Here is a 544133-nt window from a genome sequence, read left to right as displayed (position 1 = left end):
ATAAATTTCATGAGGCAGCTTCGAGGATTACAAATAATTCTTAAGTTCAAATAGGCTCTTAGAGATTTGAGTTTCTGACTGGCTGGCACTTTGTAAAATGTGTTAAGAACGTTAATGTTGCATGTGGAAGAGATATCTCAGGAATCTGATCTTGAGAACTTGAACATAGAGTTATGTTGATGCTATAGGCTTATAAGCTCCATGCAGCAACCTCCTATTAGATCAAAGCAAAAGAGGTCTCCCATTTCCTACTCCATGTCCATTTCTGTAAAAGTTTTGTTTGCCACTTTGAAATCCGCAACAGTTCTAGTGAATCTAGAACAGTAGCATCAATACTTTCCTACCATAGGATAGATACTATTCCCAGCATTCCTCACCCCATCATCACCGGCATCACTGTCCTCATTACCACCATCCCCATCACTAGCATCTGTAGCACACTTAGTCTACAAAGAGCTTTCATTTGCCTGACCTTCTTAGAACAAGATAATTATCAACCTTTGGAGCTGGAGTGTGTGTGTGTGTGTGTGTGTGTGTGTGTACACAGATACACATATATTCTCAAACATGACTAATACTATAAATGAATAGGATTCAAAAGACTAAGGATATTAGAAGTAACTTTTTTTTTTTAAGACCGAGTTTCACTCTTGTTGCCCAGGCTGGAATGTAGTGGCGTGATCTCGGCTCACCACAATTCTCCTGCCTCAGTCTCCTGAGTAGTTGGGATTACATACATGTGCCACCACACCCGGCTACTTTTGTGTCTTTAGTAAAGATGGGGTTTCTCCATGTTGGTCAGGCTGGTCTTGAACTCCTGACCTCAGGTGATCCGCCCACCTCAGCATCCCAAAGTGTTGGGATTATAGGCATGAGCCACTGCGCTTGGCACAAGTAACTTTATAAATGTGAATTTTGATAAAATTGACAAATTCATAGAAAAATTCAACTTGCAATAATCAAAAACCCCTGAAGTGCCTTGAACTACTAAAGAAATTGAACCTCCAAATTAAAATGTTTTCATTATGTCATCTCCAGGCCCAGATAGCTTCACTGCTGAATTCTGCCAGTCACTTAATAAAGAGAAAGTGTCAAGATTTCAGAGAATATAAGAGAAAGCCTACTCAGCTTATTTTGTGACACCAGCAGTAGTTTTGATATTAAAATTTAACAGGGACATTAGAAAAATGAAAATTGCTGGGCGTGGTGGTTCACACCTATAATCCCAGCACTTTGGGAGGCCAAGGTGGGTGGATCACGAGGTCGAGAGATCGAGACCATCCTGGTCAACAAGGTGAAACCCCGTCTCTACTAAAAATACAAAAATTTGCTGGGCACAGTGATGCGCGCCTGTAGTCCCAGCTACTCGGGAGGCTGAGGCAGGAGAATCGCTTGAACCCAGGAGGCGGAGGTTACGGTGAGCCGAGATCTTGCCATTGCACTCCAGTCTGGGTAACAACAGCGAAACTTCGTCTCAAAAAAAAAAAAAGAAAATTACATGATTATTCTTGTATTATCTTTCAAAAATAAAGGAAAACTCAGCTAGACTTGATGGCTCACACCTGTAATCTCAACAGTTTGGGAGGCTGAGGTGGGAGGACTACTTTAGTCCAGGAGTTTGAGACCAGCCTGGGCAACATGGCAAAAAATTAAAAATTAGCCAGGAATGGTAGCATGTGCCTGTAGTGTCAGCTACATGGGAGGCTGAGGTGGGAGAATTGCTCAAGGCTAGGAAACCAAGGCAAAAGTGACCCATGATCACGCCACTGCGCTCAGCCTGGATGACAGAGTGAGAACATGCCTCCCCATAAGGATAGTCCCCCTAAAACAGGAGTGTGGTCCTCCCTGACCCATGGCTGGCCAGGTTCTTCCCAAGGCTGAGATCTCCAGTGGCATGAGGGTCTCCAAAGAGCCTAGGGCCACAGGCCTTTCTCTGAGGGTTCCAGGAGCTCAGGTTCTGGCCAGCCTGTCCCCATTCCAAGACAGACCACCAGTTTGGTGGTTATTCACTTCCAAACCTTCCCTTGGACTCTGATCTGAGGGCCCATGGTTCCCATAGTACTGCTTCAGGCAGGAATGCTGGGCCCCCATCCCTTCAACATCCACCCTGGCTACCCCCAGGACCTCGGACAGAACAGGCCCTGCAACCTCACTGGGGCCCATCATCGACCCCTGCCCAGCCCTCTGAAGACCCACAGGCAGAACCCAAGTCACCTCCCGTTCATGGTGGGCCATGTCCTATACCTGTCAGGTTCACTGACCTGCATGATCTGGAAGGAGCCAGGGCAGCCGCCTACCCCGCAAGCTGCCTAGAAGCCCCAGATGGTCCCTCAGCCAGCTGAGACCAACATCCACAAGGAAGCTGGATACTTGAAAGCTTCTGGAGGGGAGGGTGTGTGGGGCATTCTCATAGCTCTGGCCAGCCAGCACAATGTCCTCATGCTGACCTGCTGTGGGACAGAGTCCCCTCACATGGCACAAGCCCCAGGCCCAGAGGGGTCTGATCTGGCCTTAACCCAAGCCTGGGGCCTCCAGCAGCCAAGGTGATCACCAAAGGGACTGAGCCAACTGTGGGTCTGACCAGTACTGGAATCTAGCCCAAAGCAGGGTGAGTACCCTCAGAGCAGTACATGGCTACTTGGGACCTGTGCAAACCCCAGAAGGCCAAGTCAGTGATCTTAGAGGGCACAAATAGCAACTAGTCATCTTGGCGATGAGTAGGCAGGTTGGCCACCACCCTCGTTCATACAAGGAGGCAGGGATGGTCAGGCTCCAGGACCTGAGTGGTCACCTGGTCACCCATGAGACAGATCCCTGAGGCCAAGAGTGATGCTGGTCCCTCCTGCTTCAGGTGGTAGGACTGGAGGAAGCTGGGCAGGCCTGGGCCCAGGAGGCTGGGTCCCTCTATCTGCCATCCTTGGCAGGATCCCCAAAACTCAGGAAATGTGGCCTTACACAGAGGAAGGAGGCTTTAAGGAGGGGACCAGAGTCCCCAGTCTGAGTTCACCATTTAAAGCTTCCCTCCCAGGGACAAGGGATGCTCCCCCGGCCTCATGCACAATTAATTGTTTATATGACTCACCTGTTCTTCAGGCACCCAGAGTTGTCCCCAAGAAGCACCAGACACCCTGGAGCAGGTGGGAGAAGAGGGTGGCACAGTCCAGCCTGCCTGACCCACCTCTGCCTTGGAAAGGCTGCAGTAGGGCCTAGGGCCAGACAGAGCCAAGGTTCTCATATACTCCAAGTAAGGCCATCCGGGAGGCCTCAAGGAAATCTGGAGCGGGGAGGTCAAAATTCTCTGATTGCCCCCTCAATTTGTGGGGGTCAGGGTGGACATGAGGCCAAGGGAGCATCCCTTGTCCCTGGGAGGGAGGCTTTGAATGGTGAACCCCTATAAGGCCATCAGGGAGGCCTCAAGGAAATTTGGAGCAGAAAGGTCAAAATTATCTGATTGCCCACTCAAATGGCCTAATCCTACATCTCAGGGTCTTATTCTTTCCCTCTCTGGGCCTGACTTCAAAATTACCATCGACCGTGATGGGGCTTCCCTCACACAAGCCAAACAAACCACCTGCAATCACGTTCCTGCCAAGATGAACAAGAGAGGATATACTAGAACCTAAGGGACAAGGGGATCCCAAATTGGATGACCTCTCAGAAACCCATGGGGCAGTTACAGTTCTTACTAGGGTCAGATTATGGTGTCTCCTTCAAGCCCTCTCCACCTTCTGTGCCTGCCCCTGATCTTCACCAGTGGCAGGTACCCACCCCACACAGGGATCTGGTGATTGTGGAATCAGGTTCCCCTGGAAGACAATTGCCCTCTTCCATTAACTGTGGTTTGGGCTCCAAAAAATAAACACCACAAGCTGGCTCTGTTGGATGTGGATGGTCAAATCTCCCTAATCCCAGGAAGCACTCATGGTTTCAAAAAACCCCTCAAGGAAATGACAGGCTTGGAAAGAAGATTAGTAAGCCACCTAACTATTAAAGAAAGAAAGTCCCTGTGGCCGGGTGTGGTAGCTCGTGCCTGTAATGGCTTAGCACTTTGGGAGGCCGAGGTGGGTGAATCACCTGACATCGGGAGTTCAAGACCAACCTGCTCAACATGGCAAAACCCCATCTCTACTAAAAATACAAAAATGAGCCAGGCGTGGTGCTGTGCGCCTGTAATCCCAACTACTTGGGAGGCTCAGGCAGGAGAACTGCTTGAACCCGGGAGGCAGAAGTTGCAGTGAGCTGAGATTGTGCTGCTGCACTTCAGCCTGGGCGACAGTGAGACTGCATCTCTAAATAAATAAGTCCCATTTTGCTAAGAAGTACTTCTGTTCTTGTTCCCATTATTGAATAGACCTTCTCAGTCAGCAGGGAACAAGCCTAAGGCTTTTACACTGTTAGAAGGTGGGGTTCCCACAGTTAGCCTTACACTATCCAGTTGAGGTGGGAGATACTCCACTGTTCTGGCTGAGACAAGGCACTGAAGGGTGCCAGCCTGTCCGGACTGACTTAGTTAAGAAGGGGTGCTGATTCCTACCATCTCACCTTTTAGTTGCTTAAAGGTGAGTTGTTACTGATGACTGGACTTATTATTGTAGACTATAGAAAGTTAAACAATGCTATTCTCCTTTTTTTTCTTTTGACAGAGTCTTTCTCTGTTGCCAGGCGCCAGGCTGGAGTGCAGTGGTGCAATCTTGGCTCACCGCAACCTCCACCTCCTGGGTTCAAGCAATTCTCCTGCCTCAGCCTCCCAAGCAGCTGGGACTACAGGCGCGTGCCACCATGCCCAGCTAATTTTTGTATTTTTTTTTTTTTTTTACAAATCTTGTTTATTGAAAGGATCTGAAAATTGTAGTAAGGCTTTCAATGACATTTAATAAATTTTCAAGAAATTAATATGAAACATTAAAATTTACTTTAAAAACCAAAGTTTTCTAGATCATTCCCATCTCAGGCTCCTTTGGAGCTCCGTTCATGCCCTTTTTGTTCAGATGAGTGACTGGAATTCCAAACACCACTGTCTTCCCGCCCTAATGCTGGGCACTGGTCCCTCTCTCCTAAGCCTGTGGCTGGGCGGATGGGGGCTTCACCTTTGCTCAGGGTCATGGCTGACTTACAGCCAGGCCCACTGCCCAGAATCACACTCGGGGGTTTTGGACGCTCAAATTCGTAGATGTTGAGGTGCCCGGAAGGGGGTGAGCAGGGCAGACACGTACGTCGAGAACGTGCCTGGGCTGGGTCCGGCTGCTGCGGGAACCACCTCTCCAAAGTTCCTGTTCTTACAATCCAGCAGACGAGCAGGCACTCAAAAAACAGACGCCTGGGCAGCAGCGACCAGGACCCCAGGCCCTGACCACGGCCTCCGAACACACGTGCCCGCTGTGCCCGTGGAAGACGGGCACCAGGGCACGCAGCACCCACATGCAGGCCGGAGGGTCATGGGAGAGGCATGAGGAAAATCAGTGTGATGAGTCCTTGGCTTGAGTTAGTCTCAAATTTCTCATTAAAGTTGCAAAACCAAAGGGGTCACCATCACTAGCCCGGAAACCCCCATCTCCGGGACCGTCAGGATCGCGCTGAACAGAATGGTCCCTGAATGGTCCCTGAGGACCGTGTCTTGCAGAAGAGGAACGTAAACATTTATGGCTGGGCGCGGTGGCTCACGCCTATAATCCCAGCACTTTGGGAGGCCGAAGCGGGTGGATCACGACGTCAAGAGATCGAGACCATCCTGGTCAACAAGGTGAAACCCCCGTCTCTATTAAAAATACAAAAATTAGCTGGGCATGGTGGTGTGTGCCTGTAGTCCCAGTTACTCGGGAGGCTGAGGCAGGAGAATTGCTTTTACCCAGAAAGCGCAGGTTGTGGTGAGCCGAGATCGTGCCATTGCACTCCAGTCTGGGTAACAACAGCGAAACTCCGTCTCAAAAAAAAAAAAAAAAAAAAAGACATTTAGCGGCAGGACGACTCGCTTTCCCTCGAAATCTTCACAAAAGTGTGTACAAGAAAATATGTACATAAGCACTTCAGAACGTTTCAAACAGCCTCTAAAAAGTACGTACAGCATTTAAACCACCTCCCTGGGTGCGGAAGCTCCGTTGAGGAAGGCGTGGGTCACCGGAGATGCCAGCCCCTCCCGCTGTAGGTCCCAGATTCAGGACTCGCCTCCAGCGGGACGGGTGAGGTAACCATGCAGCCCTCTCCAGAATCAGAGCAGAACAAAACCACCTTGCCAGCCACCAGCAAGCCCATGCTTTCTTTTTCTTTCTTCTTTTTTTTTTTTTGAGTCAGAGTTTCGCTCTTGTTACCCAGGCTGGAGTGCAATGGTGCGATCTCGACTCACTGCAACCCCAGCCTCCTGGGTTCAGGCAATTCTCCTGCCTCAGCCTCCTGAGTAGCTGGGATTACAGGCACGCACCACCATGCCCAGCTAATTTTTGTATTTTTAATAGAGACAGGGTTTCACCTTGTTGACCAGGATGGTCTCGATCTCGACCTGGTGATCCACCCGCCTTGGCCTCCCAAAGTGCTGGGATTACAGGCTTGATCCACCGTGCCAGGCCCGATCCCGTTTCTTGACTGTATAGTTACACATGTGATTTTGCATTCTACCACCAGAGGGCGACTCTGCCATACGTCATTCAACATTTACAAGTCCGTATGGAGGACGTTTACTAAACAATTTTTATATCTAGAACATTCTTATTCATTTAGCATAGGCATTTTGGTTGGTAGCTATAAAATGAATAAATAAATAAATAAACAACAACTCTGAGCCACCTGGCTCTTCCGTAGCATGTCAGTCCACTCTCCCTCTGTGCAGCACGCCCTGACCCTGTCCTCTTCCTTTGCTGTGCCAGATACTGCAAACTGAGAAAATGCCTCACAACTTCTATGCACCCTCAGCCTCAATAGAATGCATTTAGTGGCATGGTTGCGCCAGCCGTCTTTGTCCAGATGGCTTCCAGACAGGAATCACTGAGTCTAGGAATACTTTCAGAAGCCTGAAGAGCCTCTGCTCTTTGAAAGCTTATATCATCACTGCAAACTCCGCGAGTCCAGATCCTGCTCAATACATGATGTCTGCTTTCAGTTTACCCTTCTAGTCTTTTTTTCTTTTCTTTTCTTTTTTTTTTTTTTTGAGTCAGTGTTTCGCTCTTGTTGCCCAGGCTGGAGTGCAATGGCGCGATCTCGGCTCACCGCAACCTCCACCTCCCGGCTTCAAGCAATTCTCTGCCTCAGCCTCCCGAGTAGCTGGGATTACAGGCATGCGACACCACGCCTGGCTAATTTTGTATTTTTAGTAGAGACAGGTTTCTCCATGTTGGTCAGGCTGGTCTCGAACTCCTGACCTCAGTTGACCCGCCCACCTGGATCTCCCAAAGCGCTGGGATTACAGGCCTGAGCCACTGCGCCTAGCCAACCCTTTTAGTCTTTACTAACCGACACTTAAAAAAAAATACAGCCAGGCACAGTGGCACGAATCTATTATCCCAGCACTCTGGGACGCCAAGACAGGCAGATCACTTGAGCCCAGGAGTTTGAGACCAGCCTGGGCAACATGGTGTGAAACCTTATCTCTACGAAAAAATACAAAAATTAGCCAGGTGTGGGGGCATGTGCCTGTAGTTCCAGGTACTCAGGAGGCTGAGGTAGGAGGATGGCTTGAGCCCAGAAGGTTGAGGCTGCAGTGAGCTGTGATCATGCCAGTGCGCTCCAGCCTGGGTGGTAGAGTGAGACCCTGTCTCAAAACAACAATGACAACAACAAGAAAAAAATCTTATTGAGGCATGGTTTAATAAAATATAACTGTTGAGGTGTATAGTTCAATGAGTCTGACCAACCTAGGCACTCAGACAATTATTACCACAATCAAGATAAAGAACATTTCTATTACGCCAAAAATTAAGTGCCCTCCTCTCCCCACACTCAGCTCCAGCAACAACTGCTCTCCTTTCTGTCATTGTGGATTAGATTTACCTGTTCCAGAATTTCAAATATATAAATATGAATCAAACTGTCTGTGCTCTTTCGTGTTTGGCATCTTTACCTCCACAAAAGGTCTGGAGATTCACCCATGTGGAAGTGTAAATCAGTTTTATTTTCCTAAATGTTATTCTGTTGTATGAAAATGATATGCTGCAATTTGTTGATCAGTTCAGGCAGGTACTTCTTTTAACTTGTTTTTATGGGTAAGTATCCTGATGACCATCTGCTCACTGTACGTATTACTTTCTTTTGGACAGAAATGCTCAATTTACTGTTATTTGTTCACTTATTTTATAATTTTCCAAAATGGAAATATCTTTCTGAAGCAATGGGAAGGGATCAGAATATGCCACCCCAGGCATGCCACCCTGGGCATGGAGGCAGGGCCTGTAATCCCAGCACTTTGGGAGGCTGAAGTGGGAAGATCCCTTGAGGCCAGGACTTTGAGACCAGCCTGGGCAATGAAGCAAGACCCTGTCTCTACCAAACCCAAAATAAAATAAATTAGCCAGATGGGGCGGTGCCTACCTATAGTCCTAGCTCCCTGGTTCAAGATTACAGTGAGGTATGATCACACTACTACACTCCAGCCTGGGCAACAACAGGCAAGACGCTGTCCCTATAAAAAACAACAAAAAACAAACAAATAAAATGATCAAAATAAAACTAAAAAAGAATATGTTACCTCAAAACATGCCATATTGGCATAAGGATTATTTTGAGCTAAAGGCAAATGAGAAACAGCAGACACAAACAAAACTCTTTGCCCCTTCTCTTTCTACCTACAAACAGAGCCTAATTTTCCTTTGCAAAGGTAATGCCCTCTCCCATACCAGAACAAAGTGAACAATTCGTCTGCATAACACACCTCACTAAACAAGCCTTTTTTTTTTTTTTTCTTTTTTTTGAGATGGAGTTTCGCTATTGTTACCCAGACTGGAGTGCAATGGCACGTTCTCGGCTAATGGCAACCTCCGCCTTCTGGGTTCAAGCAATTCTCCCGCCTCAGCCTCCCGAGTAACTGGGACTACAGGCACACAACACCATGCCCAGCTAATTTTTGTATTTTTAATAGAGACGGGGTTTCACCTTGTTGACCAGGATGGTCTCGATCTCTTGACGTCGTGATCCACCCGCCTCGGCCTCCCAAAGTGCTGGGATTATAGGCGTGAGCCACCACGCCCGGCCTTAAACAAGCCTTAATTACCATATCTCTCCCAGTTCTTCCCACAAGTTACCTGACCCCTCCCCCACCCCACAGAAGCCAGCCTCTCCCCCATTTTCCTTGTCTAATAGCTTCCCACACTTTATCACCCTGTGTTAAAATGGTGTATAAGCTCCTGGGTCTAAACACCTCTTTGGGGTTTTCACTTTTTTTCTGTGAAGCTTACATATGCAAAGAAAATAAACCTTTTATTTTTTGTTGTTTTGTTGTATTTTGTTTCTTTTGAGACAGAGTCTCACTCTGTTGCGCAGGCTGGAGGGCAGTGGCGTGATCTCAGCTCACTGCAAACTCCGCCTCCCAGGCTCAAGCAAGAAGTTTTGTCCTAACCCTGTCGGATTGTCTTTGAGATATTTGCCACTTTTTATACATTATATGTACCTGATAGTGTGTACATTTTGTCCTGTCTGGCAATAATTTAATTGGTTCCTGCCATCCCCACCCTATGAAAATACCAGTTTTGTTTCCTTTCACAATTCACCTTAACATTCCTTTACTCTAGATAAATCTGTGCTTTTTTTTTGAGACACAGTTTCACTCTGTCACCAGGTACCAGGCTGGAATGCAGTGGCGCAATCTTGACTCACTGCAACCTCCGCCTCCCGGGTTCAAGCAATTCTCCTGCCTCAGCCTCCCGAGTAGCTGGGACTACTGGCGCGTGCCACCACGCCCCGCTAATGTTTGTATTTTTAGTAGAGACGGGGTTTCACCATGTTGGCCAGGATGGTCTTGATCTCTTGACCTCGTGATCCACCCGTATCGGCCTCCCAAAGTACTGGGATTCCAGGTGTGAGCCACTGTACCCGGTCAAATCTGTGCTTTTGGACCTTTCCTTTGAAATAGTTATAACATATGCCTGATTCCCTTATATCATATTCATAAATTCCTTAACAGATGTGCATTTTTATATTTGTATGAGTCATGATTTTACCTTTTTCTGAAATTTATTTTTAACAACCCTTACATTGTTTCCAATGTTTTGATTCAGAAATCCTTATGTACCTGTGAAATTGCTTACATAGGATAAATTCCTAGGTGAATAATTGTTAACAAGTATTCACATTGTCCAAGTGCCTTCTAGAAAGTCTGTAAAAGTCTCTACAACAGAGAGCAGCATAGGAGTCTGTATTCCTACACTTTCATCTATACTGTGTTTATCAATCTTTTTCAACTTTGCCAATCTGATAGGTAAAAAGGGATTTGTAGTTTTAATTTGATTTCTTCAGTTTCTATGGAAATTGAGCGTCTTTTCATGTGGATTTCTGCTTTAATGAAGTATCTGATCATGTCCTTTGCTCATTTTTCACCTGGTGCATATTTTTATGTAAAAAACCCTTTATTTGAAAAATTAATTTTGCTTACATACTATTGCATATATTTTCTAGTTTGACCATTTTTTTTTTGAGACACAGTCTTACTCTGTCACCCAGGCGACAGTGCAGTGGTACGATCTCGGCTCACTGCAACCTCTGCCTCCCAGGTTCAAGCCATCCTCCTGCCTCAACCTTCCAATTAGCTGGGACTACAGGTGCCCACCACCATGCCCGGCTAATTTTTGTCTTTTCAGCAGAGACAGGGTTTCACCATATTGGCCAGGCTGGTCTGGAACTCCTGACTTTGTGATCCACCTGCTTCAGCCTCCCAAAGTGTGGGGATTACAGGCATGAGCCACCACACCTGGCCACTTTGTTTGACTTTTAACTTGGTTTATGATATATTTCGTTATGCACACATCTAACACTTTAATGTATTACATTAACTCTATCAAACTTTTTTGTGTGTGATTTTAGCTTTGTTGCTATTCTGAGAAATACTGCCTGCTCTTAAAATAAACCAACCTGTTTCTTTTTAAAACCATTAAAGAACTTACATGTATGGGTTTTAGAAACATAGCTCAGGCTTTACTCTACAATCCAATTTGCTTTCTCCATCTTCGTGCTTTGCAAGTGGTACCTTACTCTTTCATGACTTCCTCGTGTTCCTTTCAATGTGATTTTATTAAATTTCTAAAACAAGTCAAAACTAATTTTGTAGCATTTGTCAAAATAAACAAATCTGGATTTAGGGAAGAGGAGACTTTATTCAAAAGGATTATTGCAAGAAGAGGATGGAGGCTATCATAAAAGGATAAGGAGAGCTCTTTAGCCAGCGCAATTTTTCAGGAAAACAAGGCTCTGGCAAAGGTCAACACTGTTGACCTCCCCTTTTGTGGATGATAAGTGAGTATTATTCACTGCTGAGCGATTCAGACACAATCCTAAGCCTCCTGCACGGGTTGAGTCAGGGACTAAGAAACAGTCTCCTGGGGACTCTGTTTGGTGTTGTTTCTATAAAACCAGCTGAAGCATCTGTTGAGAGGTGGTGGCAAAAATCAGTTGTTTGAGGCTTAGGTATCTTAAATGAGAAACGCCTATCAATAAAAAGAGAAATATTAATAAAATGTTTAATATTAAAGGTCAAAGAAATATTAATCTTGGTATCTACAAGCCAAGGAGCGAGGCCTCAGAAAAAAACCCAACTCTGCTGACACTTGATTTTGGACTTCCAGCCTCCAGAATTGTGAGAAAACAAAACTCCGTTGTTTAAGCCCACCCAGTCTATGGTACTCTGATATGGCAGACCTAGCAAAGTAATAGATCTATAGCGAAAACTATGACCATTAGCTGTCTGTCATATACCAGCATTGTAGCAGACTAGTCAAGCTTAAAGTTATATATCTCATGACTTTTTTATAGCCATAAACTTCCTTATAGTACAACTTTTCTTTTTTCTTTTGTTGTGAGATGGATTCTCACTCTGTCATCCAGGCTAGAGTGCAATGGTGCGATCTTGGCTCACTGCAACTTCTGCCTCCCGGGTTCAAGCAATTCTCCTGCCTCAGCCTTCAGAGTAGCCAGGACTACAGACCATACCCGGCTAATTTTTGTGGTTTTAGTAGAGACGGGGTTCAACATGTTAGTTAGGCTGGTCTTGAACTCCTGACTTCAGGTGATCCAAGCACCTTTGCCTCCCAAACTGCTGGGATTACAGGTGTGAGCCACCGCACCTGGCCAGTACAGCTTTTCCATGTGGCAAGAAGGAATACATTGTTAGAATACCGAAATAGATTTAGCCTCACTGTACATAAAAAGCTTACATGAGCTTTAAATTATGCTCCACTATTTTTACTTAGAAATCATCTAGGTACTTGTATGAGACCATTCTTGCCTTGCTATAAAGAACTACCTGAGACTGGGTGATTATAAAGAAAACAGGTTTAATTGGCTCACAGTTCTGTACACTGCACAGGAAGCATGGCTTGAGGAGGCCTCAGGAAACACAATCATGGCGGAAGTTGAAGGGGAAGCAGGTATGTCTTACATGGCTGGAGCAGGGGGAGGAGAGGCAGGGAGGAGGTGTCACACACTTTTAAACAACCAGATCTCATGAGAACTCTATCACAAGACAGAACCGGGGGGATGGTGCTAAACCATTAGAAACTGCCTCCATGATTGAATCACGCCTCATCAGGCCCCACCTCCAACACTGGGGACTACAATATGGTATGAGATTTGGGCAGAGACACCATCAAAACCACATCACCCCCCAAGTGGGAAAGACTCCCTACCCAGCTAGTTTTCCCTTCAGCCAGACCAGCTCTGCCCTACTTAATCCTCAATCTAAGGAGCTTTACCTCCCTGCCAGCACACAGAATCATTTGAACAAGCCAATCACATATTCCATGGAAAAAAGGGTCACCCCACGCTTGTGCCATGACTACAAAGCCTGCCTCCTGCAGCCCCTGCTGGTTCAGTCTACTCTCAAATGCAATTCCCATGTGGCTCTGCATGACATGCAATATCCTCCTCACCCCTCGCCTGTGAGTATGTAACTGAAAAACTGTAGCCAATCTCATATGTCCAGTATTGGGTGTCTGTCATCTCTTCAGCCATCTCATAGTATTTAGCACAGGAGATCCCTCCTTCATGAATGGTGTGAAGAGAATGTGGTCAGAACAGAAGGGAGGCCTAAATCCTGAGTGACCTTGAGTTGAGGAGCTGGAGTGGGTAGGAAAAGATTGGTAGAAATGGGTAGAGGGGTGAAGGAGGTAGACTAAAGAATTCAAGGTGGCCAGGTGCAGTGGCTCACGCCTGTAATCCCAGCACTTTGGGAGGTCAAGAGATCGGGACTATCCTGGTCAACATGGTGAAAACCCGTCTCTACTAAAAATACAAAAAATTAGCTGGGCATGGTGGTGCGTGCCTGTAATCCCAGCTACTCAGGAGGCTGAGGCAGGAGAATTGCTTGAACCCAGGAGGCGGAGGTTGCGGTGAGCCGAGATTGCACCTTTGCACTCCAGCCTGGGTAACTAGCGAAACTCTGTCTCAAATTGAAAAAAAAAAAAAAAAAAAAGAAATTGCCTTCACTTTGTTTCCCCTATAGCCAATCAAGACTCACTTACCCAAGGTCCCGCTCACCTACCAGTGACAGCTAGCTCCAGGCACTTCCTGCCTCTCAACAGCCAATGAAATTGCCTTCCCTTTGTTTCCCCAATAGCCAATCAATTGCCATCCCTCCCCATAAAACCACATGCCCTAAACAGCTGGGAGGGACTTCTTTGGCCCCTTCCTGGACCGCAGAACCTCGTCCAGGAGCTGAATAAATTAACTTCTCATTTTCTTATACTTGCCTCAGTTTTCTCATTTTACCTCGGCAATAAACCTTACAGATATAATATGGTTTGGCTGTGTTCCCACTCAAACCCCACCCAAATCTCGTCTTGAATTGTAATCCCCATAATTCCCATGTAGCAAGGGAGAGGCTCAGTGGAGGTGACTGGATCATGGGGATGGTTTCCTCCATGTTGTTTTCATGACAGTGAATGAGTTCTCAGGAGATCTGAAAGTTTTATAAAGCTGTTTTCCCTGCTCTTGCTTGCTCTCTTACCTGCTGCCATGTACCATGTGCCTCTTCCCCTTCTGCCATGATTGTAAGTTTCCTGAGCCCACGTAGCCATGCAAAACTATGAGTCAATTAAACCTTTCTTTATAAGTTACCCAGTTTCGTGTATGTCTTTATAGCAATGTGAAAGCAGACTAATACAGGATGTTAAGGTGCTTATTCCAAATTCCAGTGCTGGTTTAGGCTGAGAGTAGATGAATGGGCAAAGACCTGGGGGAAGGAGAAAAGCCTGAGTGAAATCTGATCAAGTAAGGGATTTGCCCAGACTGATCAGTAGGGGCAGGTGGTTCAGCCAACCATTTATGGGATGAGAATGGAAATATGGAGGGCATGTCTATGGCCTTGTCACAGGGGTGAAAGGATGTTATTTATGATGCTTTCCTAAGTCATTTAGGGAAAGGTGTAGTTAGTGGTTTCTTAGAAAATAAAGGGGGGAAGGGGATCTTCACTGTTCGCCAATAACACAAAGTATAGGTCAATTGATACCATCCTCTTATTTTTTAAAATAATTCTTATTTATTTATTTATTTTCAAGATGGAGGCTCACTCTGTTGCCCAGGCTGGAGTGCAGTGGTGTGATCTTGATTCAGTGCAACTTCCACTTCCCAGATTCAAGCGATTCTGGTGCTTCAGCCTCTCCAGTAGCTAGGATTACAGGTGTTTGCCACCGTGCCTGGCTAATTTTTGTATTTTTAGTAGAGATGGAGTTTCACCATGTTGGCCAGGCTGGTCTCAAACTAGTGATCCACCTGCCTTGGCCTCCCAAAGTGTTGGGATTACAGGCATGAGCCATCACGCCCAGCCTCTGTTCCGTTATTTGATTGTACTTGTAACTACAGTTTCATTATGACATTTTAAGAAAGTATTGCTATTGCATTGATCATTACTATGACAGCTGTGTTCATCAGACACTTTCCCACCTCTTATAATACTAGGAGAGTTGGATGTTTGTGATCATGTGTTTGTTCTTTGTGCTGGTTATTAAAGTATGTCTTGGAGTTCAAACTCATGCTTCCATCCTATGCTCTGCGAGCCAGGGCTGGGGCTTAGCAAATCACATTTCCTGTAAGGTTTTGCCTATAAGGGGTGCTTGAGAATAGGGACTTGCTACTTCATGGCCGCTTACTGTTCCTGTCCATGCTACCAAGCAGTGGCTCTTCTTTCTGGCTGTTGCAGTAGCTGGTTCCAGTTTCTTAGTGTTTTTTGTTTTGTTTTAAATCTATCTCTCTCATCCAGTCTTAATGTTTACCTTCAGAGATAAGAGCACCAGTTGGGTACTACCCAATCCTTTAAGGCCTGACTCCCAGCCAACCAGGGGCCCTATCTGGGCTCTTAAGTTTCTGATAACCCCAACACTTCCCCTCTCCCGGCTCTGTGTGTGGCACCTGCTTCCTGCAGTTACTCTCTGTTACTGCAATGTTTTGCCTTGCCAGTCTTCATGACCTGTTTCAATAATCCCTTAAATTATCTGTAAAAATAATTGCTGTGATTTCTGTTTTCTGACTGGGTCCTGACTGACACACCTCTAAGCCTTCCAGAAATACCTTCTAAACTACTTGTATAGATTTATGGGTATATGTTATTGCAGGAATTAAAAATAAGTGGCTGGGCAAGGTGGCTCACACCAGTAATCCCAGCACTTTGGGGGACTGAGGTGGGTGGATCGCTTGAGCCTGGGAGTTCAAAACCAGCCTGGGCAACATGGTGAAACCCGTCTACACAACATACAAAAATATCAGCTGGGTATGGTGGCACACATCTGTAGTCCCAGCTACTTGGGATGCTGAGGTGGGAGAATCACCAAAGCAGGGGGAAGTTGAGGCTGCAGTGAGTTGTGATTATGCCACTGCCACTGTGCTCCAGCCTGAGTAACAGAGTGAGACCCTGTCACTCACACACACACACACACACACACACACACAAAATGGATTACACTTACGGTATACAGGCAGTATCCAACTGACAAACAAGATGTATTCTAAAAGTTAATTCATCAATCTATTGCTTGGCCACCACCCCTGGCTAATTTATCTATTTTTATTTTGTAGAGGTGAAGTCTGGCCAAGTTGCCCAGGCTAATCTCAAACTCCCAGGCTCAAGTGATCCTCACACCTTGGCTTCCTGAAAGTGTTGGAATTACAGGTGTGAGCCACTGCAGTCGGCCAACTATACTTTATTTTTATTTATTTAATTAATCAATTTTAAAAAGCCTCGCTTTGTTGCCCAGGCCAGAATGCAGTGGCATAATCTCAGCTCACTTTCCACCTCCCAGGTTCAAGTGATTCTCATGCCTCAGCCTCCCAAGTAGCTGGGATTACAGGCACACACCACCGTGGCTGGCTAATTTTTGTATTTTTAATAGAGATAGAGTTTCCTTATGTTGGCCAGACTGGTCTCGGACTCCTGACCTCAGGTGATCCGCCCACCTTGGCCTCCCAAAGTGCTGGAATTACAGGCATGAGCCACTGTGCCCGGCCCCAGCTATACTTTAAACTTATGTTTAGCAATTAATATGTCAGTATTTTAACTTATAAAGGACTCAGACATTTAATGAATATCTATTACTTAATTTATTATGTTTGAGATTTCAAGTTACCAAAAAAGATTTTTAAAACTATTTTTAAATAGATAAATTTTATAAAACATAATTATTTTTAAAAAGTTCATTTATAAACTTTTATTCCGTTTACATTACCTAATTCACTCACTTTTAACAATTATGCTTGAATTGTTCATGAAAAATTTCATGAGACATTAAACAGAGCTAAGCCGTTGACGGCGTTCAGGAGTTTTCCCGAAATCATTTCCTCTCCCCTAAATTGTTCCTCCCCAATGAAGAGGGTAAACAAGCTCCTAAAATCTCAGTTTTTACTGGGGGAGGCAGAGGTGATATTATTTTTTTTTCCTGCAATACCCCCTGCACGAAATTTGTGTACTTTTTCTCTTCTTAATCCACCTGCTGCCAATTTATTTCATAGACTTAGTTATCCAACCCTCAGAGAGTAGCGGGGAAGTCTTTCTTCACCTACATCCTCATCTTACGTTAATTTTTGTTTTAACATCAGGAAAGTATCAAAAATATCGCAGTCCAATGGCCTCCGAGTTAGAATTTTTTTTTTTTTTTTGAGACGGAGTTTCGCTCTTGTTACCCAGGCTGGAGTACAATGGCGCGATCTCGGCTCACCGCAACCTCCGCCTCCTGGGTTCAGGCAATTCTCCTGCCTCAGCCTCCCGAGTAGCTGGGATTACAGGCACGCGCCACCGTGCCCAGCTAATTTTTTGTAATTTTTAGTAGAGACGGGGTTTCACCATGTTGACCAGGATGGTAAACAACATAGAAACAAGACCTTCTGCTTTCTCGGAGATAAAAATCCAGTGGAAGAAGACACAGACACAATATTCCTCTTGTTACAAAGAGAACTCTTGGCAAACACAAGTTCTGTGCTATAAAGGTGAAAAAGGTTTTTTCCTACTTTCCACAGCACTGTGGATTGTTCCAGTCTAATTTGATCTTAATTTTTATGTGGAAATGCACATTAATGTAATGAGTTCTTGTTTTTTTCTTTTGTAATGAGTTCTTAAATGCTAAATTTAGGAAGCAAGGCTCCTTGGCGGGGAAAGAAACACCTACATGGTCATGTCTAAACCTTACATATCAAGACCTTGGAATTTAATTATACTGTTGTTCTAGAACATATTTTCATGTTTAAAATCAGAAAAGGCAGCATTTCTCGAGTTTCCTGCTTTCGAGGAAGGGGGGCATAAAATGTTTAACAAGACCCTGCTCACACTCGTAGGGCTGAGAATCAGAGCACAGTGAGGAAGAGGAGCAAGGAAGCACTGGGACCGCAGAGCTCCTTCCAGCCTACAGTAGGGCCCAGAGGGCGCCCTCGCCTCGAGGCGGGAGCAGCGAGTCCCCGGCGAGTCTCCAGCCCTGCGCCAGCGCAGGTGGGCGAGGCGGGGCTGGTGGGCGGGGCCTAGAAAGGCGGGGCCTCTGGGGGCGGCCCCAGGGCGGGCCCCGCGGGGGCCAGGGCTGCAGGCGCAGCTCCCCAGCGCCTAGAGCGCCGCACGGGGCGGGAGCTTGGCGGACGAGGAGCGGCAGGGCATCTTCCTGCGCCTCCGGGCCAGACGCCCACTCCAGGTAAGCGACTCCCCTTGGAGCTCCCCTGCCCGGCCGCCCCGCGGTGGGGGAGAGCTGGGAAGGATGGGTGGGAGGGAGCAGGCTCTCAGCCAGGGCTCCGTGGCCCCGGGCGGGCTGGGCTCCCCCGCGGAGGAGGAAGCAGAGTGGAGTACGCCCGGTACCGGGATGGAGCGGCGCGTCCTCCTTCCACCCTCATTTTCCATCCGCTCAGTGGGGCTGGCACGCCGGTGCCCCGTGTCCCCTGAAAGTCACTTTCTGGCCTCTTGCCCCTTGTCCCTGTAGCTTGGACGTCGAAGGGGTTGGCTGCAGGCGTGGAGAAGCAGGGAACGAACAGACTCGCTGCCATCCCTTGGGTGCCAGGGGCTTCACTTCATTGAATCCTAACCCCAGTCCAGCTAAGATGCATTATCACCCCTACGTTACTGATAAAGAGTCCAATGCTAGGATTGCAAATGACACGCCCTGGAGCAAACTATTACTAATAGAAAGAAAGAGACATTAGTTTAGGCGCCCCGAAGCCTCTCCCTTCCTGCTCCCCAGCTTTCCTTGTCGCCGCAGTCTAGGAAACTCGCGCGCAGGGTCTGTTACGAAAACAAGTGATTCGTCTTAAACGCATTTTACTCCCTCCTAGGTTTCTTTTCTCTTCCCCCCTCCCCTCCTCATCTTTTTTTTTTTTTTTTTAAATATCTCAGGCAGATTCCTCCAAGTTTTGGTTATTAGGTTTTGAAATGGAAGAAGCCCTTGCTTACCGCTCCTTTTCTCCTGGCAGCGCTTTCTGCGCAGCGCAGGCACCCTCGCCTGTCACGCCTCCCTCTCCTCTTCCAGTCTCCCAGCGTGGATCAGGGCGACTGCAGATCCCGGCTGGGGCACGGGTTGCCCGGGCCGAGGTAGGTTCTGTAGGCATCTGGCATTCTGTAGATGCATTTAAACGTTGCCCTGAACACCCTTTACCTTGTTGTTTCTTTCTGCAGAAAAGAGAGTAGTTTTTTTACACATAATGGGGCAAGAGGCCAATTGGCAGGATATATGGTGTTCAAAGAAAGCGATGGTGCCTTGAGATGAGAATGCAGACACAGCTTTTTGTGGGCTGAATTTGATGAGTGGGAGGTGAGAGACGTGGTCTGGAACTCGTCTCTTAGTCTGGCATTGGCCCCCTTTCCAGAGCTGTTGTTTTCAAAGGCCGGTTTGTTTTATAGAGGGGAGGAGGAGGGGTTAAGTGAATAGCTTTTAAAGATCAGTGTAAATTACCTGCTAGGAGCTTAGGTAATTCCAGGCAGGCCCCCCTGCTGGAGGCTTTAGTAGCAGATTTCGGTTCTGGCTGGGAGGAAAACTCAGACTGTGTAGGTATCTTCTTTTTCTTAAAGGAATTTTTTCAGGCCTTTAAAATGGTAGTTTTGGGAAACTGATTTCTTAGAAATGGCAAACTCCTTTGTTTAAAATACAATATACCAAACTGTGAAGTTACTTTTATAAGTGTTTTATTGGTCGAGAGGTTGATGCTGTTTCCATTTCATGATGAGGGTTTGAGGGTCACTGTCACCTCCTCTGCACATCCTTCAACTTGGCCCTGTAAAGGGCGTCCTTAGCCTTGGCCCCAAGTTTGTACTAAATTCTATCCTTCGTTAATTATAGTTCATTCTGGATTAATGATAGCAGTCTTTCCACTCACTTTTTAAGGAGTTAGGACTTTACCATTTGTAATTGAATTGCTTCCCGATAAGAAAAATGTTTTTCCCTAAAACTGGGATCACAAAATCAACTTTATCCACAACGACAAAACAGGTAATAAGCAAGAGTGCTTGGTTGGGCCCGGGTGACTGCAGAGGAAACCTACTAAGTCTGAGTGGATATTGACCATCTCCACCCAGTATCTATGCAGGAATTCCCAAGCAGCCATGCAGTGTACACAGCTCTTCTTTGTCTTCTTTTTTTTTTTTTAAAGAGTAGCTGAGATCTTTTACTTAAAAAATAAATAAATAAAAAGATAAAGCATGATTTTAAATATTGGCTCATATTTGTTCCTTTTTAAAACACAAAGAGGGCCAGGTGTGATGGTTCATGCCTGAAATCCCAGTACTTTGGGAGATCGAGGAGGGTGAATCACAAGGTCAGGAGTTCAAGACCAGCCTGGCCAAGATGGTGAAACCCTGTCTCTACTAAAAGTACAAAAATTAGCCCGGCGTGGTGGCGGGTGCCTGTAATCCCAGCTACTCAGGAGGCTGAGGCAGAGAATTGTTTGAACCGGGAGGTGGAGGTTGCAGTGAGCCGAGATTGCGCCACTCCACTCTAGCCTGGACAACAGAATGAGACTCCGTCTCAAACACACACACACAAAGAGGCTGGGCATGGTGGCTTACACCTGTAATCCCAACATTTGGGTGGCCTAGGTAGGTGGATCTCTTGAGGTCCCAAGTTCAAGACCAGCCTGACCAACATGACAAAATCGCATCTCTACCAAAAAAAAAAAAAGATACAAAAATTAACCAGGTGTGGTGGTGCGTGCCTGTAATCCCAGCTACTCAGGAGGCTGAGGTAGGAGAATCGCTTGAACCCAGTAGGCGGAGGTTGGGATGAGTGAGAATCATACCGCTGCACTCCAGCCTGGACTACAGAAACTCCATCTCAAAAAAAACCCAAATAATAAATTTGTTTCATTCATCATCTGTTTGTAAATCTCTACCTTAAAAACTGCTAATATGCATGGTGATTATATTCTCTAAGGAATAGAAAATTCTGAACTGTGATGTTGCTATTGTACATTTTTCATGAAGTGGTAGGGAAGAGAAATTACTACTGGAAATGATCTCTTCTATCAGATTCTGTTTTCTATGAAGTGTGTTGTATTTCAGCTATACTTTTTTTTATGGAGCCAATCAAGGAGGACTCTTGTTATTATTTTTGTTATTTATTCTAATGAGAAATATATTCATGGTTTCAGGTCAGTATGTCAAATGTCTAACTCCCTGTCTTAAAAAGGGAGTTCCCCGATGACTCTTCATACAACCAGATATGTTTCTTGTGGAGACTGTCTGTTTTCTTGGCTTGGTCACTGGACTTGTGGCTTAATATTGTCATGCTTTCTATCTGAGGCAATTGCCATGTATGTTTCAACCAGCCTTTCTCAACAATTTTGGCAGTTTTGACATTTTTGGCCAGATAACTTGTGTTGAGAGGGCTGTCCTGTGCATTGCAGGATGTTTAGCAGCGTCTCTGGCCTCTACCTACTAAATGCCAGCACACCCTCCTGCTGTTCAATGACCCAAATGTCTCCAGACCTCCAGACCTAGGCAGATGTTCCCTGGGGAATAAAGTCATCTTTGGTTGAGGAACAAAATGAGCCTATATTTAAGATGGTCTAAACATTTCTGAGATATATGACAAGCTAAACAATTAACTTCATGATTAGAGAAGCTATTTGTAAATTTAAACATCTGACATTTCGAAACATCTATTAAGATAACTAAACCAGTGTTCTTTGTGAATGGCCAATGTGTCCTGCCAGTTTCATTTCTTTTTTTTTTTTTTTTTTTTTTTTTCCTATTTTGAGCAGGATGCCCTGCCAGTTTCTGTTTTGAAAGAAATTTCAAATATTCAGTCCATTTGTTAAATTTCATAAAGTTTAAAAATGTTAGAAATGGAAAAGGAATTCTATAGTAGTTTTGAGTAGAACTTAGTTTTAAGAAAAATTAACCTCTTTTTTTTAGCTAACAGCAATAAAATGAAGACTTCTGTGTATTTCTGTAGTCTGAAAAATCTCGACTTTCTCAAAGGGAGTGCTACATGATATATGATGTAACTGACATCAGAGGAAAACATGTTCTGGAAATGTAACCCTCCTTATTAGGACTTACATATGCTCAAGGAGGTTGAAAACAGCCTTGATTATGAGGATGCCTCCTTAGCTGGGGATTAGCTATCCACTGGTCCCTTCCAGAAATCAAACTACTTTGTAAAACTCAGGACTGGCTACATAATTTGTGGGGCCCCTTGTTAAAAAAATTAAGAATGTGCTTCACATGTACCCCAAAACCTAAAATGCAATACAAATTAAAAAAAAGAATGTGAACATGGCAACCACAGACCATTAAGCCAAGCACGGGGCCCAGTGTGACTGCACTGTTTGCCCACCCATGAGCTGGCCCTGGGAAAACTCTTTATTCATAGCTAAGAGTAGGGTTGTGACCCCAAATGCAAATCTAAAACATGAAATGTTACTTCTGCCACTAGGCACCTGGAGTTTCTGCTTCCTTGATTGTACTTCTGTTTCCAATGAGGAGTCTGCATGTATTTGGTCATCAATGCAATAAAGTTACTAAGAAATCCTCCCATAATTGATTTTTCTTTTGCTAAAGTAGTAGCCCAATTTTTGTTCATTAGGGTCGTGGGTACTGGAGCAACCTGTTTATTCAGGCATTCATTGAACAGCTATTTACTGAGCATCTGTTACATGTCTGGCATCTTTCGCTCCAGGGCCACAGCTGTGAACAAGATGGAGGGTCCCTGCCTTTATGATCCGTCTAATCTGGTGGTTAGATGGAGACGAACACCTAGTCACACAGGCTCAGACTATCACAATCCTGAGTGGTACTTAGGAAAGCACAGCGTATTAGGGGGCATGTCACCTTGAGACCTAACCTGGTTTAGGGGAGAGAGACTGTTCAGGGAAGGTCTGCTTAAAAAACAATATTTAAAATAAGGTCTGGAAGCAGGTGTGGTGGCTCACACCTATAATCCTAGCACTTTGGGAGGCTGAGATGGGAGGATTCCTAGAAGCCAGGAGTTCGAGACCAGCCAGGTCAACGTAGTGAGACCCGCCCGCCCACCCCCGGTCAACGTAGCAAGACCTCGACTCTTTTTGTGTGTGTGTGTGTAAAAAAATTTTTTAAAAATAGGCTGGGTGTGGTGTGTCATGCCTGTAATCCCAGCACTTTGGGAGGCAGAAATGGGCATATCACAAGGGGAGGTCAGCCTGCCCAATATAGTGAAACTCTGTCTCTACTAAAAATACAAAATATTAGCTGGGCATGGTGGTGCGTGCCTGTAATCCCAGCTACTCAGGAGGCTGAGGCAGGAGAATGCCTGAACCCAGGAGGCGGAGGTTGCGGTGAGCCGAGATCGTGCCATTGCACTCCAGCCTGGGTAACAAGAGCAAAACTCCGTCTCAAAAAAAAAAAAAAAAAGAAACAAAAAAATTAGCTGGGCAAGGTGGCACATACCTGTAATCCCAGCTACTCAGAAGGCTCAGGCAAGAGAAATGCTTGAACCTGGGAAGCAGAGGTTGCAGTGAGCCGAGATCATGCCACTGCTCTACAGCCTGGGTGACAGAGCAAGACTCTGTCTCAATAAATAAATAAATAAAGGCTGAAAGATTAGTAGGAGTTAGTGAAGTGCATTAGGGGATAAACTTACAGGCTGAAAGAGTTGAGATCAAGAGGAAAATATGTCTGGGGATGAGGCCTCTTGGGTCATTTTTAGGATTTTGGACTTTAAGCATAGTAGAAACCCACTTTTTGCTTATTTGTTTGTTTGTGTTTTTCAGACAGGGTCCCATTCTGTTGCCCAGGTTGGAATGCAGTGGCAGGATCTTGGCTAACTGCAGCTTCCACTTCCTAGGCTCAGGTGATCCTCCCACCTCAGTCTCTCAAGTAGCTGGGACTAGGCACACGCCACCATGCCCAGCTAATTTTTGTATTTTTAGTGGAGATTGGGCTTTGCCATGTTACCCAGGCTGGTCTCAAACTCCTGGGCTCAAGTGATCTGCCTACCTTGTCCTCCCAGAGTGCTGGGATTACAGGTGTGAGCCACACCCCTGCCCACTAAAGGGTTTTTGATTTGAGGTTAGTTGGTTTGTTGGAGACGGTGTCTCGCTTTGTTGTCCAGGTTAGAGTGCAGTGGCTATTCACAGGTATGATCTTAGCACACTTCAGTTGAACTCCTGGGCTCAAGTGATCCTCCCTCTTGAGCCTCTCAAGTAGTTGAGACTATAGGCAGCCGGGCGCGGTGGCTCACGCCCATAATCCAAGCACTTTGGAGGCCAAGGAGGGTTGATCACCTGAGGTCGGGAGTTCAAGACCAGCCTGACCAACATGGTGAAACCCCGTCTTTAAATAAAAAAATTAAAAAAAAAAAAAGAGAGAGACTACAGGCAAGGGCTACCATATTCGACTAGGAGTAGTTTTATTTTAAACCCGGCAAGTCCTGACTCTTTTCTGTTTTGTCAAAATTCTACTTAAAAATTGAATATACTTCTTTAGTTCATTGCTCTCTTCTCACATTTTCTCAAAGGCAGAGATTTGGCCAGGTAGCACTTCCCGCATTCTTCCCAGAAATGTCCTGAGGCAGATTCCTGATATGGTGAAATATCATCTCAATTTTCTGTTAGGGCATGCAGTAGTGTTGCCCACGGTCCTCCAGTTGATAACCCACATGCCTTTTTCTCCAGTTTCCAGTGAGATTTTTCTGTTTTTAAGACAGTCTTGTTATGTTGCTTGGGCTGGAGTTCAGTGGCTATTCACAGGAGCAATTATAGCACACTGCCGTCAAACTCCTGGGCTCAAGTGATCCCCCTGACTCTGATTTGAGGGTGTTTTTGTTTTGAGATGGAGTCTTGCTCTATCACCCAGACTGGAAGTGCAATGGCTTGATCTCGGCTCACTGCAACCTCCACTTCCCAGGTTCAAGTGATTCTCCTGCCTCAGCCTCCCGAGTAACTGAAATTAAAGACACACATCACCTCATCCAGCTAATTTTTGTATTTTTAGTAGAAATGGGGTTTCACCATACTAGCCAGGCTGGTCTTGAACTAACTTCAAGTGATACTCTTGCCTCAGCCTCCCAAAGTCCTTGGATTACAGCATGAGCCACCTCACCTGCCTGATTTGAGTTTGTGAAATGATCGCTGTTGCTGTGTAGAGAACACTTTAGAGAGCTAGGTCCTGCTGGCACGTATGGTGTCTTTGTGCAAGGCCAAAAAAGGCTTCTCTATTCTGTGTGGACTAATTAGAAAAAAATGCACCATGGTGTTGCAGCTAGACCGGGTCGAAAGGCTTCAGGCCCCTCAGCCAGACTTGTGCAGGCAGAGCCTGCACAGACATGTGACCACACTGAGGAGGAAGAGGGTGGATGTGAACAGGCAGTGCTTTTGCAGGCACCCAGGGATGCTGTAGCAGCACTGGGTGAAGCTTAATGACAGAGAGGGATTGAGATTGAGTGAGACTGGATTTGTAGTTAAAATCAGTAAGAAGGTGGTCATTATTTGAATATGGTTGGTTGATGGAGAGGGAGGTGATAAGGATGATTTGAAAGTTTCTGGCATAAACAACTGAGTAGGCTGGGATGGTGGAACCATTATGGTGACTGAGAACACTGGAGGAGGATCGGTTTGGCACAAGGTGTGGGAGGGAAGATAATGCCTATTTGGTTGGATGTGTTTTGCTTGTGAGACATCCAAGTAAAGACAAGGAGTAGACAGTTGCTACTCATGAAAGAGCTCAGGGGGAGAAATAACATGTTTAGGAGTGTTGCATATAAGTAATTCCTGCATAAAAAGCAGTCATCCAAAGAGGGTATAGAATGAGAAGAGGAAGGGGCTGGACCCACAGAGTTTCATCACTGTATTTGGTAGAGGAAGAGCAGCCTGTTAAGGGTATTAAGAAGTGTGATATTCGTGCAGGGCAGGGAGTAATGGGGGGTCTGTAATGTTATGTTTTGTTTTGTTATGTTTCAGATTGAGATGAGAGAAATTTAAACACGCTCTAATGATACTAGGATTTTTTCTTTTCCAGGATCTCTACTGCCCAGGCTGGAGTGCAGTGGCACAATCTTAGCTTACTGCAACCTCCACCCGCTGGGGCTCAAGTGATCCGCCCACCTCAGCCTTTCAGTAGCACCAAGAGTGCACACTACGCCTGGCTAATTTTTGTATTTTTTTTTTTTTTTTGTCTAGAGATGGGTCTCACCATCTGTATTGTCCAGGCTGGTCTCGAACTCCTGACCTCTGGTGAACTGCCCTCTGGGCCTCCCATAGTGCTGGAATTACAGGGGTGAACAACCGCACCGGGACCCTCCTTCAGTCCTGTGTCCTGTATTGTGAGTGTGGTTTCTAAGGTGAATGAGGAGACGGGGATTCCTTGCCTAGCTGGAGCCTGCTCACCTAGCTGTCAAGCATACTCTGAGATGTTTCAAGTTAGGAGCTACAGGGTGTCATCGAGTTGTTCAACTTTAGAAACACAAAGCCTTTAAATTAGAGCATCTCTCAACCTAGACTTGTCTCTGAGTGGGTGATTGATGTACTGAGATATTTCTCTCAGCCCTCTCCCTTCAGCCAAGAGAGCTGAAGCTGAAGTTCAGTGGTTACATTTTGGAATATATGTCATGGCATGAGAAAGAATCGCTGCTTTAGACTGAAAAAGTTTTGTCATCCTTTGCCATGCCCTGGGGAGGGAGCAGGACAATCTCTTGCACCCATCAGAGCTTTCCTGGTTCTCTTGCTGCCAGATACATAAGAGTGGTTGAGTTTACATCTTTCTTTAGCAAAAAGACGGAGTTTCAAATGTGTTGCCCCTGTCCAATTTTGCTATGCCTATCAGTAGTCAGATATTTTGGGGAGAAGGGAAAAATTCAAGATAAATGTGAGGGTCTTACAGTGAATTATTTTTCAAAAGAAATTTCTGCTACTGAGGGGCTTTTGGGAAGTGGCTGTGTGGAGATGTTTTCATTGTAATGTGAATAAATTGCCAAAAAATAGTGCACATTTGTGACTTTGTCAAATCTCTCAAAGAAAAAAAAAACTGGGAAACAAATTGTCTAACTACTTTAAGCAAAAAGTATCAATGAGTTTTTAATCTATTTGTTAACTTTATGGGGCACCTGCAGACTCTTTTGATAAGTCTTTGCAATAGATTGAAACCCACCAGCTGAATTTCACCAAAAAACTATGATTGGTGGATAGAGGAAACTAAGTATTAAGATGTAGGTAGCAGAGCCAAGCGTGCATTACTGTAATTGAAGTCATAGGTGTGATTGTATCTTCCATGTTTTTTTAATGATATGTGTAATTTATTAGTACATATAATTTTTAAATAAACATATGAAGGGCACTCTTAGGGTCTATACTAAGAAATTTTGCATGCTTGTCATTAGAAACATTGAATCAAAGTCCTGTGTGTGTATATGACTTTGCCTCTAAGTCAAATGTAAATGTAACTGTATAGATATGCCATTAGATAATGTAAATGAAATATATACATGTATTTCTTTATAAATAAGGCAATCTGAGAACTTGCTTGCTGGTAAACTTTAAAATAGCCTCTGTCTCAAACCCCTCCAGTATACCCAGTAGAAAAGCAAGTTACTGCCGGATTAAAAATAAGTGCTCAGGCTGGGTGTGGTAGCTCACACCTGTAATTTCAGCGCTTTGGGAGGCTGGGGCAGGCAGATCACTTGAGCCCAGGAGTTCGAGACAAGCCTGGGCAGCATGGTAAAACCCCATCTCTACAAAAAAATACAAATATTAGCTGGGTGTGGTGGTATGCGTTTGTAGTCCCACCTACTCAGGTGGCTGAGGTGGGAGGATTGCTTGAGCCCAGGAGTTGAGGCTGTAGTGAACCATGATTGGGCCACTGCACTCAAGCCTGAGTGACACAGCAAGACCCTGTCTCAAAAAAAATGAAGTGCTCAAACTAAAGAGTGATAAATACATTGTGTCAATGTCTTGTTTCTCTTGAAATGTGTACATTTTGTCATTCTATGATGTATACATATATCAAAACATCACATTATACCCTGTAAGTATATACAATTTGTCACTTAAACATTAAAAAAATTTTTTTTTAAAGAACCCACTTAAATGTAGACCTTGCAGAAGGCTTCTGGTTAGTGCCCTGCTCTTGGGCAGGTAAATACTTTGAGTTATTTAAACATTGGTGATGTGGTTTTTTTTAATTCTTTCTTTCACTAGCCACCTCAGTATTATCATCTTCAAAGCTTTTCTTGTGAACTAGGCTAAGCCAGTTTGGTTCTTTTTGGTAAACAGAGATTGGTGAGGGCTGCACTTCTCCTCTGGACAGCTGTACTAGCAGGTGAAGGTTAAAAAGCAAGTTTCAAATCAACTCTGACCCATTTGGGCACCTCCCATGAAAGTTCACTCAGGACACACAGGTCAGCATTCTAGCAGCAGGATTCAGCTGTCTGTTGGAGTCAGGTAATCAAGAATTTCCTGAAATCAGCAGCTGGACCCAGGAATGCGCTTAGGACACCATCCCAGGCTTTGGGGCCGGCCAGGCTTGTTTGTCCTCTTCGTGTAAATGCAGGACTTGCTTCTGAAATATCCTCAATCCATGCATAGAGGTGGAGCCCCCTTACCCCATCTCATCTGTTATCTACACATTTCTCACATCTGTTAATGCTAACCAGCACAGTCCCTGCATTCACATAGGAGGATCTGCTACTTACATTAATTAACAAAACCTCTGGTTTGCAATTAAAAACCTAAAGCACATGTTGTGTCTGCTGCTGGAGTAGGGCCATCCTGGGACCGTGCTCCTGCCTGGGGCATTTAACTTCCACCAACCCCAGGGTATAGATAAAAACCAATGCGTGTATGTCTCACTGCTATGCAGAAGTGTTTTTCAAGCCAATAATAGACAACCCACCAATTTTGTTGATTACTTGTGTCAGAAAACGTATGATGGCTATAAAAATACAGGATTTAAAAAAACACGTATAAGTGGAAATTAGTACCTTTAACATAAATGTTTTCCAAAGACATTTCTGACCATTTTGAGGCATATCTTCTGGGCTATATTCTCCCATTAGGAAAGAGACCAGTTTTTGATGGTAGACGTGATTTTGCAGCATGTCAGAAGTCAGCGTTATGAGAAAGATTGGTCATGCTCAGTAATATTATTTTGGGTCAAAATGAGATGTAAATTTATTTATTTATTTATTTAAGACTAGGTCTCTTTGTTGCCCAGGCTGGAGTGTAGTGATATAATCACGGCTCACTGCAGCCTTTACCCAAGGCTTAACTGATCCTTCCTTATCAGCCTCCCATAAATATATATATTTTAAATAGACTAGGGGCTAGACATAGTGGCTAATGCCTGTAATGAAATCATTGCCACTACACTTTGGTAGGCTGAGGCTGGTGGATCACTTGAGGTCAGGAGTTCGAAACCACCCTGGCCAACATGATGAAACCCCATCTCTGCTAAAAATAAAAAAATAAAAATAGATTAACCAGGCATGGTGGTGTTTGCCTGTAATCCCAGCTACTCAGGAGGCTGAGATGGGAGAATCGCTTGAACCATGGAGGTGGAGGATGCAATGAGTCAAGATTGAGCCTCTGTACTCCAGCCTGGGTGACAGAGCAAGACTTTGTCTCAAAGAAAAAAAGGAAATGAGAAAAGAGAATGTGTGACTGGCACTGACACTGACCACACACACACACAAAAATGTCAGCTGTCTCTTTTGGGGTTCTGTGGGTGGCCTTTCCTCCCAAAAAAGTAGAATTGAGTGAAGGGAATGTAGTAGAGTGTGAAAGGACACATACCACAGAGGGTGAAGCTGTAGGTTCTGGTTAAAGTCAGCTTTTTACTAGCTCTTGACCTTAGAAAAGCCACTTATTCCCCAGGCCTCAGCTTTTTTGTGAGTTACGGAGGAGGGTGGAAGTTGGGGCTAGATTGACTTCTTTGTTATGGACTTTAACATGCTCTTCTTAGAAGTTTTCTTTGTCATGTAAATTTGAGAAATGCTAAATACCAGTGTCTCTGTCTTTAAATATCTATAGTAGACATGACTGTCTTAAGGGGTAAGAGATAAGGAGCCAGACCAGCAGTAGAGAATTTTTTCTTCTTTCTTTTTTTTTTTTTTTTTTTTTTGAGAGTCTCACTCTTGCCCAGGGCTGGAATGCAGTGGCGTGATGTCAGCTCACTGCAACCTCTGCCTCCTGGAGTAATTCTGCCTAATCCTCTGGAGTAGCTGGGATTACAGGCATGCCACCATGCCTGGCTAATTTTCATATTTTTAGTAGAGATGGGGTTTCACCGGGTTGGCCAGGGTGGTCTCAAACTCCTGACCTCAGGTGATTTGCCCACCTCAGCCTTCTAAAGTGCTGGGATTAAAAGTGTGAGCCTCAGGCGCCTGGCCACGCTTGTCTTTCTTTGTGTCTTTGTTTCTGGTAATTTATTGGGCCACAGACTCCACCCCATCCTGAAGACCTAGTAATTGCTCTCAGAGCTGCTATTTCCAGCAACTCTAGATGCTTCCTAAAGTTTCTTTCAGCTCTACAATAGATGCATTGTTCTAAAAATAGTTTTAACTATATTGACCAAGCCTGTAATTTCCCCTAGAAACCTCAGCAAATAACCATTATGTGAATTCCTGGAGAGCAGTGAGTATGCATTATTTATGTTTGTATTTTTCTCCCCAGAGCCTAGCAATCTATTTTGTATAATAGATTCTCAGTATGGAATGGAGTCGAGTATATTAAATTATTTGTTAGCAAGCTTGAAATATGGATTCTCATGTTTGAAGTCTGAAAAAGCTACCTTTAGACATGAGCTAAAGATTTGAATAAAGGTCAGAAAGGGGAAAGTAATAATAACACATTGCCAATATTAAGGGCTTGTTATTTGTCAAATACAGTATAAACATGTTACAAGTTAGCTCACTCTTTATAAAAACTCTAAGGTATATATGATCATTTCCCCAATGAAATTGTTTAAAGTTAATTATTTTTTTAAAAAAACCAATGAAGACGCTGAAGCTAGGAGAAGTTAAGAATTTGCTGAAGTTTGAGATGGGGAATGATGATTCCCAGGTCTCTTGCTGGGGCAGTCTGTCTGGAGAGCTGAAATCATTGCCATTATACTCTTCTGTGTCTCAGACATGAACAAACCTAAGAGAAAATATTCAGGACTGGGCACAGTGGCTCACACCTATCATCCTAGCACTTTAGGAGGCCAACGTAGATCATTTGAACCCAGGAGTTCAAGAGCAGCCTGGGCAACAACAGTGCAAGACCCCGCCTCTACAAAAAAAATACAAAAATTAGCCAGGCATAGTGGCATGTGCCTGTAGTCCCAGCTACTCAGGAGGCCGAGGTAGGAAGATTGCTTTGAACCTGGGAAATCGAGGCTGTGGTAAGCTTTGGTTACACCACTACACTCTAGCCTAGATAACAGAATGATACCCTGTCTCAAAAAAAAAAAAAAAAAAAAAAAACCACACAAAGAAAAGGAAAGATTCAGCCACTAGTAATCAAAGAAATAACAAAATGAAACTTTGATGATGTACCATTTTACTTGCAATATCGGCAAAAATAATTATGTAGTATATTCATATGCAGTCATTTAACATTATATATAATTAAAATGTATAGTAAATGTAAAGCAAATAGTATCCAGATGTTACTGGGGACAGTAAAAGTATGGTTTATTTGGAGGCAGACAAGATGCAACGAAATAAGTAGTGACCTAAAATCCCCACTCCTGGGGATTCCAAGGAAATCCTTTAAAAGCAAAGAGAAAACGAAGCTATGAATACACAAAGCTATTCACAGCTCATATTTATGACAGTATAATTTGGAAATACCCTTAATATCCAACTGTAAGACTCAAACTAATTGTGACAAAAGCAAATGAAAATAGTATGATAGCCAATACATCAAAAAAGAATAGGAAATGAAATCCCTGCTGCTATGACATCAGAGCAAAAATGCAAGTGTTGTGGAAAGATAACTACCAGAAGAGAACATGGAGTGTGAACGCAGAGGGTGTGTAAGTGAACTGAGACTGTCAATGGATTTTTGGTTTTGGGAAATTATCTTAACTATATGCTTTGCAAGTATATTTAATTGGAGTTTATGTTGGAGAATTGTTACCATTTTATCCCAGTTGACAATTTTTAAAGAAAATTACTGGCTGGGAGTGGTGGTTCACACCTGTAATCCTAGCACTTTGGGAGGCCAAGGCGGTCACCTGAGGTCAAGAGTTTGGGACCAGCCTGGCTAACATGGTGAAACCCCATCTCTACTAAAAATACAAAAATTAGCCAGGTGTGGTGGTACGTGTCTATAATCCCAGCTACTAGGGAGGCTGAGGCAGGAGAATCGCTTGAACACAGGGGGTAGAGGTTGCAGTGAGCTGAGATCATACCACTACATTCCAGCCTGGGTGAAAAGAGCAAAACTGTCTCAAAAAAAAAAAAAAAAGACTGAAGGGAATATCAAAAATACAAACATTTCAGACGTCTTTCACTAAACATCCCCCTCTCCAAAAAAGAAGATGCTCACTGAATAGTTTTGGGTGTGTGCTTCTCACAGTTTTTCCAGTGTGTGTTTATAATATATTGATTTGGAGGCTTGTTTTGTTGTTGTTGTTTTGTTTTTGAGACGGAGTCTCTGTCTGTCACCCAGGCCGGAGTGCAGTGGCGTGATCTCAATTCAAGTGATTCTCCTGCCGAGTAGCTGGGATTACAGGTGCGTGCCACCATGCCCGGCTTTCTCTGAACATGCTGAGGTGCAGCTCATCTCTGAATACCACATCATCTCACATACCTCTTTTCATGTCATTACAATGAGAAGTACTTCGTTCTTGGCTTTAGCGCTAATTTCAAATTCAATAACTGTACAAAAATATAATTTAGATCATGTGAAAATGGAGAATAAAGATTGCTACTCAGGTTTATGAAGCTGTTCAAAGGGCACATTCACAGCTTAGAACACAAATAAGTCCACAAAGGTTGAAGAGGTTGCTCTGATGTGTCTTAGCACTGAAGTCTTCAAAAAGAGTTTGTAAAATTCATATCTGCAGGAAGATTTGGGAGATTCTGGAGCTCCTTGAAAGGTTAGAGGCAGGGAAAGGTATAATTAGAAGTTGTTAAATAACTGGATCCAGTGTTCTTGGCCAGAGAGAGAGACTACGCTCTGTTCTCTTTGTTCCCCCAGCAGTCAGCCCTGGGCTGAGCCCTTGCCTCACCTCTTACTGCTGGTAAACTGGAGTAAATGACCATATTCAGAGCAGTGAAAGCCTTGGTTTCTTTACCTGTCAAGTGAGAATAAAAATAGCTACTTACAGGGTGATTCTGAGAATTAAATAAGAAAAGGTATATAAAATGCTTGGCAAAGTATTTGCTAATTGTTAATATTAACAGTTTCCTAAATTCTGAGATAACTTTGTAAAAAGCACCATCCATTTGATATCATCTCTAAAGGAAGTTAAAAAAAAAAAAAACCACAGTAATGAGCACACTTCGTGTCAGTGGGTATCAATTTCGAAAAATGTCAATGTAAGAGAAAAAACGTTCGGAGACTTGGAATACAGTACATATTAGTATTCTGCCCTACAGTGGGACTCCTTCTATCATGAATCTGCTAAAGAACAGCAAAGTGCTTTATTACTTAGGAACTGGGAACCCATTAAATAAATCCAGCTGCTCCTTTGTGCAGGTAAGGAGACCAAAGTCCAGAAAGGTGAAGGTCAATCCCAAAGACAGGATGTAAGTACCATCCAGTACAGTTTGAGGCTGGTTGTTTTCTGGGTTTCTTTTTAGGATTTTGTTTGTTTATTTGTTTTGAGACAGAGTCTCTCTTTGTCACCCAGGCTGGAGTGCAATGGCGTGATCTCTGCCAACTGCAACCTCTGCCCAGGTTCAAGTGATTCTCCTGCTTCAGCCTCCCATGCAGCTGGGACTACAGGTGGGAGCCACCATTCCTGTCTAATTTTTGTCTAAAGCAGAGATGAAGTTTTGCCACGTTGACCAGGCTGGTCTCACACTCCTGACCTCAGGTGATCCTCCCACCTCGGCCTCACAGAGTGCTGAGATTACAGGCCTGAGCCACTGTGCTGGGCCTGGGTTTCTTTTTAGATATTCATTCTAGAGTATCTAAAATCATGTTAGACTCCCAGACAATAATTTAGAACCTGTAAGTACTGCACTTTCATTTCCTTATTTGGAAAAGAGTAAGAGTTAGAAGGCACACTTAACACAAAGCATCCAAGACGCTGCCCTACGTTTTTTTGGGAGAAAGGAAGTGGATTTTGTAATATTTGGACATTTGTTGTTCTTTATTTTTTGAGTTCATGCTAATTGAATAGACCCAGGGAGTAATGTGGCTAAAGGGGTGGGAGACAAGCCTAAGACTCCCCTGGAGCCAGTAAGAGCTCACCAAAGCACCCACATGGATAGATTCACAGAGACAAAGCGATGTGGGATTCAGTGCTGAAGTGAGAGACCATGCTGATCATTCCTGTTTATTGAGCCTCAGCTGTGTGTACCAGTCACTGTGCTTGGTGCTTTTCAGGTTACTTAATCATCACTGACCAAATGAGATGGGTCATTACGATATATCCATTTTTCAGTTGAGGAAAGTAAGGCTCAGAGAGGTTAAGCAACTTGCAGAAACCGTGCATTTAGGAAGTAACATAGGATATGTCTTCACTACTGTTTGACTTCATACTTCTGTTTTGCTCTGTGGCCTCCAACAGTGAATGATGTTGGATTTCAAAGAGGGCCAATCGTTGTGGTTTGGGAAAGGACCACGTGGAAGGGGTTGGGCTGGATTTTGAACATGTGGAGGAAATCAGGAAGAGAGTGCTTTTTATTTTTGCTAATGGTTATTTTGTTGTTTGGAATAAGAATACTTCTGACAGTCACATTTAGCAATCTGAAAATTCAGAATTTGAGGGCTACCTCTGAAAACAAGGAATCTGGAATTTGAGAATTAGCATTTCTGAGACCAAAGAACCATTTAGGAGGCTAAAGTACTTCAAACTGGGACTGTTCAGAAAACCCAAGATGTGTGTGTCCCGTGTGACACACAGGATGAGTGACCTCAGGGCCAAAACCCAGGCCCACCTCATCTTTAAGAGGAGACAAAATGAACTTCAATTTTCCATAAAACTGTGGTGTTCTACTTGGTGTTATAACTACCTAATTTTAGATTTGAAAAAGAAAAATCTGTAGTACTCTTCAGTGTGGAATTTCGAAGTAGACAATGAGATCTTTTATTCTCATTTTTGGCCTGCAGTGATAATGAGGTTGAAGATTGCTAAAAACAAAAACAAAAACAAATAAAAACCCAAAACCAAACAAACAAAAAACCCACCAGGGCCAGGCGCAGTGGCTCACATTTGTAATCCCAGCACCTTGGGAGGCTGAGGCAGGTGGATCACTTGAGGTCAGGAGTTCAAGATCAGTCTGGCCAACATGGTGAAACCCCATCTCTACTAAACATGCAAAAATTAGCTGGGCATGGCAGCGCATGCCTGTAATCCAGCTACCCGGGAGGCTGAGACAGGAGAATCACTTGAACCTGAGAGATGAAGGTTGCAGTGAGCCGAGGTCATGCCACTGCACTCCAGCCTGGGCAACAGAAGAGATTCCATCTCAAAAAAACCAAACGAAAACAAAACAGAAAACCACTATTTGTTTTCAGTATGATACTTCTGCCTAAGCCCATCAAAGGCGGCCTTTGCAAATGAAGTCACCTGCCTGAGAGGATGGGTTTTTTTCCATGTAAAAGTTAGTTTCGCTATTACTTATACTTTAAGCAAATTGAGGTAACAGGAAAAATGCACAGGCCTTCAGAAACCCACTGGCCTTTTGGAGGGCGTTGGGCAATCTTAGTTCTTTTATCTCTAAACTTTCTTGACACTGAACTCAAAAAGGGTTTTTCTTTTCTTCAGACAACCTGAAGTCATACCTAATTATATTTTCTTAATATATTATTATTATTACTATTTTGAGATGGAGTTTTGCTCTTGTTGCCCAGGCTGGAGTGCAATGGCGTGATCTTGGTTCACCACAACCTCTGCCTCCCGGGTTCAAGTGAGTCTCCTGCCTCAGCCTCTCCCGAGTAGCTAGGATTACAGGCATGTGCCACCACACCTGGCTAATTTTGTATTTTTAGTAGAGACGGGATTTCTCCATGTTGGTCAGGCTGGTCTCGAACTCCTGACCTCAGGTGATCCTCCCACCTCAGCCTCACAAACTGCTGAGATTACAGGCATGAGCCACCGCGTCCTGCTAAATTATTATACTTTTTTGAGACAGAGTCTCACTCAGTTACCAGGCTGGAGTGTAGTGGTGCAATCTTGACTCACTGTAACCTCTGCCTCCCAGGTTCAAGTGAGTCTCGTGCCTCAGCATCCTGAGTAGCTCGGATTACAGGTGTGTACCACCATGCCTGGCTAATTTTTGTATTTTTAGTAGAGATGGGGTTTCACCATGTTGGCCAGGCTGGTCTCAGACTCCTGACCTTATGTGATCTGCCTGCCTCAGCCTCCCAAAGGGCTGGGATTACAGGTATGAGCCACCACATCCAGCCTCTTTATTTTAAAAAGCCTCTTCCAAGTAACATTCTTAATCGTATTCATTTACCTGCTCTGAAGGTACATCTAGTCACATAGTAACCCAGCTGCATCTTTTAAAATGATAAGAGGTTAAAAACTCCCAAGGTTAAATCTGAGGAAATTCAGTCATTAAGCGTACTCACACTGTTGTGCAGCCATCTCACACTGTCCATTCCCAGAACTTTTCATTATCCCAAACGGAAACTCTGTACTCAGGAAAACAGTAGCTCCCCATTCTTCCCTCCCCTGGCCCCTGGAAAGCACCATGCTACTTTCTGCCTCTGCGCATTTGACTAGGTACCTCCGTAAGTGGAACCATAGGGTATCTGTTCTATTGTGTCTGGCTTATTTCAGTTAGCATAATGCCTCCAGGATTCATTCATGTTGTACCATAAGCCAGAATTTCATTCCTTTTTTTAAGGCCAAATACGAATGTGTTGTATGGATATACCACATGTTGCTTATCACTTGCTTTTTGAAACCGTTAGTATAGTCTTCATTCAGATACAGTACAATCATGGACCTTCCTTTGGCTTTCAAGGAAATGAATGAAATTTGGATAGGAAAAGCCATATATATATTTCTAGCAATACATTTCAAATTTGAAGAGAAGTTGGATGAAGGATATTGGTATTGAGAAAGCACTGCAACTAACAGTAGAGGTATTAGTATGACTTCCGTTTTCTGTTGAAAACACAAGTATTACCTCTTGAGACCACATGATTGTAGAATCCTTTTGGAACCCTTACATTTTCTCATTTTCGTTCTTGCTTTGATATGGATGCAGCCAACATCTGCAAGCCCTGCTGCTTTTTCATTGGCCCTGCTGTGGTGGCCAAACATGATGGAGAAAAGAGATGGGTCTGGGAAGGGGGAGCCCTCAACAGGTTCATTCTTGTGTGTTGGATCTGCCCTGCTGGTGCCCTCATTTCATCCTTCCTCTCTCTCTCTCTCTCTTTTTTTTTTTTATTTTTTTGTTCCATTAATGTATCATCTCCAGGTTCTTGGGGAAAGGACTAGCCCAGGCCAGTTATTGGGTGTCCTTTCATCCATTCAAGCTATCATTTTGTGTTTATTTTTATTTTTTTGAGTCAGCGTCTCACTTTGTCACCCATCCTGGAGTACAGTGCTGCCATCACACGTCACTGAAGCCTCAGCTTCCCAGACTCCAGAGATCCTCTTACCTCAGCCTTCCAAGTAGCTGGGACCACCGGTGCGCAGCACACCTGGCTGATTTTTGTATTTTTTGTAGAGACGGGGTCTCAAATTCCTGAGCTGAAGTGATCTGCCCATCTCGGCTTCCCAAAATGCTAGGATTCCAAGAGTGAGCCATTGTGCCTGGTGCATTTCCTGTTTAAAGAGAGATCAGATGAGAACAGCGTTGGCCTTTAGTCTCGTGTGTGTGTGTGTGTGTGTGTGTGTGTGTGTGTGTGTGTATGTTTGTGTGTGTGTGTGTGTACTTACTGTTTACAAAATAGTTTCTAGAACAATGTGTTGGTTCTTCACCATTTCCTTCTTTTTGTGGAACAGTTTTAGCCTGTGCACAGTTACCAGGCAAACCTCATTATGCATGTGAGGGATCATCCCAGGGGAGGGTAGAGCTGGCCCTGGAGCACCGCTGTCGCTGCTCCTTTGCAGAACTTTTCTGCGTTCTGCTTCTCAGGTGGGCTCATTTCTGTGAGATCATTTTAATGATGCTATGTGCGTGTATGAATGAAAGTGACTCCGTTTATCATTACTCTTTTCATTTCTTTACTGAAACGTGCACTTGTTTGCAGGGACATGCTTACCAGTTACTCACTGTGGCTCATGATACTGAGAAACAGACTTTGTGTCATAACAGAGCAGGGAAGGACATCCTTAGGGTTTTGGAACCCAAGTGGCAAACAGCTGTTATCTCTCTTCCTCTTCTTTTAAAAACTGCTTTTCATTGCATATCACAATCTCCTCTTCCTCTCAGGCTTCCTTTGCCTCAGGATTCCCCTGTCTGAGCAAGCCAAAGAAGTCGGAAATGCATTTCTTTTCTATTTTCTAATATCTAAAACTTACCCATTTTCAAGATTCAGCTCAATTGTAATTGAGGAAGCCTTCTTGGATTCTTTCTTTTTTTTCTCGATGAATGTACAGTTTTCTGCTTTGTGGCATAGACTGAGGTGTATTTCATCTTTCCTGCAGAGTCAACAGGCAGAAGGGGCAACTGTCAGTTCTTCCCCCAGGCTGTCAGCTGGTGTGTCCCTGGTTGTGCCTTTGGGAGAGAGAGCATGGGGAAAGAGAAGATGCTTTTTCTTCTGCTAATGTGCTAATAAATACTATCTCCATTACTGAATAAAATGGAAGCCTTATTTAAATGACATTTTGTCTCAAAGTAGTATAATGAGTAAATGAAAAGAATTCTATAGAACTTTTCATGTCATTAATTCAGGCATGGAGAACCAATTTTTTTTCTTCTGTGTGTAAACTACACAGATGAAATCTAATTTTATTTCTTTTCATCTAACTTAGAAAGAATGTATCAAATTTCATTATGTATTTTTAAATGTTTAATTATAAGATATGCTTTAATACAGGATTACTAAAAAAAAAAAACAACAAAAAAAGCTGTTTTGGTGTCTCACGCCTGTTATTCCAGCACTTTGGGAGGCCAAGGTGGGAGAATTGCTTGAGGCCAGGAGTTTGAGACCAGCCTGGCCAACATGGTGAAACCCTGTCTCTACTAAAAATACAAAAATTAGCCAGGTGTGGTGGCACATGCCTGTAGTCCCAGCTACTCAGGAGGCTGAGGTTGCAGTAAGCTGAGATTATGCCACTCACTCCAGCCTGGGTGACAGAGCAAGACTCTGTCTCAAAAGAAAAAAAAAAGTAAACATATATGTGTGTGTGTATATATATATATATATATATATATATGAGAAGATTAAACAGTGAATGGAATTTTAAAAAGAAAGTAGGAATGGAGAAAAGGAAATTCCTATACCCATTCTGCTTATGAAGACTTTAGGACAAGCTTCTCCAACCCACAGCCCAGGATGGCTTTGAATTCTGCCCAACATAAATTTATAAACTTTCATAAAACATTATGAGATTTTGTGTGTATATATATATATATATTTTTTTAAGTTCATCAGCTGTTGTTAGTATTAGTGAATTTTATGTGTGGTCAAAAAATATATATATATATATATATTCTTTTTCCAGGGAATGAGGCCCAGGGAATCAAAAAAAATGGACACCCCTGCTTAAGAATATTGATTTGTATCAGTTATATATAAAAACTGATTAACCATCTTTATAGGTCTTAGTTTTATTGCTACCTGTAAGGCTTTTTAAACATGTGTAGTTTTAATTTTAATCAGAGTTTAAAACACAGATATTTCCAAAAGCATGTCGAGAACTATGAAGTGTTTGAGATTTTACCCTACTTGAAAGCCAACAAGCCTGTTAGACAATTTTCATGGATCCTGGCAAAAGACACAGAATTCTGGGCCAGAGATGAAGTGCCATTTATGACCTATATGAAGCAGTAGCAGAGGATCAGCATTTTTCCTATAGGTTGCTGGAGACTTAATGTCACAGGGCAATGTGAAGAGGGCCAAGTGATAACAACAAACTGGGTTGCATCATGGAAAGAAACCCTGAGTTTAGAGAAGCCAAATCTTTTATAATGGGCAGTAAGCATGCTGTGCTTTGCCCCAGGTGACATTGTCTTCATTATGTTGTCACTAAGGAGGTTTGCCCTTTGCTGGAGAAGGAAGCACTATCTCTTGTCTTTCTAGGCTGTTTGCTATAAAAATAGCCTTGAGGCTGGGCGCGGTGGCTCAAGCCTGTAATCCTAGCACTTTGGGGGGCCGAGGCGGGTGGATCACGAGGTCAGGAGATCGAGACCATCCTGGTTAACATGGTGAAACCCCGTCTCTACTAAAAATACAAAAAATTAGCTGGGCATGGTGGCGCGTGCCTGTAATCCCAGCTACTCGGGAGGCTGAGGCAGGAGAACTGCCTGAACCCAGGAGGCGGAGGTTGCAGTGAGCCGAGATTGTGCCATTGCACTCCAGCCTGGGTAACAAGAGCGAAACTCCATCTCAAAAAAAAAAAAAATAGCCTTGAAAAAAATTATCCGGAACAAAAGGACAGTTAGCACCCACTTGCGGGATGTACTCATGGAGAATTGCCTCCCAACAAAGAGTTGTACTTGTGAAAAACAGCATGCTTCTCCCAATGGCTCCAGAATTTCCTGTTCCCTGGAACTCTGTTGTCCAATAGAAATATAATGTGAGATATAAATTTTTCTAGTAGCAGCATAAAAAAAGAAACAGGTAAAATTATATTTTTTTCCTTTTGAGACAGGATCTTACTCTGTTAGCCAGGATGGAGTGCCAGTGGTATGATCATGGCTCACTGCAGCCTTGATTTCCTGGGTTCAGGTGATCCTCCCACCTCAGCTTCCTGGGTAGCTGAGATTACAGGCATGCGCCACCACACCCAGCCAATTTTTAAATTCTTCTTATTTTTATAGAGATGGGATCTCACCATTTTGCTTAGGCTGGCCTCAAACTCTTGGGCTCAAGTGATCCCCCAACCTCAGCCTCCCAAAGTGCTGGGATAACAGGCACGAGTCACCACACCTGACTAGTAAGGAGGATTTAATTCTTTTTTACTTACAACCTTCCACCACACTTGGAATCATTTTCTGGCTGTCTCTCATCCCCCTAATCAATGATTCTGAAAAACTTTTTGTTGTGTGTGTGTGTGTTTTTAAATATGAGATTGGGTCTGGCTATGTTGATTCAGGTTGTTCCAGGCTGATCTGGACCTCCTGGGCTCAAGTGATCCTCCCACTTTGACCTTCCTTCCAAGTAGCTGGGATCACAAGTATGTGCCACCATGCCTGGCCTGAAAACTTTTTCATTTCAGCATTCTTTGTACTCTAAAAAAATTACTGAGGATCACAAAGAGCTTTTGTTTATGTGGGTTATATCTATTGATATTTATCCTATTAGAAAATAAAACTGAGGATGGACATGGTAGCTCACACCTACAATCCCAGGACTTTGGGAGGCCAAGGCGGGAGGATTGCCTGAGCACAGGAAGTCGAGACCAAGTTTGAGATCAGCCTGGGTATCATAGAGAGACCCCATCTCTACAAAAAAAATAGCCAGATGCACCTGTGGTCTCAGCTACTTGAGAGGCTAAGGCAGAAGGATCACCTGAGCCCAGGAGTTTGAGGCTGCAGTTAGCCAAGATCATGCCATTGAACTACAGACTAGGAGACAGAGTGAGACCCCTCTTAACCAAAAAAAAAAAAAAAAAGAGAGAGAGAGAGAGAAAGAAATTAAAACAAAGAAAAACTTAAATATTACTTCTCTGAAAATAACAATGATAAGCCCTTTATTTTAACATAAGTAATTTCTTGTGAAAATCTTTTTAGAAAAATTAAAAGAGTAACAATGTTTTTGTATTTTTGCAAATCTCTATTATGTTTGGCTTAATAGAAAATATCTAAATTCTGATTCTTCTGCACTTATTCTGTGAGAGCAAACATATCATGTAGCCCCTGGAAAACTGCACTGTATGTAACACAGCAGAGGGAGTGAAAGGGTGCATAATGGCCTAGTATTATTATGAAAATAGTTTGGAGACCCTCTGTATATTGTCATGTTTTTTGTTTGATCACAACTCAATGTTTATATTATTATAACCATGTAAAACTGAGCATAGCATACCATAATTTCTTTCTTTTATTCTTTCTTTCCTTCTTTTTCTTTCTTTCTTTTTTTTTTTTTTTAAGACTACGCCTTGCTGTGTGGCCCAGGCTGGAATGCAGTGGCATTATCTCAGCTCACTGCAACCTCCGCTTCCCAGGTTCAAGCAATTCTCCTGCCTCAGTCTCCCAAGCACCTGGGCTTATAGGTGCGTGCCACCACACCTGGCTAATTTTTTGTATTTTTAGTAGAGTCAGGTTTTGCCATGTTGGCCCGCCTGGTCTTGAGCTCCTGACCTCAAGTGATCAGCTTGCCTTGGCCTCTCAAAGTGCTGGGATTACAGGTGTAAGTCACTGCACCTGGCCTGCATTTCACTAATTTAATTCCGAACTCTATCTTAGTTATAACAATCTCTTCTAAATCCATTTATTTACAGCACGGGTTCTCTCTGTTTCATCTCAAATATTTTTTGGAGTTGTTCACTTGCTGTAATTAAGGACTGGTTTCTTCCTAGGACTCCCTAGGACTCCCACACAACCATCATCTTGGGATCTCTCTTTGTAATCCTAGAATTTTTGTTGCCTCTCAGTATTGGGTCCCTTCATTCCTGGATCCTGTCTCTTCCTCTTTTTTTTTTCTTTTTTCTTGAGACAGAGTCTCACTCTGCTGTTACCTAGGCTGAAATGAAGTGACTCAATCTCATTTAGAGGGAGCGAAAGGGGGCATAATGGCCTATTACTATTATGAAAACCTCTGTATATTGTCATGGTTTTTGTTTGCTCACAACTCAATGTTTATATTATTATGGCCATGTATAAACTGAGCATAACATAACATAATTTTTTTTCTTTAAGAAGGTTTCTCTGTCACCCAGGCTGGAGTGCCATGGTGCCATCTCAGCTCACTACAACCTCCAGTTGTATTAGGCAGACTACAGGCACCTGCCAGCACACCCAGTTAATTTTTGTATTTTTAGTAGAGACAGGGTTTCACCATGTTGGCCAGGCTGGTCTTGAACTGCTGACCTCATGATCTGCCCACCTCAGCCTCCCAAAGTTCTGGGATTACAGGCATGAGCCATCGCGCTCACTGCAACTTCCACCTCCCGAGTTCAAGCAATTCTCCTGCCTCAGCCTCCCAAGTAGTTGGGATTATAGGCACATGCCACTGTGTCCGGTTAATTTTTGTATTTTCAGTAGAGATGAGATTTTGCCATGTTGGCCAGGCTGGCCTCTAACTTGACCTCAAGTCATCTGCCTGCCTCGCCTCCCAAAGTGCTGGGATTACAGGCATGGGCCACTGTGCCCAGCCAGATCCTATCTTTTTCTTGATAGGCAGTAGAGCACAAATTTCAGGACCAGATTATGTGGGTTTGAAGCCTAGCTCTTCTGCTTACTAGCCATGTGATCTTGGAAGAGCTATTATGCCTCAGTTTCCTCATTTGGAAATTAACACTTCCTGTGTAGCATTCTCCTGAACATTCTATGTGTTAATACAGGTAAGTCAATTAGAAGAGTTCTAGAGCATATTAAGTACTCCAGGATAGTGATGATGTTAATGCTCTTACAGTTGCTGGTGAATTTCATCTTTTAGTAGCATACTTCTCACAGTAACCTGCTGAGAAAAGGTGTCTGTGACTTTGCTGGTGTAAAAATGCCTTTCTGTTACATCACATTTGACCAATAGCCTGGTTGGTTATTTAGAATTCCAAGTTGAAAATTTCACAGAGAAGCTAGGCAGCTCACTGCAGTGAGTCATAGACAGCAGTCAGGTATCAGAGATTACACTCCAAACAGGGAAACGGTGCGCCTGGGGGCAGAGATATCTTGAGATGAGATGAGGCTATGAAAGTGCAAATAGCCAGAAAGAACTCCACCCTGAATGCAAGGCCTTTGCCTCACATCTTATCTGATCTTATCTGCTTCCCCATCTTATCTGATCTTATCTGCTTCCCGCTCCTTCCCTTGACCTGCCTTGGGTGGATTTGGTCTCCCTCACTTGGGTCACAGTCCTCCGAGATACTGGCATGGCTTTGATATCAAACACAGTAGTTGGTATTTTGGTGCAGTCACAGCAGCCTCTGGGGACACAGAACAATAGTCCTTGGAGAGTCAGTGAAATTGAGAACTATTCACTGGGACTAGAAGCCAGCTGAACTTAGACCATGCTTCCTTCTCTGCCAAGAAGGGCAACAGGTTGGTGACCCAGGTCTATCCATTAGCAGTTTGTTTATACATATGCTTATATGCATATGTAGACATGAGCCACCCACCTGGTCAGTTTTGTCTTCTTTTTTTTTTTTTTTTTTTAAATAGAGACGGTGTTTCACCATGTTGGCCAGGCTGATCTTGAACTCCTGACCTCAGGTGATCCACCCACCTCCCAAAGTGCTAGGATTACAAGCGTGAGACACCGCACCCAGCCAGTCTTCTTGAAGATGTCTCTCCCAGGTCCTTGAAGATGTTTCTCCTAGGGCCTTCTGATCTGCTCCAGTCTGCTGTAGTTGTCTGTTGGCTTGTTATATGGCCTAGATGTTCCTTGACCTGGGGATTTTTTTTTCTTTCTTCTTCGGTTAGATCCCCTTTCTGATTTTTACTTATGTCCTCCCCTTTCTTAGGTAATAATACATATATATATATATTTGAGATAGGGTCTCATACCTATTGCCCAGGCTGGAGTGCAGTGGCACGATCATGGCTTACTGTAGCCTTGACTTCCTGGGCTCAGGTGATCCTCCCACCTCAGCACCCTGACTAGCTGGGACTACAGGCATGTACCACCACACCCAGATAATTTTGTATTTTTTGTAGAGACAGGCTCTCTCCATGTTGCTCAAGCTGGTCTTGAACTCCTAGGCTCAGGTGATCTGCCACTTCCACCTCCCAAAGTGCTAGCATCAGAGGCATGAGCCATGGCACCTGGACAATAATTATTGAATATAACTCATTCCCCAATAGCTTTCTGAAGAAAGATGCATAAAAGTAAATATTTTGAGATCTTGCTTGTCTTAATATGTGTTTATTTACCCTTACTTTTTTTTTTTTAAGATGAAGTTTCACTCTGTCCCTTAGGCTGGAGTGCAGTAGCACAATCTTGGCTCACTCAACCTCTGCCTCCTCGATTCAAGTGATTCTCCTGCCTCACCTTCCCAAGTATCTGGGATTACATGTGTGCTGGAGTGTCTAGGGGCTGTAGTCCTCTGATGGCTTCTTCACTCACATGTCTGACACCTGGGCTGGGGTGACTTGAAGACAGGGATCAGCCGGAGCAGTTGACTGGGGTACCTATATCTGGTCTCTCCATGTGTTTTCTTAGCATGGAAGGTGGTTCTGAAAGGGAGCTTCTATGTAGGAAGTACATTTTCAAGACAGCCAGGTGGAAGCTGCGTGACCTTGCCTTGAATGGTCACATAGCATTTCTTCTGCCAAACTCTAGTGGTTGAACCGTAATCATAAGGCCACTCAAATTCAAGAGGGAGGGAATTTGACTACTTCTTGGTTGGGGTGTGGCAAGGTCACATAGTAGAAGAGTATGTTGGGTGAAAATGTTGACCTGGCTGTCTTCAGAAAATATATTGTGCCTTGTTAATATATATATATATATATTTTAACATATTTTTAACCTTTATTTGTAGATCTTTTCTATATCCTGAGGATGTTAGTGGCAGTTTTCTTCTCCCTGCATGGTCTGTTTCCTTTGACCATTTTGGGAACTCCTAGGCAGGCAAGATATTTAAGCCTTCTTTCTCTCGGCATGATTGGATTCCCCAGTAAATAAACTCCTGCCCTGGTTTGACAATCGAAGTTCTGGGAGCTAATAGGGATAAGCAAGCTGGAAATGGAGAAGGAGATCCCAATATTCACTGTGCCTGAGTCCCACTGTTTTCTGGATGGGAACTGCCTTCCATGAGGCCTGGTGTGCCCAGGATGGGAGAGCCTCTGCAGAGACTAAATCTTGGGTCTTTGCCAAGTTTGAGGTAGAAACCCAGCTGTTTTGTAAACAGCTACTCGTGGATACTTGAATAAAAAAAGCTAAACCACTCCTCCATCATCCTCCACAGTCCCCCTTCAGAGGGATCTGTGCAACCAGCACGGGTTCCTAAACCCTTTGAAGATCCTGTAGTGTAAATAGAGCTGGTTCATTCTGCCCCTCCTGTCAGCCTGGGAATTATGTGTCTGCTTTGTCAGTTTCCTCTCATCCATCTGCTTTTCCGGTTTGATTGCTGCCTCCTGTCTCCCTCTCCCTGAGGTCATTTTGTCTGTCTTCCCACTCCATTAAGTACCGTGCGGCACCCTCTCTATCTGACAGTGCTTTCTCTCTTTATGTTGGAACACTTCTAGTGACTGTATTGTCCCCTTAGGGGCACTCGATGCTTTTCCTGTTGTTCCCTTCCTTGACTAGCTTTCCTTCTTATTGACTGTGTGAAAGATCCATGTTTATTTTCAGTATCCTCAGAATTAAGTATTCTTGCACTTCTTGGTCTTAAAAGTCACATGCTAAGAACCATTGCTCTCAGATATGGGCTTTCCTCTGTTCCTACTCACAGTGGAATGATTTCATTTTGCATTTCTTCTTAGGTTACGTTTTCTACTTAAATTATATAGGATGGTGTCCACAAGGAAGTGTCCTCTTCCAGGAAAAAACCAGTGTCCACCGAGGGACCTTCTTCAGGACAAACCCCAGGACAGTTGTTGGGTTGCGGAGGCCTTGGGCAAGTGAGGCTTAGTGTGGTTTGGGACTCGTGTTTTTCTTGCTTTCTCAGAATTCATGAGCTTTTGTCATTTTGAATGTTTCTTACTCTTTGTAGTTGTCCTCCCTGGCAAGTCCCACCCCATATTCTTCAGCGAGTATACCTCCCGTGTGAAATAGAAAGGTGACGGTACATTGGGCTGAGCAGTATTAACTACCCACAGACACATCTTTGTTATTTAATTATTTTGTTATTTATTCCATGTGTGGGTGTGCTTGAACTAAGTAATTTTTGGTAATTAAAGTTGCATTAAAAAAGTATAGCATGTGCACATTTTCACTTCTCTTTAAACTTCTTTTTCTTTGTGGAAATCTCTTTGGCTATGAAATCTCATTTTCCTTTCAGCCTTCTGATTCTTAGCCGAGTTTTGCTTAAGAAAATGTTCTGTCTTGAAATTAGGTTGGTTAATTGCAATTCCTTTTAATCATTTGGCGTCTGTTTACTCTGATGATAAACAGACAAAATCAAAAGCATTATTAATAAAATAGATTTGTTTCCTTGTATATTTACCTCTTTTATTGACACTTACCCATCTTGTTAAAACCCAAAGCTAGCGATTTTATATTGTAAGAAGCGTTTTTCAAAGCATGTTGGTTGTTTAGGGTATAGATGACGGTGGTAAGGATCTATGCCGTTTTTGAGGTGAGGTCCAAGTGTTTGGTTTTGAACTTTGTATTTTCTATATGGATTTTGGGGTGACTTATGTACCTACATTCTGTAAAATTCTGTTTATGATAATTCTACTTCTTCTTTTAGGAAAAATAACCCAAAACTCAGTGGTGTCATAATTTATAGCTTACAATCTGTTTATATTTACAAACTTGTACATCAATCTCCGCTGTCTACTTAGCGAACATTCAAAGGAAACCTTCGTACCTGCCAGTGGTCATTCCCATTCCCTCATGTCCCCGGTCCCTGGCAGACACTCATCTGCTTTCTGTCTATATGGATTTGCTTTTTTGGATAATTAATATAAATGAAATTACATAGTAAATGACTGTTACTTAAATTAGCATAATGTTTTCTAGGTTCTTCATCTACATTGTATGGAACATTTGTGAGACCTTCATTTCTTATTATAGCCATATAATATCCCATTTTATGGATAAACTACATTTTGTTTATCCATTCTTCAGTTTATGGTCATTTGGCTTGCTTTCACTTTTTTTAGCTATTAGTAATGCTATTGTGAACATTTGTATACAAGTTTTTGCATGGATATATGTTTTCATTTCTCTTGGGTATATACCTAATAGTGGAACAACTAGGTCATGTGGTAACCCTAGTTTTAACTTTCTGTGGATCTACCAAACATTCTAAAGCAGCTTGACGAAGCATTTACATTTCTACCAGCAATTTATTATGATTTTGCAATGAGATAAAAAAAATACATTCGGGCCGGGTACAGTGGCTTGCATCTATAATCCCAGCACTTAGGAGACCAAGGCAGGCAGACCACCTGAAGTCAGAGTTCCAGACCAGCCTAGTCAACATGATGAAACCCCATCTCTACTGAAAATACAAAAATTAGCCAGGCGTGGTGGAGGGCGCCTGTAATCCCAGCTACTCAGAAGGCTGAGGCAAGAGAATCGCTCGAACCTGGGAGGCAGAGGTTGCAGTGAATCAAGATCACACCACTGCCTCCAGTGTGGGCAACAAGAGTAAAACTCTGTCTCAAAAAAAAAAGAAAAATACATTATAAGCCTGTCAACAGTTTTAACATCATTAATTTATGTAGCTCTCTTTTAAATCAAATAGGAAGAGAGTTACAAAGAAAATTACATTTATACTATAAATTTGCCTATATATATACATATATGTATGTATGTATGTATATATGTATATATATACCTTTACTACTGCTTTTATGTTTTTATGTGGATTTGAGTTGATGTCTACAATCTTTTCATTTCTGCCTGAAGACCTTCATTTAGTATTTCGTGTAGGGTGAGTCTGCTAGTAATACATTTTGTTTGTTTTTATTTATCTAGGAATATCCTAATTTCTCATTGTTTTTGAATGATTTTGCTCATTATAGAATTTTTGATTAACAATCCTTTTTTTTTTTTTTTAAATTTAAGACAGAGTCTTGCTCTGTTGCCCAGGCTGAAGTGCAGTGGCATAATCTTGGCTCACTACAACCTCCACTGCCCAGGTTCAAGCAATTCTCCAGCCTCTGCCTCCCGAGTAGCTGGGATTACAGGCATGCGCCACCATGCCCAGCTAATTTCTGTATTTTTAGTAGAGATAGGGTTTCACCATGTTGGCCAGGCTGGTCTCGAACTCCTGGCCTCAAGTAATCTGCCCACCTTGGCCTCCCAGTACTGGAATTACAGGCATGAACCACCGCGCCCAGCCAACAGTCTTTCTTCCTGCACGTTCAATATATCATCCACTACCTCCTGGTCTCCACTGTTTTTTATTTGAAGTTACTAATCATTTTCCGGATTTATTGTATAATCACTTTTATTTACCATTTTCAAAATCCTTTGTCCTTGTCTTTCAACAGTTTGATTATGAAGTGTTTAAGTGAGGATAGCTGAGTTTATCCTCTTTGGAGATCATTAAACTTCTTGGATGTGCAAATTAATTTTCGTTTCACTATTAATAGGCTATTTTTAGAGCAGTTTTATGTTTACAGAAAAATTACACAGGAAGTACGGAGAGTTTCCATTTATGACCTTAGTGTTTCTGTTGTTATTAATGTCTTGCATTAGTGTGGCACATTTTTTTTTTTTACAATTAAACCAACATTTAGACATTATTATTATTCATACTTTTTTTCAACTATTTTCTAACTCCCCATACTTGTTATACACATTATTATTATTAAAGGTTCACATTTTTTTTGTTGTACATTCTGTTATTTTATTGAAATTCTCAATTTGGTTGGATACCATTCTCATACTTTCTTTTAGTTATTTAGTTCTTTGAACATATTTATAAGAGCTGATTTCAAGCATTTGTTAAATCCAATGCCTGGGCTTCCTTGGGGACATTTTTATTGACAACTTTTTTTTTTGTTCCTGTATGTGGACCAGACTTTTGTGTTCCTGTATGTGGACCAGACTTTTGTGTTTCTTTGCATGCCTTGTAATTTTTTTGTTGAAACTGGATAGCTTCTAGTGTGTCAACCGTGGAAATCAGACCTCTACCCCTCCCCTGACCAGGACTTGTTGTTTTGTTATTGGTTTGTTTAGTGGCTTTCCCGGACCAGTTGTCCAAACTTTATATCCTTTTTTATGTGAGACCCACTCAAGTTTCTCTCAGTTAGCTTAGTGGTCTGCTCATAATTCCACAGAGATTTCCCTAAATGCCTTGAACCAGTAAGGGGCAGGAATTACTTACAGTCCTATTTTTTGTAGTGTTTTGATGTTTTAGTGGTTGAAATTCTTTTTTGAGTGTTACAGGGGAACTTTATTGAAAGGAAACATGATCACACCCAGCCGGCATGCTTTCCCTCAATCTCTATCTTGCACTGGCGCGCGCGCACGCGCGCACACACACACACACACACGCACACACAATCTCTAGCCCCTGCCATTGTGCAGTTCTCAGGCACAAGGCGGGACACTCACTCCTCAATTCCTAAGATCAAAGGCAGCAGGGGTCGAAGGGAGGCAAGATCGGGGAGAAGTAGCCTGGTCGTGCGTGGGGTCGGCAGGAAGTGGGTGCAGAGAGCAGGGGTGGGGCATGACCAGTGATTAGGTGCGCTCAACAGCTGCAAGAAGAGTGGGATCCCCAGCCCCAGGTGGCCTCGGCTCCGCCAGTCCCTCTCCATGGAGTCTTTTGGAGCAAGAACAGCGCCTGGGGGAGAAGGGTGGGGCCTCTCATCCCATACTAGCCCTCTTGGCAGGGTGGGGTACTGGAGGGGGCAGGGCAGGGCCCGCTGGTGGCGGGCGGCACTCAGCTCTGGGGCTCCTGGGGCGCCTCGCCCCCCTCTTCCCCGGCGTTGTCGGCCGTCCACAGCGTCAAGTTGTCTCGTAGCAGCTTCATGATGAGGGTGCTGTCTGTAGGAGTCCTCGCTGAGGGTGTGCAGATCAGCCATGGCCTCCTCGAAGGTGGTCTTGGCCAGCGAGATGGCCTCCTCGGGGCTGTTGATGATCTCGTGGTGGAAGACGAAAAAGTTCAGGGCCAGGCCCAGGCGGATGGGGTTGGTGGGCAGCATCTCCTTCTTGCTGATGTCCATGGCCTCCTGTTAGGCTGACCGGGCCGAATCAATGACGCACTTCTTGTCGTCACCGGTGGCCACCTCAGCCAGGTAGTGGTAGTAGTCACCCTTCATCTTCAGGTAGAAGACCCGGCTCTTGGCCTCCCCAGACTCCTGGATGAGGTGTCTGTCCAGCAGGCCCAGCATAGTGTCGCACATTCCCCTAAGCTCAGTCTCCACCTTCTCCCGGTACTCACGCACTTCAGGGCCCTTCTCCTCCGAGCCCTCCTCATTGCTTTTCTGCTCATTGTTGGACAGGACCCTCCAGGCACGCTTCTGGCCGCCCACCACGTTCTTGTAGGCCACAGAGAGCAGGTTTCGCTCTTCGCAGGAGAGCTCCTCGCACTTCTCGCGCTTCTCCACAGCGCCCTTCATGAAGGCTGCCGTGTCCTCATAGTGTTCGGCCTGCTCTGCCAGCTTGGCCTTCTGGATCAGACTGGCTCTCTCCATGGCTCTGGGGACAGATAGGTGGGCGGCGGGTAACTGCTGCCTGGGACCAATGCCGGACTCTGTGCCTCTCCTGCTCTCGGCCTGCCTTTTTTCGGTTGAAATTCTTATGTAATGTTTCAGAATCTCTGTGGTTGCTTTCTGATACAGGTGCAGAGTAGGGTGGTAATCAAGATTGTTAGAAGGAAATGAAATGAGCAACAAATTAAGCTGCAGAATTGTTTTGAATTTGCCAGTGAGCATTGGGAATCTTCACAGTGGAGGAAAGGATACACTGGATTTTTCAATCATACTGGACCGTTAAACTGTTTCTTGGTATACATTAAGGGAAATGCTGCTAGAGTTTTCTTTCAAAGAGCTTAACCTAAATTTCAAGATGTTTTCAAATATTTAGCAATCCACAAACATAGAATTAGAAAAATAAGTAAGACTAGAGAGAAGGAAATTTTAAAAGAGAAAAGTTAACCAGCCATAATTTTGAGAAAAGAAGTAAATAGGATTAGTTCAACAACATATTTTCTGGGTGTGTGAATACTATATTGGTAAAAAGACTAAATACTTTTCTTAACATTATTTTATATTAATGCTGGTCAGTTACTCGTTTTTATTTGTATGATTACTATTCACAACTCATTTCCTAATAAAATAGTTAAGTTTCTGGTGTTAAAAACTAGTGTCAAATCTCTAGAAATCTTGTTATGAACAGATTTGTAACAGTCGAATTGATAGTATTTGACTTTTTAAATTTTATTTTATTTATTTATTTTTTTTGAGACGGAGTTTCGCTCTTGTTACCCAGGCTGGAGTGCTATGGCGCGATCTGCTCACGGCAAGCTCCGCCTCCTGGGTTCAGGCAATTCTCCTGCCTCAGCCTCCTGAGTAGCTGGGATTACAGGCACGCGCCACCATGCCCAGCTAATTTTTGTATTTTTAGTGGAGATGGGGTTTTACCATGTTGACCTGGATGGTCTTGATCTCTTGACCTCGTGATCCACCCGCCTCGGCCTCCCAAAGTGCTGGGATTACAGGCGTGAGCCCCCGCACCCGGCCATTGACTTGTTTTTTAGAACAGCTGCGCTTATCAGCTGTAGAACCAATTGCCAAGTTATAAAATTGATTTTTGAAAACAAAACTATTTACATGTTTGTAAATATTTTATATAGTAAAAGTGGGTTGTAGTCCTGGAATCTGAATATAGACAAAAGGTCTGTCATAAATTACAATTTGTATACACTATCGTTTTCTACAAGACTTAGTTATTACAGCCTGTTATAACTATTGCAGAAAACTCAAGCTGTATCTCTCTTCTGGATTATGAATATTTTGGTTTCTTATAGTGTCTGGCATAGAACCTAACTCATTGTGGGGCCAACCCAACACAGTCCCAGATTGGGCCTGTTTTCAGCCGAGCCTTTTTAATCCAGTTTGAAAATTCCATGACTTGCCCTTCCTTCAGAGATACTTAAAAGTCACAACCATCTCTGAACTTCTCCCTAAGTGTGCCCCAAATCCTAAATCAGCAAAAAGCAGAATGGATCTGATCTCTTCAAATCTTTAGGGCTGCTGACATCAGCTAATGGACATTAAAAGATGTCAAGAGGAACTTAAATTACTAACGATTTCAAGAAAAGGGGCGCTAATTCTTAGAACTGGCACAGTGTTAGAAACTCACCAGCTATGGACTGTTTAATCATTATTGCCTAGGTCTCCAAATACGGTTTTGCGCCTCAGCACACCAGAGAGTAAAATGCTTGTTGTAAGGTATTCTAGTGCGTCCATGTACTGGGCTTTGGAATCTGTTTTTTCTTTTGTTTTCTTTTTCAATCTGTGGCATAAATACTAGAGACTGGGTCTCCCATACTACTACCACTTTTCCTGTGATTAAGTCACTTTGTTTTTGTTTTAAACCTAACCCCATAGCAAAGAGGACAGTTTTTGAGCCTGAGAAGATTTATTGTGAAAGACTCTCTCTCTCTCTCTCTCTCTCTCTCTCTCTCTCTCTCTCTCTCTCTGTATATATATATATATATATATATATATATATATATATGATTACTGTCTCTCTATATATTTGTCTATATATATAATTGCTTTTTTTCAGTGATGTTCTTCATTTCAAGATGCCATTGCAGTTCCGACAAATGCAAACTGACAACGTTCAAGGCCACAACGGAGGAAAAATCATTGGTGCTTGGAGTGTAGAAGACTGCCCTTCACAAAGGAAATCCCTAATTATTGTTTGAAATGCTGAGGAAGTTGCTGCGAAGGAGACTTTTTTCTTATCCCACTAAATACTACTTTGTGGTTCTTGTTTTTTCCCTAATCACCTTCTCCGTTTTAAGGATTCATCAGAAGCCCGAATTTGTAAGTGTCAGACACTTGGAACTTGCTGGGGAGAATCCTAGTAGTGATATTAATTGCACCAAAGTTTTACAGGGTGATGTAAATGAAATCCAAAAGGTAAAGCTTGAGATCCTCACAGTGAAATTTAAAAAGCGCCCTCGGTGGACACCTGATGACTATATAAACATGACCAGTGACTGTAATTCTTTCATCAAGAGGCGCAAATATATTGTAGAGCCCCTTAGTAAAGAAGAGGCAGAGTTTCCAATAGCATATTCTATAGTGGTTCATCACAAGATTGAAATGCTTGACAGGCTATTGAGGGCCATCTATATGCCTCAGAATTTCTATTGCATTCATGTGGACAAAAAATCCGAGGATTCCTATTTAGCTGCAGTGATGGGCATTGCTTCCTGTTTCAGTAATGTCTTTGTGGCCAGCCGATTGGAGAGTGTGGTTTATGCATCGTGGAGCCGGGTTCAGGCTGACCTCAACTGCATGAAGGACCTCTACGCAATGAGGGCAAACTGGAAGTACTTGATAAATCTTTGTGGTATGGATTTCCCTATTAAAACCAACCTAGAAATTGTCAGGAAGCTCAAGTTGTTGATGGGAGAAAACAACCTGGAAACGGAGAGGATGCCATCCAATAAAGAAGAAAGGTGGAAAAAACGGTATGAGGTCATTAATGGAAAGTTGACAAACACAGGGACTGTCAAAATGCTTCCTCCACTGGAAACACCCCTTTTTTCTGGCAGTGCCTACTTTGTGGTCAGTAGGGAGTATGTGGGGTATGTACTACAGAATGAAAAAATCCAAAAGTTTATGGAGTGGGCGCAAGACACATACAGCCCTGATGAGTATCTCTGGGCTACCATCCAGAGGATTCCCGAAGTCCCGGGCTCACTCTCTGCCAGCCATAAGTACGATTTGTCTGACATGCACGCGGTTGCCAGGTTTGTCAAGTGGCAGTACTTTGAGGGTGACGTTTCCAAGGGAGCTCCCTACCCACCCTGCGATGGGGTGCACGTGCGCTCGGTGTGCATTTTCGGAGCTGGTGACTTGAACTGGATGCTGCGCAAGCACCACTTGTTTGCCAATAAGTTTGACGTGGATGTTGACCTCTTTGCCATCCAGTGTTTGGATGAGCATCTGAGACATAAAGCTTTGGAGACATTAAAACACTGACCATTACAGGCAATTTTATGAATAATACAAAGGATACACAAAACGTACCCTTCTCTGGTTCCCCTTCCGTCAGTAAGCGTCGGGAAGATGGTATGAGGTCCTTTTTGGGGCAAGGACTCTAGGTCTTCTTGTTAGAGATGCTGCATGGTTTCTCCAGAGCACCATTGGCTAGAAAGGTGATAGCATTAAATGTTCATCTAGAGTTAATGGTGGGAAGAGTAAAAGTAGCCTTGAGGCCAGAGCAGGTAGCAAGGCATTCTGGGGAGAGGACCAGGGTGTCTGGGGAAGCACCCGATGCATAAGGTCAACCTGTTCAAAGCGCTCAGGGACTTAGCAAAATGAGAAGATGTGACCTGTGCCAAAACTATTTTGAGAATTTTAAATGTGACAGTTTTTCTGGTATGAATAAACGTATAGCAACAGATAATCAAAGATACAATTAATCTGATGATATATTTGTTGAAATAGAAATTTGATTTTACTCTAAATGGTTTTTGTAAATTATTTTCTGCTCTAATACTGTAATGTGTAGTATGTCTCTGTATGTCATCTCAGGGAGCTTAAAATGGGCTTGATTTAACATTGTTTTGTGTTATTTTTGCTTGTAACAATGCACACTTCCAAAAACCAAAAAATAACAATTTCTAGTTTAGTGAATTTCCACAAATCATCTTAGGTTATTAGCAAAGTTAAGGCACCTTTTAAAAAAAATTATTATTATAGCTTCTACAAAGAGAAACACTCAATTTTTCTAGAGATTTGCCTCTATCTTCCTTTCCTCAGTCTCCCAAGACTCTGCTATCAAGCTGTGTTACTTTCAGTGGATCCTAAATTATTGTCTGTGCGATCTGACTGCCAGTAATTAGTGCAGAGAACTAAGAGAGGATGATACAGGTTTGAGGGGCCGGGGAGTGGGAGGGGGAGGAAAAGAGTTTATTTACACAATTTCTGATGCCCATAATGAGTTTAAAAACCAGCAATCAGCCAGGTGCGGTGGCTCACGCCTATAATCCCAGCACTTTGGGATCCACCCAAGGTGGGTGGATCATGAGGTCAAGAGATCGAGACCATCCTGGTCAACAAGGTGAAACCCTGTCTCTACTAAAAATACAAAAATTAGCTGGGCATGGTGGTGCACGCCTGTAGTCCCAGCTACTTGGGAGGCTGAGGCAGGAGAATTGCTTGAACCCAGAAGGTGGAGGTTGTGGTAAGCCTAGATTGTGCCATTGCACTCCAGTCCGGGTAACAACAGCAAAACTCTGTCTCAAAAAAAAAAAAAAGAATACAGCAATTGACACTATTCTCAAAATTAAGGCTGTTGTTCATTAAATTTACTTGTGTCCCACCTCCCAGGATTGTTTCATCCTAATGTCACCTGTGTCTTCATTTAAACGGATCTGGTTCTGTCCTTGGGTCTTCCTGATATCTGCCCCTGAATTGTAAATTTTCTCCTTTCTCAATCTTCCATGAGGAGGAAAGAAGTGTGCAGTCATTCCACATGACCTGTTGGAAGACCTGGGAAGGGAACTTTAGGTTTGGGGCATATTTTTGTTGGTGGTGGTGTCATTCACAGCATACGATTTTTACTCTCTCCATTTTCACCATAATTTGGGGATGCTGTAGTGCTGTCTCACATCTCAAAAAGTAAATTCAAATCTTAAAAAGCAGTCTTGTAATTTAGCTGTGTTGATACGGTTCAACCAACAAGCTACCAGGGAACTGTGAGGCCTTGTCCTTTAGCGTTAGACTTTAAACAAGAATTAAAACCACAGGCTGTATTTTTAAAACATAGCCAAATTAAATGGTACATGAGAAATTCAGAGTATTAGACAGTTTTAAGGCATTCAACTGAGAAACCCTTTTTTATTCCTCAAAGTCAGAAAGCATTTTCATTTATTGAGAGATGCATTTTTAAACTTTATCATTTGTAAATGTGGAAATTGGTGGATTGCTGTTTTTTGCACAATTAGCATGGGAGTTTGTGTTGGAGCAGGAGGAACATGTTCGTTTTGAAAACTCAAGAGATGATATTGATGAGGGCGGTACATGCAATGTGTTCTCTGTTTATTGGCTTCTAAACCAGTTTTTTCCTTTAATATATGTCAAATATTTCTCCTTGCTTCTTTTAGCAGAAAAGTTTTTTACCTATAAGATAGGGCACTTTTTAACTCTCAAACTATTGATACTCAGTGACATACACTTTGTCTTATAAGCATTTTTTCATTTTTTATTTTGAAAAATTGCTAATCTACATCAAAAGTAAAACAGTAGTAGAGCAAACACCATTAAACCCTCACCTGGTATTAACATTGTGCCCTGTTTGCTTTAAGTTATATGTATTTTTGAATTTGGCAAAATTGGAAATTAGATTTTTTTAAAATTACAAATATACAAAGTTATTTATCTCAGCATATTTATTACAGTGTGACTGCATCTGATTTATATTTAAATTGGCAGGTTTTGAGGGTTTCTTTCTTCATCATAAATGTAAAAATAGGATTTTAGAGTCTATTTCCCCAAGCCTCACATTAAAACTGTAGACCTACTATCCTCTCTGTAGCTGTGATATCTCATCTTTCTAGAATGACACTTGTTAAAAAGTGTTTGAACACTATACCTAATGCCTGTGGCAGAGATTATGTGCGATCCATTCATTGGGGGTCAAAGTATTTCACTTTTAAACTTTTTAGAATAATTTACAGCAAATGAAACTTATGAGGCTGTGACAAGAAATTTAAAGAATCAAAACGATGGTTTGAAAAGGAAGCCTGTGATACACACAGAAGCAAAACCCAAGTGATTTGTGAGAAATATAGAAATTATCTAAATTACTTTATAGTAATTATTAAACACTAATTTATTTGTACTGTCATTGAAGGTGTTTTATAGAGAAATCTGAGAAATCACATTCACAAATTAGAAGTCAAACAAGGGCGGGCATGGTGGCTCATACCTGTAATCTTAGCACTTTGGGAGGCTGAGGTGGGGGATTGCCTGGGTTCAGGATTTCAAGACCAGCCTGGCCAACATGACAAAACCCCATCTCTATTGAAATTACAAAAAAAAAAAAAAATTAGCCAGTCATGTGCCTATAATCCCAGTTACCCAAGAAGCTGAGACAGGAGAATTGCTTGAACCCAGGAGGTGGAAGTTGCTGTGAGTTGAGACTGTACCACTGCACTCCAGCCTGGGTGACAGCGAAACTCTGTCTCCAAAAAAACATAAATAAGAAGTCCTTAAAGATATGTGAACAAAAATTTTGTGATGGAAGAATTCTAGCTAATGAGTATTGCATCAAGATTTACATATTTCTTACTAATGACAAGAGTTAATAAAAATTGTTCCTTATTTTACAGGCAGTTACTGAAGCTCTTCCCAGATCTTGGTAAACAGTCACTCACCCTTGAAAATGTGGAGCGTTGTTTCTAAACATATATTTGTGTCATTTATTAAGTACAGTTCACTTAAATATAAGTAGATTTTTTCTTCCAGTGATTTGGGTAGGAAGAGGCCATGTTTCGGTTTGTTTCCTCTGTAGTGTCGATTGAATTGGACTTTTTCAGTTGTTTAGAAAAATAAAAATAATTTCTCATTATGTTAACTATGGACGTTCCTCAGCTTATGATGTGGCTAGGTCCCGGTAAACTCATTATAATTTGAAAATATCATATTGAAAATGCATTTAATATCTCTAACCTGAAATCATAACTTAGCCTAGCCTGCCTTACATGTTCTCAGAACATTTAGCCTGCAGTTGGGCAAAACCGTTTAACACAAAGCCTATTTTATACTAAAGTGTTGAATAGCTCATGTTATTTATTGAATACTGTTCTGAAAGTGAGAAACAATGGTTGTATGGATACTCGAAAGCATATCACTTGTGCACTGTGGTAAAGCTGAAAGATTGTAAGTCAAACCTCTTATGATTTTTAAGTAAGTTGGAGACCATCAGTTTAAAATAAATGCAATACTATTTCATGATTAACATGGTTTGCTGTAAGTTTTACTCCTTTGAATGTGGGCAAGATGGAATGCAGTTAGAATCAGTCATATCACCATTAAAATCAGCCATTCAGAAACCAATGCCTTGTCTACACACATTTTTTATTCCTTTTTCTGTTAGCAACCAGCACTCAAATGTTAAATTTGGTAGTTGATGTACTTGGTAACAAATTAGTGTGTGCAAGTAGTGATTTGAAATAAGATTCATTCTCAAGGCACAAATGTCAGAGGGGAAGAGAGGATGTCAAAAACAAACTAACACAGAGCACAGAGATTATTGGGGGGCTTTAGAAGCATGTAATTGAATGGCCAGTATTGCATTTTAGGACATTAGACACTTCTGCTGTGTCTGCTGAGGAAAAAACAGTTTTCCAGTCAGTAGCAAAGATTAATAGGAACTGTCACCTGCTGTGGTTTGAATGTGATGGGCACAGCTGAGTGAAAAGGGACCCATGACCCCAACATTGAGTACCTGCTCCAAATAATGTCACACCAGATCTATTAAACACTTTGGGGTGCTCTTTAGCCCTAAATTAGGTGAAACAGATTCTAGAAAGTGGCAAAATTGATGAATTTCAGGTTTTTTCTAAAGCTTGAGAGCTTTACGTATTCTTTACAATTTTGTTTTTAATACGTGCTTTAATGTTTTCAGGGCTTGTCATCAGAATATTGATTTAATTTTTTTAGTGCAGTAAGACCCAAACTAGAAATGAATTACAACTATTGGGAAAGAAAAAACTATTGCTATTATTGCAGATAATATAATGGTCCAAGTAGAAAGCCCAGGAATCTTGCCTTAAAATTGATATAAAATTAGCAAAAACCTCCAGATATCCAACAGGCTTTGTCAAATTTATAGACACACTGAGTATTTGTGCAAGAACGACGATAACAGAAGACCTGTATGGTGTTCTGTTATTTACTGCTCCTAGCTGATAAAATGAAATATTTTAAATGTTTCTTCTATTTGTGAATTAATTGAATGCAAGTCTAATAACGCTCTCAATGGCTTGATAGTGTTATTCTAAATTTCATCTGAAAAATGTGCAAGAATAGGAATATTTTGAAAGCAAAGTAATGAAATCTTGAAATACTAGATAAAAAGCCATATTTCATCACTAAAAAATATTGAAAATGTACCAATAGCTTACATTTGAACTGTCATACCAATGCAGTAGTAGCCTAGATATATAAATTAAATATCCCCCAAATCCTAGGAACATAAGGAAGGTACGCTTTTGGAGAATACTAGATTGTAGCTTTATAATGTGCACCAAAATCCAGATGAAAATGAAAATAAACTAGAAGACCATATTAGTGACTATCTTTGGATATGACAGAATTTCCAAATAAAAGTAATGGGAGGATTCATTAAGGAGCAGATTATAGATGTAACTAAAAATATGTATCTTCTGAATATGAGAAAGTAAATGGCAAATGAGATTAGAAAATTTGCCTGCAGATTCTGAAAGAGGGAGGCTTAATGCCTTAATATAGAAATGACTTATGCTAATATTTAAAAACAGCTTTATTGAGATGATTCATATACCATACAGTTAACCCATTTAAAGTGTGTACTTGTGGTTTTTTATTATAACCATTACCATAATCCATTTCATTTTTATTTTTATTGATTTATTTTTTTTAAGATAGAATTTCATTCTTGTTGCCTAGGCTGGAGTGCAAGAGCGCGATCTCAACTCACCACAACCTCTGCCTCCCAGGTTCAAGCAATTCTCCTGCATCAGCCTCCCAAGTAGCTGTGATTACAGACATGCACCACCACACCCGGCTAATTTTGTATTTTTAGTAGAGACAGGGTTTCTCCATGTTGGTTAGGCTGGTCTTGAACTCCCGATCTCAGATGATCTGCCCACCTCAGCCTCCCAAAGTGCTGGGATTACAGGCATGAGTTACCGCGCCTGGCCTATTTTTATTTTTATTTTAAATATGGCAACAAATTCTCACTATGTAGCCCAGGTCTCAAACTCCTGAGCTCAAGCAATTCTCCCACCTCAGCCTCCCAAAGTGTTGGGATTACAAGTGTGAGCCACCATGCCTGGCCCATAATCAATTTTAGAACCTCTTCATCACCCCAAAAAGAAACCCTGTACTCTTGATAGTCACTCCCCATAATTCCCTCATACTAATACACATATTTTTAAACATGAAGACTCCAAGAGAAAAATGAACAAAGGATGTAACAACTCAGAAGTGGAGTAAGAGAAATAGAAATGGCGAATATGAAAAATTGTAATTCAATAAAGATTCAAATTAAAAGAAAATTTTTCTATATCAAATTAGCAGTTTTGGTGTTTTCTTTTCTAAAATATCCTTGATACTTGAGAGACTTTATTGAGAAATAAGACTACATATAATGTGATCTCAATTATGAAAAGTATTGAACAGAAAGGAGCATTCAGAATTTCCTGAAGTCACATCCTCATATTTTGAGGATGACTCTTTCCAGCTCCATAAAATTGTTGCCAAATATGTACTTGGAGCTTTTTCCACATATGGTTTGCCTTAGGGAGTCTTATGCTTCCCAGCCCCAGTCTTTATTTAGGGGAGGAAGGAGCCATGCTTTCTCTCCACTCATCCACTGACAGGAGTGTTTTAGATGTAACTGTTAGTGCTTAGCAGTGTCAAGGCCCTGTATTCTGCTTAACCTTGTAAGGTAGCCCATTGTATACCACATCGAAGAGAACCCTTTGCAGCAGTAGCCAGAATAACCAATCCTATGGGCCACTGTCACTGTCCATCTGACTTCAGGAGCCCAGGATGCTTAGACTGATGGCAGTTTTGCCTCTCATGCCTTGGAATGTATCTATGGAATTTCATTTTCTGATACCAGATACATGTTGATTTAATTGCTTGTTAGGTGAGGATGGCCTGGTTCCTTGAGCTGCATGCCAGTGGGAAACATATGTTCCTCCTTAGCAGGAGGACTTGAGAAGATTCATACCCTCCAGCAGCATCCATCCGCACATCTGACTGTGGGACTAACTTGGATGAGCATTATTGGTGCCGGAGGAGGATCTTGTTTAACTAGATAATTTTGTGGGTTTCATATGAAGGCTCATTGACCCTTAAGATTAGTTAGGACACAGAAACTGGTGGGTTTTTTTTTTTTTTTCTGCAAAACACAGATACCACTATCACTGGCTTAATTTACTTATAATTTACTTTCTTTGCCATTAGACTCATTAGCAAATGCTTCCTGGCCCAGTTAGAATTCCCTTATTTGACTTGATGCAAGGAGAAGTGTTTTCTCTTCAGGAAAACTTTTCCTGCCCCTCCACTCAAGACTGCTCCTTTAAATATGTTCCTCAAAGCCCACTGAGCTAATCTGGACAACAGCTAGCATTTGTTGAGCATTTACTTACTGCCTATTCTAAGCACTTTGGATATATTATTTCCTTTCACTCCATAACAACCTTGGGAGTGGGCACTACTTACAAAAAATTGGCCCAATTTACAAAAGAAGTAAAGAAAAGCATGAATCTATAATAAAAAGCTTGGGAAAAAAAAGTTTTTCTCTGATTCCTTTACCCCTATTTCACCATTTTAACCACCCATCGTCTTCCCCAGACCCTGGCCTGCTGTGAGTGAAGCACAGCTCTTTATTTTTGAGACAGGGTCTCATTGCATCACGCAGGCTGGAATGTAGTGGCACCATCATGGCTCACTGCAGCCTTGACTTTCTGGGCTCCAGTGATCCTCCCACCTCAGCCTCCAGAGTAGCTCAGACAACAGGCATGCACTACCATGCCCGGCTAATTTTTGTCTTTTTTATAGAAATGGGATTTCACCATGCTGCCTAGGCTGGTCTTGAACTCATGAGCTCAAGCAATCCACTTGCCTCAGCCTCCCGAAGTGCTGGGATTATAGGCATGACCCACTGTACCCAGCTAGCCCATCTTGTTTTAAATAAGAAATGCATTGAGAAATAAAGGGACAGAAACAGAATTAATCCATAAGTCTTACTGAAACCACCTCAAAGGATGTAAGGAGAGAGAAAGGAGAGAAAGTAAGCACCAAGTAGATGACGGGAGGCGGAAGGCAGAGGCAGGCTCAGAGGAAGGGGAGAAGCAGAGGAGGAGCAGGGCATAGAAGCTGTCAGAGGAATTTTCACAAAGCCGTGTCTGCTCGGGTGCAGTGGCTCTTTGGAAGAGCCAGCACTTTGGAAGGTAGAGGCAAGTAGATCACCTGAAGTCAGGAGTGGGAGACCAGCCTGGTCAACATGGTGAAACCCTGTCTCTACTAAAAATGCAAAAATTAGCTGGGTGTGGTGGTGCAGGCCTGTAATCCCAGCTACGTGGGAGGCTGAGGCAGGAGGATTGCTTGAACCCTCCATGGGGAGGTTGCAGTGAGCTGAGATCATGCCACTGCACTCCAGCCTGGAGGACAGAGTGAGATCTGTCTCAAAAAAAAAAAAAAAAAAAAAAAAAGAAACTCCTACCTGTCTTCACACTGGTTCAAAGCATAGGAGATTTGAGAAGGGAACATTCTGACTTAAAGTATATGGCAATGTCAACCCCCAGTTTCCAGGGACAGTCTCTGTACTAGTTGGTTCTCACACTGCTAATAAAGACTCCAGACTGGGTAATTAAGAGGTTCTATGGATTCACAGTTCCACATGGCTGGGGAGTCCTGACAATCATGGCAGAAGGCGGATGAAGAACAAATTCACATCTTACGTGGTGGGAGGCAAGAAAAAGTGTGTAGGGGAACTCCCATTTATAAAACCATCAGATCTTGTGAGACTTATTCACTATCATAAGAACAGTGCTGAAAAGACCCACCCCCATGATTCAATTACCTCTCACTGTGTCCCTCCCACGACACATGGAGATTATGGGAGCTACAATTCAAGATGAGATTTGGGTCGGGACACAGCCAAACCAAATTAGTCTCTGTTTATGTCTATTTTCCAGTAGACTGCTGTTTCTCTAATGTAGTATGTGCTCATTGCATGTGTGCATGCACACACACATACATACAAAGTGAGGGGATTTTGCAAAGGAATCTAAGAGGAGCAGGTGCTACTGGAAAGACAGAAAGGATTCTGTTGAAGTCAGGGAAGAGAGTGGGCCTGTAGTCTATGGAGAGAAACTTGAGGAGAAGAGGGGAGATTTGCTTCTCATATTTATCGTGGTACAATTTACAAATAAAAGTGGTATATATTAAGGTGTACATGATGTTTTGTTATATATTATGATGTGATTATCACAATCAACATCACCATCTCTTCATATAGGTAACTTTTTTGGTGAGAATACTTAAGATCCTTAGCAAATATGAGTATCCAATGAAGTATTATTATTACTATTATTATTGTTGTCACCATGCTGTACATTAAATCCGCAGAACTTATTCCCTTATAACTGAAAGTTTGTACTGTTTGACCCAAATCTCCCCATTTTCCCCACCCCCCAGCCCCTGGCAACCAACTTTCTACCTTTGTTTCTATGAGTTTGACTTCTTTAGATTCCACGTATAAGTGGGGTCATGCAATCTTTGTGTCTGGCTTATTTCACTTGACATAAAGTCTTTTAGGTTCATCCGTGTTGTCACAAACAGTGGGATTTTCTTATTTTTCACAGCCAAATAATATTGCATTGTATACATGCATGTGTGTGTTTGTGTGTCGCATTTTCTCTATCCATTTAGCCATCAACACACACTTAGGTTGTTTCCCTATCTTGGTTATTGTGAGTAATGCATCAGTGAACATGGGAGCAAAGGGCAGATATCCTTTTGACATACTGATTCATTTTCTTTGGATATATGCCTAGAAGTGGGATGGCTGGATTATATGGTAGTTCTATTTTTAGTTATTTGAGGAAGCTCCATACTGTTTTCCATAATGGCTGTACTACCAATTTACAATCCCACCAACGGTGTTCCAGTCTCACCACATTTCTGCCAATGCTTCTTATCATTTGACTAATACTAATACTAGCTATCTTACCAAGTGTGAGGGGATTTCTCATTGTTGTTTTAATTTGCATTTTCTTGATGTTGAGCTTTTTTTTTTTTTTTGGTAGAAAATTGTTCTCACTCTGTCACCCAGGCTGGAGTGCAGTGGTGGCATGATCATAGCTCACTGCAGTCTCCAACTCCAGGACTCAAGTGATCCCTCCCTTCCCCCTTGGCCTACCAAAGTCCTGGAATTAGAGGCATGAGTCACTGTGCCTGACAAGCAGTTTTTAAATACATATTTTGGCCATTTGTATGTCTTCTTGGAAGAATGCTTATTCAGGTCCTTGTCTATTTTTAATTGGATTATTTGGGGGTTTCTGCTATTGAGTTGTATGAATTTCTTGTATATTTTGGATATTAGCCCTCTGTTGGATATATGGTTTGCAAATATTTTCTCCCATTCCTCAGGTTACATGTTACTTTTGTTGACTCCCTCGCCATGTGGAAAGTTTTTAGTTTGACGTAGTCCCACATGTTTATTTTTGCTTTTGTTGCCTGGGCTTTTGGGGTCATAATTATAAAATCTTTGCCAAGACCACAATCAAGAAAAATTTTCCCCTATGTTTTCTTCTAGGATTTATTGAATTTCAGGTTTGATGTTTAAGTCTTCCACCTTTTTTTTATTTTTGAGATGGAATCTCACTCTGTTGCCCAGGCTGAGGGCAGTGGCACCCTCTTGGCTCATTGCAACCTCCCGCCTCCCAGGGTCAAGCAATTCTCCTGCCTCAGCCTCCCAACTAGCTGCAATTAGAGGTGCCTGCCACCACACCTAGCTACTTTTTGTCCTTTTAGTAGAGACAAGGTTTCACCATTGTTGGCCAGGCTGGTCTTGAACTCCTGACCTCAAGTGATGTGTCTGCCTTGGCCTTCCAAAGTGCTGGGATTACAGGTGTGAGCGACTGCACCTGGCCCTTTCACCCATTTTGAGTTGACCTTCGTGTATGGCATAAGAAGAGGTCCAATTTTACCTTCTGCATTTGTATTCCCAGTTTTCTCAGTATCACTTATTGAAGATATTGACCTTTCCCCATTGTATGTTCTTCACACCTTGGTTGAAAGTGAGTTGGTCTTAAATGCAGGGATTTGTTTTGGGGTTCTCTACTCTGTTCCATTGGTCTAGGTATCTCTTTTTATGCCAGTACTGGGCTGTTTTGATTACTATAGCTTTATAGTAAACCTTGGAATCAGGTAGTGGGATGGCTACAGCTTTGTTTGTCCTGAAGATCGATTTAGGTATTCAGGTTTTTTTGTGGTTGCATATGAGTTTTAGGATTGCTTTTTCTATTTCTATGGAAAATATCATTTGAATTTTGATAGGAATTGCATTGAATCTATAAATTGCTTTAGGTAGTATGGACATTTTAGTAGTATCCTGCAAATTTACTAAATTTGTTTACTAGTTCTAACAGCTTTTTGGTAGAGTCATTAGGGTTTTCTATATATAGGATCATGTCATCTGCAAACAGAAACAATTTTGCTTCTTTCTTTTTGATTTGGATGCATTTTATTTCTTTTTCTTGCCTAATTTCTCTGGTTGGGACTTCTGGGAGTATGCTGAATAGAAGTGGTGAGAGTGGGAATTCTTGTCTTGTTCTTGATCTTAGAAGGAAAACTTTCAGCTTTGCACCATTGAGTGTGACGTTAGCTGTCATATACGGCCTTTATTATTTTGGGGTACATTCCCTCTATACCTAATTCATTGAGAGTGTTTTTAAAAATCATAAAACAATATTTAATTTTTAAAATATTCTTGCATCATCTATTGAGATTATCATTTTCATCCTTCATTCTGTTAATTTGGTATGTCACATTTATTGATTTGCGTAAATTGAACCATCCTTACATCCTGTGATAAATCCCTGTTGATCATGATGTATGATCCTTTCAATGTGCTTTCGAATTTGGTTTACTAGTATTTTGTTGAGAATTTTTATAGTTATGTTAATCGGCAATGTTGCCCTATATTTTCTTGTTTCGTAGTGTCCTTGTCTGGCTTCTGCTGTTCTTATAAAATGAGTGTTAGAAGTGTTGCCTTTTCAATTTTTTGAAAGTGTTTGGGACAAATCGATATTAATTCTTCTTTAAATATTTGTGAATCTCTCTGGTTTTTGGGTTTTCTTTCTTGGGAGATTTTTGATTACTGATTCAGTCTTCTTATTCACTATTGGTCTGTTGAGATTTTCTATTCTTCGTAATTTAATCTTGGTAGGTTGTATGTTTCTAATAATTTGTTCATTTCTTATAAGTTATCTGATTTATTCGCATATAATTCATTGTTGTCTCTGATGATCTTTTGAACTTCTGTGGTATGAGTTATAATGTCTCTTCTTGCATTTAAAATTTTATGTGAATTCTTTTTTCCTAGATTAGTCTAGCCAAGGGTTTTTCAACTTTGTTTCACTTTTCAGAAAACCCACACTTAGTCTCATTGATTTTTTTTTATTGTTTTCTATAATAGTCTCTATTTTCTCTATTTTATTTTTTCTCTTGCTCTAATCTTTGTTAATTTTTTTCTTTGCTAACTTGAGGCTTATCCTGTTCTTCTTCTAGCTCCTTCAGGTATAAAGTTAGGTTGTTTACTTGAGATATTTTATTTTTCTTAATGTAAGTTTGATTTTTTGTTTGTGTATGTGTTTGTTTTTAAGACAGGGTCTTGCTCTGTTACCCAAGCAGAAGTGCAGTGGTGGGATCATGGCTCACTGCAGCCTAGACCTCCTGAGCTCAAGCGATCCTTCCACCTCAGCCTCCCAAGTAACTGGGACCACAGGCACATGCCATCATGCCCGGCTAATTTCTCCATTTTTGTAGAGACAAGGTCTCCTTATGTTGCCCAGGTTTGTCTCCAGCTCCTGGGCTCAAGCAATCCTCCCACCTTGACCTCTCAAAGTGCTGGGATTACACACATGAGCCACCATGCTTGGCCTCAATCTTTTTTGCTTGGTCAGGTCAGTATTTATTACTTACTATAAACTTCCCAGTGAAAGGAGATTTGAAGATTGGTTTTAACCTTCTCCTTTATCTTGGGTGACCAAACATCTCAATTTGCTCTGGAGTGTGGAGGTTTCTGGGAGGCTGGATTTGGAGTGCTAAAACCAGAATAAGTTGGTCACCCCCCTTTTATCTTCTCCCCAAATATGCAGTATAATCTACATCAGTGCTTTGAAATGGAATTTATGGGCATTCACAATTCAGAAATTTGCCTGTACACAGGCAAAGGGAAAGAACAGGGGAAATAGGCCTTGACACATACAGGTGGTACACTTCACACTTAGAGTGTTGGGCACCAATAGGCGAAGCTTCTGATTAAGAAGAGAATTATAACTGAGCAGGGCACTGGAGGACATCCTCTTATAGAACCTGAGAAGCCTAACCCTAACTATTTGCAACCGGGTCACCTACCTCTGAAGGGGTCTTGATGGATGGTTAGAAATCAGAAGACGTTTCATAAAGCTGGTTCCCTGATCACATGTCAATACATATCCTGAATTTTACCTAATAAATCTTGCAGCTTCTACTTTGGAAAATCCTTCCACAGCCTATCCAGGTACTGAAGCTGCCACACTGAGCGGTGTCCTTGAATGTTCCTCTCTCCTTACACCCAGTTACGAAGGCCTCTCTCCTTCACAGTGCTTCCATTCACATGCTTCCGTCTTGTCATCAAGCCCTGTTCATCTCTCACCATCTTTCACCTGGACCACTGCCAGTTTCTGAGCTGCCTACTCTTGAATGCCGGCTTCCTGAAAATATCACCAAAACAATCTGGTCCTAAGACAAAGCAGAGTCTATTGCTCACCGCAGTAACAGAGAGCTCCGTCTTCAGAGTCTTGGTAACATTTCGGTGAGAAGATGACCCAGTCACACTGTTTAGGAGATTTTGGATTCTGATTAAGGTGAATCTGACAAGGTGGGGTCTTGGCAAATAATCATGATTAAATAGGTTAGGATTAGAAAACACAGCAAAGTGAGGATTTTGAGGCAAAGGGTTCAAACAGCCTTGGAGTATAAATTGCTTTTCATTGATGTGACTGTGAAGATGTTCCTGGAGTAAAAAAATGAAGTTATTTGTAAGTTTTACCTTCCAGGGTGAGAGCTTCTGGAATGAGGAAGTTACGCTGATGAAGATAGTAAACTGTGTGGGTGTGCATGGTTTTGTCTCTCACCTCCATGTCTCCTGTCTCAAACTCTTCCACTTCAGTAGCAACAGCAACAATAATAACAATAGTTGCAGTATTAGTAGCAGCAAATATTTAGCTCTCACTAAATGCCAGTAACTGTCCTAAGGATTTTACAAATACTATCTCTTTAAACTTCGCCATCATCCTATGGTATTGGCACTATTATTGTCCACATTAGACACTGAAGCAGCTTAGAGAGGTCAAGTTATTTGGCCAAGGCACACAGCACCTTCCCGTTGTCAGAGTTCTATCAGAAATGAGAATTTGATAATTGCAGACTCTTGCATAAACTTTTTCAAAGGTTCCCTGTTGCCTAAAATCTAAAAATCTCCATTTCTTCAAATGGTACACAAAACCCTCCATGATCTGGCCTCAGTCCCACCTCTCCAGTCTGCTTTATTGTATAGGATGCTCTACCCATTCCCAGACCACACATGACGCTGCTTCACATCTTCATGAATAGTGTTCATTTTGGGGTTTTTACTCCTGGTAGCTACTCATCATCCATCTGATAAAACAGTAGCCTGGGGAAACAGTCTCTTCCCTCACTTTCAGCCTGTTTGCATTGTCCCCACTTCTTGTGAACTGAGAGTGAGAAGGTGCTGAGATTATTGTACTCATCTTATGGAAAGCAGGATATTTACCAACACTGAGGAGAAATGGAGAGATACAAACTGTGTCATGGAGCTGTGTTGTAAGCCCTAGAGCACTCTGAGCCCAAGCCTGTTCATTTCTATAATTCAATAAATTTGATTGTTTAAGAAAGAGCTACTGGGTTTTTAGTTTTTTGGTTGTTTTTTTTTATGAGATGAAGTCTTGCACTGTCTCCCAGGCTAGAGTGCAGTGGCTCAATCTCGGCTCACTGCAGCCTCCACCTCCCAGATTCAAGCAATTCTGCCTCAGCCTCATGAATAGTTGGGATTACAGGTGCCTGCCACCATGCCCAGCTAATCTTTGTATTTTTAGTAGAGATGGGGTTTCACCATGTTGGTCAGGCTGGTCTCAAACTCTTGACCTCAGGATCTCATCATCCACCAGCCTCAGCCTTCCAAAGTGCTGGGATTACAGGCATGAGCCACCATGCCTGACCTATTTTTTTTAAGCGCTTCCATCAAAAAAGGTCTTAATTCACACTGCAGTCTGCTAGAATGTATTTCTTCAGACTTTCAGATTAGAACACCTCACCTTTCAACATTCAGCTCAGATATCACCACCTCTATGAGGTTTTTGTTTTGTTTTGTTTTGTTTTTGAGACAGTCTCACTCTGTCACCCACGGTGGAATGCAGTGGTGCAGTCTTGGCTCACTGCAACCTCTGCCTCCCGAGTTCAAGCGATTTTCCTGCCTCAGCCTCCTGAGTAGCTGGGATTACAGGTGCCCACCACCATGCCTGGCTAATTTTTGTGTTTTCAGTAGAAACAGGGTTTCGCTATGTTGGCCAGGCTGGTCTTGAACTCCTAACCTAAAGTGATCCACCCACCTTGCCCTCTCAGAGTGCTGGGATTACAGGCATAAGCCACTGCGCCTGTCCTATGGGATCTTTTCTGACCATCTAAGTCCCCCACGGCTTTGCATAAATGACCACTCTCTTATCTGGCTTCCACAGTATCACAGGCAGAACTTATCACCATCATCTAAAATAGGCCATTGAACTTGTGCACATAGGCATGAATTTTTTTTAAAATCAACTTTATTTTTTAGAGCAGTTTTAAGTTCATAGCAAAACTAAGTGAAAAGTACAGAGAATTTCCATATTCCCTTATACCCTCTACCCTTCCTGTCCCCAATATTACCTCTCCATTTTTATTTATTTATTCATTTATTTATTTATTGAGATGGAGTCTTGCTCTGTTGCCCAGGCTGGAGTGCAGTGGCATCATCTAAGCTTGCTGCAACCCCTGCCTTCCTGTTTCAAGTGGTTTTCCTGCCTCAGCTTCCCTAGTAGCTGGGACTACAGGCATGCGCCACCATGCCTGGCTAATTTTGGTGTCTTTAGTAGAGACAAGGTTTCACCATGTTGGCCAGGCTGGTCTTGAACTTCTTACCTCAGGTGATCTGCCTGCTTCAGCCTCTCAAAGTGCTGAGATTACACGCATGAGCCACCAGGCCTGGCTGATGCTGCTACTTTATTATTATTATTATTATTATTTTCTTTCTTTTCTTCTCCTGGTCAACAGAAAGAACTTGGACCAGGCTGAGCCCCCAGCTCTGTAACCACACATGAGAAATCAGTCCTTTGATTTCAGTCATGTGCTTAGGCAGTGAGGAAAGGATATTAGATTCCTAAAGATCAAATTTCCTGAACAGAAATATTTGTGGGCAGGAAACAAAAACCCAACAAGACGCTTTAATTCAGTTGCCAAAGACTGGAGTGCAGTGACCTGATCTTGGCTGAGTGCAATCTCTGCCTCCTAGGTTCAAGCCATTCCCCTGCTTCAGCCTCCTGAGTAGCTGGGACTACAGGCGTGCATCGCCACTCCCGGCTAATTTTTTGCATTTTTAGTAGAAACGGGTTTCACCATGTTGGCAAGGATGTTTTCGAACTCCTGACCTCGTGATCCACCCACCTCAGCATCCCAAAGTGCTAAGATTACAGGCATGAGCCACCACACCAGGCTGTTGCTACTACTTTTTTTTTTTTTTTTTTTTTTTGAGACAGAGTTTCAATCTTGTTTCCCAGGCTGGAGTGCAATGGTGCGATCTTGGCTCACCACAACCTCTGCCTCCTGGGTTCAGGCAATTCTCCTGCCTCAGCCTTCTAAGTAGCTGGGATTACAGGCACACGCCACCATGCCCAGCTAATTTTTTGTATTTTTAGTAGAGATGGGGTTTCACCATATTGACCAGGATGGTCTTGATCTCTTGACCTCGTGATCCACCCGCCTCGGCCTCCCAAAGTGCTGGGATTACAGGGGTGAGCCACCACCTTGCTACTACTTTTAATGGCAAAACCTGCTATTGCTTTTGCACCAACCTAATAAATTGATAAAGTCAATTAATTTGCTTAATTTTGATTAGCCACTCTTAAGGGGAAAAAATATCTAATTTTAGATATTTTTTCCTCAAGTAGAAATCATAACAATAGTGAGGGAAAATATAGACTTACTGATAACCTTTTATTATTTGGCTGAATTCAGCTTGTCTTTATTCTCTCTGTGAAATAAAACCTTACTGAAAACTAAATGCTGTACCTGAATTAAAGTGTCTTGTTGGGTTTTTGTTTCCTGCCCACAAATATTTCTGTTCAGGAAATTTGATCTTTAGGAATCTAATATCCTTTCCTCACTGCCTAAGCACATGACTGAAATCACAGGACTGATTTCTCATGTGTGGTTACAGAGCTGGGGGCTCAGGCTGGTCCAAGTTCCTTCTGTTGACCAGGAGAAGAGAAGAAAGAACAAGGAGCAGGAGACAGTGCACATCCGTGGGTCGCTGGCTGCATTCTTTCCCAAGCCATTTCTAGAAACGGCATGAGGGAGGTCAGGGGACACCTGTTTCCTAGGAAGCTGGACTCTACTTTGCATGGAGCACAAACAAGGAAATAGGGATGGAGAGTGAAAATAGGGAAGAGTATGAGTACCAAAACTTGGGGAAAAAATGTGTGCATTTTTGACTTAGGAGAGCAATAACAAACCACTAGGACAGGAGAGAAGAAAGCCTCCCCAAGGAATCTTCCCGTATAACTTTGCATGGTACTGGGGAGAGACAGGACTTAGTACTTCTGTGCCACTTAACAGTTGAGTCTGCCTGGAGTGCAAAGTCAGAGGACGAGAAATTGCCTGCTATAGTTGTGACAGCCATTTAAGAATGTTTCCCTCCACCTGGGCACTATTGATATTTTGGGCTATATAATTCTTTGCTATGAGGGTGGAGGCTGTCCTGTGCATTACACAATGGTTGGCAGCATCCCTGGCCTCTACCCGTTAGATGCCAGTGGCAACCCCCACCGCCGCCCCAAGACACCTTGTGATAAAGATGCCTCCAGACATTATAAAATGTCCCTTGGAGGGTAAAGTCATCCCTGCTTGAGAACCGCTGATTTATAGGAAGAATTTCGTTTCCATCACAGTGCCCGTCTTATATTGGGCAGAGTGCTTAGTATATGAAAATTACTGACTAGGCGCAGGTTTACCCTGGTGAACCAAATATTCATGATTGCTACTCATATGGGACTTAAATCTGATGAGTAAAAAGATGGGTGAATGAATGTAACATGTCTTAACAAGCAAATGTGATTTCTCTTTGGAATCAACCAGGGTTAAGAAAAAGAGTCGCCCAGTCTAATTGTTTTCTAGCCAATCACAGGAGGTAAAAACAATCCTTGTGTGAGGCATGCCAAGCCGGCCCCATCAGATCCCATTCATCCAGAAAAAAAGCAATAATACCTATGGACAATATGACAGGCTTTTGGAAATATAAGGAAACTAGATACAGTATATTAAAAATAATTCTTGTTGGCCAAGCATGGTGGCTCACTCCTGTAATCCCAGCACTTTGGGAGGCTGAGGTGGGTGGATCACCTGAGGTCAGAAGTTCAAGACCAGCCTGGCCAACATGGTGAAATCCCATCTCTTCTAAAAATACAAAAATTAGCCAGGTGTGGTGGTACATGCCTGTAATCCCACCTACTCAGGAGACTGAGGCCGGAGGATTGCTTGAACCCGGGAGCCAAGATCATGCCACTATATTCCAGCCTGGATGACAGAGAGAGACTCTGTCTCAAATAATAACAGGAATTCTCAAATACTAGACTGCTTCAAAATCAAATAAAAGGGTTGATAAAAATATAGATGTCTGGACTCTACCTTACTTGTTTTAAAATCTATGAGGATGAACCAGGTATAATAAATTCTTTAAAAAAGAAGAATACACACACACACACACACACACACACGTATATTTAATTGAGACAGGTTCTCACTATGTTGTCCAGGTGATCCTCTCACCTCGGCCTCCCAAAGTGCTGAGATTACAGGCATAAGCCACCACACAGCCAGCCAGGTATGATGACTTCTTATAATTCATGGTAGTTATGTTCTACAGTCTCATAGCAAACACTAAATTAGTGAATGTCGGACTACTGCTGCAAGGGGAAATGTAAGGTGAGGCTCCTGAGAACCTCTGGTCACAATATTTTTGTCAATAGCAATGCCATTTGCATACTATAGGTTCATTTGCCAACTTCCTTGTTAAGCCAGTCTCCTCAGTGTTGACAATTGTCTCTTCCACGTAACCCTTCTCCCACAGAACACTTAAGCAAACATTTAAAAAATTGTTTTGCAGCATTCTGATCTGCAGAGCCTGCCCCTCCTACAGGTTTAACATTTTTTCCTGCCTCATCACTTTCAAAATGTGTGGGCCAACCAGAACCAGCCGCAAAAGGTTGAACACTTACCATAAATTTATTTGGCTTTCAGCCTCACAGCACTGTCCACTATGCTTTTTTCTTTTTTAATCTGTCTTCATCCCATGAATATACCCATTTAGCCACTTTTCCATCTTATTCATTGATCTATCATGCACTGTAGATGTTACTTTAGTGCTCTCTGGAGCAGCATTACACCTGATTGGGAAATATCCTCTTCCTTTCTTAGGTGTACGAGACTGTTGATTCATTCACATTACACTGTAAGTCATGCCTGAGCAAAGCTTTTCTAGCACACATCTTCTTCGGTAAGGCACGTCACAGCCTTCTTGCACTTAGGAACACTGGGCAGCACTTTCAGTGCTATGCCTGGGGCCTATTTACTATTCATTGAACATCAAAATTTAGTCTCAAAACCTTTTCCTTTTATTCAGTCCTCAAATTGTTACCATGGGCAGCCGAGGTGGCTCATGCCTATAATCTCAGCACTTTGAGAGGCTAAGGTGGATGGATCACCTGAGGTCAGGAGTTCGAGACCAGCCTGACCAACATGGAGAAACTCCATCTCAAATACAAAATTAGCTGGTCATGGTGGCGTGTGCCTGTAATGCCAGCTACTCAGGAGGCTGGGCAGGAGAATCGCTTGAACCCAGGAAGCGGAGTTTGAGGTGAGCCCAGTTTGGGCCATTGCACTTCAGCCTGGGCAACAAGAGCAAAACTCCATCTCAAAAAAAAAAAATTGTTACCATGAAAGAAATGATAAATTGCAATTTTATTGTTACCACGTCACTGTGTATCAAGCCCTTGTTATAAAATCTCCATTTACTGTCTCCAAAAAACCAATAGACAACCCACAAATTAGATTACCTAGTGACCTATTAACAGGTGACCCAAGCTTCTCCAAGTGTGCCCCCCAGAGACTAGCAGCAACATTACCTTGTTTGGCTAGGGGTGATGGCTCACTCCCACCTGTAATCCTAGCACTTTGGGAGGCCAAGGCGGGAAGATGCCTTCAGTCCAAGAGTTCGAGACAAGCCTAAGCAACATAATGAGACTTTGTCTATACAAAAAATAAACAAAATTAGCCAGGCATGGTAGCACACACCTGCAGTCTCAGCTACTCAGAAGGCTGAAGTGAGAGGGTCACTTGAGCCCAGGAGGTCAACTCTGCAGTGAGCCATGATCACACCACTGCAGTCCAGTCTGGGTTACACAATAAGACCCTGTCTCAAGAAACAACAACAAAAAAGAAAAAAATCACCTTGTCTGAAATGCAGATTTTCAGACGCTAACTTAGAACTACTAAAGTAGAGACTTGGTGGGTGGAGCCCTGTGCTTTATCAAGCATGCTTTTTGTTCTTGCTTTTTTTTGAGACAGAGTCTCAAACTGTGGTCCAGGCTGGAGTGCAGTGGTATGATCTCAGCTTACTGCAACCTCCACATCTAGGGTTCAAAGAATTCTCATGCCTCAGCCTCCTGAGTAGTTGGGATTACAGGTGCATAGCACCACACCCAGCGAATTTTTATATTTTTAGTAAAGATGGGTTTTTTTTTATGTTGACCTGGCTGATGTCCAACTCCTAGCCTCAAGCGATCTATCCGTCTCAGTCTCCCAAACTGCTGGGATTACAGGTGTGAGCCACAGCGCTGGCCCTTTATCAAGCTTTTTAGGCGATTCTGATGCATGCTCAAGTTTGATATCCACTGGAATAGACAAATGTTTATTGACATGAAAAGTCCACAATGCAATGAGTTAAATAAGAAGACATTGCAAGAGAATATATACAGTGTGATCTAGTTTTGAAATATTTACACATTTGCAAATGTATAAAAACAGATCTATAAAGGTGTACTTTAAAATGGTAATAATTGTTATCCCTGGGTAAGGAGGTTACAAAGGATTCTTTCCTTTTTTTAAATGTTTCATTTGAGTTTCATATATTTCTACCATAAATAACAATTACTTTTGCAATTTTAAAAGAGAACAAAATTAACTCCATGGGGAAGAATCTGACAGATAAGGACCCATCTATGACCCTGAGTTCTATTCCCAGTTTAGGGAATCGCTGTCCTCATGCTCATAGCCATCAACAAACTGGTACCTACAGAGCAAGATTTCTCTCTGAGTCTCTCAAGCAGGCAGAAACACAATTGCTTTTTGATGTCCCTTAGCACAGCTGGAATTTTCACAAACACTGTGCCAAACATCTCAAGAGACAACAGAAAATAAATAAGTAAAGAAAGTATGAGAACCAGGAGGTTTCTGATTCAAGCACTGCCTACCTGTTCCTCTTTTCATGTCATTTTTGCTTGAGAAGTTCCTACATTCATGTTCTCAGGGCCAGGTCTCTCCATAAATAGCTCCTTATCCAGATTTCTCTCTGAAGCTACAGTCTCAGCTTCATGTTCAAAGGCAGTGTCTCCTCCTAAGTTGCTGGTGGGACTCTGATGTCAGAGCTGAGATGAACTCATTCCTCATGCACGACTCTGACTGTCAGGGAGTTTGAGCCTGCATAGATTGTATAAGCTTAAATATTGAATCACTTCGTAGCAGAAATAATTTCATATTCACATCAGTCCACAAAATTCAGGGGTACAAAAATATAAGTTTATTTTGAAATAACTCGGACTTAATGTAGAAACCATATCCTCCCTTTTGTACTAGGGCTCTCTAGATGTGTATATGAAGGGGAGTTTATTAAGGAGTATTGACTCACATGAGCACAAGGTGAAGTCCCATAATAGGCTGTCTGCAAGCTGAGAAGCAAGGAAGCCGGTCTGAGTCCCGAAACCTCAAACTTAAGAAAGCCAACAGTTCAGCCTTTAATCTGTGGTCAAAAGCCTGGGATGCCCTGGCAAACTAATGGTGTAAGTCCCAGAGTCCAAAAGCTGAAGAACTTAGAGTCTGATGTTCATGGGCAGGAAGCATCCAACACAGGAGAAAGATGGAGGCCAGAAGACTCAGCAAGTCTGCTCTTCCATCTTCTTCTGCCTGCTTTATTCTAGCCATGCTGGCAGCTGATTAGATGGTGCCCACCCAGATTGAGGGTGGGTCTGCCTCTCCCAGTCCACTGACTCAAATGTTAATCTCTTTTGGCAGCACCCACACAGACACACCCAGGGTCAATACTTTGCATCCTTCAATCCAGTCAAGTTGACACTCAGGATTAACCATCACACCTTTCTGTCTGAAAGATACGTTTCATTTTGTTAATTCTGTAAATAAAGTTTAAAATTCTCTTAATAGTTCAAGTCCAAAAAAATTGATTAAAAATTCTTCAGGGTTAAATGGCTACTCCATTTGCAGTAGCCCTTCTTCCAAGATTTTTCATTCTATTCTCCTTCTCCCTCACTTGGCTGTAAATTTCTGCTAATAATTGAGAGTGAAGAGGGAGTCACCTTACCTCCAGGTCTTGCTCTCTCAGTCCTCTGCTGGCCTTTGGCTCCAGATGTTTCCTTAGCACTTGCATAGTATCCAAGGTATTTTAAGTGGTGGTTGATCCACAGATGTGGATCTCACTTGGTCCCCATAGCATTGGGACCCATGCAGATCCCACTGTGTTACAGTGACTGTAAGTTATTTAAAAAGATCTCAGCATATACATTGTGACATTTTGTATCTATTATTTATTTATTTAGCAATGGGGTTTCACCATGTTAGCCAGGCTGGTCTCGAACTCCTGACCTCAGGTGATCCACCTGCCGCAGCCTCCCAAAGTGCTGGGATTACAGGCATAAGCCACCATACCTGGCCGATATCTGTTATTTAGATGAAGCCAAAACCTCAGGTAATTTATAGTTAAGGAATGATCAACTAGCATTAAATCAGAAAAGGCTACATTCCAGACATGGCTTCATCAAACTAACACTTTGCCATTAAACAAACTGAATGTCAGAAAAGGGATTTCATTGGAGAAACTAGTAACTTTTCTTAGGAAGCAGTTATTTCGCATGATTCTTAGAAATGAGCTTTCATTTATGATGCTAAAGGTATTCAAAATATGAGGACTGGCTAAAAATACCTTAAAGAGACTCCTGATTCTTGTATGGGCCAGGGTTTAAGAATTAAGGGAGACCTGCTGGGCGTGGTGGCTCACGTCTGTAATACCAGCACTTTGGGAGGCCGAGGCAGGTGGATCACGAAGTCAGGAGTTCGAGACCAGCCTGACCAAAATGGTGAAACCCCATCTTTACTAAAAATACAAAAATTAGCCATGGTGCCATGTGCCTGTAATCCCAGCTACTTGGTTGGCTGAGGCAGGAGAATTGCTTGAACCTGGGAGGTGGAGGTTGCGGTGAGCCTAGAGTGCCTCCAGCCGGGGCAACAGAGACTCCGTCTCAAAAAAAAAAAAAAAAAAAGAATTAAGGGAAACCTAAAATCTGGCTTGATCCCCAAGTTGTCCTATAAGCAGCTGTTGGTATAGGAGGATTTCTGAATGATGCCAGTTGGAAGGAGAGACTCCTGCTTCTGAAGTGCTGTTGTGTGCAGCTTGTAGGCATTTCATGCAGTGTGTGACTGGATCACCTAAAAGTCTCTCCTGTCCTTCAGCCTCCCCACAGTTCTGACACAGGTCATAGGAATGGACACCCATCTATAGTCCTGTTGGCTTAGAAGGTGAATATAGCACATTGCCGAAAAGCACACTCCAGCCTGCTTTAAGTATAATAGGAAGGGGAGTCGTGGCCATTTGAGCTTTGGGGTAGAGAATCAGGCTCCCAGCATAGATGTTAAATGCTCTCAACTACTTGATCTCTAGATACCAGTAAGCTTTCAGTGTGCTGGTCCAGGATCTAAAGAATACCAGTAACCCAAACTGAAAACTGGAAGACAGTGAATGTGAGCTACTTATGAGAGCTACTTGTGTTCTTCCCATTTCCCGTGCTCAGAACAAACAAGTTACTAAAATGAGCTTTGGAATGGGTGCTTTAGATATAGATTGTATAGAAGATGCCAGGACAAGCTTACCAACAATAATCAGTAATTGCTAGGGGTATGGAAAATGGTCATATTGCTGACCTAGAATGGTGTTTAACAGAAAGGCAGTCATTCTGACAAAGTCACAGTAATACAAGAGGTTCCAGGGCACTAATTCCCAGAAATTTCCAAGGATTTGCATTCACAGTAGTACTGATGCTACATTCTGGTCATTTTAGACCAGTATTTCCCTAAGGCAGGTAACAAATGAATTAAGATGAAACTTAATGTTTTATCTATAGCTGTACTCTCCAGTATGATAGCCACTAGTTATTGAGCACTTGATGGGGCTCATCTCAACTGATACACTAAGTTTAAAATGTGTACCAGACTTCAAAGGCTCAGTACCAAGAAAAAGCAGGGTTACATGTCAAAGTTGGTATCTCTCTTGGGTTAAAGATACTCAGTTTGTCTTTAATCGGGCTGACTATATATGGCTTGTAATTTTGGCTCATGCATCTTAGCACTGTTCTAGAGGGTACAGAGCTAGAATTTCATTAGACCAACAGGAGAGTATCAGCTCCTTGGTAGTGACCAATGTTTGTATAGTAAACACCTATGCAAGTGACAGAATTTGACCTAAGATGTCTTTCCCTGTAACGTGATAGTGAGATTATGAAAACACAGCTAAATCTCATTCCCTCAAATTTCTTTAGTGTCTACGATCTTCTAACAGAAACAATCTAAGGGTTAAACATGACCAAACTGACTTGACTCAGTTACCAATTCCCTGTAAGGACAGACACCCTTCATTCTTTTGACGCACATCCCTTTATCCTGGTCTAGGATCCCTGGCGAGGTCTTCTGACTCTTTCATGCACCATTCAAGACCAATATAATCTTCTCTCATGCTACTTTTGAACCATGAGGAACCTGGAGGGAGGGCATGTCCTTTTTGTAGGACAAAAAAGTTAATGTGGGAAATCCTATCAGCTAATATCACATCATCCTTCCATATGTTTAACACCTATGCAGGAATTAAACACAATAGCAAGAAAGAAATTCCTTCAATCAGGTCAGGTGCAGTGGGTTACACCTATAATCCCAGCACTTCGGGAGTCTGAGGCAGGCGGATCACCTGAGGTCAGGAGTTCGAGACCAGCCTGTCCAATATAGTGAAACTCTGTCTCTACTAAAAATACAAAAATTAGCCATATGTGGTGGCAGGTGCCTGTAATCCCAGCTACTTGGGAGGCTGAGACATGAGAATCGCTTGAACCCAGGAAGCAGAAAAGCTGAGATCATGCCACTGGGCGACAGAGCAAGATCTGTTTACAAATAAAAAAATTCTTCAATCAAATTCTCCAATTCTTATATAAATACATCTCAGTAGGAGTGTTATTGATATTTTTGGGTAAGAGAAAAATCCTTCTTTTGCCCAACTATTCCTACCTTGCAAGACTTTTAGCATTCTTTGTCCTTGCCCACATAAAGACAACAGTTAAATAAAATTTTTTAAAAGATCATTAAACATTTTTAAATGCCTCCAACGGGAAAGAAATGGCCTGGTTAAGAACTGCTGAATGGTCTCCAAGTGTTTCACAGTTCTCTGGGGAGGCTACCAAAGGCTTCAGTGGCTGAATAGCAAAGCAGGTGGTTGAGGGGTCAACCTCCTATCCCTGTCTCAGAACACAGAACATGCCTCAGGGCAAAGTGACTGACTCTTCCCAGGCTGTGATGACAGCTGTTTTCTTTTCTTTCTTTCTCTCTCTCTCTTCCTTCCTTCCTTTCCCTCTCTCTCTCTCTTTCTTTCTTTCTTCTTTTCTTTTCTTTCTGAGATGGGATCTCGCTCTGTCATCCAGGCTGAAGTGTAGTGGTGGGAATTATAGCTCACTACAACCTTGACCTTCCAGGCTCAAGTGATCCTCCTACCTCAGCCTCCCAAATAGCTGGGACCACAACACATGGCTAATTTTTTTATTCTTATATTTTGTAGAGGGGGGGTCTTGCTGTGTTGCCCAGGCTAACCTCAAACTCCTGGGCTCAAGTGATTCTCCCACCTTGACCTCCCAAAGTGCTGGGATTACAAGTATGAGCCATTGTGCTGGGCCCTCTTTATATTCTCCATAAGTAAAAGCATATCCAGAAATCTCAATTTCCAGTTGATCTGTTTTTCTTGACCATTTCTCTGAAGGTGCCTGAAGCAAAACCACTTGAACTTTACCATCCAGCATGATATCCTTTATCTCCTCACCATAGTTCTAGAACTATCATTTGCACATTTTTTATTAGATACGATGGATCAAAATTGTTTACCAGAACTTAAAATAAATGGTAGAAAGAGGCCATTATTAATTACATACTGCAGTAACAATGTTAATAATGCTTTGTTTCAGATAAACTATATATCTATGTTCTTACTGCTTTTAAAATATTTGAAAATTGGCCAGATGCGATGGCTCATGCCTGTAATTTCAATCCTTTGGGAAGCCAAGACAGGAGGATTGCTTGAGCCCAAGAGTTCGAGACCTGGGCAACAAAGCGAGTCCCTGTCTCTATATTAAATACACACACACACACACACACACACACACACACATTTAAAAATTGATATTTGTTTTTGAAATACTTGCCTTTATACATGTGTCTACAAAAAAAAGCAAATATCTGCTTTGTGTGGGGCAGCACCAAAGTGGTATGTGTATATTTTCCTGGAAGAATGGAACATTGGAGGAAAAAGTCTTTGGACACCTTGGGACAAGAAACAGGAATGAATGGGAGAGCGAAGCTAGGTGGTTGTCTGTTCCTTCGGCCAGGCTCAGAGACCAGTAACTCACTGGAGTTACTATTGACATGAAGGACTTTGGGAGGCCCCAGGTATAAGCACAGATGTTTCGGGACTTCAGTGAAATATACCACCCTGATTTATAGACTGAGAAGCCTCCGCCTTCCTGGGTACCTGCAGAACAGCTTTTAACACTGGGTTGGGATGGAAGGTTCTACAGTGCTGTTGGGCACTAGGAGGGACTGTAAGTTTGGAAACAGCACCTACGTAAAAAGGCTGAAGGAGATACCAGCTAAAAGTAATACCAATGAGACATCTCCTAACGGGGCTTCTTGGCACTGCGGGAAAATCTGATTGGGCCCAGGCACCGGGGCTCACACCTCTAATCCCAGCACTTGGGAAGGCCAAGGCGGGCAGATCACCTGAGATCAGGAGTTCCAGACCAGTCTGGCCAACATGGTGAAACCCCGTCTCTAATAAAAATACAAGAATTACCTGAGCGTGGTGGCGTGTGCCTGTGGTCCCAGCTACTATGGGGGCTGACTCAGGAGGATCGCTTGAACCCAAGAGGTGGAGGTTGCAGTGAGCTGAGATGGCTCCAGTGCACTACACCCTGGGTGACAGAGTGAGACTCCCGTCTCAAAAAAAAAAGAAGAAAGAAAGAAAAATCTGATTGGCCTTGGTACTGAGCACTTGGAAGGGGTCTCTAGTTAGGGCTGGAGAAGCTTTAAAAGGTGGGCTGAGACCCTGTAGTCTGTAGAGGGAGCCCACTCAGCTAGGGAAGTGTGGACTCCATCAATGTTAACGTCACTGAAGACATTTCATTAACCACAGGGTTATTTTTTTTAGACTTTTGAGCCAACCTATTTAGTAACTGCCAGGGCCACGTGAAGACTTTCTTAGGCCCAACCACGCTGCCTTTGTGGGCTCCGTCCTCCATAAGAAAAAAAACAATAAAAATTGCATTTCACAACTGCATTAGTATAAACATAAATATAACCCATACTGGGTTCATTATAATATATTCATTTTTTTCTTCTGATTTTAACAGCAATAAAAACGAAATCACTGTTTGTCTTGTTGGTCTCAGGCACTCTGCCTACTGTGACTAACGGAGATGTTGTCCCTGGTAACTGCTTTCCTCTTGTTTTTTTTTCCAGCAGCTTCTTCCTTATTCCCTCACTTATGGCCCCTCCCGACGATTTTGTTGATTTCTATCCAAATCAGCCTTTTCACTAAGATTGAAAAATTGCCTGTAAGTTGGCCATGTTTCATCATTTGCCAGATATTTCCATTTTTTTAAAAAAACATTGTTATTAAATTGTTGTTTTCTGAAATGGATTTGCTATTTTGAGAAAAATATACTAACTATATTCTCAAAATTGATTTTTTAAAAAATAAAAGCAGGAAGCTACAGTTTTCTGTGGGTACATGGACCCTTAAAACCTTCCGTTGTTTTTCCTAAACTCCAAACCCAGGTTGTCTGTGTGGGTTCTAGAAGCAGGGAGTGCAGTTCTGTGGGCTCTAATATTCAGAAACGGCACGGCCAACTGAGTCAACAGAATCAGGCTTTCTGCCAACCACCCTTGAGCAACCCCTCAACCATTCACACGTTGATGGAAGGTCACTGCCAGCAAGTTTGCTCTCAGATTAAAAGCAAAACAAAGTAAAAACAACGATGTATTCGGAAAAGAACCATTCCATTAGATTGCTATATGTGCCCTCTCCTCTGTCCACATTGCTCACGCACTGGAAAGAGGTTACAGGGCTGGTCTGGTTTCTTAGGAGAGAGGAATGTTTACTGGCCCCCAATTCTCAACCAGGCTATTTGCTTTCCTGGCTTTAAAAGAAAATCAAGGGTGGGTGCAGTGGCTCACCCTGTAATGCCAGCACTTTGAGAGACTGAGCCCAGGAGTTTGAGACCAGCCTGGGCAACATGGTAAAACCTTGTCTCCAACTCCTGATTTCAGGCAATTCCCCCGCCTCAGCTTCCCGAAAGTGCTAGCCTTCTATAGAAACTTCAAAATTAGGTGGGCATGGTGGCCAGCTCCTTGGGAGGCTGAGGTGGGAGGACTGCTCCATTCCAGGAGTATGAGACTAGTGAGTCGTGATTGTGCCACTGCACGCCAGCCTGGGTGACAGAGTGAGACCCTGTCTCAAAAACAAAAGAAAAGAAAGTTGATCAGGTGCAGTGGCTCACTCCTGTAACCCCAGCACTTTGGGACACCAAGGCAGGAGGATCATTTGAGCCCAGGAGTTTGACAACAGTCTGGGCAACATGGTAAAAACCCATCTCTATAAAAAAATTACATGGGCATGGTGGCCTGTAGTCCCAGCTATTGGGAGGCTGAGGTGGATGGATCACTTGAGCCCAGGAATTCAAGGCTGTGATGAACCATAATCTCACCACTGCATTCCAGCCTGGTCTCACAGAGTGAGACCCCATCCCCCCCAAAATCCCAGGACTTTGGGAGGCTGAGGGAAAAGGCTCACTTGAGCTCAGTATTTTGAGACCAGCCCGGGCAAAACAGCAAGACAAGACAAAACAAGACAACACAAGACAAGACAAGACAGGACAGGACAGACAAGACAGACAAGACAGGACAGGACAGGAAAGGACAAGACAAGACAGACAGGACAGGACAGGAAAGGACAAGACAAGACAGGACAGACAAGACAGGACAGGACAGGACAAGACAGACAAGACAAGACAGACAGGACAGGACAGGACAGGACGGGACAAGACAAGACAGACAAGACAGGATAGGACAGGACAGACAAGACAAGACAGACAGGACAGGACAGGACGGGACAAGACAGGACAAGACAGACAAGACAGGACAGGACAGGACCGGACAAGACAGAACAAGACAAGACAGACAAGACAGGATAGGACAGGACAGACAAGACAAGACAGACAGGACAGGACAGGACAGGACGGGACAAGACAGGACAAGACAAGACAGACAAGACAGGACAAGACAAGACAGACAAGACAGGACAAGACAAGACAGGACAGGACAAGACAAGGCTGGTCTCAAACTCCTGACCTCAGGTGATCCACCTGCTTCAGCCTCCTAAAGTGCTGGGATTACAGACATGAGCCACTGCGCCCGGCCTAGTGGCATCTGTTATATACTGTTTCGTCCTTATGCTCCAGCCACTTCAATTTTCCATTATTCCTTGAACATAAGAATGTTCGGCCGGGCCTGGTGGCTCACGCCTGTAATCCCAGCACTTTGGGAGGCTGAGGCAGGCAGATCACAAGGCCAGGAGATCGAGACCATCCTGGCTAACACAGTAAAACCCCATCTCTACTAAAAATACAAAAAAAAAAAAAAAAAAATTAGCCCGGCATGGTGGTGCATGCTTGTAGTCCCAACTACTAAGGAGTCTGAGGCAGGATAATCACTTGATGGGAGGTGGAGGTTGCAGTGAGTCAACATCACACCACTGCACTTCAATCTGGATAGCAGAGCAAGATTCCATCTAAAAAAAATAAAAAAAGAATGTGTTCTCTTTCAACTCAGCAGTAAATGTGTCCCTACTTCTGCCTGGAATGTGCCCTCTTCCCCAACACAAATCCCTATATCTCCCTTCATCTGAGCAGCCCCTTCTAGACACCATCCCCACGTCTCTCCAGCCCCTGTAACGTTCCCTGTGTTCTCAGAGAAGAGGCTGCTTTATAGGTGAAAGAGGAATGTGGAGGCTACAGCTACAAAGACCACCATGCGCAGTTTGCCTGGAACTGGGGCTGCTCAGAGTACAGGACTTTCTTTCGGTGTGAAACCTGACAGCTCCAGGAAAACAAGCATGGTTAGTTACCATATATACCACACTCTTAAACCTTTCATGAAAGAAAAAATGATTTTGGGGAAAAAAATAAAGATTTGTTGACAAAATCTAGCTACACAAGAGAAGAATCAAAACTAAGGGATCAGAAGTATAGAAGGCTTAGCAAAAGAAATGGTAATAAGCACTGACTATATTTACATAGAAAATTAAAAGGAAACATGGCAGAAATTATAATCAGCACATAAGCTTTATAAACCCTGACAGTGTAAAACTTATAACAATACAAATAATAATTTTTGGAAAGTGGAGAGAGGGAGGAAGTCAGAAGGTCATATGCTCTACTAAGTTTTTATATTTCATAGTAGGAAGTAAATTGATTCTGTCCAGAATTAAAATCAAGTAGTAAGGAAAAAAAAAAAAAAAAGAAAGCTCCAAAATAATCAATTTCTTAATGACCTTACATAATGTTTTCCCCAAGCCCTAGAAGGATCTCTTAGAAATGTGTACTTTGTTGGAAAGAAACATTTATTTGAAGTTATACTTTATTTTTTTCCCTTTTAAAAATATTAAATTATAATCTTTTATCTTAAAATAGCATTTATATTATGGCCTTTTCTTTTCTCTTTGTTTATCTGGCTGGCTAGGAACAGAAATTCTGAGAAAAGTGGTTATTAAATGTTGAGATTGATTACTTCTAGCTATTTGGATTTGGGGTAGAGGAAGATAAAACTTTGTGTGTGTCTTTTTGGTAGTTTTAAATTTAAACAGCCCTATGATGATGAATTTTATGTGTCAACTTGGCTAGGCCATAGTACTCAGATATTTAGTCAAGCATAATTCTAGATGTTTCTGTGAAAGGATTTTTTTCTTGATGAGGTTAATATTTGTTATCAGTAGCCTTTCAGTAAAGCAAACTATACTCCATCATGTGGGTGAACCTCACCCAGTCAGTTGAAAGCCTTGATAATGAAAAAGACTGGCTTCTCCAGAAAAAGAAGGAATTCTGCCAGCAGATGGTCTTTGGACTCAAACTGCAGCTCTTCCCTGGGTCTGCAGCCTGCTGTTCTCACCTGTGGATGCTGGACTTGTGAGCTTCCACAGTCTCGTGAGCCATCTTCTTAAAATCACTCTCTCTCTGTCTCCCTTTACATATATATACATATACATATACAGATACGTATACATATACAGATACGTATACATATACATATTCATACAGTCATCTTTAGTAACTGTGAAGGATTGGTTCCAGGACCCCTTGAAAATACCAAAATTCGAGGATGCTTAAGTCCCTTGTATAAGACATTGTAGTATTTGCAAGTAACCTATGCACACCTTCCTGTATATTCTAAATCATCTCTAGATTACTTATAATACCACTGTGAAAGGAAAATCTTGGAGACCGCAAATTACTAAACTAAGGGAAAAGTCAAGCTGGCAACTGTTCAGGACAAACCTGCCTCTCATTCTATTCAAGTTATCTCTCTGCTCACTGAGATGGATGCGTATTCTGGTCACCTCCTTTAGAAAGGCATATCAGAAGCTCGAAGACTGCAACCATTTGTCTCTCACCTACCTATGACCTGGAAGCCCCGTCCTCACTTCCAGTTGTCCCTGCCTTTCTGGACAGAACCAGTGTGCTTCTTACATAGATTGATTGGTGTCTCGTGTCTCCCTAAAATTTACAACACCAAGCTGTGCCCTGACCACCTTGGACACATGTCACCAGGACCTCCTGAGGCTGTGTCATGGGCACACTTCCTTAACTCTGGCAAATAAACCTTGTAAAATAATTGAGACTTGTCTTGTCTTTTTTCTCAATTAACACCAAAGACAATGTAAATGCTATGCAAATAGTTGTATACTATATTGTTTAGGGAATAATGGCCAGAAAAGAAGTCTATATATGTTCAATAAAGATGCAATTATCCACTCTTTCCCCCCAAAAATATTTTCAATCTGCAGTTGGATGTGGAACCCACAGAGGGCTGACTGTATATGCACCTTCCCTCCACACACACACAGTATACAGTATACAGTATACAGTACACACACACACACACACACACACACAGTTGGTTCTGTTTTTCTGGAGAAACCTAACACAAACACTTAACACACAGGTATAATGTGTATAAAAACAACATCATTATTCAAGATAATTATTCCTTTTTATTCAAAAAGTTTTCTTTGAGAAAATAGGTCCAGAGGAATTTAGAAAAATGTCCAAGGGGACCCCCATAAGCCCTTTGCACAGCTAGTTAGACGTGGAGCTGAGAATGAGATCCCTGAATGACTGACTCAAGAGTTCACCTTCCTTTCCACTGAGGTATGATGGTTCCTGTAGCATTATGTAGTAAATTGGCATATAAAAGTACTAAATTCTTGGAGAATACAGAATATGAGATAGATCTTCGTGGCCTTGTAAAATCACCTGGGAGGAGAGAGATGTTGAAGTATTTGCAGGCAGGAAACAGTGTTGGACTAGAGCCTTAAAGGAGGGATGAGGGTAATGTGTCTGTAGGTCTGGATGGTTATGGGGTGGATTACTATAAGTGAAATAAAATCAAGGTATGGAACAGTATGAATGTCACTTTTATTATATGAATATATCTATGTATATATAAATATATAAGCAGTTATGAAAACACACACATGTGTGTGTGTGTGCTTGTAGGCACACATGTGCATGGGTATGTAAGGAAACTGGGCCTGCACCTCCAAGTAGGAAAAGTAATCACTGCACTGAGGACTGAGTCCCCTAACCCTTAAGGAGAGAGTGAATAGATTTGTGAATACATTTGTGTTACCAGTGGATGGTCCATTAAAATGTTCCATGTAAGTTTCATAAGGGTATTTTGTAGGAGGATAGGTGACTCTGAGAATCTTTTTTTTTTCATTTGGATCCTTCTGTAGTGTTTACATTATTTTTTATCATGTTCATGAAATTCTTTTGTAATAATAGTTTTAAAAACTAGTTTAGCTGGGCATTGTGGCTCTCGCCTGTAATCCCAGCACTTTGGGAAGCTGAGATGGACAGATCACCTGAGGTCAGGAGTTTGAGACCAGCCTGACCAACATGGTGAAACCCCATCTCTACTAAAAATACAAAATTAGCCAGGTGTGGCGGCACATGCCTGTAATTCCAGCTACTTTGGAGGCTGAGGCAGGAGACTGCCTAAACCTGGTAGGCGGAGATTGCAATGAGCCAAAATTGCGCCATTGCACTCCAGCCTGGGCAACGAGAGCGAAACTCTGTCTCAAAAACAAAAACAAAACAAAACAAAACTAGTTTAAATTAGGCTGGGTGCAGTGGCTCACACCTGTCTGTAATCCCAGCACTTCGGTAGGCCAAGGCGGGCAGATCACAAATTTAGGAGTTCGAGATCAGCCTGGCTAACATGGTGAAACCCCGTCTCTACTAAAAACACAAAAATTAGCTGGGCATGGTGGCAGGTGCCTCTAATCCCAGCTACTCAAGAGACTGAGACAGGAGAATTGCTTGAACCTGGGAGGTGGAGGTTGCAGTGAGCCGAGATCACACCACTGCACTCCAGCCTGGGCGACAGATCAAGACTCTTTCTCAGAAAAAAATAAAGAAAAAGAAACTAGTTTAATTTAAAAAGAAAGGTATACTTATTACCCCTGAATTTTATGCTTAAAAGTAGTTAAAGCGGTAAATTATGTTATGTATATTTTACTACAATAGAAAGAAGAGAAAGAGACCGGCGGGAATGGGGGGGGAGAAATGGGGGAAAGAGAGAGAAGAGAGGAGAGCAAAGCAGAGGATAGAGAAGGTGACACAAGCTTTAGATTGATAAGTATGGGACTAAAAACAGATGTGTAAAAATTCTTATGCTTTTTCTGAAAAGGGTCCTTTACTGATGTGGTACATGCTAAAAAGAAAACATGCAACTCCGACAATTATAAAGAACCCCAGTAAGCAAGGCAAAAACAGCAAACTTTGGTGACGGTATTTCTTGCCACCTCCCACTTTCAAGTTGGCTAAGAGAAGCCCCTGCCCGGCCTGGCCCCTGCAGACATCATCACTGGACTGGAGCCTCAGTAGTCTCCTCCGGGAGCTGCCAGGCCGGCGGCATGATCTATCTGGACTTGTGCCCACATTGTTCTTTCAGTCGCTTTTCCATTCCAAACCGAGACAAAATAAAAATGTCCCAGACACCTGGGTCCCCTGTGTTAGAACTGGCACCAGCAAACTTTTCCTGGCCAGGTGCCCACCAGAGTGGAGAGGAAGGTCCACACACTAGGCCATTGAGGAGATGGACGCTAGGCCAAAGCAGCTTGCACTGCGGCCGGCTAGAATGATCCGACTGATCCAGCCAGTCGGCTGCCTTAAACCTTTGTGGCTTCACAGCTGTGCCTGATCTGGCTCGTGTCCGTTTCAGGCCTCGGTTTTGGCCTTCTCTGTGCCTGTCCAACAGTACTTCACTGTTTGTCCCTCACGTCACTGCTCCTCCTGAGTGGAGGGGACAAGATTGAATGCAGACATTTTGACACAGCCTTAAAAAAAAAACTGTGATTAAATAAACATAGCATTTGGCAAGGCATGGTGACTCATGCCTGTAAACCCAGCACTTTGGGAGGCCAAGGCAGGAGGATATCTGGAGCCCAGTTTGAGACCAGCCTGGGCCACATAGCGACGCCCTGTTTCTGCAAAAAAAATAGAAAAAAATTAGTTGGCTAGAGTGGTGTGCACATGTAATCCCAATTACTAGGGAGGCTAAAGTGGGATTGCTTGAGCCAGGGAGGTGGAGGCTGCAGTGAGCTGTGATTAGGCCACTGTACTCCAGCCTGGCCAACAGAGTGAAGGTCTATCTCAAAAAATAATAATAATAACAGCATGGTAAAATGGCAGCTCCATCCTCCCTTTTCCTTCCCAACCACGTGTGCAGTAGGGAGCAAACAACGTGGCTTGATCAGGTGGAAAGCTCATTTGCATAATAAGACTAAGGTGGGGTGTCCAGCTTCCCAGTGTGCTTTGTAAAGGAGGAACCTGGTCCCGCCAATCTTTGGGCCCTGTGTAAATCAGACTTTGCCTCCTCAAAGCTGTCTATAAAATCAAGTGCACTCTGCTCTGAGCTAGAATTTCCACTTGGGAGCTCCTCTTTCTCACAGGAGAGAGCTATTCTCCTTTCTCTTTCTTTTGCCTATTAAACCTCTGCTCTTGACCTCACTCCACATGTGTCTGTGTCCCTGATTTCCTTGGCATGAGACAATGAGCCTCTGGTATTACCACAGACAAACGACACCACATCAGAGGTGCTGACATTGAGTATATGCCAAAGTTAAATTTGAAATTAATTGTCTCCTTGGTTTCAAAATTATTCAAATTGAAGGTCATATATGCCATTTTTTATTATGATGAATGCACTTTGACTCTTGTGAAAAAAGGTGAGAAGACACATAAAGTACTTGTGAAGAAAACAGATGAACTGTGGGGCATGTTTGGCGACCTTCTTCCAGTTTGTGGCACGTGCCAGCCCCAACATGTATTTCACTAAATTCCATTTCAACAGTCACAGGACAATCCTTTATATGAAGCAAAATAAACACACTGTTTGAAAATTCTTTATGTAAATTGAGGGGACAGATTTATGAAAAATTATGGGTTTCTTTTTGTAGAAATGGTACTGTAGCCAGGCACAGTGGTACGTGCCTGTAGTCTCAGTTACACAGGAGGCTGAGGTGGAAGGATCGCTTAAGCCCAGAAATTTTACTCCAGCCTGGGCAACATAGCGAGATCCTGTCAAGAAAAAAAAAAAGAGAGAAGAAGAAAGAAAGAAATGGTACTGTATAAGCTGGATCTAAACAAAAGTTGTAAATTATTCAAAATTTTCAATAGACCCCCTAAGCCCTGTTTTTTAATGATGGGGATAAAGCAATTTTTGAAACAAGGTCATTGAGAACTTCTGGAACAGGATACTTTGGACTGCAAATAACAGAAAGCCCAATTCAAGATGATTTAAACAGAAAGAAAATGATCATTATTTCACCTAATAAGTTCAAAGATGAGTGGGCCTCAGGACTGGATAACAAGTGGCTCAATAACATCTTTGAATACCTGGGTTCTTTCATCTTTTCTGCCTGGCCACCTGCCTGTATTAGCTTTGCTCTCAATCTGGCTGCCTCACAGTGACAAAACGGCTGCCCTTATTCCAGACATTTCATCCAGCACATCATCAAGCAGAAAAAAGGAACCATCTCTTCCTTTGTGTTTCATTTTAAATTTTAAAATATTTACTCTAAAATTTACATTTAGTAAAATTCATTTTATATTGTGCAGGCCTTTGAGTTTTGACAAATATGTAGTAATTGCCACTGTTCAAGATAAAGAGCAGTTATATTAATGTCAAAAATTTGGGGACTGTCCCGTTGTAGTTAACCATCCCTCCAGTACTCAGCCTGGCAACTACTGTTTACATCTTTGTCCCTATAGCTTTGCCTTTTCCACAATGAATTCATATAGCATATAGTCTTTGGGGTCTGGCTTATTTCATCAGCACAATGCACTTGAATTTAAACCACCTTTTTGCTTATGTGTATTCATAGTTTTTTTTCTTTTTATTGGTGTGCAATATCCCATTATATGTAAATGGGGAAGGTATTAGTCTGTTTTCACACTGCTGCTAAAGACATACCTGAAACTGGGTAATTTATAAAGAAAAAGAGGTTTAATGGACTCACAGTTCCACATGGTTAGGGAGGCCTCACAATCATGGCAGAAGGTGAAAGGCACATCTTACACGGCAGCAGACAAGAAAGAATGAGAACCAAGCAAAAGGGGTTTCCCCGTATAAAACCATCAGATCTTATTCACTGTGGGGAAACCACCCCATGATTCAGTTATTTCCCACTGGGTCCCTCCTACAACATGTGGGAGTTATGGAAGCTACAATTTAAGATGGGATTTGGGTGGGGACACAGCCAAACCATATCAGGGAGGAAACCTAATTTTCTCCCCACCCTTCATTGCTCTTAGTTGAAATGTACCCCTGTAACAAAAAGTAGACCAACAAGAGAAAAAAAGAAACAGAAGTTTATCAACATACATATCTTGCATATATACATGGTTTTCCCATCCACCCAGAGAAAAATTCGTAAATCTCAAAGAGGTGGCTTTGAGTTCAGACTAACATACCATCATCCCCTAAAGCAAAGAAAGACGAGTGTGGGAGGAAGGCCAGTTATGGGGAGGTGATCAGCAAAAGTGTAAACAAGAGCAAGGTGTTTTGCAGATTTAAGTCTAAGTCAGTGCCTTCTCCATTGATTAGAGCATCCAGTAATTTTTAGTCATCTTTCTCTTTCTGTTGCAGAGAGTGAGACTCCCTTGCAAATGAAAATTTCCTTTATAGATGTAAATTTCCCTTACCAGTAGGTAACCTCTGCTTCAGAGCTTCTCTTGTGACTGCAGTCTCTCAAAATAATCATTGTAAAATAATCGTTATGCCTGTGCAATCAAGTTTAGCCTAAAACTGCCTCCTGATGTATTTTATGTTTGGCCTAAAGGTTTCTCTGTAGACAGTGAACTTTAACATAACTGGATGCGTAAATAGACTGTCACCTACTCTTGTGCCAATCATCAAAAGTGGCCAACTGTTCAAATAAGGCAAATGCTAAGCTGTAACTAATCCAGCTGCTTCTGTACCTCACTTCCATTTTCTGTGCATCATTTTCCTTTTCTGTCCATAAATCTTCTTTGACCGCAAGGCAGCCCCAAGTCTCCCTGCACTATTCTGGCTTGGGGGCTGCGCAATTTGTGAATTGTTGCTTGATCAATTAAACTCTGTTAAATTTAATTCATCTAAGGTTTTCTTTTAACATGCCAAAAAGACATATTTTGGGTTGGCATATGTTTGGTCTCACACATATGGACAGATCAATTTCATTTTCTGTCCCCTAGTTGAATTATATCTGGATCATTTCCAATTTGAGGCAGTTATGAATAAAACTGCTGTAAGTATTTGCTTATAGTATTTTTTTTTTTTTTTGAGATAGAGTTTTGCTCTTGTTGCCCAGGCTGCAGTTCAATGGTGTGATCTCAGCTCACTGGAACCTCCACCTCCCGAGTTCAAGCAATTCTCCTGCCTCAGCCTCCCGAGTAGCTGGGATTACAGGCATGCACCACCACACCTGGCTAATTTTGTATTTTTAGTAGAGACAGGGTTTCACCATGTTGGCCAGGCTGGTCTTGAACTCCTGATTTCAAATGATCCACCTGCCTCGGCCTCCCAAAGTGCTGGGATTACAGGTGTGAGCCACTGCGCCCAGCCTGCTTATAATATTTTTGTGTGAACATAAGTTTATGGTTTTTTGTTTGTTTGTTTGTTTTGGTAAACACATAAAATATGTTTAGCTTTATCAGAAACTGCAAAAAGTGGCTGCACCATTTTGCATTCTACTGTTACTGGTGGTGAATTTTAGGGATCTGCAGCAACCTCAGTTCTTGCCTCTTCAGAAGAAAGAATTCAACCCAAAAGGCATAAGGAAGGAGAGACCAAAGTAAGTTTTAGAGCAGGAGTGAAAGTTTGTTATAAAGCTTTACGTCAGAGGCCGAGCGTGGTAGCTTGCTCCTGTAAGGTGAGGCTCAACTTACCCCACTGGCCCCCACACCCAGGGTAGACTGCCCAGATATGCCATGATGGTCACCTCTCTGTCACAGTTTGACTTCATGGACCTCGCACCTGCTTGCTGTAAACCCACCAATTAGAACTCACCATGGGAGCCCTGCTTGGGTAACACGCTGGACCAGAATAGAGGCTTTGGCCCAGAGGTCTCTTTCTCTCTTTCTCCCTCACTGCTGGTTGAGTGTGCATGTTCCAGTGAGCTTTCCCCTTTCTGTTGGCCTTGAAAGGCGTGCTGCCTTTTCCCTCTGGGATCTGTTAGTAATACAATGCTCCTCTGTGTCTCGTCTGACCAACACAGCCGAACTTAACTTCTGTCCTGGTCAGAGCCTCCTAGAGTCTGGCCGTCTTGGTAGAAAGAAATTGGACACAGTTTATACAAAAGCACAAGGGCATCTGCCAGGATAAGCAAGTTTCCTATGGGAGGGGCACCTGGACATGGGTCAGACACTTAAGCATCAGGATTAGAAAGGTCCTGTGAAAGGCACAGTGTAAACATCCATGACCACCTCCCCTGGAACTCCACCTGGCACCCTCCTCTAGCCTTGTCCTGCCCTGTCAAAGCAGGGATAGAGTTTGTAGCCACTCTCCTCGGAGAGACCTCAAGACCAAATTAAAGGGAAACATAACACCCTCTCTGGTGGGTAGAGACCTAAACAAAATATGGATCTGTCAGAAAGAGAGGCGAAGTAGGTGTTGCATACTCAAGCAACACAACTTGCTACACCTCCTTTCTGTTTTCTTTCCTTCATGGTGCATTCTTTCTTTCTGTACTTTCAAACTCCAATTGGCAGAAACATGCCATTGTGCCCAAGCTGAAGGATCACAGACATTCATGCAAACATAAATTTTCTATGGCTGTCAAATTAGGAGGAACTGAAATAAAAAATAATTATTGATTCTCTTTTGGAAATATACAAAGAAAATAAGGACAGCCATCCACGACGATAACTGCTAGTCCCCCAAAAGAATCAGTTCTATATTTCAGATGGATGTTAACAGGCAATTAATTGACAAAACGGAAGCTGTTTCTAATCATCAGTGGAATGTCACCATGCTGACACTATTTAAAAATTAAAGCATATTATACTAGATTTCTACTAATTCACTATGTAAGCCATAAGCCAAAGGTAATCAAGTAATAAATGGAGTTTTGTGGATTATCAGAATCAAAACGTTTGAAGATAAGAGTGGAATTCTGTTGTCAAATAACGCTTCTTGGCACTTGCCCTGTTAAACCAAGTCCTTAAAATCTCCCAAGCAATTTACAGACTGAGTTTCTATCAACTTATAATACACAATTTTTGGTGCAAGTTTCACTTCTAAATATCAGGACACAATGACATTTCACAGACTTGAGAAACAAAAGTTGCATTGTAAAAAGCTTACAACTAAACCTAGAGGTAAATGTTTTCATACGCTCAGTTCAAAGTTCTTGGCGAGTGGCGCTGTGCGACGCCCTGCTGCATGTTCCCTTTAGTGCAAGGATATCCTGAGGGACCTACCTCGAAGCTTCCCCTGGGATAGGAGTAGATCAGATTTGACTAGACAATTCCCCCATGAACACAATATTAAATCTGTTTCTCATTTGGCCCAAGGTTTCTGCAACAAAAGTCTCTTTTTTCCTTGGTTGTTTTCTTTCCTGGAAAATTCAGGGTACTTAAACAACCACCCTCTTGGTGTATTATGCCTGGTTATTAGGAGCCAATTACTTTTTTTTGGCTGAAGATCAGATTACTTATTTGGTAAATAAGTAATCTGGTAAAGGCATGTTTGGTAAAGGCATGTTTGTGTCACATCCATACTAAAAAGTGTTTAAAGAGTTAGTGGGGCAGGCATAAAAACCCAAAACAAAAGAAAACAACTCTAGGATCTATTTTTTTAATTCAGAATCAAAATTCCCCATTTTTTCTTCCAGATTAATTTCTGTGCCAGCTAACTTTTGGAAACTTACACATAAACATTTACTTAAGTTTAAGGCCATGCCATAATTTAGTGGACACAGATACTAAGCATTTGCTGGATTTCATAGTAAATCTGCAATGCTTATAATTTCAAACGTTTTAAAACACTAAACAAAAACATAATAAAAGCATAACATGCCTCTCTTCTAGATTGTCCTATATGCTGAGACATCTGAGTAACTGCAATGCCTCAGTTAAATTTTGTAACGTCTTCTCCCCAAATAATTTAAACAGTCTCCAAATTCCCTCTATTCCACTGTTGCTTTTCTACCTTGGTAGGAGGTTTGAAGTATGACCTCAGTGTACTTTGAGCTCAAACCTTAGAGAGACTCTTTCCAACCTAGTTTCAGGAAGTATCCATGCCTTTAAAATCGCAGGATCACAAACAGCAATCTGGAATACCATTATCGGGATTAATGACATATTTAGAGGTGTTTGGATAACTGAAGGAGGAACTCAGAAACCAGATGAATGGGGGAATTACTTGTTATAGGAGTAATAATGCCTGCTTATCATATCCATGGCACCAAATAACATTTTACACACATTATTCCATTTTAATTGTCACCTATGAGGTCGGTATTATTTATTCTGTATTTGGAGGTTAGGTATATTGACCAATATTACCTCAGATAAACTCTTAACTTTCTTGAAAGTAGAGATGTTTTGTTGTTCCTCCATGTATCTTTGAAATTTAGAACCTTGGCACATAGTAGTTTCTCAATATATATTTATTGAATAAGTAAATAAACACGAAAAATAATCCAACGATCAAAGTGAAAGAGCTAGGATTAAAACCTGGGTTTTTCAGGCCTTGCAATCTATTCTCTTATTCTCTTTCTACTGCATTCCATACCATCCTCACAGAGTAGGAATGGCTGTCTTTCCTGCATGTTAATTTCAGTGCTGAGGATTCCTGTTGGCTCTTCTTCCTGTGGGCATGGCTGGAGAGGCCAATGGGCAGCAGCTTGCATCTACGGACTCTCACTTTTCATTTTGTTTAGGGTGTCTTCCAGGTGTTTCTTCAGGACGTCTTGAATATTTGCCATGTTTGAGTTTTCTATTGTAGGCAGAATAGTAAATTGGGCACTACAGCAGAGGGAAACTGCTGGGGCGGGAGCGATTAGAAGAAAATGAAGACAGCTCCAAACCTAGGGAGCATCAAGAAGATGACACAAACTTTTGTTTTTCTGTTTTTTTTTTTTGTTGTTGTTGTTGTTTTGTTTTGTTTTGAGACGGAGTTTCGCGCTTGTTACCCAGGCTGGAGTGCAATGGCGCCATCTCGGCTCACCGCAATCTCCGCCTCCTGGGCTCAGGCAATTCTCCTGCCTCAGCCTCCTGAGTAGCTGGGATTACAGGCACGCGCCACCATGCCCAGCTAATTTTTTGTATATTTTTTAGTAGACAGGATAGTCTCGATCTCTTGACCTTGTGATCCACCCGCCTCGGCCTCCCAAAGTGCTGGGATTACAGGCTTGAGCCACCGTGCCCGGCCGACACAAACTTTTGAAATAAGACAAATACGTGGGTTTCCTTTTTCTTGTGCAACTGCTATTTGTTAGCAATCCTCTCAATTTGCAATGAATTGGGGATGAGCAATTGGGAAGGAGCAAATCACACAGTGCAAATGACTACATTAACATGCAGATGAGGTGAATCATTCTTTTCTCAAAACGGAAGATCAGGTCCCACGTGAGCAGAAATAATAATCTTTGTAATCGAAGGACGCAAGCAATATTATTTGTGTTATTGGTGACAGGGTTGGGGGAAGGGAAAGATACACGATGTCTTTACTTCTGTCCAAGTCACAAACAGGTAACTTTCTAGTCCTGTGTTTGAAATTCCATGGAGCAGAATGTGGACATTTCTAGCAATTGGCTGAGATTTCTTTCTAAGGCAAAGCATGAAAGTGAAGTAGAAGTGAAAGTGTGGCAGAGAAGACAAAGCACCAGCGTTACAGAGTCCAAGAGGGCTTGAGAGTCTGGCTGGAAAACGCCATCCCTATCATGGAGGGAGAAAGAAATCCCTGAGTGTGGCTTGTGTACAGGAAGCAAGAGGCTGGCTGCTGTGGAGGAAAGCCAATAAGCCTCAGAGCCAGTGAGTGCTGTGTTTAAATCTCTACTAAACACAGTCACGGGTTTTAATGTTGGGGGTACGTTCTGAAAAATGCTTCATTTGGGGAATTCTTTGTGGTGCGAACATCATAGAGTGTAACTTACACAAACCAAGATGGCATAGCCTACCACACACCTAGGCTATACGGTATCCTATGCTGAAAAGCTGTATAGCATGTTACTAAACTTCCTATTATAGGCAGTTGTAACACAGTGGTGTTTGTGTATCTAAAGATATAAAAGTACAGAAAAATATATAAAAGATAAAATATGGTAGACCTGGCCGGGCACGATGGCTAATGCCTGTAATCCCAACACTTTGGGAAGCCGAGGTAGGAGGATCATTTGAGACCAGAAATTCAAACTCAGCTTGGTCAACATAGTGAGAGCCTGTCTCTACAAAAGAAAAATTTAAAAATTAGCTGAGTGTGGAGACCGGGCTACTGGGGATACTGAGGTGGGTGGATTGCTTGAGTCTAGGAGTTTGAGACTGCAGTGAGCCATGATCGTGCTACTGCACCACAGCCTGGGTGACAGAATGAGACCCTGTCTTAAAAAAAAAAAATACACCTTTATAGGATGCTTGCCATGAATGGAGCTCGCAGGACTGGAAGTTGCTCTGGGTGAGTCAGTGGGTAAGTGGTGAGTAAATATGAAGCCTACATTGTACTGCAGACTTTATAAACACCATACACTTAGGCTACATCAGATTTATTAAAATTGTTTTCTTCAATAATAAATTAATCTTAGCTTACTGTAACGTTTTCATTTTATTAACTTTTTAGTTATTTTTAACTTTGTGACTCTCTTGTAATAGCACTTACTTTAAAATACATTTTACATCTTTATTCTATATACTTTTTTCTATTTAAGAAGTTTTTTTTTTTTTAGAGACAGGGTTTCACTATGTTGGCCAGTAGTATGGTCTTGATCTCTTGACCTCATGATCCGCCCGTCTTGGCCTCCCAAAGTGCTGGGATTACAGGCGTGAGCCACTATGACTGGCAAAAAGTTTTTAAAAATTTTTAAACTTATTTGTTAAAAACAAACACACACACACACACACACACACACACACTAGCCTAGGCCTACACAAGGTCAGAGTCGTCCATAATATTGTCTTCCACCTCCACATCTTATCCTGCTGGAAGGAATTCAGGGGCAATAACACTGAGGAAGCTGTCATCTCCTATGAAAAGAACACCTTCTTCTGGATACCTCCTGAAGGACCTGCCCGAGGTTATTTTACAGTTAACTTTTTAAAAAAATATGTAAGTAAAAGCAGTATATTCTAAAATAATGATTGAAAGTATAGTATACTAAATACATAAACCAGTAACGTAGTAATTCACTATCACTATCAAGTAGCATGCACTGTATAACAGCGTATGTGCTATACTTGTTTTTTTTTCTTTGAGATGGAATCTCACTCTGTTGCCAGGTCTGGAGTGCAGTGGTACGATGTACTATACTTTTATGAAACTAACAGCACAGTAGGTTTGTTTATACCAGTGTCATCACGAACATGTGAATAATGCATTGCACTACAATATTACAAAAGCTACAATATCACTAGGTGATCACTAGGTGACAGGAACTGTTCAGCTCCATTATAATCCTATGGGACTATGTTGTACATGTTGTCTGTCATTGACTGAAACATTGTGTACTTGTTTTGTGGTTAGAGTAAGTCCCTTAGCATCTCTGACCCATCATGGCTAATTTTGTTCTTGCTGTAATTTGAATGTTCCCTCCAAAACTCACGTTGAAATTTGTCATTGTGATGGTACTTCTCAGCAAACGGTAGAACCTTTAAGAGGTGATTAGGTCGCATTACATAGCCCTCATGAATGAATTAATGCCATTATTGCAGGATTAGTTATCGGAGTGGAATTTTGATAAAAGGATAAATTCGGCCCAATGTCCTCTCTGTGATTTCTTTTTTTTTTAAGACAGTTGTTGCCTAGGTCTGTTGCCTAGGCTGGAGTACAGTGGTGCCATCTTGGCTCACTGCAACCTCTACCTCCTGGGTTCAATCAATTCTTGTGCCTCAGCCTCCCAAGTACCTGGGACTACAGGTGCACGCCACCACGCCCAGCAAATTTTTTGTATTCTTAGTAGAGATGGGGTTTTGCCATGTTGATTGTACTGTTCCAGGCTGGTCTGAAACTCCTGAGCTCAGGCAATATGCCCGCCTTGGCCTCCCAAAGTGCTAGGATTACAGGCATGGGCCATTGCCCCTGGCTGCTGTCTGTCTTGAGTACTCACTTTTACCTTAGCCATGAGATAACACAGAACAAAGGCTTTCACCAGAAGCCAGTGCCAAGTTCTTGGACTTCCCAGCCTTCAGAACCACAAGCCAAATAAATTTCTGTTGTTAATAAACTGGGTATTCCGTTATATCAGTAGAAAACAAACTAAGACTGTGCTTCAGAAAAACAGTGTAAGATGTGCTCTCAACTGACATTGTCATTCATGTGGCTTCTATAGATGATGCCTGCTCATTGTTTCTTTCTATTTTATAGTTATTCTTACTAAATATGTGTTCTGCTCTGGTGTTTCCCTGCTGCTGAAGCAGTGTGTGTGTGTGTGTGTGTGTGTGTGTGTGTGTGTGTAGTCAACAAGCACATGAATATGTTTTATAATAACAATTAAAGAAATTATTATTTAAAATATTTCTCCTTTTAATTTTAGTTGCTCAGAAGACACTGCTTTAGTCTCCCCTCTTGAATTACTTCTTTTCCTGTGAAACTAAATTTCTTCCTCTATGTGATGGGGAATAAATAATTGTTAGCTTGCTTGATACATATTGCCCTCAAAATAATCAATAGCTGTAATAATGTCAATGACAATTTAGTTTTTTTAAGCCTTTCAAAAGCAGAACATACAGAATTGACAGGTGCTGTTGCTTTCTGCAGAACACAGAAATTTTTCCTCTTGGACAGAAGAATTGAAAGCTAACTTGTCTTCCATGAAAACTGTGCTGTTCAGCAAAAGAAACAGTCATTAGAGTGAATTGGCAACCAACAGAATGGGAAAAATTTTTGCCGTTTATCCATCTGACAAAGGGCTGATATCCAGAGTTTACAAAGAACTAAAACAGATTTACAAGAAAAAACAAGCCCATTCAAAAATGGGCAAAGGATATGAACAGACACTTTACAAAATAAGACATACATGAGGTCAACAAAAATATGAAAAAATGCTCATCATCACTGGTCATTAGAGAGATGCAAATCAAAACCACATTGAGATACCATCTCACGCCAGTTAGAGTGGCAATCATTAAAAAATCTGGAGACAACAGATGCTGGAGAGGATGTGGAGAAATAGGAACGCTTTCACTCTGTTGGTGGGAGTGTAAATTAGTTCAACCATTGTGGAAGACAGTGTGGCAATTCCTCAAGGACCTAGAAATAGAAATTCCATTTGACCCAGCAATCCCATTACTGGGTATATATCCAAAGGACTATAAATCGTTCTACTATAAGGACACATGCACACGAATGTTCATTGCAGCTCTGTGTACAATAGCAAAGACCTGGAACCAACCCAAATGCCCATCGATGATAGACTGGACAGGGAAAATGTGGCACATATACACCATGGAATATCATGCAGCCATCAAAAATGATGAGTTTGTGTCGTTTGTAGGGACATGGTTGAATCTGGAGACCATCATTCTCAGCAAACTGACACAAGAACAGAAAATGAAACGCTGCATGTTTTCACTCATAGGCAGGGGTTGAACAATGAGAACACATGGACACAGGGAGGGGAGCACTACACACTGGGGTCTGTTGGGGGGAGTAGGGGAGGGACAGTTGGGGGTGGGGAGTTGGGGAGGGATAACATGGGTAGAAATGCCATATATAGGTGAAGGGGAGGAAGGCAGCAAATCACACTGCCACGTGTGTACCTATGCAACTATCTTGTATGTTCTTCACATGTACCCCAAAACCTAAAATGCAATAAAAAAAAAGAAAACTGTGCCGTTAATGACTTCTCAGCACAATGGTTTTACCAGTTTATGAACTATTTCTTTTTCTAAATATAATAAGTTTTCACCCCAAACACAATAACTACATACTTAGTGAGAACTTTTAGTTTGACATTATGGTTTTAGACATACACGCTAATTAATTCACTTGACACAACTATTTCTAGTCAGATAACATCACTGTGCACCATATTTGAACAAACATACACATTTTGCTTTACATAAGTGAGCCAGGCAAGAGGAATGAATGGGTAGTATTTTCTTTTTTTGTTGTTGCATTTTAGGTTTTGGGTCACATGTGAAGAACATGCAAGATAGTTGCATAGGTACATATGTGGCAGTGTGATTTGCTCCCTTCCTCCCCATCACCTATATCTGGCATTTCTACCCAGGCTATCTCTCCCCAACTCCCCGCCCCTTGCTGTCCCACCCCTATTTCCCCCCCAACGGACTCCAGTGTGTAGTGCTCCCCTCCCTGTGTCCTTGTGTTCTCATTGTTCAACACCCACCTGTGAGTGAGAACATGCAGTGTTTGATTTTCTGTTCTTGTGTCAGTTTGCTGAGAATGATGGTTTCCAGGTTCATCCATGTCCCTACAAAGGACACCAACTCATCATTTTAGATGGCTGCATGATATTCCATGGTGTATATGTGCCACATTTTCCCTGTCCAGTCTATCATCGATGGGCATTTGGGTTGGTTCCAGGTCTTTGCTATTGTACACAGGGCTGCAATGAACATTCGTGTGCATGTGTCCTTATAGTAGAACGATTTATAGTCCTTTGGATATATACCCAGTAATGGGATTGCTGGGTCAAATGGAATTTCTATTTCTAGGTCCTTGAGGAATTGCCACACTGTCTTCCACATGGTTGAACTAATCTACACTCCCACTAACAGTGTAAAAGTGTTCCTATTTCTCCACATCCTCTCCAGCATCTGTTGTCTCCAGATTTTTTAATGATCGCCATTCTAACTGGCATGAGATGGTATCTCAATGTAGTTTTCATTTGCATTTCTCTAATGACCAGTGATAATGAGCATTTTTTCTTATGTTTATTGGCCTCATGTATGTCTTCTTTGGTAAAGTGTCTGTTCATATCCTTTGCCCACTTTTGAATGGGCTTGTTTTTTTTCTTGTAAACCTGTTTTAGTTCTTTGTAAATTCTGGATATCAGCCCTTTGTCAGATGGATAAACGGCAAAAATTTTTTCCCATTCTGTTGGTTGCCGATTCACTCTAATGACTTTCTTTTTCTGTGCAGAAGCTGTGGAGTTTGATTAGGTCCCATTTGTCTATTTTGGCTTTTGTTGCCAGTGCTTTTGGTGTTTTGGGCATGAAGTTCTTGCCTATACCTATGTCCTGAATGGTTTTGCCTAGATTTTCTTCTAGGGTTTTTATGGTGTTAGGTCTTATATTTAAGTCTTTAATCCATCTGGAGTTAATTTTAGTGTAAGGTGTCAGGAAGGGTGTCAGGAAGGGTTCCAGTTTCTGCTTTCTGCACACAGCTAGCCAGTTTTCCCAATACCATTTATTAAACAGGCAATCCTTTCCCCATTGCTTGTTTTTGTCAGGTTTGTCAAAGATCAGATGGTTGTAGATATGTTGTGTCACCTCCGAGGCCTCTGTTCTGTTCCACTGGTCTATATCTCTGTTTTGGTACCAGTACCATGCTGTTTTGATTACTGTAGCCTTGTAGTATAGTTTGAAGTCCGGTAGTGTGATGCCTCCCACTTTGTTCTTTTTGCTTACAATTGACTTGGCTATGTGGGCTCTCTTTTGGTTCCATATGAAGTTTAAGTTGTTTTTTTTCAGTTCTGTGAAGAAGGTCGTTGGTAGCTTGATGGGGATAGCCTCGAATCTGTAAATTATTTTGGGCAGTATGGCCATTTTCATGATATTGATTCTTCCAAACCATGAGCACGGAATGTTTCTCCATCTGTTTGTGTCCTGTCTTATTTCGTTGAGCAGTGGTTTGTAGTTCTCCTTGAAGAGGTCCTTTACGTTCCTTGTTAGTTGTATTCCTAGGTATTTTATTCTCTTTGTAGTAGTTGTGAATGGCAGTTCATTCTTGATGTGGCTCTCTTTAAATCTGTTAATGGTATATAAGAATGCTTGTGATTTTTGCACATTGCACGAATGGGTAGTATTTTCAAGGATTCTTCAGACTTGTTATTCATGTATATTATTACTTCATGTTTCAGAGTAATCTTGTGTTTAACCTTCCTTTAGTTCTAAATGTGTTATTCTGTGCTCTACTCTTTTTAAAAGATTTTATGTACATTTAGAGTGTAAGATAACGAGCCACAAAAGGTTAAAAGTATCTTTAAAAAATTGTTTTAAAAAATGCACATACCAGTGAATTTTACCCACCCTCCTGTACCACTCACCACCTGTTCTCAACATTTTTGTTTATTAATTTACAATTTATGTATAGTCTATATTTACTTACTTTCAATTTGTGCTCTATTACTTATTTAAACTTGCTATTAATGGTCAATTGATGTATTTTCTATCTTTGGAAATTGCTTAGGTATCTTGCTTGAGTTGAGATAGAACACATCATAATTTTGCAATTAAAATTCATGGAAATACTTTTCATACAATGGCTCTCCAGAGCATCAGGTTTTATAGGAATGAATTAAAGTCATTAGGTGAAGGACAGGCTAGAAAGTTAAACACTCTCTATATGTGATATGTTCCATCAACTCCAAGAGCTGAAAAGTCTTTGAGAAGGAAGGAAAAAGAAACAACACATAGTTGTCTCTTGACCTTGGGTCAAGACACTACACTCTGGTATTCCTCTTACCTCTTCACATTCCATTTCTTCTCAGTCTCTCATACTGTCTCTTCCTGCTTTGCATGACTTCAAAATACGAGAGCCCCAGGCAGTGGTGTGCTGGTAAATATTTGATAACTGTTTCTATTGAGAACGGGGGACCGTGGTGTATTTCTACTATGGCTGATTTCAAGCTATTAGCATGATGTCACTGAATGCGGAGTTGAGAAGCGATGTGCTCAATTAGAGGGGCTGCTTCCTAAACCCTAGGGTGAGTGGTGAGCCAGCTCCAACTCACCACTGGTCTTAGGGTTTAGAAATCAACCCCCATCTCTTAAAAAAATTTTATAGTCATTTCCTGGGTGATCTCAGCAAATTCCATAGTTTTGAATACCATGCATATGCTGATGAGTCCCAAATTAGATCTTATGCCCAATCTATTTCACTTGCACATATTCATATCCAACTGTCAACTTGATATCTTCATTTGAATGTCTAACAGGCATATGAAATGTAACAAGAACAAAACAGAATTCTTAATTTCATCTTTCCTTGTCTTTAAGTCGTCACCATGTCTCAGTATGGCATGATCATTCACCCAATCATTCAATTCTAAACCCTCAGAATTACCTTTGACTCTTTTCTCTCATACTCCATGTCCCACTCATTAGCAGATTTTATTTGCCGTTCCTTTAAAATTTGTTTCAACTCACACTGATGCTCAACTACCACCTCCAATCTCTGCCGTGTAATCTAAGCACAATTTCTCTCCTGTGATTGCACCCGTCTCCATTCTGTTCCTCTGTAGTTAATTATTTAAAGCAACCTCAGTGAGCCTTTAGATGTAAAGAATGTCCCATCCCTCTCTTGTTTAATACCCCCCAATTAGCTTTTGATCATATTCAGAATAAAATTCAAACCCTGTCACCTCCCCTAAGGCTTTACTAGTTCATTTGGTTTTGCTAGCTCTCCAGGGTCAGTTCTTTCCTCTCTGCTTTTTGCTTACCCTGCTTTAGCCACACGGACCTGCTTGCCATTACCAGGACACCAAGTTTGTTCTGGGCTCCAGATATTTGCATTTCTTTACCCTCTGCCTGGAAACCTCTCCCCAAAGCCTCTGCTGTGGTTTGAATGTCCTTGCCAAAACTCATGTTGAAATTTAATGGCCACTGTAATGAAATTGAGAGGTGGGGACTTTAAGAGTTGATTAGGTCAGGAGGGCTCAGGATTCATGTTGTTATCACGGGAGAGGGTACCTGATAGAAAGACTGACTTCAGACCATTTTCCTCTCTTGTCTAATGCACTTGTTTCTGCCTTTTGCCCTGCCACCTTGAAATGCCCCTCACCAGGTAGCCTGGCACGTGCTGGGGCCATGCCCTTCCTTGGGCTTCCCAGCTTCAAGAACCACAAGCCAAACAAACTTATCTTGTGTATAAATTACCCAGTCTGTAATATTATTCTGTTATGGTAGCAGAAAATAGACTGAGACATTTTCCATCCCATTTCTTCATATCATTCACTCTATTCAGGTTTTTACTCAACTATTACCTCTTAAAAGAGACTTTGCTTGACTGCCACGTTGCCAAAAGTCCCTCTTTCCCCCGTCTACCATCCCTATACCTCTCTGTCTTTTTTCCATGCTTAATTTTTCTTTATAGCACTTATTTCTATCTGGTTTACATCATTTGTTGATTTTTTTCCATGGTGGCAGACATTCATCATGTTGAGTGCTAGATTCCCAACACCTATAAAGGTGCCTTGTACACAGTAGATGCTTAATACATACTTGATGAATGATTAAATAAACAAATACAATGAGAAGTGAAACAATTTACTCCCACACACTTACCATCTGTAACAGGGGTTGGCAAACTTTTTCCATAAAGGGCCTGATAAGTAACTTTTGGGCTCTGTGGCCATATGGTCTCTGCCATAACCATTTAACTGTGTTTGTAGCATGACAGCAGTCACAGACAACATTTGAAGGAATGAACATAGCTGTGCTCCAATAAAACTATAAAATCAGGACGTGGACCAGAGTAGGCCTTGGAGCTGTGCTTTGCAAACCTTGGTGTCGATGAAATGGGTGGTACTATTTGGCTCTATGAACATCACCTTATTGCTCTTCCATCTTCATCACCATGACTTTTGCACTGCAGGAACCTCTTGCTCAGAATAACAAAAGTTGCAGGTACCTTTAGAAAAATGTATTTGAACGCATATCATACAGTGGAACCTTTCACTGTATTATATCAAATGAATTTTCTCTCCAAGACCCTTCAAAATTCCTGCCTCAAAATTCTTTCTTGCCTTGCTCTGCCTACCAAAACTACTATATCTCAAGCTCCTGCATTGAAAAAACTTACTTTCAACCACACCCTCAAATCTCATCAATATTCCAACTTACCTTTGCCTACTCAGCTGCTAAGATGGTCAAGGTTGTGATCTCCCTGAGTGCGGTAAGCAATTAACTTCAGTGCTGTGTGCTGGAATTTTCAAGGAGTCTACCATAGCGAAGGGCTATCCCAGAGGAAGTTATGTTGTTTCTGTTGCTTTTGCTATCGTGATTGCTTGGCCTCCAAATTAAAGGACATACTAACCCATTTATTCATTCACTAACAAGTATATATGTTGAGAGCTTATTATACACATTCCCTCATACCAGTTCCTCTTGATAGACATGCATAAGTAAAAACCAGGCAACTTTGCTCTGTGGAAATATGGTAGAAAAAGAGAGCCTTTCCTCCAGTGATTAATGATGTTTATGTTTACCTTCTTGAACTTGAAAATATTGTGTCACCAGAAATTTTGACAGGGAAAGAAACATTTACTCATTAAAAATTGAGAGCTTCTTGGTTTCTCCAATCTCCTCAGTTCAATAATCCACAAGTCTGCAACTCACAGTGAATATATCCAAGAGTTTTCTGGAGGAGTGCCAGGCATGACTGAAACAGCAATCTTTTGACCATAACTACTAGGAGAAAATAGCAGCCTGTGCTGTAATCATCGTTCATAAAAACTCTGGAATTTACTTGCACAAAGAGCTCATTGAGAGCTGACAGTTCTGTTACAGTCATTCCTTTCTTTCCAAGGAGGAAGCATCAGAAAAATGAGCGGTCCAACTTGTGCCATTTCTGCAAAGGGAGTGTTCAAAAGTTGGCACCCTGGGTATCAGCAGGCTTGGCCTCCCAAATGGGTGGAGGTAGCAGCCTGGTCCTGGGGAGAGAGCCCAAGACTTGAGTCAGAGCCTAACTCTGCCAACTGAGGCAAGTCGCTGAGCCACATAGGGCCTCCGTGCCCTTGTCTTGGAAATGCAGGTGGGAAAACCGTAGCTTCTCAGCTACAGGAGGCTCGTGTTAATCAGCCAAAAAGATGGAGATGAAATTGTTGTTTAAGTCAGAATCTCTTTACCAATGCTGGTCACTGTTATTATTTCATTAAGGCAGTGGTTAGAGTTGCCATTTTAACTGTTTTACAAAAGACCTCCCTCTCGCCCCACCCTCAAAAGTTTTCCCTGTCAACAGAAAAGCAATCTTTCTTTATCCTCTTTATCCTCTTCTTGTTTGGACTCCCCAAAGGCATAATACATCAAAGTAATTCACAGTAACACAGATGTGGCTTCTCAAATGCTTTGTTTCTCTCAGGAGGGATCAGGTGGTTAAGGATGGATAATGAAAAAAAAAAAGATTACTAAAAAGTTAGGAAAAGTCATTTTAAAAGGAAGAATGCCCACAGAATAACAGAATTTCCATAGCTTTGCAGATTTAAAGGATTAATGATTTTTGAAGTGAAATGTAGGCAGGTTCCTTTTATATAAAATACAAAAAAATCAGAGCTACAGTGGGAATCTCAGAGTCTCACCCACCATCTCAGCCTCACACTGATCCCTCTACAGCCCACAGGCCTCTCTGTGGAATCCCAGGGCTCTGAGAAACAGTTTGAAAACCACTGCTGGCTTAGCCTCCACATCGCATAGTCATCCAGGAAGAGAGGTGGAAACAGCCCCTCTTCTAATCAAGTGCTGATGACCCTAAGTGCTAAGAACAGAATAATCATCATAAACATTTCTTGAGAGCTTACTCATCCAAGGCTCTTTGGCTAAATTACAGGCATTATCTGATTTAATCTCCAAAACAACCGTGTGGGGTAGGTAATAGTTTCCTTCTCATTTTACAGATAAGAAAACTGAGACTTAGAGACGGTTAGAAACTCAGATTAAAGCCAGTTACTCTCTTTTGTCATAATTTTTAAAAGAAAACTTGTATTTGTCTCTCTCTGCCCCTCGGTACCACAGACGTGATCTAGAATTTCTGTAGAATATATATTTAGATTTCAGTAGAAACACACATTGTTTTTAGCTTGGATTGATATTTTAGAAGAGGAAGGAAGAGTTTGAATTAAAATAGAAAGTTCTTTTATGGGGGTAACAAGTGAGTGAGCAAACAGGCTTAGACACATGATGAGGTTCTATTTTCCCCTTATGTTGCCAACTCTGGGTCATTATTTTTTTTCTTTCCAAACCTAGCATGAACTTACTGAATAAATGAAGAAGGGGAAAGGTGACATACGGCAACTAACAAAATACCCCGCTTTAACAACTGAAATTCGTATCTGGGCGTGGTGATACATGCCTGTAATTCCAGTTACTCAGGAGGCTGAGGCAGGAGAATTGCTTGAACTAGGAAGGTGGAGGTTGCAGTGAGCTGAGATGGTGCTACTGCACTCCAGCCTAAGGGACAGGGAAAGAGTCTGTCTCAAATAAAATAAAATAAAATCTGAAATTCAGATGTAAGAATTACTCTGCAAAGCAAAATAACATTACGTGCTGTTACCAGAAAAAAGAAAACAAACCTGAAACTAAGCTCATCATGGAAACTTTTAAGTGATCTCTAAAAGAGAGAAAGAGAAGGAAAGAAACCCAATGAATAAGGGCATTCTTCTTCTTTCAGTTTAAATGGCGCAAGAGAGAAGTGAAAAATATTTGATTCTCTCACTGGCAGGAACAGATAACCATTTTTGTATTAGTCACCAGCAAAGTCATCATTCACTGGGTTTTGACAGCTTCAGAATTATGAAATAGTAGTATTTCAAGACTCTGAACATTCTGAGTCAAAGATGAACCAGTGTCTCTTAGAGACAGAAAGATGAAAAAATGGGGCACCTGACAGGCAGGCAGCTCCTGCTGCTTTTTGAGTTATTTGTCTCATTCTTGCCTATTTGCAGGAGCTCGTTGTATGTTGCAGACGCTGACCTTGGCTTTGGCATTACACATTTTTTTGAACTTTTTTTGTCAGTTGACTTTGTATCTGGCACATTTTCCAGATAAGGGATTTTTATCTGTTTACGTTCAAATATTTCTGTCTTTTTTTCTTTCTTCTTAAGTTTCTGAGAGTCCAGTCTCTGTTAAGAAGGTATGCTTTATCTCTAGATTGTACATACTCTAAGTTTTCTTACATGATTTTTTGTTTTAGTTTGCATTTGAGCCTTTATTCTTTTCTTTGTTGAAATAGTGACAGGGTCTAGCTCAGTTGCCCAGGCCAGAGTGCAGTGGCCCAAACATAGTTCACTGCAGCCTCCAACTCCTGGGCTTAAGCAATCCTACCTCAGAAAGTACCTAGGACTACAGGTACATATCACCATGCTTGGCTAATTTTACATTTTTTTGTAGTGATTAGTATCTCACTATGCAGCCTGGACTGGTCTTGAACTCCTGGCCTCAAAGAATCCTCCCACCTCAGCCTCCCAGAGTACTAAGATTGCAGGCAAGAGCCACTGTGCCCAGCTCTGAGCCTTCATTCTTTATGCAGTTTTTACCACATTGTATTGTGTGAGATGGAGGTCTACGTCTACTTTTATTTTCTTTTTGTGACTTGGTAGTTGTGTTAGCATCATTTATTAAATAACCCATTCTTTTTTCCTTGAGTTGAAATAGCACTTTATGTGTTAAATTCACACATATATTAGGATATATTTCTAGATTCTCTATTCTGTTCTACTAACCTATTTATGCCTCCACAGTATTATATAGATTTTATCATAGTGCTCTTTTTTCTTTTTCTTTTTCTTTTTTTTTTTTTGAGATGGGGTTTCTCTCTTGTTGCCCAGGCTGGAATGCAATGGCGTGATCTCGGCTCACCACAACCTCTGCCTCCCAGGTTTAAGCTATTCTCCTGCCTCCGCCTCCTGAATAGCTGAGATTGCAGGCATGCATCACCACGCCCAGCTAATTTTTGTGTTTTTAGTAGAGAGGGTGTTTCTCCATGTTGGTCAGGCTGGTCTTGAACTCCTGACCTGAGGTTATCTGCCTACCTCAGCCTCCCAAAGTGCTGGGATTACACGTGTGAACCACTGTGCTCGGCCATAATGCCTTTTAAGGTACCCTCACTGCTTACTGTTCTTTTCCCTATCTTCTTGGCTATTCTTGGGCATTTATTGTTCCATAACAACATTAAAAATGTTATTGGTGCTTGTGTTAGACTGATAATGTGCCCCTCAATCCCCACAATAGGACCACTTCCTAATCCATTGAACCTGTGAATGTTACGTTATAAGGCAAAAAGGACTTTGTAGATGTGATTAAAGCTAATTATTTTGAGATGGGGATATGATCCCAAATTATTACATGGATTTTATGTAATAGAATATCCTTATAACAGGGACAAGGGGAGTCAGAGGCAGAAGAGAAGGTGCCGTGATGACAGAAGCAGAGATCTGAGTGATTTACGTTGAAGATGGAGGAAGAGGCCACATGCCAAGGTATGCAGATGCCATAAGAAGCTGTAAACAGAAGGAAATGGATTCTTCCCTCTGGTCTTCTATAAAAGACCAAGTCTTGCTGATACCTGGACTTCAGCCCAGTGAAACTGATTTTGAACTTTTGACTTCCAGAATTGTAAGAGAGTAATACTGTGTTATTTCTAAGTTAGTAAGTTAGTGGCAATTTGTTATAGCAGTAATAAAAAATTAATACAGTGTTGAAATAGAAGTTATGTTGCATTTATATATTAGTTTTTGAAACTAATATATAAGAGGTCAGGAGTTAGAGACCAGTCTGGCCAACATGGTGAAACCCTGATCTACCAAAAAATACAAAAATTAGCGAGGCATGGTGACATGCATCTGCAGTCTCAGCTACTTGGGAGGCTGATGTGGGAGAAATGCCTGAACCCAGGAGGCAGAGGTTGTAGTGAGCAGAGATCGTGTCACTGCACTCCAGCCTAGACAACAGAGTGAGACCTTGTCTCATAAAAAATAAAATAAAAGATATGGAAAAAGCTATTAATTCAAAAATACTTATTACTTATCCAACTGTGTTAACTAATTCTCTTAGTATTTTATTTCCTGTAGTAGCTTCTTACCAGAGTCACTTGAGTCGTTTTTCTTTTCTTTTCTTTTTTTTAACAATTGCGCCATTGTACCATGAGCAAAAATAAAGTGTTTTATTCTTGTTTTCAAATGTTAGGTCAATTATTTAATATTGTTGTGTTAATGTGATTGAGATCTCTTCCAAGCCAATGTTGAATCATGACGTCGGTGAGCGTTTCTGTGTAGTTTCTGTTCAATTAAAATGGCTTTAGCGTTTTGTGCTTTGGGATACTATTGGCTATTGGTTAGGTAGATAGCCTTTATTATATTAAACAATTTCTTTAATTCTTATTTTATTCATTAGGTATGGCTGCCACTTTACCAAATATTTTTTATTTTTTTTCAGACAGGGTCTCCTTGTTGCCCAGGCTCAGCTCAGACTCCTGGCTCAAATGATCATCCTATCTCAGCCTCCCATATAGCTGGGATTACAGGTGCGTGCCACCATGCCCAGCTCTACTAAATAAGTATCAAGCACCTAAAGATATAATCATACATCCTCTTTCAAAATATGGTGTAATAGATTATACTGATAGACTTCCTGGTACTGAACCACCCATAATTTCATGGAAGAAGTCATAGTGTTTTCTTTTTTTTTGATATGTTACTGGATTCTAATTATAAATGTTTTATTTAGACTTCTTGAATCTATATTCATCAGTCTCTCTATAATTTTCAATTTTGTCTTATTTTTATCAGCCTCGATTCAGTATTCAGTTTATTTTGCCTTTATAAAGTGGATTAGGGGCTTTTCTTCCTGCTTTATGGCTTATAGTAATTTAAGTAAAAGTATTTTCAGTCCCCTAAAGGTTAGATAAAATTCAGCTAGAAATTCATGGTCCTGGTGAATTTTCAAAATTTATATTTTCCTCCTCTTTCCTGACCCAGTATTCAACACCTGGGTATTTGTGATATCATGTGAGTATTTTCATTCTAGAGTGTCATTTGAATTATTCGTATAACTCTTCCATTTCAAAAGCCCTTGTTTACACTTACCTTATCTTCAGTCAGAATCTCTCCATCTCTGCAATATGTGTATATACATACATGTATAAAGGTTCATTGCTTACCACTCTTTATCTTTTCTTATATTGAGATTTGTAATACTTTCTAATTAATTTGGTGTTTCATTAGTCTCTTCCTATTTTCCTCAGAGTACATTGCCAATATAATGATTTACTCTCTCTTGCAACTCCTTGTATTTATTTTCTTCCACTCTCATCAATTAAGGAAATAATGGCTGGCTATGGATCTCTGGGTAGCAGTCCTTTTCTTTCAGTATTGTACAAGGATATGTCACTGTTTTCTAGTTTTCAGTGTTTTAGGTGTGAGGTTTGATTCTATGCCGAATTTTTTTTCCCATAGTAAGTAATTTGTTCATCTTTTTCTGGAAGCCTGTAAGATTTTCCTTAACCTTAGAATTCAAGGTTTTTATTGAGATATGGGCAAACATGCATGTTTTCTCAGCAACACTGAGTTCTCCTAATGACTAATGATGTTGAGCATCTTGTCATGTGTGTATTAGCCATTTATGTCTTCTTTAGAGTCATGTCTACTCAAATGTAATACCTCATTTTAATTAGTTTATTTGCCTTTTTACTGTTGATTATGCTTTTGTTGCTCATTTGAATCCACCATGGCTTCCCAACATTTTCTGGATTTTTTTTTTTTTTTTTGAGACAGGGTCACACTCTGTAGCCCAGGTTGGACTGCAGAAGTGCACTCTCAGCTCACTGTAACCTCTGCCTCCCTGGCTGAAGCAGTCCTCCCACTCCAGGTCCTGAGGAGCTGGAATTACAGAGGTGCACCACTACATCTGGCTAATTCTTGTATTTTTAGTAGAAGTGGGATTTGGCCATGTTGGCAAGGCTCATCTTGAAATCCCACCAATTATTACCCCATTTCTCTGCTGTTCTTCAGAATAGAACTATTCACTTTTCTATACAAATATTTCAAGGCAAGCTCCAGAAGATCACAATCTGTCTTACATGCAGTTCAGTGAAGTATGTTTGTGGTTTCTTCAAATAACAGATTTATGTAAGTGTTTTGAATACTCAGCATTCAGTTTACTTCGTAACATACGAGAATATAATTGTATTTTGGTATTAAGATAATGATTTTTAAATTATTTGAAATGCACATATTAATAATAATAAGAAATATTCTTAAAAGAAGAAAAAAAGTCCTTACTTCTCTCTTAAACCCAGTCCAATCAGATTTTCATTTTCACCACGGCAGCCAAACAGTTCTTAACTCCACCTACAACTTCCAGCTCAACTTACTGTACCTGTTGGCTACCTTCGACCTGATGAAACTTTCTTTCTTTGCCTTCCTTACTCCCTCCCTCCCTTCTTTTCCTTCCTTCCTTCTTCCTCCCTCCCTCGCTTCCTTCCTCTTTCCCTCCCTCGCTCCCTTCCTTCCTTCCTTCCTTCCTTCCTTCCTTCCTTCCTTCCTTCCTTCCTTCCTTCCTTCCTTCCTTCCTTCCTTCCTTCTTTTCTTTCCATCTGCCTTGGCCTTCCAAAGTGCTGGAATTACAGGCGTGAGCCACTGCACCTGGCCAGGATCTCTTTTTTACTTGGTTTTTACTGGGTGCTCTTGTATGGTGGTACCGACAGTTGCCCAACCCATGGGACCCTATAAGTTGCCAGGGCTTTGCCTGCATCCAGTTCCTGATAGGGTCCAGTAGCCATGTTACTAAGGAGGGTCAGTAGGCAGAGAGCAGGTGCTCCTCCACCTCCTTGACTTAGGACAATAAACCTATTGTAAATCGAAAATGCATTTAATACATCTAACCTATGAAACACCATAGCTTAGCCTAGCCTACCTGAGTATGTTTTCATACTCAGAACTCTTGTTAGCCTATAGTTGGACAAAACCATCTAACCCAAAGCCTGCTCTATAATACAGTGTTGAACTCTCATGTCATGTATTGAACACAACACACTAAAGTACAGTATCAGTTGTTTACCCTCGTGATTGAGTGGCTGAGTGGGAACTATGGTTCCAAGATCAAGGTGCCAGCAGATTTGGTATCCAATGAGGGCTCACTCCCCAGTTCTTAGAACAGCAACTTCTAGCTGTGTCCTCCCATGGTAGGAGGGGCAAATGATCTCCCTTGGACCTATTTTATAAGGGCACTAATCCCATTTGTGAGGGCCCTGCTCTCATGACCTAATTACCTCCCTAAATTCCCCACCTCCTATTGCCATCAGCAGAGGGGTTAGTATTTCAACTTAGGAATTTTAGGGGGACACAACATTCAGATCACAGAAGATGATGATTTAAAAACATTTTCAGGCTGGTCCAAGTGCAGTGGTGTTTACAACTAATTGATCACAACCAGTTACAGATTTCTTTGTTCCTTCTCCACTCCCACTGCTTCACTTGACTAGCCTTAAAAAAAAATAAAAAAAATAAAAAAAAAAAACATTTTCAATGTAAATACGTATTATTTTGAAAATGTTTGAAACATTTTCAAAGTAAATACTTATTATTTTCTAATAAGCACTTTTCAGTACTTATGAGAAAATAATAAGTATTTACTGGATACGTAAAACATGGCACATACTGTGCTAAGTACTTTACATCCATAATCTTATTTAATCCTCTCATAAACCCCAAGATAAGGGAGTAGATTGCCCCTACTTGATAGAGAAGGAAACAGGCTTATAGCAGTTTGGGAAGTAACTCAAAGTCACACACGGTAGCAGAAGCCAGATGAGGCACTTCGTCAGTCAGTTTCAAAACCTATGCTACTTTCACACAGCACACAGAGGGAATCCAATGGCATGCTATGATTACAGCCATTTCATAAGAAGACAAATAAAGACATAATAGTTCATAATAGTCACTGTGTCAGGGTGTTGCAATTTTGTTTTATTTTCCTCTGTCTTCCAAAACTATGCTTGAGGAAACTTTTTTCCTAGTGCAAAGCTTTTCATTGGGATGGCAAATTTCTTCCAGTGGAAGGAGACTAATTTTACTGTTTAAAAAGTGCTATTTATTTAGAAAAAATAAAAGAAATTCCTTTTCAATAATAATGAGATGGGAAGTGTGGTCATGTGTTTTTCCTGTGCTTTTCACATTCTCTCTAGGCTTTGTCTGTGGTCATGAAGTGAGAAAAGCCTTTTAGTTTCCTTATTTGGAATGGGTGCAGTTTTACTTCATTCTCCACCTGAGAGGGTAGTTTACTGCAAGGGGCATTTTGTTTGCTGGGAAAAGAATCCATGTATGCGTCATTCCACTTAACATTTCCCTGCCGGCATTGCGTTGCATCTTTTGATGTGACATATTCTTTTTTTGTTCTTTTCTATTTTCATTGTTCTTCTTAAAAATGACAATTTAAAAAAAAAAATTATTTTGAACAGCATCAAACTTACAGACACTTTGCAAGAACAGTACAAAGAATATTTATCCCTTGAACCATTTGATAGTAAGTTGACTATGTGATGCGTTATCTCCTCTGAAAACATTAGCATGTATTTCCTAAAAACAGGACATTCTTTTACAACAACACTACCTTTTAAATATGCAAATTAACACTGTGGTATTACAGCAATTTAATCCTCAGACCTCATTCAAGTTTCATCAGTTGTCCAATGAAGCCATTACAGTTAAAGGATCCACTTGAGAATCTTTTGTTGTATTTAGTTGTCAATCATTGTAGTCTTCTGTCTGCAATGGTTAGTTTCTCTGTCTTATCCTTGACTTTCTGTCTTATATGCTGTTGAACATTACAGGCCAGTTATTTTGTAGAAGTCACCGAATTTGGCCTTGTCTGATATAGGATTCAATTCATGCATCTTTGGCAGAAATTTCTCCACTGACCTTTAATACCATTTTTATTTTGTTTGAGGTGGAGTCTTGCCCTGTCACCCAGGCTGGAGTGCAATGATGGCACAATCTTCGCTCACTTCAACCTCTGCCTCCTGAGTTCAAACGATTCTCCTGCCTCAGCCTCCTGAGTAGCTGGGATTATAGGCTCCCACCACCCTGACCAGCTAATTTTTGTATTTTTAGTAGAGACAGGGTTTCACCATGTTGGCTAGGCTGACATCTTGAACTCCTGACATCATGATCCACCCACCTCCGCCTCTCAGAGTGCTGGGATTACAGGCGTTAGCCACCGAGCCCAGCAACCTTCAATACTTTTTATTGAATCCTATTGGGAGTGCACAACTTCAATTTTCCCATGACTGCTGATGTCCACTTTGATCATTGGTTAAGGTGCTATCTGCCTCTCTTCTCCACTAAGTGGAAGTTACACTCTTCCCTGCTACAATTAACACATATTTATGGGGGAGGTTCTATGTAAATATTCCATTCTTCCTCAAACTTTCCACTTATCTATATACTAACATTATTAGGACTCACAGTTTTCTGCTTTATTTAAGGAGTTATAATACATTACAACAGTTACTTATTTTGATGATGAAGCTGGTTTGTGTGTCTTTTTTATATATCTCTATCATTTCCTTGCTTTTTGACACAAGGCTTAAACTCAAGTTTCCTTCCTACCTCAGTCCTGGAATCCTTGGAATCTCTCTAAGAAGTCCTGGTTTCTTTCAGTGGAGAATGGTATCTAGAATAGGAAATCTGGGCTGTGTTTATTGCTATGAGACATTCTCTCAGTAGACAAAGTTGAGGGATATATGTAAATATATAGCTACATAAAAATATATGAAGGGATATACATATTTATACACACACACATTGTCATCTATATTTTTTAATCTATCTATATTGAAAACCATGAGTTCACCCCAATAGTTTTCTTTTGTCCACGTCTATGACTCCAAACTCCAACAGTTAAGAAATCTGGTTCCCATTGAGCTTTAAGTCTCCTTATTTGCTCAATTCCCCTGTAGGAAGGCAGCCTCCCATCAGAGCCACTGTCCCCCTTACCCCTTAGACACCCTACTTACCCTGCCCTTGCTCTGACCTGCCACCACCACGCCTTAGAAACTGTCCTTACTCCACTTTGACTCAGACAGTTCATGACATGCTGCCAATTCCCGCGTGGACATCGTCCTCACCCCATTGGGGTTCTGGTTCCCTACCCAGGGCTAGGTCCTATGCAGTTCCCCTCCTTGGCCCCTTGGGCAGTGATTCCCTATGCAAGGCACTTGCTGCTGTGGCAGTATTATTCTTACCCAGTGGGGTCTCCAGGTCTCCATACCAGTTTTGGGGCATCTTCCTTGGACTCTACACCTATGCTAGGCTGTGTCTCCATGAGGAGGGGCTTCCCTTCTTCCCCCTGTCCCCACTACAGGCACCCCTCTTACCTGGAAACCCTTCTTATTTATTAGGCTCTCTGATGCCCCAGGCTGTCCTCAGTCATGAATACCTCCTCACCCTGTTGAGGGGAGACCCCTTTGCTGGGCCACCACCCCTATTGCAGAGCGACAAACTTTCTCTGCCTTACTGAATGACTTTAGCACTAAATTGTTCCGGTAGAAAAGGAAAGAAGATGAGGAGAAAGAGGAAAAGAAACATTATGTTTCTTCTGAGCCCTAAATCATCACCATGACCAACTTGAGTCCGCTCTTAGTTGACAGGAGAGTTCACTTCTGATGAAGTATGTTTTGGTGGCCACCTGGGGGCAAGGAGCTAAAGGCCTAGGTAATAAAGATCCTCAGAGGGCCTGGCCTCCAGCTAGAAGCCAGGAAGCCCAGAGTCCAGTCCTGACCCTGCTCTTGTCCAGCAGTATTGTTGTTCTACCTCTAGATCTTTGTATTATGGGGTGATAAGGAAATACACCGATCAACAAGAAGCCTGGTAAGAGTTCCTTTCTCCACATATATAGCATAGTTGTGAAGAGGAAGTGAGGTAAGATGTTTTGAAATGTCTTGAAAACCATAAATATCTAGGCAAATGTGGCATTTTAATAGAAAAATATTTTGTCAGGAAATATTAGTGTAACGAGAATTTTTTTTATGGCAATCCTATTTTCTTTATGACTGAAAAAAAAAAGTGATGTGAATAGGTTGGGTGCAGTGGCTCATGCCTGTAATCCCAGCACTTTGGGAGGCTGAGGCAGGCAGATGACTTGAACTCGAGTTCGAGACCAGCCTGGCCAACATGGCAAAACCCCATCTCTACTAAAAATACAAAAATTAGCCAGGCGTGGTGGCAGGTATTTGTAATCCCAGCTACTCAGGAGAATTGTTTGAACACAGGAGGTAGAGGTTTCAGTGAACTGAGACAACGCCACTGCACCCCAGCCTGGGCAACAGTGTGAGACTCTGTCTCAAAAAAAAAAAAAAAATGATGTGAATAAAACATATTCCAATGCATAGAGCTGAAAATGTGTGCTGGGGAAATAATATATGGGATACCTGGGTGGAGGCCGGGGCCGTAACATGCTGCATCCTGTGAAACCAGCACCCAGTAAGCTCCAACGTACTTTCAATTTAACTCAATCTGCCTGTTTAGCCGATTGCACTACTGCAAACTTTGGAACAGCAAGATTCCTCCTTTGATCCAAATTGACTTCTCTTTATCTCGTCTGCAGAAATTTCCTCCGTGTTCTGATACCACTTAGCAGCTTCTAGGGCTTGCCTTATCTTTACTGTCTGCTGTCCAGATATGTATGGAATCCAGCTGAACTATCCCTTGTGTCAGTAAAAGAAGCCAACTAAACGGGATCTCAAGGTCTGAAGTTTTCTTGATTCCTATGGCTTTCATTTATGCAAAAGGAATGAACTTGATTTTTTTCTGTATATTATGAATAAAATCTCATTTTTGGCATTTTGTTATGAGATAATCCAATACATATTTAAATTATGTTTCATTTGTTCTTGGATTCTAGAATAATATAGTAGTAAGCACAAAACCAAAGCAACAAAGAACCCCAGAGCCACCAGCCCCACACTGATTACACATGAAGACTGGGCTCTAACGTTGCTCTGGGTTCTAAGGGGCCTAGGATTTATTTTTAAAATTTGAGGAAAAAGCACAAAAAGGAAACCAGCACCTTTCAAAAAAAGAAATGAGGCCAAAGGCAAGGGAAGGCAGAGTTCAGCTAAATCTTCATGCTAGAAAAAGAGCAGCGTGCTTTACAAGGAAGTGGTCAGTTCTAGCAGACAGTTGGGCAATGAGGCTGAGGGAGGTGGAACAGTTGACTCATGGCTCCCTCTTGCATTTGGTTTGCTATTTCTGGGGGCTTTCTTCTCACAGTGGTCACTGAGATAGCTGAGCTGAGCTAGGGAGTGGGAGGGGAAACAGGCTCCCTGAAGGGCGACCCAGAGGGTGTTGCTTTCTGGCACTGGTTTCAACTGGATTGGATGACATTTGAGGATTAAGTCAGTCTCCTGGATATCTCATTATTCATGCATTTGTTCCTTTTGGAAACAGTTATTTCATACACAGGGTTTTCAGATGATTTAAACCAAAACACCAGACACAATAAAAATTTATAGGCAAAAATAATCATATTCCAGTGATATGGAAAACTTGTTGGTGATCAGTTAAAGATGGTGGTTTCAGCATGTATGTTTACCTCTGTTCTCTCCAAACATTCCAATAAAATGAAAATGGATGCATTCTTTTTAAAGCCACAAACCCATGAGGACTGAGAGACTTGGAGTGGAGGAAACACCAAGGAAAAATGGAAAGATGGAAAGCTGAGGGATGAGTATGAGCTGACCCAGCAGATTCGGTGAGATGAACACCTAAGCTGGCAGTGGGGGCAAGTGAGTCATCCATCCAATTTGCACCACAGAACCACAAAAATGCTCAGAAAGTGGTGCCACCAGGAATTTCTAAAATGTGGGCAAATGGGAAAACAGAGTCAGTCAAAAGTCTTTTTAAGAAGCATTTGGGGCCTGGCACGGTGGCTCATGCCTGTAATCCCAGCATTTTGGGAGGCCAAGGCGTGTGGATCATCTGAGATTGGGAGTTCAAAACCAGCCTGACCAACATGGAGAAACTGTGTCTCTACTAAAAATGCAAAAAATTAGGCAAGCCTGGTGGCACATGCCTGTAATCTCAGCTACTCGGGAGGCTGAGGCAGGAGAACTGCTTGAACCTGAGAGGCGGAGGTTGCAGTGAGCTGAGATTGTGCCACTGCACTCCAGCCTGGCACCTGGCGATGGAATGAGACTGTCTCAAAAAAAAAAAAAGAAGAAGAAGAAGAACAAGAAGAAGAAGAAGAAGAAGAAGAAGAAGAAGAAGAAGAAAAGGCCAGGCGCAGTGGCTCAGGTCTACAATCCCAGCACTTTAGGAGGTCGAGGCGGGCAGATCATGAGATCAAGAGATCGAGATCATCCTGGCCAACACAGTGAAACCCCGTCTCTACTAAAAATACAAAAATTAGCTGGGCATGGTGGCGCACACCTGTAGTCCCAGCTACTCAAGAGGCTGAGGCAGGAGAATCACTTGAACCCAGGAGGTGGAGGTTGCAGTGAACCAAGATCGCACCACTGCATGCCAGTCTAGGCAACAGAGACAGACTCTGTCTCAGAAAAAAAAAAAAGAAGAAGCAATTGGACTCCCAGCTTCCTTCTCAATGCCTTGCAACAGAAGACCTGCCCCTTCCCTCACATTTGCATAGGACTGGAAATTTAGTTTCTAGAGCTGTGCTGCTCAATACGGCAGCCACTAAGTACATGTGGTTTCTGAGCTCTTGAAGTCTGGCTATTCTAAATAGAAATGTGGGTTAAGTGTGAAATACACACCCGATTCTGAAAACTCCGTACAATAAAAAAGAATGTAGGCTGGGCACGATGGCTCACGTCTGTAATTCTAGCACTTTGGGAGGCTGAGGCAGGTGGATCACGAGATCAGGAGGTCAAGACCAGCCTGGCCAAGATGGTGAAACCCCGTCTCTACTAAAAATTAGCTGGATGTGGTGGCAGACACCTGTAATTCCAGCTAATGGGGAGACTGAGGCACAGAATGGCTTGAACCCAGGAGGCCTCCAGTGGATAAGCCTTATCTATACACTTAGAGCTTTTCCCTTTTATTTTTATTAGTTTATTTAATTTTTGAGACAGAGTCTCACTCTGTCACCCAGGTGGGAGTTCAGTGGCACAGTGCCAGCTCACTGCAATCTCCACCTCCTGGTTTCAATTAATTCTTGTGCCTCAGCCTCCCTAGTAGCTACGATTACAGACATGCACCACAATGCCCAGCTAATTTTTGTATTTTTGTAGAGATGAGGTTTCACCATGTTGGCTAGGCTGGTCTTGAACTTCTGACCTCAGGTGATCCACCTGCCTCGGCCTCTCAAAGTGCTGAGCCAGTGTGCCCAGCCAGAGTTTTCTATTTTTTAATCTCTATTTTTTGATACTTGATCTTAGCCAAAAGGCCAAGAAGCAATTAATCTTTATTTTTTTCAACTGTATTATATAATTGGTATCCAAAAAACTGCACATATTAATGTATACAACTTAGTGACTTTGCACATAAGTACTGCTAAAAGAAAAACGGTAGACAAATTAAATTTAACAGAGTTTAACTGAGCAAAGAACGATCTGAGACTTGGGTACCCCAACCCCACCCAAGAAACAGAATACCTTCAGAGCAGCTCCAGGGCTGCTGCAGCGTTAGAGAGAATTTATGGACAGAAAAAGGACAATGACAGACAGAAAACAAAAGTGAGGTACAGAAACAGCTGGATTGGTTACAGCTCAGAGTTGGCCTTGTTTGAGCAGTTTGCCCGGTAGATCACCTGTGAGTGGCTGAAGTATAGCTATTGTTACAGGAATAGGGTGCAGTCTGTTTACACATCTGGTTAGGTTGCAGTCGACTAAGTATGGAGAAGCCTTTAGGCTGACTTAAAAGACGTACGGAGGCAGCTTTAGCCTAAACTTCATTTAGCAGTACTTGCTGTTAATTACAGGCACTGCGTTGTAGATCAGATCTCTGGAACTTACTCACTTTTGTATCACTCTAAGTTTATACCCGTTGAACAATAACTCCGCATATTGCCCTTCCCTACGCCCTAGTAACCACCATTCTATTGTCTGCTTCAATACCTCTGACTGTTTTAGGTGTCTCCAGATAAAAGGGGTTGTGCAATATTTGTCCTGCTACAACTTACTTAATTTCATTTAAAAGAATGTCTTCCTGGTCCATCCCTGTTGTTACAATAGTAGGATTTTCTTCTCTGTGAAAGCTAAATAATGTTCCATTGTATGTATGCACTACATTTTCTTTTGCCGTTTGTTCGTTGATAGATATTTGGGTTGCTTTCATATTTAGGCTATTGTGAATAACGCTGCAGTGAACATGGAATAGCAGATATCTCTTCCAGATCTTGAGTTCAGTTTTTTCAGATGTACCCCAGAAGTAAGATTGCGGGGTCACCTGGTAGTCTTATTTCTAATATTTGAGGAAACTCCGTACTGTTTCCCATAGCAACTGTACCATGTTACATTTCCAGCAACAGTGCATACTCTGTATCCTCTCTCAAACAGTTATTTTTTTGTTTTCTGTTTTTTTCATTTTGTTTTGTTTTTTTGAGAAGGAATCTCGCTCTGTCACCCAGGCTGGAGTGCAGTGGCGCAATCTCAGCTCACTGCAAACTCCACCTCCCGAGTTTAAGCGATTCTCCTGCCTCAGCCTCCCAAGTAGCTGGGACTACAGGCGCCTGCCACCATGCCTGGCTAATCTTTTGCATTTTAGTAGAGATGGGGTTTCACCATGTTGGCCAGGATGGTCTCGATCTCCTGACCTCATGATCCACTCACCTCGGCCTCCCAAAGTGCTGGGATTACAGGCGTGGGCCACCAGGCCTAGCCCGTTTTTATATTTATATATAAAACATATTTCTACATATAAATATATATTATATAATATATATTAAAATATTTTAAATATATATACAATATATTATATATATAAAGTATCTGAGATGACGTAGAGAAAACTATATAATGGCCATGACAACCGATGTGAGGTGATAGTGCCTTGTGGTCTGGATTCACATTTCCCAGATGATTAACAATGTTGAGCATCTTTTCATATATCTGTTGGCCATTTGTCTGTCTTCTTGTAGAAATGTCTATTTAGATCTTTTGCTCATTTTTAAATCAGGTTATTTATTATTTATTTTCTTGCTCTTCACTCAGAGCCTTTTACAATCTACTTTTAAATATGAGCAAGAAGCCCAAACAACCATTGAGGAAATTCTCTAATAATTCAGTAGAACAAAATTGTGGGTTCTTTTAAAGTAATCATCTATTTATTTGTGGCTGATTTTTTATGACCTGCTTGTGCATGGAAGTAATATTGTGCCATCACAGTACTAAATGTTCAAAAGGGTGCATGCATGTCTGTGTTTGTTTCACTAAACAGAAAGTTAAAATAGTGGACTATCTGCCTCAAAGTTAACACCCAGCCACCCTCCAAGTACCCAGAAGGTACTCCTCACCTTGTCAGGTGCTAAAATACAGAGAGTAAAGTCAGTCCCTGGTGTCCAGGAGGTATCGTCTCAAGGAGAAGTCAGATAAGAAGACAAATGCTTATTGTGCAGTGCAATAGTTTGCATAGCAGGAAGGGAGCCCAGAGTGACCCTGAAACAAGCAGCTGTGAGAGAGGCAAGGGGAAACATTTCCATAAGGCCAGCTGGGTACAGCAGAAGGAAGGACACTCACTGCAGAGGGAGAAGAGAGAGGGACACATTTAGCAAATTGAAAATATCCTGCCAGGCGCGGTGGCTCACGCCTATAATCTCAGCACTTTGGGAGGTCAAGGTGAGTGGATCACCTGAGGTCAGGAGTTCGAGACCAGCCTGGCCAACATGATAAAACCCTGTCTCTACTAAAAATACAAAAATTAGCCGGGCATGGTGGCACACGCCTGTAATCCCAGCTACTCAGGAGGCTTAGGCAGGAGAATCGCTTGAACCTGGGAGGCGTAGGTTGCAGTGAGCCGAGATCTTGTGGCATTGGACTCTAGCCTGGGCAACAAGAGTGAAACCCTCACTCCAAAAAAAAAAAAAAAAAGAGGAAAAGAAAAGAAAATATACTGAGATGGCTGCTGTGAAGGGTGTGATGGGAAAAGTGTCCAGGAATGCGGCTAGAGGGAAGCCTGGGACACCTTACCAAGGAGGTAGAATGATTGTGTAAATTAACAAGGGCGTCGCTGAAAGACTCAGGCTGACACCACCTGAAGAGAGAGCCCCTTCAATGGCCTCCATGGTCTTTTGTTAATGGCAAGATGTCTCCATTTTCGCAGTTTGCAGAGGGAATGGAAATAACCATTACTTCTGTATCTTTTCAAAGAGAAAATGCCTGGGAATGGGGAACCAGGTATGGGAAGGGGATGGAGCAGGTGTCTAGCAAAACTGAACTGTGCTCTTTAAGTCAGCCCTTTTCCCACACAAACTAGGACAAACTAGGATCTTTTTTTTCTCCTTTTTGTGCTTCTTACTTTGGTCCTCTTTTGGACCCCTCAACAATGAGCTGAGCTACATGGATTTTGATACTGGCTAGTGCTGGACTTTTCCCAAGAAGCATAATATTTTAAACCTGTTACATGGGGAAGATTCCTAAAAAGCAGCATGAATTCTTAGGGGAGAATGGCAGGTTCCCCACAAACTGACAGGGAACAGATCTGGCACCCATAAAACATCGCACTGACACAGGAGATCTGGAAGGGCACCCAACGGCAAAGGAAATGAGCTGTTTTAGGTAGGTGGGAGGAGTCTGCAAGGCAGCCCTTAAAACAATCTGCAAAGAGCAGATTTGGGCTTCCTGGCTTCTCCTCTGCCAAGAGGATTGTTGTTTAGGGGTTGTGCTGCCTGAAGAGGAGATCAGTGTGCCAGAGCACCCAGACCTAAGAATACACTAATGGGAAGGTGCAGAGGGCTGCCATGCTCTCTGGTCTTGATTTTGCACTCCAAACTGAGTCACCTGAATAGAGTCCCGGGGCAGAATCACTGCCTAAGGCTTTGCTTGGAAACAGAGAGCTAACAGGAGGGAACCATCAGAAGGAATAATGAAATCACTGGCTTAAAGCAAGTCCACAACCGAAGAGCAACAACTTCATTAGATTTCAAGGCCTGAAAAGAATCTTCTGTGGCTCGAGGCTCTGTTCTCTTGGCCCATTGGCTGGGTGACCTCACCTTCTTGACCCACCAGGGGTCCCAGCCACCCTGCATCTGTGGCTCTAGCCTCAGACTCATTCTTCCTTTATTTCATCTTGTCTCTGTCCCTTTCAGTATGGGCTGGGTGCATTTCCACTAGTATAAAATAGTCAAAAATGTTGTCAGTCTCCCAGGTAAGCCAGGGGTCTAAGCCATCAGACAAGAGAGTCCCTCATAGATATTTGTTGCATAATTGCATCTCTGTTCCTGGAGTCTGCTGAGATCATTGATTGGGTTCATAAATCATATATCTAATCCCTTTAGTGAAGGATTGTCCAGACACACCCTTGGCTCTAATTCCAGAGCAAGTCATCTGAACAGGGTGAGAATCTTCCAGATCAAATGCTGATTCTTTTATGCTTAGCAGTTCATTCCTTGATTTGTCTTTTTTCTCTTGCATTTTACCCTGAACAGCATAGAGAAACCAGACTGTACCTTTCACACTTGGCTTGGAAATCACCTCAGTTCAATATCCAAATTAATCACTTACAAATTCTGCTTTCCACAAAGCAGTAGAAGATAATTCAGCCGATTTTTCTGGTACTTTATAACCAGGTTTACCTTTCCTCTAGTGTCCAATACTGATGTTCTTCACTTCCATCTGAGGCTTTACCAGGAGCACCTTTAACATTTATATTTCTAGCCACGTTCTGTTTGTAATGATATATGTATTTTCTAACATGATAAAAGCTTTCTCTCCAGCTTTCCTCACTTCTTTCTAAACCTTCACCAAAATGGCCTTTACCATCCATATTTCTTTCTTTCTTTCTTCAAATTGTTTATAGAGGGGAGCTCTTGCCATCTTGCCCAAGCTGGTCTCAAAATTCTGGGCTTAAGTGATCTTCCTGGCTCAGCCTCCCAGAATGTTGGGATTACAGGCATAAGCCACTACACCCAGCTGACATCCATATTTTTACCACCAATCTCGTCAATCTAGTCTTTTACTATCAAGCTCCTGAAAATTCCTCTACCTCCACCCATTGTAATTGCCCATCAGGTCCTTCCTGCTGCTGCAGGGCCAAGGTCAATTCCCCGAGACTGTGGTATTGCAATAAAGAGGTGAATTGATGCGAGGCTAGCCATATGAAAGATGGAGTGATCACTGAAGTCCGTCTCTCCAAAGTCTCAGAGGTTTCAGTTTTTCCAGGATAGTTTTGTGGGCAGGGGACTAGGGAATGGGTGCTGCTATTTGGTTGGGGGCGCAATCATAGGGGTGTGGAAATCTACCCTCATGCTGTAAGTGTGCCTCTGCGCTGGGGGCCACGGGAAACATTGAGTCATGAGTCATGAGTCATGAGTCTGGAAGTGGACAGTATAAAAACATCTCAAGAAACGAACTTTAGTTTCTATAATAGTGATGTTATCCATAAGAACAATTGGGGAAGTTACAAATCTTGTGACCTCTGGCTACATGACTTCTGAGCATTGAGGGATTATAGAAACTATCCCTCTATTTTAGCAGACTTCAGGCCCCTCCCATAATCCTAATCTCACCGCCTTTCATTAGTTTTCAGTCTCTGAGCAAGGATGAAGCTTGTTTTAGTAAAGGACTATTATCATCCTTGCTTCCAAGTTAAATTTTAAAACTATATTCCTCCCACAGTTAGCTTGGGCTCTGGAGAGTGAAGCCAGCCAGCCTGTGAGGCTCAAAGCAAGATGGAGTCAGCCATGCCACTTTCATCATCTTTGCTAAGGAGGTTTCACCATTACACAATTCTAACGCCACTTCCACATTTTCGGTATTTGTTCCATTCCACTTTCCAGTACCAAAATCTGTATTGCAAGGGCTGCCTTACAAAGTACTTCAAACTGGATGGCTTAAAACAAAAGAAATTTATTCTGTCACAGTTGTGGAGGCCAGAAGCTGAAAATCAAGGTGTAAGCAGAGACATGACTATGAAATTCTAGATCTGATTCTTCCTTGCCTCTTCCTGAATTCTGGGGATGACCCCAATCTTTGGCATTCCTCCAATACTGGCTTCTGTTGTCGTGTGTTCTTCTCCTGTGTGTTGCCATGGCATTCTCTTGTTTGTGTGTCTGTGTCCAAATTTCCCTCTTTTTATTAGGACACAAATCATATAGGATTAAATGGCCAGCCCAATGACCTCGTTATAAAGTGATTATATTGCAAAGATCCTATTTCCAAATAAGGTCACATTTGTGGGTACCGGAAATTAGGACTTCAGTGTATCTTCCCGGGGGATGCAATTTCACCCATAACCCTGGATAAATACACCTGTGTAAACACCAACAAGATAAGGAAACGGAGCATTTCCAGTGTTTAACAGGCTCCCTCATGCTCCCTCTCAGCCAACACTTCCTGAAGGTAGCCTTTATTCTGAACACCATGGCCGACTTTGCTATCTACAGAGCACATTTATGCTGAAGCAATAGAAAATAAGATAAGAAGTAATTAGACCAGCCATATAGTCAAAGATAACCTACACTTTAACTGCTGGACTTTGAGCCATTTCTGATATAGTTTCATTAAAACATTACACTGTTTGAGTTTCAACTAAATGTCAGGCCCTGTGCTATTTATTCATGTACCTTTAATTAATTAACTACTGTATTTATTTATTTATTTTGAGATGGAGTCTCGTTCTGTTGCCCAGGCTGGAGTGCAGTGGCACAATCTCAGCTCACTGGAACTTTCACCTACTGGGTTCAAGCAATTCTCCTGCCTCAGCCTCCCGAGTAGCTGGAACTACATGCATGTGCCACCACACCCAGCTAATTTTTTTATTTTTAGTAGAGACAGGGTTTCACCATATTGGCCAGGCTGGTCTCGAACTCCTGACATTGTGATCTGCCTGCCTCGGCCTCCCAAAGTGCTAGGATTACAGGGGTGAGCCACCACACCCCACCTATTTCATTTTATTTAATTCCATAGACTCCGTTTGAGGAAAGTATGCTCTTTCCATCTAGAAAGAATAACTGAGACATAGCGTGTTTTCCCAACACCAGCAAATCCCTAGCTAACAAATGACTCCTGGAATCAGGCAGAACCCTCTTGGGCTCTCAGATCAGTGTTTGGTTCAGCAAATATTTATTTGATGAGTGGTTATTATGGACACAGGCATGGAGAATCATGCACAAATGCCATACTTCCCTGCTCTCGAGGAACTTAATATTCTTTGAAGGAACACAGGAAGGATATGATTTAAAAATAACACAGTAAAAAAAAAATACAGTCATTGTAATGATAGAGGCCAGCAAGAAGTTCTAGAAAGGAACAAAAGATCAATATTGGCTCACCTGGGGGCGAGGGATGATCCAGGAAAGGATCTTGAGCTTTAAAGAAAGAGTAAGCAGGAGGTAGAAAGAAAGAAAGAAAGGAAGATGACAGGGGCAGGGAGGCGTGAAACACAGGGGAAATCAAGCAGATGGGGATGGCAGGAGCCTGAAGTAAGACTCAGATTGTAGCTGGGGATGAGGATCAACAGTGGAAGGCAGGTTAGAGAAGACTTTCATGGTGAAAAGGGGAACATGCGTATCTCCTGAGGTAGCAAATGCATTGCTTGTGGACTGTTTTCAGTCTGCAGATGGTGCTTTTACTGCCACACAGTGTTTGAATGAAATCTACATGCCTTTAAGCCTCCAGCTCACCCCAGGCCACACTGCTCCCTATTGTTTAATGCCTACCAGATATGTTCAGGTATATGACCTGTATATGTGGTGTCTAGGAGGGAGGCCGGCTGCCACTGCAAGGAGACTGGGTGCCACTGCAAGGGACATTGACCACACTTTGTTGTTGTTGTTGTTGTTGTTTTTAGTGTGTTTTAGAGACAGAGTCTCATTATGTTGCCCAGGCAAGGGATCCCCTGCCTCAGTCCTGAGTTGTGATGACAAGCACATGCTACTGTGCCCAGCTGAATTTTAGATAAAGTTCTCTAGAAGCAGTATCAGAGACGGACTTGAGAGAGTGAGGCTGGCTCAGGATGCTCAGTTAAGAGGTCATAAAAATGGCAAGATGTGGTCACTGTCTGAGTATAGTAATAGAAGAGAGGAACGATCATACTTAAAAACCAGTTAGGAGCTAAAATCACTAGCAGAGAATGAGTCTCTGGAGGCGAGGAGGTGGGAAGTGATTTTCTTCCTGTCTGTCACACTGGGGCATGCTTTGCAATTTCTGCATTGGTTCTAATTCAAGGATACAGTCAGGCTGGTGCACACAAGTGTGGGCCACAGAGATATTGGAGAATGACATGGCACCAAGTAGGAAAAGAAGAGACCCTTGGCTCCATCTAGAAAAGAGCCTCAGCTTCTCTTGACAAAGCTTACACTAGTGAGGAGAGTTTGATAGTCAACACCAAACCCAGCTGTAGATCACTGCAACTGACCATCTTCAGGAATTGCTGTACAGGGCTAGCTATGGTGATGTTACTAGTTGGTAAAATAGTGTATTGACTCTTTTAATTTTTTTTTCCTTCATCTTTACAAATTGAGAGTTAGAAAGTAGATGAAGACAGGACATCTGAAATCAGTAGCCAGTGTCCCGGTCCTGAGCAGAGTAGCAATCACTTCAGTGACCTTAAGATTAGGACCTACCCAAGGCCTTTCTTCATGGGCCATGCCTGCAAAGAGCAGATTAAAGGACTACAGTCTTTACACAGTCCTTTAATCATATGTAGTATAATTTTGGGAGACCCAGGGAAGGGGCCCATCTAAAATCTAAGTGATTCAATGGCAAACCTGTGAAATAAAGCCACTGCTTCAGAATTCCCACCAAAAATTCCCACCAGACTTGCCTTTTTGGCCTAAGGTTTTGGTTGGCTCTTAAAATGCAAATATCCCTGGGAGGGATAAACATTAAGCTTTATTGGTCACTCACCCTTTTGTATGAATGAGATGGTGCTTTTCCGACTAGGTTTGATAAAAGAAGAATGCAGAATCAGATGCCTGAGTTCATCTAAGAAATGCCCAAAAAAAGAGTGAACCAGAAATGGGGAATCTGCATGTGAGGAACAGAGTAGGATGTATAGCAGGGATTAGCAACCTTTTTCTTTTTTCTTTCCTTTTTTTTGTTTGTTTGTTTGAGACAGTCTCCCTCTGTCACCGAGGCTGGAGTGCAATGGCATGATATTGGCTCACTGCAACTTCCGCCTCCTGGGTCTGAGCGATTCTCCTGCCTCAGCTTTCTAAGTAGCTAAGATTACAGGCCCCCGCCACCATGTCCGGCTAATTTTTTTGTGTTGTTGGTAGAGACAGGGTTTCACCATGTTGGCCAGGCCGGTCTCCAACTCCTGACCTCAGGTGATCCACCTGCTTTGGCCTCCTAAAATGCTGGGATTATAGTCGAGAGCCACTGTGCCCAGCCCAAACTTTTTCTATAAATGGAATGTAGACAATATTGTATGCTTTGCAATGCTTATTGTTTCCATTGCATAATAGTAAACTATGCCATTGTAGAGCAAAAGAATGAGCATGACTGTTAGAATAAAACTTAATTTACAAAAGTGAGTGGTGGCAGGCAAAGTATGGCCAAAGAGCCACAGTTTGCCATCTCTTATATAGAGGTGAAAAAACAAGGGCCTTGGAGACAAATAGACTTGAATCCAAATCCTATCTCTAATACCTACTAGATATACAGTCTTATGAAAATTAGTTTATCTCTCTAATCCTCATTTATCTCAAATGTAAAGTGGGATAGCAACCCCAACTTCCAGTATAGTGATAAAGTTGAGAAAAGGTTCTAATATAAAGTGCGTGGCACATGTAGACACCCAGCAAATATTCGTTCCTCTTCTCCACTTTGACTTTTCCTTGAGCTGACATTGTTCAACATATGTGAGTGTGAATAAATTCTTGTTGGTCATTTGATTAACTGGTAATCAAATGGTAATCTAGAGAAGTAGAGAACGAACCAGGGTATTTCTGGGATCCCAAGTTTCTTGGAGTGATAGGATGGGACGTACTTGGGATGTTGCATAACGTTTGAAAGTTACTAAAGGGATTTGAAGATTCTCTGTATCAGGAATGTTGGTTGCAAGCAAAATAAATTGACTAATTGAAGGAAAAAGAAACTTTATTGGAAGAATTTGGTGCAGCTCATAAGATCTAAGAGAAGCCAGAGAATTATATTTACAGCTGATGAGGCAGATAAAAGGGATCTCAGAAGAGGAATTTCATATCAGTCTTGACCTGGCTTCTAGAAAACTAAACCTTCCATTCTGAAACATTTAGCCCAACATGCAAGACCCATGGAGAATTCAGATTGGATAAACTTGGTTACAAGTCTGCCCCTTCACTGTCAGAGGGGAAAGAAGAAGGATCTTGGGCAAGGATTCTCCAGGGGACTTCCTTAGTGGAAGAACTGGTACCTGGATTTAAAGACTGGTTGGGTGAAACTAGATTATGGTCCCCATAGTCAGCACTTACAATAATAAGGTTCTCAGACTCAACAAAACATATCAGGATGAATGGGATGAAAGGCCCCTTGTCCATCTGCTAAGGATTTCTGAACCTCGGCACTGTTGATGTTTTAGGTAGGATAATTCTTGGTTGTTGGGGGCTGTCCTATGCACTGTAGAATGTTTAGCAGCATCCTGGTCAGTAGCAGTCCCCCTTCCTCCCAGTTTTGACAACCACAAATGGCTCCAGACTTTGCTAAATATCCCTAGGGAGAGTGAAATCCACTCCAGACTGAGAACTGTAGGGCTAATTCGCATCCTGGGGGTTCCTCTGGATGTCCGGTATGCCTGGTCTGGTCTTATGTAACCATTCCCTTAAAGACTTGGTTGACCCAGAGGATAGATTCAGTTTAGTTTTTGTGATCCACTCTGCTTCCTGAGAGGATTCATTATTGTTGAACTTCCCACCAAATATTTCAGCAAACATTTTAAGATGACAATTTCTAAGCATTCTCAAGTTCAGGTAAGGCTTGAATCTTCAGTGGCCTGGACACTCAAAGGCAAATGCATAAATAGATAAATGAATAAATATGTGAGTGGAAAGGAGAGAAAGCACACATCCAATTTTATCTGCACAGTGGCTGTTGCGGTTCTTTCTTTTGCTCTACCCTAAATCTAATTCCTATTCTTCCTTTCTGATTTCTTCTGGGGAATTACCACTCCCTCTTCTACAAATCATGCAGTCACCGAGGATTATAAAATCAGGTCCTCCTCTTCTCCCGAAGAAGCCCAAGGTTTCTGGAGGATTCCTGCTCCAGAGCCTTTCTCCAACATTGCCATACCTGCAGTGGCAGGCATGTGACCCACACTCAACCAAGTGGAATTTTCTCCCAGGAGTTTGAGTGTGAAAGAGGCATGGAAAGAGAAGGGAGAAAGGAGAGGACTGGATGATTGTGGAATGCCAGCTTCCAAAAGGACTTACAGAGCATCTGCTCCATCGTCTTCATTGCCTTGAGAGGCAAGTGGGGCTCAGCACCATGAGATGACTTTCATAAGGTTGCTCTGTAGGGAAAAAGTATAGCTGATGGGGCCTTTGGGGAAGGAAAGAGAGAGAAAAAAGAGATGGAGATGGGCAGGAGAAGGAGAGAGAAAACAGGCAAGAAGGAAGAAGTATTTCTCATGAAGGGCAATGGTGTGGATTCCCTCACTCATGACGCAGGGCTGTGGCTTGCCTGCCAGATCTTTGGGCTCTGAGGGAAATGAGATGGTCTAGGCTTTGTCAGCTCATGGACAACCCTTCCATGTGTGCTTCAGAAATATGTGAGGCTGGACTCCTTGGCAAGAGCTTCCTCTTTAAAACAACAACTACTCCCATGACTGCTACTTCTTATTAAACTCTATGTGCCCTGGGCTATCAGGCCATTGCACGGATTTCTGCATTGATTCTTCCCAGAAAGCCATTGAGACAGATGATAGTATTGTTCCCATTTTATAGATGAAGATAGTGAGCATCAGAGAAGTTAAGTAACTTGCCCAAGGGCAGAAACAAAGTTTGAGCCAAGGTCAGACTAACTGCGAGACTTCTGACCACAGACAGTGGGGGCTTTACAGCTTAGACTCTGCCAGACCCAGGCCCTGGAGAGATGGAAGTGAGCGCAGGAGTTCCTCACCTCCTGTTCCAGCTCAGACCTAGGCCTATCTCTATGCCTTCAGCTCTTTAAGCAGGACTTAGCTTTTTGAACTTGATTTTGATCTGGCTTTGGAAATGCAGCTGCCTCCTGCTGAAATGATCCCACTCTCCATCTGGTGAATTAACTTGCTTTTCATCTCCTCCTCTCTCCCTTGGCCTGTGGGTCACCGGGCTACTCGATAGCACCTTGGCCAGAGAATCAATGGATAAGGAAGGGAAAAGAAGGAAAACTTAGCTCAACTCTTGTTACCTGAGGCCGTGGCTGAAACCAGTGCCCACAGAGGGGGTTTTGTATTTCCCATGAATTTAAAATGTCCCTGTAACTCATGCTACCAAACGTCCTGAGTTGGCGATCCAAAAAAGAATGCCATCATTGTGCAAACAGGACAATTTATAACAAAATTCTTCACAGCACACGGCTATGCAGTAAAACCTTAACCCCAAGGAGCGCATTGCTAGGCTGTGTCTTCGTTGCTCCTGCCTTTGTTGGGGGTGGAGGAGAAATGAGGGGAAAGTGGCACTGCTGAAAAGCCCAAGACCCTCAGGAGGTCCAAGTCCTGCCCCCACTCTCCTTGTGGGTTCAGTTCATGCCCCCCATGACCTCCGTGCTAGTCCCTAACTCTATCCCTCAGTGTCTTCTCTGTATACCATTTCCAGTGCTGATCAGGGAACAAGCTTTTATGAAAGCCTGATCTTAAAATTGAGATATCACTATGCCTGAAAAGTACTCACAAATTATAAGCAGCTATAGTCAACATTGGCTTCCGACAATCTTGACCATCTGGGAGAATGTTTTCTGGTGGGGTTAGCAGAGAAGAGGAAAAGGAGGTCATGCCCATCCAAAGGGCAGCACACAGCTCTTGAAAACGTTCTCTTTTATTTGCTTCTCTTTCCTTGTCTTTTTCCTTTCTCGTTTCTCTTGCCTTTTAAAATGCTCTCCCTCACAGAAGGAGCGGAACCACTATTGTGCAAGGAAGTTCCCTATTGACCTGCAGCAACATAGTGGGGCAGTAAAGCTTTGCTCACATGGTGAGGGGCGACTTTACGTTAGCTGAGGGGTGATTCTAGTTCAGGACTCAGGCTGACAGAGAGACAAGAAGGTGAAAGTTCCTAATGTCATAAAACAAAATTACAACAAGTTTAGTTTAAAGATCTTAATTGGCTTTTATTTGTGATTCTAGAATCAGACAATTCAGAATCTGCTTCATTCTATAAAGTAAAAAGAGTGTTGTGATGAGCTGGGCAGAGGAGGGTGGTTTTACAGACAGAAAGAAGCTGAGCAAAGCAGAAACACAACAGGTGGATTCGTTGTTTCAAAGTTACCTTTGTTGTAAGATCAAGGCAGAGGGGATTTCATCATCACGCTGATTGAGACTGGCCTGTTCCAGGCTGTGGCTATTAGCTCGCTCGCTCTCCTGATTTCTTGGAAGTTCAGGTAAGCAACTTAGCTGTGGCTTGGTGGTAGGGAACATTAGCAGGAGTGACTGCTGGTTTGGTCTGTTGGGCCTCGTGCAGGGACTCGGTTCAAACCAATGTCCTCCTGTACATTTTATTTACATAAATTAGGCTTTTTGACCTAATTTATTTACCAAGTTATTCTTCTTAAAAACTTCTTTTTTTTTTTTTTTTTTCCGAGAGAGGGTCTCACTCTGCCACACGGGCTGGGGCTCCATGATTCATGATTTTTAGAAGAGGGAATGATAATTCCCTAGAAGACATCAGAAAGGAAGAATAGGAATTAGGTTTAGCATAGAGCAAAAGAAAGAACTACAACAGTTGTTATAGGAAAGGGGTCCTGATCCAGGCCCCGAAAGAGGATTCTTGGATCTCACACGAGAAAGAATTCAAGGTGCGTCCATAGAGTAAAGTGAAAGCAAGTTTATCAGGAGAGTGAAGGAATAAAAAACGGCTACTCCATAGACAGAGCAGCCCTGAGGGCTGCTGGTTAGCACATTTCCATGGTTATTTCTTGATGATATGCTAAACAAGGGATGGACTATTCATACATCCCCTTTTTAGACCATATAGAGTAACTTCCTGATGTTGCCATGGCATTCGTAAACTGTCATGGCGCTGGTAGGAGGGTAGCAGTGAGGATGACCAAAGGTCACTCTAGTGACTCTCTTGGTTTTGGTGGAATTTAGCCAGCTTCTTTACTGCAAACTGTTTTATCAGCAAGGTCTTTATGACCTGTATCTTATGCTGACCTGGTATCTCATCTTGTGACTTAGAACACCTTAACTGTCTGGAAATGTAGTCCAGAAGGTCTCAGTCTCATTTTATCCAGTTCCTATTCAAGATGGAGTTACTCTTGTTCACACACCTCTGACACAGTGACACCATCATGGCTCACTGCAGCATCAACCTCCCAGGCTCAAGTGATCCTCCCACCTCAGCCTCCTGAGTAGCTGAGACTGTAGGTGTGTGCCACCACACCCAGCTAACTTTGTATTTTTTGTAAAGATGATGTCTCACTATGTTGACCAAGCTGGTCTGCTGGTCTCAAACTCCTGGCTTCAAGCTATCTGCCTCCTGAAGGCCAGGCGTGACCCACCGAGCCCGGACTATTCTTAAACACCTCTTGAATGCCAAAGTGAATTAAATTTTCAACTCCCTTTTCTCCTCCTTTTATCTTTTTAAAAAATTTTGGGGGACATGTTATTATGTTTTCAACATTTCATCATAAAAATTCTCAAACAGAAGTAGAAAAAAGGGTATACTGCATCCTCATTCACTCTGGGTAATTTTAAAGCTAGAGAAATAAATGGAATGAAATAGCAAACAGTGAGGAAACAAGATGCTCACTTTTGAATTCTCAATAATAAAGACATCCCAGTTACACATTGACATGTAAATTAACAAGACTTTCATCTTTTGGGGAGCTCCGCCTCTGGCCCCTATCCTTAAAATGGGTCTTTAAAGGAAGGCTCCTATTAGAAGCTCTTTGTGGTTTCTTCCTTGCCACAGGGATTCATAAATATACAAAGGACTTGGATGGTTGGGAGGCAGATGAAACCTGAGATTTGAACAAAGTCTCATAAACCTGCTTTTAGAAAAGCCAACCAGCAATCCAGTTGCTAACATCCTGGGAGCTGCAAACAGGGCCTAGAGGTGGGAGGAGAGAGGGTGGGGCAGATCAGAGAAAGTTGTCATTTGCCCCCCAGGGGGTAAGGTCAGAGTCTAGCCTGGGAAATAGAATTTCAGGCGTCTAGACCAGACCAGAGCCTCCAAAAGTGCCCAAAAATGACTGACTTGGGAATCTTAAGATGCAGATGCTGATTCAACAGGTCTGGGGGTGGGGGTGGGGTGGAAGGTGGGCAGCATTGAGAACCTGCATTTTTATCAACCTCCTAAGCAAAGCCAACTCCTAAGCTGCAGCCTATGCAGTCACCTAGGCTCTGGACTTGGTTTAACACTCACCTTCTTAAAATTGTAACTGAATTTAAAATTTGAACTTGTGTTTTGTAAGTCTGATGGGGCGATCTAGCCAGCCAGAGGCTAGAGGAGATCTATGCAGTGCAGTATGAATATGCGTGGCACTGTCTTTTGCGCCCCATTTGCATATAGTGCTTGAGATGCCCATGAGTATAAAGTTTTGGTGGGAGTTCAGCAAGTCCCAAGGGGTGTCTTATGGCTGTGATTTGGTAAAGTTTGGGGGTGCTGACAGCCTGGGGAGGCCATGCTTGCCATTGGTACCAGAACTTGCTATGAACACAGAAAGAAGGCAGTGATGTTCTAAAAACATGGATGACCAAGAAGCCCTATCATATCTCTCCTGGGTTATTTATTTCCATCTCCTGGGTTCAAGTGATTCCCTGTATTACCCAATCACAGATGCTGAAAATGATGACATAGAAGAGAAGGTGAAGTTCTTTTTCCTTTCACTCCTTCTCTATCCTTCAGGAAGAGGAAGGTATTGTGAGTCGAATATGTGCTTATTAAGAAGTAAAACGAAAGCAGTTGAGTAACTTTATTTAGTGTTCCCACTGTTCTGGTAAGAACAAAATACACCTGTGTGTACAAGTTACAAAATACAAGTTGTGTTATTTCAATGATTCCACCTTTGGAATTAAATGCTCACATATTTGCATTTAAAACTGGCATTGCTTGATAAAAAAGATGAATGGTAAATCTATGTTAGTCATTAAAACTTTTTTTACTTAGAATGACATTCAATGGGCTGGACACAGCAGCTCACATCTGTAATCTCAGCACTTTGGGAGGTCGAGGCAGGTAGATCGCCGGAGATCAGGAGTTAGGGACCAGCTTGGCCAATGTGATGAAACCCCGTCTCTACTAAAAATGCAAAAATATGCTGGGTGTGGTGGTGCACCCCTGTAATCCCAACTAATTGGGAGGCTGAGGTGGGAGAATGGTTTGAATCTGGGAGGCGGAGGCTGCAGTGAACCGAGATTGTGCAACTGCATTCCAGCCTGGGCCACAAGAGGGAAACCCATTCCCCCCCCCCCCAAAAGAAAGAATGACGTTAAATGGCAAATAGAAAACACCATGACAACTTGAGAGACTGTGGAAGAAGAAAGCACTTTTTCCCTGCTTTTTGAACAGGGCCCGTTATTTTTATTTTGCACTGGGCCACACAGATTATATCGCCAGCCATGCTTCTGGTTGATTCTATCACTGCCAACTGACAGACCACACTCCCCACATAAGATGGAGTTGCACTCTTGTTGCCCAGGCTGGAGTACAATGGTGTGATCTCAGCTTATCACAACCTCTGCCTTCCGGGTTCAAGCGATTCTCCTGCGTCAGCCTCCTGTGTAGCCGGGATTACAGGCATGCACCACCACTCGGGGCTAATTTTGTATTTTTAGTAGAGACAGACTTTCTCCATGTTGGTCAGGCTGGTCTTGAACTCCCAACCTCAGGTGATCCACCCTCCCCCCCCCACTCAACCTCCCACAGTGCTGGGATTACAGGCACGAGCCACTGCACCTGGCCTAAACAATTATTTTTGAGTGGTTATTACTGTGATGTGTCTAGAGAGATAATGTTTTGCCTTTCTTTTAAGGAAAAATAATACAGGAATTTAACAGACTTATGGATAGTTTCTCTATATCAGAAAATCTTTATACCAATTATAACCTTAATTAAATGTATATGTATACCTATATACCTACATCTCTATATCTCTATATTTCTATATCTATCCATCTCTATTATTCTTTTTTTATTTTTTAATTAATTTTTTTCATAGAAAGTGATTTTGAGAGAAAGAGAAACAGGAGAAGGAGAGAGAAAGAAACAGCTAACTCTCACACTGAGGGAGAGAATCCAGAAAGATGGAATGCAGGAGAGGAAAGCAGGTTCCACACTGAGTGGAAGAGAATAGAGACGGAGTTTAGGAGGAGAAGAGAGGCTTCCACAAAGGGAGTGTTCCTGGAAGGGGATCCAAACATGGAGTCCCCCATCTCTAGTATTCTTAAGAAATCACCTGTATGTAATGAATGTGTAATGAACGAGCCACTGGAACCACGTGATTTATCAACACTGTTTTATATTCAGAGGCATGGAAGAGTTAGAGCAAAGTAGTTCCTCCTGGCTCCGCTGAAGCAGTCCACCTGCCCTACTTCCTGGTTGATGGTCCTAGAAAAGCATCCGTTAGCTCCTATCAAGTGGGGCAGGCTTAGAGAGCAAAGAAAGACTAATGTCTGGTAAGAGTAACTGATGCTTTTCATAGTCCATTCAATAATACCACATATCCATCACTTTATTTGTCTTTTCATATGCCTTGTGATTTTTTTGTTGAAAGCTGGACATGATGTCCTTGGTAAAAGAGACTGCTGTAAACAGGCATTTGGTATGAGGTTTTATGCTTTTCTGGCAAGGAACTTCAGCTGTGTTTGCTGTAGCTGTGGGTGTTGAAAGCTAAACTTTCACCTGATGTGCTTGTTTTGGTCTCCCTGTTGTCTTTGAGTTTCCCTAAAGGGCTCTTAAACTGTCACTTTTTTTTTTCTTGATACAGAGTTTTGCTCTGTCTCCCAGGCTAAAGTGCAGTGGTGCAATCTTGGCTTACTGCAACCTCCATATCCTGGGTTCAAGTGATTCTCCTGCCCCAGCCTCCTGAATAGCTGGGACTACAGGTGTGTGCCACCATGCCCAGGTAATTTTATTTTTATTTATTTTTAGTAGAGATGGGTTTCACCATATTGGCCAGGCTGGTCTCGAGTTCCTGACCTCAGATGATCTGTGCACCTCAGCCTCCCAAAGTGCCGGCATTACAGGCACGAGCCACCATGCCTGGCCTTAAATCTTCTCTAGAGGCTTAGTACATAGTTCTTCCAATTGTTTTCCCCTGTTATTAAACACCAGCCCTCTTAATGTGGTGGAAAGTATGTGGGGAAAGGAAGTGTTTTACAGTCCTGTAAATAGGTCTCAGTCTTGGTAGTGAGCTGCCCCTCGGCTGGCACCTTCACCAGTGCCTCTCAGTTTTGTTTTATTTTTCCCTCAAGTGAGACAGGAAGGCTAGAACCCACTGGAGTTGGGTATTTTCCTTCACCCAGGTCAACCTAGGCTCCAGTTTCTCTTGAGGACAGGCATTGTTATAAACAAACAGAATGTTCTGGGCATACTTTTAAAATGGCTACTTTCCCCCACCCCCTGGGGGAATCACTAGGGAATTCTTCTCTGACCTTAGAACCTAGCCGCCGGCACTCCTGGAGTTAAAACTCAGGAAGTGTGGGGTTTGCCACTACCTGAATTTCTTTCTTTTTTTATTTTTGAGACAGAGTTTCGCTCTTATTGCCCAGACTGAAGTGCAATGGCGTGAGCTGGGCTCACTGCAGCGTCCGCCTCCCAGGTTCAAGCAATTTTCCTGCCTCAGCCTCTGGAGTAGCTGGGATTACAGGCACGCACCACCACGCCCAGCTAAATTTTGCATTTTTAGTAGAGATGGGGTTTCACCATGTTGGCCAGGATGGTCTCAATCTCTTGGCCTTGTGGGCCACCCACCTCGGCCTCCCAAAGTACTGTGATTACAGGCGTGAGCCACTGCGCTTGGCCCTCTCCCTGAATTTTTAACTCTCAGCCTTGTCCACACTGAGCCTCCAGAAATTTGTTAGTGACAGTTCAGGTTTTCCTGACTTGACACTAGTTCCTTGGAAGTTTCTGCTCCTGGGCTTCTGCTCTGGTAAATTGTGATTCTATCTGCATGTCTGTTTCCTCGGTTTTGGGGGCAGCTGTTTGCTGAACTGATGGATATAAGAATTGTATGGCTGGGCCGGGCGCGGTGGCTCACGCCTGTAATCCCAGCACTTTGGGAGGCCGAGGCCGGTGGATCATGAGGTCAAGAGATCGAGACCATCCTGGTCAACAAGGTGAAACCCCGTCTCTACTAAAAATACAAAAAATTAGAGCTGGGCATGGTGGCGCGTGCCTGCAATCCCAGCTACTCAGGAGACTGAAGCAGGAGAATTGCCTGAACCCAGGAGGCGGAGTTTGCGGTGAGCCGAGATGGCGCCATTGCACTCCAGCCTGGGTAACAAGAGCGAAACTCCGTCTCAAAAAAAAAAAAAAAAAGAATTGTATGGCTGGGCGTGGTGGCTCATGCCTGTAATCGTAGCACTTTGGGAGGCCTAATTGGGCGGCTCATGAGGTCAGGAGATTGAGACCATCCTGGCTCACACGGTAAAACCCTGCCTCTACTAAAAATACAAAAAATCAGCCGGGCCTAGTAGTGGCACTGCCTGTAGTCCCAGCTGCACAGGAGGCTGAGGCAGGAGAATCGTTTGAACCTGGGAGGTGGAGGTTGTGGTGAGCCAAGATAATGCCACTGCACTCCAGCCTGGGCAACAGAGCAAGACTCCATCTCAAAAAAAAAAAAAAAAAAAAGAATTGTTCGTTTTCAGCTTGCTGGATGGGCAGAAGAGATGACTTCTAACTTCCTATATGTCTGACTGGAAACCAGAAGTCCCCCACATCATTTAATTTGACTTTTCCAAATTAAGTTTAGAGATACTCAGTCACATCTGGGTTTTGTGGCTTGCATTTGTGACCCCAGCACTTTGGGAAACCGAGGCAGAAGGATCACTTGAGGCCAAGAGTTCGAGATCAGCCTGGGCAACTTAGCGAGACCCCATCTCAAAAATGTAAGAAAAAGATTCAGTCACTCACACATGAGGCAAGCCAGGACTGGAGACTTTGTGTGAGGTGATGCCTGTGCTGTTCTGCTTCATGAAGGTGAGGCAAACACCTCAGACTGGCCTGGAGCCCTTTAGGAAGTTATTGTTGGGTACCATACCTTTGCTTATCTCCATGCTCATAATGGGACCAGATTTCCATACTCACCAGAGCAAATACAAGGCCTGTCCCAAATGGAGATGGGGAAGTGTCCCAGAGAGGTGCTTTAGCGCTGTGCTTCCCTCCCCTTCCCCAGTGCTTGTCCATATGGCCAAACAGGAGGACTCCATAAAAGTTGAAAACCTCATTGGCTGAATAATGGTGGAAAGATGAGGATATTTTCGTCTAGAAAACATTTTCAAAAGTATGGAGGCTTAAAGTGTGGTATGACCCCAGACCCTGCCATTCATCTTGTACAAAGTTGTGTCTCAGCAGGTGTCATTGACATTGAATCCAACGGCAACAGCGTTCCCTGGGATTATATAGTACAAAGCCTGACACCCTATACTTAATGTCAGGGAAACACTCTGCATGAATGAACTGCCAATCTGGGGATAGGGACTGGCCCAGGGTCTCTCCAGAGCCCAGCTTTGCTGACCACAGATTATTTTCTGGCATCAGGTGCTGTGTTAGGGGCCCATAGTCCTGGGGGAGCCTTCACGACAGGCTTAATTCTCAGAACTGCATCGGAATCTCCAAGTTTAGGGCAGGGTCCCATAATAGGAAAGAGCGCTAGCCTTTTTTTACTGTATAATAATAATTATTATTTTTTTGAGACAGTGTCTCTGTCGCCCAGACTATAGTACAGTGGTACAATATTGGCTCAATGCAGCTTCCGCCTTCAGGGTTCAGGTGATCCTTCCACCTCAGGCTCCTGAGTAGCTGAGACTATAGACACACACCACCACAACTGGCTAATTTTTGTATTTTATGTAGAGATGTGGTTTTGCCATGTTGCCCAGGCTGGTCTTGAACTCCTGAGCTCAAGCGATCCATCTGTCTTAGCCTCCCAAAGTGCCGGGATTACAGGCTTGAGCCACTGCGCCGGGCCAGGAGAGACTTTTAGCCTTTTAAAGACTTTCATATAGAAATTCCAGTATCCCTGGAAGCCTAAGATGAAATTAGCTTGTTATTGTCTTGGGGCCACAGTTACAGGTTTGAGTTTCTTTCGGGAGGTGAAGGGGTGCTTTAAGGACTGTGGCAGCTGCATCCCCACCTCTCCTATGAGCCCCGGGCTCTGCTCCTTTCTTCTGTAAGAGGGTTTGGAATGCTGCTGATTATCAAGCAACCCAGGGGCATGGCCAGGCTTCACTATGGCAGAGTTTGAACTGACTGTGACAGGAGATGGTAATGTCCATCTGCCTTTGCAGGGATTTCTGTTCTATCCACTTACATGGCTTCAGGTAATGTGCATTTGTCACAGGATAATTTACAAAGCTATTTAGTGCTGTTTTCTACTCCCTGCCAAAAAAGATTTTCAAAAGGAGGGAAAAGTAATTTTATCCTCGTTTTCAGGAAATTCTGGGCTGCCAGTCTCAGAGGCCATGTATTAGTTATCTGCTGCGGCATAACAAATTATTCCAAATCTTAGTGGTTAAGATTTACTAAGAAATACTTAGTATCTCACAGTTTCTGTGAGTCAGGCATCTCCCACTTAGTTGCTTAGGGTCTCTTGCAAGCCTGGACTCAGGTTTGGCTAGGTTTCCAGTCATCACAAGGAATATCTCCAGGAGGATCCATCTGCTTCCAAACTCACTCACGTGGCTTTTGGCAAGCCTCATGTACCCTCTGGCTGTTGTCCTAAATATCAGTTCCTTGCCACATGGGATTCCTTGCTGGGCAGCTCACAATTATGACAGCTGGCTTCCCTCAGAGCAGTGAGGGAGGAAAAGAGAGAGGGGAAACAGGATTGAAATCACTGTGGTTTTATAAGCTAATTTTGGGAGTGACATTTTATCACTTTTGCTGCATTCTGTTGGTTAGAAGTGAGTCACTAGGTCCAACCCACACTCAAAGTAGGGGATTACACAAAGGCATGAACACCAGGAGGTAGAGCTCACTGAGGGTCCTCTTCAGGGTTGCTATTCTGAGTTACTAATTTTTTTAATGTGTTGTTCCCAGCCCCAAACAAAGTTACAAGCCATCTGCTATAAATCTCTATCTAGGCCCCTGTGTGGAAAGTGAATTCAGCAGGGTGTTCCTTGGGAGGTATGGTGTCTGGGGATTGAGTTGAAAGACAAGGAGTTGCCTAAGGTTAGCAATGCTGCATGGATTTAAGGAGATGTGAAAGGAAAGTCCACTAGCATCAATTTCCTATCAGGAAGTATCCTAGGTGGCAGCAGGAACTTTTGATGATAAACACATTTGCTGGGGGGCAATGAACATCAAACACCATAGTCTCAGGAGCTACAGTACATAAGAGTTGCCAGATACCCTAAAGGTCAAAGAGCCTGCGGAGCCATTGAATGGACCCCAGGATCTTGAATAGTAAACATCCACATAGTAAACATGATATGCCAAAGATCAAACCACATTTGCTAGGCAATTTTTGACAGATTTCACCACTGAAGAGTAAAAGAGCCCCCATAGTGACTGACGTTGGGAGTCTTCTAATCCTAGTAAATGGGGATATCTTAGTCTGTTTGTGCTGCTGAAACAAAATTACTAGAGTGGATAATTTACAAACAATAGAAATTTATGTCTCATGGTTCAGGAGGCTGGAAAGTCCAAGATTAAGGTACTGACATTCAGCATCTGGTGAGGGACTTCTTGCTGTGTCTTCACATAGCACAAGGCAGAAGAGCAAAAGAGCCCAGCTAGCTTTCTCCAGCACTCTATTGATTTGTTTGTTTATTTATTATTTTGTGACAGGGTCTCACTCTGCTGCCTTGGCTGGACTGCAGTGGTGCAATCACAACTCACTGCAGCCTCAACTTCCAGGCTCAAGCAATCCTCCCACCTTAGCCTCCTGAGTAGCTGGGACTGCAGGCATGAGCAACTACATCTGGCTGATTCATAAAGTTTCTTATAGAGACAGTGTCTCCCTAATTTATCCAGACTGGTCTCAAACCCCTGGCCTTATACTCTTCCAGTCTCAGCCTTCCACAGTGCTGGGATTGCAGGCATGAGCCACCCATCCTTGGCCCCCTCTAGCACTTTTTTGTTTTCTTAAATTAAAAAGAGACAGAGTCCCTCTATATTGCCCAGGCTGGTCTTAGACTCCTGGGCTCAAGTTATCCTCCTGCCTTGGCCTCCCAAAATGCTGTGCTGGGATTACAGGCATGAACAATCACGCTCGGCTCCCTTGAGCACTTTCATGAGAGTCTAACCCTGGCATTCATCCCCTAAAAGACCCACTTCATACCATTACACTAGATCTTAGGTTCTAACACATGAATTCTGGGGGAACATTCAGACCACAGAAGGAGGTTAGAATCCGATACAATCTAATTTAGAAAAATTAAGCATCAGATAGATATCTCTTATTATGGTAGTATGAAGGTAGACTATACTTATATTACTTGCTTAATCTTTATAACTCTTTGTAGTAGGTATTGCTTGTTCTTTTTACAGAAGGAGCAACTGCAACCCAGAGAAGTGAATTTATGTTTAATGAGCTAACACAGAAGAAGAAACCAGGGCTAGAGAACCCCTTGTATTATATCCCAGATCATTTGGAATCACTTTACCTGGCTTAAACAAGAAAACAAGATGGAAAGAAATATATTGACTAATAGAACATAAAAGTCTTGGGTTAAGATTGCAATCAGGCAGCACAGTTGATTCAGGGGCTCAGTTAAAGTCATCAAGGTGCTGTTTCTTTCTATTGTTTGTCTCCATTTTTCTATGCTTCCTCATTGTCAGGCTTCTTATGATAGCAGGATGCCTGCCAGCTAGTTCAGACCTAAAAACCTTCCAGATTCAAGTGCCCCTAAAAACATGGTGGCTCTTACAGAAGTCCCTGCCAAATCGCATTGTGTCTTCCAGGTTCCTGTTGGGCCACAAACCCATCTCTGAGTCTGTCACTGGAAGAATGGGACATTCCTTTGGACTAGGCCAGAGTTACATACCCATCTGGGACAACAGGACTTGCTATGGGGACAACTTCATCTGTACACGGACGGAAACTGAAGAATGGAGGTAATCTCTCCAGAAATGGGTATTGTTCAGTAGAGGTATAGTTGATTTCCACTGGTAGAAATGATAACTCCAAAGATGATGTTTTATTACTCAATTGGATAGTACCTAAATTTTCATCTATTAAGTAATTCATTTGAACGTTCCCGATGTTACATCTCCTGTTTTTTTGCCCTTTTGACCAGTCTTGATATTTTACTTAAAATAATTAATGAATTCAATACATCTTTGACATGTGTTTACTTTATATGAAAGTCATGTTTTTAACTTTCTATTTTGAGGCAAGGTCTCACTTTGTTGCCCAGGCTACAGTGAAGTGACATGATGACAGCTCACTGCAATCCTGGGCCTCAAGTGATCCTCCTGCCTCAGCCTCCCAAGTAGCTAGAATTACAGGGGGGCTCCACCATGCCTGGCTAAGTTTTTAACTTTTTGAAAATTGTACTTCAACAATTGGGAGGAAGCTATACTTCTTTGACTTACAACTCATTTTCCTTTAAAATCACCTAGGCAATATATATCTTCAGGGATATCATAGCTTTAAATTTAGTAACATTTTAAATAACTTGTCATCCAGATTAAACAACTTGTTAACCAGATTTCTTGGAAGTGGTTCCTCCAGTCCCCGGCCAAGTTGCCCTGGCAGATGCTATGTGGAATTGACATGAGCGATTTCCTTCTGAGTCCTGCCCAAATTGTAGATTAGTGAGCAAAATGAATGAATGGTATTGTTTTAAGCCACTCAGTTTTGGGGTTATTTGTAACACAACAATAAATGAATGATACAAGGAGAGTTTCCTTTACATACATCTTTGTCTGAAATTTTTATAACAAGCCCCTGTTGCATTTAAAGTTTTGTTGTTGTTAATTTTTCTGGGACAGAGTCTTGCTCTAGTGTTGCCTAGGCTGGAGTGCAGTGGTTCAGTCATGGCTCACTGCAACCCCAACCTCCTGGGCTTAAGCCATCCTCCTGCCTCAGCCTCTCAACTAGCTGTGACTACAGGTGTCTGCCACCATGCCAAGCTAAGTTTTTAGTTTAGTTTAGTTTAGTTTTTTTTTTTTTTTTTGTAGAGACAAGGTCTCACCATCTTGCCTAGGCTGGTCTTGAACTCCTGAATTCAAGTGATCTTCCTGAATCAGCCACCCAAAATGTTGGCGTTACAGGTATGAACCACTGTGCCTGGCCTATAATTTTTTTTTTTTTTGAGACGGAGTTTCGCTGTTGTTACCCAGACTGGAGTGCAATGGCATGATCTCAGCTCACCGCAACCTCCGCCTCCTGGGTTCAAGCAATTCTCCTGCCTCAGCCTCCCGAGTAGCTGGGACTACAGGTGTGCACCACCATGTCCAGCTAATTTTTGTATTTTTAGTAGAGATAGGGTTTCACCTTGTTGACCAGGATGGTCTCGATCTATTGACCTCGTGATCCACCTGCCTCAGCCTCCCAAAGTGCTGGGATTATAGGCGTGAGCCACTGCACCCGGCCCAATTTTTAAATATTTTGAGGAAAAATTAAAATTAGAGGCATAGCAAGAGTTTCTATATGCACTTCCTTTACTTATATCCTAAGTGATATTCAATTTCAAAGTCATTCTAGTTGTCAGAAGATATTTCTTCAGCAAATACCGCTATGACAGTTACTCTTGACTTCTTAGATCATTTTTTACTGGTGAGAACAGGACACGTAAGGGAAGATGAAAGCTGTACCTGGACTATAAGAAAAGTCAGTATTATCGAGTACTGAATTTATCAGTCATTTTCTTTCCTGTTGATTCAATGATCCTTTCCTGGTATCATGTTCTCCAAACTTCAGGTGAAGTTTCTCAGTTTGGAGAAAGTGTTTTCCTGTGTTATATTTTTCATTTATGAGATATTCCCAATTATTGAAGGTGGGGGGTTGGGGTGAGGCTATTTTTGCTTCAGAACTCATTGGCCTTTCCATTGTTCCTCAAGAGTGACTTCAGTGTATGATGCTCCCCTTCCTGTGTCCATGTGTTCTCATTGTTCAACACCTGCCTATGAGTGAGAACATGAGGTATCTGATTTTCTGTTCTTGCGTCAGTTTACTGAGAATGATGGTTTCCAGGTTCATCCATGTCCCTACAAAGGATGTATGTACCTATGCAACAATCTTGCATGTTCTTCACATGTATCCCAAAACCAAAAACACAATAAAATTTATATATATATTAAAAAAAAAGAGTGACTTCAGAAGACCAACATTCCTTGTGACCTTCAAGAAAGCTGTGCTTTTACAGGGCTGGCCCTTGGTGTCTCCCACCTCCCCTAAGGAGCTCAAAAGTCCCCACTAACTTCTATGATATGAGACAGAGTTGGACCAAATGAGTCCTCCAACTATATCCTCTCTTTATTTTTCTACAAGGCTGTGAATCTGTTAACTAACCTCTCTGTAAACCAGACTATAAGGCTTTCTATCAGTGAAAGCTCTTTGAGATAGACTTGCATTCTATCACAGTATCATCAATTGTTCCTTGCTCTCTCCCACCTTGAGGGAGGGAGTGGGACAGGGAGAGGAAGAGGCGTGGCCAGATCTCAATAAAGCCCAGCTGGTTCAGCTTATGTGTCTGTTCCACTGTCCAGAGTTGTGTACATACATTTAAGGGCCAGGGTCCCACAGTGGCCTCCTATTCTCACAAAGCCTCAAGAACAGGGTTGGGGTAGAGAGTAGTTGAACTGACTGAATTTGCTGCTGAAAACTTTCCTTGAGTTGACACTTAGAGGAACAGGAATAGTATTTGAGAATCTATAGGGAAATGTGGCCCAAGGCCACAATATTAATGCCAAATATATTAAAAGTTTTCAAAATTTTAAATGAAAACATTAACTCTTACAAATCAGTAAATAAATAATAGCTATTTGCAACTGACAAATAGCTATTTGTAATATATGCTTTCTAGTATATGTACCCATATATTACAAATATTACTATATAAGTTAATATACAAATATATTAATATTTGTAATATATGGGTAAAAGACATAGTCAACTCACAAATACAGATGACAAGAAATATGTAAAAGGTGTTCAGTTTTACTAGTTTTGAGGAAGTGCAAATAAAATCACTGCTCTTTTTTTCCTTGCTATTGGCATAGTCAAGATTTAAAAAGATGTCAGTGTCCAATGTTAGTGAGCACTGGCAAAGATTCTCTCCTGGTTCAAACTCCAGCCAGGCCCCTCTGAGCCTTCTTGGCTAGGCCTCAACCTTGACTTGTAACAGCTACAGATTACTTTGCAAAAACCTAGAAGGTGGGTTAGTGTCTGTTTAAGTCTTTTAATGTAGGGAGAGGTGTGGAAAAAATCAAGACCTTGAGTAGGTTAGCTCTAGCTAGTTTAGCTAAGTTAGCTCAAGATGGCCTGCCTACGATGACGTAGGCCAGGAGACTCAGCCTCCTTGAAGAGACCTGCCTGAGAAAGCTCCGGACTGCCAAAATAATTCAGTGTTTCTTCAAACTGCCATCTGTGAAAAGCCCCGACCACACTTTCTTAGAGCATTTACTAAAAAGGGCTCACAATTGTGAATCCTCCCTTTGTCCCTTTAAGAAGTATGTGTATCCCTTGTAGCTCAAAATTGTTTTTTTCCACTTCTGTAACTAACAGATTTTTGGAAATGGAAAGATGTTCGTAACACTAAGTATGCAAACGTTCATTCATCTCTCTCTTTCTATATGTAAATAGATATATGATGTATTTCAGAATTATGTAAAATTCTAGAACAGTAAAAAGATCTAAAACGTCAAGAGCAACTGTGATAGCAGTATTTTCTGAGGAAAGTATATAATACTATAATGCATTATTATATAGAACTATACATTATATACATAATATATAATTATGCAATATAGAATAATAGATGATGAATTATATATGCATGTATAATTCATAGAACTACACCTGAAAAGATTTTCCCTTAATATTTATAATAATATGATTTAGTGGTGATATTGGGTGATTGTTACCTTCTTTTCCATACCTTTTTTTTCTAATAAGCATGTACCTAGGGGTTAGTACTCAGAAAAGAATATGAACCTATTTTTTTTTTTATTGTATTTGGGCTCTGGGGTACATGTGCACGTCCTGCATCTGCAAGATTGTTGCATAGGTACATACATGCCATGGTGGTTTGCTGTCTCCATCCCCCCTCCCCCGCTGTCACCTACATCAGGCGTTTTTCCCAGTATTATCACACCCCATCCTCCCCGCAGCCCCTCCCCTCCCCTCCCCTCCACCCCTCAACCTAGTCCTGTGACTGTTGTTCCTGTTCCTGTGCCCAGGTATGCTTATTATTCATCAACTGCCTATGAGTAAAAACTGCAGTATTTGGTTTTCTGTTCTTGTGTCAGTTTGCTGAGAATGATGGTTTCTAGGTTCATCCATGTTCTATGAAGGACACGAACTCATCTTTTTTTATGACTGCATAGTATTCCATGGTGTAGATGTGCCACATTTTTTTTGGCCAGTCTATCATCGATCGGCATTTGGGTGGGTTCCAGGTCTTTGCTATTGTAAACAGTGCTGCAATGAACATACATGTGCATGTGTCTTTATGATAGAACGATTTATAATCCTTTGGGTATATACCTAGTAATGGGATTGCTGGGTCATATGGAATTCTATTTCTAGATCCTTGAGGAATTACCACACTGTCTTCCATAATAGTTGAGCTAATTTACACTCCCATCAACAGTGTAAAAGTGTTCCTTTTTCTTCATGTCCTCTCCAGCATCAGTCTCCAGATTTTTTAATGATTGCCATTCTAACTGGCTTGAGATGGTATCTCAATGTGGTTTTGATTTGTATTTCTGTAACGACAAATGATGATGGGCATTTTTTCATGTGTTTGTTGGCCGCATATTTGTCATCTCTTGAAAAGTGTCTGTTCATATCCTTTGCCCACTTTTGAATGGGTTTGTTTGGTTTTTTCTTGTCAATCTGCTTTAGTTCTTTGTAGATTCTGGATATTAGCCCTTTGTCTGATGGGTAGATTGCAAAATTTTTTTCCCATTCTGTTGGTTGCTGGTTCACTCTAATGATTGTTTCTTTTGCTGTGCAGAAACTCTTAAGTTTAACTAGGGTTCCATTTGTCTATTTTGGCTTTTGTTGCCATTGCTTTTGGTGTTTTAATCATGAAGTCCTTGTCTGTGTCTATGTCCTGAATGGTGTTGCCTAGGTTTTCTTCTAAGGTTTTTATGGTATTGGTTCTTATGTTTAAATCTTTAATCCATCTGGAGATAATTTTTGTATAAGGTATAAGGAAGGGATCCAGTTTCAGCTTCCTGCATATGGCTAGCCAGTTTTCCCAACACCATTTATTACATAGGGAATCCTTTCCCCATTGCTTGTTTTTGTCCAGTTTGTCAAAGATCAGATGGTTGTAGATGTGTGGCATTGCTTCCGAGGCTTCTGTTCTGTTCCATTGGTCTATATCTCTGTTTTGGTATCAGTACCATGCTGTTTTGATTACTGTGTCCTTGTAGTATACTTTGAAGTCAGGTAGTGTGATGCCTCCAGTTTTGTTCTTTTTGCTTAGGATTGTCTTGCCTATGTGGGCTCTCTTTTGGTTCCACAGGAAGTTTAAAGTGGTTTTTTCCAGTTCTGTGAAGAAGGTCAATGGTAGCTTCATGGGGATAGCATTGAATCTATAAATTACTTTGGGCAGTATGGCCATTTTCACAATATTGATTCTTCCTAACCATGAACATGGAATGCTTTTCCAACTGTTTGTGTCCGCTCTTATTTCCTTGATCAGTGGTTTGTAGTTCTCCTTGAATAGGTCCTTCACATCCCTTATAAGTCATATTCCTAGGCATTTTATTCTCTTTGTAGCAATTATGAATGGGAGTTCGCTTATGATTTGGCTCTCTGTTTGTCTGCTATTGGTGTTTAAGAATGCTTGTGATTTTTGAACATTGATTTTGTATCCTGAGACTTTGCCGAAGTTGCTTATCAGCTTGAGGAGGTTTTGGGCTGAGACAGTGGGGTGTTCTAAATATATGATCATGTTGTCTGCAAATAGGGACAATTTGACGACTTCTTTTCCTAATTGAATGCCCTTTATTTCGTTTTCTTGCCTAATTGCTCTGGCTAGAACTTCCAGTACTATATTGAATATGAGTGGTGAGAGAGGGCATCCTTGTCTAGTGCCAGTTTTAAAGAGAATGCTTCTAGTTTTTGCCCATTCCGTATGATATTGGCTGTGGGTTTGTCGTAAATAGCTTTTATTGTTTTGAGATGCATCCCACCGATACCTAGTTTATTGAGAGTTTTTAGCATAAAGTGCTGTGGAATTTTGTTGAAGGCCTCTCTGCATCTATTGAGATAATCATGTGGTTTTTGTCTTTGGTTCTGTTTATGTGGTGGATTACGTTTATAGACTTGCACATGTTGAACCAGCCTTGCATCCCTGGGATGAAGCCTACTTGACCGTGGTGGATAAGCTTTTTGATGTGCTGTTGGATTCGGTTTGCCAGTATTTTATTGAAGATTTTTGCATCAATGTTCATCATGAATATTGGCCTGTACTTGTCTTTTTTAGTTGTTTCTCTGACAGATTTTGGTATCAGGATGATGTTGGTCTCAGAGAAAGAGTTAGGGAGGATTCCCTCTTTTTGTATTGTTTGGAATAGTTTCAACAGGAATGGTACCAGCTCTTCTTTGTATTCTGGTAGAATTTCGCCATGAACTCATCTGGACCTGGGCTTTTTTTGGTTGGTAGGCTCTTAATTGCTGCCTCAACTTCAGATCTTGTTATTGGTCTATTCAGGGTTTCAACTTCTTCTTGACTTAGTCTTGGGAGTGTGCAAGTGTCCGGGAATTTATCCATTTCTTCCAGATTTACTGATTTATGTCCATAGAGCTGTTTGTCGTAATCTCTGATGGTATTTTGTATTTCTGAGGAATCAGTGGTGATCTCCCATTTATTGTTTGTTATTGCATCTATTCGATTCTTCTCTCTTTTCTATTAGTCTAGCTAGTGGTCTGTCTATTTTGTTGATCTTTTCAAAAACCGGCTCCTGGATTCATTGATTTTTTTTGGAAGGGTTTTTTGTGTCTCTGTCTCCTTCAGTTCTGCTCTAATCTTAGTTATTTCTTGTCTTCTGCTTGTTTTTGTGTTTTTTTGTATCTTGCTCCTCTAGCTCTTTCAATTTTGATGATAGGGTGTCAATTTTAGATCTTTCCTTGTTTCTCATGTGGGCATTTATTGCTAAAATTTCCCTCTAGACACTGCTTTAACTGTGTCCCATAGGATATGGTGTGTTTTGTCTTCATTCTCGTTGGTCTCAAAGAACATTTTTATTTCTGCCCTCATTTCAGTGTTTATCCATGCACCATTCAGGAGCAAGTTGTTCAGTTTCCATGTGATTGTGCGGTTTTGAGTACTTTCTTAATCCTGAGTTCTAATTGGATTGCACTGTGCTCTGAGAGACTGTTATGATTTCTGTTCTCTTGCATTTGCTGAGGAGTGATTTACTTCCAATTATGTGGTCAACTTTGGAGTAAGTACAATGTGGTGCTGAGAAGAATGTGTATTCTGTGGTTTGTCCTGTAAACGTCTGTTAGGTCTGCTTGGTCCGTATCTGTGTTCAAGTCCTGGATATCCTTGTTTACTTTCTGTCTCATTGATCTGTCCAATATTATCGGTGGAGTGTTAAAGTCTCCCATTATTATTGTGTGGGAGTCTAAGTCTCTTTGTAAGTCATTAAGAACTTGCCTTATGTATCTGGGTGCTCCTGCATGGGGTGCATATATATTTAGAATCATTAGCTCTTCTTGTTGCATCGATCCTTTTACCATTATGTAATGCCCTTCTTTGTCTCTTTTGATCTTTGTTGGTGTAAAGTCTGTTTTATCAGAGACTAGGATTGCTACCCCTCCTTTTTTTGCTCTCCATTTGCTTGGTAAATCTTCTTCCATCCCTTTATTGTGAGTCTATGTGTGTCATTGCACGTGAGATGGGTCTCCTGAATACAGCACACCGATGTGTCTTGACTTTTTATCCAGTTTGCCAATCTGTGTCTTTTGATTGGGGCATTTAGGCCATTTACATTCAACATTAATATTGTTATGTTTGAATTCAATCCTGCCATTTTGTTACTGGCTGGTGTTTTTCATTAATTGACATGGTTTCTTCATTGAGTCGTTGTTCTTTACCATTTGGTACGTTTTTGCAGTGGCCGGTACTGGTTGTTCCTTTCCCTGTTTAGTACTTCCTTCAGTAGCTCTTGGAAGGCAGGTCTTGTAGCAATAAAATCTCTCAGCAATTGCTTGTCCCTAAAGGATTTTATTTCTCCTTCACTTATGAAGCTTAGTTTGGCTGGATATGAAATTCTGGGTTGAAAGTTCTTTTCTTTAAGGTTGTTGAATATTGGCCCCACTCCCTTTTAGCTTGCAGGGTTTCTGCCGAGAGATCCACTGTGAGTCTGATTGTCTTTTCTTTGTGGGTGACTTGACCTTTCTCTCTGGCTGCCCTTAGGATTTTTTCCTCATTTCAACCCTGGTGAATCTGACAATTATGTGACTTGGGGTTCCTCTTCTTGAGGAATATCTTTGTGGTATTCTCTGTATTTCCTGGATTTGAATGTTGGACTGCCTTGTTAGGTTGGAAAAGTTCTCTTTGATAACATCTTGAAGAGTTTTCCAATTTGGAATCATTCTTCCCGTTGCATTCAGGTATGCCAATCAAGTGTAGCTAAGGTCTTTTCAGATAATCCCCTAGTTCTTGGAGGCTTTGTTCATTTTTTTCACTTTTTTCCTCTAATCTTGCTTTCTCGTTTTATTTCATTGATTTGATCTTCTATATCTGATATCCTTTCTTCTGCTTGATTGATTCAGCTGTTGAAACTTGTGTATGCCTAGCGAAGTTCTCATGCTGTGTTTTTCAGCTCCATCAAGTCGTTTATGCTCTTCTCTAAGCTGGTTATTCTAGTTAGCATTTCATCTTATCTTTTTTCAAGGTTCGTGTTTTCTTTTCATTGGGTTAGAACATGGTCTTTTAACTCAGAGAAGTTTGTTATTGTCCACCTTCTGAAGCCTACTTCTGTCAATTCATTGAACTCATTTCCTGTCTTGTTTTGTTCCCTTGATGGTGAGGAGTTGTGATCCCTGGGAGGAGAAGAGGTATTCTGTTCTTTGATGGTTTCATTCTTTTGCGCTGTTTTTTTTCCCATCTTCGCAGATTTATCTCTTTGATCTTTGAAGTTGGTGATTTCAGGAGGAGTCTCTGAGTGGACTTTCTTCTGTTGAGGTTGGGACTATATCTTTTTTGGCCTGAAGAGGGCGTTGCTGGGCTCTCTCGGGTTCAGTCAGGCTGTTGGCTGGGTGGTCCTTCCCTGGAGTTTGTTTGCAGGTAAGATTGGCCCCGCCTTCCCAGTGGAGTCTCTCCTTCCCCAGCTGGATCTTCCTGGTTGGTGTCAAGCTGGTGTATTTGCTGCCAGGCTCTCTAGCGAGGGTTTCAATTTGAGTTCTGCGGAGGTGGGGCCTTCCAGGCCTTATGGTCTGTTTCCCAGCTTTCAACTCTGCCTCCCTCTGTGACTCGGTCCATCCCTCTGGCATTCGTCCAAAGCCCCGCCCAGGTTCCTGCTACAACTTGCCGCACCTGCTGGGAGCCTCCGCTCAGGTTTGCATTGACTACCCACGGTGCCCCACCGTCTGGCAGGGCTCTTGTGGATGGTGGGTTGCAGGAGGGATGAGGTAAGCACAGGATCTGAATCAGAGGACTGAGGGAGTGAAGTCCCCCCTCAACCCTCCAAGCCGGCAGCACGTTTTGGGTGGGGTGCGTCCCTCCCCCCAACCCGCCCCCCCACCTGCCTCGCCCCCTTCTTGATTTGCCCCCCTGGGCGGCTCTTGCCCTGTGGCTCCTTCCCTGGGCCTATTTTCAGTGCCCTATGAGTCCCACTGAAATGAACCCAGCACCTCATTTGGAATCGTGAAGTCCTCTAGCCCTCTGCGTCTCCTTCCCTGGGAGTTGCATTCTGGTGTTGTCTTCTCTCGGCCATCTTGATGCGAAACTATTTTTTATACTGAGAAAATTAATGACAAGAGATATCAGTAACCACCGTCAGAAAGATTCCAGTGAGCAGCAACACTGGTGCTGTGTTGACCTCAATTCTCTCATTCTCCAGCGGTGTGATCCTGTGTGTGTCACATAAATGTTAAGTCCCAGCAAATGTTCCTGTGCTTATGCTTAGTTGGTGATGCTAGGGTAGATTGTTTTCTTTTCCTCTTCTCTCTACTTATGTAATTTTTTAAATGATCATGAACTACTTCCTTTTTTTAAAAGTTTGAGACAGAGTCTTGCTCTGTCACTCAGGCTGGAGTGCACTGGCAGGATCACGGCTCACTTTGGCCTTGACCTCCCGGGCTCAGGTGATCCTCCCATCTCAGTCTCCTTGGTAGCTGGCTCTGCAGCTGTGTGCCACTGTGCCCAGTTAATTTTAGTATTATCCAGGTGTGAGATGGGGTTTTGCCATGTTGCCCAGGCTGGTCTTGAACTCCTGGGCTCAATCTATTTGCCTGCCTCAGCCTTTCAAAATACTGGGATTACAGGAGTGAGGCACTGTGGCTGGCTGTGAACTACTTCTAAAGATGACAAAAACAACAACAAAAAATACTTTGCAAAGTTTTTTTATTCATACTAGTTATCCAACCAGTATGGACTTTTGGAAATTGTTTTTCTGGCGAGAAAATAATTTTAAACATAAAATGTGCAATTATTTTTATATTTGAAATCACTGGAAATCTCTTCTCCATTGAGGTTTTTTTTTTTTTATGACAGAGTTTTGTTCTTGTTGCCCAGGCTGGAGTGCAATGGTGCCATCTCATCTCACCACAACCTCTGCCTCCCAGGTTCAAACAATTCTCCTACATCAGCCTCCTACGTAGCTGGGATTATAGGCATGCACCACCATGCCTGGCTATTTTTGTATTTTTAGTAGAAACAGGGTTTCTTCATGTTGGTCAGGCTGGTCTCGAAATCCTGACCTCAGGTGAACCGCCCACCTTGGCTTCCCAAAGTGAGATTACAGGCTTGAGCCACCACACCCAGCCCTCTCCACTGACTTTTACAAGCAGGAGAGCTTTTTATGAGGCTCAGTGGCTTTCGTTAGTATTATCCAGTACATATGGCAGAGACTAGGGTTCCCTCCACAGTCCTTCCTATCTGGCCTGTGACGTAATTTGAAGTAAACTTGAAAGGTAAACTCAGCCAGCAGGGGCCAGAATGGCCCATCCTGCTGGCTCCACTATGTGCAGTGACAGCTGGCTCTGGGGCTGGTCTTTCTTGGGGCCTACCATATCCTCTACACCTCACCTATGTGCCCTGCTGATAGCCTGCTTAGGCTTAAAGGCCAGCTCAGATGTCCTAACTGGAAATCTGTTGATCTTGCTTAGTATTTAATTCCACTTCTTCTGAAAACCAATTTTCCCTTGCTTCAGTCACTATGGCTTGAGTGGGGCTGATTCCCTTCTCTCTCTCCAAGGGTAAACGTGCAACCCAGGCCCAGCTAAGCCTGCATGGTCCACCCCTCCAGTTACAGTGGTTGGCTCATAGACAGTCAGGCAACTAAGCCAGTCCAGTGAAATGTAGCCTTGGGTCTTCTGCTGGGATTAATGGGAAGGAGGTGATCCTTTCGAATAGGTTCAATCACAGTATGTGTAATTTCAAAGATAATGAGGTAGTACAGAAATGGTCTCATCAGCTTGGGGAAGTGAGAATATATTACCCCCCTCCTCAGAGATTGGAGGGGGCACAGAGAAATGATAGTGGGAGTTTGTAGTCTGAGATTGAAACCAGAATTTGAATAATCTGAAGAGTTGCTCTGGTTGAAGTCATGGAGAAACAGCAGAAAACACTCCGTCTGAATATTGAGTAACACCTTCACTGATGGGTAAGAGAAAATAGAGGAGCTCAGAGGAACTTTCAGAAGGCATTGGGGGTATGGTAGGCACACTTTGCAGGCAGCCTCCGAGCATCCCTGCCTCTTGATAATTACACCCTGTGTCCTCCTCTCCTTTTGAGTATGGCTAGATCTAGTGACTGACTTCTTTAAAAAAATTTTTTTTAAATTCTTTTTTGGAGATAGGATCTTGCTCTGTCACCTGGGCTGGAGTGCAGAGGGGCAATCATGGCTCACTGCAGCCTTGACCTCCCACACTCAAGAGATCCTCCCAGGCTCAGGAGATCCTTCCACATCAGCCTTCCAAGTAGCTGGGGCCACAAGCAAGTGCCATCTCGCCTGGCTAATTTTTATATTTTTTCTGGAGATGGGGTCTTGCCATGTGACTCAGGCAGGTTTCAAACTCCTGGGCTCAAGCTATCTGCCTACCTCAGCCTCCCAAAGGGCTGAGATTACAAGCATAATCCCATAACGTCACCAAGAACACTAAGTTAGTAAATACTGATCCATCGCTCCTGGAGCAGCTGGTAAGTCACTGTGCCCCTGACTGACTTCTAACCAACAGAACAGAGCAACAGTGAAACAATGTCAATTCTGTGACAGGTTACAAAAAACTGTAAGTTCCTAGCAATATTTCTCATTGGTTTCAACAAAATGAGCTTCTGTGCTGGAGGGACCCGTGAGGCAAAGAACTGAGAGCAGACGTTAGCTAATAGCCAGCAAGAGATGAGGTGCTCAGTCCAGCAACCATAGAGAAACTGAACCCTGCTGATGATCATGAGGGTGAGCTTGGAAGCAGATTCTGTCCCAGCTGAACTTTGACTGTGTCTTGTTAGAGACCCTGGACTAACTAACTCCTTGATTGCACCTGTGAGAGACCTTGAAGTGGAGGACCCAGCTAAGGTGTGTCTGGATTCCTGACCCACAGAAACTGAGATGATAAATGTGTGTTGTTTTAAGCCACTAAATTTTGGAATACAGTCGATCTTCATTAGTCACAGGTTTTGCACTTGCAAATTTGCCTACTCGCTAAAATTTGTATCCCTAAAATCAATACTCATATGCACTTTCACAGTCATTTACAGATATGTGCAGAGCAGTGAAAAATTTGAATTGTCTGAGATACACACTCCCTGCTGAGGTCGCACAAGGTGAGGCTCTGTCCTCTAGCTTCAGCTCTCAGCAACAAGTATCCTTTTCACAGTCTATGTAGTTTCATGTATTTTTGCTTTTCTGTTTTGCATTGTTGTGTTTCTTGTTGATTTCACTGTTTAGAATGGCCCCCACGCTAGTGATGAGGTTCTATCTGTGATTCCTAAATGTAAGAAGGCTGTGATGTATCTTAGGAGAAAATATGTTGCGGAAGCTTCATTCAACTGTGAGTTATATTCAGGCTGTTGGCTGTGAATTCAACATTATCAAGGGAACAATATATATTAAATAAGAAATCCTTAAACCAAAGCACACATAAAACAAGCTTATGGATTGACCAGCTGCCCCAGGAGTAATGGATCAGTATTCACTAACTCAGTGTTCTTGGTGATGTTATAGGATATAACTACTGTGGAAAATGAGAATCAACTGTAATTTGTTAATACAGCAATAGACAGTGAATACAGTGGGAAAGCAGGGTAATCCAGCTTACTGGTCTAAGGCAGAAGTTTCACAAGGCAAGCATAATCCAGTGTCAAGGGCGATAGGTCCCTCACTAGAAGTAAGGCTAGAGAGATTATGGGTAGCAGTTATCAGTGTCTAACGTCTGAGTATCATTAGAATGGTATCATTAGAATGAGAAGAAATAATTTTGCCTGGCTAAAGGTTATTTTGAATGGAAATGAATGAAACTATCTAGGAAAATCAGCCTCATTTTAAAGCAGTCTGCTTGCTCCGTGAAGCCCATAGCTGTGTGATGATTGATGTGTCAAAAGTCACCAGCTGAATTAAAAAAAGCTCCATGACTGCACAGGATGATGCAACCTGGGGCGGGCTTCTGACACACAGCTGCACAGGGACACAGCCAGCCAGGGACATGGCACACACAAGAGAAGCTGTGAAGGAAATAGCTCCTCAGGGACCCACAGTGCCCCAACTCAGCCTTTCTGTAATCTATGACCGAAAGTCATGGCTTCAACAACTGAAAGTTTCAGTTGTCTTCATTTATTTTAACTTCAGCTTATAAACGGCCCCTTATGATTTTGATTTTTAATCAGGCTCCCAACTTTATCCCTGATCTCCACGCCCTACCCTCACTCAAGTACATGGGTTAAGTCCTTAAGTACATATGGAATTTGGATAATATGTAGTTTTGTGTGCGTGTGTTTAAGAGTTATGTAAGTGGCACTATGCTCTAAACATCGAGTTTGTTCTTTTCCCACTCTACCATATGATTTAAGTGTTGCTTTATGAACATATAGTTTGTTGTTTCTTACAGCTGTGGTATACCACAGGGTGTATTCACACTTTACCCAGCCCTTTCCCCAGTGCTGGACACGTAGCCTGCCTCCAGTTTCCACCACCATAGTTAGGTCTGGGAGCAGAATGAATGCAGCACCACATCTTGTAGCTGAATGCCTTTCTTTTGCCTGCAATTACTTGTCAGCCTTTTCTTCTGCTTCTCCCTTTCTTGAGTAGAGGACAGTATCTACCAGAACTCATGTTTAGATCACAAGAACACGCAATGCCTCACTTTTTGTAGAGCAGTTTCTCATTTGACTAGTCCAACAACTTTCTCAGAGGTACACATGTGTTTATTAAGTTAAAAAAATAGCACAGTGGTGACTCTCAACTCTGGTTTTGCCTAAAGGTTGTGAAAGTGTGGGGGGCAAACCCCACTAAAAATAAAATGATATTTAATACATTTTAATTTAAAAATAAATATATGCCATAAAAAGGCAAAGGGCAGAGAAAGGAGAAGACAAAAATCAAGTAACCGTGGAACGTGGAGATGTTTCCAAAGTAAGAATCACTTATCCAAAGAGTAAATAACACAGTTTAAAAGCTTGGTGTGTTGAACTCTGCAATATGAAAGGCAAAAATGAAGAGAATAAAGTGTGAGTGTCCAGAAAGGCCAAAATGTATACAGTCGTCCGGTGCCAAGGGCCAGGCTAGACTCACATCCTGATAAAACTGCTGCAAACTGAAGCCAGAGGAAGATTCCTGCTGACTCAGAGAAAGAAAACCATAACATGCAGAATCAGCTTTTATTTCTGAATTATACCACGAGGCTGTATAGACATATTGTATCATTACAGATTTTTATATTAATCATCTACATTAGGGAGAATTTATTTACCAAAACAAAGTCTAATAGATACTTTATTCTGAGCAATCCAATATATGATAGAAAAACCTTTAGATATATAAAAGATTAATTTGTGCACATCTAAATGTTTCTAAGGGAACAAACTACTGAGGCATGGTAATAAGATGAGAGTTGCAAACATAGTACCATAACTGAATATTTAAAATTACATCTTGACAAATGCTAGAAGTAGTGATTTCCTCACCTCAGAGAATGTCTTAGAGGATAACCCCATAAAACATTATATGGCTTCAACAGAAACTTCTGGATTTTCTTCCACACTGAGCTACTGCCCTCAAGCGAACTTTCCCACTCCTTGACAGTATCTTTTATGCAGATTTCGGTTCTTTCTCTTAACCAAGGAGTTTCAAGAAACAATGCTTTTTCCCCAATGACCCCTTGATTCCCTTAACTATAGATCTATAGGGGACATGCAAAGCAGTTCTCAGAAGTCAGAACCAAAGCAAGAATGCTCAGAATGCAAGAGTGAGAGAGCTGAATCATGTGAATGTTTACCTCTGTCTACCTATCTGCTTAGGGATTATTTTTCTAGGATTCATGTAAGATTCTATTTACTTGGAGTGAATTTACATGGTAGCTTTTCTCTAGCACATGCAATTAAATTAATGTGTCTTTTTAAGATAATAAAATAGCAAATACCTAGATATCGGAGCGCTTTTGCAGTCCACAGAACAGCTGAAACAAAATCACTTATTGGGACAAATGCCTATAATTTTCATGTAGGAAGATGAGGCTTCAAACAGCATACCCCCTGAGTAGTTTTCCGTAGATGAGCTGGACAAGTTAAAAATACATATAAATACATGGTGAGATTGTTGCTATGTCTGTTTGGCTACAGCAGGAGCCCTCTATGAACAGCTCTACGCCCTCAGGCTGCACTTTGCTCCACTGCACTGAACATTGGATTTTCTATTACTTCCTGTGACAGGGTGACCATGGAATTCATTTTACAAAATGGGATGCTACTGAGTGCAAGTAGCAAATAGGTGAACAAACAGGAATATTGGGTAACTGTATTTATGTCAACACTATGTTCTGGGAGAGGCATAATTTGGGCTTTCAAAGTGGAGGTGGGCTGTGGGGGGGGTGGGCTGTAGGGTTTTTTTCTGTCCAACAAACCAGATGTTATGAGTAAGGAGATCCAATAGAACATACGATTCAATAAGACACTAGATTGAAAGGATCAAGCGGAGAAAAGAGAAAATTATAGAGGCTTATGGAGGAAAGAGGGATGATCTATGTGTGTGTGGAAGGACAGGAGGAGGCAGACATGAAGAAGTGAGGTCGGAGAAAATCAATCACCTGTCTACTTCAACGCAGTTCCAGGCTCCTTATACCCAGGGCTCCAAGTGTTCTGGACAACTCTCCCCAGTGAATCTTCCACCATGAGGCTACAGTGAAACCCTTCTCTCCCCTTCATTTTTATTTTTGCCAGCTTCTTTGGAATAGGTGACACTGGGGACTAAGAATGGTTCCCAGAGGGAGGCACAGACCTCAGCAACGCCTGCTAAAAGGGTGCTTCTAAGAAGACTTCCTTTTGGCAGCTGCAACCTAAGCTGTGATCTTGTGGCTAGGGCTCTTCCTCTTTCGTAGCAGGCCATTTCTTTTATCTTACTGTCTGTGGATGTCAAAACATTGATTTTTGACAAAAACAAATTAGTTTGCAGCCTCATTTGTCTGTTCTATTAGAGAAACTATCTATATACAATTTGGGGGAATAGGAAAGGATGCATTTGCTGGAGCAGGGGTCAGCAAAGTTTTTCTCTAAACATGGTCAATGTTTTAGGCGTTGTGGGACATATGGTCTGTTGCAACTGCTCAGCTCTGTGGTTACAGTGTGAAAGTAGCTGCAGACGGTACAACAAAACCAAGTTTGCGTGGCTGTGTTTCAGTAATGCTTTCTTTATGGGTACTAACATTTGAATAATTTTCATGTGTCATGAAATCTTCAAAAACTTTTTTCCAAACCCAAAATGTGAAAACCATTCTTAGCTTGCAGTGGTGAGCTAGAGTTAGCTGTGGTTTGCCAGCCCGTCTGCTAGAGGCCTACAGACTTGAAATCTCATTGGCATTTTAAAGGGTGTATGAAGACTGTAAAGGAAATATTTGGTACATGAAAGCACATACTCATATTTAACTTTAAGCCTGTGATCAGATTACAGTGTTTTAAAGCAGATCACTTTTTATAATGCATGCAAGAGAAGGAGTCATGGATAACTGAATGCTACCAAATGATTTTTGAGTAGGCTGCCTTACACTTGAGTTCTTGGCATTTAAAAGGTAACAACTTGAACTGAGTTTCTGGCCTGAAGCTCAGAGAGCTACCAAACGTGTAACACTGATTCTTAAATTTCGCAATGTCATCAACATTCATCAGAAAAATGATCTGTTACAAGACCAATTTACATAAAATATGATGCCCAATATGACAACTAAAATGAAGTTGACATGCATTAGAAAGCCTGGCTTCCCTTTGAGAAGTTAAAGAAGATTCTGGTAAACAAGAACGAAGTGGGCACTTAGCTGATGGTTTTATACCTTGTGTGGTTCATGGTTGCCCTCATCAGGCTTAGGATTTTGAAGGTGGAGTTATAGAGGGGTAACTTTCCTGGGGAGAGTTGAGCCCTGTGTACCTTAAACCTAATGCAATCACCAAAGGGAAATCCAGCTAATCTATGGAAACAAATCCACTCACAGTTAACAGTGGATTAAAGGTATCTTACTGGTAAACACCAGCCTAAGGGACAAAATATCACTGCACCGTGTTAAGGAAATATTGAAATGGAAGGTCCTACTTTCTTCCTAAGGCTCAACTAGAATCTCTGAGGCACATAATTGGCAAAACAGGACAGTACACACAATTTCATAAAACATGTTAAGAGTAAACAAACTCCCTTCCTATTACTCCCCTTAGAAATTTAGAATGGCACCAGGTAGTGCAAAGTGGAAAAGGTAACATCAGCCCTGTCTCCTCCAGGTAGATATGTTTCAACAGAACCATGAACCAGAAAAAGCATCCTCTTCTTCCAGCGTGGCCAGCTAGGGCTTTTCTTTCAGCTTCAAGTCAATACTGTGAAGAAAAGAAAAAGAGTGAGAAACCAAATGAGAAACATTTAGTAATGATGTGGGTGGCACTGTGTTTGCTTTTTTCCTCAAAGGACATACTGAAAATATTTAAGTCATGCAAGTTTCTTATAATAGAAAAATCTGGTCAAACACAGTCTTCTGCTCATCAGGCTTTTCTCCAAAATATGAAATCTGTTTATTTTTACAAAATTGTTTCTGGAAGCATTTTATACCTTTTCAAAATGATCCAGGGAAGTAAAAAACTCATGAGAAGGCTCATTCCCAAAGTCAATTAAGATAAAGGAGCATTAGTGCATTCTGGAAATCATGCCATTTGACTTATTTTTAATAAATGACCTTTCCTTGTGAAGCAAACACATGTTCTGCCTGGAGTAAGTAATGTCTGACAAGTGCTGAATAGTAAAGCAGAAACCACACCAAACATTTTCTAGGAGCCAAAGGATTCAACTCAAAAGGGATGAGCCTACCTTACCGAGATGGATGTTTCTAACTAAAGAAAAGCTTGTTTTTCAGAAGGTCAATGGGTTCGCAAGTATCTGGGGAGTAAGCCTAAAACTTACTGGAATCCTCTTGGGTGGATTCCTACCATATCCACCCAAGAAGAAAACCAAAAGCCAGTAAATAGAGGAGGAATTTCAGTTGTGATAAAAGAGAAACTATTAGTTTGCAAAGGGTGATTTGGGACCTATCTGTGGATTTTGCTTATCTCTGCCCCCGAGCCGTAAGCTTGCATGTGGAAAAGGTTACTACTGTGCTTTACTTGTGGAATTTGCAGCAGTTGAGCAGCGTTCATTCTAGAAGCTTTGCAGATAAAGCCACTGGTAACTCACGCTGTCTGCCCATCAAGTTTATGGTAGTAAAGTAGCTTTCATTTGAAATACAGTCAGCAATTCCATCACTTATGAGCGGCGGGGACTTGGCCAGGTCACCTATCTTAATCTAAGTTTCCATTTTTGTATCTGTAAAATGGAATGATCCTAACTCTCTCACAACTTGCTAATGCATTTTTCAATTAAATATAGTGAACATAGCATATCATAATGTCTGTTATTAGCAGCAATAGCATTTGTTGTTTTTTTTTTTTTTTTGAAATGAGAAAATAGCTCTTTGCTTTATTACCCTACTTGCACCAATCTTATCTCCTTTGGGAAGCCAAGTCGTCATGAATATTTCTAGTTCTGACTTGTTTTCCTGCCTGCAGAGTTTGATTTAGAGGTATCCTCTTTCTATCCACTGTGACCCTGAGATCTTTTTCTTAAATACTTTTATAAACCAGGTCATTTTTTAAAAAAAAAATCTTGTTTCTGTTTTTAAAATGTCCTTCCTGGCTGCAGTTGTTCCCAGAAATCTGTAGTAAGTTTGATTTGGTGATTGGAATTTTATTCTTTCTCTCACGGTGTTGGTTGACTTTCTCCCACATCAAGAGAATATTTACTAAACCAAAATTTGAGGCACATTGTCTAAAAATTGTGAGTGGGTCAGAATATCTGAAATAGTCTTGTGAAGCTTAAAGAACATGGTCACCTTATTTCACCATCCCGGACCCTGAGCCAACACTTACACCAGGATGCCCATCTCATTTCTTTCTTTTTTTTTGAGACAGAGTTTCGCTCTTGTTACTCAGGCTGGAGTGGAATGGTGCGCTCTTGGCTCACTGCAACCTCCGTCTCCCGGGTTCAAGCGATTCTCCTGCCTCAGCCTCCCGATTAGCTGAGATTACAGGCATGTGTCACCCTGCCCAGCTAATTTTGCATTTTTAATAGAGATGGTGTTTCTCCATGTTGGTCAGGCTGGTCTCGAACTCCCAACTTCCAGTGATCCACCCACCTCTGCCTTCCAAAGTGCTGGGATTACAGGGGTGAGCTACTTCGCCCAGCCTCAATTATTTCTCATGCTGACTTTTTTGTAAACCTTCTAGGCTTTAATTCTTCCCTTTAGCTTTTGCTAACCCAAAAGCTAAAAGATGAGCCTGTTTACCCAGTTTATGAGATAGTCAAAAGTGAATAATTTTCTTGTAAGTAAATAGAGGAAACCACTTGGAAGGTGAATATTTGAGAGAATAGCAATGTTGTGGAGTTAATGAAGCTGTTAACAATGCTTCTAACTTAAACTTCCTCAGACAGAGCCACCTTTGATCACTGTACTTTAAACAAATAGGTAAAAATATAAAGAGGCATCTTGCAAGTTGTAGTGCATGAAGGAATTCATAAATACCAAACCTAAGAGCGAAAAAGACAAGCACCCAGGGCTATTTTTTTTTTTAAAGTATCCTTTTTGGAAAAAAAATTACTTTTAATCAGAATTCAATATTCTTAATCTTTGGGCAAATGGGCTTAGTTTTCTATAAGCAACTTTTTCCTGCGACAGAGCAACCTTCTGATAATTTTACAACAGGCCATTTTTTGTGTCTAACATGTATGGAATGAGGTCCTTACAAACTGTCTGACAGTATCATTTAATAATGAATAAAAACATCTGCATTTTATGTAGAAGAAGGAAATGGGCATAACCTTCCCTTCTCTCTCTGAGGAAAATAAGAGGCCACTACAGCATCAGCACACACTCCATCTTATTCTTGGCCTGATTGAGCCCATTGGAAGAACCCTTGGCCATTTTGCCCGTTCAGTACCAGCTCTGGAAGGTGTAAAATGCTTCCGCAGAATGCTCCTCTGTCCCTGATGGCCTGCAGTGTAACGGAGCCAGAAGAAGATAAATGAAGCCCTCATTCCAATACTAAAGAAAGCCAGAAACCCAGGGCTGAAGTCAGAAAAAAAATTCTTGGCTACTCGTGCCCCTTAGCCTGATCTCATCATCCACACTGTGATCATGTACGTCTCAAAGGCTCAGGAAAGAGAAGGTTGAAGAAAAGGAAGCCTTGAGAAAAATGTGTTCTTCTAAAAAGTGGGAAGTAACAATAACAATTTGTAGTATCCCTCCCTCCTCCATGCCCACCCCCGGAACGAACTCAAACAAGAAGCAATGCTTTCCTGTTTCCCAACCAAAACAGCCCTACATAGGAATAAGGAGCAAGACAGACAAAGCAAGCAAAGAAGTGGGTAAGCCCCAAGATGTAGCAGCGATGGGCCGGCCATTGGCTGGGCTTCCAGAAGTGCCCTCCATGCCGTTTGTTAACTGTGGTCTCTGTTAACTGTTAAAGGTACTGTTTTGCTGAGGGAAGAAATCGTTGCAAAAAGAATTATCATGGACTGGGTCATTGAGGTATTATTGCTTTGCAGAATTTCATGTGCCAATTTGCTTGAAGCAGTTGTCTTCATCTAAAAGACGTGGGACAAGAGTGACCTTTGGAAAAATAGCTGTGTGATTTCAAAAGTCTCTTTATAGTCTTTGTTCTTTTTAAAAAATTTTGTTTAAAAAAAAATTTCCTTGCAGAGCAGGCCTAACTCATAGGCATGCATCCAGAACTGGCCCAGTCTTTGTTCTTCATGCACTTTTTCAGTTGGGACTGTCTCCGGAGTTTTTGTGCCTAAACTTCCTTTAAGCTGCAAGGTCAACATGGCAAATGCAGAGATATTTCACTATAATTTTCCAACTTCCTTTTAGACCTCAATGGAAAAGAGGTCCAAAGACAGCAAAAGGTGACAATAGAGACACTTTAAAATTGGCCTTTCCCTCTGCTTCCTGATTCCCAGCAACAAGGACAATACTAGATTCTCCACAACTTAAACCAAATTAGAAGCCTCTTGTTGGATGACCAAGTTCTCTCTGAAAGCTTATTGGTGACCACAGTTTATTCCCTGAAACTGACTTGGCCACTAATTCACTCTGTTCTCTTAGGTGAGTAGTTCTGTCCTTCATTAAATTGCAGGTGGTACACCCATGTAGCACTAAGACCACTTCTTTCCAATTTAAAAACCATTGGCCCTGGAACTATACTGCCCAGGTCCAAATTCCAGCTCTGGGCCTTTTTTATAGCTATAAAACAGTCAACTGGTCAGATCGTCTCTCTATGCCTCTCTTTCCTCATCTGTGAAATGTACCATAAACTTATTCTGAGGATTAAAATCAGACACTGCGTGTAAAGCTTTTTACAGTCTGGAATGTGGTAAGAATTCACTACGTGTCCGATTTCTGCTTCTCACAGGATGGTAATCATCCAAATAGATTATTCCTACAGTCTCATCCAGGCTCGAATTCCTCTTGGATGTTGCAAAACAAGCACATTTTCTCTCCATTCCACCGAAGGATTAAATGGAAGTTCCAACTTCCATTAATTAAAATAGAGATGATGTCATTCAGAAAGCAGAATTGCATTCCTCTTTCCCAGATGTTCTTACATCTGGCCCTAATATTCATTTTTTTCTCATTTTTGGATTGGCAAAATAGAATGCCATGTCAATAGGTTGTCCTTAGGAAATGTAAGGGGTGATCATGAGTGAAATGGTGTGAACCTGGCAAATTTAGCTTCAAGTTTCTAATTTCGGGAATAGAGCGTAGGAAAGCTGAACATCTACAAAGGGTTTACCCAGTCCTCAGTCTTTCAGACCCCAGCCATATAACACTGTAAGTAACCACATAGCTATTAATGATGGTGAATTCTTACTCCTTCTCCATGGAAGACATTTCTGGATCATTGTAAAGGCAGCTAGTTCTGAGAGCAAGGAAAAAATAGAAAGCAGTCAACTTTTCCCCACTGTCACCACTGTGAAAGCACAACAGATTTGGGGCATTTGAAACTGATTAATGTAGTCCCATTTAATACTGTACCAATCCATACCTGAACAGATAATGACATTAAGCCGTAACCCTTGCCATCAGTTTTGAAATACAGAGATTGCCCACGATATAAAAACACAAAGCAAAGATTAAAAACTCCAAACACCTCCTCTGTCCTCAGTTTTTTCTGCCTTTTCAATTTGTCTTATTCAGGTGACATACTACAAAATTGTATTGGTACCCCAAATAATGAAATACTTTACACACAGAGGAAAACCCCTCTCAAGAAGCCTAATTATATTCACCGTGAACACAGTTAACTCTCAGTTTTAATGAGAAAGAGGATTCCCCAGTACACTGAAAGAAACAAATGTCAGTGTCAGCTCTCCTCGTTGTTGCTTTTACAGAAATAACAGGACACTTACCACTCCACACAGCTGAGCTGTGTCCAGGTGTGATACGAACGAATCCTACCATTCACCTCAACTGAGTATGCCCAGAAAACAAATGTAACCATACAGAATAATGAAATAAATGTGTTTTTATGAAATTTATGCTTTTGTGTAATATTAGCTGTTTTTGATATTCCATACTGATGTGATTTCTCTGTTAGCAAATTTGAATTTTTTTTTTCTATTCTTGATGAATTCTTATTACACCTCAACTTTTATACCCTTCCCATTTTTTTTTTTTGAGACAGAGTCTTGCTCTGTCACTCAGGCTGACATGCAGTGGCACTATCTCAGCTCACTGCAACCTCTGCCTCCTAGGTTCAAGCCATTCTCCTTCCTCGGCTACCCAAGTAGCTGGGACTACAGGGGCATGCCACCATGCCTGGCTAATTTTTGTATTTTTGGTAGAGGTAGGGTTTTGCCATGTGGCCCCAGGCTGGTCTTGAACTACTGGACTCAAGCAATCCTCCCACCTCGGCCTCCCAAAGTGCTGTGATTACAGGTGTGAGCCACCGTGCCTGTCTCCCATAAATATTTTATTATTGACAAATAAACACTATTTAAAGAGCTTCCACGATCCTTTTTAAGTGCAGTTGTCCTCTTTGTAACATAATTTCACAAGCTAATTTATCTGTTTGCACATCAGAGGATCCATGATGAAGGTCGGGCTTTTTATGGAAAATGGCAGAAGGCTATCTCCCCAGGCAAGATAACAGCCTACCTTCCTCACTCCCTACCCTTCGTGCTGGTGGTCTGATATTTTTAGAGGAATTTGACAATTCCAGTGAGCAAGGACAGTCAAGTAAGTGTTGACAGTGTGCTAGAAAAACAGCAAAGCTGGAATGGAATCAAGAAAGGGCAATCTTCCAAACTCAGCTTTGCTGCTTTTTAATTTTGAGTAATCCTCCCAAGGAAAATAGCAATTTGCAAACCCTTTAATACTGTCACTCCAAAGGCAACACATGGAGGCTTCCCAGTGTTCCAAGTAGGAATGGATCTGTGTATGCTATTTATCCCTCGGAGGTATGAAACTTCCTTTCCTGTATAGGACTAAGGTTTTAAAGAAAAGATAGGCAGGCTGAGCAAATCACCTTCTGAAGTCTATTAGAGTTGGGGTGCAGTCTGAGTGGTGGTATGTGTGTATGTGAGGGGAGAGGGAGGATGCTGGGAGACACGAGGGGGAATAAAGCAAGACAGTGGCCAGATAGGTTTTGTTCCCTGACCAAGTGTATGTTTGCCTTTGGTTAGACCCGGCCTGAAGCTTTCTGAAATAGTCATATGGAAAATCAGGCGCATCTGTCAACAGGAAGAACCTGGGTATATCTGGCTTCTAACCGTATATCCGCAGTGATCATATTTTATTATAGAGTCTCTCCTAGAATTCAGGGGCTACTTCAGAGGCTAACAGGTAGTTGAAAAGATGTTGCTGGTAGCCGAGATGGTGGGATTCTAAGGCATTCCCATCACCTGTGGGGTCAACAGAGTAGAATTCTTTCTCCTTATACATTTTCAAATGTGCACATATATTTCAATTCCTCATACATGTGATGTTACTATAAAAAAGTCAGGATCAAAAAACCCTAGAGGGAAGATTCCTCAGGCAGATGGCTTCCCCACTGAATCCAAAGCAAGAACATAGACTTCTAAAACAAACCTGATTATTTTTATTTGGCCCTTGACTTTTAGGCAGTGGTTCTTAAAGCTGGGTTCTGAGACCAGCCACATCAGCATCACTGGGAACTTGTTAGAAATGCAGGTTTTTTTTTTTTCTTGAGATAGGATTGTACTCTGTTGCCCAGGCTGGAGTGCAGTGGTAAGATCGATTAGCTCACAGCCTCCCATGTGATGGGACTGCAGGCACATACCACCATACCTGGCTAATTAAAAACTTTTTTTTTGGTAGGAAAAAAAAAAAGAAAAAAAGTCCTGCTATGTTGCCCAGGCTGGCGTCTAACTCCTGGCCTCAAGCAATCCTTCCCCCTCAGCCTGCCAAAACGCTGGGATTTACAGGGGTGAGCAACCTCTCCTGGCCAGAAATGCAAATTTTTAGGCTTCACCCTACAGCTGCTGAATCAGAAACTTTAGGGGTGAGACACAGGATTTTGTGTTTTACCATGTGCTCCAGGTCATTGTAATGCACAATAAAGTTTGAGAACCACTGCTCAACAGCAGTGAACTGACTCTTAAGCAAATTCATTAATTTATGCAGCATAAATTTACTGAGCATCTACTGTGTACTAGGCATAAGCATAGTGCTACCTTTAGGAGGGATATCAAAACATCTCGGGACCATGTGAACCATTTAGACATGTTGGGGGAGGTTAGGTAGCAGGTAGGGAAGAGAGTAAAATCGTGGATGTAAGAGGAAAAAGAGAAAGCTACACACCTAACCCTAAAACAATAATCATTTTACTGCGGCAGCTAAGCAGAAAGAGTGTAAATATAGAGGAAACAATTCTATTGAAGGAAGCAAGATTTCATGGTAATAATGAAAGAAACAAGATGATATGACTTTATAAATAGGTTTGTCGGGAAAATTATTGATGTTCTTTCCCCCTATCTTTTGTCTTGAAAATGGCTCTTTAATTTCATAAATATGTTATCCTGAAAAAATAAATCTGAGTGAGAAACTCACTGAGAGTTCTCCCTCTGCAAAATCTCATGACGCAAAGCAATTTGAGTGCAGATAAATGCTAAAGGGTGTGTTACACCAACACTCAGTTCCTTGATTCCTAGTATTTTCCTCACTTTCACAACTTCTTATCTGTAACAGTTGGGATCGAGACTAAGAAAATTTTTTTAGAATAAAAAAGTACAGTTTTGAGTTTTGTTAGTCAAATTAGGTGTCAGTTATCTTGAAAGAAAATGAGAAGACAGGAATATTATAACAGTAAATTCCACTAATGCTAAACTTTTTCATTTGTTTATAGCTTCTGAATTTCTTGTCTTGCTTAAAGATATTGCTCATCTGTCTTTTTTTTTTTTTTAAATTGTATTTGGGCTCTGGGGTACATGTGCACATCCTGCAGGATTGCGGCATAGGTATATACATGCCATGGTGGTTTGTTGTCTCCATCCCCCTCGCCCACCCCATTGCCTACATCAGGCATTTCTCCTGGTGTTATCCCTCCCCATCCTCCCCATACCCCTTGCTATCCCTCCCCCGCCTCCACCCCCTGACCTAGCCCTGTGAATGTTGTTTCCTTTCCTGTGCCCAAGTGTTCTCATTGTTCAACACCTGCCTATGATTGAAAATATTAGGTGTTTGGTTTTCTGTTCTTGTGTCAGTTTGCTGAGAATGATGGTTTCTAGATTCACCCATGTCTCTACAAAGGACCTGAACTTGACATTTTTTATGGCTGCATAGTATTCCATGGTGTATATATGCCACATTTTCTCTGTCCAGTCTATCGTCGATGGGCATTTGGGTTGCTTCCAGGTCTTCGCTATCATAAACAGCACTGCAATGAACATACATGTGCATGTGTCTTTATAATAGAATGATTTATAATCCTTTGGGTATATACCCAGTAATGGGATTGCTGGGTCAAATGGAATTTCTATTTCTAGATCCTTGAGGAATTGCCACACTGTCTTCCATAATGGTTGAACTAATTTACATTCCCACCAACAGTGTAAAAGTGTTCCTTTTTCTCCACATCCTCTCCAGCATCTGCTGTCTCCAGATTTTTTAATGATCACCATTCTAACTGGCGTGAAATGGTATCTCAATGTGGTTTTGATTTGCATCTCTCTGATAACCAGTGACGATGAGCATTTTTTCATATGTTTGTTGGCCGCATATTTGTCATCTCTTGAAAAGTGTCTGTTCATATCCTTTGCCCACTTTTGAATAGGTTTGTTTGCTTTTTTCTTGTAAATCTGCTTTAGTTCTTTGTAGATTCTGGATATTAGCCTTTTGTCTGATGGGTAGATTGCAAAAATTTTTTCCCATTCTGTTGGTTGCTGGTTCACTCTAATGATTGTTTCTTTTGCTGTGCAGAAGCTCCAAGTTTAATTAGATCCAATTTGTCCATTTTGGTTTTTGTTGCCATTGCTTTTGGTGTTTTAGTCATAAAGTCTTTGCCTGTGCCTATGTCCTAAATGGTGTTGCCTAGGTTTTCTTCTAGGGTTTTTATGGTGTTAGTTTTTATGTTTAAATCTTTAATCCATCTGGAGTTAATTTTTGTATAAGGTGTAAGGAAGAGGTCCAGTTTCAGCTTACTGCATATGGCTAGCCAGTTTTCCCAACACCATTTATTAAACAGGGAATTCTTTCCCCATTGCTTGTTTTTGTCCAGTTTGTCAAAGATCAGATGTTTGTAGATGTGTGGCATTGCTTGTGAGGCCTCTGTTCTGTTCCATTGGTCTATATCTCTGTTTTGGTATCAGTACCATGCTGTTTTGATTACTGCAGCCTTGTAATATAGTTTGAAGTCAGGTAGCATGATGACCCCAGCTTTGTTCTTTTTGCTTAGGATTGCCTTGGCTATGCAGGCTCTCTTTTGGTTCCATATGAAGTTTAAAGTGTTTTTTTCCAGTTCTGTGAAGAAGGTCAATGGTGGCTTGATTGGGATAGCAATGAATCTATAAATAACTTTGGGCAGTATGGCCAAATAACTTTGGCCATTTTCACAATACTGATTCTTCCTAACCAGGAGCATGGAATGTTTTTCCATCTGTTTGTATCCTCTCTTACTTCCTTGATCAGTGGTTTGTAGTTCTCCTTGAAGAGATCTTTTACATCCCTTGTAAGTTGCATTCCTAGGTATTTTATTCTCTTTGTAGCAATTATAAATGGGGGTTTGCTCATGATTTGGCTGTTTGTTTGTTATAGGTGTATAGGAATGCTTGTGATTTCTGCACAATGATTTTGTATCCCGAGACTTTGCCAAAGTTGCTTATCAGATTAAGGAGGTTTTGGGCTGAGATGATGGGGTCTTCCAAATATACAATCATGTTGTCTGCAAATAGGGACAATGTGACTTCTTCTTTTCCTAATTGAATGAAATTTATTTCTTTTTCTTGCCTAATTGCTCTGGCTAGAACTTCTAATACTATATTGAATAGGAGGGTGAGAGAGGGCATCCTTGTCTAGTGCCAGTTTTTAAAGGGAATGCTTCTAGTTTTTGCCCATTCAGTATGATATTGGCTGTGGGTTTGTGGTAAATAGCTTTTATTATTTTGAGATACGTTCCATTGATACCTAGTTTATCGAGAGTTTTTAGCATAAAGGGCTGTTGAATTTTGTCAAAGGCATTTTTCTGCATCTATTGAGATAATTATGTGGTTTTTGTCTTTGGTTCTGTTTATGTGGTGGATTACATTTAAAGACTTGCACATGTTGAACCAGCCTTGCATCCTGGGACGAAGCCTACTTGATCGTGGTGGATAAGCTTTTTGATGTGCTGTTGGATCCGGTTTGCCAGTATTTTATTGAAGATTTTTGCATCAGTGTTCATCATGGATGAACACTGTAGTTTTTTTAGTTGAGTCTCTGCCAGATTTTGGTATCAGGATGATGTTGGTCTCAAAGAAAGAGTTAGGGAGGATTCCCTCTTTTTTAATATTGCTTGAAATAGTTTCAACAGGAATGGTACCAGCTCCTCTTTGTACGTCTGGTAGAATTTGTCTGTGAAACCATCTGGACCTGGACTTTTTTTGGTTGGAGACTATTTATTCCGGCCTCAACTGCAGACCTTCTTCTTGGTCTATTCAGGGTTTCCACTTCTTCTTGACTTAGTCTTGGGAGTATTGCAGATGTCCAGGAATTTATCCATTTCTTCCAGATTTACTGGTTTATGTGCATAGAGCTGTTTGTAGTAATCTCTGATGGTAGTTTGTATTTCTGTGGAATTGGTGGTGATCTCCCCTTTACCATTTTTTATTGCATCTATTCAATTCTTCTCTTCTGTTAGTCTAGCTAGCAGTCTATTTTTTTGTTCTTTTCAAAAAATCAGCTCCTGCATTTATTGACTTTTTGAAGGATTTTTTTGTGTCTCTGTCTCCTTCAGTTCTGCTCTGATCATAGTTATTTCTTGTCTTCTGCTTGCTTTTGAGTTTTTTTTTTTTTATCTTGCTCCTCTAGCTCTTTCAATTTTGATGACAGGGTATTGATTTTAGATCTTTCCTTGTTTCTCATGTGGGCATTTATTGCTATAAATTTCCTTCTAGACACTGCTTTAAATGTGTCCCATGGGATCTGGTACATTGTGCCTTCATTCTCATTGGTTTCAAAGAACATCTTTATTTCTGCCTTCATTTCACTGTTTATCCATTTGTCATTCAGGAATAAGTTGTTCAGTTTCCATGTGATTATGCGATTTTGAGTACTTTCTTAATCCTGAGTTCTAATTGGATTACACTGTGCTCTGAGAGACTGTTTGTTATGATTTCTGTTCTCTTGCATTTGCTGAGGAGTGATTTACTTCCAATTATGTGGTCAATTTTGGAGTAAGTGCAAGATGGTGCTGAGAAGAATGTGTGTTCTGTGGATTGTCCTATAAATGTCTATTAGGTCTGCTTGGTTCAGATCTGTGTTCAAGTCCTGGATATCCTTGTTGAATTTGTCTTGTTGGTCGATCCAATATTGTCAGTGGAGTGTTAAAGTCTCCCACTATTATTGTGTGGGAGTCTAAATGTCTTTGTAGGTCATTAAGAACTTGCCTTATGTATCTGGGTGCTCCTGCGTGGGGTGCATATATGTTTGGGATCATTAGCTCTTCTTGTTGCATTGATCCTTTTACCATTATGTAATGCCCTTCTTTCTCTATTTTAATCTTTGTTGGTTTAAAGTCTGTTTTATCAGAGACTAGGATTGTTACCCCTGCTTTTGCTCTCCATTTGCTTGGTAAATCTTCTTCCATCCTTTTATTTTGACTCTATGTGAGTCTTTGCACGTGAGATGGGTCTCCTGAATATGGCACACCAATGGGTCTTGACTTTTTATCCAGTTTGCCAATCTGTGTCTTTTGATTGGGGAATTTAGGCCATTTACCTTCAACGTTAATATTGTTATGTTTGAATTCAATCCTAGCATTTTGTTACTGGCTGATTGTTTTGCCTGTTGGTTGACATGGTTTTTTCATTGAGTAGTTGTTCTTTACCATTTGGTATGTTTTTGCAGTGGCTGGGACTGGTTGTTCCCTGTTTAGTACTTCCTTCAGTAGCTCTTGGAAGGCAGGTCTTCCGAGAAGTGAAAGTGACGAAATCTCTCAGCAGTTGCTTGTCTGTAAAGGACTTTATTTCTCCTTCACTTAAAAAGCTTAGTTTGACCAGATATGAAATTCTGGATTGAAAATTCTTTTCTTTAAGGATGTTGAATATTGGCCCCCACGCCCTTCTAGCTTGCCGGGTTTCTGCCGAGAGATCTCCTGTGAGTCTGATGGGCTTCCCGTTCTGGGTGACTTGACCTTTCTTTCTGGCTGCCCTTAGGATTTTTTCCTCATTTCAACCCTGGTGAATCTGACAATTATGTGCCTTGGAGTTGCTCTTCTTGAGGAATATCTTTGTGGAATTCTCTATTTCCTGGATTTGAATGTTGGCCTGCCTTGTTAGGTTGGGAAAGTTCTCTTGGATAATATCTTGAAGAGTTTTCCAACTTGGAATCATTCTTCCCATCACATTCAGTATGCTGATCAAGCACAGATTAGGTCTTTTCACATAATCCCATATTTCTTGGAGGCTTTGTTCATTTTTTTTCCACTCTTTTTTTTCTCTAATCTTGCCTTGTTGTTTTATTTCATTTATTTGATCTTCTATCTATGATATCCTTTCTTCTGCTGGATCAATTCGGCTGCTGAAACTTGTGTATGCCTTGCAAAGTTCTCATGCTGTGTTTTTCAGCTCCATCAAGTTTTTTATGTTCTTCTCTAAGCTGATTATTCTAGTTAGCATTTCATCTAACCTTTTTTCAAGGTTCTTAGTTTCTTTTCATTGGGTTAGAACATGGTCTGTTAACTAAGAGAAGTTTGTTATTACCCACCTTCTGAAGCCTACTTCTGTCAATTGGTCAAACTCATTCTGTCTTTATTTGTTCCCTTGATGGTGAGGCGTTGTGATCCCTGGGAGGAGAAGAGGTGTTCTGTTCTTTGATGGTTTCATCCTTTTAGTGCTGTTTTTTTCCCATCTTTGTGGATTTATCTCCCTTTGATCTTTGAAGTTGGCGATTTTAGCTGGAGTCTCTGAGTGGACTTTTTTCTGTTGAGGTTGGGGCTATATCTTTTTTGGCCTGTAGAGGGCGTTGCTGGGCTCTCTGGCATTCAGTCAGGTTGTTGGTGGGTAGTCCTTCCCTGGAGTTTGCTTGCAGGTGAGATTGGCCCCGCCTTCCCCATGGTGTCTCTCCTTCCCCAGCTGGATCTTCCTGGTTGGGGTCAATCTGGTGTATTTGCTGCCAAGCTCTCTAGCGAGGGCTTCAGTTTGAGTTCTGTGGATGTGGGGCCTGCCAGGCCTTATTCTCTGTTTCCCAGCTTTCAACTCTGCCTCCCTCAGTAGGACGGTTTGTCCCACTGGCGTTAGTCCAAACTTTCTGCCCAGGTCCATGTGACAACTTGCCTCGCCCAGTGGGAGCCTCCGCTCAGATTTGCATTGACCACCCACGGTGCCCCACAGTCTGGCAGGGCTGTTGTGGACCATGAGTTGCAAGAGGGATGAGGTAAGCACAGGATCCGAATCAGAGCACCGAGGGGGTGAAGTCCCCCTGACCCTCCAAGCCGGCAGCATGTTTCAGGTGGGGATGCGCCCCCTGCCCCGTCTTCATTTGCCCCCCCGGGCAGCTCTCACCCTGCGGCTTCTTCCCTGGGCTATTTTCAAATACCCTATTAGTCCCACCAAAATGAACCCAGCACCTCATTTGGAATCGTGAAGTCTTCTAGCCCTCTGCGTCTCATTCGCTGGGAGCTGCTTTCCGGTGTTGCCTTCTCATGGCCATCTTGGCGCACTCTCCCACTAAACTTTCTAAAGCAAAAACCTATCCTTTAATTTTGAACACAAAAGATTGGCACACTACAAGCAAATAATCCTATAGGTTACTTATAGAAAAATGTACCATGGGGGAAAAAATGTCTAAATGGATTGTTTTAATGAGGAATTGGCATTTACAACTATGCAGAAATGTCTATTAGTTAGATTTTATTTATTCAGAATTTATAGCTGTTGAGACACTGTCCAGGCTTTCTGCTTTTGCAATGTTTAATAAAATGGGAACTAGTTATAAAAATTAACAGCATAAGCAAAATTTAAAATGGGGAAGAAACTTAATGTGCTTAATACAGCAAACTTTTCAAATAGTACTTGATTATATCTAATGTGTATTAAGAGAAAATTTCTTTGTAACTTGGAAACGAGAAAAGGGAATGACTGGAAATTCTTGCAAAGCAGTGCTGGGCTGACTTTCTATTGGTTAGGCTATTTTACAACTCAACAGAGGCAGAGGTTAACTTGCAGTTCTTGTCCACCAGAGATGCAAATAATTTCAGTCCAGTGGAAAAGGCAACCTCAATATTACAGTTTATTGCCCTGTTTGTTATTAACCAGTTTTGTATCTAACCCAACAATCTTATCCAAATATTCTTTTATAAATTAACTATAGATATCTAGCTGCTCAAATGTTCTTTGAACTGGCTTTAACACCTTAGTGGTTCATGTATTACAGAATTAGTTGAATATAATAATAGCATGTGTTCATTTTATATTTGCATGAGAGTTAATAATTTTGAGAATTATACTTTAAGGATAGTGGGCAATGGTGGCTTTTTTAAATTCATCAAAATAGCTCAGACGCTGTTGTTGTTTTAACTCTTAGCCATGAAATTGATTCTACAAAAGTATTCCAAATTTCTTTTTTTGTTTTTGAGATGGAGTTTCACTCTTGTTGCCCAGGCTGGAGTGTAATGGTGCCATCTTGGCTCACTGCAACCTCCGCCTCCAGGGTTCAAGCAATTCTCCTGCCTCAGCCTCCTAAATAGCTTGGATTATAGGCATGTGCCACCATGCCCAGCTAATTTTGTATTTTTAGTGGAGATGGGGTTTCTCCATGTTCGTCAGGCTGGTCTTGAACTCCTGACCTCAGGTGATACACGTGCCTCAGCCTCCCAAAGTGCTGGGATTACAGGTGTGAGCCACTGCACCCAGAGCCAATATTCCAAATTTCTATGTGCTACTATTCCTCCCCATTGGTATGAATTAATGAGGTTCTCTTGCCTCAATACCTAATGATCATCTGGATGTCACACTACGTGGCAGTGCCTGTGACGTGTTCTTTTGTTGTGGTGCCTAGAGTTTCATATACATTAAAAAACAACAGTGACAAATACATTCCTCAGTATAACCAAAATCACGAGAAAAACAGATTGTAGTAACAATAATAGAGATTACAACTATCATAGGAGAAAGAGAATTTCTAAAGTGCAATATTGTCAGGAAGCAGGAATAAAACCAGGCATGCACATTTTCCCAGTTCAGTTCTGAAATGCAAGCCAACATGCCAGCTGCTAAATGAAAACCAAGTCTTACTTAGCTGCTTCTGATGCTTCCCTCAGTTCTTCATCCAGTCTGCAGGAGCAAAAATTATTGGTGTGGAAAAGAAACAAAAAAGAAGCAAGCAGAGCATGAGACAGTCACTTAGCAAAGCAGAGCCAAACGAAAGTGGTGCATATGTGCTTTTCAAAACTGTCTTCAGGAGCACTGAGATGCACTCCTTCCATTAAATATGCTGTCATTTCCTCCCATTCAGTGTTTCTGTACATTGACTTTACAAATTCCTTCATAAAAAGTAAATATAAAAGTTGCAAAGGGATCAGAAACATGCTGGCTGAATCAAGCTGAAATCATCCATGTCAGTCTGGTGGGTACAGTTCAAGTTAGCTTGCAGGCTGGGCCAAGTCAGGGATGTATCTGGTTTAGTAGGTTTCAGTTGCAAATTAGGTTGACCTCAACAGCTTTACATACAAGACAAAGACGGGAAATGGCATACAAAAGACCGATACAGTGACCTTTGCTCTGGTAGCATGTTGAGGTCACCCACAAGTAAGACACTGGTGTACACACACAGGGTCCAGCATGAATAGGAAATCAGGATATTTTACCTCACACTTCTCTTATAAGATCTCTCTTCATCGTACCTTACGAGATAAAAAATGAGTGCCATAAGGAGAATGAGCAAACAGATGGAAAAAATGACAAGTAAATGATTTAAACGACAGTCAAATCATGAGAGAAAATGCCTATCCGAATATAGTCATGCACCATGTAATGCCATTTGGGTCAGTGATGGGCCACATACATGGTAGTGATCCCATAAATTAGAACACCATAATTGGTTGCTATCTTTTCCATGTTTAGATAAACAAATACTTACCATTGTGTTACAGCTTCCTGCGGTATTCATTACAGTAACATGCTGTACAGGTGTGTAGCCTAGGAGCAAAAGGTTATAGCAGATAGCCTAGGTGGTGTAGTGGGCTCTACCATCTAGGTTTAAGTCCACTCTATGATGTCTGCACAGTGATGAAATCACCTAAAGATGCACTTCTCAGAACATGTCCCTGTCATTAGGTGATGCATGACTGTAATAATAAAATTGGCATTTGGGAGAAATCTTATTTTCATTTGATAACTATTAATGTTTATGATTTATTAATATATGCAGTCAATCCTCATTATTTGCAGATTCTATATTTGTAAATTTGCCTTTTCACTAACATGTATTTGTAACCACAAAATCAATAAAAGGTACCTTTTGGGTCCCATGTCCATGGGCAGAGTGGCAAAAAATTGCAGTTGCCCAACGTGCACATTGCCACCTGGCCATGTGTGAGGCTCTGTCTTTTTGTTTCACACTGTGAACAAGTGACCTTCTCACAACCTATTTAGGGCTGTACTTTTCTCATTTTTGTATTTTTCGCTAGTGATCTTGCTGTTCAAATTAGCTTCCAAGCATAGTGCTGAAATACTGTCTAGTATTCCCAAGAGCAGGAAGGCTGTAACGTGCCTTATAAAAAAAAATAGATAAGCTTTGTTTAGGCACACGTTACAGTACTGCTGGCCATGAGTTCAATGTTCACAAATCAACAATATATACTAAGTCAGGTTCATTTAAACAGAAACACACATAAAACAAGGTTATATATTGACTGATTGATGAAAACATTGTGACCAGAGGTGTGCAGGAGCCTGTATTTTCCCTTGGAACATTAGTTCATTATTCACTGATGAAGTGTTTGCCGTGACTTTATAGAACATAATTGCCACAAATAATGAGAATCAACTGTAACAAATGATTATAAATTTCGTTCTAGGTTGGGCAAGTTTTTCTGTCATTTAAGCCCTTTGATGACAGGCTCCATCTCAGCTGAGGACTGGTCTTGTGAGTGGCTGAGATCAGATCCTTTGAATGTTGTTTAGTGACAAAAAGGAGCCATGGTTTGTATCTATTTGATATTTGCATAACATGAAATTGAGGCAATGAAGGTCAGTAACAGAAATGGCAGAAAGGACATCCCAAGTAGATGAATTACAGAAAACAGGAAAACACACAGACATGTGGGCAGCACATGCATGGTGGTAAATTTCTTCCTCCAAAAGAAAATTTTTCCAAATAGAACCCTTCCTGCTGAAGTAACTTTTCCCAAATGGAACCCTTGAACATTGATGTGTGCAGATGAATGAAAACTGTCCTGAGTATACTTAACGTCTCACTTGAACCTTCCCATATGATAGCCTCTAAAAGCAACATGTATAACAATAAATAAGACTCTGGATTGCAAACTGTGCTGGGAGGCTTTGCAAGTGCTTTGTGTACCCTTTGCATTCAATCCTCAGGACCACTCCATGAAATGCAACTTACTTCCCCACTGTACAGATGCTGAAGCTGAGACTCAGCAAATTTTAATAATTAATCATTTTAATAGGTGACTTGAAGTCTCAGAGACATCAAGAGGTAGCAGGGAAGGTTCAAATCTAAGTCTCTAAAGCTGATTCACTTTTCATTCTGTTGCCTCTGTCACACCATGGAAGTGTTACCGTGTTTACCTGGAAAGTGGTCAATGCTTAATTCCACAAGAAGAGAGACTGTCCTTGTCATCTTATAGAATGTGAATGCTCCCAGTTTTTCCTTTTTGTTTTTTTTACTCCATCACCCAGGCTGGAGTGCAGTGGTGTGATCTTGGCTCACTACAATCTCTGCATCCCAGGCTCAAGCAATCCTCCCCTTCAACCTCCTGGGTAGCTGGGACTAGAGGTGCATGCTACCACACCTGGCTAATTTAGTGTTTTTTCATAGAGAGGGTCTCACCATGCTGCCCAGGCTGGTCTTGAACTCCTGGACTCAAGCTATCCACCCTCCTCAGCCTCCCAAAGTGCTAAGATTATAGGCATGAACCATCACCCCCTACCTCCATACTTTTTAAATTTAAAGAGTAGAAGTGGGTTTTGAAGATGGAGTACACCTTTTTGAGGCAGCAGTCCAGAGCTATGAGTTGTGCTGGTTGTGGAAATGCTATTAAGCTAATGAGGGTAGAAGCCATTGTTAGAATCTTATGAACACTCCACTTAATTCAGCTGAGCCAACTGACCAGTGTAAGCCCAATCAGTATCCTGTGCTCATGCCTGTTATTGGTTATGTAGAAAAACCAAATGCATCTACTTCTGAGCTTTGAATTTCGAAGGATACTCTAAAAGGGGTAAATTAATCTACTAGAAAAGGACATGGGAATTTTGATTTCAGGCTGACCTGAATTTAAATTCCAGTTCCATCTCTTCCTGGTTCCTACTTACACTGTGCATAAGTAACTTCTTATTAAGTTTAACTTCTTATTAAGTTATCTCCCCTGCCTCTGTAAAACAGGGGTTTACTATAGGAGTCAAATAAATGATATAAATAGAACACTGCTATGCTTGGTATATCATAGATACACACTGCATGAAAATTCCTTGAGTTTCTAGACTGGGCCTTTTTAATTTCTTTTTTTTATTTTTTAAAGTGAGAGGACTCTTTTTTTGGAATCCCAAATAAGAGATACATTTTGCTATTCATTTTATGGAGGAAGATGAATGATACTTGCCTGTTTTCTTTGAGCTAATGGTTAAGTCCCTTTCCACTCAAATGAAATGAACAAAACTAGTGATTCAGATACAGTGGCAAAAAAAATAAAAAAAGGACACATAGAAAACAATCTTCTTTGCAACAACGTACCAGATACAAGTATTCATTCTCCAATATCCCTGCTTTAAAATCCCAGCTCCAAGTACTTATTTTGTTAAATTTCATCATAATTTTTGTAGCATCATCCTGAGACCTTCAGTACCCAAGCAGGATGCTGATGCTGATACTGCTTTCCCCTCTATTAAGCAAGGCAACCATTCCTCACTGCCCCACCCACCACTGGGCAAATGCCCTCTACCTAATCATGAAAAAAAAAAAAGGGGGGGTTTAGAAGAAACAGAGAAAGAATTATTTCTTTCTATTTTCGTAGGGTCATGGAGATAAATTACTTTGTGTAAAGAAATCCAAGCTATGCTAAGACCGTCTTGTCTGTGCAGAGCAGAGAGGCGGGGGCGGGGAGTGGGAATGACACAAGAAACTGATACACTGTTAACCAGTAGAGACAGTATACCAGTTAGCCAGTGTAACTGTTATTTTTTCCAAAGTGGTAGTAAAATTCAAGGTAAAAATGAACTATAATCAATAACCCCAGGAAAAGAGTATGTGAAAGAGGATCTGAAAGAACATAACAATTATCAATAGGTTATAGGAAAAAATTTTATTTATTGGAGGATATTTAATATCATTTTAAAAATAAGATAATGCAGAACTGACTTCTTTTCCAACCCACTTCTCCAAACATATACATATATATTTATATATATACAGGGCCTCACTCCCATTGCCCAGGCTGGAATACAGTGGCACGATCACAGCTCACTGTAGCCTTGACTCCACGGGCTCAGGTGATCCTCTCATCTCAGCCTCCTGAATAGCTAGACTACAGGCAAATGCCACCATGCCTGGCTAATTTTTGTATTTTTAGTAGAAACAGGGTTTTGCTATGTTGTCCAGGTTGACTGTAAATTCCTGGGCTCAACTAATTCCTCCACTTGGCCTCCCGAAGTGCTGGGATTACTGACATGAACTACCACACCCAGCCTCAACTTGTACTATTTCTTAACAAATCTCTGAAGCCGTCAGGACTTACTTGATGATGCTCTCTGGAATGTGAATGCAATCCATTGGGATCAGCCCACTGAGTTCTGATAAACTGTTGACATATTTAATTTTACTGCTGAATTTTGAACTAAAAAAAAAAAAGAAAAAATATATACCATTAGTCGCTACCTTATCCATTCTAAGACTATTGCCTTTTCTTGAAAATCCTGATAAACTTAACACCTTGGCCCAGCACTGTTACTAAGAGGGGTAACATTATTTGATGAGTTACAATGCGCCAGACACTGTTTTGTCCCTGGTGGTGGTAGTGTTTTGTTTTTTACATTTACTTTTAAATTGCCATGTAAAAATATGTAACATGATGTTTTGAAATATGTGTATGTTGTGGAATGGCTAGACTGAGCTAATTAACATATGTATTACTTTGCATGCTTTTTTTGATACTTAAATCTACTCTCTTAGCAGTTTTCTATGATGCTATACATTATGATTAGCTATGGTCACCGTGTTGTTCAATAGAGCTCTTGAATTTATGCCTCCTAACTGAAATTTCGTGCTCTTTGACCAACATCTCACTCCCAACCCCCAGCTTCTGATGACCACCATTCCACTCTCTATTTCTGTAAATTCAACGAGTCTTACTCTGTCACTCAGGCTGGAGTGCAATGGCACGATATTGGCTCACTGCAACCTCCTCCTGCTGGGTTCAAGCAATTCTCCTGCCTCAGGCTCCCGAGTAGCTGGGACTACAGGGCGTGACACCATGCCTGGCTAATTTTTTGTATTTTTAGTAGAGACGGGGTTTCACCATGTTGGTCAGGCTGGTCTTGAACTCCTGACCTCATGATCTGCCCGCCTTGGCCTCCCAAAGTGCTGGGATTATAGGCATGAGCCAGTGAGCACGGCCCAAGTTCAACTTTTTTAGATTCTACATGTAAGTGAGATCATGCAGTATTTGACTAAATGCTGTTTTAAGTGGTTTACGTACACGAATGCATGTATTTCTTATTACAGCCTAGTGAGGTAGATACTGTTATTATCCTCTTTCCAAATGGATACAGGGCAGTTAAGTGTTTGCCCAACGTCTCACCAGTAGTAAATGGCAGAGCCCTAACTTGGGCAGTCTGACTTTGGGGTTCAAGAGACCACACATTGTACAGCCTCCCAGTGGTTCCTGCTACTCTGAAGAGTCACTGCTTTATGGCTCATATGTCTCTGTTTACTTGTTTAAAAGAAACAGAAACCTTATTCATTCTTTCAGAATCTACCAAGTTTGACGATACTTTAAAAACATGTAAACTCATTTATCTTTATTTTTTAAAAATTGTGTTTTTTTAAAGTTTTAGGTTGAACGTTTATTCTAGATGAACCAACATTCAAAAATATGTTCCAATAATTGGATTTAAATTACTAGCAACTTTCATCTAAATGTGTTTGTTTTTGATATGTGTAAATGCACAGAAAGCAACTTGAAAGGATACCAATGAAACTGATAAAATAATTTGCCTCTGGGGATAGGGATTAGGAATAGGAACAAGTAATTGTTAAAGGAAGAACTTGGTCTTGCCTGTAATGATAGGATGCATTTCTGAAGAATGCATTTTATTATTACTTGTGTCATTCCAAACTAATTTTAAAAATCTATCATTCCACTTGAAAGAGAACTTGATCAAGGGTCTAACAGTTTTGAATGTTTCAAATGAAACGGGCTTTTCAGTCTGCTGGGATCTTGCTTAGCTGTCTGCCATCTGTACTGCCTTGTGTTTAACTACTATGCATTCTAGTAAGAAGCTTATTTGAGGTGTTTCTTCTATCCGTCTATCGTTAATACTTTACTTGCAATTTTGAGTGGTGACTTGTGAACAACCTTCCTCTCCATACAGGCCTTCCTGTAGTTTCTGGCCTTCCTGATAAGTCTTGGGTCAACACACATTACCGGTGATATGCTACATTAAACCTTTTTCTTCCTGTGGAGCTGTTGAGCTAAATTCAGGTTTTGATAAAAGACTGAGTGGGTAACTGAGAGGGAGAAGAAGTCATGCAAAGGAAAAACCTCTGGCTCCAGTGTTAACATTCACAGGAATTTTGCAGTTCCTGAACATGCCATGCTCTGTCCTTATTGATGTATTTGTACCTGCCGTTTTGTCTTCCTGTTTCTTCAACCTGGATTGTTCTTCTCCTTAATTTCAGCTGGCCAATCCTATTAGTCCTTCAAAACTCACCTTGAGGGAAGGCTGCTTTCTGTAAAGCCTCTCTTGATGCTAATTATCAGCTTTCGCTCTCTACAAGGTATACCCCCAAACTCACCCCCACCTTGAGTCATCACTTCCCCAAAGTACAATTGTATCCTGTATTGTAATTGTTTACTTGTCTGCCCATGTCTGCTACAGGCTTTGAGCTCCTTAAGTACAGCAATCTAGCTATGTGATTTCCCAATCCAGACAAATTACTCATTTTTTCCCACAACTTTTATTTTACTTTCAGGGGTACATGTGCAGGTTTTTATGTGGGCAAAGTGCATGTCACAGTGGTTTGATGTACAGATTATTTTGTTTCCTAGTTAATGAGCATAGTACCTGACACGCAGTTTTTGATCCTCACTCTCCTCCACTCTCCACCCTCTAGTAGGCCTTGGTGTCTGCAGTATAGTCAGTGTTGTGCGAACATGCAGTATTTGGCTTTCTTAGGATAACTCACTTAGAATAATGACCTTCAGCTATATCCATGTTGTTGCAAAGGACATGATTTAGTTCTTCTTTATGGCTGTGTAGTATTCCATAGTGTATATGTACTGCATTTGCTTTATCCAGTTCACTGTTAATGGACATCTACGTTGATTCCATGTCATTGCTATTGTGAATAGTGCTGCGATAAACATACGGGTGAATATGTATTTATGGTGGAATGATTTATATTCCTCTGGGTATTTACCCAGTAATGGGATTGCTGGGTCAAATGGTAGTTCTGCTTTAAGTTCTTTGAGAAATCCCCAAACTGCCAATAACTCATTGTTTAAAATGAACTTGCCATATACCTCTACCATAGATAGAGGTCTTTTTCAGCAGTGAAAAGACCTATAATACATTTTAGTGGTCTCTTCTTTCAATCTACAAGTTTCTAACACTGATGTAAATTGATTCAAAGGAGGTTCTTTAAAGAGGCTCCTACTTGATGAAATTGTAGAATACAATTATTAAGTACTTGATATAGGTTTTCCTTAGAATTGGGCAGACAATTGGGTTCAAAGCCTGCGTCTATCATTTATAGGCAGTGTCACCCTAGACCTGAGGTTGGTAAATGATAGCCCATGGCTGAAGCCTGCTTGCTATCAGTTTTTTATTTTTTCTTTAGAAACTAGGACTCACTCTGTCACCCAAGCTGGAGTGCAGTGGTGTGATCATAGCCCCCTACAGCCTTGAACTCCTGGGCTTGGGTGGTCCTCCTGCTTCAGGCTCTGGAGTAGCTAGGACTACAGGCACATGCTACAGTGCCGAGCTAAATTTTAAAACAAATTTTCCAGAAACAGGGTCTCCCTATTGTTGCTCAGGCTGATCTTGAACTTCTTGTGTCAAGCAATCCTCCTGCTTCAGCTTCCTGAGTAGCTGAAATTACAGGCACAAGCCTGTCTGATTTTTACAGTCCTTGAGTGAAGAATGATTTTGGGTTTTTAAGTGGTTAAAAAAAATAAAAATAAAAATACTTTATGATGTTGGCTAGGTTTATGGCTCACACCTGTAGTCCCAGCACTTTGGGAAGCCAAGGCAAGAAGATCACTTGAGGTCAAGAGTCCAAGACCAGCCTGGCCAACATGGCAAAACCCCATCTCTACTAAAAATACAAAAATTATCTGGGTGTGGTGGCACATGCCTGTCAAGAGGCTGAGGCAGGAGAATTGTTTGAACATAGGAGGCAAAGACTGCAGTGAGCCAAGATCATGCCACTGCTCTCCAGCCTGGGTGACAGAGCGAGATTCCATCTCAAAAATATATATATTTTTTATAATGTAAAAATCATAGGAAATTCAATTCCGATGTTCATAAATAAAGTTTCATCAAGGCTGGGCGTGGTAGCTCATGCCTTTAACCCCAGCTCTTTGGGAGGCCGAGGTGAGAGGATCACCTGAGCTCAAGAGTTCAAGACCAGCCTGGGAAACATGGCAAACCCTGTCTCTGCCAAAACTACAAAAACTTAGCCAGGCATGGTGGTACACATCTGTGGTCCCAGCTACTTGGGAGGCTTAGATGGGAGAATTGTTTGAGCCTGGGAGGCAGAGGTTGCAGTAAGCCAAGACTGTACCATAGCACTCCAGCCTGGGCAACAGAGTGAGACTGTGTCTCAGGAAAAAAAAAAAAAAAAAAAAGTTTTATCAGTACATAGCCACTTACTTGTTTGCATGTTACCTATGGCTGCTTTTGCTGTATAATGGCAGAGTTGAGTAGTTGTGACTGGATCATAGAGCCAGTGAAGCCTAAACTATTTACTATTTGGACCTTTGTAAATGATGTTTGCTGGCTCCTGCTTTAGACAATTTATGTGACCTCCCTGAACCTCAGAAGTTTTTCCCATACAATGGAAATAGTCAACAGTATCTGTTTCAGGCTGAGTATGGTTGCTCATGCCTGTAATCTCAGCACTTTGGGCCAAGGCAGGCAGATTGCTTGAGCCTAGGAGTTTGACACCAGTTTGAGCAACATAATGAGACCCTGTCTCTACAAAAAAAAAAAAAAAAAAATTTAGCTGGGTGTGTTGGCACACTCCCAGCTACTAGGGAGGCTAAGATGGGAGGATTGCTTGATTCCAGGAGTTTGAGGCTGCAGTGAGCCATGATTGTGCCACTCCACTCTAGCCTGGGTGACTCAGGGAGACCTTGTCTCAAAACAAAAACAAAACAAACAAAAAAGTATCTACTTCAGAGGACTGTCATTAGGTTAAATGAGATCATGCAAATAAGCACTCAATAAATATAAGCCATTATTAGTCATAATTTACCACAACACTATTGCTATAATTTTATTGCTACTGTTGTCATTGTTATCTTGAAGCTCCCTTCAATAGGTAGTGTTGAATTATAATAATTTTCAATATCCTTACCGTAACAAATGTTTTCTTGTTAAACTAAATTTGGCTTGAGGCTTTCTCTGTACTTAGAGTTCCTAGGTAGCAAACTGCAACCTAACATACTATGTAAATAAAATTCCAACCTAACTTATGAGTATATTTTTGCAAAAACTAGCTGTCTCAGCCGATCAAGGCAGCTGGGCTTCAGCAATCACAGGTTGCCAAATGATCAGACCATGACCATATAAGGCAAAAGCTTCATCACACTGTACCCAAATAAGGTAACTGCTGAGCTGTAACCAATCAAGCTATTTCTATATATTGTCTTGTTTTTCTCTGGACAAATGCTGTCTGCTCACTTTGCTGGGTGGAGCTCTCTGAACCTCTCCTGGTTCTAAGTGATGCTGGATTCATAAATCATTTTTTGCTCAAATAAACTGATTAATTTGTCTAAAGTTTATCTTTTAACATTACTTAATCAAGAAAATTTTTTTTATAATTATAAGAGCTGAATTATTAAACAATGTTTAATAATTATTAAACATTGATGAATCAGTAACAATGCTAATGTTTACTTTTCTAGCCATTAAACTTTTTAAAAGCTTATCAGCATACATTGATTCCTACTCTCTAGTTAAAGCATGTTCTGAAATTATTAAAAGAAGTAGCTCTTTGTATACCTTAAATAGGTCTTTATATATATATATATATATTTTTTTTTTTAGATAGAGTCTTACTCTGTTACCCAGGCTGGAGTCCATTGGCATGATCTTGCCTCACTGTAACTGCCACCTCCCTGGTTCAAGCGATTCTCCTGCCTTAGCCTCCCTAGTAGCTGGGACTACAGGCATGCCACCACTATGCCTGGCTAATTTTTTGTGTTTTTAGTAGATATGGGGTTTCATCATGTTGCCCAGGCTGGTCTCAAACTTCTGACCTCAAGTGATCTGCCTGCCTCCTCAAGTGCTGGGATTATAGGCGTGAGCCACCCCGCCTGATTGGTCATGATATGTTTAAAAGCAATTTAACATAGTATGGTAAACAGCTACCACTGCCACAGGGAAATGAGGGTGAATCCTGCTACTCGGTCATTGGAAGTGGGGAATAAGAATAATAAATAAACATAAGTAAATACTGAACAAGAAAGGTAGAATTTGGAAGCTACAGTAAAATATATGTACAAAAAAAAAGGATTTTAAAGTTGTTTTCTCTAGAAGCGAAGTTATTAGAATTTTTAAAAGAAATTCATTAATAATTTTAAGATGGGAAAATTTCCATTAATCTAATCTGTACCCTGATGGTGGGCAAGATTTTATTCTGTTTTTAAAGCTATCTAGAAAATAAATATTATTCCTTTCATTTAACTATTAGAAGTCTTGCTATATTATGAACCATATCTTATTTTACTTTGCATCCCCAAGATGTAAGGTTATATAGAACCTAATATAAAATAAGTGACAAATAAATATTCACTGAATCGAAACCAAGACTCCTCATGGGTGATCAAAACACAGCTCTCAAAATGGCTCCCAGACTCTATGTAACTTTGATAGTTATACAAACATTGTGTAGGTCTGTTCAGAAGAAATGGAACAACTAAGACTTGATATGGCCTCTGTTTCTGCCTTTGATTCATCTTTATTTTTCATTGTCATGTTACCATACCTTTTTTATTCTCTACATAACAACACATCACTTTAAATGTATTACCTATTCCCCTTTCTAATATGGCATGAAAATCTCACTTCATCTTTGTGTTTACAGCAAGCAATTTAGAGGTCATGCCTTATAATGATCTGGGGGAAACAGTCATCATGAAAACATTCTCTCTCTTAATTAGGGACTCTCAATGAGTTACTAGTCCAAAGTAACTTTCCAGGAAAGGCAGAGACAAATATATTTCCCTGGGTACTGTTACTTTCTGAATTATTTTTAGGACAATGAGTACATATTTTTAAAATCTACTAGCAGTACTTGTACTTTATGACAATAATAACTATACCTTATAAAAGGTCGTGTCACAGCAAGGATGGTTCTGATGAACCAAGATGGATGAACAATGATGAATGATTTCAAATTCTTCCGCAACCTATTTTGAAAAAAGAAGAAATACATTACTCTTATCCCATTTTCAGTGGGAATTAAACATAAAACATATTCCTAAATATAAATATATATAATTTAGGCCAGGCATGGTGGCTTATGCCTATAATCCCAGCACTTTGGGAGGCCAAGGTGGGCGAATCACCTGAGGTCAGGAGTTTCAGACCAGCCTGGCCAACATGTTGAAATCCTGTCTCTACTAAAAATAATTTTAAAACAATTAGCTGGCACCTATAGTCCTGGCTACTCAAGGGGCTGAGCGAGGAGAATCGCTTGAAACTTGAACCCAGGAGGTGGAGGTTGCAGTGAGCTGAGATCACACCACTGCACTCTAGCCTGGGCGACAATGAGACTCCAACTAAAAAAAAAAAAAAAAAGTATATATATATATATAAATTTTATGGAGTTTTATGCAAGTTACCTGGTGGGAATATATAGAATGGCCATAATTAAGGACAAGAATGATTTTTGAGACATAATTTGAAACTTGTATGATTTGAACCTCATTTTCTTGTAGAAATAAATGTAAAATAGAATGGTTGTGTTCTTAGAGTGCATACATCTAGTGGCTAACTTGAACTGACAGCGAATGTCGAAATAAGAGCACAATGGTTCTCCAAATCACAATAGTCCCAGTTCACATAAATGGCAGCAAGGTCACATGATACCACTAAAGAATCAGGGTTATTTTGGTTTATCAGCTCAAGTTGCACCTTCCTGTGGCAACAGCACATGCATAGTTTAAAACAGACTTGGTCTGCCAGGTTTGAATTACATTTAATAAAATCTAGGGGGGAATTGCTTTATTTCAACTTTCGGGCATCAAATCACACTTTTATTAATATTACTGTAATTATTGTTTTAAATACACATAACTCAATGTTCCTAAAATGTGATTGCATTTTTAGTAGACTAAAAGAGAATACAATATGGTCACTATTGAGGAAGTCAAAATAGTGATTAAATAATAGAGCCCACATACCGTCTGTCAATCATCTGGTAGCATTTTTTCATCCAGCCGAGCCCTGGCATCTTCCGTCTTGGGGTTGCACCATTCAAGTACACAATCATATAGTCTTCAGCAACCATCAACTCTAAAGTACTTATTACATATCTGATCACAGGAAGGAAGAGGAATGTTTTCAGTTCCCACATAAAATATTTCATCTGACTGACACCATAATTACATAACATTAAGAGTACAGGGTGTATGAAATTTAAGAATGGTTGTGCCCATTACCTCTTTACCTTGGGAAGAATACACTGCCTAAGAGCATTCCTCTGAGAGTATTACTCATTTATTGGTATGGTTACCTAGTTTTTAAATGTAAGTACACTAGAAAAATGTATGGGTTAGAAAGAATCCTGACTTTCAAAAATGTCAACAATGTTATCAAATATTAAGGGTAACTCAGGTTAGATAAGGGCAGATATAAATGAAGTCAGGTTATAGTCAGTCTTAGCTGAAGAAGAACATGTATCAAGGAACAAAAATAATACTTTGCCCAAAGGAAATGTTACACAATTTTAAAATACAAGCAAAATTCTGTTCATTTTGTTTTTAGTCTATTCTACCGACAAGAGCCCCTTTAAATGTTTTAGCCCCTTGAGCAACATTCTTTGACAGAGACCTTACTGACTTTTGATTGAAGACTTAGAATATTCTACATCATCTATCTTCTTTAATTAAAGATGCTCTATCTGCCATTACATGCCACAGACATTAACTCAAAGCACTTTGTTGTAAGTATCACTCACAGGAAAAGATTTTCCATGACATAGTGGTAATCCGCCCGACTGCTGTCTGGCAGAAAACAGGCGGCAAACACAATGATGGCATTTAGACCGTCCCCATAGTATCCTGGGGGACAAACAAAAAGACATTTGTAACCAATTGAAAGCTCTTAACAAGGTAATATCTGACCTAATGGATAAATCTGAAGCCTTGGCAAGTATGTCTTTGTGGATATATTAGCTACATGAAATGGGGATTCACCGTAGGCCTGTAGGTATATACACATATAGTTATCTTTCAGTGGTTAACATCTATGTTTTACAGAGTGTTAAATATACAGTGCAATTATATTTGCATATGTAGGCTATTCATATATTATGGATGATTATATGTATTGTACATAGTTGTAAAGAGGGTGTGTAAATATTCAACATAACAAAATGAGAGGGCAAGACTGATTTATGAATGTCTGATTTCTATAATACTAATATATAGGTACTTATACAGACTGCTTTCTTCTGATGGCTAAGAAAGATATTCTGTTTGATCCTCCTTAGTTCTTTTTAGTTTTAGACACTGATTAATTTTAAGGGAGAATTTAGCCACTAAACAGCAATGTAATCTCTGACTCACACACTCCAGTGATCAAATACTAGTGAGCAGACAAGGAAAACATTTTTATTTTGATTTTGAGGCCTGTAGTGCCCCTGGAATCAACAGACAGTGTAAGAACCCATGAAAAGTTCTAGCCTGGCCTTGTTCTGTCCAATATGTTACTGCCAGGTAATTGCCAGTGGGTATTTAGAGTTCTGAAAAAAACTAACACATTGGGTTCTGGGAGGACTAGATCAGGCTTAAGCATATGTATTTTAGGCCAGGCGTGGTGGCTTATGCCTATAATTCCAGCACTTTGGGAGGCCAAGGTGGGCGAACCACCTGAGGTCAGGAGAAGCATATGTCCCATCCACTAAAAATTAGCTAGGCGTGGTGGCACCTGCCTGTAATCCCAGCTATTTGGGAGGCTGAGGCAGGAGAATGGCTTAAGCCTGGGAGGTAGAGGTTGCAGTGAGCCAAGATCACGCCACTGGCCTCCAGCCTGGGTGACAGAGCAAGATTCTGGCTCAATCAAACAAAACAACGCAAAAACAACAAATCTATATACAGCCCACATTTTACTGCCATGTAATCATCCAGTGAGTATTTAGAGTTCTGAAAAAACTAACACATTGGGTTCTGTTAAGGGGCTAGATTCTGAATTCTGTGAAGAGGAAGAAAACTTCCTCTTGTAAGAGGAGGAAAACTAAAAATGGGTCTGGCTAAATTACATTTCAGTCGTATCAAATTCTGTACTTGCTGGAAAATCTGATAATTGCCTCCTAGTAACATGGGACAGAGGAGTAGAGGTGCTACCTCCAGGTGGTGCTGAGAAAATAGCAGGTGGGAAAAGCAGGAAGTGTGGCCATTGAAACTCCAGGGGTCAAAGAACATGTAGATGCATTTCAGGACACCATTCCCCATCTTTTGAAAGCTCCGGCATCATTTTGGAACTGCCCTGTCTTTTAAGCAAGCTTACCATTTCCCACAATTTCTTTTAAACTCACAGCAGGTGTCAGTCAGACCCCCACAGGTAGTTATACGGAATGTCATGTGTCTTTCCCACTTAAAAAGGGAAGCAATGCCTGAATTTTTATTTTTTAGTATCCCTGTCTAAACAACTGCAATTTATATCATATAGTTTTGGACTGTAGAATCATTAAATAGAGATTTCCTCCAAGCTTTGTGTAGGAAGACAGGACGTACACTTAAGCCTGGTTCAGTCCTCCCAGAAATCAATGTGTTAGTTTTTTCAGAACTCTAAATACCTACTAGTGATTACATGGCAGTAAAGTATTGGCTGTGAATAGATCTGGGTGGAGTTAATTAACTCTTGAAAGCAGTTTAATAAGATGTTTTCTGTAAGAGAATGTGACTCTACTGCAAAAAAAGATGGGGGAGGAGAGTAATACTGACCAAAAATATACCCAATTATGGGCGTGTGTGTATTACTAACTTGAGGTAGTTGTATACAATATTTATACTACATGTGGTGATACCATATTGTTGTATACAGTATTTATACTACATATCTTAGAAGATGCTACCTATGTATGTCTTCAACTCATGTAACACGTTTGTGAAAGAGCAACGTAGGAGCTTCTCTGTGAATGTTTTTGCTTTAGTTCCGTCTTTTCCAATATGCAAAAAATGCAAGATGAAGGAAAATGGCAGAAGGAGATATGTTTTAATACAAGAATTGCTTGTTAAAACAAACAATTTCACTTCTGAAGAATGGATAACTAAATGGAAATCCACAAAGGATATGGTGGCTTAGCTATCCTAATCCTCACATCACAAAGATAAACAGTTCATCCTCAGCACGATGAAAAAACAAAAGTTCATTAAAAGAGACAATAGACATAATGAATCCAACTTAAACGCAAGTAAGAAAGCATCCTTTCAAAAGTGTCTTTCTAAATGTAGCCATCTGGCTCCAGAGTGTTACTGTAATTTCACGGTCATGACTGCTCAGTCACTTTGATTTCTTTAATGCCAGAGAACTTCTAAGAAATTTTTTTGAAAGGAAAGACTGAGGTTTGTAAACAGTACTTGAGACGTCATTTTAAATGGCAGTTCAGCTCACTGTGTAAATGTGGTCTGCCCTTTGAATGTTGTAGCAGCATGTTCATCTGAGTTCATTCAGCTAAAGGAACACTGTGGGATCCGCTTACTGCTTCATGATCGCTGTCTAAGAAATGTCTCAATATGAAAAGTACTGAAATTTAGAAATGAAAATGGCTATTTGTACTTTTTGGTAGAGGATTTTTAAGAAGGGAAGAAGAGCCAAAAAGAGAAGGAAGAAAATAGGAGGAGAGGAGATAATTGAAGGAGGGAAATAAAAAGATTTCCACAGAAAAATTTTCCTCCTAAATCAAGAGCCAGTGCTTGGGAGATATTTCAGATAATACCTTAACTTTTCTATAGCTGCTTCCTGCTAAAAAAAAATTAAAGTTAAAAAATCAGATAATGCTATAATAGCAGGCAAAGTGCAATAACTAGAATTCGTAGGATCGTTTACTTTTTGCCCCTCCCAAATACCTTGGAGGGGGTCCAATTTCTATTTCCTCTCAATTTCTATTCTCAAGTATGCAGCTTATGCAAGTCAAGTATCCTGTTGGCAACAGCGTAATTCATTTGAAGTCTGGTTTTAAAACATTTATTTCATTAGACTCTTTTCCCAATAAAGGTGAGGTGAATTCAGGGTTTATATGCTGGGTAGGGTGCCTGAGCAACCCCACCGGGTGTCTCCTGAGACCCTCTGAAGCCAGGACGCAAACCTTACCTGAGTGACACAGGCATGAAAGGGATGTAACACAAGTTTGCTGGCCGGCAAATGGAATGGAGACAGAGGAAAGATGTCACAGTCGCAATCAAAACACACACACACACACACACACACACACACACACACACACACCAGCCAGTGACTCTTCTCCTCATTATTTCCAGGGTCATTTGTCCAGCAAGAATGCAGAGAAGGTTACCTGAATCTCCTATAATGAAATAAGAGAAGTAAAAAAAAAAAAAAAGGAAAGAAAGAAAGGAAACTCCTTGTTAACATTATTTGGGGTGACTGTTCTCCATTATTTAAATGGGTTTCACTGCTCCAAGTTAAAAAAAAAAGCCTCAGAGGGACCCCATATTGTTGGCTGAGCAAAACCATCCAAATCCGTCTTTATTTTATTTATGCAGATGGCAGAGATATTGTTCATGGGCTCAGTGAAGTCATTGAGGTCCAGAGAAGGTAAGTAATGTACTAAGGTCAGAGACTAGTAAGTGGCAGAGATGAGTTTTGAGCCTCATTCTTCTACATTGTATGCAGGGCCTCTGGCAATAGCTCTTATCAAGGTCGCCAATGCTGAAGACTGAATTATTTATTCAAATATTGCCATCATGCCACCGGGATTCTCAACAGGTGGGACACTTGGCAGGGCCTGGCTTTGGGGCTAACTTCTGCAGCTCTTTTGATTGCCCTACCTTACGGTTTTCATCATAGAATGCTGTGCAGCTGGCACTTCTTTTTGGCCTGAAGGAGAAAACTTCCTCACAGCAAAATGCCAAGCAGCAAACAAGATTCATGTTCACTGTGAAGTGACTGCTGCTTTTTAAATGCTCGTCAGAAGCCAGAAGGACAAAGTCAGTAGGTTGGTAAGTAAGGAGTTTTCTCATCATTGTGGTCTAAGAGAGTGGTGTAAACTCCCAGTGTGGAAGACAAAGCTTTGGTAAATGCAGAAGTAACATCCGAAGTATCTTTACCTACAGAGCACAGAAGCCGGTCAGGGTGTAGGAAAAGGTGGTATCTCGCTAAAGTTCTGGATGGGTGCAGCCAGGGGCACGTTTCATGCAGGCCAGTGCCTGGAGAGGGCCGAGGCAGGGCTGGGGAGAGGGGAGGTGGCCTTCTCTTCAAAACAAATCGGACAGTCACACAGACAAAAACTGAGCTTGCAACACAGAATGGAGAAGAGCAAATGCCAAAGGGAGGAGGTGGCAGGGACAGAGAGCACAGCAAACCAGGTTAGCCCTGAGGCCTCAGGTGAATTGTTACAAAGACTGTGACAGGCAGAAGCAGTGTCATTTTCTGACCATCAGTACTCTGATGATATTCACTCTCTCCTGATTTGGACAACAGACTGATGGGCTTGACCACCCACCCAAGCCCACCTAAAGAACAAGCAGACAAGTCTACTGGATGTTAGCAGATAACTAGCCCTAGGAGAGCAGCAGGACCATGAGCTGCCTTTCAGCACAGGGACTCTCCATGTAAGAGCTGATGATAAAAATATTTATAGGGTTTATCACTGGGTGACTTTGATTTGACAGACATTTTAATTTTTTAATACTTTAAAAAATGAACAGAGTACTCTTACAGGCAGCCTTTGTTTTATTTTTATTTTCAAAAAGAAAACAAACCAAAAATACCTGATAGGTGGTACAAAGGAGATAGGGAAGACTGAGTGTTCCTCTTATGGTTTTCATATAAAAAACAAAAGTGTTGACTCTACAGCCAGCTGTCTGTCACTTTCAGCAAGATTGGGCCAACTCTCATTCCAAAGGGCTATGGGCATGATTTCCCTTAGAGGAAACTGCCCCCGACTCCACAGCAGCGATTGGGGGTCCTATTTCCATTTCAGGTCAAACAGTAAGGCAAGAAAAAAAAAAGTCATGGCCAAGGGCAGGGACTGGCATTCCCCTTTGCCACAGTGGTCAGGGTCCCTGGGTGGTCTTGATTCTTACGTGGGGGGTAGCAATGTATGCGATAGAAGGTGAAAAATCTGCTGGCAGAGGAAGGTTTGATTGAAATAACAAAACATCCTTCTGCTTGTTATAATAGAAAACAAAAGCAGTGTTCTACCGAGGTGCCAAGACGGTTATTTCCCTCTCCTCATTAAGGAAGAGTGAATTGAGAGAGCAACGACTGCCTTGTCAGCTCACACTCTTTCTAGAACAGCTGGGTGGTTACAGCGGTGCCTCAGGGCTTCAGGAAAGGACGGCATGAAGCAGAAAAATCAAAACGCTGTTGATGTTTCCCGAATTCGACAATGTTAAATGTGTTGCTTGCGCTCATCTGACTTTTTGTGAATCCCAAATTAACCAAGGCCACATATGCTCCAGGAGCCCTTGAGAAAGTGCTGGAAACACAAAACACACTTTTCTCTCTCCCCTGGCTCTTGCCAAACAGGTAGAGGCTTTGACTGGGGTTGGCTGTTGTCAGGCCTAGATTTACTGCAGCTTACAGAAAGGCAAATTTCAGGTAGGGGGAACAATCACCAAGCTGAGTCTAAAAAAAAATCCCCAAAGCTTCTGAAGAGGATTGAAAAGATCATTTTGTAATGAGAAGCAGCTCAGGCATAGTGTTATGATACAGGCCATGGTGTCACATACTCTATTTGGTTCAACCCTACGATGGACTGGTAACAATGCCAAATAGACATCTAAATTAGACAACTATGGCTTTCAGTAAATTTGCACAGAAGATGATAGCTATCACGTAAGTAGCATGAAAAGCCTGTTTTATATTAGAAAGTTGTCTTTGCCTAGTAGGATTTCAGATGTTTACTGAATTGAATATGAGGAAATATACTTGGCTCTATAGTTCCCTGATTATTGACTATAGAATAGGGCCTTTGAGATGTGGTGTACCACGGAACTCTAGACTCACTTTCTGTTTTTAAATAAAATGGCTGCCCCTTCCCCCATCTCCCATATTCACACAGAGCTCGACTACCCCTTGCCCCATTTCCCAGATTCACACAGAGCTTGACTACCTCCATGAGAAATGACTCTCCGGTAGGGCTCGATAACCTTCATGTCAATGCGCTGCTCTTGTTCTCCAATCACCACTGTCCTCCACAGCCGGTTGTCCTCCCTTTCCTCTTCAGCTGTATATTCTGGAATAGACTCTGACTCTTGGCCAGAATCTTTGTTGGCTGTGGGATCTTCTGGAAACAAAGCACAGAGCAGGGCTGAAGGAGCAAGTCCTCCACAGTGCAGGCAGCTAAACAGCACATTGTAAGCTACATCCTGCAGAATCAACCTGATGGAAGACCTTGTTTTTTACAGCTTTTACAGAACTTAGCACTATCCTGACCACATAAAGTATACTCAGTGAAGTCTTTTTTATTAACTAAACAACCAGATCGATCGCTAAGGCCATGCTGAGACTGAGACTAGGTGCAAAGCTTGAGCTGTCTTGCATGGGTGGTGGTCCAGGGTGTGTGTGAGCCAGGACCAACTCATCCTTGATCGGGGTAAAGATTCCAGGTCTTTCTAATGGTGTGAAAGGTTGTGTATTAGGCTCAGAAAATCTTGGGGTTTGGAGGCCACATCTCTTCAGTGTTCAGAATCTTTTGGGGTCCTCAACTTGGAATTGTGATAATACTACCAGCCAAAACTCCTACTCTAAGACTCTTACAACTGGGCTGAGCCTCCTGTTGGGAGCACACCTGGACAAAAATTTAATATTTCTTTCTATTTCCTGTTTCAAAATATGCCACACAAAGAATTTACAGTAAGCAAGAAACAACTCTGTAAACCAGAAATGCTTCAAGACCCCAAATGCACAAGACTCCTAAACTGATGGGTGCACAAGACAATAAAAAAGCCTACTGAACATTCTCTGGGAAGAAATTTACTCTTGTGCCTTCAAAAAAAGGTAACCTTTTTTTTAAAAGAGAACAAGCAGCAATTGTTTCCATGTTTACTAGAAGTATTAGTAGAGTGTAATGGTTATTTTTTGTATGTTTAAGTAACTTGCAAGAAAAGATTATTTATAACCTTCACAATAATCCCAATATTATCATCCTTATTTTTCCATTCCTGGAAAAGCACCATTGAATTTACACTGCATTTCACTTCCTTCTATGGCACTTTGATGATAATAGCAATATTGCATTAAGAATTGACCTTTGCATACCAATGCAAAAACTGATTCTGAAGTAGTTTGCCTCAGATCACAGTTACTAAGCAAATACAGTCAAAACCTTTAACTTTTTCAGCCCTTCTAACCTATCACATTGTACCTTAAGTGTGTGGCTCTTCTTATTTATTTTACAAAGTGGCTATGAGTCCCTTGGGCTAAGAAATTGTGCCTTGAATCCCTTTAATATTCACTTCCCCCAACCCGCTCCTTAATTAGCTTGCAAACTTACTCAGAACACTCAAAAACAGTTGGGAAGGTGTGTGAGGAAATCAAGGAAAACTTGGATAATTTCCTGGAAACAGAGGTAATCTATAAGGGAGCCACAACACCACCATTATCTTCTGGAAGAATCTGCAATTATACATTCAGAAGTGTCTAATTACCAGTGACTGAGAACAAAATGAAGTTTGGTTGGGAAGCAATCCCAGCCTTTTTTGCCAACACCAACAGCTACCACCACCTACAGAGCCTTGGCTCACTCAGGCTTCCACTGTGTTCCCACCAGCATGCGGCAGCTTTCAAGGACAGACCATAAACCACTGGCTTCAGAACAAGCACTGTGTCCTTTGTGCAAATCCACCGATCTGTCTGGAAGCCCTTTCTGCTTCTTCTTTCCTACATGAGTTAGGACCCTAGGATGCCAATCTTATCTCGCTTCCTGGGACTCAGTTTCCCATCTGGTCTCTACTCCCTCAGAACTCTGGATTCTGAAGCAGGTTTGTCTTCTGATGCTCTTTTACACACCCTCCTTTCCCTCCAGGGAACTTTCCATCCACCAGACCCTCTTCATCCTGTTTGGTACCCTCTGGCCTGTGCTAGCTCTACCCTGGTCATTTCTGTGGGATGAAGATAGGGTTGTTTTGTTTTCTGCAAATTTTATTAAAATTCCCTCATGTAAAAAATTTTTGGTTGGGCATAGTGGCTCAAGCCTGTAATCCCTGCACTTTGAGAGGCCAAGGCAGGTAGATTGCTTGAGCTCAAGAGTTCGAGACCAGCCTGGGCAACATGGCAAAACCCAGTCTCTACAAAAAATACAAAAATTAGCTGGGTATGTTGGCATGTGCCTGTAGTCCTAGCTACTTGGGAGGCTGAGGTGGGAGAATCATGTGAGTCCAGGAGGTTGAGGCTGCAGAGAGCTATGATGGCGCCACTGCACTCCAGTCTGGGTGGCAGAGTGAGACCTTGTCTCAAAAAAAATTGTATACTACATTCTTTATTATGGTTATAATAAAACACATATCACATAAATATAGTCAACTGATCTTTGACAAGAAGCAAAGGCAATACAGTGAAGCAAAGATAGTCTTTTCAACAAATAGTGCTGGAATAACTGGGTATCCACCCGCAAAATAATGAATCTGGACTCAGGCCTTTGATCCTTCACAAAAGTTAAAATGGATCATAGACCTAAATGTAAAATGCAAAACTATAAAACTTTTAGAAGAGGAAATGTAATTGGCCCTAGGTGCAAAGATGACTTTTTAGATACAACACCAAAGGCATGATCCATGAAAGAAATAATTGATAAGGCGGACTTCATTAAAATTAAAACTTCTACATGAAAGAAAAAGAGAATGAGAAGGTGACAAACCATAGACTTGGAGAAAATATTTACAGAATACATATCTGAGGAGGACCGTTACCCAAAATATACAAAGAATGCTCAATACTCAACAAGAAGAAAATGGGCAAAAGACCTGGACAGGTACCTGACAAAGAAGATATACAGGTGACAGGTAAGCATGTGAAAAGATGTTCCATATCATGTGTCATTACAGAATTTTGAATTAAAACAACAGCAAGATACCACTACCTACGTAAATGGCCCAAATCCAGAACACTGACACCTAATGCTGGTGAGAACGCAAGCAAAGCAACAGGAACTCGCTTTCATTGCTGGTGGGAATGCAAAATGGTCCAGCCACTTTGGAAGAGTGTGGCAGTTTCTTACAAAATTAAGCATACTCTTACTTTACAATCTAGCAGTCATACTCCTTGGTAATTACCCAAATGCACTGAAAACGTATGCCCATACAAAAGGCTGCACGTGTATGTTTATAGCAGCTTTACTCATAACTGCCAAAACTTGGAAGCAACCAAGATGTCCTTCAGTAGGTGAATAAACTGATTTGTCTAGACAGTGGAATGTTATTCAGCATTAAAAAGGAATGATCTGGCGAGCCATGAAAGGATATGGAAGAACTTTAATTGCGTAAGTGAAGAAAGCCAGCCTGAAAATGCTACCTATTGTATGAGTCCAACTACATGGATTCTGGAATAGGCAAAACTATGGAGACAGTAAAAGCATCAGTGATTGCCAAGGGTTGGGGGAAAGGAAGAAATAGGCAGAGCACGAGAATTAAGGTAGAAAAACTATTATGTATGATACTACAATGGTGGATACATGCTGCCACTGTACAGTTGCTCAAAGCCATAGACTGTGCAACACAAACTGAACCCTTCATGTAAATTATGGAACTTGGGTGATAATGATGTATCAATGCAGGCTCATCAATTGTAACCAACCAACCACTTTGGGAATATAGATAGTGAAGGAGGGTGAATGTGTGTAGAGAAACAGGGTACAGGAAAACTGTACTTTCCACCCAAATATGCTGTAAACCTGAAGTAGTGCTAAAGAATAAGTTCATTTTTTAAAAGTAAACCACATTAATGAAAGTGCCAGCAATACAGAAATTCTTCATGAAAACAATAAAAATCACCAATGTCACTAATCTATTACTACGTGATGTGTATCACTCTTCCTCTGCACATACAGACGTTTATTTTTCAAAAAGCATGATTATTCTGTATAGTCTGCATGTTCTATACAGATTGTTCTATTGAAATAGTATAGGTTTCAGACCAGCCTGGGAAACATGACAAAACCTCCTCTCTACAAAAAAAATACACCAATTAGCTGGGTGTGGTGGCACACGCCTGTAGTCCCAGCTACTCAGGAGGCTAAGGAAGGAGGGTCACCTGAGCCTGGGAGATCAAGGTTGCAGTGGGCTGAGATGCCACTGCACTCCAGCCTAGCTGACAGAGTGAGGGCCTGTCTTTATACATATATATCTATTTATATATACACACACACTACACACACACATTTTTATATATATACACATACATATATTTTAATATATATTTATATATATATGCATGTAACATTACATTATATATACATATGTATATATGCATGAATATATAATATAGTATACTATGTATATTCTCTATATAGAGTATAGACTTCTTGTCTCAATAAATATAAATCCTGCTCATTTTTAAAAGTAGCCCTCAAGTATTCCATTTTGCTGATGTCTTTTAGTTTACCAATCCCATGGTGATGAAATATAGTTTTATTTCTTTTTGTTATTGTTCTTTATAAAGAATTTGCTTCAGTAAGCATCTGCATGAAGGTATCTTACCTTATTTGTACACATATTGCTATAGGGGAACTTTCTAGCAACAGAGTGCTGGGTCAGCAGTTATAACCACTTAAAGTTTTTGGGACGTTTTTGCCCTTCAATATGCTACACCAAAATATAGGAGAGGGCCGGATTTCCCCTATTGTCCAGAACGTGATAGGCTATCAAAATTTTCAACCCTTGACAATTTCAGAGGAAATGATCTCATTGTTTTAATTTGAATTTCTTTAATTATTAAAGAAGGTAAGCACTTTTCACTGTTTATTGGCTACTTACATCTCTCTTACTGACAAGAGGCTACCTTTAAAGCCCTTTTCCTAATGTGGTCCTTATTAATTAGTTGCAGTTTTTGTATAGAACTTTGTTATGTGTCGTAATATTTTTTTTGGTCTTGTGCTCACCCCATGATCAGCTTTTAAATGTATACCTATCTTTGCCTGCCAAACAGAAATTCAATATTTTTATGTCGTTGAATCTGTTAACTTTTTCTTTATGTTTTTAGATTATGGTATCATAGTAAGAAAGGACATCTCTACATTAAAAGTATGTATGTGTATACACACACACTCCTATCAACATTTTCCTATAAAGACAGCATTATTACTTGTTTTGGTGTAAAAGTCCAGGGCTGGACCTTTTTATGGGGTGTAATTCCTAATGTTTCAGAGAGTGGGAGCTTGCAAGTTACTAGGGTTCCTCCTTCCTTTCCTCTTCTGGCTGATGTAAATGGAAGAAAGCGTTATCTAAGAGCTAGGGGTACATTAAGTTTTCTTAAGTTGTTCATTTCTAGAAGTCAGCAATACAAGCTAGTAAGAAGTAAAGACAGCTTTACTGACTTTCTGGTATTAGCAAAACCCTCCTGATCTTCATAATTCTTTTGCTCTAACTATAAATTACCGTCTTCCCCACAACCTTCATTTTCCCACTATTTGCACAAATTTTCAGGTCTCATTTAACTTTCTATCCTGACACTCTCTAAATTTAATTTTCAGTCTCATGCCTCTTCACTTAGAAATACTTGGTTCTTTGTGTCCTTTACTCAATGATGAGCTTCTCTTCCCAGTGACTGTTGGAGTCAATTAAAATTTTGTACACAGGGGAGAAGTCAACTTGAACATTTGCTCATGTCTTTTTGAGATGATGTAGCACACAAGCTACATTTTTGAGATGATGTAGCACAGACCTGAATGCTACACAGACCGCAGTGGGGAGTGCGTCGTTGGTGCTCACAATGGAATAACTAATGGAATAACAGACGTCAGCTGGGGCCTTCCAGTAGGCAGCTGCATTTGTGAAAGCTTTCTATATAACAATCTTGTACTTGTTAATGTGAGTACTCCTAGAAGACATGTTTGAAGCTTTTCTGGTTATAAGAAAGATATCCTATATACTGTTAGAAAGTCTTTAGTTTTTTTTTTTGGTGACAAACAGCAAGCAGGCAGTTAATTTGCAGGTAAAATATTAGCACACGAAATACAAAGAAAAGTCCTCCTTTCAGACAACACCATTATGGCACAAGGCTGCTTGTGGACAAGACAAAATAAGCTTAGCACTTGATTTAGCACTTAAAATGGAAAACTGATTTTATAAGCTGGAAGTTCAATGAAGTGACACCCTGATTATCTGGAAATAATGTTGGGGTGTCTTATTAACAAAGAAAACTGTCATTAGGGGTTAATTTTAAAAAAGATCATTTAGAAGAGGTCACTAAAATTTCACATGGGGGCATCTAAAATACAAGAGCACATGAGAATTTCTTATAATATTCTTATCAGAAATAGGCTAAAAATAATTTTTCCACTTCACTTAGGAAATGCCTTGTTAAGATCTGAATGGTGGTAAAAATAACTTTGTTGGTTTGGAAAACAGAAATGGGTTATTATTTTTTCTGACCTCTGGATAATTTTTAAGTTTCTAGGATTAGTAAATTAAAGTATTAAAAAAGAGAAAACTCAGATCTTTCTTAATATGAAGGACTGCGCCCCCAAGTCTGTCATTATCTATATATTTTGATATTTTTGGTACCTGACATGAAAGGACATCAAACCCTAATTATATTACAGTACCTTAACTTATATTTCCCAACTGTTTGGATACAACTATTAAAGAAAACTGCTTGAAAGGAAAGACCAATTGAATATTTTTGGATAGTGAGTTTCACAAATTTTCCATAAGCAAAATTGCATTGTGAGCAAAAACGCTGGCAGAGGTGTTTAGTCAACAGCTACTGAGTAAAATGGGCAAATGGCCTGAAAATCCTTCAGGAATCTCATAGAGTAATTCTTACTTTTTTTTTTTTTTTTAAGAGTCCCCAAGTCAAGAAAACTGGATAAAAAGCGGTCTACAGGTGAGCAAGAGCTGTCACGTTTGGCTTCAAGTATGTAAGCCCAGTCTAGTAACAGACCCTTTCCCATTCATTGTTAGCATATTCACTGGGAAGCAGCATGGGCCAGGAACTAAGAGCAACAACTAGCTGTGTGACTTAGGCAAATTACTTAACTTCTCTGTGCTCCAGTGTTCTCATCTATAAAATGAAATAAAGGAAATGAAAAATATATAATTAAATATATAATGAAGTGTATAATATATAATTTAAAATATATAAATGAAAAATATATATGAAAATATGTAATATATAATGAAATATATATAATGAAACATAAATGAAAAATATATAAAAATATACAAATGAAAATGTAATATAAATGAAAAATATAAAAGTGTTCATTAAAAGAAAATAAATTATGGACCAAATGTTTTTGAAAAACTATACCTTAAAAACCCCTATTTTGTTTAGAATGTATATGCCTGGTTCAAAATGCTCACATGAGAAACCCAAGAAACAGGTTGCTTTCAAGCATTAATTTCATACTTCAGGACTAAAACATATTTATAATTTAACCCTCTTATATAGTCACTTATTCACATCCTCGTGTTTACAAAATACAGCTATTCAGAGGTACTTTGTGTTTTCAAAGTTTCATGTTTTTGTTTAAAACGTCTGACCACATACCCTTCATTTGAAAATTAAGGTAGATTTTAAAATTCAACTTACTTTCCAATGCTGTCCTTTGCATTTAAGACCTAAAAGCAGGGTTGTGGCCATTAAACTGGATCTTTCAACATAGCTATGTCAACTAAATGAAAAGAGCCATGTCAGCAAGCGGCAGCGTTAATTACCAGCTTGCTCAGCCACCACTGCTTTGCTTGACAGTTTTACTGTGTATAAAAATAAAAGGTTCAGATGTAGTGTGACACAGCTCTTCTGGCAACAGGGAAGCAAATGAGGAGGCGAGGGAGGGGCCAGTAGGGTCATGCCATAGTCTTCTGTGGGATTTTAATATATTAACAGGAAAAGAGCAGGAGCTGGTAGGGTCAACTGGGATGGACAGAGGAGCTGCTGAAGACTCTCTGGGATGACAGGAAACAATACAAATTCCAGACCTTCTTTCACCTCCTATTTGTGTATTTCCACCTACAGAATCAACTACCCAGATAACTATAGAAATTCACACATGATAAAAATGCAATATAAAATCTCTACGAACACGGAAGAACTTACTCATGTAACCAAATACTACCTGTACCTCAATAACTTATGGGAAAAAAAAATCTCTAGTTGGCCAGGAGTGGTGGCTTACATCTGTAATCCTAGCACTTTGGGAGGCCCAGGCCAGTGGATCACAAGGTCAGAAGTTTGAGACCAGCCTAGCCAGCAGGGTGAAAGGTGAAACCCCCATCTCTACTAAAAATACAAAAATTAGCCAGGCCTGGTAGCACGTGCCTGTAGTCCCAGCTACTCAGGAGTCTGAGGCAGGAGAATCATTTGAACCCAGGAAGCAGAGGTTGCAGTGAGCCGAGATCACACCACTGCACTCCAGCCTGGACGACAGAGTAAGACTCTGTCTCAAAAAAACAAGAAAAAGAAAAAGAAAAAAATTTTTCTACTTAAGCATAATAGACTATAAAACAAGTAGTTTAGCCATTTCCTTTTTTTTTTCTTTTTTTAATTTGAGGAAATAAAGCCTTAAGTTCTGTCAAGGTAGTCTGACCTACGCTGGTCATGGTAGTAGCCCTGTTGGCTCAGTGACCATTGGTTGAAATAATTAGCTAATTCGGCGAATTTTCTTATTATGCTCTTCTAGAAGTGGAACTGCTGGAACTAGCAGGTCTCTAAAAGGCAGGCCATCACTTAACTGTGGGACTGCATTGCTTTTAAGATTGTGTGAATTTTTAAAATGAATAAAAGCAACGGATGTGTCCCAGACTCTCTCACTTTTACTTTCAAATATTGTAACTTCAGAGAATTCCACCGTGGCTAGTACTGAAACAGAAACTACATAATGCCAGGCATTAAAAAAAAAACAAAAAACAAATGCTTTATATTTGTACATATTTCTTAAACCAAATTTCATAGAGCAAGAGAAAAAACTAAAGACTGATGTTCATATCAGGAGTGTCGGCCTTGGATGATCTGATGACTTTTAATTATCTCCTTTTCATCATTTCTCGCACTCCCTCGAAACCATTCCTTCTTCCTTCCTACTTTATTGCAGATGCAGAATCAAACATAAAGTCTTTGCTCTCATGGAGCACACATCTGAGTGGCAGGAGAAAGACAACAAAGATGCAAACAAATAGTTAAATAACACAATTTGAATTAATGGTACATGAAAAGTAAAATGAATACCCGGACAGAGAGTGACCAGGTGGTGGGAATAGGGAAATGGGAAGCACCTTTGATTATAGAAGGCAAGGAAGACTTCTCTGAGGAGGTGACATCTGATTAACATCTGAATAAAGAGGAGTCAGTCATGTAAGGATCTGGGGAAAAGAACATTGCAGACAGATTGGGCGTGGTGGCTCATGCCTGTAATTTCAGCAGTTTGGGAGGCCGAGGTGGGTGGATCACCTGAGGTCAGGAGTTCGAGACCAGCCTGACTGACATGGTGAAACCCCATCACTACTAAAAATACAAAAATTAGCCAGTTGTAGTGGCAGGTGCCTGTAATCCCAGCTACTTGGGAGGCTGATGCAGGAGACTCGCTTGAACCCGGGAGGCGGAGGTTGCAGTGAGCCGAGATCATGCCACTGCACTCAGCTACAGAGTGAGACTCCATCTCAAAAACAAACAAAACAAAAAGAACATTGCAGATAGTGGAAACTTATACAACAAATTGTCAAGGTCTGATTTCTTTTCTTCCAACTGTATCATCCAGATGAAATTCTCTTCCTCAGCAGACCCAGCCCCAGGTCTCTGACAACACAGCATGTAACAGTCTTCCTTTAGCCCCAGTGCCTAGCATAAATGCTAGCACAGAGTAGGGGTTAGTAAAGAGCAATGGTTATATACGACCTCTGTGAACTATACTTTGTCAAGCTCCAAACTGTCAATCGTGGCCACCTATGACCTGACATACAAACAGAAGCTTCTAGAAGTCACAGAAATGATCTACTGGCACAAAGATGAGAGGTTTGTTAGAAAATATTTTGCTTAGCAATTAACTTTGGCCTTGCCAACTTAGTGACTTACCATGGCCAGTGTACTCAAAAGAATCTGCTTCATCGGGAGTATCGAGTTCATCCACATTGATGTCAATTTCATCTGGACTGTCCAAGTTATCATCAGAAAGAATAGATCCTTCACTTTGGTCCAGAGAAAGATTGATGTTTGGAGCTGTAAGCTTGACTCTCCGAGGATGAGTGCCATTAAGATCCAGAGAATTAGGAGGTTCTAAAGAAGAAAGAGAACATCAAGTATTAAACCAGGGGAACAATCTAAATCCAAAAATTCAAAATCCCAAATGCTCCAAAATCTGAAACTTTTTGAGTGCCAATGTGATGCACCAAGGAAATACCCACCAGAGTATTTTAGATTTCAGAATTTTGTATTTGGGATGTTCAACCAGTAAGTATAATCCAAATATTCCAAAATCTGAAAAAATCCCAAGTCTGAATTACTCTGATCCAAGCATTTAAGTAAGGGATACTTAACCTATATGTGGCTGCCAAGAGTGGGTTTGGCCCCCATGGAAAACATTTTTAAAGTCCTTTCAGCAAAAGCAGACCTGATAGAAATGCTTGTATGAGATTTAGACATCCTTCTTGAAAGCAGCCCTCAGTAACTGGATCCTCCCAATCCCCTCAGCCTTGGCCACATAGAAACAGGAAGTAGGAGCTATTGCTAAATGGGGAGATAACTAGTTTTTAAAAATTTCCCTGTTCAAGTCTAAAAACTTGAAATTGCTATAATATTGAACTGAATTTTCATGCAATATATTGCATTAAAAAATCAGTTAAACTTACATATACAGTTGTTCCTTGATATCCATAAGGGATTGAGTCCAGGATGCCTGGTAGATACCAAAATCTACAGATGCTCAAGTCCCTGATATAAAATGGTGTAGTACTGACATATAACCAATGCACATCTTCCTGTATACTTTAAATTACCTCTGGAATAATTATAATACTTAATACAATGTAAATAGTTGTTGCACTGTATTGTTTAGAAAACAATGACCACGAAAAAAGTCTGTACATGTTCAGTACAGATGCAATGGTTTTTCTTCGCATATTTTTCTTCTGTGGTTGGTTGAATCCATAGATTTAGAACGATGGATACAGAGGGCCAACTATATTTTCTAATTGTTGACTTTGCTCCTATGGAATGCAGATTAAGAAATTTGTCATGTTCACAGACACTCCCAAAATACTTCCCTTAGGTCCTGACACCTCTGTATATGATCTTCAGTGCCCTTTACCTGGCTGAATTATCCTCCCAGGTAACATTCTTTGAACTTACCCAAGTAGTCACCAGCTCTTATGCCAATCTCACTTGACATTGGTTCCCAGAACATAAGTGATAATCTTACACGTAGGCTCCCTCCTTTCATTATAGTATGCATCTGTGCTGCTTTTCATTTAATAGAAGCAGAGCTGGAGAAGTCATTTTAACCAAGCATAAACCAACACAACAAAGGTAGAGAGATAACCTACTGTAGTATAATAAGAAATGTATTTGGCCTTTGGCCCTGGTTCCAGACACAGAGGTTTTAAAATGTTTGTCATTTCCTAAGGCAAATAGTATCAGAACTGAATTACAGGACACCCAATTGGTGTCAAGAGAAAATTGCTTGGTGTGTTATACAAAAACAAAACAGAAAAACCCCTACACATCTGGTCACAGATGTGCTCAGTGTGAGAGTAGAGTAGGAGAAAACAGTTTGTTGCCTTCATCTAAAACCAGAAATGACAGGTGTCCCAAGCATGACGTATTTTGAGGAGAGTCTGGTATACCCCTAAACTCTGGAATTCTAGCTCTGGCCCTGTCCTAGGGAAATTGGCACTGTTCCCTTGTGATTAAGCTTTTTCTTTTCTGAATGGAACATCACCCAAACTCGGTTCCAGGTAATGGTTTTTTGTATTACTTAAAAAAAGTTTCTATTGACCAGTAAGTTTCAACACTGAGTTTCTATAATTCAAGAATTTGCAGAGCAATGATGCCCCAAATAATTCTGTGTGATGATTAAAATGTTCTGTATGTGGTGACTGAGCACTTGAAATGTGGCTAGTGCAACTGAAGAAGGGCATTTTAAAAATTATTTTTCATTTTAATTAAAGAGCCACATGTGACTAGCTGCTTACCGTATCAGATAACCACAGCCTTAGTGTTCTTATCACTGAAAAGTGCACTGTGAACTTGGAAGATTCAAATAAACATACTGTGGTTACCAAGCATATCTGGCCACAGAACATTTAGAAATAATTCTGTTACATGACTAGTATTTTAAAAAATGCATTTCAAATACTATGACAGAAAACAAACGCAATTGCCTTTCTTCTTCCTAGCACACTGTAGGCTTGGCTGAGAATACGTGATTCAGGATCTTGGTATGATCCTGGAGTTGGTGTCATGCAAGACAGTGACCCTGTAACAGAGCGAGAGTCATGCAAATTGCAACTGAAAAATTAAATTCCTTTCTGTGTATGCCTTGGGTTGTAAACCCCTAAAATGTAGGGTGGTTGTTTTTTTGTTGTTGTCTTGGTTTTGATTTATGACAGTCAGGATACTGAGCATTCTTATCAGATTTTCAATTTTAAACATTTGTACAATTATGTGTAATGTGGGAAACTTAGACATTAGTCAGATTTTGGTACCATGTAGAGTAGCCAATTATCACAGGAACTGAAAATATTGGCAGATAAGGCTGTGGCCTAGGAGATAAAATGCAGCCCACACCAGCCAGAATCAATATTCAAGCCAACTCTTAAATTAACCAAATGTAGCCTGACACCTTCATCTCACACATTTCTTTTTTCCTCTCACTTTTATCACTGAAATCACGAGTTAGATGCACAGGAAATAGGTCTTTCACTAGACAATGAAAACGTTGGAATATAGAATACCACTGAAGGAAATGAACAAGGGCTGCTCTCACCAGGCCTCATGTCTGCAGCACTGGGACTTAGCACTCCCTCTTCAAAGGGGATGTCCATTCCTACATCCTCTGACAGTAGTCTGCAAAAAAAAAACAAAGCAAACAGAGTCAACAATTGTGAAGGACTTCATTTCTTTTGAAAAGGAAACCCAGAGAGTCTAAGATGACATTTTCAACTCACTTAAAATATACCACGTATGGGGACTGAATCCACTGTAAGTGGTCCCAAATTAAAGACTTTCTGCAGTTACGGTGAATAAGAATGAGGGACACCATACATCAAGTCACTGCTACGAGCTCCCTTAAGTAAACAGACACCAAGCAGGAAACTCAGAAACAGGAAATGCAAACAACTAATAAAATACACTTCAAGGACATTATATATTTATATATATTTTTAACAACAGGGCCAATTATATATGCTTTGTATACATTTCTTGCTCTGTAAATTTGAGCATTAAATTGCACTGGACAGAGGGAGAGCATACCTCTGTTGATCTCAGTTTTAACTTGTAAACTAGGGATTTACTACCTACTTTACCAGGTTGTTTAAAGATTAAGCTACAAAAGGAAAGTGCCTAACACTCCCGAACAGGAATAGACTAACGTTATTTGTCTTCCTTTTTTGAATATTTAAAGAGTCATTGTGATTATATGTTGGTGAAGATGGCTCTGGCATGACTTCCCACCTCTTGTTTCTAATCAGTGCTGAGGCCACGACCATTTGTATTAGCTCATTTGGTAAGAAAAGTGTAGGAAGATAGGAAATACTGAAGAAAATTGTGACGAATCTATATGCTCTTCTAGGAAGCTGACCACTGTTTATGATAAATTTCTCTTGACTTATTTTTATCCCTGGGCCTTTGGTCAGTAAGTCCCCATTTATCATGGTAATGTTTTTCCTTCTTGGTGAATTTCATGTAATTTCATTCACCTAGGGTGAATCCTTACATGGGCCATAACCTAATTTTAAACGTGATAAAACTAGTTAAAGTTCTTTATTTAGTCTCCTTCTCCCTCTCTTACTATACTTTGCTCTATGTAACGCTGGATCTACCAAACCTTTGGAGTTTAATCTACTTCTCCAGGATGCAAGTCAAATCCCCTGTCAATAAAGCACTGCAGTGAAAGAAAAGAATCTACACCCTTAGTAATTACTGCATTTCCTTCATTTATTCAACAATTATCTATTGAGTGTCTACTATGTGCTGAGGATATAGAGGAACAAAACAAATTCTCTTGGTGGAGTTGGGATGATGAAGTTGATTCAATGCCCTCTACCTCCAAGAACTCAGTTCTGCTCCCCTAGACAGAGCCAAGTGCCTGTGTACTTATGCACCAACTCCTGAGACCCCTTTCAAAAGCTCAGCATCAGGGAGTTTCTTTGTCCACATTCTTTCTGTGGCTTTGACCCTGTGTATTTTCTAAAACTAGACCTGTGCCCTGGTAGCAAAAGAGCATGCAAGAAGTTGGCATGTAAGACAGACAATAATGTATCAGCAGGAACAAGATAACCTGTGCCAAACAGGTTACATTATGTAATACTATGATACGTGGAAGCAAACCACGTTATTCAGCAACAAATGTAGGGGAGGCGTGCAAACAGAAGGTCTGCACTAGGCCCCAGTTTTGAAAGTCCTGGGACCTAGAAAGACAAATATCTGGGTTTCCCAAGATCCTGCAGTGTTTTGGAATTCCTTACAATGATCTTTCTCATTTTGTGCGCTCTCCTTGACATCAAACCTCTCATACCTGTCAAGTAGCAAAATGCTGCTATTAAGAACAGCTGGCTTGAAATCTTAGTTCTACCACTTACTGTGTTGGATTGAATTATTAAGCCTGAAATACTCTAAATGCACATATACATTGTTTTTCTAGTTCTTTGCCTAAGAGTCAACCTTGAATAAAAAATAACGACATCAGATTTTTATCTGCCTGACAGAGCACATGAGATGTGGGCCTTAGCCTCAAAATAAATATGATGGTTTTAAAATAGGATCAACGTAAGTTTTATGGATTAAAAACAATTTTGTGAATTATGGGCAACATCATGGAATCATTGCAGGAGTCCTGCCTGGGTATGAGGTTTTAGTTCTGAGTTACAGTGCTACTGCCAGTATTGATAAGCTGATTAACTCTGAGAAGATTAGTTGACCATTTCTGTGATTTTAAAAGGGGATAATACCCAATATCACAGTGACTGTGGAGAATAAATATAATGCAAATAAAAGTACTCCGTAAGTCATAAAGCACAGTCTGAGTTTAAGGTATCATATACCCTCCACTTAAAATATAGTACCAGGAACAGTGGTTGAATTGAAGTATGTGTCATGATTGGCCAAATTATAATTAAGGTCAGTATAATTTGGGCATTAGCCCAGATAAAAGAGAACCTTATTACTGCACAAATCTCCATAGAACCTAGTAATGCTCCTCAACTCATTGATGTCAGAAAATAGAGCCTTTGCCCATCAGTGCTCCTTATCAACATAAAGCAGAGACCTTGTGAAGAAGGTGCAGGAAAGCCCATGTTAGCATGCACTGGGGGAAGAAAATGTGGAACCTGTGATCAACGGATGACCCAAGGAGAGGGATTCACACAAACCCCATGGATATTAAAGAAGGCTACAGGGACATGTTAGAAAACCCCTGGGACAGAGGGAAACCTGAGCCAGAACAGCCTAGAAGCAAATCTAAGAGAAACCCAGGTCACACTCTTTGTAAATACTTCAACCACATTCATACATTAAGCCCACAAACGTTTGCAGAAATGAAGTGGTCAAACCGAGCAGTTGGTGATGAAGCAGGACAGCAGTTTTATGATCAATCACTGAAGCCTCTCAGGATCTGGTAGGTAACAAATCAGTCCAGTGTAAAGGTCTATAGTTTACTTAACCGTCTGTAGACTCTACTTAATTTTGAATTTCTTTATACAGAATGGAGCTAACCAAGAGGCTGAGGGAGTTGTAAACACAAGTCTGGCTGTACTATGGCTGAACCAGCTACATGTCTCCATCTAGAGGATGTATTAAAACTGCTTTACCGTTTCTTTGCTGAATGGTACTATGACATCAACACCATGTGTGTTAGAAGATCGACATGTTATGACACATTGATCCTTCACTAAATATTTCTGGCTCTCCGCCTTTTGAATGCATGGTAGTATTGCACTTTCCTGTCCCCTTTGAAATTAGGTTGCCCACATGACTTGCTCTGGCTAGTGAAGAAAAGGAGAGATGTTGCTTCTGAGCAGAAGACTTAGGAGCTAGTGTGCGAGGAACCACATCCTCTTCATCTTCCCACCTTGGTGGCTGTGGTGGGGCTCTACCAGGCTGTGTTCCGAGTGCCTCTGATGAGCAGAGGCCTCACCCAAAGCTTGTTGGAAACGTAAACAAGAAATGAACTTTTGTTGCATTGTGTTGTATTTTGCTCTGAGATACTGTAGTTATCTGTTACCACTATCTGTTACAGTCTAGCCCATTCTTACTATCTTAAAATCTTCATGATTTAGGTAACCCATTTTCCACATTCATAGCCCAGATTCATATTGACAGTAAACAGCTTCATGTCTGGATTGCTAAAGCATCAAACTTTGTTTTCATAAATAGGGGAAAAAAAAGCATGAAAAGACACTGAATGCTTTTAAGTATTCTATATTATTAATATTATAATTATAATTTTATATTATATATAATTTTATTATAAATATAATTATAATTAATTATATATAATATATTATAATTATATATATAATTATTATTAATATATCACCTTTATGGTTTTTGTGATAGCCTTTTATCACTTGCCAATTCACTTAACATTTTTCTTTAGATTGACTTATTTTATGAAGGTTATTTTGAGAGGAATGTTTGTATCACTGCTGCACAGGCTGAGTATTCCTTATCTAAAATGCTTGGGATCAGAAGTGTTTAAACTTTCTGACTCTTTTGGATTTTGGAATATTTGGATTGTGTACTACCACTTGAGCATCCCTACTCTGAAGATCTGAAGTCTGAAATGCTCCAATGAGCATTTTCTCTGAGTGTCAGCTCAGCACGAAAGAACTTGAATTTTGGAGCAAAAAGATTTTGGATTAGGGATGTGCAACTTTAATATGAAAACATAGGGGGAAGGGGGGAAAAAAGAAAACGTAATTCCCTCACATAAAATAAATGGGAGTAGATTTAAGTTTTATAAAATAACATATATATAATAAATATAATAAAAATAAAATAATATTAAATTTAAGTTAGGGACCCCTGGAATCTCACTCCAAGATTTTTTCCTCTTTGCTAAAAAAGAGATGTTAGGAAGTGTTGGCTACGTCTGACAAGGCGTAACGCCATGTATTATTGAAAATGCAAGAGATGCTCTATGGAATAGAATACCCCAAAAGTAACTAATACATTTCCAAGCTTAAGAAAACAAAGTAAGTCCCCAGGTGACAGAAATAGTTATTATAGAAGGTTGATAAAAACCTAGCACACAGTGTTTTTGGACTGGACACAGGACTTAGGGTCTCATGGCATAAGGGACCCCCAGTTGATAGAAGAAAGGTCTAGACCTGAACTTCTAAATAGGGCTCTGGACCTTCAGGAAATTTCTCCTTAATGAAAAGGGGATGGAAAAAACTCTCTTCTCTGCCCTTGGAAAGCACAGTCTACTTGGAATCGTGGGTAGAAAATAAAAAGCAGCCAGTAGGAACTGGAGACACTACTTGTGGGCTGCTCATGTCTCAGTTTACATTATCTGAATGATATAGAAATGAATCAAGAAATTAAGATGAAAATTCATCTAGGATCACTGAACAGTAGGCTTCCAAAGGAATCAGATGTGAAACCACTTGGTAGTGCTTACTTCTACAATCTAGGGTTCACTGGAAATCCAATTAGAAGCAAGAAAACTCTCTGAAAGATGAGCCTACATTAAAAAACCTATAAATTACACTTGGGAAAAATACTTTGAGGAATTTCTAGGAGATGTAATAAATAGAAAAATCAGCAATAAAAGTACTTAAAAGAATAACATGAAAGAGGCCATAATGATTAAAGAGTAATTTTTAAACCTTTGTTGTGTTAAACCCCTGAGATTTGGGGTTGTCATAGCAGATACCGTCACCAAGCCCTGAGTAGCCATTCTGCTTAAAAAAGAAACATCTAAAACATGATAATGCAGAAGGGTTAACAAGAAAGTGATTTTTAAAAATCAGAAAAATGCCAAACACAAGAAAGCATTAAAATATTATTTATTACTATTATTATTTTTGGGGACCATCATCCAGGCTGGAATGCAGTGGTGCAAACTCTGCTCACTGCAACCTCCACCTCCCAAGTTCACGCTATTCTCCTGCCTCAGCCTCCTGAGTAGCTGGGATTACAGGCACCCGCCATCATGCCCAGCTAATTTTTGTATTTTTAGTAGAGATGGGGTTTCACCATGTTGGCCAGGCTGGTCTCAAACTCCTGACCTCGGGTGATCCACCTGCCTTGGTCTCCCAAAGTGCTGGGATTACAGGCATAAGCCACTGCTCCTGGCCAGCATTACAATATTAATGCCCAAACAAAATAGACTCCAGAAAAGGCATTATTAATGCTAAAGAAAGTTATTATTTAGTGACACAAGGAATAATTCTGCAGAAGCTGTAATAATTGAGAGCCAATGTGTTCTTAACAACATAGCCTCAAATATAGAAAACAAAAATTAAAAATAAATTATAAGGTAAAATAAACTTCATAGGGCAAAATCTGAATACACCTCTCAAGAATTTATAAATTAATTTGAAAAGAAATATATAAGAATATGGCAGATCTGAACAATGCAGTAATATATAGCTTGATCTAATGGAGAGATCTTCAATCAATAAAAACACACTTTTTTTTTTTTGAACTCACCAAAACGTACCATACATGATGTCTCATCAAATACTGAAAGTCAACATCACATATACTATATTCTTTGACTTCAGGGCCATACCTCTACTTATCACAAAAAGTCTCTAATCAGAGTTTGGAGAAGGAGAAACACACATTTAAGTAATCAAACAATAAAGCCCTGCACATCAAAACTTGTGAAAGCAGCTAAAGTAGTTCCAAGGGGAAAATAAATAGCCTTAAGTTCAGATTTTAGAAAATCAGATGAACGGAATTAGCTAAGAATTCAGCTCACCCCAGGGAGTTATAAAAAGAATCATGCTCTTAGGTGATTAGATGTCATTTATGCTAAATCTGTGCACCTTCTCTAATCATCCTGAATACCACCAAGTAAGTGGAGAAAGAAAAATGGTGATAGAAATGGAATTCTCCAATTTGAGAATAGAGCCCATAGAGTGCATGTTTCTGATACTTATACTTCTTCACATGGAAGGCGAATTGCAGTATGTGACAGAGAATGAAGGACAACAAATACAAACTTGTGGACATAAATGCACCTTCTTGCCTTTAGAACAGGTACAAAGTGAAGCCCATTCTGCATTTTGTATTTTTTTCAACATATCTGATTCTGAAGGGATTTGGCTGTTGTAGGATTAGCCTACCTGAGATTAGGTTCTTTTTAACAGGAAATGAGCTGTGAGCCACGAGCTGGCGCACACATACCAAGAGCATTTCGAGATGGTAATGTTTCCTGACAGACACGGATATCCAGCAGCAGGCGGCACCCCTTTTCAGGAATAAACATTTTTTCAAGATTGGCCACTAAAATATATACCTCTATAAAAAGTTAAGTACCTGGTCATGACGTGGGTTCATTGTTCTTTAGAAAAATACTGGCTTGTTATGCTGATATATTTTGGGAAAATGATTACATAAAGAGAAATACCCTTTGTGTCAGAGTTTCTTAAGTCTCCCAGCTTCCTTCTAGTCTAGTAAAATCTGCTGGATTGATAAGGTTGCTTTCTCTAGAAATGGAGATAAAAAGAAAACGCAAACAAAACCTTTCATGAGACACTTGCCTTCCCTCCTTAAGAATATCAATTAGCCCATGGGCTGAAGGCCTGGCATTTGAGGGTTCTTGTTTGATAAAGTAGGCTGCTCCATTTAAGCCAGCAGTAGATGGCACCCTGTAAACCACAGAGTACTTATCAAATTACTCAAAGTAGGAGGTGAGACTGAAGCTGCACTGAGTTTCATACTTCGCCTAATCAAGCCGATCCCAAGGCAGGAGATGCCACAATAGGAAGCTGGGGTCAAGCCCATGAAATAAGGCTCTTAGCAACAATTTGCTAACCCACCCGGGCCTCTCTTATCCTAGAGCAGATAAGCACTGTGGCCAGGCAGGGAGAACTGTCTTATAAGCCAGCCAGTTGAAGAGAGATTAAAGAAGGGAGGTAAGAAACGAAAAAGAAAACTGCCAGCACACAGTAGAAAGATAAGCGCTGAGCTTCACTTTTTTTTTTTTTTTTTTGAGATAGAGTTTTGTTCTTGTTGCCTAGGCTGGAGTACAATGGTGCGATCTCAGCTTACTGCACCTCCACCTCCCAGGTTCAAGGTTCAAGCAATGCTCCTGCATCAGCCTCCCCAGTAGCTGGGATTCCAGGCATGCGCCACCATGCCCAGTCAATTTTATTTTTAGTAGAGACGGTTTCTCCATGTTAGGCTGGTCTCAAACTTCCAACCTCAGGTGATCCGCCTGCCTCAGTCTCCCAAAGTGCTGGGATTATAGGCATCAGCTACGTGAGCCACCATGCCCGACCCCGGCTTCTTTAAGGAATGTGCAAAACCCCACAAACCACAGCTAAACAGTCTCATGTTCTCAGAGGGGAGGGACACAACGCAGTCTCCTTACCCAGGGTCAGATTCTAAAATTCTTCAGGGAGCAAAATTCACTTGTAGCTCAATGATCCTCAAGTTTTCTTGAATTGCCCCCTGAATAGAGTATACATGGTTTTGTATGTCATTTTTTTTTTCTAGTGAGGCTTAGATACATAAAAATTTGAGGAATGGTGAGCAGGAATAGAAGGAAAGCCTACATTTTTATCATTTAAACCTCTTTGCTTTTCGGAGAATAATCAACTCCTTGGCTGTGAATGATGAATGCATGGAGAATTCTACCTCTTGCCTGCAGGCTACTTGCCAACATTGTTTTAATATTTTTTCTATAACCTTAAGATCTAGCAATATATTTGTTCGTTTTGGAGAAGATTAAATTAGATGGCAAATCTCACATTGAGAGAGGGCCATATACTTGTTTAATGAAGTGAGTCGTCAGTGGGGATGATGCAAAGGGATCTTAAACTGAACGCGTTCAAAACCAAATCCAACGCCTTCCTCTATGCACATCTGCTACCTCCTACATTCTCTGTGACAACTTCGAAAAATATCCCTAAATTCTTTGACACTCGCTTCAAAAGGTGGAGCCTAATTTCCCTTCCATTAAGTGTGGACTGAACTTAGGGATTTGTTTCTAAAGAATAGAATAACGTGGAAGGGATGGTGGGTGACTGCTAGGGCTAAGTCCTAAACAGCACTGTGGCTTCCTCTTTGTTCTCCGTCGGGTCTCTCAGACTGGGAGAAATCAGCTACCCTGTGATAAGGACAGTCAAGCAGCCCTGTGGAGAGTCCATGTGGCAAGGAACTGAGGCTTCCTGTGAAAATCCAGGAAGTAACTGAAGCCTTTTGCCAACAGCCGTGTGAACAAGCCATCTTGGAAGCAGATCCTGCAGCACAAGTCAAGCCTTCAGACCACCGCAGCCCTGGCTGATGTCTTGATGGCAACCTAACAAGAGACCTTAAGCCAGAAACACGTAGCTAATCCACTCTTGAATTTCTAATACAAACACTGGGAAATGATAAATATTTGTTGTTTTAAGTTGCTAAACTTTGAGATTTTTTATTAGTTAGTTTTTGAGACAGGGTCTCATTCTATTGCTCAGGCTGGAGAGCAATGGAACAATCTTGGCTCACTCCAGCCTCCACCTCCTGTTCAAATGATTCTCCTGCCTCAGCCTCCTGAGTAGCTGGGATTACAGATGCGCATGACCACACCTGGCTAATTTTTAGTAGAGATGAGGTTTCACGGGTTGGTCAGGCTGGTCTCCAACTCCTGGCCTCAAGTGATCCTCCTGCTTTGGCCTCCCAAAGTGCTGGGATTACAGGCGTGAGCTACCGCATCTGGTCAAGATTATTTATTATACAGCAATAGCTAGCTAACACATTTCTCATCCTAGTGAATGTCTCTACATATCACCTGGGCACTCAAGCTCCCAAATTGGCATTCACTCTTACTTTTTTCCTACCATTTCTTACCCATCCAGTTGGCCATCAAATTCTATAAATTTGCCTCATTCTCTCCACTCCGTTCCCACTACAAAAGCTTTAGTTCATTTTTTTCATGCAGAAACATTGCAGCTTTTCTGTTTACAATCTTCATCACTACCTCCTCCAAATTATAACTAATATCCTTCTCAATCTCCACCTTGACGCCACCTTCTTGTTTAAATCCTTTCCATGCTCCTATCACTTCAGGAAAAGAACCTGGATTCAGAGAAGGGATCACAAGGACCTCTTCACTTGGCTCCCAAACCCAGACTCCAGCCTCCTTTCTCGTTCCCCACTCCCCACTTAGCCTTGCTAAACTTGCTGTCCTCTACGATTCAGTGTGGGTATCTCCGTCCTAGGACCTTGCCTCCCCACAGAGTCGGGTCATGTCCCACAGCACCCTGTGCTCACCTCATGTGGATTCTGCCATGTTCCTATGATTTCCTGTTTGAAATGTGTCTGCCCCCACTGCTCTCCAGTGCCACCCTCTCCACACACACAAATCTCCTGGGGGACAGGCACAGCCAGTGTTTAGCACAGGGCCCAGCACATAGTGGAGATGAATGAGTCACTATTGAACAACACACTGATTTAGACGCATGAGGGTGCCTGGTCCTTCGGGTAAAGCACTCCTCAGAAAGTGTCACCACATAGTGGAACCTGACCATCAAAATTCTCTCGACAAATTCCTTTTGATAAGAAGTTAAGCTTTTGTCAAAACATAATTTAGAATTATAGGTGATGCTATGGCAGTGTTTTACAAAGAAGTCATTGCTGTGACCCCAATTAGGCAAGAGTCACCCCTGGTGTGGCACATGTGTGCCCTCTCCTTCAACAGTAAAGCTCTCTGACAATATTAGGAGCAGCAGGGAGTGAGTTTGAAAGAATGAGGTTCTTCTGAAGGGAGCAGGGAGAGTAGACCATTGTTTGTCTTCAAAATTGGAGACAATCGTCAACACGAGCACCTGCAGGAAACGCACATCAGCCATAGAACTGGCTGGGCTCGCAGCACAGGCTCCTGCCACCTGCAGCCCCCACTTCACCTGCTCAGCATCGCCTGGGATTTACACCTGGGGAAGACGCCTCCCTGCCCCACTTATCTCCTATCCAAGGAGATAAGCTCACAAAGGGTCCCGACCCCCACCGAGCAATGCAATGGCTACACTCTCCCAGTCTGACTTCCTTCCCCAAGTAGTTCAAGAGTATGAAGTCACCCAAATGCCTTGGACAATCGGGCACAGGGAAACATGAACCACAGGAACACACGCAGATACTCCTTCAACTGCTGTTCAGCAATTGTATTTGCAGATCCGCAGGGTATAGGAGGCTTGCCTTTTGAGTTTTCTGGAGCTGGGGTCAGCACAGTATTTCTGGAAGAGCCAGATACTGAATGTGTTGGGCTTTGCATGCTCTACAGTTTCTGTGGCAACGACTCAGCTCTGTTGTCCTAGCAAAAACATAGCTATAGTCAATATGTAAATGCATGGGTATGGCTGTGTTTCAATAAAACTTTATGTACCAGAATAGGTCGCCGACTGGATTGGGCTTGGGGGGTGGTGTAGGGAAAATTTGACCACTGCTGCCCTGGAGTCTAACGACTTGAGTAACTTTCATTTTCTTAAAGTTGAATATATTTTTTAACTTGTGCAGCTCTCATATTGGTACAAGTGGCACACCCAAGTGTGTTTCTATAAGGAATATAAATTGAGGTACAGTTTTTTGGTTGTATTCATCAAAATTTTAAATATACATAGCTTTGGACCAGCTGTTCTAAGAATATATAGTGCAGAATACTCCCAGGTATATAGCAAGATACATGTAAAAAGATGTTTACTGTAAAAACACAAAACTGGAGGGTTTTTTAAATAGTCTGAATTTGATGATCGTGCAAACATGAAATCATTTAAAATTTCTCAGATGTCTTTAATATTTCTTTTAATTTTTTTTAATAAAAACTTTTAAAAATAAAAAATATATTTATTTATCTTTAAAAACGGGGTTTCACCATGTTGGTCAGGCTGGTCTTGAACTCTCGACCTCAGGTGATCAGCCCGCCTTGGCTTCCAAAGTGCTTGGATTACAGGCATGAGCCATCATGCCCGGCCGGATCTCTGAGTTTAACTGTGCTTTGCTGAATCTTCCTTCCCTGCATCCTGCTATCTTGTTACTTTCAGTTACTAAACTAAAAGCTAATCTAGTTTAAAACAGCCAGTTTATCATCTAAAAATTGCATCTCCTTCACTCTCCTATTGTGCTAACCAAAGATATGCTTCAGGGCATTTGGGATAGGGAGGGTTCCCCCATTCCTCCTCCTACCCCAGCATTCAGATCTGTGAAAAGGGCCTGTGTGGGAGATTGAGGTGGAAGCTGGGAGAGGCCTGGACCGTTCTCTCTCTCCTCTTCCCAGACAGAACTTTGGGAGCCTCTCCCTCTGTTGGAAACTTGGAGGAGTTCCTTGAGGGCCCATGGGGCCTCCCCACTGTCCACTTCACTGATACAGGAGAAGTGGCTTCACTCCACATCTTCCTATTGTTCTCAGCTCCTAGCACTGCCTCTGGCTGGGACCTTCTCACCTTGGGTGAAATCTTACTTTGGAGGGCTTCCATAGCAAAGTTTCACACACTGGGTGACTTCAGCAACAGAAATTTACTTATTGACAATTCTGGAGTTTGGAAGTCTGAGGTTGGAAGGTGTCACCAGGGTTGGTTTCTTCTGAGGCCTCTCTCCTGGACTTGAAGATGGCCCTCATCCCTCTCTTTTTCACAGTCATCATTCCTGTGTGTGTGCATGTCCTAATCTCTCTTCTTCATAAAGACACCAATCTTACTGGATTAGGGCCTCCCTAATGAATTCATTTTAAAGACACCGTCTCCAAATACGAGACAGGACTTCAAAATGTATGGATTTGGAGAGACACAATTCAGTGCATAACAGGTGGGATATTACAAAATGACTCAAATCCACTACTGTCCATGGGGTCACTGCACCTAGGTGGTATAGGTCACCTATACCACCATGTCTCTCCATGATAGTCCAAGGTCACTCCACCACCACCCTCTCTTGAAAGTTCTCTCCTTTTTTTTTTTTTTTTGAGATGGAGTTTCGCTCCTGTTACCCTGGCTGGAGTGCAATGGTGCGATCTCGGCTCACCGCAACCTCTGCCTCCTGGGTTCAGACAATTCTCCTGCCTCAGCCTCCCGAGTAGCTGGGATTACAGGCACGCGCCACCATGCCCAGCTAATTTTTTGTATTTTTAGTAGAGACGGGGTTTCACCATGTTGACCAGGATGGTCTCGATCTCTTGACTTTGTGATGCACCCACCTCGGCCTCCCAAAGTGCTGGGATTTTTTTTTTTTTTAATAGATGAAGTTTTGTTCTTGTCACCCAGGCTGGAGTGCGGTGGCACAATCTTGGCTCACTGCAACCTCCATCTCTTGGGTTCAAGCGATTCTTCTGCCTCAGCCTCCCGAGTAGCTGGGATCATAGCCACCTGCCGCCATGCCCAGCTAATTTTTGTATTTTTAGTAGAGACAGGGTTCACCATGTTGGTCAGGCTGCTCTCAAACTCCTGACCTCAGGTGATGCACCCACCTCTGCCTCCCAAAGTGCTGGGATTACAGGCGTGAGCCACCACGCTTGGCCTCAGATGTTATTTTCATTGGCTCAGGCAGGATCCGGGCAGACCAGTAGTCCACTGTCTAAGCAGACCTCCCTGGGCATGAGATGCCAGTCCTCTTCATGGAAGGGATTCCAACTTTTACTCAGGACTCTTCTGGGGCAACCTTCAGTTGGCTTTGGAGGAGCAGGAAGGGATGCACCCCAGTACTCCTAACAAGGCAATGACTTCTTAATTCCCTTACTCTCTTCCTCCCCAGTCTTCTGCTCACATGGGATGGGCTGATGGTTGAGTTTGGTAAATCTGAGTCACCTTTTAAGAGGCCTTCAGGGAAGCATCTACCCCAACTGCCAAGAGCTTCTTGCCCTCTCTCTCTTTGGGAGAAAGAGTACTTTGCACCATCTTGCCCTCAGCCTTGGACCCTAGTTGTTCATTCAGTGACTAAACAAAATTTTCTACTCAAAAAAAAATTTTTTTTACAAAAATGTAAGTGCTAATCTAAATGCCTATCAGTAAGGGAGTGATTTAAAACAGCATGAAACTCATGACCGTATATCAATGTAAAAAATGTCTAAATGTATTGATATAGATGGTATTTAAGATGTAGCTAATCAAAACTCAAGTTACAAAATGGTACATTTAGAATAATACTATTTCCATAAAATTATACACATTAATGTCATGTTTTTAGATATGCATAATATCTAGGAAGAATATGTTTTTAATAGTAGTTACCTGTGTGGAGTAGGTACAGGGAGAAGAATTTCTACATTTGATTCATCTACTTTTCTGTGTTTCAAATTTAAAGATATGAATATGTGGCAACATTTTCAAATTAAAAGGTAATTTGAAAATAGTAAGATTCTATGCACTTCTAGGAATCTTGGGCAAATTCAAGTTAATGTCAGAAAAAAAAGAAGTGCTTAGCAAGTAGTAATTTCAGTTGTTTATCAGTAGCAGGATTATGTTGTCACGTCCCACTGCCACATTATCGGGGCTCCTGATGTTTTCCAAAATAAAGTGTAGGAAGCAGCAGAAATAGCAAAGCACATGAGCTGAAATGTTAGCATGACAAAGAAAGCCAGAAAAGCCCAGGCTGAGATTAACCCATCATCATGGAGGTCCCGCTGTCCCCACGGTCCACATGTCTATTACATTTGTTCATCTTCACAAATATTTTCTGAAGGTCCAATCTGTGCAAACAGTGGGGATACTGAAATAAATAAGACACATGGGCTACTCATGGCAGTTGCTGTATATAGCCTGGCTGATTCATCTTTTGCAATAGGTAGTTTTAAATTGATTTAATTCTATCCTTGCGCTGCAGCCTGTTTTCCAGAATCTGCAGTCTGTTTCTTCAATTCAGTAGTTTCTTTTGCAATGGTCTTTTCACTTTGGTTGCTTTTACTGTTGCTTTATCTATTTTGTTAGATTTACTGGTTTTTTTTTTCAGTTTTGGATTTTTAAAATTATTTGCTTAAAAAAATTCATTACTTTAATTGTTCTTGTCCTTAAAGAAAAAAGAAATGCTTTGATTTTCATAGTATTTATCTGACTTTGAAAAGCCTTTATACTTTTAAAATTAGCATTGTTTTTGATAGAATTCCTTTAAGGCATTCTTTTCTGTTCCTGTTTCACAGGTGAGAAAAATGAGGCAGAGAATGAAATATTTCCATCTGGATGATCAAACTGTCTGCTTCTAAAGGGCCACAGGGGCTGAGAGCACTGCCTGCAGTGAGCCCACTGTGGACATTTGCTGAATAAACAGAAGATATGTGCATCAGTGTTCTGTCCTTTGTGTGACACCATCCCATTTTTATTTTCTGGATTTCCTTCCTGATGGGTCCATTGTTCCTCCTTTTCCTCTAGCATTAAATTCCTTTATCTTTTCATTCCCACACAATTGCTGCCTGTGGTTGAAAACTGAGTCACCTCTCAGACCCTGGTGAGTTTCCTGGGGAAGTCCAGGAAGCAGGCCTGCTGCAAGATCCAGGCAGATTCCTGGAATCCACTCCTGGAGGTCAGCTCATGAGCTCAAGCCTGGGACTGACCAGGGCAGACATAAGAATGAACACCCCCCTCACACCCCATGAGAATTTGCATTCGCGTGTTGCAAACCATCCTGGGGTGAATGGGATGCAGAGGGGAACAACTGGTCATATCTTTATGCCAGCGTCTGCCAGAGCCTGTGCCCAGAGAACGAGCTCCACAGATCTATGCCAAAAGGCTCTGTGCTAATTAAGTTTGTGAAGCATCATATATTATATTCTCCTCTGGGGACTTTAAAATGCACAGGAACTTGTTATAGACTCTGAGATGTCCTCCAGAAAAGAAATTTGTTTGATTTTGTATGTTTCATTTTGACCAAAAATCTTTTCATCTTTTCTTCTTTCTTTCTTCTTGAGTCACATGTTAGTACAGAACAAAATTTGGGAAACATAGGTCTAAGATATAATCCCAAGAGATGTGTGGGCCTCTCTGAATAGCTTGGACTGCATCTAACAAGAATCTAAGGCTGGGTGTGGTGGCTCACACCTGTAATCTCAGCACTTTGGGAGGCCGAGGCAGGCTGATTGCCTGAGCTCAGGAGTTTGGGAGCAGTCTGGGCAACATGGTGAAACCCTGTCTCCACTAAAATACAAAAAATCAACCAGGTGTGGTGGCAGGCACCTGTAATCCCAGCTACCTAGGAGGCTGAAACAGCAGAATTGCTTGAACCCAGGAGGCAGAGGTACAACTCTGAGCTGAGATCGCACCACTGCGTTCAGAGACAGAGCAAGACTCTGTCTCAAAAACAAAAGAATCTAGTAAATGTGACCTGAACTGCTATGTGGCATTTTTATTCCAGAAAGCCTCAACACTCTGGAGTCAGGCTGCCTGCACTTGACTCTTGGCTCTGTCCTTTTAAAATGTGTAACCTTCCATGAGTTATAGAATTTCTATGTGTGTCTGTCTCCTCATCTGTAAAATGGGAAAAGTAACACTACTTACTTAGTAAGTTGTTATAAGGATTAAATGAGTTGATTTAGGTAGGGATAGGGAACACTGCCTTGCCAACCATGACTGATGACATATAAGGATTAGATACTGCTGTTGTCATCATTTCGGTAATTTTGTTAAAAATTAAATATAATAGTGATTTTCAAAAGCAAGTGCCCTGGATTCCAATGGAACTTTTTGAAAAAATAGAAATATCTATTCCAAAATGTATTTGAAATTTCAAGGGACCACAAATAGCCAAAACAATCTTGAAAAAGAACAAATTTGGAGTTTTGCACCTCCTAATTTTAAAACTTATTACAAAGCTACAGTAATGAAAACAGTATGGTACTGGCATAAACACTGATACAGCTGAGCACAGTGGCTCACTCCTGTAATCCCAATTACTAGGAAGGCTGAGATAGAAGGACTGCTTGAGCCCAGGAGTTTGAAGCTGCAGTGAGCTATGATTGTATGGGTGTCACTGCACCCCAGCCTGAGTGAGTCTCCAAGAATGAATAAATAAAAAGACAGATATATAGACTAGTGGAATATAATAGAGAGCTCAGAAATAAACCCATGCATATATTGTCAAATGTTCTTTGATAGAGTTGCTGAGACCATTTAATGGGAAAACAGTTTATTCAACAAATGGTGCTGGGAAAACGAGATATCCACATGTAAAAGAATCAAGTTGGGCCCTCTCCTTATATAATATACCAAAATTGCTCAAAATAGATTAAAGATAAAAACATAAGACCCAAAATGGAAGCTTCTAGCATAAAACGTAGGAGAAAAACTTCATGACATTGGATTTGACAATAATTCCTTGGATATGACACCAAAAGCAGAGGCAACAAAAGAAAAAAATAGATAGATGGGACAACATCAAACTTAAAACCTGTGCATCAAAGGATGCAATCAAGAGTGAAAGGCAACCTATGGAATGAGAGAAAATATTTGCAAATTATATATCTGATAAGGGGTTAATATGTAGAATATATCAAGAACTCCTAAAACCCAACAACAAAAGTACAAATAACCTAATTAAAAAATGGGTAAAGGACTTGAAATAGGCAAAGATATTTCTCCAAAGATGATATGCAAATGGCTAACAAGCATATGAAAAGATGTCCCACATCACTAATCATTAGAAAAATGCAAATCAAAACTACAAGGATATATTACTTCATACTCATTAGGATGGCTACTATAAAGAAGAAAAAACAGGGCTGGGCGTGGGGGCTCAAGCCTGTAATCCCAGCATTTTGGGAGGCCGGGGCAGGCAGATCACGAGGTCAGGAGATGGAGACTATCTTGGCTAACATAGTGAAACCCTGTTTCTACTAAAAATACAAAATATTAGCCAGGCATGGTGGCATGTACCTGTAGTCCCAGCTACTCGGGAGGCTGAGGCAGGAGAATCACTTGAACCTGGGAGTACTCCTATTCCCAGGTTGCAGTGAGCCAAGATCACGCCACTGCACTCCAGCCTGGGTGACAGAGCAAGACTCCATCTCAAAACAAAAACAAAAAACAGAAAATAACAAGTGTTGGTGAGGATACAGAGAAATGGGAACTCTTGTGTACTGTTGGCTGGAATATAAAATGATGCTGCCTCTTTTAAAAATAGTATGGTGGATCCTCAAATCAATTAACAATAGAATTATCATATAATTTTTTTTGGTTTGTGACAAGCATATTTTATTGTATTCTAATTTTTTCAAAACAAGCAATATTTTTGTCATGTGTAGTAAGTGATGATTTATATGCCATCTAATAACTTTCTATTCATTGTAATATTAGAATAATACATTGCCCGATTGTGGTTTAATAAACATTCTTTTTCAGTAAACACGCCATTTGCTTAGTTCCATTTTCCCTCCCACTGTCCTTTATTTCATTTTAGGTCCAAACTTGACCCCAATGGTCTTCCACTGTTTTTAATTCTTCCGTAAGGAGGGTGTAACTGGCCTTAGGAAGCACTTAATAATTTAGCAACCCCACTTCTGTTATAAGTCCAAAAGAATTGAAAGTAGAATCTCAAAGAGGTATTTGCACAACCACATTCATAGCAGTTATAGGCATAATAACCAATAGGTAGAAGGAACCCAAGCACCTACTGATGGATGAATGGATATATTAGTCTGTTTTCACACTGCTATAAAGAATTACCCGAGACTGGGTAATGCATAAAGAAGAGAGGTTTAATTGACTCACAGTTCCACATGGCTAGGGAGGCCTTAGGAAACTTACAATCATGACTAAAAGCAAAAGGAAAGCAAGGCACGTCTTACGTGGCAATACAAGAGAGCGAGCAAAGGGGGAAGTGCCACACTTTCAAACAACCAGATCTCGTGATAACTCACTCACTATCATACGAACAGCAAGGGGGAAGTCTGTCCTCATGATCCAATCACCTCCCACCAGGCCCCTCCCCCAACCCATGGGAATTACAATTTGAGATGAGATTTGGGTAGGGACATAGAATCAAACCATTATCAATGGATAAAGAAAATGCAGTATATGCATATAATGAAATATTATTCAGCCTTAAAAAGGAAGATAATCCAGTTACAGGCTATAGTAGGAATGGACTTTGAGGACATCATGCTAAATGAAATAAGCCAGTCACACAAAAAAAACAAACAAAAAAACCCCATTACTCTATGATTCCACCTAACTGAATTATCTAAAGCAGTCACATTCATAGAAACAGAAAGTAGAATGGTGGTTGCCTGGGGCCAGGGAGATGGGGAAACATTTAATGGGTATCAAGTTTTATTTTTAAGAAATAAAAACATCTGGAGATCTTTGCACAGCAATGTAAATGTACCTACCATAACTGAATTGTACACTTAACAATGGTTAAGATGGTAAATTTTATGTAATGTGTTTCTGACCACAATTAAAAAAAAAAAAAAGCAGGGGCCCTGGGAAAGACAGGTTTTTCTAAGCTCATGAAACCACCTTTGGATGATAAATCTGAAGGGGGACAGCCTGACAGGGAGACTGAGAGCTGTGGGGTGTGTCTGTGAAGATCTCTACTGTGTGGGTGCCCTAGAGCTTGATGTCTTGGGACAGCTAATGCTTCTGCCACTGCTACAATTTAGGCACCATTTTTACACCTGCACCACCAGAAAGGTGCTCTTCAACTGCTCCCACAAGGAGGTATATCCCATCAGCCTGTGGAAATAAATTATCTCAGATGTCACATAAAACACATGTAAAAGGATCTCAGATTTATGTTAAAAACTCCTTTCAGGGAATTCTTATCAGCTAGAGGTTATGCAAAACTGGCAATTAAATCTAATCTAGTCAGGGTATATCTTTTTTAAAGACATATTGTCACCTTGAAATTTTAAATAAAGTCCAAATAGTTTATTTTAAAGATATGCTGATAGTTTAAATATGTTAAAAACACTGAGGAACTCTCAGAGTCATGGGAAGTGGCAAAGGCAGAGGAGGTGACAAAACGAGACCTCCCTGAAGATACCAGAATTAGGAGACAGTGATGGCGATAAAAATGTTAGGAGAGAGAACCGATTTGCTTCTTGATCTTAACCAGAAGCCCCTCAGTAGATGGAGTGATTTAGACTTAAAACAGGCTTTATTTTTCTCAGCGATCTTAATATTAAAAAAATCAGACTTTTAAAAAGTCTTATTCATTATAAAAATACAGGTTACTTATAGAAAACTGACAAAATATATATTTTATATATAAAAATAGAATTATATTTCAGCAGAGTCCCTGCCCCTACCATATGATTGGTTCCACAAATAAGCATGTGACACCAGTTTGTCCACGATTCAACCCAAATTTTGTTGAAACCTCTGGGAAAAAGAAAGCCTTTCTCTGGGGATTGCAGCTGACTATAATGTAAACCTGAGGGCCACTGAATTAAGAAACAGAGACAATGAGTAAAGAAAAAGATTAGGTAAACATTGACTGCGAGGTTGGCGCTTGCTTATTCATCTCTGCCTAGAGCCAGATTAGTTCTGGGGTTTTCATAATATGAGCCAATTAATATTCTTTTTAACCTAAGCATGGTAAGTTGAGTTTTTGTCACCCATCAGCCAAAACGATGTGACTGATAAAACAGATTGGGAAAAATCTGTAGCTCTCAGGAAGCTTACATGTGATATATTCTTGTTTACAGAGACAGGGTTAACTATCATATAAAGGAAGTGCCAGGTTCATGCTCCCTGAAATTAGGCTCACCTTCATACATTTGTTGGATTAATGCATTTGTGCATATCACTCCTCTAATCCTGAATGCAAATGAAAGACTACCATAGAATATCATGTAGGGAGAGCACAGGCCCTGAAACCTGATGCTAATATATATATATATATACACACACACACACAACACACACACATACACATACACCCCATAAATTGTAATATATTTGTGTATGCATATACATATACACATATATAGATATTTGTGTAGCCCATGAATATATTTTTTGTGTGAAACATAAAATATATATAGCATACATTTTATGTATATGTAATGTTATCTATCAACATATACACACATAAATATATATTGATGGGGTACCATGTAATGTTTTAACATATATTTACACTGTAGAATGATTGGATTAAGCAAACTGACAAATCCATCACCTCATTTTTTTTGGTGAAAATATTTAAAATCTAATTTTTTAGTAACTTTGAAATACACAGTGCACTTTATTTATGATAGCACCACTCTCCAACAGATCACTGAAGTTTACTCTTCAGATCTAACAGAAATTTTGTACCCTTTAGTCAACACTCCCCTTTCCCTCTTCCCCTCCCTATCCTCTGGCAACCACCATTCTCCTCTAGTTCCATGAGTCTCAGGCCGTGTTTTGAAAAAGCGGCTTGAGTTTGTCTGCCCTGCTAGTTTGTCTCTCAGCATGGTTTCTCAGAGACAAATCAAAGGGAGCCGAGAGAGGAGGAAGAGTCGACAGCAGACTCAGCCCCAGCCAGCTCCAGAGTCCCTGTGCTCCCTTCCTGTCTTTGAGTCTCATTTGCTCTACCTTCCCAATGGTTGGGGTCTAACAGATCTAAGTTAGCTACCTCTTGGTAGCGGGAAACTTCCTGATCACACTTAAGGTTTCAATGCTCTTTGGGGATTCTGGACTTTCTTAGATGTCCAACGTTAAGCTGATGGACTTCTTCAGGCCCCTTCACACGCATTCTCCTGCAAGAAATTTCTCCTTAGCCTTTCACAACAGTTTAAGAAAAACAATGCTCACAAACAGGGAGGCATTACCCTGGTGGGATCAATGTGACTCACTCTACTTCTGCCTCTTATTTGATTTTTTTTGAGATGGAGTCTCACTCTGTCACCCAGGCTGGAGTGCAATGGCACGATCTCAGCCTACTGCAACCTCCACCTCCCAGGTTCAAGCAATTTTTCTGCCTCAGTCTCCCGAGTAGCTGGGATTACAGGCATACACCACCATACCTGGCTAATTTTTGTATTTTTAGTAGAGATGGGGTTTCACCATGTTGGTCAGACTCATCTTGAACTCCTGGCCTCAAGTGATCCACCCTCCTCAGCTTCCCAAAGTTCTGGGATAACAGGCATGAGCCACTGTGCCTGTCCACATCTGCTTCTTATTAACCATGTAACTCTGCTAACATTACTAATTTTTCTAACTTAGTTTCCTCATCTGCAAAATGGGAATGACAGGAGAGATTTCAAAGAGATAAAAAGTAAAGTGCTTGGCAAAAGTTCTATTATATTATTCCTTCTAATATTACTATTATTATTATTATAAGCCTCTGGGCTATGCTTAGCCTTCTATATTCACTGAGTCTCTGAGGAGATCATGAAACCCCTGAAGGGATGCATAGACTCATCACTGAAGTATGATTAATGGTTTTTGGGGTTGGGAACCTGTCGCCAATCACAGAACCATCAGGAATTCCAGGCACACACACTGTCACATTCCTCAGGTATCTGTTATAGGCAGAACTGCATACCCCAAGATTCTTATGTTGAAGTCTTAACCCTTAGTATCTCAAGATGTGTATGTAGAGATGGGGTTTTTGCAGAGGTAATAAAGTGAAAATGAGGTCATTAGAGTGGGTCACTGTTCAATATGACTGGCATCCTTAGAGCAAGAGGAAATTTGGACACAAACACACACAGATGGAAGACATGGAGAGAAGACAGCCATATGTAAGCCAAGGAGAGACAGGCCTTAGAAGAAACCAATTTTAGCAATACCTTGATCTCAGACTTCCACAACTGTGAGAAAATAAATGTCTACTTTTTAAGCCACCCAGTCTTTGGTACTTTGTTATGGCAGCCCTACCTAGCAAACCAATAAAGTATCAGATCTTCACAGTATATCCAGCATCAGGGAGGAAAATCTTGACTGTGGAAGGACTATGTCAGTCTTTTTCCTCATCTTCTCTACTATAAAGCCCTTCTGTGGCTGCCTGACAGATCTACAGGGAGAAAGAAAAACCTAAGTTAGGCCTCTTGACACTGGAAGAGGCCATCCCGCTTACTTACATGTACTCTGCTGCACAATATAATCACATTCTATGAAGCTAATTACAAGACCTGATTAATTTCATACCCTCTTGAGGGATACATTCAGTAATCATACAGCTCTGCAAACCTCATGGGGAGAACTGATTCATTTAGTCATCTCTTTTTCATTTCTGTGTCTTCACTGTATAAATGTAGATAGCTATTCAGGGAAGAACAGGTGCTTATGCTTTTAAATAATTTCACAGAATTATACCTTAAATGTGATTCCATGACTCTCTTGTATATATCACTCACATTTTTGGGTTACCACGTCCCTGCTGATGGATGAAAGTACTAGGAAATAAACGTAACAGCTTAATACCAGGTATATACTCATCCAGCTAGGGATAAACTTGAGCTTATAAACTGACAAGTACATAAAAAACTTGGTGAGACACTCATCATAAGAAATCTAATCTCTGCCTTTACTGCAGAGATAGGAGTTTTTTAATTTTTTTTTTTTTTTTGAGACAGATTCTTGCTCTGTTACCCAGGCAGGAGTGCAGTGGCATGAACACGGCTCACCGTAGCCCTGACTTCCCAGGCTCAAGTGGTCCTCCCATCAGTCTCCAAGTAGTGGGGATCACAGGCACCCACCACCATGCCTGGCTGTTTTAAAAGTTTTTTGGTAGAATCAGGGTTTCACTGTAGTGCCCAGGCTGGTCTTGAACTTCTGGCCTCAAGAGATCCTGAGATCCTCCCATTTTGACTCCAGAGAAGATGGAACCACAGGTGTGTGCCACCATCCCCAGCTAAGTTTTAAAATAAAATTTGGTAGAGACAGTGTCTCACTATGTTGCCTAGGCTCCTGGCAACACTTTGAGACTCCTGGCCTCAAGAGATCCTCCCATCTTGGCCTCCTGAGTAAGTGGGACCACAGATGCATCCCCCCACAGCTGGCTAAGATATTTTTTGAATTTTTTTTGTAGAGATGGGGTCTCGCTGTGTTGCCCAGCCTGGCCTCAAACTCCTGGCCTCAAGTGATCCTCCTATCTTGGCCTTCCAAAGTGTCAGGATTACAGGCATAAACCACTGCACCCAGCCCAGCCATAAGCTTTGATTACATCTGAACTTAGTTTAATGCACAAGGAAAACTTCCCCATGGCCAGCTCAGAAATGGGGCTGAACTTCATCCCACACTTGCTTTCTTTCAATTATCACTACTGACCTTTTGAGATGAAGTCTCTAGCTCTCCTTTCTGCTCCATGTTCCCTGCCCTCCTTACCTACCTCATGCTCAGCTGCTTTCTTGGGATCACACTATGTTGGTTTCACTCCTATTTTATTTTAGGAAGAACTATTTTTAGAACGTCCAACTTCATCAACCTTTCCTGGATATTTCTGGGAACTGGATGTGGAAACATGTAATTGTTAGGTGGTAACTTTGGGGGCAATGGTGGCTTTTTGAATGGGACTTTCACATTGGGTTTGGGCAGCACTAAATCCTGCTTTTCAGGGCAACATTGAAAACCTGTGTTTGGTTTTCAATTTTTGGATTGGAAGGGAGATTGAATGCTCTCTCTCTCTCTCTCTCCAGGTAAAACTGTACCAAGAAGTTTCCAAAGCAGATTGCTACAAGCTTTGGCAGCTGTGGCTTCTTTCTGATACTCACTGTTTGTTTCTCAGGCTATTCATTTGGGTAGGAGTTCAACAAACATTTGAGTCCTAGAGCCATATGGAAAGTGTTAGCATTGGGGGAGGCTGTATTACAAAAAGAATGGATCAGAGACACATTCTGCTCTCAAGAGAATTAAAAATCTCGGAGGATAAAGAGGAAAAGACACATACAGGTTCACACAAAACAGCACAGGAGGGGCTACAAGCCATGAGTCCTACAGATTTCAGAGACACCAGCAGTTCCTCCAGATGCAGGGGTAGAGGACAGCGATCTGAAAGCCTCCAACAAGAGGTGGTACCTGGACTCATTGGTAAGCCAGGGAGGCAGTGGGGATGGATTCCATCTGAGCTTTCTGGTTCTCTTTCTTTCCCCTTTCTCCTCAGTTCCTAAGCCCACAATCAAGACTCATTCTTGCAACCTATGAGTCACAATCTCCTTGGAGCTTGTCACAGACAGTATTTGGCCTCACCCCTGCCCTGAAGCTGGGTGTTCTCCTTCTGTAGCCAATGCCCAGAAGGTAAGAGCCTAACCAGAGGAAAACATCACCATCCTCTTCACACCCCATCCCAATAGGTACACCTCAATATATATAAAGGTCTGCAGACCTGCACTCTTGGTAACAAAGAAAGTGTAGTCATACCATTGTCCAGCACCGGGACCATGGCCTAAGGCTGATGAATCAGATGTGGTTTTTCACTTGCAGCAAGTGTTGCTGCCCAAGTAGGCTGTGTTATGTTCTGATGAGGAGGAGAGAGCTTTGTGCTTTCTTTGCCTTGCTTATATGAACTTATATCAAGCAATTCACTAAGACTGCAGAGTCTCAGACACTAAGAATAAAATGATGACTGTTCATGGGGCTTGCTAATTCTTCTGCAGGCATCTTTCCAGTAGGTTCTCGTCTTCCTCAATTTTCATGCCCTCTAGCTTTCTTCTGTGTCTGCAGTTCTGAAACTGCCTCCCTTCTTTCCATCTCAAGAACAGTTCCAGCCTTGACTATGTCTCAGGTGGATTACCACTTCCCATCTGCCCTCCCATTTCTCTTGCATCACTGCCAGTCCATTGCAATCACAATACCCAGCTCAAGGATCATCAGCTTTGCACTGTGGACTGAAAACAGGATTCCCTGAATACAGGCTTCCTTGTTTCAGCCTCCGGCTCTTAACCATTTAGAACAATCCATCTTTAGCTTCTCCAGATGTTCTATCCTTCAGGCCAATTGAGATTCTTCTTAAGTCTCCCAACTCCAACTGATAGCTCTCCTGACTCCAGAGCTGGGTTTAATATATTCCCTCCAGCTGAAATGTCCCTTCTCCCAACCTATTGAATCTATCTCATCCATTAATCTTGTACTAGCCACTCTCTCACCTTTAAGCACCCAGAGCCCCACCTTGTATACTCTCCTATGGAATTGATTTCACTCTGCCCTTCACAAGCCATTTGTTTTACTCTCTCCTCCCCACACTAGAGGAGAGACTGCACCTTAGTTACATTGTATTATATGCAGTTCTTAGGGATACCATTCTGTTAACAATAAACACTCAAGTTCTGGCAATAGAGTTGTTTCATTGTAAATGAATGAGGGAATGCCACCTTTTCCTAAAAACAGAGGAGTGATAGTTTTTTTTTTTTTTTAAGCCATGAAAAATGTTAATGCATGGACTAGATTTCTCTTCTCTTTTTTTTGAGACAGATTCTTGCTCTGTCACCCAGGCTGGAGTGCAATGGCATGATCATAGCTCACTGCAGCCTCAACCTCCTTGGCTCAAGCCATCTTCCTGCCTCAGCCTCCAAAGCAGCTGGAACTACAGGTGCATGCTACCACATTCAGCTAATTTTTAAATTTCTGTAGAGACAGGGTCTCATTATGTTGCTCAGCCTGGTCTCAAACTTCTGGCCTCAAGTGATCCTCCTGCCTCAGCCTCCCGAAGTGCTGGGATTACAGGCATGAGCTACTGCACCAAGATTTTTTTTCTCAAGGCCCTGGGCTGAGAGGAAGTAGCACAAGGTCCAGAGCTAAGACCCCTGAGTTCTGATGCCAGCCTAGCCACTGACTGGGTGATCTTAAAGACAGTCACACACTCTAACTGGGACTCATTTTCTGCCTGTAAATTCAAGAAGTGAATCCAAATGAATTCTAAAATTTAGTTTGGCTTCTATTACCTTAGCAGTTGAACTTCAGGATTCAAGAACAATATAAGGAATCAAACAACTATCAAAATAGCAGGCAAATAGGCAGCTATCAGGACAAGATAAAGCCAACGCTGGCAACAGCCCTCGAAGGAAAAGAACGCTCAGATGAAGGGCACCTACTCCTGCTTCTTCTCCAATGCCCTTCTTATGGGGCAGAAGTTTGAGACTAGCTTGAGCCACATCGTGACGTACCTATCCACAAGCACCTCACGATTCCTGCCATTATTAATGCAGAAGGAGCCATGTTCTTTGTCAAGCGGGCAGACAAGATACCAGGGGACAAAAATCTGTCCTTCCCTACTTTTCCTTCTGCCCCTTCTCTCCCCTTCTTCTTTCCCCCAGCTACTAATTACCCTTCACTTGGATTGGTAAGGAATTGAGAAACCATCCCCAATACAAATACTACTCTAGCAGGAACTTGGTTCATGCAGTCTCTGTCTGCAAAATCTTGACATAGCAAACAGAGGGCAAGGAATTCCAGGCTAGTTAAGTAGGAAAAAAAAATCAGCTTTTATTTGCTGTAGATAAACCTAAGATTTTGCCCCATAACCTATATGAAGTACCTGAACCTACATGCAAACCCTACACTTTATCTTCTAGCTAGAAAGTGTGATGTTAAATCAAGAAAGTACTGTGATCCTTTATATATAAGTATCTCTTATTAAAGAGATAAATCTTCCCAGGAGTACAAAGCCACTCAAGACTGAGAAGCCAAATGGAATGTAAATAGAAGTTCACTGGGATATACCAAAGAGAGCACTAACCATTGGGGAAAAAATGTTAATTTGACTTGTTAATAGGAAGGAAAACCTGGTTCATTATCCATAAGTATCTGTGAAGCATTAAATCTTATTTAGGACATAAGGGGTAACTTTGCATTACGAAGCTCAATCACAGGGATGTTTAGGTGCTGCTGACTTCCAAAGACAACAGCCCCATCTTGTTCTTCAGAGCTGGGGAACAATGTCCAAACCATTTTAAGAGTACTGAGTTTTCAGTTCCCTAAAAATATCTAATTTGCCCTAGTGACATTTCCATGAAAGCTGTTTTGTTTTACCTCCCAGATAAGACATTTCTCTTATCAATCAAGAGAAATTTCATGAGTCATTTTTTTGATTTAGCAGGCATCGTAATCTAATTATTCCAGATTTTACATTCTGTGTATATTATGATTTTAAGAAAACTTTCATCAGATGAAGATTTTGGAATAGACTCACGCAGGAGTGGCTCCCATTTCCTCTCAGGAGGGGCATAGGGCAGCCATCTGGCTGGAAGTGGTCCGGGAAGCTGGACTCACACAGCAAGCTTACATAAGATCAAACCATGTCAAGAGTTTGCATTACAGAGGGGGCAGTGGATGGAGATCATGCCCCCTTCCCCTTTCATCCACATGGCCAGTACCCTGATCTCAGGCAGAGTCACACTTCAAATCACTTCTGTTAGGTAGGAGTCTAGTTTTGTTTTCTAGTTACCACACAGAAATTTAATAACTTGTGTATTTCTGGTTGAAATTGACCAGGTGGTAATTTTTTTACTACTTCACGTAACGTACTCAGTGAAATATTGATAACCTTTCAGTATTCTTTCTTGATTTTGAAAAGATGAAAAGACAGAGGGAACAACATAAACCCATTTTTGAGGATGACCTATTTCTGCAGCTTAAAACTCAGGTAAGGTTTAAAGGTTACAGGATTCTTTAGAAAAATAGATGTGTTAGCTTCAATAGCAATTAGAAATAACATAAAAAAAATAACGCCTCTCTCCAGGGCTGTCCTGCTTATCAAATAATCCAAACAGACATTATATTTCTCATTAGCCAACAGTCCCAAACAGTTTCAAATCTGTCACTTCCTTTGATTTTTCTCTCTCCATTTTTATCATAAAGGAAAACAAAATGATTATAGCTGTGCAAAGCCTGTTTCCTGATTACCTGAATGTCTAGAAAGCGGCAGAGATAGCATAAAGACCACAAGGCTTTCCACTATGAGTGGATACAGATGAAAATGCAGCTGCCAGCTGTCAGTTGCAAGGGGCTGGGCAGAATTCGGCATCCTCTCATCCCCCTCCCCTTTCCCCCTCCAACTTCCCAGCAGCAATAATTAGTCTTCGAGAACAATATTCTCCATTGCATTCTGTCCTTTCTGTACCCGATCTCCTAAAAGCTGCACCAGGACCCACCTACCTTCTGAGGAGAGGAGGCTTTCTAACAGGAGGGTGAAAAGGATGCACGGTTACAGCTCTTCAGCATCTCTCTTCCGAGCAGTTAACTGGAAATACAGATTCGCCTCCATTTTCTGGTCACATGATCTCTGGCACATCTAAATAAGGATGATCACCTGCCTCCCAGATCTCCCCGTGCAGCCGCTCTGGCTAGGGGACAGAGCTGGGGCTGTGCTGAGTTTCATTTGGGAATATAAGATACCCTTTCACCCCTGTTGCGCAGTAAAAAATGCCCTTTAATTTCTATGTCAGTTGAGGAAAACTGCTACTACTGCTCCTGAGACTGTATGTGAATGGGCTCAAAGCCCAAGTTATAAGAAATTTAGTTTTCCCAAAACTTCTTAAAAAAACAACACCCCGTAGTTTCACAGCACATCCCTATATAATGATAATGTAATTATTTTCATTGAATGAATGATGATTAAGATAATAAAATGGACTGTGGAAGCATTGCAGGATTCACAAGGAAGTCCAGCTGAAGGTCCTAGAGAAAGTTAGGATGTTTATCTAAAATCAGTACAATTTCAGCGACTGGGAGACAAAGGGGTGTGGAGGTTAACCTGTGGACCCTGCAGTCAGAAGGACAAGTTGAACCTGATTTCTACCACTTATTAGCAAGTGTGGAAATTACTAAACCTCACAGCGCCTTAAGACTGTTCTGTTCATTCACAGAACGGACAGTAGTTACGATGTTCCTTAAAAATTGTAAGAGAGCTGGGCATGGTGCTGCCTGTCTGTAGTCCCAGCTACTCAGGAGGCTGAGGCAGAAGAATCTTGAACCCAGGAGACAGGTTGCAGTGAGCCGATTGTGCCACTGCACTCCACACTCCAGCCTGGGCGAAAGAATAAGCCTCCGTCTCAGAAAAAAAAAAAAAAAAGAGGTAAGATAACCTTTCTGGGGAGAGTCATCTGGGTTAAAGTAAACTCACAATATATGTTAGCTACTACTATTATTAATTCTAAAAATACCAGCAGAAATGCTGACACAGTTAATGCAAATAAAATATTAATGAAATGTTTATAAAATTTTATTGGCATGGTTTTCAAAATATATATATTATCAGATAAACCAAAGACTTTTTCTAGCAAAATATCAATTTGGGAAATAACTAGAAATCCAATGTTACATAATATTTTTCTTCTTTTGACAGGAGGTGGGGTGGGGAGGGGACCATGGGAGAATAGGGATGGGCAATTTTAGGTAATCTCCAATTGACCTAACCACTCTACTGGAGTGGGAAAATTAATTACTCAGCAGAGGACCATCAGGGTAGGTGCTTAAGAAATGTTGTTAGTGCCTATTCTTTTTTTTTTTTTGAGACAAAGTCTCACTCTGTCACCCAGGCTGGAGTGCAATGGCGTGATCTCAGCTTACTGCAACCTCCACCTCTCAGGTTCAATTGATTCTCCTGCCTCAGCCTCCTGAGTAGCTGGGATTACAGACACGTGTCACCACACAGATAATTTTTGTATTTTTAGTAGAGACGGGGTTTCACCATGTTGGCCAGGCTGGTCTCAAACTCCTACCTCAGGTGATCCACCTACCTTAGCCTCCCAAAGTGCTGGGATTACAGGTGTGAGCCACCATGACTGGCCTTAGCTCCTATGCTTACAGTAAGGAAAGGAGCAGAGGAGGAAGTTGCAAATTTTATATCTTTATTTAAACTAAAAGCCTACAAAATTCTTCATAATTATGAATAGCTATGACATAATTTCTCACGTGCCATGTATCTTTCAGCTATGGAGGAGACTGGATGGAGCCCACAGGAAGGTGTCACTTTGCAGGGTCACTGGCTGACAGAAATTCAGCAAGAGCATGGGTGAATTTCCCAAATCATTAGGGGAGAAAAGATAACTCTGGAGCTGGTTGTATCTTGGGAATGTCTGCCCAGGGCAAAGGCTAAAAATGGGGATCTTGTCTTTATGAAGCGCTGGCTCATCAGAAGGCTTCCTTCCCTATTTGGGAAAGGCAGCAACTGAAGGCTACTGAACAGACACTGTAACTAATTCTGTTTTATTTGTTTCGTTTTGAGACAGTCTAACTCTGTTGCCCAGGCTCGCCCAGGCTGGGAGTGCAGTGGTGTCATCTCGGCTCACTGCAACCTACGCCTTCCACGTTCAAATGATTCTCCAGCCCTGGCTCCCTGAGTAGCTGGGATTACAGGTGTGTGTCACCATTCTCAGCTAATGTTTATATTTTTAGTAGAGAAATACTAAATATTGGTCAGGCTGGTCTTGAACTCCTGGCCTCAGGTGATCCTCCCACCTTGGTCTCCCAAAGTGCTGAGATTACAAGTATGAGCCACCATGCCAAGACCAATTCTGTTTTAAATAGTAATATCTGTTTGGCAAGTTAGCAGTTGGCCAGACATGGTGATTAAGTTACTGTCATCAGGCCAATGTAGATACCTTAAAAGCATTTTAAGTAATACTTCATTAAATGGAAATGTGGGACATTGGTTATTATCAATAACACTCCCTTTGTCTTGCAAGACGTTTTCCCAGATTGTGCCAGGGCAAAATTGTCCTAACTCAGAGTATACTGGGCATTTGAGGGAATGCATTATTTTATTCATTATGCAAAAGCAGTTAAGATTTTTTTTTTAAAAAAATAAGAAGCACTGCTTAACTGCAGTAAAAGCATTCCATTATGTTGAAAAGACGGGCATGTAGATGTCAAATTCTCCAGTGGAGTTTTAGTTATTCTCTGAGAGCTAAATTAACACTTTAAAATTATTTAATAAATGGAAGTTTAAAAAATAAAAATAAAAAGTCTTCACACATTATATTGTCAATAGCTGCTTGAGTTGATGGTATAACAGATGACTAAATGAAACAATGTTCGCTCTAGAAAGTCATTATTATATTTTTTTGTCATGGTCTCACTCATCCAGGCTGGAGTGCAGTGGTAGAATCTCGGCTCACTTCGACCTCCACCTCCTGGGTTCAAGTGCACAAGACCTCACCTGCCTGAGCCTCACGAGTACCTGGGATTACAGGCATGCATCACCATGCTTGGCTAATTTTTGTATTTTTTGTAGAGACGGGGTTTCACCATGTTGGCCAGGCTGGTCTCAAACTCCTGACCTCAAGTGATCTGTCTGCCTCGGCCTCCCAAAATGCTGGGATTACAGATGTGAGGCACCATGCCCAGCCTCCACTAGGTTTTGACCAATGAGGACCCCCGTGGGAGATGAGGGGCAAGAAGAAGTGGGAGTGCCTCTGGCTGGCCATGTCCCTCACACTAGGTCACTATGCCTTCCAGGGTGGCCCTTTCTACCTGAAATGGTCTTTCTGGGTTCTGGTAATCACTGTCACCCCACTCCTGAGGTCTAGGAAGAACAACAGCCAAGTTGCCCCTGTTCCTGGGCTACTGCGCTATCCTTGTGAGTGCCTCACACTTTGCCTCCATCTTTGTAAATACTCTCTTTATTAAATCTCTCAAATTTTCCTAATTTGAATGTGTCATCTCTTTCCCGCTGTGCCCCGATAGACTAAGACACCCTGCTTTCACAAGTCATGACTTCTTGTCTTCCTCAAATACCAGCAACTTGCAGAGATATCTGTTTTGTTTTTCCTGAAGTAAGCAATGCCACTAGTTGTGATGTTTCAAGTTTCCAGCTGGAGAAGTACCATGAGTTTTTCCCCAAACTGGAAGCCAGTGCAACACAAATGAGTTCCTTTGTGGGTGTTCCTCCCACAGGAAAACGGAGTTGCACCACCTCATCTTGGCACTCGGGACTCTGGCAGTAAAATCCCTCACCACCAAACACCACACCTATAAATATTTGGAAAACGTAAATGAACACTGAGGGACTTTGATGCTCTCCCTTCCCTCTGGCCTCCAACCACTCGAGTTGATCCCACACACCACAGATGGGGCGCAGCCCACTGACATGGCAGTAGCGCTTGCAGATCCACTGTGCTAGCAAATATTTACTCAGGCATCAAAAAAGCCCAATAGGTCACAAGACAGTCTGAGGAGTCAGGCGTGGTTTCTGGCTCAGTCAATCTCAAAATAATCCCATTGAGAACTTTGCTATTGCACTTTATGTGCCTTTCAGTGGGACAATGGGAGAACACGAATGAAAACATCAACCTATAGAAGTAGCTCAAGAGAAATGCTGGTTTGCGCAGCTGTGTTTCATTGACGAGCACTGGGCTAGACAGAGAAGACCTAAATTTAGGTCCCAACCTCGCCACTTTCTCATTTCTGGATGACATTAAGCAGTTTATGTGTTAAGTCAGTTTGCTCGTCTGGCTAGGAAATGGGGATAGGAACATTCGCCCTGTCTATCTCAAGTGTCATGTGGGTGGACCAAGGAAAAGAATCTATTTGTAAGTCTGGAAGCACTTACCACTACTGAAGGTCTGCTCTGGGTAGGGCGGGCCAGAAATGTAAAAGTGGGTGGAGGACACGAAACAGAGAGAAGTCAAGAGAGAAAAGAAGGAAATGAAGGAAGGAGACTAAGTCCTGAATTAAATTGCAAATTTAAAGGACTGTTTTTTTTTGAGACAAAATCTATTTTGCTCTTTCACCCAGGGTGGAATGCAGTGGCAAGATCTCGGCTCACTGCAACCTCCGCCTCCCGGGTTCAAGTAGTTCTCCTGCCTCAGCCTCTCAAGTAGCTAGGATTACAGGCGTGGGCCACCATGCCTGGCTAATTTTTACCTTTTTAGTAGAGACAGGGTTTTGCCATTCTGGCCAGGCTGCTCTTGAATTCCTGACCTCAGGTGATCCACCCGCCTCAGCCTCCCAAAGTGCTGAGATTACAGGCGTGAGCCACCACAATCAGTGGGACTTTTAATGATACTTAGCGCCACCAACTTGCCAACATATGGCACCAACGGATCAAATATAATTACCAAAATCTGTGAACACAGACTCAGCACTAAGTTTGTTCTTCCAGATTTGGTACAGGGCAATGCCCCAAAACGGTGAATAAACAAGCACACACTGGAGTTTAGAGAGCATCAGCTCGCCTCTGAGAAAGGGCAGATGTTCAGAATTGGGATACAGCTTGGTCTACCTGATGCTTCTCAGAGTTGCCGCTACCCAACATTGAGAAAGAGTCAACTAATTTTTCAAATCTATTTCTCATTTTCAACATTCACGTGGATAAAAGGTCCAATGTACTCACTCCCCAAACATAAGTCACAGACAGAAAAAGCCTGATTTCATGAAAAACAAAAAGATCTCACAGTGTCACTCACAAGCAGAAAAATTCTTTTCTACAGTGTTATCAGATGGAAAAAAGATGAAAAATTACTAATTTAAAAAGAAAGGATGCAGACCGATCACCACAGAACCGAATACACTGTCTGTTGAAGGTCATCTTTATTTCAGGGAAGACTGAATACCTCACCTCACAGAGCTAGGAAACAAGATACAGTTCCACAAATATGAGGGTCAGGTTACGTCTAAATACTGTTTCAAAAGTACATGGGACAATGATTTCCTCTCTTCTCCTCCCCTCCTCCCCATCCCCCTCCCCCTCCCTCCATTCCCTACGGCTGCCTGTATCTCCAAAAGATCCATCAGCTGAGATCAGTTTTCTCAGTCCTCTTGAAAATGATTTTCTTTGATTCCCTTGCACATTATTTCTTTGCTCATATCTATGGAAAGCCAATATATTTGTATACTGTCATATTTTCATATAATTCAGATAGTGAGTTTTAAAATTTTAATGACTAAATCCGTGTTCAACACACAGAGCAGGTTTTTTACTATCATCTGTGATAGTTAATGTTTACATTTCGACTTGGCTAGACTATGGTGCCCAGTTATTTGGTCAGACACCAGTTTAGATGTTGTTGTAAAGGTATCATTTAGATGCGATTAACACTGAAATTGGCAGACTTTGAGTAAAGCAAATTACCCTCCATAATGTGGAGGGGCCTTCATCAATAAGATGAAGGTCTTCATAGCACAGTCTGAAGTTTCCTGAAGAAGGAGGAAATTCTCCTGAAGACTGCAACCCAGAAACCTGCCTGAGTTTCCAGCCTGCAGCCCTGCAGAACTCACACTCACGACTACAATACTGAGTCTTGCTTAAGTTTCCCCGATGCCAGCTTGCCCTACAGACTTCAGACTTGCCAGCCCCCATAATTGCATGAGCCAATTCCTTAAAATTCTCTCAGTAGCTAGCTAGATAGCAAGATGGAGATACAAATACAGATATCTCCTATTTGTTGTTTTTCTGGAAACACTGACTAACGTGTAACCAAATTACCCTTTCTTCACACATCATTCTCCCAAGCATGCTTTCTTGAAAATAAACAGCTAAGTGTTTCTTCCTTTTAAGAAAGGTCTGTGTGCTACAGATTACCCTGCAAATGTTCTTTGTCACCATGTAGGAAAGATGGGGCACATCCATCACAGTCTTTGGGAACTGGTATTTGATCCCCTGCTGGACAGTTCTATAGCTGGAGGGTGACCAAGGGATTGGCAAAGGATTCTGGAAAGACTGATCCTATGGAACGTGAATGCAGTGCTGCACATCTCAAGGGAGAGAGGTTATCTTTCAGCCCTTGTAACAAGTTTTGATAACAAGAGTCAGTAGGTGGCATATGAGGAGAAAAGACATTTTTCTCATGCTTTCTCAGATTTTGAAAATGTGGCTTGCAGCTCTCAAAATAGTTTGGGAGCTGAGAGAGGGTGAGGCTGAAGGAGGGGTGGGAAGAAGCTAATTTGCAGCTGGTGAAGTCATATCACACATATTATGAACCTCTTTCTATTTAACAAGAGCCTTTCTTCATTTTCTTTTTGCAGAAAAGTCTTGATTTTGGATATTCTGTTCTATGATCAGATTATGTGTCAGAAGCTGTTTCCAGGTTTTTGTTTGGGAAACCAAGGCTGTCCCATTGTTTGATTACCTTCCTGTCTCCATGGCTTCCTTCATTGTATTCATCCCAGTTCACTCAGCTAGCTTCTTACCCCTTCGCCTTTCCAAATTATGACCTTCCCTTAATGAATGTTTTAAATGTACCTCTCAGAGCTGCACTATGAGTTGGGTGGGTCCTAGGCACTCTGCCTTCATAAGTCCCTTCTGTCATTAAAACTTTTAAAAAAATTTATTTTACAACTGTTTTGGTATAAAGACAAATGCAATCCATGTGAAAGTATAATCATTTTTTCTTCAGACTATTTCAGACTATAAAAGAAAATATTCTCATGGGCTCCTTAAAGTATCGTGGGCCCTGGGCACTCCGTCTCCCTGTGTCTGACAGATAATAAGCTTTTCCTGCTGCCCGCTCCATAAAGGTGCCCAAAATTGATGTCTCTCCTCTTATTTCTTCACTCGTATAATTCTTATCTCACAAGGTTGCCATTGTAAAGTGAAATAGTGCACAGAGTGCTTAGTATCTGGTCTGCAACAAATGCCTGTAATTGCTGCCTATTTATATTTACACTGACATTGGTCATCGACTATCTTGACTTAAATATTACACTGCTATCTACCTTTTTACTTATGTCTAACTCTTTAATTAAATTGTAAACTCCTCAAGGGCTGACAGTATGTTTTAAACCAGTGGTTCTCAAGCTTTGGAGTGCATTAGGAGCTGCTGAAGCTCAGCTGGCTGGGCCTCACCCCCAGAGTTCCCAATTCTGGAGGTCTGGGTTGGGGCAGATAATTTGCATTTCTAACAAGTACTCAGGTGATACTGATGTGGTTGTTTTAGGACCCCACTTAGAGAACCATGGTTTTAGACAACTCTTTATGCTCACAAAATCTAGCACAGAGGGAGACATTCAAATACATTCAGAGTCAATTATTTATGCAAAAGATAATACACATGCCAGAGGGAAAATCTGCCCCATCCCCATTGTGAGAAAAGTTTCAGTAGGATGAAAGCTGAGCAGAAAGATGAGCAAAGAAATCTTGTTGAAAGAAAAGGTGCTGGTGGCACAATTGAACACTGACTATCATCTGTTGGATTTTAGGGGCATGTGCAAAACACAGACAAGAAGCCAAATAATAGCTCAGCCAACTCCTGACTGCCTGAGTTCTGAGCTCAATCTATAACAATGCCAGCAGGGCTGCTGGGATCCATCTGCTACTCTCTTTCTGATAACGGACCTGGGGTCTCTCTGGAAGAAAAGAGCTTGATGGGAAGAAAGAAGGATTAGGCCAGCTGACAATGTCTGGATTTATGAAGCTGCCCTGGAATATGGTAGAGCCTTTTAACCCTTTCTAGCACTTTGCTAACCCTCAACACACCCCAGCTATTCTTTCCATTGCCCTTGTTCCTTTCATCAAGAAATGTAATTTGTGAATGCCAAAGCTCTCCTGGACACATTCTGTTGCCACACAAATTAAGTTCCCAGAATTTAATACCGCAGGAAGGCTTGAGATCTTTCAGCCCAACTCACTAATTTTATGGATGAGAAAAGCTAAGCCTGAGGTTAACCCTAAAATGTTTCATCAGTCATGGTAGAGCCAGGCTGGAATCCAGATTCCCTGACTCACCGTGGTATGTGGTGTGCATAGTTCTTTATGTTCCCAAGCTAAATAGGGGAAAATATATATGTCCTTTTTAACTTTTTAAAAACTTTTTTGAGACGGAGTCTGGCTCTGTTGCCCAGGCTGGAGTGCAGTGGCACGATCTTGGCTCACTCACTGCAACCTCCACCTCTTAGGTTCAAACGATTCTCCTGTCTCAGCCTCCTAAGTAGCTGGGATTACAGGCACATGCCACCACCTTTGGCTAATTTTGGTCTTTTTAGTAGAGACAGGTTTTTTAGTATTTTTAGTAGAGACCATGTTGGTCAGGTTGGTCTCAAACTCCTGACCTCAAGTGATCCATTCACCTTGGCCTCCCAAGGTGCTAGGATTATAGGCGTGAGCTACTGCACCTAGCTGTTATCTTTTCTCTGTTGCATTTTAAGGAGGAAACATGACTTTCCCCTTTACTTAAGTGACTTTTCACAATTTGTTCTTTTGTCCCTGGAAGTAGGAGGACTTCATAAAGGCTAATGAAGAGAAATAAAGAATGCTAAACAGTTTCAGCAGAGACCGGAAGCTTGAGGGCAGCAATGACATCCTGTTCCCTGCTATATGCCCACTGGCTACCCGGAACCATGGCACAGAGCAAGCTCTCAAAAACCATATGGTGAATGAATGAATGGATCTGTGAATGAACGAACAAATCACTGATTTGATTACAGTTTGCCAACATTTCTGTCAATTAGGGAAGGAATGTTTTACACTAAGATATGGAGACTGCTGTGGAGTCTCTCTGTCTTCATCAGTAAGTTAGGTGCTTACATAAAACCAGAAAATGCCTTTTCTGTATGCTAAGCAGTGTGTCAACTGATAAAGTACAGGCTTTGAAGGAGGCAAGCTTTGAATCTCATAGTGTTCACTCTGGTTACTTAATTCTAGGCAAGTTATAGAACCTTTCTGAGCCTTGAATCCCCTGCTCCACCCCACCCCTCCATTCCCCCCACCAGCCTGGTAGTATTAAATGAGATAAGGTATGCAAACTGCCTCGCACATAGTAGGTGCCAGTTAAATGTTAGTGTTACTCTTTTGTATTTCCAACTGCCTAAGAGTCATGCAGGTATTCAAGTAGGTGGAGTGGCAGTTGGGGGGCTGGGTATCTGACTCTGAATGAAAACTGAAGGGGCTTTTTGGCTGCAAATGTACACAAATCATCATTATGGTTATAGTCATCTAGTAGCCGCTTTTACTGATGGTGTGACTTGCATTAAATATAAGCAAGGCTGCTATCATCCAGGCATTCTTCATATTCCAAAACCTCTAACCATTTCCTGGGTTTCTAAATAAAATCCTTTTCAGGAAAAAAATAATAATCAATCTAGCTTTTTGCTTACCCTTTTGGTCTTGGTTTCCTGGTTCTGTGCTCAAGGAACTCTGTCTCCTCCTCCATTTCCGTGTCAGGGATCATGTTTTTCTGAGCAGGCTGTGGTGAAAGCATTTCCCATTCATTGTCATGGGTGACAGGCTGCAACGTAACTGAATCCGGGCCAGCCTTGCCTTGGCTCTTCTTCTGTGATTGGCTGACTGGACCAGAGGCTTCCTCTAGTGCTAAAGATTCTAGAGGCTTCATTTCTTCCAGAGCCTGCAGCTGGGGACCCTCGCCCAAGCTGAGATCAGAGAATGGCTCCACAGTCTTGCCAAACCACCCAGGCCCTGAGTCCCTGGCATCCAGGTTTGGATCACCAACCTCACCATGGCCCAAGAGCATCCAACTCTGGTCTTGCGCAGGGCTTTCAAGAGACGATCTCTTGTCACCTTTAAAAGACATTCTCTCTGCAGAGAGACCTTTTCTTTCATTTAAGGAGACAGGCTGACACGTGTCTGGGAAGCTTGCTAACTGAGTTCCTGGCAGCCCTGTTTCTTTGGAACCTACGTGCAATTCCTCTAATTCAGCCATGACTTCTCTTTCTTCACGCATCTCTGGCTTTGAGTGTGAATTTTCTCCATGGTTTATAAGTATGTACTCCGTGTGTAATGCATGATGAGCTTCATTCCTCTCTGTGCATCTTTCTTCCTTGTATTCTGATTGTATCTGCTCAGGCTCCTTGGTAGGAATCATTTTTTCTTCTTCCAATTCTGATATTTCCTTGCTGGCACCTAGAAGTGGAAGTTGAAAGTGAGAAGAAGAGAACAAGATTTAATTAACACATTATGTGATTTGTGATCCTTGCAAATGATCATCTAAAAGAGGTTAACTTAATATTTTTGTTTTATTTATTTTTTGAGGCAGAGTCCTGCTCCGTCACCCAGGCTGGAGTGTAATGGCATGATCTTGGGCTCATTGCAACCTCGGGCTCATTGCAACCTCCGCCTCCTGGGTTCAAGTGATTCTCCTGCCTCAGCCTCCTGAGTAGCTGGGATTACAGGCACCTGCCGTCATGCCCAGCTAATTTTTATATTTTTAGTAGAGACGGTATTTCACCAGGCTGGCCAGACTGGTCTTGAACACCTGACCTCAGGTGATCCGCCCACCTCAGCATCCCAAAGTGCTGGGATTACAGGTATGAGCTACTAGCATGTGCCCAGCTAGAAAACATTTATATTTTGTAGTCATTCGATTTTCTTGTGCACTATCAGGGATAGGTATTACATATGTGTTAGATTTTACCGCTGTTATACAGGACTTGATGAGGCATGCCTTGCAAATGTAGTTAGTTCCTCTCTACCCTCATTGGTAGAAAGAGTGTGTATTACAAATATGCACTAGTTTAATCGACGCAGCAGTTTCTTGGAGGTAGATAAAAAACAGGCTCTTTCTTACCATTTGGTGGTCCTATGTCTCCACCTGCTGGTGAATCAGAATTATCTGTTTCTACTTCCCAGTCAATGTTTGATGGAGACAACATCTTGGAGCCTGTTCCTATAGGCAAAGAAACGGACTCAGAGTCTTCGTGAATATGCAGCACAACCAGGTGGGATCCAGGCAGTCTAGTTTTGGTCTCAGCCTGCTTTCCCTCACTTCTTTGATCAGGGAGTGCAGAAAGCACTATCTCTGTTGCTCTGCATCCCAGAGATTCATCCTCTGAAGACCCAGCTTCCTCTATTGTTTCAACACCCCGGACAGGTTCTGTGAGATGGGACAAATCAAAGGGAGGTGTGTATGGCACCAGCGACTGCTTCAGAGAATCTTCCTCCAAAGGAGGGTCACCACCATACAGGAAGTGTTCAGGCTCTCTCAGTAAATCTTCATCAGTATTCTGGCCCATCATATCGTATTCAAAATCACCCCACGAGGCTTCGGATGAGCAGATATCTTGCTTCCCTAGGTCCCCATCAACTGGTGTTTCAGGATGGCCTTCGGATAATGTCAGTTTGCTCATGTCATCTATTGTTCCTGTGGATGTGTTGAGACCCGAGGCATCGCTGAAACTGTGGTCAAAGGCAGTTTCGCTTACATCCAGACAAGTGTCTGAGGCTAGCAAAGCATCAGGGACCATGACATGATTCTCTGTGGCTAACCGTGGCTCATCATCAAACAAAGCTCTCGCACCAGGCTGACTTTCAGGAGAAAAGCTGTCTGATATCCAAGAACTGTCACCTTCTGGAGTTGGCTCTTGGTGAGTTACAAAAATGCTGGTGGCCACATTTTCAATCCTTGAGATTGTTCTGTCAACCGGTTCCAAAACTGGTGCCATATCTTGGCTGCCTCCTTTTTCTGATGCTTGTAAACCTGTATTGTCATCACCATTTATTTCAGAAGGTTCAGGTGAACCTTTATGAGAGGCAGGCTGAGAGTAGCCCTTAATGTCTGCTTGACTGCCGATTGGAGGCAGCGGGATTGCATTTTCAGAATTGAGTTCTGCATTGGATGGGAAAAACTCCCGTCCAGCCTCATGACTGGGTTCTTCATCTGTCTCCGGCTCAGTGAGACAAAGCTCAATGGATTCCACTTCAGGCCCTATGCAAGCACTGAGATGCTTCTCAGTCTCTTGCTTCACTTCAGAATCATGACATATATCAGGGCTGTTGGGAGCTTGAGAATTGCTGTTAGGGTGGCAGTGCGTCAGGATGTCAGGATTCTCACCATCTGCTTTCAAACTGAAGGGCTTCTTAGCATCCATCCATAAGTCAGGTGCTGCAGAGGCCAGCTGCCCACCCTCTTGAAAGTTGCCATGTAAAATATCTGGCACAAAGGTCCCTTGGGAGTCCTCACTTGGGGTAGAGCCATCCCATTCGGAGCCCGAATTCATTGTCAGCTGGGTGAGAGAACTGGCAGCAGGGAAATTTTCTGTGGCAATGCTTGAATTTGTCATCACACCTAGGTGTGATTTTTCTTGTTCCCACTGATTTGTTTCTTGACATTCATTCATTGAAACGTTAGATGTAACACAACCATTTTCCTCTGTGTGAGTAAAGGCTGCGTCTGGCTGATCGCAGACCGACAACATGGTGTCCTGACACTGCTCTTGGGTAGGTGTTTCAGAAGTCAGTTCATCATCAGCAGCAGATACAAAGGTTTGCTCTCTTGAGTCCTTTTCTTTGATTTGGTCCAGTGTTACAAGCTGGCTAAACTTGTCAGCATCTGGGTCTGGCTGCCTTGGTTGAATGTTCCAGAGTTGCTCATGGGAGTTCTTCCCATTAACTTCCAGAAAGGATGACTCATGGTTGTCACTGAAAGGATTAGTATAGCGTGTTTCCACAGGCTCAATATCACCCTGAACCAGTACTCCCCAGGGACCAGCATTTTGGTATACTGAAGAATTTATCTCCAACACGCCACTGGAGTCAGACAGCTCCCCTTCAAATGTACTCTCAATTAGCCTCCCTTCCTGGGGTGAAGCATTCCACCACTCAGTGCCGTCAGCTGAGAAGCCCAGCATTTCCAGTTGAGAATTATCTTCGTTCTTTGGTTCAGCTTTGGGAGCTACTTGACACAGAACATCTCCTGTCTTCCCCGTTTCTGGAGAAGACCTCGTCTCTTCCTCCACTGCTATAATCTGTACTTCAGTCTCCATTAAAGGTGAGAAATTCCAGTGATCAGGGTGGCTTTGTTGGTTGTCACAGAATAGGTTTGACTTGTTCTCATTCTCTGCTGGCTCTGAGCCGCCTAGGTGGTCAGAAATATTTTCAGACTCAGGATCAGCTGTGACCAAGAACTTATTAGATTCATTCAACGAATCCCAAGCTCTGGATTCATCCTGAGCAATGTGGCAGCTAGTCAAACGAATCTCTTCCTCTACTGACTCTTCACCACCGACACTCTCATCGTCAGACCCTGAGCTTGCTGAAATGACCCCGGCATCCTCTGGCTGCACAGTTTCAGGAATCTCATGTTCATTTTTCTCCTGGTAGTTAACAATTAGATTGCTTTCCTGGTGTGTCCCTGAATGTTCAAAATATTTGCCTGTTTCAGGACTGGATAAAGAAGAAAAGGAATCACCATCAACCGAGTCATTCCAGATCTCTAAAAATGTAGGAGCTTTGTGATCAAAGCTCTTTTCAAACTCATTTATTCTGTTTTTCTCTAAATCCTTCATTTTGGTAACTTTTTCTACTTGGCCATCAGTGGTAATTGGTTCAGATTCTTGGTGGTGCTGTTCACGCCAATTGTCTTGGTTCTCTTCCTGATACCCAGAACTGGGTTGTTGGCCCCAGGAAGACAGTGCAACTGAAGAACCATTTAGCTCAGGACTCGATGCACTTGAATGAGTATACTCACTAGAAATAGTATCTGTGTCAACATTTCCAGATGAACTAGCTCCTGGAAGGCTATTTTCAGTCCCCTTAACATCAAGAGTTTCAGTCCCCTTAACATCAGAACTTGGGCAGCTGACAGGCATGTCACTGTCTACAGGGCCATCCCCAAAGTCAAGGCGTCGGGGAACTTTGTGAGGTGGCCCTCCACCCAGGTTCTCTGGCTCTAGAACGTGACACTCTTCCGTTTTCTCAAGATCCTTTTCAGGAACAGATACATATTTTGTGAAATTCATCCCATCTGAAGTCATTTCAGGAGTTTCACCTGAATTTCTATGACTCATGAGGTGCTTTTCATAGGTATCTTTTGGCTGCAGGTTATCTGCAGACTCCGCTGTTTGTGCATCACAGGAGTCTAGACTGTAAGGCCCCTTCTCATACTCCAAAACTTCCTCTGGTTCCTTGGTTTGAGGACTGGAAGTGACTGCAAGGGAGCTGATTTTGCCTGATTTAACGCAGATTTCTTGATGTTCAGATGCAGTCAGAGAAGACAGTTCCTGGTCACTCTGCCCTTTTTCAGAAATCCCTGGGGCAGTCTCCACACCAGAGGCAATCACCTCCTTTTCATCAAGGTGTCCCCTGTCGGTGGCTCCCAGGGCATCCTTCCTAGTTTCACTTTGTCCATCGCTATGACTTTTCCATAGATTTGGGTGTGCAAAATGGCCTGGATTCTCAAGCCTAGTTGCCAAGGATGCTGCATCACTTTGCAGGGTTTCCCTCTCTGTGTCCTGATCGTCAAGATGAGATATAAGAGCCTCTGACTCACTGGTTCCAGAGGCTACTGGTGCATCTGGGGAATGAGTGTCCTTAATATTTGCTGAATGGCTGCGGATTTCAGGAGGCAATTTGCTTTGCTGCGAATCCGTGATATCTGATGAGCCTGGTAACATGAACGATGATGTGTCTTTATCTCTCATGACAGAATCCCAAATACTGTTTGCAATTAACTGCCCACTTTTCTTATTCAGTGTGTGGTGTTCACTGGGAGCACTTTCCTTGGTATGCTCATCAGAGGCAGGGAGCTCCCAGTCTACCTGATTTGCTTCCTGATACTCCAAGCCCCAGGGTTCCAGCTGTCTCACTGTAAATCGGGTTTCTGGCTCAGTACTTTCAGCCATGTATCCCTCTGTTTGATTGTCACTGGGGATTGCCACACCCCCGCTGCAGTCATCCCAGTCCAAATCATTATCCATATCTGAGATCGTTGCAGTGGACTGAGTATCCTCCAAAATCACTCTGTTCCATAAATCGAGGTTGTCAGGGGCTGTCTGCTGGGAGTTGGTGTGCAAAAGCGTGAGTTGTCGGTTTGTTTCATTGTACATTTGCATCATGCTGGGGTCATCGTAACTGGACTGGCTGCTTTCCCCCACGTCATCCTCCATGGAGATATTCTTACCATCTGTGTGCTCTGTCTTGAGTTCATTTTTATCCAGGTCGTGAGTGGCATTTGTTTCAGAACTGTTATCTGTATGAGGTGAAGTCCACATGTCTAGGTTCCCAGGACCTGAACTGATTCGATTTCCAGGTGACTGCTGCAGTGACTGAGGGGGAATTTCAGGCTCCTCTGCAGTACAGTTACCAACTTTTAACTCAAAACCTTCCTCTTTAGCAAACGGCTTGTGTTCAGTTTCTTTCTCATCTCCAGCAAATGTTGGTGATGTGTAAGAGTCTGAGGTGGAGTAATTGGTGTCTAAGGGGGAAGGCACAGAATCTTCTCCTATATTGGATGCACTGTAATCGGAACATTTGTAAGATAAGAAGGAATCTTCCCAAGGAGCTAGGACATCTGACCCTCCTTTCTTAATATTCTCCTCAAAAAGGTTCCAGGAATCTACCTTTTCATGTACCTTGCCTCTAGTTTTAGGATCCACTAAACCATTCTGATCCTCTTTTGGTGGCTTAGAATTAATCCATGGATGATCCAGATCAGAACTGGGATTGCCAGGTGCAAAGATACGATCCCTGGAGTCATTGTTCCTCTTGCCCCAGATTTCTGGAGCTGCTTCACTGTTCATCTCACTGGGTGAATTGTCCAGTAGTTCTGAAGAAAAGGCAAAGCCACTTTTTGCCATGGTCCACTCATTCGGGTCCCTAAGAGAAGGTGTCTCGCCACTTGTTGGGTGCAAATTCCAGGTATTTTTTACAGCTTCGGCATGATCTTCTTTACCAAATGCACTCCACGGTGGGAATGGCGCTGCAGCCACTGCTTCACCATCATCTGTGGGATTTCCCCAGGGCTCTGGCATCGCTGTGGGAGAGTGACCAGAGTGCCACAAGGAAGCAAAGTCTTCTATCAGGTGGTTTGTTCCTTGGGGAGATGTATTTGGCAAAGGTGATTTCTCCACGGGCAGGTTTGGCAACGGCAAGCTTTCCTCATTTTGGTCTTGAATATCATTGCTGTCCAGTTCAGCCTGACCAAATTCAGACTCCAAGGGACCTGGCTTTGTGAATTCAAGACTCTTTGGTTGAAATACAGAATCCAAGGCTCTTCTATCAATGGAGCTTGTCTTATGCTCTTTCCACGATTCAGGGCTCTGGAAAACAGATTCCTGTTCACTGGAACTCCATGCATCTGCAATATTTTTGGAGTCAATTTCCAAACCACCCCACCAGCTGCTGCACCGTGCATGGGTCTGACCAGTGTCAGTTGCTTCTTGGGTCATATCTTCTGCATAGAGTGAGGTTGCTCCATCAGTGGATGGTGAGCTTTCTACTAAACTATTCATGGGTGTTGGTGGGATTCTCTTTCCAGTGTTTTTTAGCCTTTCTGGGGAAGGGGATTCATCTCCCACAAAATCTGTCAGGCTTAAATTTCTTTCAGAGTTATCTCTGGAACTTCCTTGTCTCTTGACAAACTCCTCATCATATTCCACAAAGCTATCTTTGCCAGCCCCTGACAAAAGTGAATTGGATGAATAATTAGACATGGTGGTTCCCATCCCATCAAGTCCTTCCGGCCCAGCGGGGAGCTGTCCTTCTGATAGGTCGCTGTTGGGGAAGAAGTCATCTGCTGGGGAGTAGTCTGCAGAATGAGAAGATTGCTGGGACTGTCCAGAAGCCATGGGTGCTGGGTCGAAGTGGAAGAGGTCAAAGTGTTCACCGTGTTCTCCAGACCATGCGTGTTCCTCCGCGACTGCCCCTTCAGGGATGGGACTGTAGGAGTCAAGCCCTGGGAGGAGGCTGTGGTGAGGCCCAGCACCTTCTCCCACGGGGCTGTCGTCACTGAGGAAAACGGAGCTCTCCTTGGATGAGCGGCTGCTCCTAATGGTGGCCAGTCCGCTGTCTGGACTAACAAGGTCTATGCTGGCATCCACCTGAGCCTGGTTAGAATCATTGAGATCCGGAGGGTTCTCTATGAAATTCACAGAGCTGGGTTGTGGCTCTATGTCAGAACCATACAATTCCATAATCCCAGAAGACCCCTGGGAGAGAGGGGCACTGCCTGCCACAGCTTCGGTTGAGGACGTCCGGCTGTTGGAGACCATCTCTGGACACCTCCTATTGATGACTTCCTTCACAATGAGAACCACCTGATCACAAGTCACCGAAGGGTCCTCTTGTTGGTACACCAGGATCTCATCACAGCCACAGTCAAAGGGCTCCAGTTCTAGGCAGGGGTTCTGACACTCTTCCAGTTCACAGCAAATCTGTCAGAAGGCACAGGAATTTGGGTCATCACTCACGTACTGTTGCACTTTGTAATTTTTCTCTCTTAACTTTTAAAATGTAAAATTAATCTGTGTTCATCTGTCGTAAAAGAAGATCTCAAACTTGAAAAGTTCTCATTACTGTACTACCAACCCTTTCTCCAATACTATCAAACTGTCTCTCTGTTTAATTCAAAATCAGCTGCTCGATTTTGATGGCTCCTGAATGTTTTGGGTAAAGAGGTTTAACTTCTTTCCTAACTGTACCATCATGCCATCTTCCAACGAGAATATGACTCGAGTTGCAAAAAAGCAGAAATAATGCTTGTTGCTGACAGATATAGGAAAAATGTTAGAATAAGGGGAATTCTCAGGAGGCAGCCTCTCATTTGGGAGTGGGCAGCCAGGGCTGCTTGAACCTCTGATACCCTCAGAATGCAAAAGAAAGGGTTGGAAAGACAAAGATGCTCCCAGGGGCTGGCCTTTCCGAACAGCACTCAGGACCCCTCTGTCCTTTCACCCCAGGAAACAGAGGCATGAAGCCCAAAACAGACAAAGCCAACCTGGGAGGCAAGGGGGCACCGACGGAAGGTCAGTGGGAGGCCAGAACTGGGCTGCAGCTTTCTGATTTTTAGGGAATGTCAGGAGTATTTTGTTATGCTGGGCCTTTGAAGTGACCCCACAGGATTAGTAGAGGTAAAATTAACAATGATAATAACAACCACCACCACTACCACCATGGAGCTCACATAGTAGTAATAATAATTAACATTTATTGAGTGCTTTCATATGCCAGGCATGGTTCTCAGGGTTTTATGGTCATTAGCTCTTTTAATCATCACAGTAATTCCACAAGGTAGCAACTCTTTTTATTCCCCTTTTACTCATAAGGAAATGAAGACACAGGAAGATTAAATAACCTGTCCAGCAACACACAGCTAACCCGTGCTGGAGCCTGAGTTCTGCTCCAGGCAGTCTAGCTGCAAAGGCTGACTCAGCCAGCGGTGTGACCACTCATACACACAGAGGGACTCCCTAGGCCAGAGCCGGGACTCTGTGGCTTAATATTCCAGGGAGCCACCTCTGGCAACTGCTAGGTTGCGGAGGGTGGATGGGAAGAAGAGAAGAGGACTGGGGTCAGCTCAAGGGCTTTTAACTCCTTCTTCTGCTCTTGTGCTTTGTTTCCAATGAACCCATTTTCAAACTGATTTGAAAAAGAGTCTACTGCTAAAAGTGATTTGAAAACTGCCATATTGGAGGCTTCGGAGGCCTAAATCCCATCCCTGGGAAGCCAGTGACCAAGGATGAAATTTAGCTCTGAAACCGAATGCAGAGGAAAGTGCTGAAAAAGCCACAGGCTGGTGATGCCGGTCAGAGGAGATGCTCTTTCACATTCGGATTTGAGAGAGCCCGAGGCATGTGTTAGGAGAGCTACAATGGGGCTCTTGGAGGACAGAAAGGAAGATGTAGAAAAGAAAGGGGCAGACACTGTGCCTCCAGCTGCCCATGGATACATGAGGCACTGAATCCATTAGTGAGGAAAAATGAGTCATGAAGCATCCTGTGCCCGTGTGGCTCCGATTATAATGAATCATGTATGTTCTTATATTAGTTATTAAGTACACCTGACTTGGTATATCCAATGGCCTATTTTGATTAATTTTATCTAATTCTTTTTAATTTCCTAGGCCTTGGGTTAAAAGACTCCACTATCGACCTGGAAGGTAACTGATTACCTAGTCAGAGTTCTGGTACCTAGAGACAAACTAACTTTGATTAAAGCATCAGATCACCAGGTTTTAAACACTGGGCACCAAATGGGGACTTTTGGTTAAAGGCTAAAGGCCAAACCTGGTTAGTTATGATCAGGGAGCAATCCAAGAAGAAAATAGCACCCCAGGGAGGACTTGCTCTTTTTGGGGTGAGAAAGATCTAATGTTTTACGCTATGAATTCAGTCAAGAATAGAGATGCCTTTGGGGCTTTCTTAAAAGGCCAAATATACAAAATACCCCCAACATTTCCTAAAACCCAAACCTCTAGGACTCTATCTCTTAGGCTACTTGCTGGCAAGCCACCAATCTCTTCTGTCTTGCACTGTGTATTCTGAGAGCCAGCAGGTTAGGGAGCAGGAAACATGCCCGGGGTCAGGGGAGGGGCTCACCTGACTGCACAGCTCTAGGTTTTCTGAGTACACAGCAATCTGTCGTCTCGGCTGCTGCTCCTCTGACAGATAGCTGGCGAACAGGATGAGGACGTCAAAACCAAACTTGTCTGTAAATGCTTTCAAGTCGCTGGTAATATTGCTGTGAAACAGACAATTCTGAAACAACAACAAGAAATTTGATATTAATGTCAAACTGCCCAGTTGTGTGGAGTTGTGCCACAAATTTGTCCAGTTTTATGATGTGTTTAGGACACATATTTATTATTTAAGGAAGGTGAAATAGTCTGCTTTGAGAAAGAGTAGAAACTTTCATGCTATGGCTTAAAATATACTTTGCTCATTTATTTTCCCAAACTATGTAAGAAAGGAGTTTTTGCCATTGTTAAGAATAGTTTAGACGAAGAACAAATATCCTAAACATTTTTTTCTAAAATATTTATTCAGATACTTAATTTGCAAATCCTATTTTTCCTCTTATTGCTTTTAGGATCTATAGGAATATCTGCTATTGTTACAATTTATCACAAGAAAAATAGGAGGAAGCCTCTGGGTACAGTGGCTCACGCCTTTAATCCCAGCACTTTGGGAGGCCAAGGTGGGCGTATCACCTGAGGTCGGGAGTTCAAGACCTGCCTGAGCAATATGGAGAAACCCCGTCTCTACTAAAAATACAAAATTAGCCAGGTGTGGTGGTGCATGCCTATAATCCCAGCTCCTCAGGAGGCTGAGGGAGGAGAATTGCTTGAACCTGGGAGGCGGAGGTTGTGGTAAGCTGAGATCACGCCATTGTACTCCAGCAACAAGAGCAAAACTCCATCTCAAAAACAAAAAAGAAAAAAAAGAAAGATAGGAGGAAGTTACTATTCCTTCCTGTAATTTTTTTTTCTAATGATTATTAGCTCCAAGCAGAAATTCCTAAGAATGAACATAGCTGTGTTTACTGGGTGATTTTTATTCCAGTATAGAATTCTGAGAGATATTTTAAAGAGCTGTGATGTCAGATTTGCTTGTTGGATGTGACAGCTGTGGAGAAATGAATAACTACAGAAAGGGATCTCAATATCTCAGAATCCCCAGGTGTGGGTCACATCATTTGCAAAAAATGTTCTGGCCACTTCAAGTTTTGTTTACTTGATGTATGTATGTATGTACGCATGTATTTTTGAGACAAGGTCTCATCTGTCACCCAGGCTGGAGTGCTATGGCATGATCTTGGCTCACTGCAACCTATGCCTCCTGGGCTCAAGCAATCCTCCCACCTCAGCCTCCCAAGTACCTGGGACTACAGGTATGTATCACCATGCCCAGCTAATTTTTTGTATTTTTTTTGAAGGCACGAGGTTTTGCCATTTGGCCCAGGCTGGTCTCGAACTCCTGGGGTCAAATGATTTGCTAGCTTCATCCTCCCAAGTACTGGGCTTACAGAGCTAAGCCACCACACCTGGTTCATCTTTAAGTTTTCTTAATTACAATGAGAGCCACTTTGTCTGCTTGGGTATCTCTCTTGCTTAAAGAAGTAGAGTGAAGAACATATGCTAGCCCCTAACATAATGCCTGGCATAAACTAGTTGTTCAAGAAAGGTTTGTTGGACGACTGGAGAGACAGGTACACAAAATCAACCTGTGCTACATAGTCCATAATCTTCTGTCATAGTCTACATACATATCTATCCTAGCACATATACAATCATACTACATCATTCATCAGCTGACCATCTATTGTGTCACTCAATAAAAAACACCATGATGTGTACTCAAGGGATTTAAAGAATTCTGTTGATTTTTTCTGATTATAATCGCAATCAGAATTATGCCTGCCACTGGTAAGATACTAAAACAATACAGAAACGTGTACTACAGAAAGTGGAAGTGCCACACACATCTCCTAAGCCAGCCACTGTGAAGATATGGACAGTGCAGTGCAGAGAGTTGCAGATTTCCCCATGCCCACATTCATGTCTATGTGGTAGTTCCTTGAAACTTGTGGACTGGGTATCTGTAGCTTAGACTATTTACCATTCACTTCAAATATCCATCATACCCATACTCTGTAATTCTGCTGAGTTGAATCTCAAGATCTGTGAGGCCCTAAAGAGGGCACAAAAGACCCTAGGTAGGCAAGCAGGCAGGCTCCGCCAATCACTGGCTTCCATGTTTCGAGGAGACTTTGCTGTCTACCGTGAGGCAGCCACTCTCATCTGGCATCTTAACAGGCTACTTTCCCTTTTTAGGTTGCAAGGAATTGCACATGCAAATCTGCAAAGGTCTCAGGACCTATTCTCGTGCCAATGAACATCAAGGATCTATTGTAATGAAGTTTATGACCGAATGCATCATACACCTTTAGAACATGTGCTTTTGGAAGTGTGCATTCCGAAGTGTGTACTGTCAGCTTTCATGCTTTTTTAAAAATTTATTTTCCAACAGGCATAGTAACAATCTTTAAGCAGATTTTTAAAAAACTTATTTGGCCAGGTGCAATGGCTCACATCTGTAATTGAAGTACTTTGGGAGGCTGAGGCAGGTGGATCACCTGAGGTCAGGAGTTCGAGACCAGTCTGGCCAACCTGGTGAAACCCTGTCTCTACTAAAACACAAAAACTAGCTGGGCTTGGTGGTGAGTGCCTGTAATCCCAGCTACTCGGGAGGCTAAGGCAGAACTACTTGAATCTGGGAGGCGAAGGCTGCAGTGAGCTGAGATGCGTAATTGTACCCCAGCCTGGGAGACAGAGGGAGACTTCGTCTCAAAAAAAGAAAAGAAAAAGAAAGAAAAAAGAAAACACAGAAAAACAATTAATTTACCCACATAGAAGTAGACATCAAATATTTAGAATGAGTTTTTTTTATAATCAAAACTCATACAGTTTTCAAGTGTGTTCAAGAGATAAAATTATTTCAAATCATCATTGAGAATGAATCAAGAAGCTCAGTGCTAAACTTGTTGCCATTACAAATTGTAAAAGAAGATATAGCCCTGAAAAAAAAAAAAACAAAAACAGGCTACAACTAACTGCATCTTATTTCCAGTAACTGAAGGCTTCAGCACAATAAGGCTTACAGTTGTCCTTTCCAAATATTTTTTCATTATGTATATAAAGGCCTCCAAATATATTTATAAACCCTCAAAAGAAGTCACATATTTCTCAGGGATTTTTACATATAACAAATTCTCACCACATCTGGCTGGGTCACTAAAACAAGAGGAGTAGGTTTTATTTGTATCCGAGCACAAGATTAGGAAATCAGTAGGATCACCACTGTTCAAGTCGCATTTGTGGAAAGTTTCCTATTCAAAAATGCTGGCTGATCTCCAAACTGTTTGAATTCTTCTGTGTTAAACTGATGGCTCCAGAACGTTGCTGGACTCAAGTCCAGCAGCACTGGCAGCACCAGGCATCTTGTTGGACATGCAGAGTCTCAGGCAACACCCCAGACCTACTGAAGCAGGATCTGCATTTTCCAACGATCCTAGGAATTGGAAAGCATGTTGAAATCTGAAAAGCACTACTCCAGAGAAGCATTTGTTAGTCTAGCTATTTTCCTATGAACCAGTCCTTTGGACCTTCTGAGCACTGTCACTGGACTTGTACTAACTCATGCTGCCAGCTCTTTGTTCCTAAGGCAACCTCATCATAAAAGTCCCCTTAGGGTGTGCATTTCTGGGCTGATTTGCTATATGTTCTCATTTAGCAGGTTGGGCACTGGATAGACTATATGTTCTTTTTCTTTTATTTCAGATGGTATAGATATGTTTGTTTTTAATTTATTTTAATTTTTAAATTTTATTTTACTTTAAGATCTGGGATACACGTGCAGAACGTGCAGGTTTGTTACATAGGTTTATGTGTGCCGTGGTAGTTTGCTGCACCTATTGACCCATCATCTAGGTTCCCTCCCCTCGCCCTCGTACCCTCCAGCAGGCCCTGGTGTGTGATGTTCCCCTCCCTGTGTCCATGTGTTCTCATTGTTCAACTCCCACTTACGAGTGAGAACACACGGTGTTTGGTTTTCTGTTCCTGTGTTAGTTTGCTGAGGATGATGGCTTCCAGCTTCGTCCATGTCCCTGCAAAGGACATGATCTCATTTCTTTTTATGGCTGGCTGCAGAAACTGTATTTTCATCTTGTCCCTCAAGTTTTCTAGCTCAGTTTTCCTCTGGGTGACCCCGAATTCCACAGAACCAAATGAAATGCTGATAAATCAAAAAACTATTTGAATCACCTAGGTAAGTTAGAGAAACAAAATACATTTTACATTAACCCTAAAACAGATTCTCATCAGCTACCTACCCTAACAGAATTGTCCAGGCCAGACTCAATCTTACTGGTCTTAGGATAACATCAAGAGTTTCATGTTTAAAACAGAATTAAATGAGGGAATGAGTGAGAATCCTCGGGATTCCAGAAGGCAGAGTGTGTTTGCTCTGCTTTTATGCCGGTGCTGTTTGCATAGGAGATAATTTATTATTGTCTTCTGGCTATGCAGGGAGTCATGTGCTGCGGTGGCTCTTATGTTGCTGACAAGCTAGGCTGGCCCTGAATAAACAGCACTTCATCATCAACACAACCCAACTGTACATACAGGTTGGCATTTTATTCCCCCCATCTGCCTTCTACCTGATAAATTACTGTTTTAGTTACACGTATACAAATACTATTTGTTAATCTGCCCGAATGTCTCCAAAATGTTCCCCCCACTTAAATTACAATTATATACATGCATACACATATATGTCTCCTACTCAATTTGTTAAGAATTTAGACAATAGGCCGGGCGCGGTGGCTCAAGCCTGTAATCCCAGCACTTGGGAGGCCGAGGCGGGTGGATCACAAGGTCGAGAGATCGAGACCAACCTGGTCAACATGGTGAAACACCGTCTCTACTAAAAATACAAAAAATTAGCTGGGCATGGTGGAGCTAATTTTTTGTGTCTGTAATCCCAGCTACTCAGGAGGCTGAGGCAGGAGAATTGCCTGAACCCAGGAGGTGGAGGTTGCGGTGAGCCAAGATTGCGCCATTGCACTCCAGCCTGGGTAACAAGAGCGAAACTCCGTCTCAAAAAAAAAAAAAGAATTTAGACAATAAAAGCACTTCTCCCTGAATTTACCATCCCCACCCCAACCACACACACCTTCTGCATTTGTGACCCTGGCCTATAATTGCTGCATGGAATTTTGGAAGTCACTTTATAAATCATTGCAACTGGGAATTGGCAAAATCTCAGACTAATGCCAACAGTTAGGAAGAATGGCAAGTGCTCCCTGTCACAGCCCTTTGACATTCATGGTTCCAAAGAGTTAATGACTAAACATTTTTTTTTTTTTGAGATGAAGTCTTGCTCTGTCACCCTGGCTGGAGTGCAGTGGTACGATCTCGGCTCACTGCAACCTCCACCTCCCGGGTTCAAGCGATTCTCCTGCCTCAGTCTACTGAGTAGCTGGGACTAATGGTGCACGCCACCACGCCCTACTAATTTTTTTTTTTTTTGTATTTTTAGTAGAGACAGGGTCTCACCATGTTAGCCAGGATGGTCTTGATCTCCTGACTTCGTGATCCACCCGCCTCAGCCTTCCAAAGTACTGGGATTACAGGAGTGAGCCACCATGCCTAGCCATGACCAAACATTTTTAGAGGTCAGGAGTCTTCTTGCCTGAGTAATTCCTAGTTTGGGAATGAGTGGGAAAGTCTGGAAATGTGGAGAGAAAAAGCCTTTATTTCCTGGCCAAAAAGCTAAGGTGTAGGTCCCAGAAACCCTAAAAGAAGTTGATGATCATGATGACTCAGGGGCACGGAAACAGAAATAACACAGCTCTACTTGAACTAATATCAAAACCAAGATAGTGATGATGATGGTATCCCACAGAATACTCCGTTCACAGCTCAAAGTACAAACGCAGTGAAAAATTTCATTCTTGCAATATCCTATTTTACGTTTTCCATTACTCAGAAAAAGGCAGTCTTTATGGTGTCTGCTGGTAGCTTCAGTGCACTGTATGAAATAAAAGTGATGTAAATAATGTCTTGTAAACATTTGAGTAGATACTCCTTGAGAGACAGAGTATCTGTCTTACATCACTCTTCTTACATCACTCACACATGCTCACCTTCCACTGTCTTCTCAACCCCCCTGCGGGGTATATGGCTCCATCATTCCACTGAAATTCTTTTCTCAAAAGTACCAATTACTCCGAGGTTGCCAAATCCAAAAATCACATTCCATTTCTTACCCTACTCGATTCTCTGCAGTATTCCAGGAGGTTGACCCTCCCTCTATTTTGAAACACTTAATTCCTTTACCTTCCTGACCCCACACCTTGTTTTTCTCCTGATTCATCGACTGCCCTTGAGTCGCCTTTGCTAGTTGCTCTTCCTTATTAAGCCTCCAAATCTTCATGCCCAACCTTGTTTCCTGTCCCCTTTCTCTTCTTTCTTTACACGTTCTCCTTGATGATCTTATCCAGCCACATGGCTTTAAAACCATTTGTCTGCCACATGACAGAACCTACATGCCCATGAGATCTGCACGTATCTGCTTAATAAGCATCTCAAGTAAAATATGCCCATCAACATCTCAGTTGCGTCTGTCTTATTAAATGGCACTACCATCTACCCAGTTACTCAAATCCAACATCTAGAATTATTCTTGATTGCTTGTTTCCTCATCTGTCACGTAATTCGCCAGCAAATCCTATTAACACTCCTTTAAAATATATCTGTAATGTAAGCATATCTCTCTCCATTGCTGTCCTAGCCACAGCCACCATCACCTCTTGCCCGAACATTAGTGGCAGCATCACAGCTAGTCTCCCAGTAATGAGGTCTTCACATAGCATCAAGCACTGTTTTTTCCACTCCTTCCCCAAGAGGCAGCTTTTAAAAATATAAATTGGATAATGACACTCTCCTTCTTAAAGCCCATTAAAAGTTGTCCAATGGTATTATTATTATTTACTTTTTTTTTTTTTTTTAGCTAGGAGGGGAAAGGTTTAATGTTCTCAAGAACAAGCATTAATACAAATCAATGAAAAAAGGAGACATACCAATGGAAAGACTGTTACAGAACATAAAAGACAATCACAGCTGGACTACAAATGGATAATAAATAAATCTGAACTCATTAATGAAAGAAATCCTTTAATAACAAAAATTGTCTTATTATTGGTAAATATATCCAAATGGGCACTATTAAACATTTTTTAGAAATATATTCCTTTTTTTTATTAAGCCAAGTATGGTGGCTCATGTCTGTAATCTCAGCACTTTGGGAGGCCAAGCCAGAAGAATTGCTTGAACTTAGAATTTTGAGACCAGCCTGGGCAACATAGTGAGACCTCATCTCTAAAAGGAAAAAAAAGATATTAAAAAAATATGTTCTCTTGAGCCTATATATAGGCTCAAGCAGTCCTCCCACCTCAACCTCCCAAGTGGTTGGGAATACAGGTATGCACCACCATGCCCAGCTAATTTTTTTATCTTTTGTAGAGACAGGGTCTCACTATGTTGCCCAGGCTGGTCTTGAACTCCTGGCTTCAAATGATCCTCCTACCTTGGCCTCCCAAAGTGCTGGGATTACAGGCATAAGCCATCATACCCAGCCTAGAAATATACCCTAATGAAATAATCATATGTGTACACCAAGATTTGTGGACAAAGCTGTTCACTGGATTATTACTTTAATAACTACAACTTATAAACAATCTAAATGTTCAACAATAGAGCAATGGCTAAGTAAATCATAGAAGGGTCACGCAAAGGGCTATTAAACTGCTATTAAGTTATGCTATCAAAGAACATTTAACGACACAAGAAAACATGATACAGTATTAAGTGGAAGATAATTTTTATAATCATATAAAAAGAGAATGTCATTTCTAGATGCATTCAAATAATACGTATTGAATTCTAATTACAATGGACATTAAGATTCACTGATATTAAAGTTGTCATAATTTAACCAGATTGCTCTTCTGAAACCTTATTGTTTCTCTCCATTATTTTAGGGAGCTCATGCCAAGGTAGTTAAGACTTACAAGTCAACCAAACATGAGGTTAACCCTTGCTCTGCCACTCACTAGCTGGGTGACTCGAGTCAGTTCTTTCATTTCCATGAGCCTTAGTTTCCTCATCTGTAAACCCTCACCCCATAGGGACTGTTGTGAGAATTAAGAACATATATAAAAGACTGGTCAAGCGCCTGACATATAGTACATGTTAAACATATAGTACATTAAGTTTCTATCCTTTCCTGATTTTTTTTTAGGTCATTCTCAGGATTTATGGGATGAATCTGACTCACAAAGTACTTCTGCAAGATTCTGTCTGTGGGGACTGGTTATTACAATTTTTGCTGTATGTTCTCTATAATATATGTGAACTTTCAAATACTAATCACACATCTTAAAGTAATTTAAGTGATTTACATGTAAAATTCTTAGGTGTGAGATGATGGAGGAAGTTGCACAAAGTTAAATATGAAGCAAAGTCATTTAAAAATGATGTATGGTATAATATCTACTGATAAGTACGTGTTTATCTCATTATCAAATTTTCTATCCTTAGTTCCAAGTTAAGACTCAAACAGAATGAGCTTCTGTTTGCAACTGTACAAACAATAGCTTTTAAAGCATTAAGAAAATGTATAGTGATTTTGCCATCAGCTAAATCACAATGAATAGTCTTTTTCATCATCGGAACTGTTTCACCTCCAAAGGCCATATGACCTTCAGTGAATTTTACTTCTGGTGCTAATACTTCCCACATAGGTCAAGCATTCTGGACTATACATATTATAATATCATATTCCTAACAAATTACAGATAAAATATATTGAGTAAGACTTTTATTAAGAATAAATTATTTTCTAATACCAGGGACAAGCAATTCCCAGATTTGTTATACCTGATTTTTTTTTTTGCAGGAAATGGAAAAATCAAGTGAATAGGTGTCACTTGTAGGTAAAATGCTTGTAGATAAAAATAATTCCCAAGAGTAAAACATTAGGGTGTACAGCTGCATTTTTGAGAACAGTGAGTCTTACAAACACAGTGTGATGATTCCTAACCACTCTGCAAGCACAGTGGCCAGCCTGGACTGCTGAGTTACTGAAATTTAAGAGTACAGTTTGACATTTATACTCTGCATGGATTTATTTCTAGAATGAGGGCTATTTTTTAAAATCAAGATATAAGAAAATGCTGAGGTATGTGCATAAATGTTCTAACTTGAAAGCATTATGATTTATGCTACCGAAATTCCATTATGATATTTAAAACATTCAGCAATAATAAAGTCTGATAATTTTGACAGGAAAATGATTTATGAGAACACAAAATGCATACATTAAGAGATTTTATTTATTCTGTTTTTCGTACACTCTTTAATTGGTAAGCAAAGACATTTTCCATGTTTTCTCAGATGTCATTTATTTACATTCTATTGTTCTTTTTAATTTTTGAGACAGAATCTCTCTTCATTGCCCAGGCTGGAGTGCAGCAGTGTGATCTCAGCTCACTGCAACCACTACCTCCCAGGTTCAAATGATTCTTGTGCCTCGGTCTCCTGAGTAGCTGGGATTACAGGCATGTGCCACCACACCCTGCTATTTTTTTTTTTTATATTTTTAGTAGAGACAGTGTTTCACCATGTTGGCCAGGATGTCTTGAACTCCTGACCTCAAGTGATCCTCCCGCCTCGGGCTCCCAGAATGCTAGAATTACAGGCTTGAGCCACCATGCTTGGCCTACACTCTACTGTTCTTGTTTTTATGAGGCAGACAAGTTATCATAGTAGTAAAAATTCACTGGGTCTATTAAAACTATATTAGACATTATATTTTGAAAAGCAAGTCAGACAGTACATATCATCATTCTTTATAGCTAAATAGGGAGCCGTTTTGTGAAAATATTTTGTGAAAATTAAAACTACTATGATATGTACATGAATATGCAGCACATAAAAATGCCAAAATAATTTTCATTAAAGTCAGTAGTATATTGCCTGACATCATTAAGTATTGCCTCTGCATTAAGTGCTCTGTCAAGTAGTTTGTATCATCTCATCTACACTTTAAGATGCCCCTGTAAGAGGGAACATTGTCTCTGCTTTGCATTGAGAAAATGGAGGCTCTGGAAGGTTAAGTAACTGATGCCACACAGCGCGCATGTGTGACAAACGGGACTCAAACCCAGGTGAGTTTCACTTCAGAGCCCGTGTTTTCACCTGTGTTATCCTTAAATGAGAAGATCCCTCCTCATTGAATATATTATTGATTCAGTTTTTAATAAAAAACTCCATTTACTTCAATTTCGTGTTGGTTCTCTCTTGTCACTATACGTAAGCAGGCAACATCCTTGATTTTGACAAGTGCTAAAAATAACGTGCTTCTTACATCTTTTGAAGATCCAACCTGACCATGCTTTGTGAGAAATTTCCAGCTTTCCATCTGTTTTATAAAATGGAATTGTAGGGTGACTGTTAACTATAGAGCCTAAAATTGAAAACCCTCAAAACTTCTCTAAAGAAGACTGTTGTGATATTCTTGCAGTAATATGTACTTTTGAAAAGTTGGGCATGCAAGTGTACACAGGAAATGCATGGGAAAACAGGAGATGTGGCATAATCACTGGTTATCCAGAAGTATCCTCATGTAGACTGTCTTGCTCTGGTAGCTTAAACACACAAGCAATGAAGGAAGCCTGCTTTACCATTCAGCACATACAAATCGTATTATCCAAAATGCTCTCAATATAAGCTATGTTCAGAAGCTCAGAGAAACTATAAATCAGAATTGCCAGAGGGGAGTAGAGAGGCTAAATGGGCTTTGTTTTTTTTCCCCCCTAACTTAGCAGGTTTCTGAACAGGAGAAGACTGCAAAAGCGAAGTCCTCTTGTTAAGGTACAACTATCGAAGGCAATCATAATAATCTCACCCATCTGCAAATGCAAATGCTTTGATTTCGGTTAAGCATATCATAAGCATGAAAAAACAAAGCAAAACCAAGAATCCTTCAAGCAAAAGCTCTTGTAAGGCCCTCATTTGAGTTGAAGAATTCAAGAATAGAGGGGGAGATAACATGTTTATTGAAAATTGAAAATCACTGCTTTCTTGTCGTGAAACAAATATTACATCCTATAAGCATATCTTTAATGAAGGGAGAGAAAAAATGTTTGGGAGATGATTGCTTGGGCAACATGGTGAGAACGATCTCTACTAAAAATACAAAAAATAGCTAGGCATGGTGGTGCATGCCTGTGGTTCCAGCTATCTGGGAAACTGGGGTGGGAGAATCCCTTGAGCCTGGGGGTGGAGGCTGCAGTGATCTGAGACACCACCACTGCACTCCAACCTGTGTGACAGAGCAAGACTGTCACGCAGACACATACAAAAAGAACTTCTTGAAATGAAGTGGGCTGATTCCAGGCAAATCTCAAATAAGGGAGTTAAAATTCTTTCCCATTTTTTCCCATCTCATCCTTTCTTCCATAAAGAAGCACTATTGTTGGCTGGGCACAGTGGCTCACGCCTGTAATCCCAGCATTTTGGAAGGCTAAGCTGGGCAGATCATCTGAGGTCAGGAGTTCGAGACTAGTCTGGCTAACATAGTGAAACCCCAACTCTACTAAAAATACAAAAATTAGGCAGGCATGGTGGCTCACACTTGTAATCCCACCTACTCAGGAGGCTAAGGCAGGAGAATCGCTTGAACCTGGGAGGCAGAGGTTGCAGTTAGCTGATATCATGCCACTGTACTCCAGCCTGGGTGACAGAGTAAGACTCTGTATCACAAAACAAAACACTGTTAGATGAACAGAGAGGTGGGCCTGGATTAAGAGTGGTCCCAGGCACTCTTAGAAGTAGTTAATAATAGAAGACTTGGATGGGGAGTTACACAACCAATTAAAGACAAGTAAGTCATCACCTCATTAACTAACAGTCTAATTTACATTTCTTTAAGGACAGACCCATAATCAGGAAAACTTTTCTCCACTGTATGGACTTAAGTGCTTGGTGAGGAAAGGGCTAGACTGCTGTTTCCTCTAAGGGCCCCTTTTGTTTCTGAAAGTTTATAAGGTTTTCTATATGGGAACGAATAATTCAAGACACACATGTAATGAAAACCCTGCTCATTAGGCATGCTCTATTTTTGAAATAGTAGAACCTGGGCTACACTCTAGCTCCCAAATAAAAATAATAATAATAATGAATTATTTCTGTAATTATGTACAGATGTAAAAAAAAAAAGTCCCTGTTGGCTTGTTTTGAGCCATGAGCCTGAACACTGATGACTTTATTATTCTCCTTTGTAAAAATAAATCATCTAGTTTGAGCCCTGTTTCGAGAAAGCAGGAAACCTTCCTTCCTCTCTGGGTTCCCCTTTCTGATTTATGGAAACCACCAGGCGAGTCTCCAGAGCACTTGCTGCACATGTGCATTGCACACACTTCTGCTTTTTCTAAGTTGTGTCAATATTAACCTGACCAAGTGAAGATCAAACTGTCTCTTTTGTTCCTCACGCTCCTTGCATGGGGAGCACAATATGGCTCTTGTCAGAGGTGCTTCATCATTTTGGCTCAAGGAAACTGTCAGTACAGTTTGGGATTCGTTCTTCATGGGCAGATATCCTGATGGGTCTAATGAAGCCTTTCTGCTGACAATTCATTTGCTAAAAATACCCAACCATCGCCAAGCTTAAGTGGGGAATATGGTTGTGCCCCCTTTGCTATCAACCCAATGAAAGTAATTATTTTTGAAGTCTAAGAAAAACCTATCCATCAAGGCACACACCTTTCACCACCCATCTATGTGTCCTTGCTCGTTTCCATTGGCTCACTGATAAACTTTATGACATTCTTAAATTGGAATTTAATAGGGTAAACACCAATCTTGGAGCACACATGCAGAGCCAGCAGTCTGTGTGTACCACTTGTTGCAATCTAAGCTAATTACCAGAAACTCCCTCCTGAAAACAGATACACTCTGGGGTTTGAAGTTTTACTTTAGTTTGGAGATGGCTGTGTTTGAGAAGCTAGAGGAATTCCTCTTCAGGTAAGGACACTGTGCTGTCGTGACTGTCTCAGTCACAAGTTGCAGAAACTTAACTATCACTGATTTAAGTAGAGAAAGCAAGTCAGCAGGATCTAGGGACTGTTCCCATAGAAGCCAAGAAGAGCTGAGGACACACTGGGGGAAGGGCAGGGGTTGCCAGGGACGTGCAGGACCTCCTGCCTCTCCATCCTCTTCTGGCTGCATTCTGCTGTCTTGCAGCCAACTGGCATCCTCTACATGGTGGGAACTACGTGGCTGCAGCATCTCTGTGTAGACCTTGCAGAGGGAGTCACGACTCCCTTCTAATCAGGAGTGTGAAAACCTTGAAGAAAGAACTCTGGTTGTTCCTACTTGGGTTGGGTGCCTATCCCTGGGCAAAATAATTGAGGTGAATTGGAAAGACCACAAATCACAAACACAACAACAGTTATAACAAAGTTGGTGGGTGACAGTTATTTCCTAGAAGAGGGATGCTGAGCAGATAAACCTGTAAGTGGGTACTTCAGACAACAAGCACGGAGGTGTAACATGCATACACAGGCACACGCACATACATTCTAACATACACACATGCACACTCATCAGATAATTTCCCAAAACCTCATTTTAGTTCCAACCAACCAAGCCTAGTTGTAGGGAGAGCCATGATGCTTGGAAAAATAAGTATAGTGAGATAATTTAGTTAACTTTTATTTTCAGTTAATTTTTACTGCAATTAAGAAGGATATTAAAAAGAGGAGTGATAAAACAAATCCATGAAAGTGTTAAGCTTAGGGAATGAAAATTATGCTGAATCAATCGAAAATACATTGTACCATCTAAACAATCCAGGAAAAAGCAGCCAAGCCTCCTTAATCTTTATGCTTTCAGGTCAACACGAGAGTTTTTCTCTTTTTGGCCCCTGAAGTCTTCAGAAGCTCAAATCTCCACTATAACTGTCAAACTTCCATTGCTATTAGTACCATCTCTGAGGCATTAAAATGCTTTAAATACAAATTTGAAATGTTCTACAGACCCAGCCCTCCAGGCAGAGAATACCTGGGCTCACTCTGGTGGAACAAGAGTAGTAATTTAATTGTTATCATTTTATACAAGGGTGATATATAGAAGGGCTCTAAGCTAGCCAAATACAGAAAAAAATCTAAATTCATAACAATAAAAAGTAATAACTTTAGACCAGGGTTTCTCAACCTGGGGCTGAATAATTCTTTGCTGTAGGCGTGTCTTGTGCATTATAGGATGTTGACAGCGTATCTGGCTACTCACTAGATGCCAGTAGCAAGTTCCCTCCCCTAGTTTTAACAACTAAACATGTCCCCTGTGGGACAAAATCACCCCAGTTAAGAACCACGGCTTTAGAGAGAAATAGCAGGAGAGTCTTATGAACTTAAAAAATAATTCAAGTCACACTCAACTTTTTCAGAAATTTTACTACATAAAGCAAGACACATGGTTAATTCTGCCTGGTTGAACAGGTAGGAGAACTATAAATATAAATCAGGGATGGTGAGCATCTACATAAATAGTGTCTATTAACTGGGCAAATATTTCATTTTTTGAAGCCAGTAAAAAATAAAATATTTCCATCAATTGTCTTTTAGTTTAGATTGGTGTGCTTATAAATCAAACCACATTTTGATTCTCTTAAACAAAGAAAACAGCAGGATGGTTTAAAAGAAAGAGCCAAGACTTTACAAAACATCTACTTCCTATTCCAGGAAAATGATGTTTACCTAGGTATTTTCCAGAGTCGGTCCGTCTGTCCGTCCTTCCTTCCTTCCTTCCTTTCCTCCCTTCCTTCCTTCCTTTTTTTGTCAAGCAAAGCTGTACCATTATTCCAACTCAGTTATGGGTAAACAGGGCATTTTTTTTTTTTTTTGGAAACAGGTTCTCATTCTGTCACCTAGGCTGGAGTGCAATGGTGCGATCCAGCTCACTGCAACCTCCACCCCTAGGTTCAAGTGATCCTCTCACCTCAGCCTCCCCAAGTAGCTGGGACTACAGGCACATGCCACTATGTCCACCTAATTTTTGTATTTTTTGGTAGAGAAGGGATTTCACCATGTTGTCCAGACTGGTCTTGAACTCTTGACATCAGATGATCCCCTCGGCCTCCCAAAGTGCTGAGATTACAGGTGTGAGCCCCTGTGCCTGGACTTAAACAGGACATTTTATCTTATATTTAGGATTCCTGAAAAATGTATCTTTTAACTCCAAATGGTAATCTAAAATATGGCAGATATTTGAGGGTATAGCCATGTCATGCCACAGTCCTGGGTCATTGCAACTGTTCAGTGAATGGCTAGTATTCTTGCCTGATAACAGGCTACCAGCATCCTTGCCCAATAACTTAGGCTATGTGGAAAAACTCATCAAAATCCATTAAAACCCATTTCTGGGCCTGAATTATCAAAACCGAGATGTCCACATCTCAACCCATTCTCAATCCTGGCTATACCTTAGAATAACCAGGGAGCTGTTTAAAAAAAAAAAAGTATTCACAGCTCACCCCATGAGATTTAAATTTAATTGGCTTAAGGGTGAGGACCGGGTATCAGTCTATTTTTCAAGGAGGTCCACTGATTAATGTGCAAGTAGGGTGGAGAACAGTAGTCTACATTGATATAAAACAATTTTCAATTTGTATTGTCTAGACATAGTTTTGACATCAGTGATTCCAGTTTCTATGCTCTAGTCAATGACCGAACTTTGATAGTCACTGGGAAAAAATATAAGTTCCAAAAACTTGGTTCATATATGCATATGTGTGTTTTTTAAAATAAGTAGCCCTAATGTCTCCAAATGAGCAGATAATAAAATGTAGTGCTTAAAAGAATAGGCTTTGGAATACAGCAGCCCAGGATTCACATCCCAGCTCCACACTCCATTATTGCTGTACTTTTAGGCAAGTTACTTAATTATGCTAAGCTTCAGTTCTTTCCTTCAGAAAATGAGTATAATAACCTACTTATAAAATGAGACTGTATGAAACATTTAGCTTAGGCTCTCTCTCATGATCAGCCCTCAATACTTGGTAGCCAGCAGCAGCAAGACTCAACATCTAAAATTCCATTAACAGTAAGTTTGTCAATTCGTGTATTAGAATAATCAATTTTCAGGGACACTTTAGAGATTATCTTTCTATCTTATGTCCGTTAGAAACAGTCTTTTTCCCCCTAAGATTCTTTTGTTGCAGCCATTGTTTAAAGAACTTTCAAACCTCTTTGTGGCAGCTATAGAATTTCTGATTAAAATAACTCTCAGGTTTGGCGAAAGTATCGGATAAATGAATCAGATAGTACAGTGGAGAAACGGGTTCTCTAGGTGCTCTCTTTAGGATGTGATCTAAGTCAATGATCCTCAAACTTTAACTGAACTCAAGAATCACCTGCAAGGCTTCTGAAAATATGGACACCTGGGCCCCACTTCCACGTTTCTGATTCAGTAGGTCTGGGGCTGTGATTGATTGATTGATTGATTGATTGATTGATGGAGTCTCGCTTTCTCCAGGCTGGAGTGCAGTGGCATGATCTTGGCACACTGCAACCTCTGCCTCCCAGGCTCAATTCTCCTGCCTCAGCCTCCCGAGTAGCTGGGCTTGATTACAGGTGCCCACCACCATGCCCAGCTAATTTTTGTATTGTTGGCCAGGATGGTCTTATCTCTTGACTCTGTGATCCACCCACCTTGGCCTCCCAAAGTGCTGGGATTACAGACGTGAGCCACCATGCCTGGCCCTGGGGCTGCTATTTCTACAAGCTCTCAGGTGACGTTCATGTGGCTGGTCAGGGGACCCTAATTTGAGAACCATAGTCTGATGGAAAGAAAAAACATTTCATTTTTCTGAGCCTCAGATTCCTATCTAACAAATAAACAAACAAAAAAAACCCCCAAAAAACAAAAGCCAGAGGCCATTAAGGTACAAAATTCTTGCTTCTACTTTGGCTCATTAGAAATAAAGCTATACAGAGAATCCTTCTACTGTATATTTTCATATTAGCTGATACGATTAGGACATTGGTTAATTAAAAATTTGGCTAAAGAGGTAAACTGTTAAAAAGAAATGCTTTATTATAAAATAACAATCTTATTTGAATTCAAACAAAATAATGCATCCATTTATAATCTTTTCATGTAGGACCAAGGGCTTTTAAAATATTTTTTTCTTTTAAAATATTTATAAGCATGGGTTTATAGGAGCTTTCCAATGTCTTTGTGGCAGTCATATGTAAAATATAATTTTCAATTTCTAATTTCAGTTTCCTTAATGTGGAATAAAAACTTAGACATATGTAAAAAAAATCTGAACACAGACTCCTTCTGCCAGTTTTTATAGCTGTATTATACTAATTTGAGAGCGTATTTTTCTTGAGAGCATGTTTCATTTCATTTTCTTGTCTTTCCAAAGCATTAATCTTAGAAATAACTATCTTATTCATATTTCATCAGTTTATTCAAGATTGTGTAATTATATTAGCATGTACAATTGATTTAAACAGGTTTGGAGCAAACACAGCTGATACTTGGCAAACATTAAATGCAGCTAATCCATATGTACACACCTGTTCATTCTAGAGAGCTTTTAGCTGGCTGTCAGCATTCAGCTAAGGTTATTGGTGAGTATTTGTTACAGCATATAATGGAGGCTGTCATTTAGTTCAGTACATTAGTTAAGGGAAGATCAATTAAGAGAGCTTCTACTATCAGAGGTAAGTGTACAGCTTTACCTCCTCACCCATAAAACAAAGATATATATAATCTTGTGATTTTGAGTCACAAGATATATTAACCCACACATCTGCAACTTAAACACAAATCACCCTGGATTCTTGCTAAAATGCAGATTCTGATTGTGCAGGCCTGAGATTCTGCATTTCTACAAGCTCCCAGGTGATGGCTGTGGTGCTGGTCTGTGTACCACATGTTGGCTAGTAAGTGCTGCTAGAAGCCATAAAAAAAGGAGAGGTTCTATCCCTGAAACAAAAGATGATAGAGGGTTGGGCGTGGTGGTTCATGCCTGTAATCCCAACACTTTGGGAAGCCGAGGCTGGTGGATCATGAGGTCAGGAGTTCAAGACCAGCCTGACCAATATGGTGAAACTCCATCTCTACTAAAAATACAAAAATTAGCTGGGCATGGTGGCAGGTGCATATAATCCCAGCTCCTCCGGATGCTGAGGCAGGAGAATTGCTTGAGCTCGGGAGGCCGAGGTTGCAGTGAGCCGAGACTGTGTCACTGCACTTCAGGCTGGGTGACAGAGCGAGACTCCATTTCGAAAAAAAAAAAGAGACAAAAGAGATGAGTCAATCTGGATCTGGAAGGAAACACTGGATACTCTTATCATCTCTCTTTTGCAAAATGAGGAACCCAGAGTGTGTGGAACTTACCTAAGTAGAACGCAGGATCTCAATATGATAGAGAAAATGATTTCACACTGAGAATATGGCAACAGAAGAGTGGCTTGCCGTTCAACCTCTCTTAGAAAATAGTTTAATGAGCAATGGGGCTTTCATCTTTCCTATTTCTTTATGCTATGAAAAACTAAAATGAGATACATATTTGCTGCTACATTATGATGTGGGGAAAAAGCAAGAAATGCACACACACAATATAAACATATACTCCTTTCCTCTCTCTCTCTCTCTATATATATATATATTTTTTTTTTTCTTTTTTTCTTTTTTGAGACAGGGTATTACTCTGTCACCCAAGCTGGAGTACAGTGGTAAGGTCTCAGCTCACTGTGGTCTTGATCTCCCAGGCTCCAGTGATCCTTTCGCTTCAGCCTCCTGAGTAGCTGGGACTGCAGGCACACACCACTAATTTTTTTTTTCTAATTTTTTGTATAGACAGGGTCTCATGTTGCCCAGGCTGGTCTTGGAACTCCTGGACTCAAGTGATCCTCCCACCTTGGCCTTCCAAAATGCTGGGATTGCAGGCCACCATGCCCAGCAAGAACAATAAATATATATATTTTTAATTTACAAAACAAAATTATAACTTTCTATTACATACCAAAAAGAGCAGGGAGAAAATTCTAGCAAAATTTATACCTCTTGATAACACTTATTATTTAGAAAAGGAACCGGTATTTGAATGAGGGAATAAAGACCAGCCTGGCCAACATGGCAAAACCCCATCTCTACTAAAAAATACAAGAAAAGGAACTGTTATTTAGAAAAATTGATTAACACTTACTATTTAGAAAAGGAGCTGATATTTGAATGAGGGAATAAAAAGGCCTTGAGCTTTGTCTGCATTATTTAGATTCCTTTACAGGAACAAATTCCTTTATGTGAACAAATTCATGTATTATTTATGTAATAAACTGTAAACAACAAAAAAAAGAAGAGTGGCTTGCAATTACATTTTGTTAGTGATCAAAGCAAACGTCCTTTGCTTATAGTAAAGGAGTCAAACCTTTTTACTCAGACACCCCGCTGCTCCTACCACTAGCAAACATCAAGTCCTCTCAGGGACCCTGATACATGCATTTATGTCATAGAAAATTACACTTAAGACATGTTCAGCCAGGTGTGTTGGCTCGTGCCTGTAATCCCTGCACTTAGGGAAGCTCAGGCAGGTGGCTCACCTGAGGTCAGGAGTTAAAAGACCAGCCTGGCCAACATGGCAAAACCTCATCTCTACTAAAAAATACAAAATATTAGCTGGGTGTTGTGGCTGTCACCTGTAATCCCAGCTACTTGGGAGGCTGAGGCAGGAGAATGGCTTGAATCTAGGAGGCAGAGGTTGCAGTGAGCCGAGATCGCACCACTGCACTCCAGCCTGGGCAACAGAGCAAGACTCCATCTCGAGAAAACAAACAAACAAACACATATTCTCTGGGGAAAGGCAATCTTCTCTTTGTCTATCATGATCTAGAACGCTAAGAAATCTGCCCTCACCACCCACCCACATTTGACTTGGTTTTTGACATGTGTTTTGAATCATGCTTTTGTTGCCTTTCATTTACTCTAATGTAGAATCAGGCAACTGCTAAAGATTCCTTATTTCTTATACAGCTGTAAAGATGAGCCATGCGTTGTCCACAGTCTCTGGTCAGCAGGCCTAATTAATTTAAGAATGTGTAGTGTCTAGGTTGTATAGTTTGTCTGTGTCTGGTTTTCCCTGGGGCTTGAGATGTCACATTAGTAAGACCCGAAGTGGGTTTACTATTCCCAGCTTCAAGCACGTCTCTTGCTGACAGCTCCTTCTGAGCTAGACTGAGTGAGAGACAGAAATAGATGTCCAGCAGCCACTGGACCCTAAACCTGGCTCATGAGTAGAAGATTTCATGTCTATCTTGTCTGGATCTGTCTCCCTGATTTTCCTCCATTATTCTCAACTCTGTTCTCATTCTCACTCTAAAAGTCCACCCATAAGACGAACAATTTCTCTTAGCAAGAGGGAAAGAGTTTTTTACAAAAATACGTCACAAGACAGAACTGGACATCTGCTTCTTGCCTCCATTGCTGCCATTTATATCAATATTATAAAATTTCTGAAAGTAGTTAGGCACCTGGTTACTTGGGGAAATAACAGTAGAGTCATTTTTCTACCCACTGAGAGAGATCAGTCTTCTGCCTGAGTAGCCACAGGTATGGGTTCTTGCTTCTGCATCACAGTACTCAGCCTCCCCCAGTACCATCCAACACATATAAGACAGCACCACCCCAACATCCAGAAAACTGACAGCAACATCTTCACGGACCAAAGTGCTATTACACATCAACACAGCTTACTCCAGACCACAGATAGCTGACTTCACTCCTTGGCTATATAGTGTCTGCAATCATCATAAAATCACAGACTCATTCATCCATCCATCCGTCCATCCATCCATCCATCCATCCATCCATCCATCCATCCATCCATCCATCCATCCATCTATTTGAGACAGAGTGTCACTCTGTTACCCAGAATGGAGTGCAGTGGCGCAATCACAGGTCACTGCAGCCTTGACCCCCAGGGGCCAAGTGATCCTCCCACCTTTGCCTTCCAAGAAGCTGGGACTACAGGCAAGCCTGGCTAATTTTTTGTAGAGACAGGGTTTCACAATGTTGCCCAGGCTGGACTTGAACTCCTGAGCTCAAGTGATCTGCCTGCTTTGGCCTCCCAGAGTGCTGGGACTATAGGCATGAGCTATAGCACTTGGCCCTATGAACTTTGTACATTATCAGAGGTAAGGTAAGCCATTAATTTGCCCTAATCTTCACACAATTCACAGAACAGTAAAATATAGTAAGTGTCATTTTACTCTTAGAGTTTTCCCTGTTACTGACTTTGTGATCCATAAAGATTTTTTTTAAAGCAGTCTGTTCCTTAAAAGTTTTCGGTTTTCTTTTTCTGAAAGATGGATAATGTTAATAATTTCAATAATCCTGTAGCCAAAAGCTAGTTTGATTATAAAAGAATAGTGTTTACTGAAGGCCTTCTATGTAGGGGATTCAGGTTATTCAATGGAATGGCTACTCAAGTCTGGGCATTAGGAAAACGAGTTGATTTGTGTTTCCAGATCTGGCGCATTCAATCACTCAAAAGTCCACAAAAAGGACATCCTTGGATGTTCCACAGAAGGTCTCCCCTTCTGTGGAAACGAGGGGCTAAGTAGATGTTTGTAAGGTGCCTTCCAGTTCTGATATTCAATGACTTAATAATCCTAAAATGGAAAGGTGTTCAGAAAGTAGGGGTCAAATCAGAGACAGAGAAGGTGATACAAGCACAAAAAAAAAATTTACATTTTAAAATTATTGAAACTATAGGAAAAAAGATGGTGAGACAGTGATGCCATGAAGACCCTCTAGCTCAAATGAGACAGACTTCTGTTTGAATCTCAGCTATACCACTTCTCATTACACAATTTTGGGTGAGTTACTTAGCCTCGAAGCTGTGGTTTCTGCATCTGAAAATGGGAATAATCATACCTACTACGTAATTATCAAAAAGATTAAATGAGATAGTTCACATAAAATGCTAGCAAAGTCACTGGAATACTGGAAATAGCAGTTTAAAAATGAGTTCGGATTGTCACAGACAGATGCATTTTTGTCTGTCATCCCTTCTTTTGGGGAGGAATCCTTCTAACTTCAAATGGTTGACACGGGGCTCTCCTTATCCCTTACCTGAGCTCTAGGTGTGGTGAATGACCCAGGCCTAGCCAAACTGCTCCATCTTTTGGCCACAGTGATGGTTTCAAAAATAACATGTGACCCGAGAAAGGCTACTCAAAGACTCCATAGGGGTTTTGTGAAGCTCCCTGTTCCTCTGAGACACTGAGATCTAAGGATCACATGAACCTAGAGCTGCCCAGAGCCATCTTGGGGAGTCATGGAGAGAGAAGCGTCCCTGAAAATGAGGCCAACACTGAGAAACAGAGGCAAGGGGATGGAGCAAAAAGGCAAACCCTGATGGCACACTCGGAGTTTGAGTCCAAGAGTATCAGAAGCTAGATCTTCTGGATTATCAACAGAGGAGTTAGTTTGTTGTTTTCCTTAAGCAAAATTGAGTTGAATTTCTGTCACTTACAACCCAAGAATAGAGAGATAAAGTCGTAACTTAGTGAAACCTACTGATTATAATCAGAGAAGTGAACATTTGCAGGAGCAGAGGCTGCATCAAGAGAAAAGCTTTTCTTCCAAATTATTACTTCTTTATATTTTAGAAGCAGAGTCTCCCACATTTTATTGAGGAAGATAGGTTTGGGTTTTTTTTCCTTAGTCATGACTAGCAGCTAGCCCCATGGCAGCTGACAATTAAGTTACTGAGATACCAAAAGAACTGGGGCACCCACCAGCTGGATCCCTACAGGCCCAGGACAAGAGAAGCAGCAGGAGTAACTGGAAGGCTGACATGGAAGACTTTAGGGTCACTTATTAGGCTGCACCAGCCTAGGAAGCTTCCATCAAACGAAGGTTGATATTACAATATGCAAAGAATCAAAACTTAAAAGTGTTACTATAAAGTAAAATTTTATGTCTATAGAACAATATTGGCTTTTCTACATGTGATCAAAATAACCTTGATTGATGTTCACCAATTCTCTAGCTGGTAGTAGGATAAAAATTGGTGACACCCATTTAACAGATGAGAAAGCTAAAGCTCAAAAGCTTCAAAATTATTCCCAATATCATACATAGTTATTTGATGCTGGAGCAGGAACTGGAACCCAAATTTTCTAAGCTTTATTTTTATTTTTTATTTGTTTTGTGATGGAGTTTCGCTCTTGTTACCCAGGCTGGAGTGCAATGGCGCAATCTCGGCTCACCACAACCTCCGCCTCCTGGGTTGAGGCAATTCTCCTGCCTCAGCCTCCTGAGTAGCTGGGATTACAGGCACACGCCACCATGTCCAGCTAATTTTTTGTATTTTTAGTAGAGACGGGGTTTCACCGTGTTGACCAGGATGGTCTCGATCTCTTGACCTCGTGATCCACCCGCCTCGGCCTCCCAAAGTGCTGGGATTACAGGCTTGAGCCACCGCGCCTTTATTCTAGTCTATTTACATGTGCCATTTGTTCTCATTTGAAGTTAAACATCATATCTGATAAGAACATACAGGGAAATTTCTTATTTCACTTAACATTGTCTTTTAATCATTTTTCATTCTCTTACTGTAATCTGAGGAGAAAATACGAAATGCCAAATTTGGACAGCTGCTGAAAATACTTTTCAACCTCAGAGCTTAGGAGAGGGTGTGTGTGTTGTGTGTGTGTGTGTGTATGCAAAATTTTTAAAGGGATACTTTTTCTATACATTTATTTGCAGTAACAGTGTAAGTATTCTTATGCTTTCAAGAGACTCAGTGTGGGTGTGTGAAAAAAATACATAAAGTAAAATTAGGCAAAATGTCATGACATGCTTTATGCTATAGATAATTTCTGGTCTTGTATCTAAAAGAAAGGACATTCCAGTGTTAACCTCTAGAGGGAAAACAAAATGAACAGAAGGTAAATAATTTATGAATGGTGTGTTAGTCCATTCAGGTTGCAATAAGCAAATACCACAAATTGAATAGCTTATAAACAACAGAAATTTATTTCTCATAGTTCTGGAGGATGGAAGTCCAAAATCAAGATCCTGATAGATTCGGAGTCTAAGGAACACCTGCCTCCTGATTCATAGGCTGCCATCTCTTTGCTGTGTCCTTATGTGAGAGAAAGGGAGAGGGTCTCTCTGAGGTCTCTTTTATAAGGGCACTAATCCCACTCATGGGGGCTCTGGCCCCATGACATGATCACCTCCCAAAGGCTCTATCTCCTAATAGGGGATTTGGATTTTAACATTCTAAGTTTAGGGCAACACAAACTTTCAGACCACAGCAAGTGGGGAGAAAATAAAGCACTTCTCTGTATACGACTTCAGTTTTGGGCTTCCTAGAATTCCAGCAATTGAACATGTCAGAAGAGGTCTAAATGGAAGCAATTATTGTGTTATCTATTGCCCCATACAGGTTTTGAGAACTACAAGCCTTTCTACCCTCCACACCGACCCAGAAAAGGCCACCTATGTGACAGAGCATCCTTCTTTATAGGAAAGGTATAAGATGGTAAATGGAGATGCTATCTTATTTTTGTTCACACAGGGTTCAGCTGTCATTAGCAGCAGCCAAGGTCTTTTCGTGTGTAGCTATATTCCTTCTTGATGAGATAAAACTAAGAAATGTGCTCATTTGTAGGTTTGCTGTATAGAAAGAACAAGAGGCTCCCTTGTACCTTCTCTTCCTTATTTACAGGTAAGAGTCTATTTATTAGGAAGCTGCCAGGTTGATGAGTCAAGGAATTATCAAGCTCTGGCAGTTGGTTGCCTCCAGCCACATCCTTTCTTGAGACAAGCACAGATGAGCATTCAAACCAAGCTCAATATTGAATCACCGGCAGTGCTTGACTATTCTGCTGACATCAGGGAGAGCAGACATTTATATACACTGCTGCAGGGCAACGCATACGTGTGTGGAGTGTAAGACCATACAAAAATATTACAGGTTCTGTATTCAGAAACTGTACCAGGAGCTATCTAGCAACATAGCCTCAGGTACAAATTTACATGCAATAATTCACATTCTAACGAATAAATCCCAGGCAAACAGACTAATGCAAAAACATATTTCCTGCTGTCAAGAAAATTTCTGGCAAAATTAATCAACCATTCATCCATTCAGGCTCTTTGCATACCCTTTTGTCAAAGAGGGAATACTAAGAGATTTCTTTTCTCTTCCACGCACTCATTTCAATGAATTGAAGAATCCATCAAGCTTGAGTTGATTTATTGAACTGTCTCTTAGCTCAGCAGTACAACTACAGCAAATGAACTGGTAACTTCTCCTAAAACCAGCAGTGATTCGATTCAACAATATCTGATTTATTTAACTCTTCATAATTCCAGATTTAACTTATTTTTACATTTCTAAGCAGAACAAATTTTTTGATAAAACCCTGCATATCTGCATGCATCACTTAGTATTCTGCAAGCAGTGATTAAAACATACAGATCCTAAGACTTCTTAATTTAAGAGACTTTAACAGCACATTTAAATTAGGTAGTTTTCTAAACAAAGATTTAAGACCTACAGCTTTGTTTTAAATGTTTCAAAGTGTTTCTCCTAGTGGTTAACATTTAACATTAACATTAGATAACCAACCACTTTGGTTTAGAGCACTAAAAACACACAGACTACTTATTTTTGTATTTCGTTTAATCATTCTACCAGGTAAGGAGAATGACTGAGGGGATATTTAAGGCATAAACATTAGTGAGCAACTGAGCTGACTGTTTAAACATGGTTTTTTTTTTTTCACTAAATCACGTCCATTAAGCCCCACGGAGCCCATTTATCACATACCAACTTTGCATTTTTCTTTGTAAAGATGTACGACCTTTGCCTATTAGATTTCATTAACAGGGCACCATACAAGGCTCCTTTGCACATGGTGGGATAGAAATCTCAACATTCTCGCCTGAAGGATTTGTGGGAACAAGCTCGTCTTCAATCTTTGTCCCTGGGAGGCACTTTTAACACCTGCCAACCACAGCACTAGCATCAGAAAAACATTTAGAGATTTATCTTCGGGCTGGTAATTATAAGAGATAATTTGTTTGGAGTATGGATAAAGTTGGTCTAGCATAAACAAACTAGAGGCTCAAATTACATGACGAACATCATTAACTACTGATTTAACCACTGCAGGTCTGCAGGCCTGTGACACTCTCTCAAGATGGCAGTTCCTAAAAAGTCATGAGAGTTGAGGGTTGCATTTCAGGGCACCCTCAGCATCATCCTGGCTTTCATCCTTTTCCTTCATTTTCTGAGTATCCACCTCTGGGTAACCTCTGTTTAGAAGCCTGAACATTAAGCACTGTAGAATTGTTTGATACTTTCCATGTTTTAGAATTGAAGTTACTTTGCTTTAGGAAGATTTTTAGAGGGATGAAGTCAAAGGTAGCATGTGTCATGGAGCATATTAACCTTGCAAAGCCCTTTGATAGGCTTTGAAATACATTATTATCTCATCACAGCCTCACACTCATGCTGTGAAGTGGGCAGAGCTGGTGTTAGAATCCCATTTTACAAGAAAACTGACACAGGGAGGAGCTAAGAGATTAAGGACCTCAACCAAACTACATTATGCATGGATTCCTCCATAGATTCCACTATTCTTACCCCATTTTCCACAAAGAACACCAAACTGCAGAAATAAAATAGGGTACTAAGGAGAAAGAAAAAAAAATCTCATGAACAAATATATAGTAGATGTAAAAATAAGTGCTAGAGTACAGGGGTAGAACTCCTGGTTTGGATACCAGCTGTAGCCGATGCAGCACTGTCTTTAAGTAGTGATGTGGCTGGATATGAAGAGTGACAGCCTCAAGCTCTCAGTTTAGAGTCATGCCTATAAACACAGGAAGTACTCAATAAATGACACTATTAATAGTCTTTAAGCTGGGCGGTGGCTCATGCCTGTAATCCCAGCACTTTGGGAGGCCAAGACGGGTGGATCACGAGGTCAGTAGATTGAGACCATCCTGGCTAACATGGTGAAACCCTGTCTCTACTAAAAATACAAAAAATTATCTGGGTATGGGGACACATGCCTGTAATCCCAACTACTTGGGAGGCTGAGGCATGAGAATAGCCTGAACCCAGGAGACAGGTTGCAGTGAGCCAAGATTGCACCACTGCACTCCAGCCTGGGCAACAGAGTGAGACTCTGTCTCAAAAAAAAAAAAAAAAATAGTGTTTAATGGTATCATTAATGATGATAACAAAAAGAATGGGGTTGGCAAGCACCACTGAGCCTTTCCCAAATATAACTCTATATCATTTCTTACCAGAAATCCCTGGAACCAGGGATATATATTGTTACTGAGTTTTTTTTTTTTTTTAATTTGAGAAAGGGAAAATGGTGCTTATAATGTATATTAGGTGTCAACCCAAGTGGAGCCTAGGGCAGCTACCCTAAAGCACACAAATACATTATATGCATCAAAATGTATAAAGAGGGATAACGGCCATAAATATCATGTCAGAGTTTGCTGTCAAAGAGTTTCAAAAGCCCTAAAGTTTTCAGAACTCTTTAGATTTCAAAATTGTAGATAGGGGACTGTAGACCTGGACTAATTCTCAATAAAATGTTAACTATCAAATATCCAGTGCTTAATGAAAAAGAGCATGGATCATTTCTAATTATATGTGGAGGTTAATTTAAAATTAGGCATTGAAGGGTCATCTGGCTGAGCCCCAACATGAGTCAATTCAAAGAGAGCCAAAAAAATTCCATTAATATGAACTCTACTAATTCAAATGGTGGATTGTTCAAAATTTGCATTTGCTTTCTCAATGAAAAAACATCTAGTGATTCTCAAATACTGCAAGAGAAATGTTTTACTTAAGAATAAGAACCCTTTATATTTCAACATTTTTATAATTAAAACATAATTTTTAATATTTAATTAGAATTCCCTCTTAGCTAGTGATCAAGGTAGATAACCAAAATGCCTCTAGCTATCAGGCATCTGGTTGGCTGATTGGAGTTATATGTTTCTAAAAGTTAGAAAACTGATTTTTATTTTTAAAATAATCATGAATTCACAACTCACTACTGAGACAGTTTCTCCTACATGGTAATTTCTCCTACACTTACTTAAATTAGTAATGCTGGAACTCCATACCAAATGAACTCTTTCCTAGAGATAGGGCCACATTAAGATTTCAAAGCTGATTTCTTGTCAAGATTTAAGGGTGAACAAAACACTCACAAAAATTAAAAAATAATCTATGTGTAGAAACCTGAAAATTCCATTAGCATAATACATTTGCTAATCATATACAAATAAGCCTATAAATGCACTGTGGTGTAAGTAGTACTCATTTCCCCATCAGCTGAGTTTTCAATTTAAATATACTGACAGAATTAGTTCTCAAATATCTCGACAATCTGTTTTTCTTTATGTGATCCTTCTCCAATCAAATTACTGTAGTTGTGATCCCTCCTGAAGTTATCAAGGTATATTTGCCATAACCCAAAGACAAGTGTCATGGAATAGGCGGCAACCAACAGTATCAACAGACAGATTCATGAATTGGAATGCAGAGTCCAGAGAGCATATACAGGAATTTAATATGTTGTGGAGTCCTAATTGGGGAAAAGGAGTCAGGCTGATGGGACCAGGGGAAAGCAAAGAGATACAGCAAATAAGCTAGAAATCTGCCTTTTTTCACAGTCTGGAACAAATAACAAGCAGCAGCAGATATGTTTTAGGTCTGCTTTTCCTTATGGCCCAGGGCATATGGCCCTCCTGTGCAGGTAACTCACATAACTCACAAACTACTGCTTATCATCAAACGCCTCCGTTTATCAAACACCTTGGCTGACAGAAGAATGCAAGTTAGCTCCCTGCTACCTCGGCTTTATCAATCAGGCTGAGAACCATCCTATAAAATCTTCAGCAGGCCTTTGTTTCCTTACAGTCAGCTTCTTCCCAAATGCTGAATTGCTCATTGCCCCCTTGCAACACATTTTACTACATTCTCTAATAAATCTGCCTTTCTTTACCTACGACTGTCTTGGTAAATTTTTTTACTCCCATGCCACTGGCCCAGGTAGTTGTGGCTTACCTACAACATATATGGCAGGTTGACATTTCAAATTCAGTGGGAAATGGCTATTCTGACTAATAAATGTTAACGACGTAAGTGATACACATCTGAAGAATGCTAGAATTAAATTTCAGATGAATTGGAGATCTAAATGTAAAAATGTTAAATAATAACTATTTTATATTTTAGTCTTTTTTTTTTTTTTTTGAGAAGAAGTCTTGCTCTGTTGCCAAGCTGGAGTGCAGTGGCGCAATCTCTGCTCACTGCAACCTCTGCCTCCTGGGTTCAAGCTATTCTTCTGCCTCAGCCTCCCAAGTAGCTGGGACCACAGGCGCGTGCCACCACACCTAGCTAATTTTTGTATTTTTGGTAGAGACGGGGTTTCACCATGGCCAGGATGGTCTCGATCTCTTGACCTTGTGATCCACCTGCTTCAGCCTCCCAAGGTGCTGGGATTATAGGCGTGAGCCACTGTGCCTAGCAAATAATCACTATTTTAAGGGAATCAAGAGGATAACATAATCCTATACCTAGAAGAGCTTATTAAAAACACCAAAAGCTCAGAAACTGGAAAGAAGAGAGACACATATTTGACTGTATAAAATTAAAAAAATTTTAACCTGTATATTAACAAATCATAAACTCAAAAAATAAATGGACTAGGAAAATTAACTGCAGTACTTATGATAAACAAATAGTAATCATTAACATACATAACTTTAAAAAAATCAATTAGAAGGAAGGCAAGCTGGGCTTGGTGGCTTGGGTCTGCAATCTCAACACTTTGAGATGCTGAGAAGGGAGGATTGCTTGAACCCAGGACTTCAAGACCCAGCCTGGGCAACATAGTGAGACTTTGTCTCAACAAAAAAAATCAAGAAAATTAGCTACATATGGTGGCATGTGCCTGTGGTCCCAGCTACTTGGGAGGCTGAGGCAGGAGCATTACTGAGCCCAGGAGGTCAAGGCTATAGTGAGCCAAGATTGTGCCACAGCACTCCAGCCTGGGTGACAAAGTAAAACCTATCTCAAAAAAAAAAAAAAAAAAAAAAGAAAGAAAAGAAAAAGAACAAAACGTAAACAATTTAATCGAAAAATATGCAAAAGATGTAAACATGCAACTGAGAGAAGAAAAAAGCAAACAGTCAATGAATATATAAAAAAGGTTCAATCTCATGAGTAAATCAAGGAAAAGCCAATTAAACACAAACAAGATACCATTTTTACTATTATATGTCTAAGATTTTAAAGGGAGAAAAGAAGTCTAGAGCTGCTAAGGATACAGGAAAACCTCTCAAGTCGATAAGAGTGAGAGTCATATGGTTTGGCTGTGTCCCCACCCAAATCTCATCTTGAATTGTAGTTCCCATAATCCCTACGTGTCGTGGGAGGGATCTGGTGGGAGGTAATTGAATCATGAAGCTGGTTCTTGTGATAGTGAGTTCTTGTGATCCATGCTGTTCCTGTGATAGTGAGTTCTCATGAGATCTGATGGTTTTATAAGCGGCATCCACTTTGCTTGGCTCTTATTCTTCTCCTTCCTGCTGCCATGTGAAGAAGGATGTGTTTGCTTTCTTCTTCTGCCATGACTGTAAGTTCCTTGAGGCCCTCCCAACCGCATCAACTGTAAGTCAATTAAACCTTTTTCCTTTATAAATTACCTAGTCTTGGGCAGTTCTTTATAGCAGCATGAGAATGGACTAATACAGAGAGCTACAATGAAATTATGTAAAATAATGACACTATTAATATTAAAAATAAGCATAGCATAAGAATCAATAATTCTATAGTTTTGAGAAGTTAGCTTATGAATAAAATATTATGTAGAGATATACATGAGTATAATTAATGTAGCACTGTTCATGGTGGCAAAAACTGGAAATAGTCTGACTGTTCTTCTATGAGGAACAGTCTCATAGAGGGACAGTCCTGTCCCATCCAATCATAGCAAAGAATATCATGTTAACATTAAAAGACTGAGTTAAATACTGATCTTCATCAGATATACTGTTAATAGGGAAAAAATCCAGAAAAATGTGTATAGTATGATTCCATTGCTAACATTGATATAATTACATATTCCATAATTCTATATATTTATTTCCCTAAGTATGTATATATGTCTGTATGCAGTTGTGTAAACACAGAATTTGTTAACTTTAGTTACCATGGGGGAAGGTAGTTGAGGATGTAAGAGTACAGGACAGTTTACTAAATATTTCTTTATATATTTTGTATGATTTTTCTTAATAAAACAAGCATGCATTCTTTTTGCAATTTAAAAACAAAATAAAGGAAATGAAAGAATAATAAAACAAACCATGAATTTGTCTTTGTTTTATACTGTAAGGAATCTGGATAATATGCTCAAGTTTGTCTAAGTGCACTAATAAACACTAGTGGTTATGAGAGTTAACTGAGGCGCCTTCAGCAACTCATTTGTTAAACAGTCAGTTCCTTCTGAATGAAATGCAAGTCATTATCTACCCACACAAGGAAAAACTCTGCAGATGCATCTCCTATGTCAAGTTCAGAGGCTGTGTTATTATAATCGTTTATTCTGTTGGCAAATACTCTTGTAAGATTTAAACTAGGCAAACCAAACATTCCAAGGTCAAAGTGATATAGGGAGTTAAAGCACTAGATGAGTGATTAGAGAGAATTCCTTCCAGAAAAGTGAGTTCACACAGAAGCCTTCCACAGTGGGGCCAGGCATAGTGGCTTACGCCTGTAATCTCAGCACTTTGGGAGGCTGAGGCAGGTGGATCATGAGGTTGGGAGACCGAGACCATCCTGGTCAACACGCTAAAACCCCACCTCTACTAAAAATACAAAAATTAGCTGGGCGTGGTGGTGTGTGTCTGTAGTCTCAGCTACTCAGGAAGCTGAGGCAGGAGAATTGCTTGAACCCGGGAGCGGGAGATTGCAGTGAGCCGAGATCATGCCATTGCATTCTAGCCTGGGTGACAGAAATTCTGTCTCAAAAAAAAAAAGCCTTCCACAGTGGAGAGAGGCCTCACCGGTGATGGGCTGGACACAAGGGTCCCAAGAACTTGAGGGATTAAATAAGATACAGGATTTTTTTTTTACTCCAAGGGTGGGGCTATCTGCTTCTGACTCATATCTATGCCTCTCCACAGCTGCCTCCTATCATCCCCCTAATATACTCAGCCTTAAATCAAAGCAATCCACATACCCTTCCTACTCTAAACCTTGGGGGTGGGGTAGAATATGAACTTACTGAGACTGTTAATTTACAAAGGCTACCCTGCTATCACTTGCTGAGTTCCCACATGTTCCCCACACAATGGGTAATCTCTCTTTTCCCTTCCCTGTTCCACTCCTACCTCTGTTCTGAGCCCCTGTTTGTTTAATCGTCCTTGAGAAAGAAGCCTCGGCCCTCAAGCTGCCAGTAGCTGGCAGCTCTCACCAGGGCTGTGCCTCACCCAGCTGCGAGACGTCACACCGCACTGTATGGTGCCTTCGTTGCAGATACCAGACCAAAGAATGCTGAACACCATCCTGTGCCTCAACGAACATCTTTATTTGGCTTATTACAATTGGGACAGCTTCTCTGAGACAAGGTTCTCTAGGAGAAGGTTCAAGGTCAAGCCCTAGGCTTTCCTCACTCAGCCTTACTATTACCATACATTTATTGCTTTAACAAGCCCTGTAAAGTTACACTTTCCAGCAAGGAGGGGAGAAAACAGCAGTAGGTACCCATTGAAACCAGCTTTGCAAAAATTATAACAGAAAATTATGGCAGTGAAAGAGGTCTGATTTAACCAACCTCCGTCTTGCCTTTGGCCTTCAAACTGCCTTTAATATTAATAATAATTAATATTATTCCTGGGTTTGGGCCAAGCGAACTTTGGGGGACTTTCAGTTTATAGTTTAAACTGCCTTTGTAAAGCTAATGAAAGCTACCAGGCTAGGATGAGAGGAGTTTGAATTCTGCTGAGGTGTAGACATAAACAATTGCTAACCTTCATTCCAGAGGTCAAAGGATGTACAACCTCCCCAATCAATCCTGCAGATCACATCACTATTGCAGAATCTGAGATTGGTCTTTTGAGATCTTTTCAGGTTTTCTGCATGTCTGATGACTCCACCTAGACCTGCCAACCACTCCTGTGGCCCCACTCAGAAGTGACTCAGCATATTTGAGGCCCATGTCCCACATCCCTATGACTGCACCCCCAACCAATCAGTAGCAAGCACCTGTTGCCTAGTAACTCCCCCTTCCCACAAACTATCCTTGAAAAACCCTAGCTTCTGAATTTTGGGGAAGGCTAATTTGAGTAATAGTAAAACTCTGACCTCCCATTTAGCCAGCTCTACATGTGTAAGTAAAACTTTTTCTCTACTGCAGTTCCCCTGCTTTGATAAATTGGCTCTATCTGAGCAGAGGACAAGAAGAACCCACTGGGAAGTTACACCGTTGCTTCTGTCTGCCCAAGACCTTTTCTCTCTTGTTAACTAACCCTTCTCTCTGATGACAAGGATGGGCATGTGGTCCAAGCTGCACTAACCATAGTATTTCAGTCTCACTTCTGACAGGTAAAGGGAAGAAGCCTGTGTCCCTACAGGCACCAGTGTCCTGAGCTTGAAGAGAGAAGCCCTTTTCTCTGATAATGAGACTTTCCTACGTGCATCTAGAGCTGGTGACAGTCCCTGTGCCCAGAAGGAGAAAACAAAGCCAACCCAGAGGGCAGCAGGATGTGATATTGTGAAGTATGTGTGGTCTTTTTCCATTTTCTGGCAAAAGCTTCTAAAACTCATGTGCTCTCCAGAGAAATAAGACTGTTTTATCTCTCTGGAGATAAGATGACTGATGACTCTTGGCTGGGGGGCCCTAAATAGCTGCAGGATGGGGACCGGTCACTGGAAAGATCAGAGCATCATTAGAGGGCTGGGACTTTCAGCCTCACCCCCCAACCTCAGGAGAAGGCAGGCAGGCTGAAGCTTGAATTAATCACCAATGGCCAATGACGTAATCAGTCTATGTAATGAAGCCTCCATAAAAACCCCAAAAAGCAGGATTTGGGGAGCTTCTGGATAGCTGAACACATAGAGGCCCCTGGTGATGTTGCATGGGTGGAGGGTCATAGGAGCTCACACCGCTTCTCACATGCCTTGCCCTGTGCATCTCTTCCATGTGTCTGTTCCTCTATATCCTTTGTAGCATCCTTTATCATAAATGGGTGAATGTAAGTGTTTCAGTTCTATGAGCCATTATAGCAAATTAATTGAACCCAAGGAAGCGGTCATGGGAACCCCAATGTATGGGCAATGGGACAGAAGTTCCAGAAGCCCAGTCTCTTGACTGGCATCTGAAGTAGGAGGTGGTCTTGTGCTACTGAGCCCTTAATCTGAGAGATCTGCTGCTAATTCAGGCTAGATGAATAAGGTTGTGTGACTCCCAGCTGGTGTCTGCTGGAGAAGGGTTTGATTGGTATGCAGAGAAATACCTCCATGCATCTGGTGTGTCAGAGGTGCTGTGGTATTTAAGAGGTGGAAGAGAGTTCATGGTTTTGTAATATTAGCTAGTGAAATCTTCCTCATTAAAAGAAAATTCTTTTAACTAGAATCAGTGGGTTTTATGTCTTTAAAACCAGAGTTTTAACTTTAACTTTCACGTTTAACTACTGCAACAGTTACTGTTTATTGAGTCTTCAATGTGCCAGAAATTGTACTATATTCTTTAAACATATGGTCTCATTTTGAATTTATCTTCCACGAAAATCCTATTCTTTCCTTAATTTTTATAAGTGAGGAGACCAAGGCTCAATTTGCCTAAGGTCACACGAGGTCAGAGTAAGAGCCTCAGTTCAAACTTGGTTCTGGTGGACCCCAAAGCCTCCGCCCACTACTTATATAACTGAGTAATTTCCTATATGTGCTAAAACAACTTTCAGGGAAGAAAATCAACTAGTCTCCTTAAGAAATGAATACTTGAAGAAGTTACTTGTGGGCCAGGCATGGTGGTTTATGCCTGTAATCTCAGCACTTTGGGAGGCTGAGGCGGGCAGATCACCTGAGGTCAGGAGTTCGAGATAAGCCTGGTCAACATGACGAAACCCCCATCTCTACTAAAAATACAAAAAATTAGCCTGGTATGGTGGTGGGCACCTGTAATCCCAGCTACTTGGGAGACTGAGGCAGGAGAATCACGTGAACCCAGGAGGTGGAGGTTGCAGTGAGCTGAGATTGTGCCATTGCACTCCAGCCTGGGTGATAGAGCAAGACTTGGTCTCAAAAAAAAAAAAAAAGTTCTTTAAGCAGTACTGCTTAAGAATGATGACAAATCCCCCTGGGGCAGTTCTTCTGAGTACAACTCTGTCTTTCTTAGCACTCACTCTTCCTCCAAGTTCTCCACTTCTCTTAGACGAGAAATTCTGGTCAAAGGCCCAACATTTTCTGTCACCAAGAAGGCTTTCTTTCCCTAACAGTAAGAATTAATCCGATATTTGAGGCAGTACATAAACAAGCTTTGGGGAGAAAAGACAGTTCAAATGCAAAATTCTTTTTCTCTCTTTTCAACCAAATTTTGAGGTCCTATCATGTTTGCAAGTCAAGCCAGGTTCTTAAAATACAAAGCTGAAGACAAGATTCCCTGCCTGCTAAGACCTTCAGGTTGCCCGGAAGAGACGGGCTGGGAAGACAACCAGGCCAGCTAATGGGATGCAGTTATGGCCAGACGAGGGGCACCAAATTCTGCCTGTACATCTTTAGAGACAATGTGGATTAGCAACTGTTATAGCTGAGGGTGGAGGAAAGATTGGGGAGTGACTTAGTGGGTTTTGGGGGTAATTTTTTTTTTTGAGACATTTTCCCTCTTGTTGCCCAGGCTGGAGTGCAATGGCATGATCTCAGCTTACTTCAAACTTTGCCTCCCGGTTTCAAGCAATTCTCCTGCCTCAGATTCCCAAGTAGCTGGGATTACAGGCATGTGCCACCATGCCAGGCTAATTTTATACTTTTAGTAGAGATGGGGTACCTCCATGTTGGCCGGGCTGGTCTCAAACTCCTGACCTCAGGTGATCCACCTGCCTCAGCCTCACAATGTGCTGGGATTACAGGCATGAGCCACCATACCTGGCCATAATGATTTAAAATTAGATTTTGGAGATGGTGGCACGAGTTTGTAAATACGCTAAAAACCACTGGACTGTATAATTTTCAAAGGTGAACTTTATGGCACATAAATGGTATCTCCATAAAACTTTCAGAAGCAATCTGACTTGGAGCATCAGTGGAGGCTTCTTAAATCTGGATGACTGAACTGCATTAGCGGAGGTGAGTGGGTCTAGCTTGTTGAAGAAGTGGGGAAAGGCATTTCAGGCAGATGGAACAGCATGCAACAAGGCACAGACATGGGAAAGAACTACAGAATGAAACGCCATACATTGTAGGAGCTGCCCAGGGTTCAGTACGATGGATGCAAGGGGTGTGTGCTGAGTGGAGGGAGGTAAACCTAGAATTAGTGCAAATGAGAGGGAGCAGGGACCCCTCTTAAGGGCTTTCCACTCACTCCCCACCTCCATAAGCAAGGAAATAAAGGAAAATCTCGAGTTCCTTCAAGGGACATTCTAGGCACCCAGGTAGCCCTGAGAAGTAAATGAGCAACCTAATAAGTAAAGATAATAATGGCTCAAAACAATAGCCAAAGAAGTTATGATCACAAGATGTTTGGTTCCATACAAAAACTAAAGATAACACTGTAACATATGCCACTGAGTTGTTTTTCAGAAATCTGGACTCCCACCAACTGGGAAAATGCCGTCAGCTGGCACAGAGTCCTCAGATAAGGGGGAAACTAAGGACTGAACTCTGACTGCAGTTCTTCATTCTAAATTTCTTCTTGGGGGTTCTGGAGACAGTCAGTCCCAAAGCCCAGACATTAACATTCCTTTTTTCTGACCACAAGATTTTACACAAAGCCCTGCTTCCTTCATCAACTGTAAATCAGAGAATCTCTATGACCTGTATACCCCTCACTTTAAGGTATTCTATTTTTTTCAGCCAAACCAATGTATAACCTCCATGTATTGATTTGTACTTTTGCCTGTAACTTCTGATTTTCTAAAATTTACTCCTTCCTTTAAAAACTCTTGTGTGTGACAATCCTAAGCAAAAAGAACAAAGCTGTAGGCCTTGCACTAACTGACTTCCAACTATACTACAAGGCTACAGTAATCAAAACAGCATGATACTCATACCATAACAGAGATATTGACCAATGGAACAGAACAGAGGCCTCAGAGGAAACACCACACATCTACAACTATCTGATCTTTGACAAACCAGACAAAAACAAGCAACGGGGAAAGGATTCCCTGTTTAATAAATGGTGTTGGGAAAACTGGCTAGCCATGTGCAGAAAGCAGAAACTGGACCCCCTCCTGACAGCTTACACTAAAATTAACTCCAGATGGATTAAAGACTTAAACATAAGACCTAACACCATAAAAACCCTAGAAGAAAATCTAGGCAAAACCATTCAGGACATAGCCATAGGCAAGGACTTCATGACTAAGACACCAAAAGCATTGGCAACAGAAGCCAAAATAGACAAATGGGATCTAATTAAACTCCAGAGCTTCTGTACAGCAAAAGAAACAATCATTTGAGTGAACTGGCAACCAACAGAATGGGAAAAAATTTTTGCAATCTACCCATCTGACAAAGGGCTAATATCCAGAATCTACAAAGAACTAAAACAGATTTACAAGGAAAAAAAATAAAAAAATGAACATAAAACCCTTGTGTGTAAGTTGTCAGAGAGGTGAGGCCTTAAGTGTGAGCTTCCCATTTCTCCTTGCTTGGCATCCTGCAAATAAATGCCCTCCTTTCCCTCGCTAACAAACCTCAATGCGGATATTTGGCTTTACTGCACCAGGTGAAAGGACCCCAGTTTCATTTGTAATAGAAGGATCAGAAGTCAATACAGGGACTTTTTTTTTTGTTTTGCCATGCAGGGAAATACAACTTAACTGCAAAACTATGGACAGTCACTGAAGAATTTTTAAGAAAATAACAGGACATGACAGATTTGCATTTCAGTGTGAAAGGGCAGACTGGAAATGATTTGGATTCAAGGTCAGAATAGCTTTCTTATCTTGAACTAGTAAGAAATAATACATATTATTTCCGTAAAATAATAAGAAAAATATACATTGGGTTCTGCTCCCAGTTCCTGACAGAACTCCTAAAACGCATTGCCATTTCCTAAGTGATAGGGGTGTCGGAAGCATCTTTTGCCTTAGTATTTGTTCTGATGCTGGTTCCTGACACAGCATTCCTAAATCCCTTAGAATTTTCTGGGCAATAGGAGTGTCTTTTTGTTCTAATGAGATGACTCTTGGTGGGATTGTGGGTGGGCTTCCATGTTGATGAACGCATTCAGGTGTCACAAAGGTGGTGCATTCCGACACTGAAGAGACAGAACCCGCTGTGCTCAGAACCCTTCCCTACCCTGTCCAATGTACCTCTTCATCTGTATTCTTTGTCATATCTTCTATTATATATTAATAATAAGCCAATAAGTGTAAATGTTTCCCTGAGTTCTGTGAGCTGTTATAGCAAATTATTGAACCAGAGAAGAGGGTCATGGGAATCTTGATGTACAGTCAGTTTATCAGAAGCACAGGTGACAAGCTAGACTTGTGATTGGCATGGAAGTTGAGGCAATCTTGTGAGACCAAGCCAATGAGGTTTGCACTCATTCCAGATAAACAGTGTCTGAATTTAATTGAACTATAGAATACCCAATTGTTGCAAAGAATTGCTTGGTGTGGGGGAAAATACCCCACACATTTGGTGGCCAGAAGTACAGAGAAGAGGAGAAAATTAGTTTTCTTATGCACAGTCAGTATCTCCCTATCAGGGCCCCAGCTTGCAGGGCTTGAAATCCAGGTCATGATCTCAGCCACGATGCATTCACAAAGTCAGTTTCTGTGGTGGGTGCTATGGACTGAAGGAAGGAGTCCCTAATTTGCATGAAAGAGTCTGTAGGCTAGTCTTGATTGCGATGCTCTGGTAAGACAAAAGGAGGTAATGAATTGAGGCAGTCGCAGTGGGAGCAGAGAGAAGGTGACATGCTCACATTTGCCTTTTTGAGTTTGAGGTGCTTGTAAGAAAATCAAGAGAGCTGTATGCTTCTCCTTGAAAGGTGTCCTTATGTGTCTAGAAATCAATTAAAGGCCAGGTTTAAAAATATAATTTGGAAGTTGCTAATGCAAACCCAAAGGTTCATTTGTGGGAATGTGGACTGGGATCGAGCTTTGCAGCAAAAGGCATGGGGGTTCACTGTTACTTATTGAACCAGACTAGGAGACAGTATAAAGATTAAGGAAAGAAATGATTAATGTTCAACAGAAGGTTCCTGCTGTATCAATTTGCCAAGCTTTTTGACTCCACATATTAGCCCACCTAAATCTAGATCCGTAACATACGCATAATGCACAAAAAGTTGAACTTCCTTTTTGCCTCACAAATAGCCTCATCTCATGCACTCTGCTAAGCAGTCTGGATATAAACAGCTGTTCTTTGCAAGAATGCTAGACGTTCTTCACTGACAGATGGCAGCAGTTCCCTAGGGGACACACACACATATATACACACACACACACATACACACGGGGGGGCGGGGGAGAGAAACCTTAGTAGGGTCAATAACACTGATATTCATCAATAAAGTTACTGAAATTTAGAGTCAGTGAAAGGCCTGGAATTAAAAGTGTACTTAAGTTAGTGCATCCTCTGGGTTTAATGCCAGCACAGATATGATTAGTTTGCATACTTGCTATGAACAAAAACACTTTGCACTTCATATTTCACTTTTAAAGAGTCAAAGATAATTTACAGCAATTAAATCATTAAATGGTTGCTCTACACACCTCAGATTCCCTTCTGCCCTTGTCATAGGAAATAGAACACCTTTCAATTTGTATCTTCTTGGGAAATGTATCAAGCAAATCCATACTGAAATATGGCAAATAGCTTAGTTTGGTTTGTTGAAATCAATATATTTGGAAAAAAAAATCTTTCACCAAAAATACTACCAGAAATTCTTACTGATCTCTCCAACCTCCAGCCAAAATGAATAACTAAATAAATTTGGTTAGACAGTTATTGTGATAGGAAAAAAATGATAGAGATATTTAGATTATATTCTTTGCCAAACTCTAAGTCTGAAAACCAGTGGTGGTTTTGAAAGCAGAAGATTTTGTTCCTACTAAACTTCAGTGTGGAGAACTATCAAATTTGGATCTCAGGAAAAGCCATGACAGCATTTAGGAGCATCCACTGAAGTTTCTTCTCCCAAAGAGAGATAAATGAGTTAGGCTCTTCATAACATCATATAATTTTAAAATTAAAATGAAAGAAAAACCAAATGTTAGAATTTAGAAGCTATCTAGTTCAATGACTCACTCAATTCTTACATGACTTACACCTCACTCCTCCAGGTGGTTATAAAGCCTAGGATTGAACACTTCTATAGATGGGAAACTCATGACCACATGAGTTCATTTCATCTTTGGATAGGAATTAGAAAGTCGTTTTCCTTACATGGAGGTAAAATTTTCTCCTTGTAGTTTTTTCTATAAGCTTTGAGTCTCCTGAATAGAAGGTTGATAATAACAATAAACATTTCAGCACTTATAATGTGGCAGGCAACACTCTGGGCATATCACATGGATTAATTTATTTATTCTTCAAAATAATCATTTTGGATGGGTTAATAATGGTTTTAATATCATTCCCCAACCAACGGGTATGGAAGACTGGGGTGCAGAGAAGTTAAGCAAGACCACATGCTTTAAAAAGATTTGATCTGGCAGTTGATTAGGCACACTGACTCTAGAGCCCAAGTTCTACAATTGAATAACCCAAAGATAGGGTAGCCCAACCTTTGAGAGTGTTTGAAAACAGACTCACTGGGTTCCCTTTTGATAATCCTAATAGAAAAAGACAACTATTGCTTTTAACGTTATCCATTAATGAGACATTCAAACTATGTATTAACTCTAAAGAAAGTATTACTTTCTGTTTTTGTTTTGAGACAGGGTCTTGCTCTGTCATAGGCTGGAATGCAGTGGTGCAATCACAAGTCACTAGAACCTCGACCTCCTGGGCTCAATGGATTCTCCTGCCTAGGCCTCTTGAGTAGCTAGGACCACAGGCAAGAGCCACCATGCCCGGCTAATTTTTGTGTTTTTTGTAGAGATGGAGTCTCATTATGTTGCCCAGGCGGGTCTCAAACTTCTAGATTCAAGTAAGCCCTGCCTCAACTTCCCAAAATACCAGGATTACAAGTGTGAGCCACTGTGCCCAGCCAAATATATGTTTTTAAGCACATTTATTACTAAAGGATACAATTTATATGAAACTTACAATATGACATTAGAACTGAGAGCCATTTGCTTATGTAAGCCTGCATTTTCTACTGCAACAAAATTTTTAAAAAGCTCTTGTTCACTGTCATGAGTAACAAGGCATCTTGTGAAACAGAAGACCTGATGGGTCTCCATTCTGGATGAACATTACAACATCTGAGGGCACATTTTGAAAAATGACCCCCAGGCCTGCCAGTGCTCACCTCTCCCCCGAGACTCTGGTCGAGATAATCAGGAATAGGGCCACGCTTCAGCAGTTTTTAAAAGCTGCCTCAGTGATTTCACTGTACAGCTAGGTTTGAGAACCATGGATCTAATGATCAGACATGGTTCAGACTGCTTTTTACAGCAGTTCAGACTGCCACATGGCTAGTAGGAGGCAAAAGGTGAGACTAAGACTGGAACCTGGGTTTTATGACTCAATAATCTGGAATTTTTTCCAACACATTTTATTGTCAGCATCTCTTCTTTACACCTAGTTCCTTAAAAATACAAATATAGCCCTTTGTAGTGAGAAGGATGCACATGCGAGAAAAGCTACTTTTAAGGCTGCTTCAGGTTTGAACTACTCAGAACCTGTTAATTTGCGGGGAGTGTAGTGGGGGTGGGGAAACAGAGTAATAGGCCTATCTGATATGTTAGTACTGCCCCTCCTCGGTTTTACCATCTGACACATAAATTAATAAGTCTTAGGGAACCCCAACTTCACTAATTCAGAAACATTCTATCATGTCTTATGTGCTAATGAATCGTCTATCCATGAACTTTCTTTTTTATATGGGCACACATGAATATCATTTTCTAAGGAGTACCTTCGGGTGGTTCTTACCTTAATTCAACTTCTTGCCGAATTTTACAGGCCAAACACTTCCTGTCTTTCTTTTGAATGCTCACAGAGCTATGGTGGCAGTTTGCACAGTTGCTTTTCAGTTAAGTAGGACTTTTCCTAAGTCCATCACCTTAGTTCTTAAAATTCCATTAAAAATTTACATAGCTCCTTATCATTCTTTTCCATCTCATTACTAATTTATCATTTTAATTCATTTGATGATTAAACAGGTATGTATTAGAGGCCTTCGGTATTCCCCAACCCTGGTTTATTTTTCTTCAAGGCACTTTTTCAAAACATGAAATCATATTGTGTATTTGTTTATGTGTTTGCTATTCATCTTCTCTGCCCCCAACACGACAACAGGGACTTTATTATGTTCACAGCATATCCTTGATACCTAAAGCATTGGCTCATTCACAGTAAATGGATATGTACTGAATGAAGAAATTTAAAAAATGAGTAAACAAATGAAAAAAGATAAACGAATGGAGAGAGAGAATAAGGGAGGGAGGAATGGATGGCTGGATGGGTGGTTAAGTAAACACATGTGCCATTCTGGGGATATGAAAAAATTACTCAGCTTCCTGCCTTGAATGCTTTATGGCTAAGCATTCAAGAAGCTACACAGTCTAGTGGGGGTGTGGACAAAGAATACTGGGAGGAGAGGGCAGGAATCTAGAAGCCTGCCTTGAGGAGTGAGGGAAGCCATTCAAGGGCCAAGAAGGGGTTGTATTAAAGTGCAGATTCTGATTCAGGCACCTTGGGGAGAATCTGGATTTCTCACAAGCTTCTAGGTAATGCTCAATCTGCTGCTGATAGTACTTTGTTTCTGTTTTAGTTTTGAGAGAGGGTCTCACTTTGTCACCCCAGGCTGGAGTACAGTGATACAATCTTGGCTCACCGCAGCCTCGACTTCCAAGGTTTAAGCGAACCTCTTGCTTCAGCCCCCCAGGTAGCTGAGACCACAGGCACATGCCATCACGTCCGGCTAATTTTTGTGTTTTTAGTAGAGGCAAGGTTTTGCCATGTTGTCCATTCTGGTCTCGTACTTGTGAGCTTAAGTGATCCACCTGCCTCGGCCTCCCAAAGTGCTGGACCTACAGGCGTGAGCCACTGCACCTGGCCAGGGGATCGCACTTTGAAGAGCAAAACTTTCAAATAATTTCCTGGTGGTCCTTCCCTTTCACCCCCTACCAACCACCAGCTTTGGCTATTAAGAAAGTGAAAATAGATGAAAAGTATTTAAAATGAACAAACCTCAGCTCCACAGAGCCTTTTTGATGAATATCTGAAAATCCCCTAAGTAATGAGAGGTCATGTAAGTGCATATGTCAAAAGGAACTGCTTTTTTAAGATATGAAATTATTCTTGATTTAATATATTCTACATATATCGGTGACTTACTCGAACGTCTCTTCTAATCTGCGTGAAAACCTCTATGTGTATCCTGGATCACTCACGGCACGAAGGAACTGTGAGGCTGGCCTAAACCAGGCCCTGTCAGCTCTCCTCTTTGAATTGCTAAGCCCCTGGGAGCTGCCTGTATGGCTCACCAGCCAGACGGCGCTGCTTCCTCATTCTTCCCAGGCTTGTGGGGTTGTTGCAACTAGAAGCCCATACTGGCTTTCCATCCTAACATTTCAATGTTTCCTTCATCGGAACAGCTGCATTCTTTTTGCCAACACATGCCTTTTTCAAAATCTCATTAACCATCTAACATTTTCAGCCAGACTGTGTCCTGAAGGCACTGTGGCCTCCCAGGAGGATTCCCTGAGCCTGGAAAAGGTACTAGGATGACGAAAAGGCTGGCTATTAAAAAGTGGGAAACAGAGGACCTGCTTCCAATCTGTAAACATTTGTCATGGAAGCAAAATGGATGCTTCACCCCAAGTATGAGAAAGCCTCCACCACCACGGGCAGGGGGGGGTGCCTTGATGCTTGATCATGTTCCCCCCCAACCCTGCCCATGCCCTGGACCCCATGATACTTAAACTGCAGTATTTGCAGCATTCTGGGGGGCTGGAATAGCCAGTGCAAGCAAAGTGTTTAATCAGTATTAATCTCCCAGAATGTCACTGTTACTGCCTATCAATCTGCATAAATTCTACCGCACAACTTTAGGAAGAAATGCTATTCAGAGCAAATGATGCATCAAATTCAAACAGGCCATCAAGACTGCTAATGGATTTTAATAGCAGCTATTACAGCATAATAGTATTTTCCCAACAGCTGTTTGTTGATACAATTCTGCGTTTACAGGACCTTTATGTCCAATCCCAGGAGATGGCTCACCATTCATTTATAATCATTTGGTTCCACCTATAAACAAATGCTACTTTATTTGCATTTGGAGATTGTGAATGGTCTGTAGATTTGACCCACTCCCACCTCATTCAATGAAACCAGCAATGAATATTACAAGCTAGATTAATTAGTTAATATTTAGATGTACTAACTACTGCCAGAATAAATACTGTCAACTGGCAAACTCAAAGAGAAGCTTTTATTGATTGCTTGGCTACATTCTGAGTCATGCTAGTTTTGAAAACCGCTTTTTATTCATATGTAAATGAGTGAAGGGCCTAAACTAGGATTTGGACTGAAATTTCAGAAGCTAAAGCATCTATAAACCATTCTAAGTTTTTCTGCTTGAGATGACTAATATTAGAGAATGCCAATAAATGACTGCCAGAGTGAAGGGGCTCCACTGGTAATACTTGTGATAATAACTGAAGTGAGGAAGAATTTATTGATGAAGCCCAAAGCTTTGTTTCTTATTGAATGGTCAAGAGATTACAAGGCCAGGCATGGTGGCTCATACCTGTAATCCCAGCGCTTTGGGAAACTGAGGCAGGGAATCACTTGAGCCCAGGAGTTTGAGACTACCCTGAGCAACATGGAGAAACCCCATTTCTACAAAAATTAGCTGCACATGGTGGTGCACATCTAGTTCCAGCAACTCAGAAAGCTGAGGCAGGAGGATCACCTGAGCCCTCACCCAAAACACGGAGATTACCATAGATCCCAAAAGTCTTAGTGTAGTTTTAAGCTTTAATGACTTCAGAAGTATGCATATTAAAAACTTACATAAAATATCACTTGAAAGTTTGTTTTCATTCCTTTTATACTGATTTAACTCTGAATTTAAAAAATTATTTTATTATTATTATTTTTCCTTTTCGTTAATCTTTGCTATCTTTAATCAGGAGACTACAACAAAATCGAAAGTTTAAAATATATTATTAAAAACTTATAAAGCTAATAGGGTAAAAGAGATAAAAATAACTAAACTTCCAATTGCAGTGCCTTGTAAGTTTACAGTATTTCTATTTCTGACACTATTAACGTGTAAAACTGCACTGAGGCTTTTGGGACAAAGTGTGTAGAACTTAAATAAGTGCAAACTTGGTGAAACTAAGAAGTGGTGCTGAAATCATGCTCCTGGACTGTATGGTTCTTAAAGGAATCTGTATGCATAACTCCTAGTATTTTCAGACCAGGAGGTGCTGAGGGATTTCCTTGCTTAGTGCTGCAGAGTTGCAGAAGAATCAAGTGGGAATAAAAATGACAGAAAATAATTGCTCTGTTGAATCAGGGTGTGTCTGTTATATCTTTTTAAAATCTTTTTTTAATTTTTTTTTTTTTTGAGACAGAGTCTCACTCTGTCACTCAGAATGGAGCACAGCAGCGAGATCCTAGCTCACTGCAGTCTCAAGCCTCAGGGCTGCTCCCGCCTCAGCCTCCTGAGTAGCTGGGACTACAGGCAAGCACACAAGGCCCAGCTGAATCACCGTGTTTGGAAAGGATACAGGCATTTTATAGGTCACAGAATGTTACAATCCATACAAGCACTTCCATCTACATTATCTCATTTAACCCTCAACACAATCTGGATGGGTGGATGAGAAGGCTGCAGCCACCGGGAATTTTTTGATGGGTACAGAAAAATAAAAACCACATTACAGGTAGCGAATGGCTGTGAATCTAAAGTTGAAGCTCTGATCCTTCTCTATTCCATGGTCACTCTTAACCAGGGGGACTGGTCCAGGCAATGCAGTCTAGGAAGGGCTCAGGGGTTCAGACAGGAGCAGATCAGAAAGTGGCGAATAGGGACAAAAACCTAATGCCTGCTCTGCTCCAGTGCAAAGTAGGTGTTTGCTGGAGAAGTAGACTTCATACTGGAAGAAATGAGCCTGTTTTAGCTGGAGGCCACTGAGCTGACTGGGCTACAGTCCCCTTGAGGTAGAGTTTTCAGCCACAGAGGCCTTGCCTACTCACCTCCCTGAGTCTTCCTCCATGGAGACCACTATTTAAGGTGTAATGGAAATAGTGCAATTGATGCCTGCCTCTGTCACAGAGTTCTTGTGTGACTGTGAACTCACAGTTGCTTCTGATACAGACAGGAGGCAGGGAGATACCGGGTAGAAGAAGGCAGTTCCCTGGCAAAGGCCCCACCCTCAATCTTGGAAACCTGCAGTCCTAAATGGGAACAAGCATTCCTGTTTTCACACCCACATGTTGCCTTTTGGCCCACCATGCCCCCCATCCTATACCCATATAGACCCCAAGCTCCAAGCTCCATGAGCAGATGAGCAGAAGAGCAGTGTGGAGAAGGAGAGAAGAAAAGGAGTGTCTGAACATCGAGAGGACTTTGGCTGGGGTAGTTGGAGAGGAGACTAGCTGAACTCCAGGGGAAGATCATCTTCCTACTTCATCCCCTTTCCAGCTCCCCATCCATCCTGCTGAGAGCCACCTTTATCCGGCAATAAAATCCCCCACATTTACCATACTTCAATTTGTCCATGTGGCCTGATTTTTCCTGGATGCTAGACAAGAACCTGAGTACCAAGAGGGCACTGAGCTGGTTAACACTTAAGCCATCTGTGGACCACAGAGTTACAAGAGCACTGCAGCATGCCCATTGGAGCTTTGGGAGTAACAGGCATCCAACTGTAGATGCTACCGTGGGGCTGGAATCCAAAAGTACTTGCCCTGGCTCCTGCACCTGCCCATCTATGTGCTCTCCCTTCCATAAAGGGTTTGAGCCCACAGAAGCCAAACAGATGAGCCACACCCTGTCACACATCCTGTGAGGGAGGTCAGGAAATTCTCCAGTCTCACTTCATTATTCACAAATTATTACTATGTTAGTTTGTACACTAATATAATAATAATTTTCCCCTACAGTTTAAACAAATTAGTTTTAAAAGCTGGTGCACTTGGTGAAGAGCTTGTCCCTTGGATCTAATCTAAATCCTTGGTGTAGAAACAGGGCTGCCTTCCTCTTTCCCTGGGTATCTGGCAGTTGGGATCTGTTGATGTTACTGCAACCTGAGCACCCAGCACACAGCAGGCACCCCGTACATGTTTCTGAATGAATGGATGGATGTCAAAACCATACTCACACTTTCTCCATCACACACCAGCTACTTCCCTGGCATCCTTATTTCTATTACTGATACTATATTATTTCTATCATTTTCCTTCCCTCATCACCTAAGGCAGATATTTTGGAGTCACTCTGGATTATTACTGCTCTCCCATATCATTACCAAAGATTCTCCTCTTTTTCTCTAACATACTGTTTCTCTTCTTACTTTAACAATTCAAGGTCACATGCTTATGACTTGTATCCAAAACAATTAGAATAACCTCATCGCTCTTCCTGACATCTGTTTACCCTGTATCAGTCCACTCTATATGCTGCATCCAGATTAATCATCCTAAATATGACCATGATTTTAGTCAAAAGTCCCCCAAAAGTAACAGGTGGCACAGTATTTCACATCACGGCCATGTCCTGCCTCTCCACCCTCATCTCCTAGCATGTCCTTCCAGACTCACTCTACTTCAACCAGGCTGAAAACCCTGACTCTCTATAAGCATCTTAGATTTACTACATTCATGCCTAGCAAGAAACCTGTACATGTCCAGACTCAGGCCCGGCAAAGGTAGCTCACACCTGTAATCCCAGGAGGCCAAGGAGGGAGGATTACTTGAGGCCAGGAATTAGAGACCAGCCTGGCCAACATCCCGAAACTCCATCTCTACTAAAAATTCAAAAATTAGCTGGGTGTGGTGCCGCATGCCTGTAGCCTCAGCTACTTGGGAGGCTGAGGCAGGAGAATTGCTTGAACCCAGATGGCAGAGGTTGTAGTGAGCAAAGATCACACCACTGCACTCCAGCCTGGGTGACAGACTGAGACTCTGTCTCCGAAAAAAAAGGAAAAAAAAAAAAAAGACTCAATAGTGGCTTGCTGAATTTCATCGAACCAAATATAATAGAATTGCCTGAATCTCTATGCTCAAAAATGAATCTGAATTATAGGCCTCATGTGGAACATTTAAGACGACCCAATGCCTTTCTTTCTCCTCCACCATTGATTCTGTCTTCTGTGGGATTGCTGCCCCATCTTTTCTTTTCTCAAGACATAGTACAAAAACTGCTCAGGAATAGAACACACTATCTAGGAAGGGGGGCTGCATCTGGGAGGAACAGTCTCATATATTTGTGGAAGTTGGACAATTCTCATTTGATAAAGTGGTGTTTACAAAAATTAATCATCTATATACCTCAAGTCTATGTTTAGGGTCCCTTAGTTCCCAAATGAACAAGAGACTTAGTCTATTTATTTCTTAAGAATTCTACTTTTGTAGACCTGAGCCGGATACAAATTTATCTCTGGACATCAAACCCCGGGGTCAAATAATTGCTTTTCTCTTTTGCTGGAAGTTTTTTCTTGTCATGTTTTATACTTTATACTTTTTATTTTTGGTCACTAGGTGGCTCTGAATTTCCACTGGAAAATAAAAGTCTTTAGGAAACACTGGAAAACATATGTGATTTTCACCAAATAATTTTAAAATACTTCATTCAACAATGATTGACTTCAGAATATTAACCAAATTTTATCAAAATATCCATAAGCTCCAAATTGCACTCTATTTGTCAGTCTATCTTATGTAGATTCTGAGATACATTATTTAAAGCTTTATATGAAATTACAGTTTTTGCATTGGTTACAGGTACAATTTTTAAATGATTCATAAACTCTGTTCCAAATAATGACACTCTTGGGCTGTGTTACGTATCACATACAGTCAAACAACTGGGTCCATCATATTTAAAAGACAACTTCAAAATACCGTCATGTAACTTTAATTGCTTTAAAATCTTTCCTCAGTTTACATTAGCAGCCTCTAGAAAGTCTGACGCCAACTCTGAAATCATTTTTAAGGTTGGCAATTTTAAACAAAAAGAATGGTTAGAACAGGATCTTTAGCCAATTTGGAAGTCACCAACAGTTTCCTTCTGTTGTTGGAAAAAGTGATTTGCCTGCCCTGAGTTCCATAACCATGAAATGTGCTACATTTGAGTCCTGTAAGGATTTAATGTTTTTTCAAATCTTTAATGGCAATACTCTCCGTTATTTCATCGAAAAGTGTGTTAACATAGGAAGAAGTCTTCCAAAGTCATTTCCGGGTAACCTATTAATAAGGGAGGCAGGAATGGCAGCTGGAAAATGTGGGCAGAGAGAGCAACTATAACAGGAATAATCCAGATGGCTGTCCGGTTGGCTCAAACTTTCTGGAAGAGGCCCATCTTAAAAGGCTTAACATCGCGTTTTACTACCAGTTTGCCCAGATTGTGCTGCATCGATCCATAGATTCCACAATTGTTCATTTCACTTCTTAACAAACTCTGAGACAGGTGGTAAGATACTCCTGCAGTAATTTTACCCCCAGTCCCCTGGACCAGCCTTTTCAAACTCTCCAAGTTTTCCATATTTCTTTTTACATGTTCAAAATGTAACGTGGCAGTGTAGAATATACACAGGCAGTACAGAATGACTGGCTGTGGCTCCTTAAGTCCTAGCTCTTGTATGGAGGTGGAGGTCCCTATATGCATGACCACATGAGACTGAGCTTCAGAGCCAGGCCCTTCGCCCTAAGCATGGCTGTGGATGCATGAGGAGCCTCAGTGGCTCCACAATTTGGCAATTTCGTTCCAGACAAATTAGGTAAAATGCTTTTAGTTGGACTCAAGATAAATCCCAGAAAGAGTAATCGTTCAAAGAAATGCACAAACTGTATACTCGGTTTCTGATTCGCATTTTCTTTTTAAAACAGATAAAACAGCTTCCTTCACTCCCCACTGTGTCTTCGGCTTCAACCTCGTTGAATGGTTGCCATTTCTGAGACACATCCACTGCCTCATACCTGCACTGCTCCTGCCTGGTACACCATCTCCCCCTCCGTCTCCATCTGACAATGTGTACTTTTCCTTGAGTCTTATGTCAAATAATGTGAAGACTGAGGTCTTATTCTGTGTGGGGCAGTATTATAGCCTCACGACAAAGAGCCCAGATGCTAGAGTTCAGGCTGCCTACACTTGAAATCAAGTCACTTACTGGTCATAAGATCTTGAGCAAGTTACTTTATTATTTCAGTTGCCACATCCATAAAATGAGATCATAGTAGGAGTACTGGCGTCACAAAGTCACGTGAGGTGTAAACAAGTAACCTTAAAGGACTTAGTACAGTCCCTAGTATATAATGCGGCTTAAGTGCTAATAGGCTTTGCCGTAAGTGTAGTCATCTAAGTGAGCTATAACAAGCATAGGTGTATTTCTAGGAGTTCTCACCCCATGTCTGAATTAGATGCAGTTACTCTCTACTATCCTGGACTTGTAACCCACTTCAACCACAAGCTGGTGATTTACTTGCCCAGTTCCTCCAATGGACTGGGATGACACAAAAATAATGAATAGATGAAGTTTCATATCCCCCATCCCCAAGAGAGTATCGGGTGTCTATTTAGCTTCCTTGCCTCTCCCATGCTCTCTGAGGACTGAGAGGCTAAAAGCCACTTGGTGGATACTGCCGAAGAGCAGGTTAGGAGGAGAATGTGCTGCATGCTATGGCAGTGATAGGAAGAGCTGGAGGCCCAATATGGAGAAGGAGAGGGGTGGCGGGGAAGATGGAATGGGATGAGGAGATGGGAAGGCATGGGGAAGAGGGAGGTTTCTTATGTGTTTAGACAGTGAGGGATGCCCATGAGTCAAGGAATAAGAGAGGAAAGGAAATTTAATGAGTTGCCATGGACTATGCACTTGAGTTACATTGTTTGAAAGGTATCAGTAAAGATGGGAACTCACATTTGGACAAGACTTCACTAGAGGGGCACCTCTAGAATTGACCTATGGATCTCAACTTCCTTAGGTTTAAAAGATTATTTGTTGGGCAAGGGTAGGACCAAGGACCTCATTCACAATGCATTCATATTGATTCACAGAGCAAATACTTCTGAACAACTCCTGTGCTTCTGGCACTGTTCTAGGCACTGGTGATACAGTAGCCAATGAGACAGACCATGTCATTGCTCTCACAGAGCTGCATTTCAGTGCATGTAGACAGATAACAAGGAAATAAATAAATAAACAAGATAATTTTCAATAGCTACGTGTCAACATAGTGTGACGGGAAGGAGCACGATGAGGCAGAAGGAAGGTTTAAACTGGAAAATCCAAGAAATGGTATGGTTGTATGTGGGTTGACATTCTTGCATGATGGCGTGGCCAGCTCCTTTCATATTCTGAAGCCAGACAGAAGAAATAGCAAGTGCCAAGGAGCTGGCATCAGAGAAACAGAGGGAAGATTTGTGTGGTTGCTGCTGATAGAGACCAGAAAGATCCGCGTGGCAGGAAGGACCTGATGATACAGAGGTCTGTGGACCATGGGAATGGGTTTGGAATTTTATTCAAAGAGCTACGAGAAGTGACTAGAAGGTTTAGAGTTGAAGAAGCGGATGTCCAAATTAAAATTTGTGTTATATTTGTGTTTTATACAAATTAATCCGGTTGCTATGTAGTTTGGACAGCAGAAGGGTAGGGGCAAGGAGACCCGTTAAGTTACTGCAATGGTTAAGGTGAGAGGTGGTGGTTAGCTTCAGTCTTTTTGGAACGAACAAGCCATTTGCTTGGCTTCCATGATCTTTCTCCCTCCACTGGAATGTAAGATACTTGATGATAGAGATTTTTGTCTGTTTCATTGCTACTGCATCCCCAGTGTCTACAACAGACCCTGGCACACAGAAGACACTTGTTTAATGTTGCTGACTAACTATACTGAGAGAGAGAAGAATGGTGCAGAGCAGATTTAGAGAAAAAGTCAAAGGTTCTGTTTAGGACATGTTAAATTTGAGATATCCATTAGATATTTAAATGGAGATATCAAGCAGGTAATTTAGAGATATAAGTTTTGACTTCAGTAGCAGATGCACATTTGTTGGGGGAGTATTAACATATAACCATCTAGAGTGGACATGCAGTTAGAGAAAGTCAATGAGCTGGAACCAAGCTGGGAATTTTGAAATGTAAAAGTTAAATACAAGAGGAGGAGCCAGCAAAGGAAACAGCAATGGAGCTTCCAGGAGGTAGGGGGAAAATGATGCCATAGAAGCCAAGATGAAATGGGTATCAAGGAGGAGGAAGTAGTCAATTGCTTTAAATGCTATGAAGAAAGGTAAGAATAGGTAAATCGTCCTTATACTTAATAAAAGGTCACTAATGACCTTGATGAGGGGTCTCAATAGAATGGTGGGATTGTATACCTCCCTGGATTCCACTGAGGGAAGCAAGGCACACAGAATAGAGATGGGCACCATAAACAGCTCTCATAATTGCATTCTAGCAATTAGCACACTGTCTGATGGGGTAGTGGCTCAATCTTTCTTGCATAACTAAATGAATGAGTAAACTATACATCAAACCATTCATCCACCCATCTATCCATCCATCCAACCAACCAACCATGGGGTTTAAGTCTTCAAATGTAGAAGGCAGAGCCTAATCTAGTAAGAAGACATTTGGATTAGGAGTTAAGAGAGAGACTCGTATCTCCACAGTCACTGTTTAGCTTTCTGAACTTGGCCAAACCAAATGCTTTTCTGCGTCTCAGTTTCCTTGTCTGTTTAGACTAAATAACCTCTAAGATCCAGCTTTAAAATTCTTGACTGAAGGCCTAACCTTTAGAAATATCTCTTTAAAAATATACCAGTGTAAATGCAGTATCATTTTTGATTTTTACAAACAAGCTTCAAGCAGAAAAGCCAAAAGCTTCAGGGGATCCCATATGCTCACTCCCCAGGAAAAGCCTATCTGTGTGGGATTAATGAGAGCATTGAGTGGGTGGCTGTGTGCTTTGTTGGGGAATGTGTTACTAATGGTCACCGGAGGAAAAGGAGTCAGCTTTCTCTTTACTTATGTCTTTAAGGATGCATAATCCTCTCTTATTAAAAATAAAACACATATTAGAGTCTGCATCTGAACCAACATTTACGTTGAATTTCTTTCTGCTAAATTAGCATTCTTGCACAATTGGACCGTGTTCATGGACAGTGCCTCTCCCACCCACTTTTTCTGGGAATCTGGCTTTCCGTCCATGGGCTGGCCCCTACATACCTCCCTCATTTCATCCTGTGCCACTTCTCCCCACTCACAGAGGTCCAACCACAGTAGCCTTCTTCAAATATGTCAATCTTGCTCCTGATCCAGGGCCTTAGGATTTGCCCTTTCTTCAGGGTTAGCCTGAAATGTACTATCCCCAGATTTTTTCATGCGTGGCTTCTCCCTAGCATAGAGGGAGTCCGAACATCACCTTCACTGGGAGGGCTTTCTCTCCAAAGTACTGTTCTGCAGTCCAACCCGACTACTGTCACTCCCAACTCAAATAGGCACACACACAGTCCCTATTCAAAATGACCCTGTTTTCCTTATTTACTGTTTATCATCTGACTCTACCACCACACCACATCTGCCCTCCAAGGAGAAGGTAAGCTACATGAAGTCATAACCTTGCCTGTCTTATTCATTGCTGTATTCCCAGTATCTAGTACAGTGTCTCTAACATACTTAGTGATGAATAAATATCTGTTTAACAAGTTAATTAACTCTCTCCTCTACTGAAACTATTCTTGGCAGTCACCAAAGACCTGTTCAAAACAGAATCTTTATTTTCCTAGCCTTCCACTTCTTACTTGCCCTCGACTCCATTGATCACCTCTTGAAAAAGAACTTTTTCCAGAACCTTCCCTTCTATGACTGCATGACATTGTCCTCATGGTTGTTTCTTTTTCTCTGCTGACTTCTCTTCTTCCTCCTCCCCGAATAGGAGGAATATTAAAAGCTCATCTTTTGATCCTTTTTTTTTTGAGACAGAGTCTCACTCTGTCACCAGGGCTGGAGTGCAACGGCATGATCTCGGCTCACTGCAACCTCTGCCTCCCAGGTTCAGTCAATTCTCCTACCTCAGCCTCCCAAGTAGCTGGAATTACAGGTGCCCACCACCATGCCCAGCTAATTTTTTGTATTTTTAGTAGAGACAGGGTTTCACTATGTTGGCCAGGATTGTCTTGAACTCCTGACTTCGTCATCTGCCCACCTTGGCCTCCCAAAGTGCTGAGATTACAAGTGTGAGCCACTGCACCCACCAACCCTATTTCTTTTTCATATGTATTGTGCATCTCACGAGAGATGCACACACACACACACACACACACACACACACACACACATATATATATCCCTGCTCACTAGATCATCAACAAATCAACAATTTTGTCAAAGTTGAAGTCATCTCATAAAAAACTCACTTCGGAAAAAAACTTTATGGTTTACCTCACCCTAATCTGACCACTTTCCTTTGAATTTCTTACCACCTAGGTCATTTTAATCTTCTATGATTTAATCACAAATCATTGAACATTTGCATGGTATAAGACTCTGTATGGATTCTATGCTACATTTTAAAGAAAAGAATTTGTAAGTCTTTACTTTGCATAATTCCTCCTACCAAAAACATGGTACTTTCTCAAAAATTTAAATTACAGTAGTAATACATGCCTTGTTTTAACAAGTCAAACAAAGATATATAACTCAATGCCTTACAGTCCTGTTAGCAGACCTTCATTTGAAAGCTATCCTTAGAATCTTTCATTATGGCAGTCACATATGGGTTGGGTTTTATTGCTTTGTTTTGAAGTATCAGATTATTATACTCCGGTTGCTCTTCAGATCACATAAATCTTTTGCCCTTTCAAATATGAGATTAAATTATACACATTATTCTGCAGCTTAAAAAAAATTTTAACTCAATACATTGGGGACATCCCTCAGGGTCACTACATGCAGAATAACTGACTTATTTTCCCGTAGCTCCTTAGCACTTCTCTGCATGGCTGTACCATAATTGATTCAATCCTCCTTCTATTGAAGAACATTAAGGCTGCTTTCCATTTCTTCCAATTGAAAAATGTTTTAAGAAACACTTTCAATTTATGTCGTTATATTCTGATGCTTGCATTTCTGTAGGAGAGCTTATCAAAGTAGGCTTGGTGGATAAAAGAGAACATGAACTAAAAATTTAAATTGATATTTCTAATTACTTTCAAAAATTAAAATTACCCTGAACATTCTTTCATGGTTTCTCAAAAATACTTTAAAATAAACGTGTTTATTTTTTAAATAATTAAGTTGAAAATAATCCTGAAAATGTATTATAGAGACTCTAACTAGACAAGAGCAATGAAGTCATTTCTTAGAATTAAAAACATACAATTTATTAACATCCTAACCTAATGCAGGTGTCCTCCCACAGTATATCAAGGCACTGCTGATTTTTTATTGTCAATGCACCAAAAATGTATTCACTACAATTCACTAGAAACTTATTTTTGTTAATTTTACTACAACATTTATAGTAAAACTTTTTGACTTTGTTTGAGGCAACAACCTCTGAAGATTACTTTTACCCTGACACTTATTTTAATTTAATCAGAGTGCCTTTATTTTAGTTTTAACTCAGGCATTTCACCTAAGTTTATTCTAAGTTTCTCTGGACTTTGAATCAAATAGTTTTGGGAATGAGAATTCCCTGGGCATTAAAATATCAAGGATTTTTTCTAAAGTACTAAAGTTTCTTTTTTAAAACACATTTTCAATTCAGACAATTCTTTTATTTTTAAAATATGTCAATGGCTTGTTTGAGTGAATATATGATTCAAAAAGTGAAAAGGGCCAGAGCGATGGCTCAAGCCTGTAATCCCAGCACTTTGGGAGGCCCAGGTAGGTGGATCAGGAAACTGGGACCATCCTGGCCAACATGGTGAAATGCCATCTCTACTAAAAATACAAAAAAATTAGCTGGCTGTGGTGGTACATGCCTATAGTTCCAGCTACTTGGGAGGCTGAGGCAGGAGAATCACTTGAACCTGGGAGGCAGAGGTTGCAGTGAGCCAGGATGGCGCCATTGCACTCCAGCCTGGGCGACACAGCAAGACTCTGTCTCAAAAAAAAAAAAAAAAAAAAATTGAAAAGGACTTAGTATCTGAAATGTGATCCTTTCCTGAAACTGACATTCATCTAAAATGGCGTATGAAGTATCTGGTGAAGTATTATGATAAAACGAAAATTAACTAAAGCTAAAAGTAAACCAAACTAAACTAATATTTCAATCACAATAAAGTCCTGCAAAACTGCTGAAAGCATTCTAGGTTTATTGCAACAATTCGCAATAAACTTGATTAAATGCTGATATTTCTTTAAAGTTCAAATTTTGTTTTTTAACCAAGAGCAGCTCAGTCAATCTAATAAAGAAAGCGAAACTCAAAATCATTCCAACTAGCAAAGGGACCATGGAGAAATCCCAAAATGGCTGTTCATAATTGTATGATTAGTACAACTTTGATAGTATCTCAACTATCAATGCAAAGGCAAATCTGTGAAGGAAGACACCCAAAATTAAATTTCAAAAAATCCGTAAAAAGGAATTTGTAATTCATTAACTAATAACTAGAGACACTGTATAACTTACTCATTTTTTGCTACAAATTACCATAAATAGCAAGCTAAAGTAGGTATGCTTCTTGAGGAATTGACAAAAAAAGCCTCTAAAGATACTAAAAGACTGGGAAAACAGAAAATGCCACAGAAATGATTCAAAGAAACAGTATATAAATTATAATCAAAAAATTAGATATGATTTTAATATCAGATAAATTATATATCCATGTGAAAGGCTGCAATTTTGATAACCAGTGATCAAATACATTTTTTTGCATCTTAAGTATATTTATAAGAAAATGGCCAAACTATATCCCTTAATGTTCATCAACTTAGGCATTTCTTTAATGCTGCTCTAAAAACAAAATGAAAACTAATAAACTCAGACTTACAGAATCCTCCGAAGCTGTCAAATACGAACTATTTCTTTATGCACTTAATAAGTCCCACTATATGCTGGGCACTCTTCTAGAATAAATTTCGAGCTATGAAGCAGAGTCCCTGATCAAGGAGAGTCGCCGCTAGCCGGGAGACAAACCGCAGCAATGTGACATGAACGTAGGTGCATGAGGAAGACGAGGGTGGGTGAGGGGTCAGGGATTGCTGGAGTGGGAGGGTAATAGTGGCTACTTTATCAAGGTGCTCAGATAGCACTAAACACAGTACTGAGTGGCTGAAAATTATACATCAGAGCCATTGTACACATTCAGCAAATTATGTATTTTTTAATTCAGCAAAAACCAGAAAATAGGAAAAACAAACCTAAATGTCATTTGACTGAAGAGCAGTCCCAAAAATCTGCTACTGCTTTCTGTTTTTATTTACAATTATTTCCTGAAGGAAGCAGCCACTATACTCCGTATACTGCTCACAGAAGCCACCAACCACTTAGGTGTGGTTTGCAGACCATATGCTAAGTGAGAAAGGACAAGCCACTCTGGCTTATTTGACAAAAAGATAGCAGAAATGCTCACCTTGTGATAAGGAGGACACAAGGAACTCGGTGAGTTCATGAAGATGTCAAACACGAATCGTCATTACAGCAAATTTGCCCATATGAAGTCAGAGAGCAGAGTATATGACTCCACGCAAACTACCTTTCAACCCAAGGATCCTGGAATTCCACTCCTGGCTTTAAACCAGGGTGTCAACTGGGAAAGTCTTCCTTCTGCCCTTGTAAGCTGAAGGAAAAAGAGGTTTTCGTTTGTTGTTCATTTTTTTTATCCTATCCTGGCAACAAAACGAACCACTTTTTGAGCAGACACCAGTGCCCATTAGAGAGAGAAATAACAGAATGATTACAGCTTCTTAGCTACTGACATTGAGTGGCTTTCTCAGGAATGGACTCTTCAATAGTTACAATTATTTTGTCAAAAATATTTATTTTAATTGTTTTTTTTAAAAGAGCAAGAGTCATTTTGGGGGCTACCCAATCACAGAAATACATAACCAATCATTTGCTACATAGTCTTGAAACTCTGGGAACTGTTTGTCTACAAGCTCTAAGCAAACTCTTAAAGGAAACCAAAAATAGCCTTCTGTAGTTTTGCAAAAGTCTCCTCCCCTGGAGAAGGCTAATTGAAACTTTTGACTCTGTAAATTATTTTATTTTATTTTTTTTAGAGACAGGGTCTTGCTTGTTACCCCGGCTGGAATGCAGTGGTGTAATCATGGTTCACTGCAGCCTTGACCTCCCAGGCTCAAATAATCCTCCCACCTCAGCCTCCTGAGTAGCTGGGACTACAGGCACACACCACTGCATCCAGCTAATTGTTTAATTTTTTGTAGAGACAGGGTCTCACTATGTTGCCCAGGCTGGTCTCAAACTCCTGGCTTCAAGTAATCCTCCCACCTTGGCCTCCCACAGTGCTGAGATTACAGGCATGAGCCACTGTTCCTGGCCTGACTATGTTACTGATAGACAGTCACACATGGATTTCAAAAAATTAAGTGGCTTTAACAGAACTTGGGAAGCCCAACCAAGTCACTTTTTGCTCTTTTCCTTCAACAGAAAATGTGTATATTTCCAAAACCTTTTCACTTGGGAAAAGGAATAATCTGTATTGAGAAAAAAAAAAATCAAATCAACAATATAATTTCTTACATTGAAATTTATAACCGGAGATCCCACCAACTTCTCCTACCTTCTATTACTTTAAGTTCATGCTTATTTCCCAAGTTAATTTTACTTTACTAAAGCGGTCTTTTGTTGTTGTTGGAATTCATCCAGCTTAAGGAAAAACTCTGAATTACTGTGTGCACTGATTGAGAAGGAAAGAAATAAACAGGCCATGTTACTTCCAAATCCTTTTCATTGAAAAAACAGCAATTTTTGTAAGTCCTGGGAGGATATCAGAATGAAAAATGGGAAGAAAGGTTGATTTATGGTGGACGATCTTGTCTTTATTCACGTTGTCTGGCTTTCTAATTGTAATACATTCATCTTGCAGTCACATCACACACACAGTAGTACATCTTTTTTTTTTTTTTGAGATGGAGTCTCACTCTTGTTGCCCAGGTGAGAGTGCAATGGCGCAATATCAACTCACTGCAACCTCCGCCTCCTGGGTTCAAGCAATTCTCCTGCCTCAGCCTCTTGAGTACCATGCTACCATGCCCAGCTAATTCTTGTACTTTTAGTAGAGATAGGGTTTCGCCACGTTGGCCAGGCTGGTCTGGAACTCCTGACCTCAGGTGATCTGCCCACCTTGGCCTCCCAAAGTGCTGGGATTACAGGCATGAGCCACCCACCCAGCCAAGTACATCTTATATAGGTGCAGTAATGTAAGAATATTTTTTTCCCTGTTCCTATGTTTCAACTGGTAAAGGGAATTCAACAAGGAAATTTACTTAGGAGACTCCATGTGTTAATTAATTTTTGATAAAAATAACCCCACAGAAAGAAGGCTGAAAGTAACTGATGGAATAAAGCAGGTAGAGAAATGAGACTCCTTTATAAAGAGAGGGAGTAAGTGAAAACTAAAAGAAATGACACTTAGACAGTAGATCTATTTTTAATCTTCAGGGCTAGGCAAGGACAGGTATTTTTTAAATTAATTGGGTCATTTCAAATAGCAATTAGATTACTTGAAAATTTGGACAGAATAGAGGGAAAAAGATAGGGTCGATGCTTTTTTATTTTTTAATTTACATATATGTGTGTGTGTGTGTATATACACACATTTTTTGGAGACAGAGTCTCACTCTGTCACCCAGGCTGGAGTGCAGTGGCATGATTTTGGCTCACTGCAGCCTCCGCCTCCTTGGTTCAAGCGATTCTCCTGCCTCAGCTCCCTGAGCAGCTGGGACTACAGGTACACACCACCACACCCAGCTAATTTTTTGTGTTTTTAGTAGACATGGGGTTTCACCATGTTGGCCAGGATGGTCTTGATTTCCTGACCTCACTATCTGCCTGCCTTGGCCTCAAAAGTGCTGGGATTACAGGCATGTGCCACCATGCCCGGCCCCACAAAAATATTTTTTTGAGGCAGGGTCTCACTCTGTCCCCCAAGCTGGAGTTCAGTGGCACAATCATAGCTCACTGCAGCCTCAATCTCCTAGGCTCAAGCAATCCTTCCACCTCACAGCCCTGAGTATCTGGGACTACTATTTTTTGTATTTTTGTCAAGATAGGGTTTCACCATGTTGCCCAGGCTGATCTGAACTCCTGAGCTCAAGCAATCCACCTGCCTTGGCCTCCCAAAGTGTTAGGATTACAGGCATAAGCCATTATGCCTGGCCTTCGGTTCAAATTTTTTTTTTTTTTTTTTTTGAGATGGAGTCTCCTTGTCTCGCCCAAGGTAGAGTGCAGTGGCATGATCTCGGCTCAAGGCAACCTCCACCTCCCAGATTCAAGCAACTCTCCTGCCTCAGCCTCCCAAGTAGCTGGGATTACAGGTGCATGCCACCACACCCAACTAATTTTTGTGCTTTTAGTAGAGACGGGATTTCACCATATAGATCAGGCTGGTCTCAAACTCCTGACCTCAGGTGGTCCACACACCTTGGCCTCCCAAAGTGCTGCAATTACAAGAGTGAGCCACTGGGCCTGGGCTCACTCTTTAAACCAGAACAAAATAATGGTTTAAAGAAAGTTAAAAACAGAGGAAACATCTCTGAGTAGCACCTTTGAGTAGTGAAGAGGTTGTAGATTTTAGAGACAGAAAAACATGAGTTCAAATTCTGTTACCAGCTAAGAATTACTTTTGTCACTAAGCTTCTATTTCCTCATCTATGTAATGGGAACGATAATATCTACTAAACAGACGAGTTAAGAGAAACACAAATAATTTACATAAAGTTCTTGCCACACTGTATTCACTCAGTGAATTATAAAACACAGTACTTCAAGTCCCAAAGAAGAAAAAAAAACTTGCCCTGTTACTTGCTAAGCTGAGCTAAATAGAACTAGACAGACACTTGTTCACTATCTGTGTGAAACACTGGAGGATAAACAAGTGTCTTATAATTTGGGAATGTAAATGAAAACATCTCTTAGATGTTAGAGTGCCTCTCTTTGCAATGACAAAGAGGAACAATATTCTCAGAGGACATTTTGTACTTGTCTTTTTTTTTTTGAGACAGGGTCTCACTCTGTCTCCCAACCTGGAGTACAGGTACACGATCACAGTTCACTGCAGCCTTGACCTTCCTGGCTCAAGCGATCCTCTCACCTCAGCCTTTGCAGTAGCTGGGACTACAGGCATGCACCACCATGCCCAGCTAATTTTTGTTTTTTGTTTTTGTAGAGATGAGGTCTCATTATGTTGCCCAGGTTGGTCACAAACTTCTCAGCTCAAGCAATCTGCCTGTCTCAGCCTCCCAAAGTGTTGGGATACAGGTGTGAGCCACTATGCCCAGCCTACTTTGTCATTATCTTCTCACTCTGCCCATATTTCTTCTCTTTAGGTATGCAAGGACTGTTATATCTATATTTGCCCTAGAACCACCAAAATTTTCTTGGGTGTGAAACTGGTTTTATATCATCCCATTTCAGGCAAATCCTCTTGGACCTTACCTCTCCCAGATAAAGTGCAAGGATTGCTCACCTGGCCTTCGTGCCAGCACTGAAAGCACATTTCTAACATATCCTTCTCTAAGTTTTAGCTCAGAGCAACACCAAGTACCACCACTTCTGTAGCTACCATTAGTCCCTTTCTCCAATTACTACCATTTTCTAAGCCTAATTCGACTCTTCTCTATTTTCTTCCAAAAAAGTCAAAGGTTTTATCTGATATGAGATTTGGAAGGGATAGGAATAAGAAAGAATGGTGATTCTACTTCTAAGCATCACTTTTTTTTTTTTTTATTTTTTTGAGACAGACTCTTGCTCTGTCACCCAGACTGGAGGGCAGTGGCGTGATCTCAGCTCACTGCAACCTCCACCTCCCAGGTTCAAGTGATTCTCCTGCCTCAGCCTCCTGGGCAGCTGGGATTACAGGCACATGCCACCATGCCTGACTAATTTTTGTATTTTTAGTAGAGACAGGGTTTCACCATACTGGCCAGGCTGGTCTTGAAGTCCCAACCTTGTGATCCCCTCACCTCGGCCTCCCAAAGTGGCTGCATCCTTTCTTTATAACTACAAAAGACAATCTCAGAGTAGTGCTCCCAGAGTAATCAACTCATGAGCAAATATATAGTATTTCAGTAAAGACAGTAAGTACAAATGAAATTTTTTAAATTTTTATACATTTTAAGGGGTACAAGTGCAGTTTTATTAAATGGATATGGAATAGTGGTGAAGTGTGAGCTTCTATGTAGCCATCACCTCAAGAGTAGACATTGTACCCAATGGGTAATTTTTCATTCCTTACCTCCCTCCTGCCTTCCCACCTTTTGGACTCTCCAATGTTATTATTGTACTCTCTGTGTCCCTGTGTACACACTGTTTAGCTTCAACTTACAAGTGAGACCATGTGGTATTTGACTTTCCATTTTTGAATTATTTCACTTAGGATAATGGTCTTCAGTTCCATCCATATTGCTGCAAAAGCTGGGTAGTATACCATGGTATACACATACACCACATTTTCTTTTCTTTGTTGTTGTTTTTTTTTTTTTAGACAAGTCTCACTCTGTTACCCAGGCTGGAGTGCAGTGGTGCGATCTCGGCTCACTGCAACCTCCACCTCCTGTGTTCAGGCAATTCTCCTGCCTCAGCCTCCTGAGTAGCTGGGATTACAGGTGCCCACCACCATGCCCAGATAATTTTTGTATTTTTAGTAGAGACGGGTTTCACCATGTTAGCCAGGCTGATCTCAAACTCTTGACCTCAAATGATCCGCCCACCTCAGCCTCCCAAAGTGCTAGGATTAAAAGGCATGAGCCACCGCGCCCAGACAGCAGTTCTTGTTTTGTTTTGTATATTTGAAGATATATCAAACTTTCCCTTGAGTTTCTTTCTCATTATCAACACACACACACACACACACTCTCTCTCTTTCTCTCTCTCTCTCTCACTCACTCACACTCTCACAGACACAAAGGGCCTGGACCTTTCTTCCACTCAGCTGAGATTCTCGGCACTCCTAAACTGCTCCTCTTGGGTTGAACATCTGCCACTGCACCACTGCCATCAGGGTAGCTTCCTCTTGGGCCCTTCTTTCTCCCCTGCCCCATAGCCCTGGAGGTTGTATACTGCTGAGAGATGCTGTTGTTTAGAGGAGGGAAGTGAGGGCAGGCAGAGATGGGAAGAAATGCAATGACCCCAAGCATGTGGGACTGCTAGGGCCAAAGGGTAAGAAAGACCATTCCAGGATTCCACAATGAAGGAGGAGAGGTGTGCCAACCTCAGTTTTAGGAGGGAGGCTTTTCACACTGCCCTGTTCTCAACAGAGGAGAAAGAGTCTACTGAGAAAGAATATAAGCACAGGAATGGTGGGAAGGCAGAAAATGGAAGTAAGCAGGAGCACTGGCCAGCCCTTCCAGCTACCTGAGCCATGCACACCATGCTCTGTATAATGGTATCCCAGGGGCAGAGCCCTGAGCTCAGCATATAGATGTCACTCCATACAGTTTGCTGGCTGACTGAAGAAATGAATTTCAGGGGCAAGGCCTCCTTTGCTCCTTCCCAAATGTATTCATTTGTTTGATAAATATTTTTTAGCCTCGATCTATGCAAGGCATTCTTGGGGATACAATCATGCATCTAAATAAAACAGACAAAAATCCCTACCCTCATGAAAGTCACATTTCAATGCTGGTGAAACACAGTACACATACAAACAAGTAAATACATTACATGTCAATGGTTGATGTGGCAGTGCAGAAAAATTGAACAGGATAAGGTGGATAGGGAAAGGGAAGTATTATCTTATGTAAGATGGTCAGGGGAGACCTCACTGTTCACATGACTTTTGAGCAGAGAATTGGAATAAGTTCAGGGGGGCTAACTATGCAGATATCTAGGGAAACTGTTTTCTAGCCAGAAGGGAGACAGCAGGTACAAAGTCCCTAAGGCAAAAACACACTTGTTGTGTTCTAGGAACAGTAAGGAAGTCAGCATGTCTACAGCAATGGGAGGTGTAGGGATAATAGTAGGTGAGGTTAGAGGGGACAAAATCATGTATTTTCCATCCAGGAGTCCCCAGCCTCGGTTGTACATCAGAATTTTCCTAAGGAGCTTTTTAAAAATACCAATGACTGGGTCCCAGCCTACAGTGATTAAATCAGAATCTCTGGAGGTAGACCTAAGAACCTGATGTTTGCAAGTTTCCTAGGTGAATCAAGGCTGAGGACGACCCCTGCAGGCCAATGTAAGAGCTGGATGCTGACCTCGTTCAACTTTCCTTCGGCTCTTCTAGAGACAGTCAAAATTCCCTTACAGAGAAATACAGCCTTTTACCCTCCCTACACACAGAAAGATACAGGACAACAAATTCAATAAATTAATTCACTGGCATGGATGATTTTCTCAGGCTGTTTCCCATTTGATAGGAGACAGTTAAAGGCTGGAAGGCACTGGATGTCTGATGAAGTGGACTTTCAAACTGGGACATTACTGAAATGATGGGATGGCCAGACACACAGGAGATCATTTGGAGCAAGCGCAATAATGAAATGGTTCGATGAGGACTTGGAATTGTACAGGGCTGGAGCTGAAGTGTAGCCCAGTTGTTTACTAGCTGTGTGAACGTGGATGATTGGACTATCATTTCTCACCTCCAAGCCTCAGGTTTCCCACCCGCAAAGTGGGATATAATGTGATCTACTTCATTGGATTATTAGAAGGATGATTCATTTCTTGTGCTTAGAACGATGCTCAGATTAGTACATTTGGTGGAACTGAGAAATGGCATAAAGTCAAATTTAATACATGTCAGATGTTATTATGATTATTATTCAATTTCACAGTTTTGTCATGGCCCAATTTATCCTGATTTGTGCCTCAACATATAGCACTGTTAACAAAGGGATCTCTGGTTCTGGGTGATGACTGAGTACCACAACTGAGGATTTCCTTTCCAGTTGGCTTCTTGGGTTTGCTAGCTATATCACCAGCTATCTTAAATAAATGAAGTTTTAACATTTCTCCAGTGATTTTTTTAATCTCACCTTTGAAGACACTACTTTATGAGATTAAATAAAGAATTTGAGAAGAACAGGTTTCATTAAATATAGAATCAAAGTAGATTCAAATTTTCTGGGTGGGCAATACTTAATGTTCACAGAAAATGCTTTAAAATATGCAGAAGATCATTAACTGGGCAATGGACAAAGTGAAAAGCTTAGACTCTTTTTTTTTTTTTGGAAGTATCTTAATGCTCCTTAGTCATTTGGAGGAGAATTGAAAAAATAGCAGTTAATTCCATATAATCCAACTTGTGGGATTAAGGTTATTTCTGGGGAAAAACAAAGATCTGTAAATTTACAGTTTTCTTCCAAAACCAATGTCAAATTTTGAAATATATCAAAGCTCTTCTTCAAGACAAATAATCTACAGTACATCTTTCTTATGGGATGGACTTATGAAAAATAGTGATTGTCAATATCTAGTCACTTTAGCTTTCAGAAGGCTTCATTTTAAGAGAAAGTTTTAGAATCTCATATTTATTCCTGTGGAAGGACAGCACTGTGGCTTGTACTTTATAAGAGGTAGAGAAACCTCTTCCATGACAGGAATCTGAAACATTGTCCCTGGTGCTCATAAATAACTCCACTGTATTGTCTGAAATGACTTATCTCAGTCCTGACTGTGGGCTCAGATTTACTGTACAGTTCATCAACTTCTCAGCATGATGGATAATGAATGTTTCATTTACATCGCTAATTGCCAAGCCATGGTTCCTGCAACCTTTAACCCGTATGCTTTATCCCATTATCACCATATGTCAATATAATTGCATTTAACATTCCAAATGATAAACTTTCTTCTATACAGAGAAATATTTTTCACAAAGAAATCATATGAGGGCTGCTGATGAAATACGAGTCTATTATAGGAATTGATAGGGACTAAACTAGAAAAATAGGAAGATTCTCGTAACTAGTAAAATCCATCTTCAGACAAGGACCCTTAATTTCATATGCAGGAAAAATACTGGTATTTTCTTAAGGATTTGTCTTTGTTAGCTTTTAATTGAACAAATACATAAAAAGATTCCTCAAGTAGTGTAACTAAACTTTCAGGCCTATATAAGCTCCAAGAAATACATATTTCTGAAAACTGGTTAGTGATAGCTTCATGACCCAATTATATTTTCTATGTTTATGATCAGCCAGTAAACTAATAACGAAGCAGCTGCGCACTCCCCCCAAAATTTCTAGAATTGAACAAAATTTCTAGAGAGAAGTGAAAAATAACAAAAATTAAAATCCTAAACTGGAAGACAAGTTGAGAGACCTTTTAGTCTGGCCACCTGTATCCAAGATTCATTTAAAACCAAGCAGCAAGAGGGTTTTTTGTTTTTTGTTTTCAGATGTGGGTAGGTGTTTCCCACAAAGACAGCTACTGAGACCCAAAAAGGAGCCAGCTCTTCCGTGGTATTGGGAGATGCCCAGGTAGGGATCTGCCCAGGGCCACACAGCCTGCGCTGCAAGCTAGGGTGTACCTGCAACTCTGACTCCCTGTGTTTCCCATCTCAGAAAGTGGTCTAGGACGTCCACCAAGTTTTTATGCTACATACCTAAGAGTAATCCATGACATTTTTTTCCTCCCTAATCCCCATAGCCAGTCCATCAACATATCTTACTGGTTATAACTTGAATAAATTAGATATATTAAATATACATACAAATAGATTTTGAATTTGCTTGACTGCCCCCATCCTAGTTCAAACCATGGTCTCCTCTCCCATGGTCTATGAAGGCAGCCTCTAATCTATCTCTTTATTCATATTGTTACCTGCCTTCCCTTAATTCTTTGCCACACCCTGTCCTTTTTATAATCCTCCAATGGCTTTCCTTGAACTTAAAAGTCTAAAGTGTTTACTCTGGCCTGGGAGGCCTTGCAGGATTTGATCCCACCATCTTACCTCTCCAGCCATGGCACCCCCTCCCCTACACTCACTATGACACATGCAGTTCCTAATGAATTTTCTTTCAGTTTCCTGAATCTGCCAATCTATTTCCCAATTCAGAGACTTTGCACTGCTGCTCCCTTTGCCTGGAATGCTCTTATGCCTAATCCTTTTCCAGCCTATACTGTATATGCTTGATTTATAAACTTAAAAATCACTTTCTTGGGAGGTCTTACACACCTCCCTATATAATGTAAATTGTATATTCTCATAACAGCATCCAATAATTTTCTTCATAGCACTTAGTTTGAAATCTACATATGTATGATTACTTGTTTAATGTCTTGCTTCCTGACAACACTGAAAGCTCCAAGACGATAAAAAAATGTGTGTATTTTAGTTCCTATGTCTCTAGTACCTAGCACACAGCATATAGTGTTGGTGAGTGAGTAAATGGTGAATGTCTTGGTATTTCACCTTTCATCTTAATGGACTCTAATTTCCTATAACCAAAGTGTAGCAAAATGAATGCAGTCAGAATATAGGTAGGCAAGATAATCAGAGACATAGAAAGCATTAGGGAAGCCTAAATGGACTTCAGGCCACTCAGAAGAGAAGTGACACAACTTCCACAGAGGGAAAGGATGAATGAAAGAATGTGCTTTCCAGGGAGGAATATTCAGCATTTTTGATAATTTCTGAGAGGCAGGTCAGTGGAGTAGTTAAGAACATGAACTCTAGGGCCAGATTCTGCTTCTTCACATTTCTACAACCTTGGGAAAGTTCTTATTCTTTCTGTGCCACACTTTATCTGAAACATGAGACAACTACAGCATCTCCTTTACAGAGTTCTTCTAAGAATTAAATGAGTTAATTTTTGTAAACTCCTTCAGAGTCCCAGCCATGTGTTAAGTTCCACATAAATACTTTTTTAATAAAAATAAACTTTTGAAGATATAAACAGTAAAGTTTTGGAGGTATTTTCTTGGATACTAGCGCTTTATGTCCTAATGAATTACAACACATATACTTAGTGTCTCAATCAATACCAAGGCCAGTAAGTGAAGAGCTAGTCCACTGCAAGTCTCCTCTGCAACACAGGGCTGGATCACCATTGACAGCACTATTTCTGAGGAATCCGTGCAACAAAGACCACAGGCATCTCAATGGCAGGGGTGACTTACATGGCAGAACGAAGACTGCACTGGAAGCCAGAAGTGCTGGCCTTTAACCATATACTTGCTATTCACTAGCTGTGTACCCTCTGCAAATGTTCTGTGTCTTAGATTGGTGTCTATGAATTAGATAGCCTTTAGGATCTCTTCTAGCCTCCCCCATGTTATGTGTCATTTCCTTATGTTTCTTTTAAAGTGCCCAAAACAGTCCACATAGTAGGTATTGTGGTGATCAAACAGAAAGGCACTGAGCCACAAAGTAGACACTTGATTAACATCAGCTGTATGTGATCATGCATTTCTTTTTTCTTTTGGAAACAGAGTCTTGCTCTGTTGCCTAGGCTAGAGTGCAATGGCATGATCACAGCTCACTGTACCCTCTGCCTCCCATGTTCAAGCAATTCTCCTGCCTTAGCCTCCTGAGTAGCTGGGATTACAGGCATGCACCACCACGCCTGACTAATTTTTCTATTTTTAGTAGAGACAGAGATTCACCATGTTGGCCAGGCTGGTCTCGAATTCCTGACCTCAAGAGATCTGCCCACCTTGGCCTCCCAAAGTGCTGAAATTACAGGCATGAGCCACCGCACCCCAAGAAGTCATATGAGCTGTGGAATCTATAGAGGGGAGCTCAAGACGCATGTACAAGGCACTGCACTAGTGAATTTATGCAGATTGCTTCATTTGTTCCTGCCAATAGCCCAGTGAGATAAGTATTAACATTCTCTTCCCAGTGAAGAAACAGAGAAGGGTAATGGTGATGCTCAAAGACCTACAATATTGGGTATAGCTCTCAACTTAAGTTCAGGGTATGCTGACGCATGTCATTTGTCACCTCAAATGATGGTATGCATTTCCAGGCAAGAAATAAAAGAGGCTGCTGACTTTACCATCCAAGGTCACACATCTGCTGAAATAGAGATTAGTAACATCACTAGAAACAGCAAGATGACAATATAATGTCTGAGTAGTGACATGTTTTTGCTCATTTCCAGCCCCTTCAAATATCCACAAACACACAGGAAGCACAAAAGAAAGCAGAAATGAGTGCTTCATAAAGCACCCAAGTTTCTACCTAGAAATTTTTGATGGCCTACAGTTCCCCTACTCATTTCTATCCTTCGTAGTCACTGGCCTCCCAGAATCCATTCCCCATTTTCTGTTTCTGGGCTCTTATTGTCTGGCTGGCTCACTTGGATTTATCCTCATGGAGTCTGGATTTCCTACCCTGGCTCAGCATCTGTCCCTCCATATTTGTCCTCCACTTCCACAGATCCCTGAGAGAAATGCCTGGCCACCATCTTGGGACATCGATGAGACCCGCCCCGTTTGTGAGGGAAGGACATAAGAAAATGAACTGATGTGCTCCTTAAAGGATGGGCAGGAAAACAGATCCTGTTGTGGATATTTATTTGAGCAGGATTAGGGATTTAAAGTGAAGTCACTAAGTGAGCATTACCAGTGAGAGAGGAAAACAGGCAAGAAAATCTTGAGGCTTCACAAGCCATGCAACAAACCAAATGGCATACTGTGATGACATGAGGCAGCCAGGCTGGGGAGAAGATAACCACGGGGCAGAGGGTCAGGATTCTGTCCCTGCTGCCTAAACTGTGTGCTCATAACCAAATCATGTCATATTTCTAACCCTCAAAATAACACTGTCATCACATCTGACCTCTAAGGTTCCTTCCGGGCCCAACATTCTCCTTATCTCCAGCCACACACACTGATTTTTAATATTTAGTTCCCCGACCTGTACTGTGACCTTTCTATGCTATAGAATAACATTTCCCATTTTGTTCCAAGACCCTTCATGTTGCTGCCCAGTATTTAGCTGACTGTTTTTCCTAAGGAGTGTTCTGGCCCAGGGGATGGGTGAACAGGATGGGAAGAGTCTCAAGACCTTTCAGGGTTATACTTACTAGCACATAGCATGATGATTATGAGTGAATTATCTAATCAACATCACCCTCAGTGTTGTTGCAAATACTGAAATTCATTTCCCACTTTTGGGTCCATTCTCAAGACCTCAAAATGTCATTCTATCTTTTTTTTTTTTGAGATGAAGTCTCACTCTGTCAACCAGGCTGGAGTGCAATGGCATGATATCGGCTCACTGCAACCTCCACCTCCCAGGTTCAAGCAATTCTCTTGCATCAGCCTCCCAAGTAGCTGGGATTACAGGTACTACGCCCAGCTAATAAGATTAACCTTTTTTATAATCTGGAAGAATTCAATATTACATGAAGCTGTGGGAATTTAATTACATATTTTGTTTTCCAATGCCAAGGCAACAGAGTCCTTTACGCCTTCCCTTTGTTTGATCTTTTTTTCCCCACCATAAAGTTCAAACACTTAGCCTTGTACTGAGGCTCTATATGGTTACATCCTCTCTCCATCCTTCCAGCTCATCTGTCATCACCATCATCCCCTCCCACATACCTCAACAAAATCTAACTTGTAATTCTCCAGACATCGCAGGCATACATTATTCCTTCTGCCTGAGAAGCTCTTCCTTGTCTTTTAAATCTAGAATGATATAATAAGTTGACTACTTTATTTCATACAAAGAAGGGATACCTATGAGATTCATCATCACACAAGATAGGAAATACTAAAAGTGTAATTTGATTATAAGAGTTTAGGTAAATATATGGGCTACAAGATCCACAGAGGGAATGGGGCACATTGGTAGGCCTGGGGCATGAAGCAAAGGCAGGGAACCTCATTGTATCCTACATAATACACTTCATTTCTCTATCTCTATCACAGTATCAAGCAAGCTTTTCACAGAATCCATGCAGTGTGAATCTCCAAAGGTAACCGTTATCAATTTCATGGTGAGTGCTCCCTAGAATTTTGACAAATCATACTGGTCACTTATCTCAACTTTGAGATGTGTTTGTCCTCATAGTTAATTGGGAGAAACAGGGCACTCTTGTGAGCCACTGTAGAGGTTCACTCCTGGCAATAAAGCATTTACAAAGAGCTACTCAGGAACAGTTGTTAAGAGCTCTGTGTGTGTGTGTGCATGTGTGCATGCCAGAGTGTGCCTGTCTCTCTCTTTGACCCATTATTTCAGACTTAAAAACAAGCATGTTTTCAAGCGGTGCTATGAGCTGCCAATGATGTATCACTACCATATCTCATTATTCTCCAGTAAATGTGATAATAATGTGATCTGTTAACATAAAAAAAGTTTGACTTCACAAAAGCAGCTGGAAAGGGACAACCACAATATGCATAAATCTAACTCCTAATATATATAACTCCTAATATATGTCAAGATACACACTGCTTGACATATATTGTTAGAAGCACCTCACATTTGTGGGTTCTCTTAAGCAAAATACTTGCATTAGGTCTCAGCTGGGGCTGTGCATCAGGCGGTTTGGGAAATACTCAGTTCTCAGCAGAAGCCAGAATTTGAATTCCCTCATCTTTTAAGAATCATTTACCAGGTTTGGAGAGGATTTAGGCAGCTCAGGTGCTTCCACTAATGTCTCTGAACTTCTGTCTCTCTTTGTTCATGGATGGTCCAATAAATAAGGTTATCTTTGAACTGATGCTCATATGAGATGATAAAAGAACTCTAAGTAATATCAACATCAGCGATTCAAAGAAATACTAAATATAAGCTCACACTGGTCAAAAGGAACCAGAATACAAAGAACTTTGAGCTACCACCATCCCTGTTTCTGTGAGCCACAACCAATGGCAGAACCCAACACAAGGATCTCAGTATGTCTGAGATCCTTAAATCAAGGAAGCCAATGTTATGAGTTGAATTCTATTATAGATACTAGCTTCTGGCTGGCATCTCTGCCTCTCTTCTTGACACACATTAGCTTCTAACTTTGCTTCCACGACTTTTATCTTTTCTCCAGCACATTGCTTACCAATTCTCTCTCTGCTCTGTTGCTTTGAACTTCCCCACAAGAATTTCAGCAGCTCTCAAGTCCTTTCTTCCACCCCCACCAACCTGAATGCCCAGACCCTTATTATTTTTAATCTTCAGTAGATGCTGCCTATTGGCTATATTGCCTTGGATTAACTTTAGATATTTAAAGCTCAAAAGGTTCAAAATCAAACTCATTATCTTCTCTTTCTTTCACCACCTTGCTCCTCTCCCTATATTACTGATTGCACTTAACAGCATGGTCCTCAGCGTAGCCATGCAAATGAGAAACCCGGTGGCTCCTTGTGGTACATGCCTGCAAGATCACTGAAGCCAGGAGGATAACTGATTATACCGCATGGGTGGAGGGGACCGCTCCTGGGTCTTCATGATTGTCGGGGCAAGACCTGAGATGCTCCCTCCCGTCCAGGGTCCTCTGCACCTCCCCTTTCTAACAAAGATTCACAGAATTTGCTACATTTGAGAATTCCAATTTGGAACTCACACTTTTTATCTGCCCTATCTATGTTTTTTTAAACTTCCTGAAAATTAATTTTTTTCAAATCCTGTCATTCTAAATCACTTTTCTTAGTGTCTTGGCATACTATATCAACTTTGATTCTTTGTTACAACTTTTTACTCTTTTATCATCAAAGTAGCTTTTATTCTCTTTATCACTGTTTTCTTTTACTACTATATTACATTATTATACTTATTATTTTGTTCTCTGTAGCATCAATTTATTTGATTTAGTATCAATTTATTTTTATTGCTGACTTTAAAAAATAGTGATGGGGGTGGGGGAAAGGGGAGGGAGAGGATTAGGACAAATACCTAATGCATGTGGGGCTTAAAACCTAGATGACGGGTTGACAGGTGCAGCAAACTATCATGGCACATGTATACCTATGCAACGAAATTGCATCTTCTGCACATGTATCCCAGAACTTAAAGTAACATTTTTAAAAAGTGATAATTTGCCATGTTTGTTATCCTTTTTCTACACACTGTATTTCACTTTTCCACTTACAAATTTATTTTTTTCTTAAGGTAGAAAATTGGACGCATCACACACGCTCATCCCTTTGTCTCCATAGCCAAAGACATTGCTTTGCTCCAGATGTGCAGCAGCTTCAACCTGGCCTGTCAGTGGCAACACACAATGCTCTCGTGGTTACCAGACTGTCCTCTCCAATCCTGCCTCCCACTGCCCACAGGAGAAAGCCCAGTCTAGTCACACGGTGCCGAAGGCCTTAGAGTCCAGCTCCTCCTGATGTCCTCTCCTCTGACCGCAGCTTCTGGCTGTCTCTGGGCCACCACGGGGCCAGCTTCCCACATCTCCATGGTCACCCAGTGTTCCTTCCCACATATGGCCTTGGAACATCCCCAGTCTAGGATGCCTTTTCCCCTTTCTTCTACCTAGCTTCTCCATCCTTCAAGATTCTGCTCAAGAGTCCCTGACTTCTGGAGCCATCATCAGCAACTCAAGTTCTTTGTGCCCTCACCTGGTTTTCTAATATTTGTCAATAGACTATGAGAGTCTTCCAACACACAGGACCTATTTCTTTGAAAGATTTTTGTCTCCTAAAGACATGGCATTTCCTAGGTAATAATTTCCCTAGTTTCACGGAAGACATAAGAGTCAAAACACCATCAAGCAACTACCAGATGTAAACTCACCAAACAGATATAGTCAAAAGAAACACCTCTTACCATAGCTAGAGTTACCACAAGTAAATTATTATGAATTCAGTTGATAATTATATACACTGGACATTATATATATACTGAACATTGGTGGTTCCCAGCCTTGCGTTTGGAGCCAGATTTCCTGGGTTGCAAAGCCTCTGTATTCACTAGCCATGTGCCCTTGGGGAAAAGCTCAATCCTGTTCATCTGTAAAATGGGGATGTTGACAACGATGATTGTGTCAGTGTGTGGCAAGTATTGAATAAATGCACAGAAAGCACTTAAACCTGTATCCAATTAAATATGCTCAACCCCTGTGTCCTCATCCCTCAGCTATCCCAGTGAGGGAGTAGAGACATGGTAAATGTCAAACATGAGTGCTTGACACAACTTAAATACTTGAAATTTGTTATCATCACTATTCCAATTTGACAATGAAGACAACCTGAGTGGTGCCACATCTGGTGATTGGAGATGGCAGGGATCACAAATCTTATTGTGTCTCTGTTTTGTTCTTGTGAATCTCAGGAAAGGGTATGTATATAAGCTTCAAGGTGGAGTTAAGGTAGCTCTATCCTGGCTGTACCTTGTTAGGAACAGCAAGTAGCAAACAAACTCTCAAGGATCCTCCTCTCGCAGGGAAGACTCTAGGGAGAGCCTAGTAGGGCGTTAAGGCTTCCTCATAATTTCCTTCAGCCTCTACCTTCCTACTTTCAGATGGACAACAGATAGTTTCACCTTTTGTGTTTTGGGTTTTTTTTTTTTTTTTTTTTGAGACGGAGTCTTGCTCTGTTGCCAGGCTGGAGTGCAGTCGTGCTATTTCAGCTCACTGCAACCTATGCCTCCCTAGTTCAAGCGATTCTCCTGCCTCAACCTTCAAGTAGCTGGGACTACAAGTGCGTGCCACCACGCCTGGCTAATTTTTGTATTTTCAGTAGAGTTGGGGTTTTACTAACTTGGCCAGGATGGTCTCGATCTCTTGACCTCATGATTCACCCACCTTGGTCTCCCAAAGTGCTGGGATTACAGGTGTGAGCCACCGCGCTCGACCATATTTTTACATTTTTGTGATAAATGCTTTGCATGCACAGCTTCAAGAAAGGCCCCTTTCAGTATTTATATTGCCTTCTTGAGCCAATATAAAAATCAAAAAACTTCACCTTCCAAATAATTCCTCCGGTTTTGGTAGTGTTTTACCCATCACGATGGACTTCATATCCACTGACCTTTCAAACATCAAGACTCTGATGTAACCACAGCAATCACTATTATTCCCATTTTACAGAAGAAGATTAGGGCTCAAAGAGGTTTTGACTTGACTTGCTGAAGTTTACGGCACTACGAAGTCATGGAGACAGGACTCGACTCTCAGACTTTAAATCTCTCACCCAGTGGTCTTCTCACGTGCATCCAGGAGTCATATCTTCTTTCCAAATTAAAGTTGTTACCCTAGGGGGCTCCAGTGTGGAGGCTTCTCCTTTGCAATAGCGCTTGGTGGATCAGCAGCAATATTCCAAACAGAAATGCTACTGGCCCACATGCAGCTTCCCTAGAAGGCCCTCCATCAGGAGTCAACCAGGAAGCAAGGTAGGAACTCTTCAGCTGGATACCAGGCAAGCATCCCTACAAGGTTTCCCCACACACTCATGGCTGGGAGACCACAGCCATGGTCAGTGAGGAGAGTTTTCTGCTTCACCATTGATTAACCCTCTGCTGCCTGGGCCTCTCCTCTGTCCTCTCACATCCTGAAAGTCTTGGGTGATTGACAACCAAGAATGATTGTCTACGAATATTCATTAACATCTTGGTGGTCGCTAATGATGCATCAGATACAAAAGGGCTGGGCAGAAGATTCTTCTTGGAGGAGCTCATGGCCCTGGTTCTAAGGATGAATCAACAAGACCCTCAGATGAATGTACAACCCCCTCTTTATCATGAACAAGGGTCAAAAAGCAAAGGTAGGAGGGGTGGGGCCACTTCTAAGTTAATTAAGCCTTGGGAAGCTGCAACATGAATTTCCAGATGGGCCAATAAAATGCAGGTTGGAGGGAGGAACTGATAAGGAGTCCTTGTCCCAAGGGTTTGAACCCTCTTTTTCTCCAAGAAGCTTCCTCTGAACCCTCCAGGCTGACTTTGTTCATACTCTAAGCATGCAGGTTTACTAGAATGAAGTTTTTTAAAAGGTAGACTACCTTCTGAGAGCAACTTGAGGAAAGAGGCCATGTTTTTGTGTCCCAACAATTCCCATACCTACCACGGGGCCCAGTTTGTTACAATAATGAATTAATCAATAGATCATTTAGTGAGATGTCAATTACCAAAAATACAGATCTTCTAGCCTCAATGTCCTCTAGTTAACTAGTTAATATGGAATCTTCAAGCCAGTAAAACATCAGAACATATAATCAGTCACCTCTGACATCTGTGTTCTCAAATTTAAGAAGCAGGATACAATAAAACTGGTACTCCCCCTCTCTCTAGGTATCGTTTGATGTAGTTGTCATTCATTTTGTACACACCCACAGCAACCTACCTCCCACCCAGACTCCCAGGAAAGCTACATTTAATTAAATTAGAATCAGTTCAAGAAAAGCAAAGGAGAAAAGTTCACAGTAGATCTTATAAAAATAAGAAAGAAAAGGTTGTGCTTTCTCATATTCACTGGATGTGGATATGTGTTTGCATAAATGAGACCTGCTGTGAGAATGATGCTGGGTTTCCCATCTGGCAAATATCAGATTGAGACACACAACTAGAAATAATTTTTTATTCTTGAATTAATTCCATTCAGTTTATTTGGAATGTCATCATATTCAATAAGCACTCAAGAAACTACATGATTAGAAATCCAATGAGGCTTCCAAATACAATGGAAGATACTTAATGACCAAACTTTTTGAAGTCAAGAACAGCACATTTTACTACTATTTGGAATTCAAGTTTAAAACATGATTCTTTTAGATAAATACGGTGTGATCTCACTTAGATGTGAACTCTAAAGTAGTCAAACTCATAACAGCAGAGAGCTGACAGTGTCTGCCAGAGGTTGAGGGGTGCAGTTAAAGGGGAGATGTTGATCAAAGGGTACAAACCTTCAACTATGAGATGAGTAAGTTCTGTGAACCTAATGCACAGAATGGTGACTATAGTTAATAATACTGGACCATGGCCGGATACAGTGGCTCACGCCTGTAATCTTAACATTTTGGGAGGCCAAGGTGGGAGGACTGCTTGAGCCCAGGAGATCGAGATCAGCCTGGGCAACATGGCGAAACCTCATCTCTACAAAAATTAGCCAGGCGTGGTGGCACACGCCTGTGGTCCCAGCTACTCGGTAGGCTGAAGTGGGAGGATCACTTGAGCCCAGAGAGGCCAAGGCTGCAGTGAGCCAAGATCCTGCCTTTGCACTCCAGCCTTGGTGAAAGAAAGAGACCTTGTCTCAAACAATAATTGTAATAATAATACGGTATCATCTATTTCACATTTCCTAAGGAAGTTGAGCTTAAGTGTTCCCACCATATATAAAAGAGTAGCTGTGATGTGACAAATGTGTTAATTAACTTGATTGTGTTTATACTTTCCTGATGTGTATGTGTACCAAATTGTCATGTTGCACACCTGGAATACACACACACACACACACACACACACACACACACACAAATTTTTGTCAACTCTATCTCAATAATGCTGGTGAACGTTTTAATGGTTCTTATATTTTTCTGTTATTATTGTGATGTACAGGACAGGAGTCTGAAGGAGATGGTCAAAATCTATTAGAAACAGTATTTCGAGAACCACAGGAGAACTAGAGGTTCTTATTTTTGACATAAAATGCCTTTTTAAGAATATTTTTTTTCTTTGATTGTCTTTCTAAATGAAAACTCAGAAAGAAAAAGTGCTGCCCTCTTACCCTCAGCTAGAGACTGCTCCTTGCTTGAGTCGATTGTGGACTCTAAGGACCCCACCCTGCTCAAGCCAAACCACAGAATTACACTGTTGAGCTGCTGGATTTCAGCGTCTGTTTCCCGAATCCCATAAGCTTTGGAATGCTTTGTCTGCGTGCTGGCTCAGACAGTAACTGTCAGCATGAGAAATCACTCCACCTTTGCAGGCCTTGATTTTTTCTCTGTAAAATGGGAATGAAAAAACAGATCTACAGTTCTGCATCTTTGTGAGGATTTAGTGGGTTCCCATGTGAAAACCACTGTTACTGAGCAGGGATTTGTTAAATTCTTTATCTTTTCACTTGCTATCCCCTCCCTCACTCTCTCCTTCAATTAACAGGGGGTTATAACTGATCTTCGGAGTCAAATTATCATTGGCAGCCATTGTTTCTTCCCTTCATTGTGTGGGCACTGAAAATCATTACCCCAGACTGGCCGGTTTGCCTGACCCAACTGGAGAAAGCCCAGCTCCTTTGCTGGACTCTGCAAATAGGTTAGTCTATTGCATCTTAGCTAGAGCCAAATGAAAGCAAGGCCTTCCCATGCGGTCTTTATCCCCCAGTGCATACACAAGAGGTAGGCGATACAGGATATGATGGGATTTTCATCAGTGAACACTATGCTTTTTGTTCCCAGTACTTCGTCCGACTTCCTGAGTTTTATCTCATCAAAGCCCACAGGGCATCCACTAATCATGGCTAGAGTAATACAACTGCATAGCAGAGAAAAGACTCAAAGAATACACAATGGATTTAGAAGAATAAAGAGCCAGACTACCCTGCCTCCAAACTAGATTCAGAAGCATCTGACTAAGGGAGTAGGAAAGAATTCGAAAGGAAAGGAAGAAAGTTGAGAGGCTGGTGAGACCATGGGAGAGATGCTGGCAGGACCTGACAAAGGGCAGGGGGTAGGCAGAAGGAGGGAGGGAAGGAACACCGCAGACAAATGTGAGCATGCAGGGGCAGCACTGACCTGTACCCACTTTCTCAAGGAGGGTCTGAGAAAGTAGACAACATCAGTGTTTCCTGTGCCCTGTGTGAGGCCAGGTAGAAGCAGTATATAAGTGGGGCACTGATATGGTTTGGCTGTTTCCCCACCCAAATCTCATTTTGAATTATAGCTCCCATAATTTCCAAGTGTGGTGGGAGGGGCCTGGTGGGAGGTAATTGAACCATGGCAGTAATTAAATAAAACCACCAGAGACTTATTTACTATCATGAGAACAGCAATGGGAAAGATCCATGTTGTTCTCACGACAGAAAATAAGTTTCTCATGGTTTTATAAAAGGGAGCTCCCTGCAAATGCCCTCTTGTCTGTCACCATGTAAGATGTGACTTTGCTCCTTCTTCACCTTCCATCATAATTGTGAGGCCTTCCCAGCCATGTGGAACTGTGAGTCAATTAAAGCTCTCTCCTTTAGAAATTACCCAGTCTTGGGTATATCTTTATTAGCAGTGTGAGGATACTAATAAAAGCACTAATATAGGTACTGAGGCAGGGTGGGACTAAAGTCTCACAGAGGACAGAACGAGAGGAATGAGAGGGCTGCAGGATGCTTCTCCACGTGCCCCTTAGGTGACACACAGTTAGGCAGAGAGAAATAGGCCTGGTCATCAGGATGTAACACTCTCTTCTGCATTATTCAAAAAATTAATAACTCTATCCAGAAAATATATTATGGTTTTAAAGTACATTTCATCCACTACTTAAATACTTTCTTCACAGATTTACTAGCTATTTGTTAAGTCTTTTGCTCTTTTTTAAATGAAAGATTTAGCTACGTTCTTATTAATTTGTAAAAATTCTTCATACATAAAGATGTTATTATTTGCCAATAATGACAAATATTTTCTCAACTTTATTTTTATTTTGGTCTTTTAATGTAAACATTTCTGTTTCTCTAGATTCAGGCAATATTATGCTAGCTACCTAGCAAATGCTAATACAGTACTCATAATGTTCTATCAAGGTACTTCATTTTAGTTATATTTTTCTCTAATGTCCTTGGTGTCCCTGAAAGGGGGTGCTTACTAGTCCATTTTACAGGCAGAAAAACTGATGCTTAGGGCTAAATAATTTGTCCAAAGTTAAAGTGCCAGTATTAGGAATCTAAATCCAACTCTGTTATACCAGGCGGGGTTTGGTACATCTTCTGCAGTTATAATACACAGGCAAAGCTGAGTGCAGAAGGAGCTTCCTGACTAAGGATTTTTACACTGGAGTAAGTGGCAAATTAGTAGAATAAAGGGACACTGTTTGAAACACTAAGATATGTACACAAAGAGTTAAATGATGTAAATAATTCTGCACATAGCAAACAATGAATAAATAATAATCAACAATAAACAGGATAGTTATTAACCCAAGAGGAGGTTTACAAGCAAAAGTTGTAAATGTGTTTTTGTAAAGGGGTAGAGGATTGACAAATGTTTGCCTCAGTGATTAACAAGAAGAATGAAACTGATGTGAGCTAAGCTAAGGTCTACCATGTCTCTCTAAGGGCCATCTCATTAGAGCCACTTATGTCAACAGATATTGTACCCTGAGACCCTGGAGCTGGCTCAGAAAGGTGACTTTCTTATGTTCCATCAGGTTCCATTCAGACAAGAAATAACTGTGAAGGGGGCAGGAACTCTGGGCATCATTTGATCAACTACATATCAACAGTTTGAATTGGCTTAGACTGAGAATCACAGAAGTTTTTATTCAAGAGGTTTATACAGCATATCTCATCTTCAGCCATGTTCCTACACCCTGCCCATTATTGGTTTTGAAAAAATGAAGAAAAAAAAAACGCTCAGAAAGGTTTACACAATTATCTTAAGTCCACCCAGCTAGTTCATCACAAATCTAGGACTAGAATATCAGCCTTTTAACTCCCATTTCATGGTTCTTCATTCCATGCAACATGGTCTATAGCATTTCAGCAAATCTGATATATCTTCCAGTCTGATCTTCAAAAACACATGGGCTATAAAGACATTATGAACTTACCCAGTAAGGGCTTGGGCAACCACAGATATCCCTTTGTTTCTTAACAATGCTTTACTTTGCCTGAAACCAAGCAAATTTTTTTTATTGTTTTAATAAGGCCTATTTTAATAAGCCTCATTACTATTTATTAAGCATTTAATATGTATCAGGAATTACTGAGAATTTTACCCACACTAAATCTTAAAAACAATCCTATGAAGTAGGTTAAGTATCTTTTTCACCAACAAGATACCGTGCTTCAGGAAAAATAAATAAATATGGTGATATGGCAAATGGCAGAGCCAGGATTTCAGACTCGGGCCCTGGGGCTCAGCTTCAGGAGGTATCCAGAGGCAATAAGGTGGTGGCAAAGAGTGCAGCCTCTGGAAGGGAAATGCCTGGAAGTAAAGCTTAGTTTCTCTGCCACTTAATAGCTGTCCATCCTTGAGCAAAGTTACATACCTTCTCCAGGCCTCAGTCTTCTGCTCTGTATAAAGGGAATGCAAATATCATGTAACCACCTCATGGAGTGGCCCTAAGAACTAAATAGGACAAATCACATTAAGTTTAAGCAAAGTGTCCAGAAAATACTCAGAATTTGATATGTGTTACCAATTATTATAATTATTATTATTCAAATTATCAGTCTGTTGATCTAGACTTACCAGAAGGAAAAAATATCCTCCCATGCTCTTCTGCCTGCCACGAAGGAAGGCAAGTGAAGTTACTGCACTCCTGCTGCTCTAACATATAGTCAGAGCTGAGGCAACAGACAGGCCTTACCTGGGAATGGGGACCTAATTGAACAACGCTGGCTGTGGTAGCTGGGTTCCAGCTGTCAGATGCTTAGAGGAAGCTTTGGCCAATCTCCAGAATGAATATGTATGAACTATTACTCTAGCTAGAGCTCAGTATCATACTCTATCAGTATCTCGGGCACACACATGTCCAAAGAACAGATTTGCCTTCTTCCAGATAATGCTACCATTAGTAACACTGAGATTCAAAGTCATCACACTGTCAAAGCACCATAACTTTGGTCACCAAATTACAGAGACTAAGACAAACCCTGAGAAGAATCAGATACTAGATGTAGACCCCTGCCTTTGAGAGGGGTCTTATTTCTGATCCCTCTAATGTCATTCTGTGAATTCCATCTTAGCAGACCCCACTGGATCTTGAAACAGCCCCAGCCCAGAGAGAGGTCACAATTCAACTTGTCTTGGTTTGTGATTCAACCTGAGTTTGAGTTGCTAATAGCCCTTGCAGGAGCGAGTTTTTCCATAAGTGATGTGACCATGTTATCTCTACCTTACGGTTTCTTGTACATGAATCTAAAAGGGGAATGACAGGTCACAGAAAGGGGCAGAGTAAGGAAGGTGAGATAAATGCAAATATTTTGTTCACCGTAAAAATACAGAATTTTATTGATAGGATCCAAATATGGTACTTTTAATGAATCATATAGTCCACCTTCTATACCTGGTTAGTACAGCCCATGAATTCAAAGCCCCAGGTGTACATAAAAATCACATATAACTTTTTAAACAAATGGCCAGAAACCATTTAATATTGAAGTGCTTATTTCTGCCTGGACATTAACTTTTCATATTGAGAAAATTTTTGAGAGAATAAGACTCAAACAGATAGATAGATATTGGGACTCTAAGACTAGAGTAAAAAAACTGCAGAATCTTATTAATCAAGGGAACTTACTGACTATTCCAATCACTCATTTCAAGGTGCCTCATTTCAAAGTTTAACCCAGGCTCTAATGTTTAAATCAAGTTTGTGTATAATTTGGGTAAACAAAATGCTTTTCTTTACAAAAGATGTATGATCACTCATAAAACTTTGCCAAGTAAATTAAGAACGCACAGCACTCTTCTAATAGCAACCTAAGATGCCAATCTTGCTAGCTCCAAAGGAACGTTTTAAATAGGCAATGTAAGATTTTAGGCCAACTGACCATACCATAGACAGCATGGTAACCGCTATGACCTGCATGTACACTCCAGATGAGTTCCTGGAACTAGAAAGTCTGAAGTAACTGGAAAAACCACAAAAGGAGAAGAAATGATCAACCCCTGAAGCACATTAACTTTGATACATTCTTCTATTGTTCCTTATTCCTGCCTCAACTGATAAGGCTACTGGACTTTGTAACCGACCTTGGTCAACCTCAGGACTCCAGACCCTACGACCCTCTCCCAGCTTGCAAAAACTACTCTGAACTATAACTTCTGTAACTTTCCACTGCCTACCCCAAACCTACAAAACCAACTCCTATCCCATCACCCTCCGCTAACTCTCTTTTCTGACCCAGTCTGCCTGCACCCGGGTGAATAAACAGTCATGTTGTTCACACAAAGCCTGTTTAGGGGGTCTCTTCATTCAGAGCATGTTTTAACAGGCAAGATGATGAACTGTAGAAGGGGCCGTGTAACAGAATGGTTCAATGACCAAAAATAAGAAACAGTATCATTAAATGACAAGTGCTATTAAAATAAAGCCTCATTATGCTCATTACCCCCTTGCACAGGAGAAGCAGGAAAAGGAGAGTTGAGATGATAGAAAAGGATTTAGAATGAGGAAGTTTGAGGAAAATGAGAAGACACATAGAGCAGAAAGGGCTGTAACCTAGATTCGAGGGCAGATTCGTTCACTCAGCCTGCACTCCCTGGAAGCCTACTCAGTGCAGACACTATGTGGAGGGCTGGGAATTCAGTTAGTAAAACCAGGAAGACTCATATTCTTCGGAGCAGATAAAAGAAAAGAAAAAAAAAAGTAAAACCAGAAAGATAACTCTTCACTAGTCAAAGAGAGTCACAGTCTCCAGGAAGGCGGTAATTAAGCAAACCAGCAGTTTTGTTAGAAGGTAATAAATGCCTTGATGGTGTAATACAAGTGGAACTAGCAGAGCAAAGAGGCAGAGCTCCTAATTCTCCCTGAGGCAAAGAGGATTTAGGAGAGGATGCAAGTGCAGGGCCTCAAGGGTTGTGAAGCCAGCATGCAGGCAAGAGGACAAAAAGCAACAGACATGAAAGGTTTGTGCATGGGAAAGTGCAGGCAATGAGAGGACACAGCACCTTCAATTGTGGCTTGCAAGCCATTCTGCGCGGTGGGGATGAAGCACAGGGTTCCAATGGAGGAGAATGGAAGTCGCAGCTGAGCCAATCCGGGAGTATGGACTTCAAGGGTAACAGAGGGACTGAAGGATTTTTAAGCAGGGACCCAACTTGTAGCTTAGAAAGTGAGGAGGATAGATTGGACAAGCCTCATCTAGACAGAAAGGAAGCTCCACCCAAGTCCAAAGGATGAAGAACAAGAACCTCAATGGAGGTGGGAGCCTCAGGGACGAATTGGTAAGGACTTCATGTGTTGTTAGGCAAAGGAGGGGACAGGTTTTGATGGGTGATTGGCAGGAGGTAAAGAGAGGTTAGAGATTCTGGTTAGTGAAGGGCACGACTCAAAATAGATGGTGTCAGAGTCCACAGCAAGCAAGAGGGGGCAGCAGAGAACAGAATGCCTCAGGAAAGACAGGCAAAGAAACATGCATGGTAAGAAGGCAGAAATCGGAGAGGATTCTGTAAAAGAACTTCAATCATCAAGATCCTCATTTCTGCATGGCCCCCACGCCCCACCATTTCTTCCCCTGACTGGTGTCACAAGTGTCTGGCATCCACTTTATGCTGCTCACACAGCCTGTTTTACCATAAAATGAGTAGGCTAAAAGAATGCCTCCTTACAGCTGGCATTTATGCATTTCCTAATTGTGATAGTTAATTTGTTATGTGTCAACTTAACTGGAACATGGGATGTCCAGACATTTGGCCAAACATTACACTCTAGGTATGTCTGTGATGGTGTTTCTGAATGAGATTAACAATGGAATTAGTAGACAAAGTAAATCCGACCACTCTCCCCAGTGTGGGTGGCTCCCATCCAATCAACTGAAGGCATGAATAGAACAGGAAGGCTGAGGAAGAGGGACCCCCTCCTGCAGAACATCAGTCTTTTCTAGCCTTAGGACACAAACTGAAACATTCGTTCTTCTTGGATCTTGATTCTGCCAGCTTTCGGATCAAAATTAATATTCACGCTGTTGGTTCTGTCTCTCTGAAGAACCTTGACCAATACGTCCATTTACTGAGATTGTTTCCAAAACAAAATCACACACACACACACACACACACACACACACACAGAACAGTGTTACTCCTGGGAGAGAAATTGGCACAAAAAAAGGGTTTACTTTACATTTTGATTGTTGCATATTGTTAAAATTTTCTAACTTTATATATGTATTATTTTTAGTTTAAAAATAGCAATAGGAATTATCAGCCCAGAAATAATATATTTCATTAGATATAGCTTCTCTTTTACATTCTACATAATTAAAAAATATATTTCTATTGGTATAAATATATGAAAATTCGCAGAAAAAGCACTGAAAAGGGATATACCAAATTGGCAATTACTTCTGGTTTGCGACTGAGGTGATAGTCAAGTGTGAGTTCAGCTGTGTGTTGTTTTTTTTGTGTGTGTGTGGTTTTTGTCTGGTTTTCTTTTCTTGGTAACATATGCATATTTTATCAGAGAATATAATTATATGCTTATTTATTGTTATTCAAGAGAAAGAAAACTAGATAGTTTTTAACTGTCTTCTTTCTTTAATAGTTCTACCTTACGGTTTATATAGGTGCAATGTGGTTTTCTTTGCAAATGTCAAGGGTTTTTTAACTTGTCTTTTTCATAGACCTTGAACCTCCCCCAAGTACACAGGATCACATGGGGCCTAGCTATTGCCAGCTAAAAAGCAGCAACGGTTGTGATGCTATGTTTCTGGAATGGTAGAGAGGGGAAGGAGGTGATGTATCCATCCAGTGTTTTAAATGAAAATCCTGATACATTCATAAATATATAGGCAGGGTCTGAAGGGGAGTAGAAATGGGTGCTGCCTGGCAACCACCCTCCTCCTAGGAGCAGATACTCTTTAGCTGCGCTTTTTGTTGGAGCTCACTTTGTAGTTCAAATCTTGCCTTGTTTTTACAGATTTCACCCATAAGAGAAACAGGTTGAGAAGCACCTTCAGAAGGAAATTCCTTTTCTCCCCTCTCCCATGATTAAAGCAACATGGAACTGAATTTTATGAGCTTCAATATAACAACTCTATTTGTTAAACCTTATTCTTAGTTGTGGAAAAAAATAAAATGTACCATCTTAACCATTTGTAGGTGTATAGTTCAGAAGTATTAAGTCTCTTCACATTGCTGGGCCACCAATGTTTAGAACGTTTTCATCTTGTAAAATGAAACTCAATATCCATCAAACAACACCTCCCATTTCCTTCTCCACCTAGCATCTGGCAACTACCACACTAGTTTGTCTTTATGAATTTGACCACTTTAGGTACCTCAATAAGTGAAATCATGCAGCATTTGCCTTTTTGTGCCTGGTAGCCTAATGTCCTCGAGGTTCATCCATGTTCTAGCACGTGCCAGAATGTCCTTCCTTTTTAAGGCTGAGTACTCTCCCCCAGTATGTTTATACATTTTGTTTAATCGTTCATCTGTCAATGGACACTTGAGTTGCTTCCCTGGCTACTGTGAATAGAGCTGCTATAAACATGGATGAACAATAAAGTATTTCTAAAGCTATTTTTGAAGTGCTTGCCATGAAAAAAATGTTAAAAAAATTAAGCAGTGGCATATTCTCAGAGGCCTGCACCAGAGCACCTTAGCCACACAAACAGCAAGCCGCCCACTCCATTATCAGAAAGTCCTTAAGCACACAACCGGGCTGCAGATCTAGGAGACGAAGGGTCTTATACTAAATGGTCTGAGTTGCTACAGAATCTCGTATTGGATTTGACTTCCCATGACTCTTCTGCATACTGGAAATGGCAAGATACCAAGGACCAAGATCAGGAGAGGAGGCTTTGAGGAAAAGGGAACCAAGTTACTGCTCTGCTTGCTGGTAACTTCGGAAAATAACTTTTTGGAGAATTACACTCAAGCCAGTACAGTCACCATGGCAGGTGTCTTATGTGGGACAATGCGATCAGAATTTAAGATCAGTAATTTTCAGCCTAACGCAGTGGCTCACACCTGTAATCCCAGCACTTTGGGAAGCCGAGGTAGGTGGATCACCTGAGATCAGCAGTTCGATACCAGCCTGTCCAACATGGTGAAACCCCATCTCTACTAAAAATACAAAAATTAGTCAGGCATGGTGGCGCATGCCTGTAATCCCAGCTACTCTGAAGGCTGAGGCAGGAGAATTGCTTGAACATGGGAGGTGGGGGTTGCAGTGAGCCAAGATGGCACCATTGCACTTCAGCCTGGGCAACAAGAGTGAAACTCCGTCTCAAAAAATAAAAATAAAAAAATCAGTGATTTTCCAATGAATGTGCCACGAGCAATGCATAGGTGTGTTGCCAAATCTTCATCAATCTATAAAATTAATTCTTGCCACATTGAGCATACACATTATTACTACTGAGCCTTAATGGAATATTGAACAAGAAAGGATATGAGGTTCAGAATGTGTGCATGGTGAAGGAAAGGTACAAGATAATTTGTCCTAAGTTAAACATAAGAGGTGCCATGTTACATCATACTGGGTCCAGAGAAAGAGCATGTGGTTAGCAGAACATGAAAGAACTTGGATCCATGAAAATATTAAGCTGGGGTGGTCAGGGCAATAAAATTTCTGCTCCAACAAGAAGGAAACAAAAGAACTGTGTGATCACTATTGATATTTTTATAGATGCCATAAAACTCTGTTATGTTTAGTAGCAACTGTGTTGCAATTAATACTGACTTGTTTGGTATGGTTTATAGCTTATTGACACTCAACTATGGCGGGAACCAATTTTTTAAATTAGAGTTTAATGACCACAAAAGAAGCTGAGGCCACCTATCCATAGGAGATAAGAAAAGAGGCTGTGGACACACTGTTCAAATGCCTGTTTTCTAGAAGTGTCCCCCAGGTGGCAAATACCCATCTGTAATGGGCGGCAGTGGCTGACACACCAAAGACCCAGGATGAGAATCTCAGCCCTCTCTCTTTCTATCAGAGACATGATTGAGAATTTATATGGAAACAGCAAAGCAAAATGTAAATGAGGTTTTAAAAATTGTTATTTAAGGGCAATGAAATAATAACAATTTGAAATTTAAAAGATCCAGATTAAAGTATTCGCTTTCACCTTTCATTGTCAGCCCAAAGTACTGTTTGGTGTTTTGACAATGGATTGCTAACCTCTGTGAGGTTAAATCACTTTTGGATTTTTAGATTTTGTAATTTCCTTCAAAAAAGGAAGACATTGTGCCCTACTCCTCTGGATATAGAATTCACCTCTGCAGCAAGCCCCATGCCTCTGTTCACCTGGATGGATAGAGAAGCAAGGGCCATTTTCATCTATGTAAGATTACACATAAATGTTGAATGTGTGCAATGCTGCTGAAGAGTAGAAACAAACACTGAATAACATATGAATAAATTACAAGATATATTTTATATTTAACATTTTTCAAAAAACCCCTCCTGCTGTTAAAGCCCATGCCCCATAAACATCTTCAGTAAAGCAGTGATAAAAGCAAGAATAACAACTCCCAAATGATAAATTGGTCAAATTTACAAAGGTCTAAATAAGCAGTGTTTTCCTTACCACTCAAATGCAAAAGTTACACACACACGCTCACCAAGTGCCCTTCTCCTTGTTTTAGATAATAAAACAATGACTTCATTTGTGACAGAACCAAATATGAGTAAAAGCTATTAACCAAGGTCTAGTCATTATCTAACAAATATTTTAATTGAATGATGTTTCTACATATGACAGTATTGCATTAGGACTGCTTGAAAATATTCATTGCATGCAATTTGAAGTTTTCTCTCCCTTTGAAAAGGATAGCCTCAAGTGAAATTGATTAGCAGTAAAGAATATCAGAAGAATATATTTATGCCTTAGTCTATGTTTGGAATGCAAAATAGAAACATTTGGCTAGAAAATTTGGCTTGGATACAGCAATTCAACATCCCTTAGCAGATTATTAATGAAAAGTAATACAAAGTTAATTGGCATCTCTAATTTTTAAAAATGATTTCTTTAATAAGAGCTACTTCTACTGGGCCTTTCTTTTGAGATGAGTAACTCTATTTCAAATATGTTTTCAAAACCATTTGGAATCATTCTGGAATCTAATCTAAAAAAGAACATCCCTATGTTTTAAATCTTACCAGGTTATAATTTATTAATTTCCACTTATTGTTAAAAAAAAAGTCTAAAGGTAAACTCTGATAGCAACTACCCTGTGGATATAATAAGAAGTATTATTAAATAGTTTCACGTGATACAGAGCATTTTCTGCCATTTTTCTATAACTACAAGTATGGTAAGAGTAACTTGAGAAGGAAGTAAAGCAGCAAAGCTCCTTGGTGAGTCAAAGCTATCAGTGCTGCGCACAGACAATGTTCAGAATCTGACCTAGGGCATCAATAAAACAACTAAGCCATGGACTCTTATGACACACAAGCGTTATGTCATTAATGGAGCTTGGATTGTAGCAATGTATTCTTATAAGGTGACAAATTAACCATATGGCTACCTCGTAGACGACAAAACAAAAATATATTAAACTCTGTGGGGTAAATACACCCACAGGCAAATCTAATATACTGACATTTTTTAATACTAATTGAAGCTGATTGATTTACGTATTTTACGTTCTCATCTCTCAAAAATGATGTATTTAATGTTTTATTTTTAAACACAATTAAAAAATAATATATAAATATATACATACTGCAAATGTAATACAGATAACAAATTCATTTAAGCCCATTTATGCACATTAGTAACACACCATGTGGCAGAAAGACTAGGACTACTAGAAGACCCCTTGGCGATTTATTTTATATTAAATCCCTAATGGCCTCTCCTTATCTTTGCAAAAATATGCACGAAAGTCCAGACTACGCAGCCATTGAAATGAATGGTTATTTATTTGCTAAACGAGAACCCTATGTTTAATGTTCCTTAGACATAAGGTAGTCTGGAAAAGTCGCATTCCTACAGCTCCATACATCATTTATTTTACATACCCTAACTTCTCACAACAGGCAGCGGAAAAATATCTCTGAACAGCATTGTAAGTTGCTGAGATTTTTGTTTCCAATCCCATTACTGGAAGATTAAACGTTAACATGTTTACTTGCTTCTTTAGCAACAAAAACAAATTCATGTACCATCTTGGTGCCTGACGCATACATGAATATAAAATGAGAGAAAGTTTGAAAATATCCAAAACTAAAATCAAACAATGGATGAGTATTAGAAGTTCAAACTTACAAATTAATCTCAATTAAATACCAGAGACAAAGCTTCATGAACTTTACATTTGTCTACAAAAAAAAAGTACCAATAATTGGAAAGTTCTAAAAGTGTGTTCCTGCTCTTTCAAAAAGTAAAGGCTTGGCCCTGAACATATCGATTTTTAATATTCATGCTGACATCGGCACACTTTCCTGTCAACTGATTTTCTATGAAATCACTTGATTTTGGTTCACACATCAAAAATATTTCAGTTCCAGAGATATCCAATATTTTCAATTCCAGAGAGATCCAATATTCGTAGGTGACAGGAACATAGGCAAAACCACATTGTTCGCTCTCTTCCTCAACGCTTCTCCATGTAACTTCTGACAGCCTCAGATAGCCAAAATCAAGGTTTTCAAGGAGAAACTCCTAGTAAGATGGTGAGAGATTTAAAAGCAGTGTAATGAGATTTCATCTACTTCTTTAAAAATGTTGTGATATCATGGTCTCAGACATCACTTCGGGCAGGGGTGATACATTGCCGTGACGCTTCAACTAAACCTTCTAACAGAAGCATTTACAAAGAAGCAAATACCTGGCATGGAGGAATGTGTGGAATGTGAAAAGGAACAAGACCATCTTTCTTATCCTGGAGGAAGCAGTAACCTATTTTTCTTTATAGGTATATACAGATAAGCAGAACAAGCAGTACTTGTAAGGTGGTACAATTGCAGGATAATGCTGTGGGGCTAATTCTTGTCCTGATCCTAGGTAAAAACTCAGGCAATCCCCAGGATTTTTTCTAGATACTCTTAGTTAATATAACTCCCCAGGCATTTCAAATTCACAATATGGAGTCTCAATTTAGTAATCAAAATGTTCAACCCCATGCCATAGTCAAAACTGCGATCTCAGAGAGGGTTCAGCTTCTTCCCTGTCCCAGCGAGGCTGGCTGCTGGTGGAAGAGGATGTGGTCTGCCTTTCATTCTTTCCCCACCTGTTCCTTCTATCCCTCATTAATCTTCCTAGCTGTAGATTCCTGACACACTTGGGTTGGAGCACAAGGAAGCAAGATGAGGTAAGAGGGGCAGAAAACTTAGCACTACACTGTTACTTTCTGGAGTCTGTAAATATTAGACTGCCTGTTCTTCCAGGTCTTTACACTGACATTTTTTCTCATGGGTCACCTGTGGATCTGTCGGAGCTCCCATCGTCCATCTTCCCTGGGGCCCTAGACAACTGGGGCCCCATTTCTATTCCTCATTCCCCAGTCCTTGGGAAGCTGGCTCTGCCTCTCACTTCTCTCTGCTGAGATCTGCATTGTGTTCACTCTAAGTCAGCCTTCTTGGATGAGATCTAAGAAAAATGCACACTGCCTCTCTCACACATGGCCCAGATCAGACTGTCTACGACTTGGACAATTTTTCCATGGTGCAGGCTGCTCAGTGTAGCCACCTACTCTACATCCCACTGTGAAGCCAGCTAGTCAGCACAGGGCTTTCACTTTAGATTTCCACAAGTGAAGCACATGCCCACTGTGTCTGTCCCCCAAACTGCATGGGGCACATGGGCCTCTCTTTAGTGCCCCTTCCAATCTATTACCCAGGCTTTGGTTGAGGGATTGATGCCCCCGCCCCCTTCCTCACAGGGAACCCACATGTTTCTAAATTGCTTTTCTTTTCTATTTCCAAATTCCTGTCCTTTCTCCCTCTAAGAGGGTGAGAATTTAAAAGCAGTGTAATGAGATTTCATCTACTTCTCTCAAAATGTGTCACGGTCTCCCATCACTTTGGGAAGAGTGATCTATTGCCTTGGTGTTTCAACATCACCTTCTAACAGAATGTCTCTCTGCATGGTGTCTTCCATCTGTCCCTCCAGAGCCAGGCTTCACCTTCCTCCACCCTATTCTCTCCCACAGGCACAGTGGCTTTATGAAGAGCACTGAGCCTCTTCTGGCTGCCGACTCCCTGTCAGTTTCAGCCAACAGAAAGCCCCAGTGGGTGTTGGGAAGGAAAAGGAAAGTGAGGGCAGCATGTTTCTTCCTACATTTCCTTTTGTTTGGGGTCATCATGAACTTGACCATTCCTTGACCAAAGGCCCTGCTACAGGGGATCCTTTCTTTTCGGCCATTTCCTCCAAGTTTTTTGAAACCTTCTCTCTTCCTTTTTCTTTCAGGCTTAAGGTGGTAACTTCCAGGATACTACCCTGTTCTTTGCAGCGTTCCTCACACTGCCTTCATTTAATATAATGGGCCAGGTGCAGTGGCTCACACTTGTAATCCCAGCACTTTGGGAGACGGGTGGATCACCTGAGGTTAGGAGTTTGAGACCAGCCTGGCCAACATGGTGAAACCCCGTCTCTACTAAAAATACAAAAATTAGCCTTGTGTGGTGGTATATGCCTATAATCCCAGCTACTCGAAAGGCCGAGGCAGGAGAATTGCTTGAAACCAGGAGGCAGAGGTTGCAGTGAGTAGAGATCATGCCACTGCACTCCAGCATGGACAACAGAGTGAGACTCTGTCTCAAAAATAAATAAATAAACAAACAAAATGGTTCACCTTATTAGACCTTCCTCAAATTGTCTTAACTAGATGGGCCATCTATTCCTGCTGGGACCCAGATGGATACTATCTTGTTAAAAATATATTACCTCGAAATGTGCAGCATAATAATATTTTTCCATCTCTTTTATACCATACTAAATATGAATTTACTTAGTTTCCTATTCCAGAGTTTGGAGCAAACATTTCTAACCTGATCATCCAAGTGCATTTTTACTCTGTAATTTCCTATTATTGTGAATTCTTGTAAATCCAAAGCAAATCATTATGAACCTTTTAAAAGTAGTTCAGAAGTTGGGTTCAGTGGGTCAGTTTGGGAGGTTGAGGCATGAGGATCACTTAAGGCTAGGAGTTCAAGACCATCCTGGACAACATAGTGAGACTCTCTATGTTGTCCAGGATGGTCCTGAACTTCCTCTCTAAATAATAAAATAAAAAATTAGCTGGGGATGGTGGCACCTGCTTGTAGTCCCAGCTACTCAGGAGGCTGAGGTGAAAGGATAACTTGAGCCCAGAAGTTCAAGGCTTCAGTGAGCTTTGATCATGTCACTGCACTCCAGCCTGGGTGCCAGAGCAAGAATCTGTCTCACAAAAACAAAAGCAAAACAAAAATAAAAGTAGTTCATAAAAGCCTTCTATACTGCTGGGGATCTTTAAACCTGCAAAGAGAATATTAAATCCCTAGAGCCCTGGTCCTATCTCAGGAGTCAAGATTTATCAGTAAGATTAGAGCTTGATTTCATCACTGTCCTTTCCCAGTGCTCACTGATAATGTGACTCTTCTAATAGGCTTAAGAAGACGTGATAGGATGGTCTTTACCTGAATAAAATCCAAGACAACGAAAACTGTGAACACGTTACAAATACTCGAGAAGCTAGGTAACAAAGACACAGTACTGTTTGGGGTTCTAATGGATTTTTTTTTTTTTTTTTTGAGAAGGAGTCTCAACTCTGCCGCCCAGGCTGGAGTGCAGTGGTGCAATAATGGCTCATTACAACCTCCACCTCCTGGGTTCAAGCGACTCTCCCGCCTTAGCCTCCTGAGTAGCTGGGACTACCGGTGCAGGCCACCACCCCCAGCTAACTTTTTGTATTTTTAGTACAGACAGAGTTTCACCATGTTAGCCAGGATGGTCTCAATCTCCTGACCTAGTGATCTGCCTGCCTCAGCCTCCCAAAGTGCTGGGATTACAGGCATGAACCAACGTGCTCAGCTTCTAAGGGATTTTAAATGACCACAGATTATTTCCAGCTTCTCCCACCTGGAGCAGGCATCTCCTTCCTCATACTTTGTCTCACTGGCCCCATGACTTCCTTTGATAGATAGAACGTGGTGTGATCTTGTGGGACTTCTGAGTCTCAACCCCCAAAGTTCTCACCTCTGACATCTTCAAAGGTTTTGCTCTCACATAAGAAGCCCAGGGTGAAAGATCACATGGGGCAAGAGATCCAGCTGCCCAGCCATTTGCTCCAGCCTTCCCACTGAGGCCCCACGCATGCAAGTGAGGCCAACCTGCATCAGCCAGTCCAGCCTTCCCAACCAAGGCCCCACCCACGCAAGTGAGGCCAACCTGCATCAGCCAGTCCAGCCTTCCCAACCGAGGCCCCACCCACGCAAGTGAGGCCACCCTGCATCTGCCAGTCCTAGCCTGTCCTAGCCCCTGACTGCTGCCACATGAGTCAGCTCAGGCAAGACCAGGAGAATCGTGAGAATACTACATTGTTTCGTTAAGTTGTGGTGTGGCTGGGCACGGTGGCTCACATTTGTAATCCCAGTACTTTGAGAGGCTGAAGTGGGAGGATCACTTGAGGTCAGAGTTTGACAGCAGCATGGGCCACATCGGGAGACCTCATTTCTATAAATAATTTTTTTTTAATTAGTTGCTACTCAGAAGGTTGAGGTGGGAAGATCGTTGGAGCCTGGGAGGTCGAGGCTGCAGTGCACCATGATCACATCACTGCACTGGAATCTGAGTGACAGAGACTCTGTCTCAACAACAACAAAAAAACATCTGGTGTTGTTTGCTGTACAGCAATAGCTAACAAAACATGGATTTTCCTATCTCTCACACCAGAACTACTAAATTGTATCCACAGCTGGCTAATTTGTCCAGGCAGTTCCAGACAACTATGGACTAGGTAATTATCAATGGTAACAATTAACTGATTCTTCTGTGACCTAACATAGAATAACAAAGTAAGAATAGGACTTTTGAGTCAGATGTCCCTGGATTGGAATGCTACTTTCTGGTTTCAGCTAGTGTATTTTCTCTCTCTGAGTCATAATCATCTGTAAAGTAGATACAATCACCTATGTTATTAGAAAGGTGTCAGAATTTTAGAAGGTAATTAATCTAAAGCACCTACTACTGTACTTGTGAATGTAGCAGGTACTCATTGAATGGGAGTTCCCTTCCTCAGTATCTGTGTATATGCATGCATCCAAAAGCTGAACCCTCAATCAACTCTCTCTAAACCAGGGGTTCAAAGTGTGATCTTGGAACCAGCAGCATCAGCATCACCAGGGAACTTATTAGAAATATCAATTCTCAGGCCCCATCCCAGACCTACTGAGTCAGAAACTGTAAGAGTGGGAGAGGGGGGCCTGGAAATCTGTGTTCTACCAAGCCCTCCAGGTGATTCTGATGCAAGCTAGACTTTAAATACAACTAGTCTTAGTTAATGGACATCAGGGTAAAAGCAAGTAACACTTGGGTATTTCTTCAGTTTGCATTTGGAAAAAATGCTTTTGGATACACTGCTACGGTGTTACTGGACTGCACCGAAAGACTCTGACATTGTTTTCTGTCTGTAAACATTTTGGGGATAGGCAGTTTCAAATAATTCCTTTATTTATTTGACACTTATAAGGGGTTTGCCCTGTACCAAGCACCATTCTAAGCATTTTGCAAATATTAACCCTTTAATCCTCAGGACAATTCTTAGAAGTAGTTACTAGTACAATGCCACTTCATAAAGAAGACACACTGAGGTTAAGTAATTGGTAGAGAATCAGAAGCTAGTATGTGTCAGAGCGAAGACTCCAACCCAAGTAGATTCCATACCCTTGCCCACTACCTCATAGACTCTGTTTCTCTCTGAGTGAGTGAGTGAGTGTGTGTGTGTGTGTATATGTGTGTGTGTGTGTGTGTGTCTCTCTCTCTCTCTCTCTTAGACAAGGTCTTGCTTTGTTGCCGAGGGTGGAGTGCTGGAGTGCAATAGCATAACCACAGCTCACTGCAGCCTTAAACTCCTGGGATCAAGTCCAGTCTCACCTCAGTCAGCCTCCAAAGTAGCTAGCACCACCATGTCTGGCTAATTAAAAAAAATTTTTTTTGGTAGAGATGGGATTTCCCTATATTGCCCAGGATGGTCTCGAACTCTTGGCCTCAAGTGATCCTTCCACCTCGGCCTCCCAAAGTGCTGGAATTATAGGCATGAGTCACAATGCCTGGCCTCAACCTCCCTTTACTATGAGCTTTGCTTTCTGTGGATGAAGGGTCAGCAATTTGCAACATTTCACAAATTCCCTGGTGGGTTAGCAACTACTCAGTATTTTACACCATTATATAATAAAGAGGTAATTGTACAAATTATACAAAATAATGTCATATATTGGGGGCTAGAGTTTATCTTTTACCTGAAGATTCAAACAGCAGAGTGGTAAAAACAGATTAATGCTCTTTCTTGAGCATCTATTTCATGCTAATCCTGAGAAATACCCAGAATAGACACAGGGAGAGAGGAGGGACCAATGTGATATTCATGGCATTTTCACAGACTGAGAAAATCCAGAGCTGGGACCAGGAAAAGGCCTTATGAATTCTTGTTTTGCACCGAGAGTGAGATTCCCTTTACAATTAGGGAGAATTAACTAAAGCTCTCCTCCCACTGGAGGCTGGGCAGCAGAGCAAAATTATAAAACAATGGAGCACATACTGATGTCTATCTCTTATTTTCTCCATTAGAAAGACCTTATAGGCCAGGCAGTGGCTCACACCTGTAATCCCAACACTTTGGGAGGTCAAGGTGGGCAGATCACCTGAGGTCAGGAGTTCAAAACGAGCCTGGCCAACATGGTGAAACCCTGTATCTACTAAAAATATATAAATTAGCCTGGTATCGGGGAGGGTGCCTGTAATCCCAGCTACTTGGGAGGCTAAGGCAGGAGAATCATGTGAACCTGGGAGACGGAGGTTGAAGTGAGCCAAGATCACACCACTTCGCTCCAGCCTGGGTGGCAAAGTGAGCAAAACTCTGTCAAAACAAAACAAAACAAAACAAAGCACTACAGCTTGTTTGTTTTGCCTTGTTTTAAATTTCTAACTTGATGAAAACTATGTGATTCTTATATTGTCTCTGTCACCAAACAAAAAGAACTGTTGACTTGGTTTCAAAGTTTCAAAAGTTATGAGGCACATTTTCTGTAACCTCATATGTCACATTGTATCATGTTAGGATGTTGTGTGGTGATATCCCAGCAAAAAGTGCCTTTTGGGTTTGCACATGTCCTTCCCATCTCTTTTCCCCACGCTGAGTCCAGTTATGTGTCTGGGGCTCCTCCCAATGGTTCCAGGGATTTTAACCTTGATCTACATTTGAAGCTCTCAGCCTATGTTCCAGCTCCTCTGATACCCAAACATTACTCTTGCTCCCCTCTCATCACCCAGCCTTCTTCATCTCCTTTACACTCTGAAATAACCTGTCAGGAAGTCCTCATCCTGCCATGCTAGCTTATTCTGGATCAACAGACAAAAACTTCAGCTCTATCGCTGATGGATTGAGTAGGAGGAATCAGGCAAGTGCTTTACTAATTAACTGGACTCCACAGTCCCCCAACCACCAATCAGCCAAAGGCAGGCAACCCAGTCTCTGTTGTCACCCTCGAAGTCCTGAATGCATGCCTGCCACAGCTTATCCTACACTGCTCTTTATTCTCCCATTTGCACTCTTTCCCATCTTCATGCAGCACGAATCTACCCACCAGGTTTCCCAGAGCTTAATCCAGAATGGACCCAAACACAAGGAGTAAGGCCATTTCACTGCCGCTCTTAACTCAACATCAATAACCATGCTCTCTCTCCTCTCCTAGTTTATATTCTTCTCTGTCCTGGAATGGTTTCCTTTTGCCACCCACCTTCTACGGGCCCCTCCCTCACAACCAACCTTGTTTACATCGCCAACTTCGCATGTCCTTTACATTTTAGTTTCAACATCATCTTCTGAAGGGAGCATTTTCTCATCTACCCCCCCTTCCCAAATCGGGCTATGTGCCTCTTTGGTACTGGTAGTGGCCCATTAGAGCCAAGTGTAATTACCAATCATTTTTAAGCTTAGGGAAGACAGAAAACATTGCATTGCAATATTTTGTCTCTATTTCAAGGACATAGTAGCTACTCAATTTTTTTTGTATTGAAGGGAGTGGGAGGGGGAGCTACAAAATGAGAAATTACTTAATTGGTACAATGTACAACATTTGGATGATGAATTAAAAGCCCTGACTTGACCATGTAACAAAACTGTACCTGTAGCCCATAAATGCATAGGTATACAACATTTTTTAAATTAAAAAATGCTTGACGACAAATGACTATGAGGGGTTTTCTGGTTTTTGTTTTTTATTTGTTTGTTTTGATACACTTTCACTCTTGTCACCCAGGCTGGAATGCAGTTGCGCCATCTTGGCTCACCGCAATCTCTCTCTCCTGGGTTCAAGTGATTCTCCTTCCTCAGCCCCCTGAGTAGCTGGGATTACAGGCATGCACCACCACTCTCAGCTAATTTTGTATTTTTAGTAGAGACAGGGTTTCTCCATGTTGGTCAGGCTGGTCTTGAACTCCCGACCTCAGGTGATCCACCTGCCTCAGCCTCCCAAAGTGCTGAGATTAAAGGTGTGAGCCACCTAGTGACAAATGACTATGTTAATGGGTGATTAAGTGGGTGGGTAAAGTGATTGCATGCATTCAAGCCCTCTTTGTCAACCCTGATGTCCCAAGGACACATTGACTGGTCTGATAGGCTGTGGCTGAGCTGGTGGTGTCAATGACTGTAGTGAGAGCTTCGTTGTTTGAACTCCACAGGCAGGAAGGTTCAAAATGACGGTTTCCCTCTTGGTTTGAGATAAAAAGCAAGCATTGGGCCGGGCGCAGTGGCTCAAGCCTGTAATCCCAGCACTTTGGGAGGCCGAGGTGGGTGGATCACAAGGTCAAGAGATCAAGACCATCCTGGTCAACATGGTGAAACCCTGTCTCTACTAAAAATACAAAAAAATTAGCTGGGCATGGTGGCACGTGCCTGTAATCCCAGCTACTCAGGAGGCTGAGGCAGAAGAATTGCCTGAACCCAAGAGGCAGAGGTTGCGGTGAGCTGAGATCGCACCATTGCCACTCCAGCCTGGGTAACAAGAGCGAAACTTCATCTAAAAAAAAAAAAAAAAAAAAAAAAAAAAGCAAGCATTGTTAAAAGCCAGAACAATGGAGAATCATCCACAGGTACGCTTGGCATACACATACGCGGAGAAACGGAAAACTAGATTTCATAATGATATCATGAAAATAATGGTAATCTAAAATGTTGAATGGCAAAATATAGGCACAAATCCTCACTGTCATGAACCACCTTTTCTAGAAGAGCCTTCTAAAGTTCATTTATAACATGAAAATAATAACAGATCTAGTTCAAAGGGTAGTCATGAGGTTCAATGAGAAAATAAAAATCAAATATAAGGTATATACACTCAATAAAGGTATGATAGACATTCAATGAGTGTTGGCTACTATTACGTCCATTTGCTAAAATTCAAATTATTCAAGGTATTGACTAGCACCATGCTATGAATACAATAAGCAGTTAAGTTATTCTTTTGAAGGACTGCAAGAAGAAAATAATGAATAAACCCCAGTTGTAGCATCTTACCTGTTTTCCTGTTTCCACCACTAGGCGACACTACTGACCTATGATAACCCACTCTTTCCAACAGGCTCAGCACAGACATCCTCAGCAATCACTGTCGATTAAACAGCAGCAAAAAAGATATCTCTCCTACACAGTAACTATCTTAAATTATTCCTTTTTTTGACTCTTGCTATTTCTCTGAGTTGCCACTGGCTATGTGGTATATATTTGGTCTTTCATTTTAGTATGTACTAAAAAAAGTCTTTGTTACTTAGGGAATCAGTTCAGTATTTATCACAGATGGGAAACTGGCACTCTAGCACAAATGTAGTCCACGGTCTCACTTTTACATAGATTTCTCTGTCACAAGGAAAGGGAACAATTTTCCTCTAGTTTCACAGCCTGCTTTTCTATGACAAGTTGATACAATGTAGTAATTAACCATTAAAATATTGCATAGGATTCACAGGAGCATTACAGACAAACTAATTTAAACCAAGGTCAGGTCTCCAAATCAGCAAAATAACTCTGAAGGGAGGGGAGAGAGAAAATAAATGAGAAGAAGCAAGGAACGGCTGCTATTAAAAGTAATGCCAGGCAGCTAAAACAGGTCTGAGCACATTCCTAAAAATGTAATTAGCCAAATCCTTCCAGAAATTAAACCATCAAAATGACATTATAGTACTTTAAAAGTGTATTTACAGAGTGAAAGAGCAGTTATCCTAGCATACCACTATGTCCTGAGGGTTTCCCTTCTCATAAAGAAAAATGGAGACAGAATTAGATGTTGTGCTACGAAGAAAGCTCAAATTGTCACATATATTTTGTAAAAAGCTACTTCTTAATTCCCTCAGCAGTGCTGAAGTTGAGAATGAATTAAATCAATAGGCTGGTTTCTGGTTTCTTTGTCCCATTATGGGATGATTAAAATGACTAGAACCAAAGTCTACCGATGACTTTTCCAAATACTAACAGTTGTTAAAAGGCCGCGGATGAATACAGAGGTGCTGAACTCTGCCAGCCTCATGTAGCTTCTCAGAAAGCCTGACATTGAGACCCCATTTCCTTCATGAGTGAAGGGCCAAGTGATCTCCTCCTGCTCAAGGATTTCAATTTCTAGACCTTTTGAAAGTCTAGAAATGTATAAATTTTATTTATATAAAGTGCAGTGATACACAAATCTATTCAAAAATGCTTTCTGACAGCATGCCCATTTCCTCAAAGGGGATTGTGAACTTAAAAGAGAGGTCTCAAATAAGGTGCCAGAAATAACCCCCATTTAAAGGAAGAGCCTTGGGCATCTTGATGACATATGGAAAGACTGTTTTACAGCTTTTTAACCTGCATTATGAAGTTACTTCAAGGCAGAAGAAGTAGCCGTGAGGATGGCGCTGTGATCCTGAAAAGGAGCAGGAGGACATACGGAAAAGGAAAAAAGCTGTGCAGAGTCTACTAAGAAAAGGAAAGACGGGAAGTGATCCAAGTGATAGGAAAATCCATGATGTTGTCCAAACGGTATTATCAGAACTCACCGGTATAGTACAGGATGGTGAAAGCTCAGGAGGAAAGTGATAATCCAGGATGCATCACTGCAGACAGCAAGCTCTGTGTCTCTGGCTGAACAGAAGAGAGTGGGGAAGACAGGGCCTTCCAGGCTGGGGCCTGAGTCCCCAGCATGCAGGATGACCAACAAAGGGAGGCTGTGGTGCCTGTGATGTTTTGTGTCCAAAAAGACAAGACTCTAAAGACTAATTACTTAATCTTATTTGTCCTTTAAACACAACCTGTTATCTTAGCTGCGGGCAGGGGGGGGTGGGGTGTCCCACTTTCTCTTAATCTGAATTAAAATGGGTGACTCTTGGGAATATGACACCATTGGCCAAAGTACATGAAGCCAGCTAAGTAAATTGTGAATCAGAAATTAAGGTTCTGCTTTATTCCTGATGGTTAAAAAAAAATCAAATTTCTTTGTTTTACATTAAAAAGAAAACTAGAGCACTTCAACTATGATGTCCCACAAAGAGTTATACTTCCACTACACATGAATGACTGGCATGCTAAAATTCCAGTGATCTCACGCTTATGCCCAAGACACACAAACTGTACACCAGCAGCCCCTATATATGCCAGACTGTGGTAGGCAAAGAACAGAAGGATTTATAGAAGAGAATGTGACCAGAAGCGATGCTCTCTTGATGGCCACCTTCAACTCCATCCCTCCCTAGATATGCATGTGTCTCTGCACATCAAGAACTGGAGTCTAATTCTCAGTGCTGTGCCGGAGCTGACATGCAACTGTTGGCAAGAGCTGACTGTTAAATTTTTAGGCAATTTGCAAACCCGTTATTTACAAGCTAAACACAGTCATCATAAAAATTAAATTATATAATCTATGTTAAGTAAATTAGATTAAAAACCAAAATAATACATTCTCAAAACTCATCCCTTCCTAATGATGCCATTACATCTACTGTTACCAATGTTCTTGGGGCGATTTACATATAGTAGAAAGGCTATATAATGATATGCTTCTGGCTCACTGTAACCTCTGCCTCCCAGGTTCAAGCAATTCTCCTGCCTCTGCCTCCCAAGTAGCTGGGAATACAGGCACCTCCCACCACGCCTGGCTAAATTTTCATATTTTTAGTAGAGACAGCATTTCTCCACATTGGCCAGACTGGTCTCAAATTCCTGACCTCAGGTGATCCACCCTCCTCGGCCTTCCAAAGTGCTGGGATTACAGGCATGAGCCACTGTGCCTGGCCACATATTGTATCTATCCTTTGTATCAGTAATATGTATTAGTGGGTTTTATTTGAGAACCTGTGGTTAAACACTTACTACCACACCACTGCTGATTCCCCTTATAATCAAGCTGGGCTGCTCTTAAGGACTCACATGAATAACAGAATATGCTGGTAGTGATACTCCGAGACACCTGAGGTTAGGTCACAAGAAGAATTGCAACTTCCACCTAAATCTCTCAGAAAACTTGTGGCACTCTCCTGTAGCACTCTTTCTCAGAACCTAAGTGCTATGCTCCGAGGAGCCCAAGCCAGGTGACAAGTACCAATTGAGTTCCCAATTGACTACCATCTGAACACAACTGCAGGAGAGACTCTGAGCAAGAACTCTTCAGTCAAGCCCCCTAAAACCCCATCAAACTAGGAGAGAGAATGATAGGTTGTTTTAAGCCTGTAGGTTTTGGGGTGACTTGCTATACAGCAATACATAATTGAAACACCATTTTATTATGGGGAAGAGACAGTGATGGGGTAAGCTAATTGGGTCCATTGCACCAAGATCCCAAGGTTGGGGTATTGTAGTCCTGGTTAGTTCCCTGCCCGTAATGCAAAAACACACATGCAGGCATGCTGGAGGTGGGGACTTAATGAAAAGGGGGAGTGGTTATAATACATATTCACATTTGCATGTAACTCTGAATCACGTAACACCTCTCTCTACATGCATCAAAGAAAACACCATCTAATGAAACACTAACTCTTCTTTATTCACTGAGTCACTAACCAGTCAACCACGTTTGGGCTTCCTAGAATAGCATGCATCTCCTCCCATAGTTCTCTTCTCTTCTACATGAAACCATAGCTATATTTGTGGCTAGTGTCATTAAAGTTCCCTGTAGCCTGTTGATGAAGTCATATCCTCATTGTTTCTTGTTTCACTGTTTCATTCCTATTTCACAGTTGCCAAGGAGGGTCAGTGGGGATTTCTGGGCCTGAAGAAAGCTGATATCTGGGGAGGATCTATGTTTCACATACCCACCCCACCCTGATCTCCTTTACCTGCTCTGTGTGAATGCATTTTTATCAGAGTGTTTCAGGGGAGGAGAAAGATCCAGAGCACTTCCTAATGTCAAAGAAAGCACGAATGCAGAATGCGTAACCTCATGATCTCTAAACCTTGGATCCCTGCTTGTCTGAGTCCATAAGGCTGCAATAACAAAACACCTTAGACTGCGTAACTTATAAGTATTAGACACATTTCTCATAGTTCTAGAGGCTGGGAAATCCAAGATCAAGGAGCCAGTGGAACTGGTGTCTGATGAGAGCCTGTCTGTCCCTCTTAAGTGGCACCTTCTCACTGCGTCTTCACATGGCAAAAGGGACAAACATGTGCCCTCAAGCCCTTTTATAAAGGCACTCAAACCATTCACGAGGGCAGAACACTAATGACCTAATCACCTCCGTAGGGCCCTACCACTTAGTACAAATTAATTGGGGATTAAATTTCAATATATAAATTTTGGAGGGGCACAAATATTCACATCATAACAGTGCTTATATAATCCCTGTTACAAAATCATAGCTAGAAAAAGTACTCAGGCATTTTGCACCACTTAGGGACATAATGTTTATTTACAGAGAATCATAACTAGATAGACCAAGTTTTGTGATTCATTTCAGTCCATTTGAAATTGACCAACAGGTAAAACAGAAAAAAATTGTCAACAGAAACATCAAATTATCTCCAACTTGAGTTTGGCTGGAGATACAAACTAAGAATTCTGCCAGGTGCAGTGGCTCACGCCTATAATCCCAGCACTTTGGGAGGTTGAAACAGGTGGATCACCTGAGTTCAAGAGTTTGAGACCAGCCTGGCCAACATGATGAAACCCCATTTTACTAAAATTATAAAAGATTAGCCAGGCATGGTGGTGGGCACCTGTAATTCCAGCTACTTGGAAGGATGACGGAGAAACACTTAAACCTGAGAGGCAGAGGTTGCAGTGAGCCGAGATCACACCACAGCACTCTAGCCTGGGCAACAAGAATGAAACTCCAGCTTGAAAAAAAATTCTATTGTAAGGCATTTCTAGGTAAAGAGATTTTGCAGACTATTTTTTGACATCTTCAGAAGTCACTACTACATATAAACTGTAAACATTCTAAATATTAACAGTTCACCCACTTAGTACAATTTTCCAAAGACAAAGTGCTACTGCTGCTGATATGATAAACTATTTTTTACATAGGGATTTTTAATTCTTTCATCTCATCACCAAGAACCACTCATAGCTCAATAGGAACAAAAGTCCACTTTTCTGGATCCGTGTTTCACTCCTTCATCCTGCCAGTGTCCTCAAGAAGCTAGGAATTGTCAGTTCTAAATTAGTTTCAAATCGTAATTCACACTTCAAATGCCTCACGCCGACTGTTAAATCCACACAATCAGTTACCTAACTGTATTTGTCATTTGCTTTACAGGCTTTTGGACTTTTCAACCAAGTATGAACTGAGAACTCCTAATACAGCAGTTACTTGGGGTTTGATTGTTTGAAGTTAACTATAGTGCTCAAAACTATAGTGCTGTTTTCAACAAAAAAACTCTACCATTAAAAATTTTCCATAACTGACTAAGATGCTCTGTATTTTGAACACAAATTTGAAAAAGTTAAATCACAGCAAGGAAAACCAGAACATCCACATCCTTGAATTCTGGAGACAGTCTGAGAAAAAAAACAGACTTTTTCCTTCCTATACGATCTGTCCTATCCAATCCCTGGTTCCATAATCCTTTTTCCTATTACTTTTATCTACTTGGCTCATCATGCCAAGTCTTCTCTACATCAGGCGCCAATAATTAGCTTCACTATGAGCACCTAGAACTTGGATAATGTTTATAGTTCAAAAATTAAAATGATTTTTTCAGGAAGCAAAGATGTGAAGACTAAGAGGAAGGAAGTTCGGTACAAAGAGTAGGGAAAGGAGTGCTAGCCAAGGACTGTTTAAAGTCTAGGCTGTCTGACACCCTGAGTTTGTGGCAATGACTGATAGCCGATGACGTCCTAGTGAACCCGAGTGGGCTCAAATTCTAATTAGTCTTGCAAGCTTGTGCTATGTTCCAAGCTATAGACACAGGGCTAGAACAGGACTGCCCTGGAATTTTGGTGCTGGCTCTACAGATTAGCAAAATGATTTAACCTCTCTAGATTTCGGTGTTCTTACCTCTAAGACAGAGATTGTGACAGACACTGGCTAATTATTTTCCAAACTGTTTCCTTTTTGTGGGCACATCTATTAGACTACATTTTTCAGCCTCCCTCCAGTTAGATGTGCCCATGTGACTGAGCCAATGAAATGAGAGCAGAAGTGAGGAGTGTCACATCCAGACCAGATCCATAAAAAACTCCACCTGTGGCCCTCCAAGCTCTTCTCCCTGTTGGCAGACAAAATGGAGATGTCCTGCTGGGCAACCCTGGAAGTCACATGTTGAAGAAGGTCTCTGAATCACCCCGGCCACCTGACTGGGAACACCAAATAGGACTGTTACATAAGTAAAAAAATAAACAATTTCTGGGTTGAGTCACTGAGACTTGTGGTTTATCTGTTCCAGCTGCTGGAGCTACCTTCACCAATACAGGGGTGATCATAATACGTCTTACGGGGATGATTAAGTGAGATAATGCTTGCTCAACTGTCAGGTACACAGTAAGCACTCGCCGTCAACTGTCAACTCTTATTATTGTAGCAAGGAAGAGTATACAGAACTGAACCCAGAAAGAAATGGAAGCACTCAGGATTTAGAACCTGGAGGACAGTTTTCACATATTTCTATTAGTTGGGCAAAATGGCTTTGAAAAGTCATCTTTTCAAAATATTTCAGTATGTGAATCATATGCTCATCAATATGCTAATGATTTACTAATGATTTGCTGACCAATATGCTAATCGACATGCTATGGTTACCATAGCATGTCGATTAGCATATTGAAATATTTTGAAAAAGGTGGACTGGTTCAAGACCAGTTCAAAGATAACATATGCTCCCCCAAGAAAGGCTATGTGCTCTTTCACAAAATAAGGTAGTTAAATACAGGTACTTTCCTCTTGGTCTCAAAAAAACTCCAAGCTTAATGAGAAATCATATTGTGTGCCTAAAACTGGTAAACCAGATTGTGGACTGGTGTGCTGAGTCTTAAATCCTTGGTTATAGTGGGTCACGTATGCTTCACTGTGGCCTGAGTAAACATCCCCTTTTGTCAGGGAGGACTTTAGCAGTGATCTTGGGAATTCATTCTGGTCTGTGCTCTGAATGCTAAGTGAAAACATTGGTATTTTACCCTAGGCAGCACTCCAAGGTGCACCATGGCTACTAATCTCTGTGCAGGGCAGGATGAGTCAGCGGCCTCAGAGTCACTTTAAAGAATGCATCCCAGGCTTCAAACACTAAAGCAGCTGGTTATGAGAAGGCCCAGAGCACAGCAGAACAGACCGGAATCAAAGAAAGAAAACAGTCCTGAACAATTCTCTCAGACTCCAGCTCTGAAGAAACGAGACAAAATGCCACAGCTGAAAGTCCTCACCATTGCTCATTTAAAGGAAATTGAAATGAAATAAAAATGTGGGAGCAACAGATGAAATATGCTTCCCAGGCAGCAGGTTCATACAGGCAATCTTAAAATAATAAGTTTTATTCTTTTAACCTGTCTGAAAAATTACTACTTTCACAATAGTATACATTAGGGGTTGAATTTTGGCCCACAAAAAGTTTTATGTTGAAGTCCTAACTCTTGGCAGCTCAAGATGTGACCTTATTTGCAAATAGGGTTGTTGTAGACATAGTACACTAAGGTTAGGCCAGGTGTGGTGGCTCACGCCTGTAATCCCAGCACTTTGAGAGGCCGGGTTGGGTTGATCGCTTGAGCCCAGGAGTTTGAGACCAGCCTTGGGCAATATGGCAAACCCCATCTTTACAAAAAATGCAAACATTAGCCAGGTGTGGTGATGCACACTTGTAGTCCCAGCTACCCAGGAGGATCAGGTGGGAGGATCCCTTGAGGCTAGGAGGTGGAGGCTACAATAAGCCTTGACCATGCCACCACACTACAGCCTGGGCAACAGGGCAAGACTCCGTCTCAAAAAATAAATACAGAGACAATCAAAGATGAGATTATTAGATGGGTCCTAATCTATTATGCATCCTTATGAAAAAGGGAAATTTGAAGACAGAGACATGCATAGAGGGAAGGTGATGTGAAGATGAAGGCAGAGATCCAGATGATGCTTCTATGTACCAAAACACCAATGATTACCAGCAAACCATCAGAAGCTAGGGGACAGGCACTGAGCAGATTCTCTCCCACAGCCCTAGAGAGGAACTTATCCTACCAACACCTTGATCTTGGACTTCTTGCCTCTAGAGCTATGAGACAATAAATTTCTATTGTTTCAGTCACCTGATTTGTGGTCCTTTGTTATGCGAGCCCTAGCACACTGATAGAGCACATACACAAGAATAAATCATACTGCAATTGATCATAATAAAAACTGATCAAGTCAGGGCATGGTTATTATCCTTCCTGACTAAAGATGCTAATAATGACTAACAGCCTTTTGGTATATGCTTAAAGAAGGTGTAATAACATTTGGGGTTAGCAAGGGAACCATTTATGTATTGCCGTGAGCAACCTTGCTTCAGTGGCACTTCATTAGAATGAAAAAATGTTTCTTCCCCTTAACATTTTAATCTATTGCTTTACTAGGGAGTAAACTAGGCCCAAGAAGTATAATCATTACCAGTTCTGCTGACAAGGGAGTAAAGGCAAAGTTTGCTCTTTGATACCCATAAATTCTCTTCTGATGATCAAATCAACAAGCAACAGAAGGGCCTCAAAGGATCAGGTGTAACAAGAATCAACAAAGTGAATTCCAATATGTCACGTGCATTATCCCACAATATGCATGCTACTTTCAGACTTGGAATGGCTCGGAGGCCATGTGAAACGAGACTGCAGTTATCTTTTCAAACAGTCCTCTCTGTAAGAAGGGCTGCCCCTCTGGTGATGCGTCTGATAAGGCCATTTCTACCCACTGACCCTCAAAATCTCATCCATTCTGACTTCCTATACTGAGCAAAGCATTGAAGCTCTGTATGACTGTAATTAATTGCTTTTTATGTATTTCATTCAGTAACTTATATAACCTTGATTAGGTTACAATGAACATTTGTGAGATAACTACAATAAAAATGAGAGTCAAAGGGTTTAGAAGCTTTCATCTTATCAGAGTGCCAGAGAACCTGTCTATCAAAGGCAGTGGTCTTTACTTCCCAAACTCAATGGTTCCCTCTGAAGAGCATGTGTGTAAGCTACAGGGAGACAAATCTTTCTAATTTTCTGAATATTTCCACCCAAGAAAATTAACTGGGTCATCAGTCAAATAAAGGTTGTGACTTATACAACAGTGGAATCACACACTGCAGAAAACCATCGAAAATGCAAGGAATCTTCATTCCCGTATGCCTGACATGCTGCAGACCCTACAGTTGATTTCTTCCACTGACAATAGCTAGCTAACTACTTTGCAAAGCCTCCCACTCCATTTTTGGAGAGCAGGATAAGCATACTATCTATAAATATGTGGGCCCTTTTTTATCTGCCTGATGTCATCCTTCAGCCACAGTTATCTGGAAGAAACTGGCTGGGAAAGGAAAAAGTAGGCTGCCTTGGATGCCTAGCTAAGTGGCTTTACTTTCCTAGTTGATTTCTTTCAATCCAAAAGGAAAAAAAAAATCAGATAGCAAAGGGACAAACTGCAAACACCAATAAGTATCAACTAAATATTTGCATTTACTAAGCATCTACTATGTGCCCATCACTGTGACAGAAAAGTGAAGAGAGATAGAAGTCAGGGTCGGGTGTGGTGGCTCACGCCTGTAATCCCAGCACTTTGGGAGGCCGAGGCAGGTGGATCACGAGGTCAAGAGATTGAGACCATCCTGGTCAACATGGTGAAACTCCGTCTCTACTAAAAATAAAAAAATTAGCTGGGCATGGTGGCACATGCCTGTAATCCCAGCTACTCAGGAGGCTGAGGCAGGAGAATTGCCTGAACCCAGGAGGCGGAAGTTGCGGTGAGCCAAAATCGCGCCATTGGACTCCAGCCTGGGTAACAAGAGCAAAACTCCGTCTAAAAAAAAAAAAGAAGAAGTCAAAGATACCATCAGTACCCTCAATTAATTTAAAATTGAGCACGACTAAATATATTAAACAAGTTCAAAATCAATGGAAGATATGATGTAGAGAGTGAAGTCTTAACTGGTCACCTAAACTACATTTAGTAAGAGTTCAGAGGGTGGTAATAAAAAATGGTGAATTTGTAAGTGTCATCATGACGTACCTTGGTTGACTATGCTTTGGAGGATGAGCAAGATTTGGAAAGTCATAGGAACTAAGAAGGTTTCTTTGAGAATAAACCTAAATTCAAAGAGCAATTATACAACTGTTCCAAAACCCACAAAATAAGATTGTGAGGATTCTGTCATTATTTTTTTTTAAGTGAGGTAAATGGGATTGAGAAAGGAATGCTGAAGTATAATCAAATATTAGTAGGGACTGGGAAAATATCACTGCATCACAGAGCAATCTACAGAGAAAATTAAACTCTGACATTAACTTGGGAATTTTTCCAGCAGACAGATTGGATAACTGATTTGCATTTTTTTCTTTCAAGGAAGATACAGGATGTTACTAAGAAGTTTTTTTTCTACTTCTCAGTCATCTTTAATATCTCCATTATGCAAAAGTGAAAAGTTCTCATTCAGCCGATAGGAGTTTAAACTGTATACCCTTCTTTATTATATATAAATGTCCTTCTCCTTTCCTCCCAGATCACATAACATTTCCAGAGATGTACTTAACCACCTGATTAATTACTGGACCTCTGTAAACTGCTTTCAAGATTAAGATAATTATTTTATCACTTATTCTGCTTGATAGGCATTTACAGTTTAACACATCTGACAATGCCATTTGCATACCCCTATAATATAAATGGAGGTACAATAAAGCTATGGTAACTCTATAATATTAATAGCCTTAAAATAATTTGCTAACCATAGACAGTTCCCTAAGCAATTACAAGATGTTCTATGTTAATTTAGGAAGGAATTCCAAACAAGGCATTTAAAATCTAATAAGATGCCATTAAATGAAGGAAGACAGAAGAGGGGGGTGAAGAGAAAGAAAACCCTAAGGCTTGAACTAGTAGAAATGATTCTCAGAGCTACTGACCCTTGCAAGAACCACGTTTAACTTGGGTTTTTAGGCACAAGGCAGAGTTCTAATTGATGGTGATTATATAGTTACCACATCACAAATTGAATATATTTCTTGAATTGATTCACATCAGTATCTAATCATATGGAGCATTTATCAGTCTGAAAGTCCATAGAAACTGTTGAGTCAATTTATCAAGCACAAACAATGAGAACATGTTCTGTAAACTGTGAGATGCCACAAAAGTCACAGTCTGCCTCTTAGTTTTCATACAGATCTATAAGCTAAATTACAATGTTTATCAACTAAAAATAAATTGGACAAAAAGATCACAGAAAAAAAAAGCACCTGCTTGCTCTTGGGTTTTCAGAGGATGTAGACACCAATACGAGTGCCTGCTATTCTGGAGAAATATACACATTGATATAGTCACCATCACTATGAGAAAAAAAAATAATAAACTGAGTGCAGTGGCTCACACGAGTAATCCCGGCACTTTGGGAGGCTGAGGCGGATCATTTGAGGCCAGGAGTTCAAGACCAGCTTGACTAACACGTTTCTACTAAAATACAAAAATTAGCTAGGCATATTGGCTGGTGCCTGTAATCCCAGCTACTCAGGGGGCTGAAGCAGGAGAATTGCTTGAACCCAGGAGGCGGAGGTTGCAGTGAGCTGAGGTGATGCTACTGCACTCCAGCTTGGACGACGGAGCAAGACTCCATCTCAAAAAGAATTAAAAAAAAAAATAAAAACACAAAAAGAATAGCAACATACAATTCTATAAACCAAAAGACAAATTCCTATAGAGCATATTTTATCTCCATAAACTCATGAGTTAAGTACTTCAACCAAAGGTAGATAACCTGATAAAAATCAACCAAACGTAGATAACTGATAAAGACAATACAGCAGTAAAGAAATACACAGACTTCTACAAAAGCACAAATGTGCCTCTGTAAAATATAGTTCCCATTAGTTAGGTTAATTAAGATTAACATACAAGTCATTGAAAGCCCCCAAAGTAGAAAAAGATAATTCACCAAGGAAACATACAAAGACAAGAGTAGCATTCACTCTGAGTCATTCAGTTAACAGATTGGAGGGAGGTTCCTTATTAATTCTTGAGTTGCAGCCATTGATTACCAAAATGGCATACATCCAGACAGTTTTCAAGATCAAAAGACAACTTTTTTTTTTAAAGAAAAGTTCTATGAACAATACAGGGTGGTACACAGAAAATATGGAAGTAAACCTAATCACACATGTCATAATTGCTATTAAACAGGTTAAATATATACCCACATCTGAATGTTTGTATTCTAGAGTTTGTTTTACTGAGATGAATGAGAGAGCATTCATCTTGAGAACACAGGTTTGGCATTTTTCATTGTTGAGCATAGTGTTTTCACCCAAATAATAACCTGCCAGTATATTCCAAGTCAAATATATCACAAAAGTGCAAAGGACTACCACGGGCTTATCCGATGGAGAGAGTTATCTTCCAGTTACTCAGACTGCAATTGTGAGAAATCGATCATTACTGAAAATGCATCCCCAGCCTTACCTCAAGGTTCATGCTCACAGTACTAATGGCCACTTTTATTTCTCCATCTGACAATTCCTTTAGGTCTTTCAACATTGTCTGTTCAATACTTAAACCTGTGGATAACAGGAAAAAAACACCATGTCATACTTGAGGAATTTTTTTTGTTGTAATATCAAGGGATATTTAATTTACTCTGTAAATTTCATTCTTTTCCCCTCAAATGTCACTTTTATCCATAATAAATACACATACATTAAAGCAATAATCACATCACGTTTGCATCAGTTAGGATCCCAATAGAAAAAATGCACCTCTTTTGCTGCAAAAGCAGACGTTTTGATGGCAGGATACTTACAGAGATGTGGGCTGGATGAGAAAGTGAATGAAAGATGATGAGGCATCCAGAGATTAGCAAAGGAACATGGAAAAAAAAAACCAGATCTGGAACTGGAGAAGACTGGCTGCAGAAACTACCACCAAAGCAGGAAGAAGGCAGGGAAGATCCACCACAGTCTCATTCTTCTCCTTGCCCCCATTCCTCTTCCTGTTGGTCAAACTCAACCAGAAGCCAGTGTAGTGGGAGCCCATAAGATTAAATACTTAGGGGTCCACTTCTGGAGGCCCAGATCAGACAAGGGCAGGGAATGAATGGGTGGAGGTGGACTAACGAAGAAAAATTAGCATCACCATGCAAACTAGTTGAATAACACCAAACGCAGCCAAAACCGGCTTTCAGGCTGCATTTAGGTAAGCCCCCATGTTTTCTAGAATAATTTCATTCAAAATGCACTTTATACATGTGACTCATAAAACTATCATAATTAAGTTGCTTACCCTCATAATAGGCTCTGGCAATGGAGTTATTAAATTCCCTAATTAATGGGAGTAATAATCCAGAATGGATAAATTATCCAGAACTGCATAGTCGTAGTCAGTTGACCAACGGGACTCAATGAAATCTATCACAGTAAAGCAGCAAAGGATCTGGCTTGACATTTAATTCTCACACTACAATATTACACCTGATTAGGCCTACCGTTTTGGGAAGAATATCTATAGTAAAGCCTAGTAAAGCACTGCAATTTTCCCAGAGGTATGTTAAGACATCAGAGACCACTGCTTGCCCTAACCACTCGGAACACTCTGTCAATCACAGTAGCATGGGGAAACAGACTGGCACTAAATATTTTTCTTTGACTGGAAGATTGAAAAGCCACAATCTTTCACAATGCAGCATAAAATGATTTATAGAAGACATTGTGACATTAAAACTTTGGTGTCATTGTGAAAATGAATGACAAAATGCATCTGCTTGTACAGCATACACACACGTACACTCACACCTATGTATACATAACAGAAGGTGCAAGGGACACTGTGAGGGCCCCACCCCATTTCCTCAGACTTTCCCATCCCAGTGCACCCAGCATGATGCTCCACCACCAGCACCTGTCTCACTTTTCCTGAGGGCTTTCCTTGGCCACCAGAGCCTGCGCTAGAGAATTAAGGCCCCTGGGACTGAGTAGCCTACAGTCTTCCAGTGGTCTGCCGGTAAATGTTTAATGGCCAGCAACAAAATCTGACTTGTAGTGTTTGTCAATTTCAGGGCTCTAAACACTATTACCATGGCTAATCTCAAGCTACCAATCCAAAATCACCCAACACAAAAAATTCCTGAATATTTAACCATCAGCTGCTGGAACCCAGATGAGCACACCACTGCACTCCTCAGGTGGGACGACCCTGAAGTCAAGTTTACCTTTGTTCTCATGGTCTCTGGTGGGATTAAGCTCTGGTTTCCCATGGAGCCAACTTGCTTGATGAAGCACTCCATTCCCCTATCACTGTGAGTAGAACCATCTCCCACACAAGCCACTTTGCCTCAGGCTCTGCCCCTCCTGCCCCAGGAGCAGGAGTTGGGGTGGGGTGGCTGGGGGGGGGGCGGTTCCTGAACTGAGAGAGTTATTTAATTTAGTGTTTACATCTTAAAGACAGATAAACTGGGTTTAAACCTGGCCTGGCCACCTGCTGCTTTTGTTTGATGTTGGGAAAGCAATGACCACTTCCTGCACTTTAGTGTCCTCCCCCATCTGGAGACTGGGACAACAGAGCACTGACTCTTAGGGTTGTCATGAGGATTCAGCAAGATCATCCTTGCCAAGCTATGCCATCAAAACCTTGTATACAGTAGGCATCCAGTGAATTACAGCCATTTTTCATTTTAAAACAGTTGATCTAGGAAATTCACTGTCCTGACAAAGCCTAGACTCTGACAATATCTTCATCAATGTAGCCATCTTCTCTCTCATTTCCTCCTCAAACTAATTGATTTATGAAATCCCACCATGCTTGACACCACTCCTGCCATCTCCTCAAAATAGAATCCCGTCAGCACAAGGACTGCATGTAATGACGCACCTGGGATGTGCACTGGACACGTGAATTAGCCACACATCCAGACATGAAGGCTTCAGAGGAGAGGCCATAGCACAAGCTGTCTGTTTCCAGGGAGACATTACATTGTGCCTGAAAACCTTCCACCAGCACAAGTATTAGGAAGAAGGTGAATCACGTTCAATGTATCTTCTCAGCAAGACACAGTGGCTGGCTCACACTTGTAATCCCAGCACTTTGGGAGGCCGAGGCAAGTGGATGACTTGAGGCTGGGAGTTCGAGACCAGCCTGGCCAACATGGTCAAACCCCATCTACATTAAAAATACAAAAACTAGCTGGGCGTGGTGGTGCACACCTGTAGTCTTAGCTACTCGGGAGACTAAGACACGAGAATTGCTTGAACTCAGGAGGTGGAGGTTGCAGTGAGCCAAGATTGTGCTACTGCACTCCAGCCTGGGGGATAGAGCGAGACTCTGTATGAAAAACAAAGAAAGAAACAAATATACCTTCTCAGGCCTGATGACACTCCATGTCACAAACCATCCCTACTCAGGAGGGACAAGGAGTTGGGGATGGAGTCACTCACCCTGAGCACTGAACTGGGTCTCCTGCAGGACGTTGATGATGTCCTCTCTTGGAGGCAAGTTAGGAAATTTTTCTTCCAGGATGGAAAGAATTTCTTCCTGCTTCTCTGAGATCTTCTCTGATTCCATGGTCATCCACTTGAAAATAATGCTACCTGAAAGGTTTGAATAAACATTCACTTAAAGCTTTCCAGCCATGCCAGAACAGGGGCCAGGAAAATCAGTGTTTCTTAGCCTCTCAATCTAAGCTTTCCATTCCTGTCTCTCACCTGGACCAGGGTCCTCCGCATGTAACATTCCAGAGGCAATTTTTAGAAAACAATTGAATCATCACCCAGCTTCATTATTCTCCAAGCATTGCTCTCTACAAATTAACTGACCATAGCATACTCTATGGCACAGAATTCATGGATAAAGAAAAAAAATGTGTAGCTTCCCCCTACCCCACCCAAACACATAAGAAGATATACATTGGTCTTAAGTGATTTCAAAATGGAAGTTAGTGGTAAACTATTTAAAAGCGTAATTCGCCTTATTTTCTTTAAGGGGCCACAGAGAATACTGTTCCCACTTATATGATGAATTTTACGTACAAATTTCTTGTCACACTAAATCCCACTGTCAACAGCTGAAGAATCTGACAAGGTGGTTAACCTGACATCCATTTCTGATCTCCCAAGCATCATCACAGTTTTAAAGTCATTTATAATGATCTAATTATAAGGACTCACAAGCCGAGTCTAAATCACAGATTTAAATTACAATGTAACTTTCCAATATGAAGGACCTTGCACAAACTCCTGTGACCTCTGTGGATAATCTCATCTTGAAAGGGAGGAGTTACCTCCCCATGTGTACTCTTACTCTTCCCTACAATCCAAGCCCAGATTAACACAGGGTCACCATGGGAGAGAGAAGTTTTGCTTAATGATGAATGATTAAATTCTCTAAAAATCCCCAAATCTATTGAATAATCAAGGTACTACCACCTGTATTTCAGTGTAGCCTTAATGTAAGTCACGGTGGAGGGAAAATGGAAAATAAATAAAAGAGGGAAGAAGGTAAAAGGGGAAATAAAGTATTCAATGAGGGAAAACTATGGTACCCAATCCAAACATATGGCCGGAGACCTACAGAATCTAGAGAGGAGGCCTACATTTGCCATCGAACATGCTGGAACATCCCAAGCAAGTCACCTGGCCTCTGTTTCCAGTTCTCTCTCTTTTTTTTTTGGATACAGACAGTTTCGCTCTTGTCACCCAGGCTAGAGTGTAATGGTGTGTTCTTGGCTCACTGCAACCTCCACCTCTTGGGTTCAAGCTATTCTCCTGCCTCAGCCTCCCAAGTAGCTGGGATTACAGGCATGCGCCACTGTGCTTGGCCAGGTTTCCCATTTTTAAAACAAGAATAATACTGCTTTCCCACCTCACAGTGTTATACTAAGAATCAAATGAATGTAAACATCATAAGGAAAAGTAAATATTGCCAAATATAGTTAAAGCATTTCATCCATTCATTACCTCACAATTATTGAGTGCCTTTCATGGACCAGGCACTATGCTCGATGCTAAACGATTCAAAATTAGACTAGAGATAACCTTGCCTCTTGAAGCTCATGGGAAATTAGAGATCACAAATAAGTAAGCACGAACATTATCAATAATAGAGAATAAGAAATATTTCTGGGGAAAAACACAGTACTCTGAATCTAGGCCAAATTTATGGTTCAGAGAAGTCTTCTAGAGACAGTTAACCTAAGTTGAGCTTGAAGGACAACTAGGGACTTAAGGCAAAGGCAAGAGAGAGATTATGATCCGGAAAGAGCCCGTGCAAAGGCACTGGAGTGGGAGAGAATTGGGCCAGTTCAAGGAAGAGAAAGCAATTAATTACAGGTAGATAGTAGGATTTTAGCAGGGGAAATGTTGAGAAATTAGGTTGGAAAGATAAGAGGCCAGACCATGAAGGGCCTTACAAGCTGCCTTAAAGTTTGTCTTTTATGTTTTAAGGGGGATGAGGAATCTTTAAAGAGTTTTAAGTAGGGAAAGTAACATGCTCACATTTATGTTTTATAAGAACCACTCTGGCTATCATGGAGAAAAAAATTAGATGAGGAATATGGGGAGGACCAGTAAGGAGGATGTTTTGGGTAAGAACGAAGAAAAGAACAGCACACAGATCTAAACTGATTCCGTGTCAACAGTCATTTGAAGGTGGAGGGCAGCCAACTGGATTTTGTGTATACCCTGTGGTCTGTCAATCTCTGACATAAAACTCATACTATAAATATTTTTTTCCCCCTCTTTATTAAGGCAATGGTAAATATGAATTTCAAAAAAAAATCTTCATCTGCTTCTGGCTCTGATAGACTACTTGTACTAAGTACAAGGATAAAATGCTAGATCAAGTTTTTAAAAACCTGTGAATGTATCACAGAGTTACTCAAGTAACTATCTTGGAATATAAGTTCCTGGAGAGAGTTAGTAAGCGCAGAGAAGTGAGCCCAACATTTGGTGTTGCTTTTCCTCTTATGCTAATTCATAAGTAATAAAATAAGCCAATAGCCTGAAAAAGCAAATCTAACAAAAGTTTAACAGGCTATGGAGATAAAAACTAAAGTTTAGGGCTCTCTACAGAAAAGGAGTCTTAGTTAAGTAACCCAGGTTTTGAGATGGAACCCCAAGAGAGTTACATCCTAGGACAAGTGTTGGAAAACTACAGTCTGGAGATCAAATCTGGCTAATTGCCTGTTTCTATAAGTAAAGCTTTATTAGAACATAGCCACGTTCATTAATTCACATATTGTTTATAGATGCTTTTGTATTATATTGACAGAGTTGAGTAGTTTCAACAGAGACAGTAGGCCCACAAAGCCTAAAGTATTTACTATCTAGAACTATGCCAACCCCTGCCCAGGGAAAAGGGTGAAGCAGAAATTGATCCATCTTCATAAAGTCCAAAATCCCAATTTGAATTGGCTTCAGCAGAGAATAGTTTTTATCTGCCATTCTTCTGTCTTTGGGGTGCAAAAGTAAATCCTCCCAAGAGCAAAAGAATTTTGTCATCTCTGGTCTCATCATCTCTCCATTTTTCATATACACTATTCAGCCACCCATAACAAATTACCAGTCATAAAGGAAATAGAACAAGTGACTGGAAACTCTAGAAGAATAAACTCATGAGGAAAAGAACAGAAACAGAATCAGAGGGGATTTTAAAAAATAGCTGAAGAATTACAACAGAGAATTCGAATCTGTAAGTAAAATAAATGAAATTTCAAAACTGTAAATTTAATAATTTAGAACTCAAATGTGTTTACAGCAGATTAGACTCATGGGGAAAAGATTAGTGAAAAAAGAAAATATGTCAGAAGAAAATAACCATACTAAAGCACGGAGAGAAAAAATGATGAAAAGTACATAGAGGAGCTTAAGAGAGATGGAGAAATGGAGCAAAGTCTAACAGATAGGCGCTAGTTCCCCTTGGAGAGGAAAGAATGAAGCTGAAGCAGTATTTGAAAAGGCGACGGGTATACTAATTTTTCAAAATTGATGAAAGACATTACTCAAACTTTAAAGAAAAACTATGAGTCAGGCACAGTGGCTCATGCCTGTAATCCCAACATTTTGGGGGCTGAGGTGGGTAAATCATTTGAGGTCAGGAGTTCGACACCTGCCTGGCCAACATAGTGGAACTCCATCTCTACTAAAAATACAAAAACTAACCGGGCGTGATGGTGGGCGCCTATAATCCCAGCTACTCAGGAAGCTGACGCACAAGAAACACTTGAATGCAGGAGGCAGAGGTCACAGTTAGCTGAGATCATGCCACTGTCCTCCAGCCTGAGTGATACAGCCAGACTCAGTCTCAAAAAAAAAGAAAGAAAAAGGAAAACTATGAGCCCAAATCAGAATAAAGACAAAGACAAACACCTCTAGATGCCTGATAGTAAAACTGCTAAAAAAAATTACAGAGAGGAAAAAAAATTAAAACACGCAGAGAAAAGAAGGGCTTTAAAAGTATGATTGAATTTTCAATTAAAATGACGAAAGTCTAAAGACAATAGAATTATATCTTCAAAGTGCTAATATAAAATAATTGCCCATCTAGAATTCTATACTGAGTGGAAACACATTTTAAAAGAAGGCAAAATAAAGACATTTCAGAAAAAAAATTAAAAATCTCAGTATGTGTCACAAAATCTACACCAAAAGGAAACATGAAGGTAGAAGAAAATTATTCTGTAAGGAAGTAAAGAAATTCAGGAAGGAAAGAAAAACATGGGACAATGTAACTATGTGGGTAAGAATAAATCAACTTTCACTGTATAAAACAATTACAGTAATATTTTAAAGAGTTTAAAATTATAGTAATATTTTAAAGAGTTTAAAATATTATACATGGGTAATTAAAATACATTTTAATAGTAACAAATTGAGGAGGGGCTAAGTAGAGAGAAGGTGTTTTAGGTTCTTAGATTGTCAGGGAAATAATAAAATTATCAATTTACATGATATTTTAACTGTATGTTGTAATTGCTATTGTAACCACTAAAAGAATCTCAAAAATACTTATTTAGCATATAGTAGTAAAGAAATGAGAGGAAAAGAAGAAAATGTGAGACAAATAGGAAACAAACAGCAAAATAATAAATTTAAACCCAGATGTAATAGCAATTACATTAAACATAAAGAGACACAGCACTTTGATTAAAAGATAAATATTATCAAACTGGATTTTAGAAACCAGAATGACAATATACTGTTTACCAGAGCACACCTTAAATATAATCATTGGAAGGTTGAAAGTAAAAGGATAGAAAATGATACAACATGCTAACACCAATCACAAGAAAGTTGGTGTAATATGCTAATACCAAACAAAATGGACTACAAAACAAGAAGAATTACATCAGATTAAGACAAATATTTCTATAGTAATAAAGGGCTAATCCTCAGGAAGACACATCATTCTAAATTTTTATGTATTAATAGCATAGCTTCTAAATATATAAAGCAAAAACTGACAAAACTAGATGAAAAATAAGATAAACACACAGTCACAGTGAGAAATTGTAACACATCTCTTACTGTAAGAACCAGCAGGAAAAAGTATGCAAAAATATAGAACATTTGACCAACACAAGTAACAAACTTGACCTAATTAACATACATTAAATTGCTATCAACAGTGGTGGACTAAACTTTCTTTTCTCGTACAAATGAAACATTTACCAAAACTGATCATCTGTTGAAGTAGAGGTCAAGTTCTAATACATTTCAAAAGGTAGCCCTTATAGAGTTATAGCTTGTGCTTACATGAAAAATAGTCTAACAACCGTAACAAAACAAAAACAACAATGAACTTCTAAATAACTCATGATAAAAGAAGAAATCACAATGTAAATCAGAATATATAATACTTTCAACTAAATAAGAATGAAAATATGACAGTTTAAATTGTGGGATTCTACTGAAATTATACTCTGAGGAAATTTTATAGCCTTAAAAGCATAAGTGTTAAAACACACACACACACATTAAATTCACCTAAAAAAGGTAGAAGAACAAATATAATAAACGTAAGAGCAAAACTTAAATGAAATAAACACATGGGGGAAAAAAATCAATAAAACAAAATTTTGATTTCTGGAAAAAACGAATATAAGTAGTTTTGAAACCAACTCAAGAAAAAAAGAGCCAGGAGAGAAAGAAGACATAGTTTGCCCATATTAATAATGAAATTGTGACATAACAACAGATTTTACGGACATTAGAAGATACTAACAACTTGATTTTAGTAAGTTTTAAGATTTAGATGACATGGACACCACTAGGAAAATTCAACTTGTCAAAACTGGCAAAAAAAAAATTTAAAATATGAATAGTATCATATATATTTAAAAATGAATCCAAAATTAAGTCCATAATTCCAAATATTTAAGAACTGTTAACTTTACATACGTTATTCCAAAGAATAGAAAATGAGAGATTTCTCAAAAGTCTAAAGAATTATATCTTCATTTTATGAATTTTATCAATCTGCCATAACCTTAATACCAATACCTTTTAGGGCATTACAAGAAAGAACAGATAGAGGCAAGTCTCTCTCATAAATATAGATGCAAAAAACTTTTTAAAAAACTAGTCCCAAGTCAAATTCAAAAATTTATAATAGGATATTATATAGTCATCAAGTAGGTATTTCCAAAGAATCAAAGGACAAATTAATATTCAAAAAGAAACCAATTATAATTGACCATATTAATAAAGAGGAAAAATCCTATGATCACCGGGATAGATGGATGTCAAGTAGCAAAACTACTTCAGAAAATCTAAAAGTTAATCAATATGTGAAATCTTAATCAAGTGGAAATAGGGGACAACTTCTTTATTTGATGAATGGCATTTATAAAAACCAAATACAGAAAGCAAACATCACTGTTAATTGTGGAATACAGAAAGACTTCCAATTCAAATGAAGAATGAGAATAAGATGCCTATTTTTTTTTGAGATGTAGTCTCACTCAGTCACCTAGGCTAGAGTGCAGTGTCTATGATCTTGGCTCACTGCAACTTCTGCCTCTCAGGTTCAAGTGATTCTCCTGCCTCAGCTCCTGAGTAGCCAGGACTACAGGCATGTGCCAATACACCTGGCTAATTTTTGTATTTTTAGTAGAGACAGGATTTCACCATATTGGCCAGTCTCGTCTCGAACTCCTGATGTAAGGTGATATCCCACCTTGGCCTCCCAAAATGCTAGGATTACAGGCTTGAGCCACTGCACCCGGCCCCAAGATGCCTAATATTGTTATTCACCACTGCTCTGTGAATCCTAACCAGAGTGCAATAAGGCAAGCAAAAGAAGTAAAAAGTATAAAGGAAAATAAAGAATAAACACTGTTTTTCCTCATAGATGATACAATTATGTGTGTAAAAAAGCTCAAAGAATCTACAAATGAGCTCAGAATAGTCAGTAAATTTAGCAAGTTTGCTTCACTAAGGTCAATAATACAAAATTGCCTGTATTTCCACAAATAATTAAAAATCAAAAATTGAAAAATGCAATAGCATCAAAGTATTAAATACTTAATGTGCCCTGGCTACAGTTAAACCAATAATCCAATTTCTTTGATTTGGGGATCTTATTTCTTAAATACATAAAATGGAAAGGCAGTATTCAGAAATTAATCTAACAGATGCTACATTAAATAGAGACCTATGGAATAATTTAGTGAAAACAGACATCTGAACATTGGCTTATAGCTAAGTTTGACTTGACTATTACAAAGCAGGTGATATACTATAAAAGTATGAAAACTAATTTAAAAAGATGCTCATGATACTCTGAGTTATTTTTGCTGCATAAGAAAGGCTACAGCCCAACCTTATAACAGGAACTCATCTATGGCAAATTTTTCTACTTTTGTTAGAAACCCAGTTAATTACAAACTTATTTATCTGTATCATGACTTACAGCGGCCAGAGACACCTCTTAGCAAATTCAAATCTATTTTTGTAGTGAGCATTGACCTAACTTACAGCAAGTTTTGCAGAATGAAGGAAATATTGAAATCCATAAGGACATACCCCAAAGTGTCCCAGCTATTCATAGGCAGGGTTGAGGGAAGGAGCGATTAATAGCAAGCAAAGAAGAAAGCAATTATGAGGAAATAGTAACAAACACTTCATTCCATTAGAAAAGAAATCAACCAGAATATTTGCTCAAAAGAAGGGGGACGTGAAGGACCTCTTGCCAAAAGCAATTGCAGTACATTAATATTAAACATGATCTAATGAAGTCAGAAATTGGGGAAAACATTCAATGCAATAAAGGCATAGTCTGCATGATAAATTCTTAGCAGAAAAGAAGGAGCTTAAATCTTTTTTTCTTTTACCTAGGATTGATTTTTTTCATATTGAAACAATTCAGGAATAACTAACAGAGAGGAAGAGGGAGGGGAAAAATAGAAGGAGAAAAAAGAAATACAACTTAGTTTACGTTTCGGTCAGAAGAGGTATAAAAAGAAGCCAATTAACTGTCTACTATTCCCATAAATTAAAAATGTCTGAATTTAAGAATAAAGATTATCTTATCTTTGTGTGACAGAGAAATAGTGAACACTCTTGAGGGTGAGGAATCATTCTGATTTTATAACTAGCACTTCTCCCTACCCTAAGTATCCTCCTCCTAAGCAAAACAGGCAATGGAATTCCCTCTGGACTTTGTAACCATTTCAGGAGGGGGATGATTCACTCTTTCAGCAAGAAAAAAAAAACAAAAAACTGGCTCTTTTCCTTTCCTATTTGACCTCCTTAAAAGAATCTTTTTGAAGCTGTTAATCCAGGCTATTAAAATAGCAAGCAACTATTCTTTATTAAAGGTCAAATGAAACCACCAATAGGAAGGAGAAAGTTTGTTTAAATTTTAAAAACCTGGGGTATTAGTTTTTCACTTAGTACTAGGCTAAGAAAGATTCCTCTTCTTTTTCTTTGTCTTGTGGCTTCTTGTCAAGGCCTTATACAAATAAAAGTGAAAGGCCATTTGGGTAAAGTGTGGTCTTGATCTAAGGGTGCCTGGTAATCAGTGGCTGAAATCTCATTGCCAGCTGGTTCCCAGAAACACGCACACACACAAATACAAATGTGAAGTGCGTGTGTGAATGCACACAAAATTCCCAGTGTGATGATTCAGCAATTTAATGGAGCTTAAATTTGGCAGTAGTCCTCTAGCACACATCTCCAGAGAAATGAAAGAATACAGGTTGAGGAGTCTGGCAAGTCTGTAAGTGTTTGCTTTTGGCACAAACCCGGGGCATAAAACCAACCACCAACTTTAGCCACCACGACTGTATAATGTGACTTTATCGAACCTTCATGCCTTTGAAAATGACCACAAAATTATCTTAGAATCAGACAGGAAGAGGGAGAAGCCTAAGAACAGGAGGAAAAAAAAGCAGAAGAGAAAGAAAACAAAGAAGAACCCAGCAAAAACAGGTGGGCAAGGAAAGGGAGAAACTAAAAGATTTCATTTCCAAAGCTCAGGGCCATTTATGATCTTATCCTCATGAGCACGTTCTCTTCTTACTTACACACAGACAGACAGACACACATACACATACACAGACACACACATTTTTAGATAAGTATGTGCCTTTTCAAACAAAAGTGGATGTCAATGATTTGTTTCCTGAAATTTCTAAGTTTTGGAGTATATCCTATTAAAAAGCAACAGCAAGACCTAGCAATTGTAAGAAGTATTAATTTTTTAAGATGTGAATTATTTCAGTTTTATTAAATCTCCCACAAAGCCTGAACAAATTTTGGCCATAGATGAGTCGCCTGTTGACATTTATCCATGACTGTCCTGCCAGGGCCCAAAGGACAGAGTGACAGGGGACATTATTAGAGAAACACAAGCACGTTATTTCTATGCTGGCAACATGGCACATACCTCTAACTATATAGATGATCTTTTAAACAACATCCGTAACAATCAAGTTCTACCTCAATGTTTGAATACAATAGTATACCATCATGCAAACACTGATATGTAGCTACAGCTGTTAAGCATAAGACTAAAAAGATTCAAATATGATTGCATTTAAGTATGTAGTTTTTGGATTTAGACAAAAACATCAGCATGTATAGAAAAGAAATTTGGAGCAGAAAATAAGGTTGCTAGACTAAAGGGAAAGCTGATTAAAAAATAAAGTTATTAAAGCAACCCCATATACTGATTGAGGAGTACGAAGTATCTGACATGCTGTGCACAATTCCTGTATATGTCCCCATTGCATGTGGAAAAGGACAGTGGGGGTATATCTATGACATTATCAGGTGTCTTTTCAAGACTGATGAAAAAGAAATGTATTTAGACTTGTGTCTTTTAAAAATGAGAAGCTGGTATGTGTGTTTATTTCAGTAAAAATATGATTAATCATTTTAAAACTTTTTCATTGATTCCAGGAAGCTCATATCCAAAATTTCAAATCAAATACTATTTTTACTCCTCCAACTTTATAATTGTATCTGATCTTATCCTTTTCTGTACTTGTTTTTTTCCTGAACTTGACCTATTCTTCTCTTTTATCATATTGTATGCATTTTTGTAAGCATCCTCAGATATTTTATGAAAGAAGGGGAAAAAAATAACATAGATAGATAAACCTATACAACTAGATCCTCGATTTAATACAAAGGTAGAGATCTAAAAACAATGAATATATATACTATATGATTCCATTTATATAACATACAAATATAGACAGGGGCCAGGCACGCTGGCTCACTACTGTAATCCCAGCACTTTGGGAGACCAAGGCAGGCAGATTACTTGAGGCTAGGAGTTCAAGACCAGCTGACCAACATGACCAAACCCTGTCTCTACTAAACATACAAAAATTAGCCAGACATGATGGCAGATGCCTGTAATCCCAGGTACTTGGGAGGCTGAGGCAGAAGAATTGTTTGAACCCTGGAGGCAGGGGTTGCAGGGAGCCAAGATTTTGCCATTGCTCTCCAGCCTGAGCAACAGGAGTGAAACCCTGTCTCAAAAACACAAAAAACAAACACAGCCAGAACCCATCTATACCTCTATGGGGTACACACAGGGATGTTAAAACTCTAAAGAAAAGCAAAGAAGAGAGTACCACAAAAATGAGAACACTGGCCGAGCACGGTGGTTCATGCCTGTAATCCCAGCACTTTGGGAGGCCGAGGCAGGCAGATCATAAGGTCAGGAGATACAGACTATCCTGGCCAACATGGTGAAACCCCATCTCTATTAAAAATGCAAAAATTAGTTGGGCATGGTGGTGCGTGCCTGTAATCTCAGCTACTGGGAGGATGAGGCAGGAGAATCACACTCTAGCCTAGCAACAGAGCGAGACTCCGTCTTTAAAAAAAAAAAAAAAAGAATATTTGTTAATGCTAGTTAGGTAGAAAGTAAGTAGTGGTGGGAAGGAGCACAAAAAGGTCTTTCTCTTTACCTGGATAATTGTTTAAAAGGGTGTTCACTTTGTGCTAATTCCTTGAACTGTTTATATGTGATTTTACATATATGTTTTGCATTCTTTCTGGTACACAGTATTATACTCCACAAAAAGGCTAATTACATTTATTTATTTACTTATTTATTTATATAACTGAATAGTGAAAATAAAAATAAATGCTTGCAAAACATTGGGATTTCTAAAAGCTAAAAAGTAAATGATTAAAAGAAGGGGTTTTTGTTTTTAGTTTTTTTAACTAGAAAGAACAATATCCAAATTCTACACATTCAGAATGTGAGAAGGATGGACTGAAGTGGGTTGGAAATGAAAGTGTCATGGCTTAAGGAAATCAATACAGCCATGAACACAGAGAGCACACAAACAATCTTGCAAATTCCTTTTATGACAGTGTTTATCGAGGGCCTACTATGTGCCAGGTACTTTTCTAGGTCCCAGAGACACAGCAGTGAAGCAATGCACACAACATAAAGGTCTGTTTTCTCATAAAGTTACAGCCTGGAGTGAAGAAGCAAGAGAGAAGAGGAGGCTCCTGAGAGGTAGAAAGAGAGATGAGGAGCTATTATAGAGAAAAACAAACTTTCCAGAAGGAAGGAACAGCTTTTGCAAATTCTCAACAGTGGAAAGAGTTTGGCATATCTGAAAAGCTGTAAGGCTCCTGTGCCAGGAATGCAGTGGGAAAGGGGGAAATCTTACCGGTGAGGTGAGATTAGGCAGAGGAGCGATGATATGGTGGTCTGTACGGGTAGAGGGAGGATGCTTGGATTTTGAGTGTAGCAGGTTTGAAGCAGGAGGTTGAAATGACCTGACTTACAGTTTACAGGGTCATTCTGACTACTTCATGGGCAATGGGTTTTACGGAGGAGATAGGGCAACAGGCCGGCAGCTATGGCAGTTGTCCAAGAGAGGCGGAATGGAATCTTGAATTGGATCACTAGCAGTGATCATGGAAAATGTAGAGGGAGTCATGTTATGTTCTGGATGGAGGGTTAGCAGGACTTGCTGATGGATTAATGGGAGCAGAAGGTAAAAGAAAGAATCATGTATAACCCCTAGATTATGGCTTAAGCAATCAGGTAGTTTACTGAAATGAAGAAACTGGAATAAAGGCAGGTTTGGAGGTACAAGAAACTATAAGGTTCTGCTGCAGTGATGTTAAAGAGGTGGTGCTAATTAGACAAGCATGTGAATATGTCACGTGGGCATGGGATACAAATCTGGAATTCTAAAAAGAGGTCACAGTTGGAGATACAGGCAGTCATCAGCCTATGTATAATATTTAAAGTCTTAGAACTAAATAAAGTAACCTAAAGATAGCATATAGAGAACAAGGTCAAGTTTTAGGCACACAACACTTAGAAGCTGAGAAGAAGAAAAGGAGCTAACAAGCAAGACTAAGGAAGAGTCGGTCCAACCATTTGCATATTAAGGAACACATTGAAAGTGACTCCCCCCGCCCCACCCCACACCCAGCACAGTGGCCTAAGAGGTATACATAAAGCCTTCTCCAAGAACCAAGGGAATATCTTGGCCCACCTGAAATCCATTTATAGCACACCAGCGTGCCTAAACATGATGTGTTCTAGGATATGGCCATAGGAATGAAAAGCAAAGGACAATCAAATCGATGAAGTACTTAGCTCATAGTAAATTTACAGTTTTTTTGGTAAATGGTTATAATAATATACTGTCCATCAAGGTCTAATTATGATGCTTTTAAAGATTCTTTCCAGTCTCAGCCATAAATATCTAGTCCCATGACTTCAGGAAACACATTTACCAAAATTCCTTATGGCAAAGACGTGTATAAAAATATTGACATTCTTTCAAAGCCTAGAAGAATACATAAAAATATGTTCCAGGCTGAGCATGGTAGCTCACGCCTGTAATCCCAGCACTTTGGGAGGCCTAGGTGTGTGGATCGCCTGAGGTCAGGAGTTTGAGACCAGCCTGGTCAACATGGCGAAACCCTGTCTCTATTAAAAATACAAAAATTAGCTGAGCACTATGGCAGGCTTCTGTAATCCCAGCTACTCTGGAGGCTGAAGCAGGAGAATTGCTTGAATCTGGGAGGCTGGGGTTGCAATGAGCCGAGACCGTGCCATTGAACTCCAGCCTGGGTGACAAAGTAAGACTTCATCTCAAAAAAAAAAAAAGATTGTCCCTAGGTGGCTGGCAAGATGACTGAATAGGAACAGCTCCAATCTGCAGCTCCCAGCGAGATCAATGCCGAAGGCGGGTAATTGCTGCATTTCCAACTGAGGTACCTGGCTCATCCCATTAGGACTGGTTAGACTGTGGGTACAGCCTAGGGAGGACAAGCAGAAGCAGGGTGGGGCGTTGCATCACCCAGGAAGCACAAGAGGTTGGAGAACTCCCTCCCCTAGCCAAGGGAGGCCATGAGGGACCCTGCCATGAAAAATGGTACATTCTGGCCCAGATACGCTTTTCCCACAGTCTTCACAACTGGCAGACCAGGAGATTCCCTCAGGTGCCTACACCACCAGGGCCATGGGTTTCAAGCACAAAACTGCTATTTGAACAGACATTGAGCTAGCTGCTGGAGATTTTTTCATACCCCAGTGGTGCCTGGAATGCAAGCGAGACAGAACCAATCACTACCCTGGAAAGGGGGCTGAAACCAGGGAGCTAAGTGGTTTACCTTTGTGGATCCTGCCCCCACAAAGCCCAGCAAGCTAAGATCCACTGGCTTGAAATTCCTGCTGCCAGCACAGCAGTCTGAAGTCAGCCTGGGAGCTTGAGCTTGATGTGGGGGAGGGGCATCCACCATTACTGAGGCTTAAGTAGGTAGTTTTGCCCTCACAGTATAAACAAAGCTGCTGGGAAGTTCAAACTGGGCAGAGCCCACCAAAGCTCTACAAAGCTGCTGTAGCCAGACTGCCTCTCTAGATTCCTCCTCTCTGGGCAGGGCATCTCTGAAAGAAAGGCAGCAGCTCCGGACAGGAGCTTATAGATAAAACTCCCATCTCCCTGGGACATAGTACCTAGGGGAAGGGGCAGCTGTAGGAGCAGCTTCAGCTGACTTAAACGTTCCTGCCTGCTGGCTCTGAAGAAAGCAGCAGATCTCCCAGCACAGTGCTCAAGCTCTGCTAAGGGACAGACTGCCTCCTCAAGTGAGTCCCTGACCACCATGCCTCCTGACTGGGAGATACCTCCCAGCAGGGGTCAACAGACACCTCAAACAGGAGCCCTCTACCTAGCATCTGGCAGGTACCCCTCTGGGATGAGCTTCCAGAGTTAGGAACAGGCAGCAATCTTTGCTGTTCTGCAGCCTCCACTGGTGATACCCAGGCAAACAGGGTCTGGATTGGACCTGCAGCAAACTCCAGCAGACCTGCAGAAAAGGGGCTTGACTGGTAGAAGGAAAACTAACAAACAAAAGTAATAGTATCAACATCAACAAACAGGATCCACACATAAACCCCATCTGAAGGTCACCAACATCAAAGACCAAAGGTAGATAAATCCATGAAGAAGAGGAAAAACTAGTGCAAAAATGCTGAAAATTCCAAAAACCAGAATGCCTCTCCTCCTCCAAAGGATAACAATTCCTTGCCAGCAAGGGAACAAAACTGAATAGAGAATGAGTTTCACAAATTGCCAGAAGCAGGCTTCAGAATGTGGGTAATAATAAACTCTGAGCTAAAGCAGCATGTTCTAACCCAACGCAAGGAAGCTAAGAATCTTGAAAAAAGGTTAGAGGAATTGCTAACTAAAATAACCAGTTTAGGAAAGAACATAAATGACCTGATGGAGCTGACAAACACACCATGAGAACTTCATGAAGCATACATAAGTAACAATAGCTGAATTGATCAAGCAGAAGAAAGGATATCAGAGATTGAAGATCAACTTCATGAAATAAACCATGAAGACAAGATTAGAAAAAAAAGAATGAAAATGAACAAACAAAACCTCCAAGAAATACGAGACCATGTGAAAAGACCAAAGCTACGTTTGATTGGTGTACCTGAAAGTGATGGGAAGAATGGAACTAAGTTGGAAAACACTCTTCAGGATATTATCCAGGAGAACCTTCCCAACCTAAAATGACAGGCCAACACTGAAATACAGAGAACACTACAAAGATACTCCTTGAGAAGAGCAACCCCAAGATACATAATCATCAGATTCACCGAAGTTGAATAAAGGAAAAAATGATGAGGGCAGCCAGACAGAAAGGTCAGTTTATCCACAAAGGAAAGTCCATCAGACTAACAGTGGATCTCTCTGCAGAAACCCAACAAGCCAGAAAAGAGTGGGGGCCAATATTCAACATTCTTAAAGAAAAGAATTATCAGCCCAGAATTTCATATCCAGCCAAACTAAGCTTCATAAGCAAAGGAAAAATAAAATCCTTTGCGGACAAGCAAATGCTGAGAGATTTTGTCACTACCAGGCCTGCCTTACAAGAGCTCTTGAAGGAAGCACTAAACATGGAAAGGAAAAACTGGTACCAGCCACTGCAAAAACATACCAAATTGTAAAGACTATCAACACTATGAAGAAACTGCATCAACTAACTGACAAAATAAACAGCTAGCATCATAATGACAGGATCAACTTCACACATAACAACAGTAACCTTAAATGTAAATGGGCTAAATGCCCCAATTAAAAGACACAAACTGGCAAATTGTATAAAAAGTCAAGACCCATCAGTGTGCTGTATTCAGGAGACTCATCTCACGTGCAAAGACACACACAGGCTCAAAACAAAGGGACAAAGAGATGGAAGATGATTTACCAAGCAAATGGAAAGCAAAAAAAGCAGGGGTTGTAATCCTAGTCTCTGATAAAACAGACTTTAAACCAACAAAGATCAAAAAAGACAAAGAAGGGCATTACATAATGGTAACGGGATCAATGCAACAGGAAGAGCTAACTATCCTAAATATATATGCACCCAATACAGGAGTATCCAGATTCATAAAGCAAGCTCTTACAGACCTACAAAGAAACGTAGACTCCCACACAATAATAGTGGAAGACTTTACACCCTACTGTCAATATAAGACAGATAATGAGACAGAAAATTAACAAGAATATTCAGGACTTGAACTCAGCTCTGGACTAAGCAGACCTAATAGACATCTACAGAACTCCCCATCCCAAATCCATAGAATATACATTCTTCTCAGCACCACATAGCACTTACTCTAAAATTGACCACATAATGGGAAATAAAACACTCTTCAGCAAATGCAAAAGAATGGAGATCATAACAAACAGTCTCTCGGACCACAGTGCAATCAAATTAGAACTCAGGATTAAGAAACTCACTCAAAACCACACAACTGCATGGAAACTGAACAACCTAATGCTGAATAACTACTGGTAAATAACAAAATTAAGGCAGAAATAAATAAGTTGTTTGAAACCAATGAGAACAAAGACATAACATAAAAGAGTCTCAGGGACACAGCTAAAGCAGTGTTTAGAGGGAGATTTATAGCATTAAAGAAAGCAGGAGAAAGCAGGAAAGATCTAAAATTGACACCCTAACATCACAATGAAAAGAATAGAGAAGCAAGAGCAAACAAATTCAAAAGCTAGCAGAAGACAAGAAATAATTAAAATCAGAGCAGAACGGAAGGAGAGAGAGACACAAAAAACCCTTAAAAAAATCAATGAATCCAGGAGGTGGTTTTCTGAAAAAATTAACAAAATAGATTGACCACTAGCCAGACTAATAAAGAAAAGAGAAGAATCAAATAGACACAATAAAAAATGATAAAGGGGATATCACCACTGATCCCACAGAAATACAAACTACCACCAGAGAATACTATAAACACCTGTATGCAAATAAACTAAATTCCTTGACACATATACCTTCCCAAGAGTAAACCAGGAAGAAGTAGAATCCCTGAATAGACAAATAAAAAATTCTGAGATTGAGGCAGTAATTAATAGCCTACCAACCCCCCAAAAAAAAAAACCACCTAGGAACAGATGGATTCACAGCTGAATTCTACCAGAGGTACAAAGAGGAGCTGATACCATTCCTCTTGAAACTGTTCCAAACAATAGAAAAAGAGGCACTCCTCCTTAACTCATTCTATGAGGCCAACACCATCCTGATACCAACACCTGGCAGAGACACAACAACAAAAAAAGAAAATTTCAGTCAATATCCCTGATGAACATTGACGTGAAAATCCTCCATAAAATACTGGCAAACCAAATCCAGCAGCACATCAAAAAGCTTATCTATCACGATCGAGTGGGCTTCATCCTCAGGATGCAAGGCTGGTTCAACATGCACAAATCAATAAAAGTAATTCATCACATAAACAGAACCAACGACAAAAACCACATGATTATCTCAACAGATGCAGAAAAGGCCTCTGGTAAAATTTAACACCCCTTCATGCTAAAAACTCTCAGCTAGGTATTTTGATTGATATCTCAAAATAATAAGAGCTATTTATGATAAACCCACAGCTAATATCACACTGAAGGAATACAAACTGGAAGCATTCCCATTGAAAACTGGTATGAGACAAGGATACCCTCTCTCACCACTTCTATTCAACATAGTATTGGAACTTCTAGCCAGGGCAATCAGGCAAGAGAAACAAATAAAGGGTATTCAGGCTGGGCGCGGTGACTCACGCCTGTATTCCCAGCACTTTGGGAGGCCGAGGCGGGTGGATCACGAGGTCAAGAGATCGAGACCATACTGGTCAACATGATGAAACCCCGTCTCTACTAAAAATATAAAAAAATTAGCTGGGCGTGGTGGCGCACGCCTGTAGTCCCAGCTACTTGGGAGGCTGAGGCAGGAGAATTGCTTGAACCCAGGAGGCGGAGGTTGCAGTGAGCCGAGATCCCGCCATTGTACTCCAGCCTGGGTAACAAGAGTGAAACTCCGTCTCAAAAAAAAAAAAAAAAAAAAGGTATTCAGATAGAAAGAAAGGAGGTCAAACTGTCTTGTTTTGCAAATCACATGATTGTATATTTAGCAAACCCCAACCTCTCAGCCCAAAATCTCCTTAAGCTGATAAACAATTTCAGCAAAGTCTCAAGATACAAAATCAATGTGCAAAAATCACAAGCATTCCCATACACCAATAGTAAACAAACAGAGAGCCAAATCATGAGTGAACACTCATTCGCAATTGCTATAAAGAGAATAAAATACCTAGGATTACAACTCACAAGGATGTGAAGGAATGTTCAAAGAGAACGATGAACCGCTGCTCAAGGAAATAAGAGAGGACACAAACAGATGGAAAAACATTCCATGCTTATGGATAGGAAGAATCAATATTGTGAAAATGGCCATACTGTCCAAAGTAATTTATAGATTCAATGCTATCCCTATCAAGCTACCATTGACTTTCTTTACAGAATGAGAAAAAACTATTTTAAATTTCATATGGATCCAAAAAAGCCCATATACCAAGACAATCCTAAGCAAAAAGAACAAAGCTGGAGGCATCACGTTACCTGAATTCAAACTATACTATAAGACCACAGTAATCAAAACAGTATGGTGCTGGTACCGAAACAGATATATAGACCAATGGAACATAACAGAGGCCTCAGAAATAATGTCACGCATCTGCAACCATTTGATCTTTGACAAACCTGACAAAAACAAGCAATGAGGAAAGGATTCCCTATATAATAAATGGTGCTGGGAAAACTGTTTAGGCACATGCAGAAAACTAAAACTGAACCCCTTCCTTACACTTTATACAAAAATTAACTCAAGATGGATTAAAGACTTTAAACACAAGACCTAAAACCATAATAACTCTAAGAAGAAAACCTAGGCAATATCATTCAGGACATAGGCATGGGCCAAGACTTCATGACTAAAAAACCAAAAGCAATGGCAACAAAAGCCAAAATTGACAAATGGTATCTAATTAAACTAAAGAGCTTCTGCACAGCAAAATAAACTGTCATCAGAGTGAACAGGAAACCTACAGAATGGGAGAAAATTTTTGTAATCTATCCTTCTGACAAAGGGCTATACACATCCAGAATTTACAAAGAACTTAAACAAATTTACAAGAAAAAACCCCATCAAAAAGTAGGCAAAAGATATTAATAGATACTTCTCAAAAGAAGACATTTATGCAGGCAACAAACATATGAAAAAAAGCTCATCATCACTGGTCATTAGAGAAATACAAATCAAAACCACAATGAGATACCATCTCACACCAGTTAGAATGGTGATCATTAAAGTCAGGAAACAACAGATGCTGGATAAGATGTGGAAAAATCAGGAAACAATAGATGCTGGAGGGGATGTGGAGGAAGAGGAATGCTCTGTTGGTAGGAGTGTAAATTAGTTCAACCATTGTGGATGGCAGTGTGGGGATTCCTCAAGGATCTAGAACCAGAAATAGCATTTGACCCAAAAGTCTCATTATTGGGTATATTCCCCCAAAATTATAAATCATTCTACTATAAAGACATATGCATGTGTATGTTTATTGCAGTACTATTCCCAACAGCAAACACTTGGAACCAACCCAAACACCCATCAATGACAGACTAGATAAAGAAAACGTGGCAAATACACATTATGGAATACTATGCAGCCATAAAAAAGGATGAGTTCAATGTCTTTTGCAGGAACATGGATGAAGCTGGAAACCATCATTCTCAGCAAACACAAGAACAAAACACCAAACACCGCATGTTCTCACTCATAAGTGGGAATTGAACAATGAGAACACATGGACACAGGGAAGGGAACATCACACACCAGGGCCTGTTGGGGGGTGGCTTGGCAAGGGATGGCATTAGGAGAAATACCTAATGTCGATGACAGGTTGATCAGTGCAGCAAGCCACCATGGCACATGTATACCTATGAAACAACCTGCACACTCTGCACATGTATCCCAGAACGTGAAGTATAATTTTAAAAAGTTCTAAAAATGTGTGTCAAATTAATGATTATTTATAGCACCTGAAAATCCAAAGTAACATGGTAGCTGCTTGTAAAGAGAATCCTTTAGAAAGAGAACTGCCCATATTATGAAAATAAAGAATGCTAAAATAATTTATAGGAACAGGGAAAACAAGTCCTTTTAGATTTGATGTTACTACATAATGGGAAACTATAAATTCTAAGATTGAATTCAGTGATGACAGCAAAAGTTTACTTGATTCCCTTTTTTTTTTTTTTTTTTTTTTTGAGATAAAGTTTTGCTCTTGTCTCCCAGGCTGCAGTACAATGGTGCAGTATCAGCTCACTGCAACCTTCACCTCCCAGGTTCAAGATTCTCCTGCCTCAGCCTCCCAAGTAGCTGGGATTACAGGTGTCTGCCTGGTTCATTTTTATATTTTTAGTAGAGACAGGTTTTACCATATTGACCAGGCTGGTCTCAAATTCCTGATCTCAAGTAATCTGCCCTCTTTGGCCTCCCAAAGTGCTAGTATTACAGGCATAAGCCACCGTGTCTGACCAACTTGATTGCTTTTTTATATTTACTAACAATTCAGGAGCTTTTAAAAAGTGACCTATTACCCCAAAATACTTTTTACCTCTGAACATTTGAGTTACTCTTTAAAAGGCAGATTCCTTGGAAAACCAACCTTTATTTCCCTGATATGGTCTGGATGTGTGTCCCTTCCAAATCTCATACTGAAATGTGATCTTGAATACTGGAGGTTTGGGTCAGAGGGGCCAATCCCTCATAAATCGCTTGGTGCCCTCTCTGCAGTAATGAATTCACCTGAGATCTGGTTTTTAAAAAGTGTCTGGGACTTCCCCACTCTCTCTCTTGCTCCCTCCCTTGCCATGTGGTATGCCAGCTCCTCCTTTGATTCCTGCCATGTATGGAAGCTTCCTGAGGCCCTCACTAGAAGCAGATGCCAGCACTATGCTTTTCCTGCAGCCTACAGAACCATGAGGGACATAAACCCCTTTATCAATTACCCCGTCTCAGATATTCCTTTACATCAATGCAAAGCAGACGAATATGTTCCCTCTTGCCGAAACTATTTAGTAATGTTCCATCTCCCCTCCACATATGTACACATACACATACACACACATATGCATTGGCTAAAGGTCTCCAGAGCCCTCTTTCCACCATAAGCCCCCTACGTTTACCTCCTGGGGTTTAATGAACCTGGCTCTTTTATGACAGTAGTATTGGCAGGCTTCACAGACAGAAGCTCTTCATCCTTTCACATTTCAATTTCCAAGAGACAAGGAAGTGATGTCCACATTCTGCCAGCTTCCCAATGCCACTTCAAGCCTAACCTCAGGAAAAACATCTGATGTTAAGAAAAGCAAAATCCAGCCAGGTGTGGTGGTTCACACCTGTAATTCCAGCACATTGGGAGACTGAAGCTGGCGGATCGCTTGAGCCCAGGAGTTCAAGACTAGCCTGGGCAATATGGTGAGACTCCACCTCTAAAAAAAAATTGTAAAATAATTTAGAAAGAAAGAAGCAAAATCCTTTACCATAGCTTTATCTTTTGGTAGCTCTGCAAACCAAAACCAAGACAATTAACAAAAGGATCTGCATCCCCTCCATTTCCCTATATCTGAGTATCATTATTAGCATTACCAACAACAACAGTCGTGTCTTTGTGCCAATGTATTCGTTTCATATTATTTTACTATTTGTAGAGAATTTTGATAATGAGCTGCTTATTGACTACATTTCTTTTCTACTAAGTAACACATATATTTTCACAACAATTAACCAAACTTCTTCATTTACAAGATATTTAAACAAAATATTCTCTTGTGCTTGGCTGCACCACACATTCGCACTGTTGAACAACTTCCCTCTTGGCTGAGATTCCCAATTACCTTCATTTTCCTTCTGCTCTGTCATAAAGATAAATGCTGGTGTTTACTTAGTTTAGTTTATGGCACAGTTTCCAATAGAGCATTTTTACAGAGATTCATTGCCAGAAAAATAATTTAAGGCAGGTTTACCAAGATCATCAGTTCTAAACCTTTACAAGAATTAAACACCTCTTGAACATTTTCCCCTCCAAAGTATGGTAGAGACAGAGGAATTGGACAGAGTCCTTAAAAGAGCCAAGTCAACATTCTTTTGGTCTTCTTTTTAAATTATTTCAATCTGTTCATCACTGTTTTTCACTTTCCCAAGTTAAACACTTTTGAGAAAAATCTCTGTCTACCATGTTCAAAATGGATTCGTGGTGCAGGGAGGGACATGCTTTATACAAAAACCAGAACGGTGTCTTCTGTGAGTAAATAATGAAATTTCTGTGGTCATTCTGTGATTCCAAAGTCGACCGACAATTTCTAGCTTGAAACCTCTCTTTGGAAGCAGGGGGCTGCTCCACTGATGGAGAAGAAAGACAGATTACTAGAATAATTGATGATGGTGTGTTCAGGACCCCAGGGCTTAAAACAGTTCGAGTGAAGATGAAATATGTTACAAGACGGGAGCAAAGGAGGTGACTTCTGACTATAAGAGGCCTGACACAGTATTACCAAAATGAAGGCTGCGTATTTTGCCATCCAAATGGTATTTTATAAACCAAGCATGGAAGAGTATCAGCAGATATTTCAAACTGGGAACATGGAATTCCAGTACCTATCATGCTGTCTTGAGGCAAGAATCACCCCTGGAAGCGATTAAAATGGCCAGAGGTGCTATTCCAGCTTCCCAACAGAGGTGCAGCAGGTCCATTTAATAATCTTGTCTAGTGAAACAGCAAAGGCCCCTCGTGCCTATTTTTAAATGCACATTTTTAATATTCAATATAATGCTACTCTTTAACAAACTCTTTACTCCCTGCCTCTCTGATGAAGCTTCCTGTGGTCTTTAAAAAGATTGTTAACCCAAGAATGGATCGCACTCTTTCTACATGAGCAGGCCAGGAGACACTCCATTAAGCCTTCCAATATTTAATAGGAAGAGCCATCTCTCACCTCTGAGGCGATGAGCCAGTTGCTCGGTGATGAGATCAGGAGCCTCCTGGAGAATCTCCTTTAGCACGAGGGAAGAGGAAGACTCTCGGAACTCAATGTTGGCATCGCTCTGCTCAACCGGATTAATGACTTTGACAACTGCTGATTCTAAAGTTTTGTCTTCACTGTAAAGCAAATGAAGGGGAGGAAGAGAAAGGGATATGGCATGTCTTATTCTTTTGGGAATGTTTAACTCTCTGCTCTCACACAAATGGCTTCCTCTCAATAACCAAAAATATGAGGGGACTCACATGACTCAGAAGGTGAAGCCTCATTCTATGTATTTTCACATTTCATTTAAATGATTTACTTTCCCCAAATTCTTAAAATATCTTCATACCTTACAAGCTTTATCCTGTGCTGTGCTCTTGGAAAATAATAATAACTAACATTATAGGGCTTTCACTGCAGGCCAGATACTATAATAAATAGGTGTATTATCATATTTTATACTAAAAAATGATACTGTAAAATGAGTTCTATAAAATGACACTAAAAACTAAACTTGAAAATCCCCATTGTATAAATTAAAAAACTGAGGTAGAAAGAGGTTAAGAAATTTGTGTAAGGTCACACATCTAGCACAGACTAGCTGGTATTTGCACTCCAATAACGTAGCTCCAAAGCTTGCAAATCCAGTCACCATGGTGTAGAAAAAACACTACTGGGCCTATTTTCCTTCTACCATCATTCTTTATATGTGACATAGAGCTGGATTTTAGCAGAGGCATTTTTATTCTTTCTGCCTGTCAAAAACAAATAAGTGGCAATGAAAGAAAGAAAGATTTCAATTTATTTAATTCCAGAGCTAGAGTTCACAAACCCAGCCTCAAAATCAGCCTAAATTTTTCCACTTTAATTGGTAACAAAACTAGTCCTCAGAGTTTGGTTGACACACACTCGTTCCACAATTCACATTTCAGTTGCATTGTATTTATCTATGTCTCTTGGTATTTGTTGGTTTGAAAAAGTTAGCACTTAAGTTTAGTTAAGCATATGACTTCCTGAATACCAATCATTGAAGTCGGCCAAATCAACTACCCAGAACTTTTAGCCACATGCCGATGATTAGTATTATTCAAAATAATTTCATTGGTTTTGAATAGCATGATAAAAGCAGTCACACATAGTCAGGTTATTTTCAAAACTTCTTATAAGTAAATAAATTGCATGACTGATATCACAATACATTCATACCTAAATATGCTTCCTAAAAAGTTAAATACAAAATTATTCAGTAAAAAAAGGTTTGATTTCATGTATGCTAAGGTCAATGTCCAACGGTTAAGGTTATTAACAACTAGCAAATTGCCAAACTGGGAAAAATTAACATTTTAAACTACTTAAGTGTTTAACTGGTGATTCTTCATTCAGTAGCAGTAGAGAGCTTATCAAAAGGACATCTTCATGAGGTCCTTGATGACAAAGAATTTGTCTTATTCCTCCTTAGGCACCTATAGATTCTTGCATGAGTCAGCAATGCCTAAGTATTGATTGAAAGAATCAGAAGATCCAAGTTCTAATCCCAACTCTTCTACTAATTACATGTGGTTCTTTGTTTTTGCTGTTGTTGTGTTTTGTTTTTTGAGACAGGGTCTTGCTCTGTCATTTAGGCTGGAGCGCAGTGGTGTGATCAAAGCCCACTGAAGCCTTGAACTCACAGCTCAACCTGAGATGCAACTGCAGCATCAACCTCCCAGGCTCAAGCCATCTTTCCACCTCAGCTTCCTGAATAGCTGGGACTACAGGTGTGTACCACCATGCCCAACTAAGTGTTTTGTATTTTTTTATAGAGACAGGGTCTCACCCTGTTTCTCAGGCTGGTCTCAAACTCCTGGACTCAAGTGAACCTCCTGCCTTGGCCTCCCAAAGTGCTGGGATTATAGGCATGAGCCACCATGTCCAGCCTGCATGTGGTTCTTTGGACAAGTCATTTGTGACACTGAGTTTCAAGTTTCTTGTCCATAAAATAAAAAGTTTGAGCTACATCAATATTAAAAAAAAAATCAATTTTTCTCTTGTAGTACAAAATGCTATGAATGAATAAATCAATCATCAAATGATCTTCATAGCCCATCTTTACATATTTTTCCATTTCACTACTGAGATTTCTTTCCCGAGAATGATTCCGTTTTATCTAGTGTTTAATTTCAATTTTCATTACATATATTCAGCATCAATACATAAGACTATTGTATTGCTATAAGAAAGTGTTTGAAATGGTTTAAAAACTATAATTTTAGACCAGGTGCTGTGGCTCACGTCTGTAATCCCAGCACTTTGGGAGGCCAAGGTGAACAGATCACCTGAGGTCAGGGGTTCAAGACCAGCCTGGCCAACACGGTAAAACCTGTCTCTACTAAAAATACAAAAATTAGCCAGACATGGTGGCACACACCTGTAATCCCAGCTACTCAGGAGGCTGAGGCAAGAGAACTGCTTTAACCTGGAGGGCAGAGGCTGCAGTGAGCCAAAATCACACCACTGCACTGCAGCCTGGGCGACAGAGCAAGACTGTCTCAAAACAACAAAAACAACACCAACAACACAACATAATTTGGTCAATTTTACAAGAACTTTCCACTTAAAGATGTCATATCTGAAATACAAAAGTAAAAATGAAGGATTGGCATAACCCGAATTTTGCCGTAAGAGAAGAAAAAGGTATTCCCTTTTCTCTGCATGTCCTCTGCTTTGCTGTTGTTGTTTTTGGGTTTGTTTGTTTTGTTTTGAGACAGAGTCTCACTCTGTCTCCAGGCTGGAGTGCAGTGGTGCAATCTCTGCTCACTGCAACCTCCGCCTCCAGGTTTTAAGCAATTTTCCTGCCTCAGCCTCCCGACTAGCTGGGACTATAGGCACCCGCCACCACATGAAGCTAATTTTTATACTTTTAGTACAGATGGGTTTTCACCATGTTGGCCAGGCTGGTCTTTATCTCAACCATGTGATCCACCTGCCTCGGCTACCCAAAGTGCTAGGATTACAGGCATGAGCCACAGCACCCAGTCAGGTTTTTCTTTTTTGAGACAGTCTCACTCTGCTGCTGCCCAGGCTGGAGTAGTGGTGCAATCTCAGCTCACTACAACCTCTGCCTCCTGGGTTCACGCGATTCTCGTGCCTCAGCCTCCCAAGTAGCTGGGATTATAGGCGCATGCCACCACCCTAGCTCATTTTTGTGTTTTTAATAGAGATGAGGTTTCACCATGTTGGTCAGGCTGTTCTCGAACTCCTGGCCTCAAGTGATCCATCCGCCTTGGCCTCCCAAAGTGCTGGGATTATAGGCATGAGCCACCATGCCCAGCACGTTCTTTGCTTTTAATACATCTCCCTAAACCACAAAAGTCCTGAATAAAGTGACACTTTGCCCAGAAGAACCTTCATTGAGGAATTAAACCTCAGAGCCTCAGTGGGTCTTACCTTGCCAGCACGTTACTGCCAACAAGTGTTATCGATAACTTCCCTTCATCATTTAGCTGATGCAGGTTAATTTCATCCCGGAATATGTGGAATGATTCGGAGATATTTAGCTCTTCTAAAATAAACCTTGTCTCGGTGAAGTAGTTGAATTCAGTTCTTGGTATGTTCAGCACTGGTAAACACAGAACCCCTGGTGGACTGACCTACCAAGAAAAAAGTTGACTGCATTACTGAAAACAGCAGGAGGAAAGAATACAATTACATTTTCTCCAGCCTGGGGGTAACTGGTAAGGGAATGGAAGTCTCCTGGCCTCACTAAACCACTTGGCATTCATTAGAGAATTTTCCTGAACCCAATAAGTAATGCATTATCCTCTGAGTGGCCCCTAACATTTTTTTAACCTCTTGCTACCCTACTTGAAACCTCTGATGCTTTAGATTATGTCTCATTTTAGATCCTGCACCATTTGTATATGTAAATATATATTACATATAATTAAAATTTAAATAAATATATATGTATTTATAAATTTAAATATATGTATATATAAATTGTGCAGGGGCTAAAATGTAAATATACTTATGTTATATATTATATACAATTAATAATTTATATAAATATCTTAAATATAAAAATATTTAGATAAATTATAAATAATAATACATACTTTCTTCTTTAAAAGTAACAAACTCACATGTCTTTATAAAATTAGCAGAAAGTTAAAATAATCGAGGCAGGCTGGGTGGGGACTGTGCGGACAGAGGAAGGTGTATATGTTGTATCTAAATGGGATGCCTGTCACTCAGCTCCAGCCAGTGGTTCACATGCAAAAATTCAGGCCCAGTGTAGTTAAAACTTTTAATTACCCAAAAGAAGGTTGAAATCTAGATTTGGGGTATTATTTGTGACATTCTGAATTTTTAAAAATTCAGAATGTCAGTCAGTGGAAATTCCTTTATAAGCCAGCTTCAGCCTATAGACTATCAGAGGGTGATCTCTATTGATTTCTTAAATAATAAAAAACATTTTATTAACAAGTCTCTTATAAAACAATCTGTGGCAAATAGAGAAAACAGGAGATAGGAGAGAGGTGGAGAATTGTAGAGTCAAAATAATAAACTTATTTTTCTATAGGAATATTAAAAATAAAGGTGCTTTAAAAATTATTATGAATGGGCCAGGTGCGGTGGCTCATGCCTGTAATCCCAGCACTTTTGGAGGCCAAGGCAGGAGGATCATGAGGTCAAGAGATTGAGACCATCTTGGCCAACATGGTGAAACACAGTCTCTACTAGACATAAAAAAATTAGCTGGGCATTAGCTGGGCGTGGTGGCAGGTGCCTGTAGTCCCAGCTACTCGGGAGGTTGAGGCAGAAAAATTGCTTGAATCTGGGAGGCAGAGGTTGCAGTGAGCCAAGATTGTGACACTGTACTCCAGCCTGGCAACAGCGAGACTCCATCTCAAAAAAAAAATTACTATGAATGTACAGCAATAATCCTATCACTGAGAGAATGTGGGGTTCAGTGACATGGAATTTGTGCATAAAGTAAATGGCCTTTATTCTCACACCATCACCAACTTGTCACACAGTTTTGTTATCTTTACCATCTGTCTCCCCTTTCTAGCATTAAGAAGGCAGGGCTTTTTGATGGTTTTGTTCACTTGTATCTCCAGTGTATAAAACAGTCTGGCACATAGTAAACATTTAGTACATATTTATTGAACGAGGGAAATGAATCAGCCACTGCTATAGCATACAAGGCACAAAGCCATTCCCACGAAGTGGGTTTTCTCCCTCCTGTCATTTAATACTGAATCACAATTGCATAAGTGTTAACAATTATGTATAGCAAGTTATTTTTCCTAATTAATGGAGCATTCTATCTAACTCCTGATACTGAAACTTGAGTGGGGAAGAGTCAATATGGAAGTCAGGCATGTGGCCTGAGCCTCTCCTGGAAAGACCTGTTCTGAAATTGATGTCAGGAGAACTAGGTTCCAGCCCCATCCTCTGTCATGCAACTTAGAGAAAGCCAGTTTCCTTTGTGAGATTCTGAGTTCCTCATCTGTAAAAGAGTTCACCTACCAGAGTGAGAAGGATTTAAATGGGGTCGAATGCATGAAGCAGAAAAACTCTTTGCTTATCCTACATGTTCATAATCTAAGAGGAAGTAGTTGGGTTCTTGAAGAAAATGTAAATGGAGACACAGGCCACTAGCAGGGGGCCCAAGTAAACCAAGAGAAAGGCAGAGAAATATAACGAAATTCTCAGTATGAGACCTGTCAGTAATTCCACATTTGTTTCCATCCTTACTGACAAACCTCTGAAGAAGAGAATCCATGTCTTTTTTTTTTAATCTACCTATCTATCTATCTATTTTATCTATCACAATTACTTTTTCTGTCCCTTTTGTTGGATGTTCAGACATTGTAGTAGGTAGTAGTGGTGGTATTATTATTATTATATCATTTCCTTCTTAGTCTATGCCACTATCAGTCTAAAAATCATTCTGGTTCTGTCAACTGTATGTTCTCTAGATAAATAACATTTTTTTTCTAGGAGTCAAAAAACCAGTTAACAAAATTAGTGTTAATATGCATGTCTTAACAGAGGCACATTTATCTTCTCATACCAATTAATCTCCCTTGTAAAATTCAACAAATTTTAAGATAAATTTGATATAAAGCCCACATGTAGAGATCAGAATATTTTACCCAGTATTTTTATCAGCTTTTGCCCTAAAGCAGTTCTTGCCACCTACAGCTCATTCTGGAAGACTAGGCTTCGTGTGAATTTAAATCACTTTAGACCAGCTCTGCCCACTGTCAGGGGCCAAGGATCCAAACAAAACCACTGTAAAACTAATCAGATTCTGAAAAATTAAAAATTGTGTGACGTTGAAAAAAGCACCTAGACACTCATAACATACATTTTTAGGCGTAAAGTTAATAAAAAGCCCATTATCATGAGCTCATGAATTTTATAGATTTGAAATTTTAAAGCAATCTGTGGAAAGGTCTTTTCCACTTCCATAGGTGTGTTATATGCTTCACAGATCAGAAAGATTCTTCCTCAAGGAAGATGCTCACTAACTGAGGGATGATCTCGCTGTACGAAGTCAGGCTACAAGGCAAAGCCAAACAAGGACCTACAGGACGTAGATTTGACATGTAATACCTGTCACTGAAAACTCTAGCTAATGTACTCTGCCGTTCATGTACTGTTCGCACAAGTTTTTCTGCACGTATTTTTTTGCTCCCAAGGGTAGGACTATCAGCAAGGATGACAAAAGAAAATAAGAAATCTGATTCTTACTTTTATTCATTCTATGAATTTCCATAAAATTAATCAACTATTATGAACATTTAAAATTTTTATTTGAAAACATGTTTTATAAGGAGAGTTAGTAAGAAATAGCTAGAAGAATGCCTACCATATAGTAGGTACCCAAGAAATATCTGTTGATTCATGGATGATACTTTATTCTCTGTAACAACAAATCAGAACACTAAAAATTAAGTCAATAGGTTCCTTTGTTTCTAGAAAATGTTTTTTAAAAGTTACATAATAATTTTAAATATAAGTAGTATTAACCTTTTTTTCCCTTACCTTGTCTAGAAAGTAAGCATACGTGAAGGTAGAAATGAGAGAATCCAAGTCACACGATTTAGGACCAATAACCACGTGGACCTTCTCCAAACGTTTGCTTCGATTCTGAAACAAATTCAAATAAAACATCACAATTTAACTGCTGACAGAATGATATAAACATGAGATTTTTTTAACCTTTAAAAAAGTATGCCATCTATGTTTATACACAATGGAAGAAAATCATAAATTTATCACGAAGTTTTTCAGGAGAACATAAAAATTGTACAAAGTGTTTAACACTCTGAAATATTCACTCAAACTCTAGTCAATAGTCAGGAAGAGAAAATGTGGTTTTATTAAGATTACCCATAATTTAACTTCCTATTAACTGTATCTCTGAATCGTAATTTTTTAGTAAATATCATTTTGTTTTAAGGGGAATAGTATTCTGTATCATTTCTTTATATAAGATGTTTTCAATTTAAGAAACAAACAAAATACACACTTTTTTCATATGTGTCTGCCATGCAACATAAGCAAACAGACACACAGTTTGGTAAGGAGCTTTTTCATGTCACTTTTCGGTAGCAAGATATGTTCTCTATGTATTATATTTTATAATTTAGCAAATGAAACTTGTAACACTTTTGTCCCTCAGAAAATAAAAATTAGTTGTTCTTTAAAAGTGTATATCATCTTACAGTCTCCTCCAGAAGAGAAGACTTCCTGTTTCATTTCCTGGTTGACTAAACAGCTATTTAAAAAGTCCTTTGTGGAAGGCTGACATTCTTTTGAAACTTCCAAAGAACCAACTGCTTCTAATAAATGCCATAGCAAAACTATCCACTACAGATAACTGTCACATAAGTAAGAACTTTATGGTATGTCAGAGATGACACATTTGTATACTTTCCCCACTTTTCATAATTTGTTTTAACTTCTCATTTTAGAACTACTTAGAAAGCCAGCTTAGTTGTACTACTGCTCCAAAAGCTATATAAAAGGTCAGATTGCTCATGCCTGCTTTAATTTTTTAAAAAGTATTTATATGCGAACAAAGATGAAGTATTATTTAGTAACCTACTACATATTTTAAAAATGAATCTAAAAAATTATCAGTGTGTGTATGGAACTGCTGGTATCAGAGTCAAACACAATAGGTGTGGCCCAACAAATATAACAAACCAAATCTTGGAGGGGCCACGTTAGAGTCTACCTATGAGATACAACGAGAGCAGGATCAGTGTGGAAGATGTCATCTAATATGTAACGTTGCTAAATTAAAATAAATATTTTTTTTCAAAATTGAGATATTGATCCTCAGCAAAACAGCATGGTTTAAAAGTATGATACAAACTCTCTGAAGCTAATGATAATCCCCTCCCCCGTCACTACCAAATATAGCTTCCATTTCTTCCTCTCCCAGTTTCCTTCCCCTAAACTCATAAATCTATTGCTGGATCACTCAGCTAAATGTACTTTAAGGGTTCTAGTCTAGGTCCAGTTCTCACTCTCAATGTCGGGCTGCTTCCCCTATGCAAGACAGTCAAATATTCTAGGAGCACATAAAGAAATTTAGGCAAATGGAATTGCAGTCTATTACAACACAAACAAACACATTAGGAAATCATATTATTGCAGAATGCTGTTCATCCGAGAAGCTCAAAGATCTAAGTAGACATTACCTCATTTCTCTTGCCAAATCTTATAAGGCAGACAGTAAGAAAATTAGCAGCACTTTTTATAGGTCAGAGGAGTCTGTGATGGACCAGGGTTGTTTCCAGAATCCATGGGTCAGGCCAATGCAGTGAGCCTCATCTCCTCTGCCCTGTACTAATGCCATAGCGACCTCTTAAAACTATGCGGACCTCAACGTCCACACAAGTGAGCATGGAATTCGGGGAGAAGAGAGAATGAAATATAGCAAGACTTCACACATTTGTGACATCAAAATTACCCCCAAAACTGACCTATTTGCTTCTTGTCTAGGCTTGATCATTCCCCAGCATAGCTTTGTGTTCAACCCTCAACTGACACAAAAGAAGACATGGGGAGTGTAGCAAGATTTGTCTGCCAATTCATTACCAAGCCCAAAACCAATTATACTTAAAAAAGAAAAGGTTCTAAACGAAGATTGCAACCCCAAAGCATGCTACACCAACTCTCACAACTCAGGAACCTTGTAAGATAATTATAAGTTTAATTTACATGGATTAAATGTAAATTAATCTTTATTTGCTGATATATCTCTCTCCATTTAAAGAGAAAAATGTATAATGGATCAGGACCATAGCATACCCCACTACAAAATTTTGAGAGCTCTCCTTGGTGCCACATGCCTCACTTTTCTTTTCCGAGATGGAGTTTCACTCTTGTCACCCAGGTTGGAGTGCAATGGCATGATCTCAGCGCATTCCACCTCCCTGGTTCAAGTGATTCTCCTACCTCAGCCTCCTGAGTAGCTGGGATTATAGGCGCTCACCACCATGTCTGGCTAATTTTTATATTTTTAGTAGAGATGGGGTTTCACCATATTGGCCAAGCTGGTCTTGAACCCCTGACCTCAGATGATCCACCAGCCTCAGCCTCCAAAAGTGCTGGGACTACAGGCTTGAGCCACTGTGCCTGGCCAACATGTCTCTGTTTTCATGCTCTCTCATTTCTCTCCTCACTTCCCTTCTTCCCATACAGCAAGTTCCTTCACGGTCATGGCCTCTTCCAATGCCATTCACCCATATTTGCCATCCTCAGTCCATATACAGTTTCAAGGCTTCAGGACTCTCTTTCTCCTCCATCTCCATCCATCAAAATGTACCATCTTGGTGCCCACGCTCTCAAGGACCTATCTGCTCATCCACCAGCAACTCCAATGAAGAATATATGCCAGTGAGTACTCCACACATCACCAATATAATATGCTCTCACTGTAAAGAGACCTTCTAGAAATCATGCTGTAATCCAAAAAGATAACTGAAAATTTCAGCCCAGCTGAGAATGGTGGACCAGACAGAAAGGGACAGTCCAATACCTTTTGTGCCAACAGTAAACCTTGAAAGGGATAGGCTTGACCTCAGAATATCTCAGATGTTCTTAAGTGCCCAATTCCTACCAGTAACCACTGATAAGACAGAACTTGGGGGCAGCAAAGGATAACCATGCTCAAACTCCTGCCTGCTTAGAGAAATAAAACATAAAATTAGTCATGCAGACTCACCCTGTAGGTGAGCTCAAGCTCTTCAAATTGGAATTAAGAGCCAGAGAATTCAGTTCCTGCCCTCAAGCTTTTCCCAACAAATGACCTTGGCTGTGCAAACAACAAACACAGGGGTCAAACCAAGGCAGAGAAGTCTGGGAACTGATTTCAGATGTCTGTGGCAGGTAATAGGAGGTCTCCATGGTTCCGCTGCACCCTAAGGGAATGGGCTCATCTGTAGGGGCAGCAAGTGAAACTGACTAGTTCACAGAACACAAGACTCCTGACCACAAAGATCCTCTGCACTGCTCACTAAAGGTCCACGGGCCCCTTCCTGTCTCACATCTCCACATCGTCAGAGACTCATGGGTACTCAAATCTTGATACTGATGTCCCTTGATACAGTTCAAATTGTGCTACAGATGATTCACAAACAGACAAACCATCCCCAAATAAAAGGGACAATAAAGATAAATGTACAGTTCATCAGTTGGATTTACTATTGTCACCCAAACAATAAAAACCTGCTTGTGCCAGGCACTATTCTAGGCCCTAAAGATATGGCAATAAACCAGATGGAGAAAAATCCCATCCCTCACTGCACTTGCAGTTTAGTGCAAGAAGAAATGATGAACCAAATAATCAAATAATTTACATGGAAAAAAATAATAAAAGGGGGATGAGATGAACTGAGGTGGGCTCATTACAAAGTGGCAGTGGATGCTCATCGGTGATAGACTGGATAAAGAAAATGTGGCACATATACAGCATGGAACACTCTGCAGCCATAAAAAAGGATGAATTCATGTCCTTTGCAGGGACATGAATGAAGCTGGAAACCATCATTCTCAGCAAACTAACACAAGAACAGAAAGCCAAACACCACATGTTCTCACTCATAAGTAGGTATTGAACAATGATAACACATGGACACAGGGAGGGGAACATCACACACTGGGGCCTGTTGGGCGATAGGGGGAAAGGGGACGGTTAGTGTTAGGAGAAATACTTAATGTAGATGACAAATTGACAGGTGCAGCAAACCAGCGTGGCACGTGTATACCTGTGTAACAAACCTCCCCATTCCACACATGTATCCCAGAACTTACAGTATAATTAAAAAAAAAAAAAAGTAGCATTTGAGTAAAGGTCTGTAAGAAAGTGGGAGTAAAGGGTGTCTCAGGTCAAGGGAAGAACAGGTACCAAGGCCCTGTGGTGAGAGCAGGCCCAGCATGTTCAGCAAATAATTATTGCCTAATGTATACATTTTCCAAATGTGACTTTGCAAACTCTTAGCTTGGAGGGATTGAGTCTGCTGAATAAATATCCATTCTTTAACATCAACAAACACAAGCACACCAAGCATTAAGGAATCTCAAAAGACAGGCAACCTTTTGCTAATGCCTATGCCCAGTGCTGCCCCAACCCAATACAAAATGGAATATGATCAGGGGTTCAAATAGATACTACACTGCTTTGTCCGCTTCCAAAATAGATAGACAGAATCTTTCCATAATCAATGTAAAAAAGAAAATATATTGACTATGCCAACATTCAAAATCACAACTTTAATGTGCTTTCAAAGTATAATCCTATACCAGTAAAATGAGACTCCTTATCTTCTTATCTCTTTTTAAAAGCCCACAAAATGCCTACATGTTCAGATTCAACTGCCCATTACATGAAGTTGCACTTGCGAGGCAAAAGCACTTTCAAACCACCCAGAAGAATTGACCAGAAAGAGGGCCTCCTCTTCTGGTTCTAAGCCTAGGACCCCCCCATTTGCTTTTTCCTTACCACACCCTCTTAGAAGCAAGGTTGCTGCTGCCATATACCTTTTAATAAGGTGCCCCAATCCTATGGGTTCTTCTTGTCCATTGCCCAGAAAAAACAATGCACCGAGAATAGCAGATATATCAGCAAAGAAAGTTTAAGCATCACAGGACTACCCAAGTTGGAAGTCAGGATGTATTTCTCCAATTTGCTTCTTCAGGAATTCAGAGGCTAGGGTTTTTAAAGTACTTTAGTGTGCAGAGGCTGGAAAGCTGAAACAATTGATTGGCTAGAGATGAACTCACAGGGGTATCTAAACTGTCTTTGCATAGCTGAGTCAGTTCCCGGGAGGGAGTCTCAGGACTAAGCGGTGTTTCTCAGTCTGCCAAAATGCTAAATCTGAAAAATATCTCAAGGACCAGTTATTTAAGTTTCACAATAGTGATGTTATCTGTAGGAGTAGTTGTGGAAGTTATCGATCTTGTGACTCCCAGTTACATAACACAGGCAGTAAGCAACTAATAGGAAAACAAGGGGAGTATGCCCATTCCTTAGCAAAGTTCAAGCTCTTCCCATAACTCTAACCTTGTGAACTTTTGTATTTACAAATACAGTTTCCATATTTGAACAAGGAGGGGATCCATTCAAGAAAATGACTATGACTGCCTTAAAACAAGTATGAACAAAAGCAGTTCAGCCTGGCAGAATCAAGGAGGAGTCAGTCGTCGGGTTTCCCTGACTGCTCTCATTTTTGCAAAGGCGGTTTTCACAAGGAGTCCTTACAATTCAGTTATATGACGACTTTTCAAACTCATCCTCAAATATCCCCAAATCTCTTTTCTTAAAAATTTTGTGAACATTTTTCAAAAATAATTGAAATGAATTTTGTTGTAAAATATTGGTAGACAAAACCCACAGAAGTTGGATAATCACTTTCCACACACACTGAAGTGGGGGCACATTTCTCAGTCCCTTACTTCTAAACAACAAATAAAGAAACAAGACAGAAAAAAACCTCCTGAAATTCTAGGATGGTATCTCCAAAGAACGCTAGAAAGGAGGTGGCCTTTGAACCAGTGAGTCCCTTGACCACTTGCTAGCTCTAAGTCAACGAGGGGGTCTTCCTTTCAGAAGACCAGCTGCAGAGTGATGTGGAAAGGGCCCGGCTCCTCCCAGGAGACCCCAAACACCTATGGCTGCCACAATTCTAAGTAAGAAGACTCCCAAGAATGAACAGGAAGAGACCTAACGTGCTGCTCACAACCCCACAGGTCTCTAACTCAAACCCAGTCACAGCCACCAAGACAGCCAGGGTGGGAGGGGAAATAGATGGTACCATGTCCAAGAGAGCAGCATGGGCCAAGGCAGGGCCTAGAGATGTCCAAAGGGGAGGACAAGTGCTCCCTCAGCAGCTCTGCTGTGTAGGGATAAAGTCACATACTTTGCTGGTGTGGTAAATAAATGAGATGCTTCTTGATACTGGCCCTGGGTTTAAGACGATTTTGAGAACTCCTGACCTCCTCCTTCGTTCTTTGTTTCCAACACTGTTCTCTCCCTCTGGGTCTCAAATGTTCTCCAGGTAATGATGCAATTATGAGAAATTTAAAATCTGTTATTTGAGAAAAATAGGGAACAGGCATCAGTGTGAGCAAAATTCAGGCCCTGTGCCTCTGGGCTTCCTTCTATTTTCTCACGTGCAAAGGGCCATTTTGGGTAGGCGATGGGGGAGCCAAAACCTAAACCCAAAGCCTAAGTTCCCTCCAGTCAGAATCCATGAAACCTGGTGCACAGGACATTAACTAAACCATTTTTTTTACTTTCTCAGCTTAATCTATTCTTCCTTAGCCTGTTTGCTGCCCATCTTGAAAACAAAGTTTTCTCAAATGGAATGATTCAAATATCATTTATATACTTCTGGATATAGTTTATATCTTCTGGGTCATAAAAATAATGTGGCCAATAAGTGCTATTTTATTTACAGCTTTTTTTTTGTGTATTTTTATTTAGGATCCTCACTCCGACAGTAGATTCAAAGGAGAATTTCAGTAGCAGCACCATTATTTTTCTTCCTTCTCAAAAAGTTAAGGATGGGCTGCAATCTTTAACTTCCCTGAAGAGCCCCCAAGGGACCTGTCCTACATAGCCTCCTGAGATGATTTCACTTTCCAGCCATCCCACTGTTGTGGGGAGATACATGCTTTTATCACCCACTGGTTCCTTCTGGCTTAAACAGGTGCCCTATTCTAGGAGTTTGACCTCCATGGTTTCACAGATCCTTATAATCTCTTCACCTTTCCCTTTTCAGGCTCAGGAGCTGCAGTCTTGGCCGAGTGTGGTAGCTCACACCTGTAATCCCAGTGGATCACCTGAGGTCAGGAGTTTGAGACCAGCCTAACCAACATAGTGAAACCCAATCTCTACTAAAAATACAAAATTAGCTAGGTGTGACAGCACATGCTTATTGTCCCAGCTACTTGGGAGGCTGAGGCAGAAGAATTGCTGGAACCTGGGAAGCGAAGGTTGCAGTGAGCTGACATGGCACCATTGCACTCCAGCCTGGGCCATAAGAGTTAAACTCCATCTCAAAAAAAAAAAAAAAAGAACTGCAGTCCTTTTCATTTAGCTTCTTATGAACATGTATCTGGGTCCCAAGTCTTTTCCTTGTGTCTTCTGACCTTGTGCTGTCTTGTGTCCTTTTACTGTGCTTAGGCCTCCAAGTTGGAGTTATGCAAAACCACCTAAGACAACTGAGCCTTAGGAAAGGCAACCCAAGAGTTTTAAAGCCTGTATGAGAAAGAATGCCCCGCTACACACACATAGAACCCTACACTCACGTCACCTAAGGTTTATATGTTAATGTCTTCATAAAGTACGTTCATTATAAAACATTTGCAGAAACTCACAACAAAAACCCTGAATTCCCAGTTAATTACTTTATTAAATATATTCCTCTCATCTTTTTTCTATACTTCTATGATTGTTCTCTTTTGCAATACTGTGACCCTATTATGCATAATATTTTTTTAACTTCTCTTTTTAACAGCACTCTAAGTATTCTTTTCAACTTCTAAAATTAAATCAGGTTGTGGCCATAGATGACTTCTGTTTGCTTTTATAACTCCGGCTGCCAGCCTACTGCTTTGCACACAATTAAAAATTGACAATAATTTTTGATGGATATAGTATTTCTTTTCTTTTTTTTTTTGAGATGGAGTTTTGCTCTTGTTACCCAGGCTGGAGTGCAAGGGCGCAATCTTGGCTCACCGCAACCTCCGCCTCCTGGGTTCAGGCAATTCTCCTGCCTCAGCCTCCTGAGTAGCTGGGATTACAGGCACGCGCCACCATGCCCAGATAATTTTTTGTATTTTTAGTAGAGACTGGGTTTCACCATGTTGACCAGGATGGTCTCCAACTCTTGACCTCGTGATCCACCCACCTCGGCCTCCCAAAGTGCTGGGATTACAGGCATGAGCCACTGCGCCCAGCCCCGGATATAGTATTTCTTAATATGGATCATCATACTTCAGTCAGTTCTCTATTGTTAAAGATTTAATTTATAATATTTTATTAGTTTGTGGTATAAATAAAGCTGCAGTGAATACTTTGGAAGATAATTTTTGCATCTATCCCTAATTATCTCTTCAGGATAAATTCCTGGATCTTAAATTTCTGGGTCAAAGAATGTATTTTAATGTTCACTGGAAAGTTATAGAAATTTACATTCCCATCCATAAAAATACCTAATTTTCAAACCTGGTATATTTGAACATTACCATGTTGATAGGTAATGTTGTATAATACATGCTCATTATGATTATGAGTGCTTTAGGTCACTTTTTTCTATGGACACAAAAACATTAGTGTCTTCATATAAACATATTATTTGTGAATTTGTCTCTGTGTATCTTTCAGGATGTTTATCCTACTCTCATTGATGATTAAACTGCCAAAATGTTATTAACATATTCAACTCTGGTAATATCAATAAGAAACTACTTTGTTTTCTGACCTTAGGCATCTATGGAACAACTTGTTCAATAAAGTTGCATTAAGTATGCAATAAGCATGCATTATTTAATATGACATTATCATTTGAGTACTAAGCAACGGCAGCACTCTCTGTACAATATTTTCCCCAATCTACCTACTTTGTTTCCTGAAAATGTTGCAACAATATACTTCAGACTGAGCTAAGAGCAGCCTAGGTTCCCTAGCTCTTGACTGGACTGCATATGCTCCTCTGCTTTGCCTCATGTCAAATTAAACTTAAAATTAAATCTAAACTGTCACTGTTGGTGGGAACGCAAACCAGTTCAGTCACTGTGGAAAGCAGCTTGGAGACTTTTCAAAGAACTTAAAACAGAACTACCATTCGACCCAACAATCCCATTACTGGGTATACACCCAAAAGAAAAGAAATCATTCAACCACAAAGACACATGCACGTGTATGTTCATCACAGCACTATTCACAATAGCAAAGACATGGAATCAATCTAGGTGCCCGTCAATGGTGGATTGGATCAAGAAAATGTGGTACATACACATCATCATTGAATACTACACAGACATAAAACAGAACAAAATCATGTCCTTTGCAGCAAAATATATAGAGCTAGATGGAGGACATTATCCTAAGCAAATTAATACAGGAACAGAAAACTAAATACTGCCATGTTCTCACTTGTAAGTGGGAGTTAAACATTGAATATACGTGGATATAAACATGGGAACAATAGACACTGGGGCCTACTAAAGGCAGGAGGAGGAAGGAGGGTGTGGGCTGAAAAACTACCTGTTGGGTACTATGCTCACTACCTGGGTGACGGGACCATCTGTATCCTAAACCTCAGCATCACCTAATACACCCATGAAACAAATCTGCACATGTATCCCCTGGATCCTAAATAAATAAGTAAAAATCTAAGGTGTCAAACATTTTATTATTAAATGTCTTTAAAAGTAGGAAAATTTTGGTAGGACAATAGCACCAAAAAGAATGATAAATGGTAAATGAGTGGATAATATTTGCATAATATTTTTACCATTTTGCCATTAAAAGGGCAATATTTCTAACATACAAAGGGTTCCTGTATATTGATTTCTCTTTTTTTTGAGACGGAGTTTCGCTCTTGTTACACAGGCTGGAGTGCAATGGCGCGATCTCGGCTCACCGCAACCTCCGCCTCCTGGGTTCAGGCAATTCTCTTGCCTCAGCCTCCTGAGTAGCTGGGATTATAGGCACGCGCCACCATGCCCAGCTAATGTTTTGTATTTTTAGTAGAGACGGGGTTTCACCATGTTGACCAGGATGGTCTCGATCTGTTGACCTCGTGATCCACCCACCTCGGCCTCCCAAAGTGCTGGGATTACAGGCTTGAGCCACCGTGCCCGGCTTGTATATTGATTTCTAAAAAGACAAACAACCCAATGGAATCATCGGTGATGGATGTGATCGGGCAATTAAGAGAATAAGAAATGAATATATGAAAAGATATTCAGTCTCATTAGTAGTCACAGAAATGCAAATTAGACCAACAATAAAACGTCTTCTTTTTTGGCTCATCAGATGGACAGAAATATTAAGACTGATTGTCATGAGCAGCCAGGTTTGGGAACAACTGCCTTAAAGAGGACCCACTACACTCCCAAGGACCATGTGGCTCCTGTCAACTGCAGAATATATCTGCAACTGGTTTTTGAAAAAGACTGCTTGAGTCCTTTTAGACTGAGCACAATTTCAGAGAATTGCTGCTATGCGATTTAGATTTGCTGACGTTTAGTGTTAGCAGAGGCCTCAGGATTCACCTAGTTGAAACCGTTTCAATGATTTCCAAAATGAGGTAGTGCACCTCAGTGTTAGAGAGGACACAATGCAAATGTCTATTTGTGCCAACCTTTTACATTTTCTGCTTTTTTTATTTTATTTTATTTTTGAGACGAAGTTCTCGCTCTGCTGCCAGGCTGGAGTGCAGTGGCACCATCTCGGTTCACTGCAACCTCTGCCTCCCAGGTTCAAGTGATTCTCTTGCCTCAGCCTCCCGAGTAGCTGGGACTACAGGCATGTGCCACCATGCCCGGCTAATTTTTGTATTTTTAGTAGAGACGGGGTTTCACCATGTTGGCCACGATGGTCTCGATCTCTTGACCTCGTGATTCTCCTGCCTTGCCCTCCCAAAGTGCTGGGATTACAGGCATGAACCACTGTGCCCAGTCCCATTTTTTGTTTTTTCAAATATGTTTTACAGCCAGTACTGGTGGCTCATGCAGGTAATCCCAGCACTATGAGAGGCTGCGCCAGGAGGATTGCTTGAGGTCAGGAGTTTGAGACCAGCCTGGGCAATATAATAAGATTTCGCCACTACAAAAATACAAATAAATAATAAAATATGTTTTACAATGTTCCTTATATTCTAGTATAGTAATACATGAGTAGAATTCAGAAATAAATATATGTATTAAGAGAATATATTCAAAAGACTATTACTAATCTCACTGCACAATCAACAAGGGTTGGAGACTGGTTTCTACAGATCAGCCAACTGAGAGCCTCAAGTCTTTGTGTCCCCAAGACATCCTAAGACAGTGTGCTACATGAAGGAGATGCGCCAATCAATTTTTTAGTGAAAATGATCATGTCAGCTATAACAGTTGGGCAGAAAATAATTTTCAACTTTCATATGATGTCCTTGTCACATTCTTATGAAATAACAGTATCATGGGATAACACCTTGTTAACAGCACAAAAGTCAAAAGTTATACTACAGGCTGCAAATAATCATTCTTGTCTCAAGCTTAACTCCCACTTTCTCTCCCTTCCTTTCTCCCTCCCTCTCTCTTCCTACACACACACACACACACACACACACACACACACACAAACATCACAACACAAGCATTCTGCCCACTTCATGGTCTAAAGTTCCAAAACTGAATTAAAATGATTTTATAAAGTAATGGATTTTATGAGTATTAAGTCATCACATATTTTTCTCTCTTCTCTCAAGACAAGATTCTTGACTTCTGAGTTGCTACCACATCCTAATTTATCGATTATTCTGAAGACATAGCAGTTGCAATAATTTTATTTTTAAATATCTCAGGCAGTGTGTTCAAGTATACTATTGAACTCTACAAAACATGACTTGCTATTTAGTAAATGGACATCCAGCAGGCCCAATCCTGAGGCCTAACATAGATACAGAAACCACCAGATGAGGACACAGTTCTAATTAGCCACTGGGAGTTTCTTAGCTCTGTCCCCAACACTTGCATGATCAATGCATGTCTAGCATGAAGTCGCTCTGAAATTTAAGTTTAAATGATTTCAAGACAAAAACTTTATTCATTGTATTAATAATCAGAGATACGTATAGGGGTTTTGCCCTCAGGCACTGATTTTACATACAGCAATTTCTAACAAATTCCAAAACTTCATATAGTGCTTTTTACAGTATTTCATAGTTATTATAGTGTCTCATTCGGTTGACGAAATGTGGAAAATGTTTTGTAAAGTTCAAATAACTTCCTACTGCCTATTCATCAATATATTGACAACAAGATGTATACTTGCCTTCCCTAAGGGTGGTTAAGCATTCAACATTAGTCCTCTTAGCAAAATGTTGGCAGTTTTTGAAGCTGGGAGATGGGCACATGGAGTTCTCTTTGGTCTCTCTGCTGATGTATGTTTGAAAACTTAAGTTATAAGGAAGGAAGACAGGGAGGGAGGAGTAAGAGGAAGGAAGGAAGTGGGTAAGGAAGGAGGAAGGAGCCAGAGAGAGAAAGAATGGAAGGAAGAGGAAGAGGAAGAGAGGGAGGGAAGCAGGGAGGAAGGAAAGGAGGGAGGGAGGGAGGGAAGAGACTGTCAGAAGGGAGGGAGGAGGGAGGGAATGCCCTTTCCACCTGGTGCTGTGAACAGCCCAGGCCCCTGTGTGCACATTCTTGGCAACACAATGTTGCCAAGTCTTTGGTTTCAATCTCAGACTTGTGCCTGGTGAAATTAGTCAACTAAATATGCGTTGGAAGAATAATCAAAGCGATATATAAGAAGCCCCAATTCTGAATTGCTGGGCAACTACAGCCTAGATTGAAATTAGAGTAACGAAAACAAGGAGATGGGTTGTCTGCCATCCCTTGCATCTTTCTCTTCCCCTACCTACTGCTCCACTCTCTCCCACAACACCACAAACCCCACCCCCGACACCCAGCATTTGTTTCATGCAGGTTATGGCATTGTTTTTTATCTTTTGTTTTATGGGGAGAGGATAGGGGAGAACAACAATGTGTTTATGACATTGTGGGTACCCACAAAGGAAAAATGAACCGCCTCAGACCATGCAAAATGATCACACACCACCTTGACATGATTCAAACACCAGCTCCTGTAATATAAGTGAACAAGGAAATTGTTCTCAGTGGATCTAGAATTTAAGGCTACATCAGCAATAATTCCAAGGGCTGTCAGGTTGATTCAGTACCACAAAAATGACTGGAGGAAAATCAAGGAGTGTAGGAGCCCTCACCTTGCTTCCCCCCCGCCTTTTTTTTTTTTTTAAAGAGATGGTGTCTTGCTGTATCACCCAAGCTGGAATGCAATGGTGCAATCTCAGCTCACTGCAACCTCCGCCTCCCAGGTTCAATCGATTCTTCTGCCTCAGCCTCCTGAGTAGCTAGGATTACAGGTGCCCACCACCACACCTAGCTAATTTTTGTATTTTTAGTAGAGACAGGTTTTCACCATGTTGGTCAGGCTGATCTTAAAGTCCTAACCTTGTGACCCCGCCCACCTCGGCCTCCCAAAGTGCTAGGATTACAGGCATGAGCCACCGTGCCCCACCAGTTTTGCCTTTTTTCTCTTAAACTCGACAGCCATGCTATTCCTAGGCTTTTGTGTACATGTAACTAAATATTTATCCTGGCTACAAATTAAGATAAAAACAATTAATAAGATATGGAAAAATAGCCCCAAATTCTGATTCCAATCTTGATTCACAAGAGCACTCAGGCATGCTTCCTGCTTTCCACATTCTCCATCTAAGGGAAAAACAAACCCACTCTATATGTGAGGTGGGTATAGATGGGATTTCATTTACTGTTTCTTGACAATATATCAAGAAAAAAACTTCTTATGACTCAGTGCATACATGACAGGCAGTAAACGGTGGCATAGGACGTTTACAGTAACTTACATCAAAAACAGAGAAAAAATATCCAAAATAACAAAGCTATGATACCATTTGCAACTCTTCCACCTGTCTTTTTCCACTCTTCCAAACATGTTTCCAAGTCCTCCACTTAGAACACGGAACCTTCTGAAAAACAAACTGTTCATCTTTGCACAGACATGTGCCATGAGGCTGCCTTGCAGGTGTCCACACATACGCTCAAGTCTGAGCTGGTTTACTGCGCCCACCATTCCTAACAACCCCCTGAATATTCCCCATTAGGGAATTCTGTAAGTTCGAACCCTCCCCTCACCCCTAATACTTAAAATCACGTTTACATGATCATTCACAGCAGTGTCTCTAGGACAAAGGACTTCTGCCTAGGGCAACGGCAGACTCACCTGGCCTCAAAATGCAATAGTAATCAGAAAAAATTGTTACCACGTCTCAGATTTGCCCTGAAGACTACTATCTTAATAATTAAGCAGCCCTAATTTTTGGTAGAAATTTCCCTTCTAAAGTATTTTCACTTTTATAAAAAAAAAGTTGTGATTCATAAATATTTTAATTTTACTTAAAAAGATCTTTGGGAGATGGGGAAGGAAAGGTTTCTGCCACTGTACACTAAGTTCCCAGAACTTTCTTTGGCGAGCCTGTGTTAAAATCCTGTGGCCCCTTCTGTAGCCTGCTGCTGTGCGGCAAACATTGCCCCCGATACTTTAATTATTTCTGCTCCTTTGGATTAGAAGGGCTAGAGCTAATTAGTCAGGTCTTCTCCCCCCATGAACAAGCCAAGACGTGCTCGAAGACTTTTCCCAGAAGCTTTGCTTTTCTGCAGTCAGCTTTTTGTTGTCATAAGGAAGATCTATTGCTTTAATACTCTCGAGTGTAAATGTCTGCATTTGGAACGGACGTCAGGTCGGTGACACCACACACCTGGCATGTCTGAAACCCACTCAGACATGACAGTAATGAGTAGATAAGTGGCTGGAGCAGGAGGGAGGAGAAGATCGTTTCCAGCACGGCGCAGCTATGGAGGTTCACAGGGAAACGTGCAAGGGATCTGCAGAGCAATTACTGTGCTTTGCAAAGACGACAGTTTTTAATGATGCCATTATTTATTACACTGTGTGTTTTACAGTGACAGAAGAACTTTTACCTTCCAGGTGACCTCTGAGGATCGTTCTCTCTCTTTCAAAATATTTTGCAAAATAGAAAACCGTTTTAAAACTAAACATTATCTGGCGCTTAGTAGATATTCAACAAAGGTTTACTTTTTTTTTATTTATTTATTTTGAGACGGAGTTTTGCTCGTTACCCAGGCTGGAGTGCAATGGTGCGACTCGGCTCACTGCAACCTCCGCCTCCTGGGTTCAGGCAAAGGTTTATTAAAATACACATTTTATTGCAGAGAATAGTGCAATAGGAAGTAAACACAGATGCAAAGAATACAGAAATGCATGCGTATAAATTCCATAGTATTCCACTGATATTTTGAAAGCATAAACATGTTGACATGAACTGAATATCATGCTCTATTAAGAACAAGCTCTCCCAATGTTTCAGGTATTCTAAGCATCAGAGCCTTCTCACCTTGGGAAAATATGGTTTTATGATTCTAAGTAGTAAATAACCTATTTTTCAGTTGCTCAAACATTTTCCTTTTGTCTTCTCTCTTCTATAAAGAAAACGGACTTGGGTCTCCAGAGCCTCTCAATTGGAAATTCTTTTATATTATCAATTTGGATTTTATTTTTATAATTTTAAGGGACATAATTAACTAAATAGATTATGGAAGGGACCTTTAATGCAGAAATGTTTTCTATCTTGATTTTCTAAATAAGTCAGCCACATTGAACAGAAAGCTGTTATAGTAGAATAATATTTTGTTACTTTACTGTTTTTATTAGACTTTCAATAAAAAATACACATCCAGAGATTAACGCATAAGATTTTTAAATATTATGAAAACCTTAATAATACATAATAAAAATACATCAGCTCACCAAAATCTTTTGCCATAATAAACAGCTGTAAAATAGATGAAATCTGCTTTTAAAATTTTTTATACATCTCATAAAATAAATATGTATTCATCTTGGGAAAGTGGCTGTGTTCAATGATGAATTATGTAAAAGTCAACTAAAGACCTGAAGTTTCCTCACCATTTTATGTTCCTTAAGATAGGACTCTTCTAAAGCATTTCTTTAGCAGGAGTCAAGAATTCTAACGACAAGCAGAATATGATAAACCAATTTCATAATATTGTGGTATCTTTCTGAAAATTCAAAATATTTGGAATTATTAGTAACCTAACACATAACTTATAACTAATGCAAATTCACTTCTTAAGGCATAGATGTGAAGCCTTTTTCCTGACATAGAAACATGCAGCCTCATCATATACTTGTCAGTTCCTCTCCAAACAGCAATTGAAAGAATTGAATCTATGGTTTGAAGACCCAAAGGAGTAATACATTTTAAAGGTGATGTTGAACTGAGTTAAAGTATTGTTCATCTTCACTAACAGACCAAAGTCCTACCCTGTCTTCTGCTTCCAAGCTGATGTTGTTTTGTTCATGTTTCAGAAGCAACTAAGACCCCTATAGGTCCTATTAAATATAAATTTTTATCAAAAGAAGAGAGAAAGATACCCCAACTTTTTTTTGAAACAAGGAGTAGCTTTTAAATTCACTCATAATTTAATTCACTCATAATTTAATTCGCCCATAATTGAGTTCCCTCTTTAGAGTCTCAGAGTGGAAAGGAGGGAGAACACGCTAAACAAATAAAAAAAGCCCTCCTCAATGGGTTGGTTTCCAGATATGGTGGTGGGGGGTGTTGATAGTAAAACATGGGGTGAGGGCAAGAGAAGGCAGGCAGGTCTGACATCATCAGGTAGGGGAGTCCTCTTTCCCACTGCCTGGCTAACAAAATCCCCGCAACTGGAAACAGAAGCCTAAGTGGCAAGAACCATTTAATAACAATATGGCAGCAAAGAGTACCTCGCCATTGCACAACTTCAGGGAGTGCCTTTCACATAAAATCCAAAGTGAATGATGCCTACAAAGCAACTGCTGGGCAGCTACCATGGATCACGTTGTTTCTCTGAGCCTGGCATCATTTCACAAAATTCTCAGAATCCTGTGTGGGAATCCTACATTATCCCTATGTAACAGTTAAATTTGGTCCATACAGACTGTCCATACAGACTGTAACTGTCCTAGAATGAGAATCACCAAAGCCTGTGTATGTGGCCACCTCCCGCTCTGCCAGCCACCTATATTCCCGTGTTCCACATTCATGGATTCAACCAAGCAGGCATAAAAGACACTCAAAAGAAAGACAAAAAAAGGATGGTTGTATCTGTACTGAACATACACAGGCTTTCTTTCTTGTCATTATTCCTTCAACAATTTACATAGCATTTACATTATATTAGGTATTATTAGTAATCTAGAGATGATTTAACGTATACAGGAGGAAGTGTGTCCATTATAAGAAAATACTACTTCATTTTACATCAAGGACTTGAGCATCCACTGATTTTGGTATTCAGGGAGGGTCCTGGAATCAGTTCCCTGTGAAACCAAGGGACAACTGTACTATGTTGGCTGACAGCTGTGTGTAGTGCTCTGGTAATCCCGGGCCTCCAAGCCCATGCTCAGCCTTTCCTCACTCTGCTAGCTGTTTTATATGTGGTTTTTGTTGTTGTTGTTGTTTATGGTTTTGTTTTGTTGGGGGGTTTTGGGGTTTTTGGTTTTTCATTTTTTGTGTTTTGTTTCTTTTGTTTTTGAGATGGAATTTCTCTCTTGTTGCCCAGGCTGAAGTGCAATGGCTCCATCTCAGCTTACTGCAACCTCCACCTCCCAGGTTCAAGTGATTCTCCTGCCTCAGCCTCCCAGTAGCTGAGATTACAGGCATGCACTGCCACCTCACCTGGCTAATTTTGTATTTTTAGTAGAGACAAGGTTTCTCCATGTTGGTCAGGGTGGTCTTGAACTTTACATCTTTTTAAACTTACAGTGGTCAATCTTGATTATCTTGATGCAAATGAAGCAAATATAATTTACTACAACAATTTTTTTAAGACAGAGTCTCACTCTGTTGCCTAGGCTGGAGTGCAGGGGCGCCATCTCAGCTCACTGCAACCTCTACCTTCTGGGTTCAAGTGATTCTCCTGCCTCAGCCTCCCTAGTAGCTGGGACTACAGGCACGTGCCACTCTGCCTGGCCAATTTTTGTATTTTTAGTAGAGATGGGGTTTCACCACATTGCCAGACTGATCTCAAACTCCTGGCCTCGGGATCCGCCTGCCTTGGCCTCCCAAAGTGCTGGGATTATAGGTGTGAGTCACCATGCCCAGCCTAATTACTATGACAATTTTTTAAAATTACATTTTAGGTAGTGACATTGTAAAAGATGAAAATAATCAACATTTATACAGATGACCACAAACAACTGAATATATAGAAGGCTTCTATTGTTTGGCACCCCCTAGAAACAACAGATACCACCCCATACCTACAGGAATCCTTGGCACCTGGAAGGGTAGGCCCTGGAACTCTGTGTCCTCATGGCCAGCAACCTCCACTGTGGGTGCAGCATCTGTGAGCCCCACTGTTCAAGCAACCTCACATGCACGTTCCAAACCCTACCCACCACTCACCCTCCCTGAGCTCCTCCTCAGCTCCTTGCCCCTAAGTGGGCTTCTAGAAACATCTCTCTTAAGAAGCAGAGGAAGAGAGACAGAGCAACAATGCACAAAAGCCAGTTTTCAGTAGAGACAGGTTTCTCTGCTGCACCCTGCTACAAATACATTACAATTACTTGTGTATTACAAGTCATGGAAGAACAATGTGGGGTTGCAGAGGACAAGAGCCATTAACTGCACTAGGTATTGGGAAGGCTTCACCAACGAGGTGACTTTTGCCTTTCTTCAAGGGAAGAAAGATAAGGTTTCCCAGGCTGAAAAGCAGCAGGAGCCCCTACTCTTCTTTTCATGCTTCTCATTAAGTTAAAAAAATTTTTTACATGATTATGAAACACACACACACACACACACACACACACCCTCACACCACAAAACTCCATATTGGGCAGAGATACATACTGAAAAACTTACAGGTAACATGACGTGATGTCTCTGGTTTGCTTTAAAATATCCCAGGAAACAAAACTACGTATGTGTGGTAAGGAACAGATGAAACAAGATTAGCAAAACATTGATAATCATCGAAGGTGAGTGTTATGGGTCATGTCCTTCCCAAAATACATACGTTGGGGTCCTAACCCCCAGTGCCTGAAAATGTAAACTTATTTGGACCTGGGATCGTACAGATGTAATTAGTTAAGCTAAAATGCTGTTATTAGATGGACCCTTATCTAACATGGCTGTGACCTTCTGAAAAGAGTAAATTTAAACACAGAGGGAAGTACAGAGGGAAGATGATGTGAAGACACAGGGAGAAGCCCATCCACAAACCAAGGATCATCTGAGCCCACCAAGAACTGGGAGAGAAGCCAGCATCAGATCCCTCCCCAGCGCCTTCAGAGGAAGCCTGGCCCCGCCACCATCTTGATCTTGAGCTTCCAGCCTCCAGAACTGTGAGAGAGTAAATTTCTGTTGTTTGAGCCACTCCGTTTTTGGTAGTTTGTTACATCAGCCCTAGAAAACTAATTCACTGAGTCATGGGTCTACTGAAGATTAATTACACCATTTTTTCCCACTTTTCTACATGTTTTAAATTTTCCATAAAATTTTTTTGAAAAAAGAAGCCTTGTACATAGTCTCAGGAATATTAATAATCTAGCTGCACTCTGCCATTGTGCTCCCCGAGGAAACCACCCAAGTGCCAAAGCAACTCTAATATCCAAAAATACAGCTGGTCCCCTCTTCAATCCTTGTGTCTAATTTCACATCTGTAATCCCTTTTCCCTTTTCAAGGGATCGCTGGTAAATCTGCCAAATGAGGAGCCAGAGAGCTCTATTGTGTGCCTCTTGGCTCTTTGCGGCTCCCAACAGCGGGTCCTCCTCTCAAGCATAATTGAAGGCAGCCTCGCAGTGCTTTTGAAAACTGCACATGAGGCGAGGAGAGAGAGAGCATCCTTGCGGCACAAACCCATGATGAAAGCTTTTGTGAATTCGTGCTCTGCCCAACCGTGGACGGGCTACCCGATACACGATATCGATGCCATTTAACACTCAGTAGGCAGGTTAAGGAACAGTACGCCCTAAAGTGCATTAAATAACCTCATAATCACATTTAAAGGCTAAGTGAACTGGGGCCACCACACGTACTAAAATACATGATAACAAAAGCAGTCAGCATTTTCCATACCATATGCTTGTAAATGTTATTCTGCAGGGAACCAATTAAAACTATGGAATACTTAGAGCACAGACATATGGAACAAAACAGGGCAACTTATCTTGTCACTGCAGTGCTTGCTCAGGACATCTCTTTGGGAGATGTAACACTGAATTATTAGTACAAATAAATGTGATCTTAATTATGAATACCAAAAGGCGACACCAGCACTTAAAGCTTTGGCTTTGGTGGCGGCATTATTGAGGGTTTTAAAAGAAAGGAGAACTTCCTGTCTCCCAAAGAGTCACATAAAATACCAGCCATATGAAACATCAAAAAGTATCATTAGTACAGCAAATTTTTAATGAGGCTAAGTCTGTGTCCTCACCTGTAACACTGGAAAATAAAGTTCCGTGAAATTCAGAGGTTGCTGGTCAAACCATTTAAACAGTGCACATGAAAGCATGTTGGGGAGTCTAATGCTCTGAACTGGTGTCAGTATTGGTTTTGCTACCGATGGAAAGAAAACATGCAGATAACCCAAAAGAAGCAATTATAAAGGCTGATTCTGACAGCCATTAAGTTACAACTCTAGATAGAGCTTTATTAAGTTGTCCTGACATTAAAAAGAAATGAAAACTTAAAAAAAAATGGAGATATATTCATAGGTCAGTCTAATAGGTAAAAGACAGTTGACATTTTCCATCCCATCACTGGAGCTTCATTTGGTATTACTGCTTAATTTAGAAGTAACATTTTAAGGAAACAGACATAAATTTCAATAAGATGGTTCGTACCTAATAGAAATAATGCTAGGAACTGCAGGCTCAAGCACAGCCTCAGAACCAGAGCATGAGAGAAAAATAAAAGAAGAAATTTCTCAAAAGGGTAGAAGGAGTTTGCAGCAGACAAAGTATATTAACGATCACAAGATGAGATAAAAAACAAGCTGGGGTAGTGCTGTAGTGCAGGGGACTATATTAATTAATAATGAGTCAACACCAAAATGTGAGTAACAGATCTTAAAATAATTCCACTTGCATACAACCTATTTTCTTGTCAGTGACCTTTCTGTTATCATCTGCTTCCAAAAATCTATACTTCTTAGGCCTTTTTTCCAAGCTTTTCTCCCCCACACACAACCCAGAGTGTTTTAGCCATACAGGCAGCACCTGTATTCCAGGTTCCAACCTCACATACTTTTCAACCCCCAAGCCTTGGTCCCCACACTTCCCTCTACCTAGACCTCCCTTCTCCATTGTCTACCCAGTGAACTGTGACTCTTCTTTCAAAACTCTGCTCAAATATCACTTTTTGTCTGTGAAATCTCTACTGACCTCCCCACCCACACCAGCTTCAATACTCTTCAGTACTGGAGATTTCTGAGTTATAAATAGATGTCATCATACCTACTTGTCCTAAATTGTGAGCAGGCTCTGTGTTTTAGCCACCTGTGTGAGTCCAAAGCCTCGCAATGTTCTCTGCACATAGTAAATCGGTGGCTCAATAAATGTTTATAATAAAATGAACAGGGAAGGTGGGCATGGGGGCTCTCTCAACACTTAAGTCATACGACTGCTAACCATTCTTTCTTCCTATCTATGTCCCTTTGACATGTAGCTCAAACTTGGGACAACATCAAAATCATAGGGTGGGTGCAGAGGGCACCAAGAAAAACTGTTAAAAACACACAGCCCTGGTCCCATTCTGCTTTGTTCTTATTGGGTAGATCTGGAGTGGGGCCCAGGTACCTGTGTTTTGAACAAGCTCCCCTGGTGAATGCAATACATACAAACATTTAAGAATCATGGCTCTCTGACATACTAGTTGTAGAAATTCTTATTTCCAGTGAGGTAGAGAAAATCATGTCTACGGATCTGCTTGCAAAATATGTTTCAAGAGAAATGATTCCACTAGACATAGAGGAACCATCTTGGATTTTAGAAGAAAACTAAGTAGATAAATGGAAATAAAAATAAAATAAAAATATGCAATGAATAAGCAGAACTCAAAATTTCTCTGGATTTGACTCAAATGAATTACAGAAAGTTGTCAAAGCAAGGAATAGCATATTCTGCTTGGAACATTTCCTGTTTTTCTGCAAGAAAAGCATTCCATGTCCATGACCAACAATGCCAGAGACACTGAGGGTTCCTCCTGCTCAAAATACTAACCCTTTTGGGGACCAAATTCCCTTGGACTTTTCAGGAATTTTCCAAGGCAGGCAATGGGTAATATTGATTCCATGGAGACACCTACATAAACAAATAGATTTAAATGTTTCTCTTTCCTTCCCTTGACTTATTCCCTCCTTCTGTGCTACTCGGGGCTCCTCCCCTCCCACCTCCTCATACCTATTACACTTGGTGGTGTTGCTGGGTGGGAATGAGGCCCAACACTGTCCCACCATTTTTAGTGGAATTGACAAGGAGATAATCAGCACCTGCCAGTCATTCTAACTCTTCTGTTTCTAATAGCACTGCCAGCCAAATATGCTACTTCCCACACTAGTTTTAAAATAACCATTAGATCTTGGAAGTGACTTAAACCCAAGAGGAAATTTTATATATAATTACCCCAGTGCCTGCCATCTCTAGAATTATAGTGACTCTAGAGAAATGCTAATCAAACTGCATTACATGAGATATTTTTAAGCATGGAATTTAACACACGTTGACACATCTGAAAGAAAGTTGTCTCCTCAGGATGCTGTAAGACACATAAAGCTTTCTGGAAGAGGCAGGAGACATAGGCTACTGAGCCCAACTCTATTGCTAACTAGCAGCGAGACTTTGATCTAGACACACGTGTCTTCTCAACTTCACATCTTCATCTCTAAATTAATAAGACTGGATCATATGAACATTAAGATTCCCTTCAAGCTTTTTTTTTTTTTTTTTTGAGAGAGTCTCACTCGGTCACCAGGCTGGAGTACAGTGGTGCGATCTTGGCTCACTGCAACCTCCGCCCCCCAGGTTCAAGCGATTCTCCTGCCTCAGCCTCCTGAGTAGCTGTGACTACAGGTGCGCACCACCATGCCCAGCTCATTTTTCTATTTTCAGTAGAGATGGGGTTTCACCATGTCGGCCAGGAGGGTCTTTATCTCTTGACCTTGTGATCCACCCACCTTGACCCCCAAAAGTGCTGGGATTACAGTCATGAACCACTGCACCCATCCAAGATTCCCTTTAAGCTTTACTGCTCTAGAACAAATCTACAAAAGAACATGGATATAGAAGAGGGATCCTAGGAGGACGTGCATTTTAAAAGAGGACCTATACATTTTTCATTAAAAAAAAAAAAATCAGACCTGGTACAGTGGCTCACACCTGTAATCCCAGCACTTTGGGAGGCCAAGGTGGATGGATTGTCTGAGCTCAGGAGTTCAAGACCAGCCTGGGCAACATGATAAAACCCCATCTCTACCAAAAATACAAAAAAATTAGCCGGGCATGGTGGTGGGCACCTGTAGTCTCAGCTACTCTAGAGGCTAGCTTGAACCCAGGAAGCATAGTGGGCCAAGATTGCATTGTTGCAGTGAACCAAGACTGCACCACTGCACTACAGCCTGAGCGATTGAGTGAAACCCTGCCAAAACACACACACACACACACACACACACACACACACACACAGAGAGAGAGAGAGAAAAAAAAATCAAGGGAACAGCTTTCTAATGGTAGAATTTCAGGAATTGCTGCACTCAAGACTCTGAGGTGACCTTCTAGGAACCCCTCCAATCAGACTACTCAAAAGTAATCCCCTAGGCTGCTGAATCTCTGCTGAGGTTTGTTTGATTAACGCATAAGAAATATTGAGACATTAGAGTACAGTAATCAAGCATAGGTGAATGAATAATCTGCCGTTTGAAGAAGAAAAATTTTCTCTGTGTTATAAATAATGTACAGTTAAATGCTTTTATAGGGACAGGCAACTGCTACCTTTTATAATATCACTTGCAGCCACTGGGGCTTACAGAGAATACCTGTTTAACGGATACACTTGCTCAAGACAGAACATAAAAACTACTTAGGTATAGTGTAAGAAACACCGTGACCCTAATTGGAAAAGACGTGGAATCTGGACTTAGCAGGAAGTGGGGATTTAGCAGTAGTGATGTTATCGATGGATTCCGGGTCTGATCAAGCAAGGCAGAGGTAGGGATCAATAGCTGCATCAGCAAGATGCCGCAGGTTCCGCTGATTTCTCAGAAACTGTGCTTTGCAGAAGACAGGTCAGCAATGCGGCGAATCAGATGGTCCTTGAGGCCCCTGAGGAGTCAAGGTATTGATGACTCTGGGCACAGGAATGCAGGCTGACCCCAAGAACAGGACAGCCCGTTAGAGAACCAAGCATTCTCTTTGAAGACGGCTGAGGAGAATGAAAAGTGAAGGGCAGGTGGAAGAGTCAACTCTTAAAGCTCATGGACATGTTCAAAGGTGGGAATTCTTTCTAGGCAGGGAAGGTGTCATGAGCAAGAAGGGGAACCACAGGCTGTTATGAAGAAGCGATTGCTCTCATGGCTTCATTTTTCTCATCTAGAGTCAGGTCACTTCTCTATGACTAATGAAAAGTTAATGAGAGGACCCAGAAGACCCACTGTCCAGAGAGCTCTTGAATCCTTGAGAGAAGCTCTGTTAACTATTTACTAAGAGATAGATGTAGGCTAGACCACCCACTTTTAGAAAAGTTAGAGTACAGTACACATTTCTGAGGAGGGGTAAGAATATTACGTGGTCTTTAGAGATTTTCTTCCTTTCTGATCTGTAAAATCTGCGCAGATAAGGTATTCATTCTCCTGAGTTAATTGGTTTTGTGAGAGGTACCATCAGGATTAGAGCATTTCTTAAGCTCTCTTCTAAAATTATGAAAAAATCCTGCTACTTTGTCCTGACAATCCCCACCTACCCACCCAAAAGCAATCTGAATTGCAAGGAATTACTCTTATTTTAAAGTGTTTTTTATTAAACACATAATTATATGAAGATTCCCCTTCTAGTCCTTTCCATCACCAAACTGTTTTACCAGCAAACAAAATTAGAAATTAGGAAGTATTTTTAAATTTTGTTTTCCATTTGAACAAATGATAAAATCTTACACTGGAATAGCTTTCCAGATATACTAACCAAATTCATAGCTTTAACCCAATCAACCCTCACAATCATCATGAAAAGTGAGTCAGGGAGCCTGTGCATAGGAAACCATTTTCCAAAGTGTGCTCCAGTGAACACTAATAAAAAGTTTGACGATAACTAATTTAACCATGTTTAAACACATGGCCACATCACAGGCTTTCTCAGGTACTTCATGTTAGTTCACTGCAAATCTCCACACGCTTGTGGTCTGTATGAGAGAGACAGAGAAAGAAAAAAGAGAAAAAGATGTTCTGCAAACTTATTTGATCATAAAACCACTTTTCCATTGCACATCTTATGTAATACATGTTGGGACTGTCTGCACACTCTCATTTTGTTAAGACACAATGAATGCCTATGGCAAACTTTTAGCTATGCTATACTCAAAAACACTTGACAAATGTTTACTGAGCATTGGTGTGTCAGATGCTATTCTAGAAAATATTAGCAAAATAGATGAAAACCTCTGCTTTTACGTAGCTTATATTCTAATGAGGAACAAGGAAATAAACTAAATAAATAAAATGTGTAATATATCAAATAGGGATAAATATTAAGAAAAAATAATGGGGAAATGTGTGTGTGTGTGTGCGTGCGTGTGTGCACATCTATATGTTGGAAAAGAATCAATATTTTCAATAAGGTGGCCAAAGAAGGCTCCTTGGAATGATAGCTAAGTAAGGCCCCAAAGGAAGTGAGGGAGAGACTGTTGTGCATTTGGAAGAGAAGCATTCTCAGTGAAGGGTACAGCAAAGACCCTGAAGTGGAGGTATATCAGAGAAGAGGATCTGAAACCTGATTAAAACAAGGCCCCGTTTTTTATTTCCACTGTAAAGATCACTCAGTTCTTTAAGAAAGAGGACTGTCATTTTTTAAAGCCATACATGTTTTAAGCACATATAATTCACAGGATTTGTGAATTATATGTGCTTAAAACAGTGAGGAATCAAAGTCCTTCATTTGTGGTTCTCAGACCCCTGGGGCTCCCTGGGTAACTTTCAGGAGATCTGTGAGGTCAAATCTATTCTCATGAAAATTAAAAGACACTATTTGCCTTTTTCACTGTGTAGACATTCGCACTGATGATTTTTATGCTGGGAAGACATCTGCACAAAAGCAGTCATGGGTAAAATGACCAGAGCCTTAATCTATCAAATTATGCTAGTAGTCACCGTACTCTTCACAGCTGTGACCTCAAAGAACCAAAATTGCCAGTTTCACTTATGAATTTCCTCGATGAATAGAAGTTCTGGGGCATCCTCATTAATTTTTAAGAGTGGAAAGGAATCCTAAGACTAAGAAGTTTGAGAAGCACTATACTAATAAAATAACAAGAATGCCAGGCATGGGCTTGTATATAAGTATTTATAAATATAACATGTTATTTTTAATAAAAGTGAAATTTACATAATTTACATAACGTAAAATTAACAACTTTAAAGTGAACAAAATTCAAGTACATTTAGTACATCTGCAATATTGGACAACTACCACTCTATCTAGTTCTTAAACATTTTCATCAACCAAAAAAGACACCCCATACATATGAAGCAGTTATTCTGAATTACCCCAGCAACCACCAATCTACAATCTGTCTCTATGGATTTGCCTTTTCTGGACGTTTCATATAAAATATGTGATCTTTCATGACTGGCTTCTTTGACTTCACATAATGCTTTCATATGTGTCAATAACTTAATTTAATATATTTATTTTTAATTTATTAATCTTCGCCTATTTTTTCAAGGGTAAACACGATTTCTGGTAAGAAAATCTCTAATCTAATCTAATCTGGATATACAAGTATGTGCTTATAAGGTAATAGTTTTCTTAAAGCATATATAGTATATTTACAGATTATGTATACAAATTTATTTTTGATTATAGTGTAAGTCCATGAAAACATTATGAGGCAACTCCCCCAAATACTAAGGTAAACATTAACCTCATATATGATGATTCTAATCACCATTCTCATCACCAAGCATATAAAGTGCTTAGTTGTAAACGGTAGGAAATATTGTTCATTTTGTGATATTTCTTAACAAAACATGTGTTTGCACACTGTGTTAGGCTTTTCTTGCATTGCTATGAAGAAAACTTAAGACTGGTAAAGCAGTTTAATTGACTCATAGTTCTGCAGGCTATACAGGGAGCATGATGCTGGCATCTGCTCAGCTTCTGCGGAGGCCTCAGGAAATTTCTAAGCAAGGTGGAAGACAAGGTGGGTGGGAGACAAGTGGGGAGCAAGGCATCTCACATGGTGGGCACAGGAGCAAGAGAGAGAGGGCGAAGGTGCTACATACTTTTAAATGACCAAATCTAATGAGAACCACTCACTATCACGGGAGCAGTACCAGGGCGATGGTACTAAATTATTCATGAAAAATCTGCCCCCCAATCCAATCACTTCCCACCAGGCCCCCAACTCCAACAATGGGGATTACAATTCCACATGAAATTGGTGGGGACACAGATCCAAACCAGATCACACATGGAGGTAATTTTTGTTTACTCAGGGTTGTTGGTTTAGAGGAAGTGAGCAGTTGGTACAGTGGGAGATAAAAATAATTTAGAGGCAGGAAGGCTGCATCCGAGCCCAGAGCTGCTCCTTATTAGATATAGTACTTTCAGCAGCTCACTTCCTCTTTCAGGCCTCTGTTTTCTTACTTTCAGGCCCAAATTTTCTCAACTACATGGTTGCCTTTCCAAGCTTTCATACACATGACTCAATTTACCAAGAATCATTCACATACCATTTTTGTGGTTTTTGCCTTAGCCACAGATCGCCTGTATTATTTGCTTACATTTTAGTTGACTCACTTTTACATACAGCATAATTATTTCACAAAAACTACATTGTCATTATCAAATACAGAAAGCCAGTGTCACTTGCAAATTGAAAAAAAGTCATGAACCACCTCAAGTCGTCCAAGAATCCATCTTACTCCCCACAAAACAAAACAGCGCATCTTTCGGGTTCGGCCTTGAACAACCACTTTCATGAATTAATAAGTTAACGCCTTGATTACTTCTAGAAGTTAAAGTTCATTATTTGTCTCTCTACTTTGGAAACGCTGGTAGAAATGTCTACAGCTTTGGGTAACACACTAACCATGTAGCACTTAGCAGAGCTTTGGGATAATAGATAAGTGACATTTAGGCCAGGGCTTCTTTGGAATACGAGAATCTAGGTGAAGCAGGAGGCACAAAATTCTCCAAATGGTTATAATATGGCTCCTGAGCATGTCAAACAATGGGGCCACATTCCCATTATACTGCCTCTTGGACCCTGTTTGTTTGTAATGAGAGGAATTCCATACACAAGGAGGCATTTGATGGCTGACTCCCCTTTTCTTGGGTGCAGAAGTTATTGCAGGAAAATGCATCATCTTCTTTACTACTTAAACGGTGGAGATTTGCAAACTGACAAAAATGTCCCCACCCTTTATCTGTGCCCCTTCAATGTGACATTGTTGCTCCTCTCATCAAGAGAAGTCTCTTTCTCCATCCCTTGAACCTAGGCATGCCCGTGACTTGCTTTGGCCAATGCATAGGAAAGTGGCTCACTGAGTGGCTAAGAAAATTAAGAGTATATGAGACATACTTAGCCCCAGTGTCTCACACATAGTAAGTCCTGGTTCAATGGTAGCAATGATCACCGAGAATGTGTATGCAATAAACAGCAAGGACTAAGAATGCCTTGTCTGTTCCAGGGAATTTGGTCTCATGTTTCCCTCTCACTTCTCCCCTTCTCTCCATTTGCATATTCTGGTTGGGTCCAGATGTTACCAGTTGTTTGCTTATCCAGCTGAAGGGCTTGCACAAAGTACACTTGGGTTATAGTTCCTAAGGAAGTAGGGATTAACTGTTCCATCCCTGGGTTCTCCGCAACCCAAATAAACCCACCCTAGAGCTAAGGAAATTTATGACATAATCTGCTGGGGGCTAGTTTAATCTAAAATAGCCCTTCCAGGTAAATTTAAACCCACACTGAAGAACTTGAAAAATAGCCACAGTGTATTGAGTACCATTGGCTGAGTGCTTCAAATGCATTTAATCTTCCCAAGAAACTTCTGAACCCCAAATATGGATTGTATATTATCCTCATGTGTTAACAGATGAGAAAACTAAGACTTGGAGATGTAAATAACATGCCTGATTGGCTAAGACTTAGAGATCAAATAATACACCGATTGGCCTAATAAACCAAGAACTTTATGTGCACAGTGTCACAAGAAAAACAAATAAGAACTGATTTTTGTTCCCCAACTTTCCACCAGCAGTGCTATCTTTAATTTTCTCTTTTTTCCTGTGGACTCCATGTCTTAAAAGTTTTCATTTCCCATTTCACGGCATTATTAGTTTTGCAATATTAAAATGGATCCCTGCATGGGAGATCTCAAAATGCTGGAGCCCCTAGAACAGTTGAAGTAACACTGGCTCCTTGTTTTGCAATTGAAGAAACAGGATTCCACAAAAGGTCAGTTATGTGCTAAGGTCATAGAACTCCTACTTAGAAGGGAAAGCACTAAAACCCACCTCATTATTCTCTGCAGCCATTACTTTTTCCACGACATATTTCTGCTTCTGGAACATGGCACCAGCCACAGGGACAATTTGGATCCTAACCGCCAGTAAGAGGAAACGGAAACAGAATCACGGAAGAGGTGTGCCAAGTCTTTACAGCAGTCAGTCTGTGTGTGCCACACATTTCGGCATAGAGGTTATTTACCCCAAGGGAAGGAGTAAGGAGGTCCCCACTTTGAAACCATGCAGAATAAAGGGGGGGGAATCAAATATGTTTTTAAAGATAGATGACCTCCAAAGCACATTTAAAATACGTGTAAAACTGATTCACATGTTACTTGAAGAGGAGGCTTCATATGAAGATATAATGGTGTGTGCTGAGAGGGATGCCAAAGTAGGCCATTATTCCTTTCAATTTAGGATTTGCTCTACAAAATGACATAATACCTTCCAGCTTGGTGCCATAAAGACTGGGAAAGTGAAAGACAGCTTCATGCAATAAATGAGACAAGGTGAATTTGAGAGTCAGGTGAGTCCCCTGCCCAGGGAAAATTGGTGCTCAAGGTCTCTCACCCTATTCCTTGGCACCCACTAGTCCTGATTACCTGTGTCTACCAGGACAGCAGAAAGGAAATAGGAAAGGGGAAGGAAAATAACCATTAATGTCTACAGAGCATCTACTTCCAACATGATAAATAGTGGACTAGGATTTAGAAGAAATGAACAGACTTACTCTTCTATCTTCAGAGCGGCAACCCCGGATGATGTGCTAACTGTGTCAGAAGGCAGCAAAGCACGATGCGTATGCATGTAGATTTTGGAGTTCGACTGCTTGGGTTCAAAACCTGACTCCACCCCTTCCTGCCTGGGTGAGTACAGCTACTCACCCCTCTTTACCTCAGTTTCCCCATGTGCAAAATGGGGATAACCATACTGACCAAATAGGGCTTTTATGAAAATGAAATTATTTAGTGAATATTTGAAGAATTTATGAAATGCTTTTACATGTAATCATGATGAATAAATATTACACAGCATTACATTTATGAATAAACCAAGACTCAGAGAGGCTAAGGAACGTACCTAAGTTCACACAGCTGAGAAGTAACTGAACTTGACATTCTAATTCCACGACCCTTGCTCTTTTCCTTTCACCCTAAGGCTCTCAGGCTCCACTGATGGGACATGAAACAAAAGCAGTCATCAGGCCAGAAGCCTCGTTATGTTCACTAGTAAACACTCCACACAGCACTAACCTCCATAGCTTTATCCATTTCTACCAGGACTTGTCCCTTGAGGCCAAGCCACAGACTTCCAGACAGAGACCTGAGGCCTCTCCTCTGCCCTTGCTTGGAATTTTCCAGCAAACCACACAACTTCCCCCACCCCAAACAAGCCCCAAATGCACTGTGTTCACCTAATTAACCAAGAGCTTTATATAACAAATTTTAAAGGATTTTCACTCCACACAATGACTAAAGGGGGCGAGCACACAGTCTAGAAATTAATCTCTTTAACAGAAATTGTGGCTAGTTTTTTCAAGAGGCCAGAAATATATAAGCCCCTACTTTCTGGGTTAACTTTGGTTTTGTTTATTTATGTTAATAAATAAATCTTTAACTCAGGAACACAAATCTGATTGTCTATTGACTCTAAAACTGGTGGTTTGGAGATTCCCAATATGTGTTCCAGAGGTTCATATAGCACAGTAGTAAAAATCATCATCATTAGAGCACCCACTCAAAAATTCTGATTATGTACCAAACATAGTTCTAAGAGCTTTACATATACTATCCAAACTTATCTTCAGAATCCCCTATGAAGGAGAGTCTTTTGTTACTCTCAATTTATATTTCTTACATTGGGAAGAAACAAAAGTACAGAGAACTTAAAAGATCTTCCAGGCAATCATGTTCCATAAATGCTTCCCTGGTGACCTAAAGGAATTAACCCAGCTTCCCCAAACTCCTAACCTGGGACATAGATGCCACCTGAAGTCATCCCAAATGTGGCCATGAAAACAACCCCTGCTCAATTTTTGTCTGAAGGCATAAGAGATGACTAACAGCTACTGAAGGTTTTAATTAATTGAAACTGTCCCCCAAATCTCATATTTCATGGGTTTTTAATTGGTCACAATAGATTGTGACCAATTAAAAACCCATTGATATGACCATCAATAGAATACAAGTGTGGTTCTGTTCAATGTCGACAAGATGGTGAGTTCTAGCTCTCACCATGTAGTAGATTGCAATATTACTCCTATTTATTAACTTTCCTTCCTGTAAATGACAATCCATTCCTGTGCAGTGTCATGTAACTTTGAGTGCCTGCCGTGGGTGGCACTGAAAGTTACTTCCCATCCCACTGCTATTGGACTGGCTATGTGACTTGCTTGCTATACTTGATGAAGGCCGAGTGGAAATGGCTCATTCCAGTTCTGAACAGAAGCTTTAAGAACGATTAGTGGATCCTGTTGGCTCCCTAACTCTCTTCTTCTACCATGAAAGCAGCATATCCCAGACAGCTGTTGTTCCTTTAGCCTACATTCCCAAACACAGAAGGCACTTGGAGCCACAGCTGACCCTCAGCAACTTGTAACATGAGTAGGAAATAGACCTTTAATACTGAAAGTCACTGACATTGGGGATTTTTGCTACCACAGCATAATCTAGCAAAAGATGATTGATGATGAACTGCACCTAAAATGATTCCTAAAACCTCTAAGATGCCTGCTGACCATCCCCAAACCAAAGTTTCACAAGCCACTCTCCCCACTACGTTAAGAGAAACAGAATTCTGTGTTAAGGGAAAAGGGAGAGAAAAGCACAAAAGGGTAGTAAGAAATGAATCGTGAACCGAGAACACTTCAGAGAAGCACAGTGACTAAGCCAAAGCCTTGAACAAAGCAAGAAAGGCATGAATAATAAAGGAACACCATAAATAACTAAGCATCACATGGAAGCATGCACCACTAACAATAGAATGGGTGGGGACAAGAAAGCAGAAAGTGCAGGCATCCAGATGTCACAAGGACTTCCGGGAAGATGACATCAAATAAAGAGAAGAAGCATTTTAAATAATTGAGATCAAGAGAGAAAGAGACCAAAAGGTGAGGGAAACTGTAAAGGGTTTTGTCTTAAAAGAAAGTTTCATTCAGACATTAAGTTTCTGTAGGGCGAGTGGTGTGCTTTCCTCCTCCTGAGATAATTCAAAGAACCCAGTCAAGAGCCCTGCATTCCCTAAAAGACTGCCAGTTCCTTCAGTTCTCTTCTACTCCTCCCATCAGCCTATTAATGTTTTTTTTTTTTTAATTGTTGCTGTTGTTTTTGAGATGGAGTCTCACTCTGTTGCCCAGGCTGGAGTGCAGTGGTGTGATCTCTGCTCACTGCAACCTCTGCCTCCCGGGTTCAAGCAATTCTCCTGCCCCAGCCTCATGAGTAGCTGGGATTACAGGCACCCGCCACCATGCCTGGCTAATTTTTGTATTTTTAGTAGAGACCAGGTTTCACCATGTTGGCCAGGCTGGTCTTGAAATCCTGACCTCCAGTGATCCACCTGCCTTAGCATTCCAAAGTGCTGGGATTATAGGTGTGAGACACTCTGCCCGGCCATATTAATATATTTACCGTCCCTCCCTGCTGCTAGGTACTGTGAAGTCACGGGGGCCCTGTGTTTCATGAGGAAAGCATAAGGGATATGAAGCAATTTTAATACATATTAGAAATATGTATTGCACACAGGGCTTGCCTTATGGGTAATCCATGGCTTTCTGCATGGTGGTGTGACTGCAGAAAGATTGCTTTGAGACAGGGTCTTACTCTGTTGCTTAGGCTAGAGTGCAGTGGTGTAATCTTGGCTCACTGCAACCTCTACCTCCCAGGCTCAAGCAATCCACCCACCTATGCCCCCTAACTAGCTGAGACTACAGGTATGCACCACCAAGCCCAGCACATTTTTGATATTTAGTAGAGACGAGTTCTCGCTATGTTGCTCTGGCTTGTCTCAAACTCCTGTGCTCCATCTTCCAGCCTCAGCCTCCCAAATGCTGAGATTACAGGTGTGAGCCACCTCGTCTGGCCAAAAAGATTCTTTTTTCCTCCCAAACCAATGATCTCACCTGAAATACAATAGCTACGATAGGGCACAGCAGGCATCTCACCGCGGTGTGATTACGGCGAGGTCACACCTCCTCAGGAGAAGCCTGTCACTTCCACCGCTGGGCACCTCCTCCCAGCTGTGCAGCCCCCTCAGATTCTACTGCACCATTTAAAGGAGGCAGAAATGCTCTGGACTCTCACTACTCAGATTTGTTGGCTCTGGGGGACAGCAGCATTACCAGCTGCTGAGAGCCTGTTAGAAGTGCAAAATCCCAGGCCCTACCCCAAAGTGTACTGAAGCAGAGTCTGCCTTTCAGGGAGATTCCCAGGTGACACCTATGCGCACGAAAGTTTAAACAGCGCTGCTGGAATGACCCCTCTTCCTGAAGTGTTTATGTCCCTGTAGTCTGTTGAAGTGGAAATATCAGCTAAGACTCTCTCAGGTATGGCGTACTAGAAACGTAGCTCAGGCATTCATTAGTTGTGTGCCCTAGAGCAAGTTACTTGACCTCTTTGAGCCTCAGTTTCCACCTCTGCAAATTGGGCATAATGATGCCTGTCTCAAAGGATTATGAAGATCAAATAAAATAACATATGTAGCTGCAGAGGAAACCCTGATAGATGTTAACTCCTTGGCACGATAACCAAGAGCAGGTTATGCCAAAAGGGGAGTGGTAAGGATAAGAAGTGGTGAAAAGATATTTTGAGGAAATGGGGACAGGAGACGACCCAGCATGGGATATCAGGCATGGCGAGACACTAGCATAATTTGATTGCTCTTATCTGGCCCTCAATGCTTTCTGTTCTGCCTTTAAAATAAAGCAGAAGTATATTCAGAACGGAGTTGGACAACTAGGAATTGGGGCACACAAGGATTTGTTTCAGGGACCCCTGTCCCACAGCATGCTAATTATTTAGCAGGTTTGCATGATTTAACAACTGTGCAGATCAGTCTCAGAGTCAGTGATTCCACTCCCACTCAACATTCACAAGCAAATATCATTCCAAGTATATTTCCCCCCGCATAGACTGAAGCTTCCCAACACACAGGGTCTGTAAAGGAATTATCATACTGTATACATATCATCCAATTTGACAATAGACTTCTCTGTAAAAAAAAAAAAAAAAATCATGGGGCCAAGCATGGTGCTCGCGCCTGTAATCCCAGCACTTTGGGAGGCCGAGGCAGGTGGATCACGAGGTCAAGAGATCGAGACCAACCTGGTCAACATGGTGAAACCCCCGTCTCTACTAAAAATACAAAAATTAGCTGGGCATGGTGGCGCATGCCTGTAGTCCCAGCTACTCGGGAGGCTGAGGCAGGAGAATTGCTTGAACCCAGGAGGTGGAGGTTGCAGTGAGCCAAGATCGCGCCACTGCACTCCAGCCTGGGTAACAAGAGTGAAACTCAGACTCAAAAAAAAAAAATCATATTAGGTTTTCGGGGCAAGTATCAACCAAAAACTCTCACGAATACAGAATTACAAATCCAAACTAATCTTGACTTCCATCTGTCTAGATTTTCTTTCAATTATGTTTGCAGTTTGCTTTATTCACCAGTGTGAATTAATCAAATGCTTAAGAAAGACCGGAAAACACAGGCAGCCCAGGAACGCTATCCAGAGGCCAACGCATCTGATGCATCTTCATCTTTGTGCAACTGAATTTAGCAATCAGGTGGTCTTTGTCATGCTATGGCTATACCAAAGACTGGTCGGGAGATATAATTTAGCCTAAGTGATAGTAAACTGCACTAAACTAAAATTACTGTCTTTCCGATCAATGTGAAATGCATTTCGACTTTGGGGAAGTTAGTGAATATCTAAATGAAGAAATAGCTGAGAATGGGGAGTTTGGAAGAGAGAATTTGACAGAATTACACCTGCTCTGTAGCAGGGAAAGAGTTGATGTTATAGGCAATTAAACTTCTTTTCCCGCATTACAGAGCACTCTCAGCTGAGATGACTGTAAGTGACAGCCAGTCACCTGTTATCCCATTACAGGCATGTCAGGTGAGGCTCACAGGTCCGCCAGAGACCCTGCTTCTCGGGTGCCTTCTTCCCATTGCATGTGACACTTGGTCTCCAGAGCCTGTTGGGTTTGGCATGTTTCCACCAGTGACACATTCATTAATCTCACAGTTGCATCCTGTACATCAGAGTCCATCACATGCAACTCCAAAGCTTGATGTTTTCCTGTAAGAAAAGCGGCTTCAGCATGAATAGATTTCATCGTTGAATAGCCTCCTTTCAGAAAAGTGCCTGTATTTTTACTCAGACATTTTCTTTCATGTAGACGAATCCAAACCACTTTCAAACTATCTTTTGAAAACAGATCAATTTTTGTTCGCAAGAGGCATCAGGAATTAGAAGACAGAATCTATGCTCACTCTGCTACTTACTGGCTGTGTCTCTGGGCAAGGCTGGACTTAACCACTCTGGCCTTGTTCTTCTCATGTGTGACATAAATATAACATGCACCTTCCCCAAGGCTGATCAAATGAGATCAAGTAGGTGACAGCAGTTATGAAGGGCAATGCTGTGCTGAGAGCAGAGCAGCAATAGTTTTACTGCTCCATAAGCTCAATCTTTTTGAAATAATTGAGAGAGGAAGTGAAAAGACAAAGAGGAATTAGCCCCCTCTAGCCAGATTCTACCTTGTGGTCTCATTAGCAGAGTTGTAACTGGCATGGCACAGTTTCTGTTACCCTTGTCTCAGCTCAGCAGCCAGGCCACTTCAGGTTATTTGCTGTATACAATTAGCAACTACTCTCCCTCACACCGCAAATTTTCTAACTTGTCAGGGGCATAGACTTTGGGGTCAAGAGACCTCAAATCTATATCTGACTCTGTCACAATGTACTGTGGGACTAGTTAACCTTCCTGAATCTTGAAATTTGGGAAGAGTTCACCCAGAAGTAAAATGAAAAAGATGTATCAAGATGCTTAAGAATATTAATAACTTTTGCCCTAATCACTGCATATAAGGAAATTCAAACAGGATAAAATGTTTTTATGTGCAAAGATGTTTGTCATAGTAATTAACAATAGCAGAAAGGAGGGAAAATGAAAAGGTTTAACCTCAGTATGCCTTCTTTATTAAACTTTATTCTATTATTTAAGATGTTGATTTTGAATACTATGTAATAATATAGGAAAATCATGAATGTTAAGTAAAATAAAAATCTAGGTTGCAAGATAGACAAATATCTTAAGTCCTGTGCACAAGGAAGAAAGACTAAGAAAACTACTTGCCCAAATACCACCGAGTCATGCTTCAATGAAAGTGGTAATTTTATTTTTAGTTTTAATTTTTTCTGTTTATGGGTAATTTTTCTGCTTTTCTCTGTTTTGCAAACATGCCTTATTGCTTGTTTACTACCTTATAAAGAAATTAAACCTGAAATATAAGGAGATTGAAATACATGTCTAAAGTTATCTGTTTCAATGTTAAAAATCTGTGATTAGGCTGCGCACAGTGACTCACGCCTCTAATTTCAACATTTTTTTTTTAGATGAAGTCTTGCTCTGTTGCCCAGGCTGGAGTGCTGTGGCACCATCTCATCTCACTGCAACCTCTGCCTCCTGGATTTAAGCGATTCTCCTGCCTCAGCCTCTGGAGTAGCTGGGACTACAGGCATGCCTGGCTGATTTTTTCTTTTCTTTTTTTTTTTTTGTATTTTTAATAGAGACGGGGTTTCATCCTGTTAGCCAGAATGGTCTCGATCTCCTGACCTTGTTATCCTCCCGCCTCAGCTTCCCAAAGTACTGGGATTACAGGTGTGAGCCACTGTGCCCGAGAGGCCTAGGCAGGAGAATCATTTGAGACCAAGAGTTCAAGGCCAGCCTGGGCAACATAATGAGATCTCATGCTACAAAATAAAAAATTAGCCAGGCTTAGTGGCACATGCCTGTAGTCATAGCTACTTGGGAGGTTGAGGTGGGAGCATTGCTGAAGCCCCAAGTTCAAGGGTACATTGAGCCATGATCTTGCCACTGGTCACACTCCAGCCTGTGTAACAGAGCAAGACCCTGTTTCTAAAAATAAAACAAACAAACAAAAACCTATGATTCTATAGTAGTTTCAAAGGTAAAGGTCTGTGATTCTATAATTGTTAAAATAACTCACAGTTACACAACAAGAAATCATAAATAAAAGATGATGGCCGTAGAATGCTGTACTTAAACACACGGAATCCTGATGGCTGTTGTCCACAGCACTCCCTGCAGTGGCCGGTCAGAGTGTATCCAGGGTGACGTGGTAATCAGGGTTGCTGAATATAAATCCTGCTGAGAGCAGAAGGCCAACAAAGGGGCCAATAGTAACAAGTGTGACTCAGTGTTTACGACATTCATCAAAGCCGTTTATGTAAATGCCAGCCTATGAAACCTTTTGTGTACGAATTGATTTTTACAGAGATGTTGTGCTTGGTCAGGAGTCTATTTTGGCATGAAATAATTCCATAGAAGTGAGAAATACATTTGTTCCCCATAAGGCTCAAAGTGACCTCATGGCTTAGAGGGATAATGAATTTTTCAAAACATTTTAAAAGCCTGCTCTGGAATGGCATTTTGATCTGCATCCACCACCGCGAGTTTATGTCTGGGTTTTCTGGAGACTGGAGCCAAGAGTAATGACACTTCAGGCCACAGTCCAGGGGTATCAGCCAAATGGCAAGCTCATGATCAGTCACAAAGCCACAGAAATTGCTTTGCTTCATGGATGGCTTTATTTTAGGGTCTTGCAAAGCAGATTCATAATTAAATACTAGAAGAAAGAGTCACCTAGGGAACAAAATGTCTCCCTCTTATTTATCTTTTTCTGTGACCTATATACATTTCCTAAGACCATGCGTGCAATTTGCCCACCATCTAAAGAGAAAAAAAAATACGTTCTCTCAATGATTTTGGTAAACATTCAAAAGATAAAACAAAACCTGAATCAAAGTTGTAAATTAATCCACAAGAATTGGCTAAAAGACTGCCCACTTTTCCTTGCAAGAATCCAGTCCTCCAAAAGGAAGTAGCTCCAACAGTCTCTTTATATTTTAGTCAATGAAGGAAGAGTGAATTCTTCCCCATAGTTTGACCAGGAGATGTTGCATGAAAACCAAACCAGCTTGGTAAGGACCAGGGAAAAGATATAACTGTAAAGAATCAAGAATGGGAGACAGACAGGGATTTGCCCCTTCTGGCCTCCCTGGAGAGGGGCCAAGGGACACTGACTTTTCAGGGAGCAGCCAGGCACGTGTCCTGTTCTCTCAGACAGACCCGTGGCAGGGAACAGCTGATCTGTCCACATGCTGTGACGTTTCTATCTTCACAGAGCCAGGTGCTGTTCTGGCCAGCACCACTGACCACTTGCTACAGAAATTGCCTCTGAGGAAAGCAGAGAGGAGCAAAATGCTTCTACATCCAGGACGAGCTTCTGCCTCTGCTCTTGCTGGAGAGGAGGAAGCCAGCATGCACACTTCTCTTTTTGTACCCTTTCATTAATTTTCTGCAGCAAAAAAAATAGACCTTAATGAATGGATGGGCTTCCTTAAGAGGGGCGGGGGAAAAGCCACTCATCCTAAAAGTCCTGATTTTTCAAGTGAGGGGAAGAAATAATTTCCATGAGTGGGCACTCTTCGGTAAGAACCTTTCGAAGAATTGCAAGGCCATCAGCAGTCTTCTGCTCCCTCATGGGCTTCTCTCAGGAACGTTATTTTATACGTCTGTGGTCATTGTTGTGCCTCCTCTGGAGTCAAGGACCAGATTTAGTTCTCGACTGAGAATGGCAGTGGGGAGCCAGGCTGCTCATGTCTTGTAAGTGCTGAGGCCTATTTATGCCTCCCCACATCAGACTCACATTTGTGCACCATCACCTTCCATCCTGACTCATGATCACTTGTTATAAACCATGTTGTTTCACATATCTGGCTTCACTCAAGAACAAGGTCTCCTATGCAAGAGGCTTTGTCTCAGACAATCGAAGCTTACCCTGCAAACCACAATTTCTTTTCTACTTATTTCTATGTTAATTATCTGGGTGGGAAATTGTTCTGAAATCGCTTATGCACCACACCTTTCTTTTTAAACAGGACATTAAGTTTAAATGATCTTTTCCCCTGATTCTTTAGGGTCGCTACTATGTGTCAGATATGTATTTTATGTCAATGATGTTATGTCCAACAGGGGCTGTGCAGGTGTTTAGGATTATTTACCTGATACCAAATGGAATGACACTTATTTACTGGGGGCCCGGGTCTGCTTCTTCTAGGTCCTGTTTGATTTTGGTTTTGTTTGTCCCTTTCCATCATCCCCTTCTGAGAAAACCATGTTGGTGAACACTGTGTCAAAGTGCGTGTTAAATAATAACCACAATGATGGTAGCTAGCATTCATGTGTCTTGCTGTGCTTCCAGCATTCCTGCGAATGATTTATAAGTATCATCTCACAAATAGTCTCAGAGATTGTGCTTAGGGAATTTTCCTGTGAGAAAGAACTAACCCATGACAGGCTTTCAATAATCAGTTTTAGTTGCCTTTGCCCAATTCCCAGTTTTGGGGTGACTTTGGGTTGGCTGGTGTGCCAGGGAAGTTACCTTAGACATAAGAACTATGGCACTTACAACGCATCCTGTCCTGAACTGTGAAAGGATTTTCTGTGCCTCACCACTTTACAGACTTGCTTCCTTTTGGAATCCTTTTCTTCCTTTTCTCCGATTTCCCTGACAATTCTGCCTCCCCTCCACCTTCCTTCCTTCCTTTCTTCCCCTTTTCCTTCACTTCTATGTGTGTTTTGAGCACACTCCACAGTTTTCTGGGGTGCTGCTAAACCGGCAAACTGGAGAGCCAAAGTGAACTCAACACAAGAGTTCTGTTCTAACTCTGGACCTTCTCTGCCTAGACCCCCTGGCATCTGCCAATCCATCCAAGTGACATTTAAGCCACTGACAAGACAGTAGCACCGTGAAGAAACCACAAAACCTAAAGTTGTGTTAATAACCTTGGTGGCAAATAAGAGGCATTTAAACTCATTTAAAAATGCATTCTTGTTCTTAACAGTTCACCAAATGCCCACAATATTTCTAATCACTCTGAAAGCGAGTCACACTCTTTTCCTCCAAATCGTTTATCGGTTAATTTTGTTTCGAATAGGCATGCAGTGAGAACAATCTCACAACTTATTCAACCAAATCACAGATGGCCTAACACCATGTTTTTCTCATAGCCAGGATTTCAATAAATTGATATTCTGTTATCTGAAGGATTTTAATATAAAACAAGCAGCACAGAAGAATGAACCCTTCTTGGGTCAACATGAACAATGTACATTCACTTTCACTAACTTACCACTCAGCCCTCCTATAAACCTGTCAAGCTGTTCACTTTTAATTTAAGGAGAATGAAATGTTCCAGGAGATCTCAGGGAAGAGGCGCCTATGCTCTCTGAGGAAGAAGGTCCTAGAACTGAAGTCAGGTGATGTGGAAGCAAACTCCAGCTTACTCTTTATGGCTATGCAACCTTGAGCATACTTTTTTTTTTTTTGAGATGGCATCTGGCTCTGTCACCCAGGCTGGAGTACAGGGGCATGATCTCAGCTCACTGCAACCTCCAGCTCCCTGGTTCAAGCAATTCCCCTGCCTCAGCCTCCCGAGTAGCTGGGATTACAGGTGCCTGCCACCACATCTGGCTAATTTTTGTGTGTATTTAGTAGAGACGAGGTTTCACTATGTTGGCTAGACTAGTCTCAAACTCCTGAACTCCTCGTCCTCCCAAAGTGCTGAGATTACAGGCGTGAGCCACCATGCCCGACCTGGGCAAACCTCTCAGCCTCACTGAGCCTCAGTTTCCGCAACTGCAAAAGGAGATTAGCACCTACCTTACAAGACCATTGTGGGAGTTAAATGAAATTTTAAAAGTATCTCTTAGAGCTAAGACATATATTCCACAAATTCTTTTTTTTTTCTTTTTTTTAAAGAGACAGGGTTTCGCCATGTCAGTCAGGTTGGTCTTGAACTCCTGACCTCAGGTGATCTTCTCACCTCAGCCTCTCAAAGTGCTGGGATTACAGGCGGAGCCACCACACCTGGCCATATTCCACAAATTCTAACTGAATTGCAAGAAAGCTAAGAATTGTTTCTGTTTCTGTGAAATGTAAACAGGACTTCCTGGCTCTTGTCCACTAGTGGCATTTTCATGTTTTTATTACTGTGGGTGGAGGTCATATCCTGTCTCAGGACACACACACATACGCCAGCCCTGTGAGGGCAGCACTACTACTGTTCTCATTTGCAGATGACGACACTGAGACTCCAGGAGGCTAGGAAACTAAGATTGTGTGCCTAGCAAGTAAAAGAAACAGCGTTAGGATTTGAAATCAGGCACTGGCTCCAGAGCTCACATGATTAGCCACCACGCTGCACTGCCTTTAGGGGGCAAGAAGTGGGAAGGAGGACAAAAGTCCTTCTAAAGGTCTCCTAAATCCACAACTCATACCTCTAGGAAGATCTCCCAGGATCTGACTGAAGGCAGGCAGCCTCTGCTAGGGGCTGCCTCACAGTTCCCAGTTTATGGGCTCAGATGTAAGAATGTGTGGCTATTGCTGTTCCCAGGGAGGCTGGCAATCATCAAGGATGAGAACACAGACAAACTTTGGTCTGTGTTGATGTCTCCTTTCAGCTACTTATTTTGAAGTCCTGCACTATATTCCCCATTGCTTAAAAAAGCTAATTCTTAAATTTGAGCAGATGAACCCTGAACTAGGACACACTGGTCGCCAATAGATATTCAAGATCACAACATTATTATAAGATATATTTATTTATTCCTGCCAGTAACCAAAAGGATAACCCACTTATAATAAAAAGCACATGTACATTAAAGTAAAAAAAAAATTAAAACAACTCTGAGACTAAAACTAATAAAAATATTTTTAAAAACTTTAGTTCAGAAATGCTAGGCAAAGAAAATGAAGCACCAACATAGCTTTAAGCTTTCTGGCAGCCAAAGCAAGGAATATCAAACACATGGAGCCAAAAAGATGAAAATTTCCCAGGCATCATCAGTTCAAAAAGACTCTGGTCTTATAGGCTAAAACAAATACCTGGCAAAGTCTGGCCACATCCAGGAGAGTTAGATGAAGTGGAAGACCACGATCATGCTTGACCACAGTCCCACTGGCTGGACGAGAGGTTCCCCCTACATGCAGTCAGCAGTGCCAGGGCTGGACAGGAAGTCTGAAATGCCTAATCTTTTCTTAAGGACTCTGAACAGCTTCCCTGCCAATCTCTCTCATATTAGCCCTGGTCCAGGGGCAGCAAGAGAACAGGAGAATAGGCTGGGCTGACTTCGTGTAGTGGTTGGCCTTGGGGAAGTCCAGCTTCTAGCATTTGAGCCACGCAGAGGAGAACCTATGATTCTAATGGTTCCAGTGTTGGCTGATCTACCCAATGCAGTTTTGCAGAGGCTTTGAGTGCCCGTTCCTCTCCTCTGCCTCTCTCCATTCATGATTTAGTTCAACCAATATTCATAGATTCTAAGCAGTCATGCTTAAAAATTCGATTTTTATCTTGTGATAACACTTTCTATTAAGTACTTACTATGTGTGAAGCACAATATGGTGCTCCTTGACATTAATGTCCTTCACCTTCTTCTAGCAAACCAATATGGCTTCCTGCCTACTGTCACCAGTCCTACTTTGGGTTCAGACCTCCAAAAATCCAGATCTGGCCCTCTGTTGATTTTTATTGAGCCACTACAATGTGCCGTGCTTTGTACAGGACTCTTGCCTTTCGGGTTTATTAATTCTAAAAGCACTCTTTGAGCATTGGGTACTGCACCAGAACCTGGAGATACAGTGGTGAGCAAAATGACACAGACCCTGGTCCCTACTCTCACCAAATTGGCATTAATCAAACAAACGTGCCCCATAGAGATATAGTCACAAGGGGAAATAAGTGATCTGAAAAATTACCAAAAAAATCTGACTTAGACTCAAAAATAAGGGCGGGGGCTCATTCAGAAAAGGCCTCTCTTTGTTTAACCTAAGAGGCAGGAGTTATTTAAGCCAAAGCAAGCAGGACAAAAAGCCAGAAAGAATCCTGATAGCGGATCAGGTCATGCTAAACGTGTGTCCACTCTCCTAAGAGCAATGGAAAGTGATGAGAAGGTTTTAAGGGAGGGGTCGGAAAGGTGTGAAAGATGCTTTCAAAATGATTTCCCTGGAAGCAGGGTGAAAGCAGTTTGCCAACCACTGCAGTCATCTGGGTGACTCAGGGTGGGTTAGGGAAGGGATGAAGGAAAAGGAAGTTTTCAGCTGGAGAAACTGGATGAATAACAATGCCATTCACTAAGACAAGGAAGTACAGAAGAGAGCAGCCTTGGAGGCAAGCGGAAAGACCCACCATTTTTCCAAGTTCTGTGCTAAGGGCTGTGGGTACATCATTTTGGCTTTGCAACTAACATACAAAGTAGGCATTAATATTCCATTCTTCAGATTAAGAAACCAAAGCTGTGTTTATCAGCTTAATTATTCTAATCCGGAATTTGTGGGTCTGATTTTCCAGGGTGATCTAGAGCCCAATTACTCTTCTAAGAGCTCTCAAGAAGAAAGACTTCCTTTCCCTGGAAGCCAAAGTCCAAAGCCACAGGCTTCAGAAAGAAATGCATCTGGGACAATGCTAGAGATTTTGAGTGGGCTACTTTGAGACCCCTGACAGGGTAGCCACAAATGACTGTGCAGGTTGCATACTAGACAGACTCAGAGGGCGCTGTTCATATCGCCCTCCACAGCAATGCCGCCTCCTGAATATATCCGCCCTCCCCAGTTTCCTTTCAAAGAAGACTTCAAACTCCAGGACTCTCCTATAATCCCCACGGTTCAAGAAAAATCAGTAACAAACATTACACGCCGTCTCTCTGGTCCCTGATGTTCTTTCCTCTTTTGCAGCCTTTATCCAGACTGAAGTATTCTGCCCTCATTCTTCTGACTGCTCAGGCAACATTCACGGAGGGGTAGATTCCTTTTGCCCCTCCCTGAAGGAATAATGCCTCCATCACCAAAACTACCATTGCTTACAGGAGCCCCCCAAGACCAGTTCACCAAACTCAGAATGATGCTAATATCTGCCCAAATAAACATTACATAGAAACAAACAGGTTATACTAAAGCCATCAGCTTTTGACTCAGTTGACAAAATAGTTCCCAAATCACTGCCTAAAGGGTAACTTGCTCACCTGATCCCACGTCTTCCAAGATTCAAGGTACTGTTTGAATGACAGGGAGCACCCTTCTTCCTTTGAGACAGACTGATCCACTCCAAGATCTGTTTACACTAAAAAAGTGTGGTTCTTCTCGCAAGGTCCGAGGACTGGGACAGTCCGCACCTGCTCATCCGAATGATCCAGGAGTGAGAAATGAAGCTAACTCCAGGACCAAAGCAATCAAGTGTTCATTTCTTATCAGCCTCTAAGGAGGAGATACCACATTCAGGAAAGTGCTTTGGTTTCCTGAGTTTCCTGCTCATAAACGCTCTGGCAAGGGGCGTGGTCTCAAGAGCACCTGCCCTCGTTTGCAGTGAGGTAGGAGCTGATCCTTTGGTCTCTGATCAGAAGGAGCTCAGCTCCTGAAATGAAACCGGTCTGCCAGCTTCTTCATCATTACTAGTCCTTACCACAGCTGCCCTTTAACAGGTATGAAGCATTCACTCTAAATATCCTTTTTATTGACATACACAATCTTCTTTCCATGCAAGAGGAAATCAAGAATATATTCCTTCAATTTCCAGTCAAGTTGATTATTCTGCAGACATGCTGCAGTCTTTTTATTTCTTTTTTAAAACCCCATCTCCTGTAACCACTCTAATGCAGTGGTTCATTTAGAGTTTGGAATGTGCTTTCTTGTCCCTATGCCACATACCACAGAGTGTGAACCGACATTCTAGTCACCCAGAAATTTCCTTCTGTAGAAGTCTATATATTAACTAATACTGACTGCAGAAACGAGCGCTTTCTCCGCAGCTGTCGCTGCTCACATGGCAGATGCATCCCCTAGACTGCAGTAGTGACTCTCCACCTTCCTGTTGAAAACAGCATTCCTAGGACATTGATGTGCCCTGTATCCTGCTGGTGACAGCTGACAACATCCCCACCCCCTACTTTACTTGAGGCTGGCTCCTGACTTACACCATAAGGCCTGTGGGTTGCAGTGATCTCCACCCATTAACAGCTGCTTGAGTTGAATCAGCTGAGCGTGTCTGGGCAGTGGAGGAAGTTCAGCATCGGGGCCCAGTGTGGGGACCCTGGTTTCCAACCAGCCAGAACTCTCTACCCATCCCCAAACGATTCCTCAGCTTACTTCATTTTTTTCCCCCAAACTTCACGGGAACTTGGACCATTTACTGCCATGAGACTGTCCTTGTCCTGAATACTTTCTCTTCTGAGCTGACCACTATAAAGGTGAAGGACATTTCCCAAATCACAGCATAGACCAGGGAGCCCGCATTCCCTACACTCCTTCAACTTCTCTTACCATAGAAATGATGAAACTAAGAATAAAAAGCATGAGTAAAACTTAAAGACTGATCTGGAACTATAGGATTTGATTTCTGCAACTCTGAATAGGCAGGAGAAAAAACAAAATACATTTTGCACTCACTCTCAAAATGTATTAGGAGTAAGTATCCAGACCAAAAACATGGCTGGGTCCTCACATCAAGGAAGTAATTCCAGCTAGAAAACACTGCTCTTCGATTATTATCTCAAGCTTGGAGGGCTTGAGATTGCTTATCCTACTGTTATTATGCTTTAACAATCCTTGTGTCAATTCCATATGTGTCATTTCTTGTTTGTCTAGAAGGGATCATTTCCAGAGACTGCTTAGAAGAAGTAATTACCACCCTAGCTGTCCCCTACCTCCAACCAAGTTTTTCACAAATATTCTCCAGCACCCAGCCTGTCCTAACCAGGCAGAAGGCAGGCCCACTTGAGAAGCTTTTGAGCCCCAGGAGAAGAGAACCCTCTGAAGCCACACCTGGAGTTTACTTTGGCCATTTCTGATAAATACTAAGTATTCTCAGGAGGGAAGAAAAGGTATTGGAAAGAGAGATTTAGGGAAAAGGAGGATGGGATTATGTCAGTGAATCTGCTTCATTTTAAAGACTAGTAGGACCAGACTGGGCTGAAAAATAGAATTGAGAGTGATCCCCCAACTTCAATGGAAATAAGCCCCAAACTACCTGATAAAAATTCAAACCATCCTTTTTCCTTCAAAGACTTCTGTTCAACCTAGGGGCCTGGTCTAGAATAGCAGAGTTTCCTCTCTCCTTACAAGGGCAGATGAATAATAAATGTTCCAAATCAGAAAAAAGGCACACACAGTCTCCAACATTTGATTATTAGAGACTGTATCTACAGCTAATAGCAATTCCATTTTGCAATTTAAAGTTCCTTTTACCTATTGGAATTAGCTAGCCTCAATGATGATGAGGTTACATTAGGACTTTGGAAGAGTCTTTTAACTATTTCAAACCATTAAAAACATATATATAATGCCCACATGATATCAAAGCAATGAAGTCAAATAGGTAGGAAACAAGCTAGTAAATTAGGCTTTTTCTTTTTTAAGGTATCACATAGCTAAATCTCTATTAACTTCTAAAGAAAAACATTTAAAACATAGTTCCTAAATTCTAATTCTGTTCTAATAAGGCTTAAGCAAAAATCAGCATGATAAATTTCTTCACATTAAAGTGTTTTCCAAAGGATTGGCTGATTTTTTTTAAATCTTACCATTTTATTATAAACAAATTTCCCACAAGTGAATGACGTTGACTTAATTTTTTTCCCCAAGAAAAAGGTTATTTATCCTCTAAAGGTTATCTACTACATTTGAATGTGACATATTAAGTAAAAATTTTATTACCTAGAAAATGTAACATCAGGAGAAATGTGACACTAAAAGTGACCAGAACACCTTTGCTGTGGCTGGATACAGCAAAGGTTAATCATGATTTCTAGCAAGAATCTTATCCCAAGAAAAGATAAAATAAGCAGTAATTGTTCTGGCTGAGACACGAAACTAGTAACGATATTTCAAACAACCGCTTCTCTTTCCTGTCCATTTTTTAATGATGTAGAGCAATTGCTCGTCTAATGAAGGGACTCGGTAAATAAATTACAGATTACTTTCAACCGATTACTCTGAAATAGGAAAATTTCCATTCCAGCAACTGCTCCTCAGAAATGAGACAAATCTCTTGCTCATCTCAGAACCCACAGCCTAAATGCTTATTATTAAAATATTGATAATGTTATGGGAGTGAAAAACAGATACAGTCCAGAACTCTGCATGTCATTATCATTTTTACACACACACACACACACACACAGAGTTGCCAAAACTTTCATTCTTGAGCATGTCTCTTTCATTACTAGGTAAAGAACAGAACATGCTCATACTATCAGACATGCCAAACACTTAGTTGAGTTTCTGAAATAAGCATTTTCATCCACGTGCTCTAGTAAAACTAAAAAAGGTCAATAAACACAGATTCCTCAACTCTGAAATCTCCACAAACGTTCAACTCTCTGGGAGGTTTCAGGTGGAAAGTTCCCATGTAAGTACTTACCAACTTTAATGGTCTTTTTCAAGATACTTACAGGTAGACCGCTGTAAGGATCACACTTCCGTCTGCACTATGAATGGTGGTTCAGGCACCTTTGGGCTCTCCCTTTCTGTACTCCCTTTGTTGTGCGAGGGTAAATGAGTTACAGTAATAACCCTGCAAATATCCTGCCTTGTGATTAAAACATCACCTTAATGCAGACTTTATATTTTGGCTTCTATGAAGGCGTAAAGATTAAAGGCATCATAAATTACGCATTTCTTTCTACGCCAGGCCTGTAAAAGTTGCTTTTACAGTTCATTAACAATATTGCTTCTAAATGACTACAGGCTTCTTTTTTTAAAAGTGCTAAAACAGAAACATTTCCATTATGTTTATTACTGTTGTGCTGGAGAGCCAAAACAGTTTAGAATTAAGAAACTGCTAGAGTCTGTTGTTACACAATGTAACAACTGTTAACATACACATGGAATTGCCCATTCACTGTTGGACCGTGATATGGTAAACATGGGCTAACACACAGGTCTGCTCCCGGGAGAATGATCGTCTGGTAAACCCCAGAAAACCAACATTTAGAGCTTTCCCCTTCTGCCTCTCCCCCAATTGACAGATGTGAACGGGGATTAGCGAGACACAATACACACTAGAATATCCCTAACTCCTGCAGGGGAGCAAGCTTTCTTCTGTGGATTTTCCAAGGAACATGTCCTTCCTACCCAGCACCCCGACTTCCTCACTTATGTCACCTCCAGCTGAACTACAGTCCTAAGGGTCTCTTTTTTTCCTTTTACACCTACACAAAATGCATCTGCAGAAGGCGAGGCCCTTTCTCTCAAGGAAGACAACACCCATTTATCCCGTAGCTTTCAGGGGCAAACTGCTGATTTAGGGACCGAAGCTGGATACAAGCGACCCAACTTTAGCCAGGCCACAACCTCCTCCAACTGTGCACCTCAGGAGACAGATTGCCAACTTTAAGAGCCAGAGTTCCAGAGATTCCTTCCAGGGGACAGCCCGCTCACCCTGACAACTCCGTGGCAAAGTTGTTTCGTCCTTCTCTATTGCAACACCTTTTTCTCTCCACCTTTCCATCAGCAGACACACGCACACACACACGCGCGCGCGCGCACACACACACACACACACAGCTTTGTTCACTCAACTTACCAGTTTAGATTTGGCGCGTTGCAAAAATTCTTCCATGTTGTGGCTAGGGGTTTGGAACCAGGATACTTGGAGGGGCGCAGTGGAAGATCTCGGCCTAAGGAAAAGCAGCGGGGTTCCGAGAAAGTGGCCCGCCGGGACGCAGCCACCGACTGCTCCCTCTTGCCGCTCGGAGGCGGCTGCGGCTGAGGCTGTGCTGGCGCCCTCCGCCGTCTCGCCCCAGGGCTCCCCGCCCCACCCCTCGCCCGCTCGCACTCTTGCTCAGGGTACCCGACTCTGCCCTAATAAGGAAAGTGGGTGTGCCGCCCTGGAGCCTCGGACGCGTCCAGCACGCTCTCTGGCACGCGCCTCAAGGGCCGGGGCGTGTGGGCGGAGGTGCAAGGGTATGGCGAGTGGCTCCTCCGCCAATCGCAGGGCCCTGCAGAGGCCTCCTGACGTGGCGCGCCGAAAGCTGCTGCAACCATGGACAGCGCCCAGAAGTGCGAGCCAAGTGCAAGGGGCTGCTGCAGAGGGAGGCTCTGCCGCAGGCACCGCCGCGGTCAGCGAGGGACGGTGGGAAGAGACAGGTCCCAGGAGAGCCCCCGCCTCGCCCAGCGCCTCCCTGGCTGGCTGGCTGGCGCGTTACGGAGCGCTCCACCGGTCACTTAATGAGCTGGTCTGCTGGCCTGGCCAGGAGAGGCACTCAGCTAGATTGGCGTGGGAGGGGCGGGAGGGAAAGAGGGAGTTGCTGCCGAGCTACGACCTTGATGGATAATAATCAGAAGAGAAAGCTAGGCAGTTGGGCTAGGCTGCATCTTTCCTCCCTACCAAGAACACATACCCACAGAGCAGTGGGCATCCACAGTTCACCCCAACTAGGTGCCCTTATGTCAGTCCTGGGACTAATGCGTAGATACATCCTTCTGCGGTCCCATCCACTGACTTGAACGCTCAGGGAAAGCTAGGGCAATAAAACCTTGCTAAGATAAGGTGCAGTCTGCAGACCAGCAGCATCGCTGAGTTTATAGAAATGCATAGAAATCCCCTGCTCCTACCTACCAAATAAGAGTCTGTGTTTCTATGAGACTCAGGTGATTTCTATACGTGTTGAAGTTTAAGAAGTACTACAATGAACACTTGAACTTATATCTACAAATTTTATTTTGACTTATTTTAAACCATGGAGTTTTGTTGTATGCAGCCTTATCCGGTCCCCAAACACACTACATCAGGCTTTCTCCGACCTCTGGACTTTTGCACACCACCGGTAAGATCCTTCTAGCCCTTGTCCCAGTCCCCAGCTTCAGCTATTTTAGAGAAATAGCCTCAACCCTGACTGCACAGTAAAATCGAATCATAATCACCTGAGACTTGAAAAAGGACTGTACCAGGGCTTTATCCAATTAAATTAGTATCTCTGGGCACGGGGCCACAGCATTTCTGTGGAAAGTGACCCAAGTGATTCTGATATGCAGTCCAGGTGTGGTGCTCTGGTTCTCAATGATCTTTAGCATGTATCTATATCACGTAGAGGGCTTGATAAAACACAGATTTCTGTGCCACATCCTTAGAATTTTAGCCCTAATAGGTGTGGCTTAATGGGCCTGAGAATGTTCATGTATTCAGTCCCCCAGGGTTCGCTGATGCTGCTGATCCAAAAACCACACTTTGAGAGTGAGTGGTGTAGAAGTTCTCTTTCTCCAGAAAGCGTCCCGACACACTCTTCCCTTCCCATACCCAGACTGAGTTGGTTTCCCTTCTGTGTTCCCTCATAGCAACTTACATTTTCCACTCTGCTATAAATTGCATGATTATTTGTCTGTGACCTCCATCAGGGACCTTGCCTGTCTCATTCACTGATGGATCCCTAACACGACATATGTTCATATCATAGATAGGTCCTCTATAAATACGTTTTAATGAATAAAGGTACACATGGAAGAGTTTTCTTGTGCTGTCTCTCCTGTCTCAATGTGTGTCTGTTTTCCTGTCTGTGTGTAGGTGTGTGTCTCATGATCCTATTATTTTTTATTCAGAAGGATCCAATGAAAACAAATCATCAGGATCCACAGACCTGATTAAAGGAGAGTGATAAGAATGTTAAGTTCCAGGTGACATTCAGGGGATAATATGGAAGCTGCAGATTCTGTCTTCTTTCTGTACTGACTTAAGTAATTTAAAACCAACCAGGCAAAGCAAGTGTTTTGTCAGCCTTTAAATCTGTGAAGTTGCACACGATTCAAGTAACATTACTGAGAAAAATTATTGAGAATGACTTGCCTCTGACTTCACTGGGGAACTTAGCAACAATTACATAATACTGTTTTATTCCTCTAGCTTTAGCTTATAAATATTCTAGGTAGGAATCACACATCCTTGAAATGTTAAAAAAATTCTGATGGACTCAAATTCCAACATCTATCTCCCCATCCTTTTTTCCACCAATAATGTCCCTTCAAAAGTTCACCAAAATTTACCTCTTCTATGAAACCTTTCCAAGCTGACTATCTATATTAGCTTCCTGGGACTGTTTGAACAGAATCTCACAAACTCAGTGGCTTGAAACAACATAAATTTATTATCTTACAGTTATGTAGGTCAAAAGTCCACTCTTTGCCACTTTCAGCTTTCAGAAGCTGCCCCACGTTCCTTGATTTGTGACATCTTCCTCCTTTTTTTTTTTTTTTGAGATGGAGTTTCCTTCTTGTCCCCCAGGCTGGAGTGTAATGGTACGATCTGGGCTCACTGCAACCTCCGCCTCCCGGGTTCAAGTGATTCTCCTGCCTCAGCCTCTTGCTGAGTGGCACTGATTACAGGTGCTCACCACCACACCTAGCTAATTTATATATTTTTAGTAGAGATGGGGTTTTACCATGTTGGCCAGGCTGGTCTCGAACTCCAGACCTCAAATGATCTGCCTGCCTCAGCCTCTCAAAGTGCTGGGATTACAGGCATGAGCCACTGTGCCCAGCCTTACTCCATCTTCAAAGTCAGCAACATTGCATTTCTCCAACTGTTCTAACCTCCCGTTCCATTTTTTAGGCCTTTGTGTTTACACTGGACCTATCTTGTTAATCCAGGATAATCTCCCCATTTTAAGGTCAGTTCATTAGCAACCTTAATTTCATCCAAAAACTTAATTTTCTTTGCCACACAACCTAACATACCATCGTTCCTAAGGATTAGGTTGTAGACATCTTTGAGAGGTCATTTTTCTGTATACAACACAAACCATACATGAAATTATTTGGTAGCTATCAGCTTTAGATCCTCTGATTTTTATGATTTCATAGCAGCCAGTACTCTAGTGACTTTAACTCTAGGTAAGATGTTGTCAACACTGGCTGCACAGTGGAATCACCTGGGGGCCTCCAAAGAAATATTAATATTCCAAGCTCCATCTCTGGAACATTAAAACAGAACAATTCAGAACAGAAATTCTGATCTTGAGAAGGGCCCAGGCATCAATATTTTTTCAGAGCTCTCCAGGGACTGCTCTGTGTAGTCAGAGTTGGGTACTACTGCTGATGTTAGGTAAATGTGCATTCCCTAGTCACTCAGGTACAAAACCTGGAGTTCCCTTTGCTTTACTACTTTCTGCTACCCTTGTGGCCAAATAGTCCCCAGTGGCTTCAACCTTTAAAAAAGCCTCCTTCAACTTCCTTTCTTTTTATTCCAAGCACTACAACCATAATTTATGTATTTGTATCTGAACCTAATTTCACTCTCTTCTCTTTAGAGTCCCTTGTCCTTGTTGGCAGAACAATCCCATTTCCTCTGCTCTTTGCTTTTCTCTCTCTCAGATTTCTTGATTCCTGGACTCCCATCATTTGAGAACTGTATCAAAGCTCTCTTTATTTTTAAAATAATTATTTTGAGTAGATTAGTAAAGTGGCTGTTATGGATTAAATGCTTGTGTCCCCCCAATATTCCTGTGTTGAAGCCCTAACTCCCAATGTGATGGTATCAGGAGGTGGGGCCTTTGAGTGTAATTAAGTTTACATGAGGTGGTGAGGTTGGAGCCCTCATGATGGGATTAGTGTCTCTCTCCTCTCTCTTTCTTTCCCTCTCCCCACCTCTCCTTTCCCACCATGTGAGGACACAGAAAAAAGATGGCCATCTGCAAGCCCGGGAAGGGTCATCATCAATCATCAGGAAGTAAGTTGGCCAGCACTTGGATCTTGGACTTCCCAGCCTCCAGAACTGTGAAAAATAAATGTCTGTTGTTTAAACTGCTCAGTTTATCATATTTTGTTATAGCAGCCTGAGCTGACTAACACAATGGTGGTTCTAGGGGGAAAAAAAGAGAAAGACTAAAAGCATCCTCTGATGATGCCATCTCCTCATATTACTGAGACAGGACCAAGGCCCAGAGTAGTTCAGCATCCTGCTCAGACTAACAGAGCTACTTCAAAGCAGGAGCCAGGACTGGAACTCAGCTCTCTTTTGTTCCTTCCTTGAGCATTTATGCAGCATCTACTATGCTTATATAGGCATTTTATTTACCCCGAGATGCATAAGACATGATCTCTGCCCTCAAGGAGCTCACAGTCTAGTCACTACCAAATAAATAAATACAGTGATTGAATAACGCATCTGGTGTAATACCAGAGATTCAACATGGTGTGGTAACTAAGATCTGTATCTCATCTTTGCTCTGTGTGGTAGATTAAACATGACTGCAAATTATTTGATACTTCTCCCAGAGAGTGGTAGGGTCTGTGTTACTTCTTGAATCTAGGAGAACTCTGACTTCCCGAGCAATAAAATATTACAGAAATGACAACATGCTAGTTTCTGGGACCAAGGTCTTAAGTGATTGGTAGCCTCAACCTCTTGTCTTTTAGAATACATGCTCTTGGAACCTTGCCTTCATGCTATGAGGAAGCCCAAGCAGCCACATAGAGAGGTTCGCACAGAGAGGAGCTATGAACCCTGGGTAACAGCCCAGCTGCCAGCCATGTGGTGAGCCAACTTGGAAATAGATTCTCCAGCCCCAGTCAAGCCAGCTGATGCCACGTGGAACAGCATAACTCTGTTCCACGTGGCATCAGCTGGCTTGACTGGGGCTGGAGTCAAGCTGAGCTCAGTCTGCTGAGCCCTGCCCAAATTCCTGACCCATGAAATGGTGGGATATAATAAAATGATTGCTATAATAAGCCATTACATTTCTGGGATTTGTTCTGCAGCAATAGATAACCAGAGCACCTGGCCAGTTACCAGCTCAGAAAGTTAGGGTAAGTTATCCTTGATAAGCTTCAGTGTGTTCATCTATAAAATAGATGAATAGATAATACTCCCTTATAGGACTGTCATGGGGCCGAAATGCAACAATATATGCAAAGCGCCCAATTCTTGGTCAGTTCCTGCCATTATTCCAACTTCCAAGAGTCTGTTAAGGAGAGGAGAAACTTAATGCAATAGCTGTAAGTGGAAGAAAGAGACTCCATGAAGAGAAGCCAACAAGAGGAAAATCTCCAGGTCAATTGTGGATGGAACAGCAGTCACTAAAAATGTGACATGATTTAATTATAATTTGCATCTATTCTACACCAAGTAATACCTCCTACAGTTATATTCCTTTGCAACCTGGGCTTCATATGATAAGAGGTCTGTTTCAGAGAAAGGCATTGCAGATGTGTCTCAGCAATAACACATCTACCTGTACTACTCAGTAGTGAAATGTAACTTGTTTAGGGGTTGTATCCCCAAATTACCATTCCTTACCCCGATGGGGCACTGGGTCTTTCCTGCGTGGGTTCTCATAGGAACACTGTAGCTCTGCACCCATCTCGTGGAACTGAAGCCTTCCTTATCTTAACCAGCTTCCCTGATGCTCACAATGGCACGGTATCAGAAAATCTGGATAGGGGACCTTGCTATGTACTTTTGGCAAGTGATTATTAATCTCCTTATCTGTGAAATGGAAGATTAATACCTGTCCAAGTTACTTTACACAATTGCCATTAAAGAATCATATGCTAACATCCCTACAAATATTGGGAAATGTTAACAATGAAAAACAGAATACTGAAGAAATCTGTCTGGTTGGCTAAAAAAAAAAATACCTGACATATGTCATCCTTTTGAAAATGAAATATAGCTGGGATGGCAGCTGCTGATTCACCATCTGGGCACATTTCCAAGCTAGCTTCCCTACTGACCAACCACACCTCTCACAGGTATGGTCTCCTTGCTGCAGATGTCTATGTTAGTTGCTTTTAAATCGTTTCATGTGGCACAAGGGGTTCAGGAAACTGCATCTCACACTTGATCTCGATTGAAAAGGATTTTAAGCTTATTTCAAGGACATGAGATAGAAACAAGACTAATGTGAATTCCCTAGGGCCTCTTATTTAACCTGTAAGCAACGGTTCAATGCCTGATTTTGTCCTGTGAATGGTCAGATACTATCCATGTTAGCAAATAATAGAGGAATTAACTATTTTTTTTTTCCTTTGGTGGTTTAGCAAAAATATCCAAAAATTTTAAGGTAAGCTTTGCAAGACTTTTTAAAAAAGGAATCCATATAGCCATTATCTTCTCTGAGTTTCTGTTAAGAAAGAAGAAACAGGAGTTACTGAGATTGTGAGAGCTATATTGGCAAGTGGCAGGGCCCAGGGCACTCGGGAGAACGTCCTGAGAGTCAAACGTTCAGGCTTTGAACAGGGTACACACAACTTGCGTCATTTCTGGGAACCACAGACATCTTGTAGCACAATGAATTTAATTTGAAAGGACAGTGGAGGAGAGAGGAAGTACTCTGGCTCTGTGAGTCATCAGAATAATCAGGCAGTGGCTGCCACTTTTAGGTCTGTTGCCCGTAGGAAGATGCAGAGAGGGCCTTAAAGTCCCAGCTTCCTCTCACACGCTACCATTAAGGTCAAGTGGCTTGAGTTTTATACACGCTCTTCCTGCAGAAAGGTATCTCAAGTGCCTTCAAAACAATGCTGCATGTCTCAGTTACAGTATAAACTGTAACTCATGATCCCATCCTGTATTTCCACTGAGAAAGTATTTGGCAAGGAGAGTGGAATGTTAATAATTTCCAAGTCCTGAGAGTCTACCAACATGCTCTCTCATCCTTGCAATTACGCTGTAAGGCCAGAACAATGGGGACTGCAACCAATCTATTTTAGAGCTAAATAAACAGGCCCAAGTTGTTTATTGACATGCCCGAAGATTGAAATCTAGACTCTATTCCAAAGTTCAAGTCTTTTCCATCAAAAAAGCTAATGTTTACGAAGAGTTTCTTTGCATGAATTATCACTTTAATTTTTTCATGTGTATTCATAGCATTTAGTCATCACAGTAAATGTATAAATCAGGTACTATTATCCTTGTTTTAAAGATTTGCAAACTGAGGTACAAAGATATAATTTTCACAAAATTACTCAGGTAGTAAGCAGCCAAAGCAGGTGACCAGGTCCAGAGCCCAGTTAGGAATGAGCTGGTCACCCCTTCACCTACCCAGTACTACCTGGCCACATGGACCTCACACCTCACGTTTGCAGATGAGTCAGAGAAATCACCAGCAAGAAAGAGGTAAATGTCCCAGAAACTTGAGCATCACACATCATTAAAAACTCCTGTCCTCAATGATGGCTCAGCTAAATTGTTGGTTCTTTCCCATCAGGTTCTCCTTTACCGAGACCCCGTCCTTACCCCTCCCCTCATCATCCTTGAACCTCACCCCTTTCCATAACGTGGAACATAATTATGTTCTGATGGCTAAATGCTTGAGTTTTAGTCCTTTGTATTGTGAGTTTAGCATCTCCAGGTCTTAGGGTCCCAGGAGAAACGGAAGACTTGGGTGGATGTTTCCAACATTAACATTCTATGATTACAAAACAGAATCATATGATTCTTAGATCCACAAGGAAGATAAAAATATACGAACAGAAATTGTCTTATTTTTAATAACATGTATTTAAATATCTTTGTAGTATTAGATGTTTGTGTAGAACTCAGAGGGATTATGCTAAGATGGGATAAAAATATCCACCTGTAAACAAAGTAATCAAGTATTTTAAGGAACTTCAACTCAAAGCTCAGTAATTAAGACATGTAGCAATGTAAATAACACGCCTGAGAAGAGAAAAATTAGAAGGATTTGTAAGATGTATGTGTTTTCTTAGGTATTAAATGCTGATGTCCTCAGAGGAATTTTCTTTTCATGACAGGAAGCCTGGAACCAAGAAAAAAAAAAAAGGCTCAAATTTCAGGTTAAAGGATGCTGTTAAATTGTTGTCCAACAAGGGCCATTGATCTCTCTTCTCATATAGAGACAATATTTCACTTAGAAAAAAACTGAATTCAGTATGCAATGTATTTTCAATAATATTGTGTAGAAAGCAGTAAAATTAAAAATGGATATTTAAAAATGTCCAAGAAACTGTCAATTTCACTGAGGGCAAAAATTATTTGCTACGCATTTTTCTTCTCTAAATCTCTGCACTATAAAACCACCGAAGTTCCAGAAGGAAAGGAAGAAGGAAATCCAATTCCATCAATGCAGAGCCGCAGTGTCTACCTATAGCATTTGCCTCTTTGCTGTACTTTCTTCAAACTGGCAGCAAAGCAAAGGACTTGCTTCCCAGAGAACATCGCCGTCAAACTCTCCTTGACTGACTCCCTGGGAGACACCACCTGCAATTCAGCGCTCTTGTAAAATGCTGCCACCCAATTGCTTCTGTTTCTGTCAAGGATTCTTTCACATTAATATTCTACTAGACTCACGAGGCTTAGCTCAGAAAATTGTTAGGAGCTGATACTACCTCTTCTGGCTGCCAGATTCCTTCTCCCATGCCCCCTCCTTTTCCACTCTGCCACCTTACTTTCTGTGAATGAAGAAAAATAAAATCCTAAAAACAGTTTTAAAATGTGGAGTCAGCAGTTGGGGAAGGCCTGGACTATTATCACTCCAAGACTGCTGTAACAACCACAATTTCTTGATAGTTTATTTAATAATAAACGTCTGTAGATTCACTTTTCCCCATAGCTGTTAGTTGAAAAACTTTGTTGATGAACAAAAACCCCAAGAGGCAAGTCACTGGTTTTTGGAAAAATGTCATGGAAATCACCAAAGCCATCTAGTAAGAGTTGGCAGCTTTTAGGGGGATGGCAAATGTTTTGTGTTGAACCCTGTGTCATCCACCAAATCAACTTCAGGTAAGGAGTCTGCATCTTCTCCTTCCTGAGGAATTGTAAGGCTACAGAGGACAGGGGTTTGGTCTTATTCCTCTCTGTATTCCCCCAGTTGCATCCAGCAGAGTGCCCTTTTCATGATAGGTCCTCAAATAATTATAATAACACGTGTTGATCAATTCCATTCTAGCTGAAGCCTTAAAGAAGAGAGTTTCATCAACCAGGTAGAAAAAAAAGAAATGCAGGTACTTCTGAAATGCTTTTTTAGGCTCTATAAAAGAGTTAAAATGGTGATTTTTTTCAATCATATTCAAAGACAGCATCTTTTAGAACTCTGACACTGGCTAGTGTAGATCTGGAAACACAGTGGATCGAGAAATCACAGCAAGTCACTAAGACCAGAATTACTGCCAGACTGTGAAAGTAAACAGGGAGACAACAAATATTTTAAATTAATCCCAAATATACATCTGTTAATTGCCATTTTAATCCTTCAAATATTTGCATATGCAAATATCCCATTCAACACTGAATTATTTAAATTGAGGCAGACAGTTGAACTTTGCACACAGCAAAGGCAGCCTGGAATACAGTAAACTGACTGGGGGGTAGGGGGAGAAAAGACAAGAAACCTGGATTCTTTCACTTTCTGATAAAGGAACCTGATCATGACCCAGAGGCCCTGGGAACTCTGGAAAAGGACATCTCTAAATGGAGGAAGGACACCTTGAGGAGGAGGAGGAGGAATTAAGAATTGGTTTGGTTTTCATGAACATGTCCATGGCAAATCCCTGTATGTGGGGATCATGGTTTTTAAGCTCCTGCTATGTCCCAGGCACTGGGCAGGCACACAGACATGTGGTCTTACAGGGACTTCAGGTGTGATACTCCAAAATAAGACACCTTGGAAACAGAAAACAGCAGAAGTAGGAAGGTTTCTCTGACCTTCTCTCGGGCCTTGCTCCCCTGAAGCAGACCATAAAATCCAGAATCGTCACTCTCCGACCTCCTCTGTTCCTTCTCCCCTGAAGACCCTCATGTGGCAGGTGTCCTGCCCTATCCCCAGAGTGAAGAAATATTACACAGAAGAAACTGAGCAAAGAGCTCTTACCGCATTTCTCCCAATTTATTAGCATTAGATAGGACCCCTTTTTCCTTCAACTATACTTCTGTATGGCTGTCCATAAAAATAATTTTCCCTGGGTCTTTGGGGCTTTGCTTCTGAAGGCTCACATGTCACATAAGATTTACATGAAATGTGTTTGTAAGCTTTTTGCTTATTACTCTGTCTTTTGTCATAGGGTTGTTGGCCATCATACAATGAGTGAGGAAAGAAATCTTTTCTGGCCTACATAGACAATGAGCAATAAAACAAACAATTGAAAATGTCAGAGAGTAGCACATGCTATGAAGAAAAAGCAGAATGATAATGATTGGAATAGGAGCAGGTCTACTTTGAGTTAAGGTGCTGGGGCCTGTCTCTGGGGAAATACTGAGACCTGAATGGCAAGAAGAAGCCAGCCCCATAGGAATAGATGGGAAGAGATCTAAGCGGTCAAAGGCACTGATGGAAGGCAGACCCAGCATGGAGTACATGTGCTCAGAGAGGCAAGGGCAACTCTTAGGGCCCACTGGGTCAGGGTAGAATGTTAGGGTTTTATTCCAGATGTGGTGAGAAGCTGACTGAGGAGGAACATGTTCTCATGTGTGGTTTTATAAAGATCACTCCAGCTGCTACATGGAAGGCAAGGCTGCCATGTAGCGGGGGAAGGGTCCTAGACCTCTTAGTGGTCTATCCCATCACCTACATAAGGGATAGTGATGGTTTGGACCAAGAAAGTTAGCAAGGAAAATGAAGAAGAGTAAAACAATAATAACATACACATATTTTGAAAGTAAAGCCAACATGGAAGTAAAATAAAAATCAGCCTCTACTAATTGACTAAATACTTCTAATGCTTTACATATTTATACCACAGCATTAACAATACTAAAACAGATTGCACTAATAAGGCATATTTCAACCATGTGGAGATTTACCACTCTGAGTCACAACTCCTGATTTGCCAAAATGGAAATTACAGAAAGAGGGCAAAAAGACCAAATCAGAGTGACCCAGTGTAGCAGATGTTGGAAATTTCCTGGCTGCTACTATTTGAACATTCTTCCTACATTTTGGCAATTCCTCCAAAAATCAATCCTTGAGGAGAGGTAGACCCCTGGCCATAGTACCCACTGCAAAACAATGCTGTAGTATGGATGTGTCAGTTATTCTTAGCATGGAGCCTTTAGACACCATGTGCTCTAATTCACATGGTCTCATTCCACATTGCCAAAAAGTCTGATTAGATTTGTCTCTACAAGGAGGCCTTTCTACAGAGAAAGAACAAGAAAAGGACTACCATTTTTTTAACCATATAATGTGGGTCAGCATTGTTATAGGAAGCTGAAAATATATTGCTTCACTCAATCCTCAAACCATCTCTACCAATTTGGTATTCTTGGCTTTATTTTACAAATAAGAAAAAAAAGGAGAGAGAGAGAATCAGAGAGTTTAGGAAATTTATCCAAATTCACATTGCTACTAAGCAGCAAAATGAAACTGCTCAATTCAAATCCTGGTTAATCCCAGAGTTTTCGATGTAGGTTTGCTTTGCGCTTTACGGATCTCATAAGAAAGAAAAAGTGGTCAAGAAAATGAAAAAATATTATAGCCATCTAGATTGATTTACATGTAAAAGCACAGAAAATTGAGATCAGGAAAATCTGATGGGGAGAAAGAACAGCCAGAATGCAAACAGGATTTGCAAGATTTTAAGGGATAAAAAGCGGGAATTTACATAACTGCTATCTGTGATGTGTGACATACTAAAAAGGAAATGTGACACAGGGAATTTTAAGAAAATATATTTTGTGTGGGCTTCCTCTTCGGTGCATCTTTATGAGATTTCACTAAAGATTAAATTGTTTTCAATGCTTCGAGGGCTACCTGACTGGAGTTTCCTTTATGAGGACATAATTGAAATGAACCGTGAGACAACCCAGCTTCTTGTAGTTTGCGTGAGTCTCTCATGGAATTTTCTGTTTCACGCAGAGAGAAGCAGCCCATGTCTCTTCCAACCACACAACAGTGAATTTCTGAATAAACAAGCAACCGTAACATCCCCATGGTTGCCTCTGGCTCACACGGTTTTGAAAGATTCTGATTGCTACATCTCCACCAGAGCCTTGTGTGGCAGTGGACTAGAATCACATGAAGTACGTATATAATTTTCACAACTTTAATTCTGTAAGTGTGGCAAAGGGAAGAAAAGAATAATTAAAATAATGTTAGAAGAGAAAAACCAATCTTTCTCAGGGGTTCCCATGCTCCAGTGAGCTGAATAGTGCCCTGGCCCTGCAAAATAATTATTTTTTAAAAAAAGATATATCCACGCCCTAACCTTTGGAACCTATGAATATAAACTTATTTTGAAAAAGATCTTTGCAGATGTAATTCTTTGCTTCTTTGCATAGAATTATTTTACATCTCTGCAGATGTACAGATGTAAAAATCTGGAGATGAGATTATCCTAGATTTGGGGTGAGCCTTTAATCTAAGGCCAGGAGTCACAAGAGCAAGGCAGAAGAAAACTGGAAACTCAGGGAGGGGCATGTGATGTGAAGACAGAGGCAGAGGCTGAAGCAATTTATCTACAAGCCAAGCAACGGTGAGGATTGGCAGCAGCCGCTGGAAGCTAGGAGATAGGCAAGGAATGGATTTCCCCCAGAGCATCCAGAAGGACCAACCCTGCTGACACCTTGGTTTGGGACTTACGGCCTCCAGAACTGTAACAGCATTTTTTAAAGTGGTTGAAGCCTCCAAGTTCATGTGTTTTTTTTTTTTTTACAGCAGACCCAGAAAACAAGCCGGGCATGGTGGCTCATGCTTGTAATCCCAGCACTTTGGGAGGCCAAGGTAGGTGGATCACTTGAGGTCAGGAGTTCAAGACCAGCCTGCTCAACAGTGAAAACCCTTCTCTTCTAAAACTACAAAAATTAGGTATGGTAGCTTGTGCCTGTAATCCCAGCTATTAGAGAGGCTGAGGCACAAGAATCACTTGAACCTGGGAGGCAGAGGTTGCAGTAAGCCGAGTTCATACCTGCCACTGCACTCTAGCCTAGGCAACAAAGCAAGACTCAGTCTCAAAACGAAGGAAAGAAAGAAAAAACTGATATACTGACACACTTGGTGATGGTGCCTCTGGCCAATTGCAATGACCAATTGACATTGCAATGCTCTTAACAAGGGGATGTTAGAGGTAAAAACCTAGAAAAAGGATTTCTTCATCTCAAGTGGCAAACATTTCATTTCAAAAGTATTGGTGAAAACATTATTTTGGGGATGCAGGGGTGATTTCAGTAGCACCCTTCAACTTACATTGAGTGGGAAACTGCCATTGATAGTTACAAGAAAAGAAGGCAATACAGAGACTCTATAGTTTGCAGTGCTCTATAGGTCATCAGCATGGACAGCTCAGATCCAGAACTTGATCTCACTTTATACTCATATTACTTAATAAAAGGTACATATTTTATAGACGCCTTTAAAATAATTAGAATTTTTCCAGTGGCTTTGCAATAACCTTTGATGTCTGTGTGTAAGAGAATTACAGCCCTTACAGTCATGGGGCACAAGCATTCACTAATGACATAATTTCATAAACAGACTCTTACATCACTGTTGCATTCTTCCAGTGAGAATCAAATTATAGCATTCATATGACAACTTAACATCATGTTCTCCTACAGCAGTCCGTGGAAGCTAGCTTCTTTTAAGGGAGTTTAGTTTCTACTGAAGGCGCTACTTTGATTTCACCACATTTGCTATGCAGGTGAATTGGTTTCATAGAACCATTCAACTTCAGGACTCACACATTGAGTGTAATTCCCCCGGCCTCTACACATGCACGCGCACGCGCGCGCGCGCACACACACACACACACACACACACACACAGAGGTATGGTTTGGATTTCTGTTCCTGCCCAAATCTCGTGTTGAATTGTAATCCTCAGTGTTGGGGCCTCATTGGATCATGGGGGCAGACTTCCCATTGCGGTTCTCATGACAGTGCATGAGTTCTCATGACATCTGGTTGTTTACAAGTGTGTAGCATTCCTCACCCCCATCCTCCTGCTCCAGACATATAGGACATGCCAACTTTCCCTTCACTTTCCACCATAATTGTAAGTTTCCCGAGTCCTCCCCAGCTATGCTTCCTATACAGTCTGTGGAACTGTGAGCCAATTTAACCTCTTGTCAATTACCCAGTCCCAGGTAGTTCTTTATCTCAATGCGAGAATGGACTAATACACACACGTGTGCATTCTATTCATGTGAAAACCGAGGCTTGTCTAAGAGTATTCAGTTATCTAGAGGTAAAGGGGCTACTCCTATGCTTTTATCAAGTAGAAGACTCTCACTCTTCCATATGGGAATTTCTTGAGTAGCTCCTTTGTGGACCCTTGGAGGAAAGACCTACCAGGAGTGATAAGGAAAAACGAAGCAGGAATCTAGTTGGCTAGATCAGCCAATCAAGCTGAGTAGAAATATTACAGAAGAGGCTTTCAAATTGCTTGCATAGCCCTGTGGCAAAGCAGGACTTAGAATTCTGGAGACTTTGGTCCCAAAATTCATGCTATTGTCATTATGCCAGCTGACTCCTCCACTGATAATTTCTGATTGAATCATAGCATCTTAAAACTAGATTACTCAGTGGTCCAAACTTTTATTCCACTGCAACACAAGCAATACAACCACATTGAAAGAGTGGTTTACTAGCTACCAGGGTAACGGTGGCATCAAGGTCAGGAAGATCCCCACCTATGGGCTTAAATGGCATATATGGGTTGATCATGGAAAATTAGATAAAGGAGTCCTGGAGATTCTAATCACTCTCCCCGCTTCCCTCTCTGTGTGTCACCAAGTTTCTTGCAGATTAACAATGTGTGCCAAAACAATTAGTTAAAAGGTTTTTATAAATAACAATTTTCCAAAGTGCAAACAATCCTTGGCATTACTGCATAATTATGCCAAATCTCTGCAAAATTTGCTTGTCCTTAATGGACTGCACTGACCTGGTTGAGTACAAAATATGCCCAAATGTACCTGAAATTGCTTTTAACCTCTAAACAAGCTACAGAAAAGAAAAGCTAGAGGTAGCAACAGGTATTATGAGTCATCAGTATTAGAATATACAAATTACAACTAGCACATATTACTGTTTTAAGTATGGATTTTGGGGTGAAAATAATGAGTCCTCATATACTGTTAGAACTGGAGATTTGTACACACTTTCCAGTAGTGTGCTAAATGTTTAATAGCTCTCCAGAGAAGAGGGGGAAAGCTCTAATTTATATCAGAGTTCTAGCACGCCACTGACACTTTCTAAATATATATATAAAAGGTGTTTAAAATGTGCCTGCCATCTGACTCAGAAAACCTACCCTTAGGAGTGTATTAGCAAAAAATAGTCGAAGAAGTGTGAAAGGATATATATGCAAGAATCTTTGCCACAGGTTGTTTGTAATATCAAAAATTTGGGCTGGTACAGTGGCTTATACCTGTAATCCCAGCACTTTGGGAGGCCGAGGCAGATGGATCATTTGAGCCCAGGAGTTGCAGACCAGCCTAGGCAAAATACAAAAATTAGCTGGGTATGGTGGCACATGCCTGTGGTCTCAGCTATTTGTGAGGCTGAGGCAGGAGGACTGCTTGAGCCCAGGAGGCAGAGGTTGCAGTGAGCCAAGATCATGCCACTGCTCTCTAGCCTGGGTAATAGAAAAATAATTTTTGGAGGGGAAAACTCATTGCTCATAAGTAGGGTAACATAGTTCTGCCTACTTACCCTCAATGCCCTGTCCCCAACCTTATCTCCTGGAAACCACTGATATTTTTATAAACTCTATAATTTTGCCTTTCCCAGAATGTCTTATAGTTAGATTCATACAGTATGTATCCTATTCAGACTGACTTCTTTCAATTAGCAATACATAGTTAAGGTTCCTGCCTGTTTTTTCATAGCTTAATAGTTTATTTCTTTTTATCACTGAATAATGGGCTAGTATTTAAATTCTTTGAATCTCTTTTTCTCATTTGTAGTAGGAATAATGGTGCTACCTTTAAGGGTAGTCATGAATGTTCTATGAGATAATATATATAAAGTTTCCAGCACATAGCACATAGTTAACAAGCATCGGCTCCTTCCCTCAATAATTTGTATATGAACAATGTGGCAGGCTGAATAGTGACCTTCAAAAGATAACAACCCAATCCCTGTGAATGTGTTTCTTGCATGGAAGATGGGATATCACAGATGTGATTAACTTAAGAATCATGAGAGGGGAGACTGTCCTGTATTATCAGATGAGCCCAGTGTAATCACAAGAGTCCTTATGAGAAGGAGATGTGAAGGTTAGAGTCATAGAAGGTGACGTGATGACAGAAGCAGAAGTCAGAGCAATGTGGCCATGAGCAAGCAATGCGGGAAAGTCTCCTAATGCTGGGAAAGTCAGGGAATGGATGGATTCTCCCCGAGAGCCTCCAAAAGGAGCACACTCAGTTGACACCTTGATTTTAGCATTGTAAGACCTCCAGCAGACTTCTGACCTCCAAAACTGAAAGATAACAAATGTGTATTTTTTTAAGCCACTAAGTTTGTTGTAATTCGTTCCAGCAGCGACAGGAAACAAATACAGGTGATCAACCCCAACATTTTCTTTCACTCCCTTCCAGTGTGCCTCCCCACATAGAGAGGCTAGAAATAAAAAACTACATTACCCAGAATCTCTTACAGCTAGGGTTCTGATCACCTACTTATCCCCACGTGGATACACTTGTGCAAGTTTTGGAACATGGAAGTGAGGTAGAGATAATTTTCCTTCTGCTTTTGGCTGAATTTCACCATAAAATATGGTAGTGCAGACATTTATGCAGCAGCATTCCAGCAGGGTACTTGTAACTCTGAGCTTCATGGGAGTCTAGATGCATCTGTGAGGAAGCAACGGCAGATTCCTGATGTTACATAGCAACTTTCCGATTCCCTACCTTCATGGAAGAGGTAGTTGTTCCCCTAGCTGGTAAGCTTTCAAGTGTCCTGGGAGTCTCCCAAAGATCCCCTCTTTCACCAGCACTTCCACGCAGCTAATTCTTTGTATTAAACCTCTTTCTGCTTAAAATAACTAGAGTTGCTTCTCTTTACTGCATACTTCTCTATACTGACTGATACAATCTCCATTTGCACACCATCCCAGGGGAGGCAGAAGCTGTCACCTGGGAATCCTGGATATTCTGAGATACATCAACTGGGAAGTAACAACTTCACTGCTGTGTCTCACAACCAACCAGTGTTTCTTGTCAATGATTGTATTACATCCTTCGCCCACTTTTCTTTAACTGGGCCTTCTCAATTTTGAGTTTTTCTTTTAATTGGATCAACATGGGATTACAATTTTGGTGTGTCCAGGAAGTAAGGATTGCTTTTTTTTTTTGAAGTCTTACTTTATTGCCCAGGCTGGAGTACAGTGGCACAATCTTGGCTCACTACAACTCCGCTTCCCGGATTCAAGTGATTATCCTGCCTCAGCCTCCTGAGAGCTGGGACTACAGGTGCATGCCACCATGCCTAGCTAATTTTTGTATTTTTAATAGAGACGGTTTTCACCATATTGGCCAAGCTGGTCTCAATCTCCTGACCTCACAATCTGCCCTCCTCGGCCTCCCAGAGTGTTGAAACTATAGGCATGAGCCACTGTGCCCAGCCAAGAATTGCTTTTTTAAAAACTTAAAGATAGTCTTAGCTAATTGGGAGGCTGAGGTTATAGAATTGCTTGAGCCCAAAATTTCAAGGCTGGAATGAACCATGGTTATGCCACTGCACTCCAGCCTAGGCAACAGCGTGAGTCCCTGTCTTTGAAATAAAAAATAAAATTTTAAAGACACAGTGGTAAGTTCAGTCCAAGCTCCCTCCTATGCTGCCACATTCAATCACAATGGTTCCTATACCTATCACAATGTCCCATGCTTGAATAAAGTCTGTCTTGCCATTAAAAAAACAGACATTGTATAACATAATGTCTTTTAGCCTAATATAAAATAATTTTTTTTGAGATGCAGTTTTGCTGTTGTTACCCAGACTGGAGTGCAATGGCAATGGCTCACCGCAACCTCCGCCTTCTGGGTTCAAGCAATTCTCCTGCCTCAGCCTCCTGAGTAGCTGGGACTACAGGTGTGCACCAGCATGCCCAGCTAATTTTTATATTTTTAGTAGAGATGGGGTTTCACCTTGCTGACCAGGATGGTCTCGATCTCTTTGACCTCATGATCCACCTGCCTCAGCCTCCGAAAGTGCTGGGATTATAGGCGTGAACCACCACGCCTGGCCATAAAATAATTTTTTAAATTACTCACACTAAAGAAGAAATAGGTGATTGGCAGACTCCAGAAAGAAATGACATTTATTGCTGTTCTCATGAAGAGAGATGAATGTTTAAGAGGTTAGAAATCTCAGTAATTTATTTCTATTGATTTGGATTTGTGATTCTGAAAGACAATCCTTTTTTTTATGACTCTTCAACCATGTGAATGTTCTTTAAAACGCATGGCAACCACACTGTCAGCATAGTCTTCCAAGTTTCCCAGAAATTATTTTAAAATTGTTTAAATGCTTAATCCATATCTCACACTAAAAACAAACAAACAATGCCCCCTGCCAAACAAAAATAGCTTGTTAGAATTTCCAAGTATGCCACAGGAGAATAAGTGCTAGGGAAATTGTGGTCACTGGAGTTAACACGTTTAGTTAAAGTGACTGTGAGCTCAGTTCCATAAAACTTAGTTTATCTTTGTAGAGCTCCCTCCTGCTCTGAACTTTCTGTCTAGTGCTCAACTCCTTTGCTTTTTGTTTTTCAGGTTTTCTTTGAGACAGTCTCACTCTGTCACCCTGGCTGGAGTGCAGTGTGGTGATTTCGTCTCACTGCAACCTGTACCTCCTGAGTTAAAGCGATTCCTGCCTCAGCCTCCTGAGTAGCTGGGATGACAGGTATGTGCCACCACACCTGGCTGATTTTTGTATTTTTAGTAGAGATGAGGTTTCACCATGTTGGTCAGGCTGGTCTCAAACTCTTGACCTCAAATGATCCTCCCACTTTGGTCTCCCAAAGTGCTGGGATTACAGGTGTGAGCCACCACACCCAGCCAACTCCTTTGTCTTTGAAGGGCTTAGACAGAACTTAGCAATGTTGTTTTAAGCACAGGCAGACAGAACGTTTTAGGCCTTTCGGGACAGAGGATCTCTGTCACAACAATTCAGTTCTGCCCTTGTATGACCAGAGCAGTGAAAGCATCACAAGTGAACATAGCTGTGTTACAAGAAAACTTATTTGTGAATAGTGAAATTAAGATTTTGTACAAATTTACAAGTCACAAAATATTATTTTTCTTTTCACTTTTGATCAACCATTTAAACATGTAAGCATCATTCTTAGTCACAGGCAGTAGGTTGGATATGGCTCACAGACTATAGTTTGCCAACCCCTGCTCTAAGCCTGGCCCTGTCCCTTCCAACTCACCCTAAAATTCTCACTCGGATAAAGATGAGTTTACAGAGTCAGGATGGAGACATTGCCTCCTAAAGTTCAGTGTTTCTTGAGAGAAGAAAAACAATTTTCTTTTGTCATTTCTACGTGGTGCTCAGTCCTTCCCAGTCTAGCTGCCACTCACCCTTCCCATTCCGCCTCTTTGTCTTTCTACACCCAAACCAACTTCCAGACGTCACCTAACCTTTCTCTAGTCACATCAGATTACTTGCCTTTCCCTAGAAAAGTCAGACAGTTGTAAACCTCCATGGCTTTGTTCATACCCCCCAAATAGCACAGCCTCTCCTACGTCTCTGCCTAGACTTTTGCTCATTCCTCAGCTCAGTGTCATTTTTTTCTTTACCTAGTCATAATCTCCAAGAACTCATGAGAGAAAAGTGCAAGGAACAGGAGCTGATATAGCTCAGAAGGTGTTTTGTGAAGAGAATATGGGAAAAAAATGGGATAAAAAGAACAGGATTGGAGCATGGTTCACAAATCCAGGCTCTATTTAGTCTTCATGTTTTGGAAACATGAAGTAAGGTGAGGACAGTGGATGGCACACAGGCAATATGCACAGGACCAAGTGAATAAATGTGCAGACCTGGGAGGAAAGGGGCTTTGGAGAGCCACGGGGTAGCAGAGGGCTCCATCCACGGAGCAATAATGACAAAAGTGGAGGCTGAGGAGAGGGGACTGAAGACAAACAGCTTGCTTCTCAATGTTCCCCAAGCCTGCCCTGTTTAAAGGAATGGCAGTAATCGGTCTCAGAAAGCACAGTGGTTCTCTGACGCTACTGGGGCAGCAGTCAACAGCTCAGACTTTCCTTGGAACATGTACAACTATGTCACCATTGCAATGTCATGGGAAATCCTAACAGAGTTAGACTTTAACATTTTTCATAAAAATCCCAATTTCTTTTCCTGTTTCTTTTTATTAATAGAAAGCTAAAATAAACTTTGAGCTCATAAAGAGTTTGCTCATAATTAAAGAAGCTCAAGACAGTAAAAGAAAAAGAAAAAAAATAGAAAGATTGAATTTTAGGAAGGAGCGTGGAAGGGCAAATTGCAAATAAATGACAGTGTTGTCATCTTTCTAAATTTTGTAAAGATGAAAACCGAAATGATATAATCACAGAGAAATGAGTCATGGCTTTGCTATGACTTAACGTCAGCATAAGCCTTCTTTGACCACTTTGATAATTAAAAAGCAAAATTCTGTAATACTAAAGTTTTAAGTGGACAAGATGGTTTTCGATTCTAACCTTACGTAAATGTCAACATCTTACTTTTACCCAAAGTTTTTAATGTTTCCAAAACATGAAGACTAAACAGAGCCTAGATTTATGAACCATGCTCCAATCCTGTTCTCTTTATCCCAATTTTACCCATATTCTCTTCACAAAACACCTGCTGAGCTATACCAGCTCCCGTTCCTCGCATTTTTCTCTCATGAGTTCTTGGAGATTGTAACTAGATAATGAGACCCCTCCAGAAAGTTTTGCATTCATTGTTTCTTCGACAGTATTGTAGCCTGTACTGATAACAATTTTTAGCCAAGAATTTCTGACGTAAATCTAAGGGTTTGACCATTAGTGATCTTTAGTGTCACAACTAAGAAAAGTTCTGGTTGGCGTTATTTATTAAAAGCAATCAAAATGTGCCATTATGGTCCTAATTACAATATTTACTTAGATGATCTTATTTATCTGCAAGAAAAAATAATGCCGGGCAGCTGCTAGAATTTCTACACTAAGCATATGAGCAGCAGGAAGCCTCAGTACAGTGGAATGATGTCCTTGAAGAGAAAGAGTTACTCCTTACACTTACAGAATGCTTTGTTGATAATAGTCATAAAACCTTAGTAATCGATGCATTGCACTTTCATAGACACGTGTCAGGTTAAACGAGATAAAACAAAAACTAAAAGAACTTCCGTTCCTGAAAAGATGCTGGAATACCATAAGTTTCTGGCCCCACCTCTACCCCCCAGGTCAAGTATGGAACAAGTCATTGTGCAGGCTTACCTGACTAGTTTCAGTTCTATTTTATTTGTTTTTGTCTTAAAAAAATTACAACTTTTCTTATTCTCCTTTGAGATTAGCAATAAAATTCAAAGTGTGTTTATTCTAACTTATATATTATTTGGGTATTTTGTCGTAGGAGGTCATCTCATCATATCTGCTCATGGAAATAGAAAATCTCATAAAATCTGTGTTTTTTTTTTGTTTATTTGTTTTGTTTGTTTGTTGTTTGGTTTTTTTGGGGACACAGTCTTACTCTGTCTCCAAGGCTGGAGTGCAATGGCAAGATCTAAGCTCACCGTAACCTCCAATTCCCGGGTTCAAGCAATTCTCCTGCCTCAGCCTCCCAAGTAGCTGGGATTACAGGTGCCTACCACCACGCCTGGCTAATTTTTGTATTTTTAGTAGAGAAAGGGTTTGGACATGTTGTCCAGGCTGGTCTCGAACTTCTGACTTCAGGTGATCCACCCACCTCACCCTCCCAAAGTGCTGGGATTATAGGCATGAGCCACCGCGCCTGGCAAAATCCGTTTCTAGAACTGGATTCTAGGCTGGGTACACTAGCTGATATCCATAATCCCAACACTCTGGGAGGTGGAGGTAGGAGGATAGTTTGAGCCCAGGGGCTATAGCAAGACCCTGTCTCTAAAATAAATAAATACCTATTTAGGTTTACTTGATTTTTACCTATGATAAATGCTGGTGGGTCTTTTTTATTTATGTTTTACATTATTTTTTTTAACTAATATGTGCATTTCGTTTTAAACATCAAGTGATAAATTTTCTAGATAAAGACAGGAAGATGAAAGGAGAGAGACATGCCAGGAAAATCCTGAAATCCCAAGATCAACAACTGTGCTGGGGTGCCCACCTGCCCTGAAGCCACCAGGAAGCCTGGGTACCCCTCTAGGAGCCATCAGGACACACCAATGGTGGCAGGAAGCTCAGGAACCCGTCTCATCTTTGGGCATGTATGTTTCATTGTCAACCAGAAAGACCTCTTCCAATCCCTCCAGTGAAGAAACTTTTGCTCAAATAAATATTTCTATCGAGTTTCAGCAACTTTAATTCTCACAGGAACACAACCTCTGAAGAGGATGGTGTCCTTTTTTTGTAATCAATGACATTTGCCTTTCTCAATTACCACTGTCTCTTAAAATAGGAAAGGGAGGTTCTCTGTGCCATGATGTGGGTTGAGGTTTGACATATCCCAGGAACTTGGGCTGTGGGAAGGCAGGAGCCAGCTTAGCTGAGTGCCTGCTGTGGCCAGGCATATGGAGGGAAGTGAGAGGGGCTACGTGATCCCACCACCTTCCAGGATCCTTTTATTTCAATCTGGTAAGATGACCTATTTTTTGAAATACATACTAATTTCATAAACTTGTCAAAGGGAAAAAAATAAGAAAACCTTCTACACAAATATTCAGGAATTTTTCAAAATGAAAAAAATCAAGTAATGACCCACCACAGAAATCATCTCAGCCAACTATCCCCCGTTATCACATCTCAGTCTTTATGCAACTGTGGAGGCCCTCACAGGGTCAAATGCCCCACAAAGCTTCCAGGAAGGGCAAGAGCCAGGTAGCTTCACATATCACAACTGCAGACACTGGAAGTTTGGGAGTACTTGAGTCTCAGTTCAGAAGCTGGGGAGCCATCTCTGACCTGAATCTCCTAGAGGGGAATTGTAGGGGTCATTTCCCAAGAGACCACCCAGTCTTGCTCTGCTTCCAACACTGTATTTCTCCTCTCCTTTCCCAGTCTTGCCCATATGGAAAAACCGGAGACCCCAAACAAACAGAAAAGCTCATTAGCTAAATTATGGTGGGGGAGACAAGAACATACTGACTGGAAACAGTTTCAAATGCCTTATGTTCACAATCAGAGCTCACAGAGCGGCAGGAACTGAGAGATGATCATTCACCTTGTACAAAGTTTGCTTCAGGAGGTGCTGGTAAGTTTAATTCAACAGGAGTAGGAATCTCTGGAGTTATTACATGCCAAGCCCTACACTTGAAGCCTAACGTCAGGACAATGAAAATGCTTGCACAGCTAGATGATTGCTATACATCCCTATCCAGGCACGGGAGGGAAATTAAGTTAAGTGTTCCTGAGACAGAGGAGATAGGGGCTAAAATGGTGTGGGTTGAAAGAAGAGAAGTTGCCCAAGGTAATCAGGGACTCCAGGGACTTGAAGAAGGGAATGTGAAGGAGATAGGCTTAAAAAGCATCAGTGTCCTGCATGGAAATACCTGAGGATACAGCAGGTCTTCTGATGGGTATGCTGGTGTATTTGCTGGAGGACAAAACAATAATCATCATAGTTTTGAGGGCTGTGGAAAAGATGCTGGTGCCCACATTTGGTACGGAAACTATAAAGTTACCTTTCAGTGGACCAAATGGCTTGCACTATGAGCTCCCAGCAGCAACTATAATGGACCAAAGACCAGAAGATCTTTCTCAAGTATTTTACTGAAGCATGTATTTTGCTAAAGAGAGAAAGTTTACTACTACAATAGTGCCTGGTATGAGGTGCATTCTCACCCTAATAGATAGTTTTACAGTCTGATACAATTCAATTTTGAACATTTCTATGCTGCCTCTCTCATCTCACCATTGTCAAACAAATCTATGCTTTTCTGTTTATTATATCATTTAATATTTACAACTCTTTGAGGTGACATTTATCCATTTAAAACAGAAGAGGAAATGGAGTCATACAGAGGCAAATATATATTTAGTAGGCTAGCATAGAAGGAGCCAGCAACAGAGAAGACCTCTTTTATTATGAGGCATTATTCGAATGTAAGTGAAAAGACACACACACACACACACACACACACACACACATTCAACTGCTTTTTTTTTCTTTTGTGCTGGAGTCCTGCTTTGTCACCCAGGCTGAAGTACAGTAGCGTGATATCTGCTTACTGCTGCCTCTGCCTCCTGGGTTCAAGCGATTCTCCTGCTTCAGCCTCCCAAGTAGCTGTGACTACAGGCATGAGCTACTGTGCCCAGCTAATTTTTTTTGTATTTTTACACCATGTTGGCCAGGATTGTTGTGATTTCTTGACCTCATGATCACTCATCTTAGCCTCCCAAAGTTCTGGGACTACAGACGTGAGCCACTGCGTCCAGCCCAATTCAACTGCTTTAAACAACAAAAGTCAAAATAAGTATTGACCCTGTGAATGACAAATCTGGGATGAGAGCTGCATTAGGGAATCAAGGTTGTAGCAAAGGCTCAAATGATGTTCTTGGGGTTCAGTTTCCCTCTGACTTGGCTCTATTCTTTTGTTATTTCTGCATCAACAGGCTTCATGAGTAAAAGCACATCTGCTAGCAAACTCAAAGTCAGATTCTCTTAGATGCAAATGCAGCTGAAAATGCATTGGCTCTTTCACAAGAGTCCTTGCGAACATCTTATTGTTCCTGATTGGTTCCAGTCGGGCCACATGCCCCTCACTAAAACAATCAGAGGGGTGGCTAAGTCACATACTCACCACACGTGGACTGAGACTAAACAATCAAGGTAGTTTCCCTGAAAATTGTTTTTGCTTGGCGGGGACATAATTGGCTTTCACTGTATCTCAATGAACTAAACTCCTCTTTAATGACTACAAAATTTTTACTTGATTTGAGTTCAAAATAGTCATAATGACATAGAAACAAATGACTAGCAATCCACATTCTCTCCCATCTGTCATCCAGTGGAAAACAGATCCCTCTAATCTATTAATCCATTTACACAGGTCACAAGATGGTCAGAGTGTGAAACCAAATTCCCAATCATTGCTGCCACCTATGGGGAATAACTTTTCATCTGTAAACAGACCAAAAAATCAAAAACAAAACCCAAAAATTTAGAAGGAGGATAATCTAGATAAACAGAGACTGAGCAAAATTAAATTTCTATTGGTGCTTGGGACTCACCTCTGCAAGTCCAGATAAGACATGTTGGGCTGAAGCTGCCCACAAAGTGCCCTTCTTTGACGGTGAAAGTTGACCTGGCACCATCATGTGACTCCATCACTCGTCTCCATGAATAACCTCCAAAACCATTTTAAAAACAAAAGATTGTTTTTGAAAGAAGGTATAATCATTTTTTTAAAGACAGGGTCTCACTCCAGCCTAGGCTGAAGTGCAGTGGCATGATCAGCTCAGGGGTCACTACAGCCTTGACCTCCTGGGCTCAAATAATGCTCCAGCCTCAGCCTGCCAAGCAGCTGGGACTACATGAGTGTGCCACCACACCTGCTAATTTTTGTATTTTTTTTGTAGAGACTGGATTTCATCATGTTGCCCAGGTTCGTCTGGAACTCCTGGACTCAAGCAATCCACCCGCCTTGGGCTCCCAAACTGCTGGGATGACAGGCGTGAGCCATTGAGCTCAGCTACAAATATGTTTAAAAAACATAAATGTAAATTTATTATTTTAAAACATTTTGACAAATCGAGAACATCCTTAACTGGGAAAGTGTTGCAGGCCAAAAATGTGTGTTAAATACTCAATAGGGAATTTTAAAGATATCTTTCTTAGGACTGGCTACAAGACAAAAATATACACTTTAAGAAAAAATTACTTTTAAGAAAAATCCATCTGAAAATTTGATCGGAAGTTCATTACCCCCATGAATTAATTTGGGGAGTAATAGCAGCTTCATAATATGAAGTCATGCCAACCAAGAATGTGGAAAGCCTCTCCATTTATTTAGGTCTATTCTATGCCCTTTAGTAAAGTTTTATCTTTTCCTAGAAGAGGTATTGTAAGTTTTTATAAATTCTTAGATATTTTACTAATTTTGTTGCCACCATGAATTTTTAAATTATATTTTCTACTTGATTACTGTTATAAAGTTTTTGTAAGTTGATCTTAGATGCAAAAACTCTAATAGTTTGCTGCTTATTTTAGATGATGTACAAGATATCATTATCTATAAATTCTAAGAGTGTTATACCTTTTTTCTAATTCACACATCCATTTTTTTTCTTGTCTATTAGGTTTGACCAGGACTTTAAGTATGGCCTTTTGGTTTTGGGGGGCAATCTGGCCAATATCTTTAAAAAATAATAATAATAGCGTTAGTGAGATATAATTTATATGCCATATATTTATTCATTTAAAGTGTACAATTCAATGGCTTATATATATTCACAGAGTTGTGCAAACATAACCACAGTTAAAATGATTAATTTGATTACTTCAAAATTAAGAACTTCATTTTCCTGAAGAACACTATGGGCAAAGTTCAAAGACACTGATGGGGGTCAGGCCCAGTGCCTCACACCTGTAATCCCAGTATTTTGAAAGGCCAAGACAGGAGGATTGCTTGAGGCCAGGAGTTCAAGACCAACCTGGGCAACATAGCAAAATCTCATCTCTAGAAAAATTTAAAAATTAGCCAAGCATGGTGATATATACCTGTCATCCTAGCTGACTCAAAAAACAGAACAAAATAAATAAACAAACAAGAAAACCGATGGACTGAGAGATGTTTTCAATATCTAAAACCAAAAAGAGACATATATAGAAAACAAGCAATTCCTATAAATCAACAAAAACAGGAAGCACAATTGGGTTAAAAAAACTGCAACAAGCAAGCTACATAAAATTAAGCACAAAAAAGTTAAGAAATGTAAGAAGTAATCAAACCCATTTGTGATTAATCAAATGGTGAGGCATGGTGGCTCACACCTATAATCCCGGCAGTTTGGTGGGCTGAGGTGGGAGGATTGTTTGAGGCCAGAAATTCAAGACCAGCCTAGACAACATGGCAAGACTCTATCTCTACAAAAAATATTCTTTTAATTAGCTAGATACAGGTGGCATGTGCCTGTAGTCTTAGCTACTTGGGAAGCTGATGTAGGAAGATCACTTGAGCCAAGGAATGCAAGGTTACAATGAGCTATGATTGTGTCACTGCACTCCAGCCTGGGTAAGAGAGTGAGACTCTATCTTTCAAAAAAAAAGAAAAAAAAAGGAAGAAGGAAGGAAGGAGAGAGGGAGAGAAAGGAAGGAAGGAAGGAAGGAAGGAAGGAAGGAAGGAAGGAAGGAGGGAGGGAGGGAGGGAGGGAGGGAGGAAGGAAGGAAGGAAGGAAGGAAGGAAGGAAGGAAGGAAGGAAGGAAGAAAGGAAGGAAGGAAGAAAGAAAAGGTGGCTCATGTCTGTAATCTCAGCACTTTGGGAGGCCAAGGCAGGCGAATAACCTGAGCTCAGGAGTTCGAAAGAAGCCTGGCCAACATGGTGAGACCCTGTCTCTACTAAAAATACAAAAATTAGACAGGTGTGGTGGTGGGCACCTATAATCCCAAGCTACTCAGGAGGCTGAGGCAGGAGAATTGCTTGAATCTATGAGGCAGAGGTTGCAGTGAGCCAAGATTGTGCCACTGCACTCCAGTCTGGGTGACAGAGCCAGACCCTGTCTTGAAAAAAAAGAAGAAAGATAAAACTAAGAGACATCACTCTATCCTATCAGATGGTTAAAATTAGAAACCTGAATAGTAGAAATGTTGGCAGTTATATGAGATATAAGAGCTTTTTGGAACTCCTGGTAGGATGTGGATTTGTGAAATCCTTCTGGAGATATATCTGGCAATATGTTTTGAAAGTAAGTATACAGATCGCTAGCACATGGCATATATTCTCAGACACAGTCTCACACAGGTTCTTAAGGGAACACACACAAAGTTCATCACTGTGTCATTTATGGTAGAGAGTTGGGAGCAATCTAAGTGAATATCACTAGGAAGAATGGATAAATGAAATGTTTTAGAATACTAGGCAGCCATCAGAAGTGATGAGCTGCATAAATATGTGGCAACATGAATTGATCTTGACACGATCAATTCAAGATGATAATACATAAGAATTATCATTACAAGCACAATCTTAAGAAGTACAAAGATCAATATAAAAGGAAGTAGCTAAGACAGTTTCCTGCTTGCCTCCAGGGAAGGTGATAGAGGTGAGTGTGACTGGTCCAGGGAACTGCTATGGAGGGTTATAATGCCTTTGGTAGTATTTGATTTTTTTAACCTTTATTAAAAAATATTTGTGAAGCATTTGTAAAGAAAATAATCTATAAGAGGGAAAAGCATGTTTCCTGTGAATCCTTGGCCAGCTCCCTTAGGGAATGATTTCTGCCTCCACTAAGCCCTGGGAAGACCTTGTGCATGGCTCCATTGGAGCGCTCCTCATATTTCACAGTGATGGTTAGCTTCTGCTGGGCTTGCCTGCCAGTGTGGATCCCACTCCCTAGCTCAGCTGACTTCACCTGGCACCTAAGGCAGCCTAGTCTGATATGATGTGAAGGGCAACCTCCCAATGAGAAAAATCAGCCTCTCTAGGTCTAATTATAAGCAAGCCTTGAATCACAATCCCCTGTGAGAGGAGAGAGCTGCCATATCACCCGCCAGTCCCCTCTCCCTCCTCCACCCCATGTGGGTGGGGAGCCTGATGGGTTTGATTTCTACACAGATTCCCCGTTCCAACCCCTAAGGAGGGGTCTTGCTATAATTACAGCCTATTTCTGGGCCCCCAAACTTTGTAGTTAGCATTTTTCACTACTATCTAGCTCCTCTGAATCTTCAGGGTGAACTGTGCTTCTGACAATCTTCCTCCACTCCTGCCTCTGCCCCAGCAGCTCACTGGTTTCTGCATACGTGTACCTCACAGTCCTGGCAGAACCTTAGACCATGGCATTTTTCTGACTATGAGGGTCCTCATTGTGTAGAACTCAGAAATCTCCAACACCACAGCCCGCCCACGCCCTTTCATCTTAAATCTCACAGATATTTCTTCTAGGTCTAATTTACCTAGAGCTGACTAATTTACCCGTTTCCTAGGACTTTCCAATTAATACCATCAGCAAAAGGGCTGACATGGCTGAGCACGGTGTCTCTTGTCTGTAATCCCAGCACTTTGGGAAGCCAAGGTGAGAGAGTTGATTAAGCCCAGGAGTTCAAGACCAGCCTGGACATCATAGTGAGATCCCATTTCTAAAAACAAAATTTTAAAGAAAAAGGGCTGGCTTTTTTTTTCTTTTTGTCCAAATGCTGTGTTTACCTCTATAGCCCTGGTACTAAGTCAAGTGACCAGACCATTTTAGCAAATATTTGCTATTGAATGCTAACTAAATTAGTTCTTCCCAGTTAACACCTTATATCCTGCTCAGTTGTCTCCTTCTTCCTGTCTCCTCTAGATGACCCCCATTTTTTTTTAGTTGTAATCACAAGAGAAACAATTCATTTGCAGTTTTGCCTTTGCCTTCCCATTCTTGACTATGAGACCCTAGAGTTTCTTACTCATTTTTGTCTGTCTCAGTGGCAGGTTCAAAACCCGGGACATAGAAGGTGCTCAACAAATTTTTACTGAATAAATAAATGAAATGAAAGTTTGAATGAATAAATGAATCTTTCTCAGAAGTTCCATAGAGCCTACAAATGCACTTTACTATCCATTAAATATTAATGTAGAAGCCAGCAAAGTTTCCCGTAAGAACTGTTATCCCTTCTTTAGGAAATCTGAGTTGAATCATGACAATGTAAAAAAAAAAAAAGGATAAGATTGTTTACTATAAATTGCTTGGGAATTGCACATGCTTATTAGTGTCAAACAGAGGAAATGTGCCATTTTCCAAACTCATTATAACTGAAAATCAGCTTTAATCAGTATACCAGCACTGCTATATGTAACAGTAATTGTTACAAGACCTCCTTTAGGTGGTAAAACCACCCTATCAGAGAGGCCTCAGCTGACAACTCTCCTTAAAATTGACACCCTCACACACCCCAATGCCATGCCAGAACTCCCTGTCACCTTTTCTTCTCTGCTTTTCTTTGCAGCACTCACTACAGCCAAGAAAAGTCACCAAGGAAAATCAGAGACTTTCTGTAGTGATGGACATATTCTGTAGTAAGGGACACAGTCTACATCTTGGCATGGTAATGGCTACATAGTTATATACACTGTCAAACACCTTGACCTGTCATCTAAAGTTTGTGCATTCTACTGTATATAAATTATACTTGAATAAAGGTCTCAGAATTAGGAAATTAAAAAGCTATTAACATGAAATCTATACGATTTTTTTGTAGTATATACTTCAATGAAACATTTTTAAAAGATGAATGTCTCAAATCTCTGACTATGGTTAGTTATAAACTGAATGTTTGTGGCCCCCAAAATTCACATGCTGAAACCCTAACCCTGGTGTGATTGTATTTAGAGATGGGGTCTCTAAGAAAATAATTAGGAGTAAATGAAGTCAGGGTAGGACCTGATCTAACAGGTTTTGTGTCCTTATAAGAGATGCCAGAGAGCTCTCTCTCTCTCTTCACTTATGCATAAAGAAGTCAGGTGAGCACACTGAGAGACAGCAGCCATCTACAAGCCAAGAGAGAGGCCTCAGAATGAAACCTACTTTGCTAGCACCTTGATTCTGGACTTCCCAGCCTCCAGAACTGTGAAAAATAAATTTCTGTTGTTTAAAAGGCTATTCAGTCTGTGGTATTTTGTTATGGGAGCTGTATTAGTGCATTCTCGCACTGCTGATAAAGACATACCTGAGACTGGGTAATTTATAAAGGAAAGAGGTTTAATTGACACACAATTCAGCATGGCTAGGAAAGCCACAGAAAACTTACAATCATGACAGAAGGGGAAGTAAACATGTCTTTCTCTATGTGGCAGCAGAAAGGAGAAGTGCTGAGCAAAAGTGGGGGAAGGCCCTTATAAAACCATCAGATCTCATGAGAACTCACTCACTATCACAAGAACAGGATAAGGGTAACCACCCCCATGATTCAATTACCTCCCACCAGGTCCCTCCCACAACATGTGGGGATTATGGGAACTACAATTCAAGATGAGATTTGGGTGGGGACATAGCTAAACCATATCAAAAGCCCAAGCAGACTAATACACCAGTGTAATTAACTGACAGCCCCAGCTACTGCCTCATGCTGAAATCCATCACTGTATTAGAACCAAGGCCACTCTTCCCACCAGTTGTTCCTCACCAGGCATTGAATGTGGAAGGAGTACTACAATCCTGGGAGAGGCGGGATTCCTCTGATGAGCCACTTTGGCTTCAAGACTCCACATCAGCCTTACCAAAACCTTCTTAGAATTGTGCTACAGTCTTAAGATTTTTCCTTTTCTCTCTCTCCACAGCAGTCAGTCTGACATTCCTATCTGACAGCTCTCCCAAGCAAGTTCAGCTCTTTCCCATTTTTCTCTAACAGGCATTTCTCCAATAAATCTCCCACATGTATAACACCATTAAGACATCTGCTTCCCAAAACACCCAAGATAACATAACCCCCTAAAAAAGGAAAAGAGATCAAATCAATAAGTTACGTGACGGGAAAAAAAATAAGCTGTCAGCTAACAAGAACAATTAGAATAGTTGAGAAAATTTAAACAACGACTACTTATATGACAAATCGCCTGACCATTCACTGGTGTAAAAGCGGTGTTAGCTGTAATATACAAGAAAATTGAGCTTTTTTTTTTTATAATCACTGGCTTAACTTCAGTTTGTTGAAAACTCCTAGCCACTCTCAAAATACTTCTAGTTTTAGCTTCCTACTACACCTCTACCCAAATCCCAAACAAGCCAAAATAAATCATTGTTCTTAGTCATTTTTTATTATCAAGAACATGCTAATAAGATTGTTGGATAAAATCAGGTCACAGAGATGATGAAGCCGGAAATTAAGCTACCAAAGACCTTGAGGGACTGGCTGGGTCTGGATAGCTCTGGAAACATCTCACCCTTATTTAATTACCTAAAGTAATTCAGTTCATCATGCTACTTCAGGCAGGAACAAAGTGCATAACAACGGCACTTAATCTCATCCTTCCCTGCCCATGACTCCTTCCTGCAGCGTTAGTTTGAATGACGGGGGATGTTCTGTCACTACCCACGTGTAGCAATAACTTTGTGATCACAGGGGTGCGGCTTGAGATAGGTCAACAAGTTATAAATTTTCTTCCTTTAAGATCTCTGGACATTTCTGTCTGAGGAGTGACGCTGTGTGGAACACTTTGTGCTTCCCAAGCACTGGGATAGAAAATGTAAAGTGTCTCAGATCATCTTCTTCACTAAGTGGTCCTATCTTCCAGCTTAGAACTGCAGTATGTTTTTGGTGGTGGTTTTCATAAAAACAAAAGAAAGGGACTCAAGGATCCATAGGTTTTGTTTGTCCAGAAAAAGGGAAACTCTATTTTGGTTCAGGCCTGCTCTCTGTAATAGATGCTTATTCTCTGACTTTAACATGAGTAAGTCATATTTTATTTCCCTAGTCCATTCACCCTCTCAATCTAATTCACCATTTTCCTCTGAATCTTCAGGGTGAACTGTGCTTCTGACAATCTTCCTCCACTCCTGCCTCTGCCCCAGCAGCTCACTGGTTTCTGCATACGTGTACCTCACAGTCCTGGCAGAACCTTAGACCATGGCATTTTTCTGACTATGAAGCTCCTCATTGTGTAGAACTCAGAAATCTCCAACACCACAGCCCGCCCACGCCCTTTCATCTTAAATCTCACAGATATTTCTTCTAGGCTAGAGCTGACTAATTTACCCGTTTCCTAGGACTTTCTCAATTAATACCATCAGCAAAAGGGCTGACATGGCTGAGCACAGTGTCTCTTGTCTGTAATCCCAGCACTTTGGGAAGCCAAGGTGAGAGAGTTGATTAAGCCCAGGAGTTCAAGACCAGCCTGGACATCACAGTGAGACCCCATTTCTAAAAACAAAATTTTAAAGAAAAAGGGCTGGCTTTTTTTTTCTTTTTGTCCAAATGCTGTGTTTACCTCTATAGCCCTGGTACTAAGTCAAGTGACCAGACCATTTTAGCAACTATTTGCTATTAAATGCTAACTAAATTAGTTCTTCCCAGTTAACACCTTATATCCTGCTCAGTTGTCTCCTTTTTCCTGTCTCCTCTAGATGACCCCCATTTTTTAGTTGTTGTAATCACAAGAGAAACACTTTGTCCAAATGCTGTGTTTACCTCTATAGCCTATAAGTCAAGTGACCAGACCATTTTAGCAAATATTTGCTGTTGAATGCTAACTAAATTAGTTCTTCCCAGTTAACACCTTATATCCTGCTCAGTTGTCTTCTCTAACACTTCCTGCCTACAGCTGCTCACAGCTCAAGATGTTGCTTCCAAATCCCCTGAGAATATTGTAGCAATCAGCAGAGAATTCCCACCCATCACATATGCATACACTTACCAGCATCCGTACAAATACTCTGCCTTCCTAACCATTAGTTTACGTGACAACAGTCCACCTCTCTAGCTAACACCAGCTTCCCTCCTACCCACACGCATTCTCGGGGCTATCGATAATGGCATTGCTTTGTTCTCTCCTACATTACCAATTATCCCATTGCTACTGGGTCATTCTCTTCAGCATAGAGACAGGCTATTGTTCAGCCAATCTCTAAAAATGACAGCAACAATGACAACCACATCATCATCAACAACTAAACAATTCTACTCCTCCCACTTCCAGAAACTGCCTCATACCTCTGCTTTCCTTCAAAACAGAAAAATGCCTCTGAAAAACAGGCTATATTTGTTACCTCTAATTCCTCTCCTCCCATTCTCCATGAGGCTTCCTCCCACATCATCACCAACGCTGCTCTTCTCAAGATCAACAATGACCACAGCATTGCTGAATCTAAGGTTGATTCTCCATCCTCATCTTATTGACCCAAAGACAGCATTTAACAGCATTAAACACTCCCTTTTCCCTGACATATATTTTTCACTTGAACTTCCTGGTGACCACCCATTGCTGGTTTCCCTCCCACTTCCTAGTTGCTTCTCAGTCTCCTCTGCTAGGTCCCCTTCTTCTTCCTCCTGGGCACCCAGGACTCAGTCCTGCACCTGGTGCCTGTCTGTCAACACTCACTCTCTTGTTGACGTCACCCAGCATCACAGCTTTGAGTAACATCCATATCTCAAGGATTCCTAAGTTTACATCTTCACCCTAGACCTCTCCCTGGAACTCCAGACTCTTAAATCCACTCACCTGCTTCAAACATTCACTTGAATGTCTCATAGAAACTGAAACTGAACATGTCAAAAAGCAAAGTCCTGACCTTCCTCATCTCAGTGAATGACAATCTCCTCCATCTTGCTGCTCAGACCAAAAATCCTGTGTCTTCTCTCTTTCCCGTACTCATTTAACTTACCCTAAATTTCTATTGACTCTGTCCTCAAAAATATATGCAGAATCTGACTTCTTCTCAATACTTCCCCTGGCCGTGGTCCAAGCCACTGTCATCTGTCCTCAGGATTATCGCAGCAGCCTTCTAACTAATCTTTCTACTTCTACCCTTGCCTTTCTATCTACAACCAATTTTCAACACGGCAGCAAATTATTTTAAAAAGGAAATCAAATAATGTCATCTTTGTGCTCAAAACTTTCCAGTGGCTCCCATTTCTCTCCAAACAAAAACCAAAGACAGGATCTGACCACTTCTCTGTTCTGATCCCTCACTAACCACCTTCACTCACCTTACTCCAGCCTCAGTGATCTCCTTCCTTTTCCTCCAGTCAGCATGGCTTGCTTCTACTCCAGGGCATCTGAACTGGTTATTCTCACTGCCTGAAATGCTCTTTCCCCAGATAGTCTTCCAAACACTCATCTTTTCCTTATTTCAGTTTCCTCATTGGTAAACTAATAAACTTAAGATGAACAATACAACCCGACTCATATGTGTGTATGCAGACCCTTCTGACATCAGGGGAATCACACTATGTATATTATGCTAGAATTCTCTTTTCAACTTTAAAATATGTCCTTGAAATGCCACATTTTACTCATATGATCTTTCTTATTTTTAAACCATATTTATTTTACCTGTTGCAATGTATTCCACAATACAGATAATACTTTATTTATAAGGACACTTAGATTATAATCTAATTTTTCTCCAATTAAAACAATTCTCCAAGGCCCTTTTGTGCATAGGTGCAAGTATTTCTTTAGCATGAAAACCTAAAAGTGGAGTTGTTGGGTTCAGGCATAAGCAGATTCCTAAAATGGAGGCTAAGAAAAATGCTCTCCACAAAGGTCATGCCCTTTTACACGCTTATGCATTTCTCTGCATCTTTTCCACCATTGGGTATTAGTAATCTTTAGTTTCTGTCAATCAAAAGAGCAAATATATCACTCCCCAGTGATATGAAATGTCATCTTTATCATATTTCAACCCACTTAATGTATTCACCATATCTTACCCTTTGGATGATTTTATGTTCTAAGGCCTAAGACAAATACACTCCCATTACTCTTTTTTAAAAAAAATTTTGCTAGCTATTCTTGCCTGTTTGTGTTTCCATATTTTTTTAGGATCAGATTGTCAAGTTCCAGTAAAAATCCTACTGTTAATTTTGAAGGGAAGGGGTCACGTCAAATGTATAGAATAGGCTGGGTGCAGGGGCTCACACCTGTAATTGCAGCACTTTGGGAGTCTGAGGTGGGTGTATCATTTGAGGTGAGGTGTCTGAGAGCAGCCTGGCCAACACGGTGTAACCCCACCTCTACTAAAAATACAAAAATTAACCTGGCGTGGTGGCATGCACCTATAATCCCAGCTACTCGAGAGGCTGAGGCAGGAGAATCACTCGAATCCAGGAGGTGGAGGTTGCAGTGAGCCGCCGAGATCTCGCCACTGCATTCCAGCCCGGGTGAGAGAGCGAGACTCTGTCTCAAAAAAAAAAAAAAAAAAAAAAAAATGTATAGACTAAATTTAGAGACACATGACATATTTATGATATTGAATATCTTGTGTGAAAACATCATGTGCCTTTCTATTTAAGTCCTCTTTTTCCATCCTTCAGAACCATTTTTACATTTTCTATTGATCCCTCACATTTCTTGCTATTGTAAGTGCCACATTTTCTTCCACTATGTCATCTGGTGAGCTAACATGACAACGTATGCTCATTAATTTGTGTCGGCCAGCTAACCAAATTCATAGTTTGTCAAACAGTTTAGTTGTTGCTCATGGATTTTCTAGGAAACTAATGGTAATATATTATTACTGAATCTCCTATTTGATTTTTGTGAATTTTTTTTCTTATTGTGCTTGGAAGTACTTTCAGAGTAATCAAGTCATCATTATTAGCAGGAATATGAATGTTTTCAGTGGATGTTTGTCATGGTTTCAAGTGCCCACCTTCTGCATCCCTTTTTGGGTTTATACCTATGTTAGCAGGTGTGGTAGACAAAGGCCACCTCTTCCGAAGAAGGGGAAAATGATAGATATGTTCCTAGCCTCGACTGCAGCCAGGATACAGGCATGTGATCTAAGTGCACTCATGCCAGGAATTGGTAATGCAAGAAGGAAGATGGGATTATCTCCTTCTTGGGCCAGTTGGAGCAATAATGACCACACATTTGAGTTCTTGGTGCAGAAGCACAAACAAATGCTTTGGAAGGGTTTGCCCTTTGACATTTTTTCTGTTTCTGCTAGATAGATTTTTAAACAATCTATTCATCCATCGTATTCATGTATGAAGTTTTCTTTGGTAGCTCTTGATAGTGTATTATAAATTTCTGGGGAAAGTTCTCAGATAACTTTCATTAGATTTATTGCTAGATGTTTAAAGCTTTAATGATATTGTAAATAATACATTTTAATTATTCTTTTTTTTTTTGAGATGGAGTCTCGCTCTGTAGCCTAGGCTGGAGTGCAGTGGCTCCGTCTCAGCTCACAGCAACCTCTGCCTCCCAGGTACCAGTTAAATCAATTCTCCTACCTCAGCCTCCCAAGTAGCTGGGATTACAAGCACGAGCCACCACACCCAGCTAATTTTTGTATTTTTTAATAGAGATGGGGTTTTACCATGTTGGCCAGTCTGGTCTTGATCTCCTGACCTCATGATACACCCGTCTCTGCCTCCCAAAGTACTGAGATTACAGGAGTGAGCCACTGAGCCTGGCCTTAATTATTCTTTTAAAATTTGTTGCAAATACTGTGTATAGAAATGTAATTGATCTATTGTATTTCATTTATTATGTCTAATGGTTTATCTGTAGTTTTTTTTAAAAAATCTACAAACACAATCTTATCATCTGTGAACATTAAGAGCTCTATTTTTACCTTCCAATTCTCATTGCTTTAATATTTCTTTTTCTTATTTTGCCATTTAAAGCTTCTAGTACAACACTGATGAAAGCAATTTTAGTAGACATCTTTGTCTCATAACAGCCTCAGGAGGAAGTCTTGCAATATTTTTCATCAGACATGATATTTGCTTTATCTGCAGGTTTGGGGTGTTGTTCTTTTAGATTTATTAAATTAAAAATTTTTTCCTTTTAAAATTGTTTTTAAATATAAATAGATTTTGAATTTAAATCAAAGCTCTTCTATGTTTACCAAAATGGCCATGATTTCTTTTCTTTATTCTGTTAATCTGGTGAGTTACAGCAATTAATTTCAAAAAAGTGTTTTAATTGACAAATAATAATTTGTCAAATACAGGGTACAATGTGATGTTTTCATATGTCTACGGTGTGGGATGATTAAATCAAGCTGATTAACAAATCCATCACCTCACATACTTTTTTGACGCTGAAAACATTTAGAATCTAAATTCCTTTAGTGATTCTGAAACACACAATGCATTATTATTTATTATGGTCATCACTCCATGCTATAAATGACAAAGCTTATTCCTCCTATCTAACTGAAACTTTATGCCTTTTGACCAACATCTACCTTTTTCCCACCCTCCCTCCTTCCCCAGCTCCTGGTAACCATCATTCCATTCTCTTTTGAATGCTAACCAGTTTCACATTTTCTAAACAAATCACATTTGTTCATGATGTATTGTCCTTCTAAGTATCATTAGATTCAATCTGCTAATAATTTGCTTAGGGTTTTTTGCGTCGGTGCTCATGAAAGACATTAAATTTCTTTTTTTTTGTAACATTCTTTGCAGATTTGGAGATCATGATTGTATAAGCATCAGAAACTTGTAAAGTTGTTCCTTTTTACTCTCTTCTCCGAAGAGCTTATGTTAAATTGAGTGTTATTTCATCCTTTGATGAGGGATAGAATTCACCTGTGAATGTGTTCCATCTTGCTCTTCTTTAAGAACTTTCCTTTAAAGGAAGCAGTTTTATTTGTGGCAAGTTTTTAATTACCTATTCAATGCCTTCTACAGACATAGAACTGTGCAGTTTATATTTCTTATAGCAGTTTTAGGTAAGTTCTGTTTTTCTAATAATTTCTCTCCATCTGTATTTTCTTTTTTTTAATTGCATTTCAGGTTTTGGGGTACATGTGAAGAACATGCAAGATAGTTGCATAGGTACACACTTGGCAGTGTGATTTGCTGCCTTCCTCCCCTTCACCTGTATCTGGCATTTCTCCCCATGCTATATCTCCCCCAGCTCCCCACCCCCCACTGTCCCTCCCCTATTCCCCTCAACAGACCCCAGTGTGTAGTGCTCCCCTCCCTGTGTCCATGTGTTCTCATTGTTCAACACCCACCTATGAGTGCGAACATGTGGTATTTCATTTTCTGTTCTTGTATCAGTTTGCTGAGAATGATGGTCTCCAGTTTCATCCATGTCCCTAACAAAGGACACGAACTCATCATTTTTGATGGCTGCATAATATTCCATGGTGTATATGTGCCACATTTTCCCTGTCCAGTCTATCATCGATGGGCATTTGGGTTGGTTCCATGTCTTTGCTATTTTCAAGTGTATTGGCTTGAATTTGCTCACAATATTCTTTGTTGTTGCTTTGGGTTTTTTTCAAGACAGGGTCTCACTCCATCACCCAGGCTGGAGTGCAGTGGCACGATCTCTGCTCACTGTAGCCTTGACCTCCCAGGCTCAAGCCATACTCCCACCTGAGCCTCCAAAGTAGCTGGGACTAGAGGCATGTGCCACGAAGCCCAGCTAATTTTTGTATATTTTGTGGAGACAGGGTTTCTCCACGTTGCCCAGGCTGGCCTTGAACTCCTGAACTCAAGTGATCCACCCACCTTAGCCTCCTAAAGCGCTGGGGTTGCCAGGGTGAACCACCGCATCTGGCTTACTCACAGTATTCCCGAGGAGATGATAAAAATCAGCAGTTTTGGGGCTGTCTGCAAATTAGGCTCTCTCCTCCATATTGCCTACCTGATAGAAAGCCAAACTGAAAATATGACTGGTCTCAGTGATTTCTTGTTCAACCCCAACCCCCTTCTGATTCATGCAAAGCATGGGGACCCCAAAATCCATCATGACATTATTGGATTTGTTGGTTTTACCTCTCAGGTGTAGCATTACTTTAGAGAGCTGGATTTTACCAGTTTCATTTGAATCCTGCCTTCATAGGGGTCCTCTTGGCATCTTCCTGCAGCCTGTTTACATTCAGATAAATTTGTTAGCCATTCTCTTATACTGTGGTTCAGAGTTACAAATGTGTCTCCCAGGTTGATTAAAAATAGTGTTTATGTTTCTATTTCTCTGTTTTATTTTGTTTTGTTTGGGTTGGTTTTGCTTTGGGATAATTTCCAAAAAGAGGTATAGGAAAATACTATTATATATTTAGTTCACCTTCTAAAATAAGATTAGATGATTGTTATACTCAAAGTGATAGAATCTGACTATAATACATTGAATGTATAAATATATTTGAGAACTACTATTTTCAAAATAGTGTATTTTCCAATTCAGGAATATGGTATTTCTCATTATTTCTTCAGGTCTTCGGTTACATCTTCCAATGATATTTTTTAGTGTTGTCATTGCTGCCTTCAGATAGCATGGCACAGATCCTTGAAGGTTTATTCATAGCCATTTCTTATTTGTGTTTCTATCAGGAACTGGATGGTCTCATTGGTTATGGCCATATATAAAAATCCTATTACTTTTTGCACTGTAATCATTTACTCAAGTACTTTAGCAGTAAAGAGTTCTAGCAGTGTGCCATTTTATTGTCTTGGATCTTCTATGAAGACCACCATGCTTTCTGCAAATGCAATCACAGTTCCCCAAGCTCTTCCTTTCAAATATTTACATGGCTGATTTATTAATATGTGTTATTACATTGTCCAATACATACAGTGCACATAGTGATGATTAGCACCCTTTTGCTGTTTCCAAGAGAATGCTTTCAGGTGACCCACCCACCTCCGCCTCCCAAAATGCTGGCATTACAGGCAGGAGCCACCGCACCTGGCCCTTTTCTATGCGTTTTAATTATGCATCTTTCAAAGTTTCCTTCTACATTTTCTTTCCTTTGGTGTAAGTTCTTCTGTTCATTGAGTCATCAGCTATCTTTCATGGCATTCATTGCTTCTAAACATTTTATGATCCTGGACTATGACTTCAGCTTTGAATTTGAGATTCCCTTTCAAATGTGACTATGTTTTCAGATTTTCTCAGTCTACTTCTGGTGACCAGGAGAGAGAAACAGGCTGTAAATTCAAGTTGGGATCCAAGAACAATTTGTTGTCAGTAAAAAGGGCTCTCACTCCTGCTAGGTGTTGCCAGTCTTCCAGAGCACAGCCCCAACTCTTCCGCCCAACACTAACAGTCACAGGTGCATCTGTGCACAAGACCCTTTGCTGCTAAGCACCTGGCAAAAGTGTGTCAAGAGATGTCATCACACTTTAACACCGGAATATTGTTTCCCAACTAATCACCCTGCCAGTTACACCAGGGATAGTCCCTCTTCTACCTTCAAAATTTTACCATCCTTATTTCCGCTCTCACCTTTCGCATCCCTCTTCTCCTGGTCATATTTCCTATCTACCTTGTCTCTCCTAGTGTTTAGTGATAAGAATGATCACTGTTTTCTGGATTTTAATACAATGTTAACTCACCTACAAAAGACACCATTAGGACAATTGTGTAGGCCAGGTGCGGTGGCTCCCACCTGTAATCCCAACACTTTGGGAGGCCAAGGCAGGAGGATCACTTAAGGTCAGGAGTTCGAAACCAGCCTGGTCAACATAGTGAAACCCCATCTCTACCAAAAATACAAAAGTTAGCTGGGTGTGGTGGTGTGCACCCGCAGTCCAACCTGCGCGGCAGGCTGAGGCAGCACAATCATTTGAACCTGGGAGGTAGAGGTTGCGGTGAGCTGAGATTGTGCCACTGCACTCCAGCCTTGGTGACACAGTCAGACTTCATCTCAATAAATAAATAAATAAATAAACATCTAAAAATTGTTTTAAACAACTGTACGAACTTAAATAGAAACCGGTATTAGATCAGTGATTCTCAACCCGGTGTGATGTTCCTTTCACTCTAGCAACATTTTTGGTTGTCATGATGCGGGGTGTACATCTGGTGGCAAAGACCAGGATGCTCCTAAATTTTATACCATGCACAGAACGGCCCCCAACAACAGAGAACTATGTGGTCCCAAATTTCATATTGCCAAGGTTGAGAAAGCCTATATTGGATGATACTAAGAAATTATTAATTTTATAAGGTATGATAACAGCATAGTGGTCAGGTTTTTTAAGTTCTTATTGGTTAGAACTGCCTATTGGCTGGGTGTGGTGGCTCATACCTGTAATCGCAGCACTTTGGGAGGCTGAGGCAGTGGATCACGAGGTCAGGAGATTGAGACCATCCTGGCCAATATGGTGAAACCCCATCTCTACTAAAAGTACAAAAATTAGCTGGGCATTGTGGTGCGCACCTGCAGTCCCAGCTAATTCAGGAGGCTGAGGCAGGAAAAGCACTTGAACCTAGGAGGTGGAAGTTGCAGTGAGCCGAGATCATGCCACTGTACTCCAGCCTGGGCAACAGAGTGAGACTTTGTGTCAAAAAAAGGAAAGAAAGAAAGAAAAAGAAAGAAAGAAAGAAAGAGAGAGAGAGAGAGAGAGAGAGAGAAAGAAAGAGAGAGAGAGAGAGAGAAAGAAAGAAGGAAGGAAGGAAAAAGAGAGAGAGAGAAAGGAAAGAAAGAAAGAAAGAAAGAAAGAAAGAAAGAAAGAAAGAAAGAAAGAAAGAAAGAAAGGAAGGAAGGAAGGAAGGAGGGAAGGAGGGAAGGAGGGAAGGAGGGAAGGAGGGAAGGAGGGAAGGAAGGAAGGAAGGAAGGAAGGAAGGAAGGAAGGAAGGGAGAGAGAGAGAAAGAATGAATGAACTGCATATTTAAGCATTCCAGAATAAAAAAGCACGATGTCTGAGATTTGATCTAAAATTCTTTAAAAAATAGAAGGAGATAAATTCAATAAGAAGGGGGAAAATGTTAATTATTGAAGCTGAGTAATAACTACATGGGTGTTTATTATATTAGTTTCTACTTTTATGTTTAAAATTATCTGTAATATAAAGTTAAAATATTTGAATTATTTTTAAAAGCAAGACATTTCTGCCATTTTTACAATCTGTGTATTTCTTTAAAATACAAAATAAAATATATATCACTTAAATGTCAATAATTTTATTAAAATGCTGGGGCCAGGCACAGTGGCTCATGCCTGTAATCCCAACACTTTGGGAGGCTGAGATGAGCATATTACCTGAGGTCAAGAGTTCGAGGCTAGCCTGGCCAACATGGCAAAAGCCTGTCTCTCCAAAAAATTAGCTGGGCATGCTGACAGACACTTGTAATCCCAGCTACTCAGAAGGTTGAGGCAGGAGAATCACTTGAACCCAGGAGGCGGATGTTGCAGTGAGCCAAGATCATGCCACTGTACTCCAGCCTGGGCAAGAGAGGGACTTTTGTCTCAAAAAATTAACAACAACAAAAACAAGACACTGGATTTAAGGGTTTGGGGGTCAGAAACGTCTCAAATGGGGTTCCTCTCTGCCACTTGATAGCTAAACAGGAAAGAGTGTTTTGGGTGAAGGGAAGATAAATTAATAAAAGTATGTCATAAGAAAATGAGGAGACCACCCTAACTAATAGATTGGGACACAAAATGAGTGAAAATAGGACGAAAATAAGGCAAGCCCAGGTTAGGAGCTACTTAAAAGTCAGGCAGAGAAGTGAAAATTTGCTATGATTGAAAAAAGAGTTGGCTGGGTGCAGTGGCTGATGCCTGTAATGCCAGCACTTTGGGAGGCTGAGGCAGGTAGATCATAAGGTCAGGAGTTCAAGACCAGCCTAACCAACATGGTGAAACACCATCTCTATTAAAAAAATACAAAAATTAGCTGGGTGTGGTTGCACCCACCTGTAGTCCCAGTTACTCTGAAGGCTGAGGCAGAAAAATCACTTGAACCCGGGAAGTGGAGGTTGCAGTGACCAAAATTGCACCACTGCACTTCAGCCTGGGCAACAGAGCGAGACTGCATCTAAACAAAAAAGGAAAAAGAAAATAGAGCACTATAGTTTAAGGGGCAGATTAATTTTCTGGAAGTAGTCTGCATGAGGTTTTTTTGGAGAAAAAATTCAATACAAAATAATTATCCTATTAGGTCTAAATGAACAATTATGATCTTATTGGGAGAAAATATTTATGCTGTGATTTTTGTCATGCAGCTAACACAATTGTTCCTGGCTATTGATAACAATGGGAGAAATGAAAGGTGATGTGGGTATGATCCAGGGACAAGGGGAAGGACTGGCTTTAGTTGCAAGGGCATGAGGTGAAGTGGGTGCAAATGTAGGTGAATCTGCAAGTTCTGATGTGCAGGGACGCTAAGGGTCTCTAACTCTGAGGATGAGTTATCAGCTAAGAATAATGATGGAAGAAGGGCCGGGGGATCTGTAATAAAAGAAAAAATAATGCCAGGAAGAAGGCCACTAAGTAGAATTAATGCTCATTTAAGGATTATGAATAAATTTAAGCCTCAAAAATAGGCACTAATTAAGCTAAATCCATGCTCTTGTGCAATTTAAGTGAGCCAGGTCCATTCACTTGTGCAATTTTGTCCAGCAACATTGAACTGCTCAAATGGAGGCACAGGGAAGACAGATAGGAGGGTTATTCCAAGGTTGGGGTTTTGTCAGGTGAGTATGATGAACAGAAAATGGGGAGGAAAGCTGACAGCATTTGTGAAAAAATGATTCTGTGGAACCTTGAAATCTGCCTAGATAAGAAAGAAATAAGTAATAACAAGGTAATGAGGATCAATGGATTGACTGGCTGTCTAAAAAACATCAGAGGAACATGCCTGTGGGTTATGTGAGTAAGCAAACCAGAAAGACAGGAGGTCTCAGTAGAAAACAAGATATCTGAAATTAAGACTGCACATGCAGTCATTCCTGAAAATGACAGGGCCCAAGGTGTGACCACAGTACCAAGTGGCTGAACTGGAATGAAGCTAATAATCATTAAGGCAGGTGATTACAAGAGACTCAGCATTAGCCCCCACAGCCTTTCTATTACTCTTCTGCTTAATTTTCCACAATCCCTTTACTAAAGGCAAATGACTGCTTTTGAAGGAACATGTGGTGACATATGTTACACGAATGCCTGCCAAATCTCATTTCATTCAGAATGCCAGGGTAAGGTGGGGTATGGAGGAGCCTAGGGAGCAGGGAGGTGGCATGGGGCTTTTCTGCAGCAAGGCAAGAGAGCTTGAAGAAGAAATGGAGAAATCAGGGCTACTCCATCAATGGAGTAGCTGCATGACAAAAATAACACCACAAATATTTTATCCTAGGCCGGGCGCGGTGGCTCAAGCCTGTAATCCCAGCACTTTGGGAGGCCAAGGCGGGTGGATCACGAGGTTAAGAGATCGAGACCATCCTGGTCAACATGGTGAAACCCCGTTCTACTAAAAATACAAAACATTCGCTGGGCATGGTGGCGCGTGCCTGTAATCCCAGCTACTCAGGAGGCTGAGGCAGGAGAATTGCCTGAACCCAGGAGGCGGAGGTTGCGGTGAGCCGAGATCGCGCCATTGCACTCCAGCCTGGGTAACAAGAGCAAAACTCCGTCTCAAAAAAAAAATAAATAAATTTTATCCTAATAAGATCATAATTGTTAATTTAGACCTAATAGGATAATTATTTTGTATTGAATGGTTTCTCCAAAAAAAAAAAACCTCATGCAGACTACTGCCAGAAAATTAATCTGCCCCTTAAACTATAGTGCCCTATTTTCTTTTTGCCTGAAAGCCAGCCCTGGCCAACGTTCACATACTGCACATTGAATCTGGATGCATCTGAAAGAAGTTTATAACCTAAAATGAGTCAGATAAATTTGATTTCATAGTAATTGGTTATTTTAGCAATATCTTAAAGAACCTCATCTATTTCAGAAAGGGTTACCCAGAAGGTTAACATCTCTTTTTGAGCTATCCACAGTAGCTCAAAACAGGATCTGATTTCAAGCTAGATGAGGAGAGACTGTTTTTGCCACTCAGTAGCTGCCCAACAGTGGAAAGGTCAGTATGTTCTCATTAAATTATGAACAACGTAAATAGCCTCCTGCCTTCCCGGGGCTGCTTATGGTAGAAACAACCACACCCTAGCCAGACATGCCCGCTCAGCCATGTGAATGTATTAAAGCAGCAATAATTTCTGTTGTTTTCTGTACTTTTTTACTGTCAGGCTCAGGGCCCACCTCTAGGGATAAGCAAAGGCAAAAAGATTAACTTAAATTGCACCAATTGCAAAAATATCCACTTTGCTTCATTCATTTATCCAACAAATATTTACTGAAACTGTCCTGTGAGCTGGGCATTCTGCAAATGCTATGGACACACACTAGAGACAGTTCCAGCCCTCAGGAGATTACAGGCTAGTGAAGGAGAAGAACCAGGTAGTTTCAATATAGCGAAGATCCAATTCCTTAGATTCATTTATTTACTCCATAATGTTTGTAAGCTATGGGCCAAGTACTTTGTTAAGCCCCAGGAATAAGTACAGATATAGTCCCTGCCTTGATAGAGTTATGTACAGCATGCAATGTGTGCAAAGAGGAGGTAATCCTGACTGGGCAATCAGGGACGCTTCCATGGAGGAGTCTTGTTAAATTTTTTTTTTTGAGACAGTCTTGCTCCGTCACCCAGGCTGGAGTGCAGTGGCAGCAATCTTGGCTCACTGCAGCCTCTGCCTCCCAGGTTCCAGATATTCTCCTGCTTCATCCTACAGAGTAGCTGAAATTACAGGCGTCTGGCCACCATGCCTGGCTAATTTTTGTATTTTTAATAGAGACAGGGTTTCACCATGTTGGCCAGGCTGGTCTCGAACTCCTTACCTCAAGTGACCTGCCCACTGCAGCCTCCCAAAGTGCTGGATTACAGGTGTGAGCCACCACACTTGGCCAAATCTTGTATGCAGAACAAAAGAAGCCTTATGCACAGAGGCCTGGGAAACATCCCGAGCAAAGCATCAGAATCAAGAAATCTCAATGTATTTGAGAAACTGCAAGTAGATTAGAATGGCTGGAGCTGATGTGTGGTATGGGGAGCTGCAAGAGATGAGGTGGAGGAGGGACTGTAAAGGAAGGTGTACATCATGTTCAGACAGCTCAGCTGTACTCTGCAGATGATGGTAAACTGTTTAAGGACTTTTTTTAACTGAGGAGTAATGATTGGGCTGCATTTCTTATAGATCATTCTGCAGCAATGTGAAAATTGGCTCTGTGTCAGGCAAGGACTGGGAGACCAGGAGTATGGTTAGTTGAGTGCAATGATCCTGGCAGGAAATAAAAAGGGTTTGAACTAAGACAATGGCACTGAGGCTACAACAACAAAATAGGATGAATTCGGGAAACATTAAGCAAGAATAGACAGGGATATGAGCTGGTGGTTAGAGGTAGAAGCCCAAAGAACTGGAGGAGTCAAAGAGGACTTCCAAGTGTGTTTGGGGTACCACTAAGCAGATTACAGCATTTTTGACTCATAGAACAATAGGAAAAGAAACGTATTTCCCTTTAGAGAACCGTGATGCAATTTTTGCACTAATGGAAAAAGAGCAGCAGAACAGGTTAGATTAAATATGTAAATTTAAAGTATAGTAGGCTAGGCTCATCAGTTTACACCTGTAATCCCAGTACTTTCGGAGGCTGAGGTGGGTGGATCACCTGAGGTCAGGAGTTCAAGACCAGTCTAGGCAACATGGTGAAACCCCCATCTCTACTAAAACTACAAAAAATTAGCCAGGTATGGTGGCAGATGCCTGCAATCCCAGCTACTCAGGAAGCTGAGGCAGGAGAATCGCTTGAACCCAGGAGGCTGAGGTTGCAGTGGACCAAGATTGTGCCACTGCACTCCAGCCTGGGCAACAAGAGTGAAATTCCATTTAAAAAAAAAATAATAATAATGTATATATACATATTAGAAAGACTTGCCAAAATTTAAAAACTTTTGCTTTACCAAAGACTCTATGAAAAGGCAGGCTATATTTAGAGAAAGTATTTCCAAGTCACATATCCAACAAAGTCCTTGTGTCTAAAATATATAAAGAACTCTCAAAACTTAATAGACAAAAATCCCATTAGAAGATGGGCAAGATATTTCACCAAAAGACATGAACTGATATTTCACCAAACAGGATTTATGGCAAATGATACATGAAAAGATGTTCAACATCATGGACCATTAAGGAAATGAAAATTAAGGCTGGGGCTGGGGCTCACTCCTGTACTTCCAGCTACTCTGGAGGCTGAAGTGGGAGAATGGCTTGAACCCAGGACTTTAAGATTGCACTGAAGCTTTGATTATGCTGCTGTACTCCAGCATAGGTAACACAGCTAAACCCTGTCTCAAAAAAAAAAAAAAAAAAAGAAATGAAATGAAATGAAAATTAATGCTATGATAAAATACTACCACACACATATCAAAATGGCCCAAATAAAAAATAATGGTAAGGCCGGGCGTGGTGGCTCAAGCCTGTAATCCCAGCACTTTGGGAGGCCGAGGCGGGTGGATCACGAGGTCAAGAGATCGAGACCATCCTGGTCAACATGGTGAAACCCCGTCTCTACTAAAAATACAAACAATTAGCTGGGCATGGTGGCGTGTGCCTGTAATCCCAGCTACTCAGGAGGCTGAGGCAGGAGAATTGCCTGAACCCAGGAGGCGGAGGTTGCGGTGAGCCGAGATCGGGCCATGGCACTCCAGTCTGGGTAACAAGAGTGAAACTCCGCCTTAAAAAAAAAAAAATAAATAAAAATAATGGTAACACCAAACACTCGCAAAAACGCAGAGAAACTTATCATTCATGCATTACTGTGGGAATATAAAAATGGCACAACAACCCTATATTTCTTGGAGGCTTTGTTCATTTCTTTTCACTTTTTTTCTCTAATCTTGCCTTCTCATTTTATTTCATTGAGTTGATCTTCAATCTCTGATATCCTTTCTTCTGCTTGGTCTATTCGGTTTTTGAAATTGTGTATGCTTTGCAAAGTTCTCATGTTGTATTTTTCAGCTCCATGAATTCATTTATATTCTTCTCTAAGCTGTTTGTTCTCGTTAGCAATTCATTAAACCATTTTTCAAGGTTCTCAGTTTCTTTGCATTGGGTTAGAACATGTTCTTTTAGCTCAGAGAAGTTTGTTATTACCCACTTTCTGAAGCCTATTTCTGTCAACTCATCGGACTCATTCTCTATCCAGCTTTGTTCCCTTGCTGGTGAGGGGTTGTGATCCCCTGGAGGAGGAGAGGCATTCTGGTTTTGGGTGTTTTCACCCTTTTTGCACTGGTTTCTTCCCATCTTTGTGGATTTATCTATCTACTTACGGTCTTTGAAGTTGGTGACTTTTGGATGTGGTCTCTCGATGGATGTCCTTTTTGTTGATGATGAGGTTATTACTTTCTGTTTTCTTTTTAATTTTCCTTCTAACAGTCAGGCCCCTCTGCTGTAGGACTGCTGAATTCCACTCCAGACCCTGCTTGGCTGGGGATCACCTTCAGTGGCTGCAGAACAGTAAGAGTTGCTGCCAGTTTCTTCTACTGTTATCTTTGTCCCAGAAGGATACCCACCAGATGTCAGCCTAAGCTCTCTTTTATGAGATATCTCTTTGGATATATGGGGGTTGAGGAGCTGCCTGAGGAGACAGTCTGTCCCTTATAGGAGCTCAAGTGCTGAGCTGTGAGCTCTGTTGTTCTGTTCAGAGTTGCTGGGCAGGTGTGTTTAAGTCTGCTGCAGTGGAACTCATAACCACCTTTTTTTTCCCAGGTGCTCTGTCCTGGGAAGGTGTGGCTTTATTTACAAGTTCCTGATGTGCTGCTGCCTTTTTTCAGAGATGCCTTGCCCAGCGAGGAGACAGCCTAGTCACAGTCTGCCAGCAGAGGTGTTGCTGAGCTGCCATGGGCTCTGCCCAGCTGCTGTGTGAACTTCCTTGCAGTTTTGCTTACAGAAGTATAGTTAAAACTGCCTCGGTAACGGCAGTCTGCCTCAGTAATGGTGGACTGCCTCAGTAATGGTGGACTGCTCAGTAATGGCGGACTGCCTCTGTAATGGCAGATGCCCTTCCCCAAATAGAGCTGGACCATCCCGGGTCCAGCTGTGCTTGCTGCAAAACTCTCAATCCAGAGCGTTTCAGATTGCTGGTCTTTGTGGGGGTGGGACCTTCCAAGCCAGATCACCTGGCTCCCTGTTTCATCCCCCTTTTTTTCAGTTGAATGTGTGGCTCTGTCTCCCAGGTGTTCCAGGCTCCAGTTGAAACAGCCACCCAGATTTATGTGAGTTTTTATGCAGAGACCTGCTGTGCTGGCTAAAACAGCCTTGCTAGTAACTTGTGCTTTTCAGTCCGGGAATCTCCTGGTCTGTAGGCAGTAAAAACTCCTTTGGAAATGAGGTAAACATTCACCCTCTGCATTGTTCTCCCTGGGAAATGCACTCCAGAGCTGTTCCTACTCGGCCATCTTGGACCTCAAAACTGGTAAAACCTTAATAAGCTCTGAGGATTGCCCCAATGTCAATTTCCTGGTTTTGATACTGTGCTATAGTTATGCACCATCTTACCATTAGAGAAAACTGGGTGAAGGGTATACAGCACTTCCCTTTATATATTTTTTAAACTTTCTGTGAATCAAATATATAGAGATACAAATTCACAGAATTGTATGCAGTAGATATGAAAGAGAAAGCAGATAATTGATAAAGCCTGTTCCTTGAAAGACAGAAGAGTTGATTCTAGTGTACAGATGAAGAGATTAGCAAAAAACAGGAGAGATAATGTCTCTTCCTCTAAGAGAGGATGAGGAAATAGCAGCAGATGCAAGGAGGTAGGTGCTGGGGATAGAAGGACAAAATATAAAACTCTAAAAAACATCCACACCTAATGTTGTCTACATTTCTTTTTTCTTTCTTTTTTTTTTTTGAGTCGGAGTTTCACTCTTGTTACCCAGGCTGGAGTGCAATGGCGTGATCTCAGCTCACTGCAACCTCTGCCTCCTGGGTTCAGGCAATTCTCCTGCCTCAGCCTCCCGTGTTGTCTACATTTCTTAAAGCAGAGAAGTCACAACCACCTGTCAACAGTGATGAGGGGATAGTGATTGCAAAGCTGGAGTAAGCTGAAAGTCTGGAGTAACCATTGAAGAAATGAGAAAATGCATTTATTTATTTATTTGAGACAGAGTCTCCCTCTGTCACCCAGGCTGAAGTGAAGTGGTGCAATCTTGGCTCAGTGCAAACTCCACCTCCCAGGTTCAAGTGATTCTCCTGCCTCAGCCTCACAAGTAGCTGGAATTACAGGCATGCACCACCATACCCAGCTAACTATATATTTTTAGTGGAAACAGGGTGTCACCATGTTGGCCAGGCTGGTCTTGAACTCCTAACCTCAGGTGATCCACCCACCTCAGATTACTGAAGTGCTGGGATTACAGGTGTGAGCCACTGTACCCAGCCAGGAAATGCATTTAATAAAAACGTTGTTTTTCTCAAATTTCTTACCCTCACATTGTCTGCAGTGCCATCTAGTAGAGCTTTCAGAAATGATGGATGTGTTCTGTACCTGTGCTGTCCAATACAACAAACACTGAGCACCCAAAATGTGGCTAATTTAACTGAGGAGGTTCTGTGGCTGGAATGTATCCCCCAAATGTCATGGGTTGAAAACCTCATCCCTAGTGCAACAGTGTTGGGGGCTGCCATATAATACGAGGTGATTAGGTCATGAGGGCTCTACTCTAATAAATGAATTAATGCTGTTATCACAGGTGTCGATTAGTTATTGTGAAAGTGGGCTTGTTATAAAAGCAAGTTCAGCCCCCTCTTGCTCTCTCTCATCCCCTTACCTTCCATCATGGGATGATGCAGCATGAAGGCCCTCACCCTCAATCTTGAACTTCCCAGCCTCCAGAACTGTAAAAACTAAGTTTCTATTTTTTATAAATTACCCAGGCTGTGATATTCTGTTACAGCAATATAAACTAAAACAGAAAGTAAATTTTTAATAGTATTTAGTTTTAATTTAAATAGTCACATGTGGCTAGTGGCTACTCTAACCACTTAGACAGTGAAGCTAACAGTTGTACATAATACGGGAGCCATAGGCCATGCATGGTGGCTCACGCCTATAATCCCAGCACTTTCGGAGGCCAAGGTGGGCAGATCACAAGGTCAGGAGTTCAAGACCAGTCTGGCCAATATAGGAAAAATCAGTCTCTACTAAAAATACAAAAATTATCCAGGTGTGGTGGCAGGTGCCTGTAGTCCCAGCTACTTGGGAGGCTGATGCAGGAGAATAGCTTGAACCCAGAAGACAGAGGTTGCAGTGAGCCGAGATCGCACCACTGCACTCCGGCCTGAGTGACTTTGAGAGCAAGATTCTGTCTCAAAAAATATGTATAGTATATATATATATATATATATATATATATATATATATATATATGGAGAGAGAGAGAGAGAGAGAGAGAGAGAGAGAGAGGGAGAGAGAATCATTTTCTTCCTAATATTCAAAGTGTATCATTTTCTTCCCTTTCTATGTTTTTCATAATTCAGTCTGTACTGATACTATAATTCACTATGAAATCCTTGGTTCGCAAAGCTCCAATAGCTGGCTTTCAAGCAATTCCATCTACTATTATTTCTGAATTTCAAATTCTCTTTGTTACGCTTATATCCCAAACTACTTGGCAGTTTGAGTGAAGTCTTATTGAAATATAGCCTTAGAAAGTCTAAAACTGTAACATAGACATGCTTTTTGGAAAGTTTCTAAGCCCAGAGAAGACTCTGGACGGTGCATGAGCCTCTCACGCTCATGGTGTGGCTAAAGCACTGGAGCTCTTCTACTAGGTCCTCAGGCCAATGACAGAACAACCTCCAAACTCAACCACAGACTGATGACCCCACCTCATTTCTTACTGCTCTCCAGGCATCTTGCTAAGTTTCAAATACACCACCTACCTGACATTTCTGAAACCCAGCAAGGCCTTTCTGGCCATGGAGCCCTCCATAAATTACTTTCATAAATGAATGAACAGGACAATGGAGAAAGGCAAGAAGTTAACAGTGTTCGTGATGGTGCTCCCCCCACCTTTACCACCAGGGTATTTCTGCCCGAGTACCAAGTCAGGCATCCTGAACCTGTCCTTCTCCTTGTACCTGCTCTTTACAAATTCATGTCCCACTCCCTTTAGGCCCTTTCTCTCAATCACATAAGGATAAAGAACAAGGAGTGACCATCTACTGGTGATCCTTTAGCCAGCACAGTCACCACCCCTCATTCAAATACTGCAGAAACTCCTCAGATGACAACCCTGAGGCAAGGGTGTGACTATCCCTCGGAGACATTGTCACTAGGGCTTCCAATACCATCAATACAAACTGCTGTGCTGGCATGTTCTAGATGATCCTCTTCCAATCAGCAATTCTTTGCAAGACGTAAGCTCTAAAATCTGTTGACTGAAGAACTTCCTGGGATTGCAACTTCCTGATACATGGTTAACACAGTTTTGGAAGCAGAGGCTTTAAGTGATTCAGAGCCAGCCTGCCCTCTGTTCACAGATTGGCTTTTCAGAGGTGCCCTGAGGAGAGTTTCAGTGTGCTCAGCCTTTTCCCTGTAACCTGAGAGCTTGGCTGTGCCCCTCAAGTGTTTCGCTGATAGGGAAGGGCAGCCTGGTGGAGCCTTTCAAGGAGTTTACCCATTAAAAATTGATGCAGCACTTTAAAGTTTAATATTTAAACAAAACACTTAGTGTTTACTGGTACCGCACATTTTCATCAGTACCAAATGTGGGGAAAAGTCTGTTGAACTGGGAGAGCATTACTAAGAACACTATTTAATATTCATGGCATATATGCCTAAAAAGTCAACCCAGTGTTTTTAGCCTCCAATTATTCCATAATAATGGTTTTGTTTTTTCAGCCTAAAAATGATATTTAAGTTGGAAGGACTGCCTGCCATCTCTTCCAATAGCCATGAGTGCTGAAAAACCCCCAATCTCTGCTCCTATACCAGCCACTCTCAACCTCTACTTCTGCAAAACATTTAAGACTGCTGCCATTAACTATAAATGATAATACAGAAATCCAATTATTTTAAAAATGCATGCACATTCAACAGAGTTCTTTCTGAGGAAGCAAATAAAAAATGCATGGCAAAGACAAAAACTGACCGAAATTTCAGAGTGGGGATTGGGTTTCCATATGTAACCCAATGAAGGAAAACAAACCCGAAAGCAAAGAGAATAATGAAAACTACCTGGAAATAGCCCAGCCACATCCACTTGGTATCTATAGGGGTAAAATATTAAGAGTGAGCTCTAAAGTAATGCGGCTGGCTCCACAAGCCGCACACAGGGACCAGTCTCAATACCTTCTCATGGCACCTTCTGGGTGCTGTGCCAGGACAGTCGGGGGTTTGGCCAGGACAGTCAGCCTGGCCAATATGGTGAAACCCCAACAGGACAGTGTGTTGGGGACTGAAATAACATATGTTCCCATATGAGTATTAGCTAAGGTTCTTGTTGCAGGTAACAGAGATTCACTCTACCTAACTTAGACCAAAGGGGATTTGTGGAATATCAAGTATGCCACAGAAGTGACAGAGGATGGGGAATTAGTCTGGTAATGGGCTGGAGAAAGGGCCCTGCAGAAGATCAAGCAGTTGAGATGGGAACCCAGATTGCTTAGTTCCTGCCATCACTGTCAACCAGGAATGACCTAAAGTGTCTCCCTCGGCCAATCACTGTGCTGACAGTCCCAGAGGAGAGGCCCTGATTGGTCAAGCTTAAGTCACTTATCTGCACCTGGCTGTACTGGAGGAGGGGAGAAAAGGGCTCATTCATTCAACACCTGTTTTTTGAATGTGTACTAAATGCTAGGCGCTGTCCTAAGGCACTGGATACAGCTATGGCTAAACAAAGTCTCTGACCTCATGGTTCTTATATTCTAGTGAGGAGTCAGACATGAAAAATAGTGAAGAGGGCTGTAAAGAAAGACAAGACAACTCAGGGTCACAGGATAGGGCAGGGGAGTCTATTGTAGGTGTGATGGTCAACAAATGTATTTTTGAGAAGACATCTGACCAGCAACCTGCAGCAAAGGAGGAAGGAATCCACAGGACCATCTGGGGCAACAGAAGTCCAAGATGAACAGTAACGGCAAAAGCCCAGAGGCAGGCATGTGCTTGGCATGTTGGAGGAAGTAAAGCAGCACAAGCAACTGGGAGAACTACAGCGCTGGAGGAATGCTTTCCTCCCTGAGGTTTTCTTCCAAGGAGAGGGAGCTCCATTAGCAGAGCACCCCTGCCAGTCAGACTTACTTGCCCACTCACAGGGGAGGGGAGATTCTCCAATGAGAAACTGACATGCTCTTAGGGAAGAGGTAGCCGTCTAGTAGATGAATGTTGAATGTCTACTGAATTTCCATCCCCCTCTCGCTTGGTGGGCACCCTTCAGTGTCCTGAAGTGGATCTGTATTTCAGTGGTCAAAACACATTTCAGCACTGTTCTTTTTTTTTGAGACAGAGTCTCAGTCTGTCACCCAGGCTGGAGTACAGTGGCACGATTTCAGCTCACTGCAACCTCCACTTCCTGCATTCAAGCAATTCTCCTGCCTCCTGCCTCAGCCTTCCTAGTATCTGGAATTATGGGATTACAGGCATGCACCACCACGCTTGGCTACTTTTTGTATTTTCAGTTTCACTATGTTGGACAGGCTGGTCCCAAACTCCCAACCTCAAGTGATCCACCAACCTCGAACTCCCAAAGTGCTGGGACTACAGGCATGAGCCACTGCGCTCGGCCTTCAGCACCATCCTTACTCAAGCAAACGTATCTTCTTAATTGTGCTAGCAGATTAATTTAAGCAGAAGAAATATGTGAAAAATCCATATGACTTATCATTGGTATACACTGAGCTCATTCTCATCAAAATATAAAAGCAATATATTTTATATTGATGAACTTTGTCAAGTTCATCAAATTGTGCATACGGAGAAAAAGGTAAATGAACACTTGCTCATCTGATCATTTTAGGTTTCCTAGGATGGCCTGTCGCTGAAATAGAAAAATCAGAGAGGAGACCTCGCTCTCATATTAAAATCTAATGGGCTCAGTCTTAAAGTGCTCCACAGCCCTTTCTAGACGTCTTTTTCTTATAGACCTCCAATATTCCCTACTGATAAGATGCAGAAATAGGGGCCATAAAAGATTAACCAGGCCAGGCGTGGTGGCTCACACCTGTAATCCTACCACTTTGGGAGGCTGAAGCGGGCAGATTACAAGGTCAAGAGATTGAGACCATCCTGGCCAACATGGTGAAATCCCATCTCTACTAAAAATACAAAAATTAGCTGGGCGTGGTGGTGTGCGCCTGTAGTCCCAGATACTCGGGAGGCTGAAGCAGAGGTTGCAGTGAGTCAAGATCACGCCACTGCACTCCGGCCTGGCAACAGAGAGAGACTCTCTCTTTAAAAAAAAAAACAAAAAAAGACAAACCAAACAGTGACCATTTGGGAGAAATCATATATAGAAAGAGCAGTAATAACATTTTGGTACCCATATATCCTCTTTGCTAAAAAATGCCCAATTTGAGTTACGAAGCAGATTATATGATTAAAAAAAAAATCACTGCAGATTTGATGTCATGGCTCATGCCTGTAATCCCAACACTTTGAAAGGCCCAGGCAGAAGGATCACTAGAGGCCAGGAGTTTGGGACCAGCCTGGGCAATATAGAGAAACCCCATCTCTACAAATATATGTGTATATATACGTATATATATATGTGTATATATATATATACACACACACACATATATATTTAAATTAACTGGGCATGATGGCATGTCTGTGTTCCTAGCTACTCTGGAGGCTGAGGAGAGAGGATTACCTGAGTCCAGGTGCTATAGTGGGCTATGATCATGTGCCTGGACTCCAGCCTGGGTGACAGAGCAAGACCCTGTCTCTAAAAAATAATAAGAATGATTGGGGCGAGGACTCAAGATGGCGCTGTGAGAACAACCCAGGATTGGAGCTCTTCTCTTTGAATCTGCAAACGGTGACTCAGAGCGGCATTTCCAGACTGATCTTTGTTGCCCACAGAACGGGGAAACTCCCAAGTATAAAAAAGACACGGGACGCCAGGCAGTAGGTCTGCCTGGTGAAGCCGGCAGCCGGGGCGGCGGCGGCCGGCCCTACCCAGCAATCCCCACAGGGCGCGCTTGTCCGGGTGCCCTGTTGAACCGGCAACCTGAGACTTGAGAGGGCTGGACTTGAGACTGAACGAGACTTGGACAATAGGCCAGCCCAGGGGATTGCAGGGATTGGGATACCCAGTGGGACGAACAAAACCGCGATTTCAAACTATCCCGAGCAGACGGTCCGAGACGCTCTGAGGGGGAGGGGCGTCCACCACTACCGAGGCAACCCGCCCCAGCTGAGATACACGCCCACTGCTGACGCAGCCAGCCGTTGCCGAGGCAACCCGCCCCAACTGAGATACACGCCCACTGCTACCGCAGCCAGCCGTTGCCGAGGCAACCCGCCCCAACTGAGATACACGCCCATTGCTGACGCAGCCAGCCGTTGCCGAGGCAACCCGTCCCTACTGAGATACACGCCCACTGCTGACGCAGCCTGCCGTTGCTGAGGCAACACGCTACAACGAAGAGACTCCGCCGCAGGGCGTGGCGGAGACCACAGCAGAGCCGGCAGGAACAGCGCGAATCACACAACAGCAGGGCGGAGCCTCGGCAGCCAAACAGTGGCTAGTCTGCCTTCTAGCTGGGCAGGACACCTGATCGGACATCCAAAAATAAAGCCCAAACCCCTCAACACAGAGCATTTGAGAAAAAAAAAAGGGGGTTTTTAATGAGCTCTGTTGCAGCAGAATCAAACATAGCAGCCTAACAGCCCTGAATGAACAACAGAGTGCACAGCTCAGCAATTAAACCCCTATAAAGTACAAACTGTCTCCTCAAGCAGCTCCCTGACCCCTCTATATCCAAAAGACTGACATTAGGCAGGCATCATCCTGGGACAAAGAGAGCAGAAAAAGAAACTGGTAGCGTCCCTCGCTGTGCCACAGCTACTAGAGGTGCACCCCAGACAAGCAGGGTCTGGAGCAGACCTCAGCAGTCGTACAGCGAAGGGGCTAGACTGGTAGAAGGAAAACCAAGCAACAGAAATACTTCATCATCAACATTCTGGGTGTCCACTCAGAGACCCAAACGAAAAGTCAGCAACTACGCAGACGACCAGTGGACAAATCCACAAAGATGGGAAGAAACCAGCGCAAAAAGGAGGAAAACACCCAAAACCAGAACACCTCGCCTCCTAGAAAGGACCAAAACTCCTCACCAGCAAGGGAGCAAAGCTGGACGGAGAATGACTGTGACGAAATGACGGAATTAGACTTCAGAAGATGGATAATGAGAAACTTTGGTGAGCTAAAAGATCATGTATTAAATCAATGCAAAGAAACTAAGAACCTTGAAAAAAGATTTGAAAAAAGATTCGAGGAAATGATAACAAGAATGGATACCTTAGAGAGGAATATGAATGAATTAAAGGAGCTGAAAAACACAATACGAGAACTTCGCGAAGCAAACACAAGTTTCAATAGCCGAATTGACCAAGCAGAAGAAAGAATATCTGAAGTCGAAGACCAACTCAATGAAATAAAACGAGAAACCAAGATCAGAGAAAAAAGCGCAAAAAGGAATGAACAAAGTCTCCAAGAAATGTGGGACTATGTGAAAAGACCTAACCTACGTTTGATAGGTGTACCAGAAGGGGACGAAGAGAATGAATCCAAGCTGGAAAATACTCTTCAGGACATCATCCAGGAAAATTTCCCCCACCTAGCAAGACAAGCCAACACTCAATTGCAGGAAATACAGAGAACACCACAAAGATATTCCACAAGAAGAGCAACCCCAAGGCACATAATCGTCAGATTCAACAGGGTTGAAATAAAGGAGAGAATACTAAGGGCAGCCAGAGAGAAAGGTTGGGTCACCCACAAAGGGAAGCCCATCAGACTCACAGCAGATCTCTCGGCAGAAACACTACAAGCCAGAAGAGAGTGGGGGCCAATATTCAACATTCTTAAAGAAAAGAACTTTCAACCCAGAATTTCATATCCAGCCAAACTGAGCTTCAGAAGTGAAGGAAGAATAAAATCCTTTGCGAACAAGCAAGTACTCAGAGATTTTGTCACCACCAGGCCTGCTTTACAAGAGCACCTAAAAGAGGCACTACACATAGAAAGGATCAATCAGTACCAGTCATTCCAAAATCACACTGAATGCTAAAGAGCTTCAACATCATGAAGAATCTACAACAACTAACAGGCAAAACAGCCACTTAGCATCAAAATGGCAGTATCAAATTCACACATAACAATATTAACCCTAAATGTAAATGGACTAAATGCACCAATCAAAAGACACAGACTGGCAAATTGGATAAAAAGCCAAAACCCATCAGTGTGCTGTATCCAGGAAACCCATCTCACATGCAAGGATACACAAAGGCTCAAAATAAAGGGATGGAGGAAGATTTACCAAGCTAATGGAAAGCAAAAAAAAGCAGGAGTTGCAATTCTCATCTCTGATAAAATAGACTTTAAAGCAACAAAGATCAAAAGAGACAAAGAAGGCCATTACATAATGGTAAAAGGATCGATACAACAAGAAGAGCTAACGATCCTAAACATATATGGACCCAACACAGGAGCACCCAGATACATAAGGCAAGTTCTTAATGACTTACAAAAGGACTTAGACTCCCACACAATAATAGTGGGAGACTTTAACACTCCACTGTCAATACTAGACAGATCAACCAGACAGAAAATCAACAAGGATATCCAGGGCTTGAACTTAGACCTGGAGCAAGCAAACCTGGTGGACATTTACAGAACTCTCCACCCCAAATCCACAGAATACACATTCTTCTCAGCACCACATCACACCTACTCTAAAATTGACCACATAATTGGAAGTAAAGCACTGCTCAACAAATGCAAAACAACTGAAATCATAACAAACAGCCTCTCAGACCATAGTGCAATCAAGTTAGAACTCAGAATTCAGAAACCGACCCAGAACCGCACAGCTTCATGGAAACTGAACAACTGGCTCTTGAATGTTGACTGGGTAAACAACGAAATGAAGGCAGAAATAAAGAAGTTCTTCCAAACCAATGAGAACGAAGACACAACGTGCCAGAACCTCTGGGACACATTTAAAGCAGTCTCTAGAGGAAAGTATATAGCAATAAGTGCCCATATAAGGAGAATGGAGAGATCCAAAATTGACACCCTATCATCAAAATTGAAAGAGCTAGAGGAGCAAGATCAAAAAAACTCAAAACCCAGCAGAAGACAAGAAATTACTAAGATCAGAGCAGAGCTGAAGGAGATTGAGACACGAAAAACCCTTCAAAAAATCAATAAATCCAAGAGCTGGTTTTTTGAAAAGATCAACAAAATAGACAGACCACTAGCCAGATTGATTAAAAAAAAGAGAGAGAACAACCAAATAGATGCAATAAAAAATGATAAAGGGGAAATCACCACAGATTCCACAGAAATTCAAACCATCATCAGAGAATATTACAAACAACTATATGCGCATAAACTAGTAAACCTGGAAGAAATGGATAAATTCCTGGACTCCTGTGTCCTCCCAAGCCTAAACCAGGAGGAAGCTGAAACTATGAATAGACCAATAACAAGGTCTGAAGTCGAGGTAGCAATTAAGAGCCTACCTCACAAAAAAAGCCCAGGTCCAGATGGGTTCACAGCCGAATTCTACCAGACACACAAGGAGGAGCTGGTACCATTCCTTCTAAAACTATTTCAAACAATCCAAAAAGAGGGAATCCTTCCCAAATCATTTTATGAGACCAACATCATCCTGATACCAAAACCCGGCAGAGACCCAACGAGAAAAGAAAACTTCAGGCCAATATCCATGATGAACATAGATGCAAAAATCTTCAATAAAATATTGGCAAGCCAACTGCAACAGCAAATCAAAAAACTTATTCATCATGATCAAGTAGGATTCATCCCGGGGATGCAAGGCTGGTTCAACATACGCAAGTCTATCAACGTAATTCACCACATAAACAGAACCAAAAACAAAAACCACATGATTATCTCAATTGATGCAGAGAAGGCATTTGACAAAATTCAACAGCCCTTTATGCTAAAAACCCTCAATAAACTCGGTATCGATGGAACGTATCTCAAAGTAATAAAAGCTATTTATGACAAACCAACAGCCAATATCATACTGAATGGGCAAAAACTGGAAGCATTCCCTTTGAAATCTGGCACTAGACAAGGATGCCCTCTCTCACCACTCCTATTCAATATAGTACTGGAAGTTCTAGCCAGAGCAATCAGGCAAGAAAAAGAAATAAAGGGTATTCAAATAGGTAAGGTGGAAGCCAAATTGTCTCTATTTGCAGACGACATGATAGTATACCTAGAAGACCCCATCGCCTCAGCCCAAAAACTCCTGAAACTGATAAACAACTTCAGCAAAGTCTCAGGATATAAAATCAATGTGCAAAAATCACAAGCATTCGTCTACACCAATAACAGACTTAAAGAGAGCCAAATCAAGAGCGAACTGCCATTCACAATTGCTACAAAAAGAATAAAATACCTTGGAATACAACTCACAAGGAACGTAAGGGACCTCTTCAAGGAGAACTACAAACCACTGCTCAACGAAATCAGAGAGGACACAAACAGATGGAGAAACATTCCATGTTCATGGTTAGGAAGAATTAATATCGTGAAAATGGCTATACTGCCCAAAGTAATTTACAGAATCAACGCTATCCCCATCAAGCTACCATTGACTTTCTTCACAGAACTGGAAAAAACCACCATGAACTTCATATGGAACCAAAAGAGAGCCCGCATGGCCAAGTCAATTCTAAGCAAAAAGAACACAGTGGGGGGCATCACACTACCGGATTTCAAACTATACTACAAGGCTATAGTAATCAAAACAGCATGGTACTGGTACCAAAACAGAGATATAGACCAATGGAACAAAACAGAGGCACCGGAGGCAACACAACATACATACAACTATACAATCTTTGATAAACCTGACAAAAACAAGCAATGGGGCAAGGATTCCATGTTTAACAAATGGTGTTGGGAAAACTGGCTAGCCATGTGCAGAAAGCAGAAACTGGACCCCTTCGTGACACCTTACACTAAAATTAACTCCAGATGGATTAAAAACTTAAACATAAGACCTGGCACCATAAAAACCCTAGAAGGAAATCTAGGCAAAACTATCCAGGACATAGGAGTAGGCAAGGACTTCATGAACAAAACACCAAAAGCATTGGCAACAAAAGCCAAAATAGAAAAATGGGACCTAATGAAACTCCACAGCTTCTGCACGGCAAAAGAAACAGTCACTAGAGTGGATCAGCAACCAACAGAATGGGAAAAAATTTTCGCAGTCTACCCATCTGACAAAGGGCTGATATCCAGAATTTACAAAGAACTCAAGCAGATGTACAGGAAAAAAACAAACAAGCCCATTCAAAAGTGGGCAAAGGATATGAACAGATACTTTATGAAAGAAGACATATATGAGGCCAACAATCATATGAAAAAATGCTCATCGTCACTGGTCATCAGAGAGATGCAAATCAAAACCACATTGAGATACCATCTCACGCCAGTTAGAATGGCGATCATTAAAAAATCTGGAGACAACAGATGCTGGAGAGGATGTGGAGAAAAAGGAACACTTTTACACTGTTGGTGGGAGTGTAAATTAGTTCAACCATTGTGGAAGACGGTGTGGCGATTCCTCAAGGCCTTAGAAATAGAAATTCCATTTGACCCAGCAATCCCATTACTGGGTATATATCCAAAAGACTATAAATCGTTCTACTATAAGGACACATGTACACGAATGTTCATTGCAGCACTGTTTACAATAGCAAAGACCTGCAATCAACCCAAATGCCCATTGATAATAGACTGGATTGGAAAAATGTGGCACATATACACCATGGAATATTATGCAGCAATCAGAAATGATGAGTTTGTGTCGTTTGTAGGGACATGGATGAATCTGGAGAACATCATCCTCAGCAAACTGACACAAGAACAGAAAATGAAACACCGCATATTCTCACTCATAGGTGGGTGATGAAAAATGAGAACACATGGACACAGAAAGGGGAGTACTAAACACTGGGGTCTATTGGGGGGAAAAGGGGAGGGCCAGTGGGAGGGGGAGGTAGGGAGGGATAGCCTGGGGAGAAATGCCAAATGTGGGTGAAGGGGAGAAGAAAAGCAAAGCACACTGCCATGTGTGTACCTACGCAACTGTCTCGCATGCTCTGCTCATGTACCCCAAAACCTATAATCAAATAAAAAATTTAAAAAAAAAAATAATAAGAATAATGTTTTTTAAAAATCACTTTAGATAAACTAAGGAAGATATTAACACTGAGCTGGTTCTTGAAAGCTGGGATGAACACTCTGCTCACTATTGCTTTCTGAGCCTTCTGTTTATAATGACAGTTATCGGGGCAGAAATGGCAAGCATTTGATTCAAGGAGCGAGCCTGTCAGAGTGTCAATGAAGTGTGGGGCAACTTTGGTAAGGGCAGCTGCAAACAAGGTGCATGGCTTTGGAAGGCCACCCAACTAAACTCCTGTCACCACTTAACGCACTTTACTCGTTCATCTACTAAAATGCAAATACCCCTGGAATGATGAATTTCAGATACTACTTAGGTTTTCCTAGAAGTGGAAGAACTTGTAGGAACTCTGGCTTCCTGAGGGACAGTGGTACTAATCAATAATAGAAGGTGGCAGCTTGAGTTGGACTGAAATTTCAGAATTGCTCAGGACTAGCCCCAGCCTATTCCCCCTGTGGGATCTCATCTTTGTCCACACCAAGCCCCTTCCAAGTGCCCCAGTGCCTAATCCCCTACTCCCCAACTTCTGCCCTGAGCCCGGTCATTACAATCCTGAGGGACATTTCCCAGAAGCTCAACAAGCCCATGTATGTTCACATTGCAACATCTCATTTAATTCCTGTGCTTTGTTCCATCATTCCCTCTGAGCAAAATGGCTGCCTCCTCTACACCACCAACCCAAATTCAGTCCTTCAAGTTCAAAACTCACCTCTTCTGCAAAGTCTTCCCATGATCCCTCCTACTAATAGCAATCTTCTCCTTGTCTGAATTTAAAGCACTTATTTTCTGAAGTAATCACTTGGCAGTGATCCATACTAGGCTTATGATTTCTTTCAGTTTTCAATGGTCTTATTTGTTTGCTCCTGCAACTCAACTCGGCCATAAATTAGCAGGAGGGACACAGCCTGTGTCTTTTGTGTTTACACAAGACCACCTTCTTCTAATAACCCTTTAAGCTTACACGAGTATCACCATGTTTCTCCACCCCATACCTACACAATGCCACCCAAATTTGCGAAGTTATAGGGGATAAAGTACATATTGGTCCTAACCCATAAATATCCATCAATTTAAATGGTCAACAACCCTGTGAAGAAGGTTCTAGAATCTCTATTTTAGAGGAGACAAAATTGAGATGCATAATGTTAAGTAATTTGCTCCAATCTCATTGACAATTTGACTAATCACATCACTAAGAAGTGATAGTATTGTCAAGTGACAGTTTCACTTACTGTGCTAGATTATGCTGCTCTAGAATACATTCCCAGAGTCTACTACTGTTTAGATTCTTACAGTACTTTACATAGTAAGTGAAAAGAACTGAGATTGCTTTTAAGAGAGCAAGAGAGCGAGAAAACTCATAGGTAAATATTGGTAGAGAAATTAGCAATGAGAATATAATTTGGAACTACAATTCTCATCCTGTAGTTGAATCTTTACAGAATCAGTATATGGGCTTCAGGATGTCTGTGAACCACTTGAAATTGAAATGAAATTGTATCAGCAATGTGTACATCTGTGCATATTGTGGGAGAGAGAGTCCACAGCTTTCATAAGCTTATTAGAGTAATTCTGTGCTAGTTATCAGCGTGATCACACACCTTTTGTTTTTCTCTCTTCCTGGCCCATAAGAAGATGGCACTCTCCCACCTCTAGAAGTAAATACATCCATGTGACTTGGGGTACTGAAATGTGAGAAGTGACTTGGGGTACTTTTGGACAGAAGCTTTAAGAGACAAAGCTCACCACATTTCCTTTCCCTCTGGTATCATGGTTGGCAACGGTCAAAATGGCAGCAGCTTCATTAGCTCAGCCCCTGACGGTCTGCAATCAGCTGGTCCCTCCTGCCAACCCAAAATGGACATGTAGTGTGAGGAAAAAAATTAAGCTTTGATGTTTTATTCCAAGGAGATCTTAAGGCTAATTGTTCCTACAGCACATCCTCATTTGTCATCATTGATACACATCTGTAACCCCCCCAAAAGTTAAAGATCACTTTAACCTTAATGAATGAAGTCCTCCTAATAGAAGATGATTTCCAGGAAGAATTTCTTCTTCTCTTCATTCAAATGAGAGCCATATACTACATTGAATTCTACATTCATATTTCAATTATCTCTGAGTGACATTTCTCTCTATGGTAACATGTGACTCATTGCTCTTTCTTCCTTCATAAGTCACACACAATCACTTATGAAGGAAAAAAAAAGGTGCACATAAGTGCCAGAAGCTTCTAGGAGAAAGAAGCATGAGTATAAATAGCACAGAGAGGGGAAAAATTCCTCAGAGATTTGGAACCATTTTCTCTGTTTGTCCTGTTAGTAGCTCTGAACATTTCACACCTGGAGTATCCCATTAATCACTTAGCCAGTTTCCATGGCTCAAGACAGTTCTCCAGCTATCATGCACAACTTGGAAATATTCATCTCTCTAAATTGTCATTTGGAGTATGCCATTTTCTTGGTCAAAATTAGGCCATGTTTGCCCAGTACCAATAGTACAGAAGTATAAAGATGTGGCCTTAGCAGTCGATCCCACTCGCACACAGCAACAACCAGTATCAGGGGTACTGATGCCATCACCCAGCTTCCTGCCATCTGTATACCTCATATCAACCAGACCAATTGTCTCTTAATGCCCTGATCAAATTGCTGTTTCCACCTCAATGCCTTTGTTTACTCCATTCCCCTTGCCTAGAATATCTTCTTTGCCTCCACTTACACAAATCCAAAACTACAAATTCACTCACTCTCTGACCAAGCAATTGACCTCTAGGGCTCCATCTCAAAGACTGACTGGAAAAAATATGAAAGGCTATTCACTGCAACACTATGATGATAATAAATAATGGAGAACATCAAACTTTCCATAAAAAGTGATGACTGAACAACTTACGTTAGAGCCACACAATGAGATACTGTGCAGTCATAAAAAGTACTGCAAAGTATCTGGATGTAGAGTGATCTCTAGGATATATTAAGTGAAGACAGTACACTGGGGGAAAGTGTGGGTTCTATGTTAATAAACATCTAAGGCACATGGGCCCATACTGAGTGCTAGGGAGACTTCCACAGACTAGGGTGGGGCAGAACAGCTTTAAGAAATCTCTCTGAGGCAACCCAGCCTTCTTGAGTGTACTGCAGCAGCCTTCCAAAGACTGTGTGTGAGGTAGAAGACCAGGTATCTCCAGGCACAGAGCCCTACAGGCAAAACTGGAAAGCAACAAGAACTTCCCAAAGACCCCAAAACCAGACAGCCAGGCTGTAAAGCAAAGGCTCAAAAGTCAAGACAGTTCATCTGTAAAGGAAAAGGAGGTCCTTGGAATTTCACCAGTGTTCAGACTCTAATTCTTACAGAAAAGGAAGTCCTGATTCTACCCTCAAAACAATTGAAGTGAGTGAAGAATGGAATCAAACTAAAGTGGCAACGGAGCCCAAACCCAAATCAGTGACAAGTGAGCGTGCCCTACTCAGAGCCTGAAAGAAGAAGGAGTAAATGTTCTTTATCTCAATCTCTACTGTCCAAGGAAAATACCATACAATCAAAAATTATAAGTCACATGAAGCAACAAGAAAATGTGATCTATGAGAGGTTAAGTGAAGAAAAACCATCAGAAACAGATCCAGATGAAGGTGATCAGACAGAAACTTTTAAATAAACATGTTAAAACTTCTGACAGATAATGTGGACAGGACACATAAGCACACGAGGATTTCAGCAAAGAGATGGAAACTATAAAAAGAAACAAATGGAAATGCTTAAAGTGAAAATTATACCAGAAATGAAGAATTCACTGAACAAGCTTAACAACAGATTGGAGACTGCAGAGGAAATAAATTATAAACCTGAATTCAAGTCTAAAGAAACTATACCACTATCTTCCTCCATTGATGCCTCTTCTCCCAACCCTCCTAAAGGCACAGCTGGACTGAGCCCTCTTCACCATCCAGCTGCCTGTCAATTACATCCTTATCTGTCCCCATGTGCCTATGATCCTTGTGACACTGAACATGAAGATGGTGATGCCCTCCTAGTTTGACCTGACGGGACTGAGTCCAGGTGCCTCAGAGGACGAGGCTGGCATCAATAAGGCAGCAGAGAACTTAAGGTCCCAGCCTTTCCTCAGCCTCCTCCCTTCCCTGCCCCCCAGGAAAGCACTGGGCAGTGCCTCTGTCTGGCTCCCTTCCTGGGCCCCTTGGCAGCTTCCCCACATCCAGTCACACCCCCACCCCCAAGTCAAGGCCTTGACTGAGCACTAGATGAAGAATGTGGTCCCTGCCAATCAAGTTGTCCTGGGTAGCTTTTCACAAGGCAGGGCTCTGCCCCTCCACCTGGCCCGCTGGCTGGCATTGTGGCATTGAGCTGCTGGCTGCCTCAGTACTAGGTCTTCCCCCAGGCAGTTAACAGCAGTGTCTAAGACCTGACAATCATTTAGTGCCATGGGAAGCTGGACCCCATAGTGTCCATATGGTTTGGGGTCCTGATGGCTGAGAAGCTCCATTCTGTTGTCCTACCTGCCAGGGTCCAGTTCAAGACATATCCTGGTGTCATGCACAGCTCTTGTCCCCAGGACTTGGCAGCTGTGGAGGAATTTCTTGCGAAGCTGCTGCCTCCTGTTTAACTAGAGTTGCTAGTCTCCAGCTCAGTTCCCCAGCTCATGGGTGACCCAGCAAGCAAGCTGGGATTTTGGCACCATCTTGGATCTGAGCCTGTTGAGCCCTTGTCCCTACCTTTCCTGATCTGTCTTCTTCCCAGAGGCCTCTGGGGCAGGTGGCAAGGCCTGACCAGCCCTTCCTTACTGGCCTCAGCCACCCAGCTCTCTCTGCAGCAAGGGTGGGCTGCTTTCTTACCCCATTTCCCTGGAGGCAGACCTCTCTGGCAGCAGTATGGGAGGGGGTGTAGGCAGCTGGAGAAAGGGCCCCAGCTGCTGACCCACTCACTCAGGACCTCACTCGCTAGCCCCACTTTGGGTCCCCTCCTATGACCTCAGGGTTTGGCCCATGGGGCCCTCCCAGGTCCCTGCCCCAACTGATTCTGCCAAGATCATCATGTGTTTCTTTCTCCACTCTAGCTGCTTCTCAATCACAAACATGGCCATGGCCCCAGAGCCCCCCTGCTGTCATGGGCTCCCTGTCCCTGGGCAGGAGTGCTGGTGAGGAGGCAGAGTCTTTCAAGGGGGACTTCCCTCAGCTGTTTACCCCGACTAGGGGGATAAGCTCTGCCTACCCCCTACCTCCTCCAGCACAGGCCTGGAGCCTGCAGACTGAGGATCAGGTCTCCCTCAGCTGTCTCATCCTGTTTGTCCCCACTCTAAGCATGGAGGCAGTGGGGAGGAGTTGTATCTCATCTTCTGACTCCATGTGTTTTGGGGTATTTTTCTTGTTATATCTTGGATTCTGATAAAATTAAGGAAATTGTTTCCTCAAAGAAAATAAACTATATCAAAGGAAATACAAAAAGAATGGGGGAAAGTAGAATAGAGCATCCAAGACCTGAGGGACAATATCAAACAGTCTAACATATGTGTTATTGGAGTCTCAAAAGAAGAGGAAAAGAGATGAAATGAAGACACTAGAACTATTTAAAGACATAACAACCAACGATTTTCCAAAACTGATTAAATACCTCAACCTCAGGCAGAATAAATACAGGAATACCAGCAGCCCTCAGCAAGTTAATAAAAATAATTTAAAAATAAAAACAGCTAGGCATACTGTAGTCAAACAACTAAAAACCAAAAACGAAAATAAGTTTTAAAATACTCAGAAAAAACTGACATAAATATGCAGGAACCAGTGAAATAAATGATGTTTGACTTCTCATCAGAAAAAGAAAAAAACATGAAGGACAAAAGGCAACCAAATGACATTATTAAAGTGTTGAAATTAAAAAAACTAGGCTGGATCACACCTGTAATCCCAGCACTTTGGGAAGCTGAGGTGGGTGGATCACCTGAGGTCAGGAGTTCAAGACCAGCCTGGTCAACATGGCAAAACTCTGTCTCTAGTAAAAATACAAAAATTAGCCAGGTGTAGTGGCATGTGCCTGTAATCCCAGCTACTCAGGAGACTGAGGGAGAAGAATTGCTTGAACCCAGGAGGCAGAGGTTGCAGTGAGCTAAGATCACACCACTGCACTCCAGTCTGAGCAAAAGAGCGAGACTCCATCTCAAAAATAAATAAAAAAGTAAAAAAAAAGACATAGAATTTTATATCCTACCAGATGATCCTTCAGAAATTATAATAAAATAAAGACATGTTCAAAGGGGCAAAAGCTTAAATAATTCATTGCAAGCACCTGCATCACAAGAAATTCCAAAGGCTGGAGTCAAATGATTCCAGGAGGGAGCCCAGTTAGGGGCACCCAAAAAAGTAAACATTTGGGTTAGTGTAAAATGGCTTTTCTTACCTTTATTTTAATATTTTTAAATTTCTTAAAATACTTTTGACTATCTGAAGCAAACTTAATAACATCTTGTTAGTCTGAAAAAACATCCATCATTTTTTAGCCCCCCAAGTAAACATTTATCCTGACTTTTCCATATAAACTATATCTCAGGGTAACCAAATAGTTGGGAAGGGGAAGTTCTCAAAATATGCCAGTTAATAAATAAAGAAATAAAGAAAAAATTAAAATATCAATATTTTACAAATTCTAATAAACTAAGAGATGTAGAAAAATATCAGTGACTGCTAACAGAACAAAAGAGAGAACAACCAAGCATTCTATGACTTGTTGTACATATACTCACCACCACCTACAGATATATTTTTGGCCAGGCACGGTGGCTCATGCCTGTAATCCCAACACTTTGGGAGGCCAAAGTGGGCAAATCACCTGAGGAGTTTGAGACCAGCCTGGAAAACATGGTGAAACTCCTTCTCTACCAAAATTACAAAAACTAGCCAGGCATGATGCAGGTGCCTATAATCCCAGCTACTTGGGAGGCTGAGGCAGGAGGATCACTTGAACCCCTGAGGGGGAGATTGCAGTGAGCTGAGATTGCACCACTACACTCCAACATAGGTGACAGAGCAAGACTCCTCAAGAAAGAAAGAAGAAAGAAGGAAGGAAGGAAGGAAGGAAGGAAGGAAGGAAGGAAGGAAGGAAGGAAGGAAGGAAAGAAAGAAATATTCTTGTCAAAAATAATCCAAATCTGAGTGATCCTCTAGAGTTGATAGGCTCTAGCTCTAACTATCAATTTACAGAAAAAAAAAACAAAAAACAGAGGACAGATTACTCTCCCTCTCCAAGGCATCATCTCATGTGAATACATGTGGCTGCTTACTAAAAACATTTTTTTATTATTATTTTTTTTTTCTTGAGATGGAGTCTCACTCTGCTGCCCAGGCTGGATTGCTGTGGTGTGATCTCAGCTCACTGCAACCATCTTTTGGGTTCAAGTGATTCTCTTGTCTCAGCCTCCTAAGTAGCTGGGATTATAGGTGCCTGCCACCACACCTGGCTAATTTTTGCATTTTTGATAGAGACGGGGTTTCCCCATGTTGGCCAGTCTGGTCTCAAATGCCAGAACACAGATAATCCCACCTGCCTTGCCTCCCAAAGTTCTGGGATCACAGGCATGAGCCACCACAACCAGCCACTAAAAACATTCTTAATAACTGATGTTTTCTTAAAAAAAAAAAAAGAGACGTCTACATTTTACATTTTCATGTCTTGTCCTAGGTTGCTGAATATTAAATGTATTGAATACCAATCATATGCATTTAACACATTCAGTGGAATTAAATTCCCTTCAAAACGGCACAAATATTGTCTAAGTGCCCTAGTGCTAATGCCCAAATTATAGTGCAATCAATCTAGAGAAAAACAGCTCCAGCCAAACAAAAGAAAGGCCACACCAGACTTCACATGCCACTCACCTGAACCTGTCAGGAAGATGCTGACCCATTCTTGACCCCACCAACCAGCTCACTCAGCTCCAATTACCATCCAATTTCTCAATAGAAATATTAATAAACAGAACATATCATAAAGTTTAGCCATGAAGTGACATAATTTGGAACTCATGCCCGAAGCTCCATTCACACGTCCTGTTCGATCATGTAAGTATCCTTACCTATTTACCAAGAAACTGAGAATACAAAGTGTTGACTACACAATGACTCCACTGAGAATGTATCATTCCAGGTGATTTGTATATTCATACATCTTTCTTTTATTCAAATCACTGCTCCTTCATCACAGGAATTCTCATTAGAATAAAAAATTAAGAGCCAAGATTTAGGCTTGGGTTACTTTAACTGGCATTGATTTTAAGTAGAAAGTTTAATTTCTACTACCATATTATTGTAGTAGAATTTTTCTAGTAAAACTGAAAAAAAACTGGGGATTCTTTTCTTTAATAGAAATCCAAAAGAATAAAATGCAACCTACCAACACATGAGCTATGGAAACACGTAAAGAGAACTCACAACAGCTGCAGCATCCTTAGCCATACTGGCTGATGGATTCCAATTCATCCACCATAACTGATTTAATATGAGAGTATAATTAGTACTGTTGATTACTATCTGGTGCCAGATATCCCAAATGCCCCACCTTCGTGCTAATTAATCTTGAAAACTTTCCAAGCTTTCCTCTACCCTGCCTGCCTCTGTTCCCTGCATTGGTGCACACGTGGCGTTCTATTCAAACAGCACAATAAAAACAGCATCACTAGGTCTTACACACAGTTGGCACTCAGTAAATGTTTGTTTATTCAAATCACTGCTCCTTCATCACAGTAATTTTCATTAGAATGAAAAATCAAGAGCCAAGATTTAGGCTTGGGTCACTTTAACAGGCATTGATTTTAAGGCCATGGAAATACATGTGATCAAGTTGTTAGTAAAAAGCAATCCTTAGAAAATCCAAGGACTCATCACAGGGGTAATGTTGTGAGACTATCCTAAATTTAGATACTGAAAGATGAGAGGCTATACCATTAAGGATGTATTCCTATGTCACTGATCTGAGTGAAATCAGCAGAAATCTAACAGAAACAAGGACATGATGCTATTAAAAATTAGGCTATGAAACTAAAGACCATGCAGTCTCTACTATTTTCTATGAATATAGTTTTCCCTGAAGTATTTATGAAGTAACTAAGTACATTTAACAAAAGATGGAGCAAGAATTGTCTTCAACAAAGATATGGTTCATAAACCCCCTGTGCTCCCTTCCTCAGTCTGCTCTGCCCTTTTGGGAAGTTCCACAACCTCATCAATCCAGCATTGCTTCTGCATTCTAAGTAATTCCCCCCCCCCCCAAAAAAAAACATAGTGGGCTTTTGCCAGGAGTCACCCTTGCAAAACAGTGATTTAGAGTTCTCCTTATTAGAGTGATGGTGTTAAAGATAGGAGGTGGAGCAAGACAGCAAGTACAAGCCCAAGAATGGGAAGAAGCAAAGTCAAAATGTCCAATTTGAAAAATCAGTTTCCTACCAACTGTGGGGAGTTTTGTAGCTCCAGAGACACTTCCTAATGGAAGGTACACACTACTCTTCTATGGAACTAAACTTTCTATTTGAGAAACAATAGCCTTGGTAATTCAGCTACCTGAATTAAACCTTTTTTGTGTGAGAATTTTTAGTAGAGATGGTGTTTAACTCTTACTTAAATAGGAAGAGAAAAGGAATGGTTGAGGACTGGGATTCACTGGAATCTTTAACCTGCAGCACTAGTGTCCCTTGAGAAGGCAGTGCTTTTAAGTGCTAAAGGCAGTTCTGGTGAGATAAACTTACATCATTAAGAAAATGTAACACATTTTCTCACTACCTTGTTTGTCTTCAGATGTGTCCAGGAGCGTCTGCAGGAATGGCTTTGGGGCTTCAACCTATGGGCAAGAAAGGGTATGATTGGGCAGGATCATTTTACCCATTCCTAAGTCTTATTTTTTATTTTTTTGGAGACCAGTTTCTCTCTGTCGCCCCAGCTGGAGTGTAGTAGCACCATCTCAGCTCACTGCAACCTCTGCCTCCCATGTCAAAGCAATTCTCCTGTCTCAGCCTCCAGAGTAGCAGGAACTACAGGTGCCCATCACAATGCCTGGCTAATTTTTTGTGTGAGAATTTTTAGTAGAGATGGTGTTTAACTTTATTGGCCAGGCTGGTCTGGAACTCCCGACTTCGGGTGATCCACCCACCTCAGCCTCCCAAAGTGCTGGGATTACAGGCATAAGCCACCATGCCCAGCATCCATTCATAAGTCCTTAACTCTTCAGTCTAGTACTTAGACCCCAATGCAGCCCTCTCTGGTACCTCGCTGCCTCATCTTCACCAAATCCTCTTCTTCTCCCCTTTGCTGTAAGAATTTCCCAAATCTCAGTTCTTGTTCCACTCCCCCAGTGCTTCTCTCCACATTTCCCATAATAAGCTACTGCAGTCTCTGAAATCTGACCCTTGACTCTGATTCTCACCTCTTTATCTCCAAAATCAGACATATTTGCTAAATATTGGCCAGTGCAGTGGCTCACTCCTCGGGAGGCTGAGATAGAAGGATTGCTTGAGGCCAGGAGTACAAGACTGGCCTGGGCAACAGAATGAGACCTTGTTTCTATAAAAAATTTAAATATTAGCCTGGTGTGGTGGTACATGCCTGTAGGTGAGACCCTGTGTTTAACAGAAAAAATCCGATGTGTTTGTGCCAAAATTAAAAATGTCATCTCTAGCTGGACATGATGGCTCACGCCTGTAATCCCAGTACTTTGGGAGGCCAAGACAGGCAGATCACTTGAGGTCGGCAGTTCGAAACCAGCCTGACCAACATGGAGAAACCCTGTCTCTAATAAAAATACAAAAAAATTAGCCAGGCATGGTGGCGTGCACCTGCAATCCCAGCTACTTGGGAGGCTGAGGCAGGAGAATCTCTTGAACCTGGGAGGCAGAGGTTGCAGTGAGCCAGAGTCACACCATTGCACTCCAGCCTGGACAGCAAACCGGAAACTCCATCTCAAAAAAAAAAAGTCATCTCCATCTGCAAAAGTTTGCAGAAATTATAAGGCAAACAATAATCCAGAAAAGTGCTATAATTATTACAAGTTGACACATATAAATATGTCATATGCATGTATACGTATTATATATGATATATAAATACTATAATCATATATAATATAAATATTATCTATAATAGATAATTTACAAAAGAAAGAGCTCTAAGACATATTTGGGAGAAAAAATAAACTTGAAGAAATGCAAATTTAAACAATTTAAACAGAAAAATAACCATAACTGTGGATGATAATTTATGCACAAAATGCTCATTGTGCCATTGCGGTATTATCAAATGAGAGCTCATCTAACTGCACACTAGGATAATGTTTCGGTAATTATGGTACAATGTATACTAGGCTTTATGGTGGGCTTTTGGGGATCATCGCATATTTCATAAACAGCATACATTGTTCCAAACAGTGGAGATTTAAACTGCTTGAGGTTTTCAGTTAAATATGAAGGACTAGATACATAGACTTCTGCATGCTTCTAAAACTCCATTAATATAACAGTAAAGGATGAATAACCAAGTACAAAGAGAACTATAGAAGGGATAAGAGAGGATATATTTTGATTAAATATCAGCAGTAGAAAACAGATGGAGAAATGAGACTTGAGTTGGCAGAGCTGAAAGGAGCTGAAAGAAGCTGAAACACAAATGTGTGTCAAGGAAGACTCCAATGAGAAAAAGTTGATCCACCCCCACAGAACCCCTGAAAGACTCAGGAAGTGGCAGTCTAAATTGCTGAGAGGCTTTTAAATGTTCTCATCACAAAGAAATGTTAAATGCATGAAGTGACGGATACACTAAACACCCAGACTGGCTCATTATATAACATATACATGTATCAAAAAGACATCAAATTATACCACATACATATGTACAAAGCATCAAGCAAAGATTTTCTCAATTAAAAAAAGAAAGAAAGAAAGAAACTGGCAGTCTCAGACACAGTGGGTGAGAAGTGTGTGGCAAAATACTGGTTGGAAAATTTCTAGGGAAAACAATAAAAGTCCCACATCCCTCCCTCTTTTTGAGCAGTCAGGCAATCACCTTCAACTGTTCCCCCAAAGAGACAGGAGATTTAACCTCTAGATAACCAAAACAGAAAGACTCAGTACTTCAAGACTCAAGTGTGGCAGAGGGTTGTGGTAATGATGCCTCCAATTAAAAATTGGATTAAGTGACAGTCTGCACACAGAGCTGCAAGACCCTCAGCTCTCTTCCTCAGTTTTCTGTTCAAGAGAACCAGCCACCAGACTTCCTAATACATCTTCCAGGACTAGATTCCAGGACCAAACTCCAGGACCTTTCTCTGGAAGAACTGAATAGTCCCAAAGAATACATCTATAGGCTCAGGCATTTGGGGCCCCGCTAGGCTTCAACCACCTGCACAGAGATTTCAGTCAGCATATTAGTGCCTCACTTTGAAATATTAACACACAGCCACAACCACTAGACCAGAGGAAAGCCTTCCTCGTGAAATAGACAGACTGAAACAAACAGAAGAATGTAGCTTGGAGGAAATAGAGACATAGCAGAAAATAGAAGAAAACTACAAAACGAATTGATAACTTCAGTGAGAAGATGTTTCACTGATGCAATAAGAACAAAGGAGAAACAAAAAAGAAAACAAGAAAAGCTATAAAGATCCAAATTTAATGGCCAAAACTCCCTAATGAATCATCAGAATCTTGTCTGAACCATATATGGGATTTCTATGTGGATTCTGTTTGAATAGAAAGAGACTCACTAATAAAAGAAAAATTCTAATGTTCTGCTCTATACAATGCATTATTTCCTGCTATTTAAAAATCACTCACTATGGCGTTCTTAATAACATGGGAAAATGCTTATGATATAACACTGAGTGAGAAAAGTAGAAAAATTGTATTAGGTATTAAAGGCATGTTTTCAGGTATTACAGATATGTGCAGGCATATTTTTACCTGTGTATTTGTGCATATTGCTTTATGGATGTGTTGACCATCTCCCTAGACTCCTAGCATTTTTACTTTTCACTCTCTCTCTCCACCAAATCTAACTTGTCTCTGGAGTGATAAAGCTTTGCTACCTCAATCATGGAAGTGCACACGATCCAATTTCCAGATTGCCAACTATTTTTGTAGAAACTGACTTTTCTCTGATAATTAAAAAGTAGCTTTAAACAAAAGAGCAAGATAAGACATAAAAAGACATTCTGAATATAAGTTTCTGAATACGTTCAAATAGGATGGTTTACCTAATAAGCTCCCTGGGACCTTGCTCACGTCTACTCAGTCCTGTTTTATAGATGATTATTACTGGCCGGGTGCAATGGCTCACACCTGTAATCCCAGCACTTTGGGAGGCTGAGGCAGGTGGATCACCTGAGGTCAGGAGTTTGAGATCAGCCCAGCCAATATGGTGAAACTCAATCTCTACTAAAAAAACACACAAAAAATTTAACTGGGCTTGGTGCCGCGTGCCTGTAATCCCAGCTACTTGGGAGGCTGAGACAGGAGAATCCCTTGGACCTGGGAGGCAGAGATCACAGGGAGCAGAGATCGCGCCCTTGCACTCCAGCCTGGGCAACAGAGGGAGACTCCCTCACAAAAAGAAAATAAAATTATTATAAGTTTGAGGATCTAATTTTCAAATTCAAAGCAAACGACCATCAACCATTAAGCAAAAAAAAAAAAAAAAAAAAAAATCAGAATTGAGGCATTAAGAGTAAACACTACTATGTCAAGACAGGAAAGTAATTTTTATAATTGTTATCCAATATTATCAAAAATTTAAAAATAATTCTGAACAACTCATGTGCCTGCCAATAAGGAAATGGATGAATCAATTATAACAGATCTATACAATGGAGTACTATGCAGGCATAAAAATGGCACAAAAAAGACCTCAGTATACCAATATGGAGTGATCGTCTGGGTGTGTTATTAAGCAAACAAGACAAATTGTGGAATAGTATGCTACTTTTTGTGATGAAAAAATAAGACTAATACATGTGAGTTATTGCAAAAATAAACATGAAGGATAAACTAAGAACTAATAATAAAATGGTCATCGATAGGGGACAGAGGTGGAATCAGGTAGGGATTAAAAATGGAGGTGAGACTTCTCTGAATATCTTCACATAATTTTTAGTTTTGATTCCTATGTTTATATACATAACTCAAAAATAAAATTCACTGAAAATAAATGTATTTTCGTTGGTTATTTGTTTTGTTTGTTTGTTTGCTTTGAAACAAAGTCTTGCTCTGTCACCAGGCTTTGGAGTGCAGTGGTGAAATCTCGGCTCACTGCAAGCACCACCTCCCGGTTCAAGTGATTCTTCCGCTTCAGCCTCCTTAGCAGCTAGGACTACAAGCAGGCACCACCATGCCTGGCCATTTTTTTTTGTATTTTTAGTAGAGATGGGGTTTCACCATGTTGGCTAGGATGGTCTAGATCTCTTGACCTTGTGATCCACCCACCTCGGCCTCCCAAAATGCTGGGATTACAGGCATTAGCCACCATACCTGGCCACTTTTTTTTTTTTTTTTTTTTGAGACTGAGTCTCATTCTATCACCTAGGCTGCAGTGCAGTGGCACGATCTCAGATTACTGGAAACTCTGCCTCCTGGGTTCAAGCGATTCTCCTGCCTCAGCCTCCCCAGTAGGTGATTACAGGTGCCTGCCACCACTCCCAGCTAATTTTGGTATTTTTAGTAGAGACAGCGTTTCACCATGTTGGCCAGACTGGTCTTGAACTGCTGACCTCAAGTGATCTGCCCATCTCAGCCTCCCAAAAAGGTGGGATTACAGGCGCAAGCGACTGCACCAAGCCAATAAATGTTTATATAAAACAAAATGAAACAAATTTATACAGATAGCAACATTTTCACATAACCACAAAGGAAAAAATATTTTAAGCAGCTTTTAAGCTTAGCACACTGCTATACATCCTTAGATGTGTTATGAAGACAAAAAGAACTACAAGAAATTTTAATTTTCACTGAGGTTGCAGTAGTAGTAATATTGGTGCTGTTGCTTTAAATGTTACAGAGTGAAGCAAATAACACTAGTCCTCCCTCATTGGTGGTTTTGCTTTCCACAGTTTCAGTTACTTACTGTCAACCTCAGTCCAAAGATATTAAATGGAAAATTCCAGAAGCAAACAATTCCTAAGTTTTAAATTGTGTGCCTTTCCAAGAAGTGTGATGATATCTCACACTATCCCACTCCATCCTGCCCAGGACTTAAAACATCCCTTTGTTCAGCACATCCATGGGCAAATCCTGCCCATTAGTCACTAAGTAGCCTTCTTTGTTATCAAATTGAAAAAATGTAGTATATATAGAGTTTGGTATGATCCACAGTTTCAGGCATTCATTGGGGAGTTATGGAGGCTAAAGTAACTCCATCTTAGATGGTAATCTGCCATGTTGACGTCTGGTTAATCCCGGTTACTGGAATGCCTCTTTATCTACTATTCCTTGTGTAAGAGCATACCGTAACTGTAAGCCCTGCCCTTAGGTCTAAACAAACTTGATGTTATCACAAAAATTACTGGCTATGACATAAATAGCATATTTGTATTTTCCTGGTAGTTTGCCTTATAGAACATGTATATCCTTTTCCTATAATATATAAACCGCAGGTCTGTGGGTTAACAGTGTGAGGACCTGCCCATTGGAGACCTGGTTTCTGTTCGTAAATTTCTATTAAATGTTTCTTTCTGAGAAACTGGATTTGTCAGCCTTTTTCTTCAATCTCCGCTCACCATGGAACAGGAATCTTAGAACATATCCCCCCCACACAAGAGACGACTACTATAAATAAATCATTTTGTGTTATTGGTAACTAAGATTTTTAGTGTAACAAAAAAATACATTAATATAAAATCAAAGAAGGTAAGAAATAATCTATAATGTTAAATTTAAATTAGAAATATTATTATGAACTTATGTTTTTTTCTTTTCCTTAATCGGTTTTATATCATTTACAAGTAATTAAATTCACCCATTTTCAGTGTATAATTTTTGATACTCTCATTATAAAAAGTTCCCTTTTAACTTCCTGAAAGCAGTTTTTCCCTTTTACCCTCAGCCCTTGATAACCATCATGCTGCCCTCATGAAATGAGTCAGGGAGGAGTCCCTCCTTTTCAATTGTTTGGTAGAATTCAGCTGTAAATTTATCTGGTCTTAGGCATTTTTTGGTTGGTAGACTATTTATTACTACTGCCTTAATTGCAGAACGTGTTTTCGGTCTATTCAAGAATTTAATTTCTTCCTGGTTCAGTTTTGGGAGAGTGTATTTGTACAGAAGTTTATCCATTTCTTCCGGATCTTATGGTTTATGTAGATAGAGGTGTTTATAGTATTCTCTGATGGTCATTTGTATTTCTGTCGTCAGTGGTAATATTCCTTTATCATTTCTGATTGTGTCTGTTTAATTCTCTCTTTTCTTTTCTGTTAGCCTAGCTAGTGGTCTATCTATTTTATTTTATTTTCCAAAAAATAGCTTCTGGATTCATTGACTTTCTGAAGGGCTTTCTGTGTCTCTTATCTTCTTTGGTTTTACGCGGATCTTGGTTATTTCTTGTCTTCTGCTACCTTTGGAGTTTATTTGCTCTTGGTTCTCTTGTTCTTTTTGTTATGATATTAAGTTGCTGATTTCAGATCTTTCTAGCTTTTTGATGTGGGCATTTAGTGCTGTAAATTTTCCTCTTAACACTGCTTTGGCTGCATCCCAGAGATTCTGGTATGTTGTTTCTTTGTTCTCATTAGTTTCAAAGAACTTCTTGATTTCTGCCTTAATTTGATTATTTGCCCAGGAGTCATTCAGCTGCAGGTTGTTCATTTTCCATGTAGTTACATGGTTTGGAGTGAGTTTCTTAATCTTGATTTCTAATTTGATTGCACTGTGATCCAACAGACTGTTATGATTCCAATTATTTTGCATTTTCTGAGGAGTGTTTTACTTCCAATTACATGATAAATTTTAGAGTAAGTGCCATGTGGGGATGAGAAGAATGTGTGTTCTATTGATAGAGTTCTGTAGATGCCTATCAGGTCCATTTGATCCGGAGCTGAGTTCAGGACCTAAATATCTTTGTTAATTTTCTGTCTCAATGATCTGTCTAATATTGTCAGTGGAGTGTAAAAGTCTCCCACTATTATTGTGTAGGAGTCTAAGTCTCTTTGTAGATCTCTAAGAACTTGCTTTATGAATCTGGGTGCTCCTGTGTTGGGTGCATATATATTTAGGACAGTTAGCTCTTCTTGTTAAATGAACACTTTACCATTATATAATGCCCTTCTTTGAATCTTTTTTTATCTTTGTTGGTTTAAAGTCTGCTTTGTCAGAAACTAGGATTGTGACCTGCTTCTTTCTGTTTTCCATTTGCTTGATAAATTTTGCTCCATCCCTTTATTTTGAGCCTATGTGTGTCTTTGCATGTGAAATGGGTCTCTTGAAGACAACATATCAATTGGATGTTGATTCTTTATCCAGCTTGCCATTCTGTGTCTTTTAATTGAGGCATTTAGCCCATTTACATTTAAGGATAATATTGTTATATGTGAATTTGATCCTGTCATCATGATGCTAGCTGGTTATTTTGTGGACTTGTTTATGTGGTTGCTTCATAGTGCTGCCAGTCAGTGTGTTTTTCTAGTGGCAGGTAATGTTTTTCTTTTCCATATTTAGTGCTTCTTTCAGGAGCTCTTGTTAGGCAGTCCTGGTGATGATGAATTCCCTCAGCATTTGCTTGTCTAAAAGGATCTTATTTCTCCTTAGCTTATGAAGCTTAATATGGTCAGATATAAAATTCTGGGTTGGAAATTCTTTTCTTTAAGAATGTTGAATATTGGCCCCCAATCTCCTCTGACTTATAAAGTTTCCACTAAGAGGTCCACTGTTACTCTGATGGGCTTGTCTTTGTAGTGATCTGAACTTTCTCTATGACTTCCCTTAACATTTTTTTCTTTCATTTCAACCTTGGAGAATCTAAAGATTATATGTCTTGGGATTTATTTTCTCAATTTATATATTGTCTTGGGAGTGTCTTAGTGGGTTCTCTGGATTTCCTGAATTTGAGTATTGGCCTGTCTTGCTGGGTTGGGAAAATTCTCCTGGATAATATCCTGAAGTATGATTCCAATTTGGTTCCATTCTCCCTATCACTTTCAGGTACTCCAACCAGTCATAGGTTTGATCCTTTTACATAATCCCATATCTTTCAGAGGTTTTATTCATTCTTTTTCCTCTATCTTTGCCTGCCTGTTTTATTTTGGAAAGACAGTCTTCAAGCTCTGAGATTCTTTCCTCCACTTGGTTATTCTGCTACTGATGCTTGTGATTGCATTGTGAAGTTCTCATGTCGTGTTTTTCAACTCCATCAAGTCAGTTCTGTTCCTTTCTAAACTGGCTATTCTGGTTATTGGCTACTGTACTGATTCTTAGCTTCTTTGCATTGAATTAGAAGTTCATTATTGCCCTCCTTCTGAAGCCTACTTCTGTCAATTCAGCCATCTCAGCCTCAGCCCAGTTCTATGCCTTAACTAGAGATGTATTAGATCATTTGGAGAAGAAGTACTCTGGCTTTTTGAGTTTTCAGTGTTTTTGTGTTGATTCTTTGTCTTTGTGGGCTTATCTACCTTTGATCTTTGAGGTTGCTGACCTGTCGGGTCTTTTTTGTTGATGTTGTGTTGATTTCTGTTTGTTTGTTTTCCTTTTAATAGTCAGGCCACTTTTCAACAGGGCTGCTGTGGTTTGCTGGGGGTCCACTCCAGACCCTAGTTACCTCAGTCCCTCCCTGGAGGTATCACCAGTGAAGGTTATGAGCCTGCAAAGATAGCAGCTTTCTTCCTCTGGGAGCTCCATCCCAGGGGGAACCAACCTGATGTCAGCCTGAATGTTCCTATAGGAGGTGTCTGGAGACCTCTGTTGGGAGGTCTCACCCAGTCAGGAAAAACAGGGTCAGGGACCCGCTTAAAGAAGCAGTATGGCTTCCCCTCAGCAGAGCAGTTGTGCTGTGTTGGGAATAGCCCTCTTTGTCCAGACTTCCCAGGCTCTCTAGAGCCAAGGGGCTGGGAAGGCTATGTTAGCTGAACCACAGACAGGGTGGCTGCCCCTCCCCCAGGGGCTTCATCACAGGGAGAGATCAGATGACCTCATGATTTTTAAAAATACATTTCCTAGTTCAGACCCCTGAAAGAGTCAAGAAGTACTAAAACTCCAGTAGCAATTAGCATACCTAGTATCTGAATCTTGGCTTTAAATACCACTCCCCAATAAAAGGAATCAAATATCCTTAGCAAAAGTCAGATTCTAAGCCTGGGGCAAGGAGAGGACAAGATGAAACATCTTGTTTGCCAGAAAGCAAGGAAGCCTTTACTGAAGAATGAGAAGGGCATATCAGTAAAACACAGCAACCAGTTTTCAGAGCTTCTACTTCTCAAATTTTGAGAAATTGTAGCTCAATAAGTATAATGAATTTCTAAATATTGACTAAACGAAAAGGCTTAAGTCTACATACAATACTCAAAGAAGGCTAAACAAAACAAAATTAATTTGGCACCATGGGAGATTATGACCATTACTTCAACTTTCAACTCCTTACTCTGAAAATTGGAAATTAAAACAAAAGAACTATTTTTCCTGCTTCATAAGAGCAATGGTAGTTAATCCTCAGGTGATCTAGAAAATCTTCTTCAGAGAAGAATGTCAGCTAATAAGTTTGCAACCCTCAATGAAATAATTGATTCAGAAAATGATAATCAATGGATGTTAAAATCATTAGTTAAAAGATTACCAGGAAAAGGACAGTGTCATACATCTCCTGTTGCTTGCTAATTGCAAAGGGGAAATGGGCCTTTATAATCAGAGATCTACTTGTCACAGTAAAACGAAGTAACTCAGCATCATTAATAGTGAAACAACGGGGCATTTTGTGCCTCCTGATATGTTGTAATATGAAGTACACAAAATCATCTATAAAATTATCTGGCCAAAAGGTTCTGCCTGAATCTCATCAAGGTTTCAGAGCTGACTTCCAGTTTATAGGAACTACAAGGGAGAAAGGAACTAGTTAAAGATATAAAAGATACTGCATCAGATGTACTTATGTATCAGATCCTCTCAGCCTCACCTGTCTCCAGGGACATTGTGTTCAGCTCCAGGCCTCCTTGCAGAAACCAAGTCTGGCTGTGCTCCAGTAGACTTTATGTGGGCAGTACCCTACAGTGCTGCTTCTCATCCCGAGCTTCCCCCTAGACAGAGGTGTGAAACTCTGCAGCCAGGTCCAGGCTGGCTCATGCGCAAACTGAAAGGAAGGCAGGATTCACATTCTGTAGAGTGCACATGACTCTTGCATCAGTGGAATATGAAAGCCAGTGGACACATTCTTCCCTGTTGTCTCCTTGAAACAGAGCATCCTAAAAAACAGCCATTGACATGCTCTTTCAGATGATCACATAAGATAAAGTAGCAAACCTAGTTAATAGTAGAGAATGGGTAGCATAATAACACACACTCATATCGCCTCACTCCCCTTCCCTGCCTCATTATGAACTATACACACCCACTCCTCCCTAGTCCTGCACTTCCAAGGAGAGTTGTAGCATATAGGCCTTGCCTTAGGTTCTAACATCCAAGGAAAAACGCAGGTTAAGAATGATCCCGTGAGGCAACAAATCTAGAAGGTGGGACAATCCAAATGACAACAGACCTTGACTGTTAAGTATGTATATATTTATATGTGTATATATGTATATGTGTATTTACATGTGTATATGTGTGTATATATACATGCACACATATATATGTATATATGAATGGACAAAACAACTAAATGTAGTGTGTGAGTACTGATTGCATGCAATTGAATAAAACAAGCTATAAAAGGTATATGGGAGGCCTCACACCTGTAATCCCAACACTTTGGGAGGTGGAGAAGGACAGATCACCTGAGATTGGGAGTTCAAGACAAGCATGACCAACATGGAAAAACCCCATCTCTACTAAAAATACAAAATTAGCTAGGTGTGGTGGTGCATGCCTGTAATCCCAGCTACTAGGGAGGCTGGCAGGAGAGTCATTTGAACCCAGGAGGTGGAAGTTGCAGTGAGCTGAGATCATGCCATTGCACTCCAGCCTTGGCAACAAGAGTGAAACTCCATCTCAAAATAAATAAATAAAGAAATAAATGAATGAATAATAAAAAGGTACATGGGCAATAACTAGGAAATTTTGAAAATGAACTGGATATTAGGTAACACTTGGAGATTACTGTGAATTTTCTCAGATATGGTTATGGTTTAGTAGCTACATAAAAGAAAGTCTTTATTGTTAGGAGTTATACGCTGAATATTTAGGGCTGATGTGTCATAATATCTGCAACTGGCTTCCAAATATTTCAGAATATGTATATATATTTTTTGAAGAAACGTACTTATACCTTAAAAGATAAATATGCAGCCATATGTCCCTAAAAAAGTAAAGCAACTGTTCGGAAGTACTTATTCCTGAAAAGATACAATTTCACTATAGAATTTAGTCCAACCGTCATGTATAACAGTGAAAGGCTGTGAGAGGGCCTTTCAAAGGAAAGATGAGATGGTTCTAGCTGCTATGTTTGAACAAGATGTGAGAGAGAGAGAGAGTTTGGGGGGGGAGGGGAGCTTTCTAAAATAAATGCTAAAATTTTCTTCTAATTATCCCTACATTTTAAAAATAAGAGTTTTCACTTAAGCTGAGAAACTTGAAGATTTCAGTGTGTTCAATTGCAGGTAAGAGCACTAGACTTTTCCTAGAACAGAAACTGGTTCCCTGTGAAGCCCTATACAACATGCTGTGAGCACAGTGCCTGCAGCACTGAAGGCCAAAGGGCAGTTCAAGCTGAATCTGGCTCAATTTCCTAGAAAAATAGCACCATCTGCTGGCCGGGCAAAGGCAAACTTTAAAGACCTGAACTCTGATAGATCAAGGAAATCAGTACCATACCGCAAAACTTCTAGGGTTTATCTCTATTATTGGGAAGAAGTGTAAGTACATTCTTGGTATTTTTGTTGTTGTTGTTGTTGTTTGTTTTTGAGACA

General features: G+C 41.2%; 2 protein-coding genes, 2 long non-coding RNA genes and 1 pseudogene across 27 annotated transcripts; 2 read left to right on the top strand and 3 right to left on the bottom strand.

The window, feature by feature from the left end:
• The first annotated feature begins 18207 nt into the window (after window positions 1-18207).
• On the top strand, window positions 18208-59265 carry GCNT1 (glucosaminyl (N-acetyl) transferase 1). Of its 4 annotated transcripts, XM_078366212.1 has the most exons (4): window positions 18208-18290; window positions 32707-32769; window positions 33893-33987; window positions 53851-59265. In XM_078366212.1, exon 4 carries the CDS (start codon window positions 53994-53996, stop codon window positions 55278-55280), a length of 1287 nt encoding a protein of 428 aa, XP_078222338.1. In that variant the 5' UTR covers window positions 18208-18290; window positions 32707-32769; window positions 33893-33987; window positions 53851-53993; the 3' UTR covers window positions 55281-59265. The 4 variants fall into 4 exon arrangements, with proteins under 4 accessions (XP_078222338.1, XP_035157846.1, XP_078222331.1 ...); XM_035301955.3 differs by lacking the exon at window positions 32707-32769; XM_078366205.1 differs by lacking the exon at window positions 32707-32769 and having other exon boundaries at window positions 33893-34078.
• Window positions 50858-51758, bottom strand: LOC100397814 (14-3-3 protein sigma-like; annotated as a pseudogene).
• A 103408-nt stretch (window positions 59266-162673) lies between the features above and the next one.
• PRUNE2 (prune homolog 2 with BCH domain) lies at window positions 162674-458790 on the bottom strand. 21 transcript variants are annotated; one of them, XM_035301835.3, is made up of 20 exons: window positions 458535-458790; window positions 408571-408675; window positions 404959-405161; window positions 401503-401666; window positions 378581-378733; window positions 375618-375712; window positions 262897-263055; window positions 254154-260733; window positions 252727-253489; window positions 214467-214546; window positions 211559-211759; window positions 201444-201617; window positions 195105-195207; window positions 194329-194460; window positions 193246-193332; window positions 186214-186312; window positions 182107-182142; window positions 181535-181573; window positions 170458-170505; window positions 162674-165879 (listed from the first exon to the last, which is right to left on the bottom strand). In XM_035301835.3, the coding sequence occupies exons 1-20, from the start codon at window positions 458568-458570 to the stop codon at window positions 165849-165851; spliced, it is 9288 nt and encodes a 3095-aa protein (XP_035157726.3). In that variant the 5' UTR covers window positions 458571-458790; the 3' UTR covers window positions 162674-165848. The 21 variants fall into 21 exon arrangements, 15 of the variants coding, with proteins under 15 accessions (XP_035157726.3, XP_035157733.3, XP_017828332.4 ...); XM_035301842.3 differs by having other exon boundaries at window positions 201444-201614; XR_013532782.1 differs by lacking the exon at window positions 195105-195207 and having other exon boundaries at window positions 201444-201614.
• Window positions 202196-232171, top strand: LOC144581706 (uncharacterized). Its single transcript, XR_013532796.1, has 4 exons — window positions 202196-202330; window positions 206528-206568; window positions 208332-208372; window positions 228978-232171. It is a non-coding gene; the product is annotated as an uncharacterized LOC144581706 (long non-coding RNA).
• A 63301-nt stretch (window positions 458791-522091) lies between the features above and the next one.
• On the bottom strand, window positions 522092-543192 carry LOC118153900 (uncharacterized). The gene is made up of 3 exons (XR_004743665.3): window positions 542186-543192; window positions 531839-531896; window positions 522092-523903 (listed from the first exon to the last, which is right to left on the bottom strand). It is a non-coding gene; the product is annotated as an uncharacterized LOC118153900 (long non-coding RNA).
• Window positions 543193-544133: the final 941 nt, after the last annotated feature.

This window comes from Callithrix jacchus, chromosome 1 (assembly GCF_049354715.1).
Source record: "Callithrix jacchus isolate 240 chromosome 1, calJac240_pri, whole genome shotgun sequence".
Lineage (NCBI taxonomy): Eukaryota > Metazoa > Chordata > Mammalia > Primates > Cebidae > Callithrix > Callithrix jacchus.
Note: the sequence above shows the minus strand (reverse complement) of the source record. Positions and strands in the feature narration are given on the sequence as shown.

What these genes read in the sequence shown, in the direction of transcription:
- GCNT1 (XM_035301938.3), top strand. Translation starts at nt 53,994, where the DNA reads ATGCTGAGGAAGTTGCTGCGAAGGAGACTTTTTTCTTATCCCACTAAA.
- PRUNE2 (XM_035301835.3), bottom strand. Translation starts at nt 458,570, where the DNA reads ATGGAAGAATTTTTGCAACGCGCCAAATCTAAACTG. An exon ending in ACCTAGAGCTGTGCAGTCAG is followed by an intron (nt 260,734 to 262,896) that starts GTGAGCCCCTCC and finishes GCCTTCTGACAG; the next exon opens with ATTTGCTGTGAACTGGAAGA. An exon ending in TGCTGCAGACATGAGGCCTG is followed by an intron (nt 211,760 to 214,466) that starts GTGAGAGCAGCC and finishes TTTCTTCTTTAG; the next exon opens with AACCTCCTAATTCTCTGGAT.